At 35.1% G+C, this 487,587-nt stretch overlaps 3 protein-coding genes, 1 long non-coding RNA gene and 1 pseudogene across 8 annotated transcripts; 2 read left to right on the top strand and 3 right to left on the bottom strand.

Moving 5' to 3' along the window:
- Positions 1–455: 455 nt before the first annotated feature.
- LOC144616883 (uncharacterized) lies at positions 456–86,641 on the bottom strand. The gene is made up of 4 exons (XR_013556697.2): positions 86,534–86,641; positions 77,907–78,065; positions 27,166–27,265; positions 456–586 (listed from the first exon to the last, which is right to left on the bottom strand). It is a non-coding gene; the product is annotated as an uncharacterized LOC144616883 (long non-coding RNA).
- A 107-nt stretch (positions 86,642–86,748) lies between these two features.
- On the top strand, positions 86,749–309,215 carry MGAT4C (MGAT4 family member C). 5 transcript variants are annotated; one of them, XM_060656842.3, is made up of 8 exons: positions 86,749–86,880; positions 180,038–180,221; positions 262,567–262,616; positions 279,553–279,638; positions 293,935–294,013; positions 299,094–299,246; positions 304,495–304,642; positions 307,866–309,215. In XM_060656842.3, exons 5-8 carry the CDS (start codon positions 294,008–294,010, stop codon positions 309,005–309,007), a joined length of 1,449 nt encoding a protein of 482 aa, XP_060512825.1. In that variant the 5' UTR covers positions 86,749–86,880; positions 180,038–180,221; positions 262,567–262,616; positions 279,553–279,638; positions 293,935–294,007; the 3' UTR covers positions 309,008–309,215. The 5 variants fall into 5 exon arrangements, with proteins under 5 accessions (XP_060512825.1, XP_060512826.1, XP_060512827.1 ...); XM_060656843.3 differs by lacking the exon at positions 180,038–180,221; XM_060656844.3 differs by lacking the exon at positions 293,935–294,013.
- Positions 309,216–341,472: 32,257 nt separating this feature from the next.
- Positions 341,473–341,851, bottom strand: LOC132695469 (protein cornichon homolog 1 pseudogene; annotated as a pseudogene).
- A 60,929-nt stretch (positions 341,852–402,780) lies between these two features.
- NTS (neurotensin) lies at positions 402,781–414,620 on the bottom strand. Its single transcript, XM_060659751.2, has 4 exons — positions 414,440–414,620; positions 412,121–412,182; positions 405,729–405,953; positions 402,781–403,122 (listed from the first exon to the last, which is right to left on the bottom strand). Exons 1-4 carry the CDS (start codon positions 414,519–414,521, stop codon positions 402,970–402,972), a joined length of 522 nt encoding a protein of 173 aa, XP_060515734.1. The 5' UTR covers positions 414,522–414,620; the 3' UTR covers positions 402,781–402,969.
- Positions 414,621–441,953: 27,333 nt separating this feature from the next.
- On the top strand, positions 441,954–473,927 carry RASSF9 (Ras association domain family member 9). The gene is made up of 2 exons (XM_060656847.3): positions 441,954–442,488; positions 469,231–473,927. The coding sequence occupies exons 1-2, from the start codon at positions 442,442–442,444 to the stop codon at positions 470,489–470,491; spliced, it is 1,308 nt and encodes a 435-aa protein (XP_060512830.1). The 5' UTR covers positions 441,954–442,441; the 3' UTR covers positions 470,492–473,927.
- Positions 473,928–487,587: the final 13,660 nt, after the last annotated feature.

Below are 487,587 nucleotides of genomic sequence, written 5' to 3'. Positions count from 1 at the left end.
TTTTTTAAATCTGGTGATGTATTTAAAAGTGCATCATTTAGAGTATTATAATATGCAGGTGTGACTGTTCATTTAAAATAAATGTAAATTGGGGCACCTGTTGGCTCAGTCTGTTAAGTGTTCAACTCTTGATTTTGGCTCAGGTCATGATCTCACCAATGTAAGATTGAGCCCCTATGTCAGTCTCCACACCGAGCATAGAGCCTGCTTAAGTTTCTCTGTCTCCCTCTCTCTCTGCCACTCCCCTGCTCATGCTTTCTCTCACTCTCTCTCAAAACGAATGAAACAAAATAAAAAATAAAATAAAATAGTAAATGTGCAACAAACTCATATATACATTTTCTACTAAGTTCCACAGAAATAACAGCAAAACTGTTATACCATTAAATTGTACCTAGAATTTTCTCAGTAAAAATTTCCAAAAATATCTCCAGAGAAAGCCAAGACCTTTCATGACTTCTCTGATGATGAAGGCTCCAAATTCAAAGTCACTTTTCTGAATCTTGGCATTTACTGTTCATGCCAAATTCATTACTTGAAGTGATGAACATGAGTGTCTTATGGAATTTCAGCAGATGTTGTTGGTCTGTAAATTTCAAAAGAGCTACATGAGTTACTAAGATGATCAAGAATTCAAAAGAAAGTTGAGGAACCTACTAGAATAGTCTGTAGCACAAATATAAACAGCCTTCCAGAAAGGCCTTCCTATTTCGGTCAGCCCCTATTAAATGGATCGTGATGTAGGAAGTAATAGAAATTAAGGAAAAGTTTCAAACATTAGCCACAATTCCCACCTACAGGACCTTTCCAAAGATATTATTGTCTTGTGGTAATTTTCCTTAGTCCTTCATACTTCTCCCTACCATAACACTGAGCCCTAAATTAAGAGATGACAAAATCAAAAGTATCTTTAATTTTAACAAGCTAGTTGAAGCAAGTAACAAATGGAGAACTTGCTGAAAAAGAACCTTTCCTTCACCTGATACACATCTTCCAATCCTTGCACATCTGTAGAGATAACATTTTGTGGGCAGTCTACAGTATGGGGCATCCTAGTGAAATATATATCCTAGTGATAGTGAAATATTATGCTTTATTGTAGGAAAGCCATGGTGAAATAAATTTTTGCAGTCTCTTTGCATTAGTACTTATAGGTTTGTATCCTACTGTACTTACGTAACTGATTATAATCAGTTTAATGATATGGTTCTAGTTATTTTAAGAAAAAAATTAAGAAAGGGAGACTGAGCTGACTAAAAAGTATTCTGATATTTGAGGAAATCATATAACAAAGCTTCCTGACATTAAAGTATAACTTGTCTAAATAATTCTCCTTAACTACCTTATTACCTAATTTTTATTATTGTTGCTTAAGGGGGAGTAAGTTAAAATATTTTGGAGTTAGTTAAAATATTTTGACTTTAATTGTTAACTTTCACAATTTTCATATTCTGTTGAATTTTGTTGTTGTTTGGAGAATCAAAATGGGTACAATATTTGCCCACTTCCAGAGACATAAAAGTTCAAATGGTTTTCATAATTTTTTAAATAAATGATTCGATAAATTGTTCTATAAAAACAATTTTCTTCTGTGACATAAAATATGACCTATGTTTATTTACAAATAAGTAATTTATAAGTAATTTCATCTGCCGTTTCTGTAATACAAAGTTTACTATTTTATTACAAAGTCTGATGGATTTAAATCTTTATGATTCTTTTCTTCAGCTAAGTGGCTGGGTAGGAAATAAAACTTATTGGCTACTTACTATGAAAAGAGATGGCTTATCTAATTTAACCCTCCAAAAATATTCTATAAACGAAAATATAGTCCTCATCTTTATAAATAACAAGGAGATTCATGTTAGAAATCTAATTTGCTCAAAGTCACATAACCAATTTAGCAGAGTCAAAATGGTCTTACTAATGCCAGAGCCTATGTGATGCTTACCACACCACTGACATTAAGAATGTAATCCCCTTGGTGATAATAGAATTAAAGAACTGCATAGAAGTCCTGTGTTGGGCATGAATTTTATTGCTTTGAATACAGTACCTCCTTTAGGTCCTTTCACTTTGCCCACTTTGCAGATAAATAAACTGAGCACTCAAGAGGCTTGGATTTGCCCATGCATAGAGACAAAGAAGTAAAAGTCAGGTGAATTTACAAGCATTTTTATCTTAAAAAATTTTTTTTTACATTTTTTTTTTATTTTTGAGAGACAGAATGAGACAGAGTGAGAGCAGAGGAGGGGCAGAGAGAGAAGGAGACACAGAATCCAAAGCAGACTCCAGGCTCTGAGCAAGTGTTCAGCACAGAGCCCAACACAGGGCTCGAACCCACAAACTGGGGGATCATGACCTAAGCTGAAATCGGATGCTCAATCGATTGAGCCACCCAGGTGCTGCTGAATTGCAAACTTCTTTAATTGCACGGTTAGAACTGGACACTTTTGCCAGTATTCCACTGTAGGTTTATTTGTGAATTTGGTTAAGGATTTCTTCACAAAGCTATAGTAATTTCTAAATAAATACTTGTTTTATGTGTCACTGAAGAATGTCATGATTAATGAGAACTTCACATGGAAAGGCAAGGAAGGGATCCAATACATGGCTACAGGGAGGGAAAACAACCTTTTCTAATCCCCAGTATTAGCAGCTACTATGAACTAAATTATATTAGAGATAATCAAATTTAAAGTATCAACAAAATAAATGTCTGTGTTTGAATGTCTGCCTACAACAAATAAACATGCATGGTATTGATCTGGTAGCTCAAATTGTTATTCATTCTTGTGTGAAGCATCAGTAAAGTTGGCAACATTTATATTAAAACAATTGATCTGCATCCAAACATCTACTATAGGTCAGAAAATTTGACATTTATTCTATAACAGGTATCAACATAGCTGGAATAATTTTTAAAAAACTCTCATCTAGAACTGAAGATATCATTTTAATACTGCAGGCCTGAATAATAATCATCAAGAAGTAGTTCTTTGGGAGAAACAAACAATTGTCATTAGATTTGTAAGACTTCCATTGAGTGGCTCTAATAAGCCATATCTCTTGACAATAATACAAAGCAAGTAAACATCCAGACATAAATCTGGTGCGGAGAGCAAATGTTTCTGGAAAAGAATTATTGACTATTTTCCTATTTTGCTTTGTACAGGCAGAAAAAAAAAAAGCCCTTTGTTTCCTTATGGATTAGTTACCAAGGTATTTATACTCTTACCATTTTACCTTCTAATATAAAATTAGAATATTCTAAATGGTACAATTACTATGTTGCTCATATAATCCTCCCTTTAGAATTCACACTTAATGAAGTGGCATATTTGAAATATGATCTAATTACTTCTGGGTTTAAATTTCATGTTTAGCAATAAAATGTACAGCTAAAAGTGATTAAAAGGAAAAGGGAAATAAAGAAATATATCAAAATCAAACATAATAAGATAAAATGAATGCAAAATACATTATAATTAGTAACTAAGACGCACAAAAAGAGTGGGGGAATGTTAAGAGTATGAAAATATATTTCAGAAACCATATCATGATGAAACCAAATATGCTTGTGGCTCCTACTACAACATAAGAAGTATTTACTTTCTATGTAGGTGGATCACACAGAGGCATCAACCATTCTTTTAGCACCCATGAGAACCTGCAGAGATTTGTGAGATGGATAGCTGAAATCAAGGAGTAGTACGTAACCAACCTTACAGGAAAAAACCTGTATTTTGTTTTTAACTATAGAAATTTATCTTGCTAGTTAAGAGATCAATGAGTTTGTGACAATATACTTGATTTAAATTACTGTATTCAATTAAAAGGAAATAAATTGTTTCCAGTGATAAATCAACTAAAGAATTAAACTAATTGAAGTCAATACTTTTCACCAGTTTTTTTCTTGATTAGTAAGTTTATACAAGAAAGTTAACATTGTCTGCATTCAAATATGGTATTTTGTCTTCTACTGATTTCTCTATTTTACATACAGAAATATATACACTGGGCATAAAACTGTTGACTCGTTTAGGCTAATCAGTAAGATTGAGCACTGTCAGTAGTCTTTGATTTCATATATCAGATTGGTATGAAAGGGATTGTAGGAAGTATTAACAAGTTTATTAGGGCATGTTTCAGTCAGAAAACATAAAGCATGAAGCTAAAAATTTATTTTTGAATAATTTTAATAAGTAAACATAGGAAAAGAAAATATATTGTAAATTCAATTGTGTTTTTTAAAACTATCATAGTTATTTTTTTCATCGCTGTGAAATTCCTTTGAGTAATGACTTAAAACATAGCATGTATAAGAACAATATTATGAGTTTCTTAAACTATATTAAGTATATTATTATAGTTTCACATACTTCTTTTTCTTTGCTTTTTGCCTATTGAAAATTATCCTAATAATTTTATAGTCCTAAAAAGTTACTGGTTCTTTTCATTTTACCATTTCTTTAATCTATTTTAGAAAATAAAGATGGAATATACTAAACTTATGCCATATCAACCACCATAGTAACCAGTAAACAAAATTGGATTAACAAAAAATAAGAAAAATCAAGTAGCGTATTAAAATACAGAAGAGTATGATAATTTTCCCTGAATTCAAGAAACTTTAGAGAAAAAGGCAAGTTATATTATCTTATCAGTCATGTGCTTTACCATTCCCTGATGCAAAAGAAAAAAGCAATATGACAGTAAGATATATTTCTTTACAGTTACTTTACATAATTCTTCAGCCACCGTAGCTAGAAATAACATTGTTAAAATTAAATAAACAATTGGAATTTTAAAATAGGTATCAGAAAACTTGAAATAAAAAGTATATTTTTTCAAATATATTCACAACTCTGATATTCATAAATAGTATCTATAACTACTTTACTTTTTAAATCTCTCATATCCTTTAATTATGATTATCTTAGAATCACTTCCTTTTATTTGAATAGAAGAAACTAACTAAAACAAAATATGTTTTATAAAAAAGAGCATTTATTTAACCAATAAAAAGTCAAATCATCTACAATCTAGAAAATCATGACTATATGCACATATAGATATATCATATATTTGTGTACACTATATACACATATATATCATGACTATATATATATATATATATACACATACCTATAGATGTATTAGCATAATTGGTATTTATCTCTTCATGTATGCAAATTAACATGAATAAACATAACAAATCAAGATTCGATGGCTAGATACGCTATTAGGAATTTTATATATTTTATATTAGGGACATAAAGTTTGCATAATACAATCTTTGGGGTAGTTACTACTATCCTTATACAGATGAGGGCATTGAAATATGATGTAAAGTATCTTGCACACGGTCACAGAGCTACTAAGAGACAGAGTCATAATTTGGTCTGGAATGGTCTGACTCTAAAATCTGAATTCTAATTCACTTCTCTGTACTGATAGATAATGTGCGTCTGCCATCTGAATCAATAATCTTGCCTGAAGGCTTTAAAACCGGTGGTTTAAACAAATGTATGATTTTTTTTCAGGGATTTTTAATAAAAGTGAGTACCTGCCCTTATTTTTATGGTTGGAGGAAAATATACACTCTTGCCCTCACTTGATAGTGATAATAAAACATGTAGACCCCTGCAGTGGTTTGCTACTCAAGAAGGCCAGTGTAAGGATAAACCCATCCCATGAAGAAAGAAGGAAGTGAAGGATTTATAGAGAAAAGAATCTGCATTAACCTGGACTTACATCAGGTTGGAGCCTGCATCACATTATTGAAGCAAACTGAAATTGTGGTCCAATAACAACACTATTCTCTCTACATAAAAGCTTTTGTAGCTGAAAACTTCCATAGAAACATAAAGACGGAGAGTAATAAGTTTCACCTCTGTTAATTCAGGACTTTAATGTCCCTAATAATATTGATATTGGGCCATGTACTTCTTTCTATTAATCTTTTATCATGACCATCCATACTGTTTCTCAATTCATCATGCAAAAATTGATAGGCAATACTAATATTTTGTTCAACTGTTCAACTTCTATACTTTTCTCATTTATCATTATTTTCTCCTCTTTTATTTTCCCTCAATAAATACTAACTAGAAAAAGAAATATTTAAAATTGTCTTTTAGATAAGATTATATGTTCATCTACAGTTCTATTTTCACATGTCAGGTGCAGCTTTCTAAAAGTTGGAAATATATACAATAAATAATGAAAACATAATCATATTATAAGAGATATGAAACTTCTGACCTCAGGATTTTTTATAACCAGAAACAAGATGATTACATGGCTTAGGAAAAGACTCCTCTGAATCTAAAGGCAATATGGAATAGTAAGAAAGATGGCAGTGATCTAAAGGGCTTGTCCTCTCTCTGTCTCTTTTGTTAGATGTTTATTTATTTTGAGAGAGGGAGAGCATGAGCAGGGGAGAGGTGGAGAGAGGGAGAGAGAAAAATCCCATAGCTGACAGTGCAGATCCTGACACAGGGCTCAATCCCATGAACCGTGAGGTCATGACCTGAGCCAAAATCAAGAGTGGGATGATTAACTGACCAAACCACCCAGGCCCCACAGGCTTTTCCTCTCTGTATAGAAAATCTTGCACCAGGGCAACTCAGAAACAAGAGACAATACTCATGTGTGAGAATACTCAAAGGCCATAACAGCAGCCAATTCAATATGATCATTTTAACGTAAAGCATTTGTTCCCTGAAAGTACTAGGAAAATCTGTATTTGTATACATCATCTCCAAGTATATGGACATGAATGTCTAAGATATCTGTGCATCAAAAGAGAAATACCGATAACATGCAATTCTATATATTTTGCTGAACTTTAGCAAGTTAAATTGATATCCATATTTCTATTAAGCATGTAAAAATGTGTAAAGTCCTTTTGAAATGCTGTATCTTTAGCTTATAACAATTCTTGACATAAGTTAAAAAAATTTTATTAGTACCTACATCATTTACTACAAAGTAGGAAAATCACAGCTAGATAATGTAAAAGGAGAGACCAAGAAAGCCTTTGTTAATAGGTCCTGTTATTTCTTTTCTCTTTGTTTTCCCTTATAGGACATGTTTAAAGAAAACACATTATAGGTACTCAAGGTTATATATATATATATATATATATATATATATATATATATACACATAGATATAGATTTTTAATACATGGTAGTAGATTTATTGTTTTTATAATATATGCATAGAATTTAAATTTATTATAGTAATGTATATATTTTTATATGACTTTACATAAATTATATAAATACATATGTACATATATGTATACATATATATATATATATAGAGAGAGAGAGAGAGAGAGAGAGAATCTTTCAGAAATAGATCTAAAATTTTATTGCCTAGGAACTTTGGCATAAAAATGATGTCAGGTCTATTACTTAGGATCATAGACTACTTTTTTTCCATGCTCACGTTTGGTTGATTTTGATTATCATTGTTCATTAGCATTCCAGAGCCTCATGACTGCTATGGTAGTTTGAATAATGACCTCATCCAGGTCTTATTTCTGGAAGCTGTGTTACTATACATGACAAAATGAATTATGTAGATGAGATTCAGCTAAGCATCTTGAGATGGAAGGTTATCCTGAACTATATGAGTGAGCCCGAAATGTAATCACAAATGTTCTTATACGAAGGAATTTGTACAAGAGAATAAGGTGATGTGAAGCCTGGAGTGACATGCTAGCCTGTTGACTTGGCAGAGGCCATAAGCCCAGGAATATAAGAAATGCAACTCTAAAAGCTGGAAAAACCATGAAAACAATGTCTCCCCTAGAACCATCAGTGGGAACACAGCCCTGCTGACACAATGATTTCAACCCAGTGAAACTTATTTGTACTTTTGGCCTCCAAAAGTGTCAGATAATATATATGTGTTGTAATAGATGAAATCTGTAGTAATTTGTTAAAGCAGCCATGGGAAACAAATAGACATACTGTATACAGGTCCAGATGCAGATTACTTAGACGTCTGCATAGCAAATTTCCTTATAGATTTAAAATGTTTGCTTAAATGACAATGAGACTATTCTAATCATCTTATTAAAAATTTCGGCTGAGGTCGCAATATGTATATCAAGACAAAATATACTTTATAGCAAAGACTATAAGAAAAGACAAAGAAGGGCACTATATAATAATAAAGAAGAAAATCCAAGAAGAAGACATAAAATTGTAAATATTTATGGCATGCATGGCAGCACTGAAATACACAAAGCAGTTAACAACTAACATAAAGGAACTAATTGATAATAATACAATAATTGTAGGGGACTTTAACACTCCACTTACATCAATGGATAGGTCATCCAAACAGAAAATCAACAACTGTGACTTTGAATGACACACTGGACTAGATGCATTTACCAGATGTATTCAGAACATTCCATTCTAAAACATCAGTGTACCCATTCTTTTCAAGTGCACATGGAACATTCTCCAGAATAGGTCACATATTAAGCTGAATAAAAAGCCTCAGTGAATTCAAAAAGGTTGTAGTCATAGCATGCATCTTTTCTACCTACAACACTATGAAACTAGAAATCGATCACAAGAAAAAACCTGGAAAGAACACAAATGTATGGAGGATAAATAACTTGCTACTAAACAATGAATAGGTCAACCAAGAAATCAAAGAAAAATTTTAAAAATACATGGAAATAAATGATAATGAAAACGAAAATGAAAATATAAGTTTCCAAAATCTTTGTGGAGCCACAAAAGTGGTTCTAAGAGGGAAGTATACACCAATATAAGCCTATGTCAAGAACGAGAAAAGTCTCAAATAAACAACCTAATCTTACACCTCAAGGAGCTAGCAGAAGAACTATCAAAACCCCAAAACAGCAGAAAGGAGGAAATAATAAAGATTACAGCAGAAATAAATTATATGGAAACTAAAACACGATATAACAGATCAGTGAATCCAGGAGTTGGTTCTTCGAAAAGATTAACAATATTAATAAATCTCCACCAAGAATCATTTAAAAAAGGGAGGAAGGAGAGAACTCAAATGAACAAAACCACTAATGAAAGAGGAGGAATAACCAGCACCACAGCAATACAATAATTATAAGAAAATATTATGAAAAATTATATGCCAATAAATTGGACAACCTAGACAAAAACAGATAAATTTCTAGAAACATATAAACTACCAAAATGGAAGCAAGAAGTAATAGGAAAATTTGAACAGACCAATTATCAGCAAGAAAACTGAATCAGTAATCAAAGAACTCCCAGAAATCAAGGTCCAGGACCACATGACTTCACAGATAAATTTCCCAGTTATTTAAAGACGAGTTAATACCTATTCTTCTCAAACTATTCCAAAAAATTAGAAGAAGAATGAAAACTTTCAGATTCATTCTATGAGGCCAGCATTACCCTGATACCAAAACCAGATAAAGACACAACAAAAAGGAGAACAGGCCAATATCTCTGATAAAATATAGATGCAGAAATCCTCAGTAAAATACTAGCAAACCAAATCCAACAATACATTAAAAAAATTTTAATCGTGATCAAGTGGGATTTGTTGACAGGCTGCAAGGCTGGTTCAATACAAATCAATCAACATGATACATCACATCAATAAGAGAAAGGATAAAAACTATATAACATTTTAATAGATTCTGAGAAAGCATTAGACAAAGTACAACACCCATTCATGACAAAAACCCTCAACAAAGTAGATTTAGAGGAACATACCTCAACATAATAAAGGCCGCATATAAAAAACCCACAGCAAACGTCATACTCAATGGAGACAAACTGAGAGCTTTTTTCCTAAAGTCAGTAACAACACACTCATGTCCACTCTCACCACTTTTATTCAACATAGTACTGGAAGTCATAGCCACAACAATCAGACAACAAAAAGAAATAAAAGGCATCCAAATGGTAAGGAAGAAATAAAGCTCCTGCTATTTGCAGATGACATGATACTATATATAGAAAAGCCTAAACACCACCAAGGAACTATTAGAACTGATAAATTAATTCAGTAAAGTTGCATCATTCAAAATCAATGTACAAAAATCTGTTGCAATCCTGTACACCAATAATTAAGCTGCGGAAAGAGAAATTAAGAAACAATCCCATTTACAACTTCACCAAAAATAATAAAAGACCTCGGAATAAACTTAGCCAAAGAGGTGAAAGACCTGTACTCTGAAAACAATGATGAAAAAAATTGAAGACAACTGAAAAGACATTTCATGCTCATTGATTGAAAGAACAAATAGTGTTACAATGTTTATACCACACAAAGCAGTCTACACATTTAATGCAGTCCCTATCAAAATACCAACAGCATTTTTCACAGAATTAGAACAAATAATCCTAAAATTTGTATCGACCATAAAAGACTACAAATAACCAAAACAATACTGAAAAAGAAAAAACTGGAGGTATCATAATCCAGACCTCAAGTTATATTGCAAACCTGTTATGGTCAAAACAGTATGATAATTGGAACAAAAATAGACACAAAGATCAATAGAATAGAATAGAATAGAATAGAATAGAATAGAATAGAATAGAATAGAATAGAATAATAGAATAGAATACCCAAAAATGAATCCACAATTTTATGGTCAATTAATCCAATAAACGAGGAAAAATATGGAATTGAAAAAAATCTCTTCAGCAAATGGTGCTAGGAAAACTAGACATCTTCATAAAAAAGAATGAAATTGGACTACTTTCTTACACCATACAAAAAAATAGATTCAAAATGAATTGAAGACATAAATGTGGGACCTAAAACTATAAAAATTCTAGAAGAGAGCACAGGCAGTAATTTCTCTGATATTGGCCATAGCAATGTTTTTCTAGTTAGATCTCTTGAGGCAAGGGAAATAAAAGCCAAAATAAACTATTGGGACTACATCAAAACCAAAAGCTTCTGCACAATAAAGGAAATGACAAAACTAAAAGACAACCTACTGAATGGGAGAAGATATTTACAAATGACATATCCAATAAATGGTTACTATCCAAAATATGTAAAGAACTTATCAAACTCATTTCCCCCCAAAAATGAATAATCCAATTTAAAAATTGGCTGAAGACATGAATAGAAATTTTTCCAAAGAAGACAGATGGCCATCTGACACATGAAAAGATGCTCATCATCACTCATCATCAGGGAAATGTGAATCAAAACTATAATGAGATATCACCTCACACCTGTCAGAATTGCTGAAGTCAAAAACACATGAAACAAGTGTTGGTGAAGATGTGGAGAAAAAGGAACCTTTGCGCACTGTTGGTGGGAATGCAAAGTGTTGCAGCCTCTGTGGAGAACAGTATTGAGGTTCCTCAAAAAGTTAAAGATAGAACTACTGTCTAATCCAGTAGTTGCTATTGGGTATTTACCCCAAAAATACAAAAATACTAATTCAAAGGGATACGTGTATGCCTGTATTTATTACACACTGTTTACAATAACCAAATTATGGAAGCAGCCCAAGGGTCCATCAAATGATGAATGGATACATAAGTGGTATATATATACAGTGGAACATAAAAAAAAAAAAAGGGGTAAAGTCTTGTTATTTGCAACGACATGGAAGGAGCTAGAGAGTATAATGATAAAGTGATATAAGTCAGAGAAAGACAAATACCATATGATTTCACTCATATGTGGAATTTAAGAAACAAAACAAACAAGCAAAGTTAGAGAGAGAGAGAGAGAGAGAGAGAGAAACCAAGAAACTGATGGTTATCAGAGGGAAGGTGAGTAGGGGGATGGGTGAAATAGGTGTGGGGATTAAAGAGACACTTATCATGATGAACACTGAGTAATTTGTAGAATTGTTGAATCACTATATTGTACACCTGAAACTAATATAATGTTGAATGTTAATATACTGGAATTAAATAAAAACTTAAAAAATCTCACTAAAATTAGACAGGTTTGGATATGTTCCCAGTGGGATTATTTACAAATGCTAACAGCCACTCACCTTCAGATTATTGTTAGAGGAGAAGATTAAAGTTCTTTTTTTTTCTAGACACTATAGTGAAATTGTCTATGCTTGCAATTGAACACATTTCTAATTATTCATTTCTCATTTCCATCTTAAACATTAAAAATATAGTAAAATAAACATTTTATGTTTTTTCAGTTTTAATCCTCTTAATTTTTCAATTTTCATATATATAACATTTTCTATTATTTTATTATATGATTTATTTACTTATATTTGTTTTTTTATTTGTCTCCTTTGTTAGAATACAAATCCCTAATAGCTGGAATTTTTATTTGATTTGATTTTCTGACAGATATTACAAGCTCTTAGAGTTGTATCTGAAAAAAAAAGAAAACCACATTTTAGCTGTATGGATTAATTAATCAATAATCTGAGGTTAAAAACGGTTTACTAGAGGGACACCTGAATAGCTCAGTCGCTTAAGCATCCAACTCCTGATCTTGGCTCAGGTCATGAACTCATGGTCATGGGATCTACCTCACTTTGGGCTCTGCACTGACAGCACAGAATCTGCGTGGGATTCTATCTTTCCTTTTCTCCCCCCCCCCCACCCCCCGCCCCATCTCTCTCTCTCTCTCTCTCAAAATAAATGAATAAACATTAAAAAAACAGATTAGTAGGGATTAAATAAATGTACTAGGGATTTAAATGAATGATGAGTATGGGTGTGAAAAGGACTGAATACCATGTATTTTTTTATGTGTTTTTTTCTCTCTAATCACGTGGGGAAAAATGGGATGGAGACACTGAGGATAGAAGGAATGAAGGGGATAGATATGAGGAAGGGGTATTCAGCAAAAACTTTTTTCAGACACTTTTTCTGAAATAATTGTATTTAATGAATACATTCTGTAAACTACAATCTTCCTCTCTATATCTATTATCTATCTATCATCTATCTATGTATCTATGTATCTATGTATCTATCTATCATCTATCTACCTACCATTGAGTTTTCTGAAACGAACACATGAATATTTTGCACATTTGTTAGGTAGTGAAAAGAGTGTAGTTCCCATTAGTTTAATTATTTTTCTATGCACCTTATTTTTTTTATAAAGAACTTCAGGATCACATACATTTTATTTAGGATTCCATTAAGACATGTAAAAATTCTACCTTTTATTAATTTAATTTTCTTACTAGCACATTTATATGACTAAATAGTATTGTATGAATAGTTAACACAAAAGACAACTTCCATGTGAATATTTCTACATCTATTAATGTCTTTTGGATCCCTCTAAAATTATACTACTCAATAACCTCACTTATTGCTAAATTTTACAATAGCATTTTAAGCTCTGATGCAAAGCCAATAAAATGAGCAATGTTTATGATGAGTTTATAATCTTTTCTAATGATTGCTTGAATAATGAATCAAATCTGGAGTTAATGCCTCTCCCCCCTTTCCTAGCAGTTAACTTGATTCTGTACACAGAAACTGAAGCAGACATTATTATAAATCTGAAACTTATATGTTTTCAATCTAAATCTAAAGTACCTTATCTCATACTACTACAATTTTGCAATCTTAGTCTTATGTGGTGTCTTAAAATCTCTTATGTGAACATATTCCTGAGCTACCAAAAATGATGGGAGGTAGTGTCTGAGGAACATGTTTTGTGTTTTCAGTCAAAGCAACTGAATTGACCTTCTCATTGATCTCTTACACTGAATTTCAAAAAAAGTAGCAGAGGCAGTTCTACCAGCAGGAGCTTTAAAAAATATTAAAAGGAGGGACACCTGGGTGGCTCAGTCGGTTGAGCATCCTACTTGGGCTCAGGTCATGATCTCATCCATAGTTCATGAGTTCAAGCCCTGCATGGGGCTCTGTGCTGACAGCTCAGAGCCTGGAGCCTGCTTTGTATTCTGTGTATCCCTCTCTCTTTGTCCCTCCCTTACTCATACTCTGTCTCTGTCTCTCTCTCTCTCTCTTAAAAATTAAAGTAATAATAAAATTTAAAACAAATATTAAAGGAATCACTAAATTTCTTTTTTCTAAACAAATTCAATATAATACTGATGTAGCTTCAAATTCAATATAATATGGATATAGCTTCCATCTCTTAAAAAAAAACAAGAAAAAGAAAATAGCTGTTGGTAAGATAATGGCTCTAAAAAAGGAATAGTAACGAATATTAGTTCAATGTCTACAACAGTGGTTTAGAATAGAGAAATACATGGGGCTCAGTCGGGTAAGCATCTGACTCTTGGATTCGACTCAGAGGTTTGTGAGTTCGAGCCCTGCGTTGGGCTGTGCACTGACTGCACAGACCCTGGTTGGGATTCTCTCTCTCCCTCTCTCTCTCTCTCTGCCCTCTCTCACTAGCTCCCTCTCACTCTCTTTCAAAATAAAGAGGATAAACTCAAAAAGGTTAACAATGATACATTTTGGTGGATTTAAAAATATGGAGTTAATCTTTAAATTTATCTAGATTTTTAAAATATTAATTCAAAGATTTAAACCAACCTCTAGAATCAAATTGAAGATTTTTAAATGGTCTTGGAGATTCCTCTACTTGATTTTACTAATCTTATTTGTTAACAAATAAGAATGAGATTAAATGGCACCTATTATACATAGTGGTAGATTTTGATCCAGTGAGGAAAATGATGTGATAATAGAGCTAAATAAAAATATAAGTTGTACTTTATGATGTCATGAGCTTTCCATTTTCCACAAAGAAGGAACTTTATCACCTTTGAGGACTGTTAGTAGGGAATTTATACATCAGCTTTAATGGAAAAGATTAAATCCTATTCTAACACTTTCTATTTTTGTGAGAGGCATTAAAGGTTTTGGAATCATAAAGATCAAAATGTTAGTCCCAGCCCCATCACCAACAGCAGTGAGACATTAAGCATGGTAACTAAACTCTTTTTAAACATTTTTCTACCTCTACATTTGGGATAAAAGTGATTTTTTGTAGTACCGCTGTGCAGGCAGAATGAAATATTTGAAAAGCACAGTGTTTGGTACATATTAAGTTCTCAATAAATTTCAGTTATTTTTGTTACCTGAAAACGTAGTACTATTAATAAATAGCACTAAAAGGAAATGTGTTTTAGTAATTTTTTCTCCTCAGATTTGTCAATCTCCATCATCTTTATGCAAAGAAACTTTTTATGTGGCATAATTTGAGAAGCTGAAAGAAAAATAACCTCTCCTTACTAAGAATTCCAAACCAAATCCTGAGTGCTATTTATTCATTTATTTGTGTTAATGCTTATTGTTTAAAACAAATACAAACCTCTGAAAAAGGTGAATCAAGCCATTGTCAGACATCAGCATTTTTGCTCAAATAAGATTATAACACTAGTTTCTTTCACCAAGTAGGGAATGAGGGAAAGGGAAGCATAAGTGGATTTCATGGAAAGTGTGATGAAGGAGGTCTTTCTTTCTTTCTTTCTTTCTTTCTTTTAATGTTTCATTTTTTTTTTTGTTTTTTTGTTTTTTTTTTTTTTTTGAGAGAGAGCATGAGTTGGGAGGGGAGAATGTGAAGCTTGAAGCTAGCTTTGTGCTGACAGTCTGACAGCAGCAAGCCCAGCATGGGGCTCGAGCTCACAAACTGTGAGATCAGGACCTGAACTGAAATCTGGAGTCAGACACTCAACCAACTGAGCCAACTCAACCAACTGAGCCACCCAGGCACCCTAAAGGAGGCCTTTAATGACAGGAAGATGGGCTGGTCCAGAGTTTCCCAAGATGGAGCTTCATGGCCAAAAGAGAAACAATAAGAATGATGCATCAGGCTTTCCATAAAGCTGAATTCACTCAATATATTCTGAAGTTATGTCATTACTACTTTATGGGAATTGGTATTTTATTTCTTCTTGAAATTAGGGTGGGTAGTTTTGTTTTAAAATGTATTACTGATTGAATCTTAAGATATTCAGCATTTTGAGAGAGATAATCATTGAGTTCTTTACAGTTTTCAGATGCTTGATGGAAAGAAGGGGAATGCAAGATGCTGATACAGTAACGAGTTTCTTTGCTAACAAACAGAAACATTCATTCACTCTAAATAAACATTCATTTATTTACTCATTTAAAAAACAGATATTGTTTTAGGAATAGAGTAGACAACAAGAAAAAAAATCCCTACTATCATTATAACTTACTTTATAATAGAAGAAGCCAGAAAAAAAAAAAAACAACCAAACTTTACCATTCTTTACAGCAATAAATGCTATGTGAATACAGAGCAGGGAATTGACTGATGGGGAAAGCATTTTATATAGGAGTCGATAAACATCTCTTTGAAGAAAGGATATTTGAAGTTAGATATGAATGATATGAAAGAATCATCGACTGCCTCTCTGAGAGACTAAGTGGAAAATTTTGTTGGCTTGTTGGGACAATGGGAGAGAGTGTGTAGGTTATACGTGTGATAGCAACAAGTTTACAAACAGTTAAATATAGAGCTAGTGGGAAAGTGAGGGCAGGAAACAAAGCAAAAGAAACATTCTGGGATCAGATCATGAACAGCCTTGTATTCCATGGTAAACATGCTAAACCCTTTGATTTTATCCTAAAAGGAATTATGAAGGGAAATTATACAACCAGAATTGCATTGTGGCAAGATAGGTCTGGCATTGTGGAGAATGATTTGGTGTGTGGAGGAGACAGAGATCAGATTGGCATCTGGGATACTAAGTTCTTCCTTGTTAGATATATGTACGGGCTTCATTGAGAACACAAAGGAGTTATGAATCATATCTGTGGTGGATCAAAAAGTGCTTCCTTGCAGACAACATTTAACTTTAGTTTTGTTAGAGGAGTGGCTGTTTGTGGCATCTTGGAAAATAGGAGTCGCGTGATAGGAATTGAAATCACAGGCAACAGGGGAAGAGTAGGAAAAAGCAGAGACATGGAAAGCGTCTTGATCACTATGTAACACTCTGACTAATGTGTAAGACCATAAGGATCAGAGATGAAACTAGCAGTCTCATCTCTTGAGAGTGATAATGAACAGAAGCCTAAAAATCAATAACAAAGGAATCCAGAACAATTCTGAATAATGAATGTACCAGTGGAAGTTTCAGCCACTTATAAGGAAGATGTGCTATTATAATGCTGTGGGTGGCTCCTGGAAGGGAATGTATTCCATTTTACATTTGTGTAAGATAACGTCTCTATATATTTACATATTCATATAAAATAATCTAATATATTATACTCTACTACACTATAATACAATATAATACAGTCAATTGTTGGGGTCTTAGGTCTGGAAGTTCTCACTTAATCCGCCTATATAATAAGTTCATAGTACATAGAATACCACAGTATTTAAAAGAAAAGTCATATTCTTGATTTCTATGGTCTAGAAATTAGCCTTAATATGAGGAAGGATGTTTCAACAATTACAGTGGTCCAAGAAGGAAGTGGTTTGGCTGGTGCCAGCACCATCCCTCCTAGAGAGCCAGCTTGCATCCTAGATGTTGTCAAAAGTCAGGGGCAGTGATGGGTCACTCAGCTGTGTTATAGTTACTCCTTCAAGCATAGATTGGGTTGTTTAGCACTAATGTTTCAATTTTATGAAAAGTGTTGATTAAGAAAGTTTAGGCTAACTTGGGAGAATCAGCATTATCTTTTTCTCTGTGCTGTGAATTCAAACTGAATATGGACAATAAGAAAATCTTCATAAAATACATGATCTATTTTATATTACCCAGAGAAAACTAAACCAAATAAATCTATCCTCATAGAACCAATTTCTCCTACGTAACTTGTTTATGTACTTATAGCTTCTTTTTTCCTCTGATTTCTCTAGAAGGTTTTCTGTAAAATTACCTTCTGTGGAATTTAATATTAGGGTTGATTTTGCCTTGAGTTCAGTTAAATTTGTTGTTTTATTTCTAAAAGTTGAAGTCATTTCAGCACAAGATATATAGGGAGAAGCAAAAGTACAATTGTAGGATTTCTTATTACAAAAATGCAATTAAATATTGTATTAAAAATATTGATTTTCGTATCTAGTAGCAGTTCTTTGAAAATCTTTCTGCTAAAAACACATCAAACCATAGAATGTGAGATTGGAATATCTCCTATATGTGTGAAACATCCCTCAATTATCTTCTTCAAAATTCATTTCTCCACAGGTAGTTTATCCTCTTTTTTTAAACGTTTATTTATTTTGAGAGAGAGAGAGAGAGAGAGAGAGAGAGTGCACACGTGAGTAGGGGAGGGGCATAGAGAGAGGGAGAGAGAAAATCCCAAGCAGGCTCCATGCTCTCAGTGCAGAACCCAAGAGGGAGATCTCACAAACCATGAGATCATGATCTGAGCTGAAATCAAGAGTCCTATGCTTAACTGACTGAGCCACGCAGGTGCCCCCAAGGTGGTTTATTCTAATGTTGTTTCCTAGAAAACATTTCTGTATTTTCAGCTAAAATTGTCTCACATCCCACACTCCAAGGATAATTAAGTATCCTAATTATCAAAAAAAAGAAAAAAAAAGTTGTATTGCTGTCTACTTACTCTGTCCAACATCATAACTACCATCCCAGACACCCTTTCTTCCCACTCTCAACCCCTTTCACCTGAAAAAAACACTCTGTACTACATTTGTGTGCGTGTGTGTGTGTGTGTGTTTCTGACATGTTCAAATCCCTTAATAAAATACTTCTATTGCGTCTTTATCTATGATTTTGTAGAAGACACCTGCCTTTCCTCTACCATGGATTTATATCCATCCCAGAAACGAATATCCCTATTTTTAGCCCCAAACTTGCATTTCTTGTTTCTTCGATTAGTGATTTTTTATCTGTCTCTTTAAAATGATAACCCCTATCTTCCATCACCTCACCCTTCTCTCTGACTTACAATGTCTGCCATGTGTAGTTGCAGTTTTGCTTTATTAAGTTAGTACCATCCAAATACTGTTCTGAAACCATCTCTGTCTTCTATCCTCTGCAAATAGATGGTTTAGAACACTTGAAAATAAATATACAAATTAACTTTATGTAAATTTATTCACTGTATTCAGTAATCATTTCAGTTTTCATCTTGCTCAGCTATGGTTTTTTGTTTTTTTGTGTGTGTTTTGCTTTTTGTGTTTTGTTTTAATTTGTTCAGCCTTTTAGTTCAAACTTCTTCTTTTTTTTTTTTTTGCATTTAATTGCATCTTCTTTTCTTTAGGGCTTCTCATCTTCTTGCTGCAATCCATAATGCATTGTTTCTATGCCTGAAGTACAAGGACTTTCTACCAACAGCTGAAGAATCTAAATCCTTTGTTCCCAAGAGGGTCCTGGGCAGCATGATATAGTATCCAGTATAACCCCTACCATGCCAGCTAGGATCCTCTAGAATTTTGAATGCCCTCTTTTCCTGAGGGGAAATTAGGAGAGGAAGCCCTCATCACTGAGGCTGGTCTCAGGTTGTAACTGTTATTTATTTTAATCTTCCAATAACACCTACCCACTCTCAATTTCCTCCTTATCAGCTGGCACCTCTCCTGGCCTCACTGAGCTTAGTCACTTGACCCAGACCCTTATCCTTAAGGTCTGAGTCCTCAGACATCATACTTTTCTCATCTATAATTGCTGTACTTGTCTGTTCATTGTCAATTTGAAGCAAAGGACTAGTAAGTGGTACCCACCACCCAAATATGTTCTTCCTCACCGGTACTGTGTAAGAGCATCTCTGCTTTGGGAAGATCAGGTCAATTATCCCGCAAGATAGGCCCAGACAGCAGCTGTAGCTTATCCTGTAATGAGACTGTGACTGGGTCTCCTGGCAGAAACATGTCTCCTTCAGATTTTATACCCCCACACTCTACTTCCTTTGGGGCCTTTCCTGTTTTCTTCATGTCTCTGATGGGTTCCTTCATCTATTTGTCCACATTGTTCTCTTTTGCCACTAGAACCTTTAACATACTAATTATTGTGCTTTGTCTAAGTATGTTGTGTTTATTCTAAATATCCATCTAAGTATGTTTTTTTTTAATTTAAGTATGTCCTTTGTGTATTATGTTAGAGTGCTCCAAGTTTTTCAATCTGTGGATTTATTTTTTATTAATATCTGGGAAAGCATTATTTCTTCCATTTCTCCCTCCCCTTCTAAGACTCCAATTATATTGATGTTAGATGGCTGAATATTATCTCATAAATCAATGCATACTGGTTTATTTTAGGACTGGTTTTCCATTGGGATAGATTCCATTTCTAGGTATTTGTGTGCAATGATTTTTCTCCTATATAGAGTCTAATCTATTGTTAAATTTATCCAGTATATGTATAAAAGAATGTTAAATATATTATTCCTATCATTTTGAAGATTGTTTGTAGTAGCTGATTTTTTTTCTGTTACGAGTCATATTCCTGATTCTTCTAGTAATTTGAGGCCTGCATGACATACATTGTGAATCTCTGCATTTTTCTGTCTTCCTTTTTAAAGGTTGTTGAATTTTGTTCTAGCAGGCAGTTAATTTATTTTCTAATCACTTGATTCAAGGCTTCTTTTTACAGTTTGCTAGTTTGCTAGTGTGATTATATGGCATCCTTTATTTTGAGGCTGGCATAACTCTTTTCTTAAAATTTAGTCTGTCTGGTACTTTCATTGAGTGCTCTCATGAGAAATCTTTCTACCATGGTTGATTGGATCCTAGACATCTCCCAGTCTTGTGTCACCAAAGAGAGTTGTTCAGTTTATTGATCCCCATTGTTTTTTTCTACAATAGTTCTTCTTTGCCTCTCCTTGTGGAGTCTCACCCTGAGTATCTGCTAATCAGTATTTAACCACACTCAAGTGCAGATTTCTTAGATATCCTTGACTGTGTAAATCTTTTTTATATGATAATCTATCTTTAGCCTTCCTGAATTTTGATTTCAGTTTTCTTGGCTTAGCAAAGCTGCTGTCCTCTGCTTTGACCCCCTTTGTGCTACAATCTTTGGTTGGATTTCCAGACGGAAAACTTCAACAGACATAGGGGTCAGCTCATTTCTTTCTCATTCCACAGGTATCATAGTCCCCAGCTCCCTTTGTTACTAAATAGTATGTGCTGTTTTATAGCTTTTTACAGAGAAGGGCTAGTTCAGTAGCTGGAATCTGGCCTGGAAATGAGAATCTTTATGCATTTTTAAAAAAGAGCTTTATTGGGGTGCCTGGGTAGCTCAGTCAGCTAAGCATCCGACTTTGGCTCAGGTCATATCTTACAGTTCATGAGTTCAATCTCCATGTCGGGCTCCGTGCTGATGGCTGGGAGCCTGGAGCCTGCTTCGGATTGTGTCTCCCTGTCTCCCTGACTCTCCTTTTCTCATGCTCGCTCTCTCTTTCTCTTTCTCGCTCTCTCAAAAATCAATAAACATTAAAAACAAACTTAAGAAAAATAAAGAAAAGAGCTTTATTGAAGGAAGATGGACTTATAATAAACTACATATATTTGATTTGTACAATTTGATAATTATTGATATGTGTACACACTTATGAAATCATCACCACCGTCAAGATAATGAATATATCCATTACCCCATGTTCCTCTCCCCCTCTTGTCCCTCTCCACACCCTCCTCTTATCAACAGGCAATGACTGGCCTACTGTCTGTTTCTATAGATTAATTTGCATGTTCTGTGATTTTAAATAAATTGACTCACACAGTGTGAACTCTTTTTTGTCTGACTTCTTTCACACAGCATAATTATGATGTTCATCCTTGTTCTATGTATCAATAAGTCTTTTAATTGACGAATAGTATTTAATTGCATTGATGTAATGCAATTTGTTTATTCACCCGTGGTAGACATTTGGGTTACTTCTAGTTACTGACTATTTCAAATAAATATTAATGAAAATTCACGTACAAGTCTTTGTATGGACATATACTTTCATTTCTCTTCAGGTAAATACCTAGGAATAGAATGGCCTGATTAAAAGACAGGAAAACATTGGGGTGCCTGGGTGGCTCAGTTGGTTAAGCATCTGTTGATTTCAGCTCAGGTCATGATCTCGTGGTTTGTGGGTTTGAGCCCCAAATTAGGCTCTGTGCTGACGGCTCAGAGCCTGCTTGAGATTCTCTCTCTCGCCCTTTCTCTCTCTCTCTCAAAAATAAACAAATAAACTTAAAAAAAAATTCTTAGAAGACAAGAATATGTCTTCCAAGGTAGTTGTACAAACTATAAGGGTTCCAGTTTCTCCACATCTTCACAAGCATTGTGGTATGTTCTTTCATTTCTTTTCTTTCATTCCTTTTTTTCTTGTTTCTTTTGTAGGAACTACACAGTATGGTATTGTTAACTGTATGAAGTGTGTTGTATAGCACTTTCTCTTCTTGCATGACTGAAACAATGGGCATAAAATTTCAATCCTGCAAGATGGTCTTTTTTTTTTTTTTAATTAAAAAATAGCTGTGCAATTGCTCTAGGTCAAATTGTGTCTCCTCAAAATTCATATGTTGAAGACCTACTCCCCAATATGATGGCATTTGGAAATGGGATTTTGGGGAGATAATTAGGTTTAGGTGAGACCATGAAGGGCCATGAGACCTTCATAATGGCATTAGTATCTTTATAGAATAGACATTAAAGAGTTTTCTCTCTCTCTCTTTGCTGTGTGAGGACATAAAGAAAAGGCAGCCATCTACAAGCTAGAAAGAGTTCTCATCAGAAGCTAACCAGGCCGGCACCTTGATCTTGAACTTCTAGCCTCCAAAAATGTGAGAAAATAAATTTCTGCTGTTTAAGCCACTTAGTCTATGACATCTAGTTTTGGAAGCCTGAGCAGACTAATATAGTAATGATACCTTTTTGGTTTCAATTTGTATTTTTTAATTTTTTTTAAATCAGATTTTCATGTTTATGAAAGTATGTTTGTACTTGATTGGAATTTGACTCAATGGAGTCTGTAGATCAAATTTAGGTGGATAGACATCTTTATATTGTCATTCTAATCCCATTAAAGTGGGATTTTTAAAAATTGTATTTAGATCTTCCATAATTTTTTTCTACCATATTTTTAACTGTCTGCACACAAGTGTTACACTCTTTTGTTAATTAATTCATGGATTATAGTTTTTTTGCTGTTATTGTAAATATAGTCTGCTAAATTGTGTCATAATTTTTTAAATTTATTTTTTGATGTCAACTGAAAATTTTTTCTTGAGAGTTTTCCAATCATTTTTGTTTATCATTTTTTAAAATTTTTACTCAATGATATCATGCTTATATTTCTATTGAGACATTTAAAAATTGCCTTCATAAAAACAGAAGTTTGATGTAATTTAAGCTGCCTCTTCTTGACTATAACAGATTCCAGAAAAAAAAAAAGTATCTTTCCCAAACTTTTCCAGAGTATTAAATCTCACCATATCTCTATAAAATGGTTGCTCTCTAATTGCCAAATTGAATAGCCTATGTTGGTAATGGAGGAAGAGGGAGTGAAGACAAAAACATTTTATGAAGGTATTCATTAATATTCTTTATAAGCCAAAGTCCTGAAAAGGAAGTAAAATACCTATATTTTTTCCTTATTTTTTGAATCAAGCAGGTTTTAGAAGATTTTGTGAATTCAAACGCAATGGTTGTCACATAGTAGAGATCAAATGGATTTGGATTCAATATTTTTCATTGATTCTACTTGCAATTTTCAATAGCATTTCTTACTGTTTCTTATCTCTTTCTCTATCTTCCTATTTTTATCTACTGCATTCCATGCTGTTAAAACATCCTACAAACTTTATTCTATTGTGCTAAGCTTGTAATGACCTCTACAAGAAAGTGGAAAGTGAATGGGGCCAAAAAATATATAAAAAAAAGATATGTGAAAAAGTAGGGGGTGGGAAGGTGGCCGTTATTACTCTCTTGAAATAATAAATAAAGGGAACATTTATCCATTTCTATTGGATAGAGAATAAAAGATCATAGACCCAAATTAGAGCAAATATGGTTTAGTTTAATTCATTGAAGCAGAAGCAATTTGTTCTGTAACTTCAATGGAAATTAATTCCCACTGTGGTCCCTATAATTTCAATAAAGACTTAAGCTTGTTTCACATTTGTGCATTCCATTTCATGGTACTAGTTCTCCCTCCATATACAAGGTAGATCATTTGGAAATTGTTTTTAGAAATTCATAAACTTTTAACACGTATTTTTACTATTTATAAACAACCAAATGATTATTTCTGATAATCTTGGCAATTAGAATCTAGCTATCTTTGTCATATTTGTTTCTTTGCTGACGTGCAATTTAGTTAACCAAGTCACATGCAAATCTTGAATAAATATTGATGAAACCATTTTACCCATCTTTACAAATAAACTGTTTTCTGTTGATTATGTAGTTTTTCACAAGTCCATGAAAGAATATTTAAAATTTTCCACTTGGCTTTTCTTGTTTGTAAGAATGGGATTTATTCTACTTTTAGCTTACTGCATTAGAGGACTTTTGCTGCTTCTATTAGGTGTTACTTGCCTATACTTTTAGTAGGTGTATGTACTACACTTACCATTAACTGATTTACACAGTGTCTTTTAGGAAGCAGGATACATGCTACTTAAGGCTAAGGACACTGATTTCATGATCTTTGAGGGAGGATCATGAAATTTTAATACAACTAGTATTTGTTCCTGAACAAATTGTTTTTCCACAGCTCTGACCTGTGTCGTGAGTTTCTGTTATAAGACTGCGAACGAATTAGGTACTGCATCTATGAATACTCTCCATGATTTCTCAGAGACTATTTAAAGTAACCCCAATAAGAAACTGTGGCTTATCTGGAATTTACTTGTAACTGTTGTAATGCCACAAATGTTGCTTACTGCATAATGGAAGTGAAAAAGATATCCAGATTGATGCTTTTGGTAATTGTGGATTATCACAGACATTATCCACTGCTCTAATCCTATTAAAGCACATAGAATGGGTTAACGTAGACCCACCCTCTTACATACAAAAATAATCAAGGAAATTCTCTAACTCTAGAAAAAAAATGGCACATGAAAGATTTTAAACACTGTTCAGGAGTTCCAAAGCCTTTAAATTCACTTCAAGCTTGCCATTGAAAGACACTCCTGCCATCTCAACTCTTCCACACAATGACAGTTGATGGGCCTACCCAGAGTCAGTGGACACCCGATAGAAACACTATACAATGACTTCGGATCATGTCAACTAAAATTATAGGTTCTTTGTATTTGACACAAAATAAGTACCCTACATTGATATATTAAAAATATAAAACTTATACTTAGCAAGTAGCAGAATTGGAATTTGACTGAGGTTTGTCTGAATTCAAAAAGCCCTGCCTTATACATACTATCTGTGTGAAGAAACAAAAGTGAACAACCAGGTGGGTTAACAAAAAAGTGTTGCTCTCTTGCACTGTTGGTGGGAATGCAAACTGGTGCAACCGCTCTGGAAAACAGTGTGGTGGCTCCTCAAAAAATTAAAACTACCCTACATAGATCTACCCTATGACCCAGCAATATCACTGCTAGGAATTTATCCAAAGGATACAGGAGTGCTGATGCATAGGAGTACATGTACCCAATGTTTATAGCAGCACTTTCAACAATAGCCAAATTATGGGAAGAGCCTAAATGTTCATCAACTGATGAATGGATAAAGAAGATGTGGTTTACATATACAATGGAATACTACTTGGCAATGAGAAAGAATGAAATCATGCCATTTGCAGCAATGTGGATGAAACTGGAAGGTATTATGCTGAGTGAATTAAGTCAGTCAGGAAAGGACAGATATATGTTTTCACTCATATGTGGATCTTGAAACTTAACAGAAGACCATGGGGGAAGGTAAGGGGAAAAAATAGCTACAGAGAAGGAGGGAGGCAAACCATAAGAGACTCATAAATACAGAGAACAAATTGAGGGTTGATGGGGTTGGGGGAGAAAGGAAAATGGGTGATGGTATTGAGGGGGGCACTTGTTGGGATGAGCACTGGGTGTTGTATGTAAGCGATGAACCACAGGAATCTACCCCAAAAACCAAGAGCACACTTTACACACTGTATGTTAGCCAATTTGACAGTAAATTATATTAAAAAATAAAATAAACATTAAAAAAGTAAAAAATAAAATAAATAAATAAAATATGACAAAGATTATTATGTTACATGAAGATCACAACATTCACCTTACTGGAGACTCTCACCCTCGCTGGCTCTGAGAAAGCTAGCAGACGCGTTGGAGTGTAAGAAACACCAGTCCAGAATTGAGGCTTTCAGTCTTAGAGCCACAGGGAATAGAAGTCTGCTCAGTTGAGGCTCAAATGAGACCTCAGCTGACACCGTGATTACAGCCTGGGAGATTTGACAGTAGAGAACCAACTAAGCTATACCTAGATCCTGGCCCATAGAAACTGTGAGATAATAAAAGTGTGTTGTATTTAAAAAAGAAAAAGAAAAAGAAAAAGAAAAAGAAAAAGAAAAAGAAAATGTGATGCTTATTACATGGCACTTGCTTTTCACACTGTCCAGATTTGGGGTAAAGAGTAATGCCTGCTCCTAAAAAGAATCACCTCCATTTATTTATTTATTTATTTATTTGTTTGTTTGTTTATATTTTTTGAGAAGAGAGAGTGCCCATGCACAAGAGAGCAAAACCAGGGGAGGAGAAGAGAGAGAAGGAGAGAGAAAATCTTAAGCAGACTCTGTGCACCGCATAGAGCCCTATGTAGAGCTTGATCTCATGACCCTCGGATCACGACATGAGTCAAAATCAAGAGTCAGACACTTAACCAACTGAGCCACCCAGGTGTCCCATCTCCCATTTCTTTTAACAAAACTTTTTAAAACTCTTATGTTTTATTTTACTTTTCAGCTTGATATTCCATGTTTTTTAGGCATAAAAAGAGAAACTTATGGGTACCAGAGAAAGAGTACGCTGGTGGTAATAAAGTACCCTGGTAAGCAAGTTGGGCTAAGTCATTTTCAGGGCTCAGTATAAATGAAAATATGGGACACATTCAAAAGGCAGAAGAAAGTCTTGTCTTCTGTGATCCTTCTTGAATTGTCATTTTTTATTTTCTATTAACGTCCTACCATTCAAGCATCAGGATACTCTGAGGGTGAGTATAGTGCCTCAGAGTTAGTTCCCTGAGGCCAGCTCCCTAACTCGGTTCCCAGGGTTCATGCGCCTAACTTTAATTCTCACCTTGCCTGTGCCCAGACCCCTGCTGGGGTGGAGAGATGTGAGGTACCTGCACTGGAGCAGGGGGGCTTCTGGCCACGAACTCGTTCTGGGAGATGAGGAGCTAGAAGGAGACAGAAGAAGACGGGATGATGTGTGAGCAGGGGCTGGAAGCCCCGACTCAGGATTCACTGTCCAATTAAACTTCACTTACAAAACATAAAGTTGTTAATAAATTCAAGACAGCAGCCATAGAGTATGTTTTAAGCATCAAGACCCCTCCTGAGTGTGGGAACCCTTTGCAACTCTGATGATCTCAGAGTGGTAAAGCTAGCCCTGCTTACAGGACATGTTCTTAGAAACAGGCTACAGTTGCCTTGGTTCCTTCAATTTACTAGGGGTCCTAGATAACAGGTGACAACAAAGAAGCCAGAATTGGACCCTGTGAGGCTCCCATTAAAAATGAATTTAGACCGAAGCAAAATGCTAAACCTCTTTATAAACCAAACCATTGATGGAAACAGAGAATAGATGACACCATAGAGCTACCCTTCAGAGACCATTTATAGAGAATTAATTATGCCCTATCTCATAGAAAGGAAGGGGATCCAGACAAGAACACAGTAAACAGCAGGATCAGTCAGGCCTTGTAGATAGGTAGAGGTAAAGTTAGGAACACTAGTTTCTACCCTGTCTCTTATCTTTTCAATAGTAAGCCTGCAGTCAGGTAGTCCCCTGCACCAAATCCCCCAACGTGTAGCAGGGAAGTCAGTACAGGGTGATGAGAGTATTCACATAGATTTAAATATTCATTGAATGACTTGTCAATATCAGATTTGTCATAAAATTTGTGCTTCAGTTTCTCCATAAAATCAGAAGTTTTGTTAATATTGGCCAGAGCTGAAGGGTGCCTATTTCTTGTTTTCTGCTGGTGCCAACAGGAATGCTGGTTTGCCACACCATTCTCTTTGTCTCCAGAGGGGAGATGGCACTCTTTTATTTTTTAATTTTTTTAATATTTATTTATTTTTGACAGAGAGAGAGAGAGAGAGAGAGAGACAGAGCATGAGTGGGGGAGGGGCAGAGAGAGAGAGGGGGAGACAAAGAATTGAAGCAGGCTCCAGGCTCTGAGCTGTCAGCACAGAGCCTGATGCGGGGCTCGAACTCACAGACCGCAAGATCATGACCTGAGCCGAAGTCGGACACTTAACCGACTGAGCCACCCAGGCGCCTCTGAAGATGACACTCTTAAATCAACTTTCACCTTTTTTTAGGACAAAGATTTATTTGTGCTTATTTCTCAGTTGTGGGATGAGGAAAGCCACAAAAAGTACATCCACTCCAATGTACTCATTTGCATTACTTCAAACAGAAAAGTGAGTTTGAGACCCTGCCTTTGCACTTGACTTTTACCTTTAGCTCATACATGTTTCTACTTCATATGGTCCTCTTGCTTTTTTCTGCTCCTTTTTTATTGTAGTTATTTTTCTAATCGAGCCTTTACCTTCCTCTTCCTGTTACTTTATCCTACATCCCTTTTCTCCTTCTCCCCATTTCCCCCCCAGTTCCTTTTCATTGAGGATCTTCTACTACCTCATTTTTATACTACTTTTTTTTTTTTTTTTTTTTTTTTTTTTTTATGCAAGTTGTGTAAAAGAAAGCATAAGGAAGACAAAACTGTTCTTAAAATTTTGGACTCTTTTATTGGAACCTACTGGAATCTGGGCAGTTTACTGAAGAGCAATAAAATCATCAAGAAAAAGATAAGCAGCACAGCCATTTCTTAATTTATTTTTCTCTAGGTTTTATTGTTTCAGAGGAAACTTCAAATACTTATAGCTACTGATTTAGAAAACGATCTCATTTCTTTAGCTAACTTCTATCTAGAGATTGAGTTACTGATTGTCAGTGAGCTGGCTGAGTACACTTGATTGGATTCAGGTTGTTGTTCAATTCTGCACACATTAGCAGATCCACACCATTAGGGCTTTATAAATGAAGGTCAAAATACTTATTTGATTTGATTTTGAATAAGCAGGCAATTTAAAGATTAGAGAATTGGGATAATGTGGTAGTTGTCTGAATACTATGCTAGCACCTGACTAAATGAGACCTCTTTAATAGGACTGGATCAAACAGTATTGTGGAAACACAATGGATATCAATAAAGAATAGATTCCACGTTTTTATTATTAAATCAAATACTAACACTAAAACAGTTTCTTCAAAAGGATATAGTATTCTAGTTACATGTTCAGAAATCCACTTATGACTTTAGATAAGCCTTTTCTCCTCGAAGGTCTCTTTAAAAATACTATAAAATAAAGATAACAATCTAACACCACAAAGTTATTATAAACATCGGTAAATGCTAAAAAAGAAAAAAAAATCAGTCAAGTAAATGAAGATCTAATTAGCTTTACCAACCTATTCATGGATTGGGCAGCCTCCCATCTAACAAGTAGACTATAGTTCTCAGGAGTTGTACAAAATGGAAGATTTATATAGGAAGGAGGGTGGTGTAGGAAAGTTATTAGTGAAAGAAAGGAAAGAATTGTTTCAGTCAAGATCACCTTCCCTTATGGGGTGAAGGCAGGAGGTCTTGTTATACAGGTCTTCTCTTCCTCTGGGGGATGGAGAAGGCCCATGTGATGCTGATGAGAAATTTCTGACTGACTTCTTAAGACTACATTTCTGAGGCTCTTAAGATGGCGGCGTAGGAGGACGCGGGGCTCACAGCGCGTCCTGCTGATCACTTAGATTCCACCTACACCTGCCTAAAGAACCCAGAAAACCTCCAGAGGATTAGCAGAAGGGAGTCTCCGGAGTCAAGCGCAGACTAGAGGCCCACGGAAGAGGGTAGGAAGGGCGGCGAGGCGGTGCGCGCTCCACGGACTGGCGGGAGGGAGCCGGGGCGGAGAGGCGGCTCGCTGGCCAAGCAGAGCCCCCGAGTCTGGCTGGCAAAAGCGGAGGGGCCGGACGGACTGTGTTCCGACAGCAAGCGCGACTTAGCGTCTGGGAGGTCATAAGTTAACAGCTCTGCTCGGAAAGCGGGAAGGCTGGAGGACAAAGGGAGGGAGAGCTGCTGAGCCCCCGGACGGCAGAGCTCAGCTTGGCGGGGAACAAAGGCGCCAGCGCCATCTCCCCCGTCCATCCCCCAGCCAAAATCCCAAAGGGAACCAGTTCCTGCCAGGGAACTTGCTCGCTCCGCGCAAACACCCAACTCTGTGCTTCTGAGGAGCCAAACCTCCAGCAGCGGATCTGACTCCCTCCCGCTGCCACAGGGCTCCTCCTGAAGTGGATCATCTAAGGAGAAGCGAGCTAAGCCTGCCCCTCCAGCCCCCGTGCACCTTGCCTACCCACCCCAGCTAATACGCCAGATCCCCAGCAACACAAGCCTGGCAGTGTGCAAGTAGCCCAGACGGGACACGCCACCCCACAGTGAATCCCGCCCCTAGGAGAGGGGAAGAGAAGGCACACACCAGTCTGACTGTGGCCCCAGCAGTGGGCTGGGGGCAGACATCGGGTCGGACTGCGGCCCCGCCCACTAACTCCAGTTATACACCACAGCACAGGGGAAGTGCCCTGCAGGTCCTCACCACGCCAGGGACTCTCCAAAATGACCAAACGGAAGAATTCCCCTCAGAAGAATCTCCAGGAAATAACAACAGCTAATGAACTGATCAAAAAGGATTTAAATAATATAACAGAAAGTGAATTTAGAATAATAGTCATAAAATTAATCGCTGGGCTTGAAAACAGTATACAGGACAGCAGAGAATCTCTTGCCACAAAGATCGAGGGACTAAGGAACAGTCACGAGGAGCTGAAAAGCGCTTTAAACGAAATGCAAAACAAAATGGAAACCACGATGGCTCAGCTTGAAGAGGCAGAGGAGAGAATAGGTGAACTAGAAGATAAAGTTATGGAGAAAGAGGAAGCTGAAAGAAAGAGAGATAAAAAAATCCAGGAGTATGAGGGGAAAATTAGAGAACTAAGTGATACACTAAAAAAAAATAATATATGCATAATTGGTATCCCAGAGGAGGAAGAGAGAGGGAAAGGTGCTGAAGGGGTACTTGAAGAAATTATAGCTGAGAACTTCCCTGAACTGGGGAAGGAAAAAGGCATTGAAATCCAAGAGGCACAGAGAACTCCCTTCAGACGTAACTTGAATCGATCTTCTGCACGACATATCTTAGTGAAACTGGCAAAATACAAGGATAAAGAGAAAATTCTGAAAGCAGCAAGGGATAAACGTGCCCTCACATATAAAGGGAGACCTATAAGACTCGTGACTGATCTCTCCTTTGAAACTTGGCAGGCCAGAAAGGCTTGGCACGATATCTACAGTGTGCTAAACAGAAAAAATATGCAGCCGAGAATCCTTTATCCAGCAAGTCTGTCATTTAGAATAGAAGGAGAGATAAAGGTCTTCCCAAACAAACAAAAACTGAAGGAATTTGTCACCACGAAACCAGCCCTACAAGAGATCCTAAGGGGGATCCTGTGAGACAAAGTACCAGAGACATCACTACAAGCATAAAACATACAGACATCACAATGCCTCTAAACCCATATCTTTCTATAATAACACTGAATGTAAATGGATTAAATGTGCCAACTAAAAGACATAGGGTATCAGAATGGATAAAAAAACAAGACCCATCTATTTGCTGTCTACAAGAGACTCATTTTAGATCTGAGGACACCTTTAGATTGAGAGTGAGGGGATGGAGAACTATTTATCATGCTCCTGGAAGCCAAAAGAAAGCTGGAGTAGCCATACTTATATCAGACAAACTAGACTTTAAATTAAAGGCTGTAACAAGAGATGAAGAAGGGCATTATGTAATAATCACAGGGTCTATCCACCAGGAAGAGCTAACTAGTATAAATGTCTATGCGCCAAATACCCGAGCCCCCAGATATATAAAACAATTACTCATAAACATAAGCAACCTTATTGATAAGAATGTGGTCATTGCAGGGGACTTTAACACCCCACTTACAGAAATGGATAGATCATCTAGACACACAGTCAATAAAGAAACAAGGGCCCTGAATGATACATTGGATCAGATGGACTTGACAGATATATTTAGAACTCTGCATCCCAAAGCAACAGAATATACTTTCTTCTCGAGTGCACATGGAACATTCTCCAAGATAGATCATATACTGGGTCACAAAACAGCCCTTCATAAGTTTACAAGAATTGAAATTATACCATGCATACTTTCAGACCACAATGCTATGAAGCTTGAAATCAACCACAGGAAAAAGTCTGGAAAACCTCCAAAAGCATGGAGGTTAAAGAACACCCTACTAACGAATGAGTGGGTCAACCAGGCAATTAGAGAAGAAATTAAAATATATATGGAAACAAACGAAAATGAAAATACAACAATCCAAACGCTTTGGGATGCAGCGAAGGCAGTCCTGAGAGGAAAATACATTGCAACCCAGGCCTATCTCAAGAAACAAGAAAAATCCCAAATACAAAATCTAACAGCACACCTAAAGGAAATAGAAGCAGAACAGCAAAGGCAGCCTAAACCCAGCAGAAGAAGAGAAATAATAAAGATCAGAGCAGAAATAAACAATATAGAATCTAAAAAAACTGTAGAGCAGATCAACGAAACCAAGAGTTGGTTTTTTGAAAAAATAAACAAAATTGACAAACCTCTAGCCAGGCTTCTCAAAAAGAAAAGGGAGATGACCCAAATAGATAAAATCATGAATGAAAATGGAATGATTACAACCAATCCCTCAGAGATACAAACAATTATCAGGGAATACTATGAAAAATTATATGCCAGCAAATTGGACAACCTGGAAGAAATGGACAAATTTCTAAACACCCACACTCTTCCAAAACTCAATCAGGAGGAAATAGAAAGCTTGAACAGACCCATAACCAGCGAAGAAATTGAATCGGTTATCAAAAATCTCCCAACAAATAAGAGTCCAGGACCAGATGGCTTCCCAGGGGAGTTCTACCAGACATTTAAAGCAGAGATAATACCTATCCTTCTCAAGCTATTCCAAGAAATAGAAAGGGAAGGAAAACTTCCAGGCTCATTCTATGAAGCCAGTATTACTTTGATTCCTAAACCAGACAGAGACCCAGTAAAAAAAGAGAACTACAGGCCAATATCCCTGATGAATATGGATGCAAAAATTCTTAATAAGATACTAGCAAATCGAATTCAACAGCATATAAAAAGAATTATTCACCATGATCAAGTGGGATTCATTCCTGGGATGCAGGGCTGGTTCAACATTCGCAAATCGATCAACGTGATACATCACATTAACAAAAAAAAGAGAAGAACCATATGATCCTGTCAATCGATGCAGAAAAGGCCTTTGACAAAATCCAGCACCCTTTCTTAATAAAAACCCTTGAGAAAGTCGGGATAGAAGGAACATACTTAAAGATCATAAAGGCCATTTATGAAAAGCCCACAGCTAACATCATCCTCAACGGGGAAAAACTGAGAGCTTTTTCCCTGAGATCAGGAACACGACAGGGATGCCCACTGTCACCGCTCTTGTTTAACATAGTGCTGGAAGTTCTAGCATCAGCAATCAGACAACAAAAGGAAATCAAAGGCATCAAAATTGGCAAAGATGAAGTCAAGCTTTCGCTTTTTGCAGATGACATGATATTATACATGGAAAATCCGATAGACTCCACCAAAAGTCTGCTAGAACTGATACATGAATTCAGCAAAGTTGCAGGATACAAAATCAATGTGCAGAAATCAGTTGCATTCTTATACACTAACAATGAAGCAAGAGAAAGACAAATGAAGAAACTGATCCCATTCACAATTGCACCAAGAAGCATAAAATACCTAGGAATAAATCTAACCAAAGATGTAAAAGATCTGTATGCTGAAAACTATAGAAAGCTTATGCAGGTAATTGAAGAAGATATAAAGAAATGGAAAGACATTCCCTGCTCATGGATTGGAAGAATAAATATTGTCAAAATGTCAATACTACCCAAAGCTATCTACACATTCAATGCAATCCCAATCAAAATTGCACCAGCATTCTTCTCGAAACTAGAACAAGCAATCCTAAAATTCATATGGAACCACAAAAGGCCCCGAATAGCCAAAGTAATTTTGAAGAAGAAGACCAAAGCAGGAGGCATCACAATCCCAGACTTTAGCCTCTACTACAAAGCTGTCATCATCAAGACAGCATGGTATTGGCATAAAAACAGACACATAGACCAATGGAATAGAATAGAAACCCCAGAACTAGACCCACAAACGTATGGCCAACTCATCTTTGACAAAGCAGGAAAGAACATCCAATGGAAAAAAGACAGTCTCTTTAACAAATGGTGCTGGGAGAACTGGACAGCAACATGCAGAAGGTTGAAACTAGACCACTTTCTCACACCATTCACAAAAATAAACTCAAAATGGATAAAGGACCTGAATGTGAGACAGGAAACCATCAATACTTTAGAGGAGAAAGCAGGAAAAGACCTCTCTGACCTCAGCCGTAGCAATCTCTTACTCGACACATACCCAAAGGCAAGGGAATTAAAAGCAAAAGTGAATTACTGGGACCTTATGAAGATAAAAAGCTTCTGCACAGCAAAGGAAACAACCAACAAAACTAAAAGGCAACCAACGGAATGGGAAAAGATATTTGCAAATGACACATCGGACAAAGGGCTAGTATCCAAAATCTATAAAGAGCTCATCAAACTCCACACCCAAAAAACAAATAACCCAGTGAAGAAATGGGCAGAAAACATGAATAGACACTTCTCTAAAGAAGACATCCGGATGGCCAACAGGCACATGAAAAGATGTTCAACGTCGCTCCTTATCAGGGAAATACAAATCAAAACCACACTCAGATACCACCTCACGCCAGTCAGAGTGGCCAAAATGAAGAAATCAGGAGACTATAGATGCTGGAGAGGATGTGGAGAAACAGGAACCCTCTTGCACTGTTGGTGGGAATGCAAATTGGTGCAGCCGCTCTGGAAAGCAGTGTGGAGGTTCCTCAGAAAATTAAAAATAGACCTACCCTATGACCCAGCAATAGCACTGCTAGGAATTTATCCAAGGGATACAGGAGTACTGATGCATAGGGGCACCTGTACCCCAATGTTTATAGCGGCACTCTCAACAATAGCCAAATTATGGAAAGAGCCTAAATGTCCATCAACTGATGAATGGATAAAGAAATTGTGGTTTATATACACAATGGAATACTACGTGGCAATGAGAAAAAATGAAATATGGCCTTTTGTAGCAACATGGATGGAACTGGAGAGTGTGATGCTAAGTGAAATAAGCCATACAGAGAGAGACAGATACCATATGGTTTCACTCTTATGTGGATCCTGAGAAACATAACAGAAACCCATGGGGGAGGGGAAGGGAAAAAAAAAAAAAAAAAAAAAGAGGTTAGAGTGGGAGAGAGCCAAAGCATAAGAGACTGTTAAAAACTGAGAACAAACTGAGGGTTGATGGGGGGTGGGAGGGAGGGCAGGGTGGGAGGGAGGGGAGGGTAGGTGATGGGTATTGAGGAGGGCACCTTTTGGGATGAGCACTGGGTGTTGTATGGAAACCAATTTGACAGTAAATTTCATATATTAAAAAATAAGAAAAAAAAAAAACAATAGCCAAAGTAAAAAAAAATAAAAAAAAAAAAAAAAAAAAAAAGACTACATTTCTGAGGGACTTGAAACTGCCAAGTAGTTTAGATATTAAGTACAAATTTGGTAACCTGGCTTATGTGCCACCATCTTGAGCCTGCGGTTTTCTTTTAAACATAAGACAGTGACTAGAAAAATAATTACCAGAGGTATTAAGTAGCAGGTTGTTAAGTTCATACTAAACACTGGTACAAAAAATATATATATCATTATCCATTGACGATTTCTGTTTTTGATGGAGGCAGAGAAAAAAAAATCCTTTTCTCTGGTTTACTTCTCAGAGTTTTTGTATTTTTTTCCATTCTCATCTTCTGCCTCTCTTTTTTCTCCTCCAACTCCTCCTCCTCCTCTATCCTCCTTCCTTCTTTTTAATGGGCTATTTACTGAAATCACTACCATCAATGTTAGGCTGTTACATGACCAAGCAGGCAATCAAGCTTTTCTTGAAACAATAAATAAATACTTGCCTAAATCCTTGTGTCCCTGTGTGTGTGTGTGTGTGTGTGTGTGTGTGTGTGTGTGTATGTGTGTGGTTTTGTTTTGTTTTTTTGTTTTTTTGTTTGGCCAAAAATTGTCCCTCTATCCCAGTGTCTTTTAACTGAAAATGAGATTGCCGTTAGTCTCATAAGCTTCTAGAGATTTATATAAATTCAAAGTTTTCAGCAACTATACCTGGAGAGAAATTAAATATGTAACCCACACTAAGAGTAGGGTTAGTATTTTATTTGTATTTTTCTCTCTAATATATGTCTGGCACAAAATAGGCATTTAGAATTTTTTTTAAATGAATAAAATAAACAATTAATAAAAGGAGCACAGTTTTTAAAAAAATAAGATATTATCCAGGTAGAAAAAGTGTTCAAAGTTTCTGTATATGCATTATCAATGTGTATGTGTGTGTGTATTTGTATGTGTACATACAGATAATTTATTTTTAAATACTGTTTTTAAGGTTTCTCACATTAAAAAAATTAAATAATGCACAAAAAAGTAGCTGAAAATATTGCCTTCAAAATATCCCACAACAAAATAAGTGTAGGCAAAATTTTCCTGCAGAAAAAAAGCAAATTGTGTTCTCCCTTTATTTAACGTAAAACTGTTGTATAGGGTAGCTCCCCAGCCATAGACTTTCCTCCCCAGCCCTGTTTGCATATGGGTGGAACTTTTTCACTATTTCTAGCTGATGGCTAGATGGCGATAATTCTTATTATCATTTAGAATGGAATTCATTTATCCATCCTATCCTTCCACAAATATTTATTTAAAATCCACTGTGCAGTAACTAGTATGTTCAATAAGATTACAGTAAAATTATAAGCAATGTAGCAATGTAGAAATATGCAATATATCTTATGCAATACGCCCAAAGCCTCTGGATAATAACTATAAATTTACTACAACATAGTATTAAATTCTTATGATCAGTATGAGACAACTGTAAATATAAAGCATTGTATTCATTAGTATGTGATATACAGTACTTATGATAAATCCAGACATTCTAGTACAATCTATTAAGGACAATATTTTATCTTAAGTGATAGTCTTCTGTTTTGACTTCAATGAATATTTTATATGTTAACCAATTATGATGAGTGGCTCAGGAAGCGGTATGATTGAAAAATGCCAAATATAGAAGTAACATTTTTTATTCGATTACAAAAACATTCTCTGGAAACTATGCATTTATGTATATGAGTTTTTTCCTCACATACATAATTTTATTATGAGAATTTTCAAACATGGTAAAAATGGAAAGAATTTTATAGTACCCCTCCAACTACATTAACATATTCCACTCTTAACATTTTAATACATCTGCTTTCTTATTTATCTTTTCATCTATAATTCAATCATTATTTTATATATTTAAAAAATATTTGTAGGCTCAATACACTTTCCCTAAATATCCTCACATATATGTAATCATCTAAAGGTCAATATTCATTTATAATTTATTGTTTCAAATTTTTTATTAAGTTTTAGTATTAATTCCCTTATAGTTAACATACAATGTTATATTAGTTTTAGGTGTACAATATAGTGATTCAGTACTTCCATACATCACCTAGTGCTTATCACAAGTGAACTCCTTAATCCCCATCTCCTATTTTACCCGTCCTTGCACCCAACTCCCCTCTGGTGACCATTAATTTGTTCTTTATAGTTAAGAGTTTATTTCTTGGTTTCTCTCTCTCTCACCCCTCTTCCTTCCTCCCTTTGCTCATTTGTATTGTTTCTTAAATTCCACACATGAATGAAATCACAGAGAAAGATAGCTTTCTCTGGCTGACTTATTCCACTTAGCATTATACTCTAGCTCCATCCATGTCACTGCAAATGGCAAGACTTCATTCCTTTTTATGGCTGAATAATATTCCACCTCTTCTCTGTTCATCTATATCAATGCACCCTTGGGCTGCTTCAATATCTTGGGTAGTGTAAATAATGCTGTTGTAAACATAGAGGTGCATATATTAGTTTATAATTTATCTTAAAATAAAATATCCATATAATAAAATGCCCATGTCTTAAGTATATCACTTCATGAATTCTGTATATAAACCTGAGCAATTCAATCACTTTAACATTAACCTCACATAAAAAAAGCATGCTTTAAAATTTTTTTTTTTAATGTTTACTTATTTTTGAGAGAGGGAGAACAAGCAGGGGTGGGGCAGAGATAGAGGGGACAGAGGATCTGAAGCAGGCTCTGCCCTGACAGCAGAAAGCACGACACACGGCTCAAACTCTGGAACTGAAAGATCATGACCGGAGCTGAAGTCGGATGCTTCACAGACTGAGCCATCCAGACGCCCCAGCCAGGTTTTTTGATAGTCAATCTCTTCCCCACCCAACCCCAGAGGCAATCACCATCCTGAGTAATTTCACCTCTTGTAGAAACCCATATAAATGACGACATACTGCATGTATTCTGTTGTGTAGTTGTCCCTCATTTAGCATTTTTTTTTAGATTTATACATGTTATTGTGTTTAGCTGATATTTCATTGTTAATGCTGAACAGTCTTTCATATACAAATATACCTCTCTTTTTTATCCATTCTGTTGATGGCAACTTGAGAAGTTTTCAGTTTTTATTTATTTTGCTTAAATTTGCTATGTGCTTTCTTGACAAGTCTCCGTAGACATATTTTTATTATTGTTTAAATGTTTATTTTTGAGAGAGACAGAGAGAGCATGTGTGCATGGAGTGGGGGGCAGAGAAAAAGGAAGAGAGAGAATCCAAAGCAGGCTCCATGCTGTCAGCACAGAGCTTTATGTGGGGCTCGATCCCAGGAACTGTGAGATCATGACCTGAGCCAAAATCAAGAGTCAGACACTTAACTGACTGAGCCACCCACCACCCAGGTGCCCCCGTAGACATATTTTTATTTCTCTTAGGGAAATTCCTAGGAGTGCAATTGTGAGGTCATATGACAGGGGATATTTAGGTTTGTAAGATACTGTCAGATCTTTTTCCCAAAATGAGTGTAACCCCTAGTTTTATTCTCTTGTTAAGTTCTAATTTAGAAATTAGACTTTCGTACTTCATTCCCTAGTAAGGGAGACCTTCATATTAAAAGTGTAATGGATTACATGGCTGGTTGAGTCCAGAAGTAAAGCAAGTACTTTTAAAGGTACTTTAAATGGCTGAAAGTGAACAACTTTATAGAGAGTAAGTAGATATTATTTTTAAGAGTTATTTACTTTAAAATCAGTTTATAGGAAATTGAAGAATTTCGTTAAAATAAAAGTATTCCTATAAAAATAAGCAATCAAAACATAATAGTATTTTTTCAGCTAAAGTTAATTTAAGTGTTGAAGATCACTATATACTACTTTGAACCAAACCTAATTTAAACCATAATTAAAACAAATATATTTTTAAAGTTTTTTTTTTAAATATTTACCTATTTTGATATATATAGAGAGGTGAGAGAGAGGGAGTGTGTGAGCAGGAAGGGACAGAGTCAGATGGGGACAAAGGATCCAAAGCAGGCTCTGTGCTGACACCAGAGAAGCCAGTGCAGGACTTGAACTCACTAACTGTGACATTATGACCTGAGCCAAAGCCAGACATGTAGCCAACTAAGCCACCTAGGTGCCCCAAACACATGTATTTTTAATGTAGACCTGAAGGAATACGTCAGTTTGGCTGCCCCACCAAACCACTAGGAACTAGGCAACGTAAAACAGCAGAAATTTATTGTCTCACACTTCTGAAGGCTAGAAATCTGAAATCATGTGCGACAGTATGATGCTCCTTCTGAAACATCGTATGAAATTCCGTTTAGCCTCTCCCCTACTCTCTGGTGGCTTGCTGGCAATCCTCAGCATCCCTTGGCTTGCAGCTTTAGTACTTCTGTCTCTGCCTCCAGTGTCACAGACTATTTTCCTCTGGTGTATCTATCTTTTCTCACAAGGACACCAGTCATATGGCGTTACAGCTTACTTTAACGACCTATCTTAATTACATCTGCGAAGACCCTATTTCCAAACAAGGTCCCTGTCACAGGTATTAATGGTTTGGACTTCAACATATTTACCCAGGGGGTCACAATTCAATCTATATGATATTCGGTTGACTTCCCATTATGAGTAGGTGTGAGATGGCGACAAGATTAAAATTTTAGTCATTTCTTCCTTAAATATACTGGGATGTTAGATGAGGTCAAAATGATTTGACTGTTGACATAAGTGTTTTTTTTTTTTTTTTTTAGTTTTGCTAGAAATCTTTCACCTCATCAGTTTAATAGCTTTAGAAACAATTATATAGAAAGTAGAGTATGTAAATAACCGACCATTTCCTTCAAACTCTTGCATGAAAACACAAAACCAATAACTTGTTTCACAAAATCAGCAAACCAATCCTGACTGAAAATAATCAGGGAGCTTGTACAATTCTGCCTCATGAAAGCCTATCCACCACCAAAAGTCCTTTGGGATAGCTGAAAACAACTTCTGTTAAAAAAATGTGTATATTTATATTTATATTTATATTTATATTTATATTTATATTTATATTTATATATAATACACCCAAAGATTGTGTTTATTAATGTTAGTTCTAGCAAAACCACTCACTTTTTCTCTTGCTTCAGACTAACAACTTTTACATCAAGAAAGCCTAAAAATGGGGTGCCTGGGTGGCTCAGTTGGTTAAGCATCCAACTTTGGCTCAGATCATGATCTCATGGCTAGTGAGTTCAAGCCCCGCATTGAGCTCTGTGCTGACAGCTCAGAGCCTGCAGCCTGCTTTGGATTCTGTGTCTCCCTCTCTCTCTGCCCTTCCACCCCCCTCTTTTAAAAATAAATAAACATTTAAAAAATTTAAAAAAAGAAAGTCTAAAAGCTGTTAGGAGTGTTTAAATTCCATAGGAAAGTAGAACTTCCACACTTTGTGTTATTTTGAAACAGTTACCTATTATCAATTCAAGTTTTATTTGCAGTGCCCAATATCTATTCTAGTAGATAGAGAGAGCTTGAGAGATACAGAAATCAAAAGAGAGATAAAGGGATTGAGTTCAAGCAATATAATAGCATGAAAACTACAAAATTCTTAGGTTTTTTTAATCCCTTGAAAACAAACATATTCTAGCCAAAGTAAAAGAAAAGGTATCTGTTAGCTACAAATCTTGAGGGAAAATTCAAATTCAAGACAGTATTCTTTAAAAAAAATGTTCCATATAGAGAAGTAAACATGTAATACCCTCCCTCACAATATGTGGAAACTAAGGGTCAGAGTTATCTAAGGTTACACAGCTAGATGAAGTCAGAGACTAGAATTTGATTCATTTATTTAAAACCCTGGAGTTTAATCATTTTACTTGTCTTTTAAAATGATCTTACTTTAACCATGCACCAAGGTTTATCTACAAAAGCTTGCTTTAAATCCCAGCTGTATAAAGGACTGAGTCATGTAGAGAGAGATATTAATACTATCTTAAATGCTATTCTATCATAAGATTCTGATTTCAACTATTCCTATGGGCACAATGCAGCTAATGGTCTCTTTTAAAGATTTAAAGGTTTATAAGTGTGTGTAAGTAATTCTATTGGATTCTAAGCCTTGTATTTCAATTAGAAATTTAGAGAAGCCAGCATGGCTTGCAGCCTGAAAGGGAGGAATATGAACACAATCAATAAATAATAACAACTTGGAACATTAGCCTTAAACGAATAGATACATAGGTCTAAATCAAATTGTAAGTTCTCCTGCTTTTATTTACTTTTTTATTAGAGCAATATAACTGAAATTTGTTCCACAAAATAAGGGAATTAAAATGTTAGGAGTTACAATGAGAGTTCTGGAAGAAGATGTGAGGAAAAAGTAGAAGTAAAATTAATATCTGAAAACTAAGGGGAAAAATGTTTGAGGCTCTGCTTTGTGAGGTGACAAAAGCCTGTATCTTCACAGAGTGAGGGAAGAGTTACTTCCTTTCCTCAGGATAAAACTTGTCATCGTTTCTTGGACTCATGGTCCTTTAGCACCATCCTCCATACCAACCATCTCTCCATTCAAACAGAGGCAGTAAAAGTCTGTCCACTTTTAAATTTTTTTTTTTAACATTTATTTATTTTTGAGACAGAGAGAGACAGAGCATGAATGGGAGAGGGTCAGAGAGAGGGAGACACAGAATCTGAAACAGGCTCCAGGCTCTAAGCTGTCAGCACAGAGCCCGATGCAGGGCTCGAACTCACGGACTGTGAGATCATGACCTGAGCCGAAGCCGGCCTCTCAACCAACTGAGCCACCCAGGCGCCCCAAAGTCTGTCCACTTTTGAAGTCACTTGTTGGCTTAGAGTCTCAGATTCCCTCATCTTGGAGGCAGAAAATGGATCAGGTTAGAAAAATAAATAAATAGTGAAATAAATAAATGAACAAAAGAGATTACAGCTATTGCCTCTGTGTTATGGGCAATTTCATGCAAAATATCGATCTTTGTACAGCAAAGGCAATCAAATTCTCCTAAGGTTTATTTATAACTTGACTTTTTTTTTCCATGTTGCACTGTTTATTAAATCAGATGTATCGAAGTTTATATTTCTTTGAAACATTTTAGAAAATCTGCATATACAAACTTATTTACATACCAGAAAGTCCATTTGAATCCCTGTGTGTTTACACTTTGGAACAAAACATTGATTCAGGAAAGAATAATTTCAATGAATGAATATTAATAGTGTACTGGAATTGAGACACAAAATAGATTTTATTTAGATATAGATTTATTCTAAAGTCTCATAACTGAATAAAATAGATTAATGAAATATTATAGTAATACAGTATAAATCATTTTTTCTTTTGGAGGTGACAGGAGATACGATGACTTTTGACCTATTTGTAAATAGGTAAACATTCTTATGAATACTTTATTTTGTCAAGTCTATTATTCCATCAATAATAAGGTGTACCGTAAACCTTGATTATACCTTTCTGGTGGAAAATTACATCAACACACATATGAATTAAGAATGAATATTGAGTTGAGATATATTAAAATGAGAGAAATTATTTTGAGGAGAAAAGAATGTGTTACTTTAAGAGTATGTTTCTTTTTATTCGTTAAAGTGGAAATACTTTACAACAAGATGATACAGACCTCTTGAGGTATAGCACACTATCCATTAGCATAGTCACAGTAGATGAAATTAGAAGATAATATGTCTTTCAAAAAGAAAGAAAGACAAAGAAAGAAAGAAAGAAAGAAAGAAAGAAAGAAAGAAAGAAAGAAAGAAAAAGGAAGGAAGGAAGGAAGGAAGGAAGGAAGGAAGGAAGGAAAAAGCTGTGGCATGCATTTGGTGAGAGTGCCCATAGATGCAAAAACAGAAAAATGTCTGTAGCTAGAACCATACCACTCACTAAGTACAATGTATTCCAAAATGGTACTAATTTGTGATTCATAATAATCACAGTATGCTGGACTGGAATTTACTTTCTGCATTCTACAAAATAAAAAATGGTTTTCAAGCAAGTTGATAACGTAAACAAGGCAATCATTTATCCTACTTAAGAGTGAGGTCAGCAAACTTGCCAAGGCTTGGAAACAGTACTGTTAAAAAATAAATGAGCTCATGATAAATGATCCTTATCTTTAAAACTACTAACAAGACTCCCTGAGCTACCAAGCCCAGCTTAACATTATCCGTTTCCTTCAATAATGCTTTGAGATGGTCTGTGTGTTAGACTTACTACTGTTGGTGAGCCCCTGAGTATGGATGAGTTAATGAGGACCTAGCATTGCCCTCCCACTTCATAAAATGTAAACGGCTGAGCAGTAAAATTGAAGAGTTAATGTCTCTGAATGTTCCCTCTTGTCCTCCCCAGATTAGATTTGGTATCTCTCCTCTGAGTCCTGATAGCACACAGCAAATATTTCATTTAGAGCAATTGGCCCACTTTTTTTGAATTGATTTGATTGTTCTTAGATTGTCCTCCTTAGACAGTAAACATCTCTATTTTAGGATTATACCTAGCATAACTTTTATATCTCTGGGGCTAGAGACTGCCTAGAATATTACAGGTGCTTAAAAAGTGTTGAAATAACTTCAGTAAGTGTTATTTTGAGTTACTTATGAAGGATGAATGCTTGAGGTACGTTTTGGGTGGATTGTGGCAAGAAAAAAAGAGTAACTTTCACCTGTAGTTAGTGATCATGCTAGTAAATCTTGGTATTAAAATAAGTTGAAATTATGAAATACAATTTACAAAAATGGTATTATTGTTAAATGTTAAGGTTTGTTGTTTTTTTTTTTTGTTTTGTTTTGTTTTGTTTTTTTCTCGATTAGGAAGAATACATTCAGGGGCTCCTGGGTAGCTCAGTTGGTTAGGCGACCAAATTTGGCTCAGGTCATGATCTTGCAGTTTGTGAGTCCAAGCCCTGTGTTAAGCTCTGTGCTGACAGCTCAGAGCCTGGAGCCTGCTTCGGATTCTGTATCTCCCCCACCTCTCTACCCCTCCCCTGCTCATGCTCTGTGTCTCTCTGTCTATCAATAATAAATAAACGTTAAATATTAAAAAAATATATTCAATTTTATGCCATTAAAAGCATATACATATATGATTCCAAAGATTTATCTAGTAACAGTGTCTTTCTCACATGGAAGCAGATAACCGTTCTGTTCCATCCTGAACATGGAAGAGAAGTTCTTCTGCATCTTGCATATATATTCCTCTGGCTGAGATTGCCAACTTTTGCCTAGAGGGACCTCAGACATTATTTGTTTCAGAGTTTTACCGAGATATCAATGTTATGGATGGGGATGTAGAATCTCCCGCCAGATTTGACAGTGTTATGCAATGCAACTTTATTTTAGACTCAGTCCATAAAATGCAAGTGAAGCTGAGTTTTCACAGAAATTCAGAGAGAGAGAGAGAGAAAGAGAGACAGAGACAAGCAGAGAGAGAAGAAAATATAGGGCTGTTGTTACATGGCAGGTTTTACTAAATAAAATTGTAACATGCAAGCTAATGCTTTCCAGTGACAGAAGGTTGACAAGCTGAGTGTATATGGAATTTGAAGTTGCTTAGTAGTGCTATTATCTCTTGGATAAAACAATCACCTCATATCTATCTTTGACATAGAAGAACCACTCTTCTGTGTCTTCCCCAGCCATTTCTAAATACGCACTCTATATACGTAGAAGCGTTTTGATCAATTTTTGGTTAACTGGTTTGAAAAACCATGTTTAGTTCCACTGTTCTAATTTAAGAGATGATGGGGTTTCTGTAATATATATGTTTTTAAAATTTCAGGACCACGTCTTCATGGTCAGGAGCAGACAACTAGTTTCTGCTGTAATTTACTTTTTAATAGAATAAAGTCTGTTTTTCTTCCATGATAGTTGTTCTCGATGACTTGTATCTCAGTGTGAAGCCCCTGTCAATTCTTAACTGACAACAAAGGAAAAGAATAGAAAAAAAAAATGAATGCATGGGGAGTAAAATGCCATTTCACACTGGGTGCTTTGTAAATGTGAGCCAACTCACACAAATCCTTTAGGGCATCAGTAGACATGGAGCTGAGCCAGAAGTGAAGAAAACATGTCCAAATAGAGAAAGTTTGCTCTGCAAATTGAAATTCAAGCCTGAAATTGAAAAGTTTGAGTTAAATCTACTGCAAAGGGCATATTTCATCCTTTGCTCATTTTTCCCTAAAATACAAAGTTTATTAAATATTGAATTTTGCTACAGATTCTTCGCATATTTCCAATCTCCTTCCACTTAAGCTTCTGACATAGTAATTATCACTCAGGTAAATGGTAATAAAAGCATAATGCTAAATATTTGAACAATTTCATCTGAGCTTTCACAAGGAAGAAGTAAAATATACTCTTCTGTGTAATTATAGTTCAATATGGAAAATAGAATTTGGTGTTATTGGCTCAAAGCAAATACCTTTTAAATCATTGCATAATATGTTTGATAAAAAAAACAGCTTAGGTATAAATTGGAAAATGTTTATTGTAAGTACTTTGTGATTTCATTATTTGAGATTTGAGTATCAAGCTCATGAATGTGAAAGTATTTTATAATCCAAAAATTAGATTTGATATAGGAGGTGGGATAAAATTTATTGACAAAACCAAAAGAAAAACTGGAATTAATAACATATAAAAATTATTTGTCCCTTGTGATCTAATTGAAGCACAAATAGAGTTCTTGCCATTTCCAAATTTTGATCTACAGTATTATTTACCAACATTCAAGAGATTTTTTTAGGTAGACCTTTATTGGCAAAGCTCAGCGTACTCCATAAATTTTCTGATTCTTCACCCACACCCCAGCAGAGCAAAGAAAAGTACATTTATTTCTAAACCTTACAGAAGGTTATGATAGATATGGTTTTAAATAATATTTACACATGATTATAAAAATAATATACACTCATCGGTGAGAATTTCTAAATTGCATAAGAGTGTAAGAAAAACAAAGCAATAAATTAAAATTCAAGTTTATTCTCTTAACAACTGATTTTTGGATAGCTGATATATACCAAGTACTGAAGTAAGTGTTGAGCGTCTAGATGTAAGTAAAGTACAATACCCTTGGTTCTTGCTTGTGGTCTAATGGTTAATTACCAGAGCATATGGATAGCTCTTTTTAATATTTTATCTTATTTCAATACAATAGAATTTCTCATTGTGTTTTTCCCCACTTAATTTTCATTAATTCATTAAAATTTTCCCCAAACATAATTTTTCATGGCTGCATCATAAATTATGCTTTCCAAAACCTTTGCCATGAAGTTGATGTTTCAGATTTGTCCCAGTTTCACTATAACAAATAATACGATGAAAAATATATTTATGTATTGATACATGTTTTGATTGTCCCTTTATCATAAAATTCTAGAAGTAGAATTCCGGAGGCATAAGTTACTGTATCAGTCAGAGTTCTCCAGCGACACAGAATAGTAAGATATCTATTTCTGTTCCTCTGAAGAACCAGAAAATATATATGTTTTAGATATTTATATATGTTTGAGGTAATAGGAAATTGTCTCACATAATTAGGGAGGTTGAGAAGTCCCACAGTCTGCAATCTACAAGCTGGAGACCAGGAAAGCATTAGTGTAATTCAGTCCAAATCCAAAGGATGAAAGTCAAGGATTTAACTCCTATTCCGAGAGCAGGAGAGATGAGATGTCTTATTAGCTCACTCATGAGGCAGAGAAAATGGGGCAAATTCCCTCTTTCTCAGCCTTTTCTTTTATTCAGGCCCTCAATGGACAATGGGGGGAGAGCAATCTACTTTACAGAATTCATTAATTCAAATATTAATCTCATCTGTAAACACCCTAGCAGGCACGCCCAGAAATAATCTTTAATCTGGGTAACCTCTGGCCAGTAAAATTGACACATAAAATTAAACCACTATACTTATAAACATTTTAAAGCTCCTGATCTGCAATGTCAAATTGACTTTCAGAAAGATTTCAATAAAATTATATGACTTCTAATGCCATATACAAGTTAGCATCTCATCAAATATTTACAGATGATCAGTATTATTCTGCTTTATGATATTTAATGATTTGATGTGTCTAACATATCTCTTTGTTATACTTTTGTTTATTATGACTAATTAAATGAAATATTTTATGGTTATTAAGCATTTGGATTTCCACTTTTATGAGTAACCTCTCACTGAAAGTCAGCTACAACACAGTGATTTTAAACTTTGCACTTTCAAACCAACTCACACCAGCTACACACCTACTAACAATACATGAAAATTCCCATTTCTTCATATCCTCACGATATTCGATTTTATTGAACTTTCTAATTTTTCTAATTACCACTGATTTTGCCTTCTAAGACACTTCTGTGAATTTCTTTTTTCAGACTTTGTCCCTGTTTATTAATTTCTTTCTTTTTTTCTCTTTCATTTGCTGGAGATACGCTAAGGTTCTAAATATTAAGCTCTTGCCAATTTTTGGTTTGCAAATAAGTCTTCACATAATTTTGTCTCTCAATGAATAAAAATCATTGTTTTTATGTAGTGAAGCCTGTCTGGTTTTCTCTTTAACGTTTTTTTTTTTTTTTCCTCCTTTGGACTTTATGAATCTTTTTTTGCTCCCAATCATGACCATAAATATACTGCTCTACATTCTCTTCTATCAGCTATATGAATATGTATTTATGCATGTATATATCTATCTCTCTTTTACTTGCATCATTTATTTATTTTACATTTATAGTTTTTCTCCATATAGTAAACCATTGTTTTCCAACATAATTTGCTTTAAATTGTATTATTATTTTCCATTGAATTTTGGTACATTTATCATATACCAAGTTCTTATATTTACATAACCTTCTCTATTCTGTTAGTGTCAATATGACACTATAGTACATCTAAATACATAGGATGAGTGATCCAATCTCTTTATTCTTCTTTTCTCAAAGTTGAATGCAATTTTCATAAATCTCTTGAGTTGTAGGATATAGTCAAATGTGCAACAAACAACTCTCAATTGATCAAAGGATCAATTCTGTCTTTTACAAATAGACCCTCTGGTTTCTGAGTACTTTTCTATGGAGATATCTTTAGTCTTTCACATGTGTGCAGCATTATTAGTCAGCTTGGATTTAGAAAGAATCTACACTCATTATGGTTCTTAATCCTTTTGCAATTAACTTGACCCCAGAATTGTCCAATTAACTAATAGGTATAGGCTCAAATATAGGTTAAATAAAATGTCAGCATGTAAATGGGATAAAATTCTACATAAAAATGTATTTTTAAAAGTTACTTTCAATAAAAAGCTGATATATATATACACACATACATATATACATATATTTTACATCAAATGGAAAATTATAATATTACTGTGCTTCAGAGATTGAGGTACCATATATGCCTGCCTCCCATTTTTTACAAGAATAAACTCTCCAGGACATAATCATCACAATTGTTAAATGTTCACAAGCTAATATCTTCATTCTTACATGCTGTTAATGCAAAGTTTTTGCAAGGTATTTAAAAGCCCAGGTCACCTTGTCAATGTTGAAAATAGAGTATTACTTTGCCTCCCTGTAGATATCTTTTCTATTAATTTTATTGGGGTTATATCTTCTGTCAAGTTTTTCACTGCAGATTTAACCTTTCTTTTCTTCACTTGGGAAATATTTTCTTTTCCTGAGAAAATGGAAATCAACGATTTCAATTTGTCTTCATTTCACTTTGTACCAAAAAATATTTTAATCCTCAACTGTTACATTTATAAAATGCCACAAAATAAGTTATCAAAAATGTCTTTATAATTTTAGAAATAGAGTTTTAAAAGAATACTGAGTTAGAACAAAAGATCCATATACATTAATGAAATTTATGTAAATTATTTCATGTAAATAAATTACTGACAATTATTTTTCAGGAAACTGTAATATGTTGAGGATGGCTAGATACTTGAAATCAAGGAATAGAGGGATAAGCAGCATAAAAGCATGGGTGGGTAGTGAGTAGCTAACAGATTTTAAACAAGGTTGTTATTATAGGATCATATTGTGTTTTAAAAGGATCATTTTCAGGGCACCTGGGTGGCTCAGTTGGCTAAGCGCTGTCTCTTGGTTTTGGCTCAGGTCATGATCTCACAGTTCCATTCGTGGGATTGAGCCCCATGTTGGGCTCTGCACTGACAGTGTGGGATTCTCTCTCTCCCTGTCTCTCTGTCCCTCCTTCGTTTGCACGCATGTGTGTTCTTTCACTCTCCCTCTCTCAAAAAAAAAAAAAAATTAAAACTTATAAATAAAAGGATCATTCTCCTAGCAGTGTGGTAACTTGGCTGGAAAGTGAGATAGGCGAATTGAGAAATTTTGAAATGATTGAAGAAAGAGATTTTGTGACAGGTGTTGCAGTAAAAATGAAAGGGAGACCTGGACAAAGATATCTAGGAAGTATCATTAATAGCACTATTGGCTGATTAGTGTTGGGAAGGATGGGTGGGAAAGAAACAAGAGTAAATGATGGAAGACTCATAGGTGTGTGGCTGAGGCAGCAAAGTGTTTCAGGGTTTCATGTTCTAAGGAAGGAATGAGGGAAAGCAGCATGTTTAGGGGTTAAGATGATGGGTTCAGTCTCCAATAGATTGAGTTTATCTAAATACTAACCAAAGGAGATAGCCACTAAGCAGTTAGAAACATAAGCCAGACAGTAATTCTGACATAAAGCTAGATATATTTGGAAATGAAATCACCATTGTTTCTTACATAGAATTATGTGTAAAACTCCATGATCTGACAGCAGTGTAGATCTCCAGTGTCATCTCACATGTTATTAATTTCTGTCATTAGGGCCCAACTACTCTAGATTTTATACTTAGAATATACCAAAGTTTATCTGTTTTAGGGTTTTTGCCTTAGCTGCCCCTAAAACATAGTTATTCCTTATAGAAAATAATTTTTGTCTCCCATCTTATGCATTTCACCACCTATATTTCCTACAGTCTGTTTATCTTCTATCACTAGTGGTTACAGTAGTCCCTGTACTCAATAAACATTTGTTGAATGACAGAATCTACATTTGGATGTAGGAATGGACAAGATTAACCAAGAAGTGTTGAGAGAGGAAAGAAGAGGGCCTGTGGGAGAACCATGAATAACAATGTCTCAGCCACAATGAAACTGAAATACTTCCCATTGCTTTACAAAGAGCAGTGCATTCAGATCATCACAATAGTTCTTCTGGAGCCATTATGGCACACAAAGATATTTCTATCTATTTTTTTAGGGGTGGAGAAAGTTTTCAGGTTTTCCATTCAGCCCCATACCAAGACTATTCATCACCTATCCCTAACCAATAGAAATATTTTAAGTAAACATTTGAGAATTTGCCATCTTGCCCAATATGGTAAAGGTAGGGATGAGTTAAGACACTTTTGAGACTAGGTAATGATTAGCATGATGGTATGCAGGGAAAGTTATATCATCTATGGAAAGGACAGTTCAATTAGAAATTAGGGGGGCACCTGGGTGGCTCAGTTGGTTAAGCATCTGACTGCAGTTTAGGTCATGATCTCACGGTTGGTGAGTTCAAGCCCCACAACAGGCTCTGTGCTGACAGCTCAGAGCCTGGAGCCTACTCCAGCTTCTGTGTCTCCCTCTCTCTCTGCCCCTCCCCTACTCACATTCTGTCTCTCTGTCTCTCTGTCAAGAATAAATAAACATTAAAATATTTAAAAAAAAAGAAATTAGGAACATGTCTGTAGAGTTCTAAAGAAAGAATGGGAAGAATGATATGTGTTTTGGAATATATTTACTTAAAACCAAAATAATCCATGAACTTTTGGGAGCAAGAATGTAAAATGACAAGGGTAACAGCAAAAGACCAAAACACGGTGTTTTCTGAGATCAAAGTGAAAAGGAGGAAAGAGGAGCCAGCTAGCAAAGAGGACAATGTGCGGGGGGGGGGGGGGGGGGCGCGGAATTAAGAGAGCAGTAAAGAAAAAGATAAGGCAGAAGTATGGGATGAAAGAGTGGATTTCAATAAGTAGGTGAAATTATATATATATATATATGTGTGTGTGTGTGTGTGTGTGTGTGTGTGTGTATATATATATATATATATATACATATATAATGTAATAGGAGGCCTTAAAAATGAGAATACAGAAATAACTATGAGATTTTATAATTAGGAAATCACCAGAAACTTTGAGCAGGCAATTTCATTACACTGATTGCCTTAAAAGTCTATATATGGTTAAACAAGAAAGGGGTAGAAATAATGTGGTGGCCATGGTTGCTAATAAATTGTAAACATTTTGTAACATTGCAGAAAGCAGAAAAACAGATTGTCTGGGAGGATGTATGAAGAACTTTTTACCTCTTTTGTTTTTCCAGAATAGCCAAGCCCTGGGTGTATTTGCAGGCAGAGGAGAATGAGTGCAGTTGAGGAGGCACATTATGTTAGACAGAAAGAGGATAAATTTGGAAACAAAGTTCTAGAGGGAAAAAGTGATAAAAATTAGGATTTAGGTAGAAAAAGTAGGTTTAATGAGTGTGAATATTTTTTGTCTTAAAGATAAAAGAGGAAAATGTAGGAAGGAAAGAACAGATAAAGCTACATGAGATTTGAATTAGACATAAGCTAGGGGAGGGGTAGGACAGGAGACTGAAGGCAAATATAAGCTCTTGTAATGATATGACAAGTTAATGATTGACTAAGTGAAAGAGCTTCCAGGGAAGTCTTAGATCTAGTTGGGCAGCATAACATTTTTTTTTTTTAATTCCTGAATTGCTGCATGGCAGGCATACTCCTAGGGTCCCACAACATTTGTCATGGTCTCCGTCTACCCTGGCTGAGTTAGCACTACATGGTGGGAGATGTCATTACCAGGGGTTACAGTAGAAGAATTAAAGAAAAAGCATTAGACACTATTGCAGCATGGACTGCTGACCGTTTCATACACTGAACTGCACACATATCTTAATGGAAACTGGTCCAGTTGTTAAAAACTAGGTTTAGACAGTAAAACTGTTCCCTAAATTAAAACAAAACAAAACAAAACAAAACAAAAATAATGAATAGGAAATGCTGCAGGATACAGTTCCTTAATGGGAAGATACAATAAACATTATTCAATTACCTAAGAAAGTAACAACCTTGAGTTCCTAGAATATTTATTCTTGAAATGAATTTTGCCTTCCTATTATTTAAGAAAAGAGGAAAAAGGAACATACTCAACAATAAAAGTGAAAGTCACAATACTTTTTTTTTTCTTTTTTGGTATAACCAGCTCATTATCTCAAAATAATTACATATTAAATATTAAGTTAGATATATCTGTTTTGTTTTCAGCATGCAATCCCTCCCCCCATAGACACACACTGAACAACTCATTCTAATTAGTGAGAATTGAAGTACAGATGTTTCCTGACTTGTAGTTCAACATAACAATTATTTGCCTTTATAATGTTGTGAAATTGATACACATTCAGTAGAAACTGTCCTTTGAATTTTGAGTTTTGACCTTTTCCTAGAAAGCAATATGCAGTCTGACACTCTCTGATGACACTGGGCAGTGGCAGTGAGCCACAGCTCTGGGTCAGCCATGATGACAATTCAAGGGTAAACAATGAAAACATTTAAAATCATTGTGTATCTACACACATTCTATTTTTCACTTTCAGTACAGTATTTAATAAATTGCATGAGATATTCAACACTTTATTCTAAAATTGGCTTTGTGTTAGATGACTTTCCCCAACTGGAGTCTTATGTAAGAGTTCTGAGCATGTTTAAGTAGGCTAGGCTGAGCTATAATGTGCAGTAGGCTCGGTGTAGTAAAAGCATTTTCAATTTATACTCTACATTATAATGGGTTTATCAGTATGTAACCCCATTGTAAATCAAGGAAGATCTGTAATCACATTTATAACTAAGATCATTTTCAGTCTTTACTTCAAACTAAAAATCAAGTGTTCAAACGATAAGAGATCAGTAGCTTATCTGTCATAAAAATCTTATTTACCATGGGTTGTACTGTTTTTAGAACATTTTCAAATATGCTGTTCTTTTTGGTTCACTTGTGTGTATTTCTAACATATCCCAATAATTTTCTCCCTTTTCCTTTATGTTAAATTACACACCAGGTAGCTTTCATTAATTGTTTAGAGATTAGCATAAACTCTTTGAAACTATTAGTATATTGCTTGTGATGATCTACAAGTCCCCAGGTCTCAGGTTAAATAACAAACATTTATTTCTTCTACCTTTCTGTCACCACTCTAACACTAGATAACATACAGCAACTATTGTGTTGTCTTCTGTCAGGAAATCTGTTCCTACATGATTAAAATGGCATGCCAAGCTCTAACTGTTATCTATTATCCCAATTAAGTTCAAAAAGAATAGAAGAGCCATCTTTGTGGAAAACAATACAGGCAATATAAGCTGTTATTAATTTAAAGACATCATATACCCCTATGACAGCTTCATCATAAGCTATCATTATTTCTAGATAGTCACCTATAATAACATCTTCAAAATCCACATGTTATTTTTGTTCTTTGACTCGTGGGGGAAAATAGGCCTCAGTGAAAATCAGTGTTTGTCAAATGGAATAACTCTCCTGACATCTGTGCTGAAAAATGAGTAGTAGGAGTTGTTTTCTTTATTTATAAATAACAGACTGAAAAATTATGAATGCTAGGTCTTTGAAAAAAAGTACCAATTTCAACCTCTTTATAAGAAGTTGAAATAATCATTATAATTGTATATCTAAAATATAACATGCATTTTTAAATGATATTTTAATTTTGGGTTATAAAATGGAATTATTTTTGCTAAAGAGTTAGTAACTCTATAGTCAGGGTCATTCGTGCTAACTCCTGTATCAACAATACCACCAAAAATCCAGAAGTTTCAGTGACTGAATACAAGTTGATCTGCTGTTCACCAAGCTCCTACCATCCTCTAATGCTTCCATCTTAACCTTAAAGAAGTGAGTAAGGGTGAAGGATCAGGCAGGAGGTTTTATAGACAAAAATTAGTCATATCACCTCAAGCTATGAAAATGGGGACTAAAAAATGTAACTGTAGCTATGCATCCAGGAGGAAATGGAAATGGTTTAATAAGAATATATCAGTATCTTCTTTACAGACTACTCTTCTGGTCATTAAATACTCCTTTCACATTATCTCCTATATTCTCAACTTCCCAAATGAATAACCCCCAGTCTCGACAGGTCACAGCACCTGGTTTATGTTCTGGGACCTTTGGTGGTGACAGTTTTCTTTATCAGATCCATGTATACAACCGTATCCATGGTTCTGAAATCTGAAAATTAAAAACAAAAAAAAAATCATGCTTTCTGTCCCCTGATCCTCCCAGTACACAAACTTACAGACAGAGACAAAGTAATGTTAATAACTCCTGTTTGGAAAATGGGAGAAAAAAAGGCATATAGAAATCTTTGACTCATGGCCTTTATGGAATCCAGCTATGCAGATATTGTAAAGTCCTAATTCCTGGAGGAAAAAGAAAGATCTTCAGTTAGGTTTGATTTTCTTTACTGGGTAGAGCTCTTCTGTTAAGAAAATCAAATTCAGTGAAGGTTGTTACTTCTTATTCTCCATGGCCATATGTAAAGTGAGTATTGAAGAATATGTCTTTTTTGGCTATTCAACTTATAGAACCCATTTCATGCTCATGGAAATATGGTGTCCAAAAATTGCTTTAAAAATTACAGACTACAGGAGTGCCTGGGTGGCTCAGTCAGTTAAATGTTTGACTCTCACTTTTGGTTCAGGTCAAGATCCTAGGGTCGTGGGATAGAGCCTTGCATTGGGCTCCATGCTGAGCGTGGAGCCTAAGATTCTCTTTCCCTCTGCCCCTCTCCCCCACTCGTTTTTTCTCTCTCTCTCTCTCTCTCTCTCTCTCTCATTCTCTCTCTCTCTCTCCAAGATAAAAAAAAAAAAAAAAAAAAAAAAACTAAAGATTTAAGAATTACAGAGTCAAGGACTCTGACTATTTGGCAATACAATTATATTAAAAACTTGGCAAACTATTTGCTTCTACTCAATTTCAGATACAAGGAGCTAAAACTATCAGACTTTGTGCTCAGATATGTTTCATTTCCTTGCTACCTTGCTGCCATATCTCCCTATTCAGCTTTGACTCAGATCATCTTGAGGCTGTCAAGCTTGAGTGGATAGAGCATGCCTTTTATTGGATCTTTGGCACAAATATGAGTCACTCTGCACACCTGAGAAACCTCACTGGGTCTTGGTTGTTCAGTCTTTCAAATACTATTTCTTACCTCTTTTTTCTGAACTTCTCTATTCTTTTTCATGTATACTTTAAGTCTGCCAAGTATTTTCTGAGCTCATCTCTTGTACTACTTTACTGAAACCATCAATAGCAATAACAGACTCTGCTAACATGTATTTTCCAAACATCTCTGTAACTGAATAGTTAGGTAAGCATTGGAGTGTTTTCCAAGCTACCACAGGTGACAGTTTTTAAATGTCGTTTCGTTGCAATCACCGAGTGACAAAACTGATTTATCCATATTGTTAACATCTGCTGACCAATAACTAAGCTAATGTGCCATATTTTAGTTTTTGTTATGTCAGCATCAAACTTTGAGGTGCTGGGATTTTTATTAGTCAGTGTAGTTAATGCTAACTGCTACAATAAGTAATCTGGAAAAGTTCTGTGCCATACTCACTCATACAAAGTCAGTGTGGATGTTCATAATTGTATAACTTTCCTGAGAAGTTCTCATACAAAGAGTGATTTAGGGATTCAGCATCCTTGTACCTAGTAACCTCATCTTCTTTAAATATGATCTACAATGACTCTTTTCAAGGAGGAAAAAGAATAGAAGAATTGCTCTAGTGTGTTTATAGGTGGGCCTGGAAGCCTACATTTCATTTTTCAGTCATATGTTTCCAATGGAAATTCAGAGGCTATGAAATATGGGTTAGCTATGAACCTAGGAAAAAGAGTGTCTTAACAGTAAATAACTGAAAAAGGAAAGCATAATAATGCAAAATTAAACTTTAAAAACCCAGTGGAAAAATGCTATTTATTTTATTTTATCTTTCTGTAATTTAACTTTCTTGTAAAAAAATCACTTTCCTCATGGAAACTATTGTCAAACTGTCATGAATAGTCAATTTGTAAGGTTTTCATATCTAATAAATATTCAGTTTACTGACACATTTTAAAATGTAAATGCTTATTAGAGAATATTGGCCCATTAATTGTATTATTTTCTACACCCCAGTTCTTGTTTCCCAAACAAGTTCAAGTATGTGCCAATTTTGAAACTCATTTTCATGGAAAGCTTAATGTGGAAATAGTGCATGGCCACTTACTGCTAAAGACGGAGGTTTAATTAGGGCATCTCTAATGTTCTTTTTACGGCTAACGTTTTATCAAATGTGACACCCTTAAATTTAGGCAAGTCATGTTAGGATAGTATTTTAATGTGCACAAAATTTCAGACCCTGTCTTCATTCACTCAACATAACAATCAAAATTAGTTTCTGATGATATTTTGAAAGAACAAAAAACTGATAGAGAAATTAAAATGAACAGGCTTTTAAGAAAATTTTTGTTCTGATTTGTAAAGAGTATGCTCACAATAGAAAAAAATAAGAAACAAAAGGAAGAATAAAGAAGAAATAAAATCTTCAAAGACATTAACACCCCCCAAATACATTCTATTTTATTGTCTTCCTTTTGTGTGTGCATGTTTTATAAAAATGTGATTTTCTAAATATACAGTTTAGTTTTTAATTTCCATTAAGTATTTCTAAATCATTAAATAGTGTATGAATACATTATTTAAATGCCTGCATAACATTCCAACATATAGATGTCACATTATTTATTTAATCAATCTTCTATTAAATACTTAGGCAATTTGCACTTTTCACTGACATGAATTATCTGTAAAATTATCTTATGCATAGATCTCTATATACATCTCTGAAGAATTTAGGATATATTAATGTTGTTGACATTTTTGAACAAATATTATAAAATTGTGTCCTTCTGAAAAATGTATGGATTTATATTTCTTCTAACAATGTACAGGGGGGACTATTCCTTCATTCCCATTTCAATAATTATTGTTACCTAAACTTTGTCAGTTTAATAGTTGGACAGTTCTTAAGGTGCTCATTTGATTTCCTGTGAGGTTGAATATTTTTGTATGCTATCTGCATTCTGGTATATGTATGTGTGCTGTATAAATAGCTCGATCATGGTTTTTCTTCACTAAATATCGATTCTTTACTAGTTACAAGGCACAATGCCATACACTGAAGATAATAGTGGTGAACAAGACAGGCAGGAAAAAGCTTAGAATTCACAGAATAAATGACATTAAATATGCATGATAGAAACTCTCTTTCATGACCTCTACATAAGTGCCTCTTTAGTTTCAACACCCTCCATTCCCACAACAAAACAGCAACTTTTATCTGTAGGCATCTTAACACTTGTGGTTAGGAGGTTAGTAACTGCTCCTTTTCTTGGGTTATATGCCTACCAAGGCTCAGATGAGTGTGATCACAAATTTGTTTGTTCAAGATGTTCTTCTTATTATAATTCTATATTTTCCTGAATATCATATAGACTAAGTAAATATGTATACACAAAAAATATGGCTTTGTTTCTATGAAATTTTAATTTAGTATTGAGAAAGACTTAAAATTTAGTTGCTAAATGTATTACTATTACATTATGTAAAAATGATTGAAAAATAGTGAATGAAAAGTATATGTATCCAAGATTTTCGGATTTAAATTTTTCTTCTACCAAAGAATAAAAAAAAAAATCCTGGAATAGAGTACATTCACAATGGATGTTTTTAGCTTTAAAGACTGCATGGAACTCTGATCAGCAGATGGTTGCCAAAAAACAAACAAACAAACAAAAAAACAAAACAACTTAGCCAAAAATAGAAGAAGGGACGCCTGGGTGGCTCAGTCAGTTGAGCATCAGACTTTGACTCAGGTCATGACCTTGCCGTTTCTGAGTTCCAGCCCTGCGTTGGGCTCTGTGCTGACAGCCTGGAGACTGGAGTTGCTTTGAATTCTGTGTCTCCCTCTCTCTCTGTTCCTCCCCTGCTCACACTCTGTGAGCAAAAAATACATATGCACTTATATGGTCCATGTCAAAACAAATGCCTAATATATATATATATATATATATATATATATATATATATGTATATGGTAGTATATATATATATATATATATATATATATATGGTAGTTAATGGCTTTCTGTTTTATTATATGGTTGTTCACGGCTTTCTGTTTTATTCCACTGTTTATTTTCAATTAACCAAAGAGATAATGAGAGGGTTTTTATTGTAATTAAATGATGATAAGCATGAGAAAAAAAGAAAGACTTAAGAAATAATGGCTCTCCAAAATATGACTTGTTTTTCGGTACAATTTTTGATAGATTTCCTCAGACTAACTTAGATTTCAGTCTCTCATAATTTGGAAGATCTTGGGCTAGATCTTAGAAACAAGTGAAATCACCACTACTGCAAGAAGTGCTTCTAGGGAAGTTTTGGTAAGACAACATTAATTATTTTTTGTCTTCTTAAGCAAAGGACACTAATGGACATTTTAATTTTTAAATATCGTTATATGTGTCTCTATATAATTTAAAAATTGTTTTTAGAAAGAAAAATCTACTGTAAAATTATAAGGTTATGCTTTCCAGCCCTGGATAATATATTTGTATGTATATCTACGTTGCGTTTTACTTTACTTTTTTTCACGTAAACAATTGAGAGAACTTTTAGTCATTGCACTTTGCTTAGATGATACAAATACATTTATGTTTGAGCCCTTTGAAGTGTTTTGAAAACTTTGTGTTTACCTTTGATTCAGCCATAGAGTTTAGTGCAAATGTAGTTTTGGTTGCAGTAGATTCAATGGGTTCAGACAGGATCAAATTGTAAACATTTTGAAGCAGCAATGCCTTAGCACAAAGTGTTGAACATGCTTTGAATTCCATATAGTGATATACTGTATCTCTACAGAACTGTCAGGGTGAAGAAAAGAAGTGTTGCAACAGTTATAAACATATCACATACAGACATTTATTCAGACAAATAGAGATGTAGCTGGGTGTCATTTTAAAGCTCAACTATTTATGCTCTTGGCAGATAGCTGAAAACACAATACATTTGTAGCTCAGAGTTTCAAAAATGTAAAAACAACCAACAAACAGTGCTTTGTCAATGGTCAGTGTATCGGGATTAGCATAAGCATGTGAAATACTGATACTTCTTATTATTCTTTGATTTCACATTTAATCATTATTAATAAAAGCTAGAGCCATTAAGAAGAATCTAAGTTTGTTCCATTGTGAAGGGCACTTAGACCATATTTTCATTTTCCTATTTTCCATCTCACTCTTATAGAAAATATAATGATTTTAAAACCCAGATTCATATAGCATTTCAAAAAAGGAAAAACAATTTCTAAAGAGGATAATGTAAATTGATTATACATGTAATTTCTACTTCTGTCCATGACAGACAACTTACGGGATAGCTCTCTCGCTGTCAACCACTATAAGATCAGGCAAAACGGTGAAGCAACAGTGTTTGGAATTTGAAAAAGAGAGAACACAGGACTTCAAGAAACAAAAGAGATGAACCTCACAATTGTGTCTGTTTTCTTCCTGGAGAAACTTTCTTGATTATGGGACAGAAAGGTAGATTCCAAATAAAGCATGGTGGCCTCACGATGCTGAAGAATCAGAGATGAGTTTGACAATGATAAGGTGGTTGGGAGTGGTCCTGCAGAGTACATAAAGAAAAAGCTCCAGGGCTTTGCACAAGGGTGCTTTTATGTCTTCTGCTGAAGACTGAGCTGCATATGCCATAGGTAATATTCTGCAATGATTTGCTTAGAAAAAATAGCGAACAGCTAGAGAACACACCAGGTATAATAAGCCAGATTTCATCTGAACACCCTAGTCATTTCACTGTGATATCAGAAAAAAAAAAACACAATCCAGAAAAATCTTTGCAGGAGGGTGTCTATAGTCCTTGAATTAAGGTTACTCTAGAACTACAATAAAAAACAAACTGAAAAACAAGACTGAAGATAATCAAGGTGATGCATCCATAGATTAATGGCTTGCCAGAAAGAAAAAAAAAATCAAAAAAACAAACAAACTCAATACTTTAAGGAAACACAAAAATCAGATCGTCACCAATATTGACCATACAGAATATACAATAAATATTTACTACATATCTGAAGAAATAGGAAAAAGAGATTTAAAACCAAACAAAAGAAACAACCGTTAGAAACAAACACCGATATAACATGTGAGAATTAACTGCCTCAATAGTTTATTTTGCTATAATAAATGAAAGTATAAAGAGAAATCTAAACGTAATGAATGAGTAGAAGGGAAATCTCAATAGAGAAATAGTGACTATAAAAATGAACTAAATGAAAATTCTAGCATTTAAAATTACAATATATACAAAATTTAAAAAAAATAAGAAAAAGATACTGGATTGGTTTAATAGAAGATAGGCCATTGTAATAAAGATTATCAATCTTCTGAAAATAGGAAAATAGAAATCATTGAAACTGAGGAGCATGGACAACAAATTAAAGAAAAAAAATAAAAGACTCAGAAACATGTGGGACAATATCAGTTTGTATATGTATATATATATATGTATGTATATATATATATATGTACGTATACGTACATATATATATATACATACATATATATACATATATATACATATATATATATGTATATATATATATATATATACATATATATATATGATTAGAATTCCAGAAGGGAAAATAAAGTGTATGGGATAAATAAATAAATAGTGGCTTAGCACTTTTTAATTTGAAAAAAAAAATAACCTACAGATTAAAGAATCAAAACAAACCCCAAGCCAGATGAAAAAAAAAAAAAAGCCACACATAAACACAACATAGTCAATCTACTGAAAGCAAACTATAAAGAACATTTTAAAAGCAGACAGAAGGGGATACCATACTACTTACATGAGTGACTATGATAACTATGGCCTCATACTTTTTATTAAAAAAATGAAATAAATCATTAAAGACAAAAGAAAAAAATTGAAATGTTGAAATGGAATTTAAGGCCCAGAAATAAGTGTTCTCCAAATGCCATTCAAAAACAGAGACAACATAGAGATATTTTTTCATGAACAAAAACTCAGAGAATCTACCACAAGCAGTTCTGCACTTTATGAATGTTGAAGCAGGTTAGTTAGGCTAGATGATATTGATACTAGGTGGAAATTAGCATCCATACCAACAAATAAAGAGGGCTGAGTATGGTAAATATGTGCCACATACAGAAGTCTTTTTTCAAAAATCAATTTTTGAATTTCTTCAAAAGACAATTGATTATACAAAATAATATATTCTCAAAGAGAGGGAGGGGGGAAATGAAATGTATAACAACTATAAAGGACTAGAAGGAAATGAAAGTAAACCAATGTAAGTTCCTTAAATCATGCATGAAATAATCTGCAAAATAGACTACTCTGACACATACTGTAATTCACATAGAAACCATGAAAAGCAGGGAGAAGCAGAGTGAAAAAAGCAATAGATGAGATAAAATGGAATAATAAAATGTACTCAGCTCAAAAGAAGGCAAGAAAGGAAGGGAAAAAAAGAAATGGTTGACAAAAATAAATAGTAAGATAGTGGCTATAAAACCATGTCCATAATTATGTTAAATTTAAATGGACCAAATAATCTAATTAAAAAACAAAGACTGCCATAATGGTTACACAAAGAATGACCAAGCCATATGCTGTATACACTAAGTATAAAGGCATAGAAAATTTAAAAGTAACATGCAGGGGTGCCTGGGTGGCTCAGTCAATTAAGCATCCGACTTCTACTCAGGTCATGATCTCTTGGTCTATGAGTTCAAGCCCCATGTCAGGCTCTGTGCTGACAGCTCAGAGCCTTGAGCCTGCTTCGGATTCTGTGTCTCCTCTCTCTCTGCCTCTCCCCTGCTCGCACTCTGTCTCTGTCTCTGTCTCTGTCTCTGTCTCTCTCTCTTTCTCAAAAATAAATAAAAACTAAAAAAAAATTTTAAAAGCAATATGCAAAAAGATATGTTTTGTAAACACAAATCATAATGAAGTCAGTGGCTTAATAATGTCAGATAAGATTAACTCCAGCATAAAGAATATTAACAAAGATTTTTTTTTAAGTTTATTTATTTATTTCGAGAAACAGAGAGAAAAAGTGCAAGCACATGTGTGAGTGGGTCAGGGTTAGAGAGAGAGAGGGAGAGAGAAAGAGAGAGAGAGAATCCCAAGCAGGCTCTGTACTGTCAGCGTGGAGCCAGACGCAGGGCTCAAACCCATGAACCATGAGATCATGAACAGACTGAGCTACCCAAGCACCCCAGAATATTAACAAAGATTTTTAAATGTCCTTTCACAATGATAAAAGGTCAATTTAGCACTAATGGGCAAAATAACAAGAGATAAGTAGGAAAATCTATACAACATCTAAAAGCCATAAATCAGGAAAAATATAGTTATAAATATCTTTTATTAAGGAACATTTTTGAAGGGATACACGAGAATCTGTTAACAAACCTTTATTTCTGAAATGGCAGGTTATGGATCCTGAATGGAAAAGATAGTTGTAATTTTTCTTGTATATATTTTCCTTGGTTTATATTTTTAAATATTTTACAATGTATAGGTCTCATTTCATTATATACATGTAAGTAAAAATAATAATAGTTCCTTCCCCTAAAAAGAATATATTCCTCATCTTTTTATCCCCACCATGATTTTTTTTTCATTTTTCAATAATATCAGCTAACATTTATTATGGAATTATTTTGTGTTACTGTATTAGTTTCCTATTGCCATTGTAACAAATTACCACAAATTTGGTGGCTTAAAACAACACAGATTTCTTATTTTATAGTTCTGGATGTCAGAAGTGGAAAATGGATCAGCACAACTTTGTTCGTTCCAAAAATTCTAGGGGAGAATCCTTGCTTCTCCCAGCTTCTAGAGATTGTCTGCATCACTCGTCACCCTGCATTATTCCAAATTCTGCTTCCATTCTGATTCTTCTTTCCCTGACCCTAACTCTTCTGCATCCCTCTACTCAGCACCTTTGTTATTACATTGCACCCACCAAGATAATATAATTATTATCCAAAATAATCCAGATAATTCTGGAATGACCTGTCCATTCAAAAACCTTGACTTAATCACATTTACGAAGTTCCTCTTACCAAGTAAGGTAACATCCATGCATTCCAGAGATTAAGACAAGGATATCTTTGGGGGCATTTTCTGATATCCACTGGTAGGCATTGTGCTTATTGCTTTTCATTCATTTATTTCACTTAATTCTCATAAAATCTTTATGAGCTCTGTTCTACAGAGGAAACATGTTGAGGAGCTTTCATGGAGTCACAGATGGAGTTAAGAAACTGGGAAATGGGAACTTCATCCAAGTGACTCCAGAACCTTTCCTCCTAACCATTATACTATATACCTTCATTATCATATTGCTTTTTGGCATAGGTAGTTTGTGATGTTACATATTACTTTTTATTGTAATTTGCAAGTGACACATCACATATTTTAAATAGGACACATGGCATCATATTAAGTTAAATCAAGATGGATAAACTATTGACTGTAGGTTAGCTCTGTTTTTCTTGACCAACCTTATCAACTCCTTGAAATAACTTCGGTTTCCCAAGATCCAAGGGGCCATATAAAAATATCTGTGAACCCCCTTACCACATTAGTCTATATGCTTCAGCCAATCTTTGCTATCTAATGATCCAAGACTTTTCTGCAAAGAGCAGGTTTTGTAATTCTGTAACTGTTCACTTTTCTCACTTTCTTTATTTCACAGAATGGTGTTAACTCTTAGGCAGAAATTAATTTTCAAGCCCACTCATATATTCTGCCCTGGCAAGTTTGGAGGCAGACAACTGACCCCAAAGTTATTTTTCACCTTAATGTAATAGGATGATTCTAGCAAGTCTGAGTATATAATACGGACACTGGATGGTAGTTGACAATTTGCCAGAAGCAAATGCAGGTTTTACTTCTTGTTCAGTCCCTGAAAACTCACGTTTGGAATATTCTATTTGTAAATCTACTAAGGAATTCCTCCTTATGACTAGCTAGATGTTTTACATCATTATTTTGTACAAAACCTCAGTTGCCACATCACTTTCAAGGATTTGTTCTATGACATCAATGTGGTTTGGGAACTGCCCACGTTGCTCTACATTATGTTGACTCATATTCATATTTACTGTTAACTTTTAGTATAATGCCAGTTTTATTAATGAAACTATATATATATATACATATATATATATATATAGTCATTTTGATGAAAACCGCTTTTAAGATTAGGGTACCTTTGATGCCAAAACCATTGATGCCTTTGAGCTTTGGAGGTACGTGAACTTTTTGTTAAATTAAAACTATTGGTGGTTACCATATTTTGGAATTACTCAGAATTCACTACTAGGCCCTTTTCTCATTGTGTATTTGCTTTAGATCATAATATGCAATTTATATGCTGATGATTGTTCAAATTTGGACTTCAACTCTAATCTCTCTTCTCAAGCTTCATATTTGTACATTCCATTTTGTACTCAAAATTTCTATTTTTTTAATGTTTATTTATTTTTGAGTGAGATAGAGTGAAAGCAGGGTAGGGCAGAGAGAGAGGGAGACACACTCTGAAGCAGGCTCCAGGCTCTAAGCTGTCAGCACAGAGCCCAATGCAGGGCTTGAACTCACAAACTGCAAGATCATGACCTGTGCTGAAGTTGGACGCTTAACCAACTGAGCCACGCAGGTGTCCCTCAAAATTTGTAACTATTTATCTCACATCTTCACCTAAATTCAACATGCTTTATAAATATATATATATATATATATATATAATTTAAGTAATTTGCCCAAGGTCACAATTTGAAATCAGAATTTGAACTCAGACAGTCTAGTTCAAGAATCTGAGCCTTCAACCAGCATTGTATGCTATATCCAGAAAATGAATCTTGCCAAGTCTATTTTCAAATATTTCTCCATCTTAACCGCCAGCATATCTATTCCACTAATATATATAACAGTTTGAACAACTACAAAAAACCTCCTAACTCATCCTTCCTTTTGTAGAGAAATAGTGATTAATTGACAGTATGTATTTAAGGAGAGCTTTGCTATTGTATATGCAGGAGAGAGTCATTATCAGGCTAATGTGAAGTCAGATTCTGACTTCCATTCCATGCAGTGAATGTATGGGTTTATTTCTGGTATCATCATTGCATTAATTTCTTACTTGGGGATTGTTTAGTTTCAGAGAGATAAATAAACTCTTAAATACCATGGACAAAGGAACACTTTCAAAAAAATAATATGTCTTAATAATATGGTGGTTCCTCAGAAATATTAAACATATAATTACCATTTGATTTAGCAATTTCACTTTAAAAAGGATTAAAAACAGCAACCAATACAGAAATCTGTATACCAATGTTGATAAAAGCATTAACCACAATAGACCAAAGATGGAAACAACCCAAATGTCCATTGAAGGACAAATGGATAAACAAAATCTGATCTCTACATACAATAGGATATTCAACCTTAAAAATGAAGGAAATTCTGATACATGTTACAGCATGAATAAAAGTTGAAGACGAAATAAGCCAGACACAAAAAGAAAAAATACTGTATCTTTCCACTTACACGAAGTACACGGAGTAGTCAAGTTCATAGAGACAGAGAATAGAATGGTGGTTATCAGGGGCTGTGGGGAGAAGGGTGTGTAGAGTTATTCTTAAGTGGGTACAGGGTTTTAGTTTGGGAAGATAAATTCTGAATAGGGATGGTGGTGATGATTTTACAACAAGTAATGCCACTGAACCATAAAACTAAAAATGATTAAAATAGTAAATTGTATGGCATGTGTATGACAATTTAAAAAAATACAAATCTTATGGAAATGTAAGTATCGTTACATAGTGCTTTCATAAAGGCTAGAACCTAGAGCAGCCCCCAAAATGTAAATAACCAAACATTATTAATCTTCCATGCATTCCTTCACTAACTACAATAGCCCAGATCCTACCATCTCTTAGTTCAAATATTCAAATATCCACCCTGGGGACTATGCATCTTCAAGATGGTGGAGTCATTTACCATGAAAGAGGTAGAGCCCTTTGCAAGATAGTTCCTCTAAGAAATAAATTTGGGGGTAAGCAAAAAAAGTAATAATAATGGAGATCTCTAATATAATTGGCCACCAGGATAAAAACTGAACTGTAAATTTGTAATTGAGTTAACACTTAGAAACTGCCTTTGTCCTAAGTGACCCTGACTAGAATGTACTAACAATTACATTTTATGGTAGTAGTTAACCAGGATTTTTTTTTTTTTTTGATTGCTGTCAAGAAATGTCAGTAGATTTTAGGGAAGAGAGCTATATTTAGCTAAGTGGCCATCAGGAAAAAAAAATTAAGAAACATTTTATTTAAATATTTCTTGGAAATGGATAGAAATAAACATTATATCTCAAAATTAAAGACAAATATACAGATAAGATAAGAGCTGTTAAAAGATATTTTAAGTAATTTAATGATATAAAAATTTTAAGCATGTCCTTTACAAACAGATACAATATAAGGACTTTGTGCTCTATTTTTACTCTTCTTTTGAAGAGCTCGTGATTATCTGCTAAAGGCTCACAACAATTATATAAAATGGCATGGAGTGAGCAAAAATGTAATGTGAGAATAAAAAAATATATACTGATATCATATGTTAATATGAATTAACATATATATGACAGATATATATAAAAGGCAAGTGTGCGTGTTGTGTATGTGGATGGGAGGAATGGTTGGGTGAACTATGATGTTTTCTCCACTTATAGGCATAACAAACACACACAGAACTTGCTTTTTGTTTTAAGTATATATGTATATGCTTTTAAGAAGAAAGTTTGTCACTTTTTCTTCAAATTTTTTTTCAGAAATGTCACACATATATATAAGGACTGAACTAAACATTAAAAATAAATTTATTGATGGCAGACCACAAGGACACATATGTATAGTTAAAATCCCTTTATTTGCTTGAACAATACCAATTCAATAAGTAGAACAAAATATTTTAGTAAGATTATACCTTGTTTTTTACTAATGTTTTTAATATACACCTCAAAAATATTTATGTTCTTAACTAAAATATATGGTGGATACCAGGTTTAAAAAGGGAAAAAAAGTCTCTCTCCCCCTCACCCCCCTTTTGCTTTGTATATATCAAGCCCTTTCCATATACAATTTGCCTGTCTACATGGGCCAAGTTTTGACACAGTATACAGTTCTTTGGTGATGGGCCCATTGAATCTAAGGTAAGAAAACTTGTGCTGTAAAGAAACAAAGGTTATGAAAAGTAAAAAACGGAACAAGGATTGGAGAACCAATCAAGAAGCACAGCTTTGTAACAAGGATGTCTTTAGCTATAAGATCTTGAGTTTGTTGACTAGAGGTCTTTTATTTCATTTTTCACATATGTCATATATGTAGTTTGAATAAGATCTATTTTTCACATATGTAATATATATAGTCTGAATGAAATGGTGAAAGTAATCATTGCTAAGGCCACTGAACCTCTACCAGTCCTATGTCTACATGACTAGCATCAACATTCTACCTATGATGAAAAGTACTTGTAATTCAAGCCTGACATATGTAGTCAAATTTCTAAGCATTTTCTTTAAGGACCTCTTGATATTTCAGAACCAACCTCTCCAGAATAATCTGGGAATGTCACTGAGTTTCAACATAGTCTAATCCCACCAAAAATTGTATCTGTCTGACTCATATTTTGGTGAGAATAATCACTCCAGAGATATTCAGAATTTTATTGCCTATTTTCAGAAGATATATTTGTGTAAAGACCCAGTTCTAAGATCTCACCAATTTCTCTTCCAAGATAAAGAAAAGTTCTTTTTTTTTTTTTTTTTTTTCCCCAGCCAAAGCCTAATAATGGTCTGTGATGTCTCTGGATGTCTTTATATCTTTTGATCCAACTTTATAATTTATTTACTCCCCTTTCATTTAATTATTATACCCTAATGCATACATAAAATTTTGAGAAGACAGCTCAAAAATTAAAAAAATAATAAATATAAAATTTTATTTAAAATGCAGAATAACATTTATTCAGCTTTCTCAAAATATATATCCATTCTAACATTTCTGATTTTTGGTTTTACTTGCCAATTCATGGGTTACTTCACAACCTCAAGCCACTTATGGAAAAATAAAATTCACCTGTACTGTAAAGGTAAAATCTAATATTTTAAATTGTATTAATTATTTTAACATATTGTGTAAAAATTTTTTTCTAAGCCATTTTACAAGCAGCATAGCCATTTGGGAATAAAGTTGAGAATTATCCCATATAGAGATAATGGGTGAAATTTCAAAATTTAATAAGTAAAACATTTTAGAAAATGTTACAAATATATTAAAAATATTTTCCTATAATTCTTATATTGGGTAGAAATTAATTTCCAAAAGGGTTGAAACTACAAATAATTTGAAAAATTTAAAAATTAAAAATAAATAGCCATATCATGCCAAAAACTTTAATCTTATGTGCATGTTTGGTATAGTATACTAAAGCATCTAGACTTTCATTTAGTCTACAAAACATATCAAACGCCTAACATAATAAACAAAAACAGACAGAAGGTCTGCTTTCAAAGACATTATATTCTAGAGGAAGATACAAACATTTTAAACGTAATAAATAAATCTATTATAATGATAAACACAACAAAAGAAAGGCACTTGGACTATGAAAGAATATAATAAAGATTTTACTTAATTAGGGAGGTCAGGGGTGAATTTCTCTTGGCTGATGTGGGAGGAGCAGACATACCTAGATGAAGAGGGAGATGGAATGGGTAGAAAAATATTTAGACAGAATAGAAAGCATGTGCAAAAGTCTTGTGGCCAAAGATGCAGAATGATTATAAGTGAATAACAGAGGGCTCAGTGGCTTTAGGTGTGATAACAAGGAATAATAATGAAGCAAAGAATGAGTAAAGGTCATTCCAGTCAGGAAAAAAAAAAAAAAAAAAACAGTCTTGGTATACACATAGTCCCTGTAGCAAAAAGTATTATGGCAAGAAACGGGACTACAATCTGTCATTTGAGAAGAGAAGAGAAAGAGCAAGAGTGAGGTTAAGAACGGTGGTGGAAGGTGAGGCTAGAGTAATTGGGGCCAGATCAGACAGAATACTGTAAATCACACAAAGAAGAATCCTCCTTTTATTTTAAGAACAAGAATCCCTGAAGGATTTTAAGCAAGACATGGAGGTGGTGGGGTGAGATGTTAAGGGTTTGAAACATTTACGTTACAGGTCCCATTCACTGTGATTCTTTTTTTTTTTTAATGTTTATATTTAAGACACAGAGAGACAAGTGGAGGAGGGGCAGAGAGAGAGGGAGACAGAATTTGAAGTAGTTTCCAGGCTCTGAGTGACAGCACAGAGCCAGGTGCGAGGCTCCAGCTCACGCACTGTGAGATCATGCCCTGAGCCAAAGTTGGACACCTAACTAACTGAGCTACCCAGGTGCCCCATTCACTATAATTCTTAACTCCTCTCCAGTGCAGATCCAATGCTAAAGTACAACAGCTTCTGGTGTTTCTCTCAATTAATCATGAACTCTATTACATGTAATCAATCCAAGATGATTCAGAAGGTACTTGAGTGTCTTGATATGCTTCTTGGTCTTCATTGTATGTATTGAAAATCGATACAGTATTATAGATACACAGGTTACAAAATATTGGCCTGAATCAGTCACAACATTATTATAAATCTTAAAAGTTGCTTTTCTCAGGAAATTGCTTCTAATAGCTTGCTGATTTGTGGGGTTTTTTTTCCTATTAACATAAGCATGAAACAAGCATTTGATGTTTCAGCCTTCTAGGTAAACTTATGTTTATCTTAACTGACGAATAAAAATTGCTCTGCAATATTTTATTTAATGTTTCCAGTTCTCTCTTGACTGAGAGTTCCTTGAAACCAAAGTAAAAGGCACTTCATGTTTGTATCATAGCAATTAATACAATGTCAGGCCATAAAAAGTTGTTGATTGAATGAATGGACACAATGCGTTTCACCTATGTTCTGCTATAATATGTCACTAATTCTTAAAATGTCAAGTCAATTCAATAAATATTTAATGAGTGTGTACTCTGCACAAGAAGGTGCTAGGCAAGTATTTAAAAGTGCCTCATAACTGTTTTCAGAACTTACTTCTAAAGATAGACTTTTGTTGAGAACTTTTGTTTTACCACATGGCACACTGACCCTTCAAAGTTTTGTTGAATACTTAGATTAGTTATAAATGCTATTTGATGAACAGCTGTCCTCTTTAACTAAAACCACACACACACACACACACACACACACACACACACACACACATACAGTCTATACTATTTTTATTTCAAAGATTATTACATAAAAATATAATGTGATTCAGAGTAAAAACCCATCCCTTTTATGAGCAATTAGCAAGTGCTAAATAACAATCTAAATAATTTATATACTATATTTCTCCTTTTAGTAAGTTTAAGAACCTTTTGAGATGAATTACAATTATGACTTTCTCTTAGAGTAAGTTAGAAATACTGTTCAAACTAGGCAAATAATGTACTGCTCTCCAAGATGACATAATAGTTAAGTATAAAATCAGTATAAGTATAAACTCAGTAATTGAACCCAGGAGTCTCTGATTTACATTCGGTGTCCTAATTTGATTCTATTGTTGGATGGGAACCAAGGAAAGTGAGTGTAGATTTTATATAAGTCTACTCTATCATTTCCTATAGAAACACTTGGCTATAAAAATTATTTGTGAGTCAGACATTTCTAACAGGAAACTGTCATTTAGCGGGTTATTTCATGTTAACTTTGATACAGTTTTTTTTTTAAAGGGTGGTAGGTGCCCTGCTGTCAGAGTATGTCCATGCCTGTTTTAAATTATCCAAGTAGTGAACGCCCTAATTAACCACATGGTGATTGTGGAGGGATAAGCTGAGAAGCTAGCTAGAATTAAGACAGTATTGTAAGAGATCAGGATAGTCTAATTTCAGTGGACGGTTTAGCACCTGGTACAATGGGACCAAGAGCTTGAACCAATAAAAGATGAGATGGGAGCCAGCTGTGGAGAATGGGCATATCTTCTCACAAATTGTTTCTGTTTTTTTCTGTGCCCTTTTAATTGTCTTACCACCCTCCCAACACAAATTTATGAGATTTTACATATAAATTTCAATTTTATATTTAACTTATCTTAATAAAGTTCTTTTTTTAGAACAAGTTTTAGGTTAACAACAAAATTAAGAAGATACAGATTTTCCATAGGCCCCTGCCCTACACATACATAGCCTTCCCCATTATTACACTGACATTATTCACTAAAACGGTACCTTTTTTTTTTTTTTTTTTTTTTGCCAAGAATTAACCTACATTGGCACACATGATTACCCAAAGTCCACGGCTTACCTTAAAGTTCACTCTTGGTCTTACACATTCTATGGGTTTGGACAAATACATAATGGCATGTATCCATCATTATAGTAACATACAGAGTATTTCCACTGTCCCCCAAACCCTCCGTGCTCTATTCATCTCTCCCTCCCCTGACCCAATACCAAATATCAAAACCCAAAAAAGACTATACCTTTTCCTCTAAGTACTGCTTTAATTGCATCCCAAAAACTTTGATAAATTGTGTTCTCATTTTGATTTGGTTCAAAATGTTATTTTACTTTTCTTGAGATTTCTTCTCTGACCCTTGTGTTATTTAACAGTATGTTTTTTAATTTCCACGTATTTGAGGATTTTACAACTATCTTTCTGCTATTGGTTTCTAAATTCCACCACTGTGGCCCAAGAGCAGACATCGTATGATTTCTATTATTTTAAATTTGTTAAGGTGTGTTTTATGGACCCAGAAGTGGTCTATCTTTGTGACTTTTTCATGTGAGCATGAGTAGAATGTGTATTCTGCTGTTCCTGGAAGCAGTAGTTTGCACATACCACTTATATCCAGTTGATTAATAACATTTAAGTTCACCTGTCTTTCTGCGTTTCTGCACTTTGGACCCATTTATGAGAGAGGGGTGTCGATGTCTCCAACTGTAATAGTGGACTCATCTATATCTTCTTGTAGTTCTTTCAGTTTTTGCCTCATGCATTTTATGCTCTGATGTTAGGCACATGCCACTAAGGACTGTTACATCTTCTTGGAGTATTCTCCCTTCTATCATTCTGTAACATCCTCCTTCATTCCTGATAACTTTTCTTGCTCTGAGGTCTGCTCTGGCCAAAACTAGTATAGCTACTCCCGCTTTCTTTTGATCCGCATTAGCATGTTATGTCTTTATCTCTTCACTTTTAATCTGGATGTGTCTTTATTTTTAAAGTGCGTTTCCTGTAGGCAACATATAGTTGGTGGATGGTTTTCAATCCACTCTGACAACCTCTGTCTTTTAATTGGTGCATTGAGGCCATTGACATTCAAAGTGATTATTGATATAATTGGCTTAATATCGACCATATCTGTTGCTCATTTGCATGTGTTGCTTTTGTTCTTTGTTCCTACTTTTGTCTTTTACTCTTTTTCTGCCTGTTGTGGTTCATTAAGCATTTTTTATTCACTTTTCTTTCTTAGCATGTTATATTTTTTCCAAACTCTTTTTAGCCACTGTCCTTGAGTTTACAATATACATTTACAATTAATTCAAGTTCACTTTCAAATAACATTATACCACTTCATAGATTGTGTAAGTGCTCTATAACAAAATGGCCCTAAAACCTCCCTCCTATTTCCTGTGTTCCTGCAATCATTTATTTAACTTACCTATAAGTGTGCAGATTCAACTATGTATCCATCTCTTCTGTGTATATATATACATATGCATATGTACATACATACATAACAGATGTGTTATTGCTTTTAGTATTTTGAACAAACTTATCTCTTAGATCAATTAAATATAAGACAAATTTGTATTTTACCTTTACTTATTTCCTCTCTGATGCTTTCCCTTCTTTATGTACATCTGTGTTCATGAACTCTATATCATTTTGCTTCTTTCTAAAGTATTGATTTTAACATTTCTTGAAAAGCAAATCTATTAGTAACAAATTTCCTCAATTTTTGTTTGTGTATATCTTTTTGAAGGAACAGAATTCTAGGTTGGTGTTTTATTTGTTTGTTTTGTTTTATTTTACTCTACGCATTTTAAATATTTCACTCTGCTCTTGCTTGCATGGTTTCTGAGGATAAATTGGACATAATTCTTATCTTTATGCCTACGTAGGTAGGATTCCCCACCCCCAGCTTTTTACAGGAATTTTTCTTTACCTTTGATTTTCTATAGTTTAAAATGATGCCTATGTGTAGTTTTCATTTGTTTTATATTTATCTTGCTTGGTATTCTCTGAGTTTCCTGCATCTGTGGTGTGATATGTAACATGTATTGGGGGAAATTCTCAGTTATTATTGTTTGAAACATTTCTTCTCTTTCTCTCCTTCTGATGTTCCTATTTATCATATGTTACATTATGCATAGGCTTATGTAGTTTTCCTACAGCTCTTAGATAAATATTGTTGTCTATTTTTTATTTCTTTTTTGTCATTTTTGTGTTTACTTTTTGGCTTAGGAGATTTCTATTGAGATAGCCTCAAGTTCAGAGATTCTTTTCTTAGTCACACCCAGCCTCCTTATAAGCCCAGCAAAGACATTCTCCTTTTCTGTTATAGTTTTTTTTTTTTAATTTATTTTTCATTCTTTCTTAGACTTTCCAACTCTCTGCTTACATTGTCAACTATTCTTGCATGCTGTCTACTTATCCAGTAGAATTCTTCATGTATTACCCACAGTTGTTTTAAATTCCAGGGCTGATAATTCCAACATCCCTGCTGTATCTGAGTCGATTTTTATGCTTGCTACATCTCTTCAATCTGTGTTGTTTTGGGTTTTTTTTTCCCCTTTTTTATGCCTTGTAATTTTTCCTGATAACCAGACTTGGTATACTGAGTAAAAGAAACTGCTATAAGTAATCTTTTAGTAATGTGGCTGTAAGGTGTGATGTGGGGGCAAGGGGACCATTCTATTGTCTAATAATGGATTAGGGCTCAGAATTTTAGTGCACCTGTGCCTCTTGACTATCAACTTCACAGGTGCTTCTCAGGTTTGGAGTTGGTTGCCTTTCCCCAGATCATTAGACTGTGATAAAATTATCACAGGTTAGGTTCTGGTTAACTATTTTCTCCAGAGAGCATACCTTGTTTTAGAAGAACAGAATGGTCTGATGTGTTTCTAAATGGTTTCTTTTTCCTTCCTTCTGTCAGAAGCACATTTTTTTTTTCCTGATAATTCACTGTGAGAACCTGATAGAATTCTGGGACGTAAAATGCACAAAATGTGTCCTCTCCCCCCTCCCCTAGTGGCCGGGTTCTACTATCTAGTGTTTGTCACTCAAACTTGTCCATGTGGGGCCTCTATCAATTCCTCAACTAAAGTTCGGGTTTTATTACCCTGAAAGGCTCCTGAGGATGTTTCAGTTTGCGGATTTCTGCTCTGGAAGGTGTAATTCATTGTATCTGAATGTTGGCCACTCCAGTTTTGGAGGCAGCAGTTTTCCCTTAGATCTCACTTCCCTAATGGATGTAAGAAGAGTTGCTGATTTTTCCGTTTGTTCGGCTTTTCACTTGTTAGGATAGTGGGGGCACTTCTAGGCTCTGACTGGCTGGACTGGAAACTAGAAGTCTGATTAATTATTAAAAAAAAGAAAACTTCCATGTTGTATTTTTGCTTTAGTGTCTCCTACCATTACAATATAGTAATATCATATTTTAAAGCTTAAATAAGTGGGGCGCTTGGGTGGCTGAGTTGGTAAAGCCTCTGACTCTTGATTTCGGCTCCAGTCCTGATCTCATGGGTTGTGATATTGACCCCCACATTGGCCTTTGAGCCGACAGTATGCTTGGGATTCTCTCTCTCCCTCTGTCTCTGCCCCTCCCCTTCTTTCTCTCTTTGTCAAAAAATAAATAAACTTTAAAAATTAAAAAAATAACACTTACATAAGTCTTTATTAGTGTCGGGGTAGTAGTGTAGTAATAACAGTGAATTCTCTTCCTTTAAATAGTTTTTAGTTTCCTTTGCTTTCATAAGCATTTTTATTGATTTTTATTGATTTCCTCAGTTTCTGCTACCTTTCTCTAATTTGGACTTAAATTCTCTCCAAAAAAATATATCTTTCTTCAATACATTCAAACACATCAAATAATCTTTTAGTTTCATATCTTTGTAGTTACTGGTTATTCAGTTATCCTTACTGGAGAATGCTGTCTTCTGTTCTAACATGATAGGCCTGCTACCTCACCATCATCCCAAGATTCCCTTTCATCATCATCATCCTCCGGAAAATTCCCATGGCCTCTCCCAAGTGTTAGATTGCCTATTTTCCAAACTCACATTTTCTTTTTTCTTGCTTTGACCATTGCTCTGATGGGGTACATTCTACAGCAGCTTCCAAAAGAGGGTGTGGAAGGTAGCATTTTCATGAGTTTGCTTGTCTGAAGATGCCATGACTTACTGCTTCAAACTTAATTAGCAATGTCGATGGGTATAAATTTCTGTTTTGAAACTAACTTTGTAAGTATCACTGTTCCATTGTTTCCTTTCTCAGTTTTGCTATTAAAAAGTCTGATGCTACTGTGATTCCTGATTTTTTTTTTTATTCTATTTTTTTTCTCTCTTCAGACTTGCAGGACCTTTACCCTTGGTGATTTTACATTTCATGACAATATGCTTTATGTAAGTTTCTTCCATTAATTTTGTTGGGGCTTTCCTAGATCCCTTCAACATAGAAATATATGTGTCTTTCCAGGATTTTCACCCTATAAATTGCATAAGGCAGAGGAATGATTCTGTCTCTATTTTGGGAAAAATCAATGTTGAGAGGCCTGGGGTTGCAAAAGATTTATTGCCAATACCATGATTTTACTTTTAAGGTCCTTAGGCATAACTTCTCCTACGTGAAATATGAGTACACACAACAGCACATGTGAGTAGGGAGGGGGCAGATAGAGAGGGAGACAGAGAATCCCAAGCAGGCTCCATGCTGTCAGCACAAGGGGCTCAATCTCACAAATGTGACCTCATGACCTGAGCGGAAATCAAGAGCCGGATGCTTAACTGTCTGGGCCACCCAGGTGCCCAAGGCACATTTTTTTTTTTTATAAACATTATGAGTAAGACTATACAGAGAATGAGATAAGGTTTTAATTAGAGTAATTTAGCAATCAATGAAAGACTAACTCTGTATCAGAGACAACAATGGCAGCAGGGCTGGAGGGTAGTGAGTTATTTGAGCATGAAATAACCTTATTAGGTGATGGAAAGAATGACTTTAAGCCAATTTCTTCCCTCTGTAAAAGGGCATAACTATGGGCCATGATGGTGATCCACAGGAGTAGCCATTGGTTGGCTCATTCTAAGATAAAAAATTTGGGGAACGCTTAGGAGCCTGTCCACTTCATAATATATGCTCTCATGAGGCATGCAATAAAAAACAGTGCAACATACTTATAGCCCCCTGTCTATTTCCAGATTCTTCCTTATTGATTCTGAATTCAGGATGGTAGAGGGGTAGGAATATCTCCCATCTAACCTACAGGCTGTTTTGATCCTCTATTAGTCACAGACAAAAACACACATGCCAGGAGGAGATAGCTTCCAGCAGGAAACAAAACAAAACACACAAAACAATTTCTTGTTATCTCCTACATTTTCACACTGTTCACTTAGTGATTCTTTTCTGATTTACCCTGGAAAGAGCTAGAATATTTTCCAGGTCTACAATTTTGAAGATGTATTGACAGAGATGATAGATAAAGATGTCACTTATAACTCAGAACTTTAAGCCACAGCCACCTGTCACTCATCATGACAAAGCAGAAGGTTCCTATAGACTTTGTAGTCACCATTGACCTTTGGCGAGTTCGTGGATTAAGTTGAGTGATGAGCTTCTGCACAATGATCTACCGAGGTCCAGTCGAAGGTCATTAATTCACATTATGTGTCCACAGTGTCCTGAAACAATGGTTGTGATTTGACCATTTAAAAAAAAAAAAATGGTCAGAAGGACACCGGGGCATTTTCTTACATGACTGTAATGGAGGAATGCACTGCTACTCAATCAATTCTGGTAAAGTACATTTACTAATATCAGCTAATAGCAAAAGAGTAAAAAAGTACATGAATACAAAGGAGGTTATTTAACAAAGCTTGGCAAAATAACAAATTTAAGGAAGGTTATTCTAGTTCTATACTGCCACAGACAAGAAAGCCCTGAAAATAATGCTGAAATAATGTCAGATCTTAATGAATAGGTGAAAAACAACTGCTGCTGACAGATCATCATGAGACAAAGATAAGACAATTGGTTTCAAAGTATACACATTGTAATAACTTCAAATGTACAGAGAAAGAAACAGATTACAAATGTTATGGACATAGCACTAAATTAGACATTTAAAACAATTCTTCGAATTCTTTAAAAAGTCTATAAATAGCTTCCCATTTCTTGTCAATTATTTAAAACTTGTTATTACATTTATTTAATTACATACACAGAGAGCTAAATATATGTACTTCATTATAGAGACAATAACAAAAGATGGCAGTATTCTCACCTGTAACCCTCAGGAATGCATTACAATCCAGCTTTATTACAGATAATTCTTAACGATTAATTCTAAAGATATGAGTTCTGCTATACATTTGGACAAGTAAAATTAAAATAATGCATATCTCAGGCACAAGTCTTGGTGTATGAATATAATTCTATGGAATCATAGAAGACTATAGAAAAATTAGTTGACTATTTCTGTCATAAGGTTGGTTTTTACAGGTTCTAGTCCATTACAAACAACCACTGTTCATTTAGATACCATCTTCTGTGTCAGTGGATTTGTGCACTTCCTGGATCTTTGAAAAGGATAGCATCAGTATAGCACACATAGAGTGAGGCTCAGTGTTGTCATGTGTCAAGAGAGGGCATCCTTTGTGCAGGAGAAATCTTGTCCCACAAGTGGAGTGATCTGGAAATGTTGTCTGGGCAGACCAGAGTCCTCCAGCACTAGCGCTCAGTGCTGCTGGGAAGTCTCTGCATGCTGGACTGGCTGCTTTTCACCTCGTTCCCCTACTTGTTGTTCTTCTGTCTTCCCCAGTCTCTACTCATCATGCTCCATCACACTTTTCTCCTCAGAATTCCCAGGCAGGAAGTCTCTTTACCTTGGGGATGCAGAGCAATATGGATTTTCCTTTCTTCACTTTAAGAAGTGTTGTTTGACATATGAACTGTGCCCTACTTTCTTCACAAACTTAACCTCAGATTTTTAGGACACTTTCTACTTATTTCAATGAAATCTGAGGTCGCACCCTGAAACCTTGGCTTGCATATTCATTTTGGCAATGATTTTTGGAAAAATCATTTTGGCAATGTTTTTTTTTTTTTTTTTTTAAAGAATGGTTCTCCCCTCCCCCTGGCCCCATCATTTCACCTGAGATTTGGTTACATAAGCTTGTCTCTTTTTTTTAAAGTTTTTTTTTTTAATTTTTCTAATGTTTATTTATTCTTGAGACAGAGACAGAGCGCGAACAGGGGAGGGGCAGAGAGAGAGAGGGAGACACAGAATCTGAAACAGGCTCCAGGCTCTGAGCTGTCAGCACAGAGCCCGATGTGGGGCTTGAACCCACGAACTGTGAGATCATGACCTGAGCCGAAGTCGGACGCTCAACCGACTGAGCCACCCAGGCGCCCCTTGGCAATGATTTTTAAGCCTGGTTACAGAGACCATCATTTAAAGGAGGAACATACACCAGGGCCAACCACCTGTCCCCCTCCCTATACTCAGAGGTTCTTACACAAGTAGTTGGATTGAGGCTTATCTTAATCTGTTTGGGCTTCTGTAACAGTTAATACCACAAAGTAGGCAGTTTATAAACAATAGAAATCAATTTCCCACAGTTCTGGGGGCCAGGAAGCCCAAGATCAAACTTCCTGTTGAGAGCAAACTTCTTGGTTCATAGATGACCATTTTTTTTTTTACTCTAACCCTACATGCAGAAGGACTTAGGTACCTCTCTGGGGTCTCTCTTATTGGAAGGGCACAACTCCCAATCATAAGGGCCCCACCTTTAAGATCTAACCCCCGCCCAAAGGCTTTACCTTCTAAAACCATCATATTGGTTACGAAGTTGCAACACATAAATTGGTGTCTGGGGTTTGGAGTATGGGGGAAGCACAGATATTCGATCCATAGGAGGGTCCTATATTATGGCATTTCTCAGGTGAGATTTAAATGAGCTGCTATGATTGAGAAATACTGGCTTATAGTGCAAATCTAGGAATCCTTTAGAAAGTCTTAGCATTGACCTGTCTTGTAGACCTGTTGCAAAAAAGCAAAAACAACCTCCCCCCAAATTAGGTAATGTAAATTAGATTAGCATAGTGCTTAGAGCGAAGTAAATGCTCCAGTTAGTGATGATGATGGTGGTGATATTTTTCTTTCTTTTACTGATATAATAATCCTAATTCTCCTTGTGGTAATGCAGATTTCTCTGTTTGATTTGAAGTCTTCAACTACAAATTTGTAACATGGCAAAACACTGTAAAATGATTAGTAATCTTTCACTATCTTTGTGTGTGAACATCCATACGTTTGGAGCAGATGAGTTTTACATGAATAAACCCTTTCTCTTGTCAAATATAAGGTAGTTGTGTTAAATTGTTCCTCATCAAAATCTAAATTTAATTTTCAGTTTCTATGAGATTACTGTTGTCCATTATTTGTCAAGAAGGAGGTAGTAGCCTTGATTTGATATAATTTGGGCAACATGAGAAAAAAGACAAAAAAACTGAAGTGAAAGAAAAAAAAACTCATGAGTTGCAGTTGTGAAATTTACATCAGGGACAAAACAAAATATATAAGAAATCAAGTGAGGTATCCTTAATTAAGGAGTAATGTGAAACCACAGAAAATTCAGTTGTTCAGAGAACACGGTGAGAAACAAATCCTTTTTCCCACTGATCTTTAGGTCTCTTTCAGACATTAGTGATGATATTCCAAGGGAATCTAGTAAAATAAATCTAGTAAAATAAATTAGAGTATATATTAAATTGAGATATCTTCCATGATAAGTTAATGTTTGCAGTTTGTGTCTAAAAACAGTGTGCTGAATCACTAAAACAGCATGAGTTTCTTACCTTCAGTCTGAGAATTCTTATTTCTTTAACATATAAGATGGGAGAACTTTCTCTACCCTTAGTCATTTTCCTCTTCTCTAGGGTAAAATTTACTGACACATAAACATAGTTAAACATCTTGAAGATATTTATTCTCAGAAAATAAAGGTGACATGGCCTAATAATTCTAAGCATTTTCAAAATTTTATCTGCACAGGAAACAGAAATAAAGATAATACACTGAAGCTGCCACACAATAGATTTAAAGTAAGCATAAAGAAAAAAAACAGGTGACAGTGGAGAACACGAAGCATAAAAATAAAAGAATACAAGCAAGATCAACAAATAAACATTCTTATCAGATTTGGTTATGCCTAGAATTTAGTAGATTGAAAATATAATTTTTAGGTATCCCTTACTGTACCAGGAAGTTATCATTGATTTATCATCTCAGTTATTTTGAACAGTTTGCACTTTTTCAAAAGCAATATAAAAGTCTTCATGAAACAGAAAAAAACCATTTCTTCTAAATAGATTAACCTCTGAAATAAGTTTACAATGAAACATTTGGTAGTGTGTTAGCAAAAAGTAATGTTTCAAAGCCACACATTTTAAGATAATTTAAATAATTCCTGTTTTTCAGTAGGTTTTAATAATTTAACTTAATCACTTGTTCTTCTTAAACTGAAAAGTTACCTGATAAAAGCATTCACACATGTATGTTCCTGATATACTTTACATATTATATTTCTTTAAATAATAATCATAATAAGGATAAACTAGTGTATTAAGAGTGTTTGTGGAATACACAGAGGTGCCATCTTGTGGATAACGCAACCATCGGCCAGTTATTGATGCTATAAGACTTATAAAATTCTATATTCTAATATTCCTAACTGCTCATAGAAAGTAATAATGTTCACAAGAGTTTAAAACCCGTTTAAATTCCTAAGCCCTGCCTATGAAATTATCACCTGAAGGACATATTCATTTCTTCTGAAGTTAGTATTAACCTAAACCTTATTAATATGTAGGTTGGGGAACATTGGAGGATGGTCTCTCCAGTTTAATTAGCCTCTAGTGCTGATTTGTTTTGATAATATAAATAATTAGTTTAACCACAAAATTGATGTAACAGAAAAAATCGTCAGGCAATTAAATACTGCAATGATTTCAGCTCCTGGGAAATATATAGTATGTAAGTAGAGTAATAAAACTGAGATGTACTTGGCTTGAGCTACAAAACATCTTCTACTTGATTTGTCAAAAATATTTTTATGGATTCCATTTTCTTCATATCAGAAAACATACACTAATAAAAGTGTACTCAGAATAAAGCCTAAATTAATTCCTGTAGTTATCTTTCCCTTATATTAAGCTTTTACATGGCTTTAAAGTTAAAATGTTTTTCTGTTCTCTGGAACCCATAAGTGTTAGCTGGCCATGGTAGTTGGAAGAATGTAATAGAATAATGAGAGATGTAGATGAATTCATGATAAAATGTTGTTTTTGTTATTTTCCCTTTCTATGAAGTTGATTTTTTTAATACTGAAAAAAATGTATTTTACTTTTCCACATGTGTATAATAAATAGTATACTCAAAAAAGTGATACCATCTTTTCATTTTTCTTTCTGTAGCTTTATGTTTCAACATTTTTATACTTAGAATGTTTATTTTTTTACATTATATGTTAGATTTCTTACTAATACTATTTATGATAGTAATAAGGATTTTATGTCTTATTATCAATGTTCATACTACATAATTGCCATCTTATTTTTGGCTTTAAATCATATGTAAACATATGTAAACCAATGTTTAAGTATCAAGACTTTACAAGAGGCCATACTGCAAGTAAATCAATGAAAGGCCTTGACCATTAATATCTCCACTCATCCTAAAGAAACACTACCAAACTATTACTAAAACTTCATAACTTCCACTCATCATTAATTTCAGATGATTACCATCCATCATCAAGAAATACAATTTTTCTGTTCTTATGTATAATCAACTACACTGGAGTGAACATACTGATTTCCAGATCTGATATATGCTATATTTATCTGAAACTTTCTTGAGTGAATAGATGTAATTGTTTGAAACCAAAATATAAATTCTGTCTTAATTAACTATAATGAAATTTGAAATTAAATTAACGCATAAAGATTATTATTATAAATCAGCATTAATTTAAAATATTTCTACTAGATTTTCCATCTCTGCTATTCATTCTCCTAAGAATTATATTATATTCCATTAATGTACCTATATTGTACACAATTCAAACATTTATTCTTTCATATTTTATAAGTAAACTCCCTAAAAATTTTACTGATGCAATGAATAGTCTTGATCATGTGTAATATTTAAGCAGAGAATTCTGTATTCTTAAAAAATCTTATTTGCTTATTTTAATACTACAAAATTAGGTCCCTTTACAAATGTATTCAGTTATTAATGAATTGTGAAGGATGTGGATATTTGACACAAGGGCCCTGCACAATACCAGGAGTATTTTTACTTCCCAATCTTCATGGTGTCCTATACCTATGTGGAATAGCAGCACACAAACAAATCCAAAACAAAATAAGAAGTTACAATCTGTGTTTATTAAAAGAACCAGAATATACATTTATCTTAAAATGGTATATATCTATCTGTATGCTTTCTATGTGCAGCAGGATATAATCTAAATTGGCTATTTATCTATCCCTGCTATTAAATGTTTATATTATTAAAATTTTATGTGATGTATGAAATGGAGGAGCATACTTTATTTTATAAATAATTATTTTCTCCATGAAATGTCTCCTTAGCAATTACAATGACTTAGCTTTATCATTTGTCTACCAGACATACAGTTGACATTCCCATTGTCCAAATTCATCTTTCTGATCTATCATTCAATTTTATGTCACTTTGATGGCAATGAATCTTTTTTTACACACATTTCCGTCTAAACTCCTATGTTGTTAGGCAGAAATAAATGAACAGCATCTTTCATGTTGGCCCAAAGTACATCCTGACAAATAGCCTTCTTGAATCTAGATTCTTGCACTTGACTAAGATGATTAAATTCCAAATAATACTGGGAGGGGCAATAACTGTAAGAAAAGACCACTGAGTGGCACCTGGCTGGCTCAGGAGGTAGGACATACAATTCTTGATTTTGGGGTCATGAGCTCAGGCCCCATGTTAGGTGTAGACCTTACATAAAAATAAATTAATAAGAGGTGCCTGGGTGGCTCAGTTGGTTAAGCATCCAACTTCAGCTCAGGTCAGGGTTCGTGGGTTCGAACCCTGTAATGAACTCTGTGCTGACAGCTCAGAGCCTGGATCCCTGCTTCAGATTCTGTCTCCCTCTCTCTCTGCCCTTCCCCTGCTTGAGCTCTGTCTGTCTCTCAAAAATAAATAAACATTTAATTTTTTTTTAATAATAAAAATAAATAAATAATCTACAAACATAAAACAAGAGGAAGGAGAAGAAGGACCACTGAGTGAGACACTATTATAAACCAAGTTAATTTACAACATTATTTTCTACTCGAAATTTTAAGAGTTTTGGGTAATAATATTTCTTATTTTTTAGTATTTTTTAAATTTTTTAAAACTTATTTTTGAGAGAGAGAACAAGTGGGGGAGGAGCAGAGAAAGAGGGAGGCACTGAATCCAAAGCAGGCTCCAGGCTCTGAGCTGTCATCACAGAGCCCAATGAGGGCTCCAACCCATGAACAGCAAGATCACGACCTAAGCTGAAATCAGACGATTAACCGACTGAGCCACCCAGGCACCCCTGGGTAATATTTCACATTAAATTGACTCCTCACTTTAAATACACAAATGCCTTTAAAATGAATATATTTTACATAACAATAACATTAATTTCCTCTTCTATTTATGTAAGACTTTTGAATTTACATAGTGTTTCATACATTGCCTCACTTAATCCCTACAACTTTTTTTTTTCTTTTTTGCTGTAGGTAGCATTATCATTCTTATTCTATACATGAAAGTTATTAATTTTCCAAAGTTCTCACAAATAGTAGGTGATGGAGCAAGAGTTGGAGGCTGGATCTTTGCAGCCCAAATCTAGAATTCTTGCCCCTGTATCTCACATACAAACCTGCTACTAAGATTATTCAAACGGTTAAAACAATGGTCATGAGAGTCAGAACTTGAGAGGAAATTTTGAATGTATGGTTGATGAAAGCATATTTCATAGATTTTCAACTTTTAGAACTCCGATTGAACCATACAATAAAAATAATTGTCTGTCATTGAAAATGTGAAATAGTCTTAACAACTATTCGCCCTGAATCTGTTATTCACAAAGACACGTATCAACATAAAGGCATATCAGGGCACTGTGGGTGACCTTCCTTTCCCTAAAGGTGAGGATGGATGAAAAGAATTTCTCTCACTGTCTCTCCAGGTGGTTGTACTGTTTGCATGCTGAGCTGCACAGCTTTTAAAGGGCTTGCCCTGGGATATGACTGGGCTGGATTTAGAAGGAGCCGGTCGTTGAATAGCTCTGGTAATTCTTGCATCTCACAGTTATGCGGCTGACAGCTCCTTTGGTGGAGAAAGCATAGATATATTTCAAGGTGATGGTAGTTTTGTCCCTCTGGCAGCAAGCTGCTGCGACCGGCTTAGCCCATTATCCCCTTCTCCCACTGGATTTAAGCCTGGGGAGAAGTCCGGGGCTTTTGTCAGGATAGAGAGTAAGGGATGGGTAATTATTCCCTGTTCGTGCTCAAAGAGAACAGCACTATATTCTAAAGTAGCCTTCAATTACTGAAATGGGCTTGTCTATGGTTCTAGTGACTTATAAATTACCCTTTGTAAAAACCAATATTTAACATTACTATTTTGGTGATGTTACACTTTTAATGTCTCGCATTTTAAGCTTCATTATACAAAACTTTGGAGATACTGTTTAACATTCAGGGAGTAAAATGCACCTCTATTTTATTTTATTAGAAGATTTAAAAGTATAGATGGCTACTGTGAGCAAATTGATTGAAAGCTCCACTGTATAGTTGTCTACACTGTAATTTTTCTCACCTTGACTTTCTTAATCTCACAGGGTAGTTCTGTAAAATCAATGCAAAGCAATTACAAAATTTACAATTCCAGATGTTATTATTGCATTAATATTTCCCTTTAATATCCATTCTGGGAAATACCTTTCATAAATATTGCCACTTCATAAATATTTTAAAAAATAAAATTCTCACAGATCCCAATTAATTAATTATGTAAAATGGTCCTAGCATATTTGAGGGGCAGTATTTTCAGTTTGCTCACCTCCAGGAGCTCAACATCACTTTCATTCCCCTTTCAGCCAAAATTATAGCCAGAGATGAGCATTTCAATTTGCAGCTGACAGTTTAGGGTTAAGATATGATTCCAGGTAACAGAAGCCAATGAGAGTACACCCAGTTGATGTTTGTGACATCATCTTCCAGTCGGAGTACATAGAACAGCTGAGGTAGCGTTCAGTTTCAGCCCCAGTGCCATTATGATGGATGTTTACATCTCTTCATTGAGAGCCAATTATCTCGCTTTTGTGTGAGGCCCAAGGATCACTCATGCTGCCAGGCTGCACAGAGCACTGTTGGATCTAGCTGAACGAATTGTTTTCCCTGTCTCTGGTAAGAGCCTCTTCTGTTTTACCTTCTCTTTCAAAATAAAGGTAGATGTGTCTAACAGAGGAAACAGTGTAAGAAACTGGTGTCAGGGTCGAACAGGATTACTATCCGGTAAGCTTTTAATCAGAACAGTGTTTAGCATTATTAAAAGGAAAGGTGGATTTAGCAAAATGAATTGAAAAAGAGCATGCTAACGTTTACCTGGCAAACTAATTTGCAGTAGAAAATGAATGGCAGGTAAATTCAGCTTTTCTTTAGAAAAGGAAAAGAACTACTATTATAGGATCATTATTTTGAATATGTTTTTTAGAAGAGACATGTGGATATGTAAACCACTCTGCTCCATTTCTTTATACTTTGCTATTAGTAGCAAAGAGTAAGAGTGGTCAACCCCAAGTAGTATTGCTATAAATTTAAAATGAGTCAAAGTTTCTAATTGTTAAATGATAGTTCTTTGGGACAGTTTTCCAAGTTGTATCTATCCAGAAAAACAAAATTTACCAAGTGAGCCAAGTCTTTAGCTTCTGGAATGAAGTTGTACTACTTTGTATTTACATTTGCCATTTTTCATCTAAGAAAATGATGATAGCAAATACTTTTAAGGAACAGTGTGGGAATTATTTTTCTGGAATTAAGAGATGTTAAAATCATTGATTGCATTAAGTGCTTTTGCATGTAATAGCAAAATACTGTTTTATGGATTTGTGGAATATTTAAACTCTGACAATAAAGCTTTCAATTATTCAATAATCTATTAGTAGTGATATTTACACCTGAGGATCCTTACGCTATTATAGCAAAACAAATTTATGTAGAGCTGTTGACTTGCTGTAGATCTAGGAGACTGAATCTGACAGAGATCCTGAAACATTAGATACAATAAAAGCTTTTAATTGACTGGAAATGTGCATATGCTACGAAATGAAGAATTCAAAAACACTTTTAACTCCTCAAATATTGTCTGTGATCACAGTGTAAAGTAGCAGACCTTTGTCATTTTAGAGTGGAATGAAGTTATTTATCAAAGACACAGAAACGTGTAAATAGCTGGCACTTAATTTAACACATTCTTTTATTTTAATACTGTCACCATCTCTTTTAGGGTAATAAAACTTTTGACTAATGACTTATCCATCAGGCTCCAGTATACTCGTGCTTTGCAGATTTATTTTTACTCTACTTTAACATAGAATATGTCTGCCTGTGCAAGCCAGTAATTTGGATAACTCGGAATCAGGATTTGGAGGTGCTCAAGTTGTACTTCAAGACAGCAGGGATTTCTCAGCTGTGTCACACTTCTGTCTCTCCTACTAGCCCGGTCCTGTTTGGCAGTGCTTGGCATTACTGTTGCTCGAATTGTCTCTTTCAGTCAATCAGGTCTGAACAAAACTGACTTTATAGAAAATGTCAGATGTGTATTAATGGAATCAAAAGCACTGAGCCTATTGTCTCATGCAAAACAGCGTGTTATCCACAAAATCTCACAAGCTTAAATTTTTCACAGGGAGGCTTAGGTTGCGTATTCTGTGAATTTCAAAATCTAAAAGTGGGAATCCAAAAGTTTTGATAATGTGAATGTGAAAGCATAACGATTCACCACTTTGAAATGAATTTTTTCCCTTAAGTACTTTAAAGTAGAGTTGAATAACCCAAAGGTCCTGACTGTCATTTTCACAGGTGATCAATCTTGACTAGAGGAAAACAGTTGTTTCCTAATAATTAATTCTCTAAAAATCTATTTATATCATTCTGTCAGCAATGAAGAAAAATCTTACTCAGCCAATGAACAGTCTAGACATTTAGAATTGTACTTTCTGCTGAATGCTTCTCTTGGTATTACTGTCTGTAATGACAAATACACTGCTTTGGTAGTTAGAATTACTCATTTACTTGTTTTCCTCTGAATGACTTTGTACAACATGGATGTGCATGATATGATCTACCTCGTTGGTTAACTTTTTGACAGAAAGGTTTCATTTTTTATTTTATTTTATTTTTTTAAAGAGAGGGCATCAATGGGATCATGGCCATTTCCCATGCCACAAACTCCCTGGGAAGAACTCTTAGTATAGGAAGCCACGGGTGGAAAATGTATGATGGTGCACATATTGCTGTGTTCCTTGTCTCCTTTTTAACATATATGTCCTTTGTCCAAGTTAAGTAATCATCTTTTTGTTTCTTTTGCATTTTTCTTCTCTATATTATCTTATCCAGTTCTTTGTGGTGTACCAAGTTACAGGTTAATTAAGTGACAGGTTTTGCAGGTCTTAAGAGGTGGAAACAGTGCACAGGGATAAAAGGTTTCTATTACCTTTTCTGAAGTTCTCTGCATTTCCCAGAGGCTGAAGGTGTTATATGTATTGTTTTCTTTTGAAAGTGGTTCTTCAAATTATATTATTACCTATTCCAAAGTAATATTCTTTTTTTCCTCTTATATGCCTTAATCCTCTCCTGGAAATTAGTTTATTTAAGTACCTTCATTAGCTTCTTTTAATTATTGAATACATGGATACCATTTAGTTTTCTGCTTTCTTAATTCAAGTACTTGGATATATCATGAATTCTTTGCTTGTCTTAGAAGCTCTGGACCTCCATGGCCAACTTTTTAGTTAATACAAAAAATATAGTAACCATGATGTCATCTTAACTTGGATCTGTATTAGTATGCAAATGCATGGATATTTCCATGTAGATTTTATGTACATGAACAGGTTTATATACACTTTAAATGTTTAAAGTGTTTTCATGGACATAATATTCATTTTCAAAAATTGTTCTGTGATAAAGTAATTTATATTATGGTTCAAAGAAATAGAGACTAATAGTTGTTGTTTTTTTTTTTAATATTTCTTCATTTTTGAGAGACAGAGACACAGAGCATAAGTAGGGGAGGGAGCAGAGAGAGAGGGAGACACAGAAGCTGAAGCAGGCTCTAGGCTCTGAGCTATCAGCACAGAGCCCGATGTGGGACTCAAACTCATGAACAGTGAGATTATGACCTGAGCCTACGTCGGAAGCTTAACCAACTGAGCCACTCAGGTGCCTCGAGACTAATAGTTTTTAACTTGTTGCCAAAGATTACCTAGCCAGTAAATCAGTAAATGGAAAAATCAGGACTCAGAAAAGAATTTTCAAATTTAAATGTCCCCAGTCAATCAATCAATCAATCTTCCTCCCTTCCTTCCTCCAGCCTTCCAAATATCTGACTATTTATGTGGCTTGTGTGTTGCTGTAGTTGTTGTTATTGTTGTTGTTGTTGTTGTTGTTTTTGGCTACTCTGTGCCAAGCAGTCATCTAGGTGCTTGGGATTTATTTATAACTGAGCTATATAAAAGTCCTTGTTTTTTTTCATGTTATATTATAAGTCTGTCAGACTCTCATCTTTAAATTTACTAAAAATATTTCATGTATTTCAAGGTATGGCAGATATAACAACTTACTAGTAAATAAGAAACATGAGTTGTAAATGATGGATTTATTTTCATTTCTTGTGTTTCCATGTATCTTTAAGTTCTCAGGTATATTCTAACATAAAATGAACTCGTAAATACTTCACACTTGGGCATTACAGAAATTTCTATCAATTATTTTATAACTCATACTTGACTTGGAATGTGATCTCTGCAACTTTACAAAAATAAAATGACTACCTTGCAATGGATTACAAAAATCATTTGGGACAAAGTTACTTTGTATCTGTAGTTTACATTCAGGCAATATAGCTTTATATTTATCCTCTATTTTATAATAAAGTCCTTGATTATCGTAATACATTGAGTATACAGTTCTTTGGTTTTAGATAGGGTTTAGATAAGAGTATAAGTAGGAGAGTGAGAAATAGATGAATTTTATTTTCTTTTAATTAAAAAATAACAGTATTTTCCAAATGACAGCAGTTTGTGTTTGAATAAAGCAAACAAGATAACCTGAAGTTTAACATCATTTTTTTCAGTAGTTTGGAATACATTAATAGTGGTTCCCAGGATAGTTGAACTAAAAGTGATATTTACTACCCATTGAATTTATTTGCAGATGCCCAGTGATTTAAAAGAAAAAAAAAAAAGGCCTGAAATCGAACCTCCTCAGAGAAAATCAATCTGTACATAGAACCTATCAGTTGAAGATAAACCATTTTCAGATGGTATCATTTAATTAGCCACTGAGGAGTCTATCTAGTGACATACATATAAATCGTGAAACAATTCAAAATTGCCTGCACACACCTGATTTACCACAAAATATTTTACTTTTGTAATATTGCATAATAATAAAGTTATATCCCTGGACTTAGTCCCTTTACTAATGTGCAGTGTGCAATGTGCACATTGAAATGTGCAAAATGAAAGTGCAAAATTAGAATGCAATAATTAAGAGTATGAATTAGCAATATGTCAAGGGATATTAAACTGTGAATGTTTTACCAACAAGTGTTACAAGGTACCAGGTCTTGAATTTAACTAATTCTATGTAACAATATTCCAGAATTAATTTTGTAATGTTTATGATAAATTATGAATTGACATAAGACTGCATTTTTTAAATACAAAATTCTACCAAAAGCAGAAGATTGGTTGTTTGTTCTGAGATACTGATTTCACAGCCAGGAACAGAGCATGGTATAAAGATAGCTTGGTCAAAGTCTCCGTTCAGAAGTGACTCTCTACCAATATGCCATGACCTGCTGTAAAACTCTCAGAGGTGTACCATAGCATTTGAATCAATGTGAAAAACATAGTTTTGCTAAAACAGAGAATGCGTATTGGTACCGCGAACTCAGATGAAATACTGAGCTGGGTGAAATTTATAATGTGGGGTGAAGCATGATACAATCTGCTGTCATTGGTAGGCTGGTGAGTTCCAACAACTTTTCTCAATTTAAATGTGTCAGACAATGATTTGGGGCGCCTGGGTGGCTCAGTCAGTTAAGCGGCCGACTTCGGCTCAGGTCATGATCTCGCAGTCTGTGAGTTTGAGCCCCGCGTCGGGCTCTGTGCTGACAGCTCAGAGCCTGGAGCCTGTTTCGGATTCTGTGTCTCCCTCTCTCTGACCCTCCCCCGTTCATGCTCTCTCTCTGTCTCAAAAATAAATAAACGTTAAAAAAATTATAAATGTGTAAGACAATGATCAGATGAACAAACACTTCTACTCAGTAGAGCAATAAATATCATAAGCCTTCAAAGACACTCTTTTGTTAGATTCTGTATTTACCTGCACTATGGTAAGAATATGGTTTCTGGGACCAGACTACCCGAGTACAATTTCTTGCCCCATCCTTTTCAGGCCTTAATTTCTTCATTTAAAAACTGAGAGAAAGAAAAGTAGCCACTTCATAAGATTTTTGTGAGAATTTCATGAGCTAATCTTTTAAGTAATGAGGTCAGCGTCTGTCATAGGGTTTGTGCTCAATCACTGTTGTCTTCTTTTAGTACTCTCATTGACACTTGCTTAGTATTTTATGCATGTGTGTGTTTTAATTGACTCGGGAGTTTCATTGAATCCAACATTTACAAACACAAAACCTTTGGGACATAGTCATATTAATTCCTCTTTAAAACTTGACACTGACTTCAGGAGATTTTAGTACTAGATATAGCCTTATCACTTACTGCATGTAAGATGTCTGATATGTCATGGAAATCACAGTTTTAACATGAAAAATGAATTAAATTTAAAATGGATTAAACCACTTTTAAGAGCTTTTTCCAGCTTTAAAATTATATGATATGGGATATCATATATATAAATATACATGTATATTTACAATACATATATATACAAATATGTGTATAATCCAAATGAAAAGTTCAATAACTTTACTTTTGCATTTTATCCTAGTTTACTCTGTCATTACCTTTTATTCCATTAGTTTTCATGAGTTGATGGGACTTTGAAACTTGTAGTTATAAAAGGTTTTATTTGTTCTCATGTATGTAGAGATCAGCACTCTCATGCTTTCCAGTAGTTCATTGTCTCACATGGGTGATGATGTGGTGATATAATTAGGCTAAAGTCCTTCTCTAGCTCGTGCTGTTCTCTGGCCCTAACATCCTCTGAAAGGTAAATTAAGAGTGTTTTGATTTTAAAATCTGTATGTGTGTGTCTGTGTGTTTTGTTTTGTTTTGTTTTGTTTTGTTTTGTTTTGATGGAGCATCTACCAAGTGTCCAAGAGAGATCCAAGAAGAAAGGATAAATTATTCTCTTCTCCACAGTTTATAATCTTGTAGAATCAATGTGCTAATGTATGTGAAAAACCTAAAAGAACAATCATTTTACTATATTTTTTCACTTCTAAATGGACTGCCTCATTCCACAAATTACTTAGAGCATGGGCACATAGTTATTAAGCATTAAGACATGCCAACAATGAACACAAGCACCAATGCTAGTCTTAAAGGGCTCATGGTCTAGAGGCCAACACAAACTTGAACATAAATAATTAGAACACATTGTGATAAGTTTTATACTAGCAGTAGCACAGAGTCCTGAGGTTAATACGGACAAGGAATGACTTATTTTACCTGTAAAAATCAGAAAAGTTATCCAAAAGAAGCTGTCATTTGTCTGAGTTTTTAAAAATGAGTAGGGAATTTCCCAGGTCTAGAATAGTAGAGGATATTTTAGGCAGAGGTGCCTCCAGGAAATATAAAGCCAAAATGGGAGGAGAAAGCATAGTGTGTTTATGTAAGGACCAATGTTTAGTATGACTGGAGGCAGGGATGAAGGGGAACTAAAAATGAGCACCAAAGTATCAGTACAGATGCTGTAAAAATAACCTGTAGGGACAACCTGGTCGTAACTGCAGAACTGTAAGCCTTGGCTGCTTAAATTGAGTGTTTTCTAAATTTAAATGCTGTGGAAGATGTGTGATAAGATACATCATTGTGATTTTGAGTAAATGTGAAATGCTTTTTGAAAGAAAAAGTAAACAAGATTACCAAAGACTATTTAAGGCCGTTTGACCCATCAAAGGAGGAAGAAGGCCAGGAAAATTCACTTCATTAAATTTCAAATAGCGTTATTAAATTTCCCATTCTATTCATTTATTTTAAATGATGGGTAATATCCAATGGGGTGACTAATTACTCGGGAATACAGAGGAGGGTCACACATGACAGAATTGAACAGAATATCAGGGTTTGGGAAAGAGTCCTTGAGTCAGTAATCATTCACTTTTGATGATCCTGACCAGACTTCATCTAAGGAATAGGAACTATATATTCCCGAGTGACCCAATGTTTCAGTGTTGGGCTAGGGTCAGCAGGAAGATCTAGAAGATTGAACTCCTTCCTTATAAGATGACTCAATTCATTATGGTCATTTTCTTTAATCGTTTGAACCACATTACATGCAAGCTATTTATTTAAAAATTATTTTAAAAGAAAAACAAAGCATCATTCCATTCCCTTCTTGCTGTGATTTAGGTGGCATATGATTTATGAAAAACACAAAATAGTTATGGGGAGAAGAGGGAAAGAAAGAAGTATTGAGCATTAGAAAAGAGCATACACTAGTTTCACAATTGCCCCATAAGACCGTCCCAAAAACTGTTAATCTAAGTTTATTCATGTATACAATAATGGTGAGTCTCCAATCTGGAAAAAGAGATGGCATCCAAGAGAAGCATAATCCGTTAGGCTTTATCTACAGCCTCCCACATCTACAATACTATAGGAACTCTGGTAGGTGGTGGAGATAACAGAGATAAGTGTGGTGTTGATGTTCAATCTGGAATACAGGTGCCATGGTGAGACACAAGACACAATACTATAAGTCACCCCAGGAAAGGTAAGACAGGTGTCTGCCTGCTTCTGGGAGAACTCCTTCCAGCTTGCTTGGATCTTCAATGTTAACTCTCAGAGCAATAGCTCGTAATGAAACGCAAGTTATAACTTTAGATTAACAAGGAGGAATGGTGTTGAAGATAAAAAAAAATAGACAGGAACTATGAGGCATTAAAGAGGTGAAGATCCAAGAAAGTAAACATTTTAGAGAAAGTAGGCAGAAAAAAAAAGTATAATAAAAATCCATTAGCATACAAGATTGCTATAGTTAATGATAGAGTATGAAAAATAACTATAGGGAATATTGTATTCCCTTGAAGTCAAGGATTCTGCCTAATTCATACCCATTCAAAGAAAAGCATTCAGCAGATGTTTGTTAAATGAATGCTGGAGGGAAAGAAGGAATCATAGACGCTGCTTTTCTTCCTCCTTCTATACTTTGGATATGCTATGTTTGAGATGCCCATTAAGAAACAAAGAAGATATACTTGGTAGCTATTGGATATATAAGACTGGAGTTGAGATATTTAGTAACCATCTTCAAATTGTTCCCATTCAAAAGCAATATGACTAAAGGACATCGACTGAAGAAGGAGCTTTAGGAAATTCTATTTAGAGCTTGTGAAGAGAAAGCTGAACTAAACAAAGGACATTCAGAATGAGATGCCTTTGATTCAGAAAATTAAATCTATACTATTAGACCTGCCTCCTGACTTCAGATCAGGAAGGCAAAAGATGGTCCTAAGGGTGGGAAATCCATATAAATCTGTATGTGGGAAGAATACATTCCTTTTTCTACTTTCCCCATAACCTCTTTTCTTTCTCTTTTCACCTAAAACTCTTCAATATCTTTCTATTACTTGTAGGGTAATGACAATATTAATACAGTTTATAAAGGCCAACATCTTTGGTCTGTATATTTCACCATTATATGACTTATTTTCATCTCTCTTACAATCTTCTCTGTCACATTCTTAAGACTTACTCATGCCATTCCTTCTGGTTAGTGGGTTCCTCTGAACCTCCTTCACACACTTACCTCCTACTCATCATCATTCAAATCTCAGTTAAAGAAGTGCATCCTTGCAGAGGTTCTCCTTCACCTCCTTGACCAGGTCAAATCTTCCTATTACAGGCTCTTAAAACAATATTTAACACTTGTAAGAGTTACAGTTGGAGGATTTCTTGGTTGATTAAATGATTAGTTCCATTCCTCCTCACTAGACCTTAATCTTCACGAAAGTAGTTACAGAGTCTGTTTTGAATCACTAGTGAATCTCCAGCATCAAGAATAATCTCTAGAGTAAGGAGAGCAGCTCAGTAAATGGTGTAGGCAAACAGAAGCTGGGAAAAAAATGTATTAGCATCAGGGCAAATCAAAAGCACATGATTGCTAGTGAATCTTTTTTTTTTTTTTGAAGTTTATTCTATTTATTTTGAGAGAGAGAGAGAAAGAGCATGAGTGGGGGAGAGCAGAGAGGGAGAATCCCAAGCAGGCTCCACACTGACAGCACAGAGCTCCATGCAGGGCATCAGCTCACAAACCATGAGATCTTGACCTGAGCTGAAATAAAGAGTCAGATGCTTCACCAACTGAGCCACCCAGGTGTCCTGATGCTAGTGACTGTTACAGAATGAAAAACTGAATGGGCTTTCTGAGAGTATTAAAATACTTGTCTGTTTCTGCAGCCTCCTTGTTACTAATATATGGGTGACTCCATAGCTAATTATAATACGTTAAGTAGATAACAAAATTATAGATTGTGCACTTTTGAGATATGTGCCAAACTACAAAAATACTATCAATATTTACTTGTAAATCTTGGTATAAATATAGCATACAGATAGTTGGAACATACCGAGTATTGAAGGATACAAAGAGGTGTAGACTTTGTAAAAGGTATAGAAACCGAGTGACCATATGTAAAACTTGTACCAGGTATAACTGATGTTACTGAAACTGGAAAGAATGTAATTGAGAATGTGGTGGTCAACCATATGAAAGGCAGCAGAAAGGCTCAAAATATAGGAACAAAGAAAACTGAACTTTAAATTGAAGGGAAGGTCACTGGTGGCCTTAAAGAAAGTAGTTTGAGATGCTAGACAGCGAGGAGTCCAGCAGGAAATTGATTTTTAGGAATTGAAACCATGTTCAAGCAATTTAGAACTGAAAAGGAATAAAGACCTTCTGGATATAACTGTCAAGCAATAACTCCTTCATAACTGGAAAAACTTTTCTTGATGGATGGATGGATGAAATATTAGGTAACATTTACCCTTTTAAATTGGTTTTCATAACTTGTAGCAAACACATTTATAATAAATAGCTGGATACTAAATATCTAGTTATTATGTTTAAGACATCATGGGTTTTTTTTTTTGTTTTGTCTTGTTTTTTGTTCTTTGTTGTTTTTTTTTTTTTTTTTTAAGAAGAGCGATATAGCCAAAAATGTAGAAAATTGTGGTGTTATTTACTCAGGAGTTAATTTATTCTCATAAAAATGATTCTGTTTCAATGGAAGCCGTTTATAAGCATCTTTATAGACAATAAGCAGCTCTTGCTTTGCAAGCAAAGAAACAAATAAACCTTCCAACATTAAGACTTGGGCCCTCCAGAAAGCCACAAAACAATCTAAAGAAGCAGTGTTGTGCCAGGAAATATTCATGGCCTGCTAAATAGAAAAGCTCTCTTACCTGAAAACATTGGAAAAATTAACCAAACCCCAAAAGAGAAAGATATCCAGTGGATATGGATTAAAAATCTGTATGATTCAAGAGAATACTATCCTAAAATATACAAATATGAATACAAAATATGTGTATATACATTACATATCATTACCTATATAAATATAGAGGAAACATCTGTTTTGAAAGTTGGCTATACATTGAACTACATATTCTGGTAGCTTACCAGAGCTACCATGATTCTACAATGATTATAGAATTCTTCTTAAGACATTTCTGATCCACATAGGAAAAAAAGAACACTTTGATTAATTTATTTGTTCTTGTTGTTGTTAGGAAGGGCAAGACATCTTTAAATATTCTCGTCAGGAGAGAAATGATATTCCCGTTTCCAAAATAGTATGAGAAAAAAAAAAGCAACAGACTTTGCCTGCTAAGTCTAGCAGCTAACACAGAAGGACTGTGATGTACCATGGATTCAGAGAAAAGTGAGGTCAAAGGGGATTAGAAATCAGAAAAGCTGGCCACTGCACTAGGCCTAGGGAATACCATGGCTGCCTCCATGTGATAGAGATGCTCAGTTAGCAAGATTTTATACTGAGGCTCTACTGAAGATGGCTGGACCTGCAAAACAAGCACAGGCACAGGGACCCAAAAGCAATCCAAGGACGCTCGTGAAACCAAAATATGAGGAGGTCCAAAAAAGATATCAAAGCATATCTGAGGTCTGAGAAGAGGGATCTAGACAAGCAGACTGGATTCAGAGACAAGATTCTAGTTTTCAAAAAGTCCAAGGAGGCAGAGCCTCAGTGGGGAAATCTGCCTTGCTAACAGGGGACCTGGCAAACTGGGCTCCCCTTATCAGCAAGACCTCAAGCAGTAGACAGAGATTCGAGGTCAGAGAAGTACCAGAATCTGGGGTGGATTTGGACCTATAGGTTGGGTTCATAGCTCTATTGATGAAGAATCAAGGCCTGACCTGAAGCTCACTATTTGGTTTAGTCATCTGATTGTAGGCTAGGGTATGAGAGGAGGGGCTAGGAGAGTGGGCTCTGAAGCCAGCTAGCTGCATATGAATTTCTGGCTTCCTCACTTACCAGTGGTATGGGCATGGGCAAAGCACTTCACCTGTCCACGTCTCAGCTGCCTCACCTGAAGGATGCTGTGAGGATCACACAAGTTGATTTATGGCATCCATTTGACACGACACTGGCACTCAGTACATGCTGGATAACTGCTGTACCTTAGTACCATGACTAACAGGCAAACGCCATGCTTCGGTACCACTGCTCCTCAAACTCATCTCTGAGAGCAGATACATGTTCCCTTTGCCTGGAGCATCTGCAGTGTCCAACCTTTTCATTCCGTATGTCTCAGTGCAGATATCATCACTGGTGGGGTATGGGGGCTCCTTCCTAGAACATCGTGGCATGGGTGAGGTGTCCCTCTTTTGTGCTCAAATGGCTCCTGCACATTCCTTATTTTCCTTGTTTTAATTGCCATTTCTTTGTATCTCCCATTAGACCCTCAGCTCCATATGTTTGGGGATTTCATGCATTTTACCTACTGCTATATCAGCAGTGCTGGCATAAAATAGAAACTCATTAAATATTGATTAAATGAATATATGGTGAGAGGCCCCAGACTTAGATCCCTTTGGAGAGCCATAATCTGAAAGGATTTCTCTGTTACAGCTTAATTTGAGAACTGGTAATTGGAGAGCCAGAATTAGAGGATCTGAGGTCCCTTTCAGAAAGTGGCAGTGAGAGGCACCTGGGTGGCTCAGTCAGCTAAGCACCTGACTCTTTATTTAGGCTCAGGTCATGGATTTATGCTCAGGTCATGATCTCACAATTCATGGGCTTGAGCCCTACATCAGGCTCCTTGCTGACAGTGCAGAGCCAGCTTGGGATTCTCTCTCTGCCCCCCCCTACCTCCTGTACATGTGCTCTTTCTCTCCCCTAAATAAATAAGTAAATAAATAAACCTTAAAAAAAAGTGAGAGTGAAAGTCACTCTTCTGTTAATCCCTGTCTGCCTCCTGCCACAATGCTGTTAGTGTCATTGGGGGTATCTCATGTAGATCCCGAGCTGCTGTGGCAGTCACCATTGTTCCCAACCTAGTTGATGTAAGCTAGCCTGGAGTCTAGACCACTGAACAACATCCCAGCACCATCAAACTGGAAGTATAGTACATGTGCTTCTGCCTGTGCTCAAATAGGCATGGGTATGCAAGACATTGCTCTTCTGAGTATTCAGAAATTCTTCCCAGCAATTGCACTACTAGATATTTATCCAAGGAATATGGGTGTGCTGTTTTGAAGGGGCCCATGCACCCCAATGTTTATAGCAGCATTATCAACAATACCCAAAGGATGGAAAGAGCCCAAATGTCCATCGATGGATGAATGGATAAAGATGTGGTATATATATATATATATATATACACACACACACACACACACACACACACACACAATGGAGTATTACTCGGCAATCAAAAAGAATGAAATCTTGCCATTTGCAACTACATGGATGGAACTAGAGGGTATTATGCTAAGCGAAATTAGTCAGAGAAAGACAAATATCATATGACTTCATTCATATGAAGACTTTAAGACACAGAACAGATGAACACAGGAAAGGGGAAACAAAAATAATATAAAAACAAGAAGGGGGACAAAATGTAAGAGACTCTTAAATGTGGAGAACAAACAGACGGTTACTGGTGGGGTTGTGGGAGGGGTGATGGGCTAAATGGGTAAGGGGCACTAAGGAATCTACTCCTGAAATCATTCGTGCACCATGTGCTAACTTGGATATAAATAAAAAAATAATAATTAATTAAGTTTTCTTTGGAATAAAAAATGATGAACAAACTCCACAGTGGTGCTACGTGCTGAAACCAGGTTGGGAGCTTAAAGACTGCTAGAGCCTGAAATCGAGACTTAGAAGTCAGAGGGGCTATGCTAGACTATGGTGCCTCTTTTCTTCTCCTGGGAAATTCTCACTGCATGGGGCATGTAGTAGTCTTCTGTTGCTGTGTGAATTACCACAAATGTAAATGCCTAAAACAGTAGACATTATCTCACAGTCTCCAATAGGTCAGTGATACAGACACAGCTTAGATAGATCTTCTGCTCAGAGTTTCAAGAGGTTGCAATAAAGGTGTTTATCAAGCCGTGTCCCTTTCTGGAGTTCTCTTTCAGGCCCGAGTGATGGTTGGCAGAATTCTGTTCTTTGTGACTGTGAAACTGAGGTCCCTATTTTCTTCCTGGCCATCAGCTGGAGTCTCCTCTAAGTCCCTACAGGTTGTCTCAGTTCCTTGCCAGGAGGCTCTCCCCACAGAGCAGCTTACTCCTTCAAAACCAGAAGAGTCTCTTGAGTGTGCTAAGGTGGAGTCTTATATAACAGTATAACCACGGGCGTAACATCCCATCACTTTTGCTATATTCTACTGGCTACACATAAGTCACAGGTTCTACCCATACTCAAGGGGAAGGAATTATGCAAGGACGTGACTCATTAGGGACTACCTTAAGTTGTGTGTACCATAGGTTGCACATCTGGATTCCTTTAGCAGCTGGAATGAGTACCCCTCCCTCTGCATTTCTGACAGCTCTGAGGCACCAGCAGAACCCATAAGGAGCTGGAAGGTGTGTGCATGTGTGGAGGTGGTGACTCGGCGGGGGGCGGGGGGTGTGATTACTGTCTTTCAGAAGCCATTGCTGGGGGGCTTTGTACAGATGGGGTTGGAAGCATAGCTAATCTTTCAGGAGTCCCCATGTCCCCACTTTTCCTCTTCTTTTAGCCTTTCAATAACCTCAAAAGACTCCAATATTTATTCTAAAGTACTTTCCCAGACAAACCAAATCAGTAAAGGTTCTGGAAACTCCTAGCCCTGTATCACATAACCTGATATCCAGAAACTGTAGGATTAAAAAAAGAAGTCAGTACATGTGGAATGTGCATTAGGAGAAATAGTGAAAAAAATACTATTGTAAGGTTCCATGCCTATCCACATGGGAACAAAGTATCAAAACTGGGCACTCTGAGAGGACTATTGAGGCTTCACTGAGTCTTTTAAACAAGAGAAATGAGGCTGTTTCACACAGAAGAGAGACTGAACCTGAAACAGCATCAGCAGGTGGCAAAAAACAACTTTCTGGCTGGTGAGCTGAAAGGCAGTGCTGTGTTTCTTTGCATTTCTCCTGAAGGTTCCTGCAACTGGAAAGTTTTTATCGCATGCTCTCTGGAGGTGGACTGGATGGGTGCAGTTACGACCACCATGCCCTGATCGCTTCTGAAAGGGAAAGTTGCCCTACTTAAGACTGAGACCCTGGAGAAAACTCAAATTTCACTCAGTGGCCCTTAAATGTTCTTCCTGAGGTCTTAGGAAACTGTGTATGAGGCCCAGCTAAAGGGAGACACTAGGGCAATTTGATGGGAGAGTAAAAAGAATGAGGTAGGCAGTGGAGCAGGGATAACCTCTGAGACACATGACTGTGACGCTGTAGTCAGTCACATGGATGGCTTCTCCATTTCCTCCCCTCCCTCAGTCTGTGAGGGATGATGTGAGGACAGGGCTGGCCAAGCAGATTCAGGTGAGGCTCAGGAAGATGGGTTTTGGTGCGACCAAACCAAATAACTGCTCAGACCGAAGCAAAGGGCTTGTCAGCACTGTCAGGTGAAGCTGACATGTGGTTAACCACGTGCAGTTACAGCTGAGGGAGCCTTACTTGGTGGCATTTGGGTGACTGTTTATACAGTGCTTTCCCACATCTAGTAGTCAAGCACATCTAGGTTCTGGGGACAGCCTGGATCAACTGCCACTGAAACACTCACACTGATTCCAACCGCCTTTTCCTTGTGACCCACTCTGGGGAAAATGTGAGGACCAAAAAAATAATCACAGTAATGAGTTATAAGCCAGTGAACAAAATAACCATTCACAAGTCCGTGTCATTAATATGTAGAGAAATAAATGGGGGAGAAGTTATGGTCCCTTTTTGCATGAGAGTGTAGAGAACCAACTAGGAGATAGAGAGACAGACTGGGAGTTGGCAAATAGTCACTTTGTTTGCATAATAGTAAAGATCAGATCAAACAAGAATCACTCATAGATGCTAATCGGAGGGGTAGATTTTAAATGTGGAGCCAGATATTTGCATGGTTGTAATGTGACTCCCTCAGAGACTGCCTCTTAGTTGCAGGGGAAAAGAAAAATAATTATAACAGTAGAAAATCGGCAACACCTTGACTGTTATTTTAATTTTTAAAATCAACAATACCAATGAGAGACAGATGGGTATGATGTGCCCTCAGATTTGATTCACGGAGAACAGACTCTCTTATGTATTATTTCTGCAGGAATGCATAATCTAAAACTAATCAGAAAATATTAGACAATTCTAAAACGAAGAATATTCCATTAAAAAGAGGGCAAGGAAAATTGTGTTCTTCAAAAATTATCAGTGGCATGGAAAAGCAAAGAAAGGCTCTGATATGGTCTGATACTGGGAGAGATAAAAATGCTCTAAAGAATATTTTTGGTCAATAGACAAAGTTGGAATATGGACATGTGTTATTTTGAAGTATTATCCCAATATTAAATTTACTGAAGTTTAGAATGTTACTGTGGCTATAGAAGAGAATATCATTCTTAGAAATGAAAAATAAAAATATTTAGGAGTAAAAAGTCATGATGTGTGCATCTTCCTTCAAATAATGATAGGGAGAGGGAAAATGAGGGAGAGACAGAAAGAGAAAGGGAGAGAAATTAAACAGATGATAAATAGGGCAAAGTGTTAGTAATAGCTAAATATAGGTTAAGAATGTATGACCGTTCTTTATACTATTTTTATTCTTGCTACTTTTGTGTAAATTTGAAGTTACTTTCAAATGAAAAGTTTACAGAAAAATTATCGAGTACATATTGTTAAGTTTTAAAATAAGTAGTACAGTATATTTATTTTGCTCTCCCACTTGTTCAAAAAAGAATACAAACACTAAGACACACACTCATTAATATGCATGAAAGTGACTGGAAAGTTACATGTAACAAGAAAATGTTATTGGCATTTGCCTCTGGGTCAGCAACTATATATCTGGATGGGAGAGAGACCTACTTTTCAACATATAATCCTTTTGCAGGGTTTGAATTAAAAAAAAAGTGGGGTGCCTGACTGGCTTAACTGGTAGAGCATATGACTCCTGATCTCAGGGTCATGAGTTTAAACCCCATGTTGAGCATGGAGCCTACTTTAAAAAAAAAAAAAAGAAAAGAAAAAAACAAAAACAAAAAGCCCTCACATGCACTTTTAAAATGGAAAAAAAAAAAAAAAGATTGTTTGATTTAATTCAGCCCTAATACATAATTGGTTTCTGTACAATGGTCGAGGTTCTAGAAATATAATGAAAAGTTGTATTTTGAATCACGTGCCTTAGAATAGCTCATGTTCTACTTGGAGAGAGAGGGATAAGATCTTTTAATCAATGAAGAAAGGTAAGAGAACTAAGATGTTATTATTAAAATGATAAAAGGGGGAAAATGTGAAACTTTGGTAGTATATCTGAATCTCCCACAGATGTAACTGCACCTCAACTGAAGCCTTTCTACCTTATTTTTCTCACTATTTAAGAGGTTGAGTAACATTTTCCCACTACTTTCCAACATAAGGACATTCTAAGAATTAACAAGATCATTTAAAAATGTTTTAAAATTAATTAATTTATTCTTATTTATTCTTGAGAGAGAGAGAGAGAGAGCACATGAGCACTTGAGTAGGGGAGGGGCAGAGAGAGAGGGATAGAGAGAATCCCAAGCAGCCTCCTCACTGACAGTGCTGGAACATGGGGCTTGAACCCACGAGCCATGAGATCATGACCTGAGCTGAAACCAGGAGATGGATGCTGAACCATCTGAGCCACCCAGGCGCCCCAAGGATTGAGATCATTTTTACGGAGATTCCTGAACTTCATTTGGAGAGAATAGAAAATTAGTACAAACATATAATATTAATTGTCCTTTGTAAAACATGTTTCTTTGAAACACGGTCAAGTGCTGTAGGACCAGGAAAGAAGGAAAGGAGGAAGGGAGGGAGGGAAGGAAGGAGGGAGGGACAGAGGGAGGGAGGAAGAAATAGAAAGGAAAAAAGGATAAGCTTTCTTACATTCTTAAGATTTTTACCAGCTCTCTGAAATTTCTGTGTAATTTGGCCTTTTACAGCAAATGTAGTCATGTTCTCTCCTCCACAGGCTTCCATTAAAGCAAATTTTCATGTTATCAAAGCCAGATTTATTGAGACATCCAGAAGGGGATAACTTTGGGACAATTACCTTGCAGTTATTCCACTGAGATTGAATCAAAGTTTTCTATGGTCTCTGACAACTCTTTTGGAACATGTCCAGTTTTAATAATGCAATTGCTGTAGAACATTTCCTAAAGGAAAAAGACAAGAACATCAGCAGAATACCACTATATAAAAACAAAGTTAAAAGATTGTGTGCAGAAAGGAAGTTCAGGGTCAAACTATAAGATTTCAAAAGCAATAAATTCTAGGTTTGAAGTTGAAACATGAGTCTTAGAGTTTCCCATGGCATCATATATTACTGTTTGTACTGAACATTTTTTAAATGTTATTCTATAGCCTCAGAATCTCAGAATACCAGGTCTGCCAGAAATGAACAGTTTAGATTTTTAAAATTAACACTATGTTTGCATAACACTTTATCTCTTTTTCTTTTTCCTGAAGGTTTTCACATTTATTATCTCATTTGAAAGCCTTTGCTGCTGGTTCAATGGCCTTTCCCTTAAATCACTTCACCTCTCCAGTAACTCTTTCATTCATCCTGTGACTGAAAAGTACACCGTAATTGTAACCATAAATAATTCTCTGTTTTATTATTGTGCTGGATGGAATATTGATTATTGAGTATAAAGGCTTAACACTTTGAAGATGGTATACAATACAAATTTAGACCTGCTACAAAGCTCTGTCTGTGCTGCCCAGGTTTTCTACCACATTGCAGCTGTGTCTCTTCTGCAAGAGCCTTGTCACTGCTGCCCCTGAGACCATATAAGCTCAATTCAAACAAACTTCTTAATGGTGTAGAGTGCACGTGGCCCACATTTGCATGCTGATACCTATTTTGCATATTTTGGTAAACTTGAAGATTATGATGCTGTAGTAAATGTTGTAGTAAAATTAACAAGACAACTATGCAAATGTATAAAACAGGACAAGGTAAAACTCAATTCCATTGAGTTCTTTCTTTTTTTAAATTTTTTAATGTTTGTTTATTTTTGAGAGGCGGGGGGGAATGGGGCAGAGAATGAGACATAGAATCTGAAGCAGGCTCCAAGCTGTCAGCACAGAGCCCGATGCAGGGCTGGAACTCACATTTGGTGAGATCATGACCTGAGCCGAAGTCAAATGCTTAACTGACTGAGCCACACAGGTGCACCTCAGTTGAATTCTTTCAATCATGGATTCTTTACAAATAGTTCACAGCATCCTCTGTGTGTTCAGACTTTTGTATTACTTGACTTTCCAGTGTACTAGCACGTGATGAGCTTCGCTAACTCTAATATTTAGGACTTGCAAACCTCTGAATGGGAACTCTCTACTGGAGAAGAAAAATCATTAATACATTTTGATAATGACCTTCTAATTTTATAATGCATTCACATGGCTTTTAAAAAGTAGAGGGAAATAACTAAACTGCAACTCAGTCATATTATTATTGCCTAAGTATTGATTTTATTAGAAATGATAACTAAGAGTGACCAAAAATTTTGCAAAATAATTCTATATATTTAAATGGCTCTGCAACAAAGCATCCCTATTTTAAGCTCACTTGCACAAAATGCCAAGCCGATGGGGTACAGAAGAAGAGAACAGTGAGCTATGAAACACACTTTGATTCACAAGAAATGAAAATTATAAAAGTATTACACATGGTCATCAGATAAAACATTGCTAAGAACCGCTTATGTATTATAATCATGTGATATCGTAAATTAGGCTGGCCTTATAAAATATGGAAGAAACAAATTCCTTGTCCTTCAGGATTGCAGCATAAAATTATTTATGAATAATTGTTATAGTTCATTTGACAACCTCCTTTTCAATAGATAGATGTCTTGGTTTCTATCTTCCTTAATGTCACATATCCTGATTCATGTCTTCATGAAAACTTATTTTATTGTCAAGGAACTTTGAGCCTCAAAAACACTTAAAGAAAATTGGCTTTTTCTCCTAATATATAACCTCTGCACAATGTTATCTCTCCTACTTCATTTTCACAGAGACATGAATAAAGAAAAGTTAAACCTACTGTAGCAGTGGTTTTCATTTGCTTGTAATGTCTGATTAAAAGAAAAGGTTTAGGGGAGGGGCAAAGGGACAGAGAGAATGAGAGAGAGAGAGAGAGAGAGAGAGAGAGAATTTTAAGCAGACTTCACAACCAGCATGGAGCCCAACATGATGCAGGCCTTGATCCCACTGCCTTGAGTGAGATCCTGACCTGAGCTGAAATCAAGAGTCGGCCACTTAACCGACTGAGCCTCCCAGGTGTCCCTAAAATAAAAGATTTTGATATTTTTCAAGTTGTACACATAAATGATTTTGCTTATCTTACTAGATTAAAATATTGTAAATAATGATTTTAATGTTAAGATTATAACTAAGATTTATATAATGTTTACCCTGTGCCAGGCACTGTGTTAAGCACTTCACAGGTATTTTTTCCTTAACTGCTCAACAATCCTTAGTGTTGAAAATGATTTATTATCACAATTTTATTGATAAGCAAACCTAGGATTAGTTAGGAGGGTAACATTGCTAGAGAGTGTCAGAAATAGAAAACAAACTAAAAGTTGTTTACATATCTCCAGAACTTGTATCCACACTGTTTATTAAATAAATTGCCATTTTGTTCATTTGTATGTGTTTATGTATATGTATGGTGTTTTCTACATTCCTATGATATTTACATTAAACTACATACCCATACTCTATTTTCTCTCTGAATACATACATACATATACATATATATATATATATATATATATATATATATATATACATACATATATGTATGTTTACATATGTAAAACAATGTTTTATTGTTTTTCAAAAGATTAAGCTATTGGGACATGTAATATACTTACTTAACTTGTTCAAGATAATAGCCTTTTCTAGGCAGATAAATTTAGCTGAGATTTTTTTGAAAATGTCTCTAGCAATTATTTACTAAGATAATCACAGTGAATAACTCTGCTTCTTAGACTCATGGCTGCAGAATATTTTTGTTTATATTAAACTGTCCACTTCTACTGCCTCCAGCCACCAACTTTTATGTTCTTTCAAGTTGAACTTGAGATGGTCCTTGAATCATTTAGGCAGTAAACCTACTTGCAACCACACCATTTTAAGTGACCATATAAGAGCTCTTAGCCCCCTGTTCCTATCCACAATACTCATACATTCATGCAGTAAAGAAGCATCTTATATGTGCCATTGATTTCAGAACCTGAACAGTGATAAATTTCTTGATCTTGGTTTTGTATTGGTCATGGCAGTTGACTCTTTGATATGCATTCCCACTTTCCTCATGATTAATTTCCACTGTCTTTGTAATCACATCTCCCTTGCCAAAGATTTACAAATGAAACCCGGCCCTATAAAGTATGAGTGGAAACCTGCTGGGATGAGAGCAGAGTGGTTGAGATTTCTTTTTCCGAAAATAGAGACACAGAGATGATGAAATCCCTTTTGTGGAAATCTACCAGTGTCTTGCCAACTTTAAATAGTCAGAGAGCCAAGCCAGTTAGCATAGGAGGGCTGAGTGCTGGAAAGAATTCAAAGCTCTAAATCCAGGTCTTTCAACCAGCCCTGAAAACTCCCTCCATCCAGACTGTTAGGTGAGAATTCACCTTTCATTATTTTCTTGTATTTGCATCAGAAGCTTATTTACTTTGAGTGACTAGGATGCATATGTTTCTGTGATATCAGTACCACATCTTACGTTCACATTTTGAGTGACCATAAATTAGATCTTTCAATCTGCTGCAAAGACAGGTTAAATTTTTATCTAGAACTTGATGTAGTGTTATGTAAATCCAGGAGTGCATCTTAATATACGCTGGCTTTCTTTTACATAGTCTTGACTCAAGTTTTTGTAGTGCTTGCTCGTCTTTAATTCACGTCACAAGCATTTATTGAACGGCAACTTTATTCCAGGCACAATGCTAAAGTGTAAGAAAATAATAATTAGTAAGACCCAGCAGCAGCCTTCACTCTTCAGCGAAAGAGGCAAATACTTACTTAGGAGTAGGTGTAAGGTGCTGTGAAATTCATAGTAAGAGTGCTTAACCTAGTCTATAGCATTAAGGGAAGGTTTCCTAAAGAAGTGGTTTTTTAGGCTTAGATTAAAAAAAAAATAGCCAAGTAAAAATATGTGTCATTTCATATAGTATATGGAAACACTCAGAAATAAGAGGGAACAATCCATGATGATCAATCTGTAGAAATGTCACTATGACAAAAGCATAGTTAGGTGACAGAGGCTGGGAGTAAGGGGATGGGGGAAGGATGAAACTGGAGAAGTTGGCAGGAAGGAGAAGAACTATCACAAAATGGGCATTGTAAAGCCTTAGTATGAAGTTTGTGTTGTCACCAGTAGAGCGAGGAAGCCACTGTAGAGTTTTAATTTCATAAAAGAGTGACATGAATATATTTATAATTTAGGGGAAAAATTGTCTTTTGACTTTCTGCTGATGGAATGGAAGTAGACACCTTTAGACAGAGGTGTCAGTCAGGTGTATGTTGAGCTACTGAAGAAAGAGATGATGTGTCCTGAACAGAGATGGTGGCAGGGGAAAGAAGAGAAGTAGATGGATTTGAGCAAGCAGAGGGAAACAAATATGTATTATTCACCTGCATATATGGGCCTGAGTTCATCTGAAAGAGCTGCCCTTGGAATCCTAAAGATATGAATAAACAAATGGAAATACACAAAATATCTCAGCAATGTAAGAGGAGAAATTTTGTTTTCAAAGTAGAAAATAACTAAGGGCAGATCTTTGACAAATGTCAACCTTTAGGAAGGGCAGAAGGAAACAAAAAAGATCACCCAAATAAGAAAAAGAATAAGAGAAAAGTAATATAATCGGAGCTGAGAGGAAAAGAAATCATGAAAGTGGAAGGAAGCAATAGCATCACAGTGGAAAGTGTCCATCGGTTTGAGCAAAAATGAGGTCATTGGTGACCTTGGGAATAGCAGTTGCAGCGGAGCAGTGTGGGAAGAATACAAATTAGCTTGGGTTTAGGAGTGAATTAGAGGTAAATTAGGGGAGACAAAACTGAAGCAACTAATGTGAAGGGAGAAAGGGAGGGCATTAAGTAAAGAAGACAACCAGTGTCGGCCAAGAACTCTGTGCTGATGTATGAGTTGTCAAGAACTCTGACTGTGTACCCAAGAACTGTCAGTGCAAACTGGGACTTATGCTTGCATATACTGTTTACCAGAAACAGATTGGTACCTATTTTGCATTTAGAATGATACTTAAACCACAACAGCGTGCTGACTCAGCAGAGTGATTCATACTTGATGGAGAGTCTCTCTCAAGTGTGCATGCAAAGTACAGTGCTAGGTATATAATCATTCTTCAATAAACATCCACTGATGTGGTTAAAGGACTGGTTGTATCAATCTTTGGTTGCCTATCACTTTGTGAAAATCAATTCAAATCCTTTGTTTTCTTTGCTTATAGTTTTGTTACCAAAATACTGGTCCTATATGAATGTAAGATGAGGTTGTATCAATTTCTACTTGAAATAATTCAATTTAAATATATTATTTTCAGATGTTCTTTAGAATACATCTTTCGAGAAACACATATATGTATTTTTAATGAAAAAACTAAACCAGATGGGTTTCCAAAGTGAATGGTACATATTAAATAAGAAACTTTTATCTTAGCCCACCTTATGCCTTTTTATTGTTACTACTACTAAAATAACATAAATTATTTTGAATACTGAAAAAAATCATTATCACATATCAAATGAAAGTAGTATGTCCAGCTTCAGATAAGAGCACTTAATTAATCAATTAAAATACATATGGAACATAGCTGTGCTGTGTTTAACTGACTTTGAAAGTAGAAATGCTACAATTGTAAGTTACACATATACTTACCAGAACTTTGTTTCATAAAGAAAGCTTATGAAAGATTACATAACATAAAAGCAAGAAAAACAGTACTTTTCATGAGTGATTTAAACAAAATTTATGAATATCGTTAGACATTCATACCATATGTATTTAGAAAGGGCATTCCCAATGATAATAAACAGAGCAAACTATAAAATAAATGAAATTGTATTCTTCTGCTTTGCTACTATAAAGAACACTTAATTCACCTTTCTTGCTAGTCCTAGCAGAAAGAAATTGTCCTGGACTTTACCAGCAAACCACCCAGGCCTTGCTGATATAATGGTGAAACCTACCAAGTCAAAAGGAGATTAAAAGTTCCGCTTTTTGAAATACAGCAAGACTGTCACCTATCAAAGGCTGCACTCTTGGAGTCCTTGTAATAAAGGTCTGAGGAGAAATCTAATGTGCCATTCACATCCAAGTGTCTGCCAGCCCACGATATTGGTTTTGCTTTAAATGTGTTGAGGACTAAGCACCTGGTTTGCTTCCAGATTCTTAGTTGCTTATGACGGAGCACTGAAATTTTATCATAGAAACTTAGCTTTTTGAAAATAGACTTGCATATAAGCGACTTATAGAGGAAATTGTTCCCTACAAAATATTACTTTCTTTTCTAAAATATGTTTAGTTCACATTGAGCAGCAAGAGCATTAGTCATGTAAAAATCCCAAGATTACACCATGTATGTTACAACAGAGTGAATCTAGATCTAAAAACCTGTAACAGAAAAACCTACATTTCTTAGTTACTGCCTTTATTATTGATTCCCTTCCCCACAGCTACCACATTACAATTGTCTTTTCTATAGTATATTAGAGCCATATTCATCATTTAATATTACAGGTAAGACCACATATTGATTGCTGTATGGGATTAGGGTGGATTTCTCTACATAACATTAAATCACATCCCTTAGGGGCCAGTCATAGATGTTCTATGCTAGTGAATGGTGACATCCCTCTTCAAAATTCTCATGTCTCCTTTGTAGAATTCATTGTCTTGTCTTATCCAGTTGTCAATGATTTATTTTGCTTTCCTCCTTGATACACATAAATATGTACCTACATATTCACCAACTTAATATTAGATGGGCAGGGGACCATTGCTTACTTGGTGTTTCTTTTCACTACATTAAAATAGCAAATAGGTAGGCACTTTTCTAAACTTTGTGCATATTTCACTTCATTCATCCATACCACAGTCTTCTGAGGTTGGTGTAATTTCCACAATGTTCATATAAAACTACTGAAAAATAGAGAGGTAAATAAATAGTCCAAGGTTGGTAGCCTCATCAGAGTTCAAACTAAGACACACTGGAGTCAGAACTGGGTGCTAAATGCTCGGTTTTACTGTTCTTCTTTCCAAATCTCAGCCCAATTGAAGTACTTGGTGATAAATCTTAGGTTAATTTATTTAAGAGGAAATTTCTTGAACCCTTTGTGAATTTTGTCTTAGTCAAGCACACACACACAAAGGATATTGAGCTAATACTTACTAAATAAACTTACAAAATAAACATGTAGAATTTTGACTTTAAAATTTTTCCACATAGACAGGCACCTGGGTCAGTCAGTTACACATCCTGCACTTGATCTCGACTTAGGTCATGATCTCACAGTTCTTGAGTTCAAGCCCCAAGTCGGGCTTTGTGTTGCCAGTGTGGAACCTGCTTGGGATTCTCTCTCTCCCTCTCTTTCTAACTCTCCCCCCACCTCTCTTTGTGTCTCTCAAAATAAATAAACTTTACAAAAATTCCTCAAAGAGAAATAGAGAAGTGGGGCCATCTTGCTAAACTTGGCAAACTTCAGCAATTCATTTTAACTCTTTAAACTTCAGTTTCCTAAGTTCTAATATTTGCCTTTGTTAAAAGGTTGTTGTTTGGGATTAAATAATGCAGTTGATATGCACATTCATTGTCAACTATATTCCTAATAAATGCAAAATGCGAATGCAAAATAGCACTATTATAATGTTACCAAAATAAAAATGAGAATTCTATAGTCTATATGAGTTAGGCAAACCTAATAGAATTTCAAATAAGATATATATAAATATCCTTTAAAAATCACTTCCCACATGTTCAAAAGTCAAATACATAGGTTGTGAGGTTTTTTTCAGTTCTACTTAGTAACATAAAGGTGTTATTTATTAATGAGCATATAAATTATTATGATTCTTATACATATTTGATTTCAGAACTAGATTTTTTTTTGTTGTTAATTAAACATTCTGCTTCACAATGACCCAGTTCCCTTCTAAATGTTACATAGGTAATTAGATAGGCAGAAGATTAGAAAGGCAGGAAATAACCCAGCAGTTAGGTACTCATATATAATGAAGCAAGACTTTCACATATATCCCCAAGTATGTGAGAATACAAACACACACACACACACACACACACACACACACACACACACATCAAAATATTTTTAATGGGTCTTGCCTAAGGATAAGTTATCTTTTAGCTTAAAAATTGCTTGGTGCCTGAAACCTTCTCTTTTAAACTATGTGGAAAATATCATTTTGGCCACTTAAGCAAATAATTTGCTAAAGGGGATTTTTAGAGAGTTTCTATCAGTGGGAAAAATCTGATTTATAATCTTTATAGATTTCTAACACATTATATCTGATGACCAGAACTATTGATGATATTAAAACTTCAGGCATACATTTTTGGACAGGATTTTATTTTAATTTGAGCAGGCTTTTCTACCACTCAACTGCAGTAGACATCCATTAGTGTTCATGATTGTGTTGACCCTGAGAAAACGCAGTAAGGGAGGGGATAACCTGTTCATAATGTAATGGAAATTACTTTTCCCGCTTGGCACATGAATTAGGAAGAAAGTAAAAAAAAAAAAAAAAAAAGGGAAGTATTTGAAGTAGATAGTCATCTGTTAAAGGTCATATTTCCAGACACATCTTTGGTACAACTCTGGGGAAGGATATTATTCAAAATCCTTTTCTTCGTCCTGCAGATGGCAGAGGTAAAATTCCTTTTTTTTTTCTTTTGGAGTGTTCCTACATAAACACGTGAAAGTGCAATTTATTGTTGTGTTTTCAATTCCTTTTCCTGATTAGAATAACAATATGCTGGAGTTACCAGCTTCTTCTTTGTGACAAATTCTGATTTTCTACTATACAATTGGATAACTTACATTGAATGCATTGTGTTTTTTCCAAAGATAACTAGTTGAACTGAAATTCGTGTACACATGCATTGTGATTTAAGTGCTAATAATACCTTTGAGGTGAAGGATGAATGAAATTGAAAAGGTCAAGACCTATTTGACTTCTTTTAAGTGTTTGATAGCTTGTTTACTTACATTTATTCTACTTGAAATGCCAAGCCATTTGCCCTTTTCATGTAGATTGTAGGGCTCTTCATTAATATTTTTTTCTGACATTATTCATTCTCACACATTAAGCGGTACCCAGTATATCTATGTGTACATAAAAATCAAGAGGTAGTTCCTACCTTCAAATAGCACATAGTCTGGTGGATGGGAATAATCATATAAAAACATGGATCAGCCACCATTTTTAGTGCCTTAAGTAAATCACCACACATTTATAAGGGACATATTAAATATTAAGTACTGTTCCAGGATCTGGACACACATCAATAAATAAAACATACAAAAATCCCTCCCCTCCTGGGTGGATTTCATCCTAATGCAGAGCAATTACACTGTTTTAGATTCTGATCAATAAAATACCCACGGGAATTTGCCAGGGTATGTGTGGGCAGAAATGGAGGTAGAACAGAAATATTCTCTCCTCTCTGCCATAAGGACAACATTTTGTGTTGCTTACATTGAAGACTTCTATACAATCATATTATGCTTTTTTTTTAATACTGTGCTTGGCTACAAATTATATATACATACATACTATATATTGATACAATATACACAAATTATATATTGTGATTTCACTAGTTAAGTATAATACTGTTTTCTATTGTATAAACCGAATTCTCCTTCATCACTTCTACTATGAAGCTCCTCCTGACTGTTCCTGATAGAAGTCTGTTCACTCTTGAACATTTAATCCTTTGAAAAGCTTTTTTTACAATGCCCATTTTGTGTTTCATCATGTACTTCTTTATACCATTGTTAAATTTCAAGCTACCTGCAGGGAAAAACTATGACTATGATGACCAGTAGTCATCATTTCATTATCTCTGGAGCCCAACACAGGTCATGGCTCATACTGAATAAATATTTGTTGTATCAAGTTGAGATACAACCTATCTAAACTAAGCACTGGAACAAAAAAACACAGACAATTCACACACAATATTCTCCATTCTTTGTCTCTAATTCCCAATTTGAATTTCAGTGTCATTTTGAAATATTTTTTAATGTTTATTTATTTTTGAGACAGAGAGATAGAGAGACAGAGAGACACAAAGTGTGAGTGGGGGAGGGACAGAGAGAGAGACGGAGACACAGAATTTGAACAGGCTCCAGGCTCTGAGCTGTCAGCACAGCTGACAATATAGGGCTCAAACTCACTAACTGCGAGATAGAGACCTGAGCCGAAGTCAGATCTTAACCTTCTGAGCCACCCAGTCACCCCTTTTCAGTGTTATTTTTAATCACATGTGTTTGTGTCCACATAAAAATCTTAATAACCCACATATTCTCCCAATATATTAGATACAAAGCTGTAGTTTCTAATTTCTATAACTGAACTATTTTCCACAAGAGAAAAGAGAAAAAATAGATTAAAATGTTATTTATTGTATTGCTATAACGTTTTAAAACATTATGGCAATTCATCTTTTAAGAAATATATATTTCTGAAGTCATCTATATTATATTTTCTGAAGACATGTACCTATTATTATATAAGAGGGTACAACTATAATTAATTATTATTATTATTAATATTATCCATTTGCTATCCAATATGTTTGATCTCCTAGGGTGATAAATGCTCAGGTTGCTCACTAATTTATAGATAATACCATTTATATTATATGAAGCAAAATTAGGAAAAGCATCAAGCTAATTATTTTCTCTTTCCAATCTGCATGTATTTCATGATCCCTCTAGACATAAGAAGCCAGAGTTCACACTTTCTCAACAATGGCTTTGATAATCCCTGATAACATTCACTAGCTGGTGGAGATTGGTTCCCTGAGGATTTAGTTAGTTGACAGGCTCTGTTTGCTTAGTTTGACTTTGCTGATCTTAACAAGAATTAATTGTTTGCTGTGGTGAATATATAAGTGTTGTAATGGCATTCACCTAACTGTTCCTTGCTAATTTGTTTTGTTTGTCTTACCTACATAAACTAAAAATACATATGTGTGTGTATGTGTATGATTTACTGATATAAGAAATCTGTTTAAAAATACAAATCCTTATTCCTTCTGTTTCATAGGGAAAATCTGAGGAATAATACAGCATTCACTCTATTACTGCAGACAAATCCTGTGAATGTGAGATTACTCTTATTTCAAACCCTTTCACCACAATTGACTTTAAATGTTTCCTCTGATTAATTGAAAGCTCTAGAAACTCCCTTTGAGCATTCAAAAAGCTCTTCTTAGTTCAAGCCAAAGATTTTTATTCCACTGCTTTAAAGGAATATTTTTACAGAAAGCATTTATTGTATGCATTTTAAATTTGGTATAAAATAAATATAAAAAAGGCATCTTAAAATCATCTATACATAGAATGGCAGTGCACTCAGATAAAATTTTGGTCTACTGATTTTTTTTTAACCTTCCTGTTGTTTCTATTCACATGAGCTTCCCTTAGGAATAATTTAATTGATTCCCTTTGGTTGTATCCTCCTTTTCTATTAGATTCTTTTTCCTTGTCTGTAAGAAAGTCAGTAAACAGAAGTGGATGTGCAGTTTCCAAAAAAAAAAAAAAAACAAAAACAAAAACAAAAAAACTAAAGCCATGTGGCTAAGATCAAATACCATGTCTTATTCATCCTTTACACCCCTAACATCCAACACAGTGCTCAATGCATAGTGTAGTTCAAAGAATATTTGTTGAAGTGGGCAAGAGAGGTTTTGGGCAAGATCTACTAAAATATGTTTTTGTACTTAAAGAGAGAAGCACATGGGGAATGTTAGAGTCATGAGTCAAAAATTTGGAACATAAAGTTTTAGTCTACTATTAAAATGGGGAAAGATTCGGGCACATGTTTCTACCTATATTACTACATTTCATTCACTTGTGGAATAGTAACTTAAATATTTATTATATTACCCCTTTCCCCACCTTACACACAAAACAATGTCTCTACATAAGGACAGAGAGTTCTTTGGATCAGGAACCCCTATCTTTGCACTGAATCCTCTCACATCTATATACTGAGTATAGCTATATTTAACAAGGGCCTAAATTTGAAAATTTATTCTATACACGTTAAAATACTGAAATCTGGTACATGATAATAGAACTGCCTACTTAACCTACCAAGAATTCCTATGCATGATGGGCTAAGTTGAAATATCAACTACCTTATCCTGAAGAAACTTGTGCCTGAGTCCAAATGGAAAGATGCTATTATAAAGCAGGAGTATTTATGAAATCCTCTACTGACGCATTGGCAGGACACGCTGACATTTAGAAGAGTGTAGCACCGTCATGGTGACCAGGACATTACATCTCTACCTACAGTTACTATTGGTGCTCATTGGAATATGAAATAGACACTCTCTGAGCTGTTAGAGGGAATTATTCCTAGGAGAGGTGTATTTAAAGGACATCACAGCAGCATCTCAGCTTTATTAATGCCTGAGGCAGGCTTCAGAAGCTGTGAGAATAGAAAGAACATTGACATAGGCAGTCTCAGAAGGTATCACAATTATAAGCCAATACTGGTCAGGAAGAAAATGGTAGAAGCCAACTGGAGCAAGAAGACTATTTTATAAATATACTTGAGATATTTTCTGGGGAAAACAAAACAAGATGGGAAGGAATTTGAGGAGACTAGACATCCTAAAGTGAGTAGAGGGTGATCCAGAGAAAGGCATTTTGATATATTATTGACACTAGCACATAAGAAGAAACATGAATTATATTTATATTTAAACATATGTATTTAAATGCATGAGAAAACAAGGAAATTTGAGTTAATAACCTCAAAACAATAACAATGTTTATATTGTAGAGCCTAATTTACATTTTTTTTTCTATTCTGTGAAGTTTTTGTTCTGTGGTTAAATTGGTTTTCTCATTTAAAAAGAAGGTGCATGCATCTGCTTTTATTACATTTTTCAAAGAAATCGTGAAGGTACTCAAAACTACCCTGGTCTTGATAATATATGCTCTGACCACATCTGCACCTCATTTCTACTGTCTCTCTATCCCATTATCCCCAGTCTTAAAGAATGAATTTTGAGTACAGGATGACTTTGAAAGTTTAAGTGTGAACGTTTGGAGCAGATCCAAGACTCATAGTACAAATTCATTTTTTGACTGATGGTAGGGAAATGACTACTCTCAGGCAACCAAATTTTTATCCAGAAACTAAATGTGCCATGGACTCCAGTAAAAACATAGATTGTCTCTTAGATCCCTTCTTTGAACTCGTTACCACATTTCCATATTATTGACAACTCTATTTGGTCCTAAAATATGGATTTTGCTTTAAATATTTTTACTGAATTTGATCACTCTTATTTTAATTTAAAAAAATGGGGGGAGGGGAGTGCCTGGGTGGCTCAGTCAGTTGGGCATCGGACTTCAGTTCAGCTCATGTTCTTGCGACTCGTGGGTTCGGCCCACTTCGGGCTCTGTGCAGACAGCTCAGGGCCTGGAGCCTGCTTCAGATTCTTTGTCTCCCTCTCTCTCTGCCCCTCCCGTGCTCATTCTCTCTCTCTCTCTTTCTCTCTCTCAAAAATGAATAAACATTGCAAAAAAATTTTTTTAATTAAAAACAATTTTTAATGTTTATTTTTGAGAGAGAGAGATAGACAGACAGACAGACCATGAGTGGTGTAAGGGCAGAGAGACAGGGGACACAGACTCCGAAGCAGACTTCAGGCTCTATGCTGTCAGCACAGAGCCTGATGCAAGGCTCAAACCCACCATCTGAGAGATCATGACCTGAGCTGAAGTCAGACGCTTAACTGACTGAGCCACCCAGGCACCCCCACTCCTATTTTAATTTTTAAATGTAAGTTCTGAAATAATTTGACTTGCTCTAAAATCCATGAAGTTAAGCAACTGACATTGCTCAGCAATGTCTATCTGGGAGAGGTAATGTTGCAGGAGGCTTGGTATGAGAGCTTGAACCTTGTCCTCAAGTGATTCAGAACATTTTCAGACATTTATGTTGTATGCATATCAGAGGGTTTGGATGAAGTGTGTAGGGAGGAGGGGGAGGATGGGGATTTAGGGAAATGGGTATTAAAGTGGTTACATTTTGTGCCTAAAACACTGTCCTATCAGGGTTGTGTTTACTTTCAGAAACAGAAAGTTCTTTGCCATCCTTGCCACAGTTGAAGGCAAACTCAGTTTAGCAAAAGAAAAAAAAGGTAAATCCAACACAGTTCCTAAGAAAGAACTATGAATTTTTGAATACTTCATTAGAATCCTGACACACTGAACTATATGCAAAAGGTTGTTTTATTCTTAGTTTTATCCCCACCCCCCACCTCTTTTGGAGAACCAATCATCTTCCCTGCTTCTGATCCAATTAAATGGTAATTTAATAAGAATTTTTTCAGTGCCAACTTTGCTATAGGCAGAGTTGTAAGCTCTGGGACTCCAGCAGTGAACAAAACAAAACCTGCTCTTCTGGTATTTTGCATTCTAGAGACTATAGGTGGAAAATAACAAATGAATCACACATGACATCAAACAAACATCACATGACAAGTACTAGAAAGAAAATAAAGCAGGATTAGGGGAGACAATGGCTATTTTAGATAGTATGTTAAGTCAAGATCTCTCTGATTTGATGACTTTTGATCAGAGATGTGAAAGAAGTGATCCAAATATTTAGATAATAGTATTCCAGGCACAAATAGCAAATGCCTAGAAGTAAGCACATGCTGAAATAGAAGAAAGCCATTAGGATTGTAGTGAGAAGAGCAAGGGCAAAGTCAGTAAATCAGTTAAGAGGTGATAGACATGAGGGCTATTGTAGAAACGTGGGTGACTTGAAGTATTCGAATCTGAGATGTAATACGTGGATACAAGTTCTAGTTAAAGACTCAGTACTGGGCCACTCCATTATTTGCAGGTTGTAAAATGAGGAAGAGCCATAAAAGGAGACTAAAAAGGAGAATTCATTGAGAGAGGAAGAGAAAGAAGAAGGAAAAAAAAGAAAACAAGGCGGTAGTGATCAAATGTATCAAAAGTTGAGGAGTTTATCAAGGACGGGGAGGAAAAAAAAGGGTTATTGGACTTGGCAACCTGGAGGCAATTAATGGCCTGGACAAGAGAATTTTCACTGGATAAATGGGAACAAAGCTTATTTAGAGGGAGTTTAAGAGTGGGAAAAGACAAAGTGAAATAATGAATATAGACCAGTCTTGAGAGAGAGAGAGAGAGAGAGAGAGAGAGAGAGAGAGTGTGTGTGTGTGTGTGTGTGAGTGAGGAGTGGACTGTGGAGTGGGAAGAGGTTCATTTAGAGGTAGGAGACATTACCTAATATATATATTGAGTGAACGTTACAGTAGAAGGGAAAACAATCACCAATAACACTTGAGAAAAGGGGTGAAGCCAATTGCAAAATAGATGCCCGGGAATATGTGTAAGGGGATGAAACCCAGATCATTACATAGAGGAGTTGGTCTGAGACACATGATCCCTACACTTTGATAGGAGGAAAGACAGATACGTGGTTGAATATGTAGGTAGATTGTAGATTTGGTGATTTGGGTTGAGATGAATGGCAGGAATGTAAAAATTTTCATCTGATTTCTCAGTTTTTTTACTGAAATAAAGAAAAAGAATATCACATGAGATTGATAAGAGAAAGGAAATGTTGGAGGCTTAAGGAGACGTAGATATAACTTTTACCAGAACTGAATTATTTACAGATGTTAGGAAGAAAGGGAAGGAGTTGACACAGGGTTCCTCACCAGTAAATATAGATTTCCAGGAACCTTCTTCATATACTTTATTCCGATCATACAGAATTTTTTCTTATTATTCAAATATGTCTCATGCCCAAAGTCTTTGAAAATTCTGTTGTTCTGGTATAAGAATTATGTAACTTTTAATCTTTAAACCTCAATTTAAATTCCAGAAAGTCTTTCTTGTACAAATCATAGCATTTATGCTCCTATCATAGCATTTATGATATTATACTGTATCTACTGTTTTCCTTTCTGTCATCAGTCTGTATTCCTCACATGATGGTTTCATATCTCCAGCAGCTATGGGGAAAATATTGCATATTGTAAAATATCATAAATTCATTATTACACACAGGTGATTTTGTTTTGTTTTCTCCCTCCCACAAAAATTTAATTCAATGAGTATGTATAAATTTGCATAATAAATGTATATTTAGAATTATATGTTGTATTTAATCAGAAATTATTAAGCACTTTCATTTTATTTAAGCTTCATGTTAATATCTGCACAAAGGGGAGTACCAGTCCAAAATGCAAATCTCCACTGAATTACATATAGATTTAAAAAAATATGACAGAAACAAAAACAAACAAATAAACCAAAACAACTGAGAGGTAAGAAAGGAAAAATAATGATAACAAAATTTCAAAATCTTAAAAGTTCATTGTGAGTTCAATTATTTCTGAAGAGATTAAAATTAAGTATAATTCATCTCCTAGTTAGCAGAGATTTTTTTTTATAGTGCTCCATAATTAACTCAAACATGCTATTCAGACCTTGACTTTCATACAAATATAAAGGTATAATTTAGATGAATAGAAACAGGTTTGCAATAAAACAATGTGACAATAAAAGACTTTTTTATTTCATTCAATGTCAGGAATATTTAATAGAAAAATCTGTCACTTTTGATGGAGAATAGAGTGTAATTAAATTTAATCTTACTTGAGACCTTTGTTTCCATTTGATTTTCATTTAACCAAAGACCACTGTTTAGTTTAAAAGCTTGTAAATTTTGTTTTCTTCTCTTCACAAAGGGATACTTTTTAAGTACCACACCTGATTTTTAAAATATACTTCCAGTTTTATATGATCTGCATTATAGTTCTCCTTAAATTAGAGCTGATTCTATTTTAAAAAGGAGAAATGTATTTCTGATTTCTTATTTTCCTTTCTCAGAGAGCTTATATTTCTGGGTTTATACTGGGGATTATGCCTGGATGATGTGTACTGGAATAGAGCTTCTTTGAGAATTCCTATTTCTGATTTATGCATTGTTTATCACAAAGCTACATATAACAATTTCTAATGAAACGAGTTTACTTCAAATACTGCTCTCAGGTGTGTATGTGTGTGTTTGTATATACTGTTGACAAGATGGAGGAGGCAAAGATACCCCATTTGTAATAACAGAATCTGGTGTTTTTTTTTCATTATAATACAACCAGAGTAAGTTCCAGAAACTGATTTAAAACAGAACCTGAGAATTAAGTCATATAAACACATACAAAATGCACAGCATGTAGGAAAAGGAATTACAGGGATGATATCCATTTATCTATGGATTGTTTTTAATTTGAAATATATAAAATATATATGCATTGTGGGGAACCTTATAAATTGTAGCATTTTTAATGAAAACAATCCCTACCCCATAACTCAAAATCTAGTGTAGAGTTCTTCCAGGATTCAGAAATAGAGGTAAGTCATGAAGATACTTCTGTGTCATAGAATCTGAGAATAGAATCTATAAGAAACTGAGATGATGCAGTTTGACCTAACTTTAGAAGCAGACCACTGGGGTCAAATTTATAATTCAGCAAATATTCAGTGTGCATATACTCTGTTACAAGTATTTTTCTAGACATAAGGAATAAAGCAATGGGCGAAACAGATAAGACCCCTCTTTTCACAAAACTCAAAAGGCAGGTGGAGATGGACTATAAATAAAAATCAGATGCTGACATACATGCTGAAGAAAATACAACAAGATAATGTGTTAGAAACTGAATAGCATAGGTGACCTAAGTGAGGGTTGAACAGAGAATGATAAACATAATCCAGAAGAAAAAGAGTCTCTGCAGAACATACAAGAGATGTAAAGGCTCAGAAATGAAGAGCAAGCTGGGGGAGTGACAGCAAACAAAAAAGTCGGGATATCTGGATGATAGTAAGTAACTGGAAAAGTAGTCAGAGACAAAAATCACAGAGGTGGGACCAAGAAAAGTGGCTGTAGAGACTGGGAGCCCACGAAAGAATGGGATACTCTATGGAATGCCATGGCAACTTAAGATGCAACATAACCTGATCCGGTTTTACCAAGATCACTTTGACCCCCAGGTGGGGAATAGATTACATAAGCACCTAATGGAAGTGGAAAGAATACTTACAGTAGTCTAGTAAAGGGGTGATGGGGATTTGACGTTGGACAGTCACATGGAAATGGAGAAAATTGCAATCTGCCTTAAAAGTTTTCTTTCTATATCTCCATATAGTCTTATTGTTGTCATTCGCAAATTTCTCTGATGGAGCTATCGCCTTCACTTTGGACTTCAGGTTGGATGGACAAAACCCTGTCAAGCACATACCATACAATCCAACGTGGTATGGAAAGTGTGAATATTGGGACATATTCAACAAAAATGGCTAGCGTCTCCGTTCACTCTCAGATTGATTTCTTAGTTTCTTTCAATTAATCTGTGCTAGAGAATTATTAAATATAAACTCTTTTAATGGTTGCTGTTTTTTAAGTTTGGAGATTAATTATGTAACTGTTACATATAGCAATGGAAGAACACAGTGTGGTATTATCCCCAATTTTATTCACTGTGAAGTTTCAAACTATTATATTAAATGCAAGAAGAGCTATTTATTTCCTTGACTTACCATATGGTACCACCATGACTTTGCCACTGTGCAGTCATTTTGCCCCATATCTGTGAATCAATCAATCTATTGCAGTGATTCCCAGTAGGAGCAGCCTTGAGTAGGACGAGCAGCAGCAGTTCTTGGGAAGCAGCGTCAGGTCTCAGACTCACTTTTGGAAAGAACTTGACAAGTGCATGTTTCTGTCCCCAATTGATCTGTCAATTTAGATCACTGATGCCAAAACCAGAAAGGCAAAGTTATCAGGAAATCTCGAGTAAATTAGAAAGATGTCCTGCAGCCACAAATTCTCTTATCCTTCAGCAGACAAAGCTAATGTTCCAGGAGGTTAGCTATTGAGCTGGTAAAGGCAATGTCACACCCTGAAGTCCATGGGGACCATGTCAGGCTGAATGCACAGAACACACTCTTTAATGCTTGCTTTTAAAAACACAGTCCATGAAAGAAACTTTTGCTGCAACTTAGAAAAACAATAATCTCACTAAGTAAGGACTAAGTAAGGACTCACTCTACTAAGTGGTGAGTCCCTTTCTTTACCATTCTTTTTGTGTAGCTATTTAAATCTTTCATACAGCTAACTTCAATATAAATTGATATTGAAATATCAGCTAGGTGGTGAAAGTAAAATACAATAAACAAATGCAAATTAAAATTTCTGCTGTACCCATCGTTTCTTTCTTTTTTTTTTTTTTTAATTTCAGTTCTTGCATAATAAGGTCATAGTGATTTTATTTTCTTCTGTGGGAGAATGAATATTCTTGCTTTTCAATGATTCTTTGTTCCAAGATACATATCTTCTGTATCTAAAAACTGTGATAACAGAAATATTTTATAAGAAATTGAATATAACGACCACTACCCTTGGGTGGAGTACATTAGAATGTTCATAAGGTTAGGGGCACCTGGGTGGCTCAGAAGGTTAAGCGTCTGACCTTGGCTCAGGTCATCATCTTCCAGTTTGTGAGTTCAAGCCCCACGTCAGGCTCTGTGCTGCCAGGCTAGAGCCTGGAGCCCACTCCGGATTCTGTGTCTCCTCCTCTCTCTGCCCCTCCCCCGCTTGTGCTCTGTCACTCTTCTCTCTCTCTCTCTCTCTCTCAAAAATAAGTAAAATGTAAAAAAAAAAAAAAAAAGAATGCTCATAAGGTTGTTTCATTGGCAGTGTGATGAAACGTCACTGAGTTTGAGGAAAACTTATACTTACTTGAAAAGGATGGTTTAGCGAATATGCAAATGAATAGCTGTTCTTCCATTTATTTTTCTCACATCCATACTAGCCATAGAGAAATGAGAATTCTAGGGTTACAATTTTTAAATTTAGAAAGGTAGTAAGTGTCTTTCTTTGATGAAAATGTTAGGAGGTAGCTTGCAATTTTTTTTTCCTTTTCTGAGAAGATCAAAACTCTAAAAAGATACCTGGACTATTAACTACTAAGGCACACAGCAGCTCAAAAGCTCAGAGACTAAACATGGATCTGGGAATAGTCTTTGAAAGGATTCTACTGTGGTAGACAAAGAAAATGGCTGAGATCACATCAACAGAACATATTTTCCCACAGATGCCAAAATAGGATAAAGTCATGTAAGGAGAAAGGAAACCCCTTTCTGAGCCAACTCCTGTGGAGGAAGGACATAATAGTTAAAAAAAAAAAAAAAAAAAGAAAACAAAAAGAAAAAGTAGTATAAGGAGTTGGAAAGGCACTAAAGACACAAGCAATTAAAGGTAGTAAGACCTCGAGATCAGAAATAGCTATAAGACATTTTCTTTCAAAGACAAATGGAAACAAAGAGGCATATTGCCATGTTACTGCCAGTCTCTCTGATCATTCTGAGTTAGGTCTCCATTCTCTATGTTCACAGAGAACTGTGTTGTTACACTTAGCACATGCATATATTGCTGGCTTACCTCCCTCTCCAATCAGACTAGGAGAAGACTGAAAGCAACATGAAATCTGTTATTTCTTTATCCCTAGTGCCTAGCACAAAATATGGAAAACTGTCAAATCAATGAGCCAGGTTTAAGATTATTAATCAAGTAAACCAAGTAATCAAGTAAACATCAAAACCAAAATAAATACTACTCTAGAGTAAAAACTGAGGCAATATGGAAGTACAAACAACTGATATAATTGCAATTAAATACAAAGGCATTTGAGATTATTTAGCCTATAGGTAAATATTGGTTTATAGATAAATTATAATTGTGCATTAGGTATTTTGAAATATTGAAAATAGTTCATTAATGTTTCTAGATACTCTTAGTGATTCTTAACTGGTAGGCTAGACCTTAAGAAATCCATGAAAGCCAAGGTCTAGAGTATTCTCAAACTTGGGCTAAAGTTGAGCTTATGGGTGAACATTAGATGACACCAGTCTCAGGATTGGAAAGCTGCCAACATTAGGAACCAAGACAGGCTGACATCACAAAACACAGTTCTTTCTAGTTAAGTGGTTTGTTACTCATAGTTCTGTTTTTGCAGTTCTGCACATTGTTGTCAGAGAAAGTGCTAAGGAGAGTTGATGAACATTGTATCTCCAAGCAGTGTTTGCTCCAAGGTGGATCCAGACATTTAAAAAAAAAATATCTTGAAAGTGAAGAATAACACCACAACTTGACCAGAAAATACCACTGAAGAAAAGTAGACACCTTGTTAAATGAATTGCCTGCTATGCTTGCTTTCTGTGTATTTACCTGTATATAAATCCTTGACTTAAATAAAATATTCTGAAATTGATAGGATATGGTAACGAATGGGCTAGGTAGATAAAGTGGGGAGCAAAATGGGTATTAAAATAAAGGAGAGTGAGAAAGTGAGCCTAAGCTTTCAGGCTTCATCTTTGAGAGAATAACAGAGTCATAACCTGTATACTTATTAAAAGGCAAGATAGAAGGCAGGTGAGTGAGAGTATTAGCATTTCTATCTTAAGTACAGAAATAATATTCCAGAGGCACCTGGGTGGCTAGTTAGTTAAGCGTCTGACTTTGGCTCAGGTCATGATCTCACAGTTTGTGGGTTCAAGCCCCACATTGGGCTCTGTGCTGACAGCTAAGAGCCTGGAGCCTGCTTTATATCCTATGTCTCCCTCTCTTTCTGCTCCTCCCCTGTTCATGCTCTGTCTCTCCCTCTTTCTCAAAAATAAATAAACATTAAAAACATTTAAAAAATCAAGTTGAAAAATAAAGGTTGATTTGCTTAAAAGTGGTTAAATTAGTTAAACATAAGGTGAGGAAGAATTTCATGTGTCCTAAAGCCTGATGCTGATGCTAAGGGTATTATAAATGTTGAAAGTTTCTATTGTTGCAATTTGAAACTAAGTTTAAGAATCATATGAAAGTAACTGTGTCAAAATTTGTGATATCCTTCTACTCATAGTTTTCTTAGAAGAGAATAATTCCAAAGTCTAAAGAATACTGATAAGATAATGGCTTTCAAGTTATTACTAATGATAAATCATAGTGTAGAACAATATTATACTTTTTACAATTTTTTTGAAATGTATCTGACTTGAACACAATGTACTTTTAACTATATTCTTCTTGCAACGTTCATTAAATATTATCTACATTCATGGAAAAATAATGTATATGCTATTAATATTGTACATTATTGGTGAATATGAAATATGAGTTCATCTAAGAATTACATGCACTGAATGTCATTGGCTTTCATTAGCTATATTTTCTTCAATTATAAGTAGAATCTAATAAAAATCTATTAATGCAGAGTTCTTATGAACATTGCATACTAATAGTAATAATACCATTTGGAGAAATGCAATGTCATATTCTAATGCAAGATTCATACAATAAAGGTCTATGCCAATGAAAAATTGAAAGTCATTCGTTTTTTAAATTTTTTTTAACGTTTATTTATTTTTGAGACAGAGACAGAGCATGAATGGGGGAGGGTCAGAGAGAGAGAGGGAGACACAGAATCTGAAACAGGCTCCAGGCTCTGCCCTGTCAGCACAGAGCCCGTCGCGGTGCTCAAACTCACAGACCGCGAGATCACGACCTGAGCCGAAGTCAGATGCTCAACCTACTGAGCCACCCAGGTGCCCCTGAAAGTCATTCTTGAAAGTAATACATAAATTTGTTAAAGGAGCAAATAGTGAATTCATAGGTCCTTATCAAGTTTATTTTGTACTTACATAGTCTCTTATTAGCTCTGTGAATAGATCTAGTTTTCAGATAATAAATCTACTACTTAAGAGTGTAGCTAGGGTGCAGAGGTTCCAGAGCACCTGGATTTGGGGTCCCAAACAAACTAGGTTCAGGCACTTGCCACTTAACAAAATCCAGAGTGACAAGTGGTGGTGGAACAAGAAAGGAATTTATTTCAGTGAGGCCAACACCTGGAAAACAATGGTTAACATTTCAAAGCCTGTCTCCAAAATGCTGGGAAAAAACTCCCAAGTTTATTAAAGAAAAATGTGGGGCAAAGGTGGGTGGGAATGTGCAGGTAGGTAGTGAAGGTTAAATTGATCATTGTCTTGAAGTGATGGTGGGCTAGATCTTGCAGGCTCAGGAAAGCCCTTATTGCCTGAAAGAATAGTTTCTTTTTCCATTATGAGATGCATTGCCCTCTGGGTTTTCCATTTGAGCCAAGAGACAAGCTGGCAAGAGAAACCCACCTAGAAAATTTGAAGTCAAAATGGAGGCAGCTGAAGTCCTCTTTCAAGAGCATGAAATACATAGTTGAATTTGGAATTTGGGAGTTAAATTGAATCCAGAAGTTTCATCTCTAAACTGTTACTATCTTAGAGTTTGAGGGGTTATAACTATGTTAAAGCAAAAATTTCACAGGGCAAAGTTAAATAGGTAAGGAAGATTGCATTCTAGGCTGTTACAATGGAGAATAGAGTTCAGAACCCAGTCTGAACTCAACTTTGCTGAAACAAAGTCCAGAGAGTTTTTTAAGAGCTGTGGTGCAGGGGGTAAAGACCATCTGTGTCTGTTAATTGGCCCTATCCAAGAAAAAAGGTAAACGTCCTCATATCTTCATTACTGAAGTTAATTTTACATAGGAGTCAGACACTGGCCCAATGAAGTTCATTAGGCAATTACCTTCCTGGAGACTGGGAGATGCAAGACTGTCTCCTTGATGTTTCCATTTCAAAGGGATGCTTCCCAGTCCCTGAGCAAGACAATCCTGGGGTATAAACTTGGCAAGAATCTCTTTTAAAACATTTACACCTCAAAGGGAAAGAGAAAGGATTCACAATTACAATTTTTCTGATGTAAATTCTCTAAGAATTATATATCTGGAATTAGGCCATCTGGTTTCTCTAAGGGTGGGATTGAGAGGGAGGTCAGGGGCCTAGAGGCAGAAAGAAGTCTTTCTAAAAGTTTAGTCAAGCTGAGGGAAACATGTCATCTAGGTCAATTATAAGATTTGTAGGAAAAACCCAGAATGGATTTGAAGTCCATTGGACTTGATTTGATTTTAGGTAGTTCATTTTTTTTAAACTATATTGAGAATATAATTTATTAACCTGAAAAATGTAAGTCCAAACCTTATATGCTTTCTTGTATTTTGTATACATGTTATTTTTAAACATCTGCTGGTGAGTTTGATGACTTGTAAATGTTTTTGATTTTTCATTCCTGGGGAAGAATGAAAAGTGAAGTTTTTATCATTGCCTTTTTTTTTAAAGCTGGACATACACTAATTTTATCACCTTTTATCTGACATGCTACATGAGATTACTGTAGGATTCTGATAAATGATTTACTGTATTTAGATTACTTAGAACTGGCATCTGGCATATGCTATAATAAGTGTTAGCAAATCTTCTTGTTCTTCCTGTACGTGTAATTCTGATTCTCCTCCTCCTTCCTCATTATTCCTATTATTATAATTGCTGTAGATAACATTATAATTATCTTCTGAAATCTGTACTGAAACTCCTAAACACAAAGTAGTATAAGGAAATAGCTTTTGGCATTCAATGAATTTGAGTTATCATTGAAAAGGGTAATTTAATCTCTGAATCTCTTCACTTACCGCATCTAAAGGGAGGGTACCAAGCATCTGGCTGGCTCAGTTGGTGGAGTATGCAACTCTTGATCTTGGGTAGTGAGTTCAAGCCCCATGTTGGGCCTGGAGCTTACTTAAAAAAATAAATTAATTAAAATAGATTAAAAAATAAAGTAAGGGTAATAGTAATACTTGTAATAGTATTACTTCAGGGACTGGTGAGGATTAAATGAACTAAAGAAATCTTTCAAATAGTGCTCATAATTAAAATAATTTATACAGAGTTTATATATGAATCTTGGTTCCCTCCTTCCCTCTTTTTTTCCGTACTTGTCTAGATTATACATTGCAATTTAATTCTCTTAGTAAATTATCACAATTTAATTTTTAATTATCTTTATACCCTTGCCTTTTCAGAAGAGATCGGGCACATTCAGGGCGGTATAGCCATAGACTACCCTTGCCTTTTCCCTTTGATTAGGATATCAGTGCCACAGAAAAGTCTCTGACACAGGAAAGACATTTGGTAAGTGTTGAAAAAAAAAAGAAGAAGAAGAAGACGGGACACCTGGGTGGCTCAGTCAGCTGAGTGTCCGATTTCGGCTCAAGTCATGATCTTGAAGTTCAAGTTTGAGCCCCACATTGGGGTCTGTGCTGACAGCTCAGAGCCTGGAGCCTGCTTCAGATTCTGTGTCTCCTTCTCTCTCTGCCCCTCCCCCACCTGTGCTCTGTCTCTCAAAAATAAATAAATGTAAAAAAAAAAATTAAGAAAAAAAAGAAGAGAAGAGAACAAGGATCAAAGGAAGGAAGGAAGGAAGGGAAGGAGGGAGGAAGGGAGATGAAGGGAACATTTATTTTTTAGTTTATTCTTTGACCATATATTTTTTGGAGCATTTTGCCAGATTTTTATATGAATATTGGCAATGTCAATATAAAACTTTAGATACAATATTTGTAAACTCTTTATGTCTTTCATATAATATATGGTTAGTAAAGATTTCTGAAGGAGGTGGAGTAAGAGAGAAGGAAGGAGGGAGTGTAGAATGGAGAGAGGAAGAGGGGAGAGGAGAAGAAGAGAGTGGGTTGAGGTAGAGAAGGGAGAGAGGGGAGAGGGAAAAGAGAGACCAAGGAATAAAAGTAACAAAAAATGTCTGAAGAGGAGATGAAGGGTGTGAAGGAAGGGGAAGGGGAAGGGGAAGAAGAACGGAGGGGACGGAAGGGGACAAGGAGAGAAGGAGAGAAGGAGAGGAGAGGAGAGGAGAGGGCAGGAGAGGAGAGTAGAGGAAAGGACAGGAGAGGAGAGGAGAGGAAAAGAGAGAGGGAAGAAGTAGGGCAGGAAGGCAAGAAGGAAGGAAGGAAGGAAGGAAGGAAGGAAGGAAGGAAGGAAGGAAAGAAGGAATGAAGAAAGAAAGGGAGGAAGGAAACATCAAGAGGTTTGGACTTGAATATCACCTTCCCCTATGATAAAAACTCAGTGCATCTTGCCAACATTTCTGACCTCAAAGCCTGATGCCCTCTATCACCTTCTTAGATGAGTCATATTTCAACTTGCTTATGACTGTGGTCCAGTGTAGCATTACACATCAAGATAGAGCACCCATTTGGTAGTTATTATTTTCCTTACTTGTCTAATTTAGTTTTCTCTTCTTTGAGTTTTCCAATTTTATGTTTATTTATTAATCCATTCTTTCAGTCCAATATTTGTTCAATAATGTCTCAGTATATTGTAAAGCCTTTTTTTAATACAAATAGAGTTTTATGAATCTCTTAAACACATTGTGCCTTTTCACTGTCTATCTCCTACCCTGTCATTATTTCAAAAATTTGTAACAAATACTGAAAATATAAATTGAGGATACAAATAGCTAAATAGTCATAATATTGATACCAGTATGTATGGCCACATCCTAGAATTTTAACTAATTAATTAATACACAATATTACATGCAAACAATCATGATTTGGCATGTATATTTTTTATATGCACTGTGTATTTTATATACAAGAACGACACACAGGTGCATACAAACCGAAGAACTTCTCACTGACAAATTCTGCTTCCAATATTAAAATTCATTTAGAATATTTCTAAATCTGCTAAACCTTTGTTTGTTTCAATATTGTCACTCATATAGCTTGAATTAAAAACTATTACACAATGACCATTGTGAGAATAGTAGTTAATAATCTTCCTGACTGAGAGAAATCAAAGTTTGTGTCTATATTATTCAAATAAGACTATTTTGTAGATAATTTAAAAACTGAATATTTACACATAAGGACTTTTATGTGCTGAATTTTTCTGTGTCTTCCCCAATACTCCAATTTATATTCTGAAGTCCCAACACCTGTGTGATAGTATTTGAGGGTAGAGCCTCTGGGAAGTAATAAGTATAGATGAGAGGATTAGTGTCCTTACAGTAAAAGGAAGAGAGACCAGAGCTCTTAATAGAAATTTTCTAAATCGAAGATTCAGAAAAAAAGTATATATATGTTAAATGGAGATTCAGTGACATTTGGGAAAATATCAAGTAACAAAACTAAGTGTGGTTGTACCAGGAGAGAAGAAGAAAAATAGGGCAAAACATTTTCAAAGAAATAATGGCTTAAAATATGTTGAGTTTTGAGAAATATATCAACCTATATATCTAGAAATTCAGTGAAGCAAAAGAAAAGATGAAAAAATCCTAAAGAAAATGTTAGCAAATGGAATCTAGTAATAAATAAAAGTGTCATTCACCATGACCAATTGGATCTTATCATGGAATGTAGGGTTGGTTTAACATTTAAAGAGCAATTAATCTAAATAACAACATTAATAAAAGAGAAATATCATATGAGTACATCATTCAACAATCTTTAACACCCAGTCATGTTAATAACTCACAATGAAATGAGAATGGATGAAAAATTCCTCAGTTTGACGAAGCATATTTTTTAAAAACTTATAGGTAACATCATCCTTAGTGACAAAATATTAACCTCCTAAGATTTGGAAGAAGACATGGATGTGACCTCTGATTACTTTCTTGAACATCGTACTGGATGTTTTGCTAGCACCATCAAGCAAGAAAATGAGCAAAAAAATGACTGAAAAGGAAGGTGTAAGATATTTTTTATTCACATGTTCCATGACTGAGTATTTGAAAAATCCTGAAATATACAAAAAATATGATAAATACTGTGTTAAAAATTAATCGGATACATGGTCAGTATATTTAAAAAGCAGTTATATGTAATAGAAACAAGCAATTGGAAACTTAAAACAATACCATTTTCAATAGCATTAAAATCATAAATCTTAGTAACTTTAGTGGAAAATGTGCAATATTTTTGCACTTAAAACTAAAACTTTTCTGAGAGAAAGAAAATCTATGCCAAGATAAATCATGTTCACGGTTTGAAAGTTTCAATATTGTTAAAGTGTTTGTTTTCCTCAAGGTATTCTACACATTCAAAGAACCCCTATAAAAACCCCAACAGCCAGTTGTTACTAATTAACTAACCTATTGTCACATTACTCTAGAATAGAAAAGACCTAGAACTGTCAGAACAACACTAAAAGCAAACATAAATTTGGATGACTTACACTACCCAATGTCAATACCTATTATATAGCTTCATTAAGACAATGTGTTATGGACAAATAGAACAATGGAACAGAGGAGAATCTACACATAGTTGACTATGAGAGATACACACATATATAACCAAATGGTTTTCAATGAAGGTGCCAAGACATTTCAATAGGAAATATAAAAATCTTACATCATATATAAAAATTATTCTGAGTTGAATTTTATGTAAATGTAGCGCTTCTAAAATTATAAAGTTTGAGAAGAAAACAGGAAAAAATAACTTTACCTCCTACTTAAAACAAGCCATATCCTGGGAGAAAACATTTGATATGCATCTCTCTAACAAAAGAATTGTATTTAAAATGCTTAAAGAAATGTCAAACATGGTGAAAATGGCAAAATCTGCTCACTTGTCCAATAAAAACATGAAAATGTGCTCAACTTTATCATTCACTAAGGAAATACAAATTGAAACTAAAATGAGATATGAGTGTAGGTCTACCAGAATGTCTTAAATTAAAATGAGTGATAACAGACAAAATTATAAGCATAAACTCTCAAAATATACTGGTGGTGTATAAAATTCTCAACCATTTTGGAAAAGTAATTTTTTTAATAAAGTAAACCATACACCTACACAATGATGTAATGATGTAGCTATTTACCAAAGAGAAATGAAAAAAGTCCATAAAATAGAAGGATGTGTAGAGAACTTTATCATTAATAACCAAATATACTGTTAATGACAGGATAAATGGATAAATTATAATAGTACATACATCAATGAACTATGGATACATTAACAGCATGGGTGGATCTTAATAATATAGTGAACACAGGAAGCCAGACACCAAAGAGTACATATTATATGATGCCATTTTTATGAGGTTAAAACACAGGCCAGGGGCCCCTGGGTGGCTCAGTTGGTTAAGCATCTGACTTCGGCTTAGGTCACGATCTCATAGTTTGTGGGTTCGAGCCCTGTGTCAGGCTCTGTGCTGACAGCTCAGAGCTTTGAGGCTGCTTCAGATTCTCTCTCTCTCTCTCTCTCTCTCTCTCTCTCTCTCTCCCTCCCCCTCAAAACTGAATAAACATTTAAAAATTTTTAATAAAAGTAATAAAATAAAAATACATAAAACACAGGCCAGATTAATACAGAGGATAGAAATAAAAACATATCACCTATACAGAGAAGAATTTGATAGGGAGAGGTCATAACAAAACTCTTTGGTGATGGAAAATTTCTATATCCTGATTTGGTGATTAGTTGTATGGTGTTTACATGTACCAATAGTCAACTTAACAAAAATTCATAAGTTATACATTTTACTGTATATAAAATTTAACTTCAATTTAAAAACATTTTTTTAAATTATTAATTGGTAACTTCTAACAGGTCGTTTTGTGTTTGAATTTGTAGCTTCATCACAGAGCACTAACAGCATACATTCTCCAAAAAGAACAAGTTCCATTTATTTAGAAATTACTATTGACATATTTTGCACTTTAGTAAGTATTTTTTCTGGATCATAGTGATTATGACAAATATAATACCTTTTCTATCACATACCAATTTCACAGAATGTAAACTTCATGAAGGAAGATATTTTTAAAAACTTTTTGCTTTTACCAATGTATCTTTAATGTCTGCAACATACCCAGATGATATAATAAAAACATATTAAATATATGCTGAATGAATGACAGAATGATGAAATGAAATATGACTTGAGGGGTGCCTGGTTGGCTCAGCCGATTAAGCATCAGACTCTTGATTTCAGTTCAGGTCATGATCTCATTGTTGCTGGGATTGAGCCCTACATCAGGCTCTGCACTGAGAGCAAGGAGCCTGCTTGGGATTCTCTCTCTACCCTCTGTCTTTCTCTGTCCCTCCCCCACTTATTCTCTCTCTGTCTCTCTCTTTCTCTTGTTTTCTAAATAAACATTAAAAAAAAGAAATATGACTTGAAAAATTTAAAAAAAATAACCTTTTTACAAATTATGGTGGCCTCAGGACTGAATTCAGAACATGTAGCTTATTCAGAACAAAATTCCACCTTCCTCTCCTAAACTGTTCCTTAACATTATCTTCTCTACCACTGATCTGTCACTCTCCTGGCTGCTTCCTTTTTCTCGTCACTTCCACTCCATGCTGCCTCTGTCATTAGTCTTGATACTCCAACTGCTACTCACTGCTCCTTTATCCCTGAGGTTCTCACAAATATTCTCGCTCTTCTGGTAATGACATGTTCCTATTGGCATATCAAAAGTACTATCTACATGAGGAAAACTCCAGAGACACAGCAGCAGACTCAGTCTATCAGGATGTTTTAATCCTGAATAAGTTTTGGAACAGATCAGTTTGGCATGACCATTAAGATATAACAATGATGAGTAATGCTTTTAAATCTTTCAACAGCATTTTATTTCACACAGATGGCATTTGTTCTTTGAAAGTCCCAGCCAAGTAAAATGAAAAGATTCTGGCAGAGAATTGAGCATTTGCTTTGTATAACCGTCTTTGTCTAGTTTTGAGCCATACGTGATGTTCACACTTACAGAAGTCCAATTTCTTTGTGTTGTACTCTGTAGTACACCCATGGTGCCTTGGAAACACGAAATTTCAGCCTAAGAATGAAGGGGAGCTGCTTCATTGGCATAAAAAGGGGACAAATTGGGTGGAGTTAAAGCTAATACACAGGGAAATGCTCTCAAATCATAACTGTGTTATAAAAGCATCAGTTCCATTGTGAACTTCCATTCCTAATCAAAGTGTAAATTCTACCCATAAGAGTGCAGTAATTGATAAAAATAAAAGTTTATAAACTTCCACTCAAACTGACTTGAAAATACCTGGTACAATAAGAAGAATTGATGAGATAGGAAGAAATTTTTGTGTACATGAACAATGAAAAGGTGAGAAAGAAGCATCACGTATATTCATTAAAATTTTTATAATCCACCTGAAAAGACAATGCACTTCAGGACATCTGGGTGGCTCAATCAGTTACATATCCAACTTTGGCTCAGGTCATGATCACATTGTTCCTGAGTTGGAGCCTGGAATCAGGCTCTCTGCTATCACTACAGAGCCTGCTTTGGATTCTCTGTCTTCCTCTCTCTCTGCCCCTCCCCTGCTTACATGCATGCTTTCTCTCTCTCTCAAAAAATAAATAATAGTAAAACATTTTTAAAAAGACATGATGCTTTATAGTGGTGGAGAAGCTTATAACCAAACAAACAAAAAAAAGGAAAAGACAAATTAGAAATTCAAACACCATTCAAACGGAAAATTACATGATGGAAAATATGCATTTTGGATTTTGTAATAGAGGTGATATTGCCAAAAAGGGGGGAAAAAGAAAGAAATAAAAAGAAAAAACAAAAAGTGTCTCAATGGTCTTTGGACCCTTCTGACAAAAGAAAGCCATTTTGGTTGCAGGATTTTATGATTGCTTGTGTATTTATTATATATCCAATTAGAATATATAATTCAGTTAAAGGCTTGTTTGGTTTTGAATGTATCACAGTGAAAACATATTGGGGACTTCATGTTTAAAAATACTTTACCAGAGTGATCGGGTGGCTCAGTCAGTTCAGCATCTGACTTCGGCTCATATCATGATCTCATGGTTCCTGAGTTCAAGCCCAGCATCAGGCTCTCTACTGACAGCTCGGAGCCTGGAGTCTGCTTCGGATTCTGTGACTCCCTCTCTCTCTGCCCCTCCCCTGCTCACTCTTTGTCTCTTTCAAAATAAATAAATCTAAAAAAAAAAAATTAAAAATACTTTACCAAACCTAATTGCATCAATGTTTTGAATATGCATCACTTAAAGTTTCCCATAAAATTTAGATTCTATTTAAATGAAATGTATGTAACCATGCTCTGAGCTGTACAATTCCCATTTACTGAGATATTTCTTCTTTTTTTTTTTTAAGTTTATTTATTTATTTTGAAAGAGAGAGAGACAGTGCAACTGGGGGAGTGGCAGAGAGAGAGGAAGACACAGAATCCCAAGCACTGTCAGCACAGACACCAATGTGGGGCTTGATGCCATGACCCTTAGATCGTGACCTGAGAAATCAAGAGTCAGACACTCAACAGACTGAGCCACCTGGGTGTCCCTACTGAGCTATTTATTCTAACAATATATTAGTTTATCTATTTTAAGGTTTTGTTCCATCCAATTTTCTTTTTTTTAATATTTATTTATTTTGAGAGAAAGAGAGAGAATGAGTTTGGTTGAGGGGTAGAGAGAGAGGGAGAGAGAATCTCAAGCAAGATCCATGCTCATTGTTGAGCCCAATGTGGGGCTCAGTCCCATGACCCTGAGATTATGACCTGAGCCAAAATCAAGAGTCAGACGCTTAACCAACTGAGCCACGCATCTGCCCGCATCCAATTTTCAATCAATAAGAGAGATATATTTTTCTTTTTTTAAAAAAAAAAAATTTTTAACGTTTATTTATCTTTGAGACAGGGAGAGACAGAGCATGAACGGGGGAGGGTCAGAGAGAGGGAGACACAGAATCCGAAACAGGCTCCAGGCTCTGAGCTGTCAGCACAGAGCCCGATGCGGGGCTTGAACTCACGGACCGCGAGATCATGACCTGAGCCGAAGTCAGACGCTTAACCGACTGAGCCACCCAGGCGCCCCGAGATATATTTTTCAAACAATAAATTATTTTTAATGTTTACCAGGTTTTACTCTTAAAGTTACACATTTCACATTTCAGTTGATACACCAATGTGTCCTGTCTGTGCTTCACAGTAATTCTATTAAGAATTCATCTATTTTTTTTTTCAGTCAAAACAGATTACCATCTGTTACATCAGTATCTTCTATTTGTCTATTTTCTATCTATCTATCTATCTATCTATCTATCATCTATCTATCATCTATCATCCATCCATCATCTCTGCTTTAAAAGAAGATAAGAACCAAAACTGTTATCCAAATTATATTTCCTATTTAGATAGGTAATGTGAATATATAAAATTGGCAAAGCAAACCACTTTGTCCTTTGCAAAGTTAAGAGTTGTAAATTGATAACACATATACTATAGAGGATATAGATATAGATATAGATACAGATAGATATAGGTTATAACCTCCCCTATGTAGTATACAGATATTTGTACAATCTATTACAAATATGGGTTTTTTAGTGATTGTGTGTGTATTTGTGTGTGATATGTGGAAAGTTATATTTAGAATAATTAGGCTGGTTGCATGTAAAACTTCCAGTTAAAAGTCTGGGGCACCTGAGTGGCTCAGTCGGTTGAGTATCCAACTTCAGCTCAGGTCATGATCTCACAGCTTGTGAGCTCGAGCCCCACATCAGGATCTGTGGGGATAGCTCAGAGCCTAGAGCCTGCTTCTGATTCTGTCTCTCCCTCTCTCTCTGCCCTTAACCCACTCACATTCTGTCTCTGTCTCTCTCAAAAATAAATAAACATTAAAAAAAAATTAAAAACTTCCAGTTAAAAATAAAAGATTATTGTCGATATTAGTGAAAGGTATTAATCACAGATTTAAAAGTTAGAGAAAAATCCCACAAAACATAAGTCTCACACTCTTTGGTCCTGGATCATATTAATAACTGAATTAAACACATTGATTTCAAAAATTTACATAATAGATTTTTTTCAATCTACCATATATCAGTTCAGAACTGCTTGAATGATGACAGCCTGCATAATTAACAACTTTCTTAATTCAAATAATAGTTTTATATTTAACAAAATTTATTAAAGCTACTCTATTGAATGTTTCATTTGGATAGTTTAATCAAGTCATTATTTTATTATTTTGCTTTTTACTAAACATAGATGTGCACAAAATGCTGAAGTTTGGACATCTTGAATCATTTTGTTGAAAGATGAAACAAAATACTCAATAATTAAAATAATTAGAAGCAATTACATGGATAGAACTATTAACTTATCAGAAACTGTCCACAATCTGTCAGACAGCTTACCTAATAAAATAATTAGTAGACATTGTCACTGCAGTTTTCACTGAATTATATAACTTAGTCAATACGTTATCTTCAGATTTCTTCCAATTCCTATAAGCATTATTCACATTATGGTTAATGAAGATATACGATCAGATTTGCATGCCAAAAATTATTTATTTAAACTTCTAACGCTATTATGATATCTTTCTTTCCTAAAGCTTGAATATTTGAAAATGTTATTTATTTCCAATTTTTTTTCTCAGAATTCTGTTTTTATCTTTTGGCTTCCCCAAGCTTAATGGAATGTTTTAGCGCATAGAAATAGAGTTAACAATGGAGATATTTAAGCCACATGAATTTAGAGTGCTTGATGATACAGGCTAAAACAATATACAATAGTAGTACACAAAATATAGGAACTTGACATCAGACACTGAAAGAAAAATTCCTCAAATCAAGCAGTAGTCTACAATGAAGAGACTAAAAAAGAGCAGGTAGTATTAGTTTTAGGAGCCATTACAAAAATGTTGTTTACTCAGATGAAAAATCGTGTTGTAAGCAACTGCCTTTTTATCCTTTATATGCTTCTTGTTGGTGTGTGTGTGTGTATGTGTATTTGTGTGTGTGTGTGTATAGTTGGTATATAAACACTTATAATTCTTGTTATATATGGATGTTTGTATATGTGTATATATATATATATATATATATATATATATATATAGACAGAGAGAGAGAGCGCAAGGTGGGAGACAAAATGAAAAAAATTTACATCTGGCTGTAGTAAATGCATGGTTCAAAAGTGAGAGCAGTTTCAGACATTTGTTTTTTGTCATAATTATCAACAATTTTTTATTTCTTATTTTTTTAATGTTTATTTATTTTTGAGAGAGAGACACACTGAATGCAAGTGGGGAAGGGGCAGAGAAGGAGGGAGACACAGACTCTGAAGCAGGCTCCAGGCTCTCAGCTGTCAGCATGGAGCTGGACGGGAGGCTCAAACTCACCATTGGTGAGATCATGACCTGAGTTGAAGTCAGACGCTTAATCGACTGAGTCACCCAGATGCCCTCAACTTTCTTATATAATGATGAGGGTAGATACTTATATCTATGTATGATATAATGATGTTCTCTCAGAAGATAGAACCAATGAATTCTTTAATATTTTAGTCTGTTTATTTTTTCAAATACCTATTAATTCAAAGTTGATTATTGTGCTAAGAACTGAAAGATACAAACTCTTAAGAAGTTAATCAAAAACAGTTTCTTTAATATTTCATAAAGTACCCACTATCCCCTTCATAAAATACTTTGTTTTATTCATATCCTAATACACTCATCATAAATCTAATAAGGAAAAATTGTAGGGTAGGAAACATCATGAAAACAATTATGAAAGCTAATTTTTTAAAAAAGCTTAAATCTATTTTAAAATGTTGAAGAAAACTACTTCAGTAGCCAGCACTTAAACCAAGATCCTCCAGAGAAGGGAACTATTCTGAGCAGAAAGCAAATTTCTGTGCCACTTTTTCCTTACTGATTTCTGCACAGGAGTTAGGTGCTGAGAAATTGATCAGAGGTTTGAGTAGTCTTTTGGTACTAGAAAAGTGAAAATCAGGATTGATGTCAACTAGGGGAGCCAGAACTAGAGACGCCAGGATCACAGAAGAAAAGAGGAATGCAGAGAGAGGAGACTAATACTTGGCACCTTTGTAAACATTTGCTGATTTTTAAACTTTAGCCAAAATGCTAGGAAGCTGAAGGGAGTTTTTGCCAATTTTATGGGTAGGGGAGACAAACACTTAGTTCAGGTCCTGCCAAAGAAGTTAGGCTCTGGTAAATACTTCAGGCTTCAACTGGGATGAGAGCAAACCCAAATAAATCCTCTCATAAAGGCTGAAAAACAGCTTTGAATCAGTTCTATCCTAGACTGATTAAATTGATCTGCCCCTACTCTACTGCCTGCCAGAAATTTAAGAAAAAAAAAATCCTCTCTGGCTGAAAGTAATCACATTCAAAACCACAAATTATCTTTATAATTTTGCACACAGAGTGTTCAACTTCCAATCAAAAATAAGCAGATTTATAAGAAGTAGGACTAAATCCTTGAAAACCAAAGGATTAAAAGACAATTCTTATTGGAATTATCAGATGCAGATATAGATATTTAAACAAAATAATAAATATGTACAAGAATATATATTAAGATAGATAATGTCAGCAAAAAATCAGAAGCTATAAAATAAATCATGTAATAATTCTAGAATTAGCATTAAGAACATAGTTTAAGATATAGCTAGAGTAAGGGTTAGCGAAAAGGGAGCAGTCCATTAAGAAGTAGCCTAAACCACAGAGAGAAAGGTGTATTGAAAATGCAGTAAGGAGCAGTAAGACATAAGATACATCCATGATGAAGAGTCCTAGCATATCTTCTAGATCCCCTGAGTGAAAGGAGAGAGAGAGAGAGGAGGTAAGAAAGGGTGAAGTGAAATGGGATGAGAGAGGCAATATGAAGGAATAAAAGAGAAAGGAAGGGAAGGGAGCAGATGGGAAGGGAAGAGAGCAGAAGGGAAGAGAAGTGAAGTGAAGAGAAGTGAAGAGAAGAGAAGAGAGAAGAAAAGCAATTAAACAGTTAAATAGTGTCCAAGAATTTCCCCAAATGAATGAAAAGACAAGAATCTCCAGAGTTAATGAAAGCTATGTACTTTATAATATATAAAAATAAAACCTCAAATAGCTAAAAAAAAAAAAAAAAAAGACAAAAACTGAAAGCTTATCTCAAATTTCAAAAGATGCTTTCTTTCAAAGGACCGTCAATATCACTTACAGTAGGCTTTATAATAAACATTGAAATTAGAAAAGATAAGAGTGTGTTATTCAAAGCCTGGGAAAAATGGCTGCCAACCTAGAATTCTATAGCCAGTGGAAATATCTTCAAAAACAAAGGTATAATAAAGATTTTTATAAAAAAAAAAAAAGAATTTATTATCAGCTGGTCCAACTAAAAGGAGTTTCTCAAACCAAGGAAAATAAAACAGAAGCACAGAAATACAGGGAGGAACAAATATCAATGAAAAGAGTAAATAAATACATAAAGAATGAAAATGTATGATACTGTATTACTGCCACTTGAAAGGTAGGAGGAAATGGAAGGGTAAGGAGTAGGTAGAGATAGGGGTTCTAAGAGCCTTATGTTGTTTCAGATGAAAGAAGAATTGATTTATACTAAATACATTAAGTCTAGGAAGTATGTCATATTTTTAAAACTAAGAGTGACCTGTCTTAAACTTCACTCTTTTAAGAGTGAACAGCAGCAAATTAAAGACTTAAAAAATAGAGAAAGAAAAGTGCCTTGCCTTTCAATAATCCCTGGGGTAACAATCAAGTGAATATCAATCTTTTAATATTTTAGGATTTTTGATTTCCTTTAATTTTGTTACCATTTCTGCATTTCCCCCCAAATACAATGAGAGTTAAATAGAATTCACCAATGGATAATGGTACAATTTGGACATGGAAAGAAAAGATGTCATCAAATGTCCTTCTAAATCAGAATTACAGTCAAATGAAATCCTATGAAATTAAATATTTAGACTTTCTTTTGAATTGTGGTAAACATTCAAAGTACTAGGTAAATGCATAAATGCCAAGTATGAGTAAGGGGGAGCTGAAGGGGTTTTTTTTGTTTTGTTTTTATTTTTGTTTTTGTTTTTGAGGATCACTACTTTGTGCCATCAGAAGAAGCACAGATTCCACAAACACAAAGAATGATTTTGGAGAGATTTCAAAAGAGCTTAGAAGATGAACTACAAGGGTTTTCCACAACCTGACTACTCTGTTTTGTTCTTTTTATTTATTTATTTTTCCTTTGGAAGAAACTGGATTTATGATTTGAAATGTGGGATTTATACATTTGCATATGAAAGTGTTTTCCAAGAGTGAGGAGTTTTCAAGAAATAAAAGATTTTTTAGTTGGCAGGAGTTCTTAGAAAGCATCATTTTCCATTTTAATAAGAATCCAGTGACTTTAATTTCTACATATGTTAAGAAGGGTTGGAAGAGGAAAATCTTCTAATGCAATATTTTTCAGTATTGTTTGGTTTCTTGTTTTTCCAACTATAGTTTATTATCACTTTCAAAATACTACCTTCTTTTTGTTCATTTTGTGAACAAAATGTTCATTTTGTGAACACAGCTTATTGTGTTATTTTTTTTCAGGTGCAGCTACTGTACTATGTTGTTACTGCATACAAAGGGCTGCAGATTGGAAATGAATATATTACACTCTTTAAAATTTCAGTTACCTTAATAAATTATTTATATTAAAAATATTTTTGTTGATATTCCAACTGTAACAAAATGTAAAAAATAATTTAATGAGAAACTAAAATAATTTTACCATACCAATTTTCTCTGAAATGGGTTGGGATGTTGAATAATGATATGAGAAGTACAGTATTTTCTTTGGAGTGTTATGTTTCAAATGAAAAACAAATTAAAACCACCCCTAATTGAACAATAGAAGACTATGAGTCTTAAAAAAAAAGGGAAAAAATAAAAATCATTACTGGATTCAAGTTTAAGGAATAAGTCATTGGTTTCTAAAATATGTTCCTCTATCTCCATATAAAACCCATCAATTTCTGTCCAGTCACCATAAACTGACTTCCTTTCAGTGATATTCTTTAAAATCTACTAAGGGACACTGGGATGGCTCATTTTTTTGACCATCCAGCTGTCAGTTTGCTCAGGTCATGATCTCAAGGTTCATGGGACCAAGCCGCATGTTGGGCTCTGTACTGACAGTGCAGAGCCTGCTTTTGACTCTCTCTCTCTTCTTCTCTCTCTGTCCCTCCCCTTCTCTCTCTCTCTCAAAATAAACATTAAAAAATAATACAATTTATTTAAATTTATTATTTATTTATAAATTTACTTACATTTTAATATAAAACTTAAAAAATATAATTTATTATTATGATATTCAATACTCAATAAAAAATTTCATTATCATAAAGTTTTAGTGCCTTTTTTTGTCCTGCCAGTAAATTGAAGTGAAGAGAAAGTCCAGTGTCCCTTTTTCTTTTACGCTGCCTGTGGGATTTTAAAATTGCATCAATTAATTCCCCATGGGGCCATAATTATAAACTACAATGCACAAACCAATTGTTTCAAACTTCCCAAATGTCATAACTACAACAAATTGAGAGTGAAGTATTCCTTCTCAGTAGAATTAGAGGTTATATAATTTCTTATTTCTTTTGAATTTTTGGATTCTCTGGGGGTATTTCTCTAATGCATATGTTTATGCATCCTCAGTCTATCTCCAGCATGTCTAGAGTAGATAGTGCCTAAGAATCTGTAGACCAAATTGGGATCACAGAGGAGGAATGATTGTGTCCTGCCTGTTTGACAGTTTTCCCTCATAGTGTGTGTATGCTCCATATGCTATACCCTGCTACCCATAGGCAATGAAGATAAAATGTTTATACTCCTGAGGAAATTTTAAATGCTGTTTCAAAGAATTTCTTTTGCATTCTGCCACTAAACTATCACAAAGTATGCAATTTTCAGTTCCATTTTTTTCCCACTAGAAAATCATCACTATACTTGAATGGATAACATTCCCCTAAAATCACTGGAATGTTCAATCATTTCTCATTGTCTTCCATTTAGTTGTTTTATGATCCTCTTTCAAAAATATTCCAGCATAACTTGAGAAAAAAGTTGCACCGACAAGAGAAATCCAATCCCTGTTATCTCAAAGAATGTACTTTAAGACACATTCTTCTCACAGCAGGACACAATGCCTCATCTTCCATCACGTTACACTTTGCATGTCAATGCTTGGTTGTCTCATTTGGAAACCATCAGTAAAATTATCATTTTACTTGTCAACCCAACTTTCTCCTAATTCAAGAATACCTTTAGATTTCTGGAGATCCCCCAAACTCAAAATGTATGAAATATTCTTAATGAGGTGCAACTTAGATAAATAGCTCTCTTTTAATATTTTCAAGCCTTGAGCCCTGAAAAATACCATTTTCTTTGCAGTTGGAAGACAGGAGGACACAATGTCTAAGGTCAAACCAATAATACTGTCTCATTACAACAAGTTTTTTGTGAGTTTTTTTTGTTTGTTTTTGGTTTTGTTTTTGTTTTTTGACCATTATAGGTTCTCTTGAAATAACAAGGAAGTAGATCATGGAAAAAAGGAAACATTTTATGACATTCTAAGAAAGGCAAATCTATAAGAATTATATTCATATCAGTGGTTGCCAGGACTTGGGGAGTAGAGCAAAAAGAAATACTACAGGGGCACCTGGGTGGCTCAGTGAGTTAAGCATCTATTTCAGCTCAAGTCATGATCTCACGGTTGTGACATGGAGCCTTTCATCAGGCCCCATGTTGAGCCCCCTGTCAGGCTCCTGGGCATGGATCCTGCTTAAAATTCTTTTTCTGCCCCTCCCTTTCTCACTTGCTCATTCTCTCTCATACTCTATAGAAAAAAGAAAGAAAGAAAGAAAGAAAGAAAGAAAGAAAGAAAGAAAGAAAGGAAAAGCAAAGAAGGAAGGAAGGAAGGAAGGAAGGAAGGGAGAAAGACTGTAAAGGGTAATGAAAACATATTTTTGGACAATGGAAATATGCTTTATTTTGATTGTATTGATGGTTATACCACTGAAGAGGTGTGTAGAAATGCACTAAGTACACCCAAAGGATATTTATTTTAATAAGCAAAAAATACAAGATTTACAAACTATCAATGGAGGGCTCTAGCTGTATGGAATTAAACTGCAGCCATATCAGAGAGAATCTTTAGAATTCAAGTGCATAAATTAGATTGGCCTATGGGTCAAAAATGTTTGACAGGAAAGTCTGCTGTACAATGAAGTCGGAAGAAAGCCATTCTCATTTTTAAAGATGTTCAAACAGTGGTTAGTTAAATTTTAGAAGTGGGTGATCTAAACTAATGAATAATATAATTGATAGAAAATATTTAGAAGTATACTTGGAATGTTGACAATGGTTTAAAAAAGGTACTTTTATTCGAAAAATAATTCAAAGTCAGTTAAAAATATTGAACACTGAAAATTAAAAAGAAGTCACTTTGCTCAGATTTGCTACAAAGAACACAGTAAGAGCAAAATTCTAAAAATCTGCTTTTGTTATGAAGATTTCTTCCATAATCTATTCTTCACTTAGTCATAATTTAACTAACGCTAATTGTTCAAATAGAAGTAATATTTGTCATGATAGAAGTTCTTGATGGTAGAGGTAGAGTTGGTCAGATCAGTTGTTAAAATTTATATTATATAAGTTAATATATTTATAATTCATGAACATTCATTATCTGAAAGATTCCATGGAAATATTGCTTATAATATATGTTAATATCACTAATAATTGTACCTATATAGAGTTTGTGCTAATTGAGTATTGTTATATTGTGCTAATATTGTTATATTGTGCTAATTGAAATATTGTTTATAATACATATTAATGTCACTAATAATTGTACCTATATAGAGTTTGTGCTAATTGGTTGAGTTTTGTGCAAGTGTTGCCATTTTTCGTCTCTACATATTACTGTAACTTTGTTTCCTCCAAACCTTATATTGATATCACTGTGAATACCAGGATCAGGTAGCTACTTCTGATGAGGCAGTGTAAGTTTTAAATTACTGTCAAAATAAACTTCAATCTGGAAATAAATATAACCCTTAGGCTGTGAAGACTATAGACTTGGAAAAAATAAGTAGCAGAGAAATAGGTTGAATCTAAAGATCTGGAATAAAATCAGAGAGCACGTTCATAACAGAGGCAGGATATTAAGGCCAGACAGAACTCAGGGATGTTGGTCAAGAAGGTAGGAATAGAGCTGAGTCAGATAAGCGAGGCATTCTTGAGGGATGTGGGACACCCCAGCCAAAACAAACAAACAAAAAACAAAAAACAAAAACAAAAAAACAAGACTAACAATGAAATGACAAACTAGTCTTAAAATTTTTTTTAACGTTTATTTATTTTTGAGAGAGAGAGGGGTTGGGGAGGGGCAGAGAGAGAGGGAGACACTGAATCTGAAGCAACTCCAGGCTCTGAGCTGTCAGCACAGAGCCCAATGTGGGGCTCAAACTCAAGGACCTCGAACTCATGGACCATGAGATCATGACTTGAGCCAAAGATGGATGCTTGACTGACTGAGCCACAAAGGCACCCCAACAAAGTAGCCTTAATATTAATGTAAGTATCCTGATATTAATACTAGGTTTATTTATTTTTTAAAGATTTTATTTATTTTTTTAAAGTTTTTTTTTTCTTTTTTGTTGTTTTTTTAGAGAGAGATACCACGAGAGCGGGGGAGGGGCAGACAAGGAGGGAAAGAGAGAATCCCAATCAGGTTCCATGCCCTCAGTACAGAGCCTGACTTGGGGCTTGATCCCAGGTACTGGGAGATCATGACTTGAGCCAAGATCAAGAGTTGGATGCTCAACTGACTGAGCAACCCAGGTGCCCCAAGATTTTATTCTTAAGTAATCTCTACACCCAGCATGTGGCTGGAACCCACAACTGCAAGATCAAGAGTTGAGTGTTCCACTGACTGAGCCAATTGGGCACCCCTGATATACTGTGTTTAAAACAAGAGTCTTACATATGTTTCTCTCTGGGCCCAAATCTAGTAACAGGCAGCCATGGCTTAACTAATCAATGGGAGTGAGCAGGCATTTCTGTTTAAGGGGGAACAGTGTTGGAGAGAAATTTCTGCTAAAGCTGCTTAACTATAAAACAAAAACAGTAACAATAAAAAATGTGATGAATAAACAAATTGTGGTAGGGCAAGAAATGTCAATTTAATCTTCTGAGAATAGTAAAAGCAAGGAGAAAAAGTCAACTTTCTGCTCTTAATTAAATTCTCGGCATAACTGTGAACATCCATTTCCTCAACTAAGGAGTACAGAGATTACAAACGCTCCCCTCAACCAATATGCTCTGAAAATTGTCAAGTTAATTTTCTTTCCATTAGTATATTCACTGTACTTACATTTTATCTTCATAATTTCTACTCATCTTAAATATGAAATTCTTATTCAATGACAAGATTTATTCAGTGATTTAAATTTTTTGTTGTTTATTTTTCACAGACAGAGAGAGACAGAGAGAGAGAGAGAGCATGAGCGGGGGAGGGGCAGAGAGAGAGGGAGACAGAATCGGAAGCAGGCTCTAGGCTCCGAGCTGTCAGCACAGAGGCTCAAATTCACGGACTGTGAGATCATGACCTGAGTCAAAGTCGGACGCTCAACCGACTGAGCCACCCAGGCGCCCCTTCAATGATTTAAATATAAGCAAACAGGGGCGCCTGGGTGGCTCAGTCAGTTGAGCATAGGACTTTGACTCAGGTCATGATCTCATGGTTTGTGAGTTCCAGGCCCACATCGGGTTCTGTGCTGATGGCTCAGAGCCTGGAGCCTATTTTGGATTCTGCCTCTCCCTCTTTCTGCCCCTCCCCTGCTCCTGCTCTGTCTCTCTCTGTTTCTCAAAAATAAATGTTAAAAAAAAATTAAAAAAAATAAATATAAGCAACTGCCTTCTATATTATTAGTAGCAGCTAAATATATTTTTAAATGACTGTTCCTAATCGGCTAGAATTCTTATTTAATATTAAATTATAAATATCAATCCAGGGAAATCACAATATAATAAGCAGCTGTCTATATGAATGTGAAAAGAGAAGGCTAAGATTTAGATGTAAATTCTCAGTAGAAAGAGACATACACCAAAATGTATTATATCCAATGTAATCACAGAATATGTTTTTGCAAATCCTTTTACAGTGTTTTAATTATTTCATGAATAGTACCTTTTTTTTTCTCAAAGAAATCTTTTCCATATATGTTATATTAAATATTAGGGTGTTCGTGATTTGGTGCAGATATCTTTTATTTTTGTGAATCTAAATGCATGAGGAGTTTGTACCCCACCACATTTATTTTAAGATATTGGGGGAAATCTAATATTCATTAAGAGAATTCTGTTCTAGTTTCCAGTATACTTGAAAGACTTTTTCTGCATATTTAAGATAGTGCCTTTCTCAACATGTTTTTTAATGTACGTACATATCAAAAATTGTCATCTTGTTATTTTGTAAAAGATTTTGTGCATTAATTCAGGTTAAAGAAAGTTAAAAGAAAAACCTAGTCATCTTTAGAAATAGCTGAATTACTTGTACACTGTTTTGGGGAGTCTGTATTGGTAGCCATTATGGAAAACAGTATAGAATTTCTTCAAAAAATTAACAATATAACTACCATATGATCCAGCAGTCCCAACTTCTAGGTATGTATCTAAAGGATATGCAGTCTGATTCATTGACAGAATTATTCGTTATAGACACAATATGGAAACAACCTAAGTGCCCATAAATGGTTGAATATTAAGGTATACTAGATATATGCAATGGAATATTTTGCAAAGATAAAAAGAAGGAAACCCTGCCATTTACGAAAACATGGATGAACCTGGAGGGCATTATGCTAAGTGAAATTAGACAAATATACTGTCTGATCTCACTGATATGTCGAGTTTTAAAAAATTGAACGCAGAAATTGAGAGCGGAATGGTGGCTGTCAGAGGCTACTGAGTGGAGGAAATGGAGAAACGTCAAAGGGTACAAACTTTCAATTATAAGATGATAAGTTCTGGGGATCTAACCTACAGCATAGTGACTATAGTCAATAATATTGTATTTTATACTTGAAATTTGCTAACAGAGTAGATCTTAGTGTTGCCACCACACACACACAACAAGGTAACTGTGGAAGTGATGGATGTGTTAATTAGCCTACTTATTGGCAATCATTTCACAATTTATACATAAATCAAATCGTCATATTGTGCGCATGTACAATATGCACAATTTTTTTACTTGACAATTATACCTCAATAAAATGGGGAGGGGGGAGAAATATTGTGAGTTAGTTCCAGAAAATATCCTGGGAAAGGTAATCCCACCAGGTCTATCATCACACTGTGTATCATGGTTGCTTTTGCTAATTACGCTGTTCAATTATGTCTTCCGTCCTGCCTCCAACTTCTGTGTTGATGAGAATTCCTCAGTAGCTGCGTCCCCTTGCTATTGCCTATACTTGATGCAAATACATCTTGGGAGAACTATAGGTCACTTCTATTGCGTAGATAGCTGGCATTCTGACACAAATTTGACAAACCACACTATACAGGATGAAGATGATATGATGAAATAGTAAAGGGTCGGATATGCTCTCTACTGCTTCTCTGTTTACTGTTATCTCTGAGTTCTAGGAAATTACATAAATTAGAATAGTACCTGCCACATAGTAATCTGACATTATATATTTTTTGACATAATGTAATAATGAACAGTCACTTAATATATTACAGCCATTATCTCCCTTTACACTTTAGTGCATATTAGTTAAGAAAAATGAAAACAGCAAAAATGTATTGTTTCATCCTAAAAATAATTACACAGGATATAATATACAATTTTACCAATATTTTATGAAATAGTTAAAAGTTACAACACACAAGAAACTATCCTTATTTATAAAATAAAAAAATAAGAAGAATAGCCTTAAAGGAGCGCCTGGGTGTCTCAGTCAGTTGAGCATCCGACTTCGGCTCAGGTCATGATCTCACAGTTTGTGAGTTTGAGCCCTGTGTCGGGCTCTGGGCTGACAGCTCAGAGCCTGGAGCCTGCTTCGGATTCTGTGTCTCCCTCTCTCTCTAACTGTCCCCTGCTTGCACTCTGTCTCTCTCAATAATAAATAATAAACATAAAAACATTTTTAAAAAGAATAGCCTTAACAGAGCTTTAAAAGAGAAAACACCAAGAATATTATTAATCTAATAGATTTTTTTTAATGTTTGATGGTCTTTTTCAATGAATGGCATGTGAATTTTTCACTTTATGATAAATATTAATAGAACTGAAATGCCAGACACATTTCTGAATATTCAGAGCATATATAGAGAAATAAGGTGAGGAACTCACAAGAATGAGTTACACAAAATGAAAAAATAATTGCTAATTACATTTTGGTAAGTATCATGCACAGGTAATGTCTGAGCTGCAAGAAGATTATACAAGAAGAGAATCTGGGAATGTTTCCAAGCCAAAACTGTGTTTGAGCTGGATTTTGAATGTGATCACCAACAAACCAAATATACAGGTTACAAAACAATGGAGTAGTGAAATAAAGGATGTTTCAGAAAGAATGGACATATCCCATATGGAAACAGCTCATACTACTTAAGCCTATATGGAATATGAATACATTTGAGAATACGGTGAGAGATTAAGTTTGAGAATGAAGCACATGAGGTCACAGCATTTTAGGTCACATTAAATCAGTAGTCTCAAAATATGATCCTGAGACCACCATCACATGGAAAAATTCCAACTGTCAAGGCATCCTCAAAACTACTGAACCAGAAACTCTGAGAGAGGGTCCTGGGAAACTTTTTTTTTTTAACAAGACTTTCAGATGGTCTTGATGTATATTACAGTTTAAGAACCACTGCACTAAAATATTGGCATTTGTCTGGCACTACCAAGCCATGAACTTACATAGCTGAGAGAGAAGCATAGATAAGTATTTGGGAATAATCCCCTGGCCAATCCATTGGAGGAGATAAGAATGAAAGCAAGAAGATGGGTTCAATAACATTTTGACAGTTCAGGGAAGAATAGACAATGTTCTGAAATATCATAGTAAGTGTGGTGACCAAGAGGATGGAGCAGATATAGGAGAAAGGTGGGGTGTTAAATTGAAATATGAACAAAAGGATATAGAAACAAAAGAAAGGGATGAGTTTTTATTGAGTTTGAGTTTTCTGTTTTTGTGAACTGTGTAAAACAATTATATTATGCATGCAGTTGCTATTAGCATATATTATTACCTTACATTTTTCTTTTTTGGGAAATCTTTATTTAAAAACTTGATTATACTCTATCTAAATTTTTGTACATCCTTTATGTAGTTTAAGCCAAATATCTATAATGATGTAAGTATCTATGATAATTAAAATGACAACTGAGTTTCTTATTTATAGGAACTTATATATGGTAAATTATACTTATTACCTCTAAACACCTTGGAATAATTTTTATGGAAATATGAAAGTGATAATTAATATACTACTATTTCCATTTGCCAAATAGCTAAATGTTAATATCCTTTTAAAGTAAGTGTATTGAGGGGCGCCTGGGTGTCTCAGCACGTTAAATGTCCGACTTTGGCTCAGGTCATGATCTCATGGTTTGCAAGTTCAAGCCTCACATCAGGCTCTGTGCTGACAGTTCAGAGCCTGAAGCCTGCTTTGGATTCTGTGTCTCCCTCTCTGTCCCTCTCCCTCTCTGTGCCCCTCCCCCACTTGTGCTCTCTCTCTCAAAAATGAATAAACATCAAAAAAAAAATTTAAAAAAGTAGATCAAGTGTGTTGATATGACTTCTAAGCTTATTACAAAAAATGTAAATAAGAGTGAGAACCAGACAATACATTTTTTCTTCTTTTTTTTATTTCCAAAATAACAAATTTATTCTCACTTCTCAACCTTTTAAGATTGGTAACATTTTTATCCTAAGGTTTTATCCTAAGGTTGAGCTTTATAAATATTATTTTAATATCACTTCACCAAGAACATTTATGCTAGATGTACCTGACTGGCTCAGTCAGAAGAGTGTGTGACTCTTGAGCTCAGTGTCATGGTTTTGAGCCCCATGTTGGGTGTAGAGATTACTTAAATAAATAAATTTTAAAAAAGAATGTTTAGGTTCTAGGAATTACTAACACATTCACTATAAAGTAGAGCCAACAAACTTGATCCATGGAAATTGAAGAGTGTAATGAGGGGCAGAATCTTTAGAAAAAATTATTTTTTAACAATGGAAAGAGGAACATAAGTCAGTGATAACACATATATCCAGTGACATCTTGTCATTACGTACTATAAGAGTGTCATATGCATTATCTCATTTAACCTTCTATTGAACTATAAATTAGGAGACTGTATTTATTATCTACATTTTCTCAAATGACAAAATTAAGACTTAGGTAACTTACTCAATTTACAAAACTAGCAAGATAAAAACAAGAGAATTTATATCCAGACATGTCTGCTTCTGGGTTCTTAAATGTTGTTTACAATCTTGTAGAAAATAAGTGGAAAAGAAGTGGCTAAGGAAGTACATAGACGTGATGGTAATTCTAGTGTAATAAAGCAAAGAAAATAAAAATATCCAAAATGAAGATGAACTTATCATTAGTTGCTTGTGAGTGTGTGTGTGTGTGTGTGTGTGTGTGTGCGTGTGTGTGTGTGTGTGTGTCTGTTGTTTGGTGAGAATAACCACCTTTGAATTTTATTTAAAAAACATAGATCATGACATTTGGGGTATCTATTAAATACTGTAATACTGGTATTTTCCTTTCTGTATATGAATATGACAACATTGCTCTAGCTACACAATGAAGACATTGTTTATTGGAGATAAGTAAATGATATCACAGTACAAGCAAGCATAAACACAAAGAAGGGAGGAAGAAGGAGAAAGATCAATGCAATATGGTAGATCATAAAACATAGCTTAGCCTTCAAAACTCAAATGTAGAAAAGTCATAAATAGGAAAAAGTCACAATGATAGAAATGTCAATGAAATTATTTTTTGCTATTTTTGCTTTTCCTCAAGATGACTAAAGTTTATCCCAGTATCCCTATCCCCCACATTTGTATAAAATATTACTAAGTTATATTTTAACATTTCCCTATCAAATGACTAGCAAGATATTCTGCTGTTTAGCAATAACTCCATGGAAGATGAAACAAAATACTGGATTGCTACTGTGAGCAAAAATGTATTTTTGGAGATGCAAATACATGTGATATATTCATAATTATATGAAATATTATAGCTCATTGTGACCAATTTCTGCTGATCTGTTGCATATTCTTTTAAAGAAGAAACAATAACATTTTGAATAAAAATAAAGTAGCTAATTGGAATAGCCTTAAATAATTGCTCTATTGTGGGTAATACACTTGAGGTATGATAATAATTACAAAACTAACATCAGCATTTCTAAAAATATATCCTCCGAGTGTAGTAAATTGATGAGTGATTCATATTGTTTTAGCAATCTTCAGAATATATAAATGTTCGTATATAATAAATTTAGTTGCCCAATATGAAAATTGCTGATACAGAGTTTAACTGAGTGTTCATAGTAATAAAAATCACTATTAGGTGAGGGGAAACAGGGAGCTCTTCTAAGAAATATATGAATTCATGTTTAGGTTATTCTCTCTCTTATACTAAGCAATTTACCCCATGATCACAATTTATCCCAGCCTAAACTGGAAATCTCCCACAGAACATTAATGCTTGCATTAATGTCGATTTTGCTAGCTAACATTTTTCTCTGTGACAGTTTCATGTTCAAAATTATATATGCATGGCCCTGTATGCATATAATTTTATGATTATATTTTAAAATGTAATGACTCCATAATTTTATACCTGGAAAAGTCATCAATGGTTGTAATAACTTTAACAAATTGGATCATTCATATTAATTATTTTAAAGACATGTAGAATACATTGAGTCAGAACACCTGGGTTTGGGACTTCGTCAGCCTCATTAGATGTGATCTTTCATTTGCTTTCTCACCACGAATCTAAGAAAAAAATCATTTAAACTCTAATCATTAAAAATAGATACATGATCTATGGTATACATGGGGATGGCCATTTTGCTCTGAGTTGAAAATCTGAAGTGTGCCCTTAGCAATTGTAAGGAATGTACAGACAACTAAATAAATTGCATAAATCAAAAGCCAAGTAAGTGATAAATTATATGTTGCATATGTTAGCTCTAATTGAGTGTTCTGGCTGAGCATGGATTCTTTTCATGTAATTACATATTTATGAAAATAATTTATTACATTTATATCCCACATCAAAACATCAGAAGACAAGACTCTTAGCTGTTTTAAAAACACTTTCATCCTCAGAAACTAATAAAGGGCCTGATACTCTGTAGTTACTTGATGTTTATTAAGTAAAATGAAAAACATACAAACTTTATTGGGCAATAATGTTACATTAAACACTAAGTATTTTCAGTATGTTAATTTGAAAATATTGTCAAATATTACATGTGAAGAAATTGAGCTGAATGATATAAAATAATGTTTCCAAGATAAAACAAGTGGCTGAGCCTGTATTGTTAAAGATTTCTGACTACAATAATAATAATTAACACCATGATAATAATCATAACTAAGGCATTTTCTAAGTTCTTACATCAACTCATTTAATGTGTATAACCACCTCTGAAATAGGTAAGATATTACACTTATTTTACCAAAGGGGAAAACGTGGCACAGAGAGACTATGATAAATAGCCTCCATATAGTTACACAGGTAGATAGTTGAAGAGCTGGGATTATAGAAATGGTCTGGTTCAAGAGTTTTCTTTTGGACAGTAAGCATTATCGCTTTTCAGAATGGCCATTTCTGTTTATGAAGCAGTTTGGTCCCTAAACTCCTTTAGAATCGACTCTAAATAATTACTGGAGGTGGAGTACATAAATACATTCTAGGGGTGACAAAAACTCTAGAGATGAAGTTTCACAGGGCACTGGAATGGTTCAGTTGGTTGAGCGTCTCGCTCTTGATTTCGGCTCAGGTCATGATCCCAAGGTCGTGAGATGGAGCCTCACCTCAGGCTTTGCAGTGAGCTTGGAACCTGCTTAAGAAACTCTCTCTCTCCCTTTGCCCCTCTCCCCCACTCACTCTCTCTCTCTGTCAAATAAAAGGAAAGAAAGAAAGAATAAAAACATTTATTTAAAAAAAAAAAGACGCAGATTCACTCATTCAGCAAACATTGTGAAATTCCAACAACATGAGAAGATTGAGGTATACAAATCATAAAGATTACTGAAATTCATAATCTTAAGAAAAATTTCTATGATGTAATTTTTACTTGGTAATGTGCATTTCAAGCAGCATAATTAAGTAAAATAAGATCCAGCCTATCAGAAAAAAAAAAAAAAAAGAAAGAAAAATCTTGGATTCTAATCACCAGCTACAAAATCAATAGCCATTGAACAGTCATTTAGTTTTTCTGACTCCCAGATTCTTGATCTGCTAAATGGGGATTATCAACTCCTGACATGATTGCTTTAATGAGCTATTAGAATAATTGTTGACTTAATGTTTATGTGAAAAGTCTGTGTACAGGAAGTGCTATGCAAATATTCAGTAATATCCTAATGATTTGTTTACATTTAATTTCCATGTAAGATAGTAAACTTCTTAAGAACAGTACATCACACATCTTGGAAAGTCTCAGCATATCCGGCAAAATATCTCATACTTAGATTTTCCTCCAAAGAACAGAATGACCAAGTGTTCAAGCTCTGATAGAGGTAAACATCCCACTGAAATAATTTATTCATTAGCTTTGCCAGCTTGAGAAAATGACTTATATTTCTTTGACTTACCACTTCTCATCTAAGAATATATGTAGTAAGATTGGTGACTACTTCACCAGGTTTTTAAATCAGACATTGAGGGGCACCTGGGTGGCTCAGTCGGTTGAGTATCCGACTTCGGCTCTCTCTCACACTTGTGATTTTAGAGCCCTGAATCGGGTTCTGTCCTGATAGTTAAAAGCCTGGAGCCTGCTTTGGATTCTGTGTCTCCCTCTCTCTTTGCCCCTCCCCCACTAGTCCTCTGTCTCTGTCTCTCTCAAAATAAATAAACATAATTTTAAAAAATCATACATTGAAACAATGTTTGCAAGCCAGTGACACATAGTAAATGCATAATAAATGTTACAGATAGTGAAGTACATATTCATTAAAAGTTAACAATATTAATGACATTAAACAATGGCTTTCCAAGGAAATCTGCACTTTAACCTAGGACAGAATCTCAAACTGAAAATTTTCTTTAATGGTCTAGGTTTAAAATTTTTTTTAACATTTATTCATTTTTGAGACAGAGAGAGACAGAGCATGAACGGGGTAAGGTCAGAGAAAGAGGGAGACACAGAATCTGAAACAGGCTCCAGTCTCTGAGCTGTCAGCACAGAGCCTGATGCGGGCTCGAACTCACAGACTGCGAGATCATGACCTGAGCTGAAGTCGGACGCCCAACCAACTGAGCCACCAGGCGCCCCATATAATGGTCTAGGTTTAAATGGCATAACTTGGGGGTTAAAAGACCATTTTTAATGACCCCTATAAAACACTGAGTTTGTAGTCTAGCTTCTGTCATGAGGATTCTTGTTGTATGCCCAGACATCTGGTTTTCTCAGGACTGTTTCAGTTTCAAGAATTGAAATTCCTCATTTGAGGGAACCCCTAAAACCTAGGCAAAATAAGACAGTCAACCCCAATGTTCAAAAAACTCTAGTCACACAGGAATCTGCTAGCCAAGTAACTGATCCTATCTCCAGATAGGATAGAATCCCACATTTCTTCTTCACTTCTAAACCACATGTTGGTTGTTGGAACAACTTAATTCTCATGGAACACTTCTGGCCTGGTAAACAATTGCACATGTTTTTGCTGTCTCTGTCTCCCGTGCTACTTCTAATATGAGAAAATCTTGCAAAATGGGGAGAACATTAGATAGATGACTCATTTCTCTTTTTAATATATTTTCACTCTGTGAATTTTTCCATGTTTCTTACTCTGTATCTTTTTTGTTTCTTAGCTTTGGTGTTTTTTGAGTATGAAATCCACTCTAATCTCTCTCCACTCAAAAGTAAGAGTAGATCGGAAAAGATGGATCTGTATTGTTTATGTGTATTTTATCCCAACTTCTCTATATGATCCATGCCTCTCAGCCTCGTTTGTTTAACTATTCATTGAACATCTGATATGTGCTTGGCTTTTTATTAGGCACAGGTATAGAGATGAATTAACTTACCAATGAGGTTAACAATAGGTAAACAAACAACAAAAAAAGTGGAATACATTGTTAGGGTTGAGTGTGGCTGTCAAGGAAAAGAATAAAAAAAGTTTCACATGGAGCAAAGCTTGAGCTTGAGTTGAAACATGAATAACTTTTATTCAATTAGGAGAGGCTTGGGGAGTAGAAATTATCCCTAGTCAGAGAGAACCATATGGAGGTTATAAAACATTTCGGTATATTCCGATAAGTCCAAGTGATTCAGAACCAATAGAGAATAGGAATCCTAAAGGGAAAGGTAAGCATTTACCAGAAATGAGGCCAGAAATTAGGGCAAGACTATCAAAACCCAAGACATGGTGAATATTACTTTTTTCTTTGTCTTTAGCTTTACTGTGCATATCAATCTGCTTATCCATTTATGGTATTCAGTTTAACAAATTGAGTGGAAATAACAGAAGAAAAATGATGCATTCCCTTTTCTATCATTACTAAAAATCAGTGACTATGACACTCAGTAAAAAGTAGTAAAAACTGCTGACAGCTCTATTTATCTTTTGACTAATGTATTTCTTAATATTTTCATAATCTTATCTCCATCATAAAATTCATTTAAAAACAAAGGAAAACAAATTAAAAGTGCCGCCAAAGAGCCTTGATGTTGCTTATATTATATACGATTGCACTCAGCAAAGAATGACAGCATAGAGAATGAAACCATAGTGACATAGGGCCCAGGCAGTAGCAAAAAGAAAAGGCTTACATGAAGAAGACATGACACCAGACTTTGCATTTCAGGTTGTCTCTCCTTACCATCAACACACGTGACTTCCTTCCCTAGATCCAAGTAGCAGAAACAGTGGAAAGCACATAATTACAGAACAGCTACAAAATTCAGGAAATTAACACTATTACAATACTGTTATCTAATCTACAGGTTTTGTTAATGTCTTCAATTGTCTCAATAATGTTCCTTGTTGCAAAAGAAAATCCAGAATCATGAATTGCTTTCAGTTGTCATAGTTTTTGATCCTTCCGTCCGGTATCCTTCCTAAGCCTGTCTTTTTTTCTTTCCTCTCATTTTCCTTCATCTTGGTTTATCTTGGTGCTGACATTTTTGAAGTTTTTAGTTATTTTGTTAAATATGAATCAATTTTGGGGGAGGGTACGATGTTACCACATGAGTTTTAGTTTAATACCCTTTTGGCAGAAATACTTTATAACAATGTTTTACATAATATAGGAAGGCACATCCTATGATTGTTTTAATTACTGATGATAATGTTCAAAAAAGAATTTAATAAATCACCAAAATAACATGATAAGGCTGTGACTTAAAGTTTAAGTTTCCAGTTAATCAGACTAAACTTAGACTAATTTGTGGCATCCTGTGTACACATGTTGAAAATGAGAGTACTTATAGGGATTTGTACTTAAACAAAATATGTTTAGAACCATGAGTAAGCACTAGAATAATATTGAATATTTCTTGAATAACTTCCAAATTTATTACCACAAATGATATTTGATAAAATAACCAATGAGTTTTGAATATTTTTTCAATTTTTTTTAACATTTATTCATTTTTGAGAGACAAAGAGAGACAGAGTGCAAATGGGGGAGGGGCAAAGAGAGAGGGAGACACAGAATCTGAAGGAGGCTGCAGGTTCTGAGCTGTCAGCACAGAGCCCGACGCCAGGCTCGAACTCACAAACTGTGAGATCATGACCTGAGCAAGTCAGAAGCCTAATGGGCTGAGCCACTCAGGTGCTCCTGACTTTTGAATATTTATTTTTTTTGTTTTTTTTTTTTTGACTTTTGAATATTTAAATCCAATTACAATTTTATCATGAGAAGCCATTCTAGTTCTGACAGCTGCTTGTGCATTTTTTTAAGGTTTTTATTTAAGTTGCAGTTAGTTAACATATAGTGAGTGTAATGTTAGTTTCAGGTGTATAATATAGTGACTCAACACTTGTATACAGCACAAGTAGTCTCCTTAATCCCCATCACCTATTTAACCCATTCCTCCACCCTTCCCTCTCCTTTGGTAACCATCAGTTTGTTCTCTATGGTTGAATCTGTTTTTTGGTATGCCTCACTCTCTCTTTTTTTTCCCCTTTGCTTGGTTTCTTAAATTCCACATATGAGGCGAATCATCTTATTTGTCTTTCTCTGACTGACATTTCGCTTGGCATAATACTCTCTAGTTACACCCATGTCATTGCACAGGGCAAGACTTCATTATATTATTATTTTTTTGGCTGAGTAATATTCCATTGTGTATATATGCCACCTCTAAATATTCATCAGTTGATAGACACTTGGGCTGTTTCCATAATTTGGCTATTGTAGATAATGCTGCTATAAACATTGGGGTACATGTATCCCTTAGAATTAGTGTTTTTGTATCCTTTGGGTAAATTCTTACTAGTGCAATTGCTACATTGTAGGGTAGTTCTATTTTTAACTTTTTGAGAAACCTCCATACTGCTTTTCAGAGTGGCAGTACCAGATTGCATTCCCACCAACAGTGCAAGAGGGTTCCCCCTTCTCTGCCTGCTCGCTAACACGCTAATACTTGTTATTTCTTGTCTTTTGATACTAGCCATTCTGACAGGTGTAAGGTGACATCTCATTGTAGTTTTCATTTGTATTTCCTGATGATGAGTGATGTTGAGCATCTTTTCATAGGTCCGTTGCTCATCTGTATGTCTCCTTTGGAAAAATGTCTATTCATGTCTTCTGCCACTTTTGAATTGGATTATTCATTTCTTGGATGTTGAGTTTTATAAGTTCTTTATATATTTTGGATACTAACCTTTTATTAGATATGTCATTTTCACTTATCATAGTCCATTGAGGGCAGACAACATAATTTATTCAGTGGGCTCAAGGGCTAGTTCATATATATTTCTAAATAAATGTTACTAGAATTTAGTTATACTTTAAAAAGATATCCTTGAATTCTAAATGTTCACTAATTCACATTAAGCTTTTTCCAGTTAGAGTAATGAGTTTTTATTGTGTTGACTAATTCAGTATATAATTATTAACTGCTCTCAAAATCCTCTTGATGAACACTGTGAATTGAAAAATACCACAGGATCCCATACCTTAAAAATGTACAATTTTATATGGTAACCATCATGATTATTGTATTAATGTACTGGTTGTCATATTTTAGAATTCCAGTTTGAATATACCTAGTGGAAATGCATTTTCAATACCAAAGTTACCATAGATTAATTATTTTTCTTTTCAAATTCTTATTTAAATTCTTGCTAGTTAACATACAGTGCAACATTGGTTTCAGGAGTAGAATTCAGTGATTCATCATTTACATACAACACCCAGTGCTCATCACAACAAGTGCCCTCCTAAAACCCATCACCCATTTAGCCCAACCCTCCATGCATTTCCCTACAACAACGCTCAGTTTGTTCTCTATCATTAAGAGTTTCTTATGATTTGTTTCCCCCTCTCTTTTTTCTGTTTTGTTTCTTAAATTCTACATATGAGTGAAATCATATGGTATTTGTCTTTCACTGACTGACTTATTTCATTTAGCACAATACCCTCTAGCTCCATCCATGTCATTGTAAATGGCGAGATTTCATTCTTTTTGAATCATACAATAATTATGAAGACTATGGGCTTTGGTGTTAGAGTAAAACATCTAGTTTCAGTTTATAGAATTATGCCTTTCTAGAAATGTCACATTGAGTACTTCACATAAACTCAGTAAGCTTTTGTTTTTTCATAAGCAGGATTGTTGTGACAACTAACATAAATGAGAGAATGTATCAAACTGTGAGGTGTATAATTTTAATTCAAACTAGGCAAATGAAATTAAATCAATTATTTAATAGTTATATGCATTTGCCAAAGATGAGCTTAATATTTCAAGATACCTGGTTTTTATTTTATATTCTGAATTAATATGAGAATTCTGCAATCATTCTTTTAAATGGTTGAGTCATTTTGATTTATTTATTATTTTAAATAATTCTTCTTGTATAATATAAATAATATCACTTTTATACTCTGGAAGAATGGGGGGAAGGTAAGGGTTACTTAGATTTCCTAATATTGTTATATCATGTTTATTAAGGCCCCACTGGTAGTTTAAGGCTATTTAATAGTCTAATTTTGTTTCAAGTACAGAGTTGGTTTTTTTTTTTCCTTCAAAAGTAAAATTCATCCTTGAAAATACCATATCATGTTTGGAATCAGTAACAGTTCGGGATTTTAGTTGCATTTTATTACTTTAATAATTTTGTAAATGGTTTGCAGCCTGTCAAAAGACATACTTATCCTCAGCTGAGCACCTAATCCATTATAGTTGACTGTAATTCTATGTCTATGTGCCCTTCCTTCTCAACCTCCAATACATTTAGATAATTTTGGCTGAGGTACAAAGGTAATAAAAATAAGGAAATTGCAAACAGCAAAGCATCATACAGGTTCTTTAAGCATACTATTTTTCCCAGCATGCATAGTGCACATTTAAATTTAAGTGTATAATTTAGATACTACTGAATTTTTAAGCTTACTAATTTTTGAGACATATAATGATCTATAAGCACTTAGCTTAAATTTTATAAACCCTGATATTGATGAGGCCAGAATCAACTCTACTATGGCCCATTCAGAAACCTTGAAAAATAGGTGAAACAGCTATCTATTGTATTAGTTAAGTAATGGACATAATTTGTTTATCATTACATTTGGTAATTATAGTATTGTATCAAAATGAGTTTAGAAAATGGAATATCTTTAAAAAGATATTAACTTACTCTGATTTGTATCATAGTTTTAATTTAATTTTAATCAAAATCCCATAGAGAATTTCATAGTACTAACAACATAATTCTGAAATGCTAACTAGTGATTCAAATAATGGACCAGGTTAAGAAAACAAAATATTTTAAAAAGGAGGAAAAAGAATAAAGAATTTCCCTACCACATACTTAAAAACAGTGTGAGGCTTTAATTAAACAATTTATTTTGTGAACTTATGTACATTGAAAAATATATGTATTTATACATATGTATAGCCACATGAGCCCATCATCCAGATCATTACTCTAAAAACTTAATTGTCATAACTAAAATCTCCTTTTCTCTTACTTCCAGTAGCCAGTCTGGCTAAGTTTTAGTCTAAATAAATATCCTTTATATCTGCCTTTTTACTCTTATCCCCCAAATTATCATAATTCCAAATTCAATATTGTTTCTTACTTGGATGAATTACTCATTTCAGAGGTCACAAGTTCCAGACATCCAATATGCCCTTCCCATATACTAGCCTCAGTGAATTGTTTTAAGTTCATGTTCAATCTTCTAACATTCTTTAATGACTCACCACCATTGCTCTTTTGTAGACAATGCAATGCCACTAAAACATTCTGAACAGCCCCGCTTAATCCAGCTTTCATCTCCTTATGCAGCTACATGGCTTCCTTGTATTACTTCCTCCATCTTTGCTACACTAGCATTCTTTCAAATTCCCACATGTACCCTGCTCCTTGCCACATCAGAACCCCTGCACATGTTCTTTCTTTTGCCTATAATGCTTTCTCCCCTGTCTTATACTCCCCCTTCCCACGAATTACCTCTTAGAAGTCAGCTCAAAGTCACTTATTCGGCAAAATCATCCTATAATCTTATATATACTCATACAACATCATGCACTTTCCTATTGAAATGGTCACAGTGTTGGGTTATAAATTTGTTGTGTGATAATTCAATTAGTGTCTATCTCCTCCATTGAAATTTAAGCCACTTTATATGTGTGTTTTTGCTGAACATTTTATTCTCATCATCTAACAGAGTGCCTGGAATAGAGTAAGTGCTCACTAATTGAATATATGATTAAATAGGAAGAAAGAGATATTTTTGTTTTTCAAAGTATTTTATTTTCAATTTTAAAGATGCTGAATATTATCTAATTCATAGCACTCTGCTGGCCGCATACCTTCACCAGAATCATCAAGTTAACACAGAGGATAAACTTACAAATCCTTTGATCTCGCAACAAAAGTCTCATAAAACACAGCTACCTTTTAAAACTTATTTCATACTTTAACTCTGCGTAACCCTCTCTTTTTGCCAACTTGATTTATTCTTTATCTCCCAAAGTGTCCCATATTCTATTTCAGCATGTCTATGCATCAGATCCCTTCAGCTCTGCAAAGCCTTACCTAAGGGAATGTTAATGGTCTTTTACTGTGTGTGTGTACATATAAAATATGTAACTGTGTAATTATATATAGTTATATATATATATATATATATATATACATATATATATAACTATATATAATTGAGAATTTGCTGTTTACCATCATGCATACTTTCCTATCTTCATGTATGAATGTCATTTGCAATTAGATTTTAAATTATCACGTATATGAACAAGAGTTGTATTTCACATGAAATCATATTGTTAATAAAGATTGATGGATGGATTAAGCTTTTGAAATTAAGAATGGGATTAAGAAATTATGAAAAACAGCCTTGGTACGAATATAAGTTCAATGATTTCATGTGATGACCAGGAAGTTTTCTGATTGACAACTATGAAGCATTCTTATACAGGGAGTGATCTGATTAAAACCGTGATTTTTCCAGGATTGATCTAGCAACAACATGGATTTATTCAGTAATTCAACAAATAAATCTGTTATGTTCCATGCAAAGGATCAGTGATGAGGATGTGAAAGTTTGTGAGATGGACAGGGTCTGGGAATCTAAGAATTTTCAGAATTAAACATGATTCATATTAACTTTAAGTCTAAAATGCCATGGGGAAAGGCTGAAGAAATTCTGATAAGAGTCGGTAATTATCGCACGGAGATGGAATTATACTGTTATACTGTGAATATGTTGACTATGGGCTAGAGATGAAAGAGTATTGCAAATGGAGATTGGCAAGAATCAGACACTAATTGTAGAGATTTTATTAACAGAGGGCTCTATACAGTATCTGAATCAAATTTGCTGGAGATGCTTATTGAAATGCAGATTTCTAGGGTCTATCTCAGCCTTACTGAATCAAAATCTCTGTGGGTGGATGGCAGACATCAAGCCATTTAAGGTAGCTATAAAATATTTAACCTGGGGATTGAAAACCTAGTACTTAAAGACAAGATAGGAAGTTTGGTTTCCACATTTGTGGGAAATCTAGAATATCCCATAAATAATTAGAGATGTAAGGCAGACAATTTTGAGGAAAGTGAGAAAACCATTTAAACAAATAATTTAGCCTCTATGCAAATTGAATTAATATTTTACAATAATTACTTTCCCAGTTCCTAACATTTATCTCATACATGATTGGCTGTCTGTGAATGTTCATTGACCTAGCATCTTACGTTAAAGGCCTTATAAGCCTCAATTATATTTTTGTGAATGATTGTAACAAATTTTCAATATTTAATATTCTTTAATGACACAGTTTACCTACTGCATTCATTATTTTCATCAAATTTTCTAATTTTTATTTTTCGTATTTTATGTAATTGTTTATAGTTCTCTTAAATGGGCATGAAGTATGCAGACCTTCGGCATCTGGTTCTATGCTGTTGATTCTTTCAAAATAAAATATTTGTACTAAGAGATAAAGTTATATATATATTTTTTTTTTCTATTTTACTTCTTTATCGTTATGAACATTTACTTTTAAAAACTGTTAACAATTGCATTTCAATATTTTATTCATAGTTTAAAGCAGCCAAACTCCAACATTAACTTGGTTTATTTTTCTAATAAAGAATTGTTTCAGGGGTGCCTGGGTGACTCAGTCTGTTGAGTGTCTGCCTCCTGATTTTGGTTCAGGTCATGATCTCACTGTTCGTGACATGGAGCCCCGCATTGGGCTCTGCACCCACAGCACAGAGCCTGCTCGCGATTCTCTCTCTCTCTCTCTCTCTCTCTCTTTCTTTCTCTCTCTCTCTCTTTGCCCCTCTCCCGCTGGCACACTGGCTCTCAAAATAAGCTTTAAAAGAAAGAGAATTATTTCAAAACTCAATTAGGAGACTTCTCTAACAGGTAAAAATGGTCAAAATTCTAATTTTACCCTGCTACAAATTTTATATTTTCAGGGTTCTAATAAGATTTGAAAGATGGGGGTCATGATGTGTAAGACATAGACACTAAATGGATATGCTAATGTTTATGTATGGGGGAGTCACCAGGTGCTCTGGAAATACACAGTTGAATATCATTTTGATCCCTGCCCTCAAGCAGTTGTGGTTTATCAGAAAGATATATATGTAACATTAAAGATCTAGTGTCTACCACAAATGTATCATTGTCAATGAAATTGGTATCATATTATAAACTTTCATTTGGGCAATATGATATAGTCATTATTATTTCAATCACCCATAACTGTTGATGCCCCTTCAATTTTTTTTTCTAATTTCTTAATATTCTTTATCACTGAATTTTTGAAGTTGTATAAGTGGATTTATCATTTTCATAAGCTTTTTAAATCTATATTTGTTGACCTGCATAACAAAAACATACATATTAAAAAGTGTGGCGAATAAGAAATCAATAATGGCAATTTAGTTAATTTGCATTATGTAGTATATTCTTTATGCATTGTCTTTAATCTCATTGTGAGCTAAATGTTTAATCTCATTGTGAGCTAGTTAATTTGCATTAAGTAGTATATTCTTTATGCATTGTCTTTAATCTCATTGTGAGCTAAATGTTTTAAATTTCATATGGATATAATTGATTATAATTTTAGATTCCGGATTAACCAATGGTCATTATGCATATTCATATAATTATACAATAGAAAGTCATAAGTTAAAAATAGGGAAATTTAATCATCTACTTAGTTCATGAATCCTATTTCAGTTAAAAAATTTACAGTTATACTTGTTAAAATCGTGCCATATATTTAAGCTTCCTTTTTATATTCGCCTATACTAAAATGGTTCTTACTGTGATAGTATTTGCATGTCCTACATGATCTATACTTACCAATTTTGAAGTAACTCCTTTGGGTAAGATAGTATAGGTTAAGAGGTAGTTTTGCAGTATCCAGGGCCTAAATTACAGCAATCACACACATCAGGAGGGGGATGGGAATAAAGAGAAGGGAGATTGCCTAAATTGCCCATTAACTCTATAAAAAAAATTAAGCTATTTTCATCTGGAGAATTATCTTGCTCTTGTGGAAAAAAAAAATACACATACACACAATTTTGGGTCAGAATGACCAGGGCCACATTTTCTTTCTAACATTTTTAGTTGTGAAACTCTGGGAGAGCTACTCAAGCTTTCTGAACCATAATTTACTTAATATAAAAATGAAGATATCAAAACCTTAGAGAGATTTCCTGAGCATGTAATGAAATTGATACATATTTCCTCTGCACTCTGGAGTCAGAGCCATTCACACAGATTTTTCTGCATTATCTCTTTAAATAGTCTCACCCATTTCATAGCTTTCATCTACACGCCAGTGACTCCCAAATATATGGTTTTAACTGTTGCATTTATTACATTATAATTTTCTGAAAGATAAATTCAATAACTTCATATAAATATAAAATAAACACATACCAAAGATTCTATTTAACTCACTAATTAATGACAGGATGTTAAAATTGGTCCAAGAGCATGTGTAAAAATAGCTCTAGAAATGTGTTTAAATACATGTACATGCATATATATATTCCTTTATTAAATTGTGTATATATATATATACAATTAACAAATGCAATTAATAAGTACAAATGTATATATATATATAAATGCAAATGTATATATATATATGTGTGTGTATGTATATATATATATATATATATATATATATTTTTTTTTTTTTTAATAAAAGAATGTTAGGATAATATTTCTGAGTTAGAACCAAAAGTGGTTAATGTCTCATAGGGCAGGAAACTATAACCTTTTTTTCTATTCCACCAGACAGAAATTATATATACTCAACAGTAATACATCTATAATTTAGCCTCTACCCCTATAGTAGAGATGAGAAGTGGCCTAGTTAATAGAAAGTCTTGTAAAGGAGCACAAAGTCATCTCTTTTGTCTGTTTCCAAGTTTGGGATAATTCACGGATATATATATTGTCATATATAATTATTATATATAATATAATTTTGTATTATATAACAATAATATATATGTAAACACTTTTTTTTTTACCAAGTTGACATTTCCAGTTGGCTGTCTACTAATATTATCATAGTGAATCTATCTGAAAAACACACACATCCATTCAACCAGTTCCTTTCTGTTTTTTTTATATCGGGAAATCATGCTATCATCTCTCCATATATTAAAGCCTCAACTCTAAGCATTGTCAATACTTCGATTATTCCTTTTCCTTTGTATGTATATACTGCCACCGTCATGTCTTGCTTTCAGTACTTAAACTGTATTATAAATGTATCCATGTTGTACTAATTTCCATGACTACATCTTCTATTGCATGATAACATCGTCTCCCACCTATATCCCTGCTGTGGCTGCCTAACAGGTCAATGTAACCCCTTACCGTCCATTTTCCACACACATGCCACTAAACCATCCAGTGGCTACCCATTACACTTAGATACAAAATTATTACTTCTGTCTCCAAGGTTCTGTGATCTGGCCCTGAACTAACTTGCCAGTTTCACCTTCTGTACTTCTCTGCTACATACTCAGTGCCCTGCAGCCACATTGCACTTCTTGTCCCCCAAATTCTCTAAGCTCTTGTCCCCTTTGGCAACAGTTTATCCATCTTCCCATAATGCCCATCCTAGGATTATCTTCTTTTATTTGGATCTTTGCTTAAATATCACCCCTTACTAGAGACTTCTTTGACCTCTAAATTTATATTAGTACTTCCACATTACTCTTTGTCATGTCATCCCAATGTATTTCCTTCACAACATAACACAACACGAATTTTTACTAGTTGATTCTTTTTCGACTGGAATATCAGCTCCATGAGACAGTTGTTTTATCCATCTGATTCAGCACAGTGTCCTTAGTATCCAGAAAAGGCCCAGACACAGGATAAGCACTCAACACGGTATTGTGAAAAAAAAAAAAAAAAAAAAAAAAAAAAAAAAAAAAAAAAAAAAAATGAACAAGTGACACAGATGAAGTGCTAGATAAGCTAAGCTCACCACAAAAGCGAGTTTCTTACAGAAAATGTTGTCTAAATTCACTTGTTTATTTTTCCTAGTTCTAGCTATGGTTAAAATTGTAATTAAATTCAAATATATTGTCAGAACAAATAGATCATTTTGTCAGTTACTATTTGCGATGATGGAGTTTGGAATTTACTCAAGAAATAGTCTATATCAAATAGGTACTGCTTTCTGGTGGTAAATGTAACATATTTTGTATAAATGTGATTCCAATAACTTACCTTTTCTTTTCAACATGCTTTGATAATATTTTTCACATCACTAAAATGTTTTCACATCACTAAATGTCTTCACATCACTAAGATGATGTTGTTTCCAACATCAGAATCTCTTCTTTACTACCAAGTCTATGCTCAGAAAAAAGGAGAACGCTCACAATGAGAACAGAGCACATACAGTGTTTTGAGTCTTTAGCAACAATTTTATAGATACCTACTCTTATGACTTGACACTGAGCATGTGAAATGGAATCTAAACTGAGGCTGCCTTAGAGAATTCAATAGTATGTATGCTTTCTGCTTTTTAGAGTTATATTTCCATGATTTATCTCATAGACACTGTATTCGATATTTTATTTTGTTATATTTGTCCACCGTGTAATGATATACTAATTTGATGATAGACTTTTTTCCCAGTTGTCTGAACATCAGTGAATTCAACACATTCCCTCCAGAAGGAGGGAAACTAAAGGTCATGTACTTGTTGGATTTACAGCTGTTTGTACTGAGAGAGGCAAATATGTTTTTTTATTCTTTGTTTTTAATGTCAGAGCACCTATGACCCTATGGCATTCTTCACCACCTTTAGGGGCATGCAGGGGGAAAAGAATATTAGTTTTACAATTAGTAGTGCAGATTAGAATCTGTGGAGTGGCAAATGTAACAGTATGCACTATGAGGCTCAGGATACATTATCTTCAGCAGGATTGAAAAGTGAGCTGACCTAGATTAGATGCACTAACAAATCACTGAAAGATCCATGGGAGACTATGAAAGGAAAGAAGAATGATAACGAGCGGCTAATTTAAAAGTCAGTTCTACATACTGATCTTTTTTGCTTGTTTATTAAGGAAAAGACCGGGATCAGTGTGTGTGTGTGTGTGTGTGAATCATTTGACTACATATTTTAGTTACTAGAACAGTGCCTGGTATTTAATTTTTTAATGTTTATTTATTTTTAAGAGAGAGACACAGAGTGTGAGTGGTGGAGGGGCAGAGAGAGAGGGAGACACAGAATCCAAAGCAAGCTCTAGGCTCCGAGCTGTCAGCACAGAGCTCGATGCAGGGCTTAAACCCATGAACTGGGAATCATGACCTGAGCCGAAGTTGGGTGCTTAAACGACTGAGCCACCCAGGTGCCCACAGTGCCTGGTATTTAATGGCCACTAACTAAAGCCCTAAATACTTGCTAAGTGCATGTTGTGTGAATAAGAGATGTATTTCTTTCTAAGTAGAGTAGCTCTGTGAGATCTCCATGCCACAGAAGAATCCATGTAAAGAGCTAGAAACAGAATAAGCTTACTCACCATTGTAGGGCAAATGCTCCAGAGAGAACTACAGGAAATTGAAAGAAAGCCCCATCTGACACGGCAGGAGATCCAGAAGCTGAAGTGAGAGTTGTGGGTCAGGCCCACTGGGTCTCTGAAAATTCAAGCAAGACATCAGTGTGTTAGCAGGATTGCAGCACTTGATTGTGAACCCAGTGATAAGTGTGAGCTTAGGAAAGCAGTTTGGACAAGGCTAGACACGGGACAGAGCTGGGAAATTCTGAGCCCAGAATTTCTACGCGGGAAAACAAGGTTATAGAATAGCCTTAGTGGCAAGAACAAGGCGAGGCCTCATTTAAGGAACTAGGGCATAAAAACATTAACCAGAATATAAACTACAACTATCAGTTATGCCTGGTATTGAATGAAGCACTCAAATTATAGAAATTGGTCGGTTAATCAGAAAAGTAATTTAAAACAGGTTATTATTAAAAAGTTATAATCCTGTAACTTTAGATTTTATTTTAATAAAATATGTGGATGTGTACATTCACCAGTGTGTTCATCTAGTGCCAATATTTTTTCTGTGTGTTATGGTCCATTGATTTATATTCCACTTTATATGGAAGGGCAGGAAAGGATTAACTCAACAGACTTGTGTTGTTCAAACTCTGTACATTTCAAAGAAAATTTTATCTTCAGTACCAGTCTTTGATTGACTTTTTGTTAGATAACTCTGAACCCTTGGAATACGGTATGTGGTAAGAATATTTTTATATGCCTGAGGCTTTCAGCCACTCTGTACTTAAGGTAAACACCTGTTTGGGTTTTTTTATGCCTGAAGTCTTGGGCCATGCTGTATCAGTTCTACCACAGAAGTTTAAGCTAATAATGTTACGTATGGTGAGTGACTGTTTTTGCTCTAAGGAAGGCTGGAATCTCAGTTGTAGTAGTTATTCCTGTTGGCACTATATGATTGTTTTACTGACATCCAATAAAATTTTGGGATACCAACACTAAAGTGAACTTCCTTGATTCGAAGCATTTTGCATGGGTTGTTAAATATCATTGTAGCAGAATTAAGTGTGCCCCCATGTGACTTCACTGGGAGGGGACACCTGAAGTTTCTGTCTAGTTTCTCCTGGACTTCACCGCATTCCCCTTTCTCCGCTTTGTTGATTTTAAAATGCATCATTTCTCTGTAATAAACCATAACTATGAGTATAATAGTTTTAAGAGTCCTGTGAGTTCTTCTAGAGAATTATTGAACCTGAGGGTTGTCTTGGGAACCTCTGACACAATTTCCCATATAAGCTATACCTCTAATGCATTATCTATGATTTCTGGGGTTGGTTTCTTGGAAGAAGGAAAACGTAATAGCACTTGGAATCTGAATGCAGATTCTTCCCACATTTTATGATTTTTGAGTTAAAGGAAAAGTTCAACTTGCAAAAACATGTGTGAGAAGTAACAGAATTGACTCTTGATGGGCATACGGAAGAACAAGAGGAAGTTAAAGTGCAGGGATACTTCTCCTTGAATAATAATGAGCAATTATTGAGCATGTATTATTGCAAGTTTTTATTGTATGTAGTTTAGGTTCAAACACAATCCTCAGTGATGTCACTTAGGAGCTATTGACGTGGATACATAAGGATGAATAGCTATTAGTAAGTTAGGGTGATTCAAGAAAGAGAGTGTGAATCTTTAACTTAGCTTATTTATGAAATATTTTCCTAATTACTCTCTTTATTTTACGGGTGGCTTAATAGCCAGTTTAATGAGAACCATGGTTGTCCTTCATAATTTTATTTTTGGAGATAAAATTTGATACTGGTGTTCTAAATTGCGAATCACTCATTGAGGGAACGCAATATAATGAGAGCTCTGTTCAAGAATTATAGTCTAAGATATCACCCTACAAAGAGTTTCTCCTTGAGATAGTTTCTTTGTAGTTTTCTTTCCCAATACAGGTTGGAAATGGAAATCAAGATTGTGTGATTTTTACTCTTTCACAGCTATGTCATGCTAAATGTTACTAGACATCAAATAAGATGTTCAGGGAAGAGGGCGATGACCTATGTGAGATACTTGAAATCCGTTTTAAGTAAAATCTGTAACAATTAATTCACTTCAAAAAGCGTTTAAGGAAATGATTTACATTGGAGCTCAAAATATTGAATGTATACTTTAGTCACGTATAATTTTCCTAGTCTTACTGATGTTAAAAGGACATATCTAAGATACATTTATCTCCTTTAGTATTATAATGTTACAATAAGAATTTGAGGAGGGGTCAAATTTTCAGAAGAAAATTCAATTAAAGCTGTGAAAGTCAATCCTTTCAACATTAAATGCTAGCATGCTATTATTATTTTGAATGTGAAAATGCACTTAAAATATAAACATTTTTATGTTAACGTAAAATCTTTAAAAGATTTCTCACATTGTATTTAGCATCCAGCATCCATTCTTTATTTTTAAAATATATAAGAAATATTACATTCAGCACTAGAAATGAGAAGCTAAAATGTCATGTGTTGTAGACCCTCCCACTGATGCTATCATATCATTGAAAAAATTTTATTTTCCTTTCTATAATTGTTCACAAAACAAAAAGGGGGGCTCAGCAGTGCTTGAGGAGAGATATAAAAATCAAACATTAATTTTATTCAGATGAGATGATTTGTATGCAAGCTGATCAGGCTACAAGCTTATCTCATTACAAGCTTAAGGCTGTGAGCATTTCATCATTTCTCAGATGCCATTAAGTTTAATAATATGACTGCCTGCATTGTGTATTAAAAATGTGTGGCTGTTCTGCGATTCTGTATAATGATGAAGCGCTTGTGAATATTTATTACTTCAGTCTTTAGTGCTCTCAACGTTATACTAAATAGCAAAGTTAATTGCCTATACTGTTCTAATTGCATTGTTTGGAGAACACTCTCTCTTCTTCCTCTTCAGTTGCAGAGATATTAGTACCATGCAGATTTTTTGAAATGCAATAATTGGCATGTGAAAACTTACATAGACATATAATTGCCCTCCAAATTGAAACACAGTAGGTAAACTTAATCTCTGGCAGGGTCAATTAGCTCCATGCCCTTCTCTCTGGGAATGCAAGTGGTCAGTCTGCTGATTTTAACCGGTTATAGAGATGCTGATTTGCATATACAATTTGTTTCAAGCAATTATGGTAAGAATATAATTTTTAATTATCAAAAAATGGAGTGTTTGCCAGAAGTCTTTTAAAATTGGACACATTCATTAGTGATTCACTTTATTATACTCTTCAAAATTGGTAGTTCCATGTGAAATGGTTCAAAATGGATTTTGTTGTCGTTGTTTATATTCTTTTGTTTTGGGCCTTCAAATATCTCTCTCTCCTTTGTTTGCTCTCACTGGAACCCAGTAAATGTTATCTTTGAAACAAAGCTCTGAAATCCAGAGACTTGAGATTGAGCTTTAATTTTGTCTCTCCAATGTTGTATTAAGGAAAGCGTTTTATTTTTCTGTAAGTGCTTCTACACTGTCCAAATAACAGGTACCCTACCTATATACGATAATCCTATATATTATAATCTCCCTAAATCACTAATTTTGGTGTAATCAAAAGTAATTATACTGGTGGTTTAAGAGCTTAAATATGAAAACTTTTACTCAATATGATCTTCATGTTTCCCATTCTCTAGTAATTCACCATGCTTTAGCAATTTCTCCAACTTGGAAGGAGGAAAGCCGAGTTTTCTTCTATAAATATTTCTGGTGTCCCTTCCAGGCTTATACTTGGTCCAGGAATATGCTGGTTAGGAGGGGGCGGGGGGGAACTATCCTAAGTAAAAGGAAAAGTTGTAGTATAAAATTTTTGCCATTTATATATTTCTGCTCTCCGGCTTCTTTTCTACCCTCACCTCACCCAATCTCAGACACTTCATTTAGACCAACCTTTTTCTAGGTCCAAGACACATGTGAACTTCAAGATGAACAAAAATAAATAAAAATCATGCAAATATATTTCATAATTTCCAATATGCTAAGCCTTTTTTGCTAGGCATTATACAGATAAGAAAAAATCCATCTACTATTGTTTAGATGGGTCAATGGTTTAGTCTTTCTGTTGTGTGTAGTAAGCAAGAGTTTATAATATTACAGAGTAGGTCAAGTTTAAGATAACTAAGATATTTCAAGATGTGGAAACAAAAAGATTAAAGGCAAATGGATATAAAAGTGCTTATTATAATCTTGAATGAAGTTTAGAATCTACAAAGAAAGTGTCCAGTCAGGTGGATGGCTGTCAAATTTAAAAGCCTTGAATCTCAATGATAATGTCTTTTAAACTGTTCTGAAAACTACTCAGAAGCCACCAAATTTTTAACCATTTAATAAAATAACATCATAGAATTTATGAGAAGGGAAGCTTTTAGGAAATAGGAAATGCTCAGAAATACCCAGTGCTACATTGTCTTGAATGAGGACTTAGAAAGGACATAGGGTTGGATAACTTGCAGATTCTATGAGAGATTTAAATGGCACAAGAGAACATAAGCAGAGGTCAGAAAATAACATTCTACTGGGGCACCTGCGTGGTTCAGTTGGTTAAGCGTGCGATTTCAGCTCACAGCATGATCTCACAGTTTGTGAGTTCAAGCCCCACATTGGGCTCTCTGCTGTCAGCACAGAGCCCCCTTTGGATCCTCTGTCCACTATGTCTCTGTCCCTCCCTCACTCATTGTCTCTCTCTCTGTTTCTCTCTCTCTCTCCTTTCTTTCTCTGTCTCTCAAAATAAGTAAACTTAAAAAAAAATAACATTCTACTTAAAATACTTTAAAAATAGCTTCAAAGTAGATAGATAGATAGATAAATAGATAGATACATAGACAAACTTCTAATTATCAATCCAGAAGACTGAATGTGAGATGTAGAAATCAAGAAAACTAATATAAAAAATATATATGTATAATTTCACTCGAAGAATAAAATATACAACCCCTAGCCAGTTGAACAAATTAATATGCACTGAAGTGAAAAATAAGACAGAACAAGCAAGTATGGATGTTCATTTTACCTGTATTTTTCTGCACAGAATAACCTGTCAGTCACAAGTAGTTAGAATATACACCTAATAAAGTAGGTAGATTGTTCCTTAACTGACTGGTAGGAAAACTTGTAGATCACAGCCTCAGGTTTTCAGATCACAAGAAATAGAATAAAGAAATGTTTATTCGTATATTGCTAAGCTGTTAAAATTTGATAATATTCTTTATTTACATTCTGATCAGAAATGAGGTCTCTTGTCCCAAAAGGATGCTGTGGATTTTTTTTCATTAATAATTTTAATGAAATGTTTAATGTGCTAAAATGTTTTTCATATAAATATTTTTTTCATGTCCCATCTGATAGTACAAACTTATTATCAAGGCTGTGGCTGGGAATGTGTTATGGCTATGCTCCTATGGGTTCTAATATTGGACAGGGTTTCTTCATTTTGGTGGAAAGTAATTAGTGAAGCTATGTTTTTGCCTTCAGAATCTCTTCCTGGTCCTCCTCCTTACCATAATTGTCAAAATACTTTGTTTTATATACTTCTAAAATTTTCATATTTTTGTTTATCAGTATTTTAGTAAGTGATCAAATAAAATAAGTAAAGTAGATAAATTACAACCAGATCAGCACAAATCCCACCTCACTAATTTTTCTGTGATTAGATCATCCGCAAATATAAACACATTTAATTTCCTGAAATAATTCCTTACAAAACACAAAATCTACAAGAAGAGCCCTCTGAATACCTGATTATTTCACGAACATAGATGTTTTCACAACATTAAAATGTAATTAGGTCTAACTTTGGCCAAATTCAGAAGGGTTTGAGAATCTGCTATCTTGTAATTAATGTCTAATTGTTGGTAATTATGTTGTTTAGTTTTGGGCACAACCCAATTTATTTTATTTATTTATTTTTTGCCCCAGGGCCCATGTCAATTATAATCTGGCCACAACTGTCAAGGCTACCAACAATTTAAACACTGATTACCAGGGCTGCATGATAATGGTCTCCTACCAATTTGCATAAAGTAACTAGGTTCTTAGCCTGAAAAAACAAGTCTGTGTTGAATGTACTATCTCTCGGGTCACTTCAAATTATCTACTAATGGCTAGCCAGGCCAGAATTTAACTCAGGAGCTAGAGGTAGATGGCCATGTAAGTTATAGAGATCTATTTCTTATGTTTAAAATATGTATACCCCATTTACATGTTTTATGGCCTGACAGATAATTTAGCAAAATTTTTGCACTTAAACAAATTTCTGTTTCTGCAATTACTTATGTTTTACTTTAGTGTAGCAAAATTGAGTCTTTAATATTTTTCTTTCTTCATTTTGCTCTCCTGCAAAACAGCCACTTGGCAAAAGATGAAGCAATGTAAAATGAAGATCACACATTGAAAATGTTTACTGTCTTATCAATGATTTTTTTTTCTCTCATAAAAGACCTCTTAAAATTGATAATAACTTAAAATCCCTAAGGACTGATTTTACAATACCGCCTATGAATATTTTTAACATTCTTGTTACAGAGACAACTTAAATAACTTGAAACATAGGAATTAAAGCATAAAATCTCTGGTAAAACTTTCCTATAATGATAATTACTCTACTTTTGCCTATAGCATTCCATAAAGATATGTCACTGAAAATATGTTACACATTATAGTGGTAATGTATAATATACTGAGATCCCTGATAAAATGAATCCTCAGAGTGAAGGTATTTGGGCTTGTAATTCATGGGAACAATAGCTTTTAGTGCTGTACAGTATATCACAAGAGTGACAACTCTGTGATGAAATGTAATACATAATCCCCTTGGTCACAGACACCAATTTTTTCCTGACCTGAAGAATATTTTGTCTCTATTTTAATAATAGTGTCATGATTCTTAGAATCATAGAATGAGTAGATATAAGACCTGTACTTGAGGGTATAACCAGCAATGTAGTTTCAATTAGAGAAAGCTATCAGAATTTTCACTGCATATAGCTTTTTGGTAAATGAAATATTTCACTTGCTGAAGTTGAAGAACCTTCACTCATATGACCTACAGTGACTATATATGAAAGATGAAATGAAGCTGATTTCTAGGGCATCATATGGAGCAAGACCTGCATGTACTTTAAACATTATGTAAAAAGTCTTAAGTACATGCAGGATCTTTTTTATTTACATTTTTCCTTCATGGTCTTACCTGGATACTCAGTGTATCTTAGTGGCTCCCTCTCTCTTCAACAAACCTCATAATTGAACTTTATTATCCTCATTAGTCTTGTCACTGGAATTTATTGAATATGTATTAATGGTTCAGTTACTATCGTCAGGGTTAGAGGTCACAGAAGAGAAGTCAACATGGCTCACATCTTGGAATAGGCCACCATGGGAGCAAGCTACATAAATTATTTGCTATCCCAATGATATCCCTAGTCTGTGATCTTTTTGATTTCTTCACCCTCTTCACACTAGTTCCTGCTGCCTTCATGGTCTGGGCTTAGCAATACATATAATCTGCTATAACAGTATGATTAGTAATTAAATTTTCTGATAATGACACTTGCTACTTCTTCTTTTGCTTCTTGCTTCTATTTGCTTCTACCCAGATTTTCAAACGTCTGTTTTTTATTGGATTATCTAGATTTGTCTTTGGCTCGTCCCTCTAACAAATTAATACTGATACCATATATATATTTTTAAATCTCATAACAGCAAAGGACTTTAAATGTCATCAAGTCCTATTTTTCAGGAGAGAGAAGTTAAGCTAAAAAAAAAAAAAAACCCTCTAGGGGCACCTGGGTAGCTCAGTTGGTTAAATGTTGGACATTTGATTTCGGCTCAAGTCATGATCTCACAATTTGTGAGGTTGAGCTCCCTGTGGAGCCCTGCAACAGGCTCTGTGGTGTCAGTGTAGAACCTGCTTAGGATTCTCTCCCCCTCTCTCTACCCCTGCCCTGTGCTCTTGCTGTCTGTTTCTCTCTCTCTCTCTCTCAGAATAAATAAATAGACTTGAAAAAAAACTTCTAAATATAAATTCTCCTTTACTTCTGATTAATTGCTCTTCTGTTCTCCCATAGAAGTTATACATGCCTCTAGTAGAGTACTCATTTTTTTTATTAGCTGTTGTTTACAAGTTTCCCTTTCTTCCTGCATGGCAATATCTCCCAGGTCAGAAAGGCATACATAATTCTGGTAGTAATATGTTAAATTTAAATTGATGTTGTTCAAGAAAAATGTCATCCTTTAAGCATGCCATGGAAGTAGTGTGTGTGTGTGTGTGTGTGTGTGTACATTTTCCTTTTTTTTTAATGAAAGATATATATACCAGTGGAAATGTTTCATAAGCTATGGCAGCTTACATGTTGCTCTGTTATTAGCATCACTATAAATTTGGGGACTCTCAGGTACAAATAGGTCCCCTTCAAGCATGGATTTTTATTAAATATTTGTATTAGATTGAGTTGCCATAGCAAACTACCATAGGGTGGATGGCTTAAATAACAGAAATTTATTTTTGCACAATCCAGGAGGTTAGAAAGTCCATGATCAAGGTGATGGCAAATTTGGTTTCTGGTGAGAGAGCTCTCTTCCCAACTCATAGAGGGTTGGCTTCTTGCTTGTGTCATCACATGGCTTTTCTTCTGTCTCTGCATGAAGAGAGAGAGAGAGAGCTCTCTGGTATTTTTTTATAAGGACACTAATCCTGTGGGATCCGTGCCCTGCCCTTGACCTTCTTGTAGGCCCTATCTCCTTAATTACTTTCTGATAAGCCCTATCTCCAGAGACTGTCCTATTGGGTGTTAGGAGTTTAGCATCTCTACCAACACAGTTATAACCATCAATATATATACAATCTCCTCTGTACATTTAGCTGAGAAAGTTTGGATTTTGTACAGAGAAGTTCAGCTAAAAGGAAAAAAGAGAAATAAGAATTGGAATATACAGAGACGTGTCCTAGCAGCCTGCTGTTGACATTTCCAATGTCAGGTTTGATGAGAAATATCTCATTTGGTCACAGGTGAGTTTGATAGGCGAACAGGCAACCTAGTATCTGAGTCTTTCCTCCATTTCATGAAAAGATATATGTGTACATAGGCCTCTTGTCAAAGGAGTAAAAGAAGTGGAAACCAGACAGGAAACTCCATCTTCAATCTGTGTATATCTGCTATGTTGGCTCGATATGCTTTTCTGTGCATTGTCTCACTTTCCGACTTTAGCATTCACAGAACCATTCAAGATGTTCATATCTATATCACTCTACTTCCAGGTGTATCACAGTAGATCTAATTATCTAACCCTGAATTTCAATTCACATTTTTCAGAGTGAGAACCAGCCTGGCTTGGGTGAGAAGATTGTTCCTAGTAGGATGGACTATAGCTAGAGCAACAGGCCATAATATTTATGAGGCTTCCATAGAATCCCTCTTTCTGTGTGAGTACTGTTTGGAACCTAACATAGGACCACTACCCAGTAAGAAGGGGATGCTGACTCTCGTAGTAAAGGAGGTAAATTCTGTCATCAAGCTTATACTGTCGTAGCATCAAGCTTATATTGTGGTAAAGTAGATTTTTCTAGTCTCACTCTCTTAAGCCTAGGAATTTAGAGAAACTTCCATATTGTAGAAGCTACTTTAACCAGGAATAGTCTTAACAGGTATACTTTGCATTTAAATTGTAGTATCTGCATGACTTAAATTATATGCTCTTAGTTATGATATACTCACTACCTCTGGAACTTAAATGGCTCTTTTTCTTTATGACTAAAAAGCTAAACTTGAACATTAGGTATAGCTGATAATTGGTTAAGAGTACTTTATATTTCAGCTTTGAAAAGTAGGGGTCATCACAGAAAAGGATTATAAAACCCTTTCTGTACAGCTAATGGAAAATGTTCAGTTTAAAGCTAGCCCTTAAAATGTTCAGAGAAATTGTCAGTTATAGCTCATAATTGCTATGGTCCTTATTGTTTCATGCCCAGACACATGAAAGGATTTATGTGGCAAAAGGCTCATAATCAGAGTTTAAAATAAAGAAGTCTTCCACTCAAATTTTCCAATATTTCAATTTATATTTTATTCTCATCCAAGTTACTTTGAAGAAAAAAATGGATTTGAGCAGCTATTTATATTTCAACTTAAATTAGATTCCTTTTATTTTATTGCTAATTACTTGACAAAACTTAAATCTGTCAATGTTGTGTCTTTCAAGAATTTCATCTCTTTTTAAAATTTATCTAGTGTGTCTGTTACCTTTTGCTGTCTACAATTAGCCAACAAATCTAAGTGGCTTACAAAAAGAATCATTTCTATCTTAATCTGTGGATTAGATCGTATTTGATCCATAGCGGCCCTAGTTCAATCTCATGTGACTCCCTTATTCTTAAGGGAACAGCAAGTTAACTAGAGCATATCCTTCTCATCGTGATGGTGGAAGGCAAGACACCATGCCTAAAAAGACAAGCACATTCCAAAGTTATGCTTTCCTCATAACTCCCACTCATCAAAGCAGGTCATGGCGAACATCAATATCAATGGCACAGAAAAATATACCCCTCACTAGAAGTTGGGGGAATTGAGAGTGTAGGGAAGACATGAATATTTGCTGAATAATAGTCTACTACTTCTTGAATAAAAACAAATATAAGGTGTGTGTGTGTGTGTGTGTGTGTGTGTAGAGATTAGTCATTCCCATTCAACACACATATAGTGAACAATAGCTATTAGTCAAGTACTTGCTAATTGCTCAAAATAAATTTGTGAACAGCACAGAACCAAAGATTGACTGGATTTAAACTTAAAGGTTACAAGTAGACCTATTAAAAAAATACACTATTCATTTCTTAATTATTTCTGTGATATATAATATATTTAGAAAACACAATGTACAATTCTGGCAGTCAACGAGAAGGGTGCCTAATAAATCTAAGAAGTCAGGAAAAGCTTCCTGAGGCAATGACATTTAACATGAGACTACAGAAGCAAAGTTAATCAATGAATAGGAAGAGAAAAAAAGAGTTCCAGGGAAAAGTTTATCACACATAAAGGCCTTCAGGCAGAAAAGAGAAACTGAATGTCAGTATGGAGATAGAGGTAAGGAGTGTTATAAAATATAAATGATGGAGAGGTCAGAGCAGAAAGAATCCTTTGACAATGGTAAACCTTTGGAATTTATTCTGGGATCAATGAGAAACGATTAAAGGATTTTAGGCAGGGTTTGAGTGACTTAATCAGATTTACATTTGTAAAAGGTCACAGTAGCTGCAGGATGAGGAATGGATTAGACCACACTATCAAGTCTTGAAGAAAATGTAGAGCAGCTGGATTTCTCATATACTAGTGGTGAGATTATGAATATGAAATTGGTACAAATGTTTTGTAAAATTATTTGACATTCTCTAGTAAAGCGGAAGATTTACATCCCCAAAGATCTCATATTTCTACTCAAGTTTTTGAAGAAACCCTTGCATATATACATCAAAAGACATACATAGAAATGTTTCATAAAATGACCTTTATAGTTGTAACTAATTGATTTTTATAAAGCAATAACACTCTCCAATCTGCCAACATTAGACTGGATAAATAAGTTGTATTATATTCATATACAATGGAATATTACACAACAGTGAAAAATTTAAAAACAACAGGTTTACATGATATGCATAATCAGGAATATAATTTTGAGTGAAAAAAGCAATTCACAGAAGGATGCTTACAGTATTATCTTATAATTAAACACTTGAAGCACAGGAAAAACCAATAATATTTTTTTTTAGAAATGCATAAATAATGAAGTTTTAAGGACAGTAATGCAACTTAAAGTCATGATATCATGATACTGGTACTAAGTGAAGACAAAATTGAATAGGGTAAAGTAAAGGTACATAAGGGTCTTTGCAAACTGACTGATGAGTATTTTAATATTTTAGCTTTTTATAAATTTTATAGCCACTTAAAATCTCTTATAATTACTAAATATTTCATAATGTCAAATATTTATTTAATTATTGTATCAATTTTTATTTACATTCTAGTTAGCTAACATATATAGTGTACCACTAATTCAGGAGTAGACTTTAGTGATTCATCACTTACATAACACACCCAGTGCTCATCACAACAAGTGCCCTCCTTAATACTCATCACCCATTTAACCCATCCCCTACCCACCTCCCGCCTCCCCTCTATCAGCTCTGTTTGTTCTCTATACTTAAGTGTCTCTTATAGTTTACCTCCCTCTTTATTTTCTTTGCATCCCTTATGTTCACCTGTTTTGTTTCTTATTCCACATATGAGTGAAATCATATGGTATTTGTCTTTCTCTGACTGACTTATTTCACTTAGCATAATACATTCTAGCTCCATCCGTGTCATTGCAAATGGCAAGATTTCATTCTTTTCAAGGGCTGAATATAATTGCTAAATATTTAACAATTATAGATAAATCATATAGATAAAGATGTCATTCTTTTCAAGGGCTGAATATAATAGCTAAATATTTAACATTATAGATAAATCATTCTAAATGGTAGAAAAGTCAGTGTAGAGAAAACATTTTTAAGATTGTTAGAATAATCCAGGAGAAATATAGTAAATATTTCTCAGGTGAGGCAAATGAGATGGAGGTAAGTCATGTGGACCTAGGAGGATTATGTGAAAGACTCTGAAGAATTGAGAACTTTCCATGTGGCCTTTGTATATTCCTGATCAGTCAGTTACTCCTCCCCACATCTTCTTAGATGTAACATTATCTTCTCTGATCCTCTCCATTCCTATTGATACAAATCAGATTGTCCAATGGCTGCTAAGATACATGACAAGTTTATTGAAAGTAGTCCAATAAAACTGTCTACCCTACTCCCTCAAGTGTGAATATTCCTTTGGAGCCTTCTCATACCTATGACTTTTTAATAGATTCTTATGCTAACAATGCTCTGGTAGATTTTCTTCAATAATGTAATCAATCACCTGATATGTAGAATAGGAGTTGAGATAGATTATGATTTCATTCTGAGATGTATTGAGTTTGAGTTATTTGTGAGACATCCAAGTGGGAATGTTGAGGAGAGTGGTAAATATATTGCCTAAAACTCAGAGGAAAGTCTAGGTGAGTGGAGAAAAAATTGATTATAACATTAGCCATAGGGATAGATGAAATTGCTTTGAGATGAGGTATAGGGTGCAATGAGAAAAGCATCTGAGATTGAGTGCTGAGGAACTCAAGCATTTATACGTTGGATGGAGAAGGGAAAACTAGCAGTAGAGTGATGAAGAGGAACCAGAAGGTGTGGGGGAAAATAGGACGGGGGTATCTCATGTCACATCTTCAGAAGCAGACCTTGATAAGGTGATTCACATTCTAGTGATTTATTGGAAAAGTGATCCCGAAGACACTTGTGAGGGAGTAGGAAAGAAACCAAGCACGTGTATGATTTCAAGCCAAGTCTCACCTGATTCCTTAGGAAAGAGCTGAAGGATGAATTCTTTCCTACTCAGTGCAAATGAGCTGGACTTTTATAGTCCCATAGGGTATTTGCCAAAGTCTGCTCCATGAAGTTATTGACCCCCGTATAATCCTCTTTTCTGCAGATGGGCTGCAGTTGCATGTGGACAGTCCTTAACATACAATTAAGATGCAGGAAGTAAGAAGCAAGGATAACAGGATGGAAGGAATGGTGCACAGAAATCATTAAAGCCATCAGAGGGAATCTGGTTATAGTGCCTATAAGTTTATGCTAAATATGGCATCACAGAATCCAAAGAGAAAGTTTTAAGGCATGGTAGCTTTCATTAAAAGCTCTTCTTGAGAAATTAAGGTGAACTCTGAAAAACTAAGTATCTATTAGACTTAGTTGCAAGAGCAAGCTTAAACTTAGGCTTGATTACATGATAAGTATTGTCATATAAGGAGCTTTCACTTTATTCTTTAGGCAATAAGCCATTATATGGTTTTAAGAGAGAACAAAACAAAATCATATCAATAATTATTTTCAGTGAGGGAAGTACTTGAGGATGTTTGATGGAAGCCCAGGAAAACATTCCAGAAACTGTTACAAAAGTTCAAGCAGGAGATTTTAAGTTTTAGAGTAGTAAGAATGGTTAGAGGTTGCCTTTTGTATTAAGAGACAAAAAAAAACATTATGACTCCATGAAAAAAAAAGTAGTCAAGGATGGCTCCAGCTTTCTATATTTGGCTACTTAGTTAATAGAGGAATATGAGAAGGATCCTGGCAATAATCTATTTCAACTTCAACAGGATGTGTAATGGGTGTATCTGAAACATTCCTGTTAAGCTAGCTATCAGGCAGTTGAACATAATAGTCTGAAGTATGGAAGGGTGATCAGGATACCAGACAGAAATTTGCTCATCATTATCTGATCATACTTATCAGAGTTAAATATATGAGCAGATAAGAAACCCCAGGGTAAGAAAATAAATAAACCAAAGAAATCCTCAGTTATAGAAGGTTTAAAAAATTAAAAAAAAAACATATCAGATATTAATTGATCAACTTTTTCAGGTTAGGTAATATCTTTGTAATTTTACTGCTTTTCTGGTGTCTTTATTGTAACCTCTATTCAGATGACAATTACTGATATTCTTCCTGATCACTTCATTCAAAATATCTGTCCCACCTCCAATCCCATTTTTCTCTATCTCCTTACTTTCCTTTTTTCCTCATAGTACATACAACTAGCTGGCATTACACCATGTACTGATGGGTATATTTACTTTGTGTTTTCTCCATGAAGATAGAATCTCTCCCCTCACACATACACCACCAAATATGTTCCCCATTTTCAGAATGCTTCTTGGAACATGATACTGACTCAATATACCTTTTTAACATTTTAAGGGTTTATTTGACCAAAAGTTGACTGGAATGGTGCAGAACCAAACCAAAAGTGGTTAGAAGTACTGTGGGAACATGAGTTAAAATATTTAGAGAGAGAAGCAAATAAACACATTAATAATAGATTATTAGATGATAGATAGATAGATAGCATATTTGCTACAGCTCAAAGCCTAGACGATTATTTGTGATTGGTTGTCTTTAGCATTTTGATTGTGTAACCTTAGATTTGTCATGTCATGGACGCTGACATGACTTGTCATGTCATGGACGCTGACAGGGCATTAGAGCTATGTCAATCTCAGGGCCTTCTTGTTAAGTTGATTTAACAGGAGCTTATGTAAATGCCATTTGGGCAGCAGTGGGAAAAGGGTGCAGATTTTTTTCATTTTGCTTACCACATCCTGCATCAGATGTGTGTCTGCCCACTTGGTGGTCGAAATGCCCTGACTTGGCTCTGCCTGGTTTCCTGATGCTGGAATTCTCAGGGGATGGTAACTCATTCTCAACACTTGTCCAGTTTAGCAAGTCCATGCCACATCCCTCCTTTGTAGAGAATTCTTGTCTGCCATGAAGGATTATCTTCTCTCAGCTTACTTCTGAGCACCATGTGGGCACTGGGGGGCTTTTGGATGCTCTTACCTGACAGTCTAGGAACCATGAAGATGCAGGGGCCCGACTGGGCTCCTTTAGTACATACACTTGCCCCTCTGCCCCTTCTTCTTTATGATGGCTGTGCCACCAGGCTGTCAGGAGCTTCTGTGCCTCCTCAGTTTACACTCTGCTTACAAATATTCTCTATTCTTGGCTTCTCAAATCAATAATTTGTAAATAAATGGATGAATGATTGACACATGCAACAGCCTTACAGACTGGCTATTTTATGGACTCTGTTTATTGGCATTTGAAACAATACTACTTGCAGAATCAAATTCCATATGTATGTTACAAATCTATGAAAAAATTAAGCCAAAATTGATTCTCCAATTATGAAACAAATTCTTAATTTATTTTAAAAAAATACAGAACTACGATTTTAGTCTCAATGAACAAAATTGCTTTCTTTTATAATTTTTCTATACTTAAACTGTATCCCTAAGCCAAGCTAGTCACAGCGAAAATTAATCAAGCATTTACTTGGTAAGTAACTTGTGTCCAGATTCTCCACTCATCTTAGTTTAGCAATGATGTATCTGGGCCTAGTGTATTGATAGATCACCTGAATCTGAAAAGTACACATTGTCTCCTAGCAAATTAGTATATTTCCACATGATATTAAGGTGCTGCTAGGCTAAAGACAGGATAGACCTTCTATGAGGGCAAGATTCTAATCAGTCTCACCATGAGGCACAAAGCTGAGGGCACAATATAAATAGTATACTTTCATAACTATTGCACACAAATAAATCTGAAGGATCTTCAGAGTCCAAGCATAGTTCATAACTTTCTTTTTATCTTTCCACCATTCATCTCCTTCTCCCTTTTATAATACTATTTCAACATTTCCTTGATAAATTACATGTTAGCCTTTGCATGAAACCTTACAAGTAAGGTTATGTATATTCTCTCTCCTGAGGGTCACATGGTTGTCTCTCTCCCGACTTGAATTTTAAACTGAAAAACATTTAAAACAAAAAAATATTGGAAGCTGATTTTTACTAATGCTGTTATTCTAATAAGCCTTCCCCCTTAGTTCCTCTTACCATGATCCCAGAAACTTCTTTGGGCCCTGTCTTTGATCTCTAGTCTTTTCTAGGATTCTGAAAGCTTCTCCATATCCTTCTAATAAGCTCATGTTATGTTTTATTAACCTAGAACTGTTTTCATTGCTTATAATCAAAGGATAACACATGCAGAGGCCTTATTTATGATTTTTTACTGCCCACAACTTGAGTAATATATATGTAAGCTGGTAGGAGAAAGGAAATAATAAGTGTAGTTTCGTGGCATTACTTAATTCAGTCCATACTGATGGCCCTGGGCCAACCATGGCTGGACTTCCATAGCCTTGTCCTGCACCTGGGTACCCTCCTTCATGGACACTGTGTGCTTTAAGGGCCTGAATATGTTTTCTGTGACTTCTGGGAGGACGAGGTGGAGGTGGACATGGCCACTTGCCACACCCCTATAGTCGCCCAGCTTGAGGCTGGGCACTGGTTCGATGTATCCATCAGTAAGCAGCATCTCTGCCTTTGTTCATGAGTCTCTCCTCTTTGCCCTCCAACACCCACAGTGTACCTTGTCGGCCCCATTTTGATTACCAAACTCTGACCATGCTACCAGCCTGCCTGAGACTGCCCATCTCTGGAGGTTGTGGCAGAGCACTTGTGAGAAGCTCACACATACACCCCTGGGCTGCCTCCAGAAATTACCTAGGTGTCCCTCCATACACATACACATATACAATTCAGGGATGGAGATCCTGGGACTCCCAAGTTCAGTGCTGTAGGTCTGGGAAGGGACACTGGCCCAATGTGGGGAAGGATGCATGTTTTTAGCCCAAGAAACAGACTTTTTTGCCCAACAAAGAAAAACAAAAAGTAGTTTCAAAGTATCACTATTTATTACTTTTTGAAGTTTCAGATTGTTAATGCACTTAAAAAATACTCAGTTATCCAAAGGTGTCCAGTAGATTTGTCCTTGGTGATTTGAGATGCCATGAATGATAACCTCACATGTAATAAAAGTTTCTTTTTCTAAGTTCAGCTGAAACATCTCAATGTAGACAAGCCTATTATTAGACCTTTACATATGACAAATGGTTTTCTGTCAGCCACTCTTTCCTTCTCCACTGTCCATCATCCTAGCCTTGGAGATCAGCACTCTTCTCCTTTGAATGCATTAGTCATTCATGAATAATGACATAAAAGCTTACCAATGCTCTAGAAAGAGAGCCTTTCATTGTACTTTTCTAACAACCATTAATATCTATAACACTCAGCGGTTTTAATTTTCTTTTATAAAAGGACATGCTGTAATTACATGAAAAAATAGCATGGGGTCCAAAACTATTACCAGTTTCATTAATAAGGATAAAAACGGAAAAGAAATAGAAAAATGAGCTATACTACCATCAGACACAAAAAAACCTTTGATTAAAAAAATATATATATACATATATATACATATATATGTACACACACACACATATATATATATATATATATATATATATACGTACACACACACACACACACACATATATATATATATATATATATATATGACAACTTTTGGGGGGTGAGGGGCCAATGAATTTATAAACATTAATTACAAAAAAAACCCAGACAATATCAAAAGATTTTTCTTTTCTCTCCTTTTTAAAAACGTTTATTTAGTTATTTTGAGAGAGAGCACAAGCAGGGGAGGGGCAGAGAGAAGAGAGAATTAATCCCAAGAATGCTCCGTGCTGTCAGCGTGGAGCTTGACACAGGGTTTGATCTCACAAAATGTGAGCCGAAGTCAAGAGTTGGACACGTAACCAACTGAGCCACCCAGACGCCCCTAAAGGATTTATTTTTCTATATAAATATTTTGGGTATTGCAAAAAATTAAAAACTTTAAATTTATGTTAGCTAAAATTTTGAAGTTAATGTAGGTTTTAACAAAATTATATACTTCCATAATATTTTTGAAAAAGCTCTATCCAAACAAAAATATAGAATAAAAACTATTGGTTAACCAAACGAAATATTACTTTTTGTAACTATATTTATGAATCATTTCAGAAAGAATGTTAAGAAGTAAAATACTGTTGACTCTAAGCAGAGGCTATCATAATTGAAAACAGAAATGGTCACAATCATTTTAGTTACATAGCTATATATAACATAATCAAGGATTATTTTGTCTATTACATATTACTTACTCTTCTTGAATTCAAGAAAAATGGAAAATTCAAACACAGTGCTTAAACTTTTTGAGTTACCCATAAATATTATATAGCAAAATAAAATTGGGAACAAAATATTTTTGGCCTGGAATAAAATCTAGACTTAGGAGCTAAATTGCATATCATTAAGTTCTCTGAAAAGTTTTACTTTGTTTTGTCTTTTTCCTAATTGAATACGTACCTTCCAAAAGAGCCAGGGCAATATCATTAATAAACTGCTTTCATATTATCTCTACTTAAGTAGACTTCATCTTTCTTACTTATCTGAATGTTTATTAATGAAGATTTATTAAGACCCAAACTTTATTTTTGTGAATTCCAACTTCTTTTTGGATCTTCACATTAAAAGTTTTTGAATCCATGTATAAAGGGAGAAGGCAACATAAGTAGTTACAGAATAACCTGCATTAGAATATGCATAAGAATTTAGTGTAATAAGCACGGATTTATTCTATTTATGACTCTATTAGAGTAACCCTGGTTATGCTTACAGATTGTGCAAGAGCATATAAGCAAAACGATTTGTCCATTTAGACTATTGTACTTTTTCATTTAGGGGAAGATCTTCAAATGCTCTTTCACATAAACTCATTTGTTTCTAAATTCTTCCAAAAGTTTAGAAGGCAGCACAGGTAGTAATGTCCTCATTTACAAGTAAGGATGAGTGCCAGACCACTGCAATGTTTAAGTATTTATTCCCAATTTCTCTGCTGGAAATTCTTTCAGATACAATTAGAAGGTAAGCTAATCTAATAAAAATAAGCACATCAATTAATCTGCACTTCATAAGTATATATTGACTGCCAATTTTTTTTTTCTAATAGATGGTAAGTATAGAAGAAAGAGACTTTTATATGTTTGATGAGAATCTGTTGGAGGTGTATTTATTTTATCACTAGCAGAATTACACAGAGATGCTAAGCCAAAGATTCAGGTGCATTATATGTGAAGAAAAAAAGAAGGAAGAAAGAAAAAAGGAAGAGAATATATACAGTATAGAGTAGTAGCTAACAATTGAACTGTGGATTTTCTTTATAGAATATAGAATAATTATCATAACACCTATGAACCTATGAGTTTATTTATAGATAATGTAAAAAAAATAATTTTTTATGCCAAGCATATAGAGTAAGTTTGAAAATCAATGTCCTGAAGTGCCTGGATGGCTCAGTCAGTTAAGCATCTGACTCTTGATTTTGGTTCAGGTCATGATCTCAAGGTTTGTGAGATCACGCCCCACATGGGGCTCTGTGCTGACAGCACAGAACCTGCTTGGAATTCTCTCTCTTTCTGCCCCTCCTCTGCTTGCTTTTTCTCTCTCAAAACAAATAAATAAACATTAAAAAATAAAATCAATAAAATCAATTTCCTATCATAATGTATTTTTAAAAAGCAGTGATCTCTATAAGCTTCAATGTTAAAGGCTATGTTCTGAGATATTGAAAAAAAAAGAAAGACATGTCATTTAAATAGATGAATACTTCTGTATCTTTCTGGCTTTTTCATAACTATAAAAGAGAACATAACTATGATGACAGCAATAAAGAATGTATAGTTTTCATACAGAATGATTTGTCTCCCACTCCTCCCCTGACTTGGTTTTCTTGTTCCTTGTGCTGATCTACAGTGAATACTTCCAAATCTTCCTGGGAATTGTACAACAGTACAGCACTTTGAATTCTCAAAACCTTATTTTAATAATATGTTACCCTCTCCTGGGTCTTCATCAAATACTGTTGTTGATAGTTGGTTTATCTATTTTATTTCTTTCCCCAGAGATAATATTTGACTTAATCATTGTCAAGTTAAGGCACTCATTTGTGCATGCAAGGTTTCCTTACTGTCATACGTGTACTGTTCTATGGGGTCATATCCCAATTTTCTATTTTCGTTCTCTTTATTAAAATCCACTTAAGAGTTGTTGGTTTGTTTGGCTCTTGTATATATTTGCAGAGATAAATAATATTGTGTTATAATTTCATTGTCTTTTTTATTTCACATTTTACCAGTAGTATTGGGATATAATTTATATGCAATAAAATTTATCTATGTTCACTGTGCAGTTTAATGAAATTTAGTATATTTATACAGTTGTGCAATGATCATTACAATTTAATTTTAGAACATTTCTATCAACCCTAAAAGAAATTTGCGACCATTTACAGTCACTAACTATTCTCTTCCCAGACCTAAGCAACTGCTAATCTAATTTCTGTTTCTATAAATTTGCATTTTGGGGGAATTTTACATAAATAAATTCTATAATATGATTTTAAGGAATAATTTTGCTAAATAGAAAGCCTAAATTTGCAACATTTATCAATTCTCTCACATATGGACACCTACACCACATCTAATCTAGTGCCTTCCTACCAAAAGTATGCTGCATAAACACTTTTTCAAGGACCTGAGCTCGAGCATTTCTGAAGAACACACAGAAGGTATCTTGTCATTGGGTACATACATATTTTTTTAAATAAAAATCGCGAAATGTTCTTTAAAAAGGCAAAACGGAAAACTACATCAGTGTACATATCTGCCAGCAGTTTATGAGGCTAATTGATTCTAAATATCCCCAAACTTTGGTAGTATTAATTAAAAAAAATTGGTGATATGGGGGCATCTGGGTGGCTCAGTCAGTTGACCATTGACTCTTGATTTTGGCTCAGGTCATGAGCTCACAGTTGTGAGATCAAGCCCTACACTGGGCTCCATGCTGAGTATGGAGCTTACCTGAGATTCTCCTTCTCCTTCTCTCTCTCCCTTTGCCCTACTCCCTCTCCTTCTCAAAATAAATAAGTAAACATTTTTTAAAAACTTGTGATTTTATCAGTATAATGTTATTATTGTTTTAATTTTTAATTGTTTCATTAATAGTAAATGGAATATCCCTTTATACACATGTTAGCCATTCAGGCTTGTCCTTCAGTTGATTTTCATATTAATACTCTCCTATTTTGCTGTTGTAGTTCTTATTCCTAAATGTTATTGCATATCTGATATTTTGCTAGAGGACCTAATATATATTCTAGTGTTAATCCATGTTGTGTCAAATAGCTTCTCCCAATTTATCACTATTAATATTGTTAACATTGATGTTAATATTAATATCAAGACAATAAAAAAGTGGACAGTGCCATACTTACAGGTAAATGTGAAATTTGACTTAATCTGACATATTGATTTGGAATCCTTTTGAGAGGGGAAATAATAGCATTTAACACAGTGTATTTTTCATTTGTGTTTTACTTACAAGAAAGTTTCTACAAATACTAAAATTGTTTTATATATTTCATTACATTGTGGAAAAACTGGTAAGAAAGAGAGTTATTCTAGAACAAAAGTTCAATAACAAACTTCAGGCAAAAAAAATCTAAATATTATTGAATTTCAGAATCAATTTATATTGACAAAAAGAAAGTTCTACTTAGCATGAAGCTACTTATTCCTTTCCATTGAGAGTTACTTATTATATTTGCCTACAAGTAAAGCAACTATTTCAGATGTTCCAGCAGGTCAATCAGAAAGTATTTGTGGAGTATTCATTTAATACATTGACACTAGTTTCAGGATACTGAGATTTAAAAAAAAAAATTAAGCATTACGATAAAAATTTATGAACCTACACAGGCTAGCAGTTCTTGAAATAACCTGGTGTGAAAAGCTGTCCAGAGAGAGATCAACTTATTATAACCAAAAGGAAATAATGGAATGATTCATTTTAAGCATTCGTACCACATATAATTTTATTGCCTTTTTAGTATTGTCCTGACTTGAAATTGTACTAGATGGCTTGAGTCTTACAATTGAATTAAATAGGCCACATGATAATTTTTATTTGAAGAATACTACAAATATAGCTATGATATTAATGTATCCAAAACTTCAGCTATGTGTAATATACAGCCCATGTTGCTTATTTTTTCAAATTAAATGATTTTCTTAATGGTTGTGGTATGAAGACGAAAAAAGAAAATTGTTATATATATCACCTCTTTATTTTGGTACTACTACCTTGCTTAGTAAATTATCAGTAAAGAATTAGGAACCTGGGAAGATAAACTTCAAAAGCTGTCTAGTGTCTTGAGGCCAATGATAATTCATAAAAATATTTCAGCATATATTTCTGGAGAATAAAAAATTGATTTTTATTGAAAGAAAGATTTTCTATCTAACAAGAGAACAATTGCTAAATTCATCATAACTTCAAGTTGTTGCAAAATGTCCTGCCATTAAAGAATATATATTACATCAGCTATTATTCAGATTATTTGCTTCAAGAAAAATATAATGGACCCAAATGTGATATAGAAATGCCCAAATGGGGGTATAGAAAATTTTGAAAGAACTGGAAAACTCACCATATCAAGAATATCTTTAGAAAGGCACATTAAGATAAGGGTCACTGCTTGAGTAAGAAAAAAAAAAATGAGTTAGTATTTACTTACCCTCAAGCATAATATATACATTACTATTTCTTAGATATAGATATTCCATGAATGTAATCCTACTATTCTTTCACCAAGTTAAAAGATGCATAGTTATCACATTTTATCAAAGAATAAACTGATGCTTAGAGACAATTTATTACTAAAACAATTCTATCTAGCTAGTAATTGGCCAAGATCTGTGTGTTCCTACCACTGCTTTTTCCTCTGCACCCTCTACCACATAAAAGGATGAATGATAGAATGTAAGAAGCTTGAGAGAAATCAATAATACAGAACTAAGAAAAAGTATGAATTGTTTAGTGAACAACCGCAGTTTTATAGTTGCATCAAAAGCAGCAAGTACTGGGGCGTCTGAGTGGCTCAGTTGGTTAAGTGCCTGTTTTGATCTCACAGCTCATGAGTTTGCGCCCCACGTCCGGCTCTGTGCTGACAGCTCAGAGCCTGGAGCCTGCTTCGGAGTCTGTATCTCCCTCTCTCTCTCTGCCAGCCCCCCCTCTCCCACCCTGCACTCTGTCTCTCTCTCAAAAATAAACATTTACAAAGTTTTTTAAAAAAGCAAATACTATAGTCATAGTAGTACTGGTAATAGTAATAATAGCAAAGATGTGATGTTTGTGCTGGTGGTAGTAAAAGTAATCGTAATAGTTAGGCAGTACTGAGTGAATCAACATATATTCAAATTAAAATACAGTTTTAGTTCTGAGGCGCCCCGGTGGCTCAGTGAGTTAAGCATCCGACTTGGCTCAGGTCATGATCTCACAGTGGGCGCGTTCCAGCGCTGCCTTGGGCTCTGTGCTGACAGCTCAGAGCCTGGAGCCTGCTTCGGATCCTGTGTCTCCGTCTTTCTCTGCCCTTTCCCCGCTCACACTCTCTCTCTCTCTCTCTCAAAAATGAATAAAAGTTAAAAAAAATTAAAAATAAAACAAAATACAGTTTTAGTTCAGTAGGAAGTTTAATTCAGATGGGGGACAGTTTGACCAGTTTACTGTAGTTTTATAAATTTAAAATGAACACTATATCCAAATATTCATACAAATTTTAATACTAAATAATGAATATGTTATTATGGACTCAATATCTAATTCAAAGAAAAAATAATTAAGGACATTATTTCTGGTAGAGTCTAAATTAATATGATAGCCTTGTATTTACTTTTTTCGTATATGAATTTCTATTAGCTTTCTTAATAAAGAGGGCAACCCTGGAGAATTTCCTTATCCGGATACCATGTGTGAGTAAGCCACTGGTATTGAATGAGGAATGCGGAATGCGTTGCCTTGTGTTTCCCATTTGTATACTATAAGGATATTATTTTTCTTTGATATTAACCGAAGAAATACAGAGTTCTTTTGTGGGTTTGTTTGTTTGTTTTTTTTTTTTTTGAAAGTTTAGAGAAAGCATGAGCAGAGGTGAGAGGCAGAGACACACAGAGAGGGAGGAGAGACTCTCAAGCAGGTTCCATGTCCAGCACTGAACCTGTCGTGATTGTGGATCCCACAACCCTGGGATCATGGCCTGAGCTGAAATCAAGAGTCAGACGCTCAACCGATCGAGTCACACAGACACGCCAAAAATGCAAATTTCGAAGACAGATCTTTGGATATAGAATATTGTTTTGTTCTTATAAAATTTGATTGTAAACCATTTTGTCATATTTGGCCTATCATATTTCTTATACTTCATATTAATATGGATTTATGTAAGGCTTTTTCTCTATTTTTGTTCTAATGATCTCTAATATTTATTCACCAGAACTATCATTGTCAAGCTAATTATCTTATTGAAGATTAATTTTAAGTGTTTGACATGTTTGATGAAAACTATTCACTAAGGAAACATACAAGCACAGAAACCTGCTATCCCCTGGACTGTAGGAATAAAATTGAATGATCTCTCTGCTCAGGTTTGTGTGTGTATGTAGAGGGGTGGGGGGACTATAATGTTATCCTTAAAGGCAATTATTAAATATATAGCACACGTCACCAATTTTCATAACCCACAGATGAATATCCCCCTTTTGTAAAAAAAAAAATTACTTTGATTTTGGAGTGCCCAAATCACAACAAATGTGATTTCACAATTAGTGGAATCCAACTTTAATTCAATGAGCACATCCCATTCACTATGATATCAGGATTTTTCCAGAAACCCTTTCCTGACCTACTAAATGCTGATGAAACAATATGATACTTCTGGAATCTACCTGGATAGACACTTTCTGACTTTATATGGTATGAAATGTAGTTGTGAGGTCTGAAATTGTCATAGCCATTTAACTGGAATTGTGGATGCTATCGATGACTCTGATAGCAGTTTAAACAGAGTTATGGTGACAAAATCCTGGTCAATGGAAAGAAGGAAGAAAGTAAAGATCTTTCCAATTGTCTTCCCCAAATATCTAATATATTTTCAGTTAATACTTTTGGATTTTCTAGATTAGCATACCATGTAAAAATAGTGAGCCGTGTCTTCTCTTATTTGTTTCTTGATCCATATTACATTGGTTATAACTTTCCAACAAATGTTAAACTTAGTGTAAAACGGGACATGTTTAGCTAGTTCCTAAAATCAAAGTGGACTTCTCTTCTGTTTCAGTATTTCTTGGTTTATTAGTTTTTATTTTAAGATTGATGTTCTTTATCATATTAAAGAATAATTCTGATGTCTTATAGAGTCTTTGTTGTTAATATTGAAATGAATTCTAATATCTTTTCAGCTTTGTAACTTCCCATAAGGTTTTTATACCTTGATCTTTTACCTATTGTTGTTGCACATTATTTTAATAAATATCTAATGTTAAACTATCTTTCTCCTCATTCATGTACTCAAGTAAAGAAACTAACGTCCTTTGCCTCCTGGGAGTTATGATATAGAAGATATCTAAGTAGGAAGTATGTCAGATACTGGTAATTCCTGCAGAGATAAACAAGGTATAAAGGGAGGAATATAAAGAAAAAAATAGCTATTTTATTTGGGGTGACTGGAAATATGAATAAAGGGAAGGAGTAAGAAAATGTGGCTATACGGTACAAGAACATTCAAAATAGGGAAGCAAATTCAAATGTCCTAAACAAGGAGCATCATTGGCTTATTAGTGAAACAGCCGTGAGAGCAGAGTTACTGTAGCCTACTTGCCAAGGGAGAGAAGCAGAAGATCAGGTCTGAGAGACAGAATGGAAGAGTGGTCCAGATCCTATATGTCGATGCAAGCACTGGAGGATTTTTACTTTTATTCTGTATAAGATGAGCAACCATTGACCTGATGAATAACAGTCTAACCTGTATGTAGAAGATTCTTCTGACTACTGTACATGCTCTAGGAGGCAAGAAATGAAACATGAGGGCTGGTTAACACAAAGTAATACAGATGAGATATGGGAGTATCTTGGAATAGAATGGTGATTGAGGAGTTATAAGAAATGTCAGAATCCAGATGCGTTTTGCATGTAGAACAGACATTACCTATTGACAGATGTAAGATGTGAGAGAACTATAGGAGTCAAGGATGAAAACATTTTTCCTTGAGTAATTGATAGAATGTAAGTAAACCTACAGAGAAGAGGAAACTTGAAGGAGGAGCAGATATTGAGAGAAAAAAAAGTTTAGTTATGGACATGATTAAATTATGACTCCTGTTACAAATATAAAAGGAGCTGTCAATTAAACATTTACATTTATATTAGAAAAATACCTCTAGAATATTGAATTTTGTATTCCTAAACACAGAAATTATTTTACCTGTATTTTATTGGTTAATATAGTATTTTCTCTCTTGTTCATTATTTAGGGTATACCAAGGACCTGTGACAAATATACTTCTAAGTATGTACTAGCCCAACATTACGGAAAGTTTTTGGAGTCTAACTGGGTATTGAAGTCTGCGGAGTGGCAGACTTACGAATTTATGCAGGGTCCCAAGTTCCTTCTATTGTGTGGCTACACAAGTCATTATTCCAGTCCTTATCAAATTTCACATCCAGATGAGGAGAGGAAAAAGCAAATTGGGGAAGCCCATAGACAGTTCTATGGGCCAAGACTAGAATTAGCACCTATCACTTCTGCTCCCATTGCAATAGGTAGAACTCAAATGGCCGTACCTAATAGCAAGATGGTATGAGAAAAATAGTGTATCATTTTAATGTTCAGAAGTAAAAGAAATTTTAGGTTATTCTCCTGGTTATCTTAGTAATTAAAACATTTTATTTTTTATTTTTTTAATGTTTATTTATTTTGAGAGAAAGACAGAAAGTGGGAAAGGGGTGGAGAGAGAGGGCAAGAGAGAGAGAATCCAAGGCAGGCTCTGTGCTGACACCAGGCTCCATCTCACAACCCGTGAGATCATGACCTGAGCTCAAATCAAGAGTCGGACGCTTAACTGACTAGCCACCCACGTGCCCCGAGTGAAACATTTAAAAAAATGAGTAGACTTGTGACCCACTTGATTTTGATTGGTTTAATATGTGATCAACCACATTCAATGTTCTTTGCATTCCTTTCTTACACTCCTTTGTAAAATGCAGCAGTGGCATTAAATAAACTCTGGTTCATATTTTAAATAAAATGTTATGCTGGTTTGGACTTTGGAAGCTTACTAAGTTGGACTTTCATTCTTATTCTTTCAATATAGCTCTATAGGTTTTGATATGTTTGTCTTTGCTATTATTTCTAGGTACATATCTTCCTCAACTTACAATGTGGCTGAGGCCCAATAAAGTCATCAAAAATTGAAAACATCTTAAGCCAAAAATGCATTTAAGACACCTAACCTACCAAATATCACAGCTTAGCTTAACCTTCCTTAAACATGCTCAGTACATTTGCCTTACCTAAGCTGGACAAAATCACCTAACACAAAGTCTGTTTCATAATGGAGTGTTGACTATCTCATGTAATTTATTGAATACCATATTGAAAGTGAAAAACAGAATGGGTTTATGGGTACAGAGTGGGTATAAGTGCATAGGTTGTTGACCCTCACGACACCGTAGCTGACTGGAAGCCCTGGCTCGTGCTACTGTCCAGCGTCGTAAGAGAGTATCATACCACATATCACTACCCTGGGAAAAGACCAAATTCCAAATTCACAGTACAGTTTATATTCAATGCAAATTGCTTTTGCACCATCAAAATATTGAAAATTGTAAGGTGAACCATTGTAAATTGGGGACCATCTGTAATCTGTAATTGTAGTTTTAAGATTCACTTTGACCTGAGTTATTTCAGATAGTGATTTTATATATAAATATATATGAACTGATATGTATTTATACATATACACAGTATTTTACCAGTATTTGCATTTGCTGTTTTGTTTAAAACTGTGTTATTATCCAGTTTTATCACAATGTCATAAACTGTGATATATTATTTCTACATTTGAATTGGTATGATCAATTTTTGAAGATGTTTTGTGGCTTCTGAAAAGAAAATGTTTCTTTTATGGGTGCAGCACAGCAAATTTAGTACATATATTAAATGGCCTTTAGTAATTATATAATTCAAATTCTCTACTTTCTTTTTAATCTGTCAAGGATTGATAAATTGCAAACTAGAGTTCTCCATTATACTTGCTTTTGCTATTTTTTTCTACTTCTATTATCTATTTCACCTTACTGCTTTATAATTTGTTATAGCTCTCATGCATTTTTTCTTTATTAAATTGTAAGACACCTCATTTTATTTACTCTTTCCTAAATTATTCTTTATTCAATATTACATATTAATATTGAGTTACAAAGGGGATTTTTTAGAGAGATTTGTTTAATTTTTAAACTGATCATTCCATTTGTGTCTAATAAATGTAATAGTTAAATTTTACTTTGTAATCCAATCTGGAAATCTTTGTCTTTTCATATATAATTTTACCTGATTCCCGTTCAGTCATAACTAATAGATTTAATCTTCTGCGTTCTAATCTTCTGTCTTCTAAAACTTTCTATTTTTTAGCTTTATTTTCTCATTCTCTATTTCCAATTATTGTTATATAGAATTTATTCTCTTTGAATGAATAACTAAATACCTTTTCTCTGAATTCCAATAGAAATTTTGAGGCACATATTCAACTTCTTTTTTAATTTATGCAACTGTCATTCTTGTCTTTATTTTGAATTGTTATTATTGTAATTTGGCATTATTTTTTCTGTCTGTATAAACTCTTTCCTATTTCAAGATTCTAGTTTGTAACTTGAAATGAGCTCTAAGTTTCTTGGTGTAATTGTACTCTCTAATCATATATTTTTTTAATATATGAAACTTATTGTCAAATTAGTTTCCATACAACACCCAGTGCTCATCCCAGAGATGCTCTCTTCAATACCCATCACCTACCCTCCCCTCCCTCCCACCCCCCGTCAACCCTCAGTTTGTTCTCAGTTTTTAAGAGTCTCTTATGCTTTGGCTCTCTCCCACTCTAACCTCTTTTTTTTTCCTTCCCACCCCCTCCCCCATGGCTTTCTGTTAAGTTTCTCAGGATCCACATAAGAATGAAAACATATGGTATCTGACTTTCTCTGTATGGCTTATTTCACTTAGCATCACACTCTCCAGTTCCATCCACGTTGCTACAAAGGGCCAGATTTCATTCTTTCTCATTGCCACGTGGTACTCCATTGTGTATATAAACCACAATTTCTTTATCCATTCATCAGTTGATGGACATTTAGGCTCTTTACATAATTTGGCTATTGTTGAGAGTGCTGCTATAAACATTGGGGCACAAGTGCCCCTATGCATCAGTACTCCTGTATCCCTTGGGTAAATTTCTAGCAGTGCTATTGCTGGGTCATAGGGTAGGTCTATTTTTAATTTTTTGAGGAACCTCCACACTGTTTCCAGATTGGCTGCACCAATTTGCATTCCCACCAACAGTACAAGAGGGTTCCCGTTCCCCCACGTCCTCTCCAGCATCTATAGTCTCCTGATTTGTTCATTTTAGCCACTCTGACTGGTGTGAGGTGATATCTGAGTGTGGTTTTGATTTGTATTTCCCTGGTAAGGAGCGACGTTGAGCATCTTTTCATGTGCCTGTTGGCCATCCAGGTGTCTTCTTTAGAGAAGTGTCTATTCATGTTTTCCAACCATTTCTTCACTGGATTATTATTTTTTTTTTTTGGGTGTGGAGTTTGGTGAGCTCTTTATAGATTTTGGATACTAGCCCTTTGTCCGATATGTCATTTGCAAATATCTTTTCCCATTCCATTGGTTGCCTTTTAGTTTTGTTGGTTGTTTCCTTCACTGTGCAGAAGCTTTTTATCTTCATAAGGTCCCAGTAGTTCATTTTTGCTTTTAATTCCCTTGCCTTTGGAGATGTGTCAAGTAAGAAATTGCTACGGCTGAGGTCAGAGAGGTCTTTTCCTGCTTTCTCCTCTAGGGTTTTGATGGTTTCCTGTCTCACATTCAGGTCCTTTATCCATTTTGAGTTTATTTTTGTGAATGGTGTGAGAAAGTGGTCTAGTTTCAATCTTCTGCATGTTGCTGTCCAGTTCTCCCAGCACCATTTGTTAAAGAGACTGTCTTTGTTCCATTGGATGTTCTTTCCTGCTTTGTCAAAGATTAGTTGGCCATACATTTGTGGGTCCAGTTCTGGGGTTTCTATTCTATTCCACTGGTCTATGTGTCTGTTTTTGTGCCAATACCATGCTGTCTTGATGATGACAGCTTTGTAGTAGAGGCTAAACTCTGGGATTGTGAGGCCTCCTGCTTTGGTCTTCTTCTTCAAAATTACTTTGGCTATTCAGGGCCTTTTGTGGTTCCATATGAATTTTAGGATTGCTTGTTCTAGCTTCGAGAAGAATGCTGGTGCAATTTTGATTGGGATTGCATTGAATGTGTAGATACCTTTGGGTAGTATTGACATTTTGACAATATTTATTCTTCCAACCCATGAGTACGGATGTTTTTCCATTTCTTTATATCTTCTTCAGTTTCCTTCATAAGCTTTCTATAGTTTTCAGCATACAGATCTTTTACATCTTTGGTTAGATTTATTCCTAGGTATTTTATGCTTCTTGGTGCAATTGTGAATAGGATCAGTTTCTTTATTTGTCTTTCGGTTGCTTCATTATTAGTGTATAAAAATGCAACTGATTTGTGTACATTGATTTTGTATCCTGCGACTTTGCTAAATTCATGTATCAGTTCTAGCAGACTTTTGGTGGAGTCTATCAGATTTTCCATGTATAATATCATGCCATCTGCAAAAAGTGAAAGCCTAACTTCATCTTTGCCAATTTGAATGCCTTTGATTTCCTTTTGTTGTCTGATTGCTGATGCTAGAACTTCCAACACTATGTTAAACAACAGCAGTGAGAGTGGACATCCCTGTCGTGTTCCTGATCTCAGGGGAAAAGCTCTCAGTTGTTCCCCATTGAGGATGATGTTAGCTGTGGGCTTTTCATAAATGGCTTTTATGATCTTTAAGTATGTTCTTTCTATCCTGACTTTCTCGAGGGTTTTTATTAAGAAAGCATGCTGAATTTTGTCAAATGCCTTTTCTGCATCAATTGACAGGATCATATGGTTCTTATCTTTTCTTTTATTAATGCGATGTATCACGTTGATTGATTTGCAAATGTTGAACCAGTCCTGCATCCCAGGAATAAATCCCACTTGATCATGGTGAAAAATTCTTTTTATATGCTGTTGAATTTGATTTGCTAGTATCTTATTGAGAATTTTTGCATCCATATTCATCAGGGATATTGGCCTGTAGTTCTCTTTATTACTCGATCTCTGTCCGGTTTAGGAATCAAAGTAATACTGGCTTCATAGAATCAGTCTGGAAGTTTTCCTTCCCTTTCTATTTTTTGGAACAGCTTGAGAAGGATAGGTATTATCTCTGCTTTAAACGTCTGGTAGAACTCCCCTAGGAAGCCATCTGGTCCTGGACTCTTATTTGTTGGGAGATTTTTGATTTCTGATTCCATTTCTTCGCTGGTTATGGGTCTGTTCAAGCTTTCTATTTCCTCCTGATTGAGTTTTGGAAGAGTGTGGGTGTTTAGGAATTTGTCCATTTCTTCCAAGTTGTCCAGTTTGTTGGCATATAATTTTCCATAGTATTCCCTGATAATTGCTTATAACTCTGAGGGATTGGTTGTAATAATTCCATTTTCATTCATGATTTTATCTATTTGGGTCATCTTCCTTTTCTTTTTGAGAAGCCTGGCTAGAGGTTTATCAATTTTGTTTATTTTTTCAAAAAACCAACTCTTGGTTTCATTGATCTGCTCTACAGTTTTTTTAGATTCTATATGGTTTATTTCTGCTCTGATCTTTATTATTTCTCTTCTTCTGCTGGGTTTAGGCTGCCTTTGCTGTTCTGCTTCTATTTCCTTTAGGTGTGCTGTTAGATTTTGTATTTGGGATTTTTCTTGTTTCTTGAGATAGGCCTGGATTGCAATGTATTTTCCTCTCAGGACTGCCTTTGCTGCATCCCAAAGCATTTGGGTTTTTGTATTTTCACTTTCATTTGTTTCCATATATTTTTTAATTTCTTCTCTAATTGCCTGGTTGACCCAATCATTCTTTAGTAGGGTGTTCTTTAACCTCCATGCTTTTGGAGGTCTCCCAGATTTTTCCTATGGTTGATTTCAAGCTTCATAGCATTGTGGTCTGAAAGTATGCATGGTATGATTTCAATTCTTGTATACTTATGAAGGGCTGTTTTGTGACCCAGTATGTGATCTATCTTGGAGAATGTTCCATGTGCACTCGAGAAGAAAGTATATTCTGTTGCTTTGGGATGCAGAGTTCTAAATATATCTGTCAAGTCCATCTGATCCAATGTATCATTCAGAGCCCTTGTTTCTTTATTGACCGTGTGTCTAGATGATCTATCCATTTCTGTAAGTGGAGTGTTCAAGTCCCCTGCAATTACATTCTTATCATTTGCTTATGCTTATGTTTGTGAGTAATTGTTTTATATATTTGGGGCTCCTATATTCGGCACATAGACATTTATAATTGTTAGCTCTTCCTGATGGATAGACCCTGTGATTATTATATAATGCCCTTCTTCATCTCTCGTTGCAGCCTTTAATTTAAAGTCTAGTTTGTCTGATATAAGTACGGCTACTCCAGCTTTCTTTTGACTTCCAGTAACATGATAAATAGTTCTCGATCCCCTCACTTTCAATCTGAAAGTGTCCTCAGGTCTAAAATGAATCTCTTGTAGACAGCAAATAGATGGGTCTTGTTTTTTATCCATTCTGATACCCTGTCTTTTGGTTGGCGCATTTAGTCCATTTACATTCAGTGTTATTATAGAAAGATATGAGTTTAGAGTCATTGTGATGTCCGTAGGTTTCATGCTTGTAGCGATGTCTTTGCTACTTTATCTCACAGGATCCCCCTGAGGATCTCTTGTAGGGCTGGTTTAGTGGTGATGAATTCCTTCAGTTTTTGTTTGTTTGGCAAGACCTTTATCTCTCCGTCTATTCTAAATGACAGATTTTCTGGAAAGAGTATTCTCAGCTGCATGTTTTTTCTTTTCATCACATTGAAGATTTCCTGCCATTCCTTTCTGGCCTGCCAAATTTCAGTAGAGAGATCCGTCACTAGTCTTATCAGTCTCCCTTTATATGTTAGAGCACGTTTATCCCTAGCTGCTTTCAGAATTTTCCCTTTATCCTTGTATTTTGCCAGTTTCACTATGATATGTCATGCAGAAGATCGATTCAAGTTACATCTGAAGGGAGTTCTCTGTGCCTCTTGGATTTCAGTGCCTGTTTCCTTCCCCAGATCAGGGAAGTTCTCAGCTATTATTTCTTCAAGTACACCTTCAGCACCTTTCCCTCTCTCTTCCTCCTCTGGAATACCAAGAATGCGTAGGTTATTTCTCTTCAGTGCATCACTTAGTTCTCTAATTTTCCCCTCATACCCCTGGATTTTTTTTTTATCTCTCTTTATCTCAGCTTCTTCTTTTTCCATAATTTTATCTTCTAGTTCACCTATTCTCTCCTCTGCCTCTTCAATCTGAGCTGTGGTCGTCTCCATTTTATTTTGCAGCTCATTAATAGCATTTTTTAGCTCCTCCTGACTGTTCCTTAGTCCCTTGATCTCTGTCGCAATAGATTCTCTGCTGTCCTTTATACTGTTTTCAAGTCCAGCGATTAATTTTATGACTATTATTCTAAACTCACTTTCTGTTATATTCTTTAAATCCTTTTTGATCAATTCGTTAGCTGTCGTTATTTCCTGGACTTTTTTTGAGGGGAATTCTTCTGTTTCATCATTTTGGATAGTCCCTGGAGTGGTGCGGAACTGCAGGGCACTTCCCCTGCGCTGTCTTGAATAACTTGCATTGGTGGGCGGGGCCGAAGTCAGACCTGATGTCTGCCCCCAGCCCACCACTGGGGCCACAGTCAGACTGGTGTGTACCTTCTCTTCCCCTCTCCTGGGGCGGGATTCACTGTGGGATGGCATGGCCCATCTGGGCTATTTGCACACTGCCAGGCTTGTGGTGCTGGGGATCTGGCATATTAGCTGGGGTGAATAGGCAAGGTGCACAGTGGCGGGAGGGGCAGGCTCAGCTCACTTTCCTTCAGAGATCTGCTTCAGGGGGGTCCTACGCACCGGGAGGGAGTCAGACCCGCCGGAGGGATGGATCCACAGAAGCACAGCGTTGGGTGTTTGCGCGGTGCAAACAAGTTCCCTGATGGGAACTGGTTCCCTTTGGGATTTTGGCTGGGGGATGGGTGAGGGATATGGCGCTGGTGAGCGCCTTTATTCCCCACCAAGCTGCGCTTGTTGTCCGGGGCTCAACAACTCTCCCTCCCGTTGTCCTCCAGCCCTCCTGCTCTCTGAGCAAAGCTGTTAACTTATAACCTTCCAGATGTTAAGTCCTGCTTGCTGTCCAAACACACTCCGTATAGCCCCTCAGCTTTTGCAAGCCAGACTCGGGGGCTCCTCTTTTCTGGCGGGCTGCCCCTCCGCCCCGGCTCCCTCCCGCCAGTCCGTGTAGCTGCTTCTCCTCCCTTCCTACCCTCTTCCGTGGGCCTCTCATATATGCTTGGCTCCAGAGAATCCCTTCTGCTAGTCTTCTGGTGGTTTTCTGGGTTATTTAGGCAGGTGTGGTTGGAATCTAAGTGATCAGCAGGATGTGGTGAGCCCAGCATCCTCCTATGCCACCATCTTCCCCAACACTCCTCTAATCATATTTTTGAAAACAATTAGTTGTTTTCTAAAATGACTATTTCTTCCCTGAAATAATTCTATTCCATCGGAAAGAATCTGTTTTCCAACAGGGTAGTTTGTTTATTATTATATATCTGGTAAATTTACCGTGTTTGCTTATTCTTTTCTGTCATTTATCTTTATCTTTGCTTACTAAGTAATCTAATGTATTGAGCTGTTCTATAACACATTGTATGGGTTAAGAAAGGAAAAGTGAGAATCGTTACTTTATTGGTTAAAACTCATCAATTCATAGATGCAGCAAGAATGGATAAGAACCAAAAGCACTTCAAACAGGAAGGTTTTATTTTTTGCTATGACATCTTCTCTGGCAGCCAGAACTGCCACAAACAAAATGCTACTTATTCTTGGTAGGTGTTGTTGTCTACCTCTAGTGGATATAGGAGTCATCCTGCTTGGCATGATTTCTAACATCTGATGTGTGTTCCAGAGATTCTGGTGAGATTTGCATCAGATATCTTGTTCTCACAACCCCTTTCATAGACACATACTCAGGCTTCAATATTCCAAGTAAGGTAGTTCATGAGTTTTAGTTGGAAATCAGCCCATATTCCCAGTAAGAACAATTGTCATATACAAACAGAGAGTTGTGGGTTGTGCTAAGTCCATTCGTCATTCTGGTCACATCTGCATTCTCTTTTGTAGAAATTATGGATATCATCTTTTCCCAGTTTTTAGAATGAATACATATTTTTTCCTCAAAACCTAAAGGAGAATAGGAATGGTCCCAGAGACATGCTTTCATTTTTAAAGGTAATTTTCTCTTGGTATTATGTCTTCTTCATGTCTGGTAAAGACTTTGCACTAAGGGGAATATACCACATTTTTTATGACCCTGTCTCTATGCCAGGTAGAAACTGTAAGTCTTCCAAAATTCTATCTATGCCTAAAGCAACATCTTTCAGCTTTTTGAATAGTGTATCTGCTATAAGACCACAGAGGCTACTCTTCCCAAAAACTAATGAACAAAGTGTTACGCAGCCCAAATTTTATGAGCCACATCTGTTCCACTGGTCATTACCATTTCCTCTACAAATTAGGACTGTTTTGTGTGCTTTGACAGATTAAGACCTATTTCTTACTGATACTGTTGCTTTTGAGATAGGAAATTATTTTAAAAACTCATTATACTCCAAACTTATTTTATTATTTCTACTTCTACCAAAACTTCTAGGATGTGAACTACACCATTCATTAAATTACAATGTTCCTATAGCTTTTTCATTCTGTATTTTCTTATTAAAAAAAATAATGCTTATTTATTTTTGAGAGAAAGAGAGACAGAGCATGAGTGGGGGAGGGGCAGAGAGAGGGAAACATGAAATCTAAAGCAGGCTCCAGGCTCTGAGCTGTCAGCACAGACCTCAGTGTGGGGCTCGAACTCATGAACTGTGAGATCATGACCTGAGCCAAAGTTGGACATTTAACCAACTGACCCACCCAGGTGCCCCCCCCGATTCTGTATTTTCTTGATCTTTGCTGCCCCTAGCACAGCATTTGAAATTTTATCAGTGAAAATGCTAGTATATACTATTGATATTTTTACATTTCGTGATTGAATGTATAGTCAAAGTGATTCTTGATTAATTCTTTAATCACTTTCAGATCTCTGAGACCTGGAAAAAGATTTCTAGTCAGTTTCTTTTGATTCATTTTTACTGTGGCTCTGGCCATTCTATCTGTGGGGTTATAGAAAATAAGTTTGGGAGGGACTCAATGTGGAATTTAAGGATAATTAATGGAACTCTTCTTTCACTCCATTCTGTTCATTATGATATTAAAAAATGTAAAATGCACCTATGAAGGGACTTTCTAATAATTTTGTATTAAGTAGTTCAACTATCTTTCCTCTGCAGTTTTTAAATAAACTAACCAAGAAATTTCATAAAATCGTATGCTTCAAACATTCAATAAGATAATAAACACAATATACTAATTTAATAAGGAATTACTATGAGGGAAAATTCTTTGCTTTTATTCAGCACGTATAATAAACCTAACATAGAGAGATGTTGTCATCAAATATTTGTAGGATGAGGGGTGTGTGGGTGGCTCAGTCGGTTTTACATCCGACTTTGGCTCAGGTCACAATCTCACAGTTCTTGAGTTGGAGCCCCACATCCAGTTCTGTGCTGACAGCTCAGAGCCTGGAGACCATTTCAGATTCTGTCTCTCTCTCTGCTCCTCCTGCCCTCATACTCTGTTTCTCTCTCCTGAAAAAATAAATAAAAACATTAAAATATAATATTTGTAGAATGAATGACCTAATAATTCCACAACACTGACTTACCTAGATTGAACCAACAACAGTGAAATCTTTCTGGGGCATCTTTCCCCCAAATATATTTTCATTAAGCTTTCAAGTCATTATGAATCTCACTTTCTTTGTGCAATTAACTTGAAATATGTAAAAAATTAAAATGTGTTTGTGTTGACACAAATTATACAACTTTTGATGCTGTATCATCTCTGAATACCACCTTATGCTGGTTTTATCTGAAACTTTCACAGCTAGTCATCATGTCCCCGCTCGACAAAGTGATAACATAAAATATAGTCTAGTTGAAATCATTTTTTTCATTTCTTTTTGAATATTTTAAAATCATGTCAGGGTATTTTCCACTGCTTCAGTTACTTCAGCGGTGCTGGAAGATCAGGAATTTCTCATTATAGAATATTACCAAAATTCATTTACATAGAGTGATGTTAAGAGAATGCTAAGGACGATGGATATCTTTAGGTGTATATTACTGTATGAGAGAGGTAAGTTAAAGATTGACTTTCTTTTCAGAGTAGAATTCCTTATGTCCCTGAAGGGGCTGGAGACTGACTTACTGGTTGGCCAATTACTTTTTAAATAATCAGACACATACTAACTTTTCTCAGGTTACAGCTATGATGAAGAAACTGTTTCTAAATAACAGTGTTATCATTTTGTGCAAATTTATACACACACACACACATACACACACACACAAAAGACCTTTCAACTATTTCATTTTTCCTGTTTATTGTTTTGTTTATTTATCTTTTACACACTTTATTTATAGCATTTACTAGTAAATTAATTGCAAAGTTAATGGAACCACTTCCATCTGACTAGATCATCTTGCACGGTTTATATTTCTGTAGTATAATGTTTACTTTCTTAATTTATGTAATTAACTCAGATGAAATGCTTGCACATTACTTTAGAGATGTTATGGATTAATTACTTATTTAATTAGTTATAACTCAAATGAGACAAAAAGTGCCATATAAATTTTAAACCCTTCAAGTATAACTTCTTGCACAGTTGTAATAGTATAAAAAAAAGCATAAAGAAAATATAAAGATGTCCCATAAAAATATAAAAAATGAAGATAATAACAATGACAAAATTTATTAAACTTTACATCTTAGGATATTGAAAGAAAAAAATGGCAAAAATGAAAAAAACAGTGATCATGTTCCTATAAAGGACCCTGATTAAATCCCTGAATTTTTCATTATTTTTTTCATGAAAAAAATAGTAAAATGTGTATTTTTGCTAATAAAAAGCATTCATTTAAAAAGATAAATGCATTTAATTAAGTCTTCGTAATTTATAACTTACAAACTTCAGTTTTCAAATTATTACAATTATATTGTCTTTGGGGAAATGTGTATTGATTTGCTAATAGCTATGAATAATGACATGGTATCTCAACATTCCATAATTATAATAGCAACCATAGTTTTAAAATTGTAGCTATTTTGCCTGTTTTTAAATTACTTCAGAGCAGCTTCAATAAAATTAGTCAACAAAGAATTTAAAAAGAACATATTTATATTAGTGTCTTGCATGCTCCAATGCATTATTCATTTATTTCTGAACATGGTGTTTACAATCACAATTGTAAAATATTGTGAAAATTAATTATTTGTATAACCCTTGAGGGAAATTCTGTCCCAAAGTTGTAGATGGCTCCATTAATTAAGTAGGATCAATTGTTTATGTATACATAGGTTAAAATGTGATCTACTTTTAACAAATAATTTCACTTTTTTATAAATATGTAGTCAATTGTCTCTTATCTGCTTTTTTTTCTATAAAGATAACATATAGTTAGTTGTAAGTCTGAGTTCATGGATTAGAGTTTATTGATTCTTTGTTGATAAAATAAAATGCAAACAAACACACTCAAAATCCTCGTGCATTTGAAAAAATGTGAGCACTCAGAATCATTAGATACAAATAAAAATAATACTACTAATACTGGTATTATTCAAATGACATTGCTTTTTGACATTTCTCTAGGACATAATTTTTCCCGTCCTAGCACATTTTTATAGGAATGCTTCATAAAAATCGGTTTGTTAATGCTCTTGGAAGGTGATGTAGAGTAAATCCTGTTCAATACATTTTAGTAATATATGTTAATAAATACAGTATGGCTAAAATATCCTTTGATAGTTTTGTTCTGGAAAGTGGATCTTTTCCTCTGGGTGCCTAGACCATTCCTATCTCCCATTCCTATTAAGCATCACTAACATAAGGGCAAAATAAAATGAAGATTTTTTTATTTTAGTAAGTTTCTTTATTTTCTCAAGAAAAATTATAATTTTAAAGTTCATTTTTATTTACTCTATTAAATTTCATTTCTAGTTTTGTCTATATCACTTGAAGAAAGCAAAAGTATACAACTCCTTTTTCATCATGTAAATTGGACTTTTTTGGGTCCTATGATTAGTGTGAACTTCTTATTTCATAATCACCACATTTTTCAGAGACATTTCTCAGGATATTATGAGTCCAGTTTTGTTACTAAAAATGACTCATCTATTGAAATCATACACCCTGTTTTGACTCCTAAATTGTCATTTAGGATCTACATAAGATATAGGGGAAAACAGGTAGCAATATTCCTCCCAGAGGCATGTAACACAATTATATTGCCTTCCAGTCACATATTGTTTTAATAATTTTACCAAAATAAAGGACTGTGTTTTATTTGGTATGATTTCATTTTTATGGCCCAAGAAGGTTTATAGTGATCCGTACTTCTTTTCAAAGTCTATACTAACCATCTTTTAAACAATCTGTTATAGAATTATATCTAACTTTAATGTCATGATCCCCTGGTCTATAAATGTCATTTTTTTTTAATTTTTTTTTTAACGTTTATTTATTTTAGAGACAGAGAGAGACAGAGCATGAACGGGGGAGGGGCAGAGAGAGAGGGAGACACAGAATCTGAAACAGGCTCCAGGCTCTGAGCCATTAGCACAGAGCCCGACGCGGGGCTGGAACTCACGCACCGCGAGATCGTGACCTGAGCTGAAGTCAGACGCTTAACCGACTGAGCCACCCAGGCGCCCCTAAATGTCATTTTTTTTAACCATGATTAAAAAGAAGCTCAGTGTTGGCATTCAACATGAACGGTGTCTTGGTGACAAGGCACATCTTGTTGAACAGCCTATGATATTGGTGTTTCTCTCTCACACACATCCCTGTTTCTATGGCTAAGCTTTTCATGGGCCTATTGTAAAAGCATTGTGTAGTCAAGGAAAATGTTGGCTGATAGTCACAAGATGTGTTTACCTTGTCCATATACCTCCTAAGCAACTCTTCTGAGGTAGATTCTCTCTGATGGGCACTAACATAAGACACACATGAAGATCCATAGTCTCTGTGCCCACTCCCATATCACTTTCCCAGGCCTTTTCACCTATTATAGTCTAGTCTCCTTCCTTACTGGATCTTGAACAATAAGACAGGCCATTGAAAACTTCTCAGAAATCATGTATACACAAACATGACTTTTAAATCCCTTAAAGATTTATGTATTTTCCTTGGCACAGCTACATTTAGAAATCATTGGGAAGTGATTGTGAAAATATTGATCATGTATACTGCTGATAACTTTGCAGCCTTTACTTTAATCAATAGGTCCTGCTTACCTGAACTTGTTAGATCTAGAAATTGGTAAAGAATTACAAATTTTCCATTTTGGTGGCTGAAGTTTGCCCTCTACTTGTCAGTTTGTGATTTTTACTAATTATATCATTCAAAATTACTCTAGACATCTGTTCAACCCTCTCACTACTATATGGTCATTATGGCTGATTAAACATCACCACAGATTCCTGTAGTTCAAGGTACTTTGATTGCCATTCTGACCATGATATCCATTATGGTGGTTAAGTCCACCCTATCTTTGAAGGATAAGTAGCACCATATGATCATTTCCATTCTGGTATCCTATCAATCCCACTGATACTAGGGAAATATACTCTTAGCCCTGGTTTTTTAGAAATCAGACATCCTGAGCTTCTCAACAATACTGATTCACATCGCGTATAATTTCCTTATTATGCTGAAAGTAGTTTTTTATAGATCCCTTGGGGAACACAGTCAAGTGTAGTTCTCCAATTTCATATAATAAATCCAACCTAACTTGTCTACATCTGTGTGTCATGATGTACCCATACTGTACCCCTATCTAACCTTCAGGTTATTTTAGTAAATGTGATGCTATTGCTGAAGGAGTTAATTCCAGCTCACTTACTGTCACCAATGGGATCCACATTGCTGCCTGGCTGGTGCATAGTTCATTTCTAGAATCCCATTCTGAAGGTTTGTTTTCTATGGTCACTTCCAGTACAATATCTTTTATCTTGAATTTCTCATCTCTCCACCCACCACCATTGAAAAGCAAGTGTTTGTCAGCCATTAAGTTAAGAATTGATCCAGAAGCACTGTGTGGCTCAGTCAGTTAAGCATCCCACGTTGGCTCAGGTCATGATCTTATGGTTCATGGGTTCGAGACCTGTGTGGGGCTCTGTGCTGAACAGTTCAGAGTCTGGAGCCTGCTTCAGATTTGTGTTTTCCTCTCTCTCTCTGCCCCTTTCCCCCTCATGCTATCTCTCTCTCTCAAAAATAAATAAACATTAAAAAAAATCGATCCAAAAGAACATGAGAGAAAAACTAGAAAGAACAAAACAGAGGATAAAACCCCAATACAAATGTGCATTATTATATTTTTTTGACACACTAGGTAACTAGGGTTTGGTTCTACAGGGACCTTCTGATAAGCCAGATAGAGTGCAAGTTGAAAAGACAGTCAAAAATTGCATTTTTGGTTTCTGTTTTTATGCCCCAGATAAAAATAAACTGTTTATTCCCTGATGTTGTTTATAGTACATCCTGTATTTCTATTCTGCTTGATAAAGAGACTCCTCTGTGGTCATAATACAAGATTTTATGACAGTTGCACTAAGCAGTCTTGAGCTTCAAGTACTGATGGAACTCTAACATTCCATTCTGGGGCCACAATGAAGCTTGATTCTCTCAGCCAACTTCATTAATTAAAGGTGCCAGAGGCACAACATAGTGCAAGTTCTTAATAGTGATTAAAATAAGATTATGATATATAGAGTCTCTGAGTTCTCAATAATATACCATTAATATTACTTGGATAAATAAGCTTACTTTTCTTACACTAATAGAAAATACAAATTGATTTTATAATGATTTAATTGAAACTATTTCCATGATATATTTTAGAAATTAAATTTTCTAGCTTCTTAAAGTCAATTGCATTGATGATATGTATCCATTGGAGATGTTCCCCAAAGCACTGGTATCAATAGCTTATGATGGTTAAATCACAACAAATGTTTATATCCATAAGTCTGTAGGTCATTGTTAATATTATTCCTAGAAAGATTTCTTTCACTCATAAAGTCTTAAAATCAGAAAGGATTAGCTTTCTTCTAATTTCCCACCTTGCTAATTTATTCAATTCAAGTGACAGATACTTGTTTTTTCATAAGAAACCCCACTGTAGTGTTACACAATTTTAGCTGAAAATTTTTCTTAAACTCTTATTAAGTCAATTTCTATAGTCTACACATTAGTCCTTATTAAGTTTTCTACAGTGATCCAGGATGCCTCTTCTGTTTCCAATTTAAAAGCTGAGGCAAAACTGAATGACAACTTTTAATTCCTCCACTTCCTTCCTATCCAACATCTAATCTATCTTCTGCCCCACTGGCCACACTTCCAAAATTAAAAAAAAAATCATAATATGGCCAGTTCTCAGGAAGTTTACAGCTTCTTGGTCTATGACAGCATCTTCTTTTATCTGGGCTATTTAGGGTAGCAGCTTCTCAACAATCTCCTTGCTCTTTTTGTTGCCCCACACTCTACTGTCAACAGAGAAGCCAAAGGGACCATTAATGCATAATTCAAATTATGTTTGGCTTCTAACTCCTACACTTGCTTTTCACTATAAATAAAGTGAAATGTGAGCTCCTTACTGTGCCCTCTCAAGACCTATGTGATTTGATCACTGGCTACCAATTCAACCTCATTATCTGGCATTCTTCCTGCTATGCTTTGGTCACAAGAACATTCTTCTATTCTTTTGATGTGGTAAACGTATTCTTTTCTCAGAGATGTTCTTACTTCTTGGAATATTATTTCCCAATTGTTCATATGTCTCTTGTTATGGGTTGAAGTGTATCCCTCTAAAATTCCTATGTTTTAATCCCAGTACCAGAGAAGGTAACTGTATTGGGAGATAAAGCCTTTAAAGGGGTAATTAAGGTTATATGAGACCTATAGGGTAGCTTCTATCCAATATAACTGGTGTCCTTATAAGAAGAGAAAATCTGACACAAACACATATGGAGGGAAGACCATGTGGGAATATGGGGAGAAGATGGCCATCTACAAGACAAATAGAGAGGCCTCAGAGGAAACCAACATTAATATTTATGCCCACACCTTAATCTTGGACTTCTAGCATCCAGAACTGTGAGGAAACAGAATTATGTTTTTTAAGCCACCCAGTCTTAGATATTTTGTTATGACATCCCTAGAAAAGTAAAACAGTATCTTCTCATTGTTTTAGTGTCATCCAAAATGTCACCTACTCAGAAACATATGCTTTAAGCACAATAGTCAATGTAGGCTTATGCTCTAGTCACTCATTTTCTCATTATCTTGTTTTCTTTGATAACATGATTAATATATTACTTTTGTGTGTGTGCTGTTGTTAATATGTTTATTTTACGAATAACTCTAGAATCCTTGAGGGTCAAGCTTTGGCTGTCTTGTTCACACGGTAGGTACTCAGTAAATAAGCACTGAATAAATGCCATGTTAGAAAACCATTGCTCCATTCTGTCATCATATCACTTGTTATGCCTTCTTTCCCCCAGTAAACATCTTCAATTTCTTTAATTCTCTTTCTAACATTACTCTTTCCAAAAATTATGACATCTCATTTACATCCCCTCTTGAAATAATGGACCTCATGTTAATTATTCTAAATTGACTGTGATCATGACTGAGAATATCAGGACTATAATTATAGTGACCTCTATTAATTAACACTACTTAAAGTTTTATTTACCTTTTTTAAAACAACTATTAATGCTTTTTATGATCAGTTGAAATTCAAGCATTTTATTTTCACACAAACTGAAAAATAAACATTCTTCTAGGCTATGTAACTATTGTTTTTTGACAAATATTTAAATGCAAGACATTTGTATCATTACACCAAACTTAGCTTTACCCCAAATCTGAAGTATTGACCTAAATGATTTACAGTTGTTCCTAAAATTTTCTATTCTCATTTCTCCCACTCCTGAATCACCTTATTCTTAATCTATGGCACCTCTTTCTTATCCATTGAATACAGTTATCTCCAGGTTGCCATACGCAGCCTTCTCTCCTTTTATATTTTTTGGGTTAATTTATTAACTTGCTTGTCTTCAACTGTCTTCGAAATTTGGCATACACATGCTAAACTTATATCTCACCCTCCCATTGTCTATTGGTATCTACAAAATGTTACTGAAATGTCACCTATTCCCCAAATCTTTAAGATTGCTACCGTGGGCATTTCTGATTTTTTCTGGTTGTATCATTTTCTCCATTAAACAAGAATGTTAGCAAACAGTAAAATGGATGAATGCTGGGAGGTTATCTGCTATCTTCTGGAGTGGGCTCAAAGATGATTTATAAAGTCTGCTTATTCCCAACTACCTTCATCAATCTCAGTAGTTTTCTTGTCATCAAATATCACAGTATTTCCTTAGGGTAGATAGTAGGCTTCATAACTTCTACTAGTGTCTTTAAAACCATGATAAAGGAAGGGGAAGGTGGAGGCTGGGGGGAATGAGAGAAAAGTGGACAAGTAGGCCTCTCGGGTCAGAGATAGGGGTTTCTAATCTTAGCTTTGCCTTGGGGACATAAGGGAACCATCCTAAAACTATCTCTGTATTTCTAATATGGGATAAATAAAATAAACTGACATAGGAATTGCCATAAAAATTACAGATAATGTATTTGAACATTTAACACAATGTCTAGGGGGCTCTGGGTGGCTCAGTCAGTTAAGCCTCCAAATCTTGATTTTGGCTCAGATCATGATCTCATGGTTCATGAGTTTGAGCCCTGCATCGAGGTCTGTGTTAATGGCACAGAGTCTGCTTGGGATTCTCTCTCTCCCCTCTCTCTCTCTGCCCCTGCCCCATTTGCACTCTTGCAGGATAAATAAATTAAAAGGAAACATTGTCTAAAAAAATAATTAATGCCTAATACATGGTAGTTTCATTTCGAATAAAATCAAAGGGGCCTGTATTGGATGGGTCATATGATGTTCTTGTTATAACTGCATTTTTCTTATAAATCTCACATTGCATGGCATGATCAAAGATCTCTGTTGAAGAGTTTACACATTTTTTTTTACATGTTCTATAACATACGGCCTCTCCACCCTGGCCACAGTAAGAAGAATTGACACCAATAAGATGACTAACTGATCTGTGAGGGATATCAGAATCCAACAGGCATACTTTATAGTGAGCCACCGTGTCGGACCCAACCAGTCAGCTCTTCTTTGAATTTTGAAAACAAGGAAGATCAAAAGAAACGGAGGCAATATGAGAGACTAGAAAAGGGGGAGGTACAGTAGGAAATATTACTAAAAGATAGAATAAGTAAAAAATGAGGAGACTGAAACATAAAAAGAGTAGAAGACATAATTAGAAGAGTTTATCAAGTATAAAGAAAAAGAAAACTTGGATAATTTTGTTGTTAATTGGCTTCAAAGGAAAAACAGGCAGGCACAAAGCAGATAGTGAGAATCTAACTCATATACTTCCCAACCAACTAGCATGTTTGAAAGTCAACAGTGTGCTTGAACTACTAAAGTTCCTGTTGTGTTTTGAATGGTGAGGGAGTGATATGTCATTTTCCATGAGATTCAGTGATGAGTTCGCTGAAGTTTTCATGTCTCTCTTACTTCCCTGTTTGTTTGTTTTAATATATTATCTGAACTAACATAGATGCATTTCTGTATCTTGTGGCGTGGTAGATAGATCTTAATGAAAATAGGACAATTAGAAAACAAGTAGTTGAGGTTTCTAAGTTTACTGGTGAGCAGTTGCTTTTATCCCTCTCACCCAATTAGTTGGGTACAGACCAGGTTAAATCTGGTTTCCCTTCTAGTTCAATACTTTGCAGCTCTTTTCTATTGCTTCCTTTACATCTTCACAATACCCAGAGTCTCCAAACTTAAGTAAAATCCTCATTGCTTTCTTGGCTTTCATGCTCTGCTCCTTGTTTTATTCTTGACTTCCTTTTCCACTTTTGTGTTTTTATTCTGCAATATTTCTTCCATGTTATCTAAAGAGTTCTCAACCTCAAGTGTAAATTTTAGCATAGAATTTTTTTTTTTTTTTTTTTTACAAATCTCCCCTAGCCTAAAGAACAACTTTCTTTTGAGTACCTGTGAGTAATAATTCACTCAGGTAGCAAAACAAGTATCACACAATTGCCAGTGTTTGTGGCAACATTACTTCTACACCAATATTGCTTAAGTCACTCTAGAATAATTGCTAATCCTTAAAAGTTCTTTCCTGAAATTTCTTCTGAAAACTCTTATAGATTTATTTCATCATGTTTGTGGATCTAAATTAAAATTTAAAAAGTAGTTTATTTTGCTCAATGATACCTAAATGGATAGATCATTTGGTTAGCAGCCAATCAAGGGTGTAAATTTTCCATACTTTGGAAATTACCATTAATTCCACCAGGGTCAGGATCTTACAGCATCATGCATGGTCTTGATTTTCTTTCTTCTTGATTTTCTTGAGTAACCTCACCCTACTCAATTATATTTGTTATTATATTTCTAGATGATTATAACACACAATGCAATGGCTGCCTACTTGCTCTCAGATACCTCTACATTTTAAGTCCCTTCATAATCATTTTTATTCTTTCCCTTTTCCTTACATCCCACCATGGGATGCTCCCCAACATATGCTTTGCTTTAAAAAGGCTGATCTCTCTATTGTCACTCACAAATCCTATGTTCATTCCTTTCTCAGATCAATTGTCACTCAAAAATCCTGTGTTCATTCCCTTCTCAGATCAATTGTCACTCAAAAATCCTATGTTCATTCCTTTCTCAGATCATTGCTCATTTTGTTTCCTCCTATTTGGGGACACCCATCAAGTACATGAATTCTTTTATGGCTATTTACAGGACACAATCATTTTCCTAGTTCTCAAACTTTTGTTGCCTTTACCATCTTTAAGATCTAGCTTTACCCCTAATTGGTATTTGTTTCATGTATATTATTTGCTACAAATAAATAGTATATTGCAGAAACCATGTAATGAAAGCTAATTTTTTGTATTGCCTTCAGTGATTAGCATAGTAGGAATTTAATTAATAGATATTTAATAGTAAGAGTTTAATTAATAGATGTTAGACAAATAACATTGGCTAACTAATCAATTACAGTCTTCCCTGCAAATGTATATAAGGAAAGGGATAGTGCTGTCACCGGTGATCATTCCCAAGATGTCCATGGTATTTTCAACTCTTTCTTTAGAAAGATGGCCTCTGCAAGGGCATTCAGTACATCTGTAGCGTTAAATGTAACAATAACAACAAATGCTGGAAGTTACAAAGAAAGAGGAAAGAGAAAAGATTGCATAGCACTGCTTAGGGAATCTTAAAATGTCTTTTATATTTTCAAGGTGATAGAGATTTTAGCTAGAGAACTGAATGTTGCCATAATCCTGAAGCTCACTTCACTACTACCCTTGATCATGAGATTTCCCATGCGTAAATAATCTGTAGATGTTATCCACAGCAGACCTTAACTCTTCCATCATATTTAACAATATTTACCCATGCATATGCTTGAAAGTGTGAATTCTATAGTATAAAATTCACAGTATGTATATACTGTGTGTACAGTATGTGCATATATATTTTATATTTTGTGTCAGTAGCATTTTCCAGTAGTTATATTTTTGAAATAATTGCATTACTGAAATGACTGGTAATATACTTTCAGCCCCGGGTGGCTCTCTTTCCCATTCAGAAGTGATTACAGAAAGATTGAAAAGATATTTTGCATTCCATTTGTGGTTGTCTTTTATTGAACTTGGTTAACATAACATGCTTCTGTGATTTTAGGTTTTTAACGTAAGTGCAGTCCCCTTGGAAGTGTTTGAGCATAAGCGTGGGTGAAAAACATGTAGCCACTCTAGTTAAGCTTTCAAAATGTGCTTTTAGAAAATGTTTGAAATTGAGGCTTAGGTTATAGTCTTTCCTTAATGTGCACATATAACTCCCACTAATCTTAAAGGGAATGAAACACATACATTTAAGGAAGACTAATCTCTAGTTCTTTTGTTTTAAAGAATTTCTAAAATCTCTTTTTCAAAAATAATTATATAGGAGACTGTTAGAAGTCTTTGTCATCTTTGTGAAAATCTAGTACTTAAATATGACTTTATAAACCTTAAATGTAAAGAGCCAAATTCTTGTTATATGGTCTTGTGTTGCCTATACAAATTAACAGTTAATCATTTTGCAAATACATGAGGAGAATGAGATTTGATTTTACTTACAGAGCCACAAATAGCAACCTTTCTTTTATACGATTACAGAATCCAGACAAATGTTTGATACACTATAAAAATTTCTGTTTCATTTTCTTCAGTCCTAATGCCATTAACTTCTAGTTAGTTTACTGATACATTTATATTTTTATACCTGTGTAATAAAGTTTTTTATGCAATTTGGCAACATTACTGCTTTTCAAATAAAAATAGATAAAATTAGTCTCCATAAATATCAGAAACTTTTTATGGTTTAAAAAGTATAACAGTTACTTTGACATTGTATCAAATTTATAGAGAAAATTGGTATTTCTTTAAGCAAAGTGTTGTATTGCTTATATTTTTAAATCAAGTAAAAAATACATTTAGGGACTCTTGAGTGAGTCAGTTGAGCATCTGATTCCTGATTTCGGCTCAGGTCATGATCTTACAGTTATGAGATCGAGCCCCACATCAGGCTCTGTGCTGAGTGTCGAGCCTGCTTGGAATTCTCTCTCCTCCTTCTGACCCCCCATTGCACCCACATGCATGCATGCATATGTATGCACATTCTCAATAAATTAAAAAAATTCGTTTGAAATCCCTCAATGGTAAGTATCTTTAACATCATCAAATTTTTATAATGTTTATTTATTTTTGAGAGAGAGAGAGTGTGTGAATGAGGGAGGGTCACACAGAGAGGGGAACAGAGGATCCAAAGCAGGCTCAGTGCTGACAGCAGAGAGCCTGAAGACAGACTCAAACTCACGAACCTGAGATCATGACTTGAGCCAAAATCAAGAGTCACATGCTCAGATGACTGAGCCACCCAGGTGCCCTAACATCTTCAAATTTTAAAGAGGATGTAGACTTAGAAAAAGAACAATAGTCTCAATGCAGAAAGGCTACATATCTCAATTTCTTAGTAGACCAGTGTACCAATGACTCTTATCCTCCTAGAATGAGTCCTGAAAATTCTATAAACAAAGGTTTGATTTCAAGGTTTCTTGCGAGTTTTCAAATTTTCCATGAGCATACCTTTTCTTATAAATATAACATAGTAATAAAATATATCATTTTTAGATAAAAGTTTCATTAAAACTGAAGAAATAGACTATAAGGTTTAGGGATTGCATTGTAAAAAATGGTATTTGTTGGAATTTCTTTCAATGTTTAATGTCCTAAAACCATGGAGTGAACAAACTTTAAAAAATTACTTAATATGTGTTCGAAAGACTGGGTTTTCTCATGCAAATGTAGATATAAGATTGCATTAGTGCAATCATAATGCACATAGTTACTTAGGATACTTTGCTTCCTATTAGTTATATCTGAAACTCCTTACACTTTGTCTAAAAGACCTTTCTTGGTCTAACTCCAGCATCAGGCAGCACACTCTTGCCTTGCTCTCTATCATGCAGTTACTCTAAACTTCTTCCTGCTCTCCGAATTCTTGTAATTATTGCTGTTACTGGGCTTTTGTCCATGACTCTTCTTCTGTCTGGAACAGTCTCTCCATACTCCTTCATCTGGCTACCTCTTATTCATTCTCCAGTTTAACACTTATCGTACAAACGCCCTGTTTACTCCTAGGTCCAGTAAGAACCTCCTGCAACATTGCTCAGATCACCTTGTCACTGTGCCCAGTATTGCTCAGTACTGTTGTAATTAAGTCATAGAGTGACCACTTGTTTCTCATATGCATTCTATTAAAGTATGAAATCTAAAAGCTCCATAAAGTTGGGGTGCCTGGGTGGCTCAGTCAGTTGAGCGACCGACTTTGGCTCAGGTAATGGTCTCACGGTCCCTGAGTTCGAGCCCCGCATCAGGCTCTGTGCTGACAGCTCAGCACACAGTTCACAGCACACAGCTCAGCTCAGTATGTATTCCACGTAATAAATGCTTGTGGAAATAAAAATAAATAAATAAATGAATATCATTTGCAGTATGCTTTGTTCTAATTAAAATTATACCAAAAGCACTTTTCATTATTTCTAAATATTTTTTATCATCACTTTAAAATAGATGGAAAACAATAAGGATAATGATGATGATGATGATACTGATGTGTCATTATTTACAAAGTCCATCTGCTTTAAAATAGACAATTCAGGTTAATTAAAATTTTTAAACTTATAGATAACATTGATATAAATATCTTCATGTATATTGCTGTTTTGTTCCATTTGACTTTTAAAGAAAATTTCTCAGAAATAAGAGCTAGTATAAGAGTATGATTATTTTTATATTGTCACAAATTTCTTTGTGAAAAGATTACATTAATTTACAATACCACAAAGGAGTTAAATTTTTCTGTTAAAAATTATCTTGCAAGACAAAATAAAAGAAGATACATATAAGAAAAATTAGGTGCTAGTGTCTAATGACTAGTGTTTTTGAAGGATATTAGATAGGAAGATTATTTGACTAGTTTAAGCTCTGGATGATGTAAAATTAATCAACACTTTGCTCCGAGCCCCTTGCTGTGGATTTGCGGCCCTACCGGCTCTCAGCTCCTCCTTTAGGAGTCAGACAACACTGTACAGTCAACTGTGTGGTTGCAGACTATCCACCTGAGATGTTCAAGCGACTGCAGAGGGTTAAACATTTTAAAGTTTGCACACAGAGATAAACTATCAGCAGCTAATTTCCTTCCCACTTTTACCGTTTTATATTTCGGTTGGCGTAGAATAGAGTTATTGAATATAAGCCAATCATAACAGCATTTCCTCAATTACATCTGAGAGAATTCCCAAATCCAAAGGTACATAAGGTAATTTTAATGATGTGTAATATTTTTAGTCACTTAAAATAAGTAGTTTCTCTATTAATAAATTTATTGGAAATCCCCTAGTATGCAATTTGCATTAATGAGTTCATTAAAAAAATCTGTCAACTTCAGTTGGTTTTGCCAGGAATAACAAATAGTGATAGAGTCACTAAACAGCAATTTTTGGTAAAATTTAGGTAATTTAGCAATATCAGTAACAATAATAAATACAACTAGAAATAAATGCAATGTGATTCAATATTTGTTATCTAAGAAGAGGAGAGACAGATTACAAAATCTAAAAAAGAAAAAAAAATGATTTTTTTAATGCTTATTTATTTTTGAGAAAAAGAGAGAGAGAATCAGCATGAGCAGGGGAGGGACAGAGACAGAGGGAGACACAGAATCTAAAGCAGGCTCCAGGCTCTGAGCTGTCAGCACAGAGCCCAATGCAAGGTTTGAACCCACAAACTGTGAAATCACGACCTGAGCTGAAGTCAGATATTTAACTGACTGAGCCATCCAGGCCCCTAAAAAAGAACTTTTTTTAAATTTACATCTTTTGTATCATCTATGCTAAAAATATACATACCGAAAAACTAAGAATATAAATTTTACATTTTGTTCCATCATATTTGGCTTAGAATAACATAGATTTATACTCTTCTATAGTGCTAATTGTATGCCATCATCACATCTGTATTATCATCTGAATTATTTTTCCTTAAACATAAGAAAAAGAAATAAAAATTTCATGGAATGATGTTCAAAGAGTCTACTTCAGAAAAAAATCCTGGATTGGGGCGCCTGGGTGGCGCAGTCGGTTAAGCGTCCGACTTCAGCCAGGTCACGATCTCGTGGTCCGTGAGTTCGAGCCCCGCGTCAGGCTCTGGGCTGATGGCTCGGAGCCTGGAGCCTGTTTCGGATTCTGTGTCTCCCTCTCTCTCTGCCCCTCCCCCGTTCATGCTCTGTCTCTCTCTGTCCCAAAAATAAATAAAAAACGTTGAAAAAAAAATTTTTTCAGAAAAAAATCCTGGATTGAATTCTTAAACTCCAATTATTCAATATTTCCCGCATTCATCAGTATATATGATTTGTAAATATACTTGCAACTAGAATATTCGAAATACAAGGGTCATGTAATTAGAACTTTAAATTTTCAATTAATGGGAATATGTGGGCTAGACTATCAAGTCCTGTAAATTCCTCAATTCCACGACGCACTTATTTATTAAGTGAAATCTTTAAGGATATGAGCATTTTTAAAACGTTTTTTGGTTACCAAAGCAAAATGCTCAAGTTTCCGGTTAAACCTTCACACAGGCAAATCTGGAGCCCTTACACGTGACAAGAAGAGCGTTCATTTTTCATGACGACTCAGCCCGCCATCTGGAGAAGTCAAGGGCTGCCTCTACTTCCACAATCTCTGAAGAGTATTGATTTTCACTGCATTTTCACTATGGTAAACGCTACATTTTCTTCCAGTGCAAAATCGGGCATGATCTTACTTAGGAAAAGGTTTATTTTTCATGAGCAATGGAAGAAATTGAACTCAACAATAGATATTGAAATGACACCAAATTTTCCTGAGATACCCTCTTCAAACATTGAAAGAAATAAATACATAGCTAAACACACTGTAGAAATAATTACACAAGCATTTAAGTCACTCAGAGGGGAAAAAAAGGTTACCATTAACACATTCAAAGCAAATGAATGCTAGTTTAACATAAGAGATAAAATGCTCCTTAAAAAAAAAAAGCAAAGAGAAATGAATTGATATCAGATACCAGATTAGAGGACTAATCAGTCAAAACAAAACAAAACAAACAAAACAAAACAAAACAACAAAACAGTGAAGCCTAAACTTACAACTAGCACAACACAGACTTTGCAAAACTGAGAAAAATAAATATCCATGAAATTTAAAACTATTTCGAAGGTATGATATACATGATAAGTGCATGGCGTTGGTTTGTGAGTTGGAGCCCAGCATTTGGCTCTGCACTGATAGAGTATCCTGCCTGAGATTCTCTCTCTCTCTCTCTGCTCTCCCGACTTGGGTGCCTTTGCTCTCTCTGTCTCAAAAAAACAAATACACTTTTAAAAAATAAAAAGAAATAAACAATAAAAATAAAACCAGAAAGAATGTAATGCTAAAAATCTTTTCTGAAGATGATGCTAGAGACTACAGCTATCATTTCCCACTTAGATTCAATATTAGATTTTTGTTTATTTGGTCTTTTGTATTTTGTTTGTTTGCCTATCAGTCCCCAAACCTGCTGCAATATAAACACTCAATAAATATTTGTAAAAATAGTGGCAAAATATATTTGTGAACTAAATGCATAAATTAATTATTATTTGTGTGTGTATTTTTACAAATTAAATATTTCAATGACCTGTTTGGGACAGGATACTTATTTTGAAAGAATGTTCTACCATTTTAATTTTATCTGCCAACCATTCCCTTGGCACAGAAGTAGTATATTACTATATACAGTAAATATTCACTTTAGCTCATTGAATTAAATGATAAATAAATTTAATATTGAATTAAATAATTAAATAATAATAAGTAAAGGCATGAGTTGTAAGTGGACAACAATCGTTCCTCCCTTTTTATTTGCATATAGAAAATACAATGAGGGGGCGCCTGGGTGGCTCAGTCGGTTAAGCGGCCGACTTTGGCTCAGGTCATGATCTCACGGTCCGTGAGTTCAAGCCCCCGTCGGGCTGTGTGCTGATAGCTCAGAGCCTGGATCCTGTTTCAGATTCTGCGTCTCCCTCTCTCTGACCCTCCCCCGTTCATGCTCTGTCTCTCTCTGTCTCAAAAATAAATAAATGGTAAAAAATTTAAAAAAAAAAAGAAAGAAAATACAATGAGGAATTTTTTAAAATTTATTTCTTGCTACTTTTTCCCATGATTCTCTTCTTCTTCAGCAAATGCAAGGTAAATACTTCATAATATATTACCTAATCATTATATGCTATTTGAAAGACAAATGTTACTCTTCTTAATATTTCAAGTTTATTTATTTATTCTGAGAGAGAGAGAGAGAGCAGGGGAGGAGCAGAGAGAGAGGAAGAGAAAGAATCTCAAGCAGGCTCCACACAGCACAAAGCCCAATGCAGGGCTCAATCCCATGAACTGTGAGATCATAATCTGAGCATCACGAGTTGACCCTTAAACGACTGAGCCACCCAGGAGCCCAGGTATATTGTTTCCAATAATATCCATGCTAATTAGGTCTTTTAAGAAGTTGAGAAATCATATGTATAATGCCTTTCCTATACCATAATATGCCAAATGTGATTTTGGAAGCTTTTTGTTATTGGTATTGGTTTTGGTTTTGGTGTTGAGATTACTTTTTTTTTAAGACATTCTTTGCAATTCAGTAAGATCCTGCCAGAGTCTATAAATTTAAATCTTATTGAAGGAGGGAAAAATATTCCCTAAATCCAAAATTATTAATCAAATATATAAAACAATCTCTCTAGGTCAAAGAGAGACTACTTGGGAAAAACACAGATATTAGAAATAAAATATCAAGTCGGTGTAAATCCATCATCCTTCAACACTGATGTGACTGAATCATTCGCCTTAATGTGATTTATTTAGTACAGCACATTTCATCTACATTTACACAGATGTTTTTTTCATGAGAAGGGAATATAAATTAAAATAGCATATCAAGACCTTGGTAATTAATTCTATTTGTATTGTTTACTTCTCTCCATGGTATATTAGTAGCAAAATTGGATGAGATGATAGCATATATCACTAACTTTGAGTCCTGTTAGAACTAACATTTATTAAGTCTGAATCAGTCCAGAAGCATTTAAGATCTTTAAAAATATCAGGTTGTCCATGTAATTTTGAACTTAACACATTATCTGAGTGTTTTGGTATCCAATGTCCATATTTATAAAACAAAAATCTGCATTAATGGCCAGAATATTTTCAGTTCAAAGAACACATTTTAGGGGTGCCCAGGTGGCTCGGTCAGTTGGGTGTCTGACTTCAGCTCAGGTCATGATCTCACAGTCTGTGGGTTCGAGCCCCACATCAGGCTCTGCTGACAGCTCAGAGCCTGGAGCTTGCTTCAGATTCTGTGTCTCCCTCTCTTTCTCTGCCCCTCCCTCACTCATGCTCTGTCTCTCTGTGTCTTTCAAAAATAAATAAACATTAAAAAAAAAATTAAACAACATTATATTAGTTCCAACTTAGAGATTTACCCTTCTTAGCCAGGATAAGCAAATGCAAAAATCTCACACATTTGTACTAACTTTCTTATTTACTATTGCATATTATGAAAAAAATACTATTACTAAATTTAAAGAGCTAATTTAAGGGAAAAAATTGGTAAAAAATAAATCCATAAGAAATACAATGCAGTCCTCAAATTGAAAAAAAAATGTCATTTTGCTTTAAAATAGATTAGTGTTGGGTAAGACAATTAAGAATAACTATATTAAGATGATATCTCTCACTTTTTAAAAGTTTTTATTTAAATTCCAGTTAGCTAACATATAGTGTAATATTTGTTTCAGGTGTACACTTCCATACAACAATGAATGCTCATCACACGTGCCCGCCTTAATCCCCATTACCTATTTAACCCACCTCCCCTGCCACCCCTCCACTGGTACCCATCAATTTGTCCTCTATAGTTAAGGATCTGGATATCTCTCACTTTGTTTTCCATTGTGGAGACCTTACATTTTTTTTTTTTTTTATGTTAGATGATGTTGTCTTAGAGAGTTCTATTTTCACCTATTAAGTTATTTGTCAAATAAATGGATTCAGAGAAATGAAGATACATTTCCAAACCACTTTGATGGCCTAATTCGAACTCATTAGCCTATTGAAAATTTTCATAGATTAATTTTTAATTTAATATGGTTACTTTTAAATTGCTTTTAAAATAATTCACAAAAGTAAATCTATTTTCTGTTTTTTTTAACCAGATCAATAATTTGGCTTTAATAACATGTATTAAATAAGTTAATGTAATGTTTTTAAGGTAAATACAAGTACTTGGGACAACTAGGAAAATAGTTAATGCTACCTTCCTTGCATAACTTTGGCTCTTTCATCTCCCTTAAACTTTAAGGAAGTTTTAATTTGTTGTTACAGTAAAAATATATACTCCATTCCATTTCCTCATCAAAAAGCATGGCCTTTTATTTTCTGTACTGTAGTATTCAAGTTTGCATCAGTATTTGTCTCCTTTCCCACTGATCGTTTTTACACCAGTGAAGTGTGACGGTTAAATATTTTAATGAGAAATAAAAGGCATTAAATATTTTTTTAATTCCTGTGTTTCTTTTCTCTGTTATTTTATGATTAATTAGGCTGCTTGACAACACATATTTTGAGTAAGAAACATCATTCTTTCGAAAGATAAGTGTTCATCAGGAAAAGGTTTTTGGAAAAGGATTGTTTGATATATGAAATTCAGTAGGAGGTCTTCAACTTGGGGATTTAAGGCAGTGATTTCATTAATTTTAGTGCAAAGAGATTAAAACTCATAATGTGCATGCAGTCTTTGAAGCTGTGTGCATACATGTTCTCATTAAATTCATAGTCAGTTGGTAGAGTAGCAGGGGTCCATTTATTTTCCTAGGATTTAGACTAAATCACATCTCTCTTACACCTCTCACACCAGCACCACCATAGACTAACTGCAGCTTTTTCTGTGCTGCAATTTTCACTACCTAAATAGATGGTTTTGAAGTACCCACTGTGATTTAGCCTGACTGGAGCAGTCAAGGTGACACTATGTGTCTCAAAGGAGACCTATGCATAATTAGCTGTCTCTAAATTTAGAAAGGTATCACGTTAAAACATAATTTTATACCAGAATTACTGGGATTTACCTTCTATCTCTGAACTATTTTCTATCTCTTTACTTTTGCTATGTCAGTTCATCCACATAGAAAGACATCCTGCTCTTCATTGTTGTATTTTAAGGTACCGTTTAGATTTCCCTCTGGAAGGAAAGGGTCTTGCCCTCTTTTGAACTCCATTAATATTCATCATCTGTGTAACCAATAGTGTGATAGTAAGTGATCTATGTTCATGGGGTTTTTTTCAGTGATGTTCTCAACTATGACTCAAGCCTGGCTTTATTAACTTTTTAAAGTCTCATCACTTACCTCACTAGGTAGCAACCATGCCTGACAGAGTAGTAGCAAACGTCTTATTTATGTATTGATTATTTTATTATATATTTTATTTATATATTTATTATTTATAATGAATGCAATTATTGTTAATATTTACCGCAGATACCCAGTTAATATTATTTTTAATGAACTGGTACAGGAAAAAAAGAAATAGGTGTCTTGATAAAAAATAAAAATGAATATAAAATATTTTTGTTTCACAGTTGACAAGTTAATGGAACAAAATTAACAATAATAGTAATGTATTTCCAGGTTAGAGTTATCATTATATTAGCAACAATCATAGCTTCTTTTTTCTTGAGTAGTTTACAGTTTGATGCAGAAATCTTGGGGATGACCTTAGATTTCTATATGTCAAAAATATTTAAAAGTATATAGTCTATCTTCCCCACCACCTATTCTCCACTTACATTCAACTATTCTGCTCGCCCACCTATTAATATTTAACTCAGGAAAGAAAGAAGTGGAAATAACTCCAAAGTTTTATTTGGCCAAGTATTCCTGGAAGCAACTCGATTGTTTCTTGCCTTACTTAAACTGGTGCCTTGGGATAAAAAATAAGCCTAGTGATAAGAAAACTTTAAATGTATGCACATTTGAGTTTACCAATTATTAAAAATATATATATACACTCCACATAAGGAATAGTGGGGTGCAACAAAAGTAGAAAATGATCAGTATATGTCAAAGTAATTGTTGTGACATTATATTTTTTAAATTAACAAAAGTTATGGATGATCTTAACATGGAATGAGTGGTAAGCAGTAGAGAGCAGGAAACAGGGTAAGTTCTTATTTTTGGGGGGAAATGGTCTATAGATACTGATTAACCTTGAATTTTCATGAAAGATATATTTTAAAGTTAAAGTTTAAAGTTGAGCGTCTTGCTCTTGATTTAGGTTCAGCTCATGTTATCAAAGATTTGTGAGTTCTAGTACCAAGTCAGGCTGTGCGCTGATGGTGCAGAGTTTGCTTGGGTCTCCCTGTCTCTTGGCTCTCCCATGTGCTCTCTCTCTCTCTCTCTCTCTCTCTCTCTTTCAAAATAAATAAATAAACTAAGAAGAAAAAAAAAGTTCTGGCTTACACTATTTTTCTGGAGAAATTAATAAAATAAAATGACCCAAAGATTGAAAATTACTGGAAAAGAAAAGACATAATAAAATCTGATAGAATAAAAGGTACAAGAAGCTACAGTTATAAACAGCTTTATGTGTTTAAAAATGTAGCTTCAAAATGTAGAGAGAAAGCACTAATAGAAATGATAGGGGAAATTGGTAAATGATAAAGCATGTTTAGAAGAAAAACTTAACAGACCTCATAAATCAGCAGAACAAAAAGGCAAAAAAGAGAAAACTTTAACAAAAAAAAATGAACATTAAAAAATATATCATGGAATATTTGTGAAAATTAACCATGTATCAAGCCACAACTCATCTTGAAATGCAGAAACCATACCTTCAAACTTTCTGGAAAAAACACCCAGTTACAAAAATTAGAACTTGATGGCATTAAAAAAAAAATCTATAGAGTAAAAAAAATCAAAGGTAAATTCTCTTCTAAATAAAATCTTAGTTTGAATAGGAGAATGGAAAAGTCAAAATAGCAAACTCTTTAGAAATGAATGACAAAACCTTCAAATAAAAAGTCCTATGGGATTCAGCCAAACCATGATCATTAAGAATAAGCCCCAAAAGAAAGATGCAAGTCCTGTATGAAAAAAATAAAATAAAAATTTAAATGTCAATCTTTACTGACAGATACGAAAAGGTCTTAAAATGATAAGGCATCACTTTCTTGTGGAAGTTGGAAAGTTCTATACATTTTCTCTAAGTATAGAACATAAAAATATTTTTATACCATATAATAATTCATTATTGACACAAGTATAGAAACATTTTTAAGTGATTAAAGAATTCAGACATAAACCCTCATATGAACTACAATATAATTTATTATAAGGGATAAAATTTCAGTAAGTGCTGGATTATTCTATAAATCATTTTATTTTATTATTTTTTTAATGTTTATTTATTTTTGAGAGAGGCAGAGACAGAGTGCAAGCAGGGGAGGGGCAGGGAGACAGAGGGAGATACAGAATCCTAAACAGGCTCCAGGCTCTGAGCTGTCAGCACAGAGCCAGACGCGGGGCTAGAACTCATGAACGCTGAGTTCATGACCTAAGCCAAAGTCGGATGCTTAACCGACTGAGCCACCCAGGCACCCCTATTCTATAAATCATTTTAAATGAGAAAGTTTTCTGCTACTGAATACAAAATTTTAGTATTTGACTTTTCATAGCATAGGTATGCATTATTTTGGTTAATAAAAGGATAGGTAATTTATTGAAAATTGCTATTTATATGGAAAAACAAAGTTAGTCCATATATGTATTTATGATAAATATATATATATATGGAATACATGCAAATGTGAAATAATTTGCAGCTGTTCAAAAGAATAAATAAGATACATAAGGTTAAAAAAAGCAAAAAATGATAGAAATCTGCAAATGGACATATATGTGTGTATAATATATAAAATATATATATATATATATATATATATATATCCCATTTTTTGTTTTATAAGATATTTGTTTGCATATGTTTGCACATGTATAAGAAAACTATCAGAAGGATTAGCTGTGGAGGTATTAGTTATAGAGGAGAGAAAGTGAAGAAGGATTGAACACTTTATTTGTCACCTTAAATCATAGTAGAAACAGTGAAATCACAAAATCATCTAATATATATAGTCTCTGCCTTCTGGCCATTCACAGACTGTGAGGGCAAGGCAGACCTAAATGAAACAATGTGCAAAATGGAGACAATATAGGACTGTGCCAGGACCTGTCCCACTGGCACTCAATCAAACACGCTTCAATGATTCCAACTTAATGTAAACTTCCAGGTAGTTGCATCAAAACTTTTCTCATAGCATGTGGTCAAATCATTTTGGACAGATTCATAACTGAGAGCAAGGAAAGAACAAAATAACACATTACTTTGAAACTACAGAACCATGATATTCATGTCCTCGTATTAAAATTTAGAAAAGAAAAAGACGATGAAGCCCATGTAAAAGGAGAATGGAGATCAAAACAGTGAAATCCTTTTAACTTTTTCATGAGAATGTTTTCGTATCTTAGTAGACATTGTAAATTACAGTTTACATATTACATACAATACGACTTAAATCAGGAACTGCTTCTCCTAAGAAATGGTTTTCTAAACACAGAGTCATTTGAGAAGTGTAGAAAAAGAGTCTATTAACTGATACTAAATGTAACTCAGGCAGGTGTTTCTTCCATTCAGATATAGGTGTCAAATGACAGGTTGCTGCCCTCTATTTTACTAAAATTCGAATTGGAATTAGCTTGGAAATGAAACATTAGCTGGCTGAAAAGCAAAAGGTCTTTTCAAGCTAGATGTGGTAATGACACATAGTACACGCAGCTCAAAATAGAGAATATTTCTCACTTAATAGGTACCTGGAGTTTTCCATTGTTGTAGAAAATAGTTTGAATTACTTCACATGAATTACTCTTAATAATGAAAATAATAGCTAATTTTAAATGAATTAAAGGTACTTAAATACACCTATCTAGTTTCTTTCCTTATTAGATACTACATGTCTCTGATAAATTGAATACAGAAATGTAATGAAATGTCTAGATCCATTGCAAGTAAAGTGTCAAGGGCATATGCCCTTTATTCCTATTGTGATTTTCAGTATGCATTTTTATGGACATCTTCCCAAAATGCACTATCTTCATGGCACACAATTGCTATCAAACTAAAAATATAATAAAATTTTGTGCACTGTGGTATTAAAAAGAGTAAGATCTAGAAGGTATGTGGAAAACATTAAACAATGCATATATTATAATAGCATTCAGTATTGCAATAATGATGACAATTTCATTGTTATTCTAAAGTCAGTATGGAGATTTTCTGACAAATGACTTATTCAAATCAAATTATTTTCTATAAAATTTACATATATTCTACTTTTTCTTACAATTTCCTCCTACCTATGGCTACTTTAATACAACCTTTAAATTAAATATCCACATAATAAGCTGCAACAGTATGAAATTCTAAGCACAAGATATCAACTGCGGTTAATGTAATATACTCGAACTTGGAAGAAAGCCCAAGGTTTGTTTGGTTTTATAAGGGCTGGTGTAGTGTGTGTATATATATATATATATATACACACACTAATATATTAGTACTAATATATATATACTAATCTATATATGTATACTAATATATATATACTAATATATATATACTAATCTATCTATCTATCTATCTATATATATATATATATATACTAATATATATATACTAATCCTGAAGATGAGCATAAAATGAGAAGAATAGAAAAAGATGAACTAAGACAAGCCCAAGATACTACAAAGACAAAGAACCTAGGAAGACAGAGAAACTAATATTCCAGAAGGCTGTCTGTGGGCACTGAGAACGAACCATAAAGCTATTATTTGGACTTTAAGTAGAAGAATCTACACTGTAGAGTAACTAGTGTGCTGAATTCTTAGTCAAATTTTTATGATGTTTTGTGAAAATGGAATAAAGAATAAAATATCACTCCAGAGCAGAGAAAATCATATTTTTTCAAATGGCTCAATATTAAAGAAAATTACATAGGATATAAAAGAACAACATAAATCAGAATTAGAAAAACTGACAAATTGATTGGAGAAAAAGTAGATTTGGGAAGGAAAAAGTTATCCATAGAAGAAAAAGTGCCACAAATGAAGATAAAACCAGATGAAACACAAGAGTGAATTCAAACAGTAAACAATTGAGGTAGAAAATGGAAGGTGATTATTTTGTGTTAACTAAGGGGAAGAAGGAAGGAAGGAACATATATAAAAGATAAGCAAAGAATAAGAGATCCAGAGTGGTGGGAAGTAATGGAGTAGAACAAATACAAAAGATACAACTTTTAAAATGTTTTATATAAAAAACTATATATTGACAGGTCATGCCATGTACTTGGAAAAATCAACCCATTATGGCTGGAAATGAGATTTGTTCTAGAGAAACTGCTGAGCTTTAAAGAAAAAAAAAAATTTTTTTAAAGGTATCCAGGCAAAATAATCATGTTAATTATCAGGGAAACAGTTTGTGATTAGCTATTTAACAGCAACTTTTTTTTTTTTTTTTTTTTTTTGGCCAGAGACAATGGAATCATATATTTAAGTATTTATACAACTATCAACTATCAATGTTTATATATTGAAGTATTTATTCAACTAGATATTTATTCAACTATCAAAAATCAAAGGAGATAATGTAAGAAAAGTAGAATAAGCTTAATGATTGACTTACAGGAATTAACAAGGAGTAAGACATCACTTCAGATTAGATGGTATAGAGAGGGAGAGAAGAGGAAAAAAATTACTAGCTAATTTCAATATTGCTCATAGGTTGGAAAAAATAGAAAAGGGTCTTTCCTATCCTCTCCCTCCTAAAAAAAAAAAAAAAAAGAAGAAACTGAAAATATTTATAAAACATTGCTATATAGGTCATATCTAGAACCATTACTAAATAATGCATGTGCTTATATATACAACTCTAAAAATTGTTGCCAATAAGAGAAAATTGGTTTAAAGGATTAGAATTGCAGGTAAGACTTTGAGACCAAGGAAATTTTTACAATAAGCACTTAAAAAGTATTCTTTTCAATTAATGGTGTTGGGAAAACTAGACAGCTACATGCAAAAGAATGAAACTGAATCATTTTCTTATACCATACATAATAATAAACCCAAAATGGATTAAAGACTCAAATATAAGGCCTGAAACCATAAAATTCCTAAAAGAAAACACAGGCAGTAATGTCTTTGACATCTGCTTCAATAACATTTTTCTAGACATGTCTCCTCTGGCAAGGGAAACAAAAGCAAAAATAAACTATTGGGACTATACCAAATTAAAAATCTTTTGCACAGCAAAGGAAATCAACATCAAAACAAAAAGGCAACCTACTGAATAGGAGAAGATATTTTGCAAATATATATCTGATACAGGGTTATATCCAAATATATATACAGAACTTAATTCAACACCAAAAACCAAACAATCCAATTAAAAAAGGGACAGAGGACCTGAGTATACATTTTTCCAAAGACATACAGATGGCCAACAGACACATCGAAAGATTCACATCATTCATCATCAGGAAAATGCAAATCTAAATACAATAAGATGTCATCTCACACCAGTCACAATGCTTAGTATCAAAAAGACAAAAAATAACAAGTGTTGGTGAGAATGTAGAGTAAAGCATCAATCACTATGGAAAACAGTACAGAGGTTCTTCAAAAAATTAAAAATAGATATACCCTATGATCCAGTAATTCCATTGTTGGGTATTTATCCAAAGATAACAAAAACACTAATTAGAAAAGATATATAGGATTCTATATTTCTTGAATATTATTTACAGTAGCCAAGATATGGAAGCAACACAAGTGTCCTTGATAGATGTATAGGTAAAGAAGATGTGGTATATACAATGGAATGTCATTCACCCATAAAAAAAAGGAATGATATCTTGCCATTTGTGACAACATAGATGAACCTGGAAGCTACTATGTTAAGTGAAATAAGTCAATCAGAGAAAGAAAAATACCATATGATTTCACGTGTATGTGGACTCTAAAAAACAAAACAAAACAAACAACAGAAATGAACACAAACACATAAAAACAGAGAGGAAACGTGGTTGCCAGAGGGGAGGTATGTGGAGGGATGGGCAAAATAGGTGAAGGTGATTAACAGGTACAGACTTCCAGTCATAAAATAAGTAAGTCAGGGAGATGAAAAGTACAATGTAGAAATATAGTCAATAATATCATAATAACAGTGTATGGTGACTACATTTGTTGTGGTGAGCATTGCATAATATATAGAATTGTTGAATCACTACGTTGTACACCTGAAATGAATGTAACATTGTATGTCAAATATGCTTCAATAAGGAACCTTAAAAAAGAGAAATCACTCTTTCAAAATCAAAAGTAAGACAGAAAAAATTAAATATATATTCAGAACCACACCACAGGAAACAATTTCAAATGATTTTAAACATCCCTGGGAGCATATACACAGAGGGATGGCATGTCCCTCCAACCTGTTTGAAGGAAAACATTTGTCCTCATGGTCTCAAGTTTTCTCTTGGAACTCCAGGCATTATTCTATTATTTAAAAAGTATGTGCTAGCTGTTAAGTCTATTCAAAGAACTTTCCCCAAAGTTGCACCCAGCAACTTCCACTTATACCTCATTGGTCAGAACTTCAAAATGTGTTATTTCTATCCGTATACAAATCTAGGAAACACATTGTTCTTAAATCTAGACATACTTCTACTACACCTCCCTGCCTCCACCAAATTTGAAATTCTGAAACTAAGGATGAAGGGGGAAATGATACTGGGGATGTAGCTAACATTTTCTTCCATCACAGTTTTTGCTAAGTGCTGTGGCAGTGAGCAGGTGACTTGGGCTTCTCCTCTTCTGTCTAAGGAAATGCTTGGTTCTCTAATCCTTTAATCTACAGCTTAATTTACAAGGAAACATAAAGGGATTCAGAGACCTGAAGGAATTGAGCCTTGATAAGATGAGCAAATCCCTGTTTTCCATAGGGACAAAATGCATAGTGTGTTTTACTGAACAACAACAAATTTCAAGGGTTTCCTACTCAAAGGGGAGAAAAGAAAGGTGGAAGAAAGATAATTATAGAAATCATATTCAAGAAAATGTTCTCTTTAAAAAATCCAGTAGAACAGGCAGCTTTGTAACAGTCCTATTTTTACAGTAAAATGAATGAAAAGGATTGGAATAACTGCCAATGCACAGAGTGAATAGTTTCAAAAAAAATATGTATTTTACATTGGTATTTAAACTATTTGGCAGTGTATAACACATCCATACCTGTATGTATGTGTTTGTGCACACATTCACATCTACCAATATTAATATAACACATATTTCGTATTTGCTGTGATAAACACAGTCATTGTCAAGCTTATTTACTTTCAACTGAGGAAAGTTGTTCTGCATAAAAGCTTCCCTTCCACCTATTTGAAAGCATTTAAAAATAATTTATGTACTGATCTTCTCATCAACTGCCTGGAACGAAAAGCATGTCTTGCTGATGTTACCATTCTTTTTGTTTGCTGGTATTCAGGTTTATCTTAGTATATTTTTACAACTTCATTTCTTCTCTCTTGATTGTGTTCATATCACACTGCACAATTCATTTGTTCCTCCACCATTCATGCATTTAACTGAACTCAAATCTACACCAATGAATTACCTGTTTTATTCTTCCTCATTCCCCTCACTGAACATTTTTTATATTACCTTTAAGTAGACACTACCCTATGTACCTTACAATTTGAAATTAATAAGTATGTTGAAATCATATGAACCATCAAGGTTTAAGAGTGAGGTGTCAGATTGATGGATAATTTCAAGAGTATGCAAGAAATATAAAATTCACAGTATATTAAGGAAGTAAGGAAATACCAGTGACTAAGTTTGTCAAAGGAATTCAAGAAGACTTTATTTAAGGAGGTTATGTAGTAGATTCAGACAGCATAAGTAAATACTTCCCAGGTAAATAAGAGGAATTAATAAGGTGATTTCATAGAGAGAGAAACAAAAACACAAATAGGGAATTTCATGAAAATAGAAAATTTCATGACAAGATGTGATACCTTGGAGAAGCCTAGGGCTGGAAGGCCTATGGAGGGTAATCACAGGTGATGATACTAGAAAGGAATAAATATGAGGCCATATGCCAGTTTGGATGTTCATAAATTTGTATGCAATAGAGTAGAATAAGATCTGTTTAAGAATTACAAGAGAAAGTGATAAGAAATCAATTAGAAAGGAACTAAAAATGAAATTAAAAACCACTCTTTCCCTCTCTCTGCCCCTTCCCCACTTGTGCTCTCTGTCTCTGTCTCAAAATAAATAAATAAACATTACAAAAGGGGGGGCGCCTGGATGACTCAGTCATTAAGCATCCAACTTCGGCTCAGGTCATGATCTGGGGATTCCTGATTTCAAGCCCTGCACTGGGCTCTGCTCTGGTGGTGTGGGCCCTGCTTGGGATTCTTTTGCTCTATCTCTCTCTGTCTCTCTTTCTCTGCCCCTTCTCCATTTGTGCTTTCTCTCTCTCTCAAAATAAATAAACTATATAAAAAAAAAACACTCTGCAAAACACACTATCAGAGATTGAAAAACTTGCTCTCTTGCTCTATCAGTTAGGCTGCTGGGGAAACGTATTCTCAATCATTGCTGATGTGATTTTAGATTGGAAGATTCTCTAGGAGGACAACTTAGCATCTTCTACCCAAATTGCACCTGGATATATTCAGCAATTCTAACCCTAAAAATTTACCTATTAAATGTATTTACAGAAATCACATATGAAATATTATTTGTCGCAACATGATAAAAGATTTTACCTCACTTAAGTGTCTTTCAGTGGGTTACTGGTTGAATAAAATGTGGTACATTTATATAAAAGAATTATATGCATTTAAAAAATACAAACAAACCCCTTTGTGGAGTGATATAAAACAATCTCCAGGGTGCACTGAGTGAAAGAAAAATGGCACAAAAATATGTATAGCATGCTCCTATTTTGTTAAAATAAAAGCAAAGAAAAAATCATGAGTATATACTTATTTGCTGCTATAAGCATGTAACAATTTTAGAAACAACAGTGCTATTGCCTTGGAGAGAAATTGGGTAGCTAGGAGACAAATAATGAAGGGGAATTTTCCTGGTATACCATTTTGTGCTTTTTTTAATTTGAATCATGTGAATGTACTACCTATCAAAATATTTAAAGTTAAATTTAAAAATAAATATCATATTATTTCAGAAAATGAATTATAGGAGCCTTAAGAAGTTAGTAGTAATGAACTTGGAAAAAAATAGGTCTCCTTTTTGATTTTCAGATAGGAACAAGTCCAGTTTGGGATATATTCTAGGATACCTTAATAGAGTAGAAAAACACTGCGTGTGAGATGATGAGAGAGATATAGAGAGATACAGAAGTCATCAAGATCAAGATGCTAGTTGAAGTAATCATAGTGACCTAGCCTGCTTAAGGAGAGCCGGGAAAGGAAAAGATCTAGAACCATTAACCAGCCAAAATGAAGTGGCAGAAGATGAAGAGAAACTAGTGAAATTGATTAAAAAGGGATGATAAGGGTCCCTGGGTGGTTCAGCAGGTTAAGTGCCCAACTCAGTGTCACAGGTCATGATTCACAGTTTGAGTAAAGGGCTGCATGCTCAAAGCATGAAAGCTGCTTGGGATTCTCTCTCTCCCTCTCTCTCTCTGCCCCTCCCTGCTTCTCTCTCTCTCTCTCTCAAAATAAATAAACTTAAAAGGGGAGGGGTTAATAATATATTAGGAGTATTAAGAGAGTAGTACTCTGGAAATTGTGACAAGAGTAAACTTAAGAAGCAGAAGGTATTCAACAGCATCCATTGCTACGAGAGATGCTGAATCCAGACTGTTAATAAATCAAGAATTACTTACACTGTACTACATGAAATACCCTTTATCATGTATTACCCACACACTGCAGTTTTCTTGCAATTAAAGGCTGTGCATAATCTATAGGACATAGCAATGTGATTTCATGTAGTAAACTCCAAGTAAATAATTCTGAGAAGCAAAGAAAATTTTAAATAGATCTCTGTGTTTTCCATACAGCCAATTCTATCAAATGAATTAGAGAAATACAGAAGAATGGGCATTGAGAAAGTATGTTTATTAGAAACTGCAGGAATCGGTCACAGAGGAAAAGGAGATTGTGGAAACACTGTGAAAGGGTTAAATAGAAGGCTGAATGAAAGAAAATGTTGCCTGTGCAGAATCATAAAGCCAAAGGAAGATTTGAAAAGTATGAGAACTTTAGTTGTGCTATGATGGAGTGTAAAGAGTCAGTAGAAAGGGGCATACTGATAAGACTTAACAGAAGAGATTTAATAATAGGAAAAGTGAGGTTTTGAAAAAGTACAAGAGAGCTCAGGGTTAGCTTTCTAAGAAGGACATCTACATTTTCTTCTGACATTATATGGTAGATGAGAGCATTAGTACAAAGGTTCCGTGAGGTTTAGACAGGATAGGAAGCATAGCTTCATGTGTTGAGCTAAAGGAGCAACCATATATCTCTTGGGAAATGTGTTCTTACCATCATTCTTTGGATTAAAGATTCAGTTAAGATAAATACAAAGAAGAAGTAGTACAAAGAAGATGCAGCCAGATCCTTGAGAAGAATGGTTAAGATGGAGAGTGTACTTGGAAATGAAATGAAATGAAAAGCAAAATTAACCAACACCTTAGTTGAAATGGATCTATATGAATTAGTGCTAAAAATTTCTCAAGGGCATACATGTTATACAAATCCTCAGTGTTAACAATATATTTTCACATCCTTTATAGTATTTTTGACCACCGATTATAATGTTCCTGGGAAATTAAATCACGTCTTTTCTTGGCCTCGGTCTTACTGTAAATAAAAGAATAGCATAATGATAACTTACTTCCATCCTTCCTCCAGCCACTTCCAAGCTGTCTGTGTTTTGTTACCTATTCAAACTTGCTGATACTGGCGTATACAATACTGTGATGTTTGCTCTTGCACATCAAAAGTCAGTTTAAACAAAAAGCAGTTTTTAAATTCTTTTTTGTAGCCTACAATCACGACTTTTATATATATATATATATACATATATATATATATATATGTATATATATATACACATATAAGAGAGTGAGGTGGTTGTGTAGTTATTTGAGAGAATTACGGTCTGCAGTGAAACTACCAAAGGTCCCTTTTCATTGTGTAGGTATTTTCATCTGGTCATATATCAGAGGCAATTAGAGGGCCAAGGGTTTTTTGTGGAGCCAAAGACAACTGTACTTACTTCTTGCTATAGAGGATGGAGTTAAAAGAGAAAAGGAAAGACAATTTCTACTTGTTCCTGTGATACTAGTGAGTTTGCCTTCATGCCTTTGGGATCCTCTCTGGGGAGCTGTTATTAGATAAAGGGAAGTCTAGCTTCCCTCTCATAATGCCTTTGTGTGTCTGGTGAATGCCAGAGGCAGGTACTTTGCAGGTTGTGTGAGATTTCTGTGGTAGCTTAGAAATATCATGATACGCTTCAAGGGCTCTCCAACCAGTTAAGAGATACACAGAAATATACCTTTGTGTCAAGGAATATTACTTTATTTTTTTCCCCGAATTCTATATTTAAATCACTTTGCAGTGGAATCACATAAAAAGAGCAATTGTAAAGCTATGAGTTTCGAGCTCTCATTATTTCTTTGAGTTTGCTGTTTATTTTTTGCCTAAGACTTTCAGCCATTTCTGGACAAGGTCTGCTAGTCTCTAGGTACTGTCATTTATATTTAAGTTCCTCCTGCCTGATTAGCCATTTTATGCTCTGCTTTCTTTTGCATTTGATTAGTGATCTCGAAATGCATTAATGCTTCATATAAAACAAAATATCCTGAGGATTCTCATAGCAATGTTAATATCTGGAGCCAGTGGGGGGAAAATGGTTAACAGCCCATCACTATATTCATGTTAAGAAATTTCTACAATTACACATGGTTTTTATGTTTCTGCCTCATTTACTCAGTTCTTAGGAAGTAGCTGTTATTCAAGGCTACTGCTTTTGTTCTTTTCTTCCTACTAAATCTCTTTTTTAAAAAACATCTGTGGCAACATTTTTTTTTCTTATAAAATATTCCAATTTAAGGACTGAGAATTAGAATGGTCCCTGATCTGGGCACTTGAGCTTATTTTAAGTTCTTTCCTTTTTGTATTTGATATTTTTATTGTTTGCTTGTTTGGCTTGGCACTTTATGTGACACTTTACAGGAAAGAGAAAGGGATGTATATGTTTAACTTCTTATATAAATTATTGCAACAAGTAAACACATTGAATTGTGCTTTCCTCTGAATCTCTGTTCTCCAAAGGTAAATGAAACAATCACTTGTGGCTACTAAGATTAGAAAAATATATGTTAGGAATACTCTAGACAGGCAGCAGGAATCTATGCCAATTATGCCTTCTCCTGCCCACTTTCTTAAAAAGTAAAGTGTGATTTAACTAATGGATCTGGAAGAAGAGTCCGAAAACATTTGTGGCTTTGGGTTTTTAAGGAATACTCTAAATTATCATTGTTTAAAGGTCAAAGAGTTCACCAAGGACTTAACTATAAAATAAACCTTTCCTCTGGAGAAAAAAAAAATGGACTGGTGATAGAATTATCAGGATATTGGAATCTAGAAAAGAGTGAAGAATATTTACAGACAATTGAGAAGAAAGTACTACAAAACTAGAATCTACTCACAGCCAATACATCATTTATATTTTGGGCTACAAGTAAGTACAATATGATATTCAAGAATTTAGAAAGCACATCACTCACAAGTTTCCCATGTGGTAATTACATGAACATCTGCTCCAGTCAGGTGAAAATTGAATAAGAGAATTTCACCTATGACAGAAGATGGTGTGTATGAGAAATGGTAATGGTCAGTGAATATATTCAAAATTTTGGTTAACCCTAAATAGATGATAATATTGTGATTGTGAGAAGAAATATTTGTAAAAATAAAGAAAACTGTAGAAAACTTGGTCAATAAGAATATTTTCTTTTTCTTTTTTTTTAAACGTTTATTTATTCTGGGTGGCTCAGTTAGTTAAGTGTCCAACTCTGACTTCAGCTCAGATCATGATCCCGTGGTTCATGGGTTTGAGCCCCCTGACAGGCTCTGTGCTGATGGTGCGGAACCTGCTTGGGATTCTCTCTCTCTCTCTCTCTCTCTCTCTCTCTGGCTCTCTCTCTGCCCATCCCTGGCTTGCATGCTCTCTCTCTCTCTCTCTCTCTCTCTCTCTCTCTCAAAATAAATAAACAAAAAGAACAAAAAAATAAAACTTTATTTATTTTTGAGAGAGAAAGCTCAAGCAGGGGAGGGCCAGACAGAGGGAGGGACAGAGGATCCGAAGCAGGCTCTCGATAGACAGCAGCAAGCCTGATGGGAGGTTTGAACCCACAAACCCCAAATCATGACCTGAGTGGAAGTTAGTGGTTAAACCCACTGAGCCACCCAGGGGCCGCATAGAAATAGGGTTTTAAAAACATTTTCCTGAGAATTAACAATCCAATGGCAGGTCAGGGAGAGGAAGAACAACAAAAATTTAATTAAAAAAAAATCCAAGAACCCTAGTGTAACACAGACACGTGTGCATATCATGTTTGAGTGATTCCCACACACAGTTTAAACCTACTGCTGTGTCTGCATGTTATGCGTATGGAAAATAAGCATATGTGACTCCTGTCACTGGCTTGCACTACTGCGCTTGAGCCTGCAGCCCCTGCAGCCACACAGGTGCACACCTGGCAGACAGCTCAGGCACCTGCAAATGTTCATGCACTCACATTTGGCCCCAGCACATACCACCATGCATGCCCCTGCCACCGTGCATGTACCAATAACGTGTCCCTCATTTCCATCTGAGACTTCAAAGTTCTGTTCACAACTATTTCACTGTTCTTAGTCTAAGAAGATGAAGGTTTTCTCTTCTGCTCTCCCCTTCTCTTCCTGAGCTCTCACTAACATCGCCTTTAAAGGACCATTACAGCAGTGGCTTTTTCTAACAGGCACCTCAAACTCTTTCTGACTCTACTTATTATACAGTACCAAAGCCCCTTCCACACTTTTAGATATTGGTAATTTTTTTAAGTTGTTAAAATATATTTGTTTTTTGAGAGAGACAAGGACAGTGTGGGTACAGGAGGAGCAGAGAGAGAGGGAGAGAGAAACCCAACCAGTCTCCACACTGTCCACGCAGAGCCGGACACAGGACTTGAACCCACCAAATCTTGAGATCATATCCTGAGTTAAAACCATGACCTGAGCCCAAACCACCAGTCGCTTAACTGACTGAGCCACCCAGGCATCCCTCACACTTGTAGGCATTTGTTACTCGACTTCTTGGTACCAATTTTGTCTCAGTCAGCTCAGGCTGCCATAACAAAATATAGACTAAGTGGTTTAAGCAACAAACATTTATTTCTCTGGAGGTTGGGGATCCAAGATCAAGTTGCCAACAGATTCATTGACCTTCATGAAACTTCAATTCATTCATTGACTTCCTGGTTGATAGAAGGCCATCTTATTGTTCTCATGTGGTAGAAAGGGCAAAGAAGCTCTCTAGGGGTGTCTTTTTTAGGGGCACTAATCCCATCCACGATGGCTCGATTCTGATCATGCAATCATCTCCCAAAGCCCGCACCTCCAAATATCATCACATTAGGGGATAAGTTTCAAGACAAAAATTTTAAGGGGACACAAACATTTAATCTATGGCACTCTACAATGTAAAAACCTGGAGAGTAAAATTGATAAAATATGTTAAAATTATTTTGCCACTGAAAGATTCAAATTCATTTTGGGTTTGTAAATGCCCTCATTTTCCCCACACCATTAGTTTTTCGTGATGAACAAAGCCCCCCCAAAAAAGTATCTTATGAAGGGAGAAGTTTTATATATATTTTATAACATGTGTAATAGTATAGTACTTATAATAAACTTTTCTTTTGGTAATATTGTACTGAAACTTACAATTTACCACTTACCATTTATGCCTGTGCTGCTTTTTTTTTTTCTTTTCTTGGAAGGTTCCTAAACTATGGTTGATATGTGTTATTACTAAATCTCTTTTAAGAAAATCTCATATTTGACAAAAAGATATGCTCCAGAGTGTCTCTGAAGAAATATCTTAACATAAGTGAATTGTTGCCTACCAGTTCCTTTTTTCGTAAGAACTTTTACTTTCCTTCCAGTTAGTCACAGGAATCATCCCTCTTGAAAAATAAAGACGTAAAGTAATGCTGAAAAGAATTGGAGGGTCTCGGAAAAGACCTTAGAAATGGTTTAGTCCAAAGTCCTCATTCTGCAAATGAGGAAATTGAGGTCAACCTGCAGTTACACGGACAGTTTAATGGCCTGGCTAGAATTAAGCAGAACCGTCTGGTTCTCAGTCCAGTGCTTTTTTTATTATACTGTGCTGTGGTCCTCTCCGTGACACCTCTAAAAAAGGTTCTTATAAAGCTTCTACGCATGACTCACAGTGGTTCTAACAGAAATACTTTCCCTGCTGAAAAATGCCTGCCAAGGATTCTGCTACTAAGGGCTCCCACTAGGCAAGGGGGTCCCTAGACAGACTCTGCAAACTGTAATGAGCTATATAATGTCTCTATTCTCCAGTGACACGGAGGCTTCACAAAGTAGACTTTTTTTTTTAAATAAAGATTTTAAGCAAGCATCTCAATTGTCTAACTCTCTGTATCACATGTCCCAAGAGACAGAGCCTAGAGCCAGTCACACTCAGTGTGTTATGTTTTAGAACAACACAGGGATATTTCAACATAGTTGGCCTTGTTTGTCCCAACCCCATTTTTTTAAATCGTTCCTTTTATAAACCGGCATGGTCTCTCTGGCCCTGTCAGTAACTGAGCGACTGAGCAAGGTCTCAATGCTGAAAAGTTGCATCCATGGCAATAGTGCACAGTGTCACTGAGATGTCACCCCAAGACTTTATTTAATTCCTATAACAAATATTCTCCATACTGGGTTCCAGGGGCTGTATTAGTCATCATTCGCCTGTGCTGTCAGTTGTGCTAGATGAACACTATCTTCTGAATATTGCAGATAGCTGGATTTACGGTGAATTTGTAACTTTGTGGGAACAAAACCAACTATCAAAATAAATGTAAAAATATAATAAGTAGTATGTATAGGAGATTAAAATCAGGTCTGTAATTTCTGTGCTATAAAAATTCATCCCTGGTTTGGATCACAGACTCTAAAATTTAAATCATGTTAACTCTGCTGCCTTCCTATCATCAAAAAAGTCACCATGGCAACAAATCAATAACAATGAAAACCGATTCATTGTTGTTCTTTAATGTCTATAGGTTACTAGAATGTGGTTTTAGAACATAATCCATCATCTAGAAACATTTCAAATGTTTTTTTTAATTTATATTTCATTATCCCTGCTTTCTTACCCACAATAACTACACATATTTTCTCCAACATGGAGTACTGAAATTATGCTATATTATAGCACACACCCCCTCTGTCCATATTTCCTTGAATAGCAGAGAAAAAATGGTGATTTCCATTTGCATCAACTAAATATCATTCACCTTTAATTTTTTCTTTATCTCAAGTTGAATGCCTAGAAAATATCTACACTATAGCCTTGATATATATATATATATAATTTTTTCAAGAAAACCCAGATATCTCCATGTTGAGAATATAGGCCTATTTTAAAAATTAAAGACTTTAATTTTGTTACCCAAACATCTTTACAGTAATGGAAAACCATAATTGTGTTTTTAATCACACTCACACTGGGAAACTAGCTTTACGGGGCAACATATTTATTTGAATATGTTCTCCTTCTAGTTAATAAACCTCTTTCTTTTTCTTCATACTTACTAATTTTGAGTAAAAATGTAGCTCCAACCCCCTACCACTATTACAGAAATAGATATGAAACTCTGGTTACAATATCTTGACTCCATTTGAATTCACAGTACATTTGAAGTGTGTGTGTGTGTGTGTGTGTGTCCTGACAAGATTTTACAACCAGACTGAGGCATAGACATTGGGATAATCCTTCAAGCTTTTTCTGCTGCTGTTTTAATAGCACTTCATGTATTTCCAAACATTTAAATGTTGTTTTCGATCATTTACAACATGAAAATATGTTGCTTCTTTTTCATGGTAATCAAAATAAAATAGAGAAGTCAAAAACATAAAGGGAAATAAAAAACAAAAACAAAAACATAAGTGTGTGATAAAAACCTGAGTCATTTGCTGGGGGGTAAACTAACCCAAATAACTCACCCGTAACAGCAAGTATAACTGCTCTCTGAGTGAAAGGAAAGGAGTTGGGTTGAGCAAGGCAAAGTAGTAACTTTAGTTTTAGCTACAGAATATTTAGATACAGCAGGTGGCAAAAAGATAAAAAAAAATAAAAAAAAACCATGCAGACTGGAGGATTAGAGAAAGGAAGGTGAAGAGCTGTAACCCACATTAAGGTAAGGAAGAGACGCCTAGTCAGCACAGCACCTGCCAAAACAGGGCTCAAACCATGGCATGGCAATATGGCACAGGCACTGTGAGTCACTCCTGGTAAAGAAGCATCTGGAAGGTTGGAGGAATAGTCTAATCCAGGACTCTAGCATGTGAAGTCTTAGCTGTGTCCACCCAGTGTCACAGAACATAGCAGGAAGAGCTTCAGAGCCTGCTAGATGGGAATAAGGTAGGAAATCAACTAGAAAACTAAAAAGTAAAATGAAGAGCAAGAAAAGTGGTGGAGAGAGAGAGAGAGAGAAGGCAAGCTGATGAGTATATATATATATATATATATATAATAACATGTATGGGAGATGGATAATGTGTGTGTGTATATAAGTATGTGTATCTATCTATCTATCCATCTATCTAGCATCTATCTCACTCATACTATAGTTTTCAGGTAAATTTCCAAGAAAAGAACCATTTTTCTTGCTGCCTTTTTATTCTAAACTTCATTCTAATCTGCAGCTTCCCATCAGACAAGACAAAACTACAGAGTAATATTTAATGACCATTGGATATTCTTGGAGAGTTTAAAGAGACTGCTGAATGTGCCTTTCTTTAGTCACAGTTTGACCTTTGCCTTTGACTTTCATACTTCATCATTTCAAACTGCTACCTGAACTCTCAGCAAGTCCACTATGATTTCCTCACCTTTGCCTTGTTAGTGGTGATAATTAGGAAAAATTCTTAAATGGAACAGTAGGAGAGATAGTCTCTCAAGTCCTTTACATTTATAAGAGATACTAACGTTATTTTTTGTGTCCTTTTATTCCCTTGAGTAAATTCATTCTAATCCTATTTATTGTAAAATATATCTATATATATATTTGTGCCATCTCTATGCCATGATTTGACTAGATCCCTAATATACAGCCACTCCTGTCTACCAGGGTTTTCTACCTGTTCATACACTGTATTGACATGAATCTCCCCTTCTTAGCACAAATCAGTGCTTTTCCCCTCTTATTTTCCTTATTAAACCCCTTCTATTTAATGGGGTTTACCTTCTGAGTTCTGGCTTCCAGCAGACTAAGAAAATGAATGATTTGGGACACCTGGGTAGCCCAGGTGGTTAGGCATCCATCTCTTGATATCACCTCAGGTCTTGATCTCAGATAGTGAGTTTGAGCCCTGTTGGGAAAATTAAAAAAAAAAAAATCAAAAAAGAAAAGGAATAATTTATTAAAATATTAATGAGTTAAAGTGTTTGCTTAAATTTCAAAAACAGCTTCTATACTTAAAAATTGGGAATAAAGACAACGTATAGGTTATATTTTTCTCAGGGTTTTACTAACCTCATCCTGCAGAGATGTGCTGCTTACCCTTTTAAGAAACTCTTGCTTTGCCACTATTACTGAGAGAATTATGTACTATCTTTCAGATATGTTGAGGTAGAAAAAAGTTTGAGAACTAGTCCCCTAAGTAGTTAAGTGTGAAATCTCCATGTCAGTTGAACTCATTTTCAGGCAGGCAACCTTTGGGAGAAATGTTAAAAATCATGACTTTCTATTTTGCCAGAAGAAAGATTGGTAGAATCGGGGTAAAAAACTAAGGACAGTAAGACAATCAGGTTAAGACCAGGCAAATTGATAAGACCGCACCCAACTTCCTTTGGGTACTCTTCAGTCTGCAAATAAATAAATCAATAAATAGCACTGATATTTCATCTAAAGTGCTTTGTCATTAAATTAACAGGTAAGAGGATTTATATTTTAAAAAGACAAATGTTAAATTAAGCCTTAAAATTAAAGAACTAATGTTCATTACCAAGAATATCACCTTTTGTCTTCTACTGAATCATATAATAGTTTCCAGAAAGAAGATATAGATTTACACAGACCTCCACTATGGAATATAATTTGGAAGTTTGAATTGAACAGACATATACATTCTTATTTTCAGAAACCGCAAAAACCACGAAGGTATCTCTCACCTTCATGGTTTTAGATTGAAGCAGTAAAAGGAATAGGAGCTCTGGAGTATCTGTATCTGTTAAATTTTTATTTAAGTAAATGTTTTATTCAGATGATTGAATGCACACATCTCAATGCACTAAAAACTTGCTTCTGAAAATAATATTTTCTAATCAACTAGACTTACATAAATCCTAAGAACTTCATTAGCAGAAGTACCTATTGAAAATACTTGTTTATCCGTGTCTGTTACTGAATGGTATGTAATAATCAACAAGCACTCGGAGTCTGTCCTTTGTGGAATAATCCATATTCTTTTAAATATGTCAGCGTTGGGGCGCCTGGGTGGCACAGTCGGTTAAGCGTCCGACTTCAGCCAGGTCACGATCTCGCGGTCCGTGAGTTCGAGCCCCGCGTCGGGCTCTGGGCTGATGGCTCGGAGCCTGGAGCCTGTTTCCGATTCTGTGTCTCCCTCTCTCTCTGCCCCTCCCCCGTTCATGCTATGTCTCTCTCTGTCCCAAAAATAAAAAAAAAAAAAAAAAAAAAAAAAATTAAAAAAAAATAAATATGTCAGCGTTGTAGTTTGAGAAGATGAGTACTCTATGTGGATCTCTTGAGATCCTTCAGAGCCCTCAAAAACTGAATAATTGACTGATTTTTTTTATCCTTTCATATGCACTTGTTTTGAAGTGTACATGGCACAAAGGAATGGAAATATAACTCCTACTCTTCTCAGATGTTTCAATGTGATGTTATTAATGATGTGAAACTTTAGCTCAAAGTTAAGGAGTCTCAGATATTTTCCTTCTCCAAAGAATAAAACTACCTGGGTAAGTACCTAAGAAAGTAGATAATTCTCCTGCATCCATTACCATGAGAAAAAAAGAGAGTAAATAAGATACTGGCACCATATTCTCTTTTCTAATTCAATTTCAGTTCTCTTGGTTGTATATTTCCTTTATTCAACTAATTAATATATGCAATTCTCTCCCTCTCTCAGTCTCACTACTTATCTACCTACCTCCTACCTATGAATCCATCTGATCAACCCATCTAACTAATTGTTGACCTATCCAAACATCCACCCTTTGCTTTGTTGCTCAAAATACATGAGGTAAGAAAGAAGACATCATTCATGTGTATACATACGTGTAGCAGTCTGTGTGTATCTGTCTATCCATCAGTCATAAGACCCATAGAAATAAATATATGTAGAGACACATTATGTACACTCACAAACATATTTGACTATTTTAATTTTTATTATTTATATCATTTCTCTTCCTCTTTTCTGTGGACAGCCACGAGAACAAACGTGTTACTCTGACCTAGTGCATTTAAAAGTAGGGGAGGGAGAAAAAACATAATAAGAGAAGTATGGGATTTTCTAGAAAAGTTCTGAATGTCTTTGCTTCATAAAGTCTTTTCTTAAAAATTGCTTCAGTGGGGCACCTGAGTGGCTCAGTCAGTTAAGCACCTGACCCTTGATATCTGCTTAGGTCAAAATCTCATGGTTTTGTGATTTCAAGCCCCACATCAGGCTCTGTGCTGACTCTGCAGAGCCAGCTTGGGATTCTCTCTCTCTCTCTCTCTTTCTCTCTGACCCTCCCCAGCTCATGCTCTCTCTGTCTCTCTCAAAATAAACTTAACAAAATTATTTTAAAAATTAACAAATAAAAATTGGTTCAGTAACATGAGTGCTTGTGCTGTTGCAGTAGAAATAAGAGAGTGTAACAAAGTATTTAAGCATAGGGGAAACACCGTTTACTAGCTCTGTACCTTGGGCAAGTCACTTAATTCTTTTGTCCTCAGTTCTATTGTCTATAAATGAGGGATAATAATGGCAAATCTTTTACGGGGCTGTTGTGAGGACTGAATGCACTAATATTTATAAAGGGTTTTGAACAGCAGTTGGCACGGAATAGACACCCTATGCATTAGCTGTTACTTATTGTCTAAATACCCTTATAGGAATGAAAGCACATGAGAAAAGAGATTTGTTTTTATGTTAATTGCTATTTCCAAGAACCAAGAATAGTACCCCAAACACTGAAGGTATTCAACAAGTCTTATTTTGAAGACACAGTATAGTGTCCTAGTTAAAAGTAATGATCATGAAGACAGACTCCCTGCTTTAAAATCCAGGTTACAATAATTATTAGCTGTTTCACTTATGCAATGTAGTTAACTCTGTTCTTTAGTCACTAGATCTGTAACATGAAGATGTAATTGCTAACTTTGTGTGTCAGCTTGATAGAATCACAGGTTGCCCAAATGTTTGGCTAAACATTATTTTTAGATGTGTCTTTGAGAATGTTTCCAGATGAGATTAACATTTGAATAGGTAGAGTGAGTAAAGCAGATTGCTCTTTCCAATGCAGCGGGCCTCATCCAATCAGCTGATGGCCTGGATAAAACAAAATCAGAGGAAGGGAGAATTTGTTGTGCCTGATAGTTTGAGCTGGAACATTGGTCTTCTCTTGTACTCAGACCAGGATTTACACTATTGGCTCTCCTGGTTCTTGGGCCTTTGGGCTCAGAGTAAAACTAATACCTCACCTGATGCTAAGAAAAATCATTCACATGTAAATAGGATGTGCTCCCTGGAGTTGCACAACCCAGCAGCCCTCACAAGAGCTATATAATTGTTAACAATTACCAATACTACTGTTGGTAACCAGAAGTAAAGTTAGTAAATATTTTATGGCCTAAATGATACTGTTATAAGCCAATTGTAAAGCATGTCTTATAAACTGCTTACGTAGCTATATTATTCTTTAAAACACAGTTGGGGCTATCTCTATTAATTTTTCCTGCCTTGTTTGATCCTTTGGATTTTGCTTTATAGTGACTATTGATTTTTCCCCCTAAAAGAGATTGCCTTTTTTTAGCTTTGACTTTCCTTTGGAGCTATATTTTTTCCATGTCTACATATTCCCATGATGCCTTGATACTTCCCAAACCTACAAAAGTTGAAAAGCTTCTTGTGTGATATTTTCACAATGCATTTAATATGAGTGCACTTTCCTACTGTCTTAGTGCCTTGTCATGCCACCCTGCATTGCCTACCGCTGTATACAAAGTAATATCATGTTATAATTTTACCTTGGGCCTATCTGTATTATTACACAAGGTGTAAACTTTCTCTTTAGGCACAATTTAGAGTAAATGGTAAAATTATACATGGCAGTCTAGATTTCATCCTTGTCTAGAAACACCAGCATTCTCTTGAATTAGCAAATTAGGTACATGTTTTCCTATGAGTTTTGGCAAAATAATGGCCATTAATGGCCCAGCTGGACATGTTATTACTAATAACCCAGAGGATTCCCTGCCTTTTGCCAAATGCCAAAATTGCATTACCTCTCTAAAATTTCAAATTTCACATCCACTTCAGTTAATTTTGGTCTGCTGTGTGTGATCATTTCTCTTAAGTCATTGAAATTTCTCAGACCAACCTGTATTATCGACCAAATATTATATATTTTCTTATCAGGGACAATGATGCAGATTTTTAAGGACCAAATTATTCTTTTTTTTTTTTAAGCTTTGGTTTGATTTTTTTTTTGTAGGTATTCTACTCTTCAGAGTTATGGTTCATGTCTCTGTTTTGCAACATTATTATTCCTCTCTCAAAACTATTTTTTTCTTCTACAATTAGTTTCCTGGGAGAGGAGTTGTTGTTGTTGTTGTTAATTAGTTTGCTTTTTCATTTCTTAATACAGTTCAGTCACTAAGATTTTGAGGAAGCTTCGGAACCTCAATTTTAATCTCTGCATTTTCTGACTTCAAAGATTTGTTCTTATTTTGCAGTTTTGAAATAAGTTATAACTTCTTTTTTCTTTTTTAAAGTTTATTTTTAGAGAGAGAGAGAGAGAGGGAGCACAAGTGTGGGAGGGGCAGAGAGACTATTTTTATTTGTCTTCTTAGACTAGATTGTAAATTTTATAAGAATAGGATTTTTTTCTTTCTCTCTGATGCTTTGCAAGTACCTGGTAAATAATAAACATAGTAAATATTTGTTTGAAAGAATGAATCAACATGAGGAAAAAGCTAGTCAACCAAACTTTTCTTTTGAAAACATCAAGATATTTGCCAATGGATATTTTTTCCCTAAATTTCAACTTTAGTACAAGTTGATGGTCTGTGGTGAAATTTCCCTTAATAATATTTATTTGTATAGATGGAAATCGTTGTTAAGAGTTACTCTCTCTCTGTATATTTTTACATAAGCTGGGATTTCCAAGTGTATCTCTCCATAAGATGTTTTTAGAAAAATAATAAAATATGATTACAACACACAAAGGTATACGTGTCAGAACACACTTAGAGGGTCATCTCCTACAAGGTCCATAAACAGTCTGATTCATGAGTATATTTCTGTGCTGAGTTCTAATAATAAAGTCAATTAATAATTTTAAAAAATTGGCCAACAAAGAAATAATGAGTTGGCCATTAGTGGCCTCAGCACAGGTTGGTCTGAGAAATTTCAATGACTTAAGAGAAATGATCACACACAGCAGACCGAAATCAACTGTCATAATCCTCCATCCAGCCCCCCTCACTGTTCTCATACTGCCCATCTGGCGAGTCCTGGGAGGTGAACTTAGGAGGTGAGGGCAGGGGCCGGGACTGGATGCTGCTGGCCTTGTCGATGGGGTTGGGGTGCAGGGAGCCGCCCCCCTCAGGCCCCAGGACAGGGGCCTTGGTCCGTCTGAAGAGCAGCGAGGCATTGCCATGCAGGAAGGAGGCCATGTGAAGAAGTGGATGTGAAATTTGAAATTTTAGAGAGGTAATGCAATTTTTGGCATTGGCAAAAGGCAGGGAGTCCTCTGGGTTATTAGTAATAACATGTCCAGCTGAGAGGACTCGTAGATCCAGGATCTATGTTGACCAGCTGGCCTTTCTACTTCTGCTCCTGCTCTTGCTCTGCATGGCAAGAAAGTTCACTCCTTTTTTTTTTGATCATGAACCTGGACCAGCAGGATTCATAATATTACATGCCTTCAGTCAATAGAACAGATGGCCCAGTATCCTTTAAAATGGAATCTAGTCAGGGCACCTGAGTGGCTCAGTCAGTTGAGCGTCCTGCTCTTGATTTCAGCTTTGGTCATGATCTCACAGTTTGTGTGTTCGAGCTCAGCATCTGGCTAGCTGCTGTCATCTCCGAAGCTGTTAGCACAGAGACTGCTTCAGATCCTCTGTCACCCTTTCTCTCTGACCCTCCCCCACTTCCACTCTCTCTTTCAAAAATAAATAAAAGCATTAAAAAAATGAAATCTAGTGGAAAAAATACTAAAGATGTGTTGTGCCCTTTTTCAATTTTCATGTGTTAGGTAGATCTCTGGGGTATCAAATGGTAAACTAGGGCTCAACAACAACAACAACAAAACAAACAAAAGGGAATTGAAGTAAAGAAGTTTATTACTCAGAGGTCCTAGAGAAGATACATGGTACACTTCTAGGGGCTACCAGGGAGGTTAAGAAAGGGTACAGGCAGAGGGTGCATCAGGATTGGGAGAATATTCCTTTGGTAGGATTTGTGGGTAGTGTACTTTGGGGTTCCCAGGCAAAGGCTGGATTTGTCAATTCAAGCAAAAAATACTGGAGTTTTGGTAAGTTTTGCAGGGGTTTATCAAAGGAAGGCACTTGGGGAAGGCCTTGGAAAGTGCAGGACCATTGGGGTATCACATTATGAACTTACATTTGCTGTGGCTCTGTGAGCTGTCATCTAGGGCATGTACTTACTGGAGGGGCTAGTGTCAGATCAAGGTATCTGAAGGCTGTTTGTCACACAAAATTAAGGTGCAGACAACGATATTATGGAATGGCTTAGCTAAACACTTAATAAGATGCTTTTGGAAATTTGCATTTTCACTATGCGTCTCTTTACTTGAAATTAAAACAGCGGACCCAGGCTTTCTACCTGTCCCCCATTACCAAGCTGGAGGCCCATATAGAGATGGTACGGTGGGGAGAATTGATGACTAGAGAACGTCCTTCCTACCCCAACCTTCTTCCAGGAAGCTTATGAAGTACTTTTCTCCCTGTGTCATGACTTTCTACAGAGGGATTTTCTTGGCCAGCCTCAGTCTCCAGTAGCATTGAGAAATGTCTACCCACCAAAGGATTTTCTTGTCATCCTTCAAAACCCAAGATTTCACTCCCAAAACCACTTTCTGGAACAAGAAATGAATCCTCTGTTGGGCTGAAATCTTCAGATAAGTATTCTGAAGATCCAGAATCTGAGCAAGAAATGTTTCTGTCTTAACTTATAAGAGGTCATTCTGCCTAAAGGCTTCCCTCTATGTATCAAAAAATCTGATGGAAAAGCCTCCAGGAATAAGTAGGCCTGTCACATCTCTTTTCTTAAATCATTTTGCATTATCTTTCTTTCACTTTAACAGCTATGAATTAGGTGATTATACATTTTCCCAATTCAAGACTTGATAGAATTAAATTTTAGGATAGAACTTTATCATTACGTGATTTGTTACAATTATATGAGTGAACTATTTCCATTTTATTGGACTCTTGAGGTTGTATAAGTATGGTATTATGATGTTATTAAATTTCCAACAATGCCACAAGTTTATAATGGGCATTTTGCATGAGTAGTTGAGCAACAGAATGGATTTTAGACTTTACAGACCATTTCTGCTTCTTTATAATTTATAATTGTGAAAGTTGCTTGAACTTTACCTAAGTAGTTTTTTTTTTATTTGTTTAATGAAATAAATGAAAAGACATGGAGCCTCTTGAAAAATGCTATAAAGGAAAAGCAATTCTTTATTATTGAAATGACTTAAAAGAGGTCAATCTATCTAGAGGTTTCCCTCTGTGTATCAAAAACCTGATGGAGAGGCCTTGTGCCACAAATAGGTCTGTCACATCCAGAAGTTTCTATTTTCTTTATAAAAACTGAAACTGTAGGCCTCATTTCATTTTATACTTAATTAAATGATTACAGTGGGCAACCTATTTGCACGCTTCCCTCTCCACCTTGTTTGAGAACAAAGAGGACATGTATCCATTCTCTTGTTTTTCACTTTTATTTCTGTTTTCATTCTGTGTAAGACTTATGGCTCCCACTTCTTTGGGCAATTTCAATGTGTTGATTTGAATTTTAAGGTAAACAGTGTGAGGTGATAACTTTACAAGTGTTATAGTCCTGTCAGGGGCTGCTAGGATAGTGCTCTTAACACACAGAGATGGACAAATGAGAGAGGGAAGAGCAAGAAGAAAGACCCTTCTCATTTTAGTTCATTATAAGTAGCTCAAACTGAAGTTTCATACTGTGGTTTGGTGTCAAAAAAAAAAAAAAAAAAAAAAAGAAAGTAAATATTTATGGCTACCAAAGACTAAGTAGAGTATCCTTTGTCAACTATACAGACCACATCAGACTGAGGTTAAATTTCCTATGTCTACTCCTTAGAGCATGCATGTAATTTTTAGGAGGGAGGGATGAGATGGCATGGACTATCTATCTCTCACAAGAGAACATAGCAGACATGTGTTTCCAACCAGCAGAATGGAAATTGGAAACACTGTCTCAACCCAGCTCCTCAAGAAAATGATGGTTCCTTCTGAAGGGAGGAGAAATCAACAAAAGGTTGAACAAACATGTGAACAGAGAGATGAGTAGACCACAAAGAAAGGAATGGTGTGAACATAGGGGATGCTCAATCTTTGAGGAAAACGGAATGCAGCAGCATATGTTATGAATAAAATGTTTGTGTACAGTGTTATATTTTTCTAAATCAAGTCGTATTCCTAGGAAATGTGGATACATTTGAAAATGCTTTGTATAAACTTAACACTGTTCATTCATAAAATTGAAATTAGAAAGAATTTGAGGGAAAATGAAAACAGAATATGTTTTTTTTACATCTAAAAGATAAGCAAAATATTAAGTTGGATACTCAGACATGTTTTGTTAGAGTTGAATAATTATAATTACATAATTACTTATATTTTATAGAATTATATAAATTTAATTAGTTTGATATTAGTTTTAAAGAAAGCTACTTTGATTTTAAAATCTAGGAAATCCAGAAAATTTTCCCAATCGACATGTTGTATTTGCTTTCTTAACTTTTAGTTGTTATATTACTGCTTTAAATAGATTATCCATTTCACATACAGCATATTTTTGGTTAGAATAATATTGTTTTTTTAAATTTACACAAAATTTAACTAAAATGGATGTAGCTTAATAGAGTTAGTGAGTTATTGGCCAAACAAAGGCTTAAGTGAGTACTGAATTAGTTTAAATTATTCAGAAGAATGCTTGAATTAATTTTAATGGAAAAAAAAAAGTATTTGTTGAAACCATTGGGATAGCAAATCCATTGATGGATAACTATTAAGCAACAATTTTACTCAACTCGAGAGTATCTACAAATGGCTACTTTTCTCTACAAATGACTATTTCATTCCCATTTGTAGAGTCTGAATGAGTATGCCAAGGAGTTTGGCAAACAGACTGGGGAAAGGGGCAATGAGAGAAGAACTGAAGTTTAGAGAAAAGAGAATAAAAAAAAGATGCTTAAGTCACAGGGAAAGCTTGAATGAAAACAATATACCAGCTGGAGTTTGAGAAAAGAAACTCTTGCATACAGTTCTGGCAATATTACATCATCACGACTGCTGAACATTGATCCTTTCAGGTCATGGGAATCATGTGTGTTCCTGCTACAGAATCTAAACAGACGAACCAATGGGAGAAATAAGTTTAGATGGCACTTATAGATAAGGTGGTGTTCTCTTGGACATTCTAAACTCTCATTCTTATCAACGCCTTTTAAAATTTGTGGTTTATATCCTTTTCACTCCAATGTATTTACTCATAGAGTTCTCTTTATCAGGAATGTATTTTCATTTCTATGTGTCTGCTACCTATTTACAATTAGAGCTAATATCTTGTCACTAATAATTCAAATTATGTATAATTGTTCACATATACTTTATTCCTCAACTAAATGGTTAACTCTTTGTGCCCCAGAAACTAATCTTAGGCTAATTACTATCAACTTATTTCTAACATAGTTCTTTATGTAGATTTATAATTTGTAGCTGCAGTTTGAATAAATCATTACTCTCACCAAAAACATTATTAAGGATTATGATGTAAAACATGCTAGCAGGCACTGATGAAAATGAAAAATGTGCAAATATTTTAACAAAAACTTACTGAACACCTATTACCTGCCAACAGTGTATAAGACTCTGGGGATACAATTGTGAACCAAAATAAACAGGGTCTAATTTTTATTCTAAGAGATCAGAAAGATGTTAAATAATCATACTAGGTAATATGTAGTTAAAAATTGAGGTAAGAGCTCTGAAGAAAAGAAGCACAGTTGTTTCATATAGCTTTGAATTGTGTATTTTCTACCAGAGAAACCTGGTTTCATTCAAAACCAGAGGTTTTTTTGTTTGCTTGTTTTCCCTACATACATTTTACACTACATATATTTCTCCAGAGATTATCTTTTCAATCACATGAGGGAACCATACTCCACTTCCTGTAACTCTAGATGGACCTGTGCTCTAAGTGAACCTAATAGACGACGTCCAATGTGCTTTTTGACTGTGACAGAGTGTTCTGGGCCCTCTTCTCTGTTTGACTTTTCTGTCGATGTTTTCTGTGGATGTCCACAGGGAATTCTCAGCTCCAGTGTCCTAGGTGAGCCTACATGGCAAGCCACACACTACTGAGAGGGAAAACATCTAGCTTTTTCACTTTGAAGGTTGGAAGATCACCAATTTGCCTTTTAGTCATCTCATCTATAAGGAACACAATTTTCAAGACTGAGCAAATGATTTCCCAAATGCTGTAGGCACCAGACTTTGTTGTAAAGGTTTAAGTTACAATAATAACAACAACAAAAGTCACCGTGGCTAATCATTTCCTTTAGAAGTCAACTAACACATGGGCATTCACATGGGCAGAACAAAGTATACTGGCCCAGAACTGACACTCTTCATAGTTCCCCAAAGATCTTTCACTTTGCTTGGCTGACTCTGCAACTCCAGTAAAGTGCAGCCAGACTCTAGTAAAAGAAATCAAGTGAACACTTTGCTTCCTCTTACTTTTGCTGCCGTTTTCATTTCACCACCCAGCTTACAGATGAAATCTATTCCTCAGCAGGCAATGCTTGCACAAATGAAAGATAAATGTTTCTTCTATATAGGACAGATCAGTGAGACTCATAAAATATTAATGATGAAAGCTTTGGGAATTCAGTATATCCCTGACCATAGGTTTTTCTTGACAGTGAAGCACAGTCACTTTTAACGAATTTTTTTTTTCTGTAAGATTCCTATCAAGAATGATATGAAGGGAAAAGAATATATGATTTAAGATTCAGATGAGCATAGATTTTTTTTTGAGAAAGGTAATTTTTCCGCCTTTCATTTTCCCTCATGTTTTGTGTTCCTTATCTGCCGTAAATTTCACTGAGTGATGTTGTGTGGTTGATTTGACTCTTGGAGCTGCTCCTGTGCCCATGAAGAAAACTGCTTGGGAATAGTACAGAAAGTACACATTTATTATTATTTAACATGCAGTATAGTAATAGCTGACATTTGTGTAACTGAAGCAATTTATTTATCCAAAAATTTAGGATGTGTTGCGTGTGTATTCAAATATTTATCAGTAACAAGGAACTCTGAATTTTTTCAGAAAATCAACATACAGATATTTTTAATCTGATGACATTTTGTTGTCTTGAAAATCCTTCCATAACCATTACAAGTTTATAGTTGTTTTTAGGGTTACTATCTCCCTGTAGAATGCTTAGTTGATTAGCCTCACCTTGAGATTTTTTCCAATATATGCTTTCACTTTACACAGAAATGAAGTTTGCTATTATGACAGGCTGAATAATTACATTATATATTTAAAAATGTATATTTATATGTTAAATATTTAAATATCTATATTAAATATTTGAAGCTTGAATATTGGAAATGGTCAAGAATAATAAAATAATTCCATCAACTAATTTTTTTTAATTCTTTGAAATTTCTGTGCTAACAAAATTATTTGTAACATGATTCAAAATATTTAATCACAATAAAGAACAGAAGTATATAAAATTAACTATTGTTCATAATAATGCCTCAGAAAGAAGAAAATCACTCATATATATTATAATTTAAGTTACATCAATAATGCCATCTAGTATGTTAAATATCAAATAGGATAAATTCTCATAGTAATAACATTATTTTTATATCAAAATAATATTTATAAAAAGAAAACATATGACTTAATACACTCAGAGAAATTATCTTTACTTAATTACCCTTTACTTAATTGAGTATTTTTTTTCATGTATATCTCTTCTCAGGTACACCTCTGGATATTTTTCCTTAGAATATATGAGCAATTATCAGCCAAATATAATCCTTATAAACCACTAATAAGCCCAGGTCTTGTGTTTTCAGTGTATGTTTCAGTTTCCATTTGGTGATCTGCATACAAGGTTACATCATCAGATTCCATTTGTTAATCAGCCTTTCAGAAAATTCATCAGTTCTTACTGTAGAAAAAATCAGATCTGTTAAAATCTATCTTGAAATATAAGGTCAGATCACTAGTAAGTGGAAACAGTCAGAAGGCATAGATCATTACAAGACATTATAAGACATCCAGGTCTTGAAGGATGTTATACAATTTTCAAAACACATACAGTTCTTTCATAATTGCCTGATCATCTGATTACCACTTCTAGTGTCTGGACTCCTATCATCAATGTGTTCCATCCATAAATTTAAAAACATAAAGTCCATAGTCCAAATGCCGTGTTGTGGCCAAATACCAAAAGCTTGTTAAAACTTGACTTACTGTTACAGTGTTCTGCAGAGCAAATTTCTTGGAATCTGTAGTGAGGCCTCTTTTTTTTTTTTAATTTTTGTTAATGTGTATTTATTTTTGAGAAAGAGAGAAAGCAAGAGCAGAGGAGGGACAGAGGGAGACACAGAATCCAAAACAGGCTCCAGGCTCTGAGCTGTCAGCACAGAGCCCCATTTAGGGCTGGAACTAACCGTGAGATCATGACCTGAGCAGAAGTCAGACGCTTAACCAACTAAACCACACAGTCTCCCCTATAGTGAGACCTCTTTAAATGCCACCTCCTTTCTGCCTGACCCTAATGATTGAGTGGTAATACCTCCATATTGACAAATAAGTTTATTTGAAATAAGATTATCAGAATGACTACTACCATTTTAAAGATCAATCTGTGGGACACCTGAATGTCACAGTCCATAGAGTGACCAACTCTTGATTTTGGCTCAGGTCATGATCTCATGACTATAAGATCTCCCTCTCTCTGTGCCCCTCCCCCGCTCGGGCAGGTGCACATGCTCTCTCTCTCACAAAATGGATAAATAAACTTTAAAAGATCAATCTAGAATTGCAACTATTCTTGCCATATGTGAGAGCTACAGTATTAAAAATGGAGGAAAACTACAGATATCCCAGTGAAGGTGAGTATGTAATTGAGCACAGAACATCTAAACAGAGATGAAAAAAGAAAAACCCAAAAAACTAATGGAGATACCAGGCGAGACAGAGGAATTTGTGCTTTAAGAGCATATGAATTTTCAAACTCCAGAAAATAACATTATTGTCTCCTTGGAAGTAACTACATAGCCCAGAGAAGCACTGAATTTTTAAAAAATGTATATAAATAGTACTTTTAAGTGTAGTCAAGAAAAGTAATGCAAAATAACAACATATTTGTTACTCAAAATATCTTTGCTCAAAGAATGCCCACATGACTTTTAAAGACATTATCTTTAGAGACTTCTCTTCATGTTCTCATTTTCTTATAGCTGCACAGTTTTCTTCTGAATAACCTTGTTACATGGTATGGCGAACTGCAGTAGCAAACTGTGTTCCAGGCAATGAATTTCTAATGTTATAGCAAAAACATTCTCTTGAATATTGTAAGCCTTTATACATGATGGAAAAATCAGTAATGTAGACATTCGTAACAAAGTACCCTGTGCACTTTTTAGGTGAAGTGAAGCTAGGTAATATGGACTGAAGTTATTTTCAAAAGGCAAATAATCCTGTGCTTAAATGAAATACTATAAAATATATCTAATTTATTTACTACCCTGAAAAAAGCAATTGTAATGTTAAAAGAGATATATATATATATATATATATATATATATATATATATATATATATATATATATCTTTATATTGTATAATATATATTTCAAGCATTTAACTACTTTTAAATAATTTTACTTAATGTAAAGGGATAGGCTATGATATACAACAAAGTTAAAATATGTATATATTCTGTCAATTTAGAAAATATTAATAAATATGAACATAATGCAACTGCATGGGAAATAACAAATTATCTAGAATATGTTTATTTTACTTTTATTAATAATAAACCAGAGGAATATATTAGTAATACTGGACTTTCTTTTTTATAGTGTATCATCATTTTCTGTACAGGACAGATTATGACAGCTTCTCTCTTAAGGTGAGATTGGTTATCTGTCACTCACAGTAAAATTCTGAGGAGCTACAATTTTTTTGTATATTATCAAAGCTATTTCATAAAGTCAAACTCATGCCTAAATTGGAGCTATTTGCTCATTAATTTTATGTAAGCAGATTTTATTCTTTCAATACTACTACTTTCACAGTAAAAACTCTAGAGGATGTTTATTGGAAATTTACGAGTTTATCAAAGCATGTATTTTGATATTTTGAATTAAACTTGGAAACATATTGACACTAGAAGAAAAAAAAGGTCATAGAACAAAATTACAGTATACAACTAACACAATTAAGGTATCTTCCAGAGTGTATTAATATCTTTAAATCCTTCCTAAAATACAAGTATCTTAGAATATCTTAATTCTCATGAGCCATCCAGATTTTTGTGTTAATGTTATATGTATTTTTGCTCTATTATTCCAAAAGTTGAAATTATTATTATAGTTTTGTAAATTAATATTATGGAGGATTTACTCACATATTTCTCACTTTCTTTTCGCTCCATTCTTTCTTATCAGAACTTCCACTTTATCTCCCTTTGTGAAATATGTTCTTTCAATTTTCTCTTAGTGAACATGATTCAGGTTTTTTTTTATTTTGTCTGAAAGTACCTGTATTTTGCTCTCATTATAGTAAATTAATATCCCTGGAATGTGAGTCTAGATTGTCAATAATTTTTCTGACACCATTTAAGGTTTTATTCCACTGTTTTCTGGAGTCTATTTATTATTGGAAAGTCAACTCTCTGCCTAATTGCTATACCTGTGTCTGAAATTTGCTATTTTTCTCTGGTTGCTTTTAAAATCTCTTGATCTTTGGTGTTCTGAAGCTAGTTATGATGAATCTAGGTACAGTTTTTATATATCACACTTCAGATTTATTAGCCCTACAGTATCCGAGCAGAGATGTTTTTTTCAGCAATTCTGGAATTACTCAGTCATTATCTCTTTTAATGTGGCCGCTTCCATTTTTCTCTATTCTTTATGTCTCTTAATTTTTTTCCAAATCATTTCATAGTTTTTTTTTATTTTTAAGTTTATTTATTTTGAGAGAAAGAAAGAAAGAAAGAAAGAAAAAAAGAAAGAAAGAAGGAAAGAAAGAAAAAGAAAGGTAGGGCAGGGAAGGGCATAAAGACAAGGAGAGAGAGAGAATCCCAAGCAGGCTTCGTGCTCTAAGTGCAAAGCCAGACATGGGATGGGGCTCAAACTTAAACGATGAGATCATGACCTGACCTGAAATCTGGAGCTGGATGCTTGACCGACTAGCCACCAAGGTACCCCCATCACATAAATTTCTTAATGCCACGTTCTTTGAATCCATAACCAATTCACTGTGTTAATCTACATTTGTGACTTGTAATTAATCTCATTTTATTCTTTTTTTATACCCTTGTGTTAACAAATTCCATTAGAGGGTTTTACAGATTTAATATTCTCTTCTTTCTTTTTCTCATGTTCAAGCCAAACCTCTAATCTGTGGTTTTGATTGTACTCTCTGTTGTTCCTGGTTGTTTTCACTTATAAAATCCTATTTTGTTTGTGTGTTTTTGTTTTTGAATACAATCTCAGGTATGCGGAATATTATTGATGGGAATTCTTTAAGGCTAGATTTGGAGTTCTATTCTTAAAGTACAGTACTTGCTTTTACCAGTCCCCGACAGGGGCAAGGAGGCAGCTAAATGCTCTGTTTTAGGTTTTTAACTCAACAAACAGCATGGGTTCATACTTCAGATCTGTGATGAGGACTAACTTGTTAATTCTTTGTTTTTTCTCTCCAGCCAGCACTTAGGACAAGATTTCATTTCAGAATTATTTTCCCCATGAGGTTTATTTCTCATTTTATCTGGAGAAGGGACTTTTATGCTTTTCACTCTGTTCCTCATGAAACAGTCAAAAGGGAAGCTCAAGCTTTCTAAGAATTGCTAGAAGTTCTCACCTAGAAAGCTGGCTTTGGAGATGACTTACCTCTCAGGGTTTCTGCTTTTACTTTTATATGAGTCTCTACAGATTTCCTTTTTATTCATATCAGATCAAGGATACTTAAAAATATATATACAGATGTGTTTGTACATAATTTTATTTTAATTGTATTTATCTTTTCATCACAAGCTTACTCTGGCTGTAAGATTCAATATACTGGCTTGAAGCAGAAAATCAAGTGTTGTGGGTCTATAAAGATGCTAATACTTAATTCTTTACACTTGGTAGAGTGTAAATGGTAATATTTAGCAGAAAAATCTGTTAAAACTTTAATTCAAGCTATTTTCCTTCCTAGACTTTGACCTTTCCCTTCCATCATTCTGATATGCTTCTGTTACTTCTTTCTCTTTCCTGAAGCAAGGACTTTATCACATTAATCTTGCTAAATTATTAAACCCTGTCAAGAGAAAGAGAGTACAGTTTTTGTTTGAATCTGCCTTTGAAGAAAATAAAAGAAGCATAATTTGTGTTCCTCTTCTAATCTCTTAGACTCTTCAAATGCACGATATTAATTTTATAGCCTTTGAGATTCTTGTAATTATCATTAATGCTTACTGTTTAACCAAGTGGGCAATTCATAAAATACACATTCAGGCTCTCTAATGAAGTTACCCATATGGTAGCTGGAAAAGGGAGCTAAAAATGGCAATGCACATACACAAGTGTTTTCTTTTCTTTATTCATGTGAAAGATGTATATATAAAGTCACTGTTGGTGGCACTTTCTGGTGTAAACATTTCAAAAATTTCTGTTTACTACCTTTTGAGGCTGGCACTTTCACACTGGTTTAAATCAGCCAGATTTACTTGTAGAAAATAGCATTATGTTTATGTGTTATGTGTTTTTTTCAATAAAATCCTTTTTATTTTACCTTAAACTGTACCACATGGTTATTTTCTTGTCTGTATTTTCAAAAAAGATGTGAAAATATCACTGCAAAAAAATTCTATTTATAACAGGCTGTCCTTTGAGGGAAGAAGGAGGAGATTTTCAAACTAAATTCCAATCCATCAGTACTGAGTTCATTTTCATAAGCTATTTTGTTTTCTCAATTTTTATTTTTACAACAGTATGTAGGAACAATTAGAATTAGCAGTAATTTGTGTCTTCCCAAATATTTGTAGTGCATATGGTTCCTTTTTCCTTTTTTAAAATGTTTATTTATTTGAGAGAGAAGGGTAGGGGCAGAGAGCAAGAGCGAGAGCAAGAGTGAAAGAGAGAGAGAGAGAGAGAGAAACCCAAGAAGATCTGGGCTCTCCGTGCAGAGCTGACACAGGGCTCCATCTCACGAACAGTGAGATCATGACCTGAACTGAAATCAAGAGTGTGATGCTTAACCGACTGAGCCATCCAAGTGTTCCCATTTTTCCTTTTAATTAAATTGAGAGGTAGAGCCCTTTTAGAACACTTTCTGTTTATTGCCACTACTCCACTTCCTATGGCTCAGCCAAAGAGTTAATAACAACGTATGAAGCAGGAGAAGGTATGCTATTCAAATACAGTGGGATTAGCCAGTCTCCAGTGAGATATTTTAGTGCACGGTCGTGCGTTGCAGTATGAACTATCAGCCTACAGAAAAAGTTAGCCCTTCATAATTCTTTCATCACAGTAGATATGTGATCCCACATTACTGTCTGTTCTTTCCAATAAATATGGACTCCTCAGGAACTGATCAGTCATCTTGTTACTTTTGATTTTATTTCTTCATGTAATGTTAAGAGTAGTGAAACATTCTCAGTTCAAAATGTCTTAATTTTGATCTTAATATGATAAAATTTATGAGCAACTTCCCCTTTCCAAGGGCAGCATTATCACAACACCATCGAGAGTCTTCAACCTTCAACCTCAAACCAAAATGAGAAAACCTTTATGAACAGTCTCTTAGTTAAAATTCTCAGCTTCTATGTTTCCACATTCCATAGAAATTACTGCTTTGCGTAAAACCAGGAAGTAAATATTTCCTTACAGATTAAATACCTCAATATTGATCAATATTTTTGCATGTGTATTGGAAAAGGAGGAAGCCCATTTTGTAATTATAAAATAATCAGGCTGAGAATGACTCTGTTACTGACAATAATGAAAGCGTGTCCATGGTCTATGGATTTCAAGCTTTATAAATACACAATATACTAGAGGAATTATGTCATGAGGGAAAAGAACAGTGACTTACTTGAAGAACAACTTCTATTCTCATAATGGAAAAATGCCACAGAAACAAAAAAAAGTAACCTTTTCTGAGTGGTCTCTGCACCTCAAGCAAAACTAGGGCAGGCTTGTTCTGTGGTAGTAAGAGTTCTAGGAGGGAGAGTTGGAGCATGAAGGGCCTACTGAGTTCTAAGCTTAAAATTGCACACTATTAATTCTATAGCATTCTTTTAGCCAAAATATATTAAAAATTCAGCTGGCATTCATGTGTGGGAAAGAGACTACACCTCTTGATGGGAGACGTTGCAAAGTCATGCTGAAGAGGGAATACGTACAAGGACGGGTAAAGAATTCGTCACATTTTGTCAGCCAATCAACCTAGATTCACAAAAAACATAAGGTAAAAGTAATTCATTGCCTCACTTTCAATTAATTTAACTTTGTTCTACATACTCCAGAAATCTGGAAGGACATATTTAGAAATAATAGCGCTGCCCTCTAAAATTCATTAGTAACATTGGCTTTACCCTGTAAATGCTTAGGTGTAACCAGTGTCTTAGATATAACAGACCTAAGAGATAGGTTCATACTAAAAAAAAAATACCTAAGACATTGAAATTAAGGACAATTTTGCTCATTTCTTAATTTATAATAAGAAGTATAAGTATTATTCAAGATACACACACACACACACACACACACACACACACACATATGCATAATCAGCAAAATCTCTCACTATAGCCAAGTAATACTAAGCATACCACAGATATGCCATCAAAATTCACTTTCACAGAGACCAGAAATAGCCAAAATGCATCACTTGAGCACATTTCTTCCTTATAGGCAGACAAATATAGAAATCAGAATGGTAGAGGTGCCTGGGTGACTCAGTCCGCTGAGCATCCAACTTCAGCTCAGGTCATGATCTCACCGGTTCATGGGTTCAATCCCCACATCAGGCTTTGTGCTGACAGCATAGAGCCTCCTTTGGATTCTCTGGTTCCTCTCTGTCTGCCCACCCCCTTCCCCTTCCCCTCAAAAATAAACTGTAAAAATTAATTTAAAAAAAAATGAAATCTGAATGCTTTTCTCTGATTATCAAAATACTCAATAGAAGATTGGCTGAGTAAAGATCTAATGACACTAAGCCAGGAAAGGCACATCTGATATTTTTATTTCTCTTTTCTAACAGGATGGAAAATGCTAAAGTGTGTATACTGCATCTCTCTCTATCTCAGAGATAACCATACTATTAAGGATAAAAATACCAAAAATTTTTTTCAGCTTGAGCTCCCTTTCTGAATCAGCTGTTGCATACTCATATATCTAGAATCATATAGGTAATATAAATGAGTGATGCAGTTCGATATTAAAATATTAAGAAATTGGAAAAAATTAAATAAATAAAATGAAATATTAAGAAATCAGGGAGACAGGAGATTGCAGGAAACTGGAAAGAACCTTTCTTATCTAAATGGAATTAGCAATTATTCAGGTCTAGTGGATTGTTGCCATGTGATAATGAAAGCCCATTATTACTACTCTAATTTAAAAATAAATCTAGATATTTATCTCTCTATTATATATGTATATATTATTTTACTTATTGCATGGACCAAGCCAATCCTGTTAGAACCTAGATTCTTCCTTCAATGGCTATTGTTGTGAAACCTACATTAACTGACTATTGCAGATGTCACCATGAAGTTCCTGGGTTGTGAGCTTGTTTCTATTGATAAGTTGCTTTGTTATTGATGTTCATACATATTGATATTAATGTATGAATATTGATATTCATACATATTCATAATCTAGTCTTGCTCTCTCTTTAAAAATTTATGCAGTATTTTGCTCTCATGCATTAAAGTGTAGGAACATCTTAAGCAGATTTAACTCAAAATAAATAAAACTGTAAAAAGTCAGCAAAAAACAGAGAGAGAGAGAGAAATAAGAGAGAAACAGAAATAACTTTTAACATACATTTGCATGCTGGCAGTTTTGCTCACCATTTCATTTGGTCTACCCCACTGTGAACCTGAAAATGAAATGGGAGATTTAAGTCACTATTCCCTCAGTTATTTTTAGCTCCTGCATATGAACATCTTACTCACCAAAGGGAGTGTGATTCTAGAGTATAAAATGTATGTTATTTCATGACTGAGGCCTAAACCCCAAAGGATTACTTTTGGTACTCAATAGAAAAAGCACAATTGTTTATAGCATGGGGAAAACCACTGATTATGGTGAAACCTATTTTAGACAGGGTATCAATCTTAAGTGTATCATGAAAGTCCTACTTCTCCCATATTTGATTATCCATGTTTTATGCCTTAGTTGGTGACTTTGAATTTAATGGCTAACATGAAACACCATGATTTTAGACTCTAAGGTCATTCGAACCCTTTCAAATTGTATAACATTGACAATCAGGAAACCTCAGTCTAGTCTCGGTCCTATCAGTAACAAGTTAAATCAGTCACTTGGGGACGCCTGGGAAGCTCAGTCAGTTAAGCGTTCAATTCTTGGTTTCTGCTCCAGGTCGTAATCTCAGGATTTCGCGAGTTTGAGCCCCGCATGGGGCTCTGTGCTGATAGGGTCAAGCCTGCTTGGGATTCTCTGTCTACCTCTCTCTCTTCCCATACCCGACTCATGCTCTCTATGTCTCTCTCAAAATAAATAAACTTAAAAAAATAAATCAGTCACTTGGACTCTCTAGTATTGATTTTTTTTTCTTCTGCATAAAGTTATGGTTGGGCTAATAATCTTCACACTTCTTCATAGCTTGAATATTCTCATTCAATAAAGTATGCTTTGAACCCTAGTAAATGACAAATGTTTTTTTTTCCAGATTATAATGTAATTAGTATTCTATTAGAAAACAATGCATAGATATATATTACACCTAATCAATTTTTGGTTTTACCTCTTCAACCTTATTTTGAAAATAAGCAACCCAAAACTTTGTTCATCGTAGATTTCTCAGCAAGTGTTTCTTGGTCATCGATACCAGAAAACTTTTCCATTTAATGAGCTTTATCTGTGTAGGACCACCTGTACAGATAGTAATACTTACAAGTATTAAGACACATTATAAACCTCAGCTCAAATAGCCAATGAAGATCTGTGCCATAGACTGACATCCTTTTTATTCCACAATCAAAGAGATTTCAACTTCAGTATCTATCTACAGACACAATGTCTTAGACCATTCTGGCTGCTATAACAAAATACCACAGATGGGAAAGTTGATAAATAACAGACATTTATTTCTTGCAGTTCTGGAGGCTAGAAGTCCACGATCACAGTGCCAGTATGGGCAAGTGAGGATCCTTTTCAGGGTTGCAAACTTCAAGTCATATCCTTACATGGTGGAAGGAACAAGTTAGCTCTCTGGGCCTCTTTTATAAGGGCTCTTAATCCCATTCATGAGAGCTCCACTTTTCTTACCTAATCACCTTCCAAAAGCCCTACCTTTTAATACCATCAATTTGGGCATTAGATTTTCAATATATGAATCTGGAGTAGACACATCATTCAGACCACAACACACAAATATGATACAAATGGTTCACACAAAATTTTTTCTTTTCAGGGGCGCCTGGGTGGCGCAGTTGGTTAAGCATCCGACTTCAGCCAGGTCACGATCTCGCGGTCTGTGAGTTCGAGCCCCGCGTCAGGCTCTGGGCTGATGGCTCGGAGCCTGGAGCCTGTTTCCGATTCTGTGTCTCCCTCTCTCTCTGCCCCTCCCCCGTTCATGCTCTGTCTCTCTCTGTCCCAAAAATAAAAAAAATAAAAAATAAAAAAAAAAACAAAATCATTTAAAAAAAAAAAAAAATTTTTCTTTTCATTACTTAGCACTGGATTTCAAAATGTACAAACGTAAATATCAATTTTTACTCTATAACTTAATAGTTGAGTGAATGTGGGCAAATTGTTTAAGTATCTGAGTCTCCTTTGTCTTTTCTGTAAAGTAGCAAATGACTTAAAGCTATTGTCATCTCTTTCTTTTTTCCCTTTGCAAGTTGTGGTCATGAAAGATGATATTTCCAACATAGGAAGACATAAACTCAGATTTCCAGAGTGCTCTTTTTATAGGGTCAGAGGCACAACAAATGTCTGTCCAAGTCAATTGCTACTTGTAATTAAGAAATGTGGTTACTATTGTTGAATGATTGTTTCTAAACTGTTCATCCAAATACAATTATACGCAATTAAAATTAACCCCTAGACATGTTCTATGTCATAATCATTAGGCATTCACAGTTCTTTTTAATGTTAATGAGACTTACACTCATTCAGCAATGAATAAAAGGAAAACTCTAAGCCAGGATTGAATTTCAATACAGCTGTTTTTTTAAGGTTCCATATTACCTGTAAATAAAGTGTTATCACTAATATCATGAACAATAGTTTTAAATTAGATAAGTGGTTCCCTCCTCCCTGAAGAAAATTATTCCAAAGAAACAATAAATTAATTAATAATCTTCAAGAAATATTCAGCAAGTTCTGACTTCCTCTTTTTTCCTGGGACCCAGCCTCCTGACATTTTGTAAAGCAGGAAATTGTGATTGCCACAAGTTGCAGAAAAGAAATTGTGTGCTCACACAGTACAAGATTGATGGTTTTACCAGTCCAGATCTCTCCCCAAGTAGTTGAATAGCAGTTTGTATGTTCCTAAATAGACTATTTACAAAGCAAACCAAAATCATATTGTAACAGCAACATTTCCATCTAATTCTCATTTGTGATGGCAGAGTCAGCCCCACACTTTGAATTGGCTATGCCCCGTTTGTAGTACTCCTTTCTTCCCCAAGACTCACACTACTTTTTGATTCTGTCTTTTTTGACCTGACATTGACATTTACATTTGCCTTAAACTATGACAAGTCTTGATAGAGCTGGAGACCTTTTCTAATCTATTGAGTCATTCTATTTAATTCAATGTTTGACTCCAAGGCTGGACAAATAAAAATATGTGCTGTTATTGATGTAAAAGGCGTACAGAGCTTATGTAAGCACAGAATCAACTCTTTATTACTACCAGTGAAGAATAATAAAAATAATCCATAAAAATTACATTTGGCTAAAGAAAGTATAGAGTACTTTTATTACATATGATTCTATCTTAGAATCATCAATAAATTCAGCATTTACTTATTTAGAGTCTACTTGGTCCCTGGCACCTGGTACCTGGCACACAGATTTGTACATTTAAAAATACACAATTTCCGTAAGTTTTGAAATAGATATGGGAATTAATGTGAGCAGTCTATTCAACTGATGATGTCAGGAGAAGACATTGATCTGATATACTTTTTCTGAGTGTGTACCAAGTTCTAATTGCTTTGTTATCTCATTTCATCAAAGAACTAACCCTTGAAATCAAGTGTTAATGTGCTAACTTTACAGCAAAGACCTTGAGGATTAAGACCTTGCCTGAAATTACAGTCATAAGTAGACAGTCCAGAATGAAAATTCAGATGTATCTGGCTTCCAAATTCTCTCTTTCAACTAGATGCAGGAGGAGATTTGGAATTGAGTTTGAAAGATGAATAGAAGTTAATTAAGCAGGCAGGGAGAAAGTAATTGCGGGCACAGTCCACAATAGTAACAAAGGCACACGTGATAAAGTGAGTGGCATAATTTGGGAAGCAAGTAGGCTCTTCAGCTATGATATTGGTTCCTGGAATGGAACCCTGAAAAATAGAGTGGAAATGTAGGCTGTAGCCAAGTTGTAATACACCCAACATGGAATGACAAGAAGTTATAAGTCATTGAAAGGTTTCAAGTGGGTAAATAGAATTGTAATAAATCTTTAGAAAAATAATGCTAATAACAGTATGGAAGATGAACTGTAGGAATGAGTGGTTGTGGCAGGGCAATTAAGTAAAACCCTGTAGCTACAAACAAGGGCTCCTAAGACCGATCAATTCTTTGTGCCAATCTATTCTAGAGTAAGTTTAAAAATTAAATACATAAATTTACAAAGGACATATCTCTCTGCCTGGCGAATAATGATCCTCCAAAAATATTAATTGTTGTTATGTTATTTTGGAAATAGATATTCATTTAACAAACATTTGTTGAAGTCTTACTATGTGCCAGGAGCTCTTCTAGGAGCAAGGGATACTGCAGTGAACAAAACAGATCAAGTTCTTACTCTGCAGGGCTTATCTTCTCTAGAGGGAGGAAGTGAGTCAGAAAAAAAAAGAAAAAAGAAAAAACAGGAAAATGTCAGAGACATTTCTGAGATGGAATTGACTGAACTTGATTACATACTGCATGTGGGATGGTGTGTGTCATCAGTGAGGACAACAGAGGAAGAGTCAGGAAAGATGCTGAGATTTTTACTTCAGGCAACGGCGCAGAGGCATTGTCTTGTCATTAGACAAAATAAGAAAATAGACCCAAGAACACGTGTGGGCAGAGTTGAGGAGAGGAACCGGAAATGAATTTGATTTAGAACATGCCAAATTACAGATGTCTGTACAACCAGGCAGAGATGATGGGCTCTGGAAATTGGTTTCTGTAGATGCTATACTGTAGTGGAGCAGAAACAATTTTGTCTTGGTGATACATCTGTCTCTCTAACCCCCAGCAGAACGGTGGTGCATACTGAACATGGGCTTAACAATTTTGCTGTGGAGGGGCGCCTGGGTGGCTCAGTCAGTTGAGCGACTGACTTTGGCTCAGGTCACGATCTCCCAGTTTGTGACCTCGAGCCCTGCGTAGGTCTCTGTGCTGACAGCTCAGAGCCCGGAGCCTGCTTCTGATTCTGTGTCTCCCTCTCTCTCTGCCCCTCCCCCACTCATGCTCTGTCTCTCTCTGTCTCAGAAATAAATAAACACAAAAAATTAAAAAAAAACAATTTTGCTGTGAAAAATAATAAATGTACATTTTGAAGAAAAGACTCTCTGTGACTCCATGAGTAACTTCAGTGACGATTGTGATAAGAAGTTCCCTTCTGCTTTCCATCTTTGCTGATATTTGACTACATCACCTCTCATTTAGATGCAAGAGGCAAACCTTGACTGGTTGTCTAACTTGTTGAGGTTACAGTTTCCCTTGGGTAAGAGCAGTATTGTTCTTTTCTAACCATAGCTTTGCTAAGCAGACATACTATTAAGCAGAGTGTAAGTTCATATTTAATCAGAATTTAAGATTCTCCATTAAGAGGCTCTAAGCTTCTTGGTGGGAAATATTATATTCATATTTGCATCGTCATGCTTTATCCAGATACATAGTAGGGACAAAAAACGTGGCAAATTAATAAATGAAGAATTAAAAAAAACAAACAAATGTTATATAACACAAGGAAATGGATACCCCAAAACCAAATTGTTGTAATTCTTCACATAACACTATCTGAATAAAAATACTCAACTGATTTTGAAGATTTCTTCTAAAAATGTAATTCTGCTACTAAAATTTGACTGTACTGAAAATAAGTAAGTATATCATATGAAGAGATTACTTTTTGGATATAACAACAACATTTTCTTTTTTTTTTAATATTTTAATGTTTATTTTTGAGAAGAGACAGAGTGCAAGCAGGGAGGTGTCAGAGAATCCAAAGCAGGCTCCAGACTCTGAGGTGTCAGCACAGAGCCCGATGTGGGGCTTAAACTCACGAACTGTGAGATCACGACCTGAGCTGAAGTCAGACATTTAACTGACTGAGCCACCCAGGTGCCCCCAACAATGAACATTTTCAAATTAAATCACCAAAAAAACACAATGATTTTAAAGTAATTATACCATACAATAGAGACTACTTCATAGAAAGACCTATTAATGCAGAACAAAAGCTTTGGATTACTCAGACTGGTTTTACAATGTTTTTAGAATTCTCAGAAAATGAAAAATATCCAATTTGCACTGGAACTTTGATTTTTATCCAATTGATCCATCTCCCTGTGTATTTACAATCTTCATATTCAAACATCTACTTATTCCAATAAAAATAGAGATAATCTTCAATAACTAATAGACCTTATTTCCTTTATTTTCCCATTCCTGCTCCTTTGGTTTCAAAAGGCATACCCTCAAGTAAAATGGTTGCTCCATTACCAACCCATTGTCAATATTCCACTTAGAGTAATTTCCCCATGTCTCTGGATTTAGAGACTAATTTATTAAGCCTATTTTCTCATTCTAAGTCATTTTTCCTTTTCCAAATTAATCTCCAATCTCAAAAATGTACAAAATAAAATTTTTGTGATATGCCATTCTATGTTGAAATAACCAGGAAACTCCATTCATCCTAAATTCAAAGAAGGAGGAATATATTGTGATTAAGATCCTGGGTTCTCAGGGGCACCCTGGGTGGCTCAGTCAGCTAAGTGTCTGACTCTTGATTTTGGCTCAGGTCAGGATCTCTTCCCGTCCTGAGATTGAGCCCTGTGTCAGGCTCTGCGCTGACAACATGGAGCCTGCTTGGGATTCTCTCTCTCCTTCTCTCTCTACCCTTCCCCTATTGTTTCTCTCTCTGTGTCTCTCAAAAACAAATAACTAAACATTAAAAAAAAAAAAAAGATCCTGGGTTCTGAAATCAGCTGCCTTTGAGTTCCCTATCTGCATCACTTCCAGATTGTATATCTTTAAGACGGCTATTTAACCTCAATAAACTTGTTCGTACATGTATAAAATGACAAAGATATTAATGGTGCCTATCTCACAAGTTTTCTGTGACAATTAGATGAATTATAGCACATAAAATTCTTAACACAGAGCCAGCACTACTAAAAGCTCAATATGCTGGTTATATGTAAATTTGGAGATTGTCTGCTTTTTATGTTTGTACCATTGCCCTTTAAAAAACATCAGGTATTTTACTACTTCTTGTCTTTAATTAGTTCAGTCTTTTAAAGTGCCAATCAGATGACTATTACCATGTTTAATGCTGCAGACAATAATTAGAAAATTGAAAACACAGTGCTTGGTACTCCAGTTTGAATGATCAAAATTACACTGGTAAAAGTTTGCAATAATTACATGTAGAGTTAATATATAGATAAATTAGGGTGTGTAATGAGAGATCTTGGGTCATATCTTAGCTATAATATGACATTTTTTTCCTCTTATTTCCTTCACTAAAGCTTTTTGTCTTAATGTAATAATCCTCCTCCCAATCCCTAGAATCTCCCCTCAGGATCAAACTTTTGCATACAACATAGCAATCAAATTAGTAAAATACTGTGTTATAATTAGAAACACTTTCTTTGAAGTTCCACTAAAGGTTTCTTAGATTTTAATTGAAGAGATGCTTTTATCTGTGTTCTCGAATGATAAATTCATCAATTAAAAATCCACTCAAAAATTTTGGGGAACATCTCTGAGGTATATATTTTCCTAAGTAAAGTAAATACTTTGCCTCCAATGAGCCCATAGTTTATTAGGAGGAAATCAGGCAATGCTTCAAAAAGGAGCATAGGGGTGCCTGGGTATCTCAGTTGGTTAAGTGTCCTACTTCAGCTCAGATCATGATCTCATGGTTTGTGAGTTCAAGCCCCATGTCGGGCTTGGTACTGACAGCTCAGAGCCTGGAGCCTGATTCAGATTCTGTGTCTCCCTCTATCTCTCCCCATCTCCCCCACACACTCTGTCTCTGTCTCTCTCTCAAAAATAAATATTAAAAAAAATTAAAAGAAGGAGCATAATTTGAGCTACTGTGGTGTGAAGCATGGACCATTTGAGCAGACATAGAACACGGTGTTAAGAGGGTGCCTGGGTGGCTCATTGGGTTGAGTGTCCAACTCTTGATTTCAGTTCAGGTCATAATCTCACAGTGGTGAGATCCAGCCTCTACGTCAGGCTCCGTGCTGATAGCACAAAGTCTGCTTAGGAGTCTCTCTCTCTCTCTTTCTCAAAATAAAATAAACTTAAAAAAAAAAAAAAAACAACACGATGTTAGAGGTGGAATACTGTCAACTACTAAGGCAAAAGAAGGTGACAGGAGTTTTTAATGACATGCAAAAGAATTTGAACCACCAGCAAATGGAATTATGAAATGTCTCATGCTTAAGAATGACATGGTCATATTTGTTTTAAGAAAATACAGAGGAGTGTGACAGAGGGATCTGAAGAATGTAAGATATTCTTTAGAGACAACAGTTGATGGAGCATTTTTAATGGCATGTGTTTGATATTTTCTGAACTAGATACCCTTGCTTTTAAAGACTGGAAAACCTAAATATCTCAGGTCAATGGAGAATATGTAAAATCAAAAGTTATACTGATTACCGACCATTACTAACTACATATATTTTATGTTGATGAAATATTACTGCACATATACAATATTTTTCTAGGAAAAGATGAATATGCACATTAAAGTCTAAAATTGTTATTTCAGAGATGAGCTTAGCAAAGTGAAGTAAATTTTATCATTGGTAAATTCTCTGGAAAATTATAGTAAGAGCTATACTGATGGCTTTGGAGCATCTGAAAGATTCTAAACTGTTTTATGAATTATAAAATATTGTTATGTTTAACATAGTTTCAGTGTTACATGTATTCACATAAATTTCAAGTTTTTGTCTAATCACTGAAATGGATAATTTCCCATTGACTAGAATATTTTATTACTGGGCTAGCATTCTTAACCGATAGAAAGCAGTTAAAATGTGCAGTCTGTAATGACCTGTGTTCTCAATTAATGTTTTTCATTATATGAAGTTCATATAAAAAACATCCAAAAATTCTTGACAAGAAATAGAGTATATTATACTATATGATGTGATCTAAGTAATTAATTAAATATTAGAGTAGCCAATGGAGTACAAATGAGAAACTAGTGATTTTTAAAGTATAATTTTCATAATAAAATTATTAAAAAATACACAAGTGTCTAATTATCTTTAAATAATGCTTCTTGCCAGGATATTTTAAGTTAGTCACTAGCCATTGTATTTGAGGATACATGGAAGACAGGAAAAGTCTTTTAATGCTTGGTTATTGGAAGAGCCAATAGAAAAATATCTATGGAAATGCCTTTTGCAGCCTCTTTCACTGTCTGTTATGTTGCTGTTCAGTTTGCTTACGAGGTGTGGTAGTTTCAAAGTTAAAAATTCTTCATTTCCTGAGGGTTTCCTAATAACAGTTTATTATAGCTCTGTTTTATTACTATTTTTAAGAAGATGGACATATTTATTTGTAATATACTTAGAACTGGTTAATAATGATTTTAAGAAATCAAATTCAATGCAGATTGAAACATGAGTATTTTCTATGGAGATCACCTCCTATTCAGTAAATGGCACCATACATAAATGCATTGTTGTTACTTTAATTGGAAAGGACCCCTTTTAGTAATGTCTCTGGCTCTGGAAGAATTATAAACACACAAATTGGAAGAGCTAAGAAAGCTTATTTAACTAAGCTGTCAACAGCAATCTCTCAAATCTGCTTAAATTTATTGGGAGGCAGGAAGATCTATTTGAAATGCCGACAAGAAACACAGAACCAGTTCTAACAGTGTTACGTTTAATACACAGGGGTATATTACAAGGTTAAAGAGAGTTGGCAGTATGTATCATAAATGTAGCTACCCTTTGACCCAGCAATTTCACTTATAGGATTATATCAAAAATTATGCGCAATGGTATGTTACAAGATTTTTGTTATATCGCTGTTGAATTTTTTGTAATAAGGAATATTTGGAAATGACTTACAGATACATTTATTAGGAGAGGGCCCAATAAGTAAGTGTTTCAACTAGACCTACAGTTCAATAATTTTAAAAAATAAAGAACCCTATTTGTACTGATGAGAAAAGATTTCTAACGTATGTTAAGAAACAAAAAGACACAAAGCAGTACACATAATATGGTTCAGTGTATTTGTGCTATTTTAAGTAGAGCTGTGTGTGCTATGTCTGTGTATGGGTAGAAAAGGCCCTGGGAAATTAAGTTATAGAAGGAATGGTTATTTCTAGTAGGAACTTTGGAGTATGGTGGTTTACTGCTTCTATTTTTTATACATTCTTTCATTATTGTGTATTTAAAGAAAATGAATGTAATATAGTTTCTCTGTCTCACTCATTATGAACAGGACTTAGATACTTTGTTTATTGTAGCATTAGTTTTTATTTTATATTAGCAAAACCATGAGAGTTAAGGACATATACATGCTATCACAACTACAGACATATCTATGATACTATAAGCAATATTTCTCCTAATTTATCATGATACTTTCACTACTATGGGTCAGTATGGCCATTTGGTTTGAATCTCAACCAGTATGCAACCCTGGACAAGTTTGCTAAACATTCCCTAAAGCCTCTTTTTTCTTGATTAAAAAATGGATATCATAGTCTCTGCCTATTGAAGTTCTTGCAGGAAGAAAATAGACAGTGAATGTAGAAAGTCCTATAGCACGGTGCCTATCATATAATACATTTCCCTAAAATGTAGATTTTTTAGTGTTTGTTCATAGTTGATAGTCTATTTTCCTCAATAAATTATAGAATTCCTAAAACAACATATATAAATATTATTCAATAAATTGTATTTGCAAAAGTATTTAATTCTCTAATAACATTTTTAGCTATTGAATATAGAAATATAACTATTTTAATATAAAAGAGCCAGAGGTTAGCCTTGAAGAAACATATTTTATGTAATTCTTTCATTTTAATCGATTATCTGCACAATGCCATGAGTCAGTGATGTTTGGAGTACATGTGGGAAATAATGCAAAATAGATTACAAGAATGAACATAGGAAAATTGGATTTCACTGTTGAAATTATTAATTTCTTTCTCAAATGAGTTTTTCATTACAGATTTTCATTATGCACTCAGGCCATAGCTTCCTAATCAATAAAGTAATTCCTACCATGGGAGAATGAAAAGGAAGAGAGACTGAAAGGTTGGTATAAAAATTATATTTAAGGAACTGGTAATGAATCTAGATTTAAATTTACTTATTTCTTTTTAAAACCCCTTGACTGTTTTTAAGAAATCAGTAACCATAGGGAAAAGACAAAGTTTTGATTCTGTTTCCATTTGAGGGTAACCCAAATGAACTAATATTGTTATACCACTGTTAATATTACTAGATTTAATTATAACCTTGTGAGTCTAGGAATTGAAAAAAATTAAACTGATATATTAGAATTTTGTAAGATTTCTGATAACAAAGTGAAGGAACAGAACTGAGACTTTAAAATCCATTAAAAAATGTCAATTATACCATTGCTGTCAGTATCCCTAGGCCACAGACATTGCAGCTTTCCATTTGAACATTTAACTACAGAAATGACTGCTTCAATTTCACCAAGAGCAGGCTGTAGGATAGTTGATGATATTTGTTTTCCTGTATCTGAATTAGCACCGCTAGTCAACTTGAAATTTTGTATCAATCTAGCTCTATGAATTAGAATTTTATGGCCTAAGTTGTCCATTTAGATATTGAAGTACAGTTAGAAGAGTGTTTATAGAGGGGCGCCTGGGTGGCGCAGTCGGTTAAGCGTCCGACTTCAGCCAGGTCACGATCTCGCGGTCCGTGAGTTCGAGCCCCGCGTCAGGCTCTGGGCTGATGGCTCGGAGCCTGGAGCCTGTTTCCGATTCTGTGTCTCCCTCTCTCTCTGCCCCTCCCCCGCTCATGCTCTGTCTCTCTCTGTCCCAAAAATAAATAAAAAAGGTTGAAAAAAAAATTAAAAAAAAAAGAAGAGTGTTTATAGAAAGGAAAACTATCTTCCATAAAATTAATATATGAGCAGTTATTTTACAAAACATAAAAAGAGAAAGAAGAATTTAAATATTCTTCAGCTCAGAAAACATTTTTTACCTTTAGAACTAAATAATACCTTCTCATATTTTTGCTTCACTTTTTTTTGCATAACTTTAAACATATATTATACATAGCAGCACCTGGGTGGCTCAGTCAGTTAATTATCCAACTTTGGCTCAGGTCATGATCTCATGGTGTGTGAGTTTGAGCCCCGTCTGGGGCTCTGTGATGACAGCTGAGACCTGGAGTCTGCTTTGAATTTTGTGTCTCCCTCTCTCTCTGCCCCTCCCCCTCTCATGCTCTGTCTCTTTTCTCTCAAGTGTGAATAAACGTTAAAATTTTTAAAAAAATTTTATATGTAGAATTTGAGGTGCTTTTTAAAACAAATATGTTGTTTTAAAGGCTCTCTATGTTTATTACAGAAAACTAGGAAATACAGAGGAGTATAAAGAAGTAACAGTCACTCATACTTGTATGAAACACCTACAACCAATATTAATATGTCATTGTAGCTCTTTAATCTGTTTTCTATATGCATTTTTACAAAGTTAAAATTTTAGATGTATTTTAGAATAGTAAACATATAAGAACATTTATAGGTCTTAGATAAAACGGAATATGTGGAGGTGATTTATTGACAAATTATAATGGACATTTTCATTCAGGAAGAGTTTTAAAGATAGAGAAAAAATTTCATTTTTCAAGATTGTTGACACAGAAGTAATCTGTAAGTTACCCAACTCAACTCTACCTCTCCAAAAGCCAAAATTTGCTGGCAATTATGCTTGTAAACATCAAACAATGTAAATGTTATGGCCATCCGTAAGCATACACAGTTTGTGAATGGAAAAATTCAGTTACTGCTTTAAGTGGCTACAATGAATCATATATTCTACTTGAGCATTCATTGGGTGTAGTTTTATTAACATATTTCTTGATTCCAGAAAATTCAAAGGTATGAAATAGCAAAAGCTTTGTAGTATTTAATACAAAGTCCTGTTTCACCGCTCAGATTCAAAATCAACACGAGGATGCCTAAGTCCTATTGGTTTCTTAAATTCAGAATCAGAACTAAGGAAATGCTACAGTCCTGGGGCACCTGGGTGGCTCAGTCAGTTAAGCATCTGACTTTGGCTCAGGTCATGATCAAAAGGTTAAGATTTTTTTTTAAGATTTTATGTTTAAGTAATCTCTACATGCAACGTGGGGCTCCAACTTGCAAACCCGAGATCAAGAATCACATGTTCTACCAACTGAGCCAGCCAGGCTCCCCAAGAAGCACCTCATTTGTAGAGCTTTCTGATAAACTGAGTAGACTGGAATGCATAAAAAGTCAGAGAATCAGAAAGACCCGTCCTTTATCACACCTATGTATCACACCTTGCTATATATGGTCCCTGGGCACATCACTTAATCTATCCGATCTTTAGGTTTTTTATTTGTAATGTGAGAATAATCACGAAATATGTTCTTATCTACCCCATGAGTTTTGTGGAAGATTTAACAAAATTTTACAGCCCTCTGAGTCGGTTATCATCATCATCATCATCATCATTTTTTCTTCCCCACCACAACTCAAAACAGCTTTCATAATCATGATCTGCCTAAGCACTAACTCCTATATTCTTGCTAAAGTACTTAGTAAGTACTTTAATTTTTTTTTAATGGTTATTTATTTTTGTGCTCGTTTCAGCAGCACACATACTAATGTTTATTTTTGGGAGAGAGAGTGAGACAGAGCGTGAGCAGGGGAGGGCCAGAGAGAGGGAGACACAGAATCTGAAGCAGGCTCCAGGCTCTGAGCGGTCAGCACGGAGCCTGATGCGGGACTCGAACCACAAACCCTGAGAACATGACCTGAGACGAAGTCAGACACCTAACCGACTGAGCCACCCAGGCACCCTGCAAGTACTTTAAAGTACTCAATGTTGGCTATTATTGATTCCACACCAGCTAGCCCTTTTTAGCTCAATGGAAGGAAACTCGAGATCTGTAAGAGAATGATATTCTAAAAGAGAAGTTGGTAAATAAAGAACATTTCTTGTCTTAGCTTCCGTGTTGAAAAAACTGACTATGCTTTCTTCCCAATCCTCATCTCAAGTTTTACTATTTTAACAGTCCATGACAGGAAACCTGCTTGTCAATGCCATACATTTTCTACCTGTGTTTCTATCTGCTTCAAGTAAACCAGAAAATAATCTTGCTGGTTATCACTGTGAACCCTAAGGAATAATCTAGCCTCTATAATTTTCCACTTTGCTACCACCTACGGTTACAAGTGAACCATACAACTTGGGACTGTAAAAAAAAAAAAAACAACCTTGAATTAAAATACAATTACATTTGTTCCATCAATATCTGAGCTTTTTGTAAAAAATGGAATGGTAATCATGTTTTATAAAACCTTTCCCGTTTTTGTGACTTCCTGAAGCTTTTGCTATGTCAGCAACATTCTTTTTTTTTCATCAGAAAGTATCGAATACTGCCCTGAGGGTGTGTGCTGCCTTCCACAAAGTAGAAAAGCAAATTGGGCAAGCATTAAAAAAGGCAAGCCAAGCAAGTCAGATACATATAGTGCCACATGTCAGACAGATGAACAGTTGATGGCAAGACTCACTTTGTGATTTTCCCTGATGTGGGGTTAAGTGCTGGATACAAGCCCATATGATTTGGAGAATATAATTTTACTTTTTCATTTTGTTGATTTAAAAATAGACTATCAAATAAAATATAAATTAAAGCTTAGTGCTTTGGAGTAGATTAATGTAGCCACATTCATTTAGATGGGTAGGGATATGAGTTCCCTTGTTTGTTTGTTTGTTTTATTTTCTTTTGTTTTAATAATGTTTATTTTGAGAGAGAGAGAGAGAGAGCGCGCAAGTGCAAGTGGGGGAGGGGTAGAGACAGAGACAGGGAGACAGAGAATCCCAAGCAGGCTCCACATAGTCAGCACAGAGCCCCATGCAGTGCTTGAACTCACAAACTGTGAGATCATGACCTGAGCTGAAACCAAAAGTCAGATGCTTAACCAACTGAGCCACTCAGGTGCCCCTTGGCTTCCTTTTTTTTTTTTTTTTTTTTTTCAGTCTCTTCTACAGTCATGGAATAATTTGCACTGGGGAAGTTTGGTTTTACCCTAAAGAGCTGTAGAGAGAACCACACTCATTAACATTTTGTGGTTTGTTGTATATAGTCTGAGTAACATTCTAGAAACATGAAGAATTCGTGATAACATGCACAAGCATATGCACTTGAAGCAAACAGCTCTGTGGTGTAATAATTCACTTGTCACTTCACATCAGCATCAATTCTTTAATAAATGACAATTTTTCCTGGGTTGATGAAAACTAGCACACAAATTTCCACAGTGTCTTCCCAAGAAGAAAAATAATGAAGTGTTTCTGCATCTAATACTTTATCTGTGTCCATGAGCAATGATTTGAAATAAATAATATTTATTTTGTTATAATGACATAATCTTTATCTCTCTATATATGCATATGTATGATGTAATAAAGATAAGCAGATGGTCCACAGATCCAAATAATATCAGTCCCAAAATTATATGGCCTTTAAAACCATGCACCATATCTGAATTCTGATATTAGATCAGATTACATCTGTCTCAGGCTCTCCAGGCACAAGCTAATTACTCTGTTTTTCTAGTGGTCTTCTAAATGTTCACAGTGTCAACATTAATTCTTTTTCTGATGCATTTTTTAAATATTGTAATAGATTTTGACTTATCTCAGTTATAAAATATTTCAACCCACTAAATGCTAACACAAACAACTAGTATTATCCTCACTTTTTCCTTAAATTATAAAACAAACAAAAAAGAGTCTATGGTACTTTGATAATGGATAAAGTTAAGTTTTGCATTTTTTGCAAACAAAAACCCTACAGTCTACATTATAGGCCTGGGTCATGGCAGGGGAGATCTTAGACAAGGTTTAAGAGTGGTGTTGGAAAGAAATACAAATATTCATGGGCCAGTAGCTTTCCCATAGCTCCAAGTTTAAGATTTCTACAACACGACTCCCATGCACCCACCCACACACACACACACACACACACACACACAATAACAGTTGTTTGCTCTCTTAAAACAAAACAACAATAACAAAAAAAAAAAAACACTTCTGTAAGTACTAACATGATATGATAAGAAGCTTTTACAAAAAAATCTATACATAAAAATCTCAAAATCCAAAGGGAAATAAGACATCTAAAAACAGTATCAAGAAGCAGAAAGTTTTAAGTAAATTAAGAGATGTATAGATAGAATGGTAAGAGTTCAAAAAAGTAAAAAACAATTTTTGACTGAAAATGGGGTTCAGGGAAATCTGCAGCCAGAAGGGAACTTTTTGGTGACCTAAAATTAAATTCCAAGTGGGAATTTGTAACAAAAGAGAGCAAATCCATGAAGAGTAAAATGTGGACAACACTACTTTTCTTAAACTGATACACAGAAAATACCAAGCTTAAGGAGGAAAGGAATTATGTAGGAAATCATGCCCACAGATAAAACAACTTATTGTTAAGCCTTTGAGAAATAAAAAGTAGTTTGGCACACCTCTTGGCATTTTGTGCTTGTAAACAGTTCAATCCTGAAATTTCTCTCACCATGGTAGGGATTTCAAAACTAACATGCAGATTGCTTTTCACTTCTATGTAATTTAACTTTACCTCTAATACAAGCCTGATTCTGCTCAATGTTGGATTCTAAAGGAGGGTCCAACAAAGCTTTCTTAGAGATCTGTTGCATTTGAGCTATCATTAGGCACGGGGATGCTGATGTTGGTATAGGGAAATTTCATATTACTGCTGGAACTATCCCATTTGCACACAATTTTAGTTTCCATAGCTTGGGTCTAGCCACAACCTGAGGCCAAAGCAAGTTGAAGTCCTGGCAATACCAAGCCATCTTCCTGTGTTTCAACCAGGATATTAAAACAATCATCCTAGTTTTAAAATTGCTGGGTGATACGAGACTTCAACACTGTGATAAAACTTTGTTAGCACCAGATTGGTAGAGTGAAGAGTTCCAATACACTGTATGAACATTTGTGTCTAAAAAGGTATTGTCCTATTTGAGTTGATTCACAGATTGCAGCTCATCAAAGATTCTGGAGCCCATTCAAGAAGGGGTTATTATTCAGTTTTGCTTGATCCTTGTTTTGTTGTGTTTTTGTTTTTCATCTGCCTAACTTCTAAGCAAATCCAGTTTTTTTAGCCATTTTTTCTGGACTGTCTGGAAGATTGTCAATCCTTCCACTTGCACTCAATGTAGTTACAGTCGTTTCAGGGCTGCATCTCTGAGAAAGGATGTAGGCCATTTCTGTGGAGTTGTCTCCCTACAACCACACACACTGTGATGTACACAAAATCCAGAGAATGTCAGTCTTGTAGAACTTCAAAGCTAGTGGAACAGTAGTGTTTAATTATGATTACTTTCTTTGCATTTTAACTGTATGCAAGCAAAACATTAGGAGAAAGTACTTTAACTGCACTAAAGGTCAGAGGGAAGCCATCAGGAGTTGGCAGCTCAGATCACTGAGGTGCCATCTTGAAATGATCTGCATGAAGCTGCTTAAGTTTTATATTTCTTCCTCCAGTTACTGCAGCAATTGCTAAGGCTCCTCAAGCAATCTAAGTTTCACCGTGGTTGCAACTTTGCAATGTGTTTCTTCCAGTTAGGTGATTTGGGACACAGTCACAACTTATATAAACTTCAGTGTCCTCAAAGAGGAGATATCTTTCACATAGTCAAGAAGGGTGGTGTTGGCCTGCAATGGATTCTCTGCTGACTGCAGAACACACAGCTTGTACGGAGGCAGAAACGGGAGAGAGTACCCAAAGCAATGAGACTCCCACCATAGTAGATGCAAGCTATTTTTTTATTCCCTGTAGGAAAAGTAGTTTGTTTCCGTTTAATATAAAACTACTTTCATTATTCCAAAACAGAACAAGCTTTGGTTATTTTACCTCAGGAGTAGGGAGGGGAAATAGGACACTGGATGAAGAGATTGTAGTTTTGATCCAAAAGAATTGTTCAGATTCTCTGTCTCCTCTACCTGCCCAGGGTTCCTTGGCTGTCTTCCAAGTATCGTTTCTCGGGAAATGAAAATACAAATAAAAGTGCAGCTAATTCCAGAACTTGAAAATCAAAATACTTTTTAAGAGCCATTAGGTTCCCCTTCCCCCATTTTTGCAAAGAGTAGAACTGAAACAGACTGGCTAAATTGGCATCTAAACACTTTTCACTACATAAAACTTGGGGTCCAGGATGGCAGGGAATGTTGGGATCCGAATGGACCTACTCTTTGAGATCTGTGCAGGGCGGAGGGGAGGGGGGTTAGGGGAGGGGAGACGGAGGAGAAGTGGGGGCAGAGTGGGAGGGCAGCACAGTCCTTTTACTTACACACACAGTTTACCTCAGCGCATTGTTTTATCATTAAGATGACTGAGATCATTTGCAGGCCGCTTTCTTGATTTCTGCCCTGCGGCACACCTGAGCCCTGTTGTTAGTTTTTCCTCCTAACCTCACCCATCAGTCATCTTTTGAAAGCCCCCCCAACCTGGAAACACATCCTGACATCTAGCTTAGGTCTTCTCACTTGGAGCTGAGGAGCCAAACTTCCAAAACTAGGTCCTGCTTCCTGTTTAGTGGCTGATAATTAATAAAAAATGACAAATGGCATGCCGGTAGGAAAAACCATTAGCATAAGCAATTTCTGTTGCCAAAGTTAAAGGAAGTATTAACCTGAACTTTGATAATGGCTGTGAGAATGTCAGGGAGAAATTGTGGCAGGTGAGAGATTGAAGGCTCAAGACTGAACTGGGAATATTTCTGAGTTTGGGAGAGAGGAGGCAAAAAACTTTTGAGGTGATTTGAGTAGGTGATTAGAAATCTAGCCCTATGAAAAGGACGAGCAAGCTGGAATGGAAAATCATCTTGTAGTTTTAGATTCATTGTGTTTGTGTGATCAGCAGGAAATCATTATTCAAAAATTGGAAATAGACTCAGGTAGAAATCCTAGCTGATGATCTAAAGTTTGAATTTTGCTCCGAAAGTGGTTGTAAGAGAGGTTACATAATGCCAAAGGTTGTAAAGAAAAGAAGATTGGACAGAACGGTGGGAAAGAACAATATTATAGGAGGGAAAGATTACTAGTAATGTCTTATATCCTCTTTGGGAATGGTTTGTAAAGTTAAGAAGACAAAATTCAGATAGGATTAGTATTAAATAGTGAAAAAAAATAGTACCTTCTCACTGATTTATTAGTTACATTGTTGGTGAATATTGCTCTATTTGTGTATAATTATGTGTATATCAGTGTATACGAATATATGCTACACTATATAATTTCAAAATTATATATAAATACATGAATATATAATATACAATTTATATGTGATATATTTATCCACATATCCATGTATAAAAATCTTTATGAAAGGAAAGAGTGAAATAATTTATTTCCATTAAAAAATGAATTATTTGGTATAGTGTCACATCAAAATGATTCTTAAATAGTTATGTCTTTGAAGTAGTTTCATATATGTGAAGATTCAGCACTGGGTCTTCCAAAGAGGCTGTGATTCTGCCTTAAATAAAAAAAAAAAAAAATGAAATCTTATTGAACCAGATGTGCCAACTTTGCTTGCATTTGGAGCAGGGGAGTAGGGATTTTATATATCCCTATTTCCATAACTATATTCACAATTAACAGTGTTGTATTACAGATTTCTGACAAAGAAGCTGGTTTTGAAACATTTGCAGTAAAACTACTAAACATGTCCCATTACACATGCAAGAGAGAAAGTATATTGTAACATATGTTGTCAGCAAATAAATCTCTTGTGACATTTAGGGTATATAAAGATGATGATATATCATCCTGAAAAAATAATTCACTCAAACCATGATAATAGGAGTTATCATTTTTCTAAATGAACCTAATCTGTAATAATCAACCATGACCTCTGAAAAACACTTTCTACCTCTCTAAAATTATTCCAAGACTATGTGGAAAATTTCTCACAAATAAAACATTGTTTGAACATGGAACCAAAATACGGCTCAAATAACCTGTCTTCATTTGTGTGACTGATGTTTTTAAGCAGGAGCATGCTAGTGTAGTCTATGTTATCAGGATGTGCTCACCTGTGTAATAATTTCAAAACCAAGTTTTTATATTCTTTTTTTTTAATTTTTTTTAACGTTTATTTATTTTTGAGACAGAGAGAGACAGAGCATGAACAGGGGAGGGTCAGAGAGAGGGAGACACAGAATCCGAAACAGGCTCCAGGCTCTGAGCCATCAGCCCAGAGCCCGACGCGGGGCTCGAACTCACGGACCGCGAGATCATGACCTGAGCTGAAGTCGGCCGCTTAACCGACGGAGCCACACAGGCGCCCCCCGAGTTTGTTTTGTTTTTTTGTTGTTTTTGTTTTGTTTTGTTTTTTGTTTGTTTGTTTGAGAGAGAGAGAGGCAGAGCAGGAGCAGAGGAAGGGCAGACACACACACACACACACACATACAATCCGAAGCAGGTTCCAGACAGCTGTCAGCACAGAGCCCAATGCGGGGCTCAAACCTATGAACCAGAATATCATGACCTGAACCAAAGTTGGACACTTAACCGACTGAGCCACCCAGGTGCCCTTTTACTTTCTTTTAATACTTTGTTTGTAAACAATGGTGAGCTTGGGTTTGCCATGTTCAATTTAGTGATTTTCAATAGATACTCAGTTTTATTAGTTACTTGTACCAACATCCTTTTTTTTCACACTGGGACCCTGAGAGACTAATGCTGTTGTTGAGCATCTGTGGCTTAAAAATGGCTACCCAGTAATGCTATTATGATATCTGGGAGTTACCTTGCTTTTAAATCTCTCTACTTCCCGCCATCACATTTCCACCCAAGCCATCAGCAGCATCTCTTTCATAGATGCTTTCTCCTCCTTTGTTGGATTATTTGGTATTACATTGATTTATGGTCAGACAGGAAACATTCTTTAAAATCCCTACATACCATGTATACTTTGTTGGCCAAAACACACACACAAAATTTAAATATTAAGAGATAACATTGGATTATTTAGAGTCTCTGTCTTTGCTATTTTTTTTGACTATTTAAACTGTCAGATTCTGAGAGAAGAATATTGCTATCTCTCACTGTGTTTGTGGATCAATATACATATGCTTATGTTTCTGAGAGTTCTTGATTTATACAAACGTCTGCTCTCATGCTTGACAGTTTTTGGACTCTTGACCTGTCTTGCTCTGTGAATGTTTATGGGCTCCTCACATCAGACGTTTTGACTTAAGAATCTTCTCTTGTTTCAGATTTACGAAGTAGCTCGTTGTGTTATTTGCTCATGTTTTGTAGAGAATTGTGTCATCTAGCATCACAACGTGGCTCAAATATAGTAGTTTTATGCTTTTATGGCCTATATTCACTCACATTGTATAACAGGGGGTCAAACTGTGCTCTCATTATTTAAACTTGCTTAAAATACTTTGCTCATCCCTTGATCATTAGCCTTCTTGAATTACTGTTTTAAATATGTTTCTTTTATACAATTTAAAGTTCAGGTCTGTGTGTATTTGTACATGTGTGTGCATCCACACATGCAAAACAGTTTGAAAATCTTTTTCTTTTAAAAAATGAATTAGGGCCCCAGGGTGGCTCAGTTGGTTAAGCATCCTACTCTTGGTTTCGGCTCAGGTCATGTTCTCATGGTTTGTGGGTTCAAGCCCCACATTGGGCTCCACACTGACAGTGCAGAGCCTGCTTGGGATTTTCTCTCTCTCCCTCTGTCTCTGCCCCTCCCCTGCTCGTGCTCTCTCTCTCTCTCTCTTTCTCAAATAAACTTTAAAAAAATAATGAATAAATAAATAAATAAATAAATGAGTTAAGCCCATTTGCATTTATTGATACTACTAATGTGTTTGGTCTCAACTCTGTTGTCTTATGGTATACTTCCTCTCTGTATGATGGAATATTTAGTATATTTCTCCACGTGGTAGATTTTTTATATATTTTTCTTTAATTTCTTTTGGTACTTGCTATTTGGAGTTTTTAAATTTTTCTGTTGTGGTTATCTTTTATTAATACCTTTAATTATGCTGTTAGTCCCATTTCCTTAGTTTAGCTTCTGATACTTGTTTTGTCTGTTTTAAATCATAGCCTTTGACTCACATCTGTTATCTAGACAGTGTAGATATCGATGAGCTTATTCTACTTCCCCTTCCTCTCTTTCCCTACGTTTTTAGTTGGTTAGTTTCTTGTACTGTCAGAATATATAGCATTTACACACTATTCCTCCACCATATTCTCTCCATGTGTTTAAAAAATAGATGTACAATTAAATGTATTAAATAAATTAGATATATTGATATACTGATATCGTTCTGTGCAGTGTTGCCTTTTGTCAAAGTTTCCTCAAGTATTCAAGAATGGTTAACTTCAAGACATAACTGATTCCATCTTAAATATAAAAAAGAATATTTAACAACTGTAGGCAACACAACCAACTCATTTTACATTTGCCAAATCATTTATAATGGAAAGAAAAACAGGTGGCGTTAGATGTCCCAAGTAACATTAAAAGCAAGACAATAATGCAATAATATTTCTCAAGAAAAAGGGAAGAAAGCACAGGCAAGGAATTTTATAACCAGCAAGATGTTTCTGACCACAATGCAGAAATAGGGAGCAGATTTACCTTCTCTCCTTAAACAACTGAAAAACCAGACTAAATGTGTGAAACAAATTTATACACATGAACAATAAGCAGAAAAGGGTATGATTCATGATACAAAGGAAACAATTGAGGTGATTGCCACAGCTTACTGTTCAGAGTTTCTAGACTATAGTACCAGGGGAGAGAACCCAATGAGACAGGTGGTCTCCCTGAGGTGACGAGATGTAGTTGAGAATTTTGAGATTCTGAAACGGCTACAATTTCTAGGCAGAGTACCAGAGAGGAGAAAGCTGCATGGAGACTACAATTGGAGAGAGAGAGAGAGAGAGAGAGAGAGAGAGAGAGAGAGATTGAGAAATCTACAAAGGGTTTTCCTTATGTCTGTAGCTGAGCACCTACTGCATATGTGTGAGAACACTATCCAACACTGGTAAGGAATCGCTGAAAAAAAAAACAATTGGAATGGTTTCTGGAATGCAAAGGCAGAAATAATCATGTTTTCTTCATCTAGAATAGAAAAAAAATTAATACATTGAGCGTCAGATAGAGTACTCAGAAGAGTATTGCCTTAGCAGTGGGGTAAAATTAGCCATAGACTGGAGACTTCTCTGAAACAAACACTCTGATAGCAGAAGTCAACAAAGAGGATAATGATTAGAAAGGGAATTACACACACACACACACACACACACACACATATATATATGATTATTTAATATTTGGTTATATTTGGTTTAAATTCTAATCAATCAATATAATCCATCATATTGAAAGAATAATGGAGACAAAAACTTCCATATGATCAACTTAGCAGATGAGCAGTATTTGGCAAAATCCAATATTTATTAATGGTAAAAAATATCAACAATTTAAGGATAGAGGGAAACATCCTCAGTGAGATAACATGCATCCCTATAATATCAGAACAAATTTACTGTCACTACTTCATTGCTTCTGTTTAATATACTGGAGGCTGTTGCCAGTAAATAAATAAGGCAGCAGCAGCAACAAATTGTAATAGCTTATAGATTCAAAAATAAGCATTAAAACTGCCTTTGCTTACAGATGCTATGACTGTTTAAGAAGGTCACATGACTCAAGGTGTCAATATTAAAATATCAGTTGTATATTTCTAGATCCCAATAACTTAGCTGTACATTCAACAAATTCTTAAATCCTATGCATCTTGCTTTTTGTAGAAATTTTTATTGATTATAAGATTATTTATTTGCAGACCCATTAGGTCCTAATAAATTCTAACTAGTTTTTTTTCTGTCAAAATAGACAATTATGATAAAATTTCCATAGAAATACAAGGGACCTGAAATAGCCAAAAACATCGTGGAAAAGAAGAGTGACATAAAGGACTCACCTTATGTTATTTCAAGACATACTAATGAGGTTCCAATTAGGATAATTTAGTATTGGCATTAAGATAGAAAAATAGATGGGCACCTGGGTGGCTCAGCACGTTAAGTATCTGACTCTTGGTTTCAGCTCAGGTCATGATCTCACATTTAATGACTCCGAGTCCCACTTTGGGCACCATACTGACAGTGCAGAGCCTGCCTGGGATTCTCCTTCTCCCTCTTTCTCTGCCCCCCTAGCTTGCTCCCTCAGTCTATTGCAAAATGAATAAATAAACATAAAAAATTTTTAAAAAGATAGACAAATAGATTAATATACCAAAGATAGATTTATATATATATATATATATACATAACCACACATATATCAAATTGATTTTCAGCAAAGGCACCAAATATAGTCTTTCTTTCTACAAGTGGTACTTGAGCAACTAATGAAGTCTATAGGATAAAAAAGGAACCTCATCGTCTTCCCCACACCATGAGCCAAAATTCATTTGAGATCATTTGTAGACTTAAACCTAAAAGCAAAAACTATAAAGCTCCTACAAGAAAACAGGAAAATATGTGTATGATGTGAATTAGGTGATAGTTTGTTAGAACACAAAAAAGCACTACAATAAAAAAAATGATAAATTCAACTTTACCAACATTAAAAAAACTATTCCTCATCAAAAGGCACTGTTAACTTTTTTTTCTGGTATACCTTTATTTTTATTGAAATATATTTGATGTATAATACTGTGTAACCATAAGCATGTATATTTGCTAGCTTTATATATTGTAACATAATTGTCATTATAGTAATAACACCTCCATCATACCATGTAATGATCATTTCTTTGTTCTGATGGGAATAATTAAAACCTGGTTTCTTAACATGTTTGATGATTTTAATACCATATTGTGTCTCTAGTCACTATACTGTGCATTAAATCTCTTGTTATTGTGCTGTGCAGTGTTGCATGATCTTTCAAGTAGGTAAAAATGAAATCTAAAGACACGATCTTTGCAGGGGATTTAACCTTTCATTGAACACAGCTGAATATTCAGAGTTTTTCATTTTCATTTCATTTTCTGATAATGACAAGGAGAAAAATGTAAACAGAAAGATTTGCTTCATAATTATTAGATGAATCAGATGATGAATGCAAAATGAGTGGTACTCTTGACAACACGATAATGGTAAAATTGATAGTATAAAAACTCATATGAATTGCTGAGTAAAGGATAGATGTATAAAGAATAAAGAAAATGTGGTATTTTCATTCAGAACATCCTCAGACAGAGAGGATTTCATCTCACAACATGATGCAACAAAAGCCTAATGATTCTATTTTGCTAAACAGGTATGGAACAGTATTCATTCATTTCTTATGATGTTTGCAACAAAATTTACTTGATAAGATTATCATCACACAAATGCAGGTGTGTAAACAAAAATAATTGTAAAGATATAGATGATGTAGACATGAGATTAGTGTTTCTACAGTTATTATGAATCAAATAAGAAGGTTGTTCTTGCTTTAACAAACTTATGAACCATCAAATTTTCCAAGAGTCTTGAGTATTGATGTTGCAGGGTACCTGAAGTAACAATATCTATCTGAGATGTACTAGAAATTTGGAATCAGAGCTTACAAGATGGATATGTTCTTCCTTCAGGAATGATGGTTGAGCAGTTTTTGAAGCATCATATACTTGGGGGACATACACTTTCAAATTGTAAAAAATTAAGAATAACATTTGAGTTACCTATGTTTAAATTCTTATATTTATAATGAAGTTGTTTTCATAATCATTTTTTGCTCTTATAAAATTATTTGTAAAATGAGTTAAAATAATAACAGACACAAATCTATTGTCTAAATTGGAAAAGATACTCAACATCACTAATCATCAAGGAAATGCAAATCAAAACCACACTGAGATATCACTTCACACCAATCAAAATGGCTACTATCAAAAAAGACAAGAAATAGATGGGGCAACTTGGTGGCTCAGTTGGTTGATTGTCTGACTCTTGATTTTGGCTCAGGTCATGATCTCATAGTTTCATGAGTTCGACCCCATGTCAGGCTCTGTACTGCTTGAAATCCTCTCTCTCCCTCTCTCTCTGCCTCTACAGTGTTCATGCTGTCTCTCTCAAAAAAAAAAAAAAAACTAAAATAAATACAATAACATAACATAACATAACATAACATAACATAACATAACATAAACAACAAATAGTAAGTGTTGGTGAGGATGTGGAGAAAAGGGAACCCTCATGCACCACTGGTGGGAAAGTAAATTGGTGCAACCGCTATGGAAAATAGTGTGGAGTTCTCTCAAAAAATTAAATATAGAAATACCATTTGATCTAGTAATTTCACTACTGAAATTACTTTCAAATAAAATAAAACAATAATTTGAAAAGACAGACGCTTCCCCATGTTTGTGGCAGCATTAGCTACAATAGCCAAGATATGGAAGCAACACAAGTGTCCCACAATAGATGAACGAATAAAGAAGGTACATCTACATCTACATCTACATCTACATCTATATCTATATCTATATCATCTATATTATATCTATATATCATCATCTATATCTATATCACCTATATTATATCTATATACCATCATCTATATCTATATCATCTGTACCTATATCTGTATCTTCTATCTATATGCATATATTTATACACACACACATGCATGCACACATGCACACATGCAATGAAATACTACTTGTGCTTAAAAAAATGAGATCTTGCCATTTGCAGCAACATGGATGGATTAAGAGTTATGCTATGTAAAATAAGTCAGAGAAAGAAGGATACCATATGATATCCTTCTATGTGGAACCTAAAAAATAAAACAAATAAATTCTTAAAAACGGAGAACAAGATGGTTGTTGCCAAACGGAAGGTAGGTGAAGGGATGGGCATAACAAATGAAGGGGGTTAAGATGTACAAACTTCCATTCATGTAATAAATAAGTCACAAATATGAAAGTACAGCATATGGAATATAGTCAGTAATACTATAATAACAGATGGCAACTACATTGACCATAGGGAGGACTGAGTAATGTATAGAATTTTCAAATCACTATGTCGTACACTTGAAACTAATGTAGCATTGTGCGTCAAGAATACTTCACTAACAATTTTTTAAAAATATTTTAACGTTTATTTATTATTGAGAGACAGAGAAACACAGAGTGTGAGCAGAGGAGGGGTAGAGAGAGGAGGAGACATAGAATCTGAAGTAGGCTCCAGGCTCTGATCTGTCAGCAGAGAGCCCAATGCAGGGCTTGACTGCGAGATCTCACAAACTGCGAGATCATGACCTGAGCCAAAGTCGGTCGCTTAACCAATGGAGCCACCTAGGCGCCCCTTCACTACCAATTTTTCTTAAATCTATTGTCTGAAAGAGCTTGTGTAGAGTTAGTATTATTTTTTCCTGAAAAATATTTGGTAAAATTCACCAGTAAGCCATATGAACATGAGGTTTCTTTTCTATATTTTCTCCTGGGTTTACTAAAATATAATTGACATAAGATAATTTGTAAGTATAAAATATACAATGTGATGATTTGATACATGTATATATCACAAAATGATTACCATAATAAGGTTAACACCTCCATCACCTCACATAATTACCTTTTTGTTTTCTGTGGTGAGAATATGTAAGACCTACTTTCTTAGCAACTTTCAAATATATCATACCATACTGTTAAATATCAGGCACTATGTAATACATTAGATACTCAGAACTTACTCATAACTGGAGTCTATACCCTTCAACTGACATCTCCCTGTTTCTCCCACCCACCTGGGCCCTGGCAACCACTATTCTAAACCCCTGTTTCTGTGTATTTGCCTTTTCACATTCTGTGTGTGAAATCACACAGTATTTTTGTTTCTCTGACTCATTTCACCTAGCATAATGTCCTCAAGGTCTAATCATGTTGTAACAAATGGCAAGATTTCTTTCTTTTTTATGGCTGAATAATATACCAACATATATATATATATATATATATATATATATATATACATATATATACATACATATACATATATATGTATATGTATATGTGTATATATATGCACATACCTATATGTATATGTCACATTCCCTTTATTCACTGATCTGTTGACAGACATTTAGTTTTTTTTTTTTCATATCTTGGCTATTGTGAATAATATTTCAGTCCACATGGAGGTGCAGATATCTCTTCAAGATAGTAATTTTCTTTCCTTCGTATATATACACAGAAGTGGAATTGCTGGATCATATGGTAGTTTTATTTTAAACTTTTTGAGGAAATGTCATTCTTTTCTATAGTGGCAGCAATAATTTACATCCAACCAACAGTGCACAAGATTCCTCCACAGCCTCACCAGTACTTATATCTAGCCTTTTGATAATAACCATTTAAAGAGATGTGATGTGATATCTCATTGTGATTGTTATTTACATTTCCATTACAGTAAGTAATGTTGAGTGTCTTTTCCTGTACTATTTGGCCATTTGTATGACAGCATGGAGAGCGCTTGGGTTTTCTCTCTCTCCCTCTCTCTCTGCCCCTTTCCTGCTCATGTATGTACTCTAACTAAATTAATTAATCAATTAATTAAAAAAATAAAAAATATATATATCATATGAAACCTAATTACTAAATGATACACCATTAGTGGTTCATAGAGCAGACTCTGGTCAATTTTAAGTTTTAAAAAATGGACTCATCCCTTATGGAGACACTCAAGAAAACTCCGGGGTTTTTCTTTTTTTTTTCATTTGTAAACTAATGGCAATATTAAAATCTTAGCATTGTTATGAAAGATCAGTGAGTTACCCATGCAAACTGTATTGCCCAGCATTTAGTATTTAATAAATTTTAATAAATATTCTTATTTTTTTATATATAATTGTTTACATTTGAACTTTACAGATTCAATTTGTGGTCACATTGTTTACATTTTGCCTTTGTCTCAAAGGAATAGAATTAGAATATACTTCCTCTTGACTTAGCATTTACATAAGTTATAACCTTCAAATTCAGAACATCCAAAACACACCATAAAGTGTAACATTCTAAATTTTTTTCTTGAAAAAAAATTGGTGTGTTTATGCTGTGCCTCCAAAATAAAATGCAGGGTTTTTTTTTTCCTTCGGACAATAGAGAATTTTGAAAATTAAAAGTAAGTTTTTAAATATTACTGAATATATGTACCTTTGAAAGTATAGAAATTGAAAAAAGTAAAAACACGATTGAAAATTTTTGATAATTCTTCTATACCAAGGTAACAGTTGTTAACATCTTACAGATCGTTTCCAACTCATTTTATAAACATCACTGTCTTGTAATACCATTGTAATACCAGCTAAACATTTACTCACAAATACAATTGTCTTTGAAAAGATTTTTAGAGGTATAACTGCTAAGTTAGAGGGAATACATGCATTTCATGCTATAGATAAGTCTTCATATTTAAAAATATTTTGTCTGACATTTAAAAATATTTTGTCTCTTGGTGTATGATTAGATTGCAATCTCTTGTATTTTCACCGATTTTCAAAATCCAGATAAAAATCTTTTACAGGGGCACCTGGGTGGCCCAGTCAGTTGGGAGTCTGACTTTGACTCAGGTCATGATCTCACAGTTTGTGGGTTTGAGCCCCCTGCCAGGCTCTGTGCTGACAGCTCAGAGCCTGGAGCCTGCTTCAGATTCTGTGTCTAGCTCACTCTCTGCCCCTCCCTCCCTCTCTCATCCTCTCTCTCTCTCTCTCTCTCTCTCAAAAATAATAATAATTTAAAAAAAACATTAAAAAACAGTTTAAAAAAATCTTTTACAAACATAATGCTGTTTTATCTACAGAATAACAGAATTTCACTTAGAAGGTTTTGGTCAAAATTGCTATGTATTTCCTTATTGGAAAAAAAATTATAAATGATGGATCTGTAAATACATTTTCAACCTATGCAAATTAGAAATGCAAATTAGAAAGTGACCTTATTCTAGAAGTGGCATCACAAATCAAAAGAATGGATGATTCGATATAAATATGGTATACAATAGTAACGTTCTTCTTTACTTCGCAGTTCATGGGGGATTACACTTCCCCACACCCTTGAAGTCAGGATTGGTAATGTAACTAGTAGTTACAACCAGTGCACAGAAAGTGGAAGACCATTGGCTCTCCATATGAAAAATAAAGAAATGAAATTATTATATTACATGATAAAAGACACAAAGATAAATTCTAGGTATATTAAAAATCTATCCATGAAAAACAAACAAGCAAACCACTCCACAATATAAGCTAGTGCGTTAACCTCATGCTAAGATATTAACAATCTGTGAATGTCGTATGTGTGAAAATGGGAAAATTTCAGTGCAAACATTTGAAGGCTGACATTTTATTAAGGCCTGGTTTTTGATATCTATGATGAAGAAATATTTACATCCAAATTTCATTTTCAATAATTCTGTGCCTCTTTTCCACAGTATAGAATGCTTAAATTTTATCAAATGAAGCATATTTTTGAAATACTGGATAAAATGAGATGCCTGCGAAAACGTTCCACAGTGTCATTTTTGGGAGTTCTTGTCATTTTCCTTCTCTTTATGAACTTGTACATTGAAGACAGCTATGTTCTGGTAAGTTTTGGAGGTTTTTTATTTTTGTTGTTACACATAAAGCTGAAGTCAAACTAGACTTAGTCCAATTGTAACATAACTTCAATCCTAGGCTGCTGGCATAACCTTAGTTTGAGCAAAACTATGACATTTATGTTTTCTATCAAGCTACTTTTTGTATTAATTATATATTACCAGCATTATAATTATTTTGATTTATGTCACAATGTTTTCTTTAATTCTGTATATAGTAGTTCAAATATGTATATTGTATAAATAAATTAGCTATCATCACCATGCTGAATTAATAGTATATATAACCATTTTGAGATTTAGTTTAAAAATATAGATTTTTAAAAATTGCTTAAAGATATGAGTCCTTTATCAATTTTCTTCTCAAAATTTTCAAAATTCTACATTTTAACTAATGATACTAATTATGCTATTTTGTTATCATATATGACACTTCATTTGATTTTGAATAGCCATAAATGGCCACCATGTTGTATATTTAAATTCACTGAAAAATAACATAGAACTTTAAGAACTAGAAACAATGATGTGAAAAGTATTCAGTAGTTTAAAAAAAGATAAATTAGAATATAGCATATAAATTAACTTTTAATTAAATTCTAGAAACGGACAAAGGACTTACTCTGGTTAATTCTGAGAACTCAATTTGTTCTATTAGTTGTTATTGTTATAAATATCACATCATTTCATGTCTGATGAGAATAAGAAGGTAATTATTGCTTATTCACTTTCATTCTGAATTGAGCTTAAGTTATCTGGAAAAGTCCTAATCTTTACACTATTATTCCTGTTCACATATTTCAGAAAATCAAAATCTTTGGACATACAGAGGACTAAAAAGTACTTTCCATTATGCAAGCATGCTGAAAGTTTCAGTTAATATCTTATCAAGAGAAAATCTGACAATAACAACAAAAAGCATTTCCCAGTAAAATGTTTTATTAATTGAACATGATTTTTTAACTACCCATGATTTGCCATATACTATTCTATGTCCTATAGCCTAATCATTTGATCTTAGTTGGTACAGATATTCTTTGGAAGTTTTGTGTAAAGCATTTTACTTCCTTTAGCATTGTTTGATGATGAAATTCTGCCAGATTCCTAGATTTTGGTTCTGCCTATGCCTTTTACATTCATGTATAGGTCTTGATCTTGTGGACCTTTCATTCTATTATCCACAGACAATTCACAATGGCTGAAATCACCACAGATTCATAGAATTTGACTAGGGATGATTTAGGTAAACATAGCAAATTGGAGAAACTTACTAATGATATGCACTTTGATTTTTCTTTAAACCTGATTATTAGGTTTATAAGACTTAAAGACAATATAGCAAGACCCATGTGATCCAGCTATTTTTTTTTCTGGATAAAATTAAAGATCATAAATTAACTAGAAGAGCTTTTGATAAGTGATTTAATTTTGTAATAAAAAAATATTTCTTACATCTGTGTCTACTGGTAGCAGTATATCACATCTTGTAAATGAAACACATGGTATTAACAGGATACCTATTGCATTTAATGATTTGCTGCATTTATGAGACACTTTCAAACTCAATTGCAGTGTCTCATTTTAAACAGAAAAAGACCATTGTATGCAGCAAGCATCCTTCTATTTTGTTGATTTAAAAGCTCTTCAAATTCATTATAAAATGTGTAAGAACTAGTAGAGTATATATCTATAAGAAGATCAAATACTAATGCTCTTTTACACATTTCTATCTACACTTCAGTCCCAGCCATCTAATGTAAAAAGGTATGATTTAATGAAGCAGCTCTTACTAAAGAGTACTTTCTTGATGAAATTTTCTCTGGCTATATTAGGCATATATCTAGTCAAATTCACAAATCAGCCCAAGTATAGAGAAGGGATTGCTCCTTAGTTTAAAATTGAAATTATTTGAAGGTGTCTGGGTAGCTCAGTCAGTTGAGCGTCCAACTCTTTTCTTTAGCTCAGGTCACGATCCCAGGGTCAAGGGATACAGCCCTGAGTCCGGCTCCATGCTAAGCATGCAGCTTGTTTAAGATTCTCTCTCCCTCTGCCCCTCTCCCCTGCTCATGCTCTCCCTCTCTCTCTCTCTCAAATTAAAAAAAATATTGTTTTTAAATACTTATATTAAAGTGGAAAGAGTGAATTAAAATGATGGTTAAATATAAGCATAACCTTACTGAAAATTTAATGACAGTATTTTTATTAGTTTAATTTCTCACTATTTACTAGATGATTTTTTACCTAAACTGCATTTGGAGCTAATTTTTATCCCAAAGCTAATATGCATAAAGATTTAAACATTCTTTAAATAATTAATATAAAATTACATTAATATTGTTTTTCTAAAAGTGTTTAATATCCATGGAAAGCCAGCCACCTACTAGTATACACGTAGTTTCTTCTTAACACTTCTCCCTTTGACCCTTTTATCTGTGTTTATTTCAGTTTTCATAAAATCATCTGATTTATTTTTTTTTATTTTAGAATGCCACAATGTGTACAATTTTCTAAACATAGACAGTAGTAGATCTTTTTTTCCTGCCTCCCTTATTTCAGGGGGAAATAATAGTCACAATTCAGAGAAAACAGATAAACAATTGCAAGTAAAAGATCTCTGGAGTTACTTAGTACATTGTATTCTGCTGTGTTTTTGCTAGAAAATCCATTTGTATCCTGAAATACTGGGCATATAACAGTTTAATGTATTGCTTACATATTCGGGACATATGTGCCTTTCATTGGGAAAGGAAGCCAAGCTCAGTGTAAGAGACAAATGCTATTCCAAGGCAAACTAAGTAGAAACGACACTGCATGCCCAATCAACTTAGCCTCTGGGCTGTGAGCATCTTCAAAGTAGCCACTAGGGTATATACTTAGTCTGTAGCTAGTCCATTGAATTGCATTCCTATCCAGAAAATGATTGTCATAAAGCTTTGTCTTATTACTGAGAAATACACCACAGTATAGTATCTACAGAAAGAAGGTATCCAGGGAGAGCCTAGCTGTTCAGGTAGATGCCTCTGGAAAGCAGCCAACAAGGCTGACTCAGGTGAAAGTTGCATTATTTATTTATGCTGAAAAGTGTAAAGAAGCTTGTTCCTGAGAATTTAATAAAGTGCTTTCATATAAGTTCCATTTCATTTTATATTCTGTTATGTCCTTCAATCAGGATGAATGTACTCTATCTTAACACAGAAAAGGTCTGGATTTTTACACATTCAAGATAGAATTCTTAAAGAAATATTCAATATCCTGCACTGCCTTTAGAATGTAACATCACATAAGAACAGAATGGTAAAATGAATTCAGTGTTGTGATAGCTGTGATTTTTATAGACATTTCTTCTAGACTCTATTGATAATGGGCACTATTACATTACTATTAATGTAGCTGATGCTGAACTGAGTCCTTAGTTACATTTTGGCAATCCTAAATTTGTGGATTTTAAAACTTTAATAATGTTATATAGGTTTTCAGAAAGACAAACATAAACATATTTATTCATAATGAAATTGAAATAATCAGGATTAAGTAGATATTCAATTAGTATATTTATAAGCAATATAGAATTCAAGGTATAACTTCATATATTTTGAAAGCCTGTAACTTATAGATGGCAAATATATTATAAATATTTTAAATACTTTAAATATATTATAAATATTTTTTTGCAATTATCAAGGCAATATAAAATATAAAAATACAGTATTAAAGACCAAGTATAGGTTTATAAACATAATTGAACATACAGAAGGATATTTAGAATAGATCTTGAATTGGCAATGATCAGATTGAAAGCTCTTCCCTGTCATGGCCTACTATTCTCAATGTTTATTCTAAGACAATTCCAGTCTGGCCATTGATTTTAAATTTTGAGTCAGTCACTTTCTCCATTCACATTTGACTTGATGTAAACTGGTGAATGTTCCAAATGAGGTAAAAACTATATTAGAATCCTTTCTAATTTTTTATAGCAAGGGTTTAATTAAAGTTTTATTGAGCACAGGCAGATAATATGAGCACCAAATTTGTTTTTAATGCATTCACTTTCTCTATTTTCTTAATGGCTTTCTCAGGCTTGACTTGCCATTCTATATGGAATAGTAGAAATAGATCTATATAACACCACACAGTACAGTAGGAACTTGCCAGAAACAACAAAATTCTTTCTAAATAGGTTATCTTTAAATATATTCTACCCATGGTAGTAAGCCATGTACAAAGGTCAAAAAAGTCGATATTTTGCTAATAATGTATAATCAGTAAAGACTTGATCAAATGGTGACTAGCTAATCAAAATCTACTATTGAACTTATACTGAAGAAGGGAGAAAAGAGGACCAATTAATGGTTAATGGGGTATATTTTAAACTAAATATGAATATATATTTTTAAATAAACTTGCCCAGAGATTGAATGACATAAGTCCATTACCAATTACATAATCAACATCTTAAATATAAAAGGATTAGACTTCACCTGCAACAGAATATCAGACACACACACACACACACACACACACACACACACACACGTAATGAGCAAATGTATCGTGAGAGAAACTAATGCAAGGTCTGAAGAGATTTCCTTGACTTGGTACAAAGTTACCTTAATTAAGATATCTTGAAGACATTTGAAAAAAACACCACAATGTCACAAGGACCATGGCTATCTATTCTTAACAGTCTGATTATAGTGGCCATATAAGTAACTGACTAAAACTTCTTGATTAATAAATTATCCAGAAAGAATTACACAGAAATATTGTGTAATATTATTTAGCAACGCTTGAAGAAGAAGAAACAGCTTAATATGACTCAAATATGGGAAGGTTAGTAAGAATTAGTTTTACATGGAACTATAAAGTCGATGATTATGAATTTTTAAGACCATTGAATTATTGTGATGAATTTGAATTTTAACATAAAGGCAGTGGTAATTTTCATGTGGAGATTTTTTTTTTTTTTTGGCCAAGTAGATGCCATTATTAATGTATGCTGTAGAAAAGCAAATGGAAGAGGAATATAAAGAGTGCAATAGAGTAGGAGAGCCTGGAACAGAGACTTTGGGTAAGAATTCAGGTAAGAGATAATGATCTACAGCTTGTGGTACCAGTAGTTGAGATTTATATAATAACCATGTTATATATCAGCCCCATATATTCATTGCCTAAGGAGAAACTTCAATCCATGACCATCTATTATATTTATTTTCTCTTCCTCCTTCTTGGCATTCAGGAAGGAGACAAACAGCTTATAAGGGAAACATCCACACATCAGCTGAATTCAGAACGCTATGTGCATACTTTCAAAGATTTATCCAATTTCTCAGGAGCCATCAATGTCACATATCGCTACTTAGCTGCCACACCTTTACAAAGAAAGCGTAAGTATCCCTACACTTTTAATTTTTTTTTAATGTTTATCTATTTTTGAAGGAAAAAGAGACAGAGAGTGAGCGGGGGAGGAGCAGAGAGAGAGGGAGATACAGAATCCGAAGCAGGCTTCAGGCTCTGAGTTGTCAGCGCAGAGCCCAAAGCGGGGCTCGAACCCACCAACCAGGAGATCATGACCTGAGCTGAAATCGGAGGCTTAGCCGACTGAGCCACGTAGGTGCCCATGATCCCTACACTTTTAAATCAAGAATATAGAACATAAAATATTTTTGTTTTAAAATAATGACAACCGGCTTCATTTGTAGAGCAATAAAATTTTATGGGCTTTATTTACTAATATAATATATTCTTTGGGAAACATTTCAATGTTTCTTCACAAATTGCAGTTACTCACTGATCCCATCCATGAATAATAATAAAAAAAAGAAACTTTTTAACATGACTAATTATAATATAAACTTTCAAACAATTTATTGTAGAACCATGTAGAAAGACTGAGAAAAATAATTTTATTTAAAATTGTAAAGGTATAGTTTAAAAACAACTATTCCCAATATTGATATATTTTGCAACTCTAATGCTTTGGTTTTTATGACTTGCCACCACTTTTGAAAAAGTGAAAGTCATTGTTTTAGTTTCCCAAGGTGCTATACCAAATTACCACAAGCGAGGTAGTTTAAAATGACAAAAATTTATTCTCTCCTGTTTCTGGAGACCAAATGTTCAAAATCAAGGTGCTGGCAGAGTCACTCTCCCTCTGAAAGTTAAGGGGAAAATCTTTTCTTGCCTCTTTCAGCTTCTGGTCACTCTTGGTGTTCTTTGGCGTGTAGGGACATAACTGTAATCCCAGCCCCCATCTCCACATGAACTTCTCTTGCTCTGTGTCTGTGTCCTCTCTTCTTCTTCAAGGACACCTGTCATTGAATTTAGAACCCACTGTCAATCTGATATGATTTATCTTAAGATCTTTCACTAATTACATCGGCAAAACCTCAATTTTTAAGTAAGGTCACATTCTGAGGTTGAATAGAAAAACTATTCAACTCACTACAGGCAGTTTGGATCTGAGAAGTAACATACTACACACACTTCATGGATTTCAAGACGCTATAGACTCTACAGAGTATAATGATCTAATTAATGTGCCACCAAGAAAATACACATTATCATTTTAATTGTAAGATGCCATCAATTATAGGATTCACACTGCTTTAAAAATGTCTCTGAAAAACATGACTCGTGGAATCAAGGAAACAAGTGATATCATGAATTTCTTAACAGATCTTGTGGAGACCATAGAAATTGAGTTCCCCATTAAGAAATGTTTGTACACGTGAGTCTGTGATAACCAGGTTGAGAAAATTTGTAACTTAATGCAGGTTTCTTTAGGACGATCTTCCGTTCATTCCTTCATTTCAAATGTTGATTGTTCTTAAGCTTTCTTCTAATTGCGTAAGTTTGCCACTGTTTATTTTTATCTCCATCTGTTACACTACCTTTGTGCAAACATTACTAATTCTCCCTCTCCATCCTCAGTTTACTAATGTGTGTTGGCACATATGCTGCTGCTTTATACAAAGAGGTGATACAAACAGAGGGTACAAGCAGCACATTTGGGATCTTGGCACCCTACGTCTCACGAAGTGTTAACACTTTGCACAGTTAACACATCTCCCTGTGATTTAGTTTCCTCATCTATAAAGTAGGAATGATGATAGGTGCAAAGCTATCCCAAAAGACTATTAGGAATTTTCAAGATAATTGCATAGGGTAAATTTTCAAGATAATTTCAAGGGTACAGTTCATAGACTCCTGCCTTTTATGTGGAAAGTAACCTGATACCATTGACTATTGTAAAAGCTATTAGTAAAGGCTGGTATCTTGAGTTTAATGGTACCAGAGAACGTACTCATTTTTCAAAAGAAGCTAGTGTGGTAAATCCAGGTATTTAAACAAAATGTGTCCATGTCTACCTCTCTGACAGACTAGTGAGAAAGATTTTTCTTGGACAGGGTTCTTTCAGTATTGTATAAGTCACAAGAAGCAGGTGTCTGTATTAAAACAGTGATCTCAGGGCACCTGCGTGGCTTGTCAGCTAAGCGTTGGACTCCTGATTTTAGCTCAGGTTAGTAGATTGAGTCCTACATCAGACTTGGCACAGAGCTAGGAGACTGCTTGGGATTTGTTCTCTCTTTTTCTCTCTTCCCCTCCCCCATTCTCTCTCTCTCTCTCTCTCTCTCTCTCTCTCAAAAACTTAAACTTAAAAAAAAAAAACAGTGATTTTGGTGAATATAAACATTTTCCTATTTTCCAAAGAGTGGTTATGAAATTTTATTCAGTTCTGAATCATGGTGAGAATCAGAGGTTTAAAAAGTGAAAATATTTCAATAAAAAGACATGCATACTTATTAGAACTAAACTGCCATTTCACCAGCTTTTACTTTATTTTCTACAAATATCCAGTTTCTAATTTTAGATTTTAGGTGTCTGAATAAAAATTTCCCCAGACAAAATTGCTGTAAAACTGTGTTTCAAAATAAGGAAAACGGGGATATTCATGTGTTGGAACAATGTACAACACATTTGAGTAATAATTCAGTTTTTAAAAAGTAGTTATAATTTTGTTGGCATTCTAATTAAAATACTAAGTAAATTTCAAAATAAACTTGTGAAGTCCAATTATTAATTTTTCTGGTGCAAAATACTGACAGTGATCAAAGACAAATGAAAATGTTCCATGTTTTCTATGAAAAATGTAAAAATGTGTAAAAGAATAAGTTAGGCTTAATTTTCTTTTTTATCATTTGAGACTAGTTTGTCATCCTTAAGTGTGAATTCCCTTCTCCTTTTGCATTTTTTAATAGTGTGGATATTATCCAAACATCTATCTTCTTTAGTGGGCATATATGAGAGCATTAAGCTGTAAAACACCTTAAATCATATTTTTTATTTCATAAACAAATGTTTACAGCAATAACACTCATATGTCATTGTGCTTAAGAGACATTTTTTTTCATAGAAAAATCAATTATGTATTAAGTACCATAGGCTTTATATGTTTAGCATAATACTTTAATCACAAAATATGCTATACATATCATTTACTAGATTTACCTAATACAGTAGCAGGCCTAAGGGGAAAAGAGTTTTGTCTCTGTTATTCAAAACCTATTTCACATTTAATTTGTCTTCCTTCTGAATTCTTTTGTTCAGGGTTTCTTACCATTGGACTGTCGTCAGTGAAACGAAAAAAAGGAAACTATTTACTTGAGACAATCAAGTCAATTTTTGAGCAGTCCAGCTACGAAGAGCTGAAGGAAATTTCAGTGGTGGTTCATCTAGCAGACTTTAATTCATCCTGGCGTGAGATCATAGTCCAGGATATTACACAGAAATTTGCCCACCATATTATTGCAGGAAGATTAGTAGTTATACATGCTCCAGAGGAATATTACCCAATCCTGGATGGCCTTAAAAGAAATTACAATGATCCAGAAGACAGAGTCAGATTTCGTTCCAAGCAAAATGTAGATTATGCTTTTCTGCTTAATTTTTGTGCCAATACTTCAGACTATTATGTAATGCTTGAAGATGATGTTCGATGTTCAAAAAATTTCTTAACTGCCATCAAGAAAGTCATTACATCCCTTGAAGGAACCTACTGGGTAACTCTTGAGTTCTCTAAGCTTGGCTACATTGGAAAACTTTATCATTCTCATGATCTCCCACGTTTGGCACACTTTTTATTAATGTTTTATCAAGAAATGCCTTGTGATTGGCTACTGACTCATTTTCGGGGTCTTTTAGCTCAGAAAAACGTGATCCGTTTTAAACCATCTCTCTTTCAGCACATGGGTTATTATTCATCATATAAAGGGACTGAGAATAAGCTGAAGGATGATGATTTTGAAGAAGAGTCATTTGACATCCCCGATAACCCTCCTGCAAATCTGTATACCAACATGAATGTTTTTGAAAATTATGAAGCAAGCAAGGCTTATAGTAGTGTCGATGAGTACTTTTGGGGAAAACCACCTTCAGCAGGAGACGTCTTTGTGATTATATTTGAAAATCCGATTTTAATTAAAAAAATTAAAGTGAGTACTGGAACAGAAGATCGGCAAAATGACATTTTGCATCATGGAGCCCTAGATGTTGGGGAAAATGTTATAGATTTCAAACAAAGTAGACAATGTGTTACTTACTTAAGACTAGGGGAATTCAAAAATGGAAACTTTGAAATGTCAGAGGTGAATCAAAAAATTCCATTTGATATACATTGTATAAGGATATACGTTACCAAGACACAAAAGGAATGGCTGATTATTAGGAGTATTAGCATTTGGACTTTTTAGCCAATTAAACCGAGATGTCCAGTTCCTAAAACAGGCTTTCCTGTTTCCTTTTTTGCTACCTTCCTCTTTTGCTACTTTTGTCCTTTGGAGGGAAAGCAATGGATGAGACATTTTAAAAGAAAAGCCTAAGCATTTTTGCAGTTTTGATTTGCATATTGTCAACATAATTTTACTCTAATACACACTTGAGTTTATTTTAACTTCTGAAGTTGGGTATCAGTGCGTTGTGAATTTCATTTATATTTTTAATGTTATCGTGTTTGTTCCAAATTTTCAACTAAATGTCAAAAAGGTGACATGAAGGATTCAAAATGAGAAAATTTAGTTTGCTGGATGGTGAATCTTAAAAAATAGTTGCCAACTGTATGCACTTCCTCAAGAATTGATAATTCATTATGTCATCAGATAGCTCTTATTAAGCATCTGTGTGAATATGCAGTTGGTTAGAATGATAATTTTTTTTCTTGTAAACATAGATTTTCATAGACTTCCAGGCATCTACAATGAATACCTCCTCATAGAAGTGATGGCTTTACAGCAAAATTTTATGTGTAGGTGAGGTTATGGAAAGAAAAAAAATGGCTTAAAAATATTTCTCCCATGATTATTTATATAAAAAGGGGCATTGTTCATTGTATAAAAACAATTGAGCACCTATTGTTAATAAATTTTCTGTGGGAAGCAGTCTTTTCTAGTTTCCCTTTTGCAAAAAAGAGTAGTTATGCTCGATATTTTCAAGTTATATTGGGTACCTACATTTAATAGAAGAAATTAGAGAAGGCCTATAGTTAGTTCATTCTTACATTTTCAGTGTATGCAGAAAATTTTTGAAATTGATTTTATATGTTTTGTATTAAAATTCATACAATTGAAATCGTTGTAATCTATCATATACTTTTTTTAGAGTTTAAATGGGCATCTTATAAAAGAGAAAAGTAGGAAACCAAGAAATCAGTTAACTTTTCTGTATTCACAGCTAGTTCATAGTAAAGCCAAAGCGAGAGATCGGATGTTCTGATATCCACAGTGCTCTTTCCCTTATGTAGAGATTGCTCCTCACATAAATTATGCTTTCTGTTCGCCTCTACATGAGTCTGAGATAATAAGTTATGCTATCTTGAAACAGCTAGTATAATTCTTTCATAAGTCACATTTTCATTCTGTGGAATAAACCTAAAAGTGCCCGAAAGGATGCTCTTGTATATGCACCCAAATGGAGAACAAACTTTGCTAACTATTACTATAAGGGACTGGACAGTTATGCTAAAACCATGTGTCCTATCAAAGCATTTCAGGACACCTTAGTGCATCGTAAAGACATTGGTTGTTCAGAATACCCTGAGCTTGTCGGATCCTCTCTATTTTTTGACAAACAGCAAAGATGAAGGTGTTTACTGTGAATATATGAAAAGTACTTCAGGTAAATTTATGGAGAGACTCAAATATATATGTTTTTATAGATTAGAAAGCATTTTATTCAATCTATCCAAATTGATTAAATTAGAAACTCATAAAAAATTGGGAATTTTTTTTTCTTTTATTGATACAATAGCTACTGTGTATTTTTTGCATCCAGTTGCTATAGTATAATAAAGAGAAAATGTGAATCTATAAATATTAATATTTCCTTGCACAACTGAGTCTTAAGGTCATATGAAAAAATGAACACTGCCACTAAACTATAATCTTTGCCTTGATTTGGAGGATATTTGCCAGACACTTAAAGACATTCTGTTTTATTGGCTTTTATCATCGTCGTTCATTAACTGGCTAGTTGTATAATATTCTACATATATCTCAGAAATTACAGATAATCACTTTCTCCACTTTTAATGATAAAAGGTACACAACAAAGACATGTAATATCAAAGCTTAGGCAGACTCCTTGGAGTGATTGTAAACTTCATGGAGTCTGCCTAGGTTCTGAGAGTGTTTCCAAAGACCAGCCATTGATATCAACTTCTGGAAAATGCTTCAAGAAATATTGCTGAGGGTGAAATTGAACATTTGCTAGAAAATTATAAATGTAAATGTGATTTAAAGTGGTTACATTTTATCTTAAGCTTGATCTTTTCATTATAGAACCCAGGTTTTAATAAGCTGGTCAATCACCTAAGGATGTGTCTATGTTTTTTTATAGATTAAGTGGAGGTCAACCTTTTTAAGGAAAGACTTGGACAAACAAAGATTCTCTATTAGGGACACTGGGACAAATAACCTTTCTTTTTCAAAAAGATAATCTGACCAAGCATTCTTCACTTGAATCAATGTTGCATTTCCTATATTTAAAAGTTCTGAGTAAGGCTCCTATAATCTTGTCTCCGAGACATAGAGCAAAAAGACACTTATTAGGTTTAATCATATTCAATCTGTTATTAAGCATAATGTTTCATCAATGTCTCTCTTGGCAGTTTTTTAAATATGTATATATATGCATGTATATATATATGCACATATACATATATATACATATATATATACACACATACATATATATATATACACACACATACATATATATATATATATATATATATATATATATATAATTTTCTTTGTTACAAATATCTATTGAAAAAACACTGGAATGTAACATGACAGTTGAGGTATTTATTTGCTATGTAAATAAGATGCTGACAGGGTTCAAGCACAAAATATGTACCTTAAATAATGTCTCAGTTTGTTTATTGTGAAATGACTAAAAAGTTTATTTACATTTAAGATTCTTCTCCTTAAGGGAGCCTTTTCAGCATTTATGAACATCAAAGAAAAGCATTTGTAAAAGCACAATAAAAATATGGAAATTACACATTTTTGGAAAATACACATTATAGCAGCAATAACATGTCTAGATATAAAAATACATAGAAAGTGTTAATAGAAGCACTTTTGAAGTATCACTAAAAACCTATCAGCTTTTATAACATAGATATTTTCCAGATATAAAAATATAATTTAGAAACCAAGTGTCATTTAAAGTTACTTTTCTCATATAGCTACACTTATTAGACTAGAACATTCCATTTCTTACTGAACTATTGTTTTTGGGACTTTTCATAAAGCTATCATAGAAAGACTATAATGTACAATAATGGCATACAAACAAAACAAATATTTACAAATTATAAGAAAGGGAAAGCACTTGGTCTTCTAAATGTCCATATGGCACAATATTTGCCAGTTTGTCAACATGTTCTTTAGAATGTGGTGCCCTGGATTAATATGGAAAACACTACTCTCAGTGCCCTTTAACATATGAAGATAAGAGCGTGATTCTCTTCCTTTGCCTTTTCAGTATTTCCATAATAGAGTTTAAGATTACATTCATTTTTATCACCATACTATCGACTAATAGAGCTCACCTTCAAACTTCATCATGACATTTATTACTGAAAAAACATGATTTGCCATTTTGTATATGTTCAATCAATTCTTTGAATGTTTCTTTTAAATTTTAATGTTAATTTCAAGAAAATTTCAGTGTTTCTTCTGATCCATGGTCTCATACTTTCCTGCTCTTGACTCCATCATTCAGGGTTTTAACATAGCTCCCCAGCTTTATGTTACCACAAATTTGATATGTGTGCCTTTTTCTCCTCTCAGGAGATACAATGGAAGGGTCACATAGACCTGAGTTTGAAATCCAGTTTTGCAATTACTGATTTCCTCCAGATATGAGGAAAGTTATTTAACCCTTTTGAATCTTAGTACCTACATCTATAAAATTGAAATAATTTTACCTTGTAGGCTGTTAGAACTGAAAATGAGATAACCAACTAATCAATCAAGAAACATGTTTCCTCTCTTTTTAGCCATATTATATATGTAAGCAAAGATATGGCCCTTCAAAACACGACCAGAGGCCATCGTCCTGATCAATATCATAAATTCCATTATCTTCTTGAAATCTCATTCTGACCACCTTTTTATATGTATATGGTCCAAAAAATGTCATGTACAATCATGTAAATGCCTTCTTAAAATCAAGATAGTCCTGTCATTCTATTATATTACTCTAGAAACCTCATCCAAAATGTGTATCTTTTGTTCTTAATATTCTCATTGTATTAATGATCATTAATTTTTAAGAAATCTAGACATTTATTTTGAAAATTTAAGTAAAAAAGGCTTTTTGTAATTTCTAAAATTTTACTCGAGGTGAAGTTATCAGAATCTTTTTTTTTTAATATCAAGTTTCTGTTCTTTGGTATTTTTTCCATTACTGGTAAAAGTTTTAAGTGCACTGGCTTATAAATTATCCGGGCTAAGATGTTCAAACTTGAAAACAGGCAGTATACGTCCTTGTCTACCATGACATTGCTTAGAATTCTACTGCTTTGAATTTCTTCTCTGTTCATTTCAGGATTATTCTTGTTAGAAGGAAGAAGGTCATAACGAAACATAATTTGATTAGTTCTTGTTCTTTGTTTTTTGTTTGCTTTTAACTCTTTTTTAAAAATGTTTGAAAATTATCACATCATTGCATAGATGGTTATGTGGATCTCCATCTAGATAGATCTCTATCGGTGTGTGTGTGTCTGTGTGTGTGTGAGTACACCTATATGTATACATATATGTATGTGTGTATAACCGTAGATATCACTGTGTGTGTATATATTTGAATATATGTCCATTTGAGTGCATTTGTATGCTTGTGAGAGTAAGAGGACAGAGAAAAGGATTGAGAGATGTGTGTATCCTTAGTATTATTTGTGACTTCCACACCTCTGCCTATTCTTGGCTTTAGTTTTCCTAACACACTGTCTTCCTGGTTTTGTCCCCCTTCTGAACTGGCTTTTGGTTACATGTCCTTAATACTTTATACATCACATTCTTTAAAAATCATAATTCATTACGAATTTTTTTACAACCTCTTAGATTCTCTAAATTTCTTAAAAGTTTATTTGTTTATTAGAGGATCCCATGTCTCTCCAAACAGGATTTCACTTTTAGAATTTAGAGTTTAAATTTATTTTATTTTAATTTCTTAACATTTGAAGTCTAAAATATAAGTTGCAGGGGCGCCTGGGTGGCGCAGTCGGTTAAGCGTCCGACTTCAGCCAGGTCACGATCTCGCGGTCCGTGAGTTCGAGCCCCGCGTCAGGCTCTGGGCTGATGGCTCGGAGCCTGGAGCCTGTTTCCGATTCTGTGTCTCCCTCTCTCTCTGCCCCTCCCCCGTTCATGCTCTGTCTCTCTCTGTCCCAAAAATAAATAAAAAATGTTGAAAAAAAAATTAAAAAAAAAAATAAAATATAAGTTGCAAAGCATTCTCTTTCTAAACTATAAATACGATGAAAACAAGGTCATACTTTCCCCAAATTCTTGTCTCTTCCACCTCATTAATCTACTCATCCTGGTTACTGTGATTTAAGTCCACAGTAGTACTCCCTTCATTAATTCCAAAATCTTCTGAGATGTATTAATGTTCTATTTTTAACATTGAAATTGAAATGTAGATTTGAGGCCATTTTCTAGATAATTGGATATGAACATCTATTCTGAAAAACATACATTTTGAGAACAAAGTAGTTTCTTATTTGAACTATTATTCCAGCTTCCCATTTTACTGCCTAGGTAGTCTCTTCAAAAATTTTCCCCAAAATTCATTTTATTATAAGAGTGATAAAACGAGTCAAATCTTTATGCTCCTAGAAAAATATAAGCATATTAAAAATATAGTATGTTCAAATTTCATGTCTTCTTGGAAGAAAAGTAATACCCTAAATAGCCATCTCTTTAAATGGCTGAATTAAAGATACATTAATAAGATTCTCAATATTTTTTCCTTTTAAAATGAAAATTTTATAAGGTATATACTCATTAAATTTAATATGTAGGAAATTATAATTTTATTTAATGATTGTTTAAGGGTGAACAATGACAACGAATAAACAGCATTCGAAACCTTAGCCTATACTTTCAACATACTATGTGTTATTACAGCTTTAACTACCATAACCAATGTAACTTACAGTCATTCTGCCTAGCTGCAGATAAATACAACTTTAATGCATAAATAATCAAAACTCAATGCATAAAAAAAGTTTGCACTCATAATTGAAAGCTAACTATTGAAAAAATATTTAATTTAATGTGTACTCAAGGCTTTGGAAGAAATGTAAAGAACTTTTCTCTTCTCCCTTCTTGTTCACTTCACCATCTATTACCAAGGATATAGAATATCTGAAGTACTGCACAGACATATATGGCAATCCCGCTTTCAATACTCAAGGTTTTAAATTCTATTACAAAGCAAACATTTACAAAATGCTTTTATTGTAATTTCATCTAAGTCAATTTTCTTATTCAACTTACTCTGCAATATGTCCCCAACTTTTTTGAAAACAGTTCTTAAAACATTAAATGCATACTTTTCCCCATGAAATGCTTCACACTGGCTTCACTCTTTGGCATATCCTATTTTCCTATCTTTAAATAATCTATCTTTCCCTCCTAGTTTTAAACATACTGATAGTCTGCCACACTTAAGCATTGTTATTTCACACTGTTTACTTTATCCATAAGTGGAGTACATTTCTAAAAAGTTAAAATAGTGATCTTGATTACTTTACCATTGTCTATCTTTTTAAATGTTATTCCCTCCTATTACAAAATAAATACAAGGACTTAAACTAAATTTTACACTTTAACAATTAATATTACAAAAGGTATTGGGAGTTTACACCTTTATATGTTTTTATACCACATTGGACATATTTTTGAATTATAATTCAAATAATTTTGCTATTTATTTAATTAAGGAATAAACATAAGAAGGATGATTCCCCAAAAACTCATTTCCTTGATTTATAAATCAACCTAAGACAGTTATTTTCAAAAGGGCAATGGATTTCTGCTATTGGGAAGAATGATGTTTTTTTTTTTTCCCTAAATGAAAATATCTATAACCTTAGCTTTGTATAGAATTACAATAAAGAAACTTTCTCATATGAAGTAAATATCCAAATTAAAAATATAAAAGTCCCGTTAATGCAATTTTCACCTCAAATGTTCACCATTTCTTAAGCTCTAAGTCATATGTAATTGGGCACAAAAACTTTGTTTATTGTATATGGACTCTTTATCCACCATAATTTAGTAATCAATCATGACCTCATTAATGTCCTTGAAAATCAATTAAGAGAAGTAATTATATTGGAAAATCATTTGAGAAATTTGTCGGTAATAGTGAAGAAGTTTTCTAAGATTTAAGTGTGTATTTGAAATATCTATAATTTAAAGGTTGGAGACACAGACTTAAATCCCTAAGCCCAAGTGTATATTTCTACCCTCTTTCTGCTGACTTACTGTAACCAGTCTTGAACACAGTCAAAGCAGGCAAGAAACATCCACTCAAAATACTCCATCCTATCAACGTCATAATCAAATGAGCCACGATAACAGCCTCTCACTAATTTAACTCCAACTGGTGGTGAGGTACTCCTTTCAAATAAGTTCTCTAAGGAGAACTTGCTGAGCACCCTGGGAAGGTAAAAATCACAGCAGAGGTGGTGTTACATACCTAAGCTGGAAGGATTCAGAAGGAAAGGTTTTCTTCACGATTTCGCCTTAAGTAAGTTCTTACCTTTCCTCTCAGAGATACAAATGATCATGACTCAACTTTTTAGTCTGTACTATCCCTCAGATTTTACTCAAGCACATCAAAATGCAATTTATGAGAGTGTCAAAAGACTAGTGCAAATTTAGTGTTTTTACTTACTTGACCAAATAAATCAGAATTCCAGATTAGACTCGAAGGTCTATTTTGTTTGCCATTTTACTACATGGATAAACTCTTCTCTTCCATGGGATGTTACAGCAAGATGTCTAAAGTAAGTTGGGTAATGAAGAATCTGAGTCATGTGTTTTTTTATAAAACTGATAAAAAAATGTAAGTGCCTTCTAGATAAAGCAACCTGAGCTGACCATCTTTGAGAAGTGAAAAGATATTTTGCAGTATTTCTTTCTGGTAAACATCTCAGTTGACTAAACCAATTTAATGTAGCTGGAGCTACACATTATTAATCAGCATACCACCAGGTAAAAAGGTGCTTAATAAATAATGATCTGATGCACGACTGAAAATAGCAATCATAAATACCCTTCATACGGTGTGACCCTAACATGTAATATTTTGTTTTAGAAGAAGAAAGTAACATTTGCGAAGTTATTTTGATAATATTTACTATATTTTTATGAATATACTTAAAATATTACTGTCAATGTAAATTTTATCATTATGAATAACTAAATTTATTATAAATATATAAAATTTTCACCATTTTTCTGATTTTCATTAGTAAATTTAATAACAACTGTTATAATTGCTCTCACAATATTAGATTTTGAAAAGCACAATTTTACTTAACACAACAGACTACTGCTTCATTATATTTTAATCTCATAAGTATGCAATCGGTTTTGCGTTTTTAGTCACAGGTTTTAGAAGTCATAGAGGTAGACACTGTTTAAATTCAAAAACACATTTTTAGTAAGTTAAATATCAACTTTATGTAACATGTCAACATTCTAAATTAGTCAATTTATTAGTCTTGCCACATAGAATATAATGCAAAACATTGATCATTTTTATTTAAATTTCTTAAAATTCCTCCATTTGATTTCAGAGAAAATTAATATCTGAATCTTAAAAGCACTGCAAATTTGAAATAATCGAAGTATGGTAAGTTCAAGTAGTTAAATCATTAATTTTCTTCATAGTGTATTCAGGACAGATAGTTTATTGAAATGAATGCACAGTTTATTGAAATGAATGAAGGCAGTTATGTCCATGTAGACGTAAAAGTAACAAGAAATATATTGTAGGGTTATAGTGAGATTATCCTCACTAAGCATTCACAGGTTTTAAAGTAGTGTAGGAGGATTTTTAAGTAATGTGTCTAATTCATAATCACTTCAATGGCTTTCAGTGACTTGACCTAATAATTTAGGTTATATTTCCAGATCACAAGAAAAAAAAACAAATTTTGTCAATTTCATAATACATTCAAGTTTATTATTTAATAGAATTTATTATATTACTCGCGTCTACCAGATAATTCAGAATTCACCAGTTGCTTCCATCCTTAATGAAATTGCCTATTAATCTATTGGAGAGATATAAAAATATAAAAAATCAGATGTTGGTCATTATGCAAACTAAACCACTAGAAGAATTATTGGATTTTATCCCATTTAATTAAAGAGTGACCTAGGAAAGACATTCAGTTCCCTCTATTAACTCTTAATTAATTTTAGTAAATTAATAATATTTCTTTAAAATTGAGTGATGAAATCATGATGTTAATAATTCATATTTAGTGGAGGGTAAAAGAGGAGGCCACAGAGTGAGGTTAAGATATTTAGTTAGTTTATTTAGTTAGTTTTAGTTCCAAAGAAAAGGCATCTGTGCTAATAAGAAGAGGAAACAAAAATGAATCTTCTCCAATTTACAGATTATTTAACGTAGGTTCAGCACCCAGAATAACTCTCACATGTAAGCAACATGTTTTACGCAACTATGAGACACAATGAGACTTCATGTTCATTTCATTATTTTATTTAATATGTAAAACAGTCATATGAGATAGGAACTATTATTAAACCTAAGAACATATGGGGAAATTGTGTTTTACAAACCTGTCCAAAGTCATATAACTAGTAAGTGGCAGACAGGGGATCCTATTTTGGGTCTAATTCAAAAGTCTATGTTTCTAAATACCTCCTAGTTATGATAAAAGTATATTGACAATGCATATGGCTATAAAACGACTATCTAGAAAACATGACTATATTAAAAATAATGTAATGTTTTAAAATGAATTTAGATAATTATAAGCCCTTCAAGGGAAATATTTGTTCTCAATTTTTAAAACTCGAGTATCTAAGATACTTGCTTCTATAATGTATTTCAGTGAACACCATTTACAGCCTGGAAGTCTAACTCTTTTTTTTTTTTTCCTAATTTTAGTTATTTAAGAGAGAAATGAAACTCATGGATTCCAGGTAGATTAAAGGGCTCCAAAAGTTGTAATTTTGAATGAATGCATTAAACGATGGTCTTTTGTAACACCAGACTAAAATCAGACCTTAAATCTGCAAATTGGTGCTTTGGCAATATGTGTATAACATTTTTGGTTGATTAAATGAATTTTTAACTTCTCAGCTAATATATTAGAAAGAGTATAAGACACTGACAAACTCTAAAGCTTCATTTATTAGCTTAGCACTTACATGTATTAAGTGCTTAATATGTAATGGGTATTCTCCTAATGGGTACATTAAAATGATGGTTATCGCAAATCATTATGTAAAAGAATCACCTAGATAGTTTATTCAAAATGCATATGCCAGGCTACTAGATTCTTTTTTTTTTTTTTTTTTTTTTTTTTTTTTTTTTTAATTTTTTTTTTTCAACGTTTTTTATTATTATTTTTGGGACAGAGAGACACAGAGCATGAACGGGGGAGGGGCAGAGAGAGAGGGAGACACAGAATCGGAAACAGGCTCCAGGCTCCGAGCCATCAGCCCAGAGCCTGACGCGGGGCTCGAACTCACGGACCGCGAGATCGTGACCTGGCTGAAGTCGGACGCCTAACCGACTGCGCCACCCAGGCGCCCCATACTAGATTCTTAACAGTAGACCTGAGATGGGTCTACGAATTGGCATTTTTAATGTATTTCAGTTAACACTCATGCAGGTGGTGCCTGAACTTTTTTTAGAAACACTGTATTGAACCCTTAAAACTCTGTCAATGACTATAATTCTTACTTCACAGATGAGATATTTCAGGGTTAGAGTTAAGTAATTTTTTCAAGTTCACACAGTAGAGATGAATCAAACTTCTGACCTGGTAAGTGAAATCCTAAACCCAACTCTTTAAACTCTGTTATTACCTATTCATATTTATCTAAAGTAGGTTTTTTAAAAAATTTTAATGTTTATTTTTGAGAGAGACAGAGAGACAGAGCATGAGGGGGGGAGGGGCAGAGAGAGAGGGAGACACAGAGTCCAAAGCAGGCTCCAGGCTCTAGGCTATCAGCCCAGAGCCCAGTGCGGGGCTGGAACTCACAAACTGTTAGATCATGACCTGAGCTGAACTTGGGACACTTAACCGACTGAGCCACCCAGGCATCCCTAAAGTAGTAGTTTTGTGGCTTTTTTTTAAAAATTTTTAATTTATTTTTTAGACAGAGAGAGACAGAGCATGAGCAGGGGAGGGGCAGAGAGAGAGAGAGACACAGAATCCGAAGCAGGCTCCAGACTCCGAACCATCAGCACAAAGCCCAAGGCAGGGCTCGAACTCACAGACTGTGAGATCATGACCTGAGCTGAAGTTGGACACTTAACCAACTGAGCCACGCAGGAAACCCTAAAGTTAAGTCTGACTGCTTGTTACCATCACCAGGGAAACATTTTACCCATTCCTGAGCTCTACTCTCAGAGAGTATATCATAATTTTTTTAGAGTTTCTAAGAATCAGTATTTTAAAAAGGAAATTCTTCCTAAATGATTCTAATGTGAATCCATAATTAGGAAAACTGTACAATTAAGAATCATTGAGCAATGGTAAATTCCAAAGTTTATCATTTACCCAAGTTGGAAAGGTCATAGATTAGGAGACAAGGTGGATAGTGTAGATTTTCCTTTGTCACTCCTGGTCCTGTTAGGTTATTAGGTTATTTCAAGTTTATTTATTTATTTTGAGAGAGATAGAGACACAGAGAGAGAGAAAACATGTGCAAGCTGGAAAGGGGCAGAGAGAGAGAGAGAGAGAGAGAGAGACAAAGAGAGAGAGAATCCCAAGCAGGCTCCATGCTGTGTCAGTATGGAGCCCAAGGTGAGGCTTGATCCTATGAACCAGAAGATCATGACCTGAATCCGAAACCAAGAGTCTGAGGCTGAACTGAGTCACCCAGGCTCCCCTTAGATTATTTCAATACTCTTATAGTTGGATTGAAAAAATAGAAGCTCCAGCCAACTTCCTATTCTTTTGTCAAGTTTATAGAAGTGACCATACATGCCTTATGGAATCTGGAATTCCAGAAAACTAGAAGTTTTATAGAAAAATTCTGGAAAACTGCATTAGTAATCTTTTTTTTTTTTTTTAATATGGGTCTGGACATATACATCTTATAAATTAGAAAGTAAGGATCTTTTTTTTTTTTTAACATTTATTTATTTTTGAGACAGAGAGAGACAGAGCATGAACAGGGGAGGGTCAGAGAGAGGGAGACACAGAATCCGAAACAGGCTCCAGGCTCTGAGCTGTCAGCACAGAGCCCAACGCGGGGCTTGAACTCACAGCCCTCACGGACCGTGAGATCATGACCTGAGCTGAAGTCGGCCGCCCAACCGACTGAGCCACCCAGGCGCCCCTAGAAAGTAAGGATCTTAATTCTAATACATAAAAACTAATGGTGCCATCATCTTAACTTATTAAAATACAAGAACATAAATAGCAATGCTTTTCAATTCACTGTTGTTTGTAAGCTGAAGTACTTTCCTTTCTTCAGTAAATTTATTTAACAAAGAGGGAGAAAAACTACCACTTAGTTAAGCTTTGTTTCAACTTTTCTAGTAGACATTTTTTCATAAATCTTTTAAATGTCAACACATGTTTTTTCCTCATGCAGTCACAGCCCATACTATCTAAATCTCTAATGTATTTGTGCTTCTTTTTCCAGCAACTGGGTGCTTAAAAATGTATTTGTCAAATTTTCAAATTTTAGACAACACACAGAAAACACACTGGCTTGCCCTACATATTTAGAGACCTTGAGGTTACTTGATATAAGGTGTTTACTTAAATACCTGTAAAGTGTGAAATACCTTTGTGGTGGCTGTTTGAGTCAAAAAGAGCAAAGGTAATAACTAAAATAAATTATATGCACACACACACCCATTCACACATCCATTCACGCATAGTTCCCAGGAATTCCCTATGTCAATCTCAGCTTACAAATTCTCAATACCGTCTGGCTAAAGAGAAAACATGTCTATCTAAGTAAACTTACTTGTAAAAACAAATCTAGTCATTTGTTTTTGAGACCACATTTTCATGTTTTGTCTTATTCTCAAATGTAATTTTTCTGAACAGAATCTCCAGGTAAAAAGAAGTGGCTTTTTCTCTCAATGGAAAGGCTTCTTAAATAACACTCTGAGCTCATTTTTTATGTTGGACTCACGTGATTTTCAGATTTGATCTACATAAAATTAGAGTTTCAGGAACATTCGTGTCAGTTGCTCTTAGCAAGTATTACCAGAAATATCAGTTATTAAGCTTAAGTTTATGGATTTTATATACTTAAAACTTAATGTGTGGAGATATTGTATTGATAGTCTCAAGACAGCCAATGTAATCTTTAAGCTTCCTATTAACTTAAGAGAAAAAACATTTTCCTCTAAGATGAATCAAAACCTGTTTTTTGTCAAACACCACGTAAACCAAAGGATTTATAATTAAATACCTTCGATTGATAGATTATGAATCTGAAATGCCAGAAGTTTTAACAAAAATGTCTGAGGATTTATTCCTAGTTATTATAAAAGAAGAAACACGGGGCGCCTGGGTGGCGCAGTCGGTTAAGCGTCCGACTTCAGCCAGGTCACGATCTCGCGGTCCGTGAGTTCGAGCCCCGCGTCAGGCTCTGGGCTGATGGCTCGGAGCCTGGAGCCTGTTTCCGATTCTGTGTCTCCCTCTCTCTCTGCCCCTCCCCCGTTCATGCTCTGTCTCTCTCTGTCCCAAAAATAAATAAAAGACGTTGAAAAAAAGAAGAAACACAAATCAAAAATTATTTCATCAGCATCTAATGCCTGTCTACCAAGACTAATAAATAAATTCACTAATAAACAAAGAAAAAGACTACCTTGATTAAATACCCTGAAGCCTTATGCAACCCAGAAGTTCCATAGTAGTAAACGATGGGTGATGGGTGATAGAAAAAGTTATGTCAGTTTTAAGAAAAGAAACCTGCAGCATCATACAAAAGCCTAGTAAAAACAAGAGAAAGTGAGAGAAGATGGTCAAATCAGATAGGAGTCAATATGAGTGAATAGTTAGAGAATGGCCTATGATAGAATATCACTTTTTTAATCTTAATATTATTGTTATTTAGTTTTCTGATAATATAAAAGTGAATGTTTTATAACTATTGGTTGCAATCTCAGGTAATATAACCATAATGTAAAATTTGGGACTAATAGGAAAACCAGGCACCACACTGACCCTTTCAATTGTTCCACACAACTAAATATCATTTATTTATCAGCTATTTAGTGAATGTCCTCTGTGGTCTAGGTGTGCCCCCTTTTCTATCATAGACTTATAAGACAGTCTTGTGCAACTTTATTAAATAGATATATTCTATGAAAGTCTACTTTTAAACGCAGAAACAATTCACATAAGTGAAAACATGATTAATTTGATGATTTTAGAACTGTGGGTTTGGTATGAACCACGACTCAAACAATTGAACAAAATTAGTCAATTTTAAATGAGTTTCACTTAATACATAGATGAAGGTTCTAATCGTTCAGAATATAGGAGAAGTTCAGTTTCAGATTCAAGTTTTCACTTCAAGAAATCACACTTATTCATAATTACTCCTTCCCTAGATCTTAGAATGGTTGTTGTTCACTTGTTCAGTGACCTTTTGCCAAGTTTATGATTTTTATAATGGCACAAAGCAACAAGAAATGTTAAAGGCAATAGATGTTATGAAGAATTCTCTTGCAACATTGAACAACTCTTTCTAATTGAGTGAAAAATATGTCTACAGAGGTTAATGCACATTTCATGAGCTTTCATCTGACATACCAGGAAGAATTTGTGACCTCCACATTTGACAGAGAATAAAAGGCTCCAAGCTCTACATAATAATCTGAGGAAGATCAGTGATAGTTTATTAGCACTTCTCAAGGGCTTCCTGCAGTCTTACTATTTTACCTGAAAAAAGGGCCTAATAATAGGAATTTTAGGCATCAAGCCACAGATGGGATACCTTTCTCAGGGTGGAGTTTTTTTTTTTAACAAATTGCATTATCTAAGTGGCAAGTAATTCTACTTATCTATACGAATGACTCTGTAGGAAAAAAATATATATGGGTGCTGATAATAGTTTCTCCTTTACCTTACAAATGTCAGAAGAAAAAAATAGGTGAAAGTTTAAGATCAAGCTACAATGTTGGGAAAAAATAATTATAGTTTTCCTAGGAGCTGCAGATTTTTGGCATGTATATCAGATAACAGTATATCACCTTCCATAAATGGTTAATGATGTCTTTATCAGTAAATATATTTGCCCTAATCTAGTCAATTTCTTTCACCTGGATTTCCTTATGGTTAAAGCATAGTTTATTCAAGATAACAATCTAGTTTGAAGGATGTTGCCTAAGGTCCTGAAATAGAATGATGCCCAGTATAAAAATCTTGAAAATTCTCTCCATAACCAGCATTTTATAATTCTAAGGCCAATGTAACCATTAAAATTTTACATACCCATACAGAAAATATATTATACTTATGTCTTACATTTTCACAAAATAAAATATTTGAGAGTTAAATTAGTAAATGTCCATGAGGAATTTTGTCAGAGGTACAACAGAGAAGGGTAAATTGTATCTATGTGTGGCATTTTTATAATTATACAACCTAATCATTGTAGTTTTATTATCTTTTCCTCAATTTTCATCATATGATAGTGACACTGCTTTTCTATTATTAATACCAGACATTCTTTTATGTTACTCTGCCTGATTTTATTTTTCTGATTATTTGGTTTTTCTAAACTATAATCTCAGTTATAACCTGAGAACTACAGAAAACACTGGCACTTTAGGAGTATCACATTGGGGCAATTATTATGAATATTATGCATCTAGTACGCTTTTTTTTTTCAATTTTTCTTTGTTATATCCAAGCACTTTCTTTTGTTTTCCCATGGTTCACTCTAATTTCTTCATTTTAACACTAGGCAAAATCTACTTGCTTTAACACTCCTGTACACATGCCATCCAAAAATCAGGAAGCATCTCGTCAGTAAGGATAATGTTCCAAATAGTTCCTATCCCCACAATCACTAGCATTTGGAACTACAGAACAATCACATACCTGTTCAGTAAATAAAACCACTCAGTTTGCTTGGAGGCAGAACCATTCTTATTTCCTCCTTAATCATTCACCTCCTTACAAATGTGGGAAAGAAAAGCTTCCATTTTTCTCATCCATAACTGCAGTTTTCCAATGAGTTTCAATTCTTTTTTTTTAATATACATCGTTTATTTTAAGCAAATTCCCTCCTACCATTCCACTTCCTTTTGTTTTACTTATTGCTTGTTTGACAGCTTATATGATTTAACATACATTTTAATTTCATATTTTCTGTCCCAGAGCCCACTTACACAGTAAAGCAAGATCTTCTCTGCCATTTCAATGATCATGATCTATACTGCATCATCTATACCATTACAAATCTTTGAACTTTGGTAATACCTATTCAAATCATTTTGATGGACATGTTTCATTGATAGTTACATTCTGGGAGCATATCAGGGCTAATAGGCAATACTCTCTTGGTCTGTCAACCACAAGGGTTTGTTGAGAATCAAATCCAATGGTCTTTGACTTGGTGTTTATGAATCAAGGTAAACCCAAGTATAGTTATTAATGGATCTTTAAACTTCTAGAATTTCTAATAAAGTGTGTGTGTGTGTGTGTGTGTGTGTGCACGTGCAAGTTTTCTGGACAGAATGTCTCTATTTTCATCATATTGTCAAGTTTCATGACCCTCAAATGGTTAAGAACCACTAAGTATACATGAGTCATCCTACAAGAATATTTTTCTATACAAAAATGTTGTATTTATTCCACAAGAAAAAAAGCCATGGAACAATCTGTGCTTTTCAAATAATCACAAGATATCAAAATCCAATTCTTCCACTTTAAACATTTAGGTTTTTATTTTGTAACAACCTCCAGAAACCATTTGGAATTACACAAAAATATATCAATGAAAGATGTTGATAGCCCATGAAACAAAAAAAACCCTTTTTTTCCAATGGCAATACAAAATCAGTATTACTATTAACATATGGACAACTGTTTTAAAGAATTTGTTAATTGTATATTAATTGTATTTTTATAAGACACTTTACTATTGGAAAGGACCATGTTTTAACTCTAGTAAATATTTGTTTTTTGTGCAGTGTTTCTGTGAGGTAAGAATAAAAGCTTAAGAAGTAAATACCTCACAATATTAATATAAACAACTAAGTGTTTTGATTCAATTTTTCAGTTAATTACATGATAGCTTGTTTTTAGTGAATTGAGTAAAAATAAAGGTTTTTTTTAATGGATAAGTTATTTCATTTCCCTTAAAAATAAAATATATTGGGATTAATCAAATTAATAACACTTTATTTTCATCCTATATAAAATGTAGTTGAAGACAAAGACATACAAATCATGTATGAATGCAATTTGCAGTTTATTCCTAGTTGAATATACTTACACAATCTGTCATCTTTCACTTCTTCCTCCACTCAGTCCTGTAATACAGTTATTACTTATTTGACAACATGATTTGTAAAATAGATATAATAATAGTAATAATATAGTGTTGAATTTTTGTGAGGACCAAAAAGTAAACAGTCAATATTCAATTATTGTTAATACTTTATTACCGAAGCAATTACATAATGCAATTTTACTTATAAAAAATTTTTTAATGTTTTATTTATTTTTGAGACAGAGAGAGACAGAGCATGAGCAGGGGAGGGGCAGAGAGAGAGAGGGAGACACAGACTATGAAGCAGGCTCCAGGCTCCGAGCTGTCAGCACAAAGCACAGAGCTGGATGCGGGGGCTCAAACTCACAAATCTGAGCCGAAGTCGGATACTTAACCAACTGAGACACCCAGGCGCCCCAATGCAATTTTACTTTATTCAACCTTGTAAATTATTTTTGTTATTTAAACCGTTGGTTTAGCAATTACACATTTGCATTAAAATGGTCAAAGCAGTCACATCTGATTTCAGATATTGAGTTTATTCTGAAAGTATCAGAAACAAAAGATATGGTGGGATATTTAGAACAGAAAATGTATGATAGTACCATAAGGAAAGTATTTGACACTTGCCATGAGGTGACAGGCTACACAGGACTGTACTAACTCTAGAAAACCTTCCACATTTTTTTCCGATACATACCATCTGGGGCTTATCAAGCTCAATGACTCGAGAACTTCTTTTCCTATACAAATCTTTTAATGTCTTTGGATGGTTTTTATAAATTGCAGTTTTAAAAGTTTCTAGGCATGCTGTAACTATATCCTACTGCTGTGTTTTCCACATGTCTCAGTCAGGTATACAAAAAGAATGAATAAAACTGGACATAACTCACAGTCTTACTACTCTGTTTGATGATGGGGAATCATTTCTGACAATGAGTAATCAATTCTTACTTCACGAGCTCCATGATCACAAAATAATGTCAGGATTTTAATGGACTACTGGGGCTGAAAATTGCATTTAATGCCACCAACTCCAAACCTCCTGTGTTAATCCATTATTTTAGGGTCAATGAAAAGTGTATATCAATTTGTCTATATATAGTATGAAGTAGGAACGTTCATGTAAGCAAGGTCGGGCTAACAAAAAATCAAGGAAGTAAGAGACTGTGTTTTGCCGTTTTCTTTAACTATTTTTGTTATATCTGGCATAGAAATCTCCTTAGAGTGAAATTTGTATAGAGACAAGCACATGAAATATTCCAGAGGTATTAAGACATAGAAAAGAAGATATTGGAGGAATTATTTGGTGAATGATGACTGTAAATTAGGAATGAAACTATATGTGTATAAATTTCTCCTGAATATAATCTTAATCATATAATCCCACTGTTCACTAGGGTCATTCCCCAGTTAAAGTTTCTTAACTTTTCTCACTCTCTGGGAATAACAACAACAAAACAAAGATGTTTAATGTTCCTGTTAGACATTTCTTCTGAGCTCTTAAGAATTTATTTTGTCATTTAATTGTCTCTTCTCTGTAATAGGACAATAAAGATCTCCGTGTTTTGAGGCTGCTAAACAATGTCCATCCAGCTGACAGTCTCAAGAATGATTGTGAAATGATGGACGCAGATGCTATAGGTCACACTTTGTAAATCTGACTGAAGCCGAACTAGAATACTAATGAGAAGCAACAACCATTTCCTTACTTGCTCCCAATTTGTAATTCTAGCCCTGGTGGCACATATATTACAGAAAGAATATTGTTTTCTAATTTATAGTCAGAAAGTCATTGAAGTGACTATGACCCCGTTCTTTAAATAGATGGCAAGTGTATTGCCTTATTAAAAAATGCATACCACCCTGGAAAGGTGTGTGAATAAAATGATTTCTTTTAAGCTAAGTGTAGTTTTATAAAATAAAGTGTCATATCTTATATAAATAAATACTTAGAGGTTCAGTATAGATCAAACTAGTGGTAGGAGAGAATTCTTTCAACACCCTATTTTCACATCAAATGATTCCTTTTTGGCAATTCAATTTAGTAAGAGTTTATAGTACGAGCCCCTTCATGTCGTAAGGGCTCCAACTGCCAAAAGTTGTCCATCTAGTTCATTCAGGATGGGCTTCAAAGTACTTTCCCTGTGACTCACTTTGCAAAGTATTCCCATACATAGAACAATGTGCCTCATTCTCCATGTGATTCTAGGCTGCACAGAGAGCAATCATCATTATCCTAATTACCTTGAAGTTTAAAGAAGAAGGGAGATGGGGGTGAAGGATTAATTTGCTGAGAGCTTGCCTTACGCTAACCTTTTTCTAGACTTTTCATCTATTTCTCTCAGCCGATTCAAACCACAATTTTGCGTGGGAAGTATTGTTATCCTTATTCTACCAGGGAAGACACAGTACTTAGTAGTGAAGTTAGATTCAGACTTAAGATTCTGCCCCCCCCCCCCCTCTGTCAAATTCTCTCCGAAAGTGAGATGTCCTGGATGTTTGTTCTAAGTCATTTCTTCTTTGGTTCTCACTATCTTTAATCTGTAAAAGGAGGGGATAGGACAAAGATGTCTGATGAAAATATTTTCCAGTTATATTATGCTTTCATTCTGAATTAATAGTCTGAGATTAGCGAGTGATACACCATGGTCAGCAAAATAAAATAACAGAAACAACAAGCCAAATAAGACCCTAATCAAGGTACTGAATGCAACACTACTTTGATATTGAATTGCAGTTTTTAAGCAATTTTTCCCCGATCATCAAAATAAAACTACAAAATAAGGAGATCAGGATATTCTATTTTTACAGTTTTACAGAAGAGTGAAATATTGGCTCTTACTTCAAGAGGTTTAGAAGTGATCTTTCTTTCTTTCTTTCTTTTGTTCTTTTTTTATTTTAGAGAAAGAACGCATGAGCAGAGGAGAGAGGCAGAGGGCAAGAAAGAGAGAGAGAGAGAGAGAGAGAGGGAGAGAGAGAGAGAAAGAGAGAGAGAGAATCTTAAGAAGGTTCCACACTCAGCACAGAGCCCAATGTGGGAATCTAACCCACGACCTGGGATCATGACTTGAGCCAACATCAAGAGTAGGTCACTCAACCGACTGAGCCATCCAGGTGCCCCATGAATTTTCATTCTTTAATAAGCACAAGATTTATTTAAAAATTAATATATCAACATCAACATTCTACATAAAAGTAATTTCATAAAATAACAAAGCCAAAACTGTTTCAGCTAACTTTAAAGAGAGTTAACTTAAAAGAGAATAAATATTGATTCAAATTCAGAAAGCAAAAAATAGAAAAATGCAGTAAACCAGACAAAATGTTTAAGGGGATTGAGGGACAAGCTGAAGTTGCTCTGGGAAACTATAGTACAACTTAAAATACTCATTCAAAGATCACTGTCAGGTTTAAAATCATGGTTTCAATGCAATTTTTGAAAAAGTTTCCTCCATTTGTCTAAACTGGTAAAATAAATTGAGACTAAAGTTGTATATAGATTTTCCTCCTCAAATTCAATCTAATGTCCAAGGTTTAAAGTTACAGGATCTCCTGAGAAGAAATGTCAAAAATAAAGAGGAAGAAGGAGGAGGAACAGAGACAGTAAAGGAAGGGAAGAAAAACCTAACCTGAAGCCTGAAAAGCAAAAACTTTAATAACTTGCCAAACTTTTGATTCCTTTTTTTTTCTTTCTTTCATTAGTGTATCTAAAGAAATTGAAAGAATTGTTTAGAAGTGTACATTTTCAGGGCGCGTGGGTGGCTCAGTTAAACGTCTGACTTCCCCTCAGGTCATGATCGCATAGTCATGGGTTTGAGCCCCACATCGGATTCTGTGCTGACAGCTCAGAGCCTGGAGCCTACTTCGGATTCTGTGTCTCCCTCTCTCTCTGCCCCTCCCCAACTCTCTCTCAGTCTCTCTGTCTCAAAAATAAGTGAACATTAATTTTAAAAAAAAGTGCATCTTCTAGTCCTCACTAGATTTTCCAAATTTTTCTACCCTTTTCATTTCTTCAGGTTGCTTAAGAATTCTCATTACTTGGTTATGAATCAGTGGTTATAATTAAACAAAATTATAGAGCAATTTGTTTTTATTCTACCATATTATAAGTAGAACTTGAAGAGTAAGGCTATAGTTTGGATATGGAGTCTACATATATTGTAATCAATGGTTAGCAGAGATTTAATGACATAGCAAATGTAACTGAACCCTGTCCTCTGCCCCATTCACTTGTATCTTTCTTATTTCAAAATGTGAGGATAGGTGTATGCCAAAGTAAAGATTTTGTAAGATTATATACAATTGAACCATCTAATAATTAGTTTGGGTGTTAATTAAGCTTAGTGAAATTAAATATTCATGCCACTGCCACTTGTGTTTAACCTTAATGAATACATATCAGTTTTCAAAGAAGTTTCAATTTAGTCATATATGCCTTTAAAAGCACTAGTTCTGATAAATTTTTCGAAGATGAATTGGTAAGTGCCAACACTCACTGGACAAGTAAATAGAATTATCTTTGCTTATTTAACTGTCAAATAACTTGGTGTTTTCCAGTAAGTTTTAAAATATCAATGAACTCTGTTTTTATATACATTTCAGCTCTTCACAGTGTATAGCCAATTGTAGGTACTCAATGTGAATTATTATGATATATGATAATTTCTATCTTGGAAGAAAGAAGATTGATGCATAACAAAGTTAAATGAATTTGAGACATGAGTATATTTGACTGCTGAAGCTTACATGATATGAAACATCCAAAAAAGTTGAAAATTTAATTAAGTCTTATATAAATTTGGCATAATGGTGAATTGTGAATTTTGCTGTAGTTAGTGAATCTCTTACTGGATAAACATAATCCAAGGGAAATAATTTGAGCCAAATGAAGCGCTTCCAAATTTTCATGGAAACAAACCAACAGAAGCAATAAACAATGATGGCACCTATCACACTCTAATATCTTAAACTATCTTGAAAATCCTTGTTCCATCTGCACTCCCCTGAACAGATGAAATCTTTAGCTGAAGGATTTCAGTTTATATCGTTGCCATGTGAGCTGCCTGGACTCATTCTTTTTGTGACTGATAGGTTTTTTGCTTTCTCGTTCAACTCTGCAATAAAAGGAAAATTCATGGTTTTCTTTGACACAACAAAGCTATCTCTAGCTAAATTTAGAAGAAGGATACTGGGATAAAGGTCCATTTTCTTCATCCTTTGTAGCAAACTGACATTTGCAGGATACTTAAAAGTATCTCTTAAGGGCTGTTGTTCAACTTCCAAAACTGTTAATTCCTTTCTGGCTGCTCCTGGAATTCATGTGTGTGGTCAGAGAACCACTGGAAGGCTGGAAGAACAATTTCTATACATATACCTCTAGCCAGATGCCCTTCAAATAGACTGAAATAGAACTAGTTTCTTGAATTTTTGCAATGAATAAATGACATGGCCTCATCATAGAATGACTGCAAGATCCTTGACCTTGGTCCTTCACAAATAATATGCTTCACTCACGGATGAAAACAAAAAGATTAAAGACTAGGCATAAATGTATTTCAAAAAAACAGTAACAATTATGTGTAAACATAGCACAGCTCCCTGCCTCCAGCCAGGTAGGATGTCGATTAACATCATTTCTTTGATAAATAACTGAATGCTGAATAGCGGTCTTTAAGAGAACTGCTATGAGGAAATATAGATGACAGCAAAATAATAGCTTCTATTTTTTAAGGTTTGACACTGGCAAAGTGCTTTTGCCTATATTCTATCATCATTTTGTCTGACCTACCAATGATTCCACACCTGCTTGAAAGGTCTGTAAGCACGAAATCAGATTTTGCAACAGGAAGATCTCCTTGAGAACTTGTGTAACTGATTTTTAGATTGACTTTGGTATTTTCGTATGGATCTATTTCTGTGCTTTTTTTGTCATCTCAACAAAGCCTCTCCAAGTGAGGTTATTCCAAATATAATGTGGGCAATAGTAAAAGAAAAAAAAATTTCTGTGGATTCAGAATCTTTTTCAATCTTACATCATAAATGATGTGTGTCCCTAATCTTCAACTGTGTTTCATATTTGCATGATTAGCATTAGCTGAGGAGAGAATTGGGCCTCATAATTTATTGTCTATTTATGTAGTTTGCTCCCTGTGGTTTGGGTTATATCTTATACACACAAAAAAACTGAAAAATGAACATTTTTGTGTCATTTCTGTTTCCTCTACATTATATCAAGGATTTCACTTGATTGAACTAGATCTTTTTAAAAGCCGAAACATAATCCAAACAGCGTTCTGTGAATTTTCTCAAATCTTGAAATCATATTTTGGTAAGTGTATCAAATTGCTTCAGTAATTTTTTAAAAGTTTACCTTGAGGATCTAAAATGCAAAAATAATGCATATATTAGTTCTATTGCTTCAGCACAAAATACTAAAGCTATTGAGAAGGAATTCCCATATTAGTGTAAATGGCTCATCTAGTTTCTTCTATGAAACCGAATAAGAGAACAATCTATATTTTCAGTTCTCTGCCGGTTGGTTTGATTGAAAATTTGATGCTTGTTTGTTTGCATAGCCAAAGAGAATTTTCAGAGAATATTATTGCAATCCCCACTGTTCACACAAAGTTAAATCTTATGTCCAAGTTTTAAAAAATTACAACCCATCGGAACTACCTACCAGTTAGATCTCTTGTTTGACCTCCAGAAGAGAGATTTGGTTTTTTGTTTGTTTTTTATGACTCTGGTTTCTAAAAATCAGACTTCCGTTACACTAGATGAAAAACTCTACTTTTTACTAGATGTGTTCATGGAATTAATTTCATCAAAAATATTAATAATTGTGCCCTAAAGAGTGTCATTATACTGATTGTGTGGTCCACATTTACTGATTGAAATGTGTACATATATAAAATGCATAAAAACTAACGCTCTAGATGTTTCTTCATTAGATAGCACAAATAGTTATTGTAAATCTTGGTCCTGTATTTTTTGAAGTCTGTAACATGGTGAAATAGTTTGTTACTTGCTTGCTGTTTTTATACTTGTGCTTGCCGTTTATCATTTATTTGAAGGAACAAATTGAGAATCCTTCAAAATTGTGAAGACTAAGAAACATAAAAGCATTGTGTATACTTTTTATAAATATTTGTTTTCACCATCTGTATCTTGTATTTGTCCCAAAAGAAAAAAAGAAAAAGAAAAACTGTCATTTGTCTTAAGCATAACTTTAAAGGTGATAAGTGAGAGAATGTAATGAACGGAAATGGGAAGAAAATATTCTGTTCTTTCTATTCTTTTATTTTAAATCATGTGGGCATATAAATCAAAACATTCCTATATGAGAGTAAAATTGATGGAAAATATAACAAGAAATAGCTAATATGCTTAATTAAATGTTTTATGAAATAAACAAGTAAAAGTTGACTCAAAATAATAAAATGACTGAACTTCCAGAAGATACAGGAAGCTCTCCTGGGGACTGTTCAATTACAGATTACTTGGAATAGGTGCCCCATCTAGTGGTCAAATTTCACACCTCCTACTATGAGTGACCTGAAGACCCCTATTCCCAGTATTTTCATTTGAATATACTTTTCCTTTATCAGTTCAGATGTTCTGAATTTTTTACAAAAGTATCTGAAACTTTTCTAATCCTGTGACAACATATTTACCTAAGACAGTAAAAGCATAAGTATTAACAATTGCATCACGTAAAACAAAGTTGTTTCATTCCCAGTTTAACCATTTTAGTATTAATAAAGAAAAAGAACAGAAACCTGAAAAAAAAAAAAAAACAAAAAAAACAGCATACCAAAATGTAAAAGCGGGTCCCTGGGTGGCTCAGGTGGTTGAGCATCCGACTTCAGCTCAGGTCATGATCCCGTGGTTCCTGAGTTTGAGCTCCCCATCAGGCTCACTGCTGTCAGCAAAGAACCTGTTTTGGATCCTCTGTACACCCTTCTCTCTACCCATAGCCCCCGCTTGCACTCTCCCTCTGAAAAATAAGTAAACCTTTAAAATTTTGAAAATAAAAGAATAAAATGTGAAAGCATGCAACATTTGGTCAACGCCACTCAGAATTTCTGTGAGAACACTGATGTAGTTTGACATCAATAGTACTATTTACCGGACTTCACAAAGGTAATTGTGCTTAATGAAGAGTAAGCCAGCTCGAAACCATTTTTGTCTAGATAATACTATTAAATAATCCTACATAAAATGCTAGTGACTTTTCTTGCAAGTCATGGACTAACCATTTGCGAAGCTATGGATGTTTTTGTTGGAAGTGAAACAGACCTGAGGAGATATGGAGGCAGACAAACTTGAATCTGAATTTTTAGCATCATTTTAAAGTTTAAATTGAAGGTTAAATTGCATCACTAGTATTTCAGAAGAAAAAGTAAATATCTACATGGATTTTCTATTAAGATTTCTATTAAGAAATTCCAATTACTTATTCTTACATGAAATAACAGAACGACTAGCTTAATTCTGTCTTCATAACTAAATTTTTTTAAAACTTTCTTAACACGTGTCGAAAAGAAATGGCCCGATGATTCAGATCCTACTAACTTAAACATTAGACTTATCTTCTCCTGTTCCTCTCATATTGCCCTCAGAGCTCCACTCATTAAATAGAGCCCAGGGGTGCGTGGGTGGCTCAGTCCGTTAAGCGTCTGACTTCAGCTCAGGCCATGATCTCATGGTTCATGAGTTCAAGCCCCACATTGGGCTCTGTGCTGATGGCTCAGATCCTGAAGCCTGCTTCAGATTCTGTGTCTCCCTCTCTCTCTACCCTCCCGTGTTTGCACTCTGTCTCTGTATCTCTCTCTCTCAAAAATAAATAAACATTAAAAAAAAAAAAAATAGAGCCTAGAGTCTTCCTGCTCTAACAAATGAGGTCAATCAGAGAAATTAGGGAAGAATTTAGGACCCCTGCACCTCTGAGGTGACCAAGAGGCTGCAAATGCTTTGGTAGAATTAGCAAATGGGATAAAAACCACCTGATTCTGAGAAAGACAAAAGGAAATGTGTGTATGTGCACACACACACACACACACACACACACTCTTAAAAGTCTCATTCCCCGGCATCTCCCTGCAATTATCCTCAGATTTAATGCTTTCTTCTTACTATTCCAGACCACAAGGAGGTTTAACTACACAAGTTTAAACAAAGAAAAACAAGTAAATTACAACAACGAAGCATGAAAATGTGGAAGATTCACCATTCACCATCCAATATTCACCGTATTCAAGTACACATGTCTCATTATTGATGGCCTAAATGTGCTGATCCTTGGTAAACAAACAAACAACCAAAAAACAGCTTTAATATTCCAGAGTAAAATGGTCTATTCTCAATGATTTTACAGCGCTGAGAATGATTATTAACTAATGGTTGAGGCCAGTAAATGAACCATTTATCAACAGAGCCAAAAATACATTTACACAAGGGGAAATTACACTACTGTACAGAAAACAATAAACCATAGTGTTTAGTTCAATATAACACTTGGTAATAGGTAACACAGTCTCAAAAAACTAACTTGTATATAAGACCAAAAGGATATTCAGGAAAGTGTCAGCGTGACCCCTTCTTAGTGTTAGCATACATCCTGGTTTTCCCAGAATAGTCCTGAATTTCTCAATTTATTATATGTATCATCTTTCCTTCCTCTGGCCCTGAGTCCTCATATTTATTTCATAAATAAAGAGATGTGATAGAGTGATACTTCCATTAGTAATGAAATAAAATACTAATCAGATTTAAGCTGCCATATTTCACTTCAAATTTCAGAAAGAAAATACAAGTGTGTTTCTAATAAGAATTTCTTTATGAATTTAACTTTTATTATATGCTTTTTGGTTCGTCCACATCCAACCAAAATTTGACAAATTACTGTGCTCAGCAATGTTTGACCTCTCACATACTTGATATAAAATTTTATTCTTTAAAAGAAGATTTAACTTTGGGGTGCTGGGTAGTTCAGACAATTAAGCGTCTGACTCTTGATTTTGGCTCAGGTCATGGTCTCACAGTTGGTGAGGTTAAGCCCTGCCTCGGGCTCTGAGCTAACAGTGCAGAGCCGGCTTGGGATTCTTTCTCTCACTCTTTCTCTGCCCCTCCCCTTCTTGCCTCCATGAACTCTCTCTCAAAACAAAGAAATAAACATTAAAATAATAAATATATATATATATATATATATATATATATATATATATATATAAAACAAGATTTTACTTTAAAAATGAATTTAAGGCGAATAAAATGAAATTTGATCACCAGAATTCCTTATTTCCTCCTAATTTTCCCTAGAAAGGAGATCATTCAAAGTTTAACTATAATAAGAATATCTCTTGTTAACATATTTGACGAGGTCTGTGGTACTGTACAACTTCATAGTAACTTGGGAAAGTCCAATGTAAGCAGTTGTGTTTTGTTTTGCCAGAAGTAAGGCTTTCATGGAGTTAGCTAATCTATGAAGCCCTAAGGTGGAATCACCACCTTTAAAAGTTCTATTCAGTCTGGGTAGGCCTGGCCTGGAGCTAGCTATGTTTCCAGACAAGGGAAGGCAGCTTGTGAATAGACTCTAAGCACTGAGCACCAAGAAAGAATCACTAACTATGAAACACTCGATAGGCTGATTGGAGTCCTTGCTTGTAGCTCTACTGAGTTTGTCTCCAAGGGTTTCTTTCTCCCTCCAACCTTAAAATATGATTTATGGTCCTGGGTTTAAAATAACATCATACAGGGCACCTGGATGGCTCAGTCAGTTAAGCGTCTGACTCAATTTCGGTTCAGGTCATGATCTCATGGTTTGTGAGATAGAGCTCTGTGTTACTGCAGAGCCTGCCTAGGATTCTCTCTCTCCCTCTCTCTGCCCTTCCACCCCTCTCTCTGTCTCAAAATAAATAAAAAATCTTTACAATAACATCACACATTATATTCCTATCTCTTCTAGTAAACCTATGTGTTTAATTATATACTTGGCCTCTGATACCAAGGTGTTATACTTTCATTTTTAATACCCATTTTAACCACTAGATGACAATGTAATGCAGATTATAAACCAGGCAAAAGTGAAAGGACTATGTTTTTAGTGCAGTGTTCTCTAGCTTTCATTTCCTTGCAAATAATTTTTTTTTAATTCTATGTGTTTGACTCATAACTGGGACACCATTTTCCTATTTATTATCCTCCCATCAAGATTTTTATGTTATTAGGTTATAGAAAAAAATGTATACATAAAAATTACTTTTTAGCTACTTGATAGCAAAAGGATTCTATTAGTCGTAATTTTTAATTTTAATGTCAAGTGTTCTAATCCAAATAATAGTAGAAATTCTTTCATATTGGAATTCTAGAAAAATGTATATATTATCTTTTCTAGAATTAGGAAATGCATTTTTTAAAATGCTTATTTATTTATTTTGAGAGAGAGAGAGAGAGAAAACAAGTGGGGGAGGGGCAAAGAGAGAGGGACAGAGAATCCCGAATAGGCTCTATGCTCAGCGTGGAGCCCAATGTAGGTCTAGATCCCACAACCCTGGGATCATGACCTGAGCCAAAATCAAGAGTCAGATGCTCAGCTGACTGAGTCACCCAGGTGCCTCAGGAAATGCTTTTTTTAAAATTGAGTTAACATGTATAGTCTATTTTCAAAATAATTAAAAAGCCGTGGGACTATCCTTTCTTTAAAACCTGCTAAATATAATCTCATCTTTGCTAATTTCAAAGGCACTTGGTATTACACAACTGTTCTGAGAATTGTGGGTTTGGATCTCAGAATGGACAATGACAGACTATAGCCAAGTGAGAAGAAAGTCTCCAGAGTTAATGGAGTTCCTACTTCCATGGATACTCATCCCCCGACCTTCCCAGTTTTCCATACACATTCTTAAAAGTATGTTCTTTACTTTTTCTCTTAAAATTACTCACTGAATGTTTATCTTAACCTTATTTCACTGCTTTAAGGGTTTTCAAGAAAATAGAGGGGACCCATTCAGGGTAAATTATCAGGGGCCTCACATTCTTCAAAGGTCCTTCTCAAAATCATCCTGGTAAACATAACTAATTTTAAACAACAGAGGTAGATAAAGCATAAGCAGTAAGAGAGCCTCATGTTTGATAGGATAAATGATACATACATTCATATTTTTTGTGGGTCCTATATGACCTTATAACTCTCTTCCATTTATTGACTTTAAGTTAATAGCTTTCCACTGCTTGGAAAGAATGTTTTGTCAATAAAACTACAATGCACACATAATGTATTCCAATGCTTAAACAAATCGAATATCATTTTTGCAAATGACCTTAAGTTGTTTATTCAGAGAGCAACAATACCAATGCATTATAAAGTTAATCAAATTGCATACTATCTGGATGATTTCGTAGAATTTTTAGTCTCCTTTTGTAGATTTATTTCACCCAAATTAAAACATACTGGACATCAGACTTGGAGTAAGTTTTTTTTATTCTTTTTAAGACTAAAGAACTCCATTTTTCCCATTTGTAAAAATTGATATAATAATTTGTTAATTGGACAATGTAAGGATTCAATGAATTAGTGTAAAGCTTAGTTAATAAAAAGTTGAATTTTCCTTTCCTCTGTCTTTCTTCCTTTATAGCCATCTGTACCTGTACTTATTTCTATCCTAGATTTTACAACAAAGTTTCACTGTCTGTCTCCTCAGCATACACTCTTTCAGGGCAGAGGCTCTAGCTAATCTATATTTTTTTTGCAGTGCTTGGCACATAGTAGATATTAAATATGTAGATGGAAAAAGAGTGTATAACCAGTAAACATTACTTCCACGTTATGCTAAAAACAAAATGTTAATATATGCTGCAGTTCAATCTCAGTATAACAGCACCTGATTTACAATATTATTCAGGCAATTCATTTAATACACAAAAGACAAAGTATTATATTCTATACATAAATTTCCATTATCTTTTTAGGCTTGATGGACACAACTTTTTTATTTAAATATAGTTGACATACAAAGTTATGTTTCTTCCAGGGGAACAACATAGTGAATCCGCAATTCTATACATTACATGTTTCCCACGAAAAGTATAGTTTTCATCTGTCACCTTACAACGCTATTACATTATTATTGACTATATTTCTTACGCTGTACTTCTCATCAGTGACTTTGTTTTATAACTGGAAGTTTGTATCTCTTAATCCCCTTCACCTCTTTCACCTACTCTCCACCCCCCTCTCCTTTGGCAAACACCAGTTTGTTCTGTGTTTTTATAAGATTGTATCCAGTTTTTTGTCTGTTTTTTGGTTTGCTCATTTGTTTTGTTTTTTAGATTCTACATTTAAGGGATATTTCTTTGACTTATTTCACTTAGCATGATACCCCCTAAGTCCATCCATGTTGTCACAAATGGCAATATTTCATTCTTTTTATGACTGAGTAATATTTCATTGTGTGTGGGCATGTGGGTGTATGTATACATTTTCTTTGCCCATTCATCTGCTGAATTTAGCAACATTTAGGTTGCTTTTATATTTTAGCTATTATAAAATAATGCTGCATTAAACATAGGGATTTATATATCTTTTCAAATTAGTTTTTGTTTTCTTTGGGTAAATACCCAGCAGTGGAGTTGCTGGATCATGTGGTATATCTATTTTTAAGGAACCTATACTATTTTCCACAGTGGTTGCAGTGCACCACCATTGGTGAGGTTGCATTCTCACCAATAGTGCACAAAGGTTCTTTTTTCTCCACATCCTTAGTAACACTTGTTATTTCTCGGATAGATACTTATCTTGAAAGAGGTATTACTTCACTAAACACTTAAAATATTTTTAAAATTAAGTTCTACATTAAAATGTTTGGAAATAGCTTTAATTTTGTTGGAACTGATCTGTATATACCTTGGGAAGTGAGGTATAAATTGGAATCTCAAGCCACTATTTCTGGTCACAAAGATGTAAGTTTCTGTAGACAGGTACCTACTTTATGAATATTATAAAATGTATTCACTCAGAATTTAAAACACTATATGTTGTGTAGAACACTGCAAAACAATGTTGCTCTCATTTTTTTTTTAATTTCATACTTTTATTGTATTGCACTAAAGGAACAGCAGGATGCTTATGCAATGTTCTCTCATTCAGTTTTGAAAATCTAAAGTACCTGTGAGTTCTTGAGAATATCTTTACCATCAGATTAGAACGCTAAGTATAATAATCAATTTCTTAGTAAGTAATGTCTTGCATATATGAACACATTTAAAATGGCTTTAAATGTATTATTAAGTAGTTCATCACATATTTTTATGTCACATTCACTTATGCTTAAGGATTAAAGCAAGTATTAACTCTGATAGAAATATGGGAAATCTCATTCCTGCCATACACAGGAATAATATTCAAATCAGATAGAAAAAAATCACACTTTTCTTACTTTTGTAAATGTTATCCATATATAATCATCTACATATTAGATGAGGAAAACCATGAAGTTTCCCACAGGTTAGTTACATTATTCTCAGTATTTGAATCACCCCATGTCTACCGCTAACTTACAATTAGATGGCATTTCAATAAAATCAAAATGATCCTGACAAGTTCTTATAAACAAAAACTTCCAATGGACTAAGGATAGCCAATAATGAATGCAATCATTCAGAGGATTATGATTGTTCCCTAAGGAGTGCAAGTTCAAACCTGTCAACCCCAGGGGTAATCATTTTCTTATTACTTCATAAATAATTCCATTTAAATTCTTTATCCCAGTATAACATAGGAAAGTAGTCTTTCCATAAGCAAAAATGTGGGAACATTTAAACCTGAATCATTCTTTAAGGTAACTCTGATCAAATATCCAAGGCTGCTTTTTGAAACAGGATCTTGTTGGATAGAATCCCTTCCTTTACACGCTTTTTGCAAGCCATTAGTTGAGCCAGTTCTTCTGTGTGTTGTTCTATGAGTTCACCAAAACATGAATCATTCTATTGAGGTAGTGAAAAGGGTAGAAGATAAAAAGGTAATTCTCGCCATCCTTCGTTGGGACAGTATGCTAGAATATCTGCATTCATGATGGTTCTGGGACCATAGAGTCCTGGTCTACTCATGATTGGCCAATTCATATACCTCCAAATACACTATACTGAAGGGGGTAAGATCCAGTATAAGCCATTCTGCTGACACAGAAGAAAGCAAGGATGAGGTATTCTGGAAAAACAAGAGCATTTAGGGTATTACATTGGTCTAAGGTGTTCTCATAATGAGTCTTCAACTCATCAAATACTGTAATGTGCAAGCTGGCAAATGAGAGCAGTGGTGAGCAGTGTCACCAGCATGTAGCATGGCCCTGGAGAAGGAGCAGTGAACAATGCTGGTGGCAGCACAGAAGGACAGTGCCAAGCCTTCTGGGTTAAATCATTCACTTCTCCCAGGCCACAGCCATGACTGCCAAACCACCTCTGATCCTGCCCTGCCAACATGCCTGAGCACCAACCCAAGTATGCAACGAGTTCAGGTGTGAAAAATGAGATGACTCTGGATCATGTACAAAAACCACACTCTTTTAATGAATACTTCAGGAAGAAGAGATTGTTAGGCAACCAAGAAAAGGGGGTTCCCAAATGAAAAATGGACACTTGAACCTTCTGCAGAACATGGGAGGAAGAGATGATTACATTGTACATGAAAGAAATCAGCTAAAAAAATTAATAAATTTTGCGCTAAACAGAAAATTTTCAATAGCTAGGATACCTAGATCTAAGAGAAGTTTACACTACCTTGCAAGCTCTTTTCCCTGAGCATTTATTAGTGTACACTAGAAAGATTAAGGGTAGAGTAAGGGAAGGGAGGGAGCCCGTTTAGTGTTGCTGATGTGATTGCTGCTGGGTTTCCAGAAAAGAAAACCTCCCCACTTCCCAGGAACCTTCTTTCAAATGCAAAAATCTTAACCCTGGGAAGAAAGCCACAAACTCTCTTGTCCTCAGGCCTTAGTTAAAGAGCTACTTTTTCCATAGAAGAGTAGAAGCAAAGCTGCCTCTATGTTAGGAGATAGATATATAGATATATATATATATATATATATATATATATATATATATCTCACTCCACTGGCTGAAAGGCCAACAAGGATAAAACAGGAATAACAAGCAGTGACCTACTGCCCCTAGGGAAGGAGGGAGATAGGAAATTCTCCTGACTAAAACCGACCAGAAATACAATGTAGAGTTTGTCTTCCAAAGTGGGGAAGGGGTGGGTTGAGGGGAGGGATGCTACGGCTAGGTTTTGACACAAGAACCCCCTCCTCTACCATTGGAATGGCTTAGCCCCTACTATCAAACAACAGCAGTCCACTCCAGGGAGCAGTGGAAGAGTGTAAAGAACTATAAAGGATCCGAGATTCACTCCACCAGCAAGTAAACATGTTAACCTGCTACACTTTCCCAGATGCTGGCAGAAGCTGTGAGATCCCTGTGTCAGACCAAAGACCTTTCTTATTCTTGGCACAGCAAATAGTATCTGTCCCATAGATTTCTAACATTACCATCATTATTTATTGTTTAGTTCTTTATTCTGTCTCCCATCTCATAGAATGTGATCTCCAAGCCAGTCGTTAACTTAAAGCTTGCTCATTTCTGTATCCCTAATACCTCAAGTAGCTCCTGATATATAGTAGGGTATAATACATCTTTGTTGAATTAATTACTGTATAGACTCTTGAATTTCCAAATGTGTTCAACCACACGCTAGTGTTGGAAGAAGCCCATTGCAGAAGAGTTATGTGGTCAAGTGAGTTCAGCTAATGCTATATGCTATATACTCTGCCCGGAAGTTCATAATGCCTGTTAGTATATTGACGGCTCTAAGAAGTGCTGCAGTAAAGAGGCTTGCTAGACTTTGCTTAGCCCAGGATTTTTCAATTTATTTTATCACATAAAGTAGGCAAGGGACTGAGTTGGAAGCTTGAGAAAGGAATTTCCAACTTATAAATTTTACAGCAGAATTTACTATGAAAAAAAGCATAAATTTATATATGTCCAGCAAAGCATAGCAGGAGTTCCCAGGCCTTGAAGATATTCTCTGAAGTTTATTCGTCAAGCCAGGTGAGTGGCTTTGCAGAGCCACTGCCTTTGCAGGTTAAGTTAAATCATCAGGGCCTTACAGATTTTATTATACCTTACCATATCACCCAAAACTCCAGTTTAACTACTTTCTATGGTTTCTAAAATTGCCTTTAGCAACTGACATTACTTGAGTCTAAAAGGAGTTACAAGTTACTTCTTCAATGGCACAAACTATGCTACTCACAATATATACTGATGAGTGAACACAACACCTGTTTAATCACATTGTAGCTATATAGGGCTTAATGTAACTGCCATCAGTATATGGATATGTACAATCAGTAACGTACACTGTTTCAAAAGGAAAGAGTAGAGCAGGCCTGCCCTGGGCCTACTCCATTACGAAAATTAGATGCAAATGCATTAAAACATAATTATGTGTTTGTAAATTTGTGTGTGAGAGTATGTGTAAAACTGTGTCTGGATGTATGTGTGAGAGAGACAGGGAGATCACAATAATATTTCAAAGAATTAGAACTTCATGAAAAATACCGTGGGGACTCTAAAGTAGGTTATATGATCCAAGTATATGTGACCTTCTCTGTTTGGGACTGAATTTACTCAATTTAATAAAGCTGTTGGCAAAATTGAAAAAGTATAGCTGAGTTTGATCAAATGCTCTCCTCCTCACATAATTATTTGGTCATCTTTCGACCATAGTCAATTCCAGCAAATCATTTATCAGTCCACATCAACCTAGAGGCAAAATTTGAGGTACTCTTTTTTAATATTCAAACACTCAAATATTTGAATTTTTAATTTGAATTCCTAATATTCAAATATTCAAAATATTTCTAACTGTTTTTATTTAAGTCTCCTCTTGATAACAAAATTGTCACATAAGTCTCCTCTCATTGAAACCCAGACGAGGAGGTAGGGTGACCTTTCTTCACCATTTCTGTACTGGGATAAATTCCTCCACCTCCTTAGCAAAAAAAAAAAAAAAAAGTCCATTTCTCTCTCTAGATTGAGACTTCTGCCTTTCTGGTTTTAAGGACATGGCATCCAACTGAATGTTCATTCTGGTTCATCTGACATAGAAGCAGAGCTAGAAAGAGTTTAGGAGTTATTCATACAACTCTTCACTTTATCCTGCTTAAAAAGAGGTGTTGCAGTGACCCAGCTCACTGGACGATACACCAAGCAAACTTGAAGGGATTCATTTCAAATCGACCGGACAATGGTGTTCCAGGCATTGTTCATCTTTGTGTCTTGCTGACTGATCCAAACAAAGCTTCATTCTTATTTCAAAGACTGAGGCTACTTTGAAGAAGGCAAAAAAAAAAAAAAAAAAAAAGACTTAGAAAACCCCACTTGCATCAAGTCTCATAGGTTTTTTGAAGTTATGCTTTCTTGTAGATCATTAGAAATATTCAGAAAACTTGTCAATTCCTTTTCTATAGGAAAAAAAAAAGATTCTGCCTCTAACCTCAGCACGTTTACTCATTTAAATTATTCAGTAAACCAAGGTTAAGGAGGCTTTAGTTAAAATAGGAATGAGTCATTCACTGATGAAAAATAAAAGCTGGGGAAAAAGTATCCAGTTTGTAACAACCTCCTAACTAGGTCCACTTAAAATGCATTGTGTTTTTTGTACGTTGAAAAACCTATAGGCTTACGATACTTCATAAATTCACGTGACTTTTTAACAAAATCAAAGTGGAACATATGTACAGAAAGGTGCACAAAGCATAAGTGTATGGTTGGATAAGTTTTGTCCAAGTGAACATAGTCACGTAATATCATTCCTCCCAACCAAGAACAGCACTCCTTACCAAAGCCCCAGAAGTCTGTCCTATATCCCTCCATGAAGAGTGTAGGTAAGCTGTTTCATGGTATGGCAGCATAGCTCTGCATCTATTTAGGGGGGCCCTGCAGCCTGTGGGGACCTTGAACTGACCCTAGCCCCTCATGCAAGTGCATGCCCTAGATAGCAGCCTGCAGAGTCACAGGTGAACATAAGCTCCTCGTATAACCCCAACAGCCTTGTTATGAGCAGTGGCATCTGCCTCCCAATGCCTTCCCTTTCGGTGCCCATTAGAGGAACCTCTAATAGGGCTTACCAAACCCACTCTTATGAGTTGAACTGATTGACCCATCTGGCCTTGTCTCAGGAACCCCAAAGAACTCCATTCATGGACCCTAAAAAAGGCATGTGTCCCAGGTTCCCAACTCTGCTTTAACCCTTCTTTGTGGCCCCTTAAATTCCTCCAGAGCCTGTGAAAAATAAGCTTCTCTATTTCAATTTCTCTTGTGGTCTGAAGTCACCATCTGGCACCCTGTGCTCCCCTTAACAAGTGTTAATTTGACAAATTGGTAACAGCTTCTAATCACACCCTCACCCTCTTCCTAAAAGATCACTGCTGTCTTCATGTTTAACAGCCCATGGATTAACTTTGCTAGGTTTTAAACTTTATCTAAATGAAAATAATCTTTATCTAAATGAAAATAATCAAGTACATAATCTTATGTGTTTGGCGTCTTTCACGGAATATTACGTTGGAGATTCTTTCATGTTGCTGTGTGCTTTATTAGTGTATTTGTTTCATTGTCAAATGGTATTCCATTGTAAGAAATATACCAAAAACTACTTACCATTCTACCTTTAACTAACATTCAGATTGTTTACAGTTTGGGGCTACTATAAATAATGCTAATATTAACATCTTGTAAAGATGTATTTCAGTGCACATTTGTAGGTATTTCTATTAATTATACGCTTGTGATTGGAATCACTGTATTATAGGTTATGAATATATTAAATTTAGTTGATACTATCACAGTTTGTCAAAATTTATCATACCACCAGCAATGTAAAAAAATTCTTCATCCTTACTAACATTTGGTATTGTTAGTCTTGCTAACTCTTGCCACTCTGGTGAGTGTGTATTAGAATCCCACTATAGTTTTGATTCATTTTCCCTGACTACTAATGAGCTTGCAGATGATATAGATAGATAGATAGATAGATACATATTCCACATTCAGGTGTCTTCGTTTTTGAAATGGTTAAACAAGGCTCTCGTCCATTTTTATATGGTTCTGCCTACTTTTTCTTATAAGTTTATTGTTCAAGATATTTTCTGCATGCCAGAATTTTCCACTTTTACTTGGTAAATATTCCTCCTCCCTGAGCTTGCCTTTTTGTTCCCTTATAGGTGAATTCATGAGACTGTGATAATTCTTGTTGGAAAGCTATATAAAGCTATTAAATAAAAACCGATAGTTATTTCTCCCTCACCAAATAATTCTTGGGTAAAAGTTTCACTCATTGCCCCTTGAGGATAACATTAGAAGAGACATTCTTTAGATTATAATTTATGAACCCTTGCATGAAAACGTAGGAAAACCAATGAAAGAGGATGCTACTTTCCTGTTTTCCTTGACTTCTGATAAGAGTTGGATTTCTTCAATGCCCTGATTTCACCAGAGCTGTTTGAGAAATCAGAGTTTGTTCCAAATCAATGGGCTATGGAGGTGGTAATGGTGGGGCAATGGTAGGTAATATGTGGTTTTCCTAATGTAATGTTTTACTTATGATTAAACACATTTTTTTTCTCTTAAAATTTATTTATTTTTGAGACAGAGAGAGACAGAGCATGAACCGGGGAGGGTCATAGAGAGACGGAGACACAGAATCTGCAACAGGCTCCAGGCTCTGAGCTGTCAGCACAGAGCCAGACGCGGGGCTCGAACTCACAGACCACGAGATCATCACCTGAGCCAAACTCGGACGCTCAACCGACAGAGCCACCCAGGTGCCCCTAACCATATTTATTAAGTAACTATATTTTGATGGTCACAATTTTAAAATTTCTTTGAAAAGACTGAGTTTAACTGTGAGTCAACAATATAAATCTGAATTGGTCCTGTTATTCCTTCTGCTATAAAATTCCTGCTAGCGCTGTTGTTGGCTGAAAGTTTGCTTGAAGCTATACACTTCACTAATATAAATTCTAAGATTTCTGAATCTTGAAACCCAGACCTTTCTATTGAGTATTGTTTGCGTAGTACCCATAACTCCCATGTGTTGGTAACTAATCTTAAAACTTCTGTATTCTATCACCAAAAGTCAGTTAATTCATGGCTTCTGAAATTAACACAGATTGAAATAGTATTACTAGCTATGATTTATTGACACTGATAGCACATTAGAGCAACTGACCATTTCAATTGTTTTCCCATAGTTTTCTAACCCAGGCGGGTATTATGGAAAGCCCACTAAGTAAATTAGCGAGACAAATATTGTCAATCGTATGCCTGTATCTTTGGCTGATAGATATGAAGTATGATACATGATCTAGAGGCAAACTTGATTTTTAAAAATCTTATTTTAAAAAAAAATTATTGCAAGCTATGCATATAGATAAAAACGATACTCACATTTGGTATATAAACTGAACAAAAGCTCATGGGACAGATAGTATGCTTACAAATTTTGTTTTATGAGACAGTTTCAAGTCACAAAGAACCTTTATTTACAGAAAAATCTCTACAATGATTTCTTTCTGGAATACTTAGGACTTCAAAATCACTGTGAACTAAGTATATAAAACATAGTGGAGAAACTATCCATGAGAAAAGTAAATGCTATTATCCTTTATTTTGTTTCAAAGGATCATGTATAAGAACCAGCCTATACCCAGATAGAAAGTGATCTTTAGTAGTATAGCTCTTATTCTTTTGGAATTCCTTCTGTATGATAAATACCTGACTATAGTGGACATTCATACCATCATATCTGTAAATTAGCAGATAAAGCAGCCTACTCAAACATAAATTAAAGTTTACTGCTGGTCTTTAACAAAATGAACTCCATTTGGTAAACTTCTACTAAGTTGAAAAATAATATAAAAGAAGACTTTTTAAAAGGGGTCAACTTTTTTGGAATTAAATGAAAAACTGCTCTTTATTTTATTCTATATTCAAAATAATAATATTTCTCTGACCAAAGCAATTTCATTCAGCGTTAAAATCCATCCTCAATAATTTATACATAATATTTAATCAATATGTTATAAAATATTTTAGTAGCATGTTTTAAGAATTATCTTAACTAATATATTAAGTATTTAATTTTCACAATAAAAAAATGGCTGCCTTATATCATTTAATGCAATGCTTTTTATAGAATCCTCTCCATTAACTCTCTTTTCTGTAATAGTTTTATGGTTTATAGTTTTATATTTTTAATTTTTTCAATGTTTTTATTTATTTTTGAGACAGAGGGAGACAGAGCATGAGCAGGGGAGGGGCCGAGAAAGAGGGAGACACAGAATCTGAAGTAGGCTCCAGGCTCTGAGCTGTCAGCACAGAGCCCGACGTGGGGCTCGAACTCATGGACTGTGAGATCATGACCTGAACTGAAGTCGGACGCCCGACCGACTGAGCCATCCAGGCGCCCCTATGGTTTATATTTTTAACTAAATTCTGTCTGCATTCAGAATGCTACTGGTCATACCATATTTTAAGAACCAGAGAAAAAACTTTGTCCTTTTATTTTTCTGTCAAATCATACTTAAAATTCATAGAAATAATTTAAGCACCATTTAAGACTTCCACCTGCAACCATAGTCTGTGTTTCAGGATTATGATTAGCTAAACTTACCATCACAAAATAAACTAGACTTATTGAGCATGAGTAAAACCTACATGAGGCTGTAATTATGGCCATATTAATAAAGTCAGTGGATTTGCTTACATATTAGTTGCTTATGTGCCTCTTTGAAAAAGAAACCGAAGCCACTAAAACAGATAAGAAATATTTCATGCCAAAGTATGTAGTAGAGATACCCAATGCCTTATCAACTTCCTTTCAACTTCAAAGTACTCTCTAGGGTATATATTTAGGCAATAGGTGGTCCATTGAACCACTATCCTATCCAGAAAATAGTTATCATAATGTTTTCCTAGATTGCTGAGACAGAAGGAAAGAATCCAGGGAATTCTTGTTGTTCAGGTAAACATCTTTAGAAATGACTACATTATATACCTTTAGATTATATACATTATATCTATATTTATACATTATATAAATAACATATATAGTTACATTGTATATTAGATTACATACATTTGGAAATAACTACATTATTTATTTCTATTTTAAAAGTTTAAATTCTGAAATTTTATGTTGTCCAGGCTCAGAGTTGATTTCCTCTTCCTTACAAACTAAATAACTTAGCTGACTTTTGCTAATTACTGTTTCACAGATGCTGCCAGAAAGACCGAGATTCCAGGTTCAGAGATAAAGGGTCGTATGACCAAAGAACAACAAATAGCATGAATATCAGCATGTACACATTGGTTTCTCCCGTCTCCCACAGCCCAAGGGATGACAGAAGGACCCAAATAGAAGCTATACATGTTGTAGATTTGTATAGTAGCTGACGAACTCTAAGCCCAGGGAATCCACTGCTTTTCTAGAAAGTGGTAGACACACCTGCTTTTTGTCCCAAAAAGAGACATTATTTTATCTTTTGATTACTCACTGCAAATGCAATCAAAAAAACATCTATCATATGATAGGTGGTTCTATTCCTAGATACAACCAGTAAGATTGAAAACAACTGTCCTCAAAAATACTTATACAAGAATATCCTTGGCATACTAATCAAAATAGGTAAAAACTGGAAACAACCCAAATGTACACCAAAAGCACAATAAATAAACAGTCATATATACATTCCATACAATATTACTCAGCAGTTTTAAAAGTAATGGACTACTGATAAACATAATATGGATTGAACCTGAAAATATTACTGCGAATAAAAGAAGCCAGATTTCACCACATTCCAATCAACAACAACAACAAAGAATACTGTATGATTCCATGAAGATTAGGTACAAAAATAGGCAAAACTAATATGTGATGTTAGTAGCCATTAAATGAATGCTTTTGAGAAGGAGATGGTGATTAGAAAGGACTTGAGGACACTTCTGGGAGCAATGGAAAATCTCTGTATCATGTTTTCAATGGAACCATATTAGTTTATAGAATTGTCAAAGACCAAGCTGAACACATTAAAATACTGTTATATTTTCTCAATAGAACATTTCCAGTTCTTTTAAGATCAAGAAATGAAAAGGTACTTTATTTCTAAATTTTTTAAAAGATTTACTTTAGTTGAAAGAGCATGAATTTTGAGTTATATTACTTGCCTCTGAATCCTATTCCCACCATTCAGTAGCTAAGTTAATTAAACTTGAGCACATTCTCTAACTTCGCTGCAATCAAAATTTATCATTTATAAAATATGGATGGTAATATTTTTTTCATGTGACTTACTTCTGACTTGTTACAGGATAAAATAAATAATGTATGTTAATAGTTAAAGCTAGCATTCATTCATAACACGTGAACCATTGTCCTAAATAATTTCTATGAATTTTCTAATCTCATTGATGCAAGCCATATATTAACCTTCAATTAAATTTGGTCCCCCAAAGACGTGTAACAATACAGATTACAGATTATCCATGAAACCAAAAGTTAATTCTTTTCCTTCAAGAACAAAAGTTAAAGAAACTCATGACCACTAAACCAGGAGCGAAAGCAGCCGCTTCTGTGTTATACACAGTGCCCCTGGCCTGTTCAGTCCAAATCCACAAACCAGTGGTTCTCCTGCCCAGGGCATTGTATACTGCCTGCCATCTCTTCGATGCCAAATCAACACACCTTCACCTAGATCAACAGGAGCTCAAACTCAGACTCTCCCCCTCAAATTCCAGCCTTTGTACTCAAATTTATTCACAAAAGTGACCATGTTTATAACAGCAGAAGGAAGCAATCCAAATGACACCAATTCTGTGGAATACATAATGGATAAAAGGAGTGTGCCGGGCTAGGAACATCTCCCACAAACGCATCAAAGAATAATACCTACGTGATTCCAGTTATGAAAGGAAACAAACCCAAACCTGACCTTTTATTTACATATAAATTTGAAAATGGATGGGAGATGAGCTGGTCAGGACACCTACCTCTGGGGAAGGAGAGATGGGGGGAGTGTGAACGAGCCCTTTCCTATCACACACACTTTCTGTTTATCTTTTTAAGTTTCTAAGACAAAAATGAAATGAAGCAAGCAAACAAACGAACCAAAAGAATAACAGAGAGAAAGGCACGCGCACACACACACAGACACACACACACACAAACACATGCACACACAAGCAAATCGCTAATAACAACAATGGAAGACTGGTTATCAGCGCAGACCCCACAGATGTTAAAAGATAACAAGAGAATATTATGAACAACTTCTTGCAAAGGAATTCACCAATTTAGAGAATATGGGCCAATTTTTGAAAGCTACAGGTTACCAAAATTTACCCTAATAAAATAGATAAGTTGAATATTCTATAACATTCAATTATTTTAATGTAGCTCAATTTATAGTTTGAAATCTTCTGGAATAAAAAAATCTCTAGGCCCCAGTGGTTTCACTGGCAAATTATTTTAAACCATTGAGAAAGAAACAACATTGATTCTATACAATCTCTTCAAGGAAATAGAAGAGCAGAGAACATTTTCCAACTCATTTAACAAGGTCGTTATGATCCTGATAACACAATGAGACATTTACAGAGCATATACAAGGGAAACTAGAGAACAATATCCTTCATGAACACCCATAACAAAATATCAGCAAATCAAATCAAGCATATTAAAATGAATAAGTCACTACAACCAAGTAATATTTATTCCAGAAATGAAAAGCTGGTCCAATATCTGAAAATTAGTCAATGTAATCACCTTATTAGTTGTGAAGAGAAAGGAAAAAAGAGATTATACCAATTCTTGCAGAAAACATATTTAAATAAATATCCTTTCATGCTAAAACAAAAACAAAAACAAAAACACTTCATTAAGCCAGGAATAGATGAGAAAGAACTTCCTCAACCTGATTAAGGAAATCTAAAGAAAACATACGGGAAACCTCATAATTATAGTAAAAATCTGAAAGCTTTCTTCTTATTGTGAAGGATAAGACAAGAATTCCTCTTACAACTTTCATTTAACCTTTATTGGAGGTTCTAATCACTGCAATAAATCAAAAAAAGGAAATAAAACACCTATAGTTGGAAAGGCAGAGTTAAAACTACTTGTCTGTTCACAGAGGACATAAGTGTCTATGTGAAATTTTTAAGGATTCTGAAAAACAAAGCAAAACCTCCTAAAACAAGGAAATGATTTTATGAAAGATCATACAAGACTAATACACAAAATTAACTGTGTATATTTGCAGCATACAGCTGGATACAAATATATATATATATGTGTGTGTGTGTGTGTGTGTGTGTGTGTGTGTGTATGTATATATAATTTAAAATAGCTCCAAAAATGAACTACTTAGATATAAATCTTAAAAGAAAATACCGTAGGACTTTATTACTGATATGGACAAGCCGATTTGAAAATTTTTATGGAAAAGCAAAGAAACTACAATTTCTAAAACAATTTTGTAAATGAATAATAAACACAGTTGGAGAAGCCATATTACTTAGCTTTTCAATTAACTATACACACAGAAGTATAAAGAAAAAATGATTTCAAAATACAACTCTGCTCTCATTATGTTTATAAAAGTGGATATTGTGTGAGGTTTTAATAACATTTAAATGGTCTCTACTTTACTGGTTTAGCTTTTGTTAAGAACGTAATATAAAGTTGAATTGGCTCCCTGCATTAGATAAAGGGAAGCTGAAGAAGAGTGTACACACCTAATTCTTACAGAAAATTCTTATAATTTTCATAATGACCATATTCAATTTTTGGAAATAATTTAATAAATTGTGTATTCATATTAATATGATTACATGACTAAAATTATCCTGAGATAACATGTATTTTGTTGAAGGTAAAGTGACATTAATTCATTGCTTATGCTCCTTAACCCTTTAAAAATTAAAAAAAAAAAAAAAGCGAGGATTAGGAAGTTTGCATTTGTGTAGACTGAAAAAAAAATTTTTTTAGGGCCAAACTTGAGATATATTTGGAATTCCCAGGCCAGTAGTCTTTTCTTTGTATTTTGATGGCTTCCCATAAATGTGAATGATTTCTGTTCTTTATTCACTGCATTAGTCTCAGGCAATAAGTTAGAGTTTCAGGAAGCAGGAGTATAAATCTTCATTGAATTGTAGTGTTAAGTTTTAATCCTAAAACATTCTAAATGATGCACTGTGACATACATAAGTCAGATAAAAAGGCAAGCTTAACTAAATGAATTTTCAGGGTCTAAAGTTATATCAACCATATTATTTTCCAGAATATATTTCAAGAGACTTAGTATATATCATGACAACTGTGGCTTCACAATGTCCTAATTGTGTCACATCCATCCCAATTGTTGTGAGAAGATAAAGTCGAAAATAGGTGTGATGGATAGAATTTTTCACTCACAAATTTAAACATATGTTCCGGTGCATAAGTAAAGGTGCACATAGTATTTATTGACAGAGACCAGGCTCATAATGTATTGTGACAGAGTTCCGCGTCTGCTTGTCTCTCTCACACTCCCAATAATTTTATGTCCACAGATTTTTTTTTTTACAATCCAAAATCAGATTTTAAAATAGTAATACTCAAAATACAACAAGGCAAAGCAGTGAGATGTTTATTGGGCATCTCTAATGAGAAATCATTCAAATATCTTGGTGTTTTATTTTCATAACAAAGATATGACTACCGCCCCGGAACCAGCTGCTTTGTTGTTAAGAAAACACAGTGGGGGCTTTGCTTCAGACTCTAAATATTAATAGTGGGCATATGTTGCTATCAAAATTACTACTGACTTAATATTTCCCTTTATACCTGAACTTTCAGATCTTTACACCTTTAAAAACGTCTTTTTTTTTAAATCTCCTACCTTTTCTCTTACCTCTTAATTATTTGTTTTTTAAATTTTTTTTAAGTTTATTTATTTGAGAGAGAGTAAGTGCGAGCAGGGGAGGGACAGAGAGAGAGGGAGACAACAAATCTGAAGCAGGCTGCGAGCACTGTTGGTGTGGCGCTCAACATGGGACTTGATCTCAAGAACTGCGAGATCATGAGCTGAGCCAAGATCAAGAGTCCACCGCTTAACTGACTGAGCCATTCAGGTGCCCCATTAATAATCTTTTTTTTAAATGTTCTAAACAAGTAACTGAAATGGCACATGTAAGTTTGTGCTATCAATAAATTTTCATATCCTATTAACCATCTAAAGACATGAATCCTTGTCATAATACAGACTTCAAGATTTTATGGATGTCTTTGCATATACTTTGAAACAACTGTTACTGCATCTAGTAAATCCTACATAATTTGTCTCAAAATGACGCCAGAAGAAAATCTGTACTCTGAATGTATCAACAGAAAGCTGAATATTTGCACTGTAACACTTGTTTTCCATATAGAACATATTTCTTCATAAATGCTTTTTAATGTTTTTATTAATTTTTGAGAGTGAGAGAGAGAGAGAGAGAGAGAGAGAGAGAGAGACAGAACCAGCAGGGGGGGAGGGGCAGAGAGAGGGAGACACAGAATTTGAAGCAGGCTCCAGGCTCTGAGCAGTCAGCACAGAGCCTGACAGGGGGCTCAAACTCATAACTGAGCAGAAGTCGGATGCTTAACCAACTAAGCCACCCAGGCGCCCCCAGAACATATTTCTTTATAAATTTGATTCCTTCATTTCAATGAAGCTTATTTTTGATAGATGGATTAAAAACAAAAGTACCTAAGCTTATTTCTATGTTGTTTTTTCTTTAAGTTGATTCTCTTAACTCAATAAATTGAAATACCTAATCATTAAGGATTTCCTTTATGAGAAGAACAAAATTAGATTAAATGTTGTGAATTTGACATAAACTAATATTTACTCTGTTTTAAATACCTGAATTTCAAACCCAGGCATCTGACTTTTGATCTATGTAGCAAAAGAGATTTATTTGGCTGAGGGCCCCTCTCCATGTTAATAAAGAATACTGCAATCTCTATTGTTTTCTCATTTTCTTTCATAATATTTAAAAATTTTAATAGCAATTTAAAAGGACTTTAGAACTGCACTCCATGCATGAAGGCTTTCATCTACTTTTTTTTTTCAATATATGAAATTTATTGTCAAATTGGTTTCCATACAACACCCAGTGCTCATCCCAAAAGGTGCCCTCCTACTTTAAAGGTATATGTGTTGGGGTGCCTGGGTGGCTCAGTCGGTTAATTCTCCGACTTCCGCTCAAGTCATGATATCCCACTTAATAAGTTAGAGCCCCAGTCAGACTCTGTGCTGAAACTCAGAGCCTGGAGCCTGCCTCAGATTCTGTGTCTGCCTCTCTATCTGCTCCTTCCCCACTCATGTTCTATCTCTCTCTCTCTCTCTGAAAAATAAATAGACATTAAAAAATATAAAAAAATGAAGGTGTTCATGTTCAGATTTCAATTTTAAGATAATCTCAACTTTTCATAATTTAGCACTGACAAAAATAACTCATATTTAAAGTTATTCCTTTAAACAGTGAGTCTCAGCAATCATGTTTAAATCAAAGAAAAATATAAAAATATGAGAGGCACCTGGGTGGCTCAGACAGTTAAGCGTCTGGTTTCAGCTCAGGTCATGATCTCACAGTTTGTGAGTTTGAGCCCCGAATTGAGCTTTGTGCTGACAGCTCCGAGCCCAGAACCTGCTTCAGATTCTGTGTCTCCCTCTCTCTCTGCCCCTCCCCTCTCACCCTCTTGTCTCTCTTTCCCTCAAAATAAATAAACATTTTTAAAAAAAGATTTAAAAATATGATACAGTATTCATTTTTAGTTGAAATGACTGGGTAGATATGAATTTTAAAAATGGTAATGCAAAGGCACCTGGGTGGCTCAGTCTGACTTCAGGTCAGGTCAGGATCTCACGGTTTGTGAGTTTGAGCCCCACATCAAGCTCTCTGCTTTCAGTGTAGAGCCTGCTTCGGATCTTCTGTCTCCCTCTCTCTCTGCCCCTCCCCATCTTCCTCTCTCTCTTTCTCTCTCTCAACCCCTCTGTCAAAAATAAAGAACAAAAAAATAAAAAGATGGTAATGCAGATTTTTTGGAATTTATAATTTCCGAAGTATATGTTTTTTAGAAAGTAAAAATGTATCCACATGTATAATACTGTGTCATTCTGTTTAAGCCAATGGTATTTGTGAAATCTTCAAAAGAGCTATATAATTATATTATTCACAAATATAAAAGACAATAAAAATCATATAAGTGAAACAGACACTTAAATGTCATGATATATGTATAGAAGAGAAAGTACAGAGTTTTGTAGAGCTTTTCATACCTCCTTTCCTGCATATTTTCCAACTTGTTAATGTGCAAGTAGAAATACAGACAAAAACTCAAAATACTGCTCCCAATAGCCCTTCGGAGGGTTATAACGCTCCTTCGGAGGGTTAAAATATTATTGCTATTTGTAGCTTTAGTCACCTAAGTCCAACAGGAATCCAGTCAACAAAGGGAGGCTAGGGGATGTAGTTCTGGGTTATGGATAGGGAAGATGGGCACTCTTGAAATAAATAGCATCGTGGCATTCTACCTCATTGTTCCCTAAATTTTCTGAGAGAATTTACCATTGTGTTTCACATAAAATTAGGGAACGGAGACCCTTTACCATATATTTATTCTGAAAATGTAGATAATTGAAGCCAGCATACTTCTGAATTGGAATGATTGCCACTATTTTCATTATATTCTCTCTATAAACTCCCTTTGAAATTTTAAACAATAGAAATTCATTACGTGAAGAAATGACATTTAAACTATAAATGCACATTAAATTATGTTCATATCAAGAAAAGGAAGTGCTCAAATGTCCATGTCTCACCCAGGAAAGAAAAAATAATAAATTTGTTCTAGTTATTACTGTTTATGTAACTAGGCCCTTACTTTATTTTTTTAGACGCTTACTGTAGCAATGAGGTTCTCAGTATTTTTTCTGTTAAATTATAATTTCCACAAAACATATTCTCATTATATTTAAAAACTGCAAATTATAATTACTAGAGTTTAGTGGTGCAAAATGATAGTGAATAAATAAAATCCAGAATTTTACTTTATAATTTCAACATATGCAGCTGCAGTGTTTACCTTAGTAACTAAACAAACAAATGATTGTTATGACTAATTACCTGAAGAGACTCAGTTTTACACTGCGACAATTAAATCACAGCAGAAGCAATAATCTGGATAAGAACCATGTAATATATCTATATAAACTCAGGTGAGAAATGACAAAGAGATATTTGAAATACACCATCCATTTCTGCTGCATGTGAACATACCTCCATATTTTAAATTTCTTTTCAACGCCCAATAAATGAGATTGGGTATCCAAATGTTAAATGTATGAATTAATTATCCATTTTATTGTCATCCACAGCCCCAAGACTAGTTACTGATTTTTATCCAGTTCTTCCACCCTCTATTATAAATTCCCCTTCCCAAAGGGCCTGGGTGGCTCAGTTGGTTGAGCATCCAGCTACTTTTAGGCTCATGTCATGATCCCATTATGATCCATGATTGACGGGATTAGCCCTGTGTTGGGCTCTGTGCCGAGCATGGAGCCTGCTCGAGATTCTCTCTCCCTCTGCCCCTCTCCCACTCACATACTCTCTCTCTCTTCCTCTCTAAAATAAAAATTAAAAATAAATAAATAAATACCCCTTCCCCTTTGGGCCACCACATCTACCAGACTAGGTGATCACGATATTCTTCTCAGTCCATGGTGACTGAAAATATGCTGGACAAGTGAGTATCAAGAGATGCCCCAGGATATCAATGGAGCACATTTATTAAGTAAATGCATCCCTACTGCCTGATAAAATGGAGTCAGTTATCTCTGGCAGTATCATAAGTTTGCCTGCTGATGTACTGGCACAAAGAACCCAGAGTTACCAGTGTTACAGAGAACTTTAAATTTAGTACCAATCTTAACTAGGTTGCATGTTGAAAGAATTCTTTCCTCTGGAAACAGAACTTCTTGACCCAAAAATACCTAAGCAGGAATGGAAAGCATAAATTCCACAAATTAGGAATGGGCAACTGTATGTAATCGTGAGCAGGAACACCAACCCTTGATTCTTGGATCAACGTATGCCTGTCAGGGACACGACACCATATGATAGCCATGAGTGGTAGGCAATATGAGAGTCTGGGCTACTTCCTTGTAAAGTTTTATTCCCTCTAGACCTTTTATTTTATTTTATTTTTTTTATTTTTAAGCGTTTATTTATTTTTGAGAGAGAGAGAAAGAGAGTGCCGGGGGGGGGGGGGGTTGGGGGCAGTGAGAGGGGGACAGAGGATCTGAAGCAGGCTCTGTGCTGACAGCAGAGAGCTCAGTGTGGGGCTCGAACTCACAGACTGTGAGATCGTGACCTGAGCTGAAGTCAGACTCTTAACCGACTGAGCCCTCCAGGCACCCCATGTCTCTAGATCTTTTAAAGCTGATCCCAGATACATCACATCTACTTTACAATGCTTATGGCAGTTTGTTGATACTTGTGTCTTTTGATTTGGAGGGTCTTAAAATGTCCAGCTTACAATGAGCAGCAATAGCCATATAGGCTGTTGATAACTCATGGTTAGATGCTCTGTCTCTCTCAGGACCTAGTAGCACGTAAGGGGCTGATATTTGTGCGATGCACATTTCCCTTCTGCACTTGGCCTGGGGCTTTGCTGGTTTGCAACCCTCTTGGGAGCATCCCAGGTGTAATCTAAAACTAGTCCCTGTACTCAGAAGGCTGGGAGAGCAGAGATAGAGACAGCCCGCTCCAATGGCAGTTGGCAGTTTCGATAAACAAGGGGAACTTACATATAAAGCTTGCCTTGGGCAGTGGCAAGACACATGGATCCCTGCACAGGCCCACCAAATCTTAAGAGTTTATAGGGAGGCTTTATCTGGGCCAAGTCACATATACTGTGCAGGCATTCTCAATACCACATCACTTTCTCAAGTCTATATCCTGGGAGGAGATTTGGGAGCCAGAAAGGCAAGCAGAACCCACATTGCAAGGACAGGGGAGCAGGGGAGGGGTTGATGAGCCTCTGATTGCACAGGCCCAGCTCCCAGGTCCACTGGTTGACATGTCTTTTCAATGACTTCCCCAATATTCTTCCACTTGTGACTGGCTCTTGCGATCTCACACTCCCCTCTCTTCTGCAGTGGGCCCTGATAATTTCACTAGCATGGAGGTAGCTCCTTTCTCAGGTGTCAAGCTACATCAGAGACAGATGCCACAGCAACAATACAGACACATGTAATAAAAAAAAAAAAAACAGATTGAGACAGTCACTCCAAAATCAGTGACAACTTTTTATTCAAGAGCCCATGATCTAAATCACTGATTTATCAAGTCCCTTAAGCTGGGGGTGGGATCATTCAGAGTGTTGACTTGTATCCCTATGTGACTTAATAAAGATGATGCATCAGCTGGCTCATCAGGTATGAACACACAACATTCTGTTTGGATAACAGTATAGGTGCCTCCTTGTGAGACAGTAATAATGTCTAAGGCCATCCTATTTTGGAAGATAGCTATTCTCATTAGAGACATTTCAGTGTTTAGTAAGGACAGGCCTTGTCGGCTATCATTGAAGGCTTGTTGAGTAAATTCAGTATGAGCTTTGCATGTGTTATAACATCCTTCAAGCCAGTGGAAGGAACAAAGATAGCAGCCAAATGATCATACCAATGCAAAAGCAGAATGTGCCCATGTGGCCTTGAGGAAAAAGAGGATGCAGCTTTAGAAACGTAACCTGGTTATACATACCATACATGTTGGCTGACTTTCAGATGCAAGGGGATGAACCAGGGGCAAGGTATATCTGACCAAGACCCCTACCTTCTCCCTCTTTCAATGGTGTGTGTCCCATTCCAGGTATAGTATATTTTAGCAGGTCCAACTTGCACTAGGATGATGGGATCCCAATGGAGATTGAGTAGCTTCTCCTTACCAAGCAGTGTAAAGTAACCTCCAACTCAATGGGACATCCCGTTGAAAATTGCAGTAAATAACTCTTCCTCGGTGTGATGGGGCTTGGCGTTCTCAGCAGCATAGCATGTTGATCCATGGTGAGAGTTGGCACAGTGGCTGTTTCCCACAACTTACATACGTTTATGGTGTTGGGCGCATCAATAGGGGTTGCCCATCTGGCATATGGGGCACCACTGGCTGGTCATTTAAATATATTAAAGCCTGTGTGAGATAGGTGAAGGGGATTAAGAGTACACTTGTAATGAGCACTGAGTAATGTATAGAATTGTTGAAACATCATATTGTATACCTGAAATTAATATAACACTGTATATGAATTATACTGGAATTTTAAAAATAAATTTTTAAAAAGGAAAAATAATCACACTTAAAAAAAAAAAAACTATATATTAAAGCTGGGGATAGTACTTTGGTTTACTAAGCCAAAGTGGTTTTACCTGCTAATAATTTAATCTGCTGCTTTAATAGTCCATTTTTTTCTTTCTTTAAACCTGCTGCTTATGGGTTATAGAGGGGATGGAACCTTCATTCATTGTCCTGTTCTTTTGCCCAGCCCACATCACGACCTTTTAAATGTGACCCCTGATCACTATCTATTCAATGAAAGTGTCCACACATAGCACTCATTTCTCTAATCCACTAACGGTGACGTTTATGATCATCCACCCCTTGGCTTCCCATTGTACAAGCCATCTGGTTAATCTCTTTAGAACAGCCTGTTTGTGCAAATGGTTAATGGCCAGGGTTCAAGAGTAATCACAAGCCAGTTCACTCTCAGTTTGTCCCACTGGCTGCTGCGCTGGCTGCTGTATGAGAACCTTTACCTGGGGGATCTCTGTGTACACTTCTAGGAGCTGTTGCTCTGTGGGGGTATGTTGCATTTCTGCCACCTTGCAGAGCTGGGTTCAGAATCCTGAGGGCATTTGTCCCTTTGGTTGTCTCTGTCATGATGCTTGGCCCACACCTTCCAGAATCACAGACAACTCCACCTCAAATGGTAGCCCTGTTTAGGAGATGCCCAGAGCATCACTAATATTTTTGCTTCTTAAAGGCAGGCAGTTCGGTGCTCTGATCCCCAGTCCCACAAGTTCCCTTTCTTTATCACACAGCATAAGGGACAGAAACACTATTCCATTTGGGGAATAAAAGTCCTCCAAAACTTTAAAGTCCCTATGAAACCTTTCACCTCGTTCACATTCTCAGGGGTAGGAGAGTCTTGCACCTTATCAATCACAGCTTTGGGGACAACATGAGTCCAGACAACTCCCAAACACCCAAAATCTTGTGGTAGGCCTGAGACTTAAGTTTTCCGTGGGTTCATTGCCCATCCTTTCCCTCACAGATGCTCCAGAAAACTTGCAGGGTGTCCCAGTGCAGAGGCAAATCCTCACATGTTAATATTATATGATCAATGTAATCATTGATGTGGGGAAGGTGAACGATGACAGGTCCCCAGCTACCATCCCAGACATACTGTAGGGCTCTGCAGGTAGCCTTGGGGAACACTTGAAAAGTTCACTATTGTCTCTCCCACATGAAAGCAAACTGATCTTAGTTATCAGAAACCTATACTTGTCAAATTCATGAATCTCCTTAAAGAGGAAGGACTTTCAAAGGAATGTATTTTTGCCAAATCATCAGAGACAATAACTATCTGCAAATGACAAAAGACTACAAAATGGCCACGTTTAAAGATCTGATAAGAGTTCATTATAATTCAGTAGACAGGGGAACATCTACAGCAGTCCATATTTTAAAAAGCCTCTCCACACACACACACACACACACACACCTTTTTTTTTAAGTCTCTGTGGCCAATGTTTTGATTATCTCTTGGGGTGTTTACATTTCAAAAAAAATAATAATAATAAGATCTACAACTTGAAAGGACAGAGAAAAAATGCAAGTTTTCTACCAGAAGTTTGGAGTCATTCCTATTTAAAATTTTTCTTTGCATAAAGCATTTGGTCCATTATTTCACCAAGTACCATAAGTCTTCTTTATTCTCATCAATTTCCTAGGGATTCCACCCCCTAGCATCCTAATCAGGCTTTCTCACAAGTGTCAGAAACTTAATCGAAGGCAGCTTCTGCCCTCCTAGTAAACAGCACACTAAGTTCTCTAACTTATTATCCTGTTCTCCCACCTTGTCTGCCAGTTCCCAAAATGGCAGAGTAGTGGACACTCCCATGTGCTTCTCTAGCTTCAAATCTTCTAACTTTCTAACTGGAGCCTCAACTTCTAATTGGACACTGGTGGCCAGCAGAACTGCCCAGAGTAGAGGCCAGACCACGACAGCTGCCACATGTTTCTCTTCCTTGCCACAGTTTCTCAAACAAATCACTTAAAGTAGCTTTTTCAGGATGTCTGCATACTCATGTGGCAATCCACAGACATCTGACGTATGAACCACCCCTACTCATATATAGGTAGCTGGCAACCCAGGATATGCCCTGTGGATACCCCTTTCCCAAGGCTAGGAAACTCATGCAAGGGACTTGTATGGGCTGCCCCTCCACCTAGAGACATCGATGGCAATTTCATCCACAGATGACTCATTTCCAAGACCCATTTCTTCAATCTCCTGACTGGCTCATCAACGGTTGGTTTGTAACCTCTTTGGGAGCTTCCCAAGTATAATCCGAAACCCACCCCCATATTCAGAGGGCAGGGAGAAACCAAAGAACAAAGCAGGCCAGTCCAGGTTGGTAGGTGGCAGTCTTACTAAGCAAGGGGAAGTTACATACAAGGCTTGTCTTGGACAGCAGCAAGATGAGTGAACTCTTTCTCCCACCCAACCAAATTTTCAAAGGTTATACAGAGGTCTTAACTGGGTTCTGTCACATATACCATGCAGGTGTTCTCAATACTACATCGCTATGTCAAGGCTCTATCCTTGGAGTAGCCTCTGGGGGCAGGAAAGGCAAGCAGAACCCACATTGCAAGGACAGGGGAAAGGTGAGGAGCCTTTGATTGCTCAGGGCCAGCTCACAGGTCTACTGGTGACCATGTCTTTTCAATGACCTTCTTCAACTGCCTTTCTCCAACAACCTAGGGGTGCACAATGCATTTTCCTAGTGGAGTTTGCCAGAGGTTTCAGGGGCAACTTTCTGTAACACAGATACTTTAAGCATCATGAGATCTGCCTTATTGTATGGTGGATGTAGTGAGGCTGCTTTACAACATTCTGAGCCTCCTACCAAACCCCTCTGTTGTTCAGGGCCCCACTCACATCTATTAGCTTTCCTCAACACCTGATAAGTAGGTCAAAGCAGTATGCTTACTCCAAAGCTGAATAGTCCTACCAGTAACTCCACATCTCTCTTATAAGCAGAGGATCCAAGCCTCCATAATTCACCTTTTCATTTAGAAAATAGGTCCTACCGGCGGGAGGGAGCCGGGGCGGAGGGGCGGCTCGCCGGCCAAGCGGAGCCCCCGAGTCTGGCTGGCAAAAGCGGAGGGGCCGGACGGACTGTGTTCCCACAGCAAGCGCGACTCAGCGTCTGGGAGGTCATAAGTGAACAGCTCTGCTCGGAAAGCGGGAAGGCTGGAGGACAGAGGGAGGGAGAGCTGCCGAGCCCCCGGACGGCAGAGCTCAGCTTGGCAGGGAACAAAGGCGCCAGCGCCATCTCCCCCGCCCATCCCCCAGCCAAAATCCCAAAGGGAACTGGTTCCTGCCAGGGAACTTGCTCGCTCCGCGCAGACACCCAACTCTGTGCTTCTGCGGAGCCAAACCTCCGGCAGCGGATCTGACTCCCTCCCGCTGCCACAGGGCCCCTCCTGAAGTGGATCACCTAAGGAGAAGCGAGCTAAGCCTGCCCCTCCAGCCCCCGTGCACCTTGCCTACCCACCCCAGCTAATACGCCAGATCCCCAGCACCACAAGCCTGGCAGTGTGCAAGTAGCCCAGACGGGCCACGCCACCCCACAGTGAATCCCGCCCCTAGGAGAGGGGAAGAGAAGGCACACACCAGTCTGACCGTGGCCCCAGCAGTGGGCTGGGGGCAGACATCGGGTCGGACTGCGGCCCCGCCCACTAACTCCAGTTATACACCACAGCACAGGGGAAGTGCCCTGCAGGTCCTCACCACGCCAGGGACTCTCCAAAATGACCAAACGGAAGAATTCCCCTCAGAAGAATCTCCAGGAAATAACAACAGCTAATGAACTGATCAAAAAGGATTTAAATGATATAACAGAAAGTGAATTTAGAATAATAGTCATAAAATTAATCGCTGGGCTTGAAAACAGTATACAGGACAGCAGAGAATCTCTTGCCACAAAGATCGAGGGACTAAGGAACAGTCACGAGGAGTTGAAAAACGCTTTAAACGAATTGCAAAACAAAATGGAATCCACGATGGCTCGGCTTGAAGAGGCAGAGGAGAGAATAGGTGAACTAGAAGATAAAGTTATGGAGAAAGAGGAAGCTGAAAGAAAGAGAGATAAAAAAATCCAGGAGTATGAGGCGAAAATTAGAGAACTAAGTGATACACTAAAAAAAAATAATATACGCATAATTGGTATCCCAGAGGAGGAAGAGAGAGGGAAGGGTGCTGAAGGGGTACTTGAACAAATTATAGCTGAGAACTTCCCTGAACTGGGGAAGGAAAAAGGCATGGAAATCCAAGAGGCACAGAGAACTCCCTTCAGACGTAACTTGAATCGATCTTCTGCACGACATATCATAGTGAAACTGGCAAAATACAAGGATAAAGAGAAAATTCTGAAAGCAGCAAGGGATAAACGTGCCCTCACATATAAAGGGAGACCTATAAGACTCGTGACTGATCTCTCCTTTGAAACTTGGCAGGCCAGAAAGGCTTGGCACGATATCTACAGTGTGCTAAACAGAAAAAATATGCAGCCGAGAATCCTTTATCCAGCAAGTCTGTCATTTAGAATAGAAGGAGAGATAAAGGTCTTCCCAAACAAACAAAAACTGAAGGAATTTGTCACCACGAAACCAGCCCTACAAGAGATCCTAAGGGGGATCCTGTGAGACAAAGTACCAGAGACATCACTACAAGCATAAAACATACAGACATCACAATGACTCTAAACCCATATCTTTCTATAATAACACTGAATGTAAATGGATTAAATGCGCCAACTAAAAGACATAGGGTATCAGAATGGATAAAAAAACAAGACCCATCTATTTGCTGTCTACAAGAGACTCATTTTAGATCTGAGGACACCTTTAGATTGAGAGTGAGGGGATGGAGAACTATTTATCATGCTCCTGGAAGCCAAAAGAAAGCTGGAGTAGCCATACTTATATCAGACAAACTAGACTTTAAATTAAAGGCTGTAACAAGAGATGAAGAAGGGCATTATATAATAATCACAGGGTCTATCCACCAGGAAGAGCTAACTAGTATAAATGTCTATGCGCCAAATACCCGAGCCCCCAGATATATAAAACAATTACTCATAAACATAAGCAACCTTATTGATAAGAATGTGGTCATTGCAGGGGACTTTAACACCCCACTTACAGAAATGGATAGATCATCTAGACACACAGTCAATAAAGAAACAAGGGCCCTGAATGATACATTGGATCAGATGGACTTGACAGATATATTTAGAACTCTGCATCCCAAAGCAACAGAATATACTTTCTTCTCGAGTGCACATGGAACATTCTCCAAGATAGATCATATACTGGGTCACAAAACAGCCCTTCATAAGTTTACAAGAATTGAAATTATACCATGCATACTTTCAGACCACAATGCTATGAAGCTTGAAATCAACCACAGGAAAAAGTCTGGAAAACCTCCAAAAGCATGGAGGTTAAAGAACACCCTACTAACGAATGAGTGGGTCAACCAGGCAATTAGAGAAGAAATTAAAACATATATGGAAACAAACGAAAATGAAAATACAACAATCCAAACGCTCTGGGATGCAGCGAAGGCAGTCCTGAGAGGAAAATACATTGCAATCCAGGCCTATCTCAAGAAACAAGAAAAATCCCAAATACAAAATCTAACAGCACACCTAAAGGAAATAGAAGCAGAACAGCAAAGGCAGCCTAAACCCAGCAGAAGAAGAGAAATAATAAAGATCAGAGCAGAAATAAACAATATAGAATCTAAAAAAACTGTAGAGCAGATCAACGAAACCAAGAGTTGGTTTTTTGAAAAAATAAACAAAATTGACAAACCTCTAGCCAGGCTTCTCAAAAAGAAAAGGGAGATGACCCAAATAGATAAAATCATGAATGAAAATGGAATGATTACAACCAATCCCTCAGAGATACAAACAATTATCAGGGAATACTATGAAAAATTATATGCCAGCAAATTGGACAACCTGGAAGAAATGGACAAATTTCTAAACACCCACACTCTTCCAAAACTCAATCAGGAGGAAATAGAAAGCTTGAACAGACCCATAACCAGCGAAGAAATTGAATCGGTTATCAAAAATCTCCCAACAAATAAGAGTCCAGGACCAGATGGCTTCCCAGGGGAGTTCTACCAGACATTTAAAGCAGAGATAATACCTATCCTTCTCAAGCTATTCCAAGAAATAGAAAGGGAAGGAAAACTTCCAGACTCATTCTATGAAGCCAGTATTACTTTGATTCCTAAACCAGACAGAGACCCAGTAAAAAAAGAGAACTACAGGCCAATATCCCTGATGAATATGGATGCAAAAATTCTTAATAAGATACTAGCAAATCGAATTCAACAGCATATAAAAAGAATTATTCACCATGATCAAGTGGGATTCATTCCTGGGATGCAGGGCTGGTTCAACATTCGCAAATCGATCAACGTGATACATCACATTAACAAAAAAAAAGAGAAGAACCATATGATCCTGTCAATCGATGCAGAAAAGGCCTTTGACAAAATCCAGCACCCTTTCTTAATAAAAACCCTTGAGAAAGTCGAGATAGAAGGAACATACTTAAAGATCATAAAGGCCATTTATGAAAAGCCCACAGCTAACATCATCCTCAACGGGGAAAAACTGAGAGCTTTTTCCCTGAGATCAGGAACACGACAGGGATGCCCACTGTCACCGCTGCTGTTTAATATAGTGCTGGAAGTTCTAGCATCAGCAATCAGACAACAAAAGGAAATCAAAGGCATCCAAATTGGCAAAGATGAAGTCAAGCTTTCGCTTTTTGCAGATGACATGATATTATACATGGAAAATCCGATAGACTCCACCAAAAGTCTGCTAGAACTGATACATGAATTCAGCAAAGTTGCAGGATACAAAATCAACGTGCAGAAATCAGTTGCATTCTTATACACTAACAATGAAGCAACAGAAAGACAAATGAAGAAACTGATCCCATTCACAATTGCACCAAGAAGCATAAAATACCTAGGAATAAATCTAACCAAAGATGTAAAAGATCTGTATGCTGAAAACTATAGAAAGCTTATGCAGGTAATTGAAGAAGATATAAAGAAATGGAAAGACATTCCCTGCTCATGGATTGGAAGAATAAATATTGTCAAAATGTCAATACTACCCAAAGCTATCTACACATTCAATGCAATCCCAATCAAAATTGCACCAGCATTCTTCTCGAAACTAGAACAAGCAATCCTAAAATTCATATGGAACCACAAAAGGCCCCGAATAGCCAAAGTAATTTTGAAGAAGAAGACCAAAGCAGGAGGCATCACAATCCCAGACTTTAGCCTCTACTACAAAGCTGTCATCATCAAGACAGCATGGTATTGGCATAAAAACAGACACATAGACCAATGGAATAGAATAGAAACCCCAGAACTAGACCCACAAACGTATGGCCAACTCATCTTTGACAAAGCAGGAAAGAACATCCAATGGAAAAAAGACAGTCTCTTTCACAAATGGTGCTGGGAGAACTGGACAGCAACATGCAGAAGGTTGAAACTAGACCACTTTCTGACACCATTCACAAAAATAAACTAAAATGGATAAAGGACCTGAATGTGAGACAGGAAACCATCAAAACCTTAGAGGAGAAAGCAGGAAAAGACCTCTCTGACCTCAGCCGTAGCAATCTCTTACTCGGCACATCCCCAAAGGCAAGGGAATTAAAAGCAAAAGTGAATTACTGGGACCTTATGAAGATAAAAAGCTTCTGCACAGCAAAGGAAACAACCAACAAAACTAAAAGGCAACCAACGGAATGGGAAAAGATATTTGCAAATGACACATCGGACAAAGGGCTAGTATCCAAAATCTATAAAGAGCTCATCAAACTCCACACCCGAAAAACAAATAACCCAGTGAAGAAATGGGCAGAAAACATGAATAGACACTTCTCTAAAGAAGACATCCGGATGGCCAACAGGCACATGAAAAGATGTTCAACGTCGCTCCTTATCAGGGAAATACAAATCAAAACCACACTCAGATACCACCTCACGCCAGTCAGAGTGGCCAAAATGAAGAAATCAGGAGACTATAGATGCTGGAGAGGATGTGGAGAAACAGGAACCCTCTTGCACTGTTGGTGGGAATGCAAATTGGTGCAGCCGCTCTGGAAAGCAGTGTGGAGGTTCCTCAGAAAATTAAAAATAGACCTACCCTATGACCCAGCAATAGCACTGCTAGGAATTTATCCAAGGGATACAGGAGTACTGATGCATAGGGGCACCTGTACCCCAATGTTTATAGCGGCACTCTCAACAATAGCCAAATTATGGAAAGAGCCTAAATGTCCATCAACTGATGAATGGATAAAGAAATTGTGGTTTATATACACAATGGAATACTACGTGGCAATGAGAAAAAATGAAATATGGCCTTTTGTAGCAACATGGATGGAACTGGAGAGTGTGATGCTAAGTGAAATAAGCCATACAGAGAAAGACAGATACCATATGGTTTCACTCTTATGTGGATCCTGAGAAACATAACAGAAACCCATGGGGGAGGGGAAGGAAAAAAAAAAAAAAAAAAAAAAGAGGTTAGAGTGGGAGAGAGCCAAAGCATTAGAGACTGTTAAAAACTGAGAACAAACTGAGGGTTGATGGGGGGTGGGAGGGAGGGCAGGGTGGGAGGGAGGGCAGGGTGGGTGATGGGTATTGAGGAGGGCACTTTTTGGGATGAGCACTGGGTGTTGTATGGAAACCAATTTGACAGTAAATTTCATATATAAAAAATAAAAAAAAATAAAATTAAAGAAAATAGGTCCTAGAATGTTCAGATCACTGAACCCTAAGAATTCTACCGATGTAGTGGATTCAAGTCTCTCATAAGTTTATCTCCCACTCTCTCAAATGCATGTGTTTCCAAGGCATATGGAATACTTGTGACTTTTTGCTCATCAAGTTCAATAAATCTAACATTTGAGGGACTATACAGATTGCTAGTAACCCTTTAGATTGTTTTGTGGCAGAAATTAGGTGAATTTACATAGCGCAAAAGCAAGACCATGAATAAGTACTTTGCCCATTCCAAGTGAACGTGAACTATTTCTAATTGTCCTTCCTGATGAGTATTGAAAAGAACACATTTGCCAGATCAATAACCTTATAACATATGCCAGAGACTGTTCTATAAAGATAGCACATCCAGCACTGTAGTTGCAACTGAGGCTACTCCTTGGTTGAGTTTGTGATTGTTCACTGTTATCTGTCACAATCCATGCAGTTCTCCCATATACCTAACTGGTGAATTAAATGAGAGTTATGATGAGAACCATAACCTTTGCATTCTTTATAATTCTGAGAGTAGTACCAATCTGTGCCATTCCTGTTGGGATGCAATATTGTTTTTGATTTGCCATTTTGGCCTGAGTTTGCACATTCAGGAGTTTGCACTTGACCTTTACTGGTACTCTATAGAGCAAGAAACCAATGTAATAATTATACCAACTATAAAGTATATCCATTGTAATTATCATTTGGCAATTTGGGAAATTACTACTAGGCAGTTCTATGGAATTATTGGACCCACTGTGACATGGTATTGGGCCAGGATGCCAATTATATATCTATGTCTATATCTATCTACCTATACCTATAGATATAGATATAGATATACAAATATAGATGATATAGATATAGATATCTATAGATATCTATAGATATCTTCTATATACATCCCTTATCTATACATCTTATCTATACATCTATATCTATACATCTCTTATCTAACAAAGGAGAGTATAATAGTTCCTTGGATACTGTCAGTACATAATCACATCAGAACTTGTGCCAAATCGTCCTCAGAAGACAGGCATTTCTCTTTTCCTGGTATATAGTGATCTGAGTAAATGGTTGGAGGCCCTCTGGGGAAGGATGGGAAGGTCTCTATACACTTGCCATTTGTTATAGGGTTCTTGTTCCATTGACAGATTCTGGTAACTGTGTCTGATAACTGACTCAGGTCTGGAAACCAGGCATGGGATCACAATGTTTTTATTATAGAATCCTACCTCAGGTTTTGCTCATCCATTTTTGAATGTCCTTTGATTATACAGTTTAAGTAACATCTTTTTGTCTGTGCATTATTCTTCCCTTAGGAACACATTGTGTATGTAGTCCATATATATGCCATATAAGGACATCATAGGTGCCCCTCTAACAATCACTCCAAACCTGCTGATTATTATGAGAATTTCATCCAGTTTTTTCCCCTGATATTTAAGAGATTCCACCTGACCTCTATTTTTCTTGAATCCTCTCATCTTAATTGCTATGCACAAGCCTAGATATGGTAACAGCATCTTCTACCATTAGCCTCAGATTATAGGTAACGACTGACCCTGAGCTTCTCAAGGATTCTTCTAGAATGTTCTGCCCCCTCACCAGAATATTCCTTACTCCTTTAATAAATATATGTCTTCCTCTGAACCATGATGAGGAACATTCATCTGAGCATGTTCCCTTCTCTGAGCCTTTTCATTTTTACTGCCTAATTTGCCCTGGCAGTTCTGACCACTGTGCTGTGAGCCATCACTTTTTCTGTGCTTGCAAGAACCTTTTGAGCAGCGGATTAGAAGCAACACCTGGGGCCTTGCCAGGATGTCAACTCTCAGTCACAGGAGTGTCCCACATAATTATAAATGCTCTTATCCAGCTTTATATTTTGTCCACCCTCCTTTGTTCCAGCACCTTCAGGAGCCATTTCTAGGCATATCCTCCAGTTCTGGCCTATTCACTCTAAGCCAGATCCTGCAGCTCCTTATCCCTATCCTCCTTCAGGAGCATTTTCCCAGTTAGACCTTGCTAAGTTTTTAGCTTATTTATGGACTTGATATTCAGAAGAGAGCTTAGGAAAGATCCTATAGGCAAGCCGTGGCTTATGAAATGCATGTTACTTTTGAGGCCTCTTTGACTTCAGGAGATTTCCCTCAATGAACTGAAGGAAGTTCTTTGACTCTCAAAATTTGATTTAAATAATTAATTGATAAATCTGATCTGTCATTTCATTTCTGTTTATCAAAACCCACCCAAGAACATAATCCTTGTAGTTATTATTTCTTTCATACCTATTAAATTATCAAACATATTACACTAGTTGGTGCATCCTTTTTTACTTTGTATCTTCTCCAAATCACCACAAATGAAAGTCTCATCAGTTGTATCATTATAGCATGTTTGGCATTAAGGATATTCTACCTACTATCAGTGAGAGAGTTCTCATTACCATCTGGCCAGCCTATGATTCACTTCCAGAATACCATCTTTAGACACTGCTTCTTGGAATGATTCCTGGTACTCACTGTTTTAGGTTAGGTTTCCTAGACACAAAGACAAGAATCCTTGAGAAAGTGATTGATCGGGAAAGTGTTCTCATGAAAAAAATGAGAAAAGCAGGCCAGGCCACGTAAAGAATGCTAAGCAAAGATACGGTTTCAAGTGGAGACTAGCTTCAGCTTGATTCCATTGGGAGATATGGAGTAAAACTTATACCGGGGCACTGGACCCACCTTGAGACAAGTGTGGCCACCTGGCCTCTGTCTTTCTGGATCCCTTTATATCTCCCATGCCAACTAGTCATTGTTTGCAGGCGCCTGGGTATGATGGTGCTCTCATGTGAAGAAGCTCTTATTTGGCCAAAGACAAGTCTTTATGGGAGGGGCAGGTGTGAGTCAGTATCTGCCAATACTCCGGTAGCAGTGAGGAGATGAGCTACCCGGTCAAACCTCATTAATGACCACTGTGCCCAGTATCTGCCAGCACTAGCCACAATCTTGAACCCTTAGATATTTAATTCTTCAATAGTCACGATAAATGGAAGTAACAAAGAAGCACAGGCCTGAATATCTGTTTTATGCCTTTGTGCAAATGCTTAAATGAGAATTTTCTCATTTACGATTGTTTCTTTCTAAAATAAGACTGTTTAAAAAAAAAAAAAAATAGACGAGGCTGCTATATAGTGTCCACACCGTTTTTGGTCTCAAAAATGACTGTAAAATAATGGAGTTGGATATTGCACAGCACATTTTTAAAATCTGGCTTTAACATGACTAGAATGCTAATGAAAATCAACAATAGGGTTCCTCTCTGCTCACAGATTTTAATTCTAAGACTCATGGGATGTATTAAACTATAAAAATAGTGTTCCAATTTATAATAAACTCATTGGAGTTACAATGGAGTAACCTCTGAACTGATTTCTGTATAAATAGATACTATGTTTATGCATTTTTACATAAGTTTACAAAGTGTGTTTACTTAACATATTTTGCTGTTAAAATAAAATGTAGCATCACAAAAAGGACTACTACAACTTTCTAGAACATAAAATTGACAGGTTCACTACCAGTCAAGCCAGTGAGAGAATTACTTCACTACATGATTTTGCTTCAAATTATTATTGTTGTTATTATTTTGCTCCCTTCGCTTGAGAAAATTTAATGCTTGGTCATATTCAGATCACAGCAAAAGGAAACCCATCTAAGTTAAGAATGTTTGATTCAAGGTTTTTAAAAATTTATAAAAATTTTTAAGTTTACTTATTTGTTTTGAGAGAGAGAGAGAGAGAGAGAAAGCAAGGGAGGAACAGAGAGAGAGGGAGAGAGACAGAATCCCAAGCAGGCTCTGCACTGTCAGTGCAGAACCCGATATGGGACTTAACCCATGAACCCTTGAGATCATAAACTAAGCCAAAACCTAGAGTTGGAGGCTTAACTGAGCTACCCAGGTGCCCCTGGTCCAAATTCTTTTATGAAAGTCTTCAGAATAAATTCCTTACCACTAAAGAAAATGTTTCAGCATAGAAAATTAACATATTCTACCATTATAGTGGTGCATCAAACAGGATAGTAATACTATGCAAGATAAGTTAAATAGTAAGGAGAAAGGAGGGAGAGAGGAAAGAAGAGAAGAGAATTTACTGAAGGCCCAATGTACTGCGATATTTTAGGTTTCTGTATGTTTGTCTTTCTGTTTTTGAACTTACATCTGTTGTTAAATTCTCAACACAAGAATGTGAAATATTGGTATCTTAATTTTACAAATGAGAAAAATAGTTCAGTGTCACACTACTAAATAGCAGATCTGGGATTCTTACTTAGATTTCTGAACTATGTCGTCCCTCAGTGCCCCTCCCCATTCCAATGCTTAATGATCTGAATTCAATTCTGTCCTTACCACTTATGGGCAAGTCATATTATTTCCTTGAGTTCACTTTCCATCTGTAAAGTAACATGTTCCAGCTACTATATCATTGTGTCATCCTACTGGAGACTAGCTAAAAAAAGCATAGAGTTTCAAAGAAGATAAACTATGTGTGTTGAATCAACAAGCTATTTTTTATTAATTCCAGTCTCAAATCAACACTTATACTAATAGTACTTTTATAGTTACTATAATCATAAAAATTCTATAGTTTTATAGAATTGTGGTTGGCAAAGCCCTTATACACTATTTTACAATTGTCCTGAATCTGGACACTGTTGTCTTCATTTTATATAAGACTGAGACATTTGTTTCCTCAGCCATTTTTAGAAATTAATTTCAATTCATAAGCAGTCATACATCCAAAAATCACATTATCCAGTGAGGGCAGTGACAATACTTTATATAAAAAGAATATCATAAAATTGCAAAATATATGGTATTTTGCTTACATTTAAGCAGAATAAATCTAGAAGAAAACATCAAACCTTCACCCCAAAATTGAATATATAAAAAATAGAAAAATTCAGAAAACCATGAAAAATTAAAACAAACTAGAAGTCTAGAAATGACTTCAGGAACTTGGCTAATGACTGAAAGTAGCAGCAAAAATGATCGGTTACAAATAGACAGACATCCGGAGAAACAAAGGAAGTGGGTAGAGCATGGAATCTTATGTGGAGAAGTAGGGCCAGCAATGTCTCTGGCTGAAGGAAGCATCAGGGAGGGAGAAACACCTGGGGCATTAGTGCCTTTGCCAAGTGTGATAAGTGGGTACAGTGGGGCTGGATGTTAAACAGTGTGAACATATCAAGGAGTGACTTCTGGAAGTAGATCCACCAGCAAGAGATGTTGGTTAGCCTAAGTCAAGGAATTCTGTTGAAGAACAGTTTAATTTTTACCTCTTCTATCTCTTTGATAATATTGGATGCCCATAGCTCTGCAACACACAATGCAGAGAAAAACCCATGATGGGGTTTTGGAGTGTTAAGGGTTCAGAGCTGATGGCCAAGAAAGAATTCTTGACGATGTCTTTGGTGCAAAAAAGAGTGATTTTATTAAAGCACGGGACAGGACCCATGGGCAGAAAGAGATGCACTGGGGTTGTGAAGAGTGACTGGTTATACACTGTGAAGTTGGGGGAGGGGAAGGCAAAAGGGAGGCCTCCAGAAGGAATTTGATATGCTTAAGAGACTTCCTAGGATACCTGAGGCCTTGCTATTGTCAAGCTAAGGTCGTTTCCCTCTAGTAAGACGTTAGAAAATAAGGGGTTCCTGGAGAAGTGTTATACTCTGTATTTGCCTCAAGTATTTGTCAATGGGCTGCAGGTTAAAAGAAAATGTAATTTTACCTGCCATTTCCTTATTGCCTTTGTTCCCCATGTCACTATGGAAGGGAGATGTTGGGGCTCCAGGAAGCTGAGTCTATCGGTTTCTGGAGATTAGGTTATTGATAAAATTGCCTTTTGTCTTGTAATTTACTAAGATACTTATAAACTGATGGAGACTCAGGTCCTGCCTGACTGTGATCTCTATCAGCTAACCATTTGTCTTCCTTTTTCTTTGTTCTTGGGCAGCCAGGAGTGCCTGAGGAATATCATACCTGCAGGCGGTGGGAAGGTGAGGGGGTGGGGAGGAGGGTTGCTAGCTTTGCCCTCAGCTTGCCTTGTGCTCCCTCATCACCCACACCTATAATTTTATGACTTACTCTAGATGGAGTGGTTGACTTGGAGTCCAGTAGCTGATACCATTGAAAAGCTGGGTTTTGTTATTTACTGAGCCTCCTGATTATCAGGAGCTCCCAACCCAGATCACATGACAACTCTGTGCAATGGAAGTATCTGAAGGTACCTACTCTGCTGCTAAAATAACAACTGATCTCTTTAGCAACATTACAAATTATTGTAATTAAGATGAAGTTGTTACACATGCAGTAACTAATCTAGGGAACATTTAAATTTTACTCCATTTTAAACTTTCAGGATATTCAAAGGGCCTTCTTGATGTTATAACCCACTTCCTTATTATGGTCAGAGAATTTTAGAAGTCTCTTTGGTCCACTGACAAATGCTTCCTGCGCAATTGCTGCCAAGGGGAATGAAAGCTTAATATCTTTGGGAAAGAGCTAAGCTCTGCTACTGTGAATGGCTTAATCTAACAGAGTAGTTCTCAGTTTTGTTTTGTCTTTAAGTAAAGATCCAGAATACTATACATTGTCTCAAATACACAAAGAAAATACAAGTCTCATGAAACAATATTGACCACTACCATGTGCCTTTCACTCTGCTCTTTTCCTAAGACCTTCTTCCTAAAACCCTTAAAGCACACATCTAGACACATCATCTTTATCCCCTCTGTCTCTTTTTACCCTTTTCTATAATTTTCAAGCTCTTGTTTCCCAGTACTTCATTTTACATATTTTTTCTGACTTATCTTTAATGTTGCTGATATTTTCTAAAGCTCTTTCTAATCTATCTAAACCACTCATTGTGTTCTTTATTTTACGGATTGTACTTTGAATTCTAGTCGTTTGTTTGTTTGTTTGTTGCGGTGGGTTATTTTTACAGACCTCTGCTGCATTTCTCACTCTTGTTTATTATTTCCTTGAACATATACAGGACATTTATTTTAAACTATCTATGATGGTTTCATTACAAGGATCTGCCTACGTTAGGCATTGAATATGAAATTTTCAGATATGTTTCGAGGCCTGCAATGATGTTATCCCCCCACCCCCCGCCCACAGAAAGGAATTATATTTGCTTCTAGCACACAAATAAAGGCACTATGAATACAATCCTTTAGAACTACAGATCAGGTGTTCAACCCTTTACCATTAGGGATATTCGGATTCTCTTTGTAAAAAAAAAAAAAAAAAAGATTTTAATTAATTAGGAAAAAGTACCTTTAATTGTATTTGCATAAGATTTACCTCTGGCAAAGATGGTAACACTCACTATGGCCTAGAAAATGCAGCTCTGCTGACATTTTTGTCAAAATTTATCCTTTGAAAGTATGAGAATTTGTATTCTAACAGCAGCAGAAAGATTTATTGTAGATAATGGTCTTGTAATTTTTTTAAGTCATGAAAATATGACAGAAATGTGTTATATGGTTGACTATCTGATTTTAAAAATATCCATTTGGAACAACAAAATAGGTGTTGTTTAACATTATGAAGATTTAACATCATAAAAATCTATGCATAAAAATACTATTCTTTGAAACTGATTTTTTCTGTATTGATACTTGTCTCTATCTTCAACGGGAAAGAGCCTGGATAATTGCAGTTTGGTTGCACTAACTTTATGATACTTCAAAACAGAAAGTTAGAATTTAAAAAAAAAACCTGTAGAAATATTACCTAAAACTGCTGTATTTTTGCACTTTAAAAACATGGCTACATAAAGTAAAATATGTGTATGTGATATTGAAATGCACTGGCAAAGTGTTTATGTGAGAAACCACTGATTGACAAAATTAAACATTACAGTAAAAATTGGTCCAGTGGCACCTGGGTGACTCAGTCAGTATGTCTGAATCTTGGTTTCAGCCCAGGTCATGATCTCACAGTTCCTGGGATCAAGCCCTCTGCTGACAACATAGAGCCTGCTTGGGATTCTCTCTCCCTCTGCCCCTCTCCTTTCAATCTCTCTCTCTCTCTCTCTCTCCCTCTCAAAATAAACAAACAAGCAAACAAACAAACAAACTTTAAAAAATTTAATCCAAAAATAATAAACGTTCACTAAACTTCCAAAAGAAATGAAATCTTTGGACAGCTATTTTTTTACAATTCTGTGGATTAACATTACCACCTAGTGGTGAAAAACACGCTTCCATAACTGCCTTCAATGTAGACCGCTATCTACCTACATTCCTTGCTAATTTTATTCCCCTCTAGCATATTCTTACTTTCTTTATAATTTAGAGTTTTGAATTTTCAATAAAAGTAAAGGAAAAGTATGCTAAACCCATTAAAACATATTTACCTGAAAGGAAAATGGCAGAAATATGTGAGAATATAGAAAAACTATATATTTTAATTCTTACTTCTGCTTTAAATTAGTTTTGATGTAATAAAATATGAAATATAAGATAGAGTAAGAACTGAACAAAAATTTACTAAAATGTAAGTGCTTATAATGTATTACTCGATATTTGGAATATTTGAATAGGAGACTGATATTTATAATTACCAATCTTCATAAATACCTCTATCAGAATTTGATTTGCTACCTGACCCCCAAATCATTGCCCTCTAAATAAATATTCATATTTATCTACTTCTGCTGCATATGGACTGTAGCTGGATGATTAATGGTTCTCAAATATATCCACATTCTATTCCCTAAAACCTGTGTATGTTATGTTATATAGCAAGAGGGACTAGGCAGATGGGAATAAATTAAGATTTGTGATAGAGAGACTATTCTGTATTATCTGGCTAGACCCAATGTGATTATAATCCTCATAGATGGTGGCAGGATGAGTAAAAAGCAGAGGAGAAGGCAATGTGATGATGGGTGCAGAGTTTGGAGTGATGAGCTTTGAAGATGTAGGGAAGGGCTACAGGGCTACAAGCAAAGAGTATAGGCAACCACTAGAAGCTGAGCCAAAGAAAGAGATTCTCACCTCAGAGCCTCCAGAAGGAACCAGCCTGCAGATGCCTTGACTTAGCAGCTAGCAAAACTGATTTCAGACTTCTGGCCTTCAGAACAACAAGAGAATAAATTTATGTTGTTTGCAGCCTCTAAATTTGTGGCAATTTGCTATAGCAGCAATAGAAAATTTATGCAAATGCAGTACCCTTAAACAACACTGGCTGGAACTGGACAGGTCCATTTACAGACAGATTTTCTTTAATAAACCCGGTACCATACTGTAAATATATTTTCACTTCCTTGCAATTTTCTTAACATTTTCTTTTCACTAGCATGCTTTATTGTAAGAACACAGTATATATAATACATATAGGATACAAGGTATGTTGTATACATAAGGCTTCTGGTTGACAGTGTGCTATTAGTTGCTAAGTTTTGGGGGAGTCAAATTCTCATGTGAATTTTTGACTGTGTGAGGAACCAATGCCTCTAACCCCTGCAAGTGTTCAAGAGTTAACTGTACTTTGCTACAGATCGTGAGTTTGCTGTTTGTAGAGCAATGTCAGCTTTCTTTAGAGCCAGAAAAACCCTATTATTTCACTGAAATATTTAGTTCTGAATTGATTTTGATGTGTAGTCATTAGTGTTCCATAAGTATAAACATAAATGTTTATTTAGTATTTTACTTAAAAGTGTTTTCATCTTGAAATTCTAGTTTTCTATTAGTATAGCTTATTAGAAGAAGTATTGATAGAATTTTCCATCAGACTTTATCTTAGTGTCAGTAGTCCTTACACATTCAATTTAGAAGGCTTTCACTAATATGTGCCTCAAAATGCTCTCTTACATGTTTCCATTGGCAATAACTCACTGACCCTGGGCCTACCTTGCATGCCAAAGATACGAATTTTTTTCTTCCTTTATTGCATACTGTAGTCTGTCTTGTTAAACAGCGTTCAGAATACAGTAAATGGGGAAGGTCCTGCAATATGATTTTAAGAAAGACATGAGAAGCCTCACTACATCTATTACTATTACAGTTTTAGAGCCTAAAGGTCTTTTAACAATTTTCTGTTTGTATGCTTCTTAGCAGGACACTTATCAATCTCTCTCTCTCTCTCTCTCTTATTTATTTATTTAGCTAATTTTGGTAACGAGTTGTTATATGTAGAGAATTAATCAGGGTAGACTATTAGGGATGCTGCCACTTGAAGTGCCAAAGAAAAAAATGTTCCACTAATGGACAAAGTAAGATAATTTCTTAGGTTGCCTATTTGTGTTCATAGAGGGAAAGAAACTTTTTATAGACATTCGCCACTACAGCCTTATCAGTTCATTTGTTCTTTGAACCATACTTATTTGATTATTTAATAGTGACTTTTTACGTTATACCAAACTATTATTCTCTGGACATCTATCAAGGTTTCTAAATATATCATAATTCCCACAATTTCCACCTGCTCCAAGCATCAGAGAATTGTACATATAACATACAAATCTGACATACTATTAAGTAAGGAGTGAGCAACTCCAGGATTGTGGTTTTGTAATGCAATTTGTACAATTAAACCCCATTAAATGGAACTCTTCACTTTTATTTCAAATGTGAGAAAAAGATGCAAATAAAGATGCAAGCAGCAATACTTTTATTTTAAAATGCATGTTATATCATGTGATTTATGCTCAGTACACATTCAACTCAAATTGTATTACCTATAATGTTACAAGAAATGCTGGTTCACAATGTGACAAGATTAAATGACACCCTTCTGTTTGCGTGAGCTTACAAACTCCAGGACAGGGGACACTGTTTGGTATTAGCACCATATTTCTGGTGGCCCAGCAGGGAGATTCTCAACTGGTGGGGCTCCTTATAACCAACGAGAAAAATACTCTTTTAACATCAAAAGGTAGGATTATTGAACAGGAGGCATATACACTTTTTAAGTACCAGACAGTATAGTTTTGATAAAGAAATCAACATTCATGACAATAGTGTATACTTCTCTTTAGGTAAGTAGTTCAACAGAAACTGAGTGACATTCATTGCTGGTTCTGAGCCATTTCCTCTCCTACTTTGCAGCAAACTAGTGCCCACCTCTGTGAGCAGATGGACAGAGAAAAAAGAAAAGAACGTTAAAATATATGCAAGAAACAAGAAGGGAGAAGAAACTGGGTTTCCATTTTATTCTGAAAAATGATGGTACGCTCAAAATGATTATGGTAGTATTAAAGAAGGAAATATTTGCAAGCTCTTCTAATCTATTTATCTATCCCTGTCCTGAATCTGGCCAAGATTCTAAAAATCCAGTTTTATGATAAATAGTTGAAGGTTAATCATATAGTAGCATATCCATAAATATACATGTGTGTGGACTAAACTTGATTCATTCTCAAACCAAAATACAAGTATGTAACCACTTTTTGATTAATTTTAAGATAATCTACCAAAAAGAATGTGGATATTATATTTATCTCTTGACTCTGTTCAGTATTTCTTGACTATGATAAAGCTTTCTGACATCAAGGTGTAATAAAAGCTTTGCTTTTCATTCCACTTATAACCATTAGATGGCAATATAATGCAAAAAATAAAAATAGTTAAAAATTAATCTCTAAATTTTCTTTTGTTCGCAAATAGTCTTATGCATATTTTCTGTGCTTCTCTGAAATTTACTTTTAATTCAAGAATAAGATCATGTAATTGATTTATTTATTTGTGTTTCATATTTCCTCCTTCCACATCCTTAAATTACAAAATGTGTAAGAAAACCATCTGCCTTATACCCCTGACTATGAAATTATTTCTAGATACATAATCACAACAGAAAATTATACCAATGATGATTTTAAAATAAATGGAACATATAATGATATAACCAAGAATACTAGAATAACTTAAAGTTTCTCTACTCTGGTAAGATCAGGAAAGACTATTTTCCAAAATAACTAAAAATCTAGAAGTATATCCTATCCTTTGACTCATCTTTTAAATTTTTTTAAGCTAATTCATTTATTTGAGAGAGAATGCATGTGTGTGCGAGCAGGGGAGAGGCAGAAGGAGGGAGGGAGAGAATCTCAAGTAGGCTCTGTGCTGTTAGCATGGAGCCCCACATAGGTCTTGATCCCACAACCATAAAATCATGACCTGAGCTGAAATCAAGAGTTGGATGCTCAACTGATTGCATCATTGAGGCACCCCTCACTCATCTTGGATTATTACAAAGGAGCGTCTTGGAGACCAACCAGAATACATATGAAGTAAGCCCCAATATTCACAATTACTCAGAGCAATAGTCAATTGAGGAGCACAGATGAACTCCATGGTCAGAGAGTTCAAAGATTTGAATCTGACCTATAATAAGTCCCTTAAACTACAAAGTAGATGTATTTAGATGCTTGGTCACACTTCTATCAACATTCTTCCAACTACTTTTCAATTGTTTATTATCCCTTTAAAACTGTCTGCAAATATTTATATTAACCCAGTCTAACTGTGATAAAAAGTATTAAAGAAAAATGGAGACACAATCAGGGTAAATGGTTGTGGGTCCACAATCCTTTTACAAGTAATTTGATCTAATATGTATAAAACTCTAAAGATTCCACAAGACAAACAAACTGTTGGAACTAGTAAGCAAATTTAGCAAAATATCAGGGTACAAAATCAACACACAAAAATCACCTGCATTTTTAGAAACTAACAATGAACCATCCAAGAAGGAAATTAAGAAAAACAATTCTATATACAATAGCATTAAATATTATTAGATACATATGAATTAATTTAATCAAGGAGGTGAAGTCTTGTACGATAAAAAATACAAACCATTGCAGAAAGAAATTAATGACACAAATAAATGAAAATATTTCTGTTTTCATGGCTGGAAGACTTAATATTACTAAGATATCAACGCTACCCAAAATGATCTACAGTTGACCTTTGAACAATATGGGTTTGAACTGTACAGGTCTACTTATACACCGTTTTATTTTTATGAATATAATACAGTACTGTAAATATATTTTATCTTCCTTATGGTTTTGTTAATAACATTTTCTTTTCTCTAGCCTACTTTATTGTAAGAATATGGTATACAATACAGTATATAGCATACAAAAAAAGATTTTCAAATGTGCAAAGTCAGTGCCCTAACCCCACATTGTTCAAAGGTCAACCCTACATATTCAAAGCAAACCCTACTGAAATCTCAACACAGTTTTTGGCAGAAATATAAAATCCCAAACTAAAATTCATATGGAACTTAAAGGAATCCCGAATAGCCAAAACAATCCTGATAAAAAAGAATAGAGTTGGAGGAAGCACGCTTCTTGATTTCAAAACTTGCTTCAAGGCTATAGGACTCAAACTAGTGTGGTACTGGCATAAAGAGGGACATATGGACCATTGTAATAGGACAGACAGTCCAAAAAAGAATGATCACATAGATAACCAAATGATTTTTAACAGTCGTGCCAAGACCATTCAATGGGAGGACAGTCTTTTCAATAAATACATACAGGAAAAACTGGATATCTACATGAAAAAAAAAAAATGAAGCTGGACGCTTACCTAATACCAAATACAAAAATTCGCTTAAAATGGATCAAAGATGTAAAGATAAAAGCTGCAACTATAAAATTCTTTAAAAAAAAGAAAGAAAAACAATGGAAAGTCTTCATGACATTGGATTTGGCAAAGATTTCTTGAATGTGATACCAAAGGTATAGATAAAAGTAGACAAATTGACTTGGTCAAATTAAATTTTTTTATGCATAAAAGGACATCATTAAAATTAGAAAGGCTTCTCACAGAGCAGGAAAAAATATTAGCAAATCACCTATCTACTAAGGGAATAACATCCAGAATATATATTGAACTATTTAAACTCACAAAAGGCAAACCATCTAATAAAAACACACACACACACACACACACACACACACACAAAACGGACAAAGGGCCTGAATAGATTAGGCTACAAAAGAAATTATATTTCTATGAAGTAGAAAAACAATAAGTTATTATTTACGAGAGCAATTACAATCAAGTATTTACGAATAAATTAAACAAAACTTTGTAAGACATCTATGTAAAACTTTTTTTAAAATTTTATTATTTTTGAAAGAGAGAGAGAAAGAGAGAGCATGAATGAGAGAGAGGCAGAGAGAGAGTGGGACAGAGGATCTGAAGCACGCTCTGTGAGGACAGCAGAGAGCTTGATGTAGGGGCTTGAATCCACAAATTCTGAGATCATGGCCTGAGCCAAAGTCAGCCGTTTAACCAACTAAGGCACCCAGGTGCACCCTCTATGTAAAAATTTCTAAAAATAAATTATTGAAAAGGATTAAAGGAGAATTAGATAAAAGAATTGGAAGACCAGTCATGTATATGGATTGGAAGACTCAATAGTATAAAGTTGCTACTTTTTTCCCAAAGTAATCTATAGATTTAATGCAATTTTTATAAAACTCCTTACAGGTTGTGTGTGTGTGTGTGTGTGTGTGTGTGTGTGTGTGTGTGTGGTACTTGACAAACTCATTCCACATTTTCAATGGAATGTACAGTTCTAAGAATAACAGTCTTTAGAAAGAAAATAAAAAGTAGGAAAACTTGTTTAATGAGCTATTACAAAGTTACTTATGAAAGTATATTTATTGCTTCAAGGACAGAAAATTATCCAATGGAAATGAATAAAGAATCCAGACTATTATCCAAGCATAAAAGAACACAATTCTTGATAAATTTGACACTTTGGAATAGTGGTGGGAGTAAAGACTTATCCTTAATAAGTGACGCTGGAAAAATGAGTATCCAATGGAAAAAAAAGAAAATTTATCTTTTCTCCATATTTACACAAAAACCATCTCAAGATGGATTTGGGATCCAACCAGAAAAGGTAAAATAATAAAGATTTTAGAAAATTACAGAAAAATTTACAAGATAGTAGATGATTTTTTAAACACTAGAAACATTAATCATAAAGGAAATATTTACAAATGTGACTACAATAGAATTAAAAATAACTATTTCTTTATAAATACCATCATGAGAATGAAAGACACAGCAATTCTACTTAAAAGATATTTACAGTACCATGCAATAGTGTAAAAAGAGATTTTTTTAAATATTATTGATTTCTAGGTGATAAGTGTCAAAATGAGGATATTTAAATAGCCAGTAAAGATATGAAAAAGCATTCAATTTTGTTAGTCATTAGGGAAATGTGAATTAAAAACAAATTTCAAGGGGCGCCTGGGTGGCTCAGTTTGTTGGGCGTCCGACTTCAGCTCAGGTCATGATCTCACGGTGGGTAAGTTCCCGCCCCATGTCAGGCTCTGTGCTGACAGCTCAGAGCCTGGAGCCTGTTTCAGATTCTGTGTCTCCCTCTCTCTCTGCCCCTCCCCTGCTCAAGCTCTGTCTCTATCTCAAAAATACATAAACATTAAATTTTTTTAAATTCAATATAACTGTATATGAGTGAGAATGACTAAGATTGTAGACTGACAATTAGTGAGTGTTGGTAAAAATGTAGAATATTCAGGGTTGCCTGGGTGGCTTAGTTGGTTAAACATCCAACTCTCGATTTCAGCTCAGTTCATGTTCTCAAGGTTTCTGAGATTGAGCCCCAGTCAGGCTCTGTGCTGACAGCACAGAACCTGCTTGGGATTCTCTTTCCCTCCCCTCTCTCTCTGCCCTTCCCTCCCCTCTCTCAAAATAAGTAAATAAACTTTAAAAAAATGTAGAAGAATTTTCATATATCACTGGTGGGATTATAAATTCTTACAACATCTTTATTTTTTTTAATGTTTATTTAATTATTTTGAAAGAGAGCCAAAGTGTGAGTGGGGGAGGGAGGGAGGGAGAGAGAGAGAGAGAGAGAGAGAGAGAGAGAGAGAGAGACTATCTCAAGCAGGCTCCACTTTTTCAGTGCAGGTCCCAATATGGGGCTTGATCTCACAAACCATGAGATCATGACTTGAGCTGAAATTGAGAGTCAGAGCCTTAAGAACCACTCAGGAGCCCTAGTATGACACCTTTAGAAAGCAGGTGACTTTCTTTAGAAAATATAAGAAATGCATAATCTAAGAGCCAGCAACCCCACTCCTAGATACATGTTTCAGTCTAGATGAATATGTAACTATGCACATCAAGAAACACATTTAAAAATGTTCATAGCCAAATTACTTGTAGTAACAAAAGATTAAAACTATCCAAAAGTCCATCAAGAGGAAAATGGATAGTATGTGGTGAGTTCCATTTAGCAAAAAAAGGATATGAACTACAATCATGTACAACAACATAGATGGCTCTTGCAAATCAATGTTGAGCAAAAGAAGCAAAGCATGAATGAGTACGTGGTACATGATTTCATATATAGGATAGGCACAGCTAAGATACAAAGAGGGGTTAGCAAAACATCCTTTGATGATAAAAAAAATATAACAAAAAGTGAGGGTGATTACCAGAAGGGTCGGGACAGCGATTGCCTCAGAGAAGGGTAGGTCATTGCTCACGATTCTGGGGTTCTGGCAGTGTTCTCTTTCTTCTGCTAGGTTATGATTACATGAGATTTTGTGTTCTAATAATTTATGAAGCTGTACTTTGGATTTTATGCATGTTTATGCATTATATTTCCCAGTAAAGAGTTTACACATAAAAAATAAAAGTATTATCATTTAGAAATTCATCAAAATCTCTATGAAAGATTTACAAAGATTTGTAAATTCAACCTAAGTATATGGGGGGTTTTAAATCTGAAATTTTAACTCAGGAAGTGACCATTTCATATACTTTTGGAGGATCTGATCACCCAACCTAACGTAGCCCCCATAATTTTCATGCCATTTTGTTTTATTTTTCTTCGTAAGCCAATTTACTAAGTTAAATTTTATTGCTGTTTATTTGCTTTCTTATTTATCATTATCTTTGTTCCTGTGTCTAGAAAAGAAACTTCAGGAAGTAGTGACCTTGGATAACTTGTTCTCCTTGTATTCCTAGTACCGCAACCATGCCTGGTATATACAATGGATTCAGGGAGTAATTAGGTTAGTGTAGGTGCAGGGGATATTTTTCAAAATGTGTATGCATGGACATTGTCAAGAAATGTCCCAATAAAGAGAGTTCTCTGGTTCAATATGTTTAGGAAATTCTATATTTTATATTTTCCACATGGTGAAAGGCATTGTACAGCAGCATATCATGGGTGGTGCTGAATCCTAAAATATAGTGAATTAACTTGTCAGAGCATTTTCTAAACTTCGTGTAAGATATTTTATCAGGGGCACCTGGCTGGCTTAGTTGGTTGGGCATCCGACTCAGCTCAGTCATGATCTCACACCTCAGGGGTTCAGTAGCTCAGAGCCTGGAACCTGCTTTGAATTCTGTGTCTCCCTCTTTCTCTACCCCTCCCCCACTAGCACTCTGTCTCTCAAAAATGAATAAATGATAAATTATGTTTAAAAAAATGAATAAATGTGAAAAAAAATTAAATACTTTCTCAGAGTAGCAGGCCAGAGGCTTGTCAAAAATGAAGAGTCAGAGGAGCCTGTGTGGCTCAGTTGGTTAAGCATCCAACTTTGGCTCGGGTCATGATCTTGCAGTTTGTGAGTTCAAGCCCCATGTCAGGCTCTGTGCTAAAAGCTCAGAGCCTGGAGCCTGCTTCAGATTCTCTGTGTGTGTCTCTCTCAGACCTCCCCCTGCCCCCCCACCCCTCTCTCTCTCTGTCTCTCTTTCTCATCAAAAATGAAATAAATATTAAACAAATTGTTAAAAAAAAATTAGGAGTCAAATCCTAAAGAAGTTATGGCCGACTCAGAAGAGCATACAAGAGTTACCAGTTTGGTGTTTGGTGTGGTTTCCCAAGTTTCTAATTCCTCATAGTAGACAAAATTTAGTAGCTGATAATGATATTCTTCCTGCCCCAGGAGAGGTCCTTCATGTCAATGGAAATTCATAATGGGTTTTTCTATATCTCTTATATCTTAAACATGTCTCTATGAAACCTTACCCTAATTACCTTAGATGGTTATAAAACTACCTTTTGCAAGGTATATCTCTTTGGAGCTCACATCTGGGTTTGAGATATAATTGCTTATTGGAAGTGACTTTTAATTATGACCAGGCATCAAAACTGTAGAGTTTCACTGAACCTACAATGTGATGAATAGTCCTAGGACACATACAAGTTTTTAGCAATGTCTTGAAGGGAATGACCACACTAGGCCTGATGGGGCTTCCTCTATCAAGTAAACTTAAAAAAAAATTAATATCCTATGGAAATAGTATTATATGTAAATATTTTGGAAAAATTCAGTGAACAAATACAATAAATATCTATACATTAATTGAACAGTTGTTTTTTTTTTTACTGAAAATTTATTCTGTTTAAACTTTGGATGAAAATACTTTCATAATGTTTCAATTTTCACATAAGTATTTTTCTATCAAATAAATAAAGTCAGTGTCAACTAACAATATTTTTCAGGCCATCCCAACCTAAAGGTAAAACTTGGATCACCCTTCCTTATTTTAGAGCAAAACTTCAAAGTATACTGAACTTTATATTTCATTCAATTCTCCTTTTGCTATTAAGTTGATATTTCCTTTGGTTATTTTATAATATTGAATTCTTTCATCACTTGCTGTCATTGAGCTCTGGAAAGAAGAAAAGGTTTTTTTCTCAATTCTCATATTGGTATAAATTTTCCCACTCCTTTATAAAATCACAGAAGCTATTTTCTTTTACATATTTATGGAAAACTTTCTGACTTATGGGCCAGAACATTCAGCTGAATGTAGAATTCTACCCCTTCCCCAGTTAATGAATGTGACCTTGTTGCAGAGACAGAGGGCTTCTGGGAACTGTTTTCCCTTAGCTTTTAGTCACAAATAATGGAGCAACACAGGCTCTGCATCATTACCGAGAACTCTGGATTGATGCAGCATGCTGATTGCTTCAATAAGAGGTACAGTGAGAATGTTTCTCAGAAATCACCTATTGTCAAAAGCATAGAGGTGACCTGGTTGATGTATGGTCCATTACAAAGAGATGAAGAGATTCTTTTCAAAGAAGTAGACAACTATCTACTGGATACTTTTCATCTTGGCATCTGGCTGAAGGATCCAAATAGAACTATATACATACTTATTTCAAAGACTGTTTTGGTCCTGGGAACGGGGCAAAATAAAATTCACCATAGTCTCCTAGCATCAATCATAGATGTTTTTGAAGGTGCTGTGCTCCTTTGTAGTTCATATAAATGTCCAAAACACATGTTGGTTCTTTGTCCATGAATACATAGAAATTCTGACTCTGGTCTCAGCATGTTTACATATTATGTTATTTCTCAAAGTAGCACTGAAAAAAAAAAAAAAAAAAAAAAAACACCGAACTAAAATGAAAAGGTCATCGGTGGCTGGTGGAAAACAAAATTAGTTTGGAATAACTCTAACAATTCTCCAAGCTAAGTTTTGTTCCATTTTGTTTTGTTTTTTAAAGTTTCTATTTAAAATATGTTCATTCCAAATCTTCACCTCTAACACTCTTGCCATCTGATGCAGACAAATGCACACAGTATTATGGAGGAATTAGGCTTTTAAGCTGATTGCTATTGGAATGAGAGAGAGTGCCTATGATAATAAAATAGGGTGAAGTTCAGCCTTTATTACCTTCCTATTTCGTTTTGAAAGTTGACAATGTTTTAGTGTTTCCTCTAATTAATGAGTTTCATATTCTGTCTTGGATACAGTACTTTCCAAATGCCCTTATGGATACTTGAATAACAATAGTATTAATAAATGTGATTCTAGTCCATTCTCTTTCTTGTTGCCAAATCCCTCAACATTTTAAAAGGCTTTTAGGAAAGCAACATTATATATACCTAGATAAAATTAAACTGGTCCTCCCAAGGCATGAGCCATATAAGAAAATGTAGATTTTATTCCCTTTCTCAGCATGCTCTTCAGGTTGTTTTGGCTATTAGTGTTAAAGTAGGGTTCTATTGCTAAGAAGTTTGGGAAACAGTAGGCAAATAAAATTAAACAAATTTCTCTGCTGCAGAACTTCTCAGAGCCTTGAATACTCTGGTATGCTTTGTAACTTTCCAAGACAGGAATGAATGATGCAACATCTTCTAACTTTTTTGTTGGGGGATTAAAAGTTCTAGTCACACACACACTGGGAAACACTGTCCCATCTTGGTTAATGACCAGGAATCTAAATGGTAGATCAAATTAGAAAACTTTTGGCTTTTTGAGGCCATATTCTCTATGCCTCCAATTCCATTAAACGTTTCCTTCATCACTGCTCTTAACTTCTTAGTGACTCAGGTTAGGTGCTACCATCCCCAAGAGTCCTTTATTAACATCACTATGCTGAATATGGTGCAGTTTCTCTGGATACCCATGCTGCTCTGGTGTCTCTGTGAGTGTTTCCCAGAGATTTCATGAAAATATTTTGTCAGCCCTTTATCAGTTTCATTTTGGCACATTTTAGGCAGCAGGAAGCCATTTCAGGAAGAAATAAAGTGAACATCTCTAAGTTGTTCTGTCTGTAGGCAGCTTTCTCTTGATTAAAAATTGGTTAGGAACGGCAAATGAGTCAGATTGCTTCCTTGAAGACAGTTAAACAGCAGGCGTCTATCTACTAGAGAAGTGGTAAATTCTTAAGCGAACAGGAATTAGCTTCACAAGCACAACTTTGAGGGTATTTTTACACTCACTGAATTGCAATCTGAGGGATATGAAGCCTCTTCTTGTAAATGTCAGATGCTTTGTCTTTCATGAGGCGGTGCCTGGGTAAATGAAGCTGCCCATTAGGTTGTTTTACACCTCCTTTCAAGAGGTTCCAATAATAATATTGCAAGAAATGGCTTAAATTATCTCCCTTTATTTTTCCCCAGGACCTTGCTAATAACACCAAAACGCTTATTTAGGTTCATTGAGCTTATATTTCCCACTGATAGTATTTCAGTATTTGTTTTAATTCTCTTAAAGTGAAAATCCATATATTGAATGCCCTGTAAAAGTCTGAAGTGATTTAAATTGAAACAAGATAAAAATCAGATGGCATCATTTGCAAAAGGCCTCAAAGCACTGCAAGATTTTCTGAACAGACAGTCTGCACTTAAATAGGGAAAAACTGGTTTGTGTTGGTCCCTGTCAGGGTAACGATACAGGTGGAGGCAATCAATTTGTTGACCAAGGTAGCTGGACTCTGTAAGAAGATATTAAACTTAAGATGTTTCCTGGATGGATCTCCGACAACTAGGATTGCTCTCTTTCAAGAAGGACTTTGCTTTATATGCTACTCACTCCACACTGAGTGCTACAGGCGAATCCCTAAAGCCACTAGTTCTTTAAGGTGCTGATGGCACTCCAGATTTCGGGTGGGCTCCATGGCCATTCTGAAGTAAGAACTGGAGAGCTACTATAGGTAAAATCCTTCCCTCCAAAGCGAATCCTGCAGTTGAGTCTAGAAAGAGGTAGATCTGGTTTTCCCTAGAGGGCATCTTTCTAGAGGATTATCCACAAAGAAGTAGGTTGAGGGTTAGAGATTGCCATGATTGAAAGTCATCTATCTTAGCTAGACAGTGATTTACTCACTCAACAAACATCTTCATTAGTGTGCCGAGAACTGTGTGAGGAACTGTGAAGGGACAGAGAGATGAGCAAGGCATAATATGTAACTTAAAGACATTTGGACAATTTTCAGAGAAACATACAGCCTATTGCTATATAATAAGTGGTGAATGTGCCAACAGGGACATAAAGGAGTATTAGAGCAGTTCAGGAGGAGACCTGACTGACCTCTGGGTGGTGAACTGGTAGGTTAGAAAACGCTTCAGAAAAAGGAAAGGAAGGAAAGGCGAGGAGAGGAGGGGAGGGGAGGGGAAGGGAAGGGAAGGGAAGGGAAGGGAAGGGAAGGGAAGGGAAGAAAGGAAAAGAAAAGACAGGGAAAGGAAAGGAAAGGAAAGGAAAGGAAAGGAAAGGAAAGGAAAGGAAAGGAAAAAGAAAAAGCTTCCAGGAAGAAAGAAAAAAGCATCTTAGTTTCAAAAGAATGGGGCAGGGGCGCCTGGGTGGCTCAGTCGGTTAAGCGTCTGACCTCGGCTCAGGTCATGATCTCACGGTCCGTGGGTTCGAGCCCCACGTCGGGCTCTGTGCTGACAGCTAAGAGCCTGGAGCCTGTTTCAGATTCTGTGTCTCCTTCTCTCTGTGACCCTCCCCCGTTCATGCTCTGTCTCTCTCTGTCTCAAAAATAAATAAAAGTTAAAAAAAAAAAAAAAAAGAATGGGGCATGATCAATTGGATAAGGGTAGATGTAAACTGTAGGTAGAAAAATGGCCTAAGAAAAGGTGTGGAACAAAGAACACGAGAAAAAAAAAATCACTGTAAATGCACAGAATGTGAAAATGAGGGAAGATAGGGGCACCTGGGTGGCTCCGTGTATTAAGCATCTGACTCTTGGTTTCAGCTCAGTTGAAACCATGATTTCACAGCTTTGTGAATTCTAGCTCTGCGTCAAGCTCTGCGCTGTCAGAGATTCTCTCTCTCCCTCTTTCTCTGCCCCTCTCTCACTTGTACTGTCTCTGTCTCTTTCAAAAATAAATAAATAAAATTAAAAAGAAAATGAGGGAAGATGACGCTAGAGAGAAACAGATTATATCCTAGTGTGTAACATGCGTCATGCTATATATAGACTCTGTGGTTTATTCAGATGTGCTCTTACACTCAAACACATTTGGGGCAGAAGGCAAGTTCAGGCTCATTTTCATTATAGTTTTAAGTTTTATCAGTGTGTGAAAATTTAAAGCCTTGTATTATTTTGATCCTGTCAACTGAAGTGTCTGAATGCTTCATTATATCAAGTTCCACTGGCTTCAGGAGTATTTCTGTGCCATCAACAATCATTCCAGGGGAAAACTGAAAAATTGATAACTAAATGAAAAGTTTCCCCACATGTGACACCCAGCAGATTTCCGATCTCAGTGTGGCATGAAAGTTTTGTGGAGTAATAAATCAAGGGAGATGAGTTAAAATACACAAGTCTCCTGTTAACATTCCTTCTTCATATTTCATTTATGAATGTTAATGGAGGGTAACAATAAAGCTTTATTTAGTGATTTTAAGATTTTTGGTATTTTGGGGGTGCTTGGGTGGCTCAGTAGGTTAAGCGTCTGACTCTCAATCACGGCTCAGGTCATGTCATGATCTCACAGTTCATAAGTTCAAGCCCTGCATCAGGCTCTGCACTGATAGTGCAAAGCCTGCTTGGAATTCTCTTTCCCTCTCTCTCTGCCTCTACCCCACTCATGCTTGCTCTCTCTCTCTCTCAAAATAAATAAATAAACTTAAAATTTTTTTAAAAAGAAAAGAAAAAAAAAAGATTTTTAGTACTTTGACACATATCTTTTTATAACCGTGAAAGGAAATTTTAATACAACTAGAATTTTCTACATCTGTTTCCTTATCTGAGTTAATACTGATTTCTTTTTTATTATTATTTAGCCTGGAACGTGATACAAAGAAAATCTATTAAACCAAATAAATTATCAGGTGGGAAATAAATCTCTAAAAATGGCTAACAGCAGTGTTTCTCAAATTTAACTATGTATCAAATCATCTGGATAGCTTATTAAAAATGAAAGTACTTCCAGTACAAACTTCCAGTTATAAAATAAATAAGTCATGGGATGTAAGGTAGAACATGAGGAATATAGTCAATAATATTGTAATAATTTTGTATGCTGACAGATGGTTGGTACACTTATCATGGAGATCATTTGGTAACATATAAAAGCATTGAATCACTATGATATATACCCGAAACCATAGAACCTTATGTGTCAATCATGCTTCAGTTAAAAAAAATTATATATCAACACCCTCAAAAATTCTGAATTACTAAATCTGAAGTAGAGTCATAGAACCTTGGGTGAAGAATCCAATTCTCATTTGTGAAATACCGATCTGGTGTCAGTGATCCACAGGAATGAGAAGATCCACTCAAGTTCCCTGCTCCAGACTGGGGCTTCTGCTCTCCTTGCAAAGTAACCTCAACCTAGCAGACTAGTTTGAAAGTTTGTAATGAACTGGCTTTATTTGCAAGTTCTTTCTTAGTCAAGAGCCTACCTGAGGAACAAAGACCTTGTTTCTAATCCCAGTTTTTGTAATAAATTAACACGAGGGTGCTAAAACATGTCACTTCACTATTTCATACCTCATTATATCTGGGAAGCTAAGTGTGGCAGGTGTGGTCACTTCACCTGCCTCTCTAGCCAATCAAGGAGAACATGGTAATCACCAGTACCCATAACCCCTCTGCAACAGGAGGAGAAGCTGTTTCAGAGGGAACAGTTCATTTGGGGCTCTTATGATGCAGGATCAGTGAAAGGACAGAGATCAGAACCTGAAGGGTGAGGGACTTTGCAGAAGAGCTTGTAAGCTCCTGGTGGAGAAAACTCAGTCTGCCCATTCGTAGATTTTATCCACAGTGCCCACCCCAATACCTGGCATAGGCTCAGGAAACATTTGCAGACTAAATGAATGAATGAGGCTAATGTGTTTTAATATTTCCATAGCTGCTACGAATGATTTCAAAATATGATATTTTTCCCTGTAAGCTTTGATTCCAAGAGAAACTAATTGAAATCCTGCTAATAAATTTACTAAGGGGCAATGAACAGGTCTGAGTGACTCATTTTAAATTGCTACCCAGAGGAGGAAAAAATGATGAAAGATGGTGGCAGAAGATAAAGAGAAGAAAATTGTTCAATTGCAATTTTGTCCAGAATTAATTCTGACTTCCCCAAATAATTATACCATAAAGACAGACTTGGAATTAACTTTCTTTCTTAAAATCTAATTTGTCACTTCAATCATGAATCAGTAAGTTAATATTTATTAATCAGTAAATGCTGGACTTCCAGTACAGGATTTTTTTCCTCCTTTAGTGTAAAATAAGACTCAAATTAATATCCAGTTGATATTTGAATTGGCAAGCAAGTCCTTCAGGATGGCCAGTGTCTACATTTGAGCAAGATGTGCCCTGCACAAGGATCTGGAAGAGAGGATGGGTGGCCACAGAGTTGACGATATTCTGCTAACCTAGCCATGTACCTGAGCACAGAGCTGTGCCCACTGTGAGGAAGGGCACCCTTTGCTAATTGGACCCAGTGGTAATCCTCTTCTTTATGTATTCTCCAGCGATCTGGTTTCTAAGAAGGATCAAGTTGGCTTATTTGCAGTGCACATCTCAACAGGAGATAAAATCAAGTAAGGGTATAAAGTTTTTGAAAACATTAGTACATTTTTAAATGTCAAGATTCTGAAAGAGACATGGTTTTTATTTAATGTTTTGTTTTTTTTTTTCATTTTTGGGAGAAAGAGATAGAGAGGGAGAGACAGAGAGAGAGAGAGCAGGGAGGGGCAGAGAGGGAGACACAGAATCTGAAGCAGGCTTCAGGCTCCATGCTGTCATCACAGAGCCTGGTGTGGGGCTTGAACTCACAAACCAGGAGATCATGATCTGAGCTTAAGTTGAATATTTAACCCACTGAGCCACCCAGGAACCCCGAGATATGTTTTTATAATACTAATTGTTGTGTTTTACAAGCAATAAAAAATTTGTAAAGGATCAAACAGTTTAATTTTTATGTTATTTTTGGTACAACGAAAGTTCTTCCATTTGGGGAAAATAAATGGCTTTTCTTTTCAAGATCTTTATTTTCTGGCCCTAAGTAAAAAGCTGAATTTTGTTTTCATAGGCAAATAAGTGGGAATGAATAATAGCTAACCTTTTCAGTCGTTAGAAAGGCAAAAAGGTTTCCATTCTTTTCATAGTACTTGTATTAAAATGCAGATTAGAATTTTGTTGACATTTCTGTATGGCCATTTAATGATTATATTTTGCACAGAAAACATTTATTCAGCAGGCAAAACAGCGAAAGAAATATTTATGCATAATATAACAAATGTATTTGAAAGAGTAATGTTCTAAAAAGTTTTCAGGGGCACCTGGGTGGCTCAGTCGGTTGAGCGTTCGACTTCGGTTCATGTCATGATCTCAGAGCTCCTGAGTTCGAGCCCCATGTCAGGTTCTGTGCTGGCAGCTCAGAGCCTGGAGCCTGCTTCGGATTCTGTGTCTCCCTCTTTCTCTGCCCCTAATCCACTCCCATTCCGTCTCTCTCAAAAATAAATAAACATTAAAAAAAATTTAAGTTTTCAAACGATTCATCTGTCAATTACTGATAATTATATAATAAAATAATTAGAATGAACGGAAATGTTTTATTTGAGAATGTACATAATTAGCACATTAATACAAAATTGGAAACTAATTTTTCAGAAATATTGCGTTCATTTTCTTCATCTACCAGAAGAATGTTTTTAACTGTTTTTTAGCCAATATTCACATAAAACTTCAAATGTGGAAGCTCACTATCTAAAACCCAAGGATGTTGTCAATAGTGGGTTCTTGCTGGGGTAAACAAGAGTATAGCAACAGGATTATGGGCCTTTCAGTTAAGCACACTTGAGTTTAAATACTGATTCTGTCACTTACCCTCAGTTCAAAATTGGACAGGTCATTTAATGTCCCCTCAGAATCAGTTTTGTCATTTATAAAATAGGGTTAATAATATCTGCCTTTAAATAATATTGTATTTTTATATTTTTATATAATATTGTACCATTTATATAATATTTTAAATATATATTTACAATAAGAGAACATGCAAATGAAATCCCAGAAACATAATAAGACTTCTAATTTTGTAACTTATTTTATAAATATTATTATCACTTCTAAAGTAGATATTTGTAACAGATATTTCATATATTATAGCAATTCTTAGTATAATTTGCATTAAAATCTATGCTTGATTCAAAACATTCAGACTCCGAAGGCATGAGGGGCAAGGACTGAATTTACTTTCTTCAGCTGTATTTAGATAAAACTGACAAAATTGAAAGATAATTAAACTGTACATGGTGATTTGAGTGAATGGATTTCCCCCAATAAGCTAGTTGGCACATCCATTACTTCACATATTTACTTAAAAAAAAATTTTTTTGATAAGACCATTTATGTTCTGCTCTCTTAGTGAATTTCAATGGTACAATGCTGTGTTAGTAACTATCACTGTTACGTATATTATACATTAGATGCTCAGACTTCATTCATCTGAAAGCTTTTACCCTTTACCAACTTTTCCCTGTTTCCTTCACCCCTTCAGCCCAGCCTCTGGCAACTACTCTTCTACTCTGTTTCTAGGAGTTCAGTTTTTGTTTAGAGTCCAAATATAAGTGATACCATGCAGTTTTGTCTTCCTCTGTCTGGTTTATCTCACTTAGCATAATGTCTTACAAAAGGTACACTTATGTTATTGCACATAGCAAGATTTCTTATATATATATATATATATATATATATATATATATATATACACACACACACATATATACACATATATATATACATACATGTGTATATATATATATATAATCACACACATATATATACACACACAAAATACATACACAGTAAAGTAAATTACATACAGACACACACACACACATCACATTTTCTTTCTTTCTTTATTTATCTGTTGGCAGACACTAATGTTATTTCCATTCCTGGGCTTTTGAAAATAATGCCACAGTGAACATAGGAATATTTTCAAGATAACGGTTTTGTTTCATTTGGGTATATACTGTTTTCTGTAGTGATGCACCAGTTTACATTCCCATCATCAGTGAATAAAGTTATTCTTTTCTCTCCACACTTGGCAACATTTATCTCTTGGGTTTGTGATAATAGCTCTCCTAACATGCGTGATGTGATATCTCACGATTGTTTTGATTTGCATTCCCTTGATGATTAGTGTTGTTGAGCACTTATTCATACCTGTTGGCCATTTGTATACCTTCTTTGCAAAACAAAATTTATTCAGGTCCCATTTTTAACTGGGTTATTTGGTTTGGGATTTTTTGTTTGTTTGTTTTTGTTTTGTTTTGTTCTGTTTTGTTTTGTTTTGTTTTGTTTTTGTTTGTTATTTTGGCTACTCAGTTAAATGAGTTTCTCATATTTTGGATATATGGTTTACAAATATGTTCTCTCATTCAATAGGTTACCTTTCATTTGATTATTATTTTGTTGTGCAGAAGATTTTTAGTTGGGTACATTTCACTATTGTGCTTTGGCTTTTGTTTCTTATGCTTCTGGTGTCATATTCAAAATATCATTGCCAAGACCAATGTCAAGGAAATTTTTCCCTATGTTTTTCTCTCAGAGACCTATGGTTTTAGGTCTTATGTTTAAGTCTTAATCCATTTTGAGTTAATTTTTGGTGGGTGGTGTAAGGTAGGGATCCATTTTCATTCTTCTGCATGTGAATATCTAATTTTCCCAGTGCCATTTATTAAAGAGACTATCCTTTTCCCATTGAGTAGTTTTGACTTTCCTATCAAATATTAATTGATTGCATACACATGGTTTATTTGTGTTTTTTAAATTAATTAATTTATTATTAACTTATTTTTTATTTGAATATAGTTGACACACAATGTTACATAGTTTCAGGTGTCCAACAAAGGAATTCAACTTCTCTATACATTATGCTATGCTCCCCACAAGTGTAGCTACCATCTGTTACCATACAATGTTATTACAACATCATTAACTATATTCTCTATGATGTACATTTTATTCACATGATTTATTCATTCCATAACTGGAAGCCTGTATCTCCCACTCCCCTTCACCCATTTTGCCCATCCCTTCTCTGCCCTTTCTTCTGGCAACCATCAGTTTGTTGTCTGTATTTATAGGTCTGATTCTGCCTTTACACGTGGTTTATTTCTGAGCTCTTGATTTTGTTCAGTTGGTCTGTGTCTGTTTTTATGCCAGTTCCATAGTGTTTTGATCACTATAGATTTGTAACATAATTTGAAATCAGGAAGTGTGATGCCTTCAGCTTTGTTCTTTCTTAGGATTTCTTTGGGTATTGCAGGGAAGGGGGTGGTTTTCTGTGATTTTTTTTTCTATTTCTATGAAAACCAGCATTGGAAAAAAATGAGAGACATACCCCCCAGACTGCCACTGTAAGTGAATGTGAGCTTCAACATCTCAGATTCACTGTTGCTTCATGTAAGACCAGGGACCTCTTGTAGATACCTGAGCTCAAACTCATCCTTCTGAAATGTAATCTCTAATTTAGGACTTCAAACTCTGTAGAAACTATGTCTAAACCCTATTGTTATAACAGAAAGAGTCCTTTGGTTGCTAATTTATTCAGTCATGAAACCAGTCCTTGCTGATACTTACCAGGTCTAGTGCTCAAACTTGGGAATTCAATGATGAATAAGGAAGACAAAATCCTTGTCCTCACAGAGCCTTACACATTCTAGTAAGAGTGATATACTATAAATAAGTAAATAAATAAATGACTATATAATTCCAAGTTATGTTATGTGTTGTACTGATGTCCACCAGTCAAAGACCACTGGAAATACACTCACATGAAGTTAGGTTTATTGATACTGGAGATCTCATTCTTTGGGAAATCATGTGGCCTCTCAATAAGAGGGTTTAAGACTTAGGCTTGTGCTGAGTGCTTTGGGGAATATTCCAGAAGTATAGTTTTCTCTGGTTTGGGTGTTATCAAAAAGCAAGGGCAATTCTGCTTAGGTATTATAATACTTTTTATCCAGGAAGTGGAAGAACAGAGCAAAATTAATGCAATAGTTGCTAAAGAAGCAGCGATCACTCAAATTATGTGGTAAAGGAGGATGTTTGATCATTTTTGTGGTTTATAGTGCTCTTGTTTTTGTTTTGCTCTGACATGATTTCCTCAGAGTAAGCTTGTTGATTGTCTTTTGCCATCACAGTTAGAGTGACCCAGTCTTAAGTTTTAGTTCAGTGAAATTGTTAGTGTTTAACAGGAGAAACCTAAGGCCAGGTCCCAGGTGATGGCTGTCATTGACTTTATTTTTTCTTTTTCAAATATTCAAAAAAAAATAGAGCAAGTGGAGATATTGACTCATGAATGAAGGTTATTTAAGACAGGATATACATAAGTGCAGAGATCTGATTGCTGTGAAGAAATAAACCATGAGAAGGCCTGGAAACGGCCGTAAAAATTAAAATAATGGTTGAGATGTTGTATCAACGAGGTTAAAAAATACAGTGCCCTAAGTAAGTTAGAATGCATTTCTCTGTCAAGTAACAGTATGGCTGGCCCCGGATGGTGAGGCAGCTTTTCCACACAAAGTTGTTTAAGGATTAAGCTCTATCAATCAATGCCATCCTCAAGAAAATGATATTCATTTGTGAGGCTAAAATCAATTCATATTCAAGACATAAAACATGAGGAAAAAAGTTTAGGGAATGAAGTTTCTGTTTAAGTTATAAAAGACCCACCAATTGAACACACTTTTTTTCCACTCAATATCCCATTGGCTTCAACTTAACCATTCCTATCTACATGTAGTCTCTAGCTGGGTGTTTTCAAAGGCTCATATAGGATAGAAGATCAGGATGTTGAGGGTTTCAAGACAGTGATTTTAGTTTTGGCTCACAAAATCTAAGCCAAGTAAATTGCAAAGTAAGGCCATAAGCAAAAGGTATTAAGAGTGAAGGAAGTTGAAATAATGGATTTGTCAGAGTGAGTGTTAGGTTATACGAACTAGAGTGAAAAGATGATGTGTAGAGTGTAGAATGCTTATAATTGAGATTTTGGAGAGGTTGAAGGTATTGGTAGTAAAAGTTCTATGGCATGACCATAAAGTGATTGATGATGAACAGGATAGAATTTTTTTTTAATTTTTTTTTAATTTGAGAGAGAGAGAGAGAAACAGAGAGAGAGAGAGAAAGCAGGGAAGGGACAAAGGGAGAGAGAGAGAATCTTAAGTAGGCTTGAAGCCCATCGTGGAGCCCAGTGTGGGGCTCAAACTCAAGGCTATGAGATCATGATCTGAGCCAAAATCAGGAGTCCAACACTTAACCGATTGAGCTTCCTAGGCATCTCTGGATAAAATGTTTATTACTGAAAGTATAGATGTCAGGAGCTAAGAAGGGAGATTATTGGATGGCTCTTGTGCATGTATGTGGAAATCTTCAAGGATATTGGATGAAGCGAGTAATTAAGACATCAGTAGTTGCTGAAAACAGAGGATTCACATGAAATTGTGTTATGCTCTGTAGTTTTTGAAAGAGAAAGAAAAAAAATGATATGAAAGTGGCCAGAAGAACTGCTAAATATAGGGTGTTATAAATATATTCCAAGCTCCATTCTAAGCATTTTATGTGTATGAGACCATTTTGTCCCCCTCCAAACCCAATTATTATTCATATTTTATAGTTGAAGAAACAGAGGTTAAAGTTGTCCAAGGTTATTAGTGAATAGTGGGGCTGAATCTGACATCCTGACTCAAGAGTATGCACTCTTTATTTTTTTTAATCTTTATTTATTTTTGAGAGAGAGAACTCGCACCAGGGAAGGGCAAAGAGAGAGGGAGGCAGAGGATCTAAAGAAGGCTCTGTGCTGAAAGCAGGGAGCCAGATTTGGGCCTTGAACCTCACAAACTGAACAGTGAGATCATGACCAGAACCAAAGTCAGATGCTTAACACACTGAGCCACCCAGGCTCCCCCAGAGTAGTACTCTTAATTACTGGGAAGTAAATTTTATCTTAGGATCAGTGTCTTTGGTACTTTTTAATGTTGAAGCTGATAAGATGGTGAAAGATGGTTGGCTAGCAGTCATTAGAAGTCATGGTTTTACCAGAAAAACTCAGAGCCTCGGGCTGTTGCTGTATCCTACTGAGTGAGGGTTTAGCCTAGGCAATCTTATCAAAGGTACATGAAGTTCTGAAGCCTCCTTCATTCCACAACTTAAATCCTGATATTTTTCCTCTTGGATGACTATGAACTAGGTTGCAGCCCTGTGAGGAGAGGACTTTCAAGATACTTACAAGAGTGAGAACCTAAAAACCCACAGCTATTGGCAGAATGTATAGACCGTGAGGGCTTATGAGTCCGTAAGTATGGTCTTAAATGAAATTTATGAGGAATTATTTCAAGTATTCCTTCTGGCTCAAACATGTTGTCTACTTGGAAAAAAACAATAGTCACACAAATTCCTCAATGAATTTAAAACTAAAGTTATGATTTACTGTATCAAAGTGTGTGTGGGGGAAGTCAGTAAAGGTAACTCTTCTAAATGGAAGTGCATTTTCGGAGAAACATGGTTCTGATGGATCACTGCTTTTTACTAGCCATTAAGTTTAGTTAACAGAAAGACAAATTCAGCTGAAGATCATTCATTAAGATAGGCATAATTAACAATAGTTCATTAATCATCCTTTTAAGATGATCCTATTTTATCACTATTACCTTCCCCATATCTGAGAGAGTTATGTGAGTCTTGAAAAGAACATGTAGTTCTCTCAATTAAATATATATATATATATATATATATATATATATATATATATAACAATAAAAGAAGTACTATTACTTTGTTTTGGGTTTATGCTGTATAGGTTAGACTTTGCCATAGGACTCCATTATAATCCTTCATAATTTGGCTTAAAATGTCGAACATTTTGGGGTGACTGGGTGGTTCAGTCAGTTAAGTGTCCGACTTCGGTTCAGGTCATGATCTGACGGTGCGTGAGTTTGAGCCCCGCATCGGGCTCTGTGCTGTCAGTCCAGAGCCTGGAGCCTGCTTCAGGTTCTGTGTCTCCCTCTGTCTCTACCCCTCCCCCGCTCACCCTCTGTCTCTACCAAAATAATGAATAAATGTTAATTTTTTTTTTAAATGTCCAACATTTTGACTGTTTAAACAAACCACTAAGTGCTTTGCAAAATTACAACACATTCTTTATGTGACTTAATTAATATCTACTCCAATTATACACAACACATTATCATGCTCAAGATCTAGATTTATTTTAAAACATTTAGTCCAATTTATATTAATGCAGAAAAATCACATCCAATAAACCACGATTGTAAGAAGAGACACAATAGTTGTGTACTGTCACATTACCACACAAGTATAACTTGATATTTAAGTGAAGGATTATGAATCACAATCACATATAAATAAAATATTTATCGTCTCAGTAGTAGTAAGAACCTCTTTTGAGTATGTAGGGTCTTCTAGGTTTATTCTCATATAGCTGACGTTTCAGAATGTAAGGGATTTTTCTCTTTATAACTTCTTCCTTTTCATTTTTGTCATTTCCAGCATCAAGAACATCCTCCTGAATTAACTGCAAGAGAGGCAGAATATGAATCAAACGTACATGTGGCATGTCTTTCAGGGTATTTTGCTACATTTCATCTCATTTGCTATTCAGACAGTAAGACATACATGGATAAGATATATGAGGTTTAAAACAATTAAATGTTTTGTCCAAGGACAGATGACTGTCAACTGACTGAGACAGGATGAGAACGTGGTTTTTCCGATTCTCTGTTCAAGGCCATACACTGATACCTCCAACTGAAGCAACATACCTAGTACATCTTCGAGTATGTTTCAGGCTTTAATTTATGATAGAGAGACTAAAATGTTAAGAAAATATATCATAAATCACAACACACATAGAGTTTTGAATTCAGTAAGTCATGTTTGGCCTTAAAAGGCAATAGGATTTTATATTTCTTGAAGTTAATTACTGACTTGTCTTGAAAGCCATTCCAAAGATCCATTTCTCAGTCTCAGAGAGAGGATTGTTTGCTCTGCTTAGCTTAGTTGTAGAAATTAACACATGTGAAACAGTAAAGGTCTCTTTAGATTGTGGTGCCTAATAATTAGAAGCAAATTCAGATTCAGTAACGTTAGGGAGTTCATCTCCATGTAGAATCTTACCAAATTTCATTAAATATGCCACATTCTAACATTAGTTCTGAATACTTCTTTCTGGTATAGTTGCGATTCACAAATTTCAGCTAGCAGAAAATATTTAGAAATCTTCCCAGAATTTTGCACATAATTTATATGAAATTTTAAAAAATGTTCAAGATAAAAATTGTATTTGTACTTGTGATTATCCTCTAAACTTTAGGGTCATTATAAGAAAAACTAACAGGAGGTTAAGTTTTTAATTTTAATGCATATGAACTGAATCCTATCACCAAGTACTTTATTTCAACCCACAGCTATTCAGTTTCAGAGAAGGAAAACGAACTACCGTTAGACAACCTAATTTCTTAATTGCATGTTTGTCTGTGAACATAATCTATAATTTGTAGTATGTTCTGAATGATATTATAGTTTTTGTTTTAAATCACTCAATGACATTTAAAATAGCAAAAGTTCTAATCTTATGAGCACCTGATTTGTGTGTATAATAGTTTATTGAGTTGTTGTTTTTAATCCCTGGATAAATAGCACACAATTGACATTTCCCTATGTTAAAATTAGCATTTTCCAAGTTTTATTGACTTAAACAATATTTTGAAGACTAAGTTATTTAGCTGGAATTAGAATTAAGAGATGAGTAGTAAATTAAACCTAGCTTTTTTGGTCTTTCATCTAGAAAACATCTTTTTGTCTGCAAGTTAGAATAAACTCTAGAAGTTCTGTCTTGCATTTCTTTTCCACAAGGTATTTTTGTGATAGTCGTGTATAGGGATTGTTATATTAGCAGCAAAGACACCCTCACTGTCCCAATGTTGGTGTTAACCCAAAATATAAAAGATGAAGCAAATCTCTCTTAGAGATTAATATGAGAGAAATGGTTTCCTTGTTGGGAAATTTATTTATTTACTTACCTATTTAAATGTTTATTCAAGAGAGAGAGCGAGGATAAAAGAAGAGGCAGAGAGAGAGAATCTCAAGCAGGCTCTGAGTTATCAGCAGAGAGCCCAATATGGGGCTCAAACTCAGAACTCACAAAACATGAACCAAAATCAAGAGTCGGAGGCTCAAGCACCTGAGCCACCCAGGTGCCTCCCCACCTTTGTTGGGAATTTTTTTTTTTTCTTTAAAGCATTTTCATTTCTGCGGCACCTGGGTGGCTCAGTTGGTTGGACGTCCAACTTTGACTCACGTCTGATCTCACCCTTTATGAGGTTGAATCCGGCGTAGGGCTCTGTCCTGACAGCTCAGAGCCTGGAGCCCCCTTAAAGATTCTGTCTCCCACTCACTCTGTGTCTCTCTCTCTCAAAAATAAATAAACATTTAAAAATAAATAAAACAATAAAGCATTTCATTTCTCTTTCCCTCCTTCAAACTAACAAATATTCTAAAACCAAAGGCAATAAATCACTAGCATGGCCTTAAATACAACCGACTCATCCACTACTTAAGTGTAGTTGTGTATAATGGATTTGGCTGTCTTGGCTGTTAGTGGACCTGATTTAGATGCTAAAGATGCCTGAAATCCACGTATTCAACTGAAATAGGAATATATACATATATGGATTTTTTCCAGTTTTATCTGCTTAATATATTCAAATACAAATCGAAACTTTGTGTTTTATGTTTTGTGTTTGTTTATAGATAATACACATGACTTTGTGTTTCTAAGAACACATTTTGAGTCCTTAAATTTTGTAGGCACACCACCGCCACAAATTGCCTGAGTATGCCATTCATTTAAGCACAATAAAAGCATGTGGATCAAATCTGCCTTAGGATATTACTCCCCCCCTTTTAAGACTGAAGTAATAATATTTTGCCAAACTCCAAATATTTGAAGGACACTTTGAAGATCTGAAGGAATGTTAACCTCAACACATGGTTTATTCTTCTTTAAAATTTGTAAGTCTTCCTGTTATGATAATGATCGCAGTGAAAAAAAAAAAATCAGTACAAATGAGAGCTAACTAGTATAACGATAATTATATTCATATTTTGTTTTTGCTTTACCTCCCAGTGTTGAAAGGCCCTGCTGTGGCAGATTTTTTGGAGCTGGTATATTGTCAACATCGCTTCCAAGCTAAAGCCGTCTAAGGCAGTGGGAAATTTCCTTCTTGTAATAAGCTCGTCTTCTTGAAGCTCCCCTGTTTCCTCAGCTTGGCTGTTCAGGTTATTTACAAAACTGCAAACATTTAGAAGGGTCATTTTCCAAGAAGAAACACCTGCTTTATTGGTCTGAAATATAGAAAAAAACAGGTACTTAAAACTTTAAAAAGTAGGTAATTAAATCTTGTATCATATGGATAAGAAATGAATTTCCATTGCGCGAAGCCATTACATTTTAGGGCCTCATTGTTACTCCAGCCTAATAAACACACTGTTATTAGTTTAGTAACTTTATATCACAGAATTGATTAGTGCCAATTCCTCATACATGCTATTTTTTAAAAATGTAATACAGTTATACACAGGCACACATACATAAGCAAAGCAAAAATTTTGAAATAATAGTGAGTGTAAATGTGTAAATATATATGTATACATCACAGATAAGATTTTAAAAACAGCATCTCTACCAGAGTTTAGTGTCTAATGGAGCATGGACTATGATGATATTAATAGATTTGCACAATTACAATAATGTAGGGTCACTAATCTATTCCATACATTGATAATTCTCATAAACAGCAACACAGCTGATCAATTTATTTATTCGCAAATAATAATATTTTCTAGAATTACTATTTTTTTCTAATAAGATAGGGTCTGAAACCACTATTTTCATCAATAATTTTCCTGTGTGCCAATAGTAATAAACAAGGAAACATAAGGACTTAGGAGAAACTAAATGTGAAATAAGAAAAAATAACAAAAATTGCAAAGGGCGTAGATGAAGGAAAGCATACACTTTTCTTAAAGACACACACACACACACACACACACACACACACACACATGAATGACCACACAACCACGATGGGAAGATTCAATAAAAATACTATCATATGTCAACTCTCTCTGAATTATTCCCCAACTGTAATGCAATTGCAAATCAAAGTTCCAATTTGGAAAATATGGGAAGACTGGAATTTGGCGGTGGGGATTTGGCAAAGTAATTATAATGTTAATTTGGAAGTATGAATGTGTGAGCATAAGCAAGAAGATTTGGAAAACTAAAAATGTAATGAGGAGGAACTTACTCTACCAGTTATTGAAATTTATTTTAAAGACTCAGTAATCAAAGGAGAGAATTAATAAAACAAGAGTAAACATTAAACTCAACAGAAGAAAATATAATATCCCCCAAATTAGTCCAAGTACAAATGAGTTTATAGCATACAGCAAAGTTTGCATTTGAAATCCTTGGGACAGTAGGCTATCAGGAAACCTGGACTTACATCTACTTATAACTCTATTGACATATAGTAGTCTAACAATATGCAGATGGGTTAAATATAAGTAAAAATAAAATAATGTGTAAATTATACAGAATTTATTCTATAAACCTAGATTATTAAGCAAATATCCAAACCATGATCCACAAAATAAAGGATAACTTTAAACACATAAATGTGTAAAACATCTCTGGAAAACTAACAGCCTGAACTAACACCAGAAGCAAGCTATATGTAAAAGCTGCCACAAATATTAATATCCTTAACACAGGTAGAGCTCTTCAAAAAGAAACTGTTGAATCCACAAATTTAAAAAAATAATAAAAATAAAAATTTTAAACCTTGGATAAATGATATAAGTAAACAAGTCACAGATCACTCATCAAAGAAGAAATATGTGGAAAGAATTTGGCCACCATCAGCTCAGAAGACTTTCAAAGGCTAGGTACATTTGTTGGTGTAGTTATAGGGACATGGAGAAACAGACACTTCCTTTTCTAAATATTTGTTGATCTGGGTGTAGATTGTTATAACTTTTTGAAGGATGTACTGCATTAAAATTGAAAATGTGCACACCCTTTGATTAAGCTTTTATCCTAAGAACATGCAAATATATGAGTATAAAGATATTTACTTACAAATATTATTATGATATATAATAATGTAATATACAGTGGTTTTAACCAGCTTGGAAATACTTTCAACTATGCTCCTTGAATACGATTTTCCAGCCATTGCTTAAACTTTTCTGCTATGGGAAACTTAGAGACAACATGCTCCATTCCATTACCTGGCAGCAATGCCTTATATCATACCAATTAATGGAATACCTTAATTTTACATTTTCTTCTTCTTTTTATTTTTTAAATATTTATTTATTTTTGAGAGAGACAGAGTGAGCACAGGGGAGGGGCAGACAGAGAGGGAGACACAGAATCTGCAGTAGGCTCCAGGCTCTGAGCTGACAGCGAGAAACCATGAGATCATGACCAGAGCCTGAGTCCCATGCTTAACTGACTGAGCCCCTAATGGAGGGCTTTCTAAAGTGTACTTCTTAGAACACTAGTTCTGCACTCACTGTTTTTAAAAGAGTTCCACTGTCAAGTAAATTGGAAAACTTGAATTTAAAGGAAATGTAAAGATTTCTTGAACGTAGGTATCCTCAGAGCCTTTTACTTGCAAATATTCATTGTAACTTTCTAATGGAGTCAATGCAGTGTCAAGAGTTTCCCAAACTAATTTGACCACAGAAAGCTTTATTCATAAAGTCCAGTCAGGACTAATGTTATCTGATTCTTTCTTTTCCTTCTTTCTTTCTTTCTTTCTTTCTTTCTTTCTTTCTTTCTTTCTGAGGAAACTGAATTAATCATCTCATTTCTTTCTGCTAGTTAAAATAGTCACTACATGACTCAATAATACGATTATTTAAAGTCACATTAAAAGCACAGCTGAGAAAGTATGACTGACTGAAGAATGTGTGAGTAGATAGACATCATGTATTTGAGAACATTTTGTGTAAGGTCTCAACCATTTCATTCAGAAAAATGGTAAAGACTCTCTTTCCTAGAATCAGGCTCTTCTAAGTCCACTTCTTGACTAGGTCCCAACCTCAGGCTCAGTCCTTAATCCACTTAGCCCAGTTTTAGCAAGAATCTTGCTGAGCCTGTTTACTGAAAATGCCTCACCCATGGTATCTGATCACCCTAGATATCTGATCAAATATCAGATACTTGATGAAATTTCTGGCCCTAATATCACAATCTTGTGTCTTCTAGCAAGACTCCTTCTAGCCTTAATGTTTCCTTTTATTCCATCCACTGACCCCCACTCTGCTTCTTGGCTATAAAGGCACACTTGCCATTGTTGTATTTGGAATTGAGCCCAGTCTCTGCAAAACTCCCATTTCAGTAATTCCTCTTGAATAAAGTCTTCCCTATTATGTTTAGCTAGTGTCATGAATAATTTTTCTTTAACAATAAACATTCTACTTATTACATTATTTTATACAAATGTTTATAATAGACCTAAGCCTGTAGATAAGAAATTTAGAATATCATCTCTTCTTTTCAAGATAAGGAAAATGAGAATATTTGTGGTTCTTACTTACCATTACTTGATTTTAACTTTTTAATACTAAATAAGATTCTGGTCAAATTTTTGTTACCTAATTAAATAGGAGCTAATCCATAAGACGAAGACTTATCCCCTGTAATACACTGAACTCAGAGAAGTCCAGCAAATTGTGAATTCAAGCATTTCACAGAACAGAAAATAATTAAAGTCATCTGTGGTGAAGCTCTGAAGTTTTATAGTTGAATACAAAATGTGACGGTTAATAATGGATCCTAGATTCTCACTGTTAGTTCAAAAATATTTATTAAACTCCTACTGTATACAAGGCATTAAATTTGATCATAGAAAATTACAACATTATAGCAGCTTTTTGAGATCCTGAAGAAAACATCCTATACCAGGTTCTCTTTCTGAATAGAACAATAGGAAAGTACTAGCACTGGTAATAAAGAGAACCGTATTGTGAGAAAAAAAAAAAATATCTTCCACTTTTCAAGCTTTGGACTCTTCTCTCAACCTTCTGTTGCTTAAGCAAATTTTCACATTAATATTTTAATGTCTAAATAGCTTTACTTCACAAATGAAATTCTTCACATACTTTATTTTTAAAATGGAAAGAAGAAACCTGAAGCTTTCTGAAGCTGTTCATAATGGAGTTAGTTCTACCAATATCAATTATTATTCTCTTAAATTTTTAAATGGAGTAGTTTAGTTAAAATGCTCATAAGTTGGGGGTTTCATTTGCATAGAACGCTACACACACCAAAAATCAATTGAGTCAAGGAGAAAGAGATGATAATAGTTCTGTAAAACATAAGGAATGAGCTTTTGTTCCCATCCTAACAGCAAAATTGAAATAATTATGCTTCTTGGTGCTTTCTCATTATAGACTGTATTTTGCTTATTTCAATTGAAAGGAGGCAATGGGATTCAATTTTCATTCCATGATCTGTTTAGAGACATATTCCAAGATTAAATAAAAGAGAAAAAATTTATTATGCCTGTATTTTTATGTATTAATTTTTTAATTATTATCATTATTATTTTTATTTTTGAAGGAGAGAGAGAGACAGAGCATGAGCAGGGGAGGAGCAGAGAGAGAGGGAGACACAGAACTCAAAGCGGGCTCGGCTCGAACTCACAAACCGCGAGATCATGACCTGAGCCGAAGTAGGATGCTCAACCGACTGAGCCACCCAGGCGTCCCATTTATGTATTTCTTTTTAAAAGAAAAACTAACCCACTCCATAAATTGGGATTGTTTTTCCCTTGCAACTCTAGGGAAGGAATCACAACTCTACTTTCACATTTTCACAAGGTAGCTAGCACTCTTGAAACTATACTAGCTTTCGGGGATTATTTAGGACTTTGATGTGTCTGTGTAAATTTAGAATTATGGAGGTAACATCTCTACTGTGAAATTAAGTCGTTTCCTAACCTTCCCCATTTTTAAACATAGACGATTGACTTCACCTGTCTTCCTGTTTTTGGGGTGATATCATTGTCACCATTGCTCTTCTGACTGAGTATTCAACAAAGGATCCATTGTCTTAAGGTTATTATTTGGTTATTGAGGTTTAATGACTAAACTAAATCTGATCATTCCTGATATGAAAGCTATCAAATTAAGAAAATATTTGGTCTCAGTCCATTCAGCTTTTGTAGATCTGGGCAATGGTGAAAATATATGCACTTAAATTTTCCCCAAATGTCTTTTAAGGATCATAGCTGACAATGTATCTTTGTTAGATTTCCGATAATAATACCCCCACGCTCCCAAATACTATTTCCCCTTATACCCACATAATTCTACAAATATAATAGGGATTGTTGTACCTGGAATGTGCTCACTCAGTTAAGGAAGAGAAATCTGAAGTACAAGACCTGAGTTGGGGTATTGCTTCAGAAATTAGACAGAACGTCCGAGCTTTTACTTTCTTACTATAACATCTGTTGAATCCTCTGCCTTAATATCCTAGGGCTATAATAGTGATTGAACCAGGGGTCTGCCTCAATTCAAAATTTATTTTTCTTTGAGAAACATCTTTTGGTTGAGAACCCGGTTCTCTATTTCTGCCTTTAGATACCCACTAATTGACTCACTCTGGGGAAATCAGCACTGTGTGGTAGCATGGTAATCACATATATTGTAATTGTTTTTTATTCCTAAGTACAGATTGGGATCTAGGCACCTTGTTTTCAAGACCCCAAGAGAGGAATAAAAGGGTCCGGTATACAAAGTCTCAGTTGGTTCAGTAACAGCAATGAGCAGGTGTAGATGACACTTCTGTTATAGGGAGAATGTAAATCTAGGCATGGATTTGATGTAAATGTGAGATCATAAACTCCAACCCTTAAAAGTAAGGAAGCAAAGGCAAGCGATGTTAACTAACCCCCTTATTTAAGATCAGATGGTTCATAAGTCACAGATGCAGGATCAGATCTCCAAGCTTCTGTTTGCCAGTCTATTGATCTTTAGGCTCTACCACATTTCTTTCATGAATTGTCATGAACTTTCATTTTTAACTTAGAACTCCATTTTACTCTTGCCAATATGACAAAAAAGGCTAAAATGTCACTTAGCTTTCATGTATACACTTAACTTGAGGCATACCCTTTGCCATACACGATGTGATAGGAATGGAAACAGGATTCCTTTAAATACATTTTCATCTCCACATAAATAATATGTAAATAATATGTGACTACTTAATTAAAGTTGCAATGTACTGATTGATAGTCACTATAATTTCTGTCCCTGTCACATCAACACCCTTAACTCTTTTGAACTCAAGGAAAATTTTCTGAAAAAGTAAATGCCTCTCTATGAACTTTTCAGTCTTGATGGGAAGTTATTAACTATAGGAAAAGGACACCGTGTTTATAATAAGAGCTTACAGGTTTTTCAATCCTTGGTTAAAGAAAAAAAGTTACCTTTGATGTATGCATATTGGTCAATAAATCTGCTTCTAATGCTTTCATTTCCTCTTCTGAATCTGAGTAAAATCAAAACCACATGTTTACTATATAATCATAGATAATTATATTGTAACCTACAGACTTTAGATTAATCCCAAAAAACTAGTCTTAGAGGCTTATTGTTTTCCTATGTATTTATTATCCTTAAAATAATATTCAAAAAATAATTATGGTTTTATTCTGGGCTAACCGGCAGCTAGAATATTAGAAGCACTTATAAGAAAATAAACACATGATTTTATGCCAAGAGAACTATTGATGTATTGAAGTTGTTTAATCACTGAATCTCAGTATTTAAAAAAAAAAGCTGATTATATCATATAATAGAGATTTCATCAAAAATGCTGGTTAATTTTTGCCAGCAATAGTTAACATATATAGACTATGTGCATATTGATATTTTAAACACACTATAATGAAAAGGTGTGTGCAACAGACTTTTTCAAGACAAACCAAAAGGAATTGTTTACTGATAATTTTAGAATAAGAAAGATACTGAGATTTAGTCAACATGAGATGCTGTTTTACAAAACATACTTTGAAAGATACGTTTTTCTACTTTAAATAAGAATTCAGAAATATGTACTTAGCTATTTAATCACAGGCTATTAAGCAAATTAGTTAAGCAAAAGTGGAGCTGTCCTTCAGTACATGTGTAGTTGTGCTGAAAATGGACTTCTGACGTTTTTTAGGATATCCATTCCAGTTTCCACTGATGAATATATTGCAGAGAGGAAAACTTTAGAGAGTACTATATATAAGCAATAGAAATAAAGTTATAGAACACCATCGCAAGATGACTTAATTCATACTCACTGATCTGTCATAAAACAAAGCAGGGGCTACAATGACTATCTTCCTTGCACTACACACTTTCATTAAAAAGAAGTGTCACACTTAGAGGAACCACTTTTTACATTGCATCTAGGAATTAAATTACACCAGAGATCTTTTTCTCCTCTTTGTTCAAGGCCAAATCTGTTTTTCAAAGGAATGACAAATCCCTTTAGCCATTTATGAGAAATGTACACCAAATTCCCTACAAATTTTGGCTTATTACATCAAGAAGTTCTAAGACTGAATGAACACAGTGTTTAATCAATAACCCAGTTTTTCTCATACACTCTCACTATACCTTTAACCTCCTGTAATAGCTAAAATCATAATTGTAGAAAATTTGCTATTTATATCATGGAAATGTTTTGCAAAGTCAGTTCAAGATCTTTTCTAGCGATCAAAAGAAATTAAAGATTTTTCGAAATAACATTTATATCTTCTGCTAGATGTAATTTCATAATTTAAATAAAATCAGCAGGAGTTTGAATTAAACATTTCATGTCATATTTATAAAATATGAAAGTATAAAACAGGTTAAATGATCTTACTGCATTTATTCCCTATGCTTTTTTTTCCACTTTGGTGTGATCATTCAATTATTTTTCAAACATTAATTGGAACATATTGCAACATTTCATGTTACTGTTTTAAATTTAAATCTTATTTTCAAGGTAAGTTATTGATAGATATTGAGCAGTACATGGTCTCTCAATTATCACATGCAAAACAATCTATAGGTAAAGAATTTTTATTAATGTAAACATGCCAATTTTCCAATTACATTTTATATCAACTTAAACAGCATGCAGAAAATTAAATTAATAAGATGTTTATTTGTCACATAGACTATATAAAGTGTATTTTCAAAAAGTACTTGGAATATTTATATGTTTTTTAGAAATAATTTTCTATAAATAATGGTTCATTCATTTACTCATTAAACATCAGTTTTCACTTTGTTTGTATCTTAACATATACACACCATTCAGAAAATAATTTTGGGGAGGGAGAAGCCACTGCTTCCTAAGAGAATGACTGAGGATGAGAAAAAAGCATTTTGAATGGAATGGATTCTAACTATGGTTTTGCACTTTGACAGGCACTGCCTCTGTACTTCTCATCAGATAGTGACCAGCCTAATTTAAGTTCTACATATTTTTTTTTCCCTACTCTGGTGGTCACATTCCAAAGGGAGAACATGAAGATTTCATTGAAATCTTTTTATTACCTTGCAGATTTAAAAAGAGAAATGAAATCTTTCAGTTTTTGTAATCATAAAGACAGAGAATGAATATATTCAGTTTCTATCACTAAAAAGCAAATACAGAATAAAGGAGAAGCTCTTCTTCCCGGCTGCATTAACATAAGTAGCAGCACAGTGTAAAAAAAAGAAAAAAGAAATCACTTCAGGGAATTGTGAAATGCAGCTGCGCTTACCTGAGCACAGACTCCAGGAGCTGAGAGCCAGAAGTATCATGCATACCAGCTGGATTTTCATTGCTGCCATCATCTTGAGCATTCTAGCAAGCCAAGTCCATAAACGTCACAGATGCTCTGAAAGGGGCTTTCTCTAGCTCTTCCTCTGCCTTCAGCTGACTTTGAAAGTGAACTATGAGAGATGCTTTGGCCATTCCCTATATATACATGTAGAAGGATGATGTCATGATAGTACAGGGATTATCTTTTCAGGATGTGCCCTCCTTCGTCTCTACCCCTCCTCTCCTCTCTCCACTTCCTCCTCCCCTTTTCCTTTGTCCCCCCCCCCACTCTCCTCCCCCACTTCTGAACTTCAAATGAAAGTGACATCTTCCCTAATTGCTCCGGAATTCTGACGCACAGGAGTCATTCTAAAGCAATTCCATATACAGCATACTGGAAAAAAACTTACAGGATCTCTTTTGCCCCATTTCCTCTCATTCCTGACTCCAAGAAGTTGTTATCTTAATTTTGTGAGGCAAGGGATCTGATATTTCTAATATAAATACAATCTCCAGGATAAATGCATGAAATCAGTGATTTTTAAGGCTTGGAAGTGCTTAAGGAGTTGGGGTTCTTTTCTTAAAAGTTTTTTTTTTAATTTTTTTACATTGATTTATTTTTGAGAAACAGAGTGAGACAAAGCATGAGCAGGGGAGGGGCAGAGAGAGAAGGAGACACAGAATCTGAAGCAGGCTCCAGGCTCTGAGCAAGCGGTTAGCACAGAGCCTGATGCGGGGCTCGAACTCACAAACTGTGAGGTCATGACCTGAGCCGAAGTCGGACGCTCAACCGACTGAGCCACCCAGGCGCCCCTGGGGTTCTTTTCTGATAACCCACACTTGTGAGCAAATGTTTTGTGATTTAGGGACTAATATAGGTTTTAGATAATGAATGCTAGAAAAAGGGAGAAACTGGAAGATGATCAGAGAATCAGTTAAGATATAGGGATTAAGAAAAAATACAATTAAAAAAGAAAAACTAGGGGCGCCTGGGTAGCTCAGTTGGTTGAGTGTCCAACTCTGGCTCAGGTCATGATCTCACGGCTCGTGAGTTCAAGCCCCGCGTCCGCCTCTGTGCTGACAGCTGGGAGCCTCGAGCCTGCTTCGGATTCTCTGTCTTCTCCCCCTCTCTCTGCCCCTCTCTGGCTTATGCTCTGTCTCTCTCTCTGTCAAAAATAAAAATAAACATTAAAAAAAAACTAGTAGCTCTAAGGAATAGGACATTATTTCCTAACACATTGTAAGTTTTTATTTTAAGTAACTGGGAGAATGACTGAATTGTGTATGTTGAATTTTGGTTAAACGTCTTAGAAAAACAATGTCATGTCTATGAAATCCAACTGTAAATTATTTGTCTGTTAATAGGTGGAAATGCATATTATTATATCACTGATTGATGTTTTCTGATACTTTACTCATTTTTCTGTCTGCATTGCTCTGCCCCTTTTGGATTCATTGGATGCTATATCCTAATCTTCTTATAACCCCTTCTCACTGTTTTTCACCATTGCATATTTTTTTTCCCTGTTATAAAAGTGAAATTGTACTTTTGGAAAGGAAACAATCCTAAAAAACACCATCTACCAAAGTCAGATTTCTGAGACAGTGTCTTCACATCTTACTTTGTAAGCCACAATGATGCTCATTTCCTAGGTTCTCAGGAAAATAATTGCTCTTTTGAAGTGAAGCTTTATTCTTGCATTAAGTATTTCAAGGTACATGGAATGATTTGAAAATGGGACGCTGTTAGGAATGTGAATATTTGAAGGTAAAAGTGTCTGAGACTTGTTCACTTTTTAAATATATCAATCATGTAATAATGATAGACAAAATAATCTGGATTATTCTCTATAGAGAGTTGATTTATACTTTACAGTATATTCTATGATAGTAACTTCTCTATTTTACCTTAAACTTAAGAAAAAGGGTAAATTCCAAACATTTAGTAATTATTTAAAATAGCAGGGAATCATTCATATAATTTAATGTTCAGGAATTTAACAACAGGTGATATTTCTATTACTTTTAGTTTGTTTTATGAACTTAACATAAAACACAATATTGAACATGACTCACTTGAAAAAATTTCAATGAAGGGTAATTAATTGGCAAAGAAATGTGAAATGTATACTTCTAAACATTTGCTTTCCTACCACAAGAGGGCGCAACAGAAATTTAAAAGGTTTTTTTATTTACACTTAATTAGAATTCTGAAGATTATATTTACTTTCTTCTCATTATCTTAGTGATAGAATCCCTTAAAGCCACTTTGATTAAAAAAAAAGGAACTTTATATTATTATTCTTTGCGTGATAGTTAAATTAGTTGTTTTATCTGCTTTTGGATTGCCAATACAAAGAATAATCTTTAAAAAATGTGTGATAGCAGCCTATTCGTAAAAAGGAAGTGCGATTCCTATTGTCCTCATGTGATTAATAAATAAAGCTCAAGTGAATGTTGACAAAATATCACTTGAATATAGCTGTAAATGTGAGAATTGTTTTAAATATATAATAAATCTGAAAGAATTGAGGGAAAATGTGTTAACTAACGTCAAATGATCCAAAATCAAATAGACGCTAGAAACTATTTTTCTTCTAAAGGAAAAAAAGATACGTAAATTTTTGTGGTAAAATTATGATATAGATAAACTTTATCTGATCTCTAATTTGTATATTTTTAAAAATCTGTTAATTACCCCCTTCCTTTTTTTTTTTTTTTTTTTTTTAGCTCTGGTGACTTCAAGCAATAGAAAAGCCAATTAAATGATTTAAGAGAGTAGGCTATGTGTAGATATTTGCCTTTAAAAAATATTATAGAAAGTACCCAAGAGATGCTTTTAAAGCAAGATTTGAGGTGTTTTCCTATAAAAATGGGTAAACTATTTTTACTTTATTTTTTAAAGTTTATTTATTTATTTTGAGAGAGAGTGAGAGAGAGAGAGCAGGGGAAGGGCACGGAGAGTGAGTCCCAAGCAGGCTCTGCACTGTCAGCACAGACCCCAACACAGGGTTCCATCTCACCATGATCTCATGGTGAGTTCATGAACTAGGCCAATATCAAGAGACGGACACTTAACTGACTGAGCCACCTAGGTGCCCTAATTGTTTCTAACTCAAAGGCTTTCTGCCCAAAATCCCGCTAACATTTATTTAGCTCTTAAAATAACTTACGGAGTTTGAACATCACCCTTTGATAGTCTTGATGCATTGGCCTTCCAGTTTGAGGTCACCACAAGTAGCTAACTCTAAAGGGGTTTGTATATTTACACATCTAAATAAGTTTCTCTGGGTACCTGTAGATCACAACATCCCTACCTGTGTAGATTTCAGAGCTTCTAGTGCGAATTAAGTCAGATTGTTATTAGGTAATTACTTAAAACCGTCCACAGAAATGGCTGAAACATTGGCATTTGGAAAGAGTGGTCTGGAACAGACTTATTTTATTTGGAGATGGGAAGGCTCAGAAACAACTTGATGAGTTCTTCTGTTCCAGATGATTTCTTCCTGTAATTGTGGAGGCTTTGTTATCCTCATCAACAGCTTCCTGAGCTCGCTAGGATTTTAATACCTTAATACCTAAAACTTTCCCTGTGGTGTTTCTACCATCTGGAATCTGCCTCCCATCTTCCCTTTGACCTCCGTGTTGTCATTTCTGACACTATCTCTCATTTTTTAAAAGACTGTATTTTATAGCCTTATAAAAGTAAACCTTTCCGAGTTTGAATTCTGACACTAGTTTCATCTACTACTCTCCCCAGTTTCTACTAAATGCCCATCTCTTTGTGACAAACCATGAAGGAGAAGAGAATTTGCCACCCCAAAATATGTCCCTTTGGCATATTGAGTCTCTTGAAATGGTTATTTTTAAGAAACAGCAGACACAGAAGCTCTGAAAAACATGTAGAAGTTACCTTTTTGTAAGAGATATTTGTGTTAATAAGGAAAATCTCCATTGGTAAGGGTGCCTCCCTCTCTGTACCAGAGAGAGAAAGATGATAAACTCTCTAGAAACTCTTATCAGTGGAGAAGGACTTAAATCTGCACAGCTGCCTTACACTTGTTTATGGTGCTTTTCTTGGTAGTCTTCCATAACTGACTCCCTCATCTGCCTCAACATTGTCTTATATCTTTAGCTGGAGATGGCATTTAAGGTGGTAGGTTGACCATTTGGGTGAGTTATCTCCCATGGATATCTCCCATGTATACAGGAGGTAGGCATGTTATTAAACTTCTGTTTGTTTTTCTCCTGTTAATCTGTCTTTTATTACAGGGTTTCTTAGCCAAGAACTTAGAAGTGTAGAGGGAAAATTATTTTTCCTCCTCTATGACTGTAAACTTCTAGAAGGATAGGATAGTATTCATCATTGTATTCTTGCAAGGCTTACAGTCTATTCAACATATATTTACTAAATTGAACTGAAATAGTAATTATTTTAAATTTCTCACATATTTTTCCATGTTTCCATTTGTACCATCTCTTTCAGCCACATCTCTACTTTAATTTCAATTTAAAACTCCTTTATTGTCACTAGTCTTAATATTTGATGTGAGCCTTCAACTGAGTCAGTTTTCTCAACTTTTTCTCTAGTCATTCTCCCCCCCCCCCCACCCTCCAGATGGGAAAGTCCACTTTCAAAAATTATTTATGAAGAACACCCTGGGATCATGTGCACTCATCAGCTGACTACTTACGATAAGTTGTGGGCTTACTCCATTCCTCTAAATGAGCCTCTGGTTGGAACTGTAACTCTGATTCATCTGAACAAACAATGATGTCAATCTCTTTGTAAACTCAATTGATTTTTCCATTCAATTAAAATCCATTTTCCAGACATACAGTTATGTGCACGCACACACCCACACCCACATATACTATCTTACACATGAAATGCATGTAACCCAGACATTGGAGACTTAGGTAAATGTAAACCAAATGCCCAGTTTCTTCATCTATGTGTAACCATGCCTTGCCCATAATCTCTGTAAATTCCAAGCTCATTTCCCTTTGGCTCTTCCTATCTCCACTCTTGCATCTTTATAGGTAATTAACTTGGAAAAACTGATGATGGATTTTGGAGTCAAGCGTATTTTGCAACTTTAACTCCAATTATAACACAAGCTTTGCCTACAATCCACACGTTAATGAGCTGCCATATTTAACTAAGGATGCTCCACATTCTAGTTACTATTGATCATACTTATAATCTTCTCATATCAAAGAAAATATTGAGATGCTTACAAAATCACTACAGCCCATGTGTAATGCTCAAATAATTGTCTTATAAATTTCCATTTAGAGTAAGATCAAAATGAAAACATTACAGAAAAAAAAATGTCCCTAGCAACTTTCTTCTTTTGTTTTTCTTAGTTTTACAAACTAGAATGTAATCTAGCGTAAAAACTAGGACGGATTTTTATTCAAAGAAAAATTTTACCTTTTTTTTGAAATGTTACAAAGTCTGAGAAAATTTCTGTAGCACCTGTAATACCCAAAACAGAACAGATGCACTAGAGCTACCATTTGCTAAGAGCAGATTTACTGAAACACTTTTTCTTTCTTTACCTTAAGAAGGTAATAGGTGCTGAATTTGGAACATGATGGTTTATGTTATTAGTACTCCTTGGTCCTATTTTTTCAAATTAGATTCTTTCCCGAGTGATCCTGATAGGAGTCTCACTGCTTTGAACTCTATCTATTCCCTAACAACCTCCCAAATTGCATCCCTGACAACCCAAATCATATTCTCTGTCACATCCTCAGCAGCCCTACTTAGAAGACCATTAAGCAAACCTACCTCCAAAAACAAGTTTAGTTTCCTCCGAACACCTTTCTAAAAATATCCTTCTTCTCTAGTGTTCTCCATTTCGGTTGTTGGAAGCATTATTCACTAGGTTGCACACATCAAAAACTAGAAGCTATTTATAATTTTTTCTCACTCCCTATCATTTCCAAGCTATCAAACCCCCCTGAGGTGTAGGTCCACCACCAGTATGTATTCCGAATCCAAGTGCTTTTCCTCACTCCATTATCACATGCAGGTGTAAGCCGTCAGTGCTCCCCTGAGTTGCCAAAAGAGCCACTAGGATAGTGTTCTCACCGACAGCCTTGATCTATTTCAATGAAGTAACCACACAGTAGCCAGAAATGTGTTTTCTCTCTCTCTCTCTTTTCTTAATGTAAACATATTCTCGTTACCCTCTGCTTAAAATCCTATAAATGTTTCCTACTATGCTTAGAATAAATTTCTGTCTGTGGTCTGGATCATCTCGAGTGGGCCTCTGTTTCCCTCTCTACTGTCATACCCTAACATTCTTCCCTTCTGTCTGTCTATGTCAAGCACACTGGCCTCTGGCTCCTTCTCAAGCATACCAACCATTCTCCTCAAAGATTTTCAATGAACACTGTAATGTTTAGCAAATATTCATTCAATGCTTCCTCCTAGAGTGAGTCGAATATTCCTTCCCACTCTCTGACCATGACTTTGGCCATGAGGCTTTCTTTAGTCAATGGCGTGTTAGCAGACAAAAGGAAAACAAAGACTTGAAACGTGTTTGCAGCATAGGGCTTGCCTCGTTGCTCTTTTGCCACTGCCACAAGAAGAACTTTTCTTGGATGGTCCCCAAATGAGGAGAAAAATGAATCAAAGCTGAACTAGCTGTCCTGCAAACCTGCAGTTAAACTGAGCTTCCTGAGCTTAAAGCTGAGTCGCCTTATCTAACTCACATAAAAATGGGATTAAACAATTTGTTTTAAGTAACTGAGTTTTAGGGTGGTTTGCAATGCAGCCTTTTTGTGGTGTTAATTGGCTAATGATACAACCTTCCATTTTAAAACCCATCCCAGTGCTACCCCATTCAATCTCTATAGTCTTTATTTGTCCATTAATATTTTGTCTTTTGGGGTGCCTGGGCGGCTCAGTCGGTTAATCCTCCGACTTCGGCTCAGGTCACGATCTCGCGGTATGTGGGTTCGAGCCCCGCGTCGGGCTTTGTGCTGACTGCTCAGAGCCTGGAGCCTGTTTCAGATTCTGTGTCTCCCTCTCTCTCTGACCCTCCCCCGTTCACGCTCTGTCTCTCTCTGTCTCAAAAATAAATAAACGTTAAAAAAAAAATTAAAAAAAAAAAATTTTGTCTTTTGTAAGTAACAATAATAATCTTTGTGTGTGTGTGTGTGTGTTATTTCTTATATTTTCACAACACAAAATAATGATTTTCCCTAGTAGTAACTCATTAAATATTGTTAATTGAATGAATTAAACTAATGCAATTAGTTTGTTAAATGAATGAATAAACTAATGCAACTCTAAGTACCTCTCCCTGATGGTTTTAGGGTAGTGATCTCTCCCTTACCTTTCACAAGGACATATTCATTCTCCAATCTATAAAGAATGAAACCCAGGAAGCAAATTGCTTTTGGAGAGACTCCTAGCCACGTGGTATGAGAGAATGCTTTTCTTCAAGGGAGTCTTGAATATTATTTTAAAGTATAATTGACATTTTGTAAATTACAATTAAAAAAATTGAGAGTATGGTAGTCCTAAAGGCACATATTGTTCTTTCCAGTGTGGTGAGCCAATTTGTGCAGAAAGTGCAGGTAAGGTCAAGTAGTTAGAGGCAGAGGTCTAGAGGGAACAAGATAGCCTTCTGAGCCTAGAAATAGCCACCATAACCAATACCCCAGGCTTCAGAGTAATCTAATGATTAAACCTGAAATTTATTTATTGAGAACCTACTCTATGACAGTCACTGTCATCAGGTTAATCTGATTTCATGTAGCAGAGCATACTGTGAAAGAAGATGCACAGAGTGATTTTTTTTTTTTTTTTGCCATTGTGTAGGTTAAAAAACAATAGAAAAGGCGGTAGAGAATTTAAATAAGGATAAGGGGATTTATTAAGTAGAGCCTGGATGAGACTAAACAATGCTTTCTATTACAACAGCTAATCTTTCTAATATTAATACTGGATCCAGGTACAAGTTAAAGAATATCTGGTATTAACATGTTGGAGAAAATAATATGCCAAGTAAAAGACAGGCTAACACTTTAAACTTTAAAAGTACATTACTAAATTTTACTAAAAATGTCAGATTGTATTGTATTTTCAAATTGATTGTAATTCATCAGTTTAGCCTTGTTTCTCTCCCTTTCTGGGCTTAGATGTGTTTTATGCATATTAAACAAATAAAGAAACTTTTTATGTCAGTGTCCTTTTTCCTGTTATAAGGACTATGTAGAACTTAAGTGGGCTCTACATGCATTGACTTGTTTAAACTGGGGTGGAGAATGAGAAAATATGAACAAAGAATGAGGGAGAAAGCAAAGTTACTTACAGCCCAAGGGGAGTCCAAGTGGGCCTGGGAAGGAGAACATTTCCCACTTTGTACTCTAGGTGGAAGCACTGGTATGTATAGAATAAAAACACCAGAAAAGCACTCTTTGGGGTACTAGAGCATATTTGAATGCCATCCACACTCATTAAATCAAAGAATGTAGGAAATGAAAAAGGGCTGTTTGGAACAGCTATATTCTACTTTAATTTTACAGGGAAGGAAATACAGACCTAGATACTCTAAGTGGGTTACACATTCCCTCCACCTTCCAACCTTTCATCACATTGGTCACGACTGCTCAGTCTAACCTCACTTCTTATGCTAAGAGAAAGGTTATTCTCCAACGTCAGTCAAGCTATTTTGAGAAATTAATTAATCTTCTGTGAATTTCTCTATTATTAGTACAGCATTTCCACAACGAGTTGAGAAACATCCAAAGGGTATTAGTCACTATAACACGTGCTTTCCTTTTGGAAAGTCCTCTCCTGTTGTCCTTTTCTGTATGAAATGTCTTGCTTTTGGCATTATCAGTTTCTGTTGCTAACTTTCAGAAAACACAAATCTGTTAGCTTCTAAATCATGTATTCTCTCTTCATATGATCTTTTGTCTCCCCCTTATGTTATAATATCATCACCTTGTTTTCTATGTCCTCTCTGGCCTTAATGTCAGATAACCATGGTTATAAATCAAGGACCCACACTCAAATGCCTACAGGGACCAGGCAGGTAATATGTCCCACTTAAATCTTGTTTAAGGGAGGGGCGCCTGGGTGGCTCAGTTGGTTGAGCGACCAACTTTGGCTCAGGTCATGATCTCGGGGTCTGTGAGTTCAAGCCCCGCGTTGGGCTCTGTGCTGACAGCTCAGAGCCTGGAGCCTGCTTCAGATTCTGTGTCTCCCCCTCTCTCTGCCCCTCTCCTGCTCATGCTCTGTCTCTCTCTCTCTCGATAATAAATAAACATTAAAAAATTAAAAAAAAATCTTATTTAAGGGAGTTAGCTACTTGCAACTGAGCTTAAATTATTTTTCTTCATATATACATGTAAACATAGACGCAAGTGGCAAATCTTCCAATTTTTCAACATTTCACAGAAATTCAGACTTTTATGGAAATGTCACAATCTTTACATGAAAATATTTAGTTCAATTTTCTTTTCCACAACACTCAGCAAACTCTAGGGGCCAAGGTGGGCCACTCTGGCCTGAATAGTATTCTGAGCGGAAGGCAATTGAGACACTATGAGCTCAGCAGAAACTTTTGCCCCTCCCTTAACCATGTAAAAGAATCTAAATTGGGGGTCTTTCCCAGAACAAGAGTTATTAGCAGAAATAAACTTTGTCTGAGTGACACAACCGTATGGCAAGGCAAACATCTAATTACCAAACATCTGTTCTTCTCATTGCCCTATGCATTGCATTCCTTTCCCGACCCCCTCCCATTCTCCTTAGTTCAAGACGACATCTATACCTCATTTTGCCTGATTGTCTTTGGGATTTCTATACTGTATGAATTCCCTGTATGTACGTTATTAAATTTGATTTTCTCCTGTTAGTCTGTCTCATGTCCATCTGAGTCTTACCCCAGCTACAAGGACCCTTGAAGGAGACAAGAAATCTTGCTCCCTGACAGGACAAGTTGAAATGTCTATGTCTGAATTCAACCTCAAGATCCACCATTTTGCTAGTCTTGGTTTACGTCTTATGCCAATAACTGTTGAGCAGTGTCTTTAAATTTTAACTGTCTGAAACTTTTCCATCATCAGTAAATATAAAAATAATAATTACTGTCTAAAACATGGCAATGTAATTACATACGGGTACCATATATCACAAAGTGTGTATGGACCGAGCATTCAATACGTTAGCTTATGCATCTGACTCTAAGCTAAAAACAGTCCTCTCATTTATAATTTCCCCTGTCGTCTAACTTCCTACTTGACATTTACATATGTTAATCTTTTCAGATCATTCTATTATCTGTTCACGAGATCTTACATTAGACTCCATCTCAGAGATTCTTTTTTTTTTAATTTTATTTATTTATTTATTTATTTTTAATGTAAAATCCCCTAGTGTTTTTTTTTTAATATATGAAATTTATTGTCAAATTGGTTTCCATACAACACCCAGTGCTCATCCCAAAAGGTGCCCTCCTCAATACCCATCACCCACCCTTGCCAGATCTTTTAATGGTAATTCGATATATAACTTTTGTTCCTCTGTGGCTTGTTTTTTAATTGAGGTATAATGTACACACAGTGAAAGGCATAGATCTTAAGTGTAAAGGTTAATGAATTTATGCAATTCACAACTCATTAAAGATGAAGATCATCTCTGTCACACCTGAAAATTTTCTCAGTGAATTCCTCTGATACCAAAAGCAAACACTTAGTTTTGCTTATTCTTGATTTTCATGTAAATGCAATCAAACATTGTGTACTTTTTTGTGAGCGTCTACTATTTCTCAGTGTAATGTTTTTCAGACTATGTTATTGCACATATGAACAGTTTGTACCTCTTTATTGCTATTATTCTATTGTAGACACATACTATAATTTGTTTATACATTCTCTATGAGAGGAATATTGCGTTTTTCCAGTTTTGAGTCATTAGAAATAAAACTCTTATGAACACTCACGTTTAAGTATTTTCCTGGACATATATTTTCATTGCTGTTGTATAAAATACTTGGAATGGATGTTCTGAGTTATAGAATAGGCGTGTGCTTAACTTAAAAATAAATTGCCAGTTTCCCATGTGGTTGTACCATTTTAAAATTCCACCAATAATATCCTTGCTAATATATGGTGTTGCCTTTTTTTTTTTTTAATTTTAGCCATTATGTTGGGTATAAATTGGTGTCTGATTTTAATTTGCTTTTCCTTGATGACTAATGATGTGGAACTCTTTTATGTGCATAGTAAACATTTTTATATTTTCCTTTGGGAAGTATTTTTTCAGGTCTTTACCCATTGTTTAACTGGATTGCTTGTCTTTTTTATTGCTACGTTATATGGTTTTGTTTTTTTTTTTTGAGCATATATAGGTATTGCAAATACTTTATTCTGGTTTGCAACTTGGTTATTTTTATAAGAATGTCTTTCAATAAACAAAAGTGTGAAGGTTTGATGAAATCTAATGCCATACTCTATTGATTACTGTGGCTTTACAGTAGCTTTGAAATCAACAAGTATGAATTCCTCAACTTTGTCTTCTGCCAAATCATTTTTGCTACTTTAGGTTCTGTGCTTTCCCATCAATTTTAAAATTGGGTTTTGTTTAAATCTTAAAACCTTGTTTTGATCAGGTTTGATGCAAATCTAGAGACCAAATTGAGGATGATAGATATGTTTGAAATATTGAGTCTTCCACATGGCATATTCTCCATTTATTTGGGTCTTTTTATTTATTTGGGGGGGTCTTTTTAAATTTAACTTCTCTCAGTAATGTTTTGCAGTTTTCAGACTAGTGGCCTGTTTTGTTAAATTTTATCTTCTAATTGTTAATTGTTAGCATATAGACTCCAGATAGATATTTGTATTTTGTCATTGTGTCCCGCAATCATGCTAAATTCACTTATTAGATCTACTAGCTTTTTTGTATATTTCTTAAGTTTTTCTTAAACAATCATAGTATCTATCATTAAAGTAATTTTTATGTGTTCCTTCTAAACTTTAAGTCATTTGCTTCTTTGTGTTCTTTTTCTCCCAAATTGAATTTGCTAGAATCTCTAGTACAATGTTGAGCAACAGTGGCAAGAGCAGAATTACTTAACCTATTCTTGATATCAAGTGAGAGGAGTTCAATATTTCACAATTAACTTTTATGCTAATTGCAGGTTTTTCCTTATTCTTCTAATTTGCTGAGAGTTTTTATCATTAATGGGTATTTAATTTTGTCAAGCACTTTTTTCACATCTATTAAGAGATCATATGGATTTTGTTCATTCTGTTAATGTAATGAATTATATGTACCGATTTTTTAAAAATAATAAATCAACATTTTGTTACTGAGATAAACCTTCCTATGTCTTCTCATTATATTTTTATATATTATTGAATATAATTTCCTTGTACTTTTTAAAGGATTTTTCCATGTCTTTTCATGAGAGATAGTGGTCTGTAGTTTGTTTGTTTTCTTGGAATATATTTGACTAATTTTAGTATTAAGGTTTTTCAGGCCTTATAAAATGAGGTGGGAAATTATTTTTGTTCTTCTATATTCTGATAAGTTTGTATAAGGTTGTGTTCTTGTTTTATCATTCGTTAGACTCTACCAGTAAAAATACTTTGGCCTGGTGGAATTTTGAATTTTTAAAAAACAAATCTAGTCTTATTCATATGTTCTATTTATCTTATCTAATCTATCCTTTAGCTAAAACTAATCATGGGAGATAACAGAAAGGTCATCTGGTGCTTATTTTAAGTCCTTTCATGTGAGTTTGCAAGAGGCTGAAGGAGTACCACAGATTATTTAAGACATGGATAATCAACAGTTTAAATGAACATAAATATTAAGACTAACACATCTCAATAATTGTCTTCCATCATGATCATGCTAAGAAATTGTCTGCAAATTCTGACAATATTTGTCAATATTAGTTTGATGACAATACTAGTTTAAGATGTTGCTTCAGTAAGTATATCTCTGTTTTTAAATGCATATATAGAACCCAGCTGGATTATTCTGGTTCTGGTGATTAATGTCTTTCAATGAATTTTACTGTATTATCTAAATTATCAAGCATTCATAGATATCTGCTCGTATTTCTTTATTATCTCCTATTGACTGGAGGATGTATAGCAACATTCTCTTCTTCATTGCTGACATTGTTTGTGTTTTTCTTTTCTTTATTTTTTTGATCAATTTTGTTAGAAAATTTTTAGTGTTATTTATCTTTTCAATGGCCAACTTTTGGCTATGTTATTTTTTTCCATTATTTGTTCTTTATTTTACTGATTTTCAGTCTTATTATTATTTTCTTTTATTTACTTTTGGCTTGGATTATTCCTTTTCTGTTTCTTTTTTTTTTTTCTTTAATGTTAGGCTTAGAATATTGAGTTCAAGACTTTTTTCTTTTATAATATAAACACTTAAATCTATAAATTTCCATCAAATCATGGTTTTAGTTATTTTTCCACTAATTTTGATAATTTGTATCCTACCATTCATTTAAAAATATTTTCTAGTTTTCTTGTGAACTTTAATTTGATATAGAGTGCTGGATCCCATCTGCAGAGCTTCTGATTCAGTAGATAGGGCTGGAGCAGAGATTGAGCATTTCTAACACGTTTTCATATGATGCTGACACTGCTGTTCTGAGGACCAGACTTGAGACACCACTGCTTTCAGGCACCATTCTTATTCTTAAAGTGTGACCTCCAGTGATTTGGAAATCAAATTTCTCCCAACACCTGGCTAATTCTAGAATCTCTGTTCTTTCCTCATCCTTCCAACAATTATTCTGTGGTGGGCCTGTGGAGTCAAGCCTTGTACCATTGTTTTGTGTTTAGCCAAATGTCTGAAATATGCAGATTTCTGAAACTCTTTCTCTATGCAACTCTCTCACTTCTGCTAACGTGTGCCACAGAGTCCCAGGAGCCTCAGCAGTTCCAAAATGGGACCACTGTTTGCTTTGTCCAGCGAGGCTACTGTCTTCCTTTTGGGCCCTTCTTCCTGGTGCTGTGGTTTGAGAAGTGCTCAGAGGAAAAACCAGGGCGAACAAGGGACTCAGCTCACCAGTTATCCATCCTTCAGGAAGTATAGTCAGATGCTGTGCTTTTCCTAAAGCCTCCTAAGAGTTCTTTTCTATATTTAATCCTATTTTGCTGATTTTTTATGTCAGGACAGTAAACCTCATGTCCATGACTCTGCTGTGGTCAGAACTGGCAGTGTGTGTGCGTACACACACACACACACACACACACACACACACACATCATTATTGCAGTTCTTCATCCTCAACCCAGTGAAAGATATTACCTCAAAAAGCTAGTTCCTTTTCCTTTCTCCTGTTCTCATCTTCCACTCTTCAGTGCCTGCTCCAATTACAAAACACAGCAAAATACTTAATATTTGGAACTCAGTTAAATGGGACCATCAATGAAATACCTCGCTAAGTAACATGTTGACCAAAACTAGATAAATGTAAACAGCAAACAAACTGATATAAAGAATCTGTTTTTCAAGTAATCATTCAGTTTTAGTTAATACATTCAATTTATATTTATTGACAATTTACTTTTTGTCAAGCACTGAGCTAAAGATTGGAGATTAAACAGTGAATAAAAGAGCAAAGACTGTTTGCTCTGTTTGCAAAGAGTTTGCAAACTCTGCTTCCTCATCCTTCACTGTTTGCAAAGACAAAATCTGAAATAAAAATCTACTGATGAAAAAAAAGAATATTCTAACCGCCCTAGATGCCAATAGTTCGGTTTGGTTGGCATCTATCTTGGTGAGTTTGCCATGGTTTAGGGTCCAGAGAACTGGATCATGTCTTAGTTCCAGATATAATAAAATTCTAGGCAACTAATTCATAATAACTGAACTCACCAGATAATAAAGTACTTTAATTAGAATAGCAATTCTTAAATTATTCTAAGGTCTCTAACTACCATAGTGTTTGCTCTCACATGCTCAAGCCAAGGATTCTTTCACTGCACACCACGTCTATTATAATCAGGAACTGTTCTGTGAGAATGAAATCAGCACAAAGACCATTCAATGATAAGAATGGTTTCTGGCACCAGGCTCTGGTAATCTAATATTTCATCCTTAAAGGAATAATAGCCAATATTTATGAAGTCGTTACTTTCTCACAGCATTTTGATGTATACATATCACAATAATCCTCGTTTTTCACACAGAGACACTGAGGCACAGAGAGCTTTAATAACTAGTAAATGGTAGCAGGATGCAAATATATGGAGTCTGGCTCAAAAACCCAAACGCTCAGTCTCTCAGCTATATTTTTATACAGAGTCTACTATAGCAAGATCTGATGTATTGATTTTGGGGATGGGCGGTACTTGTATTGACATTGCTTGGGCAAGTCATTTCTTTCTACTTTTCTACATTTCAGTAGCTGGCTAATGTCTCTTTGATTAAGTCCTTATTTCTTTATATATAATAATGAATTTAATTTTCTTTCAGTGAAGTTTGTCAGGTGGCCTTGAATAGCTCTCCTTAATCGATTATTGTTAATTTATAGTAAGATCTCAACCTGGAACACTCCGGTTGGTCTCTGCATTCAGTAATATTGTATTTGGCTTTAGAATCTTTAAAATAATAATTTTGGCCATGCATTTAATATGGTAACATGGCATATTAAAAAAAATTTAATGTTTATTTTTGAGCGTGAGACAGAGAGACAGAGCACGAGCTGGGAAGAGGCAGAGAGAGAGGGAGATACAGAATCCAAAGCAGGCTCCAGGCTCTGAGCTGCCAGCACAGAGACTGACACAGGGCTCAAACCTACGAACCGTAAGATCATGACCAGAACAGGAGCTGGATGCTTAACTGACTGAGCCATCCAGGCGCCCCGTAAGATGTCTTATTTTTTAAAATTTCATTGGATATTCTTTCCTGCTTTGTTGAAGATTAATTGACCGTATAGTTGTGGTTTCATTTCTGGGTTTTCTATTCTATTGATCTAAGTATCTATTCTTGTGCTAGTACCATATTCTTTTGATCACTACTACTTTGTAATATAACTTGAAGTCCAGAATTATGATGCCTCCAGCTTTGCTTTGCTTTTCCAAGGTTGTTTCGGCTATTTGAGGTCTTTTGTGTTTCCATACAAATTTTAGGATTGTTTGTTCTAGCTCTGTGAAAAATGCTGGTGGTACTTTGATAAGGATTGCATTAAATGTGTAGATTGCTTTGGGTAGTATCGACATTTTACCAATATTTGTTCTTCCAGTCCGTGAGCATGGAATGTTTTTCCATTTCTTTGTGTTATCTTCTTTTTTTTTTTATTTTTTAAATTTTTTTTAACGTTTATTTATTTTTGAGACAGAGAGAGACAGAGCATGAATAGGGGAAGGGTAGAGAGAGAGAGGGAGACACAGATCTGAAACAGGCTCCAGGCTCTGAGAGGTCAGCACAAAAGCCGACGCGGGGCTCGAACTCACAGACCGTGAGATCATGACCTGAGCGAAGTCGGACGCTTAACCGACTGAGCCACCCAGGCGCCCCCCAAGAAACAGATTCTTAACTGTAGAGAACAAACTGATGGTTACCAGAGGGGAGGTGAGTAGGGGGGTGGGTTAAATGGGTGATGGGGGTTAAGGAGTGCACTTGTGGTGAGGACCGGTTGTTGTATGGAAGTGTTGAATCACCATATTATACACCAAAATGAATATTACATGTATGTTAACTAACTGGAATTTAAATAAAAACTTTTTTAAAAATCGAGATTTTCATGAATTCTCTTGAAAAAAATAAAAAAATATAGAAATAATGGACCCACATTCTGCATAGTGATGATCCACTAGAGCTATCCAGGCCACTATATTCATTAGTATCACGTGCTTAACAACCTCAGGCATTGTCCTTAGCAATCCTTGATATATAGGGTAACTGGAAGGAAAGTGATTACTGCTATCATTTCTTCAAATTGTATATATATGTAACTTTTTATTTTTAATATTCACGGAGTTATCTGTAATTGGGGTGACATTTATTTAAACATTCTCCTACACTTACATGAAAATCTATAAGATCTAAGTCACTAGATTGGGGTAGCAGTGGAACGACATCTCAATATATCTCCTATTAATCATTTGAGTAAATGCCTATATTCATCATGAAATCTAATATCAGCTACTTTTCCTTCACTTCCCTCCTCTTGATCTATAAAAACAAAGCAGACCTGCTAATAGAATACTGGGAAGGGAATTTTGAAAGCGTGAATAGCTTACTTGCAGCTCTTTTTACCTGCCCGTGTTGCTCTTGCTCTCACAAAGTTTTGGCCTCAAAGACTGGATCCACAAAGTCAGATCTGTGCCCACTGCAAACAAGCTCAGATCCCTGAAAATGTAGAAAAGGCAACTTTGAGAATCATACATTTCTTCCTAACCTACACTAAAAAACTTAGCTAGAATTCGAAAAGTTATGGCAGCTGTGTCTAACTTTTCCAGGAGTCTTCCCTTACAAGGCTGCATAGAGTACTCTAGTGAGGAGGATACAACCTGCAAACTTCCTGACAGTCGGATTTGAATCACTCTTAGCAACTCTGGTACCCTTTCAGTCCAGAATGGCACTTTTATTCATTGAGAAAGTCTATAACATTGAGTCTCAAAAAGAAGGTGTGAACCAAGAACCCTGAACAGCCCAGGAGGCTCCCAGATCCAGATGCCAACTCATCCACCTCTTCTCCCAGAATACTATTTGACATTACAGGAAGTAGCTTTTCTTTCTTTTTCCCAAAGGGGAAAAGATACTGTGATGTTCTTCCTAAAGGAAACTTAGTCCAAGTTCATATGCTTCATGTTATTGTTATATTAGTCTGGTTGAACTGTCATAACAAAATATCACAGACTGGGTGGTTCAAGCAACAGAAATTCATTTTCTCAAGGTTCTGGAGGCTAGAAGTCCATAATCAATGTTACAGAAAATTCAGTTCTGGTGAGGACTCTCATCTTGGCTTGTAAACTCCCACCTTCTCTCTGTGTCCATATAACCCTTTCCTGTGTGTGCTTGCAGTGAGAGAGAGCTCTGTGTCCCTTTCTCTTCTTATAAGGATACTAGCCCTATGGGATTAAGGCCCCACCCTTATGACTTCATGTAACCTCATTTAGATAATTCCTTAATGCTCTATGTTTGATTGGGGCATTGGGGATCAGAGCTTCAACATATTAATTTTGGGGGGACACGGTACAATTGGTATTGGTGTTTTGACACATGTGAAGCTAATATGCTCTCCATATCAGAGGAAAGGCGGCTGCTGGTATAGTGAATTAAACTTGCACTCACACAACCTTTAATAAGTTTAAAAATAAAACATTCCTAAATCTAATTAATACATATTTTATTAAGTATCAATTAAGAAAAAAAATCCGAAGGCGAGGCGAGTAATTGTATTATAATTTTAAACCATTATTGTTGTCAAATCTATAAAATAGCAATACTAATACTTCCTTCTCAGACTTACTAAAATTTCTCTCAACTATCCTTAATAGATTTAATTGCTTCCCTCCCATGTCACCACTGTACTTTCTGAATAGCTCAATTCAAGCAATGATCCTTTATATTGTAATTGTTTTTCCTGTTCTAGTCAAGCTTTTTAAAAGCCGGAACTGCGCCTTCCCATCTTTGAATAGTAGGTTTTATATCAGTTGCTTCCAATACTCTAGTCATCCAATAAATATTTATTATATCAAATAATTAATTAGCTTCAAGTCAATGTGTTTTTTAAAACATGAACAATACATGGTAAGAAGTAATGAGTGGTAAATTTAAGATTATGTTTGGATCTTTTCAACAGTAATAATTTAACTATTTTTAACCTTTATTAAAAACCATTAACATCTAAGGGTGCCCGGGTGGCTCAGTCGGTTGAGTGTTGGCCCTTGATTTCAGCTCAGGTCGTGATCTCAGGGTTTCTGAGATGGACCCCCACATCGGGCTTGCTCAGAGCTGACAGTATGAAGCCTTCTGGGATTCTCTCTCTCTCTCTCTGCCCCTCTCCCACTAGTGTGCACTCTCTCTCTCTCTCTCCCTCTCTCTCTGCCCCTCTCCCACTAGTGTGTGCTCTCTCTCTCTCTCTCTCAAAATAAACAAACATTTAAAAAATCATTAGCATCTGTTATTACACAATATTCACTTCAAATTACCACAAATTAATTTTAATCTCTCACATGATGCATATCAAAGGGGAAAACCAGATATAAGATTTTTATTTTGGAATTAATAATATTTGAAGTAAACCCCATGGTCTTAAACCAACAAATGATTATTCTTCGTAACATATTTAAGTGCTCTATATTGAAGAATACTTAAATTATTTCCCCTGTAAAAATGCTTACTCATCTTTAATATTTACTGATGCTATCTATAACCTAGTCAGACCTGAAGACTGATCACCAACTTTAATTCCTTACAAGTAATAATTCTAGCATTTTCGTGTGTGAATAGTTGAAGAGGTAAGAAAAGAAAATTAGTGATCTTAATTCTGTATAGGAACAATCCATTCTAACATAATAATCTTAAACTGAATCATACAAACTCAAGGTGGCAGGAACTGCAGGAGATCGAGCTAACCTTTATTGGTCAAGTACTATGTACTTGGTCAAGTATTAAGTGTACTATGTATGCAACCTATTGCAATTTTCACAACAATAATATTAGGTGTGGATTCTATCCATTTGACGTTAGTTAGGAAAATAAGGTTCAGAGAGTTGAAATAACTCAATGCCCCAATATCACAGAGCCACTAAATAACAGAAGCCAAATTCAAATTCAGATATGTCTGATTCCAGGACTCATGATCTAAGTCAGTAGGAATGACATCATACGGTAGTAGTTCATTCTCTTAGTACATTCCTTTCCTGAGGGAAGGGAATATTAACTAGAAGTTTTCTACTATCAAGTTCTGAGCACCCATTGTTATTTTTTTAAATTTACATCAATCATATAATCAGACATATCCAATAGCTTTGCCTTTATTCAGCCTCTCTCCTTTGGAAGTATGTACCACGGTCCTGAATTGTTTTATCCTCACTTAGTTCATACATACAAGATGTGTCTTTTGTCATTGTAATCTTCCAGATAACAATATATTGCAAAACTACCAAATGTCAAATTGTGCATGATTTAATTATTCTCAGCTCCATATCCTTCTGTGTTTCCTCCTGTGCCAACAGGGTTAGAAGTCCACAAACTGTATTTCAGAGACACTTTGCCAAACTAAAGGATTAAGTGACAACTTACCCTTAAATTCTAACATTGAGAAATATTAGCAGAGGTTTGAAAAGCAGGAGGAGCCAAGAACCATGCAAATATTGGCCCTTCTCTGTTGGAGTACCTACTTTAGGGCTTTTGAAAAGAGCAGACTTTCTAACAGGAATGGAAGGTCAAAGAAGTTTCTCTAGCGCCTAAGAAGTCATTGCTGGCTCATGGGTTCCAGCACAAATATGCCAGCAGCTTCTTGGTATTCTGCTTCTGTTTCTCCATTCTTTACAACACCTTCGTAACCAATTCTCTGAATCAACCTTTGCTTGGCCTTAATACTTAAAGTAGTTTAATATCTTAAACTAGTGGTTTAATATCTTAACTAATATTTTAACTTAATATCTCAACTGGAAACATATGGTAATACCTTTTCTTTCCCTATCTATCCCATATTTGTTAAAGGAGAGTTATGAATTTTAAAATCATTAGTCTTTGACACATTAAAATTTAACGAACAAATATCTAGTTTGTTTGCACATCATATATCTTTATAAGACTTACTGTTTTTTTAAATTGTACTAATGTTTCATGAATTCATGAAAATTCTTATCAATGGATTACAACTATTTCCTTTCTTTGTAAAACTGGAAATAGAGGATATTTAGCCCTGTGAAATTCACACCCATGTTATTTAAATACTTGCAAAGAGACTGAGTATATACAGTTATATAATTTAAAAAGAACACTGAGAATTGTCTTTCAAGCCTACTACTGTGTGAAGTGTGAAGTTTGGATATTCATTTATTCTCTTCTGAACTCAAAAACCTTTTCCTTCATAGAAAAATGAATCCTGGCATGGATGAATTGTAAGGTCTGCTTACAAAAATCCCTAGATTTTTATCTTGTTCTGTTTTATATGTTAACTGAAAACCTGTATCTGAGTTACTAACATAGTCCACAAGTTCTATTCTTGGTTCTACTCTATGCTAACACATGTTCATGAGCAAGAGCATTTTTTCTGAGGTTCAAATTCTTCATTTATATAATGAGAGATTTGAAACAGAGTTGATCTGTTTCTTACTTACCCTAAAATCATCTTTGATTCCAGTTTAACTGTTCTTTGTTTTGAGCAATAGTGAAATCAGTTTATCCCATGGCTCAAACCTTGGTTTACTTATTTATAAAATTGAAATAGTATGTTCTTTTTACTGAGCAGATTATAATTATGAGATGTCAGGCATAAAAGTGATTTGTGCAAAGCACTACAACAGGATATAATGATTCTATTATTTTGTGTAGTAAGTGAATGTATATTTGAGGGTGTTCATACGTTGACATGCACCTATCTAATTTTATTAAAGTATCTGTGTTTCACAACACTTTGAACACTTTGAAGTTGAGCAATTTCCAGTAGCAACCACCCTTATACAGATTTGTCACTTTATCTCATTAGAGTTAATAAAAGCCAAGGCTAGTAAGTGAAGAAATTTGGCCTTTTATTTAGGACACAGGTATCTGGACAACACCCAACTAGTCAGCTATTCAAATACTGTTTAATTAATTAAAAGCTTGGAGCTGCCTATTGAAGCTGGATGACTAATTAGACGCATTATTATATAAGTCCTACAAAAGCTTAGAAGTGCCATTCTAAACTTTTCTGGAGAAGCAAAGGAATATAGAACTCAAGGGATGAAATGGAATCTCTGCTTCTGGGCTTTTCCTAAACTACACAAGATACTTATTTCTAATCTTTTAGATAGGTCATTTCACAACCCATAACACCAACTCCATTAATTAAAACATTCTGTGAGAAAAGTCACATCCATTCCAATTTTTAAACATGATTTCTATTATCAGGAACAACTAAGACAGGAGGGAAATTCAGAAGATGGATACTCATTGGAGCCATCACAATTATATGAATAAGAATGGCTCTGGAGTTCAGTTTAGCTACTTATTCTCTACTAACTTTTGGGGGTGGTTTTCTACCTTCCAACAATGCTCTAATGAGTAGAGTGCCCTTTGCCATGTCTCGATAGTCCAGAGATTCTCATTCCGGGTCTGATTTTACTCTTCTGGTCAGTTTTAGTTATTTCTGAGTCTTCAGTTGTCAAAAACAAAAACAAAAACAAAAACAAAACAGGCTCCATATCTATTTTTCCGTTAATCGAGAATGGGCTTTTGAGTAAATCAGATAAACTGATTATAGCAAGCCATGTAGTGTGTTATTTCCTCACAGATTACCATGTAAGTGGTGACAAATGAGCTCAGAGTTAAGTATCTGTGTATAAGCCAAGATCTAGCATCTCGGCTTTACTGTGTTTTTGTTTTTTTATACAGGCCCTGGGGAAAACTGGCTCTTACCAGCACCGATGTGTATGATAACTATACCAGTAAGCCAAAGTAATCATTAAAATGTGAAGAGTAAATTTCTGGTAAATAAGAATACAACACATTGGCACAAAACAGTATTTTCGAAAAAAAATTCTTTTAAATTTGCATCTAATGGAAAATGAGAATGCATTATTATCATTTTTTTTTTTCATTTTGGAGATCAGAAAATTGAGGCTTAAGTTAATTAATTTATCCATGATCTTTACCAGAAAGTGGCAGAGCTATGAGTTGGATCCCTGTCGACGTAGCTTCAAAACTTATGACCTTTAAATCCCTATATCTACTACTCTTTAAATGAAATCATATGTGCTAGAGCTAAAAGGCAGACAAGTTCACATAATAACAGAAAGCCTTGAATGTGGTTATGAGAAATGAGGTGGGGGGCAGTGGAGGAAGGGGGAATTGGAAAAAGGTGGTCAAGAGGTACAAAATTCCAGTTACAAGATAAATAGGTATCAGGGATATAAAGTAGAGCATGATGATTTTAGTTAACATTGCCGCATGATATACATGAAAGTTGTTATGGGAGTAACCCCTCAAACTTCTCATCACAAGGAAAAATATTTATTTTTCTTTTTTGCTTTCTCTTCTTATTGTACCTATTGAGTTGATGGATGGTAACTAGACTTATTGTGGTAATTATTTCACAATATCTATAAGTCCAACCATCCCGCTGTATGCCTTAAACAGTGATGCATGCCAATTTTATCTCTATACAACTGGGGAAAAATTCAATTAAAAAAACTTTCTAATACAAAGAGAGGCTGGGTTTACTAGACGAAGAGTTGACATACTTAATTTCTGTTTCTTCGTTTCTTTCTTTCTTTGCTCTTTCAAAACACGTTTTCCATCAGAATACATATTCTCATACTGTTTAGCTATTGATAGCAACTCAGCCACAGAGTACATAATCTTCCTTTGATTGGAGAGTACTCATTCTTTCGTTACACATAATGTACCATCTTCCATTGTTGATTTTTCATATGTTAATCTAAATATGTAAGGTAATAGCTCTTTATTTTGCTTGAGCTTCATATTCATAGATGAGTGCAAGGACATTCTAACTATTCTATTCTCTACCATCAAAACTCATTTTTACACATTACACCTTTTAAGAAAAGTAGGGATTGCAGAGATAAGTAACCATCTTTCTTCTATGAAAACTAATATTGGTTCAGAAAAAAAAAATTATGCAAGCTTAGAGTTATTAAAAGTATAATTTTCAAAAAAACCTGAAATGTATGGGGTGCCTGGGTGGCTCAGTCAATTGAGCATTTGACTCTTGGTTTTAGCTCACTTAGGTCATGATCCCAGGGTCATGGGATCAAGTCCTGCCTAAGGGTCCTTGCTGGGCATGGAGCCTACTTGGGATTCTCTCTTTCTCCCTCTTCCCATCTCCTCCACACATGGTCTCTTGCTCTCAACAATAAATAAATAAATTTAAAGAATAAAAATAAAAATATGCTGAAATTAAAATAGGTTGGGTATAAATTTGGTTGATGTCCAAGGCACCTGAGTGGCTCAGTTGGTTGAGCAACTGACTTTGCCTCAGGTTGTAATCTCTCAGTTCACAAGTTCGAGCCCCATATCAGGCTCTGTGATGACAGCTCACAGCCTGGAGCCTGCTTCAGATTCGGTCTCCCTCTCTCTTTGCCCCTCCCCCCGATAGTGCTCTGTCTTTGTCTCTGTTTCAAAAATAAACATTAAAAAAAAATTAAATTGGTTGATATCCTATAGGGCAATAAAACCATAACCTGAACGAAATTCATTTGCAATATACCTTTAAAAACAAAACAAAGCAATTTAACACCTAATCTCACAGAGTCTGGGCCCAATCAATAGTAAATAGTGAGTTTAAAAAAATGTGTTATTCCAGAGAATTGCAGAATCTTTGGGAGGAACTCTTAGACAATGCTCCACTATATCACTGAAAGGATACACTTTCATTAGTTTGCCTTATTTTCAAGTTGAGATAATTTTTCACACTATTCTCTACCATGTACAAAAAATAGTACTTTGTCTAATACTATGTGTCAACATTTTGTAAACAATATATCATTTAGTTGTCAAATGAATGTCAATAAGCATAAGGTTTTTTATGAAAATGATTATTTCCTTGGGAAAAATTCACATGATATTAAACTTGGATAAAGGACTTCGAATATTTTGAAGGTTATTGATACATATAGCCAAATTCATTTCTACAAGGAATAGGGCTATCTGCACTACTCATGAGGAGTAGTCCACTCTGACCATCATACTGACAGAGTTGGGCCTCATCATTTTAAAAATCATGCAATTTGGTGGGTGCAAAATAAGACCTCATTTCAATCTATCCACATAATATCTGATTACTTATAAAGTTGATATTTTACTTTATTTTACCTTATTTTTTAATATGTATTTATTTTGGGGGGAGCACAAGTGGGGGAGGGGCAGAGAGAGGGAGACAGAGGATCGGAAGCAGGCTGGGCACTGACAGGATGACAGCATCTAGCCCATGTGTGAATGTGTGGGTTTGAACCCACGAACCATGAACCACGAGATCATGAGATCATGACCTGAGCTGAAGCAGGACACTCAACTGACTGAGCCACCCAAGTGCCCGTAAAGTTCATATTTTAGAACATGATTTTATTATTTTTTCTAATTTGTTACTTGCTTATTTTTCGATCTAAGTATTAGTGCCCATGTTTTCTATTCCTTTCAGCTTCTAATATCTAAAGGACATTAAGACTTTGTGTTTAATTCTTACCCATCAAAGGGTTTGTCATAATAGTATTAATAGAATATTTTATGTGAGGAATAATAACATCCTAAATGAGATTCATCTGTGCTAACTTGAAACTCAACATAAGATTATGCTAATAAAGATGTAATGTTGTTTCCTCTTGTTCCATTAAAACTCTCTTAATGAAAAATGAAAACTGTATATACAAGTAATGTTAATAAGGGTGGAGAACCGAAACTACAGGAAACACAGAGATATTTGTAAATGCAAAATTCTTTGTAAATTGACTGCAATCATTATATTAATCAGTAACTATATTAATCATTATATTAATAAGTAAACAGTATAGCTTTAGGGGATTATATTTTGAACAATTTAGAACAACTGGACAATCATCCATAATAGTTAAAATCATTGTTTTTGTGATGTGTTTGTAAAATAAAATAAAAAACTGAAACTAATGCATACTCGATTATGTTGTATACAAAGTGTGTGTGTGTTTGTGTGTGTGTATGTAACATATATGTATAAAACAAAACATATCACTTCTGCTTTTAGTAGTTTAAAGGCTTTCTCTGGTAACACTATCATAGATCCATTTAAAAGGTGAGTATATTTTTGGGGTGCCTGGGTGGCTCAGTCAGTTAAGCCTCCAACTTCAGCTCTGGTCATGATGTCATGGTTCGTGAGTCGGGGCTCTGTCCCGATAGCTCAGAGCCTGGAGCCTGCTTTGGATTCTGTGTGTGTCTGTGTCTCTCTCTCTTTCTGCCCCTCCCCTGCTCATGCTCTGTCTCTCTCTCTCAAAAATGAATAAACTTCAAAAAATAAAATAAAAGATGAGTATATTTTCTTAAAATTATCCATTCTTCCAGTAATAGAAGAGAAAGTCATTGAATTGAGGGATTAGCTGTTGTAATGTTTTCTAATTTATAACAATTGGAATTTATATATAATATTTAAGTTCGATTATAAAAAATACATAACAAATTTAAAATAAAATAACATCATATAAAATGTATATGTGTTTGTATACATGTAGAAATATAATATATAAAATATGGAGAACTGGAGAGCAATTATGATAGTAACTATTGGGGGGGAAATGATTTTTTTGAACTCTGTGAAATCTTGTCTAAATCAATGCATATAAAACTTATAGAAACATTTAAGATCACTTTTGGTTGCTGTTGTTGGGGGTGAGGAGGATTCAAAGAAAGTGTATGCCTGCTTCTTTGCCAAGGTCCAGAGATCCGCTAGCTTGAAGTGTCAGCCAGACGGAACCCACAGTCCTTAGACTTCCTTTCCCTGGCTCCCTCCCCTAGCCTGGGAAACCAAGCTGGCGTTGGTGGGAGGAGGGGAAGTGATGGGGCCGGACCAGGGTCAGCAGGAAAGGAGTTGGTGGGGGGCCCGAAATCCTAGCGTTGATGTCCTTGGGGAAATTATGCGGGCCCTGGCCCTTGGACGGCGCTTTCCCACGGCGGCGTGGCGGGCGCAAGGGAGTTCGGTGGTCACTGCACCTTGGCCTCCCGCACCCGCGTCTACTCGCCCAGCTCTGCCAGGTTGCGCGGGTCGTGGGTTCGATTTCGCGTGGGAACAGGTGATGCCTCCTCTCACCGCTAGACCTTCACTGCGCGCTTCAAGTTCCACGAAATCCTCCAAGTTCACTACTTGAGAGGCAGGAGCACACAGTTGGCTGGCTCTTCCTTCAAACTCACACAGCCCCCAAATCTCAGTAATGTTAAAGATGCGGCAGGGGTCGGTGTAAACACCCCAAATCCCGTCTGGTTCTGACTGCCCGTGCTGTGATCAGCCCTGGAGCGCTTTGGTCTTTTAGGTCCTTCAACTTTCGGAAAATGAACTTGAAAAGTGTGGATGCGTGGGGTTGGGGGAAACTCTTAGAATCTTGAACTCGGGGGCTCCTCTGAGTCCACCTTGATCCAGTCTCCGGCTTCGCTCCTCCTCCACGCATTTTAGAGCCCTGAACCCCCTCCCCCCCTCCTCTGGGCAGGGGAATTTTGTGTCGAATCGGTAGACAGAAAGTTCTTGGCCCCCACTCTTGCTTGCTACGATCAGATTACTCCTCACAGACTGGAGCTGGTTGGGAGGTGGGGGTATTTACTTTTAATCCTTTTATATGTGTTCAGTTCACCTTGTGTGGTTGGGTGTGGAAAGCGGGGGAGGGGGGTTTCCAAAGGGAGTGAAATTCCCATTCCATGGGTATTACCATGCCCGTGGGGTTGGCAGTTCTTAAAGTTTAACAAGTCTGCAAATAACTACAGAACACAATAGAGCCCCCCCCTCCCTTCCTCTCTCTCTCTCTCCTCTCTCTCTTTCTTTTCCTGCTTCCAAACGCCTTCTTCGAAGCTGAAGCTGGGCAGGTCTCCAAAGGTGCAGCAGCCACAACAATCCAGCAGTTCAAAGTCAGGCAGCAATTGCACAACTACCAGCAACTCTCTGAGCCTGCTGCTAATGAGCTGAAAGCCAGGACCGTCTGAGGAGGTGAAGAGGAAGCTTCCAGCCCTCCTCCCTCCAATTCGAAATCCAGATATCTCCACCCCCCACCCCAGATAACTCTGAGATACGGTCCTTGCTATTCGCTTGCCTGGGGGACCATGGCTCCCTTTGGAAGAAATTTGCTGAAGACTCGGCATAAAAACAGGTAAAGTTCAGCGTGTGTGTCCTCGGGGGCTTCTGTGTGAAAGTGTTATGTTTTGTTGCAATTAGATTATGATGAAAACTGTTAGGGGGAAAAGCTCTAGGGAATAAGGTTTTGTATTTATACTCAACTGGTGAGGTTATTATTCCAGTAACGGGGATCTCAGTGGCCTCAAGGATCACTGAAAATAAAAAAAAAAAAAACAAAAAACAAAAACATATATATTCTTTTTGTTCCCCTTTTGACCAGTCCTGGTTCCACAACTAGCATCATCAGAATCTCTCTTTGTGTTGCGGGGCATATTTGAGAGAAGTGGGAAGGCACGTTTCATTTTGGTTCAGACACAGTTTTAGCATATTATAGGAAGGGTTAAATTTTTGATGAAGATAGAACTAGAATTTATTGGCCACTAAGTAGAAGGAAAAACACAGCTGTAGATACAATCCGGAAACAATGCTTTGGCTCCCCTTTGAGTGGGGCATTCCTGAAACCTGGAAAGTTCCCAAAGTGAAAATACTTTGTAGAGAAACTTTTTGTGAACTGATTCTTTCCAGTATGTATGGGAACTTTAGGTGGTTGTAGGCACCAAAGGAGGATTCAGTCAGCTGTCCTCCTTTGTCTGCATTATTAGAATTTTACTTTGGTTTGATTTTTTTTTGCTATTTCAAGCCTGCAATGCCCATAGTGTAAATGTGTAAAAAAAATGTATTTCTCTCTTTGTTTTTCTCTGTCTCTGTCTCTGTCTCTGTCTCTCTCTCTCTCACACACACACACACACAGATTTTCACTGAGTTAGTATGTGTGTTTCAGCCCTATTAAGTATTTTATTAACACTTCAAATGTTACATTTTTATGCCAAAACAATTTGAGGATCATTTTAGACATGGGCTTTACTCTTTTAAAATGTATTTATTTTGGAATAAAGGCTTTTCGATAACTCTTCTTTCCATCATGCCTGTTTGTACTTGTCATAATTTACTTAGGGTAAACTTAAAAGCATACAATTACATGGTAGGAAATGATACAATTATTTTAAGGTGTCTGCATGGTAATATATAGTGATACAGTTTTAAAGTAAAGTTCCATACTTTGAGCTTAAATATCTACCTGTTTTTATTCCAAATGTATCGATGATTTAGCTGATTAAGTTTTCTGAAGAAACTAAAGCAACAATAATTAGTACTACAAAACTTTCTAAACCAGTTTTAGTTGCTAATGATTTGGTAATGTGTCACAAATATGGCATTTCTGGTAATTAGTGAAACTATAGGTTACAATAAAGACATATGTCTGATTATTTAAAAAATATATATTAGTAATGGCTATTAAAAATAAGTTTGTATTTTCCTACTGTCAATGCATTAAAAAATATTCCAGAAGGCTTCTCTTGCCAACAGAAAGTCTTCCTGCTTTTTAAGTGATTATTCAGTAGCACTGTTTTTGAAGTATGTTTGTTTAAATGCAATCAAAATATATAAAAAATCACTTGGGGAAAAGTTCGTGGTTTTATAAAACAAGTTGTGTTTTTGGCATGCTTTCTGAATACTAACTACCTGTGTAGTTCAGGGTTGTTGCATGTGTGTGTTTTTGTTTTTGCTTTTGATTACTATTAATTCTAGAATTCTGTCAATGGTAAGCCAAATAACAGTTCAATATCACCTTGTGTGCACCCCTGAGAGTTTGCCCAGGGAAGTGCGTCCACTTTCGCTATCTCAATTTTGCCACTGTACCCTCTACCATTAAACTAGCTTTCATTCAGGGAGGTGTGTGTAACAGTTTTTAATATGATATTTTCTATACAAAACTGTGAGAAAAATGGAGAGAACAATAAAAACTGCGGAGTTTAATAGTATTTCAGGTTTCTCTGAGAAAATGGAATGGTGTTCCCAGTGGTGATGCTTTATTGTGAACATGTTTTGATGAAAGCGGTAATAGTGAGGATATGTGTAAGTTGCTCTAATAATTGAGTGTTTCCTGTTACGAATTTGTATTTTTCCAAGCCTTAAGAGAAATTTAAGCCACAGCAGTGGTCAGAAAGATAAAATATGGATATCTCAAACTAAGCAGCACATAAACCATGTGGTGTTTTGAGATAGAATAAATATATATTTTTTTTCAGTGTCCAGTATTGCTATAGATGAGATATTTTTGTGTGTGTTTTTGTTCTGTTTTTTTTAACCTTTTCAAAGGTGAAACTACAGGTGAAACTTAGTTACATGATTAAGTCTATCATTTTGTTTACTGCATTCCATAATGGCTTAAATAATCTTACTTGGACATGTAGGAACTAAATATCTTTCCTTATATGACAGGTGACTCATCCTTTGATAGCAAATGTGATTGGTGATAAAACATTCATCTGATAAGCCATTCCTCAAATATATAGTATAGAATTCCTCGTAGAATGCAGAGGAAGAATTCCAGTGTTTGTGTATCTCCTGATACATAATTTCTACAAGTAAATTTCTCCAAGTAAAATTTCTACAATTTGACCATAAATGCATCTTTGTCAGCAGGGAAACAATACAGATTACTAGAAGAAATATCAGGAATTTGAGATCATGAAATTTTGGCAAAGTTTTGTGTCGAACTTTTCCGGATCTGTTCTCTTTCTGTCTTTTCAAAGCATGAGGCAGAAAATCTTATAGAAAATATAAACTTTAAAGCTTAGAGAGGGCAGTGCCGTATCTGTGTAATCACCATTTTGTGTTGTGCGTAGGACAGTGCCTGGCCTATTATGGATCGGTAATACAGTTATTTATATAATTTTATAAATTACCTTATAAAAACCTTGTTACTATTTTATTCTGTGCTCATCATCTGAGGTCAGCAGGTATTGTATAAAAGTGAATACTTCATAAAGGGTAAAATCTAAAACCGAAATAAATACACAAATAATTTTATAGATTTGGACACCAAGTTAATCCTACCCCACCAGATAATCTTTTCTAAATTTTAAGAAGCATTTAAATTTTTTAAAAAATGAGGCAACAGTCTCTTGGGAATTTGAGAATAATGTATGGTCACAAATGATTATATTTTGGCACACAAACTTTGTATGCTTTTCATTTCTACCTTTCATATAAATAAAAGAAATGGAGCCAGTCGAAAATCTTGCTGTTCATGATCAGAATTAACCTTTTAAATTTTCTAATTGTAGTAACAATGCCACAGATGTTTCATCAGAAGGAAGAAATAAGTTTTGCGGTTAGGATAAAAGTTGCTGGCAAGATGGATGTTTTCTCTGAAATTAGAAGTATGGTTATTTGTGAATTCAGCAGAATGGAAAGCTATCATGTACTATTTTGTCTAACCTCAAATAAACACTTAAAATGTTCCTGAAATTGGATTAAGAAATGCCACGTATTTGAGTATGTGCATCTTTTTAGTTCCCAGGAGTTTCTGAAAGAGATTTCCCCTGATGATACCTGGTAACTTAAGTAGTTCTTGGTTGGCAACAGACAGCCCATTAGGAACAATGACTGGAATGCTTTATCCCTGGCAAAAATATACCGAGAGCAGGGAAGGCAGTGAAATTGAGCTCTAGGTTAAATCTTGAATCGTTGCTCAACTATCAGCCAACTTAAAAATCCTCTATAAGATCTTGTATTATGTACTGCATCAATTCATGAAACATGTCAAGGTGAAATGTTCTTAAATGGACTTTTTGAGAAAAATGTTTAAAATTATAGCTGGTTAACATTTTGATTTAAAGAACATCTTTATTAGCTGGACCACATTACAGAAAGTTTTGCTGTTATTTGATTGGTATGCAGTTCCAGGAGATCTGATAATAGTTCTAAAAATTCACAAGAGTGTGTCTCTCTTGTTTTCATTTTAGTTCTGAAAATAGAATAAAGTTAAGGAGGGGCATATATTTACCTCTTCCGGGTGTATGCGGATACCAGTCCTTGATAGGGAATTTCTTTGTCTCTAGCATATTGGGTTTCTGAAACAAGGCAATATGTTATCTGTACTGTTCGACATGCTTCTGTGCTCTAATATTCTTTAATGTATGTTTTCTTAGGAGTTTTTAAAGACATGTTTTTGGCAAAAGACACACACACATATAACATTTCCTTTTTTAAAAAAATAGGTTGTGATTGTCATTCCTGTGTAACCTGTTATAATAATACACCTTCTAGACAACATTTGCATATTTGTTTATTATCATTTAAGAAAAATTATTAATGTGAATGGTCACCCAAGGGCAAAGTAATTACTTCGTGTAGATAGAATAGAATCTTGGGTACATGTTCAGCAGTGATAAGCAACATATTTTAAGAATAAGAATGATCAATGAGGATAAAATATTCTGACAAACAAGGGAAATTATCCTCAATGGTTTATATCTGCAGGCTAGAATGCCCTCTGTTTTTATGAATAAAGTGACTTAAGAGATCTATAAAAAATTCTTGTTGAGTATACTCAGTAAGAACAGGGACCTAGATAATCAGTGAATAGGTTCTCAAATATCTGTTGATTGAATAAATGAATTCAACATATACTCTTCAAATACAGCTGGTCCCCATACAGTACTTGGATCAGAGTACATCAGTACATTTTCACTGAGTGGACGCATAGATAACTTAAAGAATGAATCCTTAAATTCAAGGTTGCCCTCTCATTATACCTGCTCCTAGGCTCAGCTCCTCTCTTTCAAATGGTGAATGGCCCTATTTGACAAATAGACTTTACCAGGCTTCTGATAGAAAACAAACCAAGTGGCAGGGTAAGTCATTCTTCTCAAGAAACGCTCTTATTTCCCTTCATGTTCCTTGAGTGCAACCATGTATGTATATGGGTAAGGTTTGGCAGATGATGGTGAATGGTTATTATAGATATCACTGCAAAGTGTGGAACATTGCCTCCTCTTTTTGAGATAACAGGAAAATATGATTGGGAACTATTTGTTTTCTTACATGATATGAGGATTTATTCTCTTTGTGTGAGAAAATTGTAGTTCATGACACAAACGGAAAATTCTAGAACTAGGCAGAAAAATAAGAATTCCAGCAGGGGCACCTGAGTGGCCCAGTTGGTTAAATATCTGACTCTTGATTTGGACTCAGGTCATGATTTCTCGGTTTCATGAGATCAAGCCCTAATCAGGCTCCTAGAACCTGCTTGGGATTTTCTCTCCCTGAATCTCTGCCCTTCCTCCTGCTTGTGCTTTCTCAAAAGAAAGAAAGAAGGGAGGGAGGAAGGGAAGAAAAGAAGGAAGGAAGGAGGGAAGGGAGGGAAGGGAAGAAGGAAGAAAGGAGGGAAGGGAGGGAAGAAGGAAGGAGGGAAGGAAGGGAGGGAGGGAGGGAAAAAGGGAAGAAAGGAAGGAAGGAAGGAAGGAAGGAAGGAAGGATTCCAGTAGGCATTGGGTTATATCTCCCATTTGCCATTACTAATTGTGTGCCCTAGGGCAAATATTTAATCTTTTTAATGCTAGAACAACAATAATGATAGCATGCAAAGGAAAATCCAGGTTTGGCAATTGGAGGAGGATTGCTCTTTAATAGAATACACAATTATGAGTAAAGTATTACTAAGATTATTCTGGGGAAAACAGCTATGCAAATGAGGCAGCACTTATGTTTAAGCTTCATTAGCTAGCTTCAGGGTAAATCCACCTTTGCTAGCTCTTCTTATAACACTATGTGCCACTGTTCTGAGTGGTTTACATAATACTTAAAATAATGCTGTGAAGAAGGTACTATTATTTTTCCTATTTTCCATTTGAGGCAATTAAGACACAGAGCAGTGCAACAAATAATAAGTGGCAGAAACAGGATTCGAATCCATGCACCTAACCATTATTCTGTATGGCCCATTTAGGACTTAGTTTTCTCATCTCTAAAACAGTGTTAATTCATAGACAAATGGAATAGAATAGAGACTCCAGAATTGGATCCACAAAAGTATGGCCAACTAATCTTTGACAAAGCAGGAAAGAATATCCAATGGAAAAAAGACAGTATCTTCAATAAATAGTACTGGGAGAACTGGACAGCAACGTGCATAAGAATGAAACTAGACCACTTTCTTACACCATTCATAAAAATAAACGCAAAATGGACAAAGGACCTGAATATGAGACAGGAAACCATCGAAACCCTAGAGGAGAAAGTAGGAAAAAAAACCTCTCTGACCTCAGCCACAGCATTTTCTTACTTGACATATCTCTAAAGGCAAGGGAATTAAAAGCAAAAATGAACTATTGGGGCCTCATGAAGATAAAAAGCTTCTGCACTGCAAAGAAAATAATCAACAAAACTAAAAGGCAACTGACAGAATGGGAAAAGATTTTTGCAAATGACATTATCAGACAAAGGGCTAGTATCCAAAAACTATAAAGAACTCACCAAAGTCCACACCTGAAAAACAAATAATCCAGTGAAGAAATGGGCAGAAAACATGAATAGACACTTCTCTAAAGAAGACATCCAGATGGCCAACAGGCACATGAAAAGATGCTCAACGTCGCTCCTTATCAGGGAAATACAAATGAAAACCACACTGAGATACCACCTCACGCCAGTCAGAGTGGCCAAAATGAACAAATCAGGAGACTATAGATGCTGGAGAGGATGTGGAGAAATGGGAACCCTCTTGCACTGTTGGTGGGAATGCAAACTGGTACGGCCACTCTGGAAAACAGTGTAGAGGTTCCTCAAAAAATTAAAAATAGACCTACCCTATGACCCAGCAATAGCACTGCTAGGAATTTACCCAAGGGATACAGGAGTGCTGATGCATAGGGGCACTTGTACCCCAATGTTTATAGCAGCACTTTCAACAATAGCCAAATTATGGAAAGAGCCTAAATGTCCATCAACTGATGAATGGATAAAGAAATTGTGGTTTATATACACAATGGAATACTACATGGCAATGAGAAAGAATGAAATATGGCCTTTTGTGCCAACGTGGATGGAACTGGAGAGTGTGATGCTAAGTGAAATAAGTCAGGCAGAGAAAGACAGATACCATATGTTTTCACTCTTATGTGGATCCCAAGAAACTTAACAGAAGACCATGGGGGAGGGGAAGGAAAAAAAAATTTAGGGGAGGGAGCCAAACCATAAGAGACTCTTAAAAGCTGAGAATAAACTGAGTGTTGATGGGGAGTAGGAGGGAGGAAAGGGTGGGTGATGGGCACTGAAGAGGACACCTGTTGGGATGAGCAGTGGGTGTTGTATGGAAACCAATTTGACAATAAATTTCATATTAAAAAAAAAAGAAAAGCTAGATCTGAAAAGTGAAAAAGTAATCAATCTGAATTGAAAACAATTGAAAAATAAAATGAAAATTAAAAAAATAAATAAATAAATAAATAAATAAATAAAATAGTGTTAATCCTAAACCACCTAGTGTGAGACTAAATCTGATTATATTTAAAAGACAGCACAGTACTAAGATAGTAATGAAATCTCAGTAAATATTCACTCCTGTTCAGGCCTGTAGGATTGAAATGCTATGAACTATATCTCTAAGTTTTTAATATTTACACATGGTATGATATTTTGGGCCTTGAAATCTCAACTCAGAACTTCTGTATTACCACTGATGTCTTTTCCTCCTTAGATACAAATAAGTATATTATCAATTACTGAATATGATTAGAAATGAGTTTACTAAAGTTGTACAAAACTATCTTTGCCGGGGCACCTGGGTAGCTCAGTTGATGACTCAGTCAGATGTTTAGTCTTACTCTTGATCTCAGGGTCCTGAGTTTGGGCCCCATGCTGGGCATGAAACCTGCTTAAAAAAAAAAAAAAGAAAACAAAACTATTTTTAGAGCTTGATGTAATATTTGAATTTGAACAGCTTTTAGGTTCAATCCTCACACTTCTTTAGAGCCAAATTGTGATACCATTAATGATTTCGCAATGTGTAACATACCATAGTTTAAGGGATGTTTCCTTATGTGTCTTTGAGAAGTTTTCATAAAAAGAAAGGATACATAATTTAAATATTTCTGTCTTATCTTTGTCTAATAAAATGAAAGATTGAGTTAGATTTTTAAATCCCTTTAATTTCTAAACTTCTATGATTCTAAAATGTCCTCTGAAGAGTAGAATTTAATTCTCTTGCCTTGCTTTTACCTTTTAAAGATAACTTTTAATAACAGCATTAAAAGAAGGATTTTTTTTGTGCGTGTATAATTTTATTTTACCTAAAACATGATGCACTGCCACATAACCTCTACCACAAAATGTTGCCTTATGGTAAAGCTCAAAAGTGTTTATTTCCACTTATAAAAAAATGGGATTACTTTATAAATTATACTATCTAAGAATTATTGAGTGTTTGCTATTTGATATGCACAAGTTTTAGTTTAATAAAACAAATATATGAATGTTAAGAGTAGCTATCTTTTTATTTTAGCTCTTTAGGATTGGTAAACTCTGCATTTGGTATTGTACCAGACATGCAAAGACACAACCTAATTCCTAAGAGATTAAACTAATTGAGAGAACAGTACTGTAGTTAAATATCTCAAGCATGAACTTTCTTTTAAATCACCCTTCCATGGGAAACTGTCCTTGACAGGGTAGGTAAAATCACAATCTTTATGATGCAATTAAGAAGATGAGAGTATACTTGCTTGCAGTGGAAGAAGGCTGTTCCTTGGTACATTAGGTGCTCAGTAAATGTTTTTGATTGCCTCTAAGTAGAAGTAAGTAAAAGAGGAGTGCATGGAGGAAAAAAAATAATAATAAAAGGAGCATCATCATAATTAGATAGCATTTATTAAACTCCCACAGTTAGGTGACAGGCTTGGACAAGAGTAGGGAACACAGTAAGATGTGTAAAAAGATGTAGGAGGGGGCTGAATCACACAATGGTAAGACTGACTAAGATAGGATAATCAAGAGATAAGGATCGAGAAGCAGACAGAAATATGGTCAGTTTGGCAAGAATCCATAATCTTGGTGGGGTTGGTAAAAAGAAAGCATTTACAATTGAGGAAGTGCACAGAAAAAAGTTAAGGATGTGTCTATATAGCAGTATTAGATTTACAATCTAATAATTATATTACATTGGTCAGTTTATCAGTTCATAAAACTGAGTTATTCTGCTTTGTAAATATTTTAAATTTTTGTTAATGCGATAGTGGTCCAACTTTAGCAAGTTTTTATGCTCACTAATTATGGTATACAGTTGACAGGAGTTTTGTGGCCACGCCTTCCTGATACACTGCACAGTACATGCTTGTTCTCAACCAATGACTAGGATTTTTTACAGCCACCTCAAATACTTCTAGTTACTCTACTCTTCATTTACTCTGATTTTTTTCTTTCCAAAAATTCCCTGCAGCTATGGTTAACTGAGGGTACTTAAGATCCAATAGCAGAGCATTAGTTTGGGGAGACCATGGTCTTTCATAGTAGAGTCTAAGGATACCCACCCTCAGATCTGCACGTAAGGATCTTACATTTGCCTAGAAGCCATGAAAGATGATATTGAAAATCCATGGGTAGACATACAATAACCACAATCTCATATGAAGAGAATAGTTGTATACAATTAGGAAAAGTACTTATGAGGCTATAGTGGATGTTTGAGATTCCATCCTTTTTAATAGTGTGGGAAGTTAGGCACTTTTTAGCAGTGGGCCACAATGTATTAGCCTTGGTTTCTTGACTGCCTGGGCTATTCTAGTAGTGAAAGTCAAAGAATTTCTTCCCAGAGCTATTAATAATAGGCATGAGATTTAGACTAAGTTACTTTTTAAAAAAAATGTTGATCATCTTTTTTTTTTTTAATTTCTTTTAACGTTTTATTTATTTTTGAGACAAGGAGAGACAGAGCATGAACAGGGGAGAGTCAGACAGAGAGAGACACAGAATCTGAAACAGGCTCCAGGCTCTGAGCTGTCAGCACAGAGCCCGACGCGGGGCTCGAACTCACGGACCGAGAGATCATGACCTGAGCCAAAGTCGGCCGCTTAACCGACTGAGCCACCCAGGCGCCCCAAAATGTTGATCATCTTTACTGGTTCTACGTTTAGTTAGGAGAACTTAACGTGATTATAGTTTCCAAGATTAAGTGAAATGACAGTGTGTGTTATATGATACCTTACAAAGTCTGAGCATACTACCAGACTACTTACTTATCTGCCTTAGCTTCTAAAAACAAAACATTCATCAACTATCCTGCTTTGTCAGATTTGGCAACTACTTACATATATTTGCTTTGTGATGACTCAAGATGATGGTTATTTGATGATATTTAAAAATTCATAAATATTAAATTAACCACACGTTTTGGGGGGCATGATGAAAGAACAAAGAAGAATCAGATATGGATCATGCTTTTAAGGAATTTGCTGGTTAGCAGGTACACAGACATACATAAATTATTAAAGTACAAGGCAGGCGTTTTAAAGTATATTCAATGATAAATATTTATTTACCTTATAATATGTGCCACATGTTATTTTAGATGTTAGGGATGAAATAGTGAGAAAGATAATCAAGATCTCAGCTCTTGAACTGATGGTGTAGTGGTGGACAGGCAGGCAATAAACAAACAATCAATGAACAAGACATGTCAGATAGTGATTATTGTTAAAAGAGTCACTACGGAGGCAGAATTTTTTAACTATTTTTATTAGTTTATTTATTTTGAGAGACAGAGAGTGAGCAGGGGAGGGGCAGAGAGTGAGGGGGAGAGAGAGAATCCCAAGCAGGCTCCACGTTGTCAATGCAGAGCCCGACGTGGGGCTCAATCCCACAAACCGCTAGATCAGGACCTGAGCTGAGACCAAGAGCTGGATGCTTAACCGAATGAGCCACCCAGGCACCCCTGGAGGCAGAATTTTTCCGAATTCAACACTGAGTGGATAGGGCAGTAGACAATATCAGGGTGAAAAACAAAGAATCAATGATAACTATAAATTTGGGCTTGGGTAACTGGGAACATAGTGGTATGATCATAAAGAACAGAAAAAAATGGCAAACGTAATTTTAGGAAGGGAAGAACATCAGGATGAAGAGCGAAAAATTCAAGGTGTAATTTGTGTGTTTGCAAATGTTCCACCTCCAAACACCTGGTGTTTGGACACAACACACCTGAGTTGGGACTGTGAAAGCAGCCTTTCATCCAGCCTACTCTGCTGCCTCTTGACATCTATATGGGACTGATTAATATGGAGCATACTGCACCTGGAACAGGGCTCAAAAGGCAAAACATTGGTTTCCCAGTCAGGGCCTTCAAGCTGACTAATCCTATGTCAAACCTACTCAATCTCCAGGAAGCATTTAGTGCCCATCCTTTTAGTGATCCTTTAATTATCACCTTAGTTGAAATTACTTCCAAGCATGGCCATCACTTCTAAGGGATTACAGATTTCTTCTGTTTAAAGATTTGGTTATTTTGACCTTTATATCCCCTAGAGAGTCATATGTAGAATTATGTAGATATGGGAGTTTAAATAATGTCTTAGTATTTAGATAAATAAAATCTAGATTTTGGGTGCAGGTAAATCATCTAGGTCAGGAGTTGGCAAACATTTTGTGTAAAGGCCACATAACCAATGTTTTAGGTTTTGGGGGCCATAATGTCACCATCCCAACTACTCAACTCCGTCAGTGTAGTATGAAAACAACCACGGACAATATATAATTAAATGGGCATGACTATATACCAACAAAACTTTATTTACAAAAATAGGTGGTGGGACGACTGTAACTACCAGGCCCTAGTTGACTGAAAATTTCTTTTTGTTTACTTCCCCCAAACACACTTCTACTTCCCTGCTGCAAAATAATAAAAAATAAATAAATAAATAAATAAATAAATAAAACCAAACCAAAACAAAAGAAAGAACATTTAACATCGACTGTGTTAGGCACTTAGGCTTCAAAGATGAATGATTCAGTCCAGGACCTACCTGGCAAACTAGAAAAAAGAAAGGTAGAAAATGCTATTACTGAACGCATCAAGAAGGAGCACCCATTTCCATCTGGGGTGGCAGGAATGGGGTTATTCAGAGAAGGTAAGGGAATTTTCCTAGTGAAAGTGACATTTAAGAAGAGTAAGAGTTAGCTTCAGGCAAGGAAACAGGTTATAGAAAATCTCAGAATGAAAACAAAACCATGGCAGATGTAGTCCAGTCTAGAAATCCATAGGGTGATACATATGGCATCCCTTGGAACTATGAGAGATCAGGGAGAAGTTAGGGGTAGCTAGTTATGTGCATATTAATATGCATATCAAAGAGTGCTTGCCTATGATATGGGGGAATCTGATCACGTAAGGAATCCTAGGAGTAGGCAGGAGAGAGAGAGAGCAGGAGAGAGAGGGGGAAGGGCAGAGACAGGAGAGACGGGGAGAAGGAGAGGAAGATAGAGAAATTGAAAAAGGACTTAGAAACCATTTAAAGATTTTAATGAAGGAAGATATACTGGTAGACTTACAGTTTAAAAAGGGCAGCCTGGCAATATTGTGAAGCACAAATGTGAAGTGGGCAAAAGTTTGTAATAAGACAATATGTAATAACTTACTATAGTAATCCGTTGTGAAACAGAGTTATCTGAATCATAGCAGTGGTGATTGACATAAATATGCATATGTGAGACATTTGGGAGAATGAATAAGACAGACTTAGTGACTGGTTGTTAAAGGGGGATGAGATAGAGAAAAGAATCTGAGGGAAGGGAAACAAAAATAATATAAAAACAGGGAGGGGGACAGAACAGAAGAGACTCATAAATATGGAGAACAAACTGAGGGTTGTGGGAGGGGGGATGGTCTAAATGGGTAAGGGGCACTAAGGAATCTCCTCCTGAAATCATTGTTGCACTATATGCTAACTAATTTGGATGTAAATTTTTAAAAATAAAAAAAGAAAATTAAAAAAAAGAAAAGAATCTAGAAAGATCCAAGTTTTTAAGCTTGAGAGAAAAGGTGGTGGGATGGTGATTACAGTCAGTAGGGTGGGGAATCAGAAGGTGAATAATAGTTTGTAATATGAGTGGAGAGGATGATGAATTAGTTTTGACCAGTAAAATTCGAGTTTCCTATGGATTATACACTATAAATATGAAGTAAGCATGAAAAATGGAGGTTGAGAATATGGATCCACAGCTCAAGGGCAAAATATTTAGATTTGGGATTATTAGCATACAATTGACTGATAAGGTTGTGGACAATATTAGACCTACCCACAAAATGTGTACAGTGAGACAAAAAATGAGTCACAGGAACCTGGGGGATTTTATTTGTATCAGCTATTACCTATTGCATAATAAAACATCCTAAAAATCAGTGGCTGAAAACAACTTGCTATTTGTCTTGATTCTTTTTTTCTTTGGAGATATTTTTTAATTTAAATTTTGGTTAACATATCATGAAATATTGGTTTCAGGAGTAGAACTCAGTGATTCATCACTAACATGCAGTATCCAGTGCTCGTCGCTAGTGCCTTTCTAATACCCATCACCCATCTAGCCCATCCTCCCCTGCCACCTCCCTCTGTCAACCCAGAGTTTGTTCTGCATCATCAAGAGTCTCTTGCGGTTTGTTTCCGTCTCTCCTTTTTTCCACTGTCTGGATTATTTTTTATTTTTATTTTTGTTATTTTAAAATATTTATTTATTTATTTATTTATTTATTTATATATTTATATGTCTTGATTCTGTGGGTGAACTGGGGGTGGTTCTTCTGCGGGTTTCACCTGGGCTTTCTCAATGAGCAGCAGGTTGGCCCAGGGCTAAGTTCAGATGAGACAATTGGCTCTCTCTCTCCATATGGTCTTTCATCTCAAGCTTTTTCAACAAGCAGCAGTTGGTATTCCAGGAGGAAGAAAGCAGAAGCGCCAAGACTTCCTGAGGCCAGGAATCCAGCACTTGCCTGCATGGTTTTTACTACATGCTACTTGGCCACAGCAAGTCCCAAGGTCCATTCGGGGAGGAAGAAATAGATTCCATCTCTTGATGGCAGGAGCTGCAAAGACTCTGTGGCCACCCCTGCATGATACCTACATTTATTGAATATGAAGAGGAAGCAAAGTCCATGCAGGATCTGAGAAGAAGAAGCTAGAAAGGAAAAGCAAGAAGCTTGGAGAGTAGAATCCAGAAGTCAATAGATGGATTGCTGCAAGAAGGGGAAGGAAAGGTCACGGTGCATAATGTTACAAAGAGGTCAAGTCAGATCAGTTCCGGAAATGGCTGCTGGGTTTGACAGTTAGGAGATCTCCGATAAGCCTAAGAAGAAATGTGTCTGTTGGGGGTGGGTGGGGCGGAAGTCACTTTACGGTGGGTTGCTATTACTGAAAAGTGAAGAGCTAGAGAAAGTGACTGTGGATTCCTATTTGAGTTTGTGAACAAAAGATAGGTGGTGGGAATATGTGGCCAAAATGAGGGTGGTTACAACATGACAGGATAGTCAGAAGGGCCAGAGGAAAAGGTAGAAGATAAAAAAAAAAAAAAAAAAAAAAAGGGATAAATTCTGAAGCAAAGTTCTAGAGGAGGTGGAGGCAGCGAAATTCGGAGCATATTTAAAATTTAAGGTTTGGGGAAGGTAAACGGATTCAGGATGCTTTTGACATGGATGAACAATTCTCTTATCAGCGATATTTTCAAGTATCTCCTTTTTAAAAACAAAATGGCATCACCGGCCCTGGTATGTTCATATTTCTACACGTTGTAAAGTTGTTATTGCCCTTTAGGTAATTTATTTGCAACTAATCTGAAGGGCTGATTATTTCAGATGAAGCTTCTATTTGGAAGCTGTGTGCTATTACCTTTTATTATAGACTATGTTCAGAAAGTGGAAATCAGGGATAAAGGGTCTCATCTTGTGTTTTCAGCTATCCTATTGGGTAATTCAAATTCTTACACGTCTCTAGTGCCATGCCAACACATTTCAGAATACGTTTAGAGAGGGAAGAGTAAGTGGCTGCCGGCAGATACGAGCTAAAAGAGTCACGATCATCAGGAAATATCTTCCACCAAGTAGGCAAAACCAATTATGGACTTAGCTGCCCACAGGAAAACTCATGTTAAAAGTTGACAGAACCACAACTATCATTAAACTAAATATTCAGGCTAAGCAATGTTCCTTTAATGAATATGCTTTCTTGTTATAAAATATTTCTCTGAAAAGTACAAATCAGCAAGGAAACTTATTTGCCAGGCACAGGTAACACTGGGAAATAAGCATAAGAATTTCCAATGAGATTAGATATTTGCTCAACATTTCTTCTGGTAAATACTACATGTTAAATATTTATAGTTTGATTAAATCAATTTCCGGAATCCGAACCATGAACCTGGTTTACTTAACCCCCATTGTCTCCAATACACATTCTTTACACATTCCTTTGCCTTTTGTCTGTTTATGGGAATTATGTATTATAGCTACCCTGCAATTATTTTATGTAGAGGGCTTTTCTTACTCCGTATGCTTGGCTTACTTCCTAGAAAACTAAACTAGCATTAGAACATAAACCTAGTGATTTTTTTCTGTGTGTGTGTGTGTGTGTTTGCGGGTATCCTTAACCTCCTGTGCCTCAGTTTCCTAATCTGTAAAATAGATTTAACAATACCACCCATATGGTAGGGTTGTTATTAAAATTAACTGAGTTAATATATATAAAGCCCTTACAACAATGCCTGACATGTACTAAGCATTCAACAAAGTGAGCTATTATCCAATGTATCCTCTCACACACACCCACCTCTCCCCAGTCACTCTACTATTTTTTTAAGTCCTTCAATTACCAAGTCCACACATAAATCATGTGAAATTACTATTTGAAAGGATCTTCTTGGTGCACCTAGGTAGCTCAGTGGGTTGAACATCTGACTCTTGATCACAGCTCGGTTCTTGATCTCAGTGTTGTGATTTCAAGTCCTCTGTTGGGCTCCACACTGGGTAAATACTTAAAAAAAAAAAAGTGTGAGGTCTACTTTACAGATAAATCTGAAATATTTTTATTTATTTATTTTTAAGTAAACTCTACCCCTAAAATAGGGCTTGAACTCATGACCCCAAGATCAAGAGCTGCAAGCTCCGCCAACTGAGCCAGCCAAGCACCCCTATGGACAAGATCTAAATCAACATATTGCTCAAATTAAATCTCTTGAACCTCTTTTATTTACTCGGACTTTCTACAAAGAGTTATAGAAGTGGAGAATATATTGAAAACATTGAGGTCAATTACTGTTTTTATTATTATTTATTAAATAGGATTTAAGTTTTGTTATTTTTTTTTAGGTTTTGGAATTCCATAGCATATTTGTTCAGAGTGTATCTCATATATTGTTTAAGATGATCTTGAATTTTCAAAATCTCTCTTTTGTAAGCATATCTTTGCTGCTTCTGAGCTATATGACAAATTCCTGAACATAAGGATCGTCTTATCTTGCATTTTATCCTCCCCATTTATTCACATTAGCTAAAACTACTGTTTCATTGACAAATGAATGTTGAAGCAAGTTATAAAAACTCATACACCATAATTCAGAATGGACAGCTTATTTGGAGGATAGCTAACTTGGTATGGATTCAGTTAATTTATATAGAACTTTTTATTTTTAATACCTTTTTTTCTTTTGAGAGATTTTATACTCAGGAGCCTGTGCAAGAAGGGATGCAGGGGACAGGAAGAAGGAGAGAGGGAGAAGGAGAAGGAGAGGGAGAGGGAGGGGGAGATGAAGAGGGAGGAGGAGGGGGAGAGGAAGAGGGGGAGAGGAGGAGGGGGAGGGGGAGAGGGGGAGAGGGGGAGGAAATCTTAAGCAGGTTCCACACCCAGCATGGAGCCATCACCTGAGCCAAAAGTCACCCAAGCATCCCTTTTTAAAAATACATTTAAGCCTTTATCTTTACCCAATTTTTTTTCTAGATTTCTGTTTGTGTTTGGGTCATTCCTTTACTCTTATTACAAAGCTGCCCAATCATATACAAAATAAAAATTTTCTGTAACATAATAATGATAAAACTAAGTAACTTATTAGCTAAACTAGTTATAGTTGTACTGTGATAACTTTGATTATCGGGAAAAGATGCTATTAAATTTGAAAGTATGATATTTTATTTTGAAAATAGCCTGTGACTTATAATTTAAACATTCAGCAACCAAATTGATTATTTATGGCATCCTCAGCATTTTAAATTTTATCATTGGTATGGAGTTAAGCTTGTAAACACAAATATTAGTTTATAACCTTTGGTATGGAACTTAATTTGGTAAACTTGCTTTTTATCATCATCCATTTTTATTCTTTAATGAATTATATGCTTTAATTCAAAGAAATGTGAATTCCTACAAGGTATTATCAGACTTGAGCCTGAGATAAATATACTGAAATCAAATTTCTTTTCTTATTATTGTTTTGTAGCTCTCTTTTCTATTCATCATTTCTGAAACTTTCATTGTTGGGTTATTCTATCTCTATGTGTTATTTACTGATGTGTTTTTAATATGAGTGCCACATACAGTGAGCTACATGTTGAAGAGTTAAATGGACGGGACTTCATACACTGTGAGAGTTATAATTTATTTGGGTACAGTGTTTTGCAAAAGAACTGCCGAAGAATGTTTTTTATAACTTCATACTCATCCATCATACCTATAAAAAAAATCTATTATGAGGCATTAAAATCTTCTTTCTCCTGGATCAGAATCTCCTTGCAGGAACTTTTTTTTTTTTTTCCTGTATTGCTATTTGTATTTCATTTATCAGAATAGAGGACACAAAAATGAATGACATATGTATTCATACTGTATCAGTTCCAGTTGTGTTCCTTGATATGGCATGGAACTGCACAGTGATATCATAATAAAATTAACTCCTCTATCTTCTGATAGAGGATTAGAAATGTGTTTTGAGGTTTAAGAGATAATTTGAAGGGAATATTCATAATGTTTGCTTTGTATTCAGCAGTCGGCACAAATGACCAGATATCTATCTATGTATCTATTTATTTATTTGTTTATTTTGATTTTTAAAAAATGTTTATTTTTGAGAGAGAGAGAGTGCACAGGTTCACTAACTGAGCCACCCAGGTGCCCCAAGTCCTAATTAGTTTTAGATGTCAAATTTCAATTAAAGTTTAATGTCTACTATGTACTAGGAATAAATGTTACTCTTTGATTTATTCTCCTGTGCCTCAACTTCAGTGCCCTTTTCCTCTGGATAGCTGAATAAAGATGGCCAAAGTTTGGGGCACCTGGGTGGCTAAGTTTGTTAAGTGTCTGACTCTAGGTTTCAGTTCAGGTCATGATCTCACAGTTGGTTAGCTCGAGCTCTGCATCGGGCTTTGCGCTGACAGCACAGTGTCTCCTTGGGACTATTTCTCTTCATGTTTCTCTGCTCCTCCCCGTGTCTCTCTCTCTCTCTCTCTCTCTCTCTCTCTCTCTCAAAATAAATAAACTTAAAAAAATGGCCAAAGTTTATCCATTTATCTTCATTTTTCTCTGCTTTCATACTGAATTTTTTGTCAGTAAATATATATTTTCTGAGATCTTCAAGTTGGCATTGTAATATCTTAGTAAATTCTTTATCTTAAAACTTCCTGATTTAGACAATTTATTTTCTGATGCTTTGTGCATAATTACTCAATAGAAGTATATTGAAGAAATACTTGAGTGTGTGAATATTGCATTTGTAATTACAAGCCAACTCATCTTAATTCTGTATGATTATTTTTGTGATGTTAATATTAATTATCAATGGAGAAATATTTTTAATTTCCGGTTTGACAGTAGAGTGAATTCAGAATTCCAGTATTTAATTTTAATTATTATTTCAGCATGAATATGGAAAAGTACCTGTAAGTGAAGTTAATACATGCTGTTGAAGAATTTTACTTAGCATAGAAATCTTAATTTTTTGGTGATATCCCAAAAAAGGCACATACTGAATAATGAAATTCTTGCAGAATAATATATATATTTTAGTGTAGTGCAACTTATTAGCACAATTTTAATCAAAATCAGAGAGTTATAAAATGAGAGAAAGATTAAAAGCATTCTTGGATCATCTGTGAGCTATAGATTATATTAATGATGTTTTTAAATGTTTCTTATTTGCCAAACAGTTAGTTATACTGGAAGTACACATGCAAAAAAAAATTGACAAGTGGAACCAGGTGGAAAAATATTGTTAGACAGGTTGGAAAGTATTTGTAAAATAATATTGTTAACTACTATAGCAAGGTCAGTAAGATTGCTGAATAAGCATACTAAAAACACTACGCCCCTCTCTGCATTAAATAATAACAGTAATTTTGTTATTAGTTTAATAACCTGTATTTACCCAGTACATTTTTCACAATTCTCTAAGCTCTTTTACTCATTCTCTTATGTGATATTTGTAGCAACCTTGTGAAAAATGTGAGTCGGATATTACAGTATTACAGTGAAGGGTACAGAGGATTAGAAAAAAATGATTTCTCGGAATTCACAATGACTTAGTGATAGCTAAGATGAAATCATAAATTGAAAATTTCAGGTCCATTTGTTCCCACTACACTTTTTTGCACATCTTCACAAATAAATGTTATTAATGTTTCAGAGGGAAAAAATTTGAAGCATGTGATAAAATGCTGTAAATGTTATTTTCTTCTGTATAAATAACTAATTTTCAACCTAGTTTAAAATAAATTAACCAGAGGTGTGATAAGTGAGAAAACAGAATATTTTCATGAGAATCTTGGGGTATATGCAATATTATCATATTTAATAAAGTATTAAAATACATAATTAAAAACCGTATGCGAGTAAGAAATGTCACGTATACTACATAGTTATAGACATAGTGTAATATATATTTAGAATATGTAGTACAGTCTGTTGGATATTTCACTTTAGTTTTAATTCAGTTTCCAGTGAGTAAAACATAGTAAAAGATGATTGCATGAAACAGTTCTGTATTGATGGGAGTCACAGACACTTAGATATTTAGATATTAATAGCATTTTCCTCTATTTCTCATTAATCATTCTTGAAATAGACCAACGAGTTCAAGTCAAAACACAATATAATCTTATTCAATTTTTCAAATATATTTCATTGTACAATTCCTTAATTTTTATTGATCTTTCTGTTTTTAATTAGAAGCAAAATTTGAGGTTCACTACTTTATGTAAGGCATTTAATTTTTTTTTTTATTCATTGGTTTTGCTTCCTTAAAGTGGATACCATAACGTAAATAACCTTGATACATGTGACAATATGATAACTGATTTACATCTTCCTGGTTATATTATTTATTCAGGAAATTTCATTGAAAATAAGATATGAGGAATGTTTAGCACCATACTTTGAAGTTTATTTATATATTTTTTAGTAATCTCTACATCCAACATGGGGTTCGAACTCATGACCCCAAGATCAAGAGTCAAGAGTCACATGCTCTTCTGACTGGGCCAGCCAGATGCCCCACTGAGTACTGTACTTTGAAGCCATGATCTGACTAAATTCTGGTTTATAGAATTTCATATCTTCTTACAGTTTGTATGAGTGAACATTTATCAAAATAACGGAGAATTTAGATTGGTGTCTATTAAATGTGAGCATAGTAGTTATTTTATTCTTATACATGTACAATTTTTGAGTAAATGTTTTTACTTTACAACGTAATCTAAAAGTTATAAATTTTAAATCCTATAACCCAAGCAAACCCCAGTTTATAACCATTTGAACTACATGAATAATATATACTTGCAGTTATGGTATTTTTATATAACCTCTTATCTGGATGTCCACCTGTTGGTTACTCCCTCCTAGACTATCTAGAGAGAATCATTCCTGCAGCCTCCATCCATGTTAACCTTACCATCTGCCATTAATCCCTTTGTCACTACTCCTTTCATATTATACACTTAGATACATAAGACTCTCTCAATACTTGCTTTTATCCTAGAAAGTCAATGAAATAATTACAGATTTGAAGGCAGGCAAATTTATATTTATAAATGTATATTTATAATAAAGCCAGGAGTTTGATTATACTAGGTGGAAAATTAATTTTATATGAAAAATGCATTGAGCTTTAAGCAATTAATTTAAAAATAATTTTAAGAGTGTAAGCAGTTCATAAATAGGAAAATATTTGTGAATAGGTATTCATAATGGCTATTATAATTTATTTTCAGGGATTAGTCGTAAGTTAATATCAAAAGCCAGAGTTGGAAAGAACACTTCTACCTTCTAGTTTTGTGAGTTTTGGCAAGTAACTTAACTTCTCTTTGTCTCAGTTCCCTCATCTGTAGGATTGGGATGATGTTACTGTCTACAGTACACATGAGTTCTTAAAAATCAAGGGTGCTGCAAGTCAAGAAATGCCTAAAGTAAAAGTAACTTTGTTGGTTTAAAAATACCAAATATTAACAAACACATTTCCAATATACATGAAAAAAAATAATTTGTGCTCTTAAGTAATTTTGAGTGAGCAAGGGCAAAGTATAGAGAGCTGAGAAGAAAAAGAAAAAAAATACTGTTAATCAGATTGACAATGTGTTTATTTATAAGTGAAACTAAAGCACTGCGATAAAAATAGAAAATAGAAATGAATTATTGAGATAAGGCATTTATAAATTAAAGCTCTATTACCTTTCACTTTTTGTGTGGTTATAGTATGTTCTCTGTAAAGTTTCAGGTCCAGTAAAATTTTTATCCCTTATTTCCCCAATAAACACGTACAAAAGCAATACAGGGGCACCTGGGTGGCTCAGTCAGTTGAGTGTCCGACTTCAGCTCAGGTCATGATCTCGTGGTTTGTGGGTTCGAGCCCTGCGTCAGGCTCTGTTTGACAGCTCAGAGCCTGGAGCCTGCTTTGGATTCTGTGTCTCCGCCTCTCTCTGCCCCTCCCATGCTCATGCTCTGTCTCTGTCTCTCAGTAATAAATAAATGTTAAAATTTTTTTTTTTTTAAAAACGAAACAAAGTAAAACCAAATAAACAACACTCTTAGGCATGCTACTTGTGTATTTCTTTTGCATTAAAATTGGAGATTATGTCTCAACTACTAGATTTGAATCACTAGGTGAGAACTGTTTGTGACATTATATTGCTAACAAACCAGTTTTTCTAGTCTAAGTTTGTATTTTTAACCTTTTGTTGCATATGTATTTGCAGTTGTCATTACTTATACTAGATGGTGAAATCACAAAAGTTGGGAAGGGAATATTTTAAGAGTTCTAGTCCTAGTATTAAGTTCTTTATATCACATGATTATGTCTGTTGAGTATGTGATCAAATGAAAACAATTATTTCTACAAGGTAGTGATTATTTAAGACTCCTAAATTGGTGTAATTTTGATTAATATCTATTTTATAAATATTTTGGCAAATTACATTGGCCTGATGCTGGGTGCCATCAGGCTAGCATTTAGAAACCACTGATGAAATAATAATCTTAAAACTACAACTGGCAAGTATTCCCTTCCCAACCCTAGCATTGTTTCTCGCAATAAGCCAGGAATACTGCCTTTGAAATTATACATGTCTTTTTGTCATCTGCATTTCCATGATTGTGTTAACCACAGAGGAGGTGTCAGCTAATATTTGCCAAATAAATGGATAGAAATTCAATTGGAGCTCTACTATAAAATAAATACAGTACTTTTAAATACTTTAAGCCTGCTAAAAAGTAGAATTTAAACATGATGAATCTTCTGCTAGGTATGGAAGGTTTATTACTGAAATTCACTGGTCATTACTTTTAAACGTGTTCAATCAAGAGGCAGAATTTTTAATATTATCAAGTTTGAATAATGGTTGTAAAAATTCCTCAAAATATTTAGAGATAACTGGCCCTAAATATTTAGAGATAACTATCTGGGTAGCCCAACTGGTTAAGTGTCTGACTTTTAATCTCAGCTCAGGTCATGAGCTCATGGTCATAAGAGTGAGCCCCACATTGGGCTCTGTGCTGACAGCACAGAGCCTGCTTGAGATTCTCTCTCTTCCTCTCTCTTTGCCCCTACCCTGCTTGCTCTCTCTCTCAAATAAAGAAATAAATATTAAACGACAAAAAAGCAAGGTTTGGAACCAGTCAGAATGTGAGCTTATCACAAAGGCACTAATTTTCTCATATGTGGAAATAATGCGGAATTAATAATATGGAATTAATAATGTGGAAATAATGTGATCTTTTTTGATTGTGCAAAATGACCATAAGGGTTACGTTATCCACATGAGCTGAAAATTAGCGGATATCTAGGGGAGGCCACAATAGAGAAACACTCCATCCTTCCAAAAGAAAAAAAAGATCCCAACTGGAGTAGATGTGGATGTGGAGTAGATGTGGATGCGGAGTAGATGTGGATGTGGCTGTATTGGGGAATTGTCATGTACATCGTCATTCTTATTCTTGGTAGGATACCAAAGGATTTCCTGACCTCTGCTTCCCAGTCTTCTTCACAGCTGTAGTGTAGGGCTGAAGAGTTTACAGGTCATGTGTCATCCTTTCTTAGAGACCCAGAACTTATGCTTCCCATCCAAAAACTGGAACAGGACATGGGGACTATTCAAAGACAACAGTAAGGACTTATATATATGAGTTTTGTCAGCCAACAGAGATGGCCAGACCTGTCAGAAATCCTTTAGTACTGCATCAGAGTAGGGACATGCTTAATAAGGAAAAAGTGCAGAAGGTAACATAGTCTTACATACTTTTCTCCATAGCTGGCCATTGGGAAAAGCCCTCCCTTGATCAACTGAGTGTTCTAACGGCAAATTAGAGTTCCATTGTTCCATTCCATTCTGGAAAATTTATATAATACATTTCTTTAAAAAATAGTTTATTTTATGATTTTTTTTTCCAATTTAATCCACATATCTAAATCACCAAACTAGACGTGCCTGGATGGCTTAGTCAGTAGAGCATGTGACTCTTTATCTTAGGGTTGTAAATTTGATCCCCATGTTGGGTGTAGAGATTACTTAAAAAAAAATCTTAGAAAGAAAACCATCAAACCAATAAACTTGTTTTTATAATATCAAGGTTAGACCTGTACTCTAGAGCTTGTTTTCTTGCTTGGGTTTAAATTCTCAATGCACCACTAACTGACTAAATAAGTCATTAAAAACCCCTGTGCTTCAGTTTCTTTATCTGTAAAATGGTGACAATATTATTACCTACCTACAGATTTGTAAGGATTAAATAACTCGATAAATGCAAAGAGTTTAGAACAGTTTTATTTATTAAATGTTTTCTGACTGATGGTTATAATTAGTGCTACTTATTTTTAGTAAGATTGTTTTTAGAGTTTAACCATGAACACTAAAAAATAAAATAAAGATGCCCTACAGTCTTAGTTTTAATGTAATAGCTATTGACGTCATCTGACAAGGTAGATAATTACAATTACTCAATTTTGTTATTTTTACCATTACTTACAAAAAATACATACTGAAATAGTTATAATTTAACATACAGTAAGTGCATGAAGTGTGCCTTACTTCTTTTCAAATCATGCATTTTAGTAAGTGAACTTCTAGCTTCATAAAGTAAAAAAAAACAAAGTTTGTTAATTTTGGGTATTATATATACACGATCAAAACAGATGAAGGTAATGATTAATGTAGAGGCAATTTGTGCTGTAGACCCATGACCCAGATAGTAGTTAGTATCAAGTTACTTTGAGTAATTATTTGTTTTTGCTTAGAATGCATTTGTGTGCTGTTTTTATACTAATGTTAATATGAAAGCAATTCTGTTATCCTAAATTCTACCTACTTTTTGACTGCTTCAAATTATTAAATGAGTTGTAGATATTATCAAATATCACATTATTCAAAGCTGGGTCATTAAATGTGAAATACTTTATAAGAGAACAATCATAGCCCAGTATGATTTTTTGAATATTTGTTTATATAATTTGGATACAGTTGGATATTTAAATTGTACTGGGGACTCTTTGTCATTTGGTGTCAGTGATTTGTTCCTTCATCTTATGACCTCAGGACAGTCAATAAAGATAATAATGTAGGATTAGTTACTATTGGTATTAAAACATAAATACTGTAAATTCTAAATGTTAAAAGATTCTAGAAGTCAGGGAAAATTTCTTCCATACATGCCTCATGAGTCATATGCTTTGAGGGTGCTACATAAATAAAGTAACATAACTCACAACAAGCCAATTCTATTCAAAAATCTTGTCTCCATAAATCATTTTGGATGATAACTCACTTTATACCATCTTTTCTTAACGTTCTTTTAAATAGATATAATGAAAGACACGGTCAATTTGATTTACACTCATGATGCAAATATCATCGCAGAAATTTTCTACTAGGTGTAGCCTACAAAGCACGGAACTTTCTTGCTTCTTTTACTGTGTGTTTTTTTTTTCTTCAGAAAACTGATTTTTCCCCATCCCTCTTTGCTACAAAAGAAATTATTAGCAAGTCTTTACTTGTATGTATGTCCCAACTCTGACCACATCCTAATACCTCTGCAGCTAAAACCCTAGTCCAGGCAATTCTTCTCTCTTTCTTATATGTCAGCACTAGGCTTTCAACTAAGTCTTCCTGCCTCTGCTTTTGCTCCTTTTTTTCTTTACAGTCCATTCCAAAAACAATCCAGATATACTTAAAACATAAATTTGATCATATCCCTCCTACACTTAAAATTTTCCCATGGCTTCTCACTAAAACTGGAACAAAACCCAAATTCCTCATAATGGGTATGCCTTTCTGCTAGATCCCATCACCTATCACTTGACCTTTCCTTCCCTCCAGCAACAACCCCTGACTCTACTACCCTCAGCCTCCAACTACCTTCCTGTTCTTTCTGTCCCTAGAATGTACCTTGTGGCATTTGCACTTCTGTTCACTCTAGAATTCTTCCCTTAGGTCTCTGATTGCCTTCTCAAAATGTATGCCCTTGTTCGAGTGTCATCTTCTTAGAGAAGTATCTCCCAAATACTCTGGATAAAATTGACTTCTCTTTCTTCCAAATGATTCCCTATATCTTCATCCTGTTTGATTTTCTTTCTAGTATTTACCACTACCTGTTATTATACTGATCACACATTTATACCCGTTCTCACCTTTGTGTACTGCTTTAGTATTTTCAGACACGTCTGGCACACGGTTGGCACATAATAAGCATTTGTTGAATGAAAAAATGACTATTTTCAATAATGGGCTTTTTAAAAAATGTTTATTTATTTTTGAGAGAGAGAGAGAGGGAGAGAGCAGGGGAGGGGAAGAGAGAGAGGGAGAGAGTAGGCTCTGCATTGTCAGAGCAGACCCCAACCTGGGGCTCAAACCCATGAGCTGCGGGATCATGACCTGAGTCGATATCAAAAGTCAGATGCTTAACTGAATGAGCCACTCACGTGCTTCAATAATGGACTGTTTTTAACTCTGTGATCCTCAGCATCATCCCACCATTCCTTCCTATGCTATGTTTCCATGGTCTTTAGTCCCAAGGCTCCAACAAAACTTATCTTATTTTATCTTCCCTTATTCATTTATACTTTGATTATTGTTTTAACTCTAGCAGTTCTAATTATAGTTATATCACCTCTGGCTTCTATAGATAAAATGGCCTCAGTTGTCTTTGACGACAACTGCTCTTTCCAGAGCCCACTAAGAAATAAAAGGAAGTTACGATATTTTCCTTGATTTTTTTTCTTGCAGTAAAACTTCTGATTCTTATGTAGTCTCAGCCTCAAATGCATCTCTCATTAAGGATAAAATCTAGAAAGGGTATTAAAGTTAAACCATCTTTCTGAGTTTACACAGGTGATGACAGAAATATAATGTACTTTGTTTTTCTTTCAGATCTCCCACTAAAGACATGGATTCAGAAGAGAAGGAAATTGTGGTTTGGGTTTGCCAAGAAGAGAAGATTGTCTGTGGGCTAACTAAACGCACCACCTCTGCTGATGTCATCCAGGCTTTGCTTGAGGAACATGAGACTACATTGGGAGAGAAACGATTTCTGCTGGGGAAGCCCAGTGATTACTGCATCATAGAAAAGTGGAGAGGCTCAGAACGGGCTCTTCCTCCACTCACTAGAATCCTGAAGCTTTGGAAAGCTTGGGGAGAGGAGCAGCCCAATATGCAATTTGTTTTGGTTAAAGCAGATGCTTTCCTTCCAGTTCCACTGTGGCGAACAGCAGAAGCCAAATTAGTGCAAAACACAGAAAAAGTGTGGGAACTCAGTCCAGCAAATTACATGAAGACGTTACCGCCAGATAAACAAAAGAGAATAGTCAGAAAAACTTTCCGGAAACTGGCTAAAATTAAGCAGGACACTGTGTCCCATGATCGAGATAGTATGGAGACATTAGTTCATCTGATTATTTCCCAGGACCATACTATTCATCAGCAAGTCAAGAGAATGAAAGAGCTGGATCTGGAAATTGAGAAGTGTGAAGCGAAGTTCCATCTCGATAGGGTAGAAAATGATGGAGAAAATTATGTCCAGGATGCATATTTAATGCCCAGTTTCAGCGAAGTCAAGCAAAAACTGGACTTGCATTCGGATGAAAACCAGATTCCGGACGACCTGACCGAAAGCGATGGAATTGTACACCTGGAGGAGCAATTAGCATATTACAAAATGCTCATTGATAAGCTTTCCGCTGAAATAGAAAAAGAGGCAAAAAGTGTTTGCACAGAGATAAATGAAGATGCAGAAGGGGCAGCTGCGAGTGAACTTGAAAGCTCTAATTTAGAAAATGTTAAGTGTGATTTGGAGAAAAGCATGAAAGCCGGTTTGAAAATCCACTCTCACTTGAGTGGCATCCAGAAGGAGATTAAATACACTGACTCATTGCTTCAGATGAAAGCAAAAGAATATGAATTCCTGGCCAAGGAGTTCAGTTCACTTCATCTTAACAACAAAGATGGATGCCAACTGAAGGAAAACAGAGGGAAGGAATCTGAGGTCCCCAACAGCGGTGGGGACGGTCCTTCCCTTACTCCGAGAGCACTTAACTTGTATACAAATGACACAGACTCAGACACTGGTATCAGCTCTAACCATAGTCAGGACTCAGAAACAGCTGTAGGAGACGTGATGCTTCTGTCAACGTAATTTGAATGGCTTCTTTCTGAGCTACTGCAACGTTGTTCACGGTTGTTTAATAGGAAACCTTATTTTAAACATCACGTTCCGAAAAATGATGTAATTCATGTTAAGTATTCGGAAGTTAATAAAAGCTAGAGAAATTTGTAAGTTTATTTTTGACTTAAGATTTCCAAAGTGACCTCATGATTACAAGTTTAGACGATGAGCTGTTTATTAGGAATGCAACACAAATAGCTTGCAGGTGTATAACAGAAATGATTTGATGGGAATTATAATATTTTATAGCTTCTGCAGGAAATGATTTATACAAACAAAATTAATTCTTAATAGTGCAGTCAGTATATTGAAACTGGACACGTGAACAAGTAAAATTAAAATGTGCTGTACTATATTTTTTCAAAGCGCTATCATCGGAATTTTTAAATCTGTAAAGTACATGAAAGCTATTGTATAGTAAGTGTATTGATTCAAGTCTTGGTTTTTCTCATTGATGCTTAGAATGTACATCATCTCTGTTCACTTTCTGAACCTCTCTACTTGTTTAGACCTAGAGGACAGGAGGTGGGAAGGGCTGCCTTTGGGATATGTGCAAATTCTGGCAGTGGATGGATGGATTGGATGAGAGAGGGCCAAGTGCTGCATTACAATAGCAGTTTTTCTAAAGCCTAAAATTAATAAAATTGAAATATGCATGGCCTTTCTCTGACAAAGCAAATCTGATCAAACAAATAACCTGTGCAGGTTTGTTTTGTGAGTGAGGTATGATGTGGGTTACCGAGAAAATCATAGGGTCACAGTACTGTTTCTTTATGCCCTGTCTGCAAAAGTCGAAGAGAGGCAACTTGGGGTCCTTTGTGTGGGTAAAATAGAGGTCTATATGCCATAAGTATTAGCATTTTGTCTCTGAACCTACAGAGAGGAGCTCACATGGACAAAAAATCTTTTATTCTAGTACACTAGAATTCAGATTTTGTTTGTAGAACTTCATCTAAGGTGCAAACAAACAAAAAAAGGACTAGTTCTAACCCCACTCCTCCCCCAAGTTTGCTGGTAAATGTCCAACAAATTGAATGGCTTGTTTAGATCCTTCCTTCAGTGACACTCATTATAGTACGAGACTAGGTTTGGTTTCACCTGGTTTTTAGGTGGGAAGATTTTTTTTTTTTTTTCTCTCTCTCCCTTCTTTGCTTCTTGCTAGTAAACACATGATGTAATCATATTGAAACAATTATAATTGTTTACTGTTTTATTGTACTGTTAAATACTATTGCAGTTTATTTTTTCTTTACCTGACACTTTTCCTATATGTCAGTGCACATGTAAGTAAGAACATTATCTTACTTAGTTTGAATATATGGATATTGGTGAAGATCCAGTATTTCTTTTTTCTTCCCTTTTATTCCCAAGCTTACTGTAGTGCATGTTTAATTCAGTTTCTTAGCCTACTTTTTTATTACTCCATCCTCCAGGCTTTTCACCAATCTTTGGGAAGATACATATAATATTTTAGTATTTCACTTTTGGGGAGCATCTGTGTTATCATTTCTTGCACCAAGATAATGCTAAAGGCCTTAGTTGAAGTTGGCTGGTAAAGAAAGTACGAATTTCCATTCCAGGGAAAATATAGTGATAATAGAGTAAGTAATAAGGCTAATACAGGTTTAATAGGGAAAAAAAAAAGCAGGCCATTGAATAGTCATCTGAGAAAGAGAAATTTCCAAAAATCCCATTAAATCATTCAGCAATGAGGCAAATTACTGATATATTCATTGTTCACTACTGGGGATTAAATTCAGAAGATCAGTATCAATGATAAACCAATTGCAATGTTGTTCTCCAAAAGTGAAAGCCACTTCTTTGGATTACTGTTCAGTGAGAAAATAATAAAAAGAACATTACTTATCTGCTATATAATATAATTAATTGTCTGAATTCAAAAGAAGTTCTGATAAGAAATAGTATTAGACTAGATTTTAGAATCTTTGAATTCTGCTTTTATATACAGTTAAGCACAGTGATACATTCTAAGAATTACACTTCTATATTTCTACAATAATTTATGTTAAAAACTCTTGTCAGAAAGCAGAAGCATTGACTTAAATTCACTTTAGAATTTCTAGTTGTTCTTTTGTTATACAAATGTGTCTGAGCTTCTGATTCACCATGGTGCACCTCTAATTTAGAATAATAATACAAATAAATATACTAAACTATAATGCCCTCATCTCTGGAGACGGAACTATTCTTTATTAAATTGAGAATCTGAATTATAAGTACAGAACTTGATAGAAACGTTAATGTTTTAATCATGTAGAGAATCTTTAAAACAAAGCGTTTATAAATTATTGAGTAACCTGACAGGTTAACTATGAAATTGGTGTATGCAGCTAAGAAGTAGCAAACCAAAGCTGACTATTCTTCCTTCATGGAACAACTTTGATTTTCATAGACTGTACCTTGTTCATCCTTCCCCTCGGAATGCCTCTTTTCCCCTCCATCTGTCATTTTGTACCCATTTTGTCTTTTTAACATGTTATTTCTTCTATGAAACATTTATTCTGTTCAATCAGTTGTGAGATTTCTGAGCCCAGAACTATTTTAGATGTACTTTTCATAGAGGAGCACATATATTATGGCTTAGCTTATATTTATTTATGGACTTCCCCCTACCAATGTATTTTTTATCATTTTATCACCTTATCTTCTATCTTGTTAACCATACTCCCTCCAATCAACCTCTTTACCTCCTTGCCCATACTGAATTTTTGCATTGAAATGCTAAATTTTGAAGGCTGCAACCATTTTAAAAATTGTTTCTAAAACATGGTAAATAATGGTCATGCATTTTATATATAAATATGCATTTTAGCAGACTTAAAGCATTAATAGTAATCCGACTTATAGATTCTTTAGGGGAGACACTAAGTCTTTGTGTTATTATGAAAAAAAATAAATTGGCAGGGTTTTTTTAAACTTTATTTTTAATTCACAGTTACTGATTTAAGGGAATGCAATTATTGTCTTTTTAAAAGACCTTAAATTGTTAAATTATGGTATTTTCCTCTGCATTGTATGCATGTAGGGCAAAAATATATTCTGTAGAACTGAATATAGTAGTAGACCAAAAAACCCTGAAATATCCTAGATGAAATATCTATTTTATTTTCTCTTTCTAATTCAAAAAATAAAAAATAAATGGCCATTCAGTGTGTAGAAGCTATTCTAATGCATTAAAATTTTATTTTTATATTATTTAAATATCTACTGTGCATGACAAAATATATTTCTGTGGCTGCATTTTATAGTTTTTCAAAGTAGAATTATCATTTTGTTTAGAATGTATTTTTCTAGTGACAAAAGGAATACCTTTTAATCTAGATATAGATTTTTTAAAATATTAGGCTATTTCTTTTTATACTACCTGATTGGTTTAAAAATCTGATGTGACAAATATAAAGTATATATAATTTCTTCAAATGTAACTAATCCAGAATAATAAAAGAAATAGTTATACCCTTTCATGTGATATTGTTTGTTTTTTCTGAGTATGTTATATGACATATTAAAAATAAATTTTCTATTATTTGGAGTTATAATTACTGACCTAACTTACACAAGTTAAGATCAGGTATTATTTCATAAGAATACCTAGCAAATGAGACCTAATAAAGCTTTTTATTAGGTTTCATACATCTCTGTTTCAATTTGTCATGAAAAGTGTCCTCATTTATATATTGGATGGCTGGTTTTATGGCCTGATATCTTGCTTTCTAGAATGAAATCCACTTTAATGTAATAATATTTGATTGTAAATCTTCCCTGCTATTATTTACTGCGCATCAGGTTCTATGCCAAGCATGGAGCCTGCTTAAGATTCTCCCTCTCTTGGGCGCCTGGTGGTTCCATTGGTGTATGACTACCTCTCAGGTCATGATCTTATGGTTCATGGGTTCAAGCCCCACGTCAGGCTCTGTGTTGACAGCTCAGAGCCTGGAGCCTGCTTTGGATTCTGTGTGTCCCTCTGTCTCTGCCCTTCCCCTGCTTATGCTCTGTCTCTCTCCCTCTCTCTCTCTCAAAAAGAAATAAAAAATTAAAATAAAAGATTATCTCTCTCTCTCCCTCTGCCTCTCCCCTGCTTGTGCACGCTCTCAAAAATGCTTAACCTGTTAATGTTCCTCAACATTAGCTCTCTTGGCATTTTGGCAGCAGAGTTTTTGGCATGCAACTCATTAATTGCAGAACATTTAGCACCCCTGTGTCCTTCTGCTGGATGTCAGTAGCATGCCTCCAACCCTACATAGGGACAAACAAACAAAAATACCCTTATTAACCCCTCTGGGAGAGGGTGATATTGTCCTTAGTTACAAACAAGGTAGTAATATTGGAGTTTGATGATTATTAAAAGAAAACAGCCTTTGTATTTTAAAAATAAAAGAAGAACCATATTGACTACAAATGCATAGAACATTCCACTAAAAAAAGGAGGTAAACATGAGGGTGGAGTCCAATTTAGGATTGTTTTTGTAATAATTGACACCATCTGCATTTGCCAGGAATTCAGCCAGCCCAAGTTGATTTCAAGAATTTTAAAACTTTGTTATTATGCTTCCATAGGTACTGATGCTTGAGAAAGCACTAATCAAGTTATCAGTGTTTGAAACCACTGTCTCATTATGACTATTCTGTAGTTTCTGCTACAACTAAATCAAAGTTCAAAAAAAATTGTCAGTGGAGGGAAGCATATTTCCCTTCAGTATTGTTTAATCCTTATCTATAGGGATGCTTGACAATAGGTTCAAACACTAGTTATTCTTCCGAGATAAGAGAATGTTGCTTACAGAAGTTATTATTTGAGATTCCAGACAATGGCCAGAAAGAAAAACAAAAAGGTAGAGGATTAAAGAACCAACAGTTACTAAATTTACCCATAGTGACTCTGATTTCTATCAGGGTTCCTGGTATTTAGTTCTTATGCTTCTTGACATCATTAGGATTCAAGCTGATACCAGGCACCAGTTCCACCATTCAGATTACTGAAGAATTTTCCACTTGGAACATAAAATAAATGAAATAGTCACCTAAATTTGCTTATGATGATGGCTATAAATCATTAGAAAGTAATTTGGAAATATTGGCATCTATCAACAATCCACACTTATTATAGTTTTCAATTAGTATTCTTATCATTCATCATAAATGAAAGAAAATCTTTCAGAATTTGTGAAAACAAATGCATTTAGGTATTCAACTAGCTTTATGTATAACAGCAAATTAAAAGCACGATCATGAATTTAGTTAAGTTCTGAGGTATTATTTGGGTGAGAGATTTGTAAATATTGATGTTGATGAGACTATACCATAATGTAATCCAGTTTAAAAGAGAGTAATTAAAATGTATACAGAGCACCTTTTTTTTTAAGTTTATTTATTTATTTTGAGAGAGAGAGTATATGCGAGTGGGAAAGGGACAGAGAATCCCAACCAGGCTCCACACTGTCAGCACAGAGCTCAATGCAGGGCTCAAACTCACGAACCTTGAGATTATGACCTAAGCCGAAACCAAGAGTCAGATGCTTAACAAACTTAACCACCCAGATGCCCTTCAACTATGTTTTAAAAAACCCATGCATACCAAAGAGCAAACACATATGAAAATGGAAATGCATAATTTTTGCCGAGAGTTTTTAATTAAAGTGATAATTTGGGCTTAGTATATTTCTTTTCACTATAAGTATATTTTAGGGACATCTGGGTGGCTCAGTCAGTTAAGCAGCCAATTCTTGATTTCTGCCCAGGTCATGATCTCAGTTTGCAAGCTCGAGCCCCACATCGGGGTCTGCATTCACATCACGGAGCCTGCTTCAGATCCTCTGTCTCCCTCTCTCTGCCCCTCCCCCCACCTCTCTCTCTTCTCAAAAATAAATGTTAAAAAAATTTATAAATATATTTTAAAATATAGAATATTTAGACTCTTAATTATAGAGGTTAAGTGAAGTGATGGTTACCAGAAGGGAGGTGCAGATGGGACGGGGTTGGGGGAATGGGTGAAGCAGGTAGAGGGGATCATGATGAGCACTGAGTAATGTATAGAAGGTGTTGAATCACTATACTGTATAACACTGTATGTTATACACTAATACACTAATACACTATACACTAATATAACACTGTATGTTAAGTATACTGGAATTAAAATTTAAAACCTACATAGAGCTTTTATAATTTAAACACATTAAAAAAATTTCCTGTGTTATGATATCCCTCTTCTATCTTTGCTAAGGCTCTTTAGAGCCTTTTACAACATCAAACAGCTAGAGAGTGATGTGTAATGAGAAGATCTAACTGGGAACTAGAAGCCTAAATGCTGTAAGCAAACCATTTGAATCCCAGAATGTCAGATTCCCAACTATATATGTTTTTTGAGACAAGAAAAAGTTAAAAAATCAAATTAGATAACCCTTACAGTTTTTCTCAGCTTGAATTATATAAGGTAATGCATTCAATGGTTTAGTACATACGTAACAAATACTAGATATTTGCTTATTGTTCTTGGTCTTATTCTCTTTATCTCTGGTAAAGCTTACACATGGTTAAATTGAAATAGCCCACTAACAAAAGAGGGAGTTAAAACTCAAAACTCTGTCTCTGCCAACATTTTCACTCTTATCTCATTTATTTCCAAATTACTTAGGGTGGGACTATAGGACTGTGCATTATTAGCACAGACCTTGATAGACAAAAAAAGTCACATTTATGTTAGCTAAACAATATACGGCCAGGAAAAAGAGAACACCATTTGTGTTTCCACAACAGAAACCCTATGCTGGAAATAGAGGTGGAGAGGAAAATAACCTGTTTTATTTTTATATTGCCCAAGTGTCTAACAGAGATTAGCACGTAGTATTTGCCAAGAGGGCTAGCACAGATTTTGGAACATAAGAGTTGTTCTATAAATGTTAACTATTATTATTGTAAGTAATGAAATAACAGTGAAACTTCTATTCTTGAGAAAAATATGCTTACAAACTAGATTCAAAATGAACATACCTCTTTCCCTTCCTGCAAATCCATTCTTTCCTTATTATAATTTAAGTATCTTGGAAAGTACATATTATAGTGTCTATCATTCAGCACAAATACACTGGCATTCATACAGGTACATATTCAAAGTAAGGTTTTTCCATTCCAAGTCCTATTTTTAAAGGTTTTTCCCCCCACTCTAAGTAGCGTTTGTCATACTTCAGACAAGAGAGTGGAAAAAGTTTTATACCTTTTTAGAATTGAAACTAAGATTTTAAAATGCTTCTCAACATTACCTTTTATGTATGTGAAATTTTCATGAGTCACTCTCCCCTGGTTATGTGCAGATATTTGGTATAGCCATTGCTAATGATTTTTCTGCTTTTCAAGTATAGATCATTGACCAAAAACTAAATTACCTTAAGGACAAAGGGCACAAAAATGAACAAGTAGGCTATATCAGCATCCAACAACACTACCCACTCCTGAGTCCATCCAGTGAAATGTACAGTTGTCAGCTAAAAAGAGGACAGATCACAAAGGAAAATGTCCTTGGGCTGGATATTTACATGTGAGGCCATCCTGAGCCATGAGTCTTTCTGTGGTAGTTCCCAAACCTGTCTCCACAACAGAATCACAAAGAGTGCTATTTAAAAGACAGATTCCTGAATTTCACCCTGGAGAATGTGATCAAGGAGGTCAGGAATGTGGCCCCATCTTTTGTGTTTTCAAATAGCTACCCAAATCATTCTAAAGCAACGCCATTTGAGTGTGGTTTATGGATTCTAGTAGACCTGGTGACTAAAGATTTCATCAAGCTAAAATAAAAGGATGTGAAGAGCAAGCATTCTCAAGATGACCAAGAGAGGTCATTGGCTTTGAAAAAGATGTAAAAGGTTCTAGGGTCCCAAGCCAAAGGCAATCTGAAATTGGAAACTTATTAAAAGTCAGCTCTAGAGACTGTGGGTGCCCAAGGACAGAGGGTTATTGTTTCATTTCTAGATAGTTCTTTTTTTTTATTTTTTTTTTTAAATTTTTTTTTTCAACGTTTTTTATTTATTTTGGGACAGAGAGAGACAGAGCATGAACGGGGGAGGGGCAGAGAGAGAGGGAGACACAGAATCGGAAACAGGCTCCAGGCTCCGAGCCATCAGCCCAGAGCCTGACGCGGGGCTCGAACTCACGGACCGCGAGATCGTGACCTGGCTGAAGTCGGACGCTTAACCGACTGCGCCACCCAGGCGCCCCTCATTTCTAGATAGTTCTTAATCGGAGGTGAAAATGATAGAAGAAATTAGGCTATTGTGGGACTACTATTGTCATAAGAGTATGGCAACTATTTTTGATGTGACTTATACTCTTTTCCTCCAAAATGCCAAGAAGATGGATTGTGTATTAAAAATGATACACTTCTGGGGCGCCTGGGTGGCTCAGTCGGTTAAGCGTCCGACTTCGCTCAGGTCATGATCTCGCAGTCCGTGAGTTCGAGCCCCGCGTCGGGCCCTGTGCTGACAACTCGGAGCCTGGAGCCTGTTTCAGATTCTGTGTCTCCCTCTCTCTGCCCCTCCCCCGTTCATGCTCTGTCTCTCTCTGTCTCAAAAATCAATAAACGTTAAAAAAAAATTAAAAAAAAATGATACACTTCTGGGGTGCCTGGGTGACCCAGTCAGTTAAGCGTCTGACTTCGGCTCAGGCACAGCTTGTGAGTTCGAGCCCCGCATCAGGCTCTGTGCTGACAGCTCAGAGCCTGGATCCTGCTTTGGATTCTGTCTCTCTCTCTTTCTGTACCTCCCCTGTTCTCTCTCTCTCACTCTCTTTCTCTCTGTCTCTCAAAGACAAATAATAAAACATTAAAAATTTTTTAAAAACATATTGAGCAAATATGCATTATTGTAAGTATAGTACATTTTATTTTATAACAAATATTTTATAACAGATAACATCAAGAATGGCATTATCAAGATCCCAATTTCCAAATGAAGCATCTTCCTCTAAATTTACTTTGCTTTAGTTGAGCTAGAGAAAAGACAATTTGTGAGTGAACTTTGGCCTGGAAGGAATTACACAGTGGGTGTGATATAATTGGATAGAGACCAAACCTGACCTTCTTCTCGATGTCAAAGTTTTAAAAATATTGTTTTAGCAGTTCATATGTTGGAGATGGGGCACCTGGGTGTCTCAGTTGATTAAGTATCCAGTTCTTGATCTCAGCTCAGGTCATGATCTCACAGTTTGTGAGATGGAGCCCCAAATGGGGCTCTGCAGTGACAGTACAGAGCCTGCTTGGAATTCTCTCTGTCTTCCTCTCTCTCTGATCCCCCCTTGCTCTCTTTCTTTCTCTCTCTTAAAATAAATAAATAAAACAATAAATAAATAAATAAATAAATAAATCTTAAAATTTTTAGATGTAATGGAGATAAAAGGGATAAAAAATACCATAGGGGAAAAATCACATGACTATTACATATAAACCAAATATTAATTACAATGAGTGAGAATGAAAAATTATCAAATGGCTATTAAGAGTTAAAATTATCTACTTATTTTGAACTTAAAATATTTCACACTTGTCATATACATACAAATAAACAAGGAGCTTTTTGTAGACAATGGAATCGGAGTGTGTGATAAGATTAAAGCCTTCATGCCATCACGTGCCATTCCATGTAGACTTTTATAGCATTTCAGGTGGGCCTTTGTCACCATGAAGCTCAGCTGAAACTGGCTGTGTAAGCCTTTGTCTGCACCTTAGTGCACATAATATCACCATTACCTGAGATCATGGGTGGTCACTACTTTATGCTTTACCCCACTATCTCACAATCATAATTCAAGCCCCTGCTTAGTAGTCATCATTCCTTGTAAATACAGATTAAATGAGGCTTGAAGAGTGTATGCTTTCTCCATACTAAGTGAGTAATGAGTTTTTATGCATTATGCCAGGGGAATTTCTAGAATGGTGGAACAAGAACACACAAGTCAGAGACAGAAAAAAAAAATGGTTATAGCTCTCCCAGGCAATCAGTGCTTAATTGTCAAACATGTGAATCACCTTGGTTGCTGCTTTCTCCTCATTTTGCCTGCTTTTTGAGGGAGGTAACAGTGATCTAATGTCTCTAAAACTGTTACCTGGGTATCTGCTATCCAAATTGGAACCCTCAAGATCTCCTAGATTCCCCACTCTACTAAATCCTCATATTCAATGTTTCCAAATACCACTGCCTTCTGGCATCCACGTATTTCTCAAAAATCCCATCTTTCTTTAATCATCATCTTAGTACAGTTGGGGTCTGAAACAAACTTAAGAGATCGTATGCTCCAAATGTCTTATCTTATAAAAGAGTAAACAGAGCCCCAGACAATTGAAGGTTTATAAATAGTTAATAATGGAATTGTGACTGAGATTCGGGCCTCTGAACTCACAAGTGTCCTTTTCTTTTCTTCCACATATTGTCTCTAGGAAAGGGACTTCCTCACAGTCTTTGCATTAATGTAGCTCTTGGCGTTCCAATTCTAATTTTCTAAGAATATTTACTTTAGTGTCATTTTCTTTTGGGGTGGGGGGGCTCAAACCCGGGAATGGTGAAATCATGACCTGAGCCAAAGTCCCACGCTTAACTGACTGAGCCACCCAGGCCCCCCTAGCATTGGTTTTAAAATGCTTCATTGTTGTTTGTTGCCCTATTGCAGTCACTATATTTGATAGACCGCCTGAGATAAATGTCTCAAATTCAGAGACAATTGTCTCTGATAAATGATAAATGATAAATGTCTCTGATAAATGTCTCCTTAGTGAAGAGTATGAATTACTACCATCTTTCTTCTGTGAAATGTATTTATTTATTTCACGTTCATGAAGCCTCACCAAGTAAATCTCATTTATTCATCCACTGAACAAATGTTTGCTGCTGGAGGCTCTGACTTTTGTCAGGTTTTTCATCCATGAGACGGAATGACCCAGGGACATTGCAGAAGTTACCTGTGAAGCTACCCTCTGCAGCTTCTGGTCCCTGTGAGGACTCAGGTGGCCTGCCTCTCCTACCCTACCCTTTCTGCCACTCCCAAGGGATCGGAGAGTTTACTCAAGGTGACAGATCCCCAAAGCAATTTGTTTATTTAGGCTCTCCAAGTAACCCATTATCACAGATAATTGAGAGTTTAGTGTACTCTAATCATAATAAAGACACAGTCTGAAACTTAATGCATACAACCCTAGGGGTGGGTGAAGAAGCCGAACTTGGCTGAGCCTCAACTTGAGGTAGCACATTCAGCAAGGGAGGCAGGGGAGGAAAGTAGATCATATCATGTGTCATGAATGATATGTAAACATAAAACTATGACTAATAAGAAATCATAAGAATCAAGCAAATATTAGAAATCTGGAAAGAAACACATCTATACAATATTTATGGTATATACAATGATGATCTCATTTTATGTATAGTAGTTCTTTGAAATTTTACAAAAGCCTTAAAATTTCTCTGTATTTGATATTGTCCTATCACCATAACTCACATGAAAGACAGTTAAAAGAGAATTTACCTACATTTTAGAGATATTAAAACTAGGGCACACCAGAGTATTTTCCTCCCAATATTACCATATGGTTAATGTTGTAGGCAGAGAATAAAACCAGAGTTTTGACTTTCTCATGTCAGTATCTTGTATTAAACTGTATACATATTTTGCTTTTCAAAAATAAGATTTTAATCCTTCCTTCCCTCCCTCTCTCTTTCCTTCCTTCCTTCCTTCCTTCCTTCCTTCCTTCCTTCCTTCCTTCTTCCTTCCTTTTGTGTTTTCTTTTTAAATACTAAAAGTTAGGTGGCTTTTTTTTAACGTACATATTAAGAGTTCCCATGAGATTCTTCACAATTTAAACTTGCAAGATTTTGATTTGTACTTCAGTAGAAGATTTCATAATTTCTTTAGCAAAATCCATTCAACAAATATTTGATGATCCTAACAATGAATGTAATACATGTTAAGTACTATGGTGGATACAAAAGAAGTACTCAAGGCAGGGGTGCAGCCTCCTAAGAGCTTACTGAGGAATCAAATGATGATTTTAATGGAAACATAACAGAAATTTAAAGAAGGCCGATATGGGAAGGAAAATCAGTTAGGAAAGGAAGCTAACATTTTGAGGATCTAGATTTAGCGAGAGACTTTACAATCATTGTCTCATTTCAGTTTCATAGCCCTGAGAGATATCACCTCAACCTTACGGATAACAACAACAACAAAAATGTCAGATTTGAAACTAAATGCATGAGTCAAAAATCTCATTCTGGATCCTGAAAGACTTGGAAAGTTATAACTAGAGAGAAAAGGCATAAGCAAAGGAGTAAGAAGATTAATGACTAAGCAAGAGATCGGTGGAGTCTAGTCTGGCTAAAGGAAACGTACTTGGGAAAAGCGATTTTAAAAAGTATCTCATTTGTTTATATTTGATTTGAATAGGCAATAAATTGGCAATAACATGACCAAAAAATTTTTGAGATTATTACTGTGAAGGGTATACTGCATAGACGCTATTGCAAAAGCGTAGGCAGGAGGCGATGAGGCGCTTAAGGGTGGCTGCAGTTGGGAATATACAGGAAAAGATATGAGAGATGTTCACCAATATTATGTGTAAGAAAGTGTTTGAAAACTTGAGTCATGGTTGAGGAAGGAAACAAAAGCTATACAAAATTGTAGATCAATTGAGATCCAGTACAATCAAGAACAGGTAAAAGATAAAAGATTCTCAGTCATTTCAGTGTTCTCAGTCACTTCTGCTCAGGTCATGATCTTGGAGTTGGTGAGTTTGAACCCCTCATTAGGCTCTGCACTGACAGCATGCAGAGCCTGCTTCAGATCCTGTCTCTCCTCTCTCTCTGTCTCTCCTCTGCTCACATGCACACACTCTCTCTCAAAAATAAATATTAAAAAAAAAAAGATACAATATTCTGACTTGCTGATTTTAAGGCATTGTTAGAATTGAAAAACTTGTTGCTGTAACTAGGAGAAAATACACAAAGCAGTGGCCTTAAATCTAGGCTGTTCATTACAATGACTTTTAAAAGAGTTCCAGGGGCACTTGGATGGCTCAGTTGGCTAAGCCAATCTTGATTTGGCTCAGGTCAATATCTCACAGTCCATGAGATCCAGCTCCTTGTCTGGCTTTGTGCTAACAGCATGGAGCCTGCTTGGGATTGTCTCTCTCTCCCTCTTTGTCTCCCTGCCCCCCCCCCCCCCCGCCCACATACCGTATGCTCTTTCTCTCAAAATAAATACACATTTTTTTAAAGAGTTCCAATTGATTATATTGATAAACAAACCCAAGGTGGAAGAAAGAAGAAAGAAGTACATTGAAATATGGACTGTGATGTTTAGTGATTGGAAATTTGTTCAAATCAAGGAGAGAAGTGAGAGAGGTGGGACAGAAGAGGTGATAAAAGAAAATCTCAGAGTTGAAGATTGAGCAGTAGAAATTGATGTTGAAATACCTTGGGGACTAATGAGTAAAGGTTACTGAATTTAAGAGTTTAGTCATATGAGGTTATCATGTTAGAAAATTTGCATAAGGTTAACAGTACAACTTAGACAGACAACTAAATAGAAGCTACAAAAAAGAATGTGCCAAGCATACAAAAAGAATGTTAAGAATTTTTCACTGAAGGACTAGTCAGATTTTCTAAATATAGGGAGTGGAGAAGTTCCTTGGCCAAAAGTTTGGGGGAATTATTGCATCCTACTTTCCATTACTGGACATTTGCAGTATGCATTTGCATATTAAAGGATCTAGAGAGTCTGGGGTGTCTGGGTGGCTCAGTTGGGAGAGCGTCCAACTCTCAATTTCAGCTCAGGACATGATCTTGTGGTGTGTTAGTTTGAGCCCTGCACTGGGCTCCACGCTGACAGTGTGGAGCCTGCTTGGGATTCTGTCTCTCTCCGTCTCTCTCTGCTCCTCCCCCGCTTATTCTCATTCTCTCTCTCAAAACTAAATAAATAAACTTAAAAAAAGAAGAAAATGAGCTAGAGAGTCCGTATTAAGAACAAAAGAAATACACACTAAGAAACAACCATGACAAATAAACTCCTTTACTTAAGATACCTATGTCCAAACTTACCTAGTTACTAAACTCCTTTCTTCTCTGTTACACCTAAAAAGACCAACTGACATAGCATTTTATGAAACATTTTAGGTAACAGTGTCTTCTCTAATCCAAATTAAAATGTAGTTTTAGCAATTATTTTCTCATAGTCATTGAGAAGTAATTTAGCCCAGAATCTTTAATTTTTTCTAATTTTACTTTATTAAGTAGTCAGCTAATTTTATTTTGCCTTGAACTCAGTAGATAAAGCTTTGTTTCCATTACATTTGATTTTACATGAGTTGAAGAACACATTTGCATACTAGATTCAAAGGGATATACAGATGTTCATATTTCTAAAATAAGGGGGCAATTGTTAATAGGTTAGTGTTTGCCCCAAAATGTTCATAGATGCAGAGGAGCAAAAGATAGATACTACAGTACTAAGAATTCATAAAAGAGCATGTTAACATAAGGTATGTCCATCAACCATCCATTTTTTTCTATGCAACTACACACACACATACACACACACACAAATAAATAATGCATTCACCTATATTGATTTATGTAAATATAGGGGAAAAACTAGAAGAACATACATCAGAATAGTAACAGAGGTGTTCTAGGTAAAAACTTGTTTTAATTTTTTCATTTGATCCAATTATATATTCCAGTTCTCCACAGTGAGAATATGCTATATCTGTAATAAAAAAAATGAAATAAAAAATCAAGTTGGCCAAATGTTCCACTGATCACAAGAGAAGCTCAGTCCTGGTAAAAGGCTGAATCATGTTCTTATAGAAAATCATAGACAGCTGAACACAAATATGGGCCTGTGTCAGCTGCAGGCGCACCCCTCGGTCAAGAGGCAGTCTAGTTGGTGTTATATATAATATTATGTTGCCTCAAGTCTAGACATATGCTGAAAAATATGATTATAATTAAGCTTGGAAAAGATGAAATCTCTTCTTACACAAACGTGTTCAAGGTGTTTTAAAAACAATGTGGGAAACAAATATTCCTTTCAAGTGAATGATAACCCAAATGTAGGCTAATGTTTCTTAAAAGAATAATTGGAAATCAAGTATTCTGCTAGGTTCAGCAATATAAAATTACTGCTATTAAACCATTTTTTACTTAAGAACTTTGCAGTCTCACTTGGCTCAAACTAATACTTGAACATGCATGAAATCAGGATGTTAATCATTTAAATAGAACATATCTGCTAAATTGGGGGCTAGTTCCTGTGTAGAAAATAACTTGTTATTTTGTTGTTCAGGATTGAAAATTCATTCTGTTGTTTTTTTCTCTCTTATTTTCTTATACCTGAAAGTAAGGACTTCCAAGGACAAATAATTAATAGTTTGACTTGCATTATATTGAAGACACATAATTACGCTCCAGGGTATAGTTATACATGGAGACATATCACTAAGTCATGGGAGGAAAGAAATATGGTAGTTTTCTTTCAGGAATTTAATGAGATGAAGGGTATTCCTCCAGGTAACAGCAAAACTTTAATTATATAGAAATGTAACACACCAGTAGGAAGAAGAGGCACAATAATTGCTTTATTTCTAGCATGAGACTATCTTAAAATCTGAGGACTCCGTTTTCAAACCTCATCTGTTGAAAACTGAGTGTATTTTACTTGATCCCATGAGCTCTTTCTAGTCAAAATATTGACCACCCACTTCTTTCATGGAGGTTTAGATACAGAAATTCTGGGTCAATGATGCTTATTTTGTGACTTCTAAATTCTATTAGCTTCAATTCCAGTCTGTTCTTTTTCTCCATAGAAAAGCTCCTCTTGAGTTTCATGTTTTTACAAATGACCTACTATTGTGTTTTAATATGAATATGCTAAGGTGACTTCATGGAAGTATCACATTATGTAAAGTCTTAGTGGTCTAGTGGCTTGTTTTTGTTGATGTTGTTGTTTTTGTTGTTTGGAATATAAGGTCTTAATTACATCAAGTAAAACAAAAAAGTTAATATATCACTCTGAGAAAAAAAAATTCCGGTAAATCAAAGGAAAACAATGGTGAGTCAGAAAGAAAAAAAAAGTGAACATAAACTTAGGTGAGAGATTCTGTAGGCAAAGCCTAATCCCAATGATATGGCAAGCCCAAAAACAAAATAAACAATCACAAATGCTCTAGAAGAAATAGGAAATGGAAAGTTCCACAGATAAGCAATTTCTTTTAGAAACAATGAAATAGATTATGTGGAAAACCAACTGACCACAGAAAATAACTCAAAGGAATATGTAACCTTTACATGTAATATGTGATGGAATGATTTATCTAACATCTCCTCTACTGAAAAAAAGAAAAATGTTTTCAAAAAGCTTTGATTATTCTTAGATCTGAGTGATGATGGCTATGAGGGTTAAGAAAAATTTATTTTGGAAGAAACTGTCCTTTGCTAATGATAAATTCCTGCAATGAAAAATTTAATAAATAAATAAGTAAATAAGTAAGTAAGTAAGTAAATAAATAAATAAATAGTGTTTAGGAAACACTAGGAAAAAATGTATCTTTCAAGTTCTGTGCACAAATAAATTCATGCAAAATTTACTTCATCTTATTAGTTATTGATTGCAGGAGAACAAATTGTCTCAAAACTTAACAGCCTAAAAACAATACAAGTTTATTACTTCACCGTTTCTGTGGGTCATCAACCTGGTGAGCTAGATCCCCTCCCTCAGAAGCTCTCACAAGGCTATGAATAAAGTGGTCTTGGCTGATAGTTCAAATTGGAAAGGATACACTTTCTATTACTTGGTAATGGAAAAAATACAAATATGTGTCATATTTACTTTAAAGTCTGACTCCAATGGTACAATTCTGACTCCAATGGTACAATTCGTCGAACTTATTTAGAATAAAAACAGCAAACTTTGAAATGAGAATGACTGAAGTAATGGCAATAGATAGAAACACTTACAGATATTCTTAAATGTTTCAGTATAGAGTATAGATGTTACTATTCCATTCATTT

This window comes from Panthera onca, chromosome B4 (assembly GCF_046562875.1).
Source record: "Panthera onca isolate mPanOnc1 chromosome B4, mPanOnc1 haplotype 2, whole genome shotgun sequence".
Classification (NCBI taxonomy): Eukaryota; Metazoa; Chordata; class Mammalia; order Carnivora; family Felidae; genus Panthera; species Panthera onca.
The sequence above is the reverse complement of the archived record's forward strand: the minus strand, read 5'-3'. Positions and strand labels throughout refer to the sequence as shown.

Bases quoted from the DNA above. Each gene is read 5' to 3' on its own strand.
- MGAT4C (XM_060656843.3), top strand. The intron at 299,247-304,494 runs GTAAGTTTTGGA...CTTGGCATTCAG, and splicing joins TTGAAGACAGCTATGTTCTG to GAAGGAGACAAACAGCTTAT. The intron at 304,643-307,865 runs GTAAGTATCCCT...TCTTTTGTTCAG, and splicing joins CACACCTTTACAAAGAAAGC to GGTTTCTTACCATTGGACTG.
- NTS (XM_060659751.2), bottom strand. From the start codon at position 414,521: ATGCTCAAGATGATGGCAGCAATGAAAATCCAGCTGGTATGCATGATA. The intron at 412,183-414,439 runs GTAAGCGCAGCT...GATTTTACTCAG, and splicing joins CTCCTGGAGTCTGTGCTCAG to ATTCAGAAGAGGAAATGAAA. The intron at 403,123-405,728 runs GTAAAGCAAAAA...CCTCTCTTGCAG, and splicing joins GGGCCTTTCAACACTGGGAG to TTAATTCAGGAGGATGTTCT.
- RASSF9 (XM_060656847.3), top strand. From the start codon at position 442,442: ATGGCTCCCTTTGGAAGAAATTTGCTGAAGACTCGGCATAAAAACAG. The intron at 442,489-469,230 runs GTAAAGTTCAGC...TTTTTCTTTCAG, and splicing joins AAGACTCGGCATAAAAACAG to ATCTCCCACTAAAGACATGG.